Source organism: Bactrocera neohumeralis, chromosome 6 (genome assembly GCF_024586455.1).
Source record: "Bactrocera neohumeralis isolate Rockhampton chromosome 6, APGP_CSIRO_Bneo_wtdbg2-racon-allhic-juicebox.fasta_v2, whole genome shotgun sequence".
Taxonomy (NCBI): Eukaryota; Metazoa; Arthropoda; class Insecta; order Diptera; family Tephritidae; genus Bactrocera; species Bactrocera neohumeralis.
Genome location: NC_065923.1, coordinates 3,250,040 through 3,820,465, shown reverse-complemented (window position 1 = coordinate 3,820,465; position 570,426 = coordinate 3,250,040). Strand labels below are relative to the sequence as shown.

Below are 570,426 nucleotides of genomic sequence, written 5' to 3'. Positions count from 1 at the left end.
AAACGCATTATAACTGGCGATGAGACTTGGATCTAAGCTTACGAACCCGAAACAACCGATCAATCGAGCGAAAATCGTGCCAAAAGAGAGCCGAGACCAAAAAATCGCGCCAAAGTCGCTCAAAAATCAAGGTCATGTTGATTGTTTTCTTCGATTATCGTGGTGTTGTGCATTATGAATTCCTTCCAACCGGTCAAACAGTCAACAAGGAATATTATTTGAACGTTATGCGTCGTTTGCGTAACGCTATCCACCTAAAAAGGACGGAATTGTGGAAAGACAATTCTTGGTTTTTACACCACGATAATGCACCATCCCATACTGCCCTCGTAATTCGTGATCATTTCGCCAAAAACTCAACCCATATCGTTCCGCAACCACCGTATTCACCTGATCTGGCGCCGTGCGACTTCTGGCTGTTCGCCAAGCTCAAAAGACCGCTCCGGGGACACCGTTTTTATACGATAGAGGATATTCAAGCCGCAGCGAAGACGGAACTCAAAGCCATCCCGGAAAGTGACTACAACCAGTGTTTCGAAGATTGGAAAATCCGTTGGCATAAGTGCATTGCATCAGGAGGGGATTACTTTGAAGGGGATGAAATTGATTTGGAAGAATAAATAAAGAATTTTCAAAATACAATGTCACCTTATTTTTTGGGCACAGAGTATATGTATATATGTATGTACATGCATGTGTATATCAGCACTTAGATTATATATTTAAAAAAATTTAATTCATGAATATCGAGATTAACCTAATAAAAAGCCAAACGTCTAAGCTACGTACATATATGCAACTGGAGAATAAATAGCATCCTATGTATTTTGTGGTATTTCCTGTTGCTGCTGTTACTGTTCATTGCATACTTTTGCAGTTCATATCGTTAAGCCTTTGTGCAGTATGAGTGTTGCAATTTAATTATTATTTGAAACTAATTTTAGAGTCTTCTCTATTGAGATTTATTCGGAGGATAGATTCATAAAGTGTATATACAAATAACTTTGAATATAATGCTACTTAACGGCTCAAAAACTTTAAAATACATTTTTTACACGCGCTCACACTTTCTCTCTCTCTCTCACTTTATCTAATTAATCAAATTGCATCGCAAATGAGGTCTGTGGTCCTAAATATTTATTAAATGTGTAGAGATTATTTAGTAACTTCGTTTGAACATAATAGGCTACTTTTGGGTTTTAACTTCATTTTTCCACCTATGACTTATTTTACTTTGTTATTCATTGACGAAATATTTCATATTTTCCAAAGACATTTGCATGTATGCAAATAATTGTATTTGTTATTCTTTAATGTAATTATAATTTGCTTTTCATTTCGCATTTTTTGCGTTACAATAATAATATTACCTACGAAATATTTGGGTATCGTATTACTCTAATTACTTCTATGCTCATATTCGCCATCATCATCCTCGTCGTCATTGTCGTTCACTTGTGTTGTCACCTTGGTGGCCTTGGCAGAATCGGCTCCACGATCGGTTTTACCACGTGATGTAGGACTATCTGTGACTCGACTCCTCGCAGCAGGAGCCGGCATGCGTACAGTTGCGAAGTCGGTATCATCATCATCATCATAATCAAAATCGTCTTCATCATCGTCACCATTCATCGAACCACTTGGACTACCGGGAGGACTGAGCGCCTGGATTAATTTGCCCTTAGATTCGTTCCACAAATGATTTAGACGTTCGCGTCCGAAAAGTAGAAGGAATGCATCGATAAAGTCACGAGATGCCTCCTCCCATTTTGTGATGATATCATCCTTCACTTTGTTCAGTTCGCGTCGTCCGCGATTCTTTAACTCATCCATTTTATTTTGGAATCGAAACTTCTTCTCCGAAAGGAATGAGACATTTAAATCTTTAGCCGAGTAACCACGCGCCAAATTCCGGCGTACATATAAGTCATAGTCTTTGACAATACGTGCGACAATATCTGAAGTAGATACGCCTGAGCGGAAATATAAAAAAAAGAGTATTATAAAAAAATGTTTTTTTGTACAATAATTGAATTACAAAGAATAGTTAATAGACAAATAACCAAGAACTACTGTTTTTACGTATTTACATATGATTTAAGAAGGAATATGCATATATATCCCAAAATCAGGGTTCTCATTTACTACTCCGTAGCAGCAAAATTTCTAAAATTATTGCTATGCTATCGCTACCGCTCTCTCTTTGTCGGTAGCCGCAGCATAGCCTTAGCATAACAATGTAAAGTATGTGCTCTACTCTGCTCCGAGTTTTGTTAGGTAAAAAACTATAGCTGGAGCGGGAGCAAAAAATAACAACATAAATTTTGAACAAATGCTTATGATTTGAAATATAATTTTTGTATTTATGAGCTGTATTGAATTTTAGCATAAAGAGATAAAATGTATCCTATGTCCTTACCCTGCTTCTAAACTACCTCCCCACCAATTTTAAGCCAAATCGGTTCAGCTGTTCTTGAGTTATAAACGACTTTCTTTTATATACCAACGTGTATCATACTTGTAAATGCCAGAAAATAGCAAAAAAGAAAAAAAACAACAAACACATTCGGGAGCTGTAGCACATGAAAATTTTCATTTGCTCAGGTGTGCTACCGCTCCCAATTTTTTGCTACCCCTACGCCAGAGCATAGCGCAGAATTTAATTTTTTGCTCCCGCTCCAGCTATAGTTTTTTACCTAACAAAACTCGGAGCAGAGTAGAGCACATACTTTACATTGTTATGCTAAGGCTATGCTGCGGCTCCCGACAAAGTGAGAGCGGTAGCAAGAGTAAAAGGAAATGCTACGAGAGTAGCGTAGTTTTTCAAACGCTGCCCAAAATACATTGATAAAAAATTTAACAGGCCTGAAAATTTTTTCACAATTTGTTATTTGTTTTTAGTCCAGATCAAATTAAATCAGTTGGTATGTATCATGAACTAATGAAGCCGCTACCAATTAAAGCGCTAAAGCTACATCATTATATAAAAATTTTAAACACAATAAAAAATGGAAAGCTTTACGGCTATGAAAAAATACAATGTCTCTCTACTATCATAAAATTAGGAGTAGCTTAGTTATTATTAAACAGCTAAGTTCGCTAATTAAAGTACTCACCTTCTGTGCGTTCGGTGGCAACAAACATGCCTTTGGCCTTCAATGGCGCGTATATATCTTCCACGCCTGCGCCAGTGTATGGAATGTCATCGTGCGCAACAAAATCAATTTTGTTCGATGCAATAAAATCATCACATAGAGTCCAAGGGGCATCCGGAACAATCTAACAACAAACACATATTTGTAAAAGTTTATGATGGAATTTTTGTTTTAATTTTCTTAGAGGTGTATTTTGATAAACAAGCTCACCTCATCCACATAGCGGCAGTGACGTAACGCCTCGTATCGCTCTTGATCATTCATAACAGTGCGCCCCTTCATGCGGTGTGTTAGCTCATCATTGCACACACCCACAATTAAGTAAACATTTGGGAAAATGTTCTTCGCCTGCATTAGCTGTCTGGCATGACCTTGATGGAAAAGGTCATAAATGCCATCGGCGTAGACACGTACGCGTCGTTTCGTTTGGCCAGACCGCGCCATTTGATAGGTGATTTTATAATTGTAGTCACATTTCTCCCGCTCCACAACAGCCTCTTCGTCGGTGGACAATGGTGCTGGCTTACAAATTGTCTGCAATGAAGAAAAAACATCAATTTATTTAATTCTTTGTACGTTTATATTATTATTTGAGGAATTTTTGGTAGTCTTTATAGCATTTACATAATCTTTGAAATCCATTTCCACTGGCAGCATTTTAATGGTCAATGGTTTGGCCGTCACCAAATTTGTTGTCATCTTTCACACGTTTAATAATTTTTGTGGTCTTTCGAAAACGTTTAAAATTGATTTTAATGAACGATATACACGCAACTCTTTTTTTCTGCTGATTCGGATGGTTTATTTGTGTTGTTGAATTTTTCGATGTAGATATATAATTTTATTTAATTAAGCTGCGACTATTTTTGCTTATACTTTACTTAAAGAAGCCGAGTCATAAAGTGACAAGAAACGCATTGATATTATTTAAAAAACGAGTTCAAAAATAAAGTAGATCATAAAATGTGTATAAGTTTTATTTCATGAAAACTGTCAAATCAATAAAAAGTAATTAAGTGAGTTGTTTTGAAATTGAAGAATATAGGGTGTTGGAGTAACACTTTTCAATATTTTCAACAATATTTAATGCGAGCTCTAGGGATATTTTTCCTTACATTACTCCTTATTACTGTCATAGGTAATTTATTCGGAGTTGACATTAGAAAAAAATGTTCGATTTTATACTTTCTTACTTTTTCTTAGTTTTGGTATTTGTTTACCCGTGGAAGTGATGAAAAGTTATTTTGAATTTGGTTATAACTTGGTTTTATCTGACAGAGCAAGTTTAAAACTTTGTACATACATAAGTACATATGATGTAGTAAATCATATTCAATAAAGAAACTCAATTACGACTTTTTAGATTTTTTATACATATATGTACATATAAGTATATAACAATTTCGACCTTAGCACCATTTTAAACCATATTTAACGAAAATCCACTAATGCGCTAATTAAATTCTTTGAAATTTGGCGATGAAATAATATCCTAATGTGTGAAGTATTGGAATTATTATTATTTTTTTTTTAATTTTTCAACGTTTTCGAATTATATTGCCATAAACGAGTGTCCCATTAAGAAATATAAATTTACATATATTTACCAAATATTAATGTACAATGTAGGTTTGTAGGCATGTTTAAATGTACAATACGTCAATTTGAAAGTGGCGTGATTTTTATTTCTATGTTGAAGTTATTTCACTTTGCATTGTATTCGTTTTTGATTTCTTGCAATCGCTATTTATTTCGCCGCATTTATACCACATAATGAATCATGTTTTGGTTTTTATGGAGGCTAAATTGTTTGCAGTTCTGTTTAGAGAAATCTCAATGCAATAATTATCACAAATTATCAGGTACGCACTCTCAAAAATATTTATGTACATATGTATGTATTTATGGTAGGCGGAAATAAGAAATTTGTAATGGCAATTTTTTTTATGGAAGTGCTTGTAAGAAAAATCAAATAGATAAATATGAAATATTTCGAAATTGCGTCCTCTTAACAGCATTCTTAATGCCAATTACGAATTAATATATTTTTAATACTTTGGTTAAGTATTGCCCGAATAATATGCGAAAATAATTGCGAATTTCGAATTCTATTATTTACATAACAGCACTGTCTAAATTTAAATAAATATTATTACAAAAATTGTAAACACTAACAAATTCACTATAAATAAAACCATTAAATTAACCGTAGGCTGTATGTGTAAGTATTTTCAGCATTATTTACAATAAAAACGCTTTCATCACATGGGTCTGAAGTTCTTAAACTGTCCACATTCAAGTCCACATTGAAAACGCACACAAAAAATTATTATTACTCAAGCAATCAATTGAAGACCGGCCAGCGCAGATTGCTTGGCTTCGTCAATTTCATTCAATTAAGCCCGGAACGCGCACCGGCTGAATTAGACTTGTGGCAAAAATAGTATTTTCTAATTTCGAATGATACACATCACTGCATCCACATTGCGATCTGACCCTCGAATGACTACTCGTCGCAACCGAAGACTTGGTTTTATACAATTTTAAACAACAGTTATGCATATATGGACATATATTTTAAGCAATGCCATACAGCCTTTCAAGCCGAGCTAGCATACTAGTTTCACGAAGTCTTTCCAGAAAGAGAATTTTATCAATTGTGCTTTGGATCTGCACACTCTAAGTGTGTAACTACAGTGATGACCGCTTGATGATATTGGCGGTTAGGGAACCAGTCACTGTCGTTGAAAATAAATCAGATTTATTGAAGATGAATTTAGTTTTGCTGATAATATTGCGATCTAAATAGATTTACATGTGTATGTATTTTAGGGAACATATGAAGCAAAATTTATATTGGCAATGTGTTGGTAAAATATGATGGCTTTAATTGAACAAAAATAACCAATCATTATGTACTTTGACTACTACAACAAAATTAAATACATGTCGCTTTCAATTAAGGTTTTATTGATAAATGATCCAGAATTAATTTAAAATTTGAAGTCATGCATCTGAAATGGTTCGAGCGCATACTTTCTAACTACGCAGCAAAGTCCGGCAGGAGGCAATTGAAATCGCGAATCGTACTTATACAAAAGGTTTATTTATATAGGTACATACATACAGATTAAAAAGAGATGTTCTCTTCATACTTCAGATATAAAACCAACGAGGCATTGATATATTTTAAGCAAACTAAAGGTAGTTTAGATAATCGTAGCGTTGTTGTTGCATCAACATAAGTTATTCGCCAAACATTTTAGAATTCTTTTGGGTTATGTAGATCCAAAACGGTTTTAATATACAACCAACCAACCCTTTTCTTCTTACCTCTTTATTATTTGCAATATATCTCTTTGTTGTGTGTTATCTAACTTTGAAAGCGCATTAAATGAGATCAGTTAAAAATGCATTCAATTTTTTTTAGTTTTCCCTTGCGTAATGTTAATCTTTATTAGGCGATTTTATCGATTTTTTTATGAGCAAAACCCTATTTGTACGGGCAATGAAATAAAACAATAAGCATTCGGTTCTTATCTGAATTAAATAGCAAATAAATTTTAGTTATCAAATATCGTGAACATATGGTAGGTGAACTGTATAGAAGAAACCTAAAAGCTATATTTTTTTTTATATCTTTTACACCTCAGAAGGTCGAAAGATTATTAACATGGGATGAAATAAAACGCTTGCTTATCCTAAATTTATTTTTGTTTTTTTCATTTCATATACCTTTTTTTGTATTTAATAAACGATCTAAAATGGAAATTTGAGTCACAACTGCAAAGTTAAACAAATACGCATACATATACATATATAAATCCAAAAAAGGAGGTGCACTTACCGCAAAATCTGATGAACCACTACTGATCGTAGGCAACGGCTGTGGCACCGGTAAGTACTCCTTCTTAACAGGACTATCATAGTATGCAGACGATGAGCCGGACGCTTCCTCATCCGGTTCACATTGTGAAACTGTGCGTGTATAATCTTTGTTCGTTGTTGCAGCAGTTGCTGTACTGACACCATCCACAAGTATATCATTGAGCGCAACATCATTACCATTCGCATTCATTTTGTTAGCAAGTGATGCTTTAGCCACAGCAGCAGTTGCTCCTCGAGATTTTGTTGCGACAGCGGGCATTGAGATAGCAGTATCGTAGGTGCGTTTACGTGTTGAAATTAAAGTAGGTGAGGTAGTTGTTGTTGACGATGACGAGGAATTCACAGCAACCGCTGATGCTAGTGTCGAAATTGGATTGTTAGCGAGCACTGATGAAGTGGCCATAGCAGCAAAACGTTCAAAATAAAATTGTTTAAAGGAACAACAACAATATAGCAGCTGTGATGAATAGTACGTGTGAAGATAGTAAGGATGATAATGATGCGACGTACGAAATTTGCGAACCCGCTGACGTCTTCAGTTTTGAACTTTGTGCAGCTCTCTCTCTCCTCTCTTATGTGTAGTTGCCGCGGAAGCAGTGAGGCAGCTAATTGAACAGCATGTGCGCCAAACAATTTGTTATATTTTAAAGCGACAGTTGTTGATTTTATTTAGTTTCGACTGTAGAGATTCAATTATAAAAAGCAATTGTAGTAGCTCCGGTGATTTCTCAATGCTCATGCGGTAATTAAACAGTAGTTGTGCTTGTGTCGCAATATTATTTTTTATTTGCGCGTTTAAATTAAAATGACCTGCAATTAAAGAGTAAAAACGCTTACTTAACTTAGCACAAATGATTGTAGAAATAGCTTAAGTTTTGTATAAAAATTACTTAACACTTTGGAAAATATTGTAGAAATTTACTATATAAGAGCTATTAAAAGTTATATTTTTTAAAATAAATTTTATTTTTAAATATATTTGCATATGAATATTAAAAGATAAATAATAACTCTAGACCTAAAATAATACGAAATTACATATTAAAATATAAAGTAGAAATTATGTAAGGTAGGTGATATCTACAAAAAATATAATGGAAGTCTAATAATGCGAAGTCTTATTATACACATATTAAACTCACCATTATCCTATTTAAAGTTAGCTTTCATCGCCTTTTCTATTATATAAATTACATAGCTTCAAAGTGATAAAGATATCAATATTACATTATTCAACATTTTCCCACCCATACTTCTTACATTTCCTTTACAGTTTTTGTTGTAACAAAAATAGTTCAAAATAATTCGGGGAGTTATTTCTAATTTCACCCAATAAGTGTGACCTCAAAGCCAATTGAAATTTTGCTGTATAGATTTTTTGGAACAATAACAAAACACAATATCAAAAAAAAACTTATTTTTTAAATTTTACACCTGTGCTATACATAGATTATCTGATTACATGTCGAATGAATTATGCCAAATTTCTTTTAAGTACCCTATTTTTTCAAAATCAAAGTACAAATAGTAAATATATAAACTTATTCGTAGGCATTGAAATATGTGTTTATTCCAATTTCAGGGTATTTTTATTCATATGTATTTGCTTATGTACAAATGTATGTATTGGATGAGGTATGTGGTTCTATATAAAAGTGCTTAATATAGAGATTCGTTAGACGAGCTTATTAAAAGTTACTTAAATGCAGCTTGGCAATGCATAATTAAGTTGAAAGTCAGTCGTATTTTTATCATTATAATACACATATGTATATTATTAAGAGGAAATTGAAGGTTTTAAGAAATTGCAGAGTTTACATACATAGGTATTTTTTAATCTATAAAAATTTGTTTAGTTTTTTTGTCATAAGACATCGGATGATATGTAGATTTTTAGATTATCGAGATATAAATTTATGAAGATATTATGAATTGTCTTAAAATACTGTCAAATTGTGTTATTTATTAATTTTTGAATACTTCAATAAGATCTTTTAATCGTATCATGTTTTGCTTCAGTTACAACTGTCAAATAATTTTAGTTTCTTTCTTAAGTATTTTGTTTTATGACAATTTATCAAAGAGTTAACTTAAAATCGAACTATAATATTCAATATGCATCTTGCAATTGTCAAATAGCCGGAATCCCCACAATGTTATCAGAACACAATTCACATCTTTCTCAGAAGTTAACTGATAAATATTATGATTTTTTAATGCTTGTGGTTAACAAACGTTGAAAAATAATAAATACTTATTTATTGTACCTTTTTACTTTCCGGGCGTATTGCGATGTAAATAAATACATATGTATGTATGCTGTCACTGCTTGAACGTCACAATTGTTACTATAAATAGTCTGGTCACTCAGTTTGATGAAAATGTTTCCACTTCTGTATTGTTAATACTATATTTGTTATATAGTTTGATATTTTTTATATTGTTGCAAAAAACACGTGAAATACTTTCGTTATTATTTTATTGGTTGTGTAAAATTGTCTAAATTTATAATACTGCGTAGAAGAAAGAGTACAATCCAAAACTTAACTAAATTCAATTGCTTTCACACTAGTGCCCAATAATTTTTTCAAATGGCTTGCCTGTGTAAGTATGTATTTAGATAGACACGTACTAGAGTCGGTGAAATGTAAGACTGCTAAAGCTCAAGTCAATCGTGGGCAAAACGAACAGCACAACGCGAGTGGACATTAGCAACAGTGAAACAGCACTGACGGCCCTTTCTGATGAGTTAGTGAATTGGACGATACATAGAAAGGCGGCAATTGCATATAGAAGCGAACCTACATAAATATACATGTTTGTATGTATGTACCAAAAAAGGTTATAACATCTATGTGAATACGTGGTATGTTTGTAGGTATGTGGATATAAGTATAAAGTTAAAATTTCCTCTCATTTCTATTTAATAAATATAAGCTTGTGTGTATATATTGGCTTACTTATTCGTAATACATTTATTTGCAAAAATGAGTAACAAGAGAGCCACAATATTGGTTTTGGTAATGATCGTGAACACGACGATCAGCCAGTTGACAAACAAAACAACAGTAAAATAGTCAGCGACGTCGTCGAACGTGTTGACGAATAATTAGTGATTGCCGACCGAGTCATAACCGACCGGCAAAAATCCATTCAACTATGCAAAAAGCAACCACGATATTGACACGATCGTGGCGTGATCAGGAATGTCTGTTCCGTTTAAAGCTTATCATTTTTGTTTTGGGTGTTAAAAATGCATTTACTACGTTTGATATTTTTTCTTGCTTTTTATGGTGCTACAGGTGACTCACATGTTCACCGGTTCAATTTGTAAATAGTGCTCCTAACATCAGATTTATTTACATAAGTATCTAATGAATGCCATATTTCGAAGTAACACTACAGTAAAACTATGGCAAACAGTTTTTGTAAAGCAAAAAAAGTAATAATGTTATCTCATTTGACTCATTCAATTCAAATTTTTGTCTATCTACATTTACGCCACGTAAGTATACATCAGTGGTCGGCATGAGAGGATCTGTCACTGTGTTGGTGAGCACGAAAAAAAGTAGTCCAGTGAGAAATTTGAATTAAAATTAAGCAAATTTTATAAATAATTAAGAGTATAATGAAAATTAACAAAATGTCTTTTAAGGATATATTCCCTATTATCTTTAAAAGACGTGGAACATAAAAGGCACTGCATGGCACCAAAGGCATTTAGAATCATAAAATATTTCTCGCAGGGCATATTTGGTTTTGCGCTATAGTCTTGCGTGATGTTAATTCGTTGCTGGCTCGACAACGACTGAACGATAGAGCGTAAGCGTACGTGTGAAGTTAGTTTGCAAAATTTTGCTATGAAATGCCGACCACTGGTATACATATACTATATTGTTGTTCGCCCATAACCAAAATTTTAGTTTGTGCTTTCAGCATTTTCTTAGTTTTATTAAACATACATACATACATATGTACATATATACAATATTATTGTATTTTCTTTCTCTTTAATCGTTTAATTGTGCCAACATACACGTCATAATATGTTAATACGTACGTGCATTAATTTGTTTATGGTTATTCATACATATATGTATGAATGTGTGTTGTCGATATTGTTGCTTTCAGTGCGTACACGAAACATACTTATGTATCTATTAAACGCGTGAGTTTGCCAAAAAATCATATGGTATACATATACTATTAGCACCGTGGGAAATTGGAGTATTTTTTATCTACAATTATATGAATTGTTTGAAATGATAATAACAGCCAAATGTAGTCTGTGGCTCGAAAATTCATTAAAAAATGTGGTTAATAAGGAGACTATAAACTTATTTCATTGGTTATGTTCTTTATCACTACAAACATATGTATATAAAAATAAAGAGAAAAGAAACATCCATGCACATACATTTGTATGTATGTAATATATGTATGCGATGCGGGGTACGATTTTTCTTAACAATCAAACATTATTTTCAATTGGGTTTGAAATGATGTGAAGTTTATCATGACATGACAGAATTCGAAAATAAAAATGTGAACTTTTTCACAGAATTCTTCAATCCCCAACCAAAACAAAAGGAATATAACAACATATTTAAACACCAACGATAAACTTGCTGTGGAAAAGGATCACCGGAAATATTCTTGAAGCATCCATTTGGCTAGGAAATTTAATGGATGGCTGGCAGTATTTTCTAGCTTTCGCCATGTCTTTAAATAAGTCTTAAAGCTAAAAACATTTTTTTCGGTTTTGGTTTTGAAAATTTATTCTTTTTCTATTCACCAATATTTGTGTCAATCATTTTCAAAATTATTATTATTATTATACCGGTAATAACGTTTTTGTCTTTATTTGTAAAGAACATTTCCACTGTATGAATAGTTCATTATAATAGTATTTAATTCATGTAAATATAGTAGGTAGAATATGTGCCATGAGACCAAATGTGATAAACGATATATTTTTTATTTCTTAAATGTTGAAAATGTATGTTTTGGAAACGTTTTAAATCATTTTTTTTTTAATTTTTTGTTTATATAATCACAAACTATTTTAATTTTTTAATATTAACCTATTTACGTATGTCATGCTTTAATAAGCGTTAATAGACAAATCTACTGTCAGGTATGTATGTATATCCCTATTTACATATGTACATATACATACATATAAATAGAAACGACAGTCATGTGCTGAACACAATGAGCGCGACAGACTGCAAACGACATCTGTCAAATATTAAAGTACACACGTTCTTATGGATACAGTTATGTAGTTGTGCAGCTGCCTCAATAACTGTGTCCTTAAGAACTTGTGTATTTTAATATTTGACAGATGTCGTTTGCAGTCTGTCGCGCTCATTGTGTTCAGCACATCAAAAGAAGCACGCATTGAATACATGACACACATTTCAGCCCACTAAAGAATATGTGTAGACACCCGTGGATATGAAAGCATAAAAGTTTCCCTTGGCTAACGGGTGAAATTAAAAATTTCTAGATACAACGGAAAATTCACTGTCAGTAATTCGCACATAAGTAGATTACGCTGCATTTTTTAAGAGTGCACGTGGCTACTCTTATATCTTTATCAATCGTAAAATTGTTTGACCTTAAAGCAACGTGTGGTAGTATGATATCAACGTAAGTCTTCTTCCGTTATACGTTTTTATATTGATAAGCGGCTTAAAAATGTAAACAAACTTAGTTAAAGATAAATGTACATAACATGGTACGTAGGAATAAATTACGTAATACAATCGAATCAATTTCAGTATCTAGTAAAAAGCGTTCGGTTATTAATAATAAGATTTGATTCAACAAATAGTTAAGAATTAATAAATTAAACCGATATCTATTTGGAAAGTATATTTTAAAGTAGCTTTTTAGCTTTAAAAATTTCATCTAATTTGCGCTCCAACTCTGCGTTTGTACCACGCATATTATCCACCACTTTCTTAGCCCAAACATAGTATTGTTCTTGACGCTCAGGTGTCCAACCGATTGGCGCTTTTCTGCCTAAATCTCGTAGATTGTCCAACTTATCCGCCAATTTCACTAATTTGGCGTTCTCACTTGAACTTGCCGCATGTTCGATTTGCAAGCGTTTTCGTTCTTGTTTCTCCAATGTCTTATCGTCAGTGACCTCACGCACAATTTCACAAATTTCCTCGCCAAAATGTTGCTCGATTTCTTCAAATGTGGTGTCGGTATCCTCAACAGTGTCATGCAATATAGCAGCAATGAGTACATTTTCATCGGAGATACCACCTTCCACAGCGAGAATTGTTGCCACATTTATAGGGTGATTTATGTAGGGTGTCTCATTATCTTTCCGCAGTTGTGTACGATGCTTGCTGGCAGCAAACTGCAGTCCTTGCATTAATTTCGCTGTAGGATGTAACGTTTCCATGTTAGGAATAATCACAGCCGGCCTAGAGGGAGGGCATCCAATATTTCAGCCAAAAACAAGGTAGAATGAATATAAAAATTAAAGGAGGCGTTATGAGATATTTTGAAATAGCAAATTAACATATCCTATCTGCAAATGGAAAGCTTGCCCGGGCCAGTCAAGGATATGCTAGCCGGATGACAAAGCAACCAAATATCTCGTTAACATATGTTTTTACTCTTGGTCATAAAATTATTGTTCTATAGTGGTGTATAGTTCTATAGTCGTGTATAGTTCTATAGTGTATAAACTTTAAGCATTTGTAACGTTGAAATTTAAAAATCTTATCACTGGGTTGATAACGCGATAATCCCGAGATGGTTTTGGTTTACGCTTACGTAAACCGGCTGCATTAAGAACACTGTAAGTAAAGGTCTTAATAGTCAAGGAGGGTCCCATTCAGGTGGAAATTGCAGCTGAAAATGGTTCCCACGACAGTCGGGTCTACGTAACCGGAACGGACCCGGATTTTTACCCGGCCAAGGACTGCCAACTCGGCGGAATTCCGCCGCAACAACGGAAATGGAACCGAACAGAAATTATGGTCTGAGCAAAGGCCAGCACGGTATACTTTTAATAATTCTGTGAAGTAAATTTCTGTCCTATTTAGCCAAATAAAATAAAAAAATATTTCATCTTCACGATAGTTCAAAGTTTTTTTAAGCAAAATCTAGTCAAGAGGTCAATATGGCAAAAGTTTGTTGACCCAAAATTAGGTAAATTGGTTGAATTACTTAGAAATCATCAAAACAGGTAATTTGTTCTTCGCATATGAAAGCAAATTTTAAGATATTACATGTTTGATTTTTACTAATTAAATACATACGTACTCGTATAGTATATGTATACGTTCATAAAACAAACAAAACAAAAATAAATAAAGAAAACAGCACTGACCAAAAACAGCGGATGAGCGAAAATAGCGATAAGCTAAGTGAAAACAGTCACGCCACGTAGCCAACGTAATTCACGAATTTAAACGATGAACTATGAAAAAAATTAACTTAAATATTTTGAATAAACACAATTTACTTATGATTCACTCCAAAATAAAACCATCCAAATTGATTTGATTCAATCAATTAGGTTATCTTAATATTAGCAATTTTTAACTACCTTGAGCTTTGTAGCGTTTTCCGAGACAAAAATATTAACAAATACTTTTTAAGGAATGGTTTGTACATTTATTGATACCTCATTTACAACACTTCATTGATAAGCAAATTCAAATCTTACGCACACGAGCTACTGTTTGTAGGTTTGACGAATAATTTACGCACTCTATCTACATATCTATCTATGTGGTAATACGTTGTTGTTGTTGTTTTAACGGAGATTCAATCCCCGTTGGGATGGTAAATATCATTTGTGTTGTCGTCGAGGTCATCTAACGGTAGGCCCAAGAAACGTGCTGTTTCGACGGGGTCGGACCAAAGGGAGGAGGGTGTTAGATGGGTAGGGTTTGTGGGGCATGCAAAGAGGTGGTCAGTGTCATGCGGAGACTCGTTGCATGCAGGACATACATCGAGTATGTCAGGGTCTATTCTGGATAAGTAGGAGTTTAACCTGCTACAGTATCCAGAACGAAGTTGCGCAAGGGTCACACGCGTTTCTCGCGGCAGCTGGAGCTCTTCGTCTGCGATGGGTGGTGGTTTAACTCCAAGAACGCCATTCACGGGAAGGGAGTCGGTGAAGGTGTTGATGGCTCCGCTGTGAATGGCGGTCAGTACCTGTCGAAAGTTAGTTGCGTCCGAAGTCCGGTCGGCGTACTGTACGACGTCGTCGACGTAATCCAGGAATGACCTCTTGATGCTCCTAGGAGGCGGTTCCGCTCCAAGCAGATGGCTGCAGGGGTGATTTCTGCGAAAGCATCCCAGCAGGAACTGCCTGGAGAGGAGTTCGTTATGCTCCTTAACCGGGAGCATCCGGGTCTCACTATGGAGGTGTTCAATCGGAGACATCAAGAGACATCCTGTAGTGGTCCGGAGTGCAGTATTTTCAGGTCTGAAGTTTCCTCATCTGCGTGCCACTGCATCCAGGCGACCATATGGGCGCTGCGTAATTGAGGACCGGCCGGCCGATTGCCTTGTATGTTGCCAACAACGTTTCTTTGTCTTTTCCCCATGTGCTGCCGGCTAGCGACTTGAGGATTTTGTTGCGGCTCTGTACTTTGGCGATAATCGCGGTCGAATGCGGAGAGAAGGAGCATAGACTGTCGAAAGTTACACCTAAAATCTTAGGATTATTGACAGTCGGAATTTTGACGCCGTCGACTGCAATGTTAAGCTCAAGTCTATACTCCTTCGTCCAGTTGGTAAAAATGGTCGCTGTGGATTTGGTGGGGGAGAGTGTAAGATTTCGTGCAGTGAGGAAACGAGAAAGATCGGAGAGGTAGCTGTTTACCTTCGAACACATGCCATCGATTCCATTGCCCGACGCCAATATCGTGCAGTTATCAGCGTACGAGGTTATGGAAACTCCCTCTGGTGGTTGTGGGAGTTTCGACATGTAGAAATTAAACAGTAGTGGGGAGAGGACACCACCCTGCGGAACCCCCTGTTTAATTCTTCTCAGTTTAGATGTTTTACCTCGAAATAATACGGATGACTGGCGACCGCTCAGGTAGTTCATGGTCCACCTCTTTAACCCTGGAGGGAGCGTAGTTGTTTCAATGTCCTGCAGTAGCGTTGTGTGATTGACCGTGTCAAAGGCTTTTGACAGGTCCAACGCTACGAGGATCGTTCTTTCGCAGGGTGGTTTCTGGTTGAGGCCACGAACTATCTGGGCGTTTATGACGCTAAGTGCTGTGGTGGTGCTATGCACTTTTCGGAATCCATGCTGGTGGCTGGCTAGGCTCAGGTGGTGAGTGAAGGTCGGGAGTAGCAAGGCCTCAAGTGTCTTCACTACTGGGGAGAGGAGAGTTATCGGTCGATAAGATTCCCCTTTGTTGGCGGGTTTCCCAGGTTTCAGTAGTGGGACCACTCTTCCGACTTTCCACACATCGGGTATTTGAAGAGTGGTCAGCGACAGATTAAGTACCTTGGTGAGATATTCTACTCCCGTCGAGCCTAGATGCTTTAGCATTAGCATGTTGATTCCATCAGGGCCAATGGATTTGGAGGGTTTTGCTTTTTTGATGACACCCTGAACCTCCTCACCGGTGAAAGTAAGTGGCGCGCCGTCGTTTGGCATTTTGCGCAGCCGTCGGTTAACACATCGTTTAGCTTTGTCTACCGAAGGGTGCAGTGTGAACTGCCGGCTAAAATAGCTCGCGCACTTCTTCGGGTCCGAGGAGGCATGACCATTGAATTGAACTTCAACTCGGTCGTCATGTCTCTTCGGGTTAGACAGAGCTTTGACAGTAGCCCAAAGCTTACTCACTCCGGTGGAGAGATTGCAGGACTTCAGGTGTTCTATCCATTTCGTCCGCTTATGTTGATTTACCATACGCCGAATCTCCAAATTGAGATCCCGTATTCGGGGATCCCCGGGATCGGCATGGCGTAAGGTGTCGCGCTCATTAGCTAAAACGGCTGCTTCGGCTGGGAAATTGGGGCGGATTTCCGCTATTCTTCCAGCCGGTATGAAGCGAGCGGTAGCTGCTGCGATCACCTTGCGGAATTGACGTTCGCCAACGCATACGTCCGTAGGAATGGGTAGAGCGTTGAAGGTGCTCTCAGTAAATTCTGTGAAGCCGACCCAATTAGCTTTGTTAAAGTTAAAGTAGGTGCGGTTGTCCACAGAAACAAAATCAGGAGGCTTCTCGATCGAAATAATTATGGGCAGATGGTCTGATGCAAGAGTTAGCATAGGTCGCCAGGTTATGCTGTTTATCAGACCACCGCTAGCAATGGTAATGTCCGGCGAGCTATTACAGGTGCCCATAACTCTGGTGGGGGCTTCGTCATTCATTGTGCAGAATGTCGAATCGTCAATCTGTTCCGCCAGCTCCATCCCCCTACGATCATTTGACAGGCAGGAATGCCAAAGATCGTGGTGCGCGTTAAAGTCGCCTAGTACCAAACGGTTTTCACCACGAAGTAGCGCACTTATATTCGGGTGTTGCCCAACAGGATACATGTAACTGGAGGGATGTATATATTAAATATTTCGAGCTCGACATCGCCTGACCGGATAGCTATACCCTGACATTCTAGGGTAGTATCCCTGGGGTCGATGTCTACATCGATTAGACGATACTGCACGGTGTTGTGCAATATGAAAGCTAGGCCACCAGCATTATCTCGCTCGCGATCTTTACGTATAACGTTGAAACCTGCACAACTCAGAAGATCTGAGCGGCTGTTTAACTTGGTTTCTTGGACCGCAGCTATCGATAGACGTTCCCGATTCATTAGTGCAACTATCTCCTCGATCTTGCTCTGGAGTCCGTTGCAGTTGAATTGAAGTAGCCGGGTTTGTCGCGGGTGTCCGTGTGTGATCCTGGGGGTGAGGGAGTGACGTGTGGGTGGAATTTGTTGCAGCTGTAGTACCCGCAGGGGCGGTTGTCGCGCTGGGGTGTTGGTTGGCGACGCCACTGTTGTGAGTTGCGGGGCAGACTCCTGCAGCATGGGGCAACGTATGAGTCACTCCACTCACGTGTGGTGCGCAGGCCGGAACACGTCGAAAAATGACACCAGCCAGTACAAGAATTGCACTTGACGGATGTCACATTCCGGTGTATGACGGCCTGACACACGGAACAGACTGTGCGAGGGACCAAGAGCTGCTGGTTGGTTCTCGCACGAGGATTGGAGCGGGATGAAGGTTGGGGGGGGACAAGTCAGAAGGGGAGTTATGTTGCCTGATTGAGCTCCTAGGGACCGTGGAGGTCCTTTGTTGGCCACTTGGATTGGGTGGCGGCGCGGCGCGCGAACTGTGTGCGGATTGCACAGCCGTAGAGGCTTGTGTCGCAATATTGCGCAGGCAACATGGGGCCACGTAACGCGTGGTCCACTCCCTATGGGTCTTAAGGCCTGAGCAGGTCTTAAGATGGCTCCATCCATTGCATGTGTTACACCTGACCGAGGTGGAGTTTGGATGAAGCCGTTTTGCGCATACGCAGCAGAAAAATTCCTCCGGGCCCGGGTTGGACTCAATGCCAGCGCGAGTCAGGAGGATACGGAGCAACCCTGCTGCAAGGCATTGCTCTAATGACGACAAACACAAATTAATACTCACCGATCCAAACGGGGTTAGATCGCCGAAAAACAGCCCTTGGTCGGATGAAATCCGAGTCAATTCCGGTGCGTAGAACCGGCTGTCGTGGGAATCGTGGTAATACGTATGTAATTATATTTGTGATTGTTTTATGGTGTATACCTCTAATTTAGATACATTATATGTATGCCGGTATAAAAAAGGTACATACATATGTACATTTGTATGAATGCAAATTTTAAATATACATTAAAGAGGAATAACATTCAGGAACGTTTAAAAAATTTTCCTATAGAATTTTATAAATCTCACTAAATTTTACTTCATTACATTTTTGGCACTCTAAAATATAATATAGAAATATGTTTCATTTTATACATATGTACATATGTATGTATGTTTTTATGTATTGTATGTATTCCCCATTGGAGGATGGAGTCATGTGTAGAAGTTCACGCAAGTGACTTCACTTGGGAATGGCCAGAAACGATTCTTTTACACATGGCTCAAGCAGCTCACTACTTCCGGTCTTTGACCAAGTATCTTCTGGGTAGCCTAAGAACATCCGTTCGAAGGCGAGCTAAAGTGAGAAGGCGAAACATTCCCTGCAAGGGTTGTGCGCTGGGTTTGGGACCCGCCACGTAAAAAAACACTCCCAGTGAAGAGCTATAACCAGCCTCGGATGAGAGACTCCCCTTTTGATGACGACCATGGCAAACGAAATAAGGACTACGAATTGAGGGCATGCACCTGGAATGTCCGGTCCCTTAATTGGGAAGGTGCCGCTGCCCAGCTGGTTGATGTCCTCGTAAAAACAAAGGCTGACATCGCCGCCGTCCAAGAAATGCGATGGACGGGACAAGGACAGAGATGAGTAGGTCCTTGTGACATTTACTACAGTGCCATATAAAGGACCGCAAGTTTGGTGTAGGATTCGTGGTGGGAGAGAGACTCCGTCGCCGAGTACTATCATTCACTGCGGTGAATGAACGTCTAGCCACAATCCGCATCAAAGCGAGGTTCTTCAACATATCGCTTATCTGCGCTCACGCCCCGAAGGAAGAGAAGGACGATGTGACCAAAGATGCCTTTTATGAGTGCTTGGAGCGCACTTATGAAGGCTGCCCCCGCCACGATGTCAAAATCGTGCTTGGCGACTTTAACGCCAGGGTGGGCAAAGAAGGTGTCTTTGGCACTACGGTCGGTAAATTCGGCCTCCACGACGAAACATCCTAATGGGTTGAGGCTGATTGACTTCGCCGGGGCCCGAAATATGGTTATCTGTAGTACTAGATTCCAGCATAAGAAGATTCATCAAGCTACCTGGCTGTCTCCGGATCGAAAAACTACCAACCAGATCGATCATGTTGTGATAGACGGAAGACACGTCTCCAGTGTTTTAGTTGTGCGTGCGCTCCGAGGTCCTAACATCGACTCGAACCACTATCTTGTTGCAGCTAAGATTCGCACCCGCCTCTGTGCAGCGAAAAACGCGCGCCACCAAACACAAGGAAGGTTCGACGTCGAGAAGCTGCAATCACAACAGACAGCCGAACGATTTTCTACTCGGCTTGCACTCCTGCTCTCTGAGAGCACTCGTCAACAACTCGGTATAAGGGAACTGTGGGACGGAATTTCAAACTCCTTACGTACAGCTGCAACCGAAACCATTGGTTTTCGGAAAGTGCAAAAGAACAACTGGTACGACGAGGAGTGCCGCGCCGCAGCGGAGAGAAAACAGGCTGCCTACCTCGCAATGTTACGATCGACCACTACACGTGCGGGATGGGATAGATACCGAGAGTTGAAGAGGGAAGCGAGACGCATTTGTAGGCAGAAGAAGAAAGAGGCTGAAATGCGTGAGTACGAAGAGCTTGATAAGCTGGCCGACAGGGGTAATGCTCGAAAATTCTACGAAAAAATGCGGCGACTTACGGAAGGTTTCAAGACCGGAGCGTACTCTTGTAGAACCCCCAAAGGTGATCTAGTCACTGATGCCCAGAGCATACTTAAATTATGGAGGGAACACTTCTCCAGCCTGCTGAATGGCAGTGAACGCACAACACCAGGAGAAGGAGAACCCGATTCCCCCATCGATGACGATGGAGCAGACGTTCCATTACCCGACCATGAAGAAGTTCGAATAGCAATTGCCCGCCTGAAGAACAACAAAGCGGCAGGGGCCGACGGATTGCCGGCCGAGCTATTCAAACACGGCGGCGAAGAACTGATAAGGTGCATGCATCAGCTTCTTTGTAAAATATGGTCGGACGAAAGCATGCCCAACGATTGGAATTTAAGTGTGCTATGCCCAATCCATAAAAAAGGAGACCCCACAATCTGCGCCAACTACCGTGGGATTAGCCTCCTCAACATCGCATATAAGGTTCTATCGAGCGTATTGTGCGAAAGATTAAAGCCCACCGTCAACAAACTGATTGGACCTTATCAGTGTGGCTTTAGACCTGGCAAATCAACAACCGACCAGATATTCACCATGCGCCAAATCTTGGAAAAGACCCGTGAAAGGAGAATCGACACACACCACCTCTTCGTCGATTTCAAAGCTGCTTTCAACAGCACGAAAAGGAGCTGCCTTTATGCCGCGATGTCTGAATTTGGTATCCCCGCAAAACTAATACGGCTGTGTAAACTGACGTTGAATAACACCAAAAGCTCCGTCAGGATCGGGAAGGACCTCTCCGAGCCGTTCGATACCAAACGAGGTTTCAGAAAAGGCGATTCCCGATCCTCCAGGCTGGACAAGGAAGCACAGAAAATGGGTCTGGCAGTGAACGAGGGCAAGACGAAATATCTCCTGTCATCAAACAAACAGACGTCGCACTCGCGACTTGGCACTCACGTCACTGTTGACAGTCATAACTTTGAAGTCGTAGATAATTTCGTCTATCTTGGAACCAGCGTAAACACCACCAACAATGTCAGCCTAGAAATCCAACGCAGGATAACTCTTGCCAACAGGTGCTATTTTGGACTGAGTAGGCAATTGAGAAGTCCTTTCTCGACAAACAAAAACCAAACTCTATAAGTCACTCATAATTCCCGTCCTGCTGTATGGTGCAGAGTCTTGGACGATATCAACAACGGATGAGTCGACGTTGCGAGTTTTCGAGAGAAAAGTTCTGCGAAAGATTCATGGTCCTTTGCGCGTTAGCCACGGCGAATACCGCATTCGATGGAACGATGAGCTGTACGAGATATACGACGACATCGACATAGTTCAGCGAATTAAAAGACAGCGGCTACGCTGGCTAGGTCATGTTGTCCGGATGGACGAAAACACTCCAGCTCTGAAAGTATTCGACGCAGTACCCGCCGGGGGAAGCAGAGGAAGAGGAAGACTCCACTCCGTTGGAAGGACCAAGTGGAGAAGGACCTGGCTTCGCTTGGAATATCCAATTGGCGCCACGTAGCGAAAAGAAGAAACGACTGGCGCGCCGTTGTTAACTCGGCTATAATCGCTTAAGCGGTTTCTACGCCAATTAAGAAGAAGAAGATGTATTCCCCATGCGCCAAATCTTGAAAAAGACCCGTAAAAGGAGAATCGACACACACCCCCTCATCGTCGATTTTAAAGCTGCTTTCGACAGCACGAAAAGGAGCTGCCTTTATGCCGCAATGTCTGAATTTGGTATCCCCGCAAAACTAATACATAATTGAGCAACACGAAAAGCTCCGTCAGGATCGGGAAGGACCTCTCCGAGCCGTTCGATACCAAACGAGGTTTCAGACAAGGCGACTCCTTATCGTGCGACTTCTTCAACCTGCTTCTGGAGAAAATAGTTCGAGCTGCAGAACTAAATAGAGAAGGTACCATCTTCTATAAGAGTGTACAGCTGTTGGCGTATGTCGATGATATTGATATAATCGGCCTCAACACCCGCGCTATTAGTTCTGCTTTCTTCAGGCTGGACAAGGAAGCACAGAAAATGGGTCTGGCAGTGAACGAGGGCAAAACGAAATATCTCCTGTCATCAAACAAACAGTCGTCGCACTCGCGACTTGGCTCTCACGTCACTGTTGACAGTCATAACTTTGAAGTTGTAGATAATTTCGTCTATTTAGGAACCAGCATTAACACCACCAACAATGTCAGCATGGAAATCCAACGCAGGATGGCTCTTGCCAACAGGCGCTACTTCGGACTGAGTAGGCAATTGAAAAGTAAAGTCCTCTCTCGATGAACAAAAGCCAAACTCTATAAGTCGCTCATAATTCCCGTTCTGCTATATGGTGCAGAGGCTTGGGCGATGACAGCAACCGATGAGTCGACGTTACGAGCTTTCGAGAGAAAAATTCTGCGAAAGATTTATGGTCCTTTGCGCATTGGCCACGGCGAATATCGCATTCGATGGAACGATGAGCTGTACGAGATGTACGACGGTATTGACATAGTTCAGCGAATTAAAAGACAGCGGCTACGCTGGCTAGGTCATGTTGTTCGGATGGATGAAAACACTCCAGCTCTGAAAGTATTCGACGCAGTACCCGCCGGGGGAAGCAGAGGAAGAGGAAGACCTCCACTCCGTTGGAAGGACCAAGTGGAGAAGGACCTGGCTTCGCTTGGAATATCCAATTGGCGCCACGTAGCGAAAAGGAGAAACGACTGGCGCGCCGTTGTTAACTCGGCTATAATCGCGTAAGCGGTTTCTACGCCAATTAAGAAGAAGAAGAACATACGTATGTTTATTACTTACATATACGTTCTTTATCATTTCTGTTATTTAGTTACGTCTTTTTCAAATTGTGTGTTTTATATTCATTGCATATTTTGTCTCATGCACTTTCATACTGATTTTTTATTTTTTAATTATTTATTTATTTATTTAATGCACGTTCTTGAATGCAACTGGGAACGTAAAACATATGTGCCGTATGACGAATCTTTATCTTTTAGTTTAGTATGTTACAACTTACAAGAATTCTCATTGCTCCAACAATTTGTTACTTTTGCCACAACTGATGAGGCCTACAAGAACTTGATTTTGATTGGTCAGTTTCATAGTAGCTATATGCTCTATTGATCTGATCTGAGATTGTAAGGTTGTCTTCTAAAACATTCTATGGCGAATTCCGTGAAAATATCTCCTTAAATAAAGAAGCTTTCTATACTAAAACTTGATTTTGATCGATAGCGGTCCTATAACAAGCGGTCCTATATTAGCTTATTATAGTCAATAAAACTAACAGGAAAAATAAATTTTCTTCCGCTTGAGGATCAATCTTGATACTGTTTCATTAGCTCTGAGAATAAATGTCAAAATTCATATTTCTTTGGCGCCGCGATCTGAAGGTACCGTTGGAAGGAGGAAAAAATTATTAATAAATATATGGGATTATAGGTATCTCAAACCCTTAGGTTACGAGATATCCGACTTTAAAATTCAAAAATTCCAATATTTCCAACATTTTAACAAGCTATTTCTTTATGCACATTTTTCATCAAATTAAATTGTAAACATTAAAACAAATCCACATAAATAAAATAAATAATTATATCCAAAAACATAATAATGAATATGCACATGATTTTATGCCCACTACAGTGTTAATACCCTTTAATTAATTTGTTGTTATTGACAATATATTGCAAATTACAATTATTCATCAAAATCAAAGTTCAATGCTAATTATCAATATAAAATTGCAAATTTAATTCCATATCCACACAGTATTGTTCATAAATTAACCTTTATTGAATTGGCGACCTGATAAGCGCTACAAATTTTTTGACATATAATTATTTAAACAATATCAGTAGATTTGAGCCCTCGCTATACTCTTAGATTTTTATGGTGTATTGTAAATATACACTAGACATGCATTGTATGCATATACATACATATATATGTATGCACAAACATGTCGGAAGATTTTTTTTAGCAGATACATTGACATACTTAGTGTTTGTTTTATTTGACCTGGCAAGTTTATATTAGTATGCATCTATGTATTTGCAAATTGTGGGAACATCTTAATACACGGTTATGCAATCAATATTATAAATGAATCGAAATATACATACATATGTTACCATAATGAAACGGATCAATCTGAAGTTTCATAGAATGAGATGCCTTAGTGACGTTTGCAGATAATCAAGTAAAGATTTTCCGCATAGCATATGTCAAATGCACGCAAAGAAAAAAATGTCCACGTTGTGACAAACACTTTTACAACCTGCCCACCATGAGAATGTATTGCTTTTGTAAAAAAAAATCAAATAAAATATCTGCAATTCCTTGTCTTTTATTAGTAAATTGTGGTGCTTACCTTCGATAGATCTAAATATACACCTTTATCCTTTTTGTATTATTTGGGTTTAGGGTAATTGAATTGCGTTCTTAATTTTTGGTCTTTATTGTTGTTATTATTTTCAAACTCCAAGAAACTTTATTACAGACGTGGAAAATCGATTTGTGTAAATTTACACATAATTCGTATTTAACTTCATCGATGATTTCACTTTGTGCTTTCGAAAAATGCAATCAAATATAAAACTTTTTAAAACTAAAAAGAAAACATTCTTCGACAAATTTTATAATGATTGTTTTAATTAATTTTTATTCACAGTTGATTTATTTCGCGTCTGAACTAAAATTAAATATACGAATAACAATTTCCCCTCCTGCACTTTGAATAGAAAAAAAAATCGAAGTAACAGTGTTGTATTTCGATTGGATTGACACAGTGTTATTCTTTTCGTAACTTCGAATAGTTGATAGTGTTCTCACATTCTAATACTATTTTCCAGGTAAACTCTTTTTCGAGTAACTGTTTTTTAATTATACCCTATTAAATTTAAATTTTTTTTGTGTGGAGAATTAACTTTTACATCTCAGCGTCGAAATTTCACATCACTAAGTATATAGTACTGTTCAACTATTTAGACTATTTTGGTTTTCCTGTGAGGAATCAAGACAAATCCTGGGTTCCACATAAATGTTGTATAACGTGTGTTAGGCTCCTTTTAGGTTGGGCTAAACAAGAACATAGACATTTGTCATTTGCTATACCAATGATTTGGACGGAACCAAAGGATCATGTAAATTTTTGTTATTTTTGTTTGACTCAAACAAAAGGTATTACTACCAAATCCTAACACACTATCCAGTATCCAAACTTGTCTTCGGCCAAGAGACCCATCCTACATAGTGCCGAACTGCCTTTGCCGATGCCTCCAAATAGTTCAAAAAGTGAGAATTCTATTCCGGAATTTGTTCTCAGTCAGCATAATAAGGTATCTGAAGATAGTGATTCAAGTTATGAACCATCAACTTCAAAAGAACCGCACTTATTGACACAATGTGATTTAAACGATTTAGTTTTGTCTAAAAAACAGGCTGAGCTTTTGAGGTCTAGATTAAACGACTGGAATTTACTTTCTAGTGGTACAAAGTTTTCTTATTTTCGACGTCGTTGTTGGAGACTTAAAAGGGACCTACCGGAAGCCAAATATTCAAGAAAATCATAAGTATCTATTAGATATTAGGAAATAATTCTGTAAGTGTGGCTGAATTTTGTACTTTTTACGAAAATACATGTTTTGATGTCACAAGAAAACATGATGTGTACATTTTTTTTCATTGATATATTATTATTTGGTGGCCCTAGTATATTCACAATTTTCATGTGACAAAAAAAAAATTACAAATTTGTTGACCAGTGTTATCAGCGTGATGAGTCGATTAGCCATGCTCGTCGTTCTGTATATGCACTAACTAGTCCCTCGGTTTTTGAGATATCGATTTGAAATTTTTGCATGTCCTTTTCTCCCCAAGAAAACTGAACAATCGGGATCAAATGCTTGTATTGTACAACAATTTCTCATGAATTGTTTTGATATACATACAAACTAGCCGATTAAAATATAGTCCTTGTATGGCTATGGCAACTTCTTGTGAGCTTTTAGATTATAAGTAAGTACATATGTATGAATAAGTTCCGCGCAAATTGCAAATAAAATTATTTTAAAAACACCAATTTGTAAAAATACACTTTTACCCAAAACAGAATTTTTAACATTTTTGTATTTTAATTTTATTCATATGTAGTTTTGTCTTTACACTTTGCAGAGATTCGCTTTTGAAATTTTGTGTACATAGAATTGAGAGTATTCCACACAATAGAGTATTAAATGTTAAGTATTCGAATGTTGCAAGTACATTATTATGTATGTCCTAAGTTATGCACCTCAAAAAGAAGTAAATAATATCGTTCGTAGCAAAAATAAATTGAATGATATTTAGTCTTATTTTATAAATGGGAACAAAAGTCAACAAAAAAGGCATATAAATTTGTAAATAATCTCATATAAAATAAATCTTATGAAAATAAGTTTGTGAACAAGCAAATATATATCTTTGGTATATTAAGGAAATATGTAAGTATGAGTATATATAAACAACCAATATACCGATAATTAAAATTTTAGTAAGATTTGACACCTTGTGAGAGTTAATTTTTTTAAACACAATATAAAGAGTGTTATTTTTGCTTTGACTTATATAAATATTAAATGATAATTGCACAAAAATAGTCAACTCTTAATTTTGAATTTAAATGTCTTTGTTGAGTCTTTAATCTACACTTTTCAAATATAATATTACTTAAACAAAATCGAGCTCCTATCTTGAAGTCTTTGGTTAAAGTTACTCGGCAAGAATCTGACTTCCAATTTATAAACTTTCAACGATATTTTAAATATCATCTGTTCTTTTGTTCATGTCAAAAATATACTACAATACATGACTCGCATCAGTAGCTGCACAAAAAAAGTTTCAAAAATCATACCTTTTTCTATCTTTGTTTTAAATGTTAACAAGACAGCTAGCTTATTTATAATTGTACATGTGTGCAAATTATCTCTTAAAATTAAATTAACACTGTGATGGAATGCCTTGAGTGATTGAGTTTTCTAGCACAATGTGGCAATCATCCAGTGGTTCGAGTATTTGAATTAGAAATGTTAGAAGATTTTTGCGCCGAAGAAAGCTTTCCTCTTCATACATCTCATGAGTGATTTTCGTCATAGCCATGGGTTTTATCATGCGTGTTAGCAAATGTTCACTTTATATAATTAAAAGAATGAGAGTAATTAGTAAATTCCTTTACACATATGGATAATATTTGTTTATGATTTGATATTGACTTCAATAGACATCCAGGAATTTTAAAGCCTTTTTGGAAAACAATTCAGTTTTCCTAAACTTTCATAAAAGGTGTTACACTCCAGCTTACCGTAAGCTTAGACAAATTAGTAACTGAAATTTGCCATCTTTTCCCAGTTGACTGCCGGCCGCGTTTATTTCGTCCATTAAATGTACATAGTATCGCCAAATGGCGGACAATTCACGCCGTTGCAAACTATTCGCGCCACTACCATCACTAAATGATGAATCCATACTAGATGCGGAGTCATCCAATTGTTGGTGTAGCTGTTGTTGCTGTTCGTGTTGCAAGTACTGCTCGAATTGTTCTTTAATTTTAGCTAAATAAAAAAGATATTAATCAATGCAGCGTTAAAAAATATGACCTTAACTTACAAAAGTAATCCCATATATAAAGATTCTTCCCAAAGAAACGAGTTGAACGAAATCCACATAAGAATACACGCTCAAGGCATTTCACTAAGCCATCATCGCCGCAAAGCAAGTTCGTTAAGGTTCCGACATCACGATCGCGACTTGGCTTATAGTGCCACTTAACGATAACATTCACACAATTGCCCAACTGATGTTGCAATTCAGAGGTGGGAACTGTATCTTGCCGTTGAATGCTTGGGCTGCGGGTGCGTGGTGGCGTCTGATTGGTTACGGCCGGCATCTCGGCATTCCTTGAGCTAGTTGATGCTCGTTGTCCAACTAGTAAACGTTCGGTGGAGTCATCATCGACTCCTTTACCAAGCCAACGACCACAAGGAAATCTAAGTTTTTAGAAACAGTTACAGCAAATTTATAAAAAAAAAAAATGTATAACAGTGGGTTTTCGTACTTATAGGTGTGGCCTGTAACTTCATTACGCATAACTACATGCTCCACTAGCCATTTGTGCGTAGGTCCCGAGTTATCGTGGCCAATGCGCATCGTTGTCAATAAACCGAGATTCTTGTACTGTATTAAGATTTTAATTTTGTCATCGAAAATGATGATTTAAAAGAAAATAAAACTCACATGAAAAATAAACTCCAGCGAGCCTTTGGGTACTGGCACACGCTGTGTCTCATTCATAGTACCCGATACAATTATCCAAACATTACTGGAAGTATGATAGGAGCCATATTTACGTGATGGAAAAATCACGACTCGATATGGGAGCTCTAAAAGGAAATACAATTTTGTGTTTGGTTACAAAATGCTTTAAAATTGCTTATAGTATGAGCTTATTTACTTGTTGTTGGATAAGTATTGGTGAATGAGAAGTAATCCACTGTATTTAGTGTGAGTAGGTGATATAAGAATTGTTCCTTCTCTTCTTCACAACGCAGGAAAGCATTGCGTTTGTATAGTGAACGAAGCAATGAGTCCTCCGAAAGTAAGGTTCTAAAATGACGCGATAGCAATTTTTTCTCAAGAGAGAGCCGCACCCAGGCGCGTGTGTAGCCGATGTGTGTTTTTATATCCGCCATGGCCAGAACATTCCTAAGAATTTAATAACATCAAATATTTACAAAATTATTTAATTATAACGTACTTAACATCGAACTCCAATGACTCCGGCAAGGGGCATAATTGTTCGAGACCTACAAATTTATTACGATCACGTGAACGACTGCGATTTGGACTGGGTGGATTGTCGACATCGGTTTGGAAAGTAGACAAATCTGCAAAAATGTAAAATTATGATTAATTTATTTTCATCTAGTAGTGCAAATACTCACAATCCATTCGTTTGCGCATCACATTCCAGGCGAGTGCTTTATGATAAAATATTATTATTGTAAAGTGACAAATTTTTACTATATTTTTATTGTCCACTAACCGGGTGTTGTACCGGCGTAACTGCCACTGCTAATTTTGTTACCTCCAAGCGCTTTGGGAGCAGGATTTGTTATCGTCGTCGTAGTGCTATTATTGGCTCGAGCATCTTGCAATTCCAGGTACGCCTGTAAATGACACCACAATGCCGATTTACCTTGCTTGGACTGTAGACCATGCGACCAAATCTTCTCCAGTAAATCACATAAGGAAGCAATTAGGGTATTCTCTTCAATACCATCGCCTTTAAGACCCAATGCCACAGCTTCTGTGCCCATTTTCTCTAAAAGCATACGTTTCGTCTTCGATTTGATGTCCTAAAATTGAGTAAATTTTGGTGTATTCGTTTACTTTAAGTACAAATTGAACTATTTACTTTGAGTAGACGTTCCACAAAGGTCCAATTAGCCTGTGCCAGTAAAGCCGGACTCACTTCAGCGGTTGACAGATTTGCTGATAGACGGTTCATCTGTTTCTGGTCTATTGATATTTCTTTGGCTCGCCATTTATTACCGTTCTTTACACGCCGCAAACTATTGCCCCTGTAAAAATAAATATTACGCGAGAGAGAAAAAAAACGAGAAAGAAAAAAAAGAAAAAAATACGCGAATTTGTGGCAACATTTTTGAAAGTTAGTTGGGTAAGTCAATTAGAATTTCTTATTAGGTAATGTTGTTATGAGGGACACTCAAATTTCTATGGGTATAAGGTTCCAAAACAAAAAGATACTGTTAATACAAATTTCATTAATAAACATTATTATACATTAAAGGTTTTGTTATTTTAGTTAAAAAAATTAAAACTTAGTAACAGCTTATATAGCCTAAGGTTCTCTATTTTTAAGTATACTCATATTTATTTAGGCATTGATGGAAATTTTCAATCATTAATCCTTAATATTTGTTTGTAATTTGGAATTCAAAATTGGAGCTATTATTTTGAACCCTTATCTGACATCATTTAAAGCATCTTTAAATTTTCCTTCAGCTTATATAAGTATTGCCTGTATTATTGTTGGCAAATGTTAAAAATATGGAAAGATATGCTTTATGGTCATATTCGATGAATTATGGGTATAAGTAACAATTGAAAAACTATCTAAGGAAATTCAACAAATATCACTACTTCAAAAAACTTACTAGACATAGTAATAATTTTTAATTGGCATGCCAACAAAACAAAAATGACTTTACTCAATAGTTAAAACGCATTAAAATTTTATTATCATTAACAGTTAATTTAACAAATGAACAAAAAATATAAATGTTCACAGAAATATAATTGGAAGACCTTCGTTTTTTAATCTTTATAGATTTTCTATTCAAATATTATTTCTGACTACATAAAAAAATTAATAGTAGTTCTTAATACATAGTAAAATAATATCAATCTGCCGAGATTTGCAGTTAAAAATAAATATTTTCCAGATTTGTGACGCAACTACTTAGTAGTGCTGGTTTAGTATTAGAAATACGAGTGAAATAAAAAAAAATCAACTAATTACATTACAACTCTTATAAACTACTATGCACATTATCATTTTATTTATGGTATAATTATACTAACACAAGCTGAGCATTTGAGCATCTAAAATATTATATGATACACAATGAACAAAAATGGTAAACGCCTATGTGGGTGTGCGTTGTAGAAATAAACAAACGAAGATTTTTAACCCTTGAAATTCGTGCATGTTAAATTGTATATTTTAGAAGGTTTGCATATATACATACATATATACGTCTACAACACGACAACAATGACAACACTACCTCGAAGCACACTCCTGATTTAGCACGGACTTTTCAAGTATGGGAAAACTACGAAAATATGCAGCTCTATTGGAGAGTATCTCACTGGGCGGTGTTACTTCAATGTCGATGCAATGTAAACGTTTCTCGTATACCTGTTGCGCCTCTTGTGACATAACGCAAGGCTCATAGCTGGTAGCGCAAATCATATTCTCTCCATGCCGCTTTCTACCAAACAAAAAAACAAATCAGATTAACCGATGGAGGAACTAAAAATCAGCGATATAAAAGAGTCACCTTAGGAGTTTCACTCGCTGATCGAATATGCGTAAATTTACATCTGGCTCCTTTTCCCACATAGCGAGGATTTTGTTGTCGATTAATGTCGCAAACATTTGAGATTCGAGAAAGCGAGACAAAAACGCCCGATGATGTTCTGGTTGGTCGGATAAAAATGAGGACTTATCAAAATTTTGTAAACTTTCACGATTCGAAATCCACTCATCACGTGCTTGATTCGGGTAGATAACAAAAAATTCATATGCGTAAAACATGTGCACAAAACGATTAAGAAATGTCTCGCGCAACGCATTATTTATACGCAAGTCCTGATAGTATTGCTCTTCCAGTGACAATATAGTTGTTGGTTTTGTGTCCCTGCGTGCAGCTGCTGCAGCTTTGGTTGGTGACATTGTTGCATCGACGACATCGTCGTTGAGTGAACCAGCACCAGGTGATTGTGTACGTACACCTTTACGACGAAGAAAGTCTGCTATGCGTGGTACATGGTCGATTTTCGAGGGATGTGCGATGAGTGGTTGGTATTCGATATGATGACCAATCCCATTATCTATACCAGTTGGGCTGCCATGACCGCTACCGGCCAGCGTGTAAACAGTCTCTTGCAATTGATTGAAGCGTTCCTTGCTTCGTCGAGCCGCTTGTATACCCGACGGCAGCGTGCAACTACTAATCATAACGTCGTGATCACGTGTCGCATAACCATTTTTGAGTATTGGTTCATATGAACGATCTCTTTCTATTTCGAATTTGTCCAAAATTGATATAATTTCTGCCATGAAGTCAATTTTATGTGGAAAAACTGGCAACTCTTCCGGCAATTGTATGATTTTCTTATCTATATCGACAAAACAAAGTGTTGCCTCACTACCGATCTTATTAGCGGACTCACAATCGGCATGAAGACCCATGACAAATGGGACGGGAGCATCCAAAAAGTGATGGAGGGCAGCAGGTAATATTGGAGCATACACATGGGGCCATACAAAAGGAAATAGAATTGAAGTAATGCACTCACCAACGATCATTAACTTTTGATGATCTAAATGTGGTAAACAAATAAATTTACAAACTGTATTGAAATCGAGTGGTTTTAGAGATATACGTACCATTTGAACGCAATAGAACTTGATTTTCGAGAAGAACACAGGTTAATAATTGTATTACGCATTCCACTCCAAGATATGTGAATAACAAACGTAACGGAAAGTCCAGTAATGGCAGTTCTGTGCTTGACTCAGGCCGTTGTAATACCACAGCCAAGGGTGGCAAGTGCGGCTCTGAAGGAGGCAAATAAATTCTTATAGATTTCCCAGACTGTGGCAACATTACTTCATACAAAATATTGTACACATAGGATTCGAGACTTATACCAGGTCCTGGTTGACGTGGAAGACTTCTGAAAGAGAAATTAAAAAATTTTGAATATTTTATAAAGCAAATGTCATTATTCAAAATTACGTACTTATAAAGGTTACTGAGAAAAACTTGAGCAGCGAATGCATACGGAACTTGACATATTAGTGAGATACTTTTGGCGACAAACAATTTATCTTTTGCAATGTCATAGTAACTTTGTGCTGATTGAGGTGCTTGTCCGGCTACTTTGAAATGCCGCGGAAGAGATCGACTTACAGGACTCTCCCTTACACGGCCAAGCGAGTGAGTTTGTTGGCCGCTTGACAACTCCGTTATAAACATGGACTGCCGAATAGTAAAAGTTATTAATCAGATCGTATTGTAATATTATTTAAACGTAAAATACCTGCAGTGTGTGCATAGCACTACATATATTGCGATTCCGTATTTCCTCATAGAACACTAAACTAAAACCATAACAACGTTTTCCATCTTCTCTAGTAGTTGCAAAGGAGTGAAATTTCGGTTCAATATCATGTTTCTGAGTTCGGAAGCGCAACCCTTGGGGCAGTGAAAGCTGAAATCATATTAAATTATTAAATATATGTACATATATATTTATACAAATATACAAAATGTTTTGTATGGGCAGGGACACATATAAAAAATCTAAATCCATGCTATAATACTTTTTTAAACTATTAACATTTTAGGTTATCTGGAATAACACTACTAATATTCGTGCTTACTTATTTATTCGGAATTCATGCAGGCTATTTGTAAACATTCGAAATTTCAATATGTCCTTTAAGAAACTTTATTGCGATTTTTTTCACATATTAATATTATTATTTTTTTTCATGCAACTTTGAATTTGAAACTATTTCTCTAATTTATTTTCGTCTTCATACATTGCTAAGAAAATTTGTTGGTAGTTTACCTCAAGACTGTAGATTACAATATGAAAATTTTGCTACGTCTTGTATCTACATCACTGTTGAATTTAAGTAATTTAATCTTTAATTGAAATCAATTGAGGTCAGCTTTATGTGTAATAAACAGACACATGTACATAAATAGACGCCAACAATGTACACATACACATATATGCATATTTTTTACTTCCCATTCACATATGTATATAGGATCATAAAAGATATACATATGTATTTATGAAGGATGCTCTTTAATGCAAACAAGCAAATAGTCTTATTTAAAATGTTATACATACATATCTGATTACTTACCATACAAATACCATGTGCATCAAAGGGATTCCATGGAACATTTTCGGGGTAGTGTGCCAATGGCTTCGACTTATAGGCTCGATCCAGAGGCGAACAATGCAAATTATCACCTTAAATAGCAAGTAAACAAGAATTAAAAAATGTTGGTGAAAATTAATTAGCACGTTTCACATTAAGCATACTGCTTTTGATTATACATATGTATGTATATTACAATTGATCACGCACCTGCAAAACGATCCGGCTCTAAGCCAGTATCTAAGTCTAAACCACATATCACAAAATAGTCGGCAAATCGGGAATATTGAGGATCAGATTCTCGTTTCAGCTGCCTAAGTTCGTGGGAACTCATCTCACCGGGTGAAGTTGGAGATGTGGCCACGCAATCAACCTTTGTCTCACTAGAAGCAACTTCATTGCGATGGCTACAGCTAACAATATTTTTACTACCACTTGCACCATTATTACTGCTGTTATTATACTTTCTCATCACCACTTTACTGGCCAGCTGATTATTGCTTGTTGGCGCGGATGTGCCCGTTGGCGAATTTTGATGTGGTTGTTGATCGGCAAGCATTAAATTCGTCATTCGTTGAATATTGTTCTCCGTCGTCATAGTATCACTATACATACATACACTGCCTCCCAAATCACTGACGGTCCAAGCAATGTCAGTTACTTTGGCTGAGCACTAAGGCCCCAGGCAAAGTTGAGGAGATTTTCAAGGACACAAATGTAGTCTATTAATACGTGAACGATTTTTTAAAGATAATTATTACATATGGGGTATTAATATTAACAATTATTCTTCTCACCACTTTCTAAATAATTTAAAGGTAATTTTCCTTTGTTTAATTATTTCCGGAAATATTGATTTTTCTGCAAGTAAAAAGGAATGAACAAAGCACAACATACATAAGTACACAAATTGTTAAAAATTTGCCAACTGGTTATAAAATTAGAAATTTCTTTTCTTACATGTATGTATATTGCGTACGTAGTTTATGTTTATTTGTTGTTGGCAGCAGCAAATGGTTTGTTGTTGTGGCTGGTCCAATTGACTCAAATATTGTTGAATTTTCTATTTCCTTCTGCCTCTTCTGCGCTTGCCTCTTTCGTTTCGGTTTAATCAAATACACAATAAACATTTTCACTTTGCCAAATTTTTGATCACAAACAACGCCTGTTTATTTCAGTTTATCAATTAAAATGCAATTTTCATATTTATTTCGTTTATTATTTTTTATGTAATTATTTTTTTAAAAATCGGAGAAAACTTCTCCATACAAATTAGTTTACTTCAGTAGCAGTAAAATAATAGAAGGTTTAGACTATAGAGAAAAAAATATTCCACGAATTGTGCACAGGAGTACAAATAAAAACTAAATTGCGGTTGAGAAATTAAAATACGAAAAAATACAGATTGAATTATTTCGAAGTAATTATAAATACATATTAAAAAATTTTAGAAACATAATTTTATGAAAAATTAACAGTCAGTAGTACTATTGAATATTTTGGTACTAATATATTTTACAACTCTGGTATTTAATAGCAACCCTTCTGATTCAGTTATTGTTCAGTGGTCGGTTTTTCATCGCAAAAATAATTTGGTGCCGCTAGTATTTTGTGATGAGTTTTTCCGCTTAACATTTTAATGAAAGTTAATAATTGTATAAGTTTTCAGAATAAACATACATTCACAAATCTTAATAGAATAAAATCAATTCAATTTCGATAATTTGGGCATCCGGGCAGTTAAGCTGTCGCACGGTGCCCACGCGGAAAATTTATTACATTTCTTTTTTCAACTCTTGAAATACGAGAACTAGTTTAAAGAATGGCTGGTGGAAATCAAGCGCGCGTCATTCAAGTGACGAACATTGCACCCCAAGCCACGAAAGATCAAATGCAAACATTGTTTGGTAACATTGGGAAAATCGAAGAAATCCGTCTATACCCGACTGTGCGTGATGTGTCTTGCCCCGTGCAATCTCGCATTTGCTATGTTAAGTATGCGGAAAGTAGCTGTGTTCCAGTGGCACAACATCTAACTAACACTGTATTTATTGATCGAGCACTAATTGTCATACCTGTGCTGGCAATTCCTGAAGAATATCGCGCATTGGAGATGTCCAAAAATGGTACAATCGTACCGGGACTACAAAAGCCGGATTCAAAGTTACCTCCAGAAGTGATCAATCGTATTGAAGGCCAGTCCCCACAACAGGTTAGTATGTATATTTACATTGTTTTAATTACTAACAGAACTTAATAATTTTAGGTTATAAAAACTTATGATCCTAAACTGTTGGACAACAATTTACCCGAATATCCAGCATTGCCATCGTTTTATGACGCTAGAAAAATTGAAGAAATACGCAGAACGATAATCGTATGTGATGTGAAGAATGAATGGCGTCTTGACGATTTAATGGAATGTTTTCAACGTGCGGGTGAAGTAAAATACGCAAGATGGGCGGAGAAAGATGGTAAAACTTATTGTATGATCGAATTCTGCGATCAACCAAGTATTATACATGCTCTTAAAATGCAAGGACACGAATTCAAGGGAGGATATTTAAATGTGTATCATTCAACTGATTCCATAACCAAGCCAGAAGCAAAATCAAATGAGGCAGCGCAGGCAGAAATTGAAGAGGCAATGACTATTGTAAAAGAAGCTCAAAATATGATTTCAGCTGCAATTGATCCCGTAATTGGTATGTTGGCTAAGGATAAGCGTCGACGTTCCCGCTCACGTTCAAGATCTCGTGATCGTCGCACTAGTCGTTCGCGTTCACATCGTTCACGCTCCAGACGTCGTTCTCGGTCTCGTACTCGTAAACGATCCCGTAGCAAGTCCAAACGACGTTCTCGTTCGCATTCTCGTGGTTCACGTTCACGCAAACGCTCCAGATCACGAAAACGCTCTCGATCCCGTCGTAAGAGTCGGTCTCGCTCACGTTCTAAAAGGAGGTCTAGGTCCCGCGACCGTCGTGCCAAACGTTCTCGTTCACGTCATCGTCGTAGTACCTCGAGATCACGTCGTTCCCGATCCCGTACTAAACGTTCTCGCTCTCGTGAGCGCAAGCGTTCGCACCGTGCTCGTGATGAGAAACGTTCTCGCTCTTCGCGGTCACGCAGTAAACGTCATTCGCCATCTCCATCAACACGATCACGTTCAAGTCGCAGCAAAGATATTGTTCCACCAACAAAATCGTCTTCGTCTAAGCGACGTTCGCGTACTCCTGATCGCAAATTAAAACCTATTTCAGAAGATATAGAAATTAAAAGCACGCGATCAAGTGTGGACTCCAAGTCTCGCAAATCTGTTAGCGTGGAGAAATCGGACAACATGGATATATCTAATTCACCATAACTATCCTTTTAGTATCAAAATGGCACATCAAGTGCTAATTGAGCCCTTTTAGTAATAGAATGAACATGTCACTCTTAAGTTAAAGTTTAAATTTTCGACTTTCTGCAGTATAGTAATTTATATTTGATGAATAATAATTTATACTCTAACATATTCTATTATACTATTTTATACAGAATTCAATATTTTAAGAATTTACTGTTTGAGAAATATAACTTTTATGTTCCCCCGACAAAGCTATTACAATAAAGAACGCACTCTATTGTCCACCACATTTTGTTTTATTTTAACAAATCTACAAAAAGACAACTCTTCTTTTTGAGTAAATTAATTTAAAAAGTACAGTATGGACACATTTTATAAATATTTGTTTTATTAAAAAATTAGCAACTTTGCACTAGTCATCGAATTATTAGAGATCTGTAGCCAAATTACATATTTAAATAAATCGCGTTGCATGTAATATTTAAAAACGTTGCTGAAAATTTTGTTGTTGATTAAACATCATTTGTTGTTGCTGCTGTTGCTGATGATGAAAATCTTGAGATTGTTGCACTTGCTGTTGCTGTTGACCAGGACCAGCAGGCCCTGATAAACGAACTCTTTTAGCATTTGGCTCTTGCTGTTGCTGCTGCTGCTGCTGCTGCTGTTGTTGTTGTTGTCTTTTGTTGTCTGCTTTATCTTCTTGGTCATCATCTGTTAAAAATTCTCTCTTCGGATAAGGAATAGGGGTACCCGCAAAAACGTCCTGCGTAGGCAGTGGGTCTTCTTGGAAGTATGGATCTTGCATAGCTTGTTCTGAAGTGATGCGTTTATTAGGATCCATAAGTAGAAGTTTCTGTAAAAGATGGAATGCTTTGCTATCTGGCTTAATTTTGTGGCGTTCCATATATTTAGCTAAAGAGCAAGTCGAATAAGTTGAACGTTTGAAATCTTTTATTAGAGTATGATGCTCAGGCATTTTTTTGATGTCCTCCCAATCCTTGTCTTGAGGAAATCCCATTACATTGAAGATACGATCCAGTTGATCATGGTGATATGGATTACTAGTTTTAATATCTTCTTGTCTACAATGGAAAATTGGCTCGGACGTAAGCAATTCGGCGAAAATGCAACCAATTGCCCAAATATCAATTGCTTTAGTGTAATGACGCGCACCTAATAGCAGTTCTGGTGCCCGATACCAGAATGTTACAACTACTGGATCTAAATCTGCTAACGGCTTAAGTGGCGCGTTAAACAGACGAGCGAATCCCATATCTGCAATTTTTACGCGTCCCCTCTCATTACCATCACCCATTACTAAAATATTTGCCGGCTTTAGATCTCGATGTAAAACCCAGTTACTATGTAAATAGTGTATTCCATCCAAAATTTGATACAATAAACTTTTCACCATTCCTCTAGGTACAATTACTTGCTTCTTGGCGGCTTTAGCAGCACGATGGAACTTAATAATGTGCCATAAATCGTGCTCAGCGTAATCGATTAAAAGAAATACTTTACGGTCGTTGTGAGAAAGGAACACCCGAATCAATGTGATTACATTTTGATGTTTGAGTTCTCGAAGAAGTGCGATTTCGCGACATGCAGACATGGATAAACCAGTACCATCTATCTGCTTCAGTGCATATTCTTTGCCGTCAGTACGCTCCTTCCATTTTGCTTTGTAGACATGACCATACGTACCGCGTCCTACCTTACAGCCTTCGTAGTTGAAGAGGTCCTCCACTTTTGTTCGTTCCATTTGCGTTTTCATCTTAAAATCGTAATCCATTGCAAAATATTAAGTAAATGTTTTAATGAAAAGTATTAGACGCGTTAAACTGAATTAATAAGTTATATTTTTGATATAGTGGAGTCTATCAGCTGTTTCACCGGCTGTCAAATGTATGACAAGAAACTGTTCTTAAGAATAGTAGTGCCAGAGAACGTTTATAACAAACAATTTTTATTCCACGCGCTGCTCTGTTCAAGCAAAATGTTAAAATTTCTGCTGCAGAGCTGGCTGTGGTGAAACTCGACCGAGTTACCGATAAATATTTTTACGTTCTGCGCGCCGTGAACCTTCTCTATTATGGAAGGCATACACACAACAATTAGTTGGTTGATTGAGTTGGGCTAGAAATTGCCCTTGTCGCTACATACGACACAACTTTTAATACAATTTTGAGGCCAACTTCATTTTGAGTATTCACTTCGTTGCTTAAACATGAGTTCGGAAGTTGTTGGTTTACTTATTATACATATATGACGCGCTCTCTTCGACAGCCGAAATGAAATGGCGAAATCGTTTGAAATCGCACGACCAACCCAAACACGATCCAACTAACACAACCAACTTGACAAAATATCAAAAAATTTTGATTTTCATCCAATCAATTCGATGAAATTAGTACAATAATTGGTGCGTGTATGCCTTCCATTATAAACGTTCTCTGCTGGTAGTGCTGCTTCATGATTAATCGATTACAAGACTCCACCTGTCAAAAGCGCATGGTTATCAAATAAATAAATATATTCGAAAGGATTATAAACAAATATACGAAGTAAATTTAAATCCTGGTTGAAAGAGGAACTACAAATTAATAAACATGGGAAAAGTCAACAAAAACATCCGCATGAAAGCCAAGGCTGCAGTATCAAAAGCGGCTACCGCCACCAACAACATTAAAACAAAAATACAAAATGTTGGCAAGAAAGATGATACGGGTGTCCTCGAGGACACACTTCTCCTAACTAAGACGCCTACTAAGAAAAAAGCAATTACCAAACGCGAGAAAGTGCGCCAGAAACATAAACATCTAATGAATAAATTCGCATTGATAAAAAAGCAACGTAAAGAGGAAGCAGCGCGCAAAAACAGAGAAAAGACGGCGGTTATAGGTGACTTGAAGCCTCTGAAAGATGCATTACCCTCCTTAGATGAACTATTTAAATTAAGTAAGCAATCTGATAGTAAGACGGGAATAAAACACATCGATGAGCCGACATCTAAGGAGAATCCAAAAGATGATAAGAAATTGAATGTTAAGCAAAAGTTGAAGAAAAAGAAAGAGAAATTTGTACGACAAGTTAGCTCTTACCAGGCCCTTCTGAAAGATCCAGATTTTAAGAAAAATCCTCGTGATGCAATTTCCTATCATATAAAATACACACGTGGCCTTATAGATGAATAAAGCAGAACTAACTATATATGTATACATTGTGTTTGAAAACATATATTAATATAATATATAATTTTGTAGCGTAAAAGACTTCAACATTAAATATTTAGGAAAAAAAAAATTCGTTGAATCTACTAAACCTTTATACTACATATCGCTCATTTTTCCTTGTTTTAAATTATTGTTAAAACATTGCAATCGTTAACTGACGGTTTCAGTATTGCACAATTTTTTATTGAACTTTTAATAACGTCGCAGAAATCAAACTAGAAAAACTCGTTTTTATCATATCATTTATTAATACTAATCTTGCGGATGAGAAGATTTTTGTAATGGTTTTTATCATTTATTTGGATTTCACTTCATTTTTACATGAGCCAAGTAATTTTTCTTAACTATTTTAGATCTACAAGCATATTGAACGTAATTTAGTATGGATGTGTGTATGCTCTTGTGTAAATTTAGAAAAATTAATTGTTTTTATCACTTAGGTTGTATTTATAATTTTTCAGTAATCAATCGTACCAGCAGATATGGCATTTTTAAGCGCTGTACGTACTAAATAACCAATAAGGTAATTACACGAAACTTTTGAAAAAAGTTGCAAACTTAGATCATTATTCACTAATCTAAGTTTTTTTTTTGGTTGAAAGATTTTTTTAACTTAATTTTATTTAAAAAAGAAACAAGTTGTTTTAAAAAATTAAACCTTTTGAATCTAAAGAGAGGTATGTATCATGTACACTTATATGTTACGTCATGTAAATGTATGTGTTTAGTTTTGTGAAATTATACAAAAACTGGGGTAAAAAAAATAACAGTAAAACATATTCTGAGTATATGTAGGTTAATTAACCACACAGTAGAATTAATGAAAAAATCGGCGTTAAGAAAATAATATAAGCATGTATGTACATATATATGCTAATATTTTCAACTGAAAAACTTTAAATTATGTTTTAATTAAAATTCCAATAAAATATGAAATGTAAGGTGTTCCAACTTTAATTTTAGAGACCTGCTGCTAGTTAATCGAATTAGTAGGTCTGCCTTAAAAAGTCGATTTAGGTGCGTGACAGGTTTTAGTTCGTTTGATTTTTTAAATACATAGTTAAATGAGGGTATAATTGCTAATTGTTCAACAGATTGTTTAACAATGTTTTAGTATTCGATGTGTCATTTGTCATTATATAACATATCAAGTGGTGTTGGCTCTTACAGTGACGTGACTATTAGACACGGTTGTCCTTATTGATTTAGTAGAAGCATTAAAAAGTAAATTTGTATGTGGTACATTTATTTATTAATATATATACGTAAGCGCTGTAGTATACAATCTACAGTACATTGATCTATGTTTGCATGTATGAGGAAAGTATTTATTACTTGTCTGTGTTTATGTATTATGTATAAATTAATATTTATTTGGTACATCGACACAATTGTTTTGCTATTTATTTTATTAATAGATTAATATTTGCAATTATACATTATAGGTATTATTTCTTATATTCTGGTTTTAATTTTTTTATTTTTTATTTTCGTAATGTTTGAGATCCTTAGAAATATTAAATTTACCCCATTTATGTTTATAATTGAATCAAACGACAGCGAGACTTGTGTTTAGTGTATGTAATATTGTTGTAAATGTATTATGAATTGTTAAAAACTAATATACGTGATTGGATAAATTGTAAATTCAAATTAATATTACACGTTCAAAATATTTTAATAAATGTTTGTGGTGACATACAACTCAATTGTCACATAAGATTGATTGCTTAAAAAGGCATAATTATTACCTGGAAAATTGTGAAGACATTATTCCCCAAATCACTTTCGACGCTTGAGTTGACGCCAAATAAATATTGTTTTCATTACCAATTTACTATATAGTTCTTTTTAGCCATGTTCGATATCATTTAACATGTTGTCCGTTTGTTTTTGTATGTGTAAATATAAACTTCACTTTTTACTTAAAATTATTTATAATTTTAATGTTTAAGTTGCTAGAGAAATACATGTTTTTGTAGTTATGTTATACATTCGTGCATACGTACATACTTATATATGTATATAAATATATGTATGTATAAGCATGTAGTATAAAACCAAACGATTGAAGGACTAACATTATTGGAAACGTGCTTCGCCAATTTTTCTTACCCACTAAGCACCGATGCGGATTTAATGAAATTATTGTTAAGCATTACAAACGAATTATATAATCATAACTTAAACTATGAAGAATTATTGATGCTTTAATGGAAAATATATATATATATATTTATATATATAAATGTATATGTATATATCTCTCGTAATTATAAATAAACCCATAAAACATTTATTTATTCAGTAAAAACATCAAAAGGCTGCAATAAAAAATATACATATATTAACCAAACGAAAAACAATTGTTTGTGGGTATATAAAAACAGTTGAATCTTACCGGAAATTGATTCCTTTATTGGATAATAGCCTATTGCATTCGGAACTATCCGGCAGTGGTAGTATATAGTAATCACTTTCACTGCTCTGTGGAGAAAAATTAAGCAATAGTTGTCTTATAATTTTGGCAATTGATGATATCTAAAAATTCGTAATTTCTTATCAATAATAACAAAATCGTGCTCCCCGAAAATATTGTAGAATTCTACAAGGCAAATAACATACGTGCATGTCACCAGTTAAAATGCAAAATAGCGTCCCATCTCTGCATAAATTTACAGGAGAAGTAAAAACCATTGAAACAAAATTTTGAATTTGGTTATTACCAGGTTATTATGTTAAATAATACAAATTTGTACATATATGCATTGAAACAATAATTTAATTAATTTTTTTCTTAATCACGAACATCTGAATTAAAATTTATAATCCCAAATACGAGATTGGAAAAAAATGTAATTGCTTCTAATCACGAAATTCTTAATTTATTTTTTTTTTAATTTTTTAATCCCAAATACCGGAAAGATAAAATAGTTAAATCCAAAACTGGATTAAAAAAGTATTGCTAATTTTTAACGTAAATATTAGATTAAGCTTATTTTTAATCGAACATCAACATAGCTTTTCCCTTCTCATATTACAATATTTATATTGAACTACTTTTAGTTAAAGTGTAAATATATATTTTTTATCCCTTTTCAATCCAGCCGTTAATTTGAATAATTTTTTACTTGTTACTTTTTTTGTGTTAAACAAAAAAAAAACGTTAACTTCAATTGCGTCGAGTCCATAATACCCTTCAAAAATACAAATGATTTGATTTGACCGGTCAGTTTGTATTGCAGCTATATGTTTTAGATGTTCGATCGGATTTCTTAAGAGACTGTGCCAATTTTAGTGAAGATAACCCGTCAAAAAAAAGTTTTCTACATAAGGCCTTGATTTTAATCGTTCATTACATTACATAATAAAAAATTAAAATTATTATAGCAAAACTAAAATTTTTGATCCCAAACATCTTTATAAAATTTAGTATTTAAACTTTAACCCCAATTTCGATTTTTTTGAAGACATGTTATTTTGCATTTAAGGTGATGATATATTGTAGATCATGAACGATTTTGCAATAGAAGGATGCGAACAAATAAAAGCTAACACCTCGTCAATTGCCTCTCAATAACATCACTACTTTGATAATTTTACTATACTATGATATAATCTTATTATAGACATAACAATTTAAATCAGTTTTACTTACTTGGTCCGTGAATTCATGCTTGTAAATTTGAGTGGACACTTTCATATCAGAAAAAGGTCCTTTTAAAGCAAAAAAGTGAATACTCATTGGTGTGGTGGTTTTTGTTTTCAAGATAAGCTATAAATTCGAGATTATTATAACAATTTTTTTGTAATTATTTAGGCAAAATTGAATGCATTGTATTACCTGATAGGTTATGGTGCGCTCATTGGATTGATGTGGATCACGTTGGCTATTATTAATGCGAGCCTTCACCACCCACTGCTGGTTGAATGCCGTAAATCTGGCCGTCTCATAAAACAATTTGTGTACATACTCATCGGTACGATACGGCTTCATTTGCAAATCTGTAAAATATATACATATGTACATAAAACAAAATATTATTGACTATTTAATTCGTAAAGTTTTCAACATTTTAAAGGTAAATTTAGTTGTTAATATTTACATATAATACTAATAATGTTTTAATATTTACATATAAGCATTATTTAATTACCGTTAAATATAATTTTCTCATAACTCAACAAATCGATTAATGTATTAAACATTTTCTTTTCCTCTTTAATTCTAGCGTCGTGTGCTTCCAATGCAGCCATTACTTCATAACCAGATTTGGTGGGATGCAAGCAGTTGCGCTCATGTTCGTTAGCTACATAGGCAAATAACTAGATTGTACATGGACGTTCCATTTAACAAATTATGTAGGTACATACTTTCATGATTCGGTCCACGCCATTGACAACCAATTCGTGAATATTTGCAATTTGTTGGCCGTTCTTGACATTCATACTGTTCATGGCGATCTAGCGACTTGTATGGGAACTCTTTGTTGCAAAACTAAAGAATATAAATTATTAGATTTAACATATGTATAAGTATATATATATAAATGCATGTATGCAGTTATATTTTGGAGTTTTGAAATACTTGACATTCGCTGGGCAACTCAGAGGCGGCTTTCTCCACGGCCAAATTACGCGATGCTGTGCTCTTCGAAATCTCCACACGACAGTTTGGACAGGTGGCAATTTGATCACGCAAACTGTTGCAAATTATAAAAATATAAAATAATCGAATACATAAAACTTTTAAATATAACATTTTAATCATTAGCTGAAAATTAAAAATATGCTGGAATATTCTCTTAATGGTCAGTTAATCAGTGATTACTTGAGTTATATTCAAATACATATGCAAGTATGTATATATATTTTATATATAGTATGTATATAGGTCATACCGTCCATCTGCGAGTAAATGTGTAAAACAAGCAGCACACATTAAATGTCCCATTTGACACTGTAATGAGAATGGTAAGTGGTAAATAGTTAGAATTTCAAGAAAATGCCAAATACGTTAATAAATAATTATTTGTTCGTAAATTTTGTGTATATATTATTTTATTTATGAATAAATAAGTGAAATCCTGTAAACGGGAAAAAGAAAAAAAGAATCTATTAGTTTGAAATCTTTGACGATTTGAACAATTTTATAATAGCATGGTGAAATGTGCTCTCCACACAACATATTACTGTTAGAAATACCACAAACGTAGATCGCATTCAAAGCCGTTCCATCACATAAAAAGGATGCGAGTCTACACAGGAGTGGCGTTTCCTGCAGTAATAGGCAGTAGAAAATATTGTGCGGGACGACCTGAGTGTGAGTGTGAGTATGAATGTATGAATATATTGATTGTATAGAATAGCGAGATAGGAACTTGATTGCATGAAGTGGGAAATGTGAGTTTGGCCAAGTGCGTTGGAGAAACAATTAAATGACTTGTGTGAAAAATATTGCTTACGTGGTGAAATTAAATTAAGAAGAGTGAGTATACATGTAAGTCGGCATATGTATTTAAATAATGAGGATAATACTAAATGGAAATTGAGGAGATGATTGTTCGGTGGCTAAGTGAATAGATAAGCCGTACTTTTCTATATTTTTCTTTTAAATAAAAACAAGCGCATTGTTTTGGTTTTCAATTTAAATTGTGAACTTTTTTATTGATTTAACTTGTCGATACTTTCTAGTATTATACAATAAATACGTTTCATATGCAAATGCTAGGTGTTGTCATTTTTTCCATTATATATATGATATATTTGTTTTTTTTTTTTTTGCATTTTTCTGTGTTGCCTATATTTTTCAAATTCGCACTTTTATTTACTAAAATAGTGACAACAAAATGAAAGTTTTAATGCATATATGTATGTGTTGGTACAGTTACAACATATTCACAGATTTTTTGCTATTTCATCACTTATTGCATAGTTATTGATTACATGTTTGTTTTTATTTAAAACATTTTGTTTGCATTTACAAAATGGTACATTTATACATTTCTCAATATAGGTACTCATAAACATAGGTATCTATATAAAATACTATATTCGTTAATTTGTATTAATTATCTAATTGATAAATGAACTATTAATGTAAATTAACTAAATAAAACTAATGAAATCATAATATTTTAATTTTTTTAAGGCACTCGATAGTATTCTAATTAATTAATAAGTTAGATAGTCAAAAAATTATTTATATTCAACGATTTAAGTGGAAAATAAATTAAAAAAGTAATTTGCGTAAAAAATTAAAATAAGTGAGAACTTAAAAGTCAGTAAACTGAGAGTATTAAATAAAAATCACTAAAAATTAATTAAACATACTTTATAGAACTTTTTTACACAAAATAAGTAATGGATAATATGTTAGTTGGAAATTTCATCACATTATCAACTAGATTAACTATTAATGGATATTATGTTAGTTAGAAATTTCATCACATCTATCAACTAGATGTATGTATAAAGAAGATCTGAAAATTTTTAATTTAATAAGCCGAGTCCATTATGTGAATAACTATTTCCAAAAAATTTAAATAACGATTTCCATTAGACAACAGTTAACCAATGAACACTGTTGCCAAATGAACGGATTACGGAATGGATTACGAAAATTATTTAAAAATTGGTATTGCTTTTGCAGGGAGCCTGTCTATTTAGAAATCAGTTCTTAGCCTTTCTCCAATGTTTTTGGTTTTACTACAAAAACGACTCCGATTCTATGATTTAAAAATGTTAATTCATTTAATTTTAGTAATTTTAATTTTTGCTATGCCGTTGTACATTAATAATTTCGAAAATATATAATTTTTTACGATTAAACGACATTTATAAAAATACAATATCGTTAAGATGGTAAAACCGGTGGTTTTTAGCAGTATACCGATTTTGTATTTTTATTCCTAATTTTTTCGGTAAAATTTTAATTTTTAGACTTAACTTGCGTTTAAAGCGAGTGAGTTCTACAAATATGTATCTCTAATGGCAACTTTTGTTTAAAAAATTAACACTATCAGCTTCGTTGGATTGAAAATTGCCTCAAGAATCGCTATATAGGAATATCCATATCTTCCAACGAAAATAATTTTGCTATGCACTTGTTCATATGAGCGTATGTACCCACATAAGTAAAATGACTCACTAGATTCAAAAAGCTAAGGTACAAGTTGATTTAAAGAAAAAAAAACGATCAGCTAAGGGCAGATCAATTGGGAAGAACATTTTCAAAAAGCGAATTTAAAAAAGGAAACGAATAATTGTGAAAATTACACAGCAAACAGGGAGTGAGTGATAGTTGAAAAAATTACTATCCAACGAATCAGTGAGAATTATAGCGAGTACTAAGCAGAATCAATATACACTAAGCTATTGAACTTTAATTAAACTGCATACACTTTAACAATGCTGATATTTTAATTATTTTTAGCAATCACAAAATATACAATAGAACGAACACTAACGCATAGATATCCAAATAACTGCACATTGTAGAGTTGAGGACCACAACCTCCTCTATGTTTAGGGTTGGCCTCCCAATATGTGCCAAGATGTATGTACACGTGTTTACTTCTATTTTTAAATGAGGGAAAATGTCCCCGACGAAAGACAAAATAAAAAAAAAAGTATTCAAGTTGAAGAGAAATTCTCCTGTCCACAAAAATCATCTAAAATGCCCCAAAGAAATTCATTTAAAAGTTGCTAGAAAATTGGGTGTGGTGGTTATGACTGAAAGATTGTCGTAGAACAAAAGAGGATGGGTGAGAATTGAGTGTGTGAAAATTAACAATTTCTTTGTTTACGATCTTCATTGCATCCCACACATACTATATCTTTCAATTTTACATATACTTATTTATTCATTCACATATACAGACTAATTTACATCGGTGTAATTGCATTTAATTGAATTTATTTCAGCGTTCCAATGGCTATTCAATGACCATGACCATAATATCTATCGCTATCAGCTCAAAATCAATATACAAACGAAAAATCGCATGCGTTTCGTATCAAAAAATAATAATAAACTGTCGAAAGAAGGCAATATCGTCGGCAACGAGACGTGTTGTATATATGTACACATGTATGTATGTATAATCGAAATTAGTGGAAAACTCGTCGTATTAGAGGCAAAATGGCGGGTTGGAAAATTATGTACATTCAAATCCTTTGCCTTACTACAAAGTCATCTGCCAGAATAAATTGGTGAAATTGTTTGTAATGTGTTTTTATTAGATGTTTTATTTGTTTTTAAGTGCACACATATGTATGTACATACGTACGCATCACCGTCAAAGTCAAAGTTTTTTAGTGCATACATACATACATTTCATTTTTTCACCAAGAAAATGTAATGCCATGTAGTTCATATATACTTACATACATATACATACATATGTAGTTATGTATGTATGTATATTACTCTGACTATCGCACAAGGATAGAAGTTTATGAAAATTAAGTCATGATTACTGCGGTTGAATGAACTTATATTACTCAACTACTTTTTCTTATGCCATTCAGAATTTATTAAATACTTTTTAGAGCTTGTCGATGAATTGTTAAATGTAACATTTTTTTGGTTGAGAACAAGTTTTTTGCAGGGTATTTACATATGTATATATGTACATCAGTAAATGAAAGCTTGAACCACCTCTAACTTCTATCTCTATTTTCTAAAATCGAATGTACTAATGTACATATTTGAGGTATTTTTAAGATGATAAAACATCATATCGTAGTGAGTGGTCATTCCATTATAAGCAGCACTCATAATATCAGAATACAGATAGAGGATAGAGATCACCTTGAAATAATAAATCTTAGAAGAAACGATGTGTAATGGCTAGGAAAATTTACCCAAGTAGCCTATGTATGTGTGTTAGAACCTGCACTAACTTACATATGTACATTAGAATATTGTACAACTCATGAAAACAATAACACAGAGTTGTAGTGTTTACAACAAAAGCTTTCACAATAATAACAACCTGTAAAACCAGTTTGTTTCTTATTAGTTCAGCTGGCTAACAATGATTGTTGTGAATTCTGCCAGTTCAGTTTGTTGGATATTATTTACCAAATGCTGCCGTTAGACGACAACCTGTAACTTATACATTGCCTATGCATACCAATCTCTATGCAAGTATATACATATGTACATATGTAGATACAGGTGCATGGATGCAATAGTAATTTGTGGCTCATCTACTTCCATGTATACAAAACAATTTTAGAAACAATATTTAGAAACCCTATCTACCGGACGCATTAAAAATAATCAAACAGAATAATATGTAAATAACAATTATTTAAAATTCGAACTGACTTTAATGAAAATTGCCTGTATGTATGTATATAAAAATTAATATATGGTACATACAAATAAAATCTATATAGCATTTACCCTCTTTTACGAATAAAACTTAATGTATTGTATATAATAAAACCTTACGTCTTAAATAATGAAATAAATAAATATCATTTGTAAATGAATTCGCATTGGGCCAGGTGGGTACAATATCATACAATGTCTATGGTTGCATGCATGTTTATTCTATGAATGTCAGAAACAGCTGACTTTGTGTACTTGCTTCGCACCGAATAAGAAATAATAGACACAACATACATACACACATACGTACACATATGCGAGTATATACAGCGTGGTATAGTTGATATACAAACATAGCGCATGGTTGTATATACATATGTACATGCATCTTTATGTGTATATATAGGAGAGAATAAATACCTCTATATACATACATGTGTACATACATATATGAGCTCGCAATTAGTTATCAATTTCTCCACAACATTGTAGGTGTTATCGTCTCATATTTAAGGCATAATCACTTATAAATGCGTATAAATGTATTATTATCTACATATACATACATTATATGTATATAATATGTACGTATGTATGTATGTGTGATAAGAACACATACATACATACATAAATATCATCTTTATGTCACGATTAGGAACACCAAAAAAAAAATAACATAAAATAATAAAAACAAAAGTTATCTTTCCATTAAGATGGCAGTAGGAAATTCGTATTACATAAGAAATCAAAGCCAAAACTCTCATATTGAAATCACAATGCACACTTGAATATGTGTTTCTCGATATGAAAGTGAACATATAGTATGTAGGTATGTGCATACGTACATATGTACATACTTATGTGATTATAGTGACAAAATGCATTAGAATATCACGGTGACGTCAAAAAATGATCATCCAACACGCGATTGATTCAGCAACTATTTTTTCCGCTGCCCTAAGAGTGGTGAGTATTATAAACAGAAAGTGAGATAAACGCGAGCAAATATATGAAAAACTTACTATGTACATACATACATACATATGTATGTATGTATGTACCTATTTTATATGTATGTACATAAGTATGTATATAGGCTAAATTTTAAACAAATGACTTGCAAAACCGAGCTGAAATTATTTTATATTTTCTTATAACTTTATAAATTAATAATTTTTCTAATGTGGCGTATTTAATAACATAATATGTACATAAGTATGTATGTAAATATACAATGTATGAACGCTTTTAACCTATCAGTTTCTAACATGTAATTTCTAATAAGTCAAATATTTGATTAATTGACTGAAAATCAGCTGGAATTTAAATTCGACCCTTTGACAGTATGATTCTATTTAAAAATAAAATACAAAAAAAATACTTTCATTTTTTGGTATATACATACATAGTATGTATGTACATATGTAAGTATGTATGTATGTATGTACATATGTATGTACATAAGTATGTACATCTGGGTGGCAAAAAAGAAACAAGGTTTTAAATATCTTCTAAACTCCAAATATGTACATATTTAAAAATTGACTTTACATACTGTATGTATGTATCTATGTATGTATATCATTGGAACAGGGAGCTGGGGCACAAAGAGCCAAACCCACCACTGAAAATAAAAAGACGCAATAGTTGCAACTTAACTGCGCCGTAGACATTTGTAAGTTCTTACATACACATATATGTATGTATGTACATGAACTTACGTATAAGTATGTATGTATGTACTACATACATACATACTTACATATGTAAGTCTGTTTATGCACCATGGCTACAGGGGCTACCATCAGTGAATGCACGTTTCAATTCACATAACCAAAGGAAAAAGAATTGTATTCAATAGAATATTTCACAAATTGCGTTTTATATAGTTTCTCCCCTCTTTTACCATATATTCGCTGTTCGCGTTTCTATTAAAACCAGTTACACCAAAACTATTACACTTCATCGACAAAGTCATCACTAACTTTCATTCAAAATAAAAAAAATACATACATACATACATACATATGTATGTATGTACCTAATTCTAATTCTTACACACTTTTGATTCGTAGACATAATAGATGAATTTATTTGCATACATATGTACATACATACTTACATATGTAGGTGTCAGTATGTTCATATGCATATACATACATACATGTGTATATGGTTATGCAGCAAATCAAATTTGGAAACAAAACTATCAAATGATTATCATAAGTAAGTGCCATATGACGATAACTACCTACACTCACATGTTTTTAATATATTCCAATATATCCATATGTTGAAATGTGGGGAACTAAAGGTCATTTCTAAAATATAAATATGTATGAATATGCTTAAATACGTACATATGTAAATACTTAAATATGTACGTATGTATGTGCGTATATGTATATATTATCAAACAGGTCACAAAAACACAAAAATGTCTGTGATCACAAAAAATAATATTCAATTTACTACATACAAAAGCATCAACGTATGTACATACATACATATGTATGTATGCACTAGTGTAAGCAGATAAATGCATATGTATATATTTGCTTTACTTTATGCTCATGCATTGATATTCTAAACAAAATACGCAGTTCCCATTGTGTATGTATACAAGAAGTAGATAAGTAAAAGCAAACTCAGCTGAGAACTAAGCCAATTGAGAATAACAAACAGCCGATCAGATACGTAACCAGTCAGCCGAGCACTCAGAAACAGTCCCACCCTACGTCCCTTGGAAAAAACAAATTCACTGAAGCAGCCATATTCTGCTACGTATTACACGATTCACACCAATACATACTCTGGCCAACCAATGCCCAACAATAATTTTCCACCATCCCTACGAACAGAAAAAATCACTTATAAACAGTAGCAAAAAAGTTTTCTTATTAGAATCTGGCAATTTAAAAAGTAACTAATTGAATATGAACCATTATAAATAATAATTCTTCGACTAGCTTATATACATTTCTTATGTGGAAAATGGAAGTAAAAAGGCAATTCGATATAATGAGAATAACAAAAAAGGCACATAACAACGCACAGCTGATATTTATACTGCGTTTTTTTCATGAGTAAACGCCAATAATTGTTGTTGATTAAGGGGAAACAAATTATATTATTTATATTTTCAAATTAATTTTTTGCGATATACACAAATAAATTAGTCGCATATCATAACCAAAAACATTTTTCCTTTAGCCTTAACTCTAGCTATTTATCTATATTTTTTTATATAGCCGTTACCTTTTTACCACTATACTTTTACGGCATTTAAAACCAACATTTGTTTTTTTTAACACTATTTGTCACTAAGCTGGCTTTCTTGGGATTTTTGAAACAAATTAATTAACTGTATCAATTTAATTTTTATAAAAAAAAATTCAATAAACAAGTTAAAATGTTACCCCTACACAATGCTAATTTGAACATTTTACATTGGTACTCACCTGATACATTGCTGTCTTAGGCAAATCCAAGCAAACAGCACAACATAAAATCCCTCCCAGACGGTACTCGAGTTTTTCATGTTGCGAAGCACTATTCCCACTACCCGCAGATGTGCTCGGATGGTCGAGCATTTGTTTCTTAGATGGTGGCTCACCGGAGTCTATTTTACCCCCACCAACACTCGATGGATTGCCACCACCCACTCCACTCCCAATCACTCCACTATTGACCAGACTTGAATTTTCACTAGAAGCAACATCCAATGCTATAGAGCTGGCATTGCTGACCGAATTTGAGGAAGTGCCAGCGCTACCACCATTTCCTCCACCAATAGCACCAGCAATAGGCTGTGATTGCTGCTGTTGTTGGAGACTTACTTGGGCACTATTACTTTCACCGAGTAACTCGGCGGATGCCAATAGAGGGATAGAATTTAGGTTCATGCTATTAGCGTTTGTAGGTGGTTGCTGCACGACAGCACTTGATTCAACGTCAGCCATTTTTATGATCTAAACTGTGGTTTAAGTATATATTTATTATTTTTCAGCAAAATCGGTTTTCTAAATTTGATGCACGAAATACAATTGTGAGCTTCCTTAACCAATATTTCGCCTAGTATATATGCGATTGTACTCCTCCTATTTGTCCCCCTTAAATCGATTTTTCGGTTTTACGATGCCTGAATTTTTTCTTTGCTGGTGAATTTATTCACTATTGCTTAAAATTTTGCTTATAAATTCTTAATTTGATCGCTTCTATATAACAATGCTCTTTTTACGTAAACTTTTCCGTTTGATAATTTTCAATTCTTCCAATTCCAAAAATAATAGATTGATTGAAAACAAATGGAATTGTAGCTATTTTCTTTTTTCTTTGTTGGGAACAGTGTTAATGTACCGAACCGTTGTTAAATATATGTTTATCGGGCGAATTCAACTCAAAGAATGAATACAAGAACGAATGTGCAATGTATTTATATTTATGTATTCTTCTTATTAGACACCAGTGTTGGGTATTCTAGTAATGCAGTGTGCTAAATTACTTTTTTCAAACTCTTTGGTTCAATTTTTACGGAATATATAAATAAAAAAATTTAGAAAATTTACCAAATTGACTACATATAATTTCAATTTCGTTTTTTTTTTAATTCTAGAAGTGAGAGTTTTAAGATAGAATATGCTTAAAAAGATTTGGTTTTCTTTAGTGGCAACGCTAAATCAGCTGGATGCCATAGCAAATATAGAGAAAAGCAATATAAAGATTAATTAAGCAAAACAAAACAATACGAAATATGTGCTTATTATATTTATTTTGTAAGCAAACATTAACAGCTACTAAGCTTTATGAACTTCATTTTAACAATATGTAGAAAATAAACTTTGTTTCTTTCCTTTGGACAAAATATAGGATTTTACGGTTAAAATAAACTGTATATTTGTTTAGCACATATGTAGATGGTTTTACTTCTGTTATGAAATAATATTTGTATTGAACGAACTAGTAAGCCCTACGGCATGTAACTATGGAAGTATATCGCATATACTTTGATCAGAAGGCTTTTGTAATAGCCCTGACAGAAGACAGAGCGAATATGCATTAGCGGGCTTAATTTCCATTTACTTGCGCATTTGACCCATGTTAATGCAACTTTGCAATGCACAAAAATTTCGTGCATTTAGCTGAATTTACCAGATTTGAGTAGGCCACATTGCTCACAAATGGCCGATTTTTGCTATTTTTTGACAGATGTCGCTTAAAGTCTGCCGCCTCCGCGTTTACAGCATCAGGGGTAAGCAGTTTTATATTGCTCATTAAATTATGTATGTGCAAGTATATTAACAAAAACAAATTTTAATATTTTTTAGATGGCAGAAAATAAGCAACAGACAGTTTGCTATCCATTTTTCCAATATTCTTAACTTTTCCGCATTACAATCAGTTATTTCTTTTTTCAAAAATAACAAAATTTCTATTAATAATTTATCTTATTCATTTTTATTTCACTTTTTCTTAATAAATAAACAAATTTCACTATCAGCTGTTTAAATGCACAAGTCTGCCGTCTGTCACCATAAAATTTCAATGCGCATTAGCGTTGCTTAAGGCACATTAGTTTAGCTCGTCTGTCAGGGCTATAAGTTTGAGAGTTTTGAACTCAGCAAATTAAAAAATAAGTCAATTGCTTGCACACGAACAGTTAAAATTAGCTTAGTTTATACGTATAAAAATTCCTTGATGTTAATATTATATTTATCATTTAACACGCTTTTTAATTACTGCTCTTAACTAGTTATTTGTAATAGTTAATTTTTTTTTGTAATTTTTTTACATTGGGGTTAAAGCAGGCCTTGCTATCACACGACAGATGCCTCTGTCTATGAAAATCAGCATTGTGCTGCCAGCACCTACATAAATAAAAAATATTAATTACGCGCACCTAATGGTTTGAATTGTAAAAAACAAGACTTTTTTATCAACTTAATAGTTTTCAATTAAAAAATTGATATAGTAGACTATAAATTGAGTGTCCGAGCATATCTCTTTTTCTAGTTATTGGCATCTTTAGATGCAACACTGCTGCGTATTTAGTGTTTTTGTATTCGTAGAATTGGAAAGTTTGTGGGATCAAAATTTGCTCCTGTTTTTTGTTATATATTTTTATTAGAAACTTGTAAAAATTCTTTGGTTGAAAAATATTAAGCTATTCATAAAGATAAAATATTTTAAATAAGCTTAGACGTCCACATATATAGATAAAAGTTTGGTTTCGGAGCGGAAAAAGTAAGCACAAGAAAAACAATAACCTTTGCAACATACGAACCATCAGCAAAGGTGAATGACAAAATAGTTGGTTTTCTGAATTTTCTCTTAGTTTTGTTTTATACATATTTAGAGTGATGAAAATTGTGGGAATCTGTTATTATTAGAAATTATTAACGACTTAACTATAGTTTGTATTATTTTTAGGAAGTGAAATTAAAAAAAATAGCTACTTTCGAAAGCGAAATAACGCAATAAGAAGCAGGAGCAATCGCTTCAAATCAGTACCAAACGATCAGAAAAGCAGCGAAGTATCGTAAATAGAAGAAACCAAAAACGTCATAAGTTGTCATCGCTTTACGTTTTGCATTATTCTTTCACTCCCATTCTTAAATTCCTACTGGTCATAGAAGGCAGACGACCTAATCATTCATCCAGTATTCGTTCGACAGAAATTTTGGACGGTAATACTAGTAATATTTCGTGAAAAGCTAACATAGCTTAAATAAAATCTAAATTTCATTGTAAATTGGAAAAAATCCAATAGTGCAAATAACACTGAAACGTTAGTGCAAGGAAAACTAAAATTGTGCAAAGGTGAACATATTACGAGTGGAAAAGAAAGAAAGTAGTAAAGAGCAGCTATAGAAGAAGGGGCAAACCCAAAAGTGCAACCGAACACATATGCAGATTGGTCGCTATTGACAGCAATAGTTACAATAGCAAATTAAACACAAATTGTACAGAAATTCATCGTCGAGGTATTCCCTATCCTAGTTGTACTCCAACACACAAAAGCTCCTGCTGTGTTCGCTATACTCCCCCTTATGTGGTTTTACGTGTCATCGCCAATATAGGCCTAGTAAGAAAAAATAAAAATATAATTAAGCGCAGTGCCAAAGTTATCATTCGAGCAAGTGGCTAGCACACCAAACAGACGGTGTCTCGTGACATTGTTCAGCTGAGACTTTGCGCGACTGGGGCAAACGGAGAAACTTCTACTTTAACCGCAACTACAATTTAGTGTTCGCAAAAAGGAAAACAGCAGTCAGACTGCAAGCAATCAAATACTTAACTACGCATTCTACCTACATATAAGGCTCAGGTGAGCCAAATAATTATTTTAATTTTTTGTTTTAAACTTATCAACACACTTACGAGCAATATTTGATTGCATATTTCAAATAAAAATATCGCCAATTGTATTTGCTTTTATATGCGCACCTCGATATGCAATCAATTGCCATGTAAGATGTGCACTTTAATTTCGGACTTCAGCCAGTTTCACTTTATAAATTGTTTGTTTAGTTTTGTATAGTAATTTATTGTTTTCATTTTTGTTTGCATTGTTTATTCCTCTGAGTTGCTGTATCCGCCACATAGTGTAACCTCTTGCTAACTCATTTAGCAGAATTCAATTTAATTTTTTTTATTCTTCGACGTAATCGAGGGAAATTAACAATATATGATGCAATTTTTAATAAAGTTCGGTTTTACGAAATAACTGGAAGAAAAGTATAATAATATTCAAATGATGCCGTCGCCAGCTACTAACTTGTACGCAAAATTCCCTATCACGAAGTTGTTTGACCTTACCTGAGTGGCTATGCTACTGCTTCAACAACTGTAAATGTAATATAAAACGCTTTGGACACTCAGCTATGCCGTAAGCTTGGCGCACTACTTTTTCCGTGCACTACATTTACGCTCATTTTGCCGTCTGCCGGAAGCGGTTACTTATCTGCTTTGCCGCTTTGATTTTGTTCTTCGCTTTCATACACTTTCTGCAATACAACATAGTATTTAAATATTTTGCGTATGTCAAGAGTAAATAGGAATATGTTTTACGTTGTCAGAAAGTAGTAGTGAATTGTTCTCAATTGTTTACATATTTGTGTGATGCAAAGATGTTTTTTTTGTGATAAAGAGTGATTTTTTAGTAAACGAGAATTGAATTGTAATTGATTTGTAATGTGTAAATGAGCTCAAATTTTGTTTTATCTGTCAATCCATTAATTTATATTGCCTCGCAATTATTTATTTGTAAAAAAGCCAAAATAACATATCAAAATTTTAGGATTTTATGCATATTGTATATGGTTTTGTGTACTTTTATTTGTAAAGAAGACATTGTGCACGTAACTATATGCTTAGCTGAAAGTAATACATTGTGCTTTATCATCAACAGTGAGTTTTCTTACAACCTACAACTGTAGTTGCATTTGTTATGTTGATTGCACCATCAGTTGCTGTTATGTTGCACTGGTACAAAACGTAACATAAAAGTGAATTATCAATAAGCCGGAAAATGTAATAAAATTTAAAAGTTGCGCATTCAATGTATAGTAGCAATTTTCATTGTTGTTTACTTTTGAGAAGATTTAGTTCAATACGACTTTACCTTTTTTTGGAGCACCTCAAATATTGAGTACAGCGCCTATATATTGCTGCAGCAAAACCAATTCTCAATTTAGAATAATTTAATTTTCTCTTTTTATTATCTATTAAATTAGAAATAGTGAATGGCTAGTTTGTTTCAATGATAAATAAACATGTGGATATAGTATATGTAGATATGTATGTACAAACCTACATGTACAGATTAACACTGGAGCTAAGTAATACGTTTGCTATCAAGCATTAATTTCGTATTTGCACTACTCACCTTCAAGTGTGTATCGTGAAAAAAATATTATTATACCCTGAATAGTACCTTGTTATTAAGTTTGTGACACCCGACGCGGCACAGTCGATTTAGCCTTAACAGTGTATACGTTCGTCCCATTGACTGTCTGTATAAACTTTTATAGAAGCGGTTCATTGTCGGAACCGCCGATATCGGAGATTATATCATATAGTTGCCATAGAAACTGAACGTTGAAATCAAGTCCTTGTATGAGTTTTTATTTAATGAGTCAACTTCACTTCGCATGGATAATTGTCCAAAGCAACGGTATAATCTCCGAAGAAATTGTTCAGTTCGGACCACTTTAGCATATAGCTGCAATAAAAATTTACTGAACAAAGTAATGATATTGTGGAAACTTTTGTACTTGTGAAGGTTATTATAGCTTCGGTGCAACCATAGTTAACGTTTCTTCTTGTTTTAAATTTCAAGCCTTGTACTTTTCTTGTATTTTTTTGCTTATCAGTTTGTGTAGTATTTAACCAGTCATTTCGAAATTGTCGACATATGGAAACGTGTGATATTTGTGGTTAAATTTTTTCAATGGCACACTCGCAACCAAATTTTTTATAATGTTGCAATTTAAAGAACTTGTAATCTTTGGCCATTGCTGTATTTGGAGAATTCTGCTGAATCATCGTCAAATAAATTCATATTAAATTTAAATTTCATTTTAATCCCTTTCATAATCTATTTTCAGACTGTTCAGGCAAATCTTTCCTCTAGGCAAGGCCAATTGCATTTTAAATAACAACGTTTCTAATTTTGCGCCGAACTGGTTAGAATATTTGATTTTTATCACTGAAATGCCCGATAACAAGCACTTCATTGAGACAAAGAACTTATTTTGAGAAGTGCAATCACCACAACAAAAACATACTTCAAATATATATTTATATATTTTTATGACTTTGTTTAGTTATGCTTCGCTTTGTCGCGCAACTGCGTCAGCACCACCAAAACTCCAGACACTTGACGCCCACTGTACTAAGACGCAGTTGAGAGCAAGCAAGTGCAAGCTTTCGAGATCAATGTACAATGAATAGAGTTCTCTGTGGATTTCTTTGCATTTAATTGCTACTGTGTGTGTTAAGCAGACACCCGATTTTATTTAGTTCGCATTTGTTTTTGTGCTTGCGTGTAATTTTTATGTATGTATGTACACTGATTTAATTTGGCAAAAATGCATTGAACTTATAGCATTGAAGCTTTGAGCGCTAAAAGTCATTTACATAAATAAAATGTGTGCGCTCTGCTCTCACAGCCTCGAGGGTGGTGGCGGAGAGCTAAGTGAAATTGTCTGAAAGTCAAGTTCATGCACCCGTTAAATATTTACTACTTTCATAATGGCCGTTGTATGCTTTCGCGCTACCACTACCAATTCAGAACAGTTAAATACATACAAACACTTTCAAAACACTCAAATTTATACATACATATACATATGTATAAATATAAATATACACATACATACGTATGAAAGTTTGCATTTCATTCTGCGCCATCTCTTGACATCACATTTTAAAATTTCTGTATTATGAGTATTATCATATACATATATGTATGTATGTTGTTTTTTAAGTTTATATTCATGCCGAAGCAACTGTCCCCGTTCATGCTTTCCGTTATATTTGCCAATTTATGCAAATGAACCGATGCTAACGATTTTTAATTAGTACAAAGCAAGAGTCGGTCAGTTTACCGCATTCGCTCATACAATATAAGTTCATTCATAAGTCATAGCGCTTTGAATCAGCGGTGAAATATGCATTTGTAAACTATGTATGTAAGTATGTAGTATATATGCCGGCCATATCTGTGATAACGTCTGTCCAAATCATGAATATTTTGTTTTTTTATTTTAATATGCGTTCGGGGTTTGTTATGCTTTGTATTTATTAATTTTTTTTATTGTTTATATTTTATTTATTGTTGTTACTTATATAACAAGTAAGCAGTTGCTATGCCTTATATGTATATTTTTTTGTATTCTTCCAACCACACTTTGCGACTGTAAATTTTTTCTTCGGCGTAACTGTAACCAAAATCTAATTTATCGTCACAACGTCCAAGAGTGTGCCGAGTAAATAGTTATTTAACACACAAACTGGCATGTATGTGTTCTCTTTTAGAGTGTAGTTGTAGTTTTAAGAAACATTTAAGTTTCTCATTCTAATAATATGTTTTCAGTCGCAATGCCTTTCAATTATTCATGGTATTTTACCCACTGTTTATTTATGCCATCATTTCAATCTGATTTGTATTTTTTTCGACTTTATTCAGGGCGAAATGCGATATCACAAAAATTACGGTAATTTACACCTTAGTGTGATAAAGAACATTTTTGACAACTCGCCATTTCATATGAAAATTGCTTTTCATACATATGTTTCTATATGTATAGAAGTGCAATATATTAGCATGAAAGTGTTTTCGTCTATAATCAGCACAGTTTGAACATACATACGTACATATACATATACAATATATAAGTATACATAGGTGTGTTTATAAACATACATATACATACCACATATATGTATGTATATGTTTATATCTGTACGCATGTGAAACGAACAAAACTCAGATGTTAAGGTAAAAAATCACACACACATATACTCAAAAAAAACACTGGCAAATACTTGTCAGCCTTCATTGCAGTTGATAAGATTACGTTAAAAATATTTATAAAACAGAAAATGCCATTAAAGCCGAAATGGCTCGAAGGAAATAGTGAGTAGTGTTTCGTTGTAAATATGTCAGTATATAGTCACAAGTCATTGATGATTTCAATAGTTGTAGTGGGCAAACATGGATGAATGACGAATAAATATCGGTAATAAAACGCCGTATTCAATAAAATATTGTGATTATTCAAAAATCAATTATCAGTACTTAAATCAGTCAGCAGTCAGTCAGTCAATTAACCGAATATTCACTGCAATCGAACTAGCCAAAAGCAACTTTTGATAGTGAATAGTCACAGCCACAAAGTCAGAAATGAAGTCAACGGCAAACTAATTATTTGTCTTCAGCAGACAATCAAGGGTCATTTTTAGTAATTGTGTATAAAATTCAAGAGAAATTTATTTTACTTAAAAATACAACTTTTATGCCCATCTGCTCATACAAACACTTTTAATTTATATACTCTTTCCATGAACTCACTTCCGCTGCACAGCTACATTGCATTTCGTGTGAGTAGTTGGATACTCGTTTTGAAATGAATATATTACAATGTTCTGCATGTCATCGATTTAGCATAACTACAAATCAGTCGTTGTAGAGAAGTTGCATGGCGCTTCGTGTGTTCATTGTAGCCGAGGCCTCGTCTTTTGCTCGCTTGCCACCAAAGTAAATATCAACACCACGTGTTTGCTGTTGTTTACATGCCAATTAATTTATTTTTAGTTTCAGTTGAAGTGAACAACAGAAGGAATATAAGTAAAAGGGGAAAAATACTCAGGCGAACTTGAAGAAATCAAAAAGTTTATACCATGTAGTAAAATTAATTGCTCGTTCTAATATTAAAAGTTATCAGATCCAACAGTTAGCCGAATATCATCTCTCTAAACAAGCAATTGGTAATTTTTACATGGCGATATCCCTTGAGATGTCGGTGGTCAGAATTACATCAATTTTATGCTAGGTCAATATAGACAAAAAAGTTTATTTCGATTATAGACCAAAACAAATGAGAATAATTTGATTTCGAAAAAGTTAGACTGACTCAATGATACAAATATGAGGTTTTCGAGCTACTTTCTTTTCAATATCGAATTTAACGTTGTGAACAATTATTTTCATCGAAGAAACTCGACGAGACAGTCAAGAATTTTTCTTACTAGTTCTATTTGACGCCACAGTAGTGTCAGTTGTAGGTATAAATGTATGCATATATGTATGATTCATAGTTGTGGCCACACGTGGTCATACACTATATTGTAAATAAATCGATAAATAGCTTACCATGGCCACAGGTCTAACACAAACGTAACTGATAGAATTGAATAATTAACGTAGTACTTTGTTTGCCTTTGGCAAAGGGAATCAGACATTAGTTAGCTGGATTTAACTATTAGTTTCTCTTTTTCTCTATTCTTTTTTAAGGATCACTGTTATATCCCACCTTACTTTCTTTATATCTTCCAATCATATTGCATGTAGTTTAATTCTGTGTTTCTGCTAGTTTATTTTTATTTTGTTAAATTCCATTCAGTTTTATCCCAAATGCGATAGTTACTCGACAGGGCGTATGAGCAACTAATTTGGTATGGAAAATTTCGAGGCGTTCAATCTGCCAAGCTTTCAAGCAATATTTTACATCAATTTTAATAATTGTAAGGTAACGAATTTAATCATTATTATTTGTATTGTTTATTTTTGTGGTTCAATCACTAGCTAATTCCCCTCTCAAACCACTCAGTGGTGATTAAAGTGTGTTATAATGGGAATAACTGAGAAAAAAAAACCGATTTTAGTATATTATGTAAAAGAGATATCAGAAAAATATATATTAGCTAGCACTTATTAGCTAATTCTCTTATATTAATTACAGCAAATCTTTCCTGATACGTATAAGTAGGCATATAGTGCATGCAAACCTACAAAATCACAAAAATATATGCCCATTAAAGTATTGTTAAATCTACAGCCAGCTTCGCGGTCAGCTGTAGCGATTTCCCCTATTTATTTTAGTTCTTTCGCATTGCTAGGGTTTCACCTAAACACTTTTGCCTCAACGTAGTGCTTTTTTCGCAATTTGCAAATTGAATTATTCACTTTTTCGCTTTGTTTTTGGTTTGTTTGCCAATATACTTACAGAAACTTATACATACATGTATACGTATGTATGTATGTATGTATGTTGAGTATGAATTCGCATTTGGTGTGGTTATTTTGGTTTGGCAAATCCTTTGGCTATGTGTGTGTGTTGTGTTTGGACTCTGGAGAATAATGGTCAGTGTGTGCTGACGTATGTACGTATGTATTTTTGTTGAAAGTCGTTTTGTTGTCTGCGGCGTTTTCCATTATTTTATTGTACCTTAGTTTAGTGGTTTTTATGTCTTTTGTGGTGGTGATTATGGAAATTCATAAAAGTATGCGTATGCATGTGTGTATGTATCTATTCGCCCGCTTATTTTCATACTTTGCATATGCAGATAATTGTATTTAGAACTCAGACTGCTGCTATGCGCTCTACTCAATACAGCTCTTCTTTGTTGTTGCTATTTCTTATAATAATCGCCGTTAGCTTTGGCTGCGTATATATGTACATATGTATTTTGCTATTTTTTACTCTCATAGGCATAATTTTTCATACTCTTTCGCACGTCGGTAGGGCCAATGTTGATTGCAAAGGTGTTGCGTGACCTCAGTTTTCGCGTGAACTTGACGAGAAGGTATTGTACAATTTTTGTGCGTTCTCCTTACTCCGTGCTTATAGTTTGTTGAATTTTTTCGGTAGTTTTCTGTTAAAGTTTGAAGTGTTATAGTACAGGAAAATATAAAAACTTTTACTTTTGGTTCTGCAACACAAAGGTACTTAACACATAAAACATGTGTTCATTTGTTTTTTAGTGTAGTTGGAACTGCTTTAAAAGTGTTCTTTTATTTGTTCATAGTGACCATTTCATATATTTTTGCTGTAAATAGAAACAGCTGTGTGTTGTTTGAATGATCACTAATATTCAAGTTGTAAAACAAAGTTCGACATTTTGTTGAATGGATTAAAAATATGGTCTGCGAATGTTTCTTAAAGAGCGGCAATGGATTTTTAGAAAACTGTAAAAATCAAAACAACATGTGTATACTTGGCCATTAATAAGCGTGACAAATGTTTGCATAGTGGGAAGCAAATAAAATAATACGTAATAAACAACAAAGTTAAAACTTTTCAAACTGAACTAAAAACAAGAAACACCGTTAAATCGACTAGACCAAAGCTATGGTACTTTTTATAGCAGCACAAGAAACACCGTTAAATCGACTAGACCAAAGCTATGGTACTTTTTATAGCAGCATCTCTTATAGCATAAAAGCGTATAAAAAGGGGTTTATCTTGATTTTGATCGGTCAGTTTGTAGGGTAGCTATATGCTATGGTGGTCCGATCTGAACAATTTGTACAGATGTTGCAGTGTTGCCTTGGACAATTGTCTGTACCAAATTTCGTGAAGATATTTGATTAAATAAAGAGTTTTCCATACATGGATTTGAGTATGATCGATATGGGGAAAAAGCTGCGATACTAGGCGTATATATGTATATACAGACGAACGGAGATGGCTATATCTACTCGCTTCGTCACACGGATATTTATATACATATGTATATGTATAATAAGGCAAAAGTAGTTAGTGATAAAAATCTGTAAATTACTTTTCACTCTGAGAGGTGTATGACTTGGTAGAACGATGAGTTGGGTATTTAGATTGAATGCCGTAATGTAGGCAATATTTTTGTAAATTAATAAAATATTAATAAGTAATAAATTGAATAAAATTAGTAAAAGTGATCAATAAGTTAGGGTAACCAGTGTTAGAATTTGGTTAGAAATGGTTGACTGTGCTGACTAAAAGATTGAGGGCATTATGTATTAAAAAATAATTTTTAAAATATTTTAAACAGGTTTTAATTAGATAACAATTGCGACTGCTTCGGGGAAGAAATATACTTATTTTTGTTCACAAAAAAATAAGCTCGAAGCTCTTTTTTTTAGCTCTCTGCAGTTTTCTTTCAATTTCTGCGTATTTTTATGTGTTCGCTTTGTACGCCTGTCCTAGTGTAATGTCCTTTAATTTCTTATATAATAATTACACACAAAAATGTACATTATTTTTATTTTATTGTATTATTATCTTGTATCTTGTATCTCATAGCTTGCTTTGGAGCACTATCTAAAAACAAAATCTACAACTCGACAAGAGCAAAAAAGTAAAACTAAAAAAAAAATAATAATAAAAACTAGCATTTTACGCAAAAACGCAAAGCCATAAAAGTTTAAGAAAAAGTACATAAAGAAAGCAAAAAAACTAAGCGTAGCGAAAACAATCAAAAGTAAGTCCTACAACAACTACTACCTACTACATACTATACAATTTTACAATTATTAGCAAATATTCGAATTGCATATCTACATATACATACATATACATACATATATATATATATCTATGTATGTTAGCTTGTTTGTTTGTATCATTAGCAATTATGAAATATTCTTCTATTTTTATTGAATAAACGCATCAATGCAATGAAATGCAATTTACTAAATATCTACCTATTCTTTTTACATACATACATACTTTTCTTGTGCATCAATTCACTTCACACATATTATATGTATTTGCATTTGTATTTGAATTGTGTTACATAAGCATTACCACTCTCATAAATATCCACAGCTTAGCTGAAATTCAAATATTTCTGCACTTCATCCCCGTCTTTTGTTGTGTGTTCGTTGAACTTTCATTTTGTGCATATTTCTGTAGAAATTAATTATATTTATTTTATGAAATTTCGAAAAGAAATATCGATCATCGGATAAAATGAGGAGAGATCGTAGATTGGATTTTAGTCTTTGACCCCTCAAATCGTTAACAAAACCTTTTTTGTTTTACTATGCATTTTCTATTGTCCTCCTTTATCTACAGCAGTTTAAATGACTTTAACCTGGAGTTGTCTTCACAGTGGCGCCTTTAAAGACTTTTGCGACACGTGTTCAAAATAAAGTGCTGTCTTTCGTTTCTCTCTCGTGCTCCTGAAAAATTCTATGACTTTGATATATTTAATTAATCACGAAATCATGACTGGTTCGTTTAAAGTTCTTTATTCGACCATTCAAAATTAGAACATTGCTTATATCGGTACCCGTAGAACTCCTTTGAATAAGTTTAGATAGTATAGACATAAGGGTGATATGTATATACTCCACCAATTAAATAAAAGAGCGAATAAAATGCCATAGAAAACCTCATTAAATTTTAAATATTTATACTAAAAATGTATGTACTCCGAACTCATTCCGAAACTACTCCGAATGTGTTTCGAAATTATATATTCCGATTCCTCACTTCTAATTTACTCCGAATTATTTCCCAAACTACAATAATTATACTCTATACTTAAGTACTTTTGCATTTATATATATAACATATTGTTTTTTTCCATTTGTATTTTAAATGAACATTCTGATGCATAAACATTTTTATTTCAAATAAAATATGTTCGCAGTTTTTCACTCAAGTGTGCCTATCTCCTGGTGCATTTCTATATTAAAAGCAACTATTCATATACATATACATATATATACATACATAAACGCATATTTACAATTTGTTCCACCTTAATAACACCAAAAACAAGTAATTGTCCAACCATCTTTCAAAATCGCCTTTATCGCCTTGTCCATTATTTTCAATAATTGAGTGCACTCGCATAAAAAAATCCCGCATTCTTATTTAAATTGCTGTTACCACAAAAAGTGTGCCTTTGGCACTTTAAATTTTGTGGTTTTCTTTTAATTGTTTTCGTTATAGTTTCAGTTTTTGGTTATACTAATTTATTTGGGATCAATTAAGTGTGTGGCACGTGTGAGACAGTTCTGTTTTAGTTTTTGAATTTTGCATAAAAAAATAATAATAATTAAAGCGTTTCTAAATAACTTATAACATCGAAATTTTTATAAAAAGTATGATTTTTGTTACTAAAATTTATTGTTCTCCACACACAACTGCGGCCATATACATACTTTTAACCAAAAATGCAAGCATTTGTTTTTAATAATTTTTATTTTCATTTCATCCTCTAACCACAAAGTGCTCTTCTGTTCAAACTCGATAACCCTGGTTGACAAAACAAATCGCCACTGCAACGCCTGCCATCCAATTTTCAAGTTTTTATTAACAAATGCATACCATAATAATAATACACATAACAACAAGAACAGCATGTATGCAATGTTTAGCCAAAAAGTTGACGGGAAAAATATTTGGGAGCAAAATTATGCGTCATTGCATACATTTAGGCTCTTATGCATTGCTTTTTACTATAAGCGCTTATTAGCGTGTTGCCTACATATAGGCGCATAATCGTTTTTTCTCTATTTTAAATTCCACTATTAACTTAAAGTTAGTTAGCAGGACCTTTGCATCCCTGCTTGTTCTTGATAACCGTTATGAATCTAAAAAAAGTTGAATTCTTCGTAGAGGAAAATATATCCATTTGCATGTTCTACAAGCTAAGAGTTCAAAGGAATTTGTTTAATTCATGTCTAATAATATTAGTAAATAATTTTCTGTTTTGTTGACACAAAATAATCGATTATTTATCTCATCCAAAGTGCGAAAACAAAAGGAAGACATGCAAGTGAATGTCGCTGGTCTACGTCGGAACATCAAAAATCTTGCGCACAACTACTCAGATGCGCAGGTAAGCTGGCTCCAAACCCCAGTCTCTTCCACATAATCATAAATCTCTTCTAATGTATATTTTCTCGTGCGCTCTTTCACTCTTTTTCACAGGTAAAAGTACGTGAGGCCACCTCCAATGACCCGTGGGGGCCGTCGGCCACGATAATGGCCGAAATCGCCGATCTCACCTACAATGTGGTTGCCTTCTCGGAGATAATGCAAATGATTTGGAAGCGCCTGAATGATCATGGCAAGAACTGGCGTCATGTCTACAAAGCGCTCATACTGTTGGAGTATTTAATCAAAACCGGCACAGAGAAGGTGGCGCAACAGTGCAAAGAGAATATTTTCGCCATACAAACACTGCGTGAATTCGTGTACTTTGAAGAGGGTAAAGATCAGGGCACGCATGTGCGCGAAAAGGCTAAGCAGCTGGTGAATTTATTGAAAGACGATGAGCGTTTGAAGAATGAGCGCGTGAAAGCTTTGAAGGCGAAAGAACGTTTCGCTCAACATCCCAGTGGTTTTGGTAGTGATGGATATATTGATGGACCGACGCATCGTGATATGCCGCCCGGCTGGCAGGAGGAACCGAAGCCGGTGTCCGAACTTGAGTTGGTGCGTCCACAAACGGCGGGCGAAGAGGAGCTTCAATTGCAGTTGGCCATGGCGATGTCGCGCGAAGAAGCCGAACAAGAAGAGGCTAAGCGACGCAGCGATGATGTGCGACTACAGCTTGCGCTGAGCCAGAGTGAACAAGATTTCAAGTGTGTACAATTATTGACTACTCCGGAAACAAAATATTTACATCTATCTACTATTTCAGAGATCAAACGGTTCCAGCTGCGGCGCCTAAAAAGGAAGAACCACAATCACATCTGTTAGATTTGCTGGACATTTCTTTGGGTGCCACGAGCATTTCGAGTCCACCGTTGGGCGCCACAGGCGGCAGTGGCGATCCATGGGCCACACCGGCACGAGCTGGGAGTCAGGTATTTCCAACAACAATTTACATTAGTTTACATATGTTACTGTTGGTCCTATATAAATTTTTCGCAGCTATCTGATCCTTGGTCGGGCACATCATCGCCACAAATCGATCCTTGGCAACCGGCCGCAGCTATGCGTACCGCCATCGCTCCAGCGCCGTTGGGCGCCGTCGGCGGTATAGGCAGTAATGGTGATGATGCCTGGGGTCTAACACGCACACAATCGCCGTCCGTCGCTTCTGGCTCGTCAACTGAGGGTTGGCTGCATAGCAATGGCGCTGGCATTGCCGGTGCGGCTGGTGGCGCAGCGATTTTGAATGGCAATTCCATTGGTGGCGGTGCTATTGGTGGCCTAGACCCTTGGCTTTCGAAAACGGGCGCTATTGGTGGTGCACCTGCAGCGGAGAGAGTGGAACCAACAGATCCTTGGTTGACGGAAAGTGTGAAACCAGTTACTATGGCACCACTAGCGGCTGCGCCTAATGTCGACCCATGGGCGCCCAAAGCCGGTGCGACCAGTGATGACCCTTGGAAGAGTAATCAAACGAGTGCGGTTAAGGTATGGCGGTATAAAATCGTACTTCACATTAAATCATATAAAATAATAACAATATTTTCCAGAAGCCTTCGCCCGATTTGGATGAGTTCGATATAATAACCAATCGTAATAAGACTGGCGATTTACTAACTAACAACTTGATAAGTGCTTCGAACAACAATAACGGTAATTTTGTTTGGAATTCTCATTTTAATTTACTAAAACTATTTTGCATCTTCAACACAGCATCACTACTCGATGAAATGGATCCTCTGTCTGCAACGAATTCATCGCTCAATGCATCATCAACGAATACGAACAAACAACTGAAAACACCGCAATCGTTCTTAGGTGAAAACTCGTCATTAGTTAACTTGGATAATCTAATAAAGCCCGTGCAAACGCAGTCACAAGCTGGCAATGCTGCCTACAATCCATTTAGCGATACTGTTATACCACCAAAAACAAATCTATTCCAACAACAACAGCCTGCGGTGAGTCGCTTATGTAATATTTGCTTATATTATATTTGCTTGGTTTGGAAAAGTTAGGTTACGAACACTCAGCAGCTACTGAAAGTTATAACAAAAATAACCTATAAATTTGTTACTGTTATTTACAGGTACCGTCCATTAACCAGCTAAAACAGCAACAGCCTTTTGCTATGACTATGAATCAGGATCCTTGGGCGCCGGTTGCTAACTCCACTAATGCGTCTCAGGTACGTTCAGCCATACAGTCATAGGTTAATGCCATAATTGCATAAAACATGCGAAAATTAATTTGAAAATTCTAGCAAAAGATCTTTTCAAGTAAAGAAGAAGACTTTGAAATTATTATTATGAATAATTTAAACCAATATTTTTGGTGCATGGTCTGCTAGGGTCTGAAATGCATTATGCGGTGTCATTAAAGGGTTGCGAAATGTATTGGGGAATCGTCTAAGATTTCAAAATTCTTACCTAAATACTATCCCCCAACAAAATGTATTGCTTATTGTGATTATTTCGTTTAATTACATTTTTATAGTGAATGTGCTCTAAATACTTTATTTTTTTACTTACTATAATCTGCTATAATTTAACTTATTTAACTTGTAATTTTATTAGACTTTATTAATTCAATTAAATTCTACAATTATCAATTCTTTTTCTTCTTAAACATTTAATTTCTCTTCTCAATTCACCAAAAAAATGTTTGCTTACGCATGAAAAAAACAACCAAAACAACAACGTAAAATTATTCTTCCCTTCTTTTGACAACTAAGTCCTCCAGAAACTTCTTTACTGATTACGATAGCGACGACTTTACAAGTTTTAATAGCAGCAATGAGCATAATCACAATGACATACTGAACAACAGTAATAATAGTAATAACAAACAAACCAACAACAACTTCAATAATGACAACAAACAAGCTATGCAATACTCCAAAAGTGATTATGAAGTCTTCAACTCTTCGTTTGCCAGCTCAAGCGACTTTTTTATATATCGTAATAACAACAACAATAATAACAATAACAAAAGTCAACATGATGGACCACACCAATTCCAAACACAAGTACAAATTCATAGTCAAAGTGTAGATAATATACGTAATATGCAAATTGCCAGCGACAGCGACACCGATCTGCATGAGAGAGCCTCAACCAATACGCTACGCAGCTTCCAAGGCAAAGTCAACAACAATACGCTGCGCTTTCAGTCGACACTCGCACCCACTACCACTCAATTTCAGCCCTTTGCTGACTTCAGCAACGCAATTAAGCCCGATTTTCCGAGTGCCAATAGTAATTTTAATACTAATAACACCAACAACAACAATAATCCTTTATCGAATTATGCATTTGGCCAGCCACCGGTCGGCAGTGCAAATGACAAATATCCAGCAGCGTCGTTGACGTCAAGCTACAGCAATGCCTTGACAGCTGCTCTGGCCGACACGCCGGGCATTAAAATAGCGCCGGTATCGATGTTGCCCACGTCAGGTACAACAATGCAAACAACATTTGGTTATGCCGCCGGTTTTGGCAACAGCTTTGATAACAATGGCGGCGCCGGCGGTGCTGGCAGTGCTGGCGGTGGCTCGCTGTTCAATTATGGCTTCTTCGATGCGAATTCTTCAATGAACCACAACCAAAACAACAATTATGGAAATAATATCGATAACAATAATGCAATATTTTCGACGTCCACCTTATCGTCATCGTCGTTGGGCAACTGTAAGCTGGAAGTGAGTGTCCATTAAACACGCTCTGATTGCTCTGAAAAAGTTGAAAATAGTACTGTATTAATGCAAAGTTGCTGTACTTGTTAACGTTGGCTATAAAGCGTGCAATACATATTTGTTGAGTTCATTGCTATGCTATTGCGTTGAATTTGTTGCTGTGACGAGCGTTTATTTTTACAATTGATATTTGAGTTTGTTAATTTGACATTAGTTGCGTACTTCTATTTGTTATATTGCTCCGATTTTATTCGTTGCTCGTTATTTGTTTTGTTAGTTTGGCTAGTTTTCTTCTTGTTTTGTATTGTTTTTAATTTTATTTGAAATTAGGTCTTAACTGGAACTAATTGGTTTCTATTGTTTATTTAAGCAGCGTGATCTGTCCATTCAATATTGCACAGTTAGGTTCTTTGGTAGGTTTAAAGTGTCTAAAGATTGATTTTATTAAATTAAATATTTCGGATTAAGTAATAATAATGTAAGAATGCCTTAGAATGGCAGCCAATGAATTTTAAAAACATTTTTTTCTTCAATGGTATAAAAAACATTAACTTCGGCTGTACCGAAGCCGTAATACTAATAAATAAAATAGTATGACTGCTATATGCTATAGTGGTCCGAATAGAACAACTTGTTTAAAAATTGTAGTGTTGCCTTGGCTAATAATCCATGCCAGATTTTGTGAAGAATAATTTCAAATCGATATCTCAAAAAGATATCGAACAGACAGATCGTTATAGCTAAATCGACTAAGCTCAGTCACGCTCATCATTTATACATACATATATTATAGGGTCTCCAAACTTAATATACCCTGTTCGGGGAATAATTAGCAAGTAATAAATACATAATAATATAGAATAAATAATAATGCGTCGGGAAGTATGCAACGGTGTGCACAAACATTTAAAAGAACTTATTTAATAAGAAAAGTAAACGGCTAGTATTGTGGAAAATAAAAAAAATAAAAATTTTTCAAGACATTCAGGATAAAAAAAATGTAAATATATACGAAATCGTTTCCTATTGAAAATAAAAAAAATAAAAAATTTTTCAAGACATTCAGGATAAAAAAAATGTAAATATATACGAAATCGTTTCCTATTGCAGATTAGGATCACCTGCAGGCTTAAATAATTTAAGAAAGATGTTAAATTTTCAAAAAATACTTAGAATTGCTCAGAAAGTATTATAATATATGTATGTATATATTTTTAAAATTTTTTATACATTAATGCATTTTTTAATTTTTTTTTGTATTTGTTTATATTTTTTTGTTTTATTTACTTATTTTTTTTTATGTAAACACACTTCAAAATATTAAATATTTAGTATTTGAATATTTTTCAATCCAAACAAGTTTCAAATAATTAAAATTTCAGGGATTCTTTAAAAATTATGAACTTTTTGCAATAATACATTTAGGTACAAAATCTTGCTAATTAAAATAAATTGAGTAACTTTTCCTATTTTTTGTTTTTATTTTACAAAATCCTTGATAACTAAATTTTACAACAAAGCTAATGTTTTTCTTGCTACCCCTTCTTACTTCCACTTTCTGCGCTCCTTTAACCAACGTTTGTCTCTTTGAAACATATTTGCTCCACATTCATACATAGTATATACTTATGTACTCACAAGTATTACTTCCACATAATTTCTCAAAATTTTGTATCTTATAGCCAACAATGGAGGCTTGGACGCTTAAATAAAAACAATGGGTAAACTTAATAAACGCTTTAAACAAATATTAATCGCATGCCATACGCAGGCGCAAATTCATAAAAAATAAAAAAAAAATAACTCGAAATGTTTTATAACTCTTTATTATTGTATGTTTATGAAATGTTTCGAAGTTTTTTATGAGTTGCTGCGTTATTTTATTGTCTAACCAGTAGAAAGTTGTCGTAGCTGCATAGAACACTTGTAAATAACCTAAATATATGTAGCGAGTAAACTAACATTCGAGAAAAATTCAGCTAAAAAGATATATGCATGACAATTGCGGCGCCCTACTAACCCAACAAGTTACTTAGTGTGTATATTATATACTTTTAGCCATATTATGTGCAAAAATAAATATTTGCAAATGTAAAATTTTGAAAAAATTTCACTTTTTATGAATTTTTCTGTTTCTTATAATCACACATATGTATACAGTAATATTTCATGGTATTCGAAAATTAAACGATTTCCTATCTCCATTTCAGAACAACAATAATATGCCTTGGATGAACCCGGAAGCAGCATCGTCGTCGAATCCATTCTTATCGTAAAGTAGTTTTTTAAATGCGGAAATTTATATAGGGCGGGTTATAAAACAGCGTGTGCGAGTTAGAGGAATAAAGATTTCTTTTTTTATATAGACATATTTACGCATAAAAGAGAGAGAAACTAAAACAAACAAAAAAAAAAAAACAATAATGATAGTAAGGAGTATAAATTTAATATAAGTATTATAATTGTAATAAATGTTTGAAAAGCGGACAGGACAGTTGTAATTGAGCGTGTTAAACAAAGTGAGAGAGAACGTCAAACGAGCAGAGAGCGCGCAACAAACTGTTGTGAGCGCATGCGTGCGTGTGTGTGTGTGGTTGTAGCGCCAAAAATAAAAATTTCCAAGCACCTCAAAGGTAGTGCATGTTAAATGTAAACCAAAAAAATATGCGCATTTGCCACCACATACACATAGCCACATTACGCTCTTCAATATGTTGCCTAAGCAGCAGATCAATTAAAAACAAAGAAATTACCTAAAATCACTCACACTCACACACAGACACCTAGAATTATATAAACGTATGAAATTAAGCTGTTACGGTATGCGAAACGATTGTGTAAACACCGATTCTACAATATTTTATTTCAAATCCAATAGAAATTTTAATTGTTTAAATATTTTATTCGTTGTAAATTTTCCATAATTTTCTCTTGTAATTTTTAACAAAAGCGATATGTATACAAAAAAATATTTTTATATATACACAACACATACACATGTATGAAAAGGAACACTATGAACAATGCTATGTTGCAATTTGCTAAGCGCCAGAGAAATTATGTTTGTTGTAATACTGTTGTATGCGTTCAACCAATAATGACAGCTAACGATGTGTACCACTTATATACCTATATATTATATTTACAAAATACTAAACCAAATGAAAGCGTTAACAGCCAGGCTAAATTAAGAAAGCGAATCAAAATTATTAAAATGTGCAAGAAATAGCCTACAAAATGTTTATTACTGCTTACAAGCTTATTATTACCATTTAGTGACTTTATTTAGCCGGTAGCAGGTATCAACGATTATGTGACATAATACCATTTGTGCTACTAACTGTTTTATTTCATTTTAACTACAACTCATACAAGCTATACAATCTAAGCGCTATGATTTTGTTTCATTTCATAAAATTTACAAAAACAAATTTATTTCACAATGTAACATGCGTGTTGTGTTAAATTTGTGTAAAAACAACAATATTTGAGCAAATTTATTAAATACAATTATTTTTAACTGCTTTTGCATATTGATTTATAGAATTGTAAATATTTACACTTGCAAATATTTTTTTATTTATTGGCGGAGCATTGTAGTGTTGTTGTAGCGGAGCGTACTATTTTTGGTTAAAATTTGTTGTAATATACGATTTCATGGCGTAATTCTGCAACCGATGTCGAAGTATCCAAGGGGATATTGATTCGGACGTTGTTGTTTTAGTAACAAACATCAGATTCCCAGTCAATTTTGTGCATATTGTTACCGTTTATGTGACCGACACGGACCCTTTTTTAATCCGAACCTTGTTTGCAATATAGATGTAACTAAAACGATTTAGTTTTTGTTGTTATAGCGTCAAAAAAGACTCCACAAATAACCATGAGGAATGCTATCGAACAGACAAGCTTCGGCCTGATAAAAATCCGAGTCCATTCCGGTTACAAACGATTGTCATGGAACGTGCCTTAGTTTTTCAATTTACTGTTGCTATAAATATTTGCCAAAGTTTGGAAAATCGCAAATCGAACAAACAACTGGTATAAATCAATAGAGTGGTATAATCAACTGAAAATGGTACATTTAGTACGTGGTAATACCCCCTTAAATATGCCACGAGTATATAAGAGCTAACAATGTCTCATGCAAGTTTATGGCGCTCTTATCTAAAGAGGCTTCCATACATTGGAGAACATTTTGAATAGTGTTTAATCAATAGTAATAGTGCGACCTTCTTCTGCTTTTTTCTAGATGTTTCTGGCCTTCTTCCTCGGTATCCTACGTATTGGATTATATAGTATTTGTTGTTTTTGTCTAAAGTCTCCTTGAATGCTGCTAACAATTTGCGAAGAAGGTTTTCAATTTCTCGACTTCAAGTAACTAAGAGTTTCAGGTCTGCAGTCGGAATTAAACTGATCCAAACAAAGAGTGATAAAAATTTCAATGAAATTTCAGCTCCCAACTGACAATAACGTATAAGCAAGCGCCTTACTGTACAGAAAACAAGTTTTATTTTTTTTTTTGAAATATGCATTCCGGGATTGCCAGATGTTTCGTTTATTTAATAATTAATTTCACAAATTCAATTGCAATTCTAAAGGCACGCGGAAATCACAGTATTGGTCAGAATAAAAAAATGGAAACAGTGTTCAACCACTTTGGAATATTTTGAGTACAGTTATATAGATTATATGAAGTTGCTCGACCATTTCGATATCGCTTACTTCCACTACAATGCTCATCTTTAATAGAGCATAAAATATAACACTGCTGTCGCAAGAATATTTGCCCCAAACACACGACATTAAATTTACAATTGAAATAGGCCGGTGAAAATGGTAAACTAAACAACACTCAAGCTTAGCAGCAATATAAAACAACAAAAACGATAAGAAAATCAACTAAACTAATATAATTTCTTATTTATTTAGAACATAAAAATATATACAAAACCAAAAAAATTTTATAAAAACCTAATTGAAGCATTTTTATTGACAAATTAACAATAAGAACAACAAAGGTGCAATATGAAAGTATAAAAAACAAATTTAGCATTGAAAGCGTGGCTGAAGTGAAGAAGAAGAAGCAGAAATGCACAGTTCATATGACAGCAATCACGAAAATTTGCAGCGATTGGATTTAGGCAACGAATTTCATGCATATGTATTAGGGTGGCACATGCCGCACATAGTCGGTATAATATGCCCGTCGGCAGTAAAATTTGCTATTTATTTGACCGCGACCGAGGCAGCACACACAGATATATGTAAGAGCATGCGCGCTTGTGTGTGAGCACTGATTTTAGGTGGCGCCGACGTGCAATTCACTTTCTTTGCAACACCTTCTGCCAAGCTGGCACATATGCTTGCATGTAGGTATGTATGTATGTACTATGTAAGTGTGTATGTGTTTTCCTCTCAATTTATATTCCATTTTATAGACGCGGCGTGTCTGCAGTATCACGATTATGTTAATTCGGTGAATGATAGCCTGCTGCAACAACAACAAAGCGAAAGTGTTTTGCACATTTTCCGTAGAATGACTAAGGTGGCGACGACACAATGCACACCTTATCAGCGGCCACTCATGTTGCGAACAGGCGTTGATGCGACCGCGTCACAGCTGATACACTTATCCTTCGTGAACATGTGTATGGTACATAAACATATGTATATAATCCACTCCTCTTTGGAAATACTAATAATTCAGTTGCGAAATAGTTACGCAGTAATAGTCTCATCAATAAAACTGTTTCTAAATGTGTGTGTGTGTATTTCGCGGCGTCTGGTGACATAGTTGTGCGCAGGCGCAGGCGTCACATGTTTTGCATAACATTTGACCTCTGTTACACCGCATCCATGTATTATTTGGAACTATCTGCGCCTCCAGCTGTTTTGCGGTGACATCACTCCACAAGCTATTTGGCGGATAGTGTGTACAGTTAGCGGCAAAACGTGCCGTTATTTATGCGGAAATTTCAAATTTAACGAACGATTTAAGTGCCACAAAACCAAAAAAAAATTTGAAATAACCACAGAAAAGTGCTGTTATGCAAGCGGCGAAAATGAAGATATTTTTAGGTTAGTTTTTATTGAACTTTTACGTTATAGTTTTTGTTGCAAAATTGTTGTGTTACATCATTTGTAGCCTTTGCTTATTTTCTCAGTATACGATTTTTTCAATCCAGTGTATATAGCTGGCGACACGCGTGTACAGCCCAGGCACACCAGAACCACAACCATTGCCGAAAGAGGTGATGCCAACCACGTAGGGCATTTCGTAAAAGTAACGGTACATTATAATGGGTCCGCCAGAGTCGCCCTATGGTTTTAAGAAGAAAATATTTATTGCAACATATTCAACGATTAAATGGAAGAACTTTTCAGCAATAAAAATTGATGAGTTCATGTGTTCGTTGTATTTTTTTCAAAATTAAGCAAAGCACGTGTTTCAAGTTTATTTCCTCACCTGACAGGTGTCGCTCATTCCAACCGTATCGTTTGCACACAACTGCGAATGAATAATTCCATGATAAAGCAAATGGTCATCTTGCTCGTAGTATTTACCACATGCTTCATTAGTCAGAATGGTAAGGTTCGTCTTCATTAAAGTGTCCGATGCTAAACCGGCTGAGCATGTGAAAATATACATACAAACTACGTAAGTATATACTTAATACTTTAAATTTCACAACTAGAAAAGTAATTATTACAATCAAATGAAATATCTTGGAGTAACCTTCACCAACTTATTTAAATTCAATTTTCATGCTAACGACATGGTGAAAAAATGTAATAACCGTTTTCATGCCTCATCAATGATAATGAAAAATACAAGTTTAAGCACAAGAACTAAAATTTTGATTTATAAAGTGGCTCTCCGTCCAGTCTTAATGTACGCTTTGCCGATTTGGTTTCATTTTTCGCCTTCTTGAAATTGAAATATTGAACGTAAAATTATAAGATTTTGTTTAAACAAAAACTTCATTCACTTTAAAAAGAGATACTCAAATAAATATATCTACTCAAATTCTAAAGTACTCCCTTTTAATAAATATGCAATAAGAGCAATATTAAGGTTTTTCGACCATGTTCGGAATTGTGACAATCCATTGATTTCTGATGGTATCTTGTCGCAGTCGAGTCATACTTGGGTCAACAGCAGGTATTTATCTCCACTTGGTATTAGTAAAGAAAATATAATAAATGATGTTAATCATCCAGAAGCCTTCTGCTCATACTTTTATGTAAAATCAACACTTGGTTCGCACAGGGGCTAGTTTAAGCATAAGCTTTATTTGCTATTATAGCTTGTAAGATTTCTCTTTTAATTAGTTTTAAGTTAGTTTTACGACTGAGTCGTAGCCCTCAGAATACATTTAAAAATGTCGGGAGCAAGCATTTATTGTAATTTTTTCTTTTTTTCCTTTAGATTAAGATCTGTTTTCGGAAACGTTTGTTTAAGATAAAATATGTATAGTCTTAAGTTATAACTTTCTACTTTTGTAAATAATTTGTATTTTTGTTTCTTTTTGGTCTCAATAAATGAAATTTGAATTTGAAATTATCTACCAACAACTATCTTCACTTAATTTTGCAGCAGCAACACTGCTTTATAAAACATAATTATTAAGTGAGGCAATAGTTTTGTTAAAGTTAAAAGTATTTGAGGAAATTTTTACTAATATGGCTCCTTCAAGCGTATAATTGCAATATCGTTGTAGGCGCTCGGATATTCATGGCCAGGATGTATGTAAATTTCATCGATTTCGAAATCCTTTGCATGCGTATCGCTTAGGTTGAAACCGCCAGGACGCACCACAATAAGGGGCTCACTGAGATTTCGGAAAAGATTTTAGTAGTAGTATGGACAGTACGTATTAGGATTACCCAAAAGCTAATCTTTCGAATTCATGGATTAGATGAACCTCCGGCTTTTTCGTAGAATTAAAAATTTTTCACTTTTAAAGCTTTTATATATACGAATTTTGGTATTAAAACTAACCCCGCTGAGGTAGATTGTTTAAGGAATTTTATGCTCTACAAAAATGTGCATTGTGAAATATTTTATTAATATTTTCGGTTAGAATAAGTTTAGTTTAAACCATGATTTCGACCGGTTAGTTTTTTAACCCAAGTATGTACATATGTATGTTATACATACTTTGAATGAAAAAGACAGTGCGCAGCTGTCAGCAAATGTCTTCGATCGATTAAAGCGCCGCCACATTTGTAGCTTACCCTGTTGACCGTAAACAAGTCAGGCCAACCAATGGCGCCCTGTAAATAAAATAAGACATAAAATAATTATGCAAACGCTAAATAATTAAATAATACAATTGCAAATAAAAAGTATGTGCAATGCAACAACATTTTCAACCACAACATTAATTCACTCACCATAAAAGGGAATTCATTTCTCTCTGCCAGTTTGCCAAAAATTGCAATCAGCATCTTCAATTATACATTTGCAAGCACAAACACAAGAAATAACAATATTTTTACAGAAATATTGCCCTTATAATACTCACGAATTTGCGGTATTCTTTTGTCCGCCGGCACATCCCGATATGCACAACAAATGAGTTGTGTACTTTTGTTGTAATTACAGGCACCCAAACATATGTCTTGTGATTCCTTCGCCATCTGACGATACACATTGCGCGTCACATAGGATCCAAGCCGGTTTCGTGTGGTTAGACAGCTTTGATGCACATAACAGCCCATCACTGTGGGGTCACAAGAATTATGCGTTACTGATGGATTTGCAGAATAAAGCTTTAATATAAATTTTCTAATTACCCAAACTTGAAAAGTGCACGACAAGTAAAGCAATATTGCCGGTGAAATATAAAATCTGCATTTTTAAGCGGATTTTTCCCAGTATGCCAGGCGGTTAGCGTACACAAGGATGACTAAACTTGTTCTGGCTTTTAAAGCAAGTTAAATGCAGTAATGGCGACTTTCCAAGAATTTGTGTCTACTAGCGACCACAACTTGAGGTTAATAACTAGTGTCTACTAAAGTGGCGAAAAATGTTCGCGCATTTGAGTTGGAGTTAAATTTTGTGTAAAATTGTCCTTAGTTATATTTTGGTGAAAATTTAGTGAGATCATGCTAAAAACTCTCATTAATTATATGAAAATCTCAGGCCAGGAAAATGACAACGTGCTTTCATACCTCAATTTATTTTCCAAAAACTTTCGGAAGATTGAATTTGTTTTAAGTGAAGGAAACGTTTTTATATAAATCATTGATACTTGAATTTAAACTTTGCCTACATTTAGGGTCAAAAAATAAAACAATACTTAAATAAAAATTACTATTGGCAATAAAATTAGTATAATTGGTTGCGTTGAAGTTTACTTTGAAGAAAACACCAAGAGTCCCATAAAAATATCTTTAGCAAACAAAAGAGTTTGGTTACAAAATTATTTTGGAAAAAATAAAATACAAGAAATAAACATGAATCTTGGTTGCACCGAGTCTGTAATACCCTATACAAACACAAAATAGTCTTTAAAAGAGCTTGACTTTGATTGTTCTGTTTGTATGACAGCTATATCCTACAGTTTTCGGATCTGAACTATTTGTATGGAGATTACACCTTTGTCTTGGACAATAATCCATGCAAATTTTTTTTGAAGATATCTCGTCAACTAAAAAAGTTTTCCAAACAAACACTTGAATGCGATTGCTCAGATTGCATTTCAGTTATATGCTATAGTGGTTTGATATCGGTGGTTTCGGCAAGTGAGAAGTTTTTTGGGAGAAAAAGACGTGTGCAAAATTTCAGATTGTTATTTCAAAAATGAGGGACTATAAAGACTGCAGAACCGACGGACATGTATAAATCGAGTCAGCTTGTCATGCTGAATATTCATATATGTGACCTGGTCTACGAAAAGAGGGCTAACGTGCGAAAACTAGTTTTCTGGGAAAAGCTGTTAAAAATATTCGTCAGTTTCTCGTTATCTCATTAATTGTTCTCCTTTTTTTGACACCTAAGCCCCCTTTTCGTAGACCAGGTCACATATATACATTTTGTATATTTTATATAGACTCTGACATTTTCTTCTGGTTGCAGTTCATTAGCCTACATTTAGGAGAATAGGTAACAATTATACGTTGCCATTTTATTTCTATGTTTAAATATTTATTTTCCCATATATATTCATTTCTATATAATGACAATGTTTTCGTACAATTTAAAACGCAATATTTATTCTCTTACAATATCAAAATGAGACACGTTTAATAGTAGACAACTTTCTCAATCCAGTCAATATAGCTGGCGACCCGCGTGTAAACTCCTGGTGCTCCAGTGCCGCAACCAATGCCGAAAGAGGTGATACCAACTATGTAGGGCACATTAAAATAATTCGTGCCAATATTACGGTACATTATAATAGGGCCGCCAGAGTCACCCTGTGTGAACGATGTATTTTAATAATTAAATACTATAACATCAAATAATAAAAAATATGCAACAATATATTGGAAGAAAAATTTGATGAAAATACTTTCGAAAATGAAAGACAACTGAGGTGAAATTTTTAAAATCATCACCTCTTTGGCAGAGTTTCAACTCACCTGGCACGTATCACCCCTTTTTACCGGGTCATTTGCACACAATTGCGAGAATATAATGCCATCTTCCTCATAATATTCGGCGCATTTTTGATTTGGTAGAATACTCAGCTCGGCCTTCATTAATTTTGACGATGATAAACCGGCTGAATATGCGGAAAGTAAGACAAAAACCAATATTATTAATTACATTTAAGAAATTCACCAAATGTTGAGTATAATTTTTTCGTTTCATAATTTTTTCCTCGGCTTTAATCTTCCTTTCACGAAATTAAGCCCCTCTAAACATCGCTTGAAAAATTATTTCTAAATATTTTCATATTTCTAACTCACCGAATTGTGTATTACCATAACCGATAGCCGTAACATTTGCCGCCTGTAATGGCTTTGCCCACAAACATGCTGGTCCAGAGTTAACGGATCTGCCGGCACTGCAACCAAATTAAACTTTAGTACTGCGAAAAAAAATCTAAAATTTAATGGTCTAGTGTCTGCATATGAAACAGAACCAAAATTTTTGGCTAAACAGTATTGAAACTCAAGGTCGCCAAAGGCACTTCCCAAAATTCGACTGCCTTCGCAATTCAGAAAGTTATTCTACTTACTAATATTCCTCTTTCAACAGTAGAATTGCAATGTCGTTGTAAACACCCGGATACTGATAACCTGGATGCATGTGGATTTGATCGATTTCAATGTCCCTCGCCTCGGTATCATCTAAATCGAAACCACCTGGGCGCACCACAATTGGTGGTTCACTGAATGTGCAAATGCGAAATTAAAAAGATAGTTTTTAATGTGCCGCTATATACATATTCATACATACTCCGAATGGTAAAGGCAATGCGCCGCTGTTAGCAAGTGCCGACTGGTGATCAAAGCGCCACCACATCTGTATGTTATGTCGCTGCTGCCAAAGGTAGAGCGCCAACCTATGGCGGCCTGTGAACGATTTTTTAACACAAATGTTTCTTTTAAAATTTTTTAAAATGTATGTGGGTATGAAAGCTGCATACTCACCATAAACGGAAATTCATTTTCCCTCGCAAGTTTGCCATTCGTTATAAATATGAAGGAGAATTTGCGGTGATCTCGTTCACATTCTGCGATCAGAAGGTCGAATAATCCAATTTAAACAGACAAACATATAAATATGGTATTTTTATTACAACGTTTGCACTTTTTATTCACACATTCACTTATGTCACTTACGAGTTTGCGATATTCTTTTGTCTGAGGGCTCATCTAGCGAGGGGCAACATAGAAATTGTGTTGTTCTATTGTAACCGCACACACCCAAACATAAATCTTGCAACTCCTTGGTCAACTTGAGGTAATTAGCGTGTGTTACATAGTTGCCAAGCCGGTTTCGTGGTGTTAAACACGGCTGATCCTCGTGGCAAGCGATTGCTAAGCGCACATTAACTGCTGTGAAATGGTTTTTTTAGTTTTTATCCAAAACCTTTATTATAAATAAATATATAAAATAAAATATTTTATATTTACCCATAAGCAGCAATTGTGCTCCTGCTAGTAAGCTGAAAAGCTTTGTGAAAGGCTTTGGCTTATACATTTTGCTAGAGTTTTCCTTTGCTTTTCGCTTCAACTCCAAGCGAGCGCAGCGCATCTGATCGCAAGGACCAGCAAACTTGTTCTGAAAACTTGCGGTTCTTCGTTAGAAGAAGATGCAGTTGCAGCGTGTTCGCTTACATACAAGTTTAAAGAGGCGAACACCTGTTAGCAACACTGATAAGAATATCGGTACATTTGGCTTGTGGGTAGAAATCACGGTTTAGCAAAGCAAAAAATAAAAATGCCAAAATTTTCATAATAAAGATAAAAATGTACCGTTATTTCTGTCAAAAGTAGTTTGCACCACTTAAAAGTGTTGACTTTGACTTAGAAGACGAAGAACATCCTAGGCGGCCAAAAAATCGTGAAGACGAGGAAATCAAACAAGAAAGAATTTTGAGCGCTACAGAAAAAGACATTTTTGCATCAGCGAAATAACCCTAAACAATTCGTAAAATTGAAATGATCGAATGACGAAAAGTGCCCCGAATTTTCGACAAGACACGAGGCAAGAATTTTCCATCATGACAACACTCACTCGTGTTATAAATTATTTGGAACGCAGCGGTTGGGAAGTTCTGCCTTTCTCGACATATAGGCCAAACCTTTCCCCATCTGTATAAAGTTTTTAGTTTGCGGCCTAACTGGGCATAGAAAATTGGCTTAATTTATTCCTGTTCGCCAAGGCAGCGGATTTCTTTTGGATGGCATCCACAAATTGCCAGCACGAAGGGAAAATGTTATTCAAATGGGCAATACATGGAGTAACATCCCCAACAGTATATCAGTATTATTCAACAGCTGCAATATTTTGCTTGTTAAATCAAATTCTCTTCTTCAAATAGTTCTGAAGGTAAGTATTCCCTTCCGATTCAATAATTTTTTTTTTCTCAGTGTAGCTCACTTAAATATAACAACTTCAGCATATACTTATAAAATTTGCTGCCGATTTTTGTTCACCCGGAAAAATTATTAATTTCTAGGGTTGCCTTAAACATTTGAGATTTCTATTATACAGTACATAATCTCTTTATCTCTCTCTCTCTCTTTCTTAGAGGTGTATTGGTATAAAATGCGCGGTTTTTGTGAAAACGGAATACTAATTTTGAATGGAAAAATAAAAAAAATCATTCAAAGTATTGATCATTGGTTCTTTTTATATATTTTGACCACCTTTTAAGGCTCGTTCACAACAAATGTTCCCTGCCAACTCATTGGTATCCTAACGCTCATCGGTATACCGGTATGAAAATTTTAAATTTTACAAATGCATATATTTCTACATAAATGTCTGTTTATTTAAAAATCGTTTCCTCAATCCAATCAAAATAATCAGAAATACGCGTGTAAATGCCCGGGAAACCGGTGCCGCAGCCAATGCCAAACGACGTAATGCCCACAATATAAGCCATACGAGAGTAACCGTCGATTTTTTCATACACGATCAAAGGACCGCCAGAATCTCCCTAGAAAATGGAGATAATTATGTTATAAATTGTTGTAAATATAATTACCCGAAAGTGTTGGTGTGTGACATAATGTACTATTATGAGGATAAAATAGTAAGACTTTGATCAAAATTTTAAAATTCTTAATCTATTCTTCAAAATCAATGTCGTCCCGCTTAGCAAATATAAACTTGTGCCAACGTTTTTTCCAATTCTCGAAACATCTGTTGACGTTCACGTTAATTGGCTTCAATTGACTCAAAACGATTTCCCCGGAGCGCTCGTTTGAGTTTGCTGAAAACTCAGAAGTCACACGGAGCTAAATTTGACGAAGAACTCACCAAAAATCAATGCAGTATGCGACGGTGCATTATCGTGGTGCAAAAACCGAGAGTTGTCTGCCCATAATTCCGGCCTTATTTTACAGACAACATTGCCCAAACGACGCATAGCACTGAAATAGAATCCCTTGTTGACAGTTTGGTTGGTCAGAAGGATCTCAGAGTGCACCTCACCTCGATAATCGAAGATAGCTGTCAACATAAAATTTTCGTGGGCCTGATTTGACGTGTTTTTTTGGATTTTGGTCACCTTCGCCGGGTCGTAAACAAAGATGCAGGAGTCATCGCCAGTAATATTACACTTCATGACATCCTGGTAGTCGGAAAGCTTTGTTTCACAGATGTTAACGCGACGTTGTTTTCCGAAAAAATTTAGTAATTTTGGAACCAATCGTGCTTTCACTTTTCTTAGGCCCAAACAATCTTTCAAAATGGTTTTCACTGATCCTTCTGATATTCCAAAGATGCCATTACGATCTTTGACTGTTAATCGCCGATTCTCAATCACCAATTGCTTTACGTTTCGGCACTAGGCATTTGATTCCGCACACGAAATTTAATGGAACTTCTTTGTTGAATAATTTCACTCACCGTAAAAATCATCGAATGCACTTTATGTACTTCAGAAAGACAAGCGCATACTAAACACTAATGAATATTTTGTTGTGACATTTGCCACAGATGTGAAAAATAAAAAAATATTTCGACAAATGGGTTTTCATCAAAAAATATAATTAAAATGTCTTACTATTTTTTGTCACATACATATGTATTTGAAGAAGGTGAGTATTAAATTACCTGACAAGTATCACGCAGCTTTTCATAATCTTTTGCGCATAATTGTGTAGAGATTACACCCGAGCTGAGCACTTCATCATCCTGTTCATAATGTTGATTACACTCCTCATTGGATATGGTTGATAAACTAGTTTTCAATAGAAGTGGCGAAGAGGTACCGGCTGGAATATGCAAAAATATTCTTAAATCTAAGAAAACTCGGCTATTTTTCCCGTTACTCACCAAACTGCGTATTGCCATAGCCTATGGCAGTAACTTCCTGCTCGGCCAATGGGCTATACCACACGCACGCTCGAGCAACAATCGGCGTGTAGTTACTAGAATTCAATAAAATCTCTAGTCAATACTCTTCAAAATAAAGATAAGTCATATGATATGCTTTCTCACATACATATATGCTTTTGCCATACGAACGATTGCTATGTCATTGTATAGACCAGGATATATGTAGTTGGGATGTTCAATAATCTGGTCGATATCATAATCAGTCGCTGTGGTGCTATTTAGGTCGAAACCACCTGGACGCACCACAACTGGAAGGTCACTGAGGAGAAAAATATAAATATTGGAAAAAAATAAAAAAGGTAATATTCCTTTAGGGAACCTGGAATGATAGAAGCAGTGGGCCGCTGTTAGTAGATATCTGCTGCTGATCAAAGTTCCACCACACCTATAAGCTATGCTCTCTGTACCATCCTCTTTGGTGAAACGCCAGCCCAAAGCAGCCTGTGATTTGAAGGGAAAAAATTAGTTTAAATATAAAAATGAATATTTTAGAATCGAGCTTACCATAAATGGAAACTCATTTAGTTTGGCCACTTCGCCAAATGTAATAAATCCATAGGGTAAATGAGCGTCTAAGCATGCTGTGTGTATTATTTAAAGGTAAGATTATTAAATTCCCATTTCATTTCATAGAATTTTCGAACAGATATAAACTCCCTAATGCAATAGAATAAATTTAAGGAGTTGCAATCGTTCCAGACAAAATATTTTTTAAATTTCATAATATCAGATTAATTAAATTTATAAAATTAGTAAATAGGTGGCAACCCATATAAAAATTATTTTTCAAAAATACTTGTATTCTTTTTATAAGAAATTCCATCTGATCAAATTTGACTCAGACCTTCTTGAGTCAATACGAGCAACCCCACGCTTTATTTAATTTTCAATATAATTGTTGTACTCCTCGATTGGGATGGCCTTCAGTGCCATCATGCCATCGAATGACTCTTAATGGTTTTATCAACATAGCAACATTTTTTTATTGATTCGCAGTTTATATGTACCGATCCGGGTCATATTTGATCAGAAGGTATTAAATAAATTAAGAATTACGATATGCAAAGGCATACATACATATATAAGTACATACATTGATATAGTAAGCGATATTTTTGTGGTTGAGTATTGAAAGTGCAACAAATCAGCGTCACGTTTTTATCAACACAATTACCCTCGCAATTGGACTTCTGCCTATCAGTAAGGGTTAGAAATTCCTCAGGTGTATAATAATATCCCTTATAGTTTTGCGGTGTGTAACACTCTTGACTGTTATGGCAGGCATCGACTGGCGAAAATATGTGAACAACTGTCGATAAAATTCAATTTTATATAAATATCTTTTTATAAATGTGTTAGTGTGGTAAATTATGTATTTACCCAATATCAACCAACTAATGATGCCAAAAATTGTAGGTTTAGAATAATTGCGCAAGCGCGGCATCTTCACCAACTTCTCCAACTGACTGATTGCGAGTGAAAACAAAACTTGAATGTGAGAATTTAATGCTGTTGGCAAACATAAGATTGCTAATTGAAAACAATTGCTGTTAAAACATGTTCGGCTAAAAATAAGTGAGTTACGCCTATAAGCTTTGAAACGCTTGAGAACAGTTTGCTAACAGGTTTCATATAATACAAAAGAAATGCATTTATATTTATTATTTTTTTATTGGAATTTTTGTGTTTTTTCTTAACACAAATTTGCTTCTCCACATTTTTCTCATTTAAAATATTTTTATACAGGCTTCTAACATTTTTGAAGTCTTTGAATATACTTTCGTTTCTTTTCATTAAATATTTCAAGCTTACAAAGTCACCGTATAAAAAGTTAAACTCCCTTTAAGAGGGGTATTCTAGTCTAGAAACAAAAAATATGAATTATTTTTATATTTTCAAAGTTTAACTATTAAAAAACATGTCTTTAACAAGATTTTTCTAAATTCAAATTGTTTTCGGACATATTGACATTTTGCTGATCTGGCATCCAAACTGATTCGGCCGGAAATGAAACCTTAAACTCTTTTTTGATGCAGCTATATTTGTTCAAACGTGTTTTCAGGTTCTAGTGTACCGATTTTCCTTTTTAGAGAGTCTTCTTTACAGACTTGTCTATATCTGGAACTATCCATATCCCCAAAACTTTATTGTTTTTAAAAAATTCATTCGAAAAGTCAAATAAAATGGTACAATAACTTTTGTTTTTATTTCAGTCAGTCCTTTTTTGTGACTAATAATTTGTATTTTTTTGGGTTCTGAATGCTAGGAGGATAGAAATCGTGGGCATTGTCAAGTTGTATTTTTAAAGCATGGATGTTTATAAAGTAGTCAAGTCATTGCCATTACTAAATAGCCAAGCCAAAACCACATTTATTCTAGAAACATTGTTACACTCGGTTTATGTCGCCAATTTGGGTATTTTGAAAAGCATTTCCATATGTTCTTTTGTTGAAGAACTGAAGATATGAGAGAAAAGAAAAATCTATAAAACCAAATTTATTGCTTAAATACCTGAAGTTTAAATTTTCAATGATCAATCAAATGTGGTTATAAAAATTATGATATACAAAATCGGGAAAGTGTGCTCAACTCATTTCGCTTTTACGAATACTTGTTAATTATTAACAATCTTGAAACTTCTTTATTATATTATTCCTTCATCATATTGGCACAGTTCGATAGGTAACATTTTCAATCCAATCAATATATTCAGAAATTCGCGTATAAACACTGGGCATGCCGGTGCCACAGCCGATGCCAAACGAAGTGATGCCGACAACAAGGGACATGGGATTAAGATCTTTCGGTTTGATAAATTTTATAATCGGTCCACCGGAGTCACCCTGTGGAAGCACAAAAATTATATTTGAAATTAAAGAATAATAAATCATAATCTCCACCTGACATGTGTCACGCAATTTCTCGTGATCCTTCGCGCATATCTGTGTCGATATAATGCCATCACTCAGCACATCGCTATCTGGCTCATAGTGCAGTTGGCACTCGCTGTTATCAATTGTTGATAAATTCGTTTTCATCAATAAGGGGGAGGATACGCCAGCTGCGGTTGAAATTATACCACTAATAAGATTTTCTTAAAGTGTTTACACATACATACATACATACCAAATTGAGTATTCCCATAACCAATGGCTGTAACATTATGCGCGGAGCTCGGATCGTCGTAAAGACATGCCGGCTGATCATGAAACGGGTTTCCACTTTTTGGCCATGTAAATATTAAATTTTTACTTATACACTATTCTATTAAAGAAAATATCTTACTAAAATATGGTCTTTAGACGTATAATTGCTATGTCATTGTATACATTTGGATATTCGTAATTGGGATGCTCGATAATCTCTTCGATTTCCAAGTCCCAAGCCTCAGTATCATTCAATGCGAAACCGCCGGGACGCACCACCACAGGTAGTTCACTAATATTGATTTTAACAGTAAATAAAAACGCGATTTGTTTTATTATTTCCGTACCTCGAATGATAGAGACAGTGCGCAGCGGTGATGACATAACCACGATCGTAAATTGTGCCACCACATTTGTAAACTATTGTCGTATTTCCAGTAGTTTCGTTCTTAATGCGCCAACCCAAAGCGGCCTGAAGAAGAACACTTTTTCTTTTAAGCTTTCAAATATATGTTTTGAAGTTTTGATTCCGCAGGAACACCACTTTATTATGTCTCTTCATAAACACTCTTACTTACCATAAATGGAAATTCATTGTCTTTGGCTATTTCGCCATGGATGACGAAACCTCGTATTAAATGATTGTATGTGCATACTGAAAGATATCAGGAACATTTTAAATTTCTCGATATTCGCATTCCTCTCGTTTTAAATCTATGTAGCAATAAAAACGCTCGATACCTTGTTCCGATATTCGTTCCAATTTGACTGTGGCGTCATATGCACAACAACGCAATCGCAATGTACTGTTATGATGGCAAAACCCATCGCAAAGCATTTTGGCTTTATCGGGCATGTCTCCATAAGTCTCGTCTTCCATATAACGTCCGCTGTAGTTGAGCGGCGTTAAGCAATATTGGTATTCATAGCAGGCATTAACTGATCGATTGCAAAAAACTCGAGAGAGAAGCTTTCGATTATAATTATGTTAGTAATGCAAAATTATAAATCTTTACCACTTATCGCAAGTACTGTCAATATAGTGGCGTAGAAAAGTGAATCTTTACTAACTCTTCCGGGCCACATAGCTTTATTTGTTGTACTTCAGCGTAAACTTGACCGGTTTGTGCGAAACTTATTGCTTGAATGCAGGTTTCCCTGGTTATATACTTTGACTTAGAACACGTATAAGTTGAGCACAGTGGGCCGTTAGGCAGTTTTTGGGGGATAAACTTTTTTTCTTATTTTGCGACTGTAGTTCATAGTTTTTTTAGTTTTTGTAATGGGAAAATATGTTAATAAAATTTGTTGGGTGTGCTTATTAGATCATTGGAATTTCGTTAATTTCTTTTAATACTTTTTGGCTTGTTTCTGTAGAATTTTTTCAGAACTTTATAGATTTATTTGTTGGTAGGAAGATCCGCTGAGTGTAGGAGATGATACTAAACTCTTTTCTGACATACTATACATAACTCAAAATCAATTTTTATAGTTCTAACGCTCGACCTAATTTTCAAAGATGCATATCACTTACTAACCGACAAAATTAACTAGCACGGAATCATCATATAATTTATATGGAATTAAGGGAACGCTTTGACCGATTGCATTTATTCCACTCATACTTAATTGTAGTAAAATGTTTTTCATATTTAAATGCTAATGTGAGCAAAAAATGGAAAGACTTTTTAATTTAAATTTCGCGCGAAAACCGATTCGTCGAAATATTGTTTTTTCTAGATTGACATGACTGTCAGTGACACCTGTGCCAAATGTCATATCAAAATTATAATTAGTGTTTATTATAAACATATATAATATTTGTTAATTATATATGTTATTTTTGGTCCTGCGACGTTCAGAATGTTGGAAAAGGTTTTCAATAACAACTGTTTGTCGCAAGCAACTGTTTTTGATTGGTGCTAATTATTCAAAGAGGGTCGAGAATTGGAATTGGTGCTTGAGAATCAAAGATTAACAGTCAGAGTCAGAGAAGGATCAGTGAAAATCATTTGTAAGATCATTTGGGCTTAAGAAAAGTGTAAGTGCGATTGGTTCCAAAACCACTTTTCGTCTGTGAAACAATGGTTTCAGATTACCAGGATGTCATGAAACGTATTATTACTGGCGATAAGTCTTGGATCTATGCTTACGACATGGAAATATCAATCAGTCGAATATAGTGGCAAAGGTGAGCCGGTGAACAGGCTCAAAAAAAGGTTATGTTGATAGTTTGCTTCGTTTATCGAGGTGTGGTGCACTCTAAATTCTTCGTGAGTTTTTCCCCAAATTTTCAACTAATAACATCTGACTTCTGACTATTCAGCAAACTGAAACTACCGTTCCGGGGAACCGTTTTGAGTCAATTGACGTGAATGGAAGGCTGATCCGGAAATTGAATTTAACAACTGTTTGAAGGATTGGAAAAAAGTTTGGAATAAGTGTATTGGGAACAAGGGTCATAAGTAAAGTTATGAACAAAGGTCAATCGAACACAGATATAATTTTATTTGGTATGTAGAGACTGGGAAAGAGGTTTATATGGACTAACAAAAAGAAGTATACATTTTTGTTTTGGACCAAATTTAATTTACTTGGGGCTTCGATGAAGAAGTATATGTAAGAAGTTGTCAGCAGATTAACCAATATATCATTAAAACAAATTTTTTGCTTACAATAATTTGAAATATACATACTCGTACTATATGTATTTTTATTTATACGAAATTGACTTGGAAATTTTAAAAAATATGCATGAACTCGTTTTTCTGAAATATCGGTCAGTGTTGTTACACTGTGTAGATAGTGAATTTATTCCGATGAGCTCGCTTTGCAGCCTTAAATATAATTTAAGTACTATACAACAACTGCGTGAATTGTGGGTTTTAATCACAACCCAGACTAGAATTATAAAAAGAGTGTTTGTGAACGCTGATCTATTTAGTCTCGCTCTCTCCAGACAATGCGAAAGCTCTGCTCTTACATCAAATAGTTTCGGATAAAAAATCAATTGATCGGATATTGCCAACTTCTACGATACTAACTTGAATAGAAGCGCGGCCGAACATTTCACTGAGGTGCAATTTGTGTTTCTGTTTTAAAAAATAACAAATGCTATTGGTAGCGATGTGTGTAGATACATTCCACGGTTCTTCAAAGCTTTATGACTTGTAATTGTTAGAACATTGTAATACCGGTTTTGGTTTTAAAACACATTTACTTATATATATATATTATGATTATTCAAGCTTAGAGGATAAATTAACTGTCGGTTTAGAGACTTTCTTTGGAAATTTGATTTTGTTGTGAGTTGTTTTTCTTCTCAAGTTCTATGTACACATTGTATTATGCACGTTTGTAGGTACGAGTATATGTACAATTAAGCTTGCTTTGTATCGTTATTTTTCTGTACTTCCATACATATCATCTGATCAAAATTTAACCTGACTGTTTCAAAATTAGTAGTTTTTCAGGTATTGCAATAAAAGCCTTTATTATCGATTTCAAAATAGACTTCTAAACCATACACTTTGTTATAAGCCCCGGCTGGGATGGCCTTCAATGCCTTCAATGTATTTGGTCCTTCTCGGTTGCGGCTCATTTTGGAGCTAGATTGTTGCACATTTTCAACGTCGTATTCATAAGCCCATTTCCCATCATCAGTAATGGTGCGTTTGATGAATGCCAAGCATCTCTTTAGCAATCACTAATCGATGTCGTGTTTAGAAAAGACTCAGAACATTTGGAACAAGTTACGAGTGGTCGTGTTAAATTAGACTCCTCAAAATACTTCTACAACATTTTTATCGTTTTTGTTGCCGTGATTCCATTGGAAACACAAAATCTCAAGCAAACTCGTTATTAAAATTTTTATGGTAAAAATCGCTAGACAAACTTTTTGCGTCGTAAGCACTACGAGAGAACATTACCGATTCGATTTGCGCTTCAGTTTAATTGGTCCAGTCCGGGTCAAATTTGATCATACGAACGAAAAAGATATATGTGTTTTATTGACAAAAACTAAAGTTAATAACTCTAGTATTGTATATTGATGAATTGAACCACATTTTTCCTCATCAATTTAAAACGAATTGCTTGAAGTCAGTGCCATTTTGGAGCTTGTTAAGTGTTAAGAGTTGCATGACTTCATCGGCATTTTTCGCCACACTTTTCGCATACGAAATATCAACAAGCCCATTTTCCTTGACAACATCATTATTTACTGAAGTTGTTGCAGCTTGGCAGTGCGCAGCAACACTGTTCCACTGACCGAGTGCCAGTAGAGCAGGCGCATCAACTGCACATCCACACACACTCTTTCATGTGTGTGTATAGATGAGTCCATACCTAGGCTTATTTGTAGGTGTATAGGCGTACATTGTAAGCGTGCTTGTGCGCATGTGTGTGTGTCCTTGTTGCAAGCAATTGTCGCTGGTGTTGCATATTAATCGCTTGTGTGCTACATAGCTTGCGGCGATTTTTCACTTTTCTCAATTACACGACGCCAAAGTCAAATGCAAATGCAGCGAAAGTGTTTGTTGTCCACGATCGCGTCGCGGTCACTATTTCAGTGTGGGTACTTTTTTTTATTTTTCTCGATATTTTTTTATTTTTATTTTTGTTTGAATTTATTTTGTTTTTTTTTCTGTTTTTCTAATAAAAATACGAAATTCGTCGCGTGTTGGCAAAATACACGCATTGGCAGATACACGTGTATATGTGTGTGTGTGTGGTAAATACCTTTGCTGTGAAGTGATTGGCCTGACAATTTTCTTCGACACTTTTGGTCTCCATTATTTATCGCCACTTTTTGGTGTTTGCTGTGTGCTTCTTCCAAGTATTTTGCCCACTAACTCAGATTTGTTACAGTAATTTTCGCAATTCATCGCTCAGTTGCTGCCCCATGCAAGTTTATGTGTATGTAAATACATATTTATAAATATATGAATTTATTGTGGAAGCAGATTTATGTATATCTATTTAAAAAGTGGATAAGGAAGAGTTCAGTTCACATGCAACCTAATATAATATAAGACAGGAAGCTGTAAGAATGTGAAAAGTTCGAATTTGCGTAGCTGACTTATTATATTTCATTTATTGTCCGAAATATCGTAGCAACATGAACCTTATTCGGCGGAACGAAATCTAAACATATACTATATGTATATGATATGCTAAAATAATATTATTTTATTTATTTCTATACAAATCTATGCTTTGGGAAAATATATAATGTATAAATAACTTTTTTGGTTTCATAAGATCTTTCTTTCGCTATCTCTACTTCCCTTTCATTATTATCCAAAAAAATCCACTGTAAATTTAACTATTAAACTATTTTTGACAGTTTTCGTCAACAAGCAAAGTTTTTATCATGAAAAACAAAAAAATTGAAAAACGAATTTGCTTGAAATTTTGTCTTTGTAAAAGAATCACCGCATCGGAATAGTTGAAAATGTTGCATAAGTGTTTTGGGAAGTCACTTTATCACGTACACAAGTGTTTGAGTGTCACAAAGCATTCAGTGAAGTTCGTGTATTCAACGAAAACTTGGTTTATGCGAGGGTCCTTTATTAATGACGATAACAACGAAGAGTGAAAGAAACAATAATTGGGAATCATCGTGCTGGCATCAAAGCGAGAGCAGAGGATCTCAACATATCTTATGGGTCGACTCAATACATTTGGTTAATGTTTTGGGTATGAAGTGTGTCAAAACGACGTCGAGTAGAAGTCGTAAAGGAGATGCTTGAAAGCTTATCTGAGGACACTTCATTCAGAGTATGGCTTCATCACTGGAGACGAGACGTGGGTTTATGAATATGTCGTCCAAACTGTCCAACAATCTAGTGACTGACGAACCAAAATTAGCCGAAACCAAAAAAAAAAAACAAAATTCGTGGAAGACATTGAAGTTCATCCCAGACGAGGCTTATGACAAGTGTATGCAAAATTGGATTAAGGTTGAAATACTTATATTGGCTCTGAAGCGATAATAAAGATTTCTGTTAAAATACGTGAAAATGGAGTTTTTTTGACAGTTCTTTGCTGCCTAAACTAACGGTTTGTTGGACAAAGTGTAAATACTCCGACGCAACCATTTAAGCTCGGGTGGCACTTTTTCCGGACAAAAATAGTCCAATTTACCGCTAGTACATATGTATATGTGTCTGTATGTAAATCGGTAAAGCTGATAAGCAAACTACAATTGCCAGTACAAGCCACTACAATGTGTATAACTCTTTTCGTGTGCAACTCCGTGGCACCTTTTGGATACAGCCTGGTGTTGGTGGCGTCTGTCACCGTTGAAAGATTTAAGACAGCACCCCACTTGTTGGCAACGCCAAAACGTTGTACTCTCCATTGTGGCACATAATTGGAGTTTCACTTTTCACCTGCGAACGCCACGCACTCCTTCGCGGATGTGGCGACCACATGAATGTATATGCAACGGGGAATGCTGCATGATTTAGCAAAGTTTGCCGCCAAATTACCGCAACATTAATTATCGTTAATAAATGTTTAAACTTATTTATTGGCATTAAATCATTGTTTAACGTGTCTTTAACATGCACTCCACTGCACTCTGCCACTTCCAAGCCACTTCCAGGCGAACAACTGCATTTGAACTGAGCTGCCATGTAACTGCCACCACAGCGCTCCGCTCCAACACTGTTTGTGTGTGTTTGCGTGTGTGTGTGATGAATGCGTCGGTGGCTTTGCTGGCCTTTTGGCGATAATCGTTTTGTCTGCGCAACAGGTTTCTTCCAATTTATCTGCATTTATTAAATGCGTTTGGTAGTAGCTGCTGTTGTTGCTGTTGCTTCTTCCCATTTTAGCATTAATTTGAGTTTTATTGGCGTTTTAAATGCCTATCGACATATGCTAAGCATTTTGGTTGGTAAAAGTGTGTACAGAAATCGATTGGATTCGGGTTAATGTGGAAACGATTGTAAAATAGCCTCGGCTACTGTTGCGCAGACAGCTGCAATAAGACCGTGATTTTACGAATAACATTGTCTGTAACACAAAAATAAAGGATTCCTTTGAATACTTGATAAATCTTCTCATGAACTATTTTCGGAGCTTTAGCCAAAGAATTGAAGGAGGACTGGGTTGCTCTCTCGAGCATGTGTTGGACCGCTATCGTTTCCGCGGTTAAAAACTTATAAAAAGTATTCTTTCCTAAAAATGACTTCATGGCCTTACTGACAACTTCTCTTAATTAAGTATGATAATCTTACCCAAAGAAGTCCAATGCCTTTGTTGATCTCTCTAGCTTCTAGCGTGGGTGAATCATGGTGTATCTCTATCGTTTTCAGGGCTATTCTCTTTGCAGAAAAATGCCTTCATGGCAACTTTGATAAGGAACTTTTGGAGTCTACCCAGAAGTACAACTTAGGAGATCGGATCGTGGATCGTGTTCGTTTTTACATTCGTTCTACAAAAATGTATTCATGATTTGTTCTCCAAATCTTTTTTGGATTCCCACCCGAAGAAGTCCAATGCTTCAATTGTTCATTCGACATGTAGCAGTCTCAATGCGGAGCTATTTACATGATTCATTAGAACTAAACTTCGAACTTAACAGCGGGTCGTCTAAAAAAAAGAACTGAAAGTATTTATATTGTTGATATGCCAGCATTTTCCGAAGCTTAAAGCAATTACATTTTTCCAATGTTCAAAATCATCCAATGAATTATTTGCTTAACGACAGTTTTTGAGCTGTGAGACTAGGAGACTCTGAAATTTTACTTACTAGACTATATGGAAGATTACACGAAATTTTCTGTTATATTACCTCTTGGACTAAGTACATCTCTAATTTATAAGTGAAGTCCCATATCGATGGACAAAAGTAATATTTTAAAAGTCTCTCCTTATGGTCCTTGTAATATTTGGTGCAGAAATTGACGTATTAAAGAAAAAGATTGAAATTAGGGTGAGATGGAATACCATCTAGAGCATGTAGGATTGCCAATATCATGACAAAGGAGTGGAAGAAAAACACGCAAGCTTTCTACTCACTCGGTCTTAAAATAACTTCAGGACGGTTGTTGGCCTAGTCACAGGTCAACTTAATGGTAACACATACGAGCTGTATGGCCATTATTAACATGTAGAAAGTGCGACGAAATGGGCTCTTCTGCTTATGACCGGCCTTATATCGTACTCGGCTTAGATATCTAGGAGCTTCCCCCTTCAGGAGACTGGTTTAGGTATCAGAATTAGACATCAAGCTTCTATCAAACTTCGCTAAAAACCTTGACGTCCTTCACGATTTAAATTTCAGATCATATTAATAATGAACCTTCATTTAACACAAAGAACTTGTAGGTCTATGTATGGCGTGAAAGCCAGACAATGTAAATTTACCTATACATTTAAATAGTGCGCGATATAAACTTAACGATAAACCTGTAAAGCTCATTGCACTGCAACCCTGCCATTAGGCTGATTAGAGCATCTAATCCGTATAAATTGCTCAGATCTATAAAGTTGAAGTGAACGAATGGAAGCTTAGATTTGTGTGACCAAAACCGTAAAAGAATTATATTGTAGTAGAAAAAATAACCATATCCATATGTTCATGTCTCCAGAAACAAATTGCCAATATTTTTTCCCGAAATTAGCACCGCATTTGCATAGTGTGTCGCGGAAATTTGATAACTGTCATACAAAACTAAACTCCACCACATACAATATGACCGCAGTTACCTCGACACCTTTAGTCTTCCTAGCGAATTCACATCATTAACGTTGACTATAAATGGCACTGTCAAAGTGGCTATTGTGTTTGCAGCTCCGTCGCGCCTTGCCTTTTTTCACTTGCAAGAAGTTGAAGGCAGAAGAAAGCATGTAAGTACCATAAATATTTACGTGGCAATTTGAGTGCTTGGCGCACCAATGGCTGCCACCAAATCAATCAACAACTTGGAGGGTACCAAAGCTGAAGCAGTCGAAAATGAAGTTGCTGTCATATGCTGCCATTTAGTGTGGCTGCCTTCTACCAGCTTCCTTGCTAAGATCTCGTTACACAGGTACCATGTGTAGGTAGGAATGTGGACAACTGTTGCTTTCATTTTGAAATGAAAACGAAATGAAGTGAAATGGACTCTTGTAGAGGCATGTGAACAGAAGGTAGAGGCGAACCTAAGCAGTAACAGTAGCAGAATATGATGAAAGCCTATTGCGCACGAGTGAGGAAATGCCTGATGCTGACGCCGAAATTATTTTTCAATGAATCGAGTATCAAGCCATTCCCATATGGAACTTATAGAACAAAAAAAATTAGGTCTAAATATATCTGGGACACACCAGATAAATAGTTCCGGAAAGGAATTGAAATACTCTCTAGTTTGCTGAATATTTTAGAATATTCAAATATCAAATTGTGCAGATGAGAAGAGATCTTACCAAACTTTTATTGGTACCATCGGTTCATATGCCGAATGACGGTGGTCATTCCACTTAGATGAGATGAGTTAAGTTAGTTGCTGTTATGATCGACAATATAGTCAAGATAGCCTACAATTGGAGTACTCGGACGGACGACCCGACAGACAAATAGCGTTGAGCCAAGGCAATATGGCTTGTGGAATCACAGCAACTGGCCATCTGTACATTGCCATACTTTTAATTGATGCGCCCATTACTTCAGCTGCTGACAAAATGCACACTCACACACTCATGCATAGAGGCGCACAATTGATGTTTCCGCTGTTGCTGTTCGCCGCTGTCGCTTCTTGACTACGCTTTTATGGATTTGTTGTATCTTCATGTTGTTGTTGCTTTGTTGCATGCCAACCGAGCGTCGCGATTTTGAGCGTTTATTGGCTTGTCAGTTACTACAAGCGTTATGCATAGCATTCTCTGTTGTTGTTGTGGTTGTTGTTGCCTTGGTGGCTAGCGACCGTCCAGCTGGTGCTTTCTTTCATCTGTCACTTTCTGATGTGCGAGCTACGAACTTTCATTCTCGTTTGTTTCATGTCCACAAATTGCATTTTTTTCACTTGCTTATTGTTGTTGGCATGGTACTTTTGTACAACCATCGCGCTGCGTCTGTCTGTCCCATGGTCCGAACGTTGGTCCGTGCTCGTTGCTCGTAACGCACTACAACTTTCGTTTTTATTTAAACAGATTCACTTGTCAGCGGTGGCGGCACTGACAGTTGGCGGCATTGCAATTGACATTGCCATAACAACAACAACAGCAAGTACAACAACACCATTAATAGTAACAATACATAGTAGCAACAAGCCGTTAGTGAGCTTAACCACCGTTCAGCCAACATAAACCAAACCAACCAAAAACAAATGGCAACAACAACAGCAAAAAGCAATGGCCGCGCGAAAGAAGGCTATCATAGCCGCATATCTGTGACGGTGTCATAGCGGCCATAGAATTGCATTTTATTGCATGCGTTTTGTATTAAGATTTTACATTGTTTGGTGTCATCTCGCGTCTGTGGTTCGCCCGCGGCAGCTGCCACTTCATTGGTATTCCAAAGTAAACTTGACTCATTTATTCGTGCAAATACGAGGCACATTAGATAAGTGCGTATGTGAAGTGTTGAAAAGCAGTAAATCTCTTTATTAAAATGTTTGGAAAAAGTGAAGTTATAGAAGGATATATTTTTTGACATACGAGAAGAAGGTATGTCGGGCATAGTTTTAGTGTGTCGAAAATCACTTTTATGACAATTTTCTCCAGAAAATATATGCATAGTTTTCATAAATTCTATGAAGTCTCAGAGCAACCGCTTTGTGAATGAACTGCCCGACAGTCTGATTCTTTCTTTTTGCATGTGCGGGACAATCCAGGAGTATGTGCACCACTGTCTCTGCTCTTTGGCCGCAAAAGCGATATTGATCTGTGGAACAGTACCTTAATTTGTACAGATGACACCGCAGCCTGCAGGGACCTGTATAAAATCTCACAACCTGCCTTAATTTTTTTTCTGGGAAGGACGATTAGAAACAACCTTGCATGTCGAAGCCCAGGTACTTGTTGGCCTACAGCTAAGAACGGCTCCGGTTGTGTCGGACAGCTTCTTTCGTCAGGAGAAAGGCTGGCTCATTTCCACGGATTCCTTTATGCCACCAAAGTAGCATATTGTTTCCAGTGGAAACTGTGTTAAGCGTACTCCCGTACCATTGTTGATTTCGTTTCAAAGGATGCGTTTGGCTGAAGTGTGGTTTGACTATCACTGATTATAACAATTCGTTCCCCGTGATAGCTCCTTTCCAGTATGATCTCTGCATATATGCTTATGTCATAGGCCTAAGCTTGAAAAGTGCCTGGGCAATGACTGTTTGTGACGTTGCCCCACTATACCAATCCAATTCCATCTGCCTTTTTCGAGCCTTTGCATTGTGCTTCTACGAAGATAGTCTTCAAGGATGGAGACCTTCCTTTTACTTTTGCAGCCAATAGATTTTCTTAATAATATCTTTTTTTGGAAAGAGTGCCAACAGTAGACTTTCTTGTTGGCGCTTGTATTGTATTGTCCGCTTCAAAATTATTCAGATCTAATAATGATTTACGGAATTATCTCCGCCTTGAATTTCGAGGCACAATAAAAATCTCAATACAGATGTATGTATAATATGACTATCAATAGTTCAAAAATGTATTTGAAGTCAGGAAAATGTTCAAATCGATGAATAGTTTAATGTGACTTATCAGGAGATGGTTAGTGTGCTTTGAGCTCAAATCGGATTTAGTTGAGTTTTTGCAGAGTTTGTGGAACTGTATGTTGGTGAACCTGAAGAAATCCATACTGATAAATAAATCTAACAAAGCTAAAATGAAATGGTTTTCGATCAAGAATATTTGGTGCTTGTCCAAACTCCTCCACTATGGTGTGCGACTTGACTGTTTCCATTAACGAACGAGTGTTGGATTTTATGAGGTAAATATTCATGTCGGAAATGTAATGTATAATGTTTCCTGGGGCTCTCGGTGCTAGAGCGATATCAAAATTATTGTGTTGCGAAAGAATTTGCCATTTTTTACAAAAGTACTTGATATCGACAACACTGTCGCATTTCTATGCAAGTATTTATCGAATGGAGCTCGTATATGTCCATTAAATAGCATACAACTGTATGTGTACTTGTATGTATGTAGGAGTACATCAGTCTGTGAAATGTTTTCATCCAAGTTGACAGCCATTTGTTTTTTATAAATTTTCGTTTATATTTTCCTTTTCGAGCGCTAAGTCGCTGCATTTGTGTTCGTATGGTTATTTTCATTTTATAACTCTTTCATAAACATAGCGGTTTGTATTTTTATGTATGTTGCCGTTTTCATTTTAATGACATTTCTTCTGATCGTTGACAAATACTGGTTGTCCGTCTGTCATGTCACTTCAATCTAATGCATTTGTCTATTACTTCATTACTTCATTACGCTTGCAGGCGCAACTGCTTCTCACCAAGTCGCGTTGTGTGTGCCATAGGCCGGTGGAAAGTCTTTTTATATGCGGTGTGGTTGTTAGTGTTGCACAAAAAGGTGTTGGATGCGTTGTCTTCACGCGGAGTCTGTATAATTTAACGGACTTAGTTAAAAGCGCCGCTGCGTGCTTAAGGAATTCTCGCGCTCAATTTGGAGATATTTTTCATTTTAGTTTATGTCTTTATGAAAAGTTTTAACCAAGCGCGTGGGCATACATATCGGGTGATTTTTTTGAGGTTAGGATTTTCATGCATTAGTATTTGACAGATCACGTGGGATTTCAGAATGGTGTCAAAGAGAAAGAGCTCATATGCTTTTTTTCATGAATAGACTTTTTAGAATTTTATTTATGTTCGAAATGTGTTTTTATCGACAAATTTTGTTCAAAGCTCATTTCTTTTGAAACGTAAATAAGCAAAATTGCCGCATTTGGGGTGAAGAGCAACCAGAAGCCGTTCAAGAACTGCATATGCATCCCGAAAAATGCACTACGCTGGTGGAATCATTGGACCGTAGTTTTTCAAAGATGCTGTTGGACGCAACGTTACGGTGAATTCGTTCGATGCTAACAAACTTTTTGTTGCCAAAAATGGAACAAAGTTTGTTAGTGACAAAGGAGTGTCTCAAATAAATTAACAGTTTGTCAACAACTCACTTAAGCAGTAAAAAAGTAAAATTTATGTAGTGATTCTTGAATGCGTTTCAAATAAAAACTGAACTTAAAAAAAAGTTATCAAGCTCTTAAAAAATTTCTTCATTTATAGATAGTTTGTTAGTTTTAATCAATTAACAGTTTGTCAACAAATAATCAATGCTTCACTGAACAATATGGTCTTCATTTATAGATATTTGAAAATAATCAATAACTTTCAATAACTTGTATCAATCAAACCATGGTCTCGGTCAATATAGTAAGGTTTTAGAGGTTCCTTGTTGTTTAAATGAGTTAAGCATCCACCCCCTCTACTCGGTAAAAGTGGCGCATCCTAATAACAGAGCTCAATTCACCACAGCTGCTGATGACACTACAACAGAACTCACCTCATCAGTACACCCACTAAACAAAAAGGAGGGACAACGGGATAGCAGACACATTCGTTTACACATCTCGTCACGTACATTCGTCTACAAGACTTTCGCTTGTGCAATGCGCCGCGTCAGCACTCTACGCTAATTTACTTCGCTATATTACAACAACCCATCTATACATCGATCGACAACAATTCTGCGCGCTGACTTTTTCGCACATCAACCTTCGCATATACATACGTATAAAATTCGCTAATATCCTGATCGGCGAAAACTCGATCGCCAACACCATCACATCATCTACAATGTAGATTCTACATCATTGGAGTCTCGCCGATATTTAGTTAATTAACTTTGGAAAGTGTTTGATGACTGTGTAAATATCAATCTATTGTTATAAATAAAATTGTTACCAAAAGAGAACAAATGGCGTGTGCTATCAATAAAATGTGTATTAATTTATTCACTTGTTAAGATTAATGCTATTACTACTTTCCATATTGTTCTATACTTGTAAAAAAAAAAATACCTCACCTTCATAGCCGAATTTTCATGTTTAAAAATGTTAGAACCAGAACCTTGTATCTTTAAAATCTCACATTAAATTACATTCAAACACCTGTTTTTATAGATCCACAACTGTCTCAGAGGGAAAGAAAGATCGACAGTCATCGAATTAGTTAAATAATTGAACAGAGAAGGAAAATCGAAAGTGACAAATCGCTATATTGTTTTTCAAATTATTCTTCATTAAGATCAATACACTTTTGCTTGCGTTTTAACCACTTGTCGAAGCACTTTTGCCACACTGATTGTGGTATCTCCAAAGCATGCGGCTTTTCAGGCGTCGAAAAGCCGTTCTTACGTACGGGAATAAAAAGAAGTTATACGGTGCCGAGTCAGGACTATACGGAGGATGACTCATCAATTTGACTGTTTACTTTCGGACTAAAACGCGTAAATCCATGACGTGCTTCGAACTACCGCTATCGGATTTTTTTTTAATATTTCTCTCGACCAATCTACAAGAGCCTACATTCAAATGATCATGAAATATTTATGCTGGTCCCAATAATGCTTATAGTTGCTCTATCTTGATGGGTCACAGGACGATCTTGCAATATTAGCTTGCGCGCAGCATCAATAGTTTCCTGAATAACAGCTGATTTTGGTTACTGGTCCTTCATGGAGTTTCATCGCCAAAAATTTAATTAAGTTCACCGATGCACGGTCATCGAATTTTGGTGTTGGAACAAGCTCTAGCTCAGCGAACATGCAAAGTGATTTGCAGGATTTCAAAGTGGTGATTTTTGCATGAAAGAACGAAGCACTCGCTGAAGATTGAAGAAGAAAAGCTCGCAGATTCTTTGAATGTCTTTCAAGCAGCGATCCCTAAACGTTTAAAAGCAGTCGTATAAATACAAAAAATTATAACAGATATCATCGAAATAAACTTTCCTTTACTATTTAACCTCATTTTAGCGTCTGATTCAGCAAAGTACCATTTAAGGGATTTTCTGCAGCGCACAAGCCACAGGTAAGTCCACACAAAAAACAAAATGAAAACGGTGGCGAAAAATTTCTTTCCCACAATTAACGAACTCCCGAAAAGCACGCCTCAACGTGTGATTGGGTTGTTCTCACAAAACTCAAGTGCTCGCACCGCTCGTCCACACCTTTCCACTTTTCCCGACCAAGTGACCACCCACCCAACGGCCATTAAATACGGAAGCGCTTTCGGTTTTCGCCTTGCTCTCTTTTTGTTTCTGCTTTTGGCCTACTCTCATTTCCTTCATGGCAATCAAAGTGGCAGCGGCGATGGCGGCCAGCCACAAATGGCAACACTAACTGTTTACCACTTTGGCGCTGTGTGTTATATTTCTTGCATTGTTGTTGTTGTTGGTGGTAAAATTTTAAATTTGAATTTCATGTCCCTTTTATCTACGCTTATCAGCAGCAGACAATACCAAAAAGGAATTATTAATTGGTCGGGCAGAAAATTTCGGTGTTGCGAGTAACAGTAGTCGCTGCAGTAGCGTTGCAACAACAACAATGCGGACAACAAATTTCGATTGCAGCAGAGACTAATGTCGGCAAGCGTCAAATGGCGATTTAATATTGCGCGCTCAAATTACGGTTTTTCGGTGGCAGTGAGGCGGGTGGGAGGTGTTGCAAAGGGCGAATGGTAGGTGGGTGGCTGGCGAGTTACGCACACGAATATATGTATGTTGCTGCGCTTGGGAAGCGAATGCAGCAGTGACAATGTGGCGTTGAAAGGTATTGGTGAGCGAATGTGGCACGTTGCAGGCGGAGGCATGAATGGCTTTGATATCAGTTTTGTTTTAAATTTCTAATTTTTTATTAATTTTTTGATAAATTTTTTTTTTGTACAGTGTGTGACACCATCGCAACAACAATAAAAAACCTTAACAACAACAATGCAGTGACACCAGCACCCGCTACTATTAGCAGCAATAACCAAACATAATAACAACAACAACAGCCATGACTCTTGCAACATATTTGCATTAGCAACGCCAAAGTCACCGTTAACACATGACAATTTGCACGCGGTCGGCGCTCTCTTCGTGTGTCAATTGCCGCTCGCATGCAAATGAAGATAAATCGCCTACGCTGATCGCTCTAACAATTGGCTGCACGCCCCACGAGTAGCGCTCTGTCCAAATATATGCCCAAAAAGGTAGGCCGGTGAGCACATGTTGTTATTGGTGTTGCTGTTGTTGTTATTATAATTTTTATTGCTGTCGCCGTGTGCTGTCGGGCCGATGCCGCTGATTATTGCCTAGTTGGCGCGTTGATTGTGACTTGAAAGCCGTCAACGAAATCACACATACGCGCAACAACAACGACAACATAACGCACATGCCTCACAGACACACATATATGTATATACAGAAATCTGTGTATGTGTGTGCGTTTAGTGTCAATTGATCAAGTAATTTATAAATGTTGCAAGCAGCCGAAATGAGGAAGTCCTTCTGCATCCTGGGTGCCACCAATGCGGCAGCAATGCTTGCAACACAATCAGTGTGCCGTAATTCAAGTGCGAAAGTAACAGCAGCGGCAACGGCAACCACATGCACACACACACCGCAATCATAACCACTAACACAAACAACAATAATAACAACAAATATTGCACGTTTATTAATACAATGTGGGTAAAAGCAATTTGTTGGGGTGTTGACAGCCGCTTGCTCTTGTGTTTGTTGCGCGTGTGGTTGTTGTTACGTGCATTTTATTGCAATGTTGCACGGTTTGTTGATTAGGTTTCGCCTATTGCCACTTTTAAGGCCGTTTGTTGTTGCTATCAGGTGAATAGTGCGAGTGGTTGTTGTTGTTGTACACAGTTTACGTTCCATTAAATAATGCGTTTTTCGTCGAAATTTGTCACTGATTTATACAAATTAACTCCCTTAGTGTTGCAAGTGACGGTATTTATTAAGTAACTGAGGATTGGGTTGCTCACCTTTGCCATAGGCTTGACCCTTGCGAAGCCTTAATCGTTTGTGCGCCATGCATGCTTTACAGACACTACAAAAACTAAAGAGAGAGAGGAGATTGTTAGTGTGGTCTTTCAAAGAGTTGTGTACACAAAGTTTCAGCTCCAAAATTTCAACTAAGCATCCTTCAGAAAATTTTTATAAGCCCGGTAGGTTTTGGTCAAGCCACTTACATTTCATATTGGATCAGTGACTCTTTATTTTTCGAGTCTAAAATATTGTAATAGATGGCAAATCTATTCCCCAATATATCTCAATTGATCTCTTTCCGTTCCTGTTCCTTTTTTGAATTGAACCCCCTATTATGGTCCTCACGAACGAATACGGAGGAAAAACATTTCCTTGTTTTTTCAAACATCATATCATATAATTACATATAAGCAGTTTCAGCAAAGTTCATAAAATAAAACTAATACATTCTGACTACTCCTTCCACATAACAGTAAATGAGGAGTACACCAATAATGCCTGAATAGTACACTCATAAATAACCAAACCTAACAAGTGTTCTTAGAATAAAACCCTGTGACAGCTGATGTCATCGAAGTAACTGTAAACTTTTGTGCGTGTGATTGCTCCATCGGTAAATGCACCGGAAGCCAAATAATAACGCATGGCACTTGACTAACTGTAACGAGTAGTAACATAGGTGGACTCTCCGTCCACGCGCGATAGGGATTAACGATTGATATGCGCTTTCATCGACAATTTAATCCCTGTGGCGCCTTTTGGAACGATACAATTGCATGAATTTGGTTTAGAAGTAGTTTGCTTCGCTGTTTAATCTGGCGCCAAAGTTGACTATTAAACCGAAGCCATTGAAGATACTTCTTAGAAACAACGGGTGATGCACGCTGAGCAACTTTTTTCAATTGTCTTTTTTTGACAAATAACGCGTGAGTCGTGTGCAGCTATCATTTTACTTTTGTTCAGTGAAGAAAATATAGCAGTCGTAGCTGAGAGTGTACACGAAAACCGTGCAGCTACTCGGAACGACTATGTAGCATTTTACGTCGAGATATTAAATTGAAAGTGTACAAACTACTGGTTGTGCAAAAAATGAAGCCGTTTGACCTTCCCAAGCGACATCGCTTTGCTCTATGGGTTTTTGAAAAGTTCCAAGAAGATCCGACGATTTCGAGCCAAATATTGTTCAATGATGAGACCCATTTCTAGCTCAATGGGTATATAAACAAGCAGAATTGCCGCATTTTTTCCCAAAAATAAATGCTTAAGAATGGTAATAAAGCTCCCTCATTAAATTTGAAGTTTCTGTGTTTTTTCTTTAAAAAAGTAGGGAACCTCGAAATGTAGTACCCTTTATATGTAAATTTATATGAGTATACAGTTGTTTGACTATCATTCTTCTTCAAGATGCACTGTATCGCCGCCCATTTCGTCTTAGAAGATATTTTGCAGAGAGCTGAAAATCGAGCACAACGTATGTTCTTCTTATGCGATAAACTCGAGTTTATTAATTTTAATACTAAACACTATTTTCAAACTATTTTGCTTTAAACTTGGCCAGACGATGGAACATTTCGCTGGAGTTTGACTATTTTGAAAAATGAAATCTAGTTTCCTTAACCACTTATTCGTCAGCACAAAACATTATACTCGTGCTCGTTTTTCTAAAAACAAAAATGCTAAAATATGATGCACTTGTTTCTTAAATCCTTTTCCTCATTTTAAGAATTTGATTTTTGTTAGCCTTTTTAAACTTTCTAACTTTAGGAGCTTTGTAAAAAATGTATGCAATAAGTTGGGGTTAATCAATAGTCTGTGTATATTAAATTAATCAAGGCAATTTAATTCTGTATTCGATTTTACCACTTTTTTGAGAGCCGCCCTTATAAAGTTAATAGATGGCCATATGTACTTGATGTTTAATTACTTTTTTTTTTTTGTTTCTACTTGTTACAAATTTCCATTGTTATTTAATATTGTTAGTTCCCGCTGGTTGGCATATTTTGAAAGAAGTTCGGAATAAATTCCATTTTCAGTTTAGATCTAGCAAAAATCTTTCACCAATTGCATGCACCAATTATGTCAACAGTGAGTGAAGCAAAAAATATTTTTGGTGTCTACAAATAGGGTTGACGTGATTTTGACAGCTCGTGGCGGCCATCTTTGCTTTGTGTCAAATCTTGTCAGTGCCGTCAGTAAGGTTAGCCATTTCATTGTGGCACATTTCACTTTGGTACAACGCTTAGAAATTATGCGAGATTATTACGAAATTCACGTTCTCTGAAAAATTCACAAATTCACGGTCATCGAAAAATAATCTTCTAAAATGAGGCTTTTTTCTGACATAATGGCTTCGTCAACAAACTAAACTGTCGCTATTGGGATCCCCAAGAATTGATCGTTTTGGTGTGGATTGTGGTATGGCGGCATTATTGGGATTTTTTTCTTTCAAAATTAATCAGCAAATGTCGTTATCATCAATATTGAGCTTTATAACAAGATATTGCCGGGCGTTTTATCCCGAAATTTGATGAAATCGAGGCGGACGATCTGTATTTCCAACAAGACGGCGCACCGCCTCATGTTTCACGTCTAAATATGGACGCATAGCGTGCTCGTTGAATTCGATAAATAGCCCAGTCAAATGGCCGCCAAGCTCATGCAATTTCACGACTCTAGATTATTTTTTCGGGGAGTATGTTAAATCAAAGGTTTACGCCAATCAACTAGCAACGCTCGAGAAGCTCGAAGGCTACACCCAGCGCGTCATAGCCGAAATGCTTCACCAGATTATCGAAAATTTGCGTAAATGGATGGAGATACACGGTTTGTCCAGGAGGACTGATTTTTTTCCCCCGCGGAGCGTACGCGCACCGACTGGATTCAGTAGAGGGCGTTCCAAGCTAATGAACGAGCACCTGGATAGTCTGGACAAACAATTTCGCGTGATGTGTTTCTGTGAGTGGTGCAAGCCGAAAATGCAGCTTTCGTTAGGGGAGAGGTACGCGATTAAATTCTGGGTGAAACTATATTTTATTTCATTCTAACATCACGTCGTTTTTGTTGGTGGACCCTATATATAAAATAGACCGAAGATCATAAAAATATTTGTGTTTTGGTTTAGCAGACCGTGGTTAGATTTTTTCTATGAGAAAGAAATCCAAACGGAAGGATGTCTTTACCACAGATTCTTTTCAGCCTCAACTGTGTCTAAAGCTTTATAAACTCACTCGCAGTTTTTTCGAGGCTACTTAAAATTGAGCGTTTAGCGCCTTACTGACTATAGTTATTGGACCTAAATAAACTCCATTGATCCATTGTCAGAGTCTTGTGTAAATAAGTGTTGCATAATGCGGCATGCAGCTCATAATATGAATGCGAGCTCATAAATCAATAAAAATTAAAAACTCTTTTCAACTGGCAACAGCCGCCGCGGCACACTGGCGGAATTTCAGCCGAGCGCTGATTGCAAACGATGCGATTTGCATGCGCTGATAACGGATTTGTACGCTTTCCTGTTTCCTGCTTCTGCGGCCGCAAAGCGATCGACTGTGCAAAATATTTATTGTTGCAAGCATGTGATTGGCGCGCGGCGTGTTCAACGCGCTCGGCATTGCTGTGAAATCTGAGTAAGCTGCTGGCGAGCGGCAACCGGCAGCGGCAAGCGGCAGCGGCAGCGGCCAACAGGAATGCGTCAGCGTTGTTAGCGCGAAATTAATTGCATGACAATGTGGCGCGAATGCAATGCGCCAACGAGCGCCTGTCGACACCACACACACACACGCACTCACATACTAGCTTATACGTGTATACATGTGTTTTTGACAAGCGTTAATGTTGCGCTGCGTAAATTTTTGGCTTACAACTTACAGCTTACCGCTGCAAAGGTGGTGCGGCTTTAGCTTGGCTTTGCTGTTGTTGTTGTCATTGTGGCACATAATTTACAAAACAAATTAATGTAAATACAATTTTGGCGCGGAAAGCGAACAACAACCGCAGTATCAGCAATGTCAGCAATATCAGCACAAAAATAGCGACAACAACAATAAGTACCACAACAAACACTGTAATAATCAACATAAATAATTTTCATATAAAATCGGAGAGGTGGATGCGCAGCAAGACCCAATAGAATTGGCAACCTACGCCATCTAATTGGTTGTTGGTGCCACCAACACAGCGCACACCATAACAACAAAAACAACAACGCCGATTGCAGCCACCTCAACTTACCGTGCAGCATGGTAGCGGCAATAAAGTTTAATATTCAATTGAGAAAATTATTTATACACCTTTGTAGCATGCATACATACATACAGATATTGATGTGTATGTGTGTGTCTAGATGATTGAACGGCCATGCAGACAGTTAGCTAAGCGAACGCGCTGACATCATTGCTAGTCACTGGATAGATAGTACACGATATGACTTGTACCTTAGACACAGCACACACACATACACACAATATATAAATACGTATACATAAGTGTGTGTGTGTGCCTCTTAAGTTTTTGCCTCTAGTTGAGTTTAATGTCAAGGCACTGACATCGGCAGTGGCAGCGCGCCAACAACAACAATAACAACAACAGTGTTCAAGGTGTCGCTCGATGAAAGCTCAATGCGAATGGCGAACGCATGCGCAGGGCCGCCGTAATGTGGCACGCTGTTATTCAGTGGGCGTAATTGTGATTGGGATTTCCGCGCGCAAGCGTATGCCACCGCTGCTGTTTATGAGCAATTTTATGCATGTGTGTGTGTGTGTGTGTTAAATGCCGCCAGGTGAGAAACTCAATTGATGATTGTTTTTTCTTTGCGCCGCGTTCAAAGGCAAATTTCCATTCTTGTGACAGCTGCAATTGCAGTCACAACAAAAACATCAGCAACAACTTGTGCTGGCTCTGGCTGTTGACACGTGCGTTGGCAGTGTTTCATGGCTCCACGCTCTTCGGTATGTGAGTGTTAGTGTGTGTGTGAGTATATTGTAGCTCTGCTCGCTTTGTTGTTGTGATTGATTGCATTTTTATTTACATTTTATTACAGTTTCAAGGTGACTAAGCGCTAATATGGAAATTCTTTTAGTTTCAACAAGCTCTGTTGGGCGGATGTGCTCGTGTGCGGCACGTATTCTATGCAATAGAGCGCATGTGCGGCATGACGTAATATCAAGTAGAATTTTCGGCCTTCATTTGCTGTTAAACAGTATGTTGTAGCTTATGATGATTGTTGCCAAACCTTTTCTTTTTCAATTAGGTAAAAAAGTAGTTAATGTAGTGACAGTAGTTCCCTCTTCCCATGAAAGAGTAGTTGGTGAACTTTGTCGCAGAAAAAAAAACTCAGTTGGACTTTCAGGTTTGAAGTTTATAAAGCCTAGAACGAACTATAATAGTCAAGGACAGAGAATTACCACATTTTCATGCAAAACAACAATGATTATTTGAATTCTAAGAACAAAAAGGATTCAATACTTAAAAATAATGTTGAGTTTCTACTTGCGTATTTTGGTCTGGACGTTGAAGAAGCCCAGTAGTACTGCAAAAATTACTTTGTATAGTGTCCACAATTTTTCGGCGTAAACTCTCCATTAAATTCTAGTGTCCGCATTGTGGATGGAACTGTGTACTACGCCTCCTCGGCCCTGCACCTTAACATTGCTCTACTGATTATCAAAAGGCTTTGCATCAGAGCTTTGCGCCGGCTTGCTCAAGACGTCAATACTTTCTGCAGTGAGCCAATTTTTCACATTTTTAGCTCCGTGCTTTGGATCATTGTCATCCATAAAAATACATTTCACCCGCATCGATTAGAACACGAATGGTTTCATAGCATTTTTGAGAATGATGAGGTATGAAAATTGATACATTTTACCATCTTTGCTCACCAATGGTCGAACGCCGCACCAGAAAAAACTGCTTACGGTTTTTGTGGTGTATCTGAAGTTATATGCGGCGTTATTTTCTACATGTTCTTTAGCAAAGTTAAGTAGTGCTCTTTGTTTTTTTTGGACAGTAATGGTCGATCCATTCGTCCAAACAACTGAGCATCATTGAGACGCCTTCGTACAACCCTACTGGATACGCCAAACCAAAATTCCTCCTTTATTTCAGCCATAATCTCTCGAGAATTTTTTTATTTTTCCGCAAATTAGGATCACATTCACCAAAATTAATGGCGCTATATACACCATTTTCCTTGAACAATTCATAATTTTGACAATCTGAGCGGAATTTTTGCTTCTTTGTGTAGATCAAAAAGCATTCTCTATTTTTCTCGAGTATGCAAATTTTTTGCAAGTTTTTAATGTTTTGATATTCTTTAACATCTACAGTCTACTTGTACGAATGTCAATTAGTAATGAATATTTCTTTATCCAATCAACTTTCGTTAGAATGCGATTGTAAAGAGCGACAGCAAGAAAGTAAGCATGATAAATGCATCAGCCAACCTTTATAACGGCAAAACATACACTAACTTAGGCAATTATTGCGATGGGCTGATTTGAAAATTGAAAGTGTGCTACTTCTCTGGCCGGGATTGTATCAAAATGACGGGCTGAGCTCATTTAGCCATATCTGTTTGTCTGTATGTACGCAAACTAGACCCTCAGTTCTTAAATATCGATCTGAAACTTTGCACACGTCCTTTCCTCCCTAAGAGGCTGCTCATTTGTCGGCACTGCTGATATTGGACCACTCTAGAATATAGCTGCTATACAAACTGACCGATCAAAACTAATTTCCTGTATTGAAAACTTTGTTAATTGGTAAAACATCTTAACGAAATCGGCATGGATTATTGTCCAACACAATGCCACAATATCTGAAGAAATTTTTCTAGGTTGGACCACTGTAGCATATTGCTGCCATAAAAATTAACGGATGTTAACGTTTATTCTTGTTATAAGGAAGCTTCAAGCTAAAGAAAAAAGTTCGCTGTTAAAGTACAACTATGCTTAGCTTCTGCTCTTGGACATTTCATGTATTAAAGCAAAACTTATTTTTTATTAGATAGATGCAGCTGATATTTAAAAATACCGTGATTTGGCGAATTTCACATAGATCACCTAACGACCGAACGAAACGAACCCAGGAAAAGTCCAAATATTGAATTTGTATAACAACAAATAATTAAATTTAAATAGTTGAGACTCTTAAGATATCAAAGGAAACTGTTGGAATATGCGAAGGCGAGGTGCAGAGTGAATACGACTTGAGCTCTCATTCCACCAAAAACGGTTCTGATAATTTTGGCGTGGCCTAGTGATCTAAGTTCGTGAGAATAGTAGTATCGGAATGCCATTCTCAGAAGTACAATCGACTTTGATCTGAGTGAACTGCATTCGATAAATCGACGTGTGGATAGACAATAAGGTTGATTGATTTTCGGTGATCGAGGTTCCCAAGACTCTAAAGCCATCAAACGATTATTTTGAACATCTTGTTCATCAATATTTGGGTGCGCGAAAGTTCTATGTAGAATGGGCGCCTCACAAGCTTAGATTCCACTAAAAACAGCAAGGAATTGATGTTTCTGTTTCTTTCTATAGTGATTGTGGATGTAAAATCATTCCTTCAATGGTCTTCATCGTTTCTATCCGAAGCACAAACGACTTGGATCAGAATGGACTCTACCCGATAAACCGAAAAGCGTAGGTAGATGACAGAGTCGGTTGGCAAAGTTTTGAAGTCTATATTGCACATAGAACACATTTTTTGGAAAACAGAAAAACATGTCGGAGCGTTGAAAAACAGTGTCATGGAATTACCCTAAAATGCATTAAAACGTAATAAAACCTACCGTGTCGTACAAAAACTTTAGTTTTATTTTCGTTAGCGATGAATATTATTAATTATATGTAGTCGTTAGAGATGCTATCTTATTCAGGACCCAGAGCCTGGGTTGAATATCCGTTTCGACCAACTTAATGTTTTTATAATAGAAGTCGTACTTTGGCAAGTGTTGGAAAATCTTTGAAACCTGCTGAATCGGCTTGGACTTATAAGTCCCCCATTTATGGGTTTAAACGATGGCAAACGCCAAGGAAGGAAGTAGGAGTTCGTACAAGCTCCCCTTGAAGGTGTAAGTTGCTTTCGACATGACTTGGTAAACATTTCCTGACTTGGCAAGTTTTTCATTGAAACTTTTTATTTAAATGGAGATGATCTTTCGATTAAGGTTACTGTAACAGCGTTTTTATTAGAAGAGACTCTTGCAATACATATATACATATGAGTGCTATCACCTATATATCCTAATATGATAGTACAGCTAGAAATGACTTCAGCAACAAGCAATCTCGTGCGCTAATTATTTGTCAGCTTTTGTCGGCGAATATTTCATTAAAAAAGCTGAAGCTGAGGGAAAGAAAAAATTGAATTTCCATTGTTTCTAAATTACAACTTGCAATTTCGACATCTTCCTCATTGTCTTACCTCATTTACTGCCTAAGCGAAAACGTAATTTCTTTCTTACCTTCACACGCCCACATGCCGCTTTTGCGGTTGGACCATGCCACCTAATCGCGCTCAAAGGAAAATAACACTTAAAATGCAACAACACTTTCACCTCTCCGACGCAGCGGCCCAGGCGAAGCAATGAAAACAGTTTGAATGCCGAAAAATCAAAATTCAACCGAGAAAAAACGATCAGCAAAAGTAAAAACATGCGACATGTAAATGTTTTCGGTTTTCTTCTCGGTTCGCGTCTCGTTGCGGCCAATTGTGTACTTGTGGGTGTTTAATTTATAATTTGGCCGTCGCTTCCAACACGCAACGCAAACACGCGTCGTTCAAGGCGACTGGGCGCTGGGCGCTGGTGGAAGGGGGTGTGAATGGCGCGTCGCCTGGGCGGCGGTGGGAAGCTGGCGCTAACAAACGATAGCCGAAAAACGCTAACATCAGTTAGCCCTGACAGCGTTGCAATTGTGGCAATTGTTGCATTTACTGCTTGCATGCTACGTGCAACATTATGTGGCATTGCGTCCTGGGCAATGAGATTTTAATCGTTTGACCACACAATTGGACAAGTGAACACAACAAATGCAACAAATGGAAATCCACAGAGTTATGCATGGTCGGCGCAATCAAATTGTGTTTTTGTTGTATGCAAATTTGTACAAAATGAGCGACATGTCATGCTGTCCGGCGTCGACATGCTAATCTATGTGTGTTTCTTCCTGCGTAAGTGTGTACAACTGTTTATGACAATTTCTAATTGTTTACGTGTGTGGGTGGGGAGTGTTTGTGAAAACGTTTTTAAATGGAAATTACCGTTAAATTTCACTCAGGATATAATGAAGTCTTGAGATTTCACCATTTTGTTCCAATACTAGTAATAGTGATCTAATGCATGACTTCTTCTATATCGGAAAAAAAAATCTTTTTTAAGGACTTTGATACTTTGATTATTGGGTTAAAAAATGAATTAGAGAACCAAATAAACTAGAACGCGAGAAGCTTTTAAAAATATTTGAGGTTTTTTGCAAAATTTAACACATCAACATGGCCACCCTGTATGTAGACTTTACGTATATTGAAAGTTTCTAGCTTTCTTGGAACATAAATAAATAGTTTTAAGAAAAACTGATTTTATAGTGTACTCCAAAAAAGTTCTGGGACATGAAATTTTCTACAAGAAAATTCCCCCGTTTTTTAGTGTGATCACTGATTATGTTTAGATTGGATTTGTACACCTGTTTATTTACAATTTTTGTGTTTATTCATTTTTAGATCTCTTCAGGATTTTTTTAGAATCTTCATGAATTAATATCCGGAGAAAAACTTCCAATTCAATATCACAACAACAATAATGTCAGACTAATATTTATAGTATGGGTTTAAAAGAGATATCCTTATAAAATGCAATTGTTGGAATTTTTTCACAGAAATTACTTTTTCCGCGTAAGCGGTTTCTGCACCAGTAAAGAAGAAGAATTTATAATTATTTTACGTGAATGACATTTTTCCTCTTGTTATAATATTATCTTCAGATTTATAGTTTCCCTGTGAGGTCAAGGTCATTGTATCTCAATAATAATAAAAATGTTTCAGTGGAATTGATGATATGTACTTTTTATAAATTCTCTCCCGAGTCTTGCTCGGTTATTGTACTTATTCACGAATGTATATGATAAGTAATATCCCAGCGGGACAAACTTTAAGATATTCTAAAATTATCGGTGTATCTTTCAAAAGCAAAATCTTAACGCTTTTAGGAGTTTTTGGGGGCGTGATGAAGCGATGTCTGTATATGTATATGCAAACTAGACCATCAGTTTTTGAGATTCTGAAAATTTGCATACGTCCTATTTCACAAGCTATGTTCTAAATATGTATATAGATTATTGTCCAAGGTACGGAGGAAAGTTAGGTGGAATCATCTTGTCATATCTTTCTCTGTTGTTCAGCTTTTTCCAAATTGAAATTGAAATATCTCGGCAGACACACTTTTGGCTAGGAACCAGCGAAGTTACTCGGTTTGATATCAACCGCTTTAATAAATTTGTGGTAAGCTGAAAACGCTTTTGTGGTAATAACCTGACCTACTGCCGTATTTAGTGGCTTTAGGTCTTTACTTGGTTGGTGAGAATTTAGTTAACTAACTTCTTCATTCTAATTCTTGTGTTTTATACTGCGGGTAAAATATAAATATGGTCAATATATGTAGCTCATATTATATTTTATTATATTTACATTTACCATGCAATCGAAGCACCGAGTACATACATATCTATTTAGTAACAAAGCTTTCCAGCTGTTTCCGATCACGCCAAAGTGCTTGTCTCATTTGTTCTTCCTGGTTTGCCGGCACTTTTCACTGCTAACTATTTCTATATCCATAACAGTATCTACTTCCTTTGTCTGGTCATATTCTTAATCATATGTGTGTATGTACATGCTCATTGCTTCGTAAGTGCTTCGGTCGTGCCATGTTTTGTCATATTTACCTTATTTATTTGAATAAAAAGTTCTTTTCAATGCGGTTCACTTTTGTCCACTTGAAATCAGCGCAAGCTTTCTATGGATCATCCTTACTTCAAGAGGTTTACGCCGTCGCGCTAGCGCTAATAGCCATCGCGTGGCCGCCTAGTGGAGCGTGTCGCCTTTGTGGCGGCAGCGGCAAACAACACAGAAGAAGCTCACTTTTTAGGCGATTAATTTTGCTTTTTTCCCCAGTATCAGAGTCGCTTCTCGTTGTTGTTGTTGAAATTTGTTTGTCATTATTGATTTTGTATACTAATCCTTTCCTGTTTCATTGCTCGAACGTTTGTTTACAAATCGTTGAACAAAGATCTTCAACCCTACGCCAAACCGCTAAGCAGCTCGCTACATAGCTAGCCGCTGCAAGACAGACATTGCAGCCAAAGTCCGATGCCAACGCAGGTCAAAAATCCGTGACTACTTTGTTGTTAATTTCGTTTTCGTTTTGTGTTGCCGTTGCTTTTTATTGTATTTCTTTGGCTTTGCTATTTTTTGCTTGGCTCTTAAAATCGAAATGAGCTTTTTTGTTGTAAACTTGTTGTTATTGCTTTTGTTTAGTTATAACAAAAAGATGTTGCCTTTGTCTTTCCACCAGAGAATAAAATCACATACTTCCTTTTGCCAAACTTTTAATTTTGTTTTCCGTTTTAGTTGTTGTTGTTGATGTTGCTTTAGCTCTTGTTGTTGATACAACAAACGACAACATGCAAAAATTGTCAAAGTGCATTATTTATGTTGGCAAAACGGAAAAAAGCGGCGTCTCAGTTGAAATGAAAAGCCACCAGGCAAGGAATCGCATACGAAGTAAGCAAAAACAAAAACAAACACATGAAAACAATGCCAGCAAAAATAAGTAAATGAAATAACTACAGCAAATGAATAAAAAGCAAAAAGTTAGCAAACTTGCGTCCCAATCGCCACCGAGAAAACTGAGTCACACAACACAGCGGCGCCCCCGCCCCCCAGCCAGCCAAACGGCCGAGGCAAGCATAGCGCCTGCATGTCTTTTTCTATTGTGATCAATTTTCATTTCCAAGCGGCTACACCAAGTGGATCTGCGATTCACAATTCAAACCAATACGAGACCCAGCCGCCGTCGCCGCCTTCATCGCCTTGCGCGCTTTCAAAGTGTCTCCGATGTTTTGAGTGTTCGCGCACTCATTCGCTTGTTAATACTTTGACTGCTTGTCGGTGCGCCGGCTGTTGGCGTAAAACCCTTTTTTATGTCGCAACGCGATCGCCTCGACCACGACCATTGCCAGACACCGCTGGCGGCTTCAATTCCAGCTGCTCGCTTGGATGCCGCCAATCCAACCAGCGCGTGCAGCAGCTTCCTCTGCGCAGCCGCCCGCTCGATTCATGCGCCTTGTGGCGCGGCCCTCCAACTGTGAGTCAGTTGTCGACTGCTGCCGCTCCCGCTGCTTTGCCTACCCCCACAACAACAACCCCGCCGGTTATGTGATCGGTTGTGGCATGTGCTTGTATGTGTGTGTTCGATATCCTAATTTTTTGCTCGTTGCTGGTTGTTTGTGTTGTTTTCATAGTCGCGATAAAAATCTCATGACACGATCTCATATCCCAAAACAAGCGCCAGTAACCCACATTTCATGAATTGAGGAGCAGTGTTGAGCGTTTTCTTCTCTATGGACTTGTATGGAAGGCATGGAATGGGGGAAAGAAGACGCAAGTGAGTTGATCGAAGTGTAGCCGTAGAAAACTGAGGCTCTGAAAAGTCAGCAGACAGAAAAAGACCACATTCAGCAAAGGGAGGATTTTTCGCGCTTTTTATCTATGGTACCTGTGTGTGTTGTGTGGGTAATACATTTCATTTGTTGCAACAATCGATCTATGACTCGGCTATGCACTGTAAAAAGTGGCCTTAGATTAATTTTTCTTTCCAAAAGTAGAGGCTTAGGGGATAATGGCTGAAAGAACTCCAATTCCATCATAAAATTATTTCAAAGAATATTGGCGCATTGGTAATCCTTGGATGGATATAAATTCGGGTCCGTACAGGTAATCTAGATCTGACAGTCGTGACAGCGGAGGTTTGGTTTCTCTGTATCTTAGCTTGAGAAAACGATACTTTAAAGTTCTCGAGGCATATCTCCTTCGGTTCATAATCATTTTCGTAATTTTCACTTGAGACTTGACTTGACTTTTCTTTCGGTCTTATACTATTCTCTACCAAATGTGTCAATGACGACTGTTTATGATGTACATATATCAGTGAAAGTTTAATGAGATCCAGTCTCTCGCCAACTGCTCTATACAATATGTTGCTGCTTGTGTTTGGATCTCAATTCCAACCTTAAGGTGAGTTTCAGGCACATTGTTTCTTTACTAGTAGAATGGGAACAAGTCCGGGACTGAAGCCATGTGGCTTACTATTGGAAACTCCCGCGTGAGTTTGACGTGCGTTGGTCAACTAGCGCAGTCGTTAGATCCTTCCGGCTCTAGGTAAACCGTAAGAGGTACATATATTAAGCCCAACTTACTGAGCAAGGTTCATATTTCAATAGTTGTAAGAATTTTAACTGGCAGTTGTCCAATCAGTTTCGAAAAATTAAAAATTCGGTTGTTAAAGTTGCGAACTGAAATTCTATCAACACTTTCTTATTGGCTAAAATATCTTGCAACTTACACGGTTAGGCCAGCAGTATGAGAAAGGAAATCCAATACAGAGCTCTTATGGCCTCACAGGGTAGTCCGAGGGTGATCACGTCAATGTCAATTTGGTGTCTTTCGATTCGGGTTTGCCATGAAACATGATGTATTTCTTTTTATTGAGTCCGCCGTTAGAGACAATTACATTTCGGACTAAGCCAAGCCAATAAGTCTCAGAGTCATAAAAATTCTAAATTAACCCAACTAAACTTTTAGATTGTGGACCAAAGTTATTTTTGTATGCCCTACCGGCGAATTAAAAGAACACTGCTAAGAAACTAAATCGAACATATAACAAATAAGGAAGGGCTAAGTTCGTTTGTAAGCCAAGCAGACAGCGCTTGGCCGGATAAAAATCCAGTTAAACTCGACTAAATGTATCTTGTTATAGTTGCTGATGTTGCCCAAACCATGCGAACGTAAGCATCTGATCCGGGAACGAACCGATCTCCGAGTCTGCGATTACAAAGGATTACCCATTACGCAAAAAGTGCTTCATACCTAATGTTCGCAAGCTTCTTTTACCTCTCACCTTGTCCTAATAATGTTTTTCTTAAATTCTATAAAATTTCTCGAAGTGCAGCTAGCCAAATGCTCATTTTTCGCGTATTCAAATAACTATTTATTTTTGACTTAGTTAATTCTTCTTTTTTGCACTTACAATGTTGGCGCAATCGTGTTTTCGGGAGGTTTTCTGGGCGCTTTGTTTGTTTTGAATTTCATTTAACATGCGATGAACTCTGTCTCGTGTGCTCATATGTAAAATAAAGTTTAGTCACACACACACACACACGCACACACCTAAAACGACAGAGGGGTCTTAGCATTTGAGGCAGCAAATATAAAGCAATCGCACACACACCCACACACACACATGGTGACGTGACATTTGCTATTTGTAAGCGCCAAACTGCACGTGGTGCATGCCCATATGTTTGCGTGTATGTGTGTGTGTGAGTGCATGTGGTGTATTATTGTCAGCATTCGAAGGCATTTGATGACAATTCCACGCTGCCGCTGCCGTTGCCGTTGCCGCCGCTGCATTTGGGCATTGCGCCGTTTTCACTTATTGAAATGAGTTTTACCATTTCGGTAAGAATTGAAAGAAGTGCAACAAATAATAAAAACACAAACAAATTGAAATAAAGTAAAAGAAGCTTAACAAGCAACAACAACAACAGCAAAAGGCCAAATCATCACAAACAAAAGTCGCGATTTCTTGTGTGTAAGGCTGACAGGCGACAGACGGTGTGTGAACGATTTGCGCCATGTGTATGTATGTGTGTGTGTGTGATGGGAGCAGCAAGAAAAGTGAAAACATCAAAGTTTGAACGGCGACCAGAAAAGATGAATTGAGTGGCGGTGAAAAGTGAAAGAAATCACCTGATATGCGCCGCACAGCGGCATATTTCTGGCTCTAGAAGTGGCGGAACAAGCAGCAGCAGCAGCAGCGGTGGCGGTTGCATGCAACGAAAGTGAAAATGAAATCGAAAGTCGTCTGCTTTCGCAGTGCCAAGCCGCAATGATTACAGCAACGCGCGCAACGCTGGCGAAATGAGCAAAGAAAGGTCAAAATGGTAACTTTTAAACGGTAACTTTTATAAATATTTCATGCTGACAATCGCCGCTGATCAGAATTCCAGCGCACCAACTGTGCCGCGCGCGTACGAAAGCAACGGCAGCGGCGCCAGCAGAAAAGCCCAAACGTTGCGTTTTTATCGCACAATCAATGCGTGCCGGCTGACCAGCGTGGCCGGCGACGGTCTTCCCGGCCAGTGCGGCTTCTTCGCGTTTTTTCATTTGCTGTTGTTGTTATTTGTGTTTCTTTTTTATTACTTCTCGTCATTGTTTCGGTGGCTGGGAACCGCGCGTTGCCGGCAGCTTCATTGTTGTTGCTGCGGCAACCTGTTGCTCACTGCCGTGGCTGCATCTTCGGCGCACATTCTTTTCACTCACTTCCCGCCGAACGTCTATGGCGCTCTTACTGCATGCGTTTGCGCACCGCCTCTTCTTTGATTTTTTTCGTTTTTTTGGGATTTTTCTGATTTCGATTTTTTCGCATTTTTTCAAGTAATTTTTGCGGAGTTAACGATGCCCATTGATCAAGCAATCGCCACTGGGCATGACTGTATTTATCTTACGACTGATCGGTGGTTATTCAGTGCGCATGTGTGAAATATGCCCACAGCGTGCCATCCGGCCAACCGGCCAGCCGTTTGGCGAGTGCGTTGTGAAAACAAGAAAAATCTTAATTCGTACTTTTTGGCACATTAACATATTTGATTTGCTGCTTACATTTAAGCACATCGTCTTCTTGCCCTACACCGTTAAATTTCTCTTCTTTAAGGCGCCGATTGATGGTGTAATGCACGAAATGAGCGAGCGAGTATTTAACTCATGGTAATGAATATGCAGGAAAAAAGTATGTGAATAAATGAACTTGTTGACTCTTTTTGATGCTGATAGTGCAAAGTTGATACAGTGGTGAGCAAAATTTCAGCAGAAATTTAGCAAAAAAAATTAAGAAATAAGAAGTTTTCTTCCGTGATTTTATCTTCCGAAACTTGGTAAAGTCGAATCGATAGCAGGCAGTTCATGTGCTGAGAATTTTATTATTGCGATCTCTTCCTCTTCAGATTTCAACCGGTTGGAATATTTTCTAGGAATTTGAGTGAACAAAATTTAGGAATTTTATTAAATTCACCGAGTTATTAAACGGTTCCTCGGGAGCGCAACCAGCTTAATGAGGGCTTAAGTATCGCCAGCTGCAGAAATATAGGATATACCAAAAAAGAACGACGTGATGTTAAAATGCAATAAAACACTCAAATTTACTCAAAATGGCTTCCGTTTTTTCCATGCAGACAATTTTATGCCATTCATGGTTTGAACAAATCTCGGCGAAATGACCACCACGGCTGCGTTTGCATATCTACATATGTATATCCGTCTCGCTGAATGTTGTCTTTCAGCTCCTCGAGTGTTGCTGGTTGATTGGTGTAAACCTTTGGTTTAACATACCCCTAGTGCTTAAATCTTGACTTAAACTTGACTCACTCCAATAGCGAAAATTTTCTTTGTGGACGAAGTCATTAAACCAGAAATGTGCCTCAGCTGTGAAAATGATTTTTCATGGAACATTTTTTTCGGAGAACGTGAATTTGCCTAATAACTCTAACTAAACTCACGTGATATCCAAACACTCTAAAGTATTTATCGAAAAAACGATCAAAAAATCGACAAAGCGCTTTTGGCCTGCCACAAATTTATTAAGACCGCTATTTCGCCGAGTACACCGAAGATATGAGTCCCGAGTTGCTTTAACCTTCGCCTTGCAAAGAGCTGAACAATGGAGAAGAAAGTGCCGGGATTTTCCACCTCAGCCTCTTCCATAATACTTTGACAGTTAGCGTCCAACAAATCCAATATTGAGCAATGACCAGTAAGAACTACTATTTCTTGATGGTATAGAACCGATTGTAGTAATGAGCAGTTCTTATATACACCTAATTCGGTTTTTACGCGGCCAATTTCAAGTCGATTTGATTTCATTTAGCAAGATTAACAATTTTTTGAGCTTAAATTTTATTAGCAAGATTTAATTTTTGCAAAATATGAATAATAAATGTCCAGGACGACCATCAACATCAACTGATGATCAACCCGTCAATAAAATAAGCGAATTGGTGCTTGAGAATCAACGATTAACAGTCAGAGATCTTACTTGCATCGTTGGAATATCCGAAAGATCAGTGCTCAATTTTTTCCAAAAACAACGTCGCATTAACGTCTCCGAATACCAGGAAATCATGAAACGTGTTATTATGATGACTCTTGGATTTATGCTAACGTCCCGGAAATATAAATCAGCCGAATATCGTGATAAAGGTGAGTCGAAACCAAAAAAACCACGTCAAAGCAGGTCAAAAATCAAAGTTATGTTGGCAGTTTTCTTCGATTATCGAGGTGTGGTGCATCCCGAAGATCTTCGGACCGGTCAAACTGTGAATACTGCAGGTACTACTGTATGTGAGAATACACGAACGCTTCGTAAAAAGAGGTCGGAATTATGGGCCGACATCTCTTGATTTTGCACCACGACATGAATTTCTCGCCAATATCGTACCACAGCCACGGTATTCGGCGGATGTAACTCTGTGTGACTTCTGACCATTCAGCAAACTCAAACGACCGCTTCGGGGAAACCGTTTCAAATCAATTGAAGACACTGAACGTGAATTACTACGCTCATTGAAGGCTATTCCTAAAATGGACTTTAACAACTATTGTCAAAATTTAAAAAAAAACTGGGAATTGTCTTCAATTTTAAATTAAGAATTTTAAAACTATGAACAAAGTCTTACTATTTTTTGCTCACAGTAACTAGTATTTCAATTGCAATAACCATAATTACGCTTTTATTTATAATTTCATTAATTTACCAATTAAATTCCGCAATTCTCAAATGTCTTATGAAATATGTAGCAGTAATTTGTAAAATATTTGGAAATGTTTGTGAGGAAATGCGAAATGTACACGGGCTTTATAAATAAGTAACACAAAATATTGTATATTAAGAGAAAATGTAGCAAAATCATCTGTTTGTCATAAACGATTTCCGTGTGTCATACTTTCTTCGCTTCAAAATGAAATCAAGTAGCTCGGCATGCCAGCGATCTGGTAAAGTTATGGAACGCAATCACAAATCATAAAAGACAACGTTTTGGTTTTTGCCATGTCAAAAATGAAGTGAAAACATTCAACTGCCGCCTGTTGGCCCGCCCCACTGCCACTTGCCACCTGTCGCTGCAACTTAATTATACATAATGCCGGTGTACATATGCAACGACAGGCGTGCAACAAGTGCACATGCGTCTGCGCACGTTCATGCACTTCATTTGGCAATTACCGCGCTGGTGGCTGGTGGCTGGTTTCTGGTGGTTGATGGCGACCCGTTTTTCGAAAGGTACCGCTTACCGGGCCCACCCAGAACGCCCGTGCGCACAACAAGCACAGCCACAGCCAAAACCGTTGTGAAATAGCAACCATGTGTTCAGCATTTTACGCTGCAACTTGGCTTTGTGGCGTCTCCAATTAAAATGTGCGGCATATTAATCGAAATGCAGCTGGTGTTGTTGTTATTGTTGTTGTAGCGTTTCTTGAATTTGTGAAAGTTTAACATGCTAACTTTAATTGCGTGTATGCGCATGTATGTGTGCGTGAGTGCATGTGAGTACTTAGCGAGTAGCGTAGTCCTGCCGTCATTGTGGGCGAGACGAGTGAACTTAAGGTCCACATCTTAACTGTTTCGGCACTTAATTGATATAATGAACCGTAATTTGTGATTTAATAGCATGATTTATGTCATTGCTCCTTCATTGTGGAAGAGCTCGGTTCTTCTTTGTGTTTTTGATTTCGAAAAACATTGTTGTCGAAAATTGCTGTATTATCAGAGAAAAGATGCATATGTAAGAATGTAGATAGGCTTATAAGTGGCATTTCATGAAAGCAGTGTCGACAATAAATGGTTGGTGTACGAAGATCCAGTAAGCCGCGAGGGGAAACCGATTCTCAGCAGTCTGTCAGAGAGTTTGTGGATAGCAGCAGTTATATATATGTATATACACATATACACTGGCGTCTAAAGAAAGCAGAGAATGTCCTTGGGCCGATAATTCCATATCGATAATTTAAAGATTTTTTTAAATAGAATCTAGTAAAACCCATTCCGAGTATTGGTGGGTTCTTTGTAAACCACCTGCCACTTCGTCTCTAAAATCGCTAGAAAATTGTTTTAGACCCATAGTCTCTTCAGCAAAGTTGTTCAAAATGATGCGTAGAATATTTCCGCATACTCGATTTTCCCGTTTTTTGGTTGCTTGTAAATGAATCCGCTCTAAGGTACATGCATTTATGGCAAAAATTGTACAAGCTCCAAGAAATAATTACAACTAAATATGTTTGTGAACATAACTAATCCAAAAGAAGCCAATTTATGGCAAATAAAAAGTAAGGAAATTAATTTTATAACTCATTTCATAAACAACAACAAACACATGCACTCACATATAGTTGATTGGTCAGCTCACGCGGCCGTTATTTTGCGTGGCTTGCGGTTTGCCAATTGCAGCCGCTGCGGTCGGGCGTGCAGGCAATTTTCTCTCGCGACCTCTGGTCCCTCATGCCAGCAATAAATGCATTTAAATGTACACTAAACACGAATATTTGCACTGCATTGCATGCAAACGCAATAAAGACGACTGAAAAATGAAACGAAAAAATATACGAAAATACGAAATAAAATTATTAAAAACAAAAAGAAGCTCAAACAAGCGTTAAAATACACAAATCTCCGTGTGAAATTAATTTTTGTCCATTTGCTAGTGTGTATGTGTGCGCGTTTTGATTGCTTTGGTTATTGCTTGTTATGTCCGTCTCTTAACTATTGTTTATTTTTTTTTGGTTTTACCTAGTGTATTTCTTTTTTTTCTTATATTATTTTGGTTAGTTTGGAATTCGTTTGTTGCCGTTCTTTGCTGCGCCAAGTGCTTGGCCGTTGTTGCATAAACGCACATCATTTTTGACTTTTGGCTGCTGGTTGTGGCACGTGGTTTGACCTTGAAATGCGGAAGCGTATTCTCCGCTTACAATTGCGGTTTTTTGTGTACGTGTAATTACGTGTCAGTTTTTAGTTTTGTTTCTGAGACAATTTCGGCATTTGTGCACTGCAGTACAAAAGACTTAAGCAACGAACTCGTTAATGAAATAGGCAGCAGTAGTGCGATGTGTAGCGAAAATGAGTTGCTTTTTTTTTAAAAAAACCTTGGTTAGTTGATATTTTAATGGATTAAAATAAATTTAGGGTTTCTTGATGGATAAAATTATGAAAAAATATAAATTTTTTATTTAGTTTAATTTATTATATTTAATAAAAGATTTATTTGTCAAAAAAAAAAAAATAATAATTTATTAAAGAAAATCAAATTAGCTGTCAAGAAGTTGCGTTTATTATCAGATTATTCATGAAATGCAATAAATTAAAAGTTAGGTGCTATTTTACATGTTTAAGCTTCATATTTAAACACATTTTTATTTTGAGCAAACATAAAATGTTTTTTTTTTGTGAACAGTATTAAGTTTACCATTAAGGTTGTAGTGCCCTGAAAGAAATGTTGTAGACCCTAAAGGTAGATATATAAATGATCAACGCGATGAGCTGTGCTGATTTAGCCATGTCCGCCTGTCTGTATCTATGGTATATACGCGAACTAATCCATCAGTTATTGTTAAATCGATTTGAATTTTTGTAAACGTCCTTTTCTCTTCAAGAAGCTGCTCATTTGTCGGAACTGTCGATATCAGACTACTATATCACATAGCTGCCATTTTATGGAAATTAAATTAAGTTATTCTATGGAAAACTTTTTTATTCGAAAAGACCTCTGCACGAAATTTGGCATTGCTTGTGGCCAAAGGCAATTCTACAATCCACGAGCAAATTAGTCAGATCGAACAACTATAGCATATAGCTGCCATACAATCTGACCGATCAAAGCCAATATAGAGATTTTCTTACAATATTTTTTTTCTGTTTTAAGCAACCCTTGGTGGCCTTGAATGTAGTTTATATCATACAACGTAAGTAGAAAGAATCGTTTTCCGTTGAAAGCAAACCGTTTTATTCCGTTACTGTCTTCTTTTGAATTATTCTTGAAATACTTCGTAGTTTTTATGTATCTCAATAACTTATATTAATGGCTTAAAATAATCTATATGATAGATAGATTAGAGATAAATATTAATTTTTTTTAGTTTTTCTCCAGATATCGCATTGTTGATGCTTTACCGTTTTATGTATTTAGCAAAAATTCTGTTTTTTCCTCTATTGCTGCTTTAAAAAGATTTAGATGCAAGAACGCGCCTCAATATGTTTTTCTACTGAGTTCCATTCTGAGAACGGTTATCAGGGCTGGAGCCTTGATTATTTTCAATGGAATTATGAATGTATGCTCCTCGGGGCATTCCTCCCTCCAATAACCCATTGACCAATCCTTTTTTGATTTAAACATATCGTCAGAAGTTCACGTCGAAGGAAGAGGAAGAAATGTTTAATGAAAGTCTTTATCCCAGACTTTAAACCAAAGTGGAATAAGCAGTTAAAAAATTAGTATTACAAATGTACTGAGCTATACGGATTAAAATGGATCAAAAAAGTGCTTATATTAAAATATATCTTCCATTTACTCAAACATTCAAACATGGCTGGCATAACTAGCAGATCTCGCTAGGAGCCTAATCAATAAAAATAACAAATTTTTGCACTTGAAATATCATACCCCGAACAAAGTAGCGCCTTAAGTGAAAAATAAGCTGTCGCTGGTCGTCGCAATTAAACTGTCGTTATTATCCGCGTATAATAGCCTTAAAAATAGCGATTAAAAATCAAATTATTGTCTTTCCGAATCAATCAATCCGAGAGTTGCCCGCCAATCGCGTCAATATGTATGTTTGTGTGGCTTATGCGTCACGCGCATCAACTTAAGACTTCATACCACTTAGTGTAACAAATGCGCTGATTGAGCTGTTGCGAGCCAGCTGGGGCCGGTCTTCGAAACCGAAAATCCAGATAATTGATAAATATTTGCGCATGACCCACAATTAAATGGCTGAATGGGCCAATTTAGAGGCGCTTTTAAGTGATGCAAGCAATTTCTCATTTTTATCGCGACATGCATTAGTGTAAGTGTGTGTGTGTGTTTGCAGATATGTGTCGGTGTGGCCGTCGCGCCTTGACATCACCTCAGCGCACCACTCTATTCCATAATCAATTATGAAGTGTGAAACTTTCGATTTTACGCAAATCTCATTGACGACGACGACACACACACGCGCTCGCGCACTGAAAGGTGGACAGCACAACAACACCACAGTGCAACTGGTTGACTGCGCGGCAGTGCGAAGCGGTGGCAAGTGGTGTCAGAAACAACAAAGTTGTAAATTGAGTTTGAGCTTAAATTGGTGAAGATATCATCGATTGATTTGAAAGCAAATGGAGACAGCTACTTCTTATTCGCATCATGGTTAATTATGTGTGTGTATGGATTAGGGTGGGGTGATTAGTGCGCTGTAATTTCGAAGTAAATATAAACTTGTGAGAATAATTGTTGGTGAAATATTTCTTTTTGTCTTTATAATTTCAAATTTTCTGTAAGTGTTGGGAGAATGTGGTAATGGATTTTAATTAGTTTATTTGTTATTATAATTGTTGTAACTATTTAATTTTTTAAGGAGTTGTTGATATGAAGTCTCTTCATTTATAGGAACAGCAAACGATGCTATTTTTTCCGCTCTTTTGACATTTCTCTTCAATAAGGTTTGCGATTTCATCATGGAAAGATATACGATCCAACAACCAGTCGAAATTATGAAAACTTGTTACCGGAATTCGGAGTCAGTGGCCTCAACTTTAAGAGTCCTACGTCCAATTTACGGTCCTCATAGTGGTGAAATCAGTACAAAACGTTTCCGTGCCAGTGAGACAAAAAGTTCCCGTAGTGTCGAGAATATTGCTGCCGCCAGCGCATTAATAGAGGAAGACCCAAATCAGTCCCTCACACGTCATTCTCAAGCATTGAGCGTCTCTGTAACATCGTTGTGGCGAGTTTTACGAAAAGATCTTGGAATACATCATTACAAGATCAAATTGACGCAAGAACTGAAGCCTTTTGACCACCAGAATCGTCGTACGTTCGTGAATTGGGCTAATCAACAACTTGAAAATGTTAGGGATTTTCATCGAAAACTAATCTTCAGCGATGAGGCTCATTTCTGGTTGAATGGCTTGGTCAATAAAAAAATAAGCGTTATTGGTTAGGAAGCAATTCACACGTACTCCATGAGTCACCATTGCATCCCGAAAATATTACGGTTTGGTGCTGTTTATGGACCGGCGCCGTCATTGGGTCGTATTTCTTCCACGAATATCGAAACGTACGAATATCGAACCTGAAATTGCAGCAGTATCGGTCGATGTATGCTTAAAAACCGTCTGGACTTCTGCAAGCGTGCCCTTGGTGGCCATGCACAAGAAATCAAGTTCCATACATAATGGCAATTTTGTAGCGATCTTATTGGAAAATCCGTGATTATATTTTTGATCTGGAATAACGCGTTTCTTTTTTATTCTAAAAAGCTTTTGTGACTTTGTCAAAGCACGAACGCAACTTCGGAAAATTCTCCTTCATTGGATTCTCCACATTTGTTAGTTGAACTCTGTTCCCCGACAAGACTTGTGACCTTAACCAGGATGATAATCGACTCTAAATTATATTTCGTTGGCTCTTGTGATGACTCCTCTAATTAGACATTTAGAAATCAGTCCACTTTAAGGACGACCTATAGCTGCACTACGTTGCTAAGAAAAGTCATGAAACCCATTTGATGAATGTTTTTCATAATACAATATGATGACGAATCCTTATTCAGTCTTTATTTTGACTGTCATTTGGGTTGCAATGACAAACATTTGTTCCACCCTAAGATAAGCGTACATACATACATATGTTTGTATCGTTTGTGAATTTATAATTGTATATATACTGTCGCTAGTTAAAAATTCAATTGGATAGTTAGTTTAAAAGAGCAGACCTGCAGGCGGAATAGTCAGCAGCCTCGTAATTTCTCAGAGCTTGATCACGGTAGCGCTGCCATCTTAGTAACTGGAAGCGTCTCTCAAAACCCGGCAGCTAACTAATGGAGCAAGTGCTGTTACTTGTTTGCCGTTTGCGGGTTTCAAGTTTACGACTTCTTATTTCTAAATGTCACAATTTTAAAATTTGTTTTTACCCCTCAGTCTACTCGCTCTGCTGGGTCTACACATGCGCGTCACACTGACTGACTGACTGACTTGGTAGGATTCGGCGGTGGCGAAATGACGTGGAAAATATAGTCACTTCAATATGATCATCAATACATTTTTGCATAAATGTGTGCGTGTGAGCACATATGTACGAGCGTGTGTGTGTTTGGCATGTCCGCATATGAAAAATGTTAAAATATGACACACGAGTCGATCGGTCTTCTGGGTGATGTGTTGACTGCGGCAGTGTGGTCAGCCAGGCAGGCCGGCGGACGGACAGCGCCAGTGCTGTGTGGCTCGCAGTCTGGCGACCAGTTTACCCAGTGTCACCTGCAACAACAACAACTGCGGCACTACAACGGATGGGAGTGACGTTGCGCTTGATTTGAGTGAAATCTTATCAAAATGTGGGCACGCAGCCACCGCGCAGACGCGCACACATACAAACACATGCATACATATGCCGACTGGGTGTCGTGCCAACACTCGTGTGTTCGTGCAGCGTGCTCAAGTACAAGTTGATGGCGCTTGGCAATTGATGTTTCTATTAATGCGCTGACATTGCGAATTCGTTAACGGTTTTATTTTGATTATCATGACTTGTATTTATTTCAATTTGGTGTTTTTTCAACCGTTTTGCTTTATCGATCACTGCTTTCGATTACTTTGTGCGATTCTTGGTTGTTATTATTTTCATTTCTGTTTGTGTTGTTGTTGTATATTTTCTCAAGTTTATTTGATTTGGGTGAAAATGAAAGTTGGCGCAAATTTAATAAATTACCAGACGTATAAATACTTGAGGTGGAGCTTGCGCATGCGCATACCAATGTTTGTGTTTGCATGTGTGTGTGTGTGTTTTCTGTTTGCTTGGTGACACTGAAGGTGTTGTATATTAGCTGCTCATTGCATTAATCACGCGAAACGTAATATTTTGTGTGCTTTGAATTTATTTATATACTTTTCATTAGACAAAATTGTTTATCGTCGCTTTAGCTACACCGATGTATAAGTATATGTGTGTGCGTGTGTATATGTGTGCATGCTGTTACCAAATTATTGACAAAAATGCGATTGAAATGATTTGCTTGCGCTTGGTAATATCTTTAATTGCACCGCACCCAACTAAATGGTGCCGGGTCCGCCATATATGGACACGTTAGCAGTATTTATGTGTAATGGAACGCAAATATATACAGACATATGCAATATCAAATATATACTTTTGCACAGTGTTCAAAACTTTTGTAATTTGTAAGTAGTCTTCTGTGACTAGCCGTGATTTCTGTCGGTGGTCTCATTAAATATATATCACTGAGTTCTCATATATTTGGAAGATAGTCATATTTGAATGTTTAAAAATTCTCTTATAGCCTATCTTCACTCTATATTAATACTTTCTCGGAAGCTTTTTCCGTTGTAAACATTTGTCGAAGGTATGAATCTTCACTTTCAGACATTTTTTTGTGGGTTCAAATAATAAAGCCGAATAGCCACATCGGTTATGTTTACCGGGTAAAAGGTTTCGGCAAAATCAGCTTTTGTAAGAACTTTCTAACTTGTGTAGCTTCCTAGAACGTAAAATTTGTTTTTCTCTCACACACCTTTCTAAAATATATTTATCACAAAATGATAGATGGAATATTTACTTTTAATAAGAATAAATAATTTATGATAATTTCGATTTTCAAGTGAATCTGGTTGGATTTTCATAGAACCTTTATTTTGCTACGTCAACGAACTTCCTTTTATAGTTCCACTTGGCCCATGATTCGTACTGTAGATACTTTATGGAGCAGCAAAGTCCTGTGACATCAAAAACGGCGATTGCTGTTGCTAAACGATGAATTTTTTGTATTTCGTCGACAAGCCTCTTGTTTGGGTGCTCTATTGGAAGTTCATTTTGTATTCTATTCTGCGGCTTGGTTTGCGCGTGTCGAATCAACAACTTACACCCAAGACAGCTAAATTGATGAGCCAATATTGTGAGTGAAGTTGGAAACTAAAAAAAATGTTGGATTTTGTTTTTAAATATTAAATTTTTTTGTAATTTTTTTTGGAAAAAAAATGAAAACTTTATTTTGGATTTTGTTCTTTGGTGACGGCACCTTAAATTTAAAAAAAAAAATTTAAAACTTAAAAAAAAAATATTAAACAAAAGTTCAAAAAATTTGAATTTAAAAAAAAAATATTATATTATTCTTTGCAAGATTTTAGGCGTTTAGAAGGCTAAGATTGTATTTGGAATTATTTTAAATAGCCATGTGAAGATTGAGTGCTAAGCTCTCAAATTTTTCACAAATTAGAGGATTTCGAAACATATTTTCATTAATTTTTCAAAAACTACTCTACTGTGCCCTCATCACAACGGCACCGTGAAAAACTGTAGCAGCAATAGTAGCTGCCAATTGTGTGAGTCTCGCGCGTGACCAGTGGCTTTGTCACCCGAAACCCTGCCACAACGTTGCCTTCCAACCAACATATTTGTATATATACTTACATACATAGGTACACACGTACATATATATGTATACGTACATATGTGTGAACTACTTGCTGTGCGGAAATTGCGCTTTTTTCCAAAAGCGAACTTCATAAATTGTCATAACTCATTTTTATAAATTTTTTTCCTGAGTAGCAACATAACCTTTAGGGTATCGAGCACAAGTTATTAACCCCGAATAAAGGAAGGAGGGCGAGAGCCAAGATACGAACACTAAGTCAAATGCGACAAAATAAATCTAAGCCGCCAGTAAACGCTCAACAATGCCAAGATTTACAATCAGATTTTTCCAAATAAATGAAACCGAAACTGCAAATCGGCCGAGTGCGCGCCTTAGATCGCCGCAGAGCCCGTGTCGCGAGTACATACACATGTGTGCAGTGGCGTGTTGTTGCTGCTGTTGAACTTAAGCTGTGGCAATGTCGCCATCGACGCTCGCCATCTCGCGCTGTGGAAGCCATCGGCGCGGCGTCGTCGCCGTCATCTCGCTGTGATTGTCGTCATTGTGGCATTAAGTACTTGTAGCAGCATATTGTTGGTGTTAGTGTTGGCGTTGTTGTTGTGTGCTACCTAAAATGGGAGCTGCAGTTACTGCTCACTGGACCGACCACCCGCTACCGACAGCGCGCGGCTCGGTGGCCCACTAACTACCACACTATATTTAGCGCTTTTCCGCTGATTGCGCTGTATGTGTGTGTGTGTTTAGGTGTGAGTGTGTATGTGTTTGCGCTGCTGTGAGAACTTTGTCGCGCGCAAAACCTAGAACAATTGTGACTGGTGAGAAAAGGAATTATTTATTGTTTCTATTTTCGGCCATAAATCTTAGCCGTTATTACTGTGCTTGTTGTTGTTGTTATAGCTTGTTTGCTGCCGCTTTTAATTTGCAATCGTGACAGTTTATTTCCATTTGCCACACTTTGTTACAATTTCTGCGGTTTTTTTCTTTCACAGCAATTCTTTATTTGTCATAATTCTTTTTATTAAACTGTAAACCAATTAAATTGGCGTCGTTTCTGTGTTGTTGCTGTGTTGCACATTAAGGCACTCCTAGCTTACCGTTGGTACCTATGTATATACCATAGATTAAAATATTTTTCTTGAATTATCTCTCATTCGCCTGTTCGAAACGTTTATGCAAAATGCTACAGTTAGTAAGTGTTGCTGTGTTTGTGTGTATGTATGTGTAGATGTGTGCACGTGTTGGTAAGCTGCTTGTCAGCCTTTTATTCGTGACAAATGCGCTTAAAAAATCATCGCTGCATTACCGTCACCAGCGGTTGATTTGAGTTGCCTTCGTTGACTGTCATAATTCGATGATGGATCAGCAGGTGAGGGGGAGGCGAGATTCCGAGCTGTTTGCTTAAAAAAATTTAATCAAACTTATAATTTCACTCAATTTATGCTTTTGTTTGAAACTAAGTTTTAAAACATGTAGGATTTATAATCAGAACTCAAGAACAAGTGTATATGTAACTCAGAACACCTTCACTTGAAAGCTGTGTATGATTGCTACTGCTTGAGAAATTTTTGTTTATAAATTAATACGAGGTTATAGCCAAGATTACAACATCGCGTCAGTCGTTCTTCCTCTTCGGAGTGGAGGTCTTTCTCTTCCTCTGCTTCCCTCTGCGGGTACTGCGTCGAATGCTCTTAGAGTTGGAGTGTTTCCATCCATTCGGACGACATGATCTAGCCAGCGCAGGCGCTGTCGCTTAACTCGATGAGCTAAGTCAATATCGTCGAATATCTCATACAGCTTATCGTTCCATCGAATGCGATATTCGCCGTGGTCAACGCGCAAAGGACCATAAATCTTTCGCAGAACTTTTCTCTCGAAAACTCGCAACGTCGACTCATCCGTTGTTGACATCGTCCAAGACTCTGCACCATATACCAGGACAGGAATTATGAGTGATTTATAGAGTATGATTTTTGTTCGTCGGGAGAGGATTTTACTTCACAGTTGCCCACTTAGTCCAAAGTAGCACCTTATTCTGCGTTGGATTTCGAGGCAGACGTTGTTGTTGGTATCAATGCTGGTTCCAAGATAGGCGAAATTAAATACGGCTTCGAAATTATGACTGTCAACAGTGACGTGGGAGCCAACTCCATTTGTTTCGCGTAATAAAGTCAGCTGCTTTTCGTTCTGTCGAAAGCAGCTCTTCTCTCCCCTTTTTCAAGATTTGGCGCATTGTGAATATCTGGTCAATTGTAGATTTTTCAGGTCTAAAGCCACACTGATAAGGTCCAATCAGTTTGTTGACGGTGGTCTCACGCAGGACGCTCGAAAGAACGTTATAGGCGATGTTGAGGAGGCTTATCCCACGGTAGTTGGCGCAGATTGGGTCTCCCTTTATGTGGGTTGGGCAGAGCTCACTTGAATTTCAATCGTCGGGCATGCTTTGGTTTACAAAGAAGCTGATGCAAACCGTTCGAAAATCGTTCGGCTGTCTTTTGTGGTTACAGCTTCTCGATGTCGAGAATTCCCAGTGTTTGTTAATGTGCGTTTTTAGCTGCACAGAGGCGAGTGCGTATCTTGGCTGCAACTAGATAGCAAATCAGCGATATGTTAAACACTTCGCTTTGATGCGGATTTTGGCTAGACGTTCATTCATCGGTGTTAATGCTCGGCGACGTTTTGCTTCAACTAATCCGACACCGAATTTGCGCTCTTTAAGCCTTTGTCCTTGTAATGCGTTTGCCATGGTCGTCTCTTGTCCTAGGCTGTTGTTTCGTTTTCATTAGGGGCGTTTTTTACCTGACCTAAACCAAGCGCACTATCCGATGAAGGAATGGTTCGCCTTCTCACTTTGGCTTACCTTCAAACGAATGTCTTTGGCTACAGAGAGGATACTTGGTCTAAGATCGGAAGTCGTGAGCTGCTTGACCCATGTGTAAAAGAATCCTTTCTGGCCACTCCCAAGTGAGTAGTATTCAGAGAACTTTCCTCATTTGAGAAGATGATTTGAGAAGACGAATATAGCTCGATAAATAATGTTCAAAAGTTAGGTAAGCAATTGGTAGTGTATCAAAATATACACCATCTGACATAAAAAACAAAAAAAAAGCATGTTTAAGTGTATAATATTTTCATACGCCAAAAACTTAAAAAGGGGTTGGCAGCATGCAAAAAATTATAAATGGGTGGCAACACTCTTGCATAATTATCATCTAATCACCAAATATTTAAAGTAAAAGCCTTTAAAATAAAACATTTATTAAAATCTTCTAGAAACTTAAGTCGAACTGAGGTAAGGTTGCCACCTATTGCTCTAATATGCACTTAAGCAAAAATCATATACTGAAAAAGTAAATACTGAAAGAATTAAATTCCAATCACAACTTCTTGTAGCTTTTCGACCTACTATTTACTGATACCATAACATTTTTCATATAAATGAGAATTTCAGTAAAAATTTCAATATTTTTTTAAATCGCGCACAAACTTGGTAGCTTATAAGAAATCGAGCACAAGAAACGGTTACAATTTGTTCGCTTCAATAAACGGTTAACCGCGTTATTTTTTCTGTTTTTGCGTTTACCGGCTTTGCCTTGTCTTAGATAATTATAGGGTTTTGGCTAATATGCGCGCATGCGCAGCATTTTGCTTTATTGTCATGCTTTTTTTCCAATTCAGCGGCACACATTGTGGCAAGGAAGCGAGTTCGTGTTCGCTCATGTCGCTGCGCCGGCGGCCACATTTAATTTACTGCTCTAATTTTACTTACAATAAATGTCCGCTGCGCAAGGTATTATTAAAAATCAATTTTTCCTTCATTTAGGACAAAATCATAAAAAAATTATTTTCATAAAACTTTGATTTCAAGATTTGTTGCTAGAGAAAATATGATTTTTTATTAAATTTTGTGGAATAGGAATCACAAATTTGCGTGGAGTTAGAATATAAAATCATGTAGCGTATTCCTGGAAGGCCTTGCATGCTGTTTTCGTAGTTAAATTTTATCTTCAAAGAATATTTTTGAATTTTGGTCACACAAAATTTAGCCTTCAATTCCTCTAAGAAAAACGTTTGCTTTTAAAGACACTCATAAAACTTTGTTCTTGCATGCATTAGTCATTAATTGCAGTAATTGCCCGAAGTTGCCGCTGGCGAAGCCGTTACTTAAGTCTTCTGTTTCTGCTTAAATTGCGAAGAGTTCCAAGGCGCATGTGCTAGTTCACAAATTCGTCACATTTGTTTTCTTGCTTCGAATTCGCAATAACAGCTTTAAGCGTGGCTTATTCTTTAATTTGAGTCACTTCATGGGTTTTTATTTATAACGGATGTTTACAAGTCGTTTGATTTGGTAGTTAAGAAGTATATTTAAAAAACAAAAATGCATTTGTTTTGTTAATATTTTTGAACTGTTTGGAGGTGTTAATGTAAAAAATATATGTAAATACCATAAGTGTTTTTGTTTTTTCATTCCATATTCTATCCGTACAGCTCAAGCCCTTAAAACCAACAAATTTATATAGATTTGATAAATTACCCATACTTCTGGCACGAAACTTTTAAAATGATTAATGCAGGCCTTTCTGTATGAGTAGTTTTTAAATACCATAGGATTTTTTTTGCAAAGACCGGTATCATTTCTTAGGTCTGCGACAGCCGTTTCAAAAGCTCGTTTTATAACGGATTTTGAAAGTAGAGTGGGAATTTTTTTATAATACGGACTAATTTTTCTGCTCTTTAGCCATCATGAACAACCGAATATACTTCTAATTAGGCACAAAGTTCTTATAGTGGCTAGATATACATATATAAAATTTGAGTAACAATTTCATTTAAGTGTTGAGAGAATGTCTGTTTTCTATTGCCTATATAAATTTTGATGCTAGGCACCTCACCAGGATGATAAATTATTATTATTAGTAGTATATAGCTAGGGTTAGGTTAGCTAGGTTATGTAAACAGGCTAATATTCGTGAGGCTACGAGTAATGTCACTTGGACATTACAGATACCTACATGTCGCCCTTTCTTCCAAGCTCATCGACTTTACATTTCGAGCGATTGCATTGTGACCAGGCGGCTAGGCATGTTTAATATGGAAGTAGATTTATACAACTGTTGATTTTTAAACTTCTCTTATTTTGTGAAACACAGTGACCTTTTCGAAAATTTAATCGAATCCGACGTGCTTTTTCCTTATTAGGGTTAAGTTATTTTAGTCACGCGCTGAAATGTAGGCAACAGTTTTTGCTTTCTACTTAGTGAAAGCAAAAAAAGAGCCCATAACAAAATTTTGCCCAAATTTTGGCGGGTAAAAAAACATGTACAATTCCAAAAAGTAAGCCAGTGCAATTTTTTCATAATTTTTTTTAAAGAAAATTCAATTAATGGAATATTGCCTACATTTCAGCGTGCGGAAAAAATGTTAAGCTTTTTTCTCAAGCTGTTTTAAAGACTAGCACACCATTCAATTAGTGGAATCTAATTTCATTACTAAATGTTATGGAGATTTTAATAGTAATTGAAATAATAGCTGTAATTATATCGAAAAGGTTAATTCGAATTGCTTTAATATATTGTTGTAATTTTAGCTATAATTGTCATTGTAGAAATTTACTGTTAGTTTTAGTAGTAATTATAACGGCAGGAGTGTTTAGTTTTTAATATAATTAGGTTTTAATTATTATAGCAGGTTCAATTAATAAAGATATGTTAAAACAAGTTAGCAAGGGCTACGTTCAGGTGCAACTGAACATTTTATACTCTCGCAACTTGCAAGAATCAAAGCCAGGGAAATACCTTAAGATGTAAAATGTCAACCAGGGGATCGAAATCGAAGCAGTTTTATATATACATACACCGTATATAACTTATACACTGGCCTATGTACATATGTAGTCGGCATGAAATTTTTTAGAAAAACCAAACTCATTATACATAGTCATTATACAAAATCAGTCGGACGTTTGAAAATTCTGGTAATGGTTATATGGGGGCTAGTTGAAGTTTTCGTCCAGTTATATCCATTTTAGGCACAATGATATACTGTTATGAGTCAAATACGTTCTGAAATTCTCATTGAGATAACTCAAATATTGGTCGATATATCCAGCATAAAGTCAATAGGAAGTTCTAAAATCTTTATATTAGGTATATGGGGGCTCTGGGAAGTACTGACCCGATTTCCTCCATTTTGGATACACAGAATTACCACTACAGGAAAAGGATTCTGGTTGAATTTCTATTACATATCTTACACATTGACCGATATTTTCGAACAAAAGTCAACTATAGATACTGGGGTCCACATACTCGGTACCAAGGGCATTGAAAAGTTTTCATTGCATTTAAACAATTTTTGGGCATAAGATGGCACGCACTAAAGATATTATTCGTGCAAAGTTTAATCCCGTTAAAGTCACGTACTAAATTTGTCGAAATTGGTTTGTTCGGGTTCCGAGATATGGGATTTTACCAAAAAGTGGGCGGTTCCACGCCCATCGTTCAATTTTCACACCGGCTCGCATAAAGCTCTTTCATACCATCTTGCTGGTAAAATTTAATGTCTCTGGCGTGTTTAGTTATTGATTTATCGCGCTTTTATTAGTTTTTAATAGTACCGTTATATGGGGAGTGAGCGAGTTTATCTTCCGATTACATCCATTTTCATACTGTCGTGTGTAGAAGTTGTTATAAGATTTGTACTTAGCAAATTTGGTTGTTGTAGCCTAAGTGGTTTGGAAGATACTTGTATGTGCATTAAACTTGTTGAAGGGCGGGGAAACGCCTACTTTTTCAAAACTTTTTCCCACAGGTGTCCCTTGCTTACTAAGGAAGGCGCATATTTAGCTTTTATCAAGATCTCTAAATGTTTACTTAAGTTACAGCTTGAACGGGCGGATAGACGGAAGGACAGACTGACAGACAGTCATCCGGACATTAATTTGAACCTTCATCCTGATCATTTATATATGCTATACATAACTCTCGCTTAACTTGATGTGATGTGATACATACAACCGTTAAGTGAACAAAATTATTATACTCTGTAGAAGCAGATTGCAAGAGTATAAAAAGTTTAAAATTACATATGTACATACATTTCCCAAATATTCACATATCACTTTTGGTATATTAGATTTAAAGCTGCTGTTATTTTATAATAAACTTTAATACCAAAACCCGAAAAATTTCATTCATTCCTCGAACAACGCTGCCTGCCACAACTTGGGTGGCATACTACACATGGCTGCGGCTTCGACCGGCAATTTGTCTGCCCGGCTTGGGTCCTGGCATGCAGCGACGTGTGCGTTCACATTCATCAAATACGAAAGGTGCATGCGCCTTCAACAACTATAAAAACAACAACAAAAACATTGCTAACGCTGCTGCTATTAGCAGAAAAGCAATCAAAATATTCGTGAGCGTTAATTGATTACAAAGTGCAATGCACTGCTCTGACAAATTCAACACACACACACACGAAGAAATATATTTAAACATATGTATATACATATATAGGCAGGCATATGTTGTTTGTGTTTGTATGTACGCGCATAAGCAATAAAGCGCGTTAATGATTTTTATTCGAGAGATTTTTCGCTGCATTTCATACCGCTATCTGGACAATTCCAACGGCAATTTGCTTCCTTTTATCATTCATCGCTGTCGTCATGAGCGCACAATGCGCAACTGCCCAGCTGTCAAGGTGGCGGCATGCAACAAAGCGCGTCACAAAGCGAAAATAAAAAAAAAAACTAACGAAATAAATAAAAGCAAATAACTATTTGACAAAATCACCAACAACTAATAACGGTGAGCACACACATTCACACACAAGCTGAGCTATGTGGCAACATTGTGGTGCTCAGTACAAGCGCATAATTAGCGAAAATGTCGATTTCAATGTCAATGTGCCGTGATTTTGCCCATATTAAGCGCGAGCTTAGTCACAACAATAGCAAAAACAACCATGTACCATGCTGTAGTTGTTGTGACGGCATTAAGTAGACAATAGGTCTGGATGTGCTGTCGGCGCCGTTGTTGTTGTTGGTAGAAAGTAAGACGACAATTTGTACCTCAACTCGGCTGCAATTAACGTGCTTATTGTTATCGGTTTTGTTGTTGCTGTTGTCAGCTGTGACTGCGTGAAAAGTAAGCAAATAAATGAATAAATATGTAATGAAAGAAAGCAATGGCAATTGCTGTTGTTGTTGTTGTCGTTTCGCTTTCTTGCAACCGAGTCAATTATTTAAGTGGTCAACAGCGTCGCGTTCGCTTGCTTAGCCGCGACTATTTTTCTTTCTAAGCGCAACTTTTATTGCGTCAACGCTCCGGCATGGCGAGTGCTTCCTCATTTCGCTGGTTTTAACGGCAGCATAAACCTCACCAGCCGGAAAATATGCATGTTCATGTGTGTGTGTGTGTGAGTGCGCACTCGATTGCATAAACCAATCAAAAGTAATAATATTTTCATTTAGACTGACAACTGCATTTTGCAGCCCACACACATACATATATACATACATACATGTTGGCATGCGCACATACTCCAATTAATCCAAGCTTGTACTCTGCACTCTCCTCTCTCCTCTTGCACACATTTGACTTGGCAACTGGCACGCGGCACTTGGCTGCCTGCTTGACTGTGACGATTGCCGCAGAATGACCTTGCCTGCAGGCAAATATGCTTGTCATGAAGCTTGTTTGTGTGACTTGCAGCAAAAAGAAATATATAAACGGTTATTTTATATTTGTAGTTAGCTTTGTGGCATATTATTAAAAAGCTGATCGATAAAGTAACGCCATATATTAAAGGTTAGGGAATTCATCAATTATATCCTAGGGAGTCTTACAAAAGGGCGCTTCCAAATCGCTGTTGGGGAATATGCACCGCGTCGAAAGTACTTTTTTGATTAATGAATTTTTTTCGAGCCGAGACTGTATTGGGAGTGAATTGAATTGGAAACGCATGTACGAATATGACATAACAAAAACTAAGCGACTTTACTTGCAAAACTTTATACCTGAAGATGCCATGCATGTCAGATTAGTGCTACAGGATCACAGTGCCTACTGAGTTGAGTTCTAAGTTCAAACACAACGTTTCAATTCGTATTTTGCCTTCATGCTAAATCCTTCAGCGAAATCTTCATTATTTCTCATAAAATTTAGTTGAAATAATTCCTGTTCAATATTTTTGTGTTTTCCCCAAAGAAAAACAAAATTGTCCATAAATACTTACTACTATGATCAAATTGAAAGGTGAATTTTGTCCACTTCATCTTCTTCTAAGTAGTCCTCTCCCGCTGCAATACATTTATGCCAATGAATTTTCCAGTCATCATAGCACTTGGAAACATCCTCCGTTTTGATGGCCGTCAGAGCCTTCTTCGATTTAGCTTTTATATCCTCAATTGAGTCAAAACTCGAAGTCCTCGAAGTGGTCAAGTGAATTTGCTGAATAGCCAGAAGTTACACGAAGGTAAATCAGTTGAATGCGGTTTTTGCGGCACGATATTGGTTGAAAATGTGACGAAATGATCACGAATAACCAATGTTGTATGAGATGGTGTATTATCGCACTTTTTTGTTCAATAAATTCAGATATAGTAACAATCGAAGAATTCACTTCAGAGCCTCACAAAACCATGCGTATCTCAAATATTAATAAATATTTTATAAATTTTGCATAGATGTCACTAACAGTACTACCAACTTACAGAAAAAAAATTTACCGATTCGAAAAACATGCCAAGTATAAATTAAAAACTCACCTTTCAATTTGGTCACAGTAGCATATATATATGTATACTTGTAGTCTAATGGCTTGAAGCAAGAGGTAATGCAGAGATCTCAACGGAAAACACCCTTGTGGATATGTACGCAGAGAAAAAGCCACAGGCTAGCAGTTTTCTTCTTTATATTTTTAACTCATTTATTTATTTAGTTAAGTCTATGAATAATGATTCTTACAGACTAATGAAAAACTAGGATGCATATTAGCATTCTAAAATAATTAAATTACAATAACATGAGTAGATAACTTAAACTAAAAAACAGAATTGAGGGTATTAATGCAGGATACCCTAGAGTGAGAAAAATCAAGTAGAACTTTCTCGGAAATCGTGTTAAACTCCCGCATAGCCCTCTTTCCTTTTTGTAATAAAAAGGCGAAATGGATCTGAGACAACGCTGGGGAATATTGAAGTTAAGTTTCCCTAATAAGTAGGGACAGTCAATTTCCCCGTTAATTATATTGTAGACAAATGAAAGTGAGAGAACGGACCTTCGATTTTCCAGTGATTTAAGATGAAAAAGCAATAAACGCGATGTATACGATGGTGTTGGGTCAACAAACTTTAAGGAGCGGGGAGCATATTTAAGAAAGATCTTTACACGCTCGATCCTGTTAATTGACGATATGCAATATGGTCTCCAAATAAATTTTCATACTCCAAAATGGACCTACAAAACATGTGTACAGTAATTTTAACGTGTAGGGGTCGGAAAAATTTGTAGAATTTCGACGGACAAAGCCAAGTACAGAAAAAGATTTTGAAGTTATATAGTTGATGTGATTACTGAAAGAAAATCTGTTGTCAAAGATTACCCCAAGATCTTTGATTTCAGTAACGCATTTTAGGACGCAATTAGAAATACTGTAGCTAGAAGGTAAGGTCCCCTACCATAGGAGATCTGTGAGCATTTATCTACATTCAGAAAAAGCTACGATTTCAGGCACCAATTATGAAATGTATCAAAATCACATTGAAGTTTGAGTACATCTTGTGTGTTATTGATTAATACAAAAAATTTTAAGTCATCTGCATATAACAGAAAGTTGGCGAAAGAGAAGCAACAGGAGATGTCATTGATAAACAGCACAAAGAGAAGTGGACCCAAGACTTGTGGGACTCCCGAAGACGCAATGAATGAATCAGATTCCATCGACAGTGACTACGCATCGTCTGTTTTGCAGATATGATTTAATCCACTTCAAGAAGGCCGAGTGAAATCCTAGAGATGATAATTTTTTAATTAGAATATTGTGTGATACTTTATCAAAGGCTTTAGAGAAATCTGTGTAGACACAATCTACCTGAAGTCCAGCGGAGAATGCAGACATACAATAATCGCTAAAAAGTGCTAAGTTTGACACAGTGGAGTGCCCAGGGACAAACCCATGCTGATTGACATTAATTATTGATTTTACTGCAAAAAATAATTTAGAAATAGGCCTGTAATTGGAGACATCATCCTTTCTACCACCTTTATGAATAGGGGTAATGCGTGTCAATTTCCAGTCCCCCGGTGGCGAGAGACTTATTGAAGATAAGCATGAGAGGATATAATAAGGCAGTACAATTTTTTATAAATACGGGCGGAAGCCCGTAAAATCCAATTTGGACGAAGACTTAATGTCACAAATAGCCTTGGCAATATCGTCCTGTGAAAGACACAGTGAGCCAAAATTTATGGATGGGAAGTTATCAGCTAAAAAAGTGGAACTAGTACCAGGATCATCGTGAACATAGTTCGATTTGAAAAATTCAGCGAACAAATTGGAGATTTCGACCGGAGTGCATGCCGACTTATCACCCCAGCGTAAAGCAGAGGGAATGGCCAAACACGCTCTTTTAGATTTTACAAAGTTCCAAAAGAACTTAGGGTTCGACTTAATTGTAGACTCCGTATTATTAATAAACCTTTTATAGAGGAACTTATCCAATTCTTTAAACAGTTTTGTGTAGGCTGATATTGAACAAAGGAAACATGAGATTTAGTTGAAGAGCATTTTCTATAACATTTATTTCTAAGATTTTTTAGAGGTTTAAGGTCCTTAGTGTACCAAAGCAACTTATATGGTTGTATGTGTTTGAGTGGGATATTATAATGTCAAAATTCCTGGATTGATTTCTTAAAAATGGAGAAACTATTAGCTGTATCAAGTCCCGATAGTAAATCATCCCATTTTATTTCAAAGAGCTGATTGTTGAGTCGTTCAAAGTCACAAAATGCAAAATTAAAACCAAGCCCATCAATTGGTTTAACAGGAGCGAAAAGATAAGTATCCACCTCAAACGCTAGCGGTGAATGATGGATTTAACTTAATATTTTTTTTGTATTTCCTGAGGTCATAGTACCATAGTAATGTTTATATGTTTGATATTTTGACTTGAGATTTTTTGATTGAAAATTGTGTTCTGGGAAATAATAAATATTTAAATAAAAAAAATACGTTAGTATTTTCGGTTCATACGAAGGTTTCTACCAAATTACCTGAAAAAATTTTAATTTTATACCAGATAAAAATAAAAAGAAAAAAAAGTCGGTGAAGTGAATTCTTGACATCTATTTAGATACTATGCGAAAGTGATGGATATTTTCATTACCTACAACCGTGCGATATAACTTTTTTTATAGAACACGTAGTTTCGCAGAAAATGGAGATAAACCACTCCTTAATCTTAAAAATTCAGCCACGACCCTATCTTTCCTTTTCCCGATCTCTCTCTGATCTCTCTCAGATCACCCGTAAAAATTGTTTCCCTTAATTTTTTTTTATTTTATCTTATGTTTCCAATGAGCTTCAATCATCTATGAACTTTTTTTTCTAATTTTAAAAGGCTTCTGCACTAGTCTAACATAGCTGATTTGTTTTAGATTATATTTTAAGAAAATGTCTAAATTATAATAAGTATAGGCTCAGTAAAAATAAACAATATCACAACTTTTCAACATCAGCTTTTAATACTGGCTACACAGCAACACGCTCCCTTATGCCATATTCCAAATTTTGTTCGCAAATAAAAAACTTAAGACACAAACCTGGCTTGACCCACAAAAACATATTACAAGATGTTGTTGCTTTTCTGCCTTGGAATAACATGAACCCATCTCGTTTCGCTTGATGAAGATGCAATTTGTAAATTACGTGCAACCACTATTAAAACAACAACAACCACACTAGCCTTGAAATAATTTGTTTTCGGTTGCAACAATTATCTCATAAAAGGTGTTAAGTGCATACAACCAGGTGGCACCGCCGCTGAAGTGCACGCCGTGTGCAACATGGTAATTATTAAGTGGGTAGGATGTCAAAACGCGAAAGTGCAACAAAAATAAAAATGAAAATAGTAAAACGAACGGATAAAAACAAAGTGGCAACAAAGCAAATAAAAACGACAAACTGGGAAACGCACACACACATACCGAAATTTCAGACGTTACAAAAACAGCAAAAGCAATAACAAAAACATCATGATGCATTGCAATTGAACTCTGTGTTGTTGGTGCAATAAGCGAATTGCATTTCACACAAATGTCAAACAGCAGCAACAGCAATCGTCTACACTAACAACAACAACAACAACAACAACATTAATAATAGTTGAAGCAGTAACAATAACAATAACAGCTTCGCGCGGCATACTGCATGCTCCATGCATATTAAGCTTTGCACAACAAGTGAACAATTGAAAGGTGTTGACAATGCAATTACCCGAAAATTTCAATTGTTGTTTACAACCGGTAATTTGAAAAGTAAATACACGTACGTGCAACAAGTGGCCATTGTCTACAAGTGAGTGGGGATGTTTGCGAAATGGCTCAATTGTTATAGTTTTGTGGAATCGATTTTTTGTTTTTATTTTTCCGGTGCATTAATGGCTGGATGCTGTGGAGGCGTTTAACATTTTGAATTTTTGGAGGTCACAGAAGCGCGTTTTTGTCTAGCAGCAACAACCAATTGACCTGTTTGACTAACAATTAAATTGTTTTAATCACTGCTGTGCTTATTTTAGATTTTTCAAAAAAAAAAAAATCATAACCTTACAACTTTAATTCAGTGCTCAGTTATTTGGGAAAAATATAAAGTTCTTTAACCTTATCTTTATCTTTATCTTTATCTTTATCTTTATCTTTATCTTTATCTTTATCTTTATCTTTATCTTTATCTTTATCTTTATCTTTATCTTTATCTTTATCTTTATCTTTATCTTTATCTTTATCTTTATCTTTATCTTTATCTTTATCTTTATCTTTATCTTTATCTTTATCTTTATCTTTATCTTTATCTTTATCTTTATCTTTATCTTTATCTTTATCTTTATCTTTATCTTTATCTTTATCTTTATCTTTATCTTTATCTTTATCTTTATCTTTATCTTTATCTTTATCTTTATCTTTATCTTTATCTTTATCTTTATCTTTATCTTTATCTTTATCTTTATCTTTATCTTTATCTTTATCTTTATCTTTATCTTTATCTTTATCTTTATCTTTATCTTTATCTTTATCTTTATCTTTATCTTTATCTTTATCTTTATCTTTATCTTTATCTTTATCTTTATCTTTATCTTTATCTTTATCTTTATCTTTATCTTTATCTTTATCTTTATCTTTATCTTTATCTTCATCGTTATCATTATCATTACACACTTTCCTCATCTTTATCTTCAGTTCTTCAGCATTCATCAATTGTGAAGCACTGTGCCATCACCATCACAAATGCACTCAATATTTAGTGGATCGAAATCGCTTACTACTTACCCCGCCAACGCAGTAATTTTCGTGAATATTATCAACCAAAACAAGCAGAGATTCGGTCAACAACACCGCTGGTTGTAGTACACCCATACCCCGAAAGTAACATGTTGGGTCCTTAACGCTCCAAGTGGAAGCAATTCGTGAGGATGTCCATCATCATGCCAGAGTCGGAGTATTCCAACGAGCGAATTATCAGTGAGAAAGACAAGCCAATGCACCGACAGACAGCTGGGCAGAAAGCCAGTAGCCGTCGTGATTTGTGGAAAGTCGTAAATTTTTCCGAACTTTTGGCCTTGGAGCGAACGCAAATACTGTTCGGCAGATGAAAATAAGAGTTGGTAAGGTCTAAGATAGCGGTGCATTCACCCAGAGACACACATCAACAAATGAGGTAGACATATGTATGTATATGTATGTGCCCACATATGTGTTAGTTCGCGAGTATGTTTTGTTGGCTCTTCTTTCAACAGTTAGTCGCTGGGTTCATTGCATTGCTGCAAAAACTGCCATTGTTGTTGTTGTTTCTTGCAACTGAAAAATAAAGGTTGCAAATGGCAGCGATTAGCGCATCACTCACACTTACGAGTATTAACTAACAGCCGGTGATAGCTTAAAATTGATCTTGGACCATGAAAATAAAGAAATCTCCGTTTTTGCTGTTAAACTAGCGAAAAGTAGAATATTTATATGCAAGTCAACGAAAGTGAAAATCGTTTTTATTACTATTGTAACAGAATTTAAGTAGAACTTGTTGTTAGCGTTGTTTGTAATAGCTAGAAGGTAACATCGAAGACCCTATAAAGTATACTAAGTATATATAAGTATAAGTCCGTTTATCTGTCCGTCCCTCTGTATATGTGCTAACTGATAACTCAGGTTTTGAGATATTGATTAGGAATTTCCCAAAGAAACTGTTCATTTGTCGGAACGGTCGATATCGGAATACTTATAGCTGTCATAGAAAGTGACCGATGAAAATCTTATTTCTTAGTAAGTAACTTTAATTCGACTTGAAGCTTGTTTTTATGAAAAAATGTGGCTAAAAGAAGTAGCAAAATCGAATATCAACTATTACTGGTCCGATTTCCGACTTCGGTAATCATATAGGGCTTAGCCTCAGTGCAGCCAAAGTTAAGTAATCTGTATATAGTGCCACTCTTCTAAATTTTGGTTATACCGTTAATTAAATCTTATATGCTTAAGCGTTTAAACTTTATCTCCGGCGACGGCTTGGGATCTCTCACATAAAAATTTATTTTTGAAGTGTCTTGCCACTAAAAAAAGAAGATCGCTCATATAGAGCTCCTAATTACCTAAGGCCACAGTAAAAAGTACAGTATCTCCGCAAATTTTGGACAAAATTGAGGAGTGAAATGTGCCTGTTGGGCATGAAAAATTGCGGAAATGCAAAACCTAAATCTGTGATTTATTATTTCAAAGGAATGTCTGGCAACCAAAGAGTTTTTTCAGCTTTTTCAAAAGAGTAACTTGCAACATTTTTTCTTACTTTCTTACTGCGGGCATACTTACTTACATACAAACAGGTACTTTAGGTATTTGCAAACAAACCTGCGGTCCAAGCTCTTCCGCATTGCCTTGTCACACTTACCACACACTTGAGGCACTTGCCATATATGCCACATTGCGCAGCAGGCAAATAAGCAGCAAGGAAACACGTTAAATGTTAACAGCTAATTACCGACAGCTAAACAATGCTGCTAAAGAAGCTGCAACAAAACACAATTACACACACATATACAAACATACAGCGATAAGAGCACAAACACCTAGAAATCTCCGCTCTTCTGTGTGTTATGTAAATGTGGTGTGTGTGTGTGCCGCCGCTAATTGCAAGCAACGAAATTCCTAAAGATATTGGCTCGGCCGCCGATAAGCAAACACAATCAAGGCACACGGCCAATGCTGTGGCAGCCTCCGGGGCGCTGTGTTGACCGTGTTGCAGCGCATACCGGCAAACACGGCTTTGGTGACATTGTTGTTGCTGGCTCAGGTCGATACCGACCGCAGCCAGAGAGCTTGGCGTTGGCCAACGTCTGGAGTAATTAAGTTGCTTCCACAATAATGAAAAATGTTTTTTGGTTGTCTATTGTTTTTGTTGTTGTTCTTTTTTTGTTGTTTGTGTACATACTTCACTCTATGAATACTTGCAGCAATGTAGAGGCCACGCAGGACATTGTTTGGCCGCTGCCTCGCTGCCATGGAAAGTGAAAGAGACTTTGCTTAAGAAATTCACCCACACATATATATGCAAAGTTATGTACCGACATACACCTTCATACACATGGGTACTTACGTGCTGGTTGCCTGTTTAGGTCATTATGTAATGCCCAGTTGATAACATGTTGCTTAACCATGCACGTTCTCTCAAGTAAGCACCCAGGCGTATGTATGTGGGTATGTTCTTTGTACTAAAAATGGAAGCAGCGAATAGCAACAACAAATAGAATTATGATGTCAGTGGTGTTTTGAAAGCAAAACTAATTTTAATTTGGTTTGCTTGCTGGAATTTGAATATTTTGGTTTTGAGTAACTAAATTTTGAAAATTAGAAAATGAAAATATATGGGGGCGGTTCGATAAGTTGGTGATTTTTAAAGTTAGACGATTCCGAAAAAAAAGGAATAATATTTTAATTTAATTTTTACTGGGAAAAGGTTTATTGAGTTTACCACAATGTTTGTAACACCTAGAAACGGCAAGTTCACTGGTCAGACAAATATCTTCAGCAGAAGTCTATCATAAATTTATATAATTTCATTTAGGAAACTCTCTTTTAGCATAGGTAAGTAGGTAGATTGGCTGTCTCACGATGCACTTAGGCTTTTAGTAGGCCCATTGTGATACCACCGGGACTAAAGTCCCTCCCTCTATAAGCTTTACCCCGTGCTTCTGACGAAGTTCATCCTTCGTGTCGTGTCAAGAAACCCTCTGCCGATAGTTGCGATTCGTTTCTTATATAGAGCTTTACAATCGCATAGAAGATGTTTGTTCATTGTAAAGCGTTCCTAGTCCTGTTAGTTCTCCTACCAGCGTTCTTATATCATTCCTTTTAAATTTTGTCGGCATGTGCGATAACTATTCCATTCATGCCACGTTTTCCAGCGTGTTGAGCAATCCGGGGATTGACTTCACAGAGACTCAGCTAAATTTATAACATATTTGTCAATTGGATATCTGCAAGTTGCCAGAGGTACACAAATTCCCTCTTTTCCGTAGTCTAATAGTAGGGTAGTGCCTGTCCCGGGTTTGCTGGGATATCGCTATGTCCACCGCAGGTCCACTAAGAGATCAAGTCATTCTTTCATTAACTTTGATAAAACCCTAAGATGCTCTAGTGATCTTAAAGTCGTCTGGTTATTTTTACATGTATATAGATATATTCCTTATTGTGGCAGATTCCTTTTAAGAACGTAGATGGAAGACGATTTTGGTATCTAGTTTTGCAGAGAAGACACTACCTCCCATTCGGTTTTCTAGTTTGGAGCCATCCGTTTAGATGCTTTACCCTACGCTCGTGTCTACCTCACCACTTTTCCACTCTCTGCTGGAAGGGAACACAATATTGGGGATCTGATTTAGATTCAACTCTGTTGGATGTCGAAAATCCGTGGAAACGGGAAGAAAAGGAAAATTTTTAAGTATTTTGGATTTCCCCCTTGTTGTTGGCGACTAAGGATGGAAGTGCTGACTTCGTTGCCATTGAATTACAGAAATTTGCTACTTTAGACAAGTGGTTTTCAATGGAGCAATATTTTTTTCGGAGTTGGTTTTTTTGACAGCTGTTACTTGAATGATGAGTCCAGCCGACATCGCGCAAAAATTGGAGCTGTGTCTATCCACTTTGCAGAAGATTTCGGTTTGTGGGTCTAAAAATGCATGAGTGGAAGCCGAACGACCATTAAGTGCGTTTTACGTTCAGTGAATGGGTCAAAACGAGGTGGCCTCCGCTGCTGATTTTCACAAGAAAATTTTGTTCAGCGATGAAACTCACTCTTGCTGGAATCACTGGTGAAGGGAAAAAATGAAAATGAAGCCGACTATAATGCTACAGTCAATGGGGAACGCCCTAGAGCCATAATAAATTAGTTTTATGCCTGAGTTAGAGGATGTTGATGTGGACGACCTTTGGCTCCAACAAGACGGCGCTACATGCCAATGAAACGATCAATTTATTGAAGGAAACTTTTGGTGCCTACAAGATCGTGCAATTTAACAACGCTAGAAAATTTTAACGGTCGCATTATGATAATATTATTTGCATTAACATTAACAGTTTATTATACTACTAATAGAGTATTTGTAAAAGATTTCAAGGAAGTACTCCAACGCAAATTGAGTCCCAATATGGCTGCTTACTTCCGTCATTCAATTTCTGATTAATAAGTTCAAATTATTTATGTTTTGTTAACACCCGTTATTATTAAGATGCTGCTGCAAAGCCATACTCAGGAACAGCGTTATCGCAATTTCTCAGTTTCTTTTTTAATTTCCAGAGAGCATTTCAGAGTAGTTTACTGATTAGGAATGTATGCAAAATTCAGGGCAAAGGCTGTATTAAGTGTAAGCGTCGCTTGCGATTTCTTCATCGCTACTTATTTATGCTTATCGCAGTCGCATACATACAAGCACACACTTGCGATGGGAACAGGCTCACTGATGATCATTGCGGGCTTCGTACATAGCAAACGTTTTGTGGTCGTGTGTTCAAATCCATACCAAAGTGAAACTCGATGGTTCTCGGCTCTATAGATAGAAAGCAGCTGCTTATGATTGACAAACAGCTGTTTCTGGGTGAACCTCAGCGCTTACGAGAAGTCCCCAAAGGTTGATATCAAAGCGCGGTTTTCAAACTGGCGTGGAAGTCCGGCCTAAAAAACAGAAAAATCTCATATATTATAAACACACATGAGAACATTTTTAACAACAACAACAACTTAACCATTGTGTGCTGTATTATCAGCAAATGTTTGAGCTCCAAATAAATTCCCAAGCTTCTGGGAAGCACAGTTTTATTCTGAACTTTCTCAGGAGCAAATGGTTGCATTGAATACTGCTGAAAAAATATGTTGCTTCCAAAATGTATCGCCCTGCTTGTGAGCCTAATATTAGGTGTTAAACTATGCGCAGGACAAGGGGACTTAACCGTCGAATCTCTCGACTGCAATTGCGATGTTGATATTGATATTGTGAAAAGGGTTCTGGAAAAGCTGGAAAAGCTCGAGAAACGTGTGGAGGAAATCTACAGCCGGAAGGAGAGCACCCAAGTGATCACAGCGTAATAAAGTGTTGTTGTATAAATAATTACGAAAAAAAGTTAAAATTCTTTTTGGTTTTATTGTATAGCACTTCGAGAACCAGTATGCCCGGCAGCTGCTTGGAAGCTACAACCGCCACATCTAAAAGTGGCATTTACAAGATTAAAGTTGAACGCTTCAGCGAAACTCCCTTTGAGGTGTGGTGTGATCAGGATTCCGATTTCGGCGGTTGGACAGTCATACAGCGGCGTGTCAATGCTGAGGTGGACTTCTATAGGAAATGGACGGACTATAAGATCGGTTTCGGCAACTTGGATGGTAACTATTGGATCGGGCTCGATAAGTTGCATGCGCTCACCACAAGCTGTGAACACGAGCTGTACATACGAATGGAAAGCTTCAGCGGTGTGAAATACTATGCGAGATATAATCTGTTCGTTGTGGGTAGCGAGGCGGAAGGCTACGTTCTAAAAACAGTGGGCGATTACAAAGGTGATGCAAGCGATTACTTCAAAAATCACGAAGGCAGTAAATTCAGCACATACGATCGTGATAATGATCGAAAGGACGATGATAATTGCGCGAAGAAGTGGCGTGGCGGTTGGTGGTATAACTGTTGCTATTGGAGGTGAGTTGTAATAACATGATAATGCTAAATATTTGAACAATAAATAATATTTATATGCGCGTCCATTAACAGCAACTTGAATGGCGATTACGCAAAAAAGAATGGCGGTGAGGGTGTAGTGTGGATCGGCATAAGCAGAGATGAGTCACTGAAGTTCGTGCAAATGATGATACGCCCGACGCAGGACTGCATGAAGCGGCTGTCATTGAAGTATTGAGCTATGCGTTTGCCAAACAATAAATTTTCTACGTCACGACGCTCAAGTGATGACCTTAAAAATGATTCTAATTACATTCTTTAAAAGTTATTATCTGCTGCAAATTTATTACTATAAATAAAAGAGAGCTAGAGAGAGATGAAAAGGCAAATGCTTTTTGATGTCGCTCTCGCTTTTATGAAGAGAGATGTTCAAGTTGTTGGGCGTGTTGTGTGTGCTCCGATAAAGTTATCTGTTATTGTTGTAGCAGCAGAAATATTCCTGCAGTAATTTAGACAAATATTGTTGAGATGTCAATTCTTGAGTAAAAAACCGAGTCCATGCCGGTTACATATATACGAATGTCGTGGGAACGGCTTATCTTATAAGTAAAGTTATCATAAAAGTATTTATAAGTATTGACATCGTCGTTTCAGCGGTGATATTTTGAAGCTAAATGGCAATAGATCAGATCAGACAAGAAACCGAACTCAAGATTGAATGTTGCGGAGGCCCGACAGTGGAAACCCTGATATGTCACTTATGGTTCCGCGTTCAGTATAGAACCGTGTATACTAAATTTGCCACGAACTTTGTAAAACTTGAAGAAAACGTCAGGGAATCTGTAAAATATATTTTTATATAAATGGTCAGCATGACGAGCTGAGTCGATTTAGTCAAGTCCCTGCGTTTGAATATACGCCTATTCGTATCTCAGCTTTTGAGATACATATTTTTGTACTTGTTCTTTTCTCCCTAAGAATCTGCTCATTTATCGATTACTATAGCATATAGCTGCCATACAAACTACACGATCGAAACCAAGAGCTTGTATGGAAAGCTTTTTCATTTGACGAGATATCTTCAATAAATTTGGCTATACTCTTTTCACTGAAATTCTGTTAAGCAATGAGTGACCTTTTTATACTCAGAGAGAAAAAGTGAGAGTAGAGTATCTGCTAGTTAGTTTTCCTAGTGTTTGGAGGCGGGAACTCTGTAGTGCCAGTTCACACAACGACTCCTTTGTCGCCCAAACTGGTTTTTTGTGGTCGAGCGAATGATATCAAATGAATACTAGTATGTGTATGAGATATATTCGGAAATTTGAATTTGGTTACCTACTTTTTGTATGAAATTAATAAAAATGATCTTGAATATAATAATGGCGGGCATTCTAAATATTCTTCTACAACATTCATGACAACGCCTTTGTAAGCAAAATGTGAGACGCTCTAAGTATCCTTTAGCCGAACTGCACAAACATTTGCGAAAATTTTGTGAAAAAGAATGTCATGAAAACTCTATTTCAGGTAATGGTGTCGCTCGTGTGAACGTAGAGTGACACTCAAACAGAATTTACCGCTGTAAAGCGACAAAAGGGTCACCATGTGGATGCTATCTTACTACATAAGCAAGCATTCCTAAAATAATACACTTCTCCCAAAATACCTTAATGATATAACACATCAAAACTTCAAAATGATAATTGTATATTTTGAGACCATATGAAAAATTCATCACCTATGTAAATGTTTATTAGACTTACCCGTCAAAAAATGCCACTGTCACAGCAGCGTCCACATTAAAATTTAATTATTTGCCACTAACTAAAACGCCTCACTAATTGGCATCACTGCTCAGCTAAATTGCATGCAAGCCCATCTATGCATCGCCGCTCTGTCCACATTTTGACAGACTATTTGCCAAACAAACAGCACTTGGAGTTAACGAAAGCGATGGGGCGAGGGAGAGTTCGCAGTGAAAAGTTGCATTCACTGTTTAGGCTCCAGACGTCACAAGCCACACACATATCACTCAATCAACTTGGCAAGCGGCGGACAAATGATGTAGCAGGGCGACTGCATTCACAGCAAAGTGTGTTAGTATTTGTGTATGTTTGTGCGCACAATAAAAAGTGGGCAAACAGCGGAAAAGCTTAAAGGTTAATTAATTTTAAATAATCGACTGCGAATGTCAGTTGTAATTGTTGTGTTTAGGCCGTTGATTAATTGTCGACAGTGTTTAGTGAAAAAAATGGCAGTCACGTGTTTAAAAGAATGCTTGTATAGTATATGTAATAAAGTTGAGAGAGTAAAAAATATGAAAGATTAAAAAAAATATTTTAAAAATATTTATAGGCATAAAAATTTAATCTTTAATAGGGGAAACTTTATTTTTATTTATACCATATGTATGATACTAAAAAAAAATATATACATATTTCCATATATACTTATATATCATATATAATACTAAAAACCATAACAATTTATATAATGTCTACGCGCATAAAAAAACCATTGCAGTCTTATATCATTATGTAATGAATGTATGCCCTTAGGCTTTACAGAAATTATGAATAAAACAAGTAAGGAACAGCTGAATTCGGTTCACACCGACCATTATCACAGCAAAATTACTTGAAGAGAGGATACGAATTTGTCGCTAACAAGGACACGTCCACATATAGGTTTTGCTTACTATGTTAGACTTTGAGTGCAAACTGAATGCTCAATTAGGTTAAAATTGAATGGAAGCCTTCAAGTATTGTTTCATAAAGTGTTCATAAATTATAAAATTTTAGCAAGAAAAATGTTAAAGTCAAAAGATTAGACTCTTCTCTCTTTAATGGGCGAAGTGAAGGTAATTTTTTCAGTAAGCACGAGGAAGCTCTACTATATCAATACTTGATTACAATTTTTTTAGTTCTAACGCAGCTGAAGAATTTTGGTTGAAGTTGGCTGCACTTCTTTCAAAATGTCACAAAGAAAGTGTTTTTCAGACGCTTCCTTTCATGTCACTAATTTTAATATCAACCCCAAACTTAAAAAAAATCCATCAAGCTTAATAAAGAGCAGTCGACAAAGTTTTTTCGTATTTCTAATCGAACTTTAACTTATTTTTTTATATTGAGGATGAACTTGAATGAACCAAATATGCCATTTCAGTCGACCATTATGTGCCATTTTTCCGCTTGAGATATTATTCCATCAGTATAAAACTTTTCTGGTTTCTCGGCGAAAAACTGCGGCAAGTAATTTTCACAGGCTTATCTTGGAGCCAACTTCACTCCATTAAGGGATTTCTGCATTGACTGAAAAAATGCATCAAAACTTCCCAGCCAAGCTCTCGCAGTTTTTGCCGAGTCATCAAAGATGTATGTATATGGTCTAGTGTTGTCCTAATGGAAGACTTTCTGTTGATCAGTTCTGGTCGTTTTTTCGACTGCTTGCTTCAAGCTCATCAGTTGTTGACAGTAAAATGTGGAAACAATCGTTCGACCAGGCTGGATAGGCTGATAGTGGATGATTCCTTTCCAATCCCACCAAACACTCAGCATAACCTTTCGAGGCGTCAATCCTGGCTTTGCGACCATTTGTTGAGCTTCACCACACTTGGACTATGATCTTCTTCGCATATTATTGTCGTATTTGATCCACCTTTCGTCTCCTGTTACCATTCGCTTCAGAAATGGTTCGATTTCATTTCGTTTCAGTAAAGAATCGCAGATGTTAATTCGGTCTATTCGAATTTTCGCAGGCAATTCATGTGGTACCCAAACATCGAGCTTTTTTTCGTAGCCAGCTTTTGTTAAATAGTTTAAAACCGTTTGATGATGAATGTTAAGTTCTTTAGCGATGTCATGGCTGTTTATGTGACAATGTGATGGGTAGCAGTGGAGATATACGACTGCAACGACATCTATTGACAAAATACGAAAGGACTTTTTCCAATTATATTCATACTTTATTATATGCAATATCAGGTTCCGTAAAGTATAAGAATAAATTGAAAGAATTACTACATAGTTCGGCCAAACAAGCATTGTGTGTGCAAAGGTCAGACACAATGCAAAATAATAAATAAATAATTATTAAGCAAAATACATTTTCGATTCAAGTTAGTGCTTTCAATCACCATTAGCTGCGCGATACAAAGCACCAAACCTCCTGCAACATATTGCGCGCGGGTATAATTGTGAGAGAGTCCCTTTCCAGACGCCAACGTGAGCAACTTTCTTGGCGCCAGGAACAAGCGATTGCGCTTGGCAGCCAGCGGGCGGCCCTCCTGCAAGCACAGCAGGTAGACTGTGTAGGTACGACATGATCGGGAGTAACGAGCCAAAAGGCAATGTGAAGGAAGTTAAAGTATTTTTTTTAAATTTTTTATTATGTAGTAGTGGTTGTAGTATTGTCTTATTATTTTCACTTAAAGCCGCTTGCGATATGATTATTAAAGAGTATTAAGGAGCAAAGCGAGTCGAGCAAGTATTCGTTGTGATTGGCGATTTGTGATAAACTTCTGACATGATGTTGCAACGTCGATATGGCATGTTGCATATATATTACGTGTGCACAGATTTCACGGGCAATCTGCTGTGCATAATAGCGCAAGACGAATTTACTTTTACTTCGTTGGAAAGAGCGTGAAGAGCAAACGGTTGATGATCCATGATATTAATATAGAGATTAGTTTCATATTTGCATATTTTGCTGTTAATTAACTGAAATTAATTTATGTTGGTATAGAAAATTAGTCAAAATGCCTTCCATAACAAAAGAAAGTTCAAATTATATTTTAGGTCTCTAACAAAATTTCTGCACCCTCAAAAATATCCAACTGAATTATATTATGGATTATTATGTATATTTTATCAGCTGAATTGTCTATGGGATTTGTAATTAGTAATATGAGAATGTAAGAATAGTACTTTTGGTATTTCTTGTATTGTATATCTTCCATCGATGTTTTGAATGTTAATTTATCCTTAAAGATCTTCTTCTTTCTACTCGGAAATACCGACCTATTTAAACCCTGTTTGTACATTTATTTTCATTCCTTTATTCATCGAAGACTCTCTTGCAACAATGTGGTTTAAACTCAGTAATTAGATTAAAAACAAAGTCCAAGAAAAATGATTCCAAGTTTTTCGGTAACTACTGGTATTAATAAAATAAACTGGTTTAATCCAATGAAATAAAATATAACACATGCCGATTTAACAAAATATGAAAATACAATTTTGTATTGAATTTTAGGAAATGTCTTTAATGAAGTCTATCAAAGATGACGAACTTTCCGAAAAATGCACCCAAGAACAACCAGTAAGTATTGGGAGACTGTTTTTAGCAGCATTCCACTAATTATCAATGGTCAGTTCGTATAATAGTTGAGCTTTAATTAAAGTGTTTATGGACCTTTCTTGATCTGTTTCCGAATAAGTCTGATATATGTACCGATTCATAGCAGACTCGATTGTATTGCAACGACACTGCTAGTTTACATGAAAAATTTCCCTCTTTTTTATAAGACTAAATTGTGATCGGTAAATAATTACTTTGCCATTTACAGCTTAATCTGAAACAGGTGCATGCAGAGTAAGTTAAACAGTCAACAGCTCTCTGGGGTGTATTGAAGCCAATTGCCTTAGACAACTTTTGAAAGAGTCAGGAATGCTATGTCAATAAAGACAAAGATGATAAATACAACCCTGTGTTAACTCTTGGTGACGTGTAGAAACATTTTTATACGCAGAAATGAATAGCATTCAAAAGGAAATATCGAAGAATCTATAACTACATAAATGATCAGCGTGACGAGCTCAGTTGGGTTGGTTATATACATTTGTCCTTCCGATATCTTTTTGAGATATCGATCTGAAACATGTCCTTTCCTTTACAAGAAGTTACTCATTTGTCAGAACCGCTAATTCTCAGACCACTATAGCATATAACTGCCGTACAAACTGGCTCATCAAAAAAAGTTGTCGCATGGAATGTTCTCTAAGGTAGTAGTCCAATGGCCAAAGAAATGGTTCCGATCAGACCACTACAGCGCATAGCTGCCATATGAACTGAATGATCGAGACTAAGTATATGTTCGGAAAAAATGTAAATTTGACAAGTTCTCTTAACGAATTTCGGCATGTATTATTTTCCAAGGCAACGATGCAGTATTCGATAAAATTGTACAGATCAGAGGACCATATCATAAAGCTGTTAAGTTAAAAACATATCACTGAAATAAAACACATATTAGATAAGGAGGCCTTGCAGTTTTGAAAATACTAAAACAGTAAAGACTTAAAAAGTGCCCAATCAATAAAAATATTTCTCATTTTGTTCGTCCACCTCGAAGCAGCTACTTCCATGCAATTATGAACCGCCCACACACAAATATAATTTGCCTATTGTCACCACAAACAACGCGTCTTTGTTGGCATTTTACTTTCGTTGGAGCTGTTAAGAAAATTGCGAAATTGCAAAATTCTGCCCACTTTCGATTTCGATACGGCGCAGAAAGTACATTGGCCCAAAGATTGAGCTGGAGAAGCGTTGTCGCCACGTTTTCAACACCAAATTTGGTCAATATATGCAGCGTGGCCGGCAAAAGAAAAAAAATAGGATAAGAAAACGAAAACACCTACACACATGCAAATACACACACACACACACACACATATGCTGATAATGTATGAATGGCAAATATTTATGTGTGTGTCTCTGCGCCGCGTTTCGCCATGCGCGCGTGGCTTGCCAAAGCTTTTCTCAATATTTGTGGCATTTTCGCCAGCCGATGCTTTGGACAGCTGAAGCGCATGCATGCACACATACGAACACATGCTCAGCTATGCTGACTGGCAACTGGCGGCTGGCAGCGCATAAACATTTTCCTAAACTCACTAAATCGTTTGTTATGCTAGTTATCTTGATGCGCGTTCAACGGTCGCGCTTAGCGGTGTGGTACAGCTGTATGCTCTGTGCGCGCTGGTCACCTTGATTTGTTGAGAAAATTGCAAATTTTGGCATTTCAACGAAAACATTTTCACCGCTCATCGCGCGCAGAGCGGCGGCAAAGAAGCGCACGGCGGCGCGTCGCTTCGCCGCTCCAAGGAGTTGCACTGAAAATCACCGACAATGATGAGCTGCTTTCCTCGCCTCGTTGTGCGGCAAGCTGATCTGGGCAAAGCGATAAGCGGCGGTGGGTGCACGCCGCCATGTGCAGGCGCTACAGCTGGAGCGCGGTGGCGGCGGCGACGCGTGTTGGCCGCGAACGAAAGTGAAATTTCGCGTCCTAAGAATTGGCGGATAACTTGAACAGCTGTTCAGCCAGCCAAGCCAAGCGCATTGCTCCTGTTGTGCGCTGTTTAGCTACTGTTTGCTGTTTGTTGTTGATGTTGTTGTTGTTGCTGTTGACTGCCACAGCTACCGTTGCGTCGAAAAGGAATGAACTTGCTATTGCAATTATTTTCACAACATTTGCGGGCGCTTTATGTGGTTGTTGTTATTGTGAGTTATTGTTGTTGTTGTAGTTCAACGATGCATGCGTAAATAAATCGATTACCACGCTGTGATAAGAGCTTCGCGCCGCAATGCTTATTGCAGACCAGTGTTGCTTTGCGCTTGTTGCTGTTGTTGTTGTTGCGCGCGCATTTCCATAAACACACATTTGCTTTTTAGTTTTATTGAATAACAATTTTTCCTTACCCTAACACCATGTATATTTGTTTTTATTTTTGATTGTTGTTGTTTTTGTTGTACATTTTGCCCATTTGCTCTTGTCTTGCAAACTAGTTTACGAGCGCCGTTGCCATTGTTTTTCAGTGTTAAGTGGGGCCAATGTACTTGACAATCATGCCGCCAACACACATTCGACAGACCGTTAGCCCGGCGCTCGGCGTTCGGCGTTCGGCGCTCGGTTCGTGGGTGACTGATTGATTTGCCTATGCAAATGAATTCTGCTCCGGATTCGCATTGAAATCGAAATTCGTAAAATGAATGACATTTAACAACAACAAAAGCAGCAGCAATGAAGTGCGCAACAACAGCAAATGGTGGTAGCCGCTATACTTAGCGCTCGGTCACAAAGGCCATGAAGGCAGCACAAAAAGACAATGTCGATCGTTTGGAGCTGGTACGCGCGCGCATTCAAAGCGCCTGACTCGCCTCCAAATACATATTTATAAACATACATATGTACATAACTCATATGTGTAGGTGTGTGTGCTTGCATTGAAATCCATTCCGTTGCATGTTTATGCTAATCCATCGGCTCGTTTATGCAAATGCTTTATATGGGCAGTGAGAAAATTGACAACCCGACGAGCGATCTATCGCGGCGGATAATCACAGGCAATTATAAGATTTCATTCAACAAAATAATTCAAAGTTATTGCCATATTGTTGCATAAATAAAGTGTAGAAGTACTGTAATCTAAAAAATAATATATTCTCTACACATTTTATGCAACTGATTTACTTAGTGCTGATCCTTAGGGTAGAGTCTATGATAGCCATCAGCAGGTTCGTTACGACGATTCGTCGATAAACGAAGGTTTTTATTCGTCTTTAGGAGCTTTTGGTTCCAGAAAAATCTACGAAAGCATGATTCCGTGGATTGCTGTAACACCTAAGCTAATCGAACCTAATTTAACAAGAGTAACAGTCGTAACAAAGGATTGGAATAAAATAACTTGGATTCGGGATTCATAAAGTTGTTCTTATTAAAGAAAGAATCCGTAGCATTGTTCAGAAAAATTAATTAAATTTTAATGGAAACACTGAAAGATCGTGAAGTCAATAGGCGATCCGATCTATTAAATTTTTGGTGACGTCTATATTAGTATATACTATATTTTCCGAACATGGAAAGATTTTCGTCGACTTCAACCGCACCAAGAAAGACTTTGATGAAATTCTTCCTTAATATTACTCTTGTCAAATCACTTAAGAGTCAGACTGGTGTGAGAAAGACTATCAGCATCTCTCCCGGCTGTAAATTTCATTAAAGAATTTTGTAAGGTTTTCTCATTGTCTTCAAAACGTATAATGCAAATCGGGTCGACAATTATTTATAATGGTAAATCTAGCAAATAGCTAAAAGAACAACATGGAACAAGCCACAAAGTTTAAAAAAATTGCTAACGAAAAATCTTACCTATCTAGGATTTGATGGAAGTCAGTATGGTACCTAGGAGAGAGAGTTAAAATGTGTTTAAACATACTTTATCAAGCTCCTATTATACCCCTCAACTTTTGGCCTGGATCGATTTCGACATTATCTACAGAGTGCGTTCCAAAGTAAGCAGGACTTAAAAAAAACAGAACAAATGGTTATTTCGGCAAAATAAATTTATTTTATTCAAAATAGTTTTCTTCTGCTTCAATACTGCTTTTTGCACGGTCCAAAAGCATATAGAACGAGTGTTTTAGCTCGTTGTCCGGTATGGCCGCCAGTATGCCGGTGCAAGCCTTTTGAATGGCCTCTACGTCTGCATAACTCTTTCCTCTCATGGGCAAATGCATTTTTCCGACAAGGAAGAAGTCACACGGTGCCATATCAGGTGATTACGGGGAGTAGTTAATGGTTAAAATGTGATTTTTGGTCAAATAATCGGCCTTCGAATGTTGGATTCTGAGCAACTTTTGGTCGTCAGTCAATTTGTGCGGAACAAACCGGCACACACCTTTCGTAAGCCCAAATGTTCGGTCAAAATGCGATAAATCGATGTTTTGGAGATATTCAATTCCATTTTCATGAATTTCAATGATGATTTCGGCTGATTTTTTGATGAATTCACGCACAGTTTCGATGGAATTTCCGGTGATGACGGATTTTGATTGGCCCACATGTTGATCGTCATTTATGTTCTCACGATCACTTTGAAAACGTTGAAACCACTCACTCACTCTACTACGGGATAGGCAATCATCGCCATAAACTTGTTTCATCAATTGAAACGTTTCGTTAAAAGTTTTACCAATTTAAAACAAAATGTAATGTTGGCTCTTTGTTTGAAGCTCATTTTCGCACCGATAACGCAAACATACCGACACTTAAAACGTAATAACTTCACTTCCAATCAATGAAATGTCACGAAATTCTCACTGGACAATCGCGGACTCTAACGCACGTCGACATATAGATGACGCCACCAGGGGGCGCTAGATTCAAAAAGTCCTGTTTACTTTGAAACGCACCTTGTATATATAAAATATAGACAGTGTCGAGTTATAAATAACAATTTAGCCTGAGCACTGTTGTTCATTGTCATTTTATGGGAAACGATTGATTTTCATTTCTTTCAACCATTTTCTTTTTAATCTTCAATTAACCAGTTTTTATGTTCTTTGCACAACTTGTTTTGGGTTAATATTTTTTATTAGATGAGGCAAGTTTCTTCTGTTCAACGGCGACCGCAAAACCAATTTTTGGATGGGTTTTCCGACCTGTCTAATCGCTGGCACTTTTATTTGTGACGATTGTTGCTTCCTTCGGACTTCTTGGTCTGCTTTTGTGAGTCTTTTTACTATTGGCTTAATATCAGCCTTTGATAAGAATCATGAGACTTTATTCTATATAGCCACAACAAAGCTCGAAGTCGTCTTTTACTGACTACCAATTTTATGGCTTGAAACATTAGTTTTATTATAGAACCAACTTTGTTCCAACTTCGGATGGAACTTGACTTGACTGAGAACTTTTATTTTGAACTTTGTGCTGAAACAGTAATTGACCTTTAATTATTAATATTAGCGTCAGCTGAGTTCTGCAGCTCAAACCCCCACATATCTTTTGATATGTAGTCCACACCTGGTATATTTCAATTAAACGTGATTTTAACACCCGACAATTTATATATTTATACAAAATATATTCATCAATATTAAATTTTGACTCAAGACCAAATGTTAAATTTGCTAGGGAATTTTAAATCTTTTTGTGCTGATGAAAATATTCCCTAGAAGTTTTCTATAGCAAGAACTTTTGCATGAAAATTCATTCTGTGGAAAACTGCAATATTTTCTATCATTTATACCCCATAGCGTGCCATTCTATGCCAGCTACAACACTTTGCTCCAATTCTCTACACATAAACAAATAAATATATTTGTACTTCTCACAGCGAGATATTGTCTTACAGCATTGCCATTTGCCATATGTTGCGCATAAATAATAAATATTGACAGATTTGCATGTTTACACCAGCTCAAAGCAAAGAAAAGATTAAAATAAAAAAATTGAAATGAAAAAATTAAAAAAGTCCAACGATTTGTTGAAGCGCGTTTTCCATTTCATTCGTTTCGATTTTTCGTTTTCTTATCAAATGCATAAGCTTGTGTGCGAGTGCACCGGCAGCAGCAGCCAGCAATTGACAAGTCGAACAAATTGACGTGACTGCCACAGTCACGATTTGGCAGCAAATGCCGGTGCAACATTTTACTTAAGCTGCGCAGCGCTTCATATTGTTGTTGTTGTGGTTTTTGCTGTTACACTTTTTCGTTAAATGCTCCATTTATATTTATAAAGCGATATTCTGATTATTTTTCAATTTTTGTTTTGCTGTTTCTGTTGTTGTTGCTGAGCGTTGGAGGCGCTGGGTTATTATGCTTCGCTTTTATTTAAAAGTGTTTACATTTATTCCATGTATTTAATGAGAAAATACTTTTTCTACTACTTTTAGCTTTATCCCCTTTTCACCAATCATTTGCCATATTTGTAAACGTTTCCAGTCGTTTAATTCTCTCGCAGGTTTGTTGCTTAAGTCTTCTGTTTCTTTCATTTACAGGCGGCGCAGTCAATTACTCGCAAATTTTAAATGACATTCATTTGGTATTTTTATTTAAACATTTTTCCATACGAACTACACATTTACACTACACCTTTTTGTTGTTGTTGTCATAGTTAGATTACGCAAGCCGTTTACTCGCCTCGCGGCTCACCTGGCCTGACTCGCTGGCCCGCTGCAGCTCAAATCTGTCATCCGAAATTAATCTTGCGTCTTTTAAGTGTCTGACATATAAATTTGACACATTTATTTTGTCTGCTGTCCAGTGATGCGGCTACCGCTGGACGCGCTCGCTGTTCGCTGTTGGTTATCAGCGCCACTCGCTCATTGTACATCACAACACTTTCGTTTTTCAGCTGCCAGCCAGCTGCGATTGCACCCTCTTGGACTAGCTGGTGGAATGTCTGATGAAAACGTATGCGTGCAGTGGCGGCGCTGAAACAATTAACGGGAGGGACAGGGGAAAGAGAAGAGGATATTAATTTATGGAGATTTTTTTGCCAGTGAAAAAATACCCATCTTCGGAGGGATTGCTTATATTACAGTCTTGTAAAATTACTACACTGCTTTCTAAGTTAACAGTGAGATACATCGTTCGGTAAAAATCAGACCGCTGGCATTAAGGATAATATATATTGCCTCTAACTTAAAAGCCTTTAGAATTTATTAAAATTTCACTTAAACTTTAATCTTCAGATTTGGCAAAAATGCCATTGGAATAATTATGCTTCGCTGACAGCAGTCAGCCACACTTGTATCCCTGATATTTCAAAAATTCCCGAAATTATCATAACTTATAATATTATTAGTGTGTACTCCGAAAATTATGCACTTTGAACACACACTGAATTTTTAGAGTTAAAGTTTTCGAAATTTTCTGATTTAGCTTTTGAAGGGTGTGACGGCTAAGTCTTAACTAAAGAACATCTATCAACAGCATAATACGACATACTCTCATCACCTAAACGTTCATATATAATAGAAGTATGAGTTATTTAAGTAACTTGGCAATATATGTATATTATGATATGGCAATGTGGTAAAATCTATATTGTATGAAACCTTTGAAGAATGAATTCGCTAACAGCTAGAGGTTTTGGCTTTTGAAATTTTGTTCTTTTTTGTACACAGACTTTTATTTGGAAAAAGAGAGAGAGAATTGTCGATCATTATTTTGGGAATTATATAATTTATGCTTTTTGAAAGGAAAAACATAGTTGAAGCGAAAACTTGGCTTGATGATGAGTTTCCGGATACTGCCATCGAAGATTGATGTGCTAAGTTTAGACGTTTTGAGGTGAGCACTGAAGGCGGTGAACAGGTCGGTGAATGGGCGCCCTAAACAGGTTATCACCGACCAAAATATCAAGAAAGTTTATATTTTAGATGACCGTAAGGTGAAGTTGTTCGAGACAGCAGGCACTCTCAAGATATCAACTGAACATATACTCGTACATCATATCATTGACGAAGATTCGGGTATGAAAAAGCTACGTGCAAAGTGTGTGCTGCGCGAGGTTACTTATGACCAAAAACACGGACGAGTTGATGATTCGGAGGAGTGTTTGGAGATGTACTGGCGTAATAAACGGAGTTTTTGCGTTGATATGTGACAATGGATGAAACATGGCTCCATCATTTCACTCCGAAGTTCAATCGACTGTTATCCGAGTGTACTGTACGATAAATACGCTTCAAAGCGTGCAAAACTGTAATAGTCAGCTGGCAAGGTTACCGTTAATTAATCTTATTGACTACCTCGAAAAAATAAGGACCAAAACGGCTATTACATTGCTGTTGAATTATTGAAACATTTGAACGACGAAATCGCTGAAAAACAGTCGTATTTGAAGAAAACGAAAGTTCATGAATTAGGCTGGGAAGAAATTTTCGTCGAATGAAGAGGTGATCGCCGAAATTGAGGCCTATGTTGAAGTAAAGGAGAATTTGTACTTCAAGGTAACAATGTTGAATAAAAAAATGAGTTTTGACAAAAAATATGTTTTACTATGGTAGGGCGGGGACTTATCAATTGACCTGTACGACCTCTTCGAGTCGGCAAAGACTAAGACAATGCAGTTCACTATCAAAAAAACTCCAGTCTCTGAATTGTAGTTATAGCGGCAAAAAACATTTCAGAAGTAATTTTGTAATTTTGTGGAATGGCACCACCACCACCGACTGAAACCCTCCTTAGTTTCGCCTTTGTACGACCGCATGCGAGTCATAGAAGCATATCATACGAGAAAATAATAAAGAAACATAAAGCGGCACGGCACTCACATGCTCCCTGCTCGGGTGTGTGTGTATTTATAAGAGGTGTGCTGCGCATGCGCGTTGCCGAGTTTAATTTGAATGCATTTAAACAATTTTTTCGTGCAGCTAAAATGCAGCGTTTGCGTCAGCGATTTACTTGCGACTCCTTACCCTTGCCTTGGCAGCGCGCCACATCACTGGTCCCGGTACACATGTAAGTATGTATGTATGTGTGCATGAGGTGGTGCTGCTGGCAATGTTGCGGTCTTGTGAATTTGTGAATTTGTCATCTCGTTAAAAACGTGACATATGCATGTGTCCACGTCGACATTTGCTCGTCAACGCAGCGATTTTTTCAATTATCAATTTTGACAATTTAATTTGGATTATCTCTGTGGCGTCAGCATGAATATCGTGAGTGTGGCAGCGACAATGTTTTGTTCGTTGTTCAAAATATTTTCGTAATTTCGGATTTTCTCGTCGCACGGTTGGTGCTTATGATTGCCTAAATAAATATTTAACTTAACTTTGCATATATACATACATATGTATGTATTTCTCCCCAACTGCTGGAGCTCATTTATTTCGCGCTGTGGCAAGGCTGCCTGCCGAAATTGCATAATTCGCAGCGTTTTAGCGCGTTGCACGTTCACATTCACTCGCATTCGCGGGCTCGTTGCCGTGGCGCACTCGTTCGTGTCCGGCTGGCATCGCGTTTGCTTGTCGCGTTCTTTATTGTTGCAATGCGTTGCTTGCAATCGTTTATTGACTGCAAAGCAATACAAATTGCCACTGATTACCGCATAAATCTCGCGCAATTTGTTGGCGTCGCAGCGTTTTGTTGCATTTTCTTTATTCTTTTTGAGCCAAAATATTGAATACAGCGACTCTTTCACTTCCCGCTTGGAGACTCGCGTGCGTTGCGATTACGCATGCGCAGAGTTAACAATTTACAATTGTGCAAAATCAATAATCTGTGCGCCCCCTCCCTCTACCCACTGCCAATCGAGCCGCGCAACACTTTTTATATTTCTCCTACTTATACCAAAAGCACCTCTGCCCTTGAGTGGCTGCGCATGCGCGGCACTCTCGCGTTGCACTTGCACTTGCGCGCTTGTATTTACATAATAATTTGCGACTTCGCTTATTGTTTGTTGTTTTTGCATTAACTTCCTTTGACCACCTTCGTATTTTGTCCATTATTTTTATGTTTTTTTTTTTGTTTGCGCACAGAGTCCATACTCCGCTGTGGCAGCATTATATTTGGGTGCCTACAATTTTTTATGCAACAAAGTAAGAAAATATTTACTATTTAAACTACCGTTATGTGTGGGTCATGTTAAGTGCAATTGTGAGAGTTCAACACATCATTTACGTTTTGATTCGATTGAGAAAATAAACACAAATTTTGGGTTAGAAAACCCTGCTTTGAGTGAGGTTAGAAAAAATTTGTATAAATTGGAATTCTCTCTTTAATTTCTGTTGTATTCTAGTAAACCAGCAAGCGTAAGCATTATCGGTTGATTATTTTGAGAGTTCTCGACAAGGGTTTCCATATTAAGCTTAGGGATGCTAAAATATGTAGCTTTGTTTCTGGGTTTATATCTTCATTTCGAGTTTATACTTAACACCGAGTTTCGAATTTCGGGTGAACTTTACTTGTATTTGTAAAGTCGCAAAGGTTTGGCCTAAAGATAGATGATTACCGAAATTTGAGAGATTTTTCGGGTATATTCGGAATTTCAGTCCCAAATAACAAATACTTGCGATGTGCATAACTCTTTATAATAATTAACAGGGCAAGGACATCAGCATCTGGGTACACGGTCATATAGAAATAGAAGGAAATAAAAATGTAAATGAGTTGGCCTGCTCCGGAGCAAGCAGCTGAGGACACAATACTGCAAAGCTTTCCTAGGCCATTCAGCTCCCTCATAGAAGATTGTTTCAAGCAGTGGGCCATAGAAGAACACCTCTGATCTTGGAGCACAAGCAACACTAGGCATTCCTTAAAGATTATTTGGAATAGTGTTGATGGCTGATAAGCTCTTACTTCTAGGCGAAAGTTAGTAGTAGTAATGAAGCGGTAATACAGGGTATTTACGCTTAAGATCCCACCTTCAGAAAATTGGAAAAGTGGATACGTCGCTGGAACTTTGAGACGCTGGAAAACTACCCATAACAATGCCTAGCCTTTAGCCGTATAAAATGGGCCATATTCCAACTTAAGAGATATTGAGAAGTTGGGTTTTCACCCCAACCAGGCGTATCACAAAATGCTCTGAGATGCTGGATAAGGCTTAATTTTGGTAAACAGCCGGGAGCACAATGTGCCTAACAATGGCCTAAGTGCGCCAACCTTCAGTCTCCTTTTTCAACTAACCAACTTCCGAACCAGCAGGGCAGATTATCTTTGCCTCTGATTATGTGATTGGCTAATAAAAATAAAGTACAATTTATTCCTTGTCTCTAAGAAAATGTTCGATAGAGGAAGTAATAAATAAATTTGAACTTTCTGATGTCTACTAGCTACTCAAATCTTAATCAGATTAACAAAAGGAGTCACATTTTCAAGTACTCTGATTCAAATCTTTATTTTCACCTTCAAAATAGGCTTCTGTGCCAATATAAGCAGGACACTTGACCTCGGCTGGGAAGGTTTTCAGTGCCTTAGACGAATTTTGTTGTTTTTTAGGTTTTGGCTCATTTGTGGAGCGCCATTGTTTATTGATAGTTGGACAACTTTGACGTCACATTCATATTGATTCGATTTGCACGGGTATTTTGTAAGGACCAGTCTGAGCCATTTTTGATCGAATGGTATTAAAGTACTAATATTAATAGTAATATTGTTATCCTATGAGTGGTTGTGAAGAGGTTTTGTTTTATTATAATTCTCCTACAGCTGTAATGGATTGTAAAGAGATTTGCAGTCCCGATTCCAAGAAGAGAATAGAAATGTCGGGTATTTGAAGCCAATGTCGTGGTGTTAGAAAGAACTTATACTTGCGGTACAAAATGTAATATGCTGTACTTTTTACAACTATTTACCGCAGCCGCAGCTGTCTGATAACATCTAAACATTTCAAATTAGCCATCAAGGTCTTCTCTATCTTTTATTATAGAAGCAAATTCTGAATTTCGTTAACTCAGACAAAGCACCGTATTGTTCCAGCAAAGCTATAAAAGCGCCTTAAAGAAAATAATAAACACTAACAATTCAGTTAGTAAGCGAGAGGCTGAGTAATGAACTAAATAAACAAATTTACGCAAAAGTTCGCAAGTATGAAAATATTGTTCTACAAATTTGACTTGAGATAAACAACAAGCAACAACAAAAAATTCGGTACAATACTCGTGTCACATAAACAGTTGTTGTTATTGTTGTCATAATTAGCTGAATTCATATTCGCCGTTATTGTCATATTTTTGCACTTCAAATGAAATGGAATTTTTCGTCTGTTTATTTTGGGTTGTGTGCGCAAAAATATTTTTCAAATGTGAATGTATTTTTTTCTTTAGGAAATTTGCAAACACCGAAATTTGCAGCGTCAGATTACCATAGCCTCCGCGCTAACCGACATGCTGAATGAATGCGCAAACATTTTGTGGGCATTACGAGAGCGCTCATACATAACAAGCGTGCTGTTTTTTTTTTGTTTTTTGTGGAGCGAAGTGAATAAACACTGAGACAAATTTTTAGCAGTTTGAATTTGGCGAAACAACTGAAAACATATAACAACAATTTAAATATGAATTTATATGTATAAATTTGTATATTTACAGGCAGCTACAACAGTTACAAATATGATTAAATATTTTTTCGAACAATATTAATTTTCATGTAGCTCTTAATATTATCCTATACTCTAATAACGTTTTGTTAGTGCTTAAGTTAGTTAGTTAGTTTCAATTAATTTCTTATTTATATTCAGAGCCTATTCTAAGAGAGCATTTTTTTTAGGTGTTTCCCAAACCAATTTCTTAGAAGATGGAGTGAAAAAAATTTAAATAAGATATAATTTTATTCATATAATAAACTATTCAATACAGTGAGCATTTTATTTACGAAGAAAGGTGAAAATATTTTTGCCGGTATAAGAATCCAAGGAATTGTACTTGAGGTTTAATTTTTAATATGTTCATACATATGTTCATTGGAAAAAATAATGAATTTATGGCTGCTTTTTAAATGTCTGGTTACCAGCCTTTCTGTCCTGTTAATAGAGTTGTCCGCTTAATAGATTATACTTAATAAACATCAACCAATTGTGGGACCGGTCAATATTTGAAAAAAACATTCACACTTTTTTTCTAGATATCTTTTACTGCTATGCCTTATATTCGCTATTTCAAAGTAAGAAAATTTAATATATAAATTGTAATTATTTTTGGATCAGAGTTGTTTCATTTGGGCTAAGTTTAATACGTTATTATTTTTTTTTTGTAAGGGCAAAAATGTGATTATTTTTTCAAAGGATCATTTAGAAAATGAGTGTAATTGTATTCACGTTGATGCTAAGGGAAAGCTATATGCTAATTTCCGATTTAACCGAGTAGTTTCTGAGATAGGATGTACAATTTGGGAAGTTCGAACAAATTCGATATGTTGGAGATGGTCGTGGTTATTAACCGATTTCGCTAAATTTCACAATGTAGGGCAATGAAATATAATGCTGCCATGTGCTTAGTCTGATATTGAGAGGTTAAACACAAACGAATTGATACCAGGTTAATTTAAAAACAGATACTTATTGATAACATTTAACCGTTTAAACAAATAAAACTAATTGTGTTTTAAAAATCAGTCGAATTTAAGGGGTTATATACAATAAGTAGGCCGAAAAAAGTGATTTTTCCAAATTTTTTTCTGAAAAAAAAACTTTTAAATTTATTATTCCAAAGATTTGCACACATATTATGACATATTTTAACTGTATTTTAAGACATAGTACCAGTAAAAATTTTTATATGTAAAGGAACTACTTCTGATCTAAGGAAACTACTCTCATAAAAGACGTTTTGAGGTGACCACCTTATTTCTGAACTGGGACCTCTGAAACTAAAAAAACCAATCGGATTTCCTTAAAGAGATGTTAAATCTAGTAAAGCAAATCGAAAGAATAAGAAAAAACAAATGTTTGACAAAATGGTGGTTTCTCAAAAAAAAAAAAAACAAATCGATTTTTGACCAAAATTTTGGTCTTAAATAAATTAATCACTGAAAAATATATTTAAGAAGCTCGTGTTACGTATAAAATTTGAAAGTAACCGGTTTAGCCGTTTTTAAGTAATTTTCTTCACCAACTTTGAAGCACAATTTTGAAAAAAACGCGTTTAAAGTTTGGCTTTGTACTTCCAGACAGTCTAAAACGCCTTTCCAAATATGCATGTCACCGGAATAAAATGAAAATTTCTGTGTTATTCTTAAATATACAACACTTGTATGATCACAAAGAAATTAAAATAAAAAAAAAATCGAATTTTCGAAAATTTTAACTGAATATAGCCCCTTATGTAATTCCAAATTTTCATATATTCTCTATGGAACTACTACTTTTTGCTTCGTATCTAATAGCATTGACAGACGGCAGCGTTAAACCAGATTAATTGCATTTTTCGGGATTAATTCAGGAGTTACCACAGCTAACTCCGTTGCTGAATCCAAAAATAACTCTCAAAATTTTAGGGAGTTTGGGAAATTTTCGTTGGCAACATTGTTAAAAATGGCCAATTTTCATCTATTGTGAATGAAATACAAGCAACCCTGACAGCTGTTTATCAAATTCTCAATATAATATCAATAAAACTTCTATGTTATGATGCAGTTTTAAAAATAATAGGGGTATTCTCTTGCTCTTGCAAAACCCGGTGCACGGTGCAAGAATTGCAGATTTACAACGGCACAACAACAAACACATGCAGAAAAATATTTGCAAGGGCTGTAAAATATGTCAGACCAAAACCTATGTATATTTGCGTGCAATGTCACGCAAAAATATAATTGCAACCCTGTTGTAGTTGCCATTTTACATAAAGACATATTACGTCGTTAAATTGTTGAGGAAGATAAGTTTTAAATGGATTTTATTATTTCTATTTAAATTTTAAAGATTTGTTACAGTTTTTTTTTCTTAAAAATATATGCAGAAGGTGCGCCAATTCACAAAAGCCATGCTTAATAGTCATTCACAACAAATTGACCGAATTAGCCATTCATATATCACTAGATTCTGCAATGGGTGCTCTCGTCCTCTTGTATATTTCGGTATAGTATTTTTGCAATCTGCAATCTTGCAAGAGCTAGAGAATACCCCTATTGTGTTGATATGCTTTTGTAATAAAAAATGGTTTGGTAAAAATTGGTCGGCTAACAACCGTAATGTTTATCTTCTATCAATTTTCATTGAAAATATTAGAAAAAGGACAATGAGCTGTTTATGAGAGTTTCAAACTCGCATAGCTGCCGTCTGTCACCTACAAATTTGGATCTGATTAAGTGCGCAGTTAATCCGGATTAACGCTGCCGTCTGTCAAGGCTATAATGTACTAATTTCCCATTTCATTAAAATTTTCGCATTTTCTCAAAGTGTACTCGCACTTATGAATAACGCTTCAGCACGCTTGCGCTAACATCGCTACAAATTTCCGCAGTTTATGTTCAGAAGTTCGGCGTTGCTGTGTCAGCCACGAAATTCTCATTCTAAACAATGCCAGCGAGTGACAACCGCCACTTAAAAATACAACAACAACACAAATTTCAAATACACAATAATGATAAACAATTGTTGCGGCAGCTACAATCACTGACGCAACAACAAAACCAAGCGCAGTAACAATAGTAACAGTAACAGTAATCACATATGAGCGCATGGCAATAAGACTCGAAAGAAGTAACCATGAGCAAATGCATAAATAAAATGTAGGGCTTCATAAAAGTACACACTCATGCACACACATATGTATATGCATACATCACTGGCAGCCGAGTGACTCCTATTACATGCCATCACTTGCCAATGGCTTGCATTCCAAAAGCTTCCCAACTCCCATTTTGCATGCATCGCACGCCGCTACAAACACACAATCACGCACACACACAAGCGCGCGGCACACGCTTGCGGCGCGCTATGTGCCCGTCTCCATCGACTCATATTTCGTCCTCCTTTTGCCAGCGTCCCCACGAATTGCGCTACCGAATTGTTGTTGTACATGTTTACTTCATTGTTACTGTTGGTTGTTGTTGGTACTTACAAATTATGTGTAGTTGTTATTATTACTTTGCCTATTGAACGTTGAAATATTCTACAAGCCAACAATGAGCGCGCATGTGTGTGTTTGTGTGTCAGCACCTGTGTTTGATAGTGATTCCTACTTTGTGTTAATCTCATCAGACATTTGAGCGCCGTTACCGCCAGGCAGGCCTCTGCGGCCCCAATTTCACTTGCGGCGCTTGCAGTTTTACTGCTTACACTTGTACTCGTAGCACCTTCCACGCTCTATTCTACACGCTTTACAACTCACGCTATACAATTGAGAGCATTCGGGGCGTAGAGGCCTCTAATGTGTAGCGAAATTTTGATTTCAGATATGTATGTACTAACATATATAGTATATACTTACATGGTATTACTACACCCGCCAAGTGAAGGAAAAGTGAAGTGGCGCACAGTGGGTTGAGCGAAAGACTATTGTGAGAGCAAACGTCCACAGTTTTGGATGGAATTTGATTTGATTAGTTGCTGGTATTGAGTTTTATCACCTCTCGGCGTCCTTGTTTTGAAAATTGGCAAATATTATGTAAGATCTAAGACCCAGTCTACAATTGAGACACTTTCGAATATCGACTCAGTTTATAACATTTTGCATGGTGTTGATTTGTTGATCTGATTAATTAAAATCGCAGTTCTTTTCGTAGGGTTTTAACGGGTTACATTCACATTTCCACGCATTTTATTTTATATTTTCTTTACTGGCCTAGACACCGTTTACGCGGTTATAGCCGAGTTAACAATAGCGCGCCAGTCATTTCTCCGTAGCGCCTATTGGAAATTCCAAGCGAAGACAGGTCCTTCTCTAACTGGTCTTTCCTACGGTGTAGAGGTCTTCTTTTTCCTCTGCTTCCGTCGGCGGGTATCGCGTCGAATACTTTCAGAACTGGAGTGTTTTCATCTCAATTCGCTGGACTTTGTCAGTGTCGTCGTATATCTCATACAGCTCATCGTTACATTGAATACGATATGTTGTCATCGTCCATGCCTCTGCACCATATAATAGGACAGGAATAATGAGTGACTAATGAGTGAGTTTTGTTTTGTTCGGCGAGAGAGGACTTTACTGCTCAGTTGCCTACTCCGTCCGAAATAGCACCTGTTGATAAGAGTTATTCTGCGTTGCATTTCGAGGCTGACATTATTGCTGGTGTTGATGCTGGTTCCAAGATAGACGCAATTATCTACAACGACTGTTTGTTTGATGACAGGAGATATTTCGTCTTGCCCTCGTTTACCACCAGACTCATTTTCTTCGCAGCCTTATCCATTCTCGAGAAAGCAGAACTAACGGCGCGGGTGTTGAGGCCGATGATATTGTTATCATCAGCGTACGCCTCGAGCAGTACACTTTTATAGAAGATAGTACCTTCCCTATTTAGTTCTGCAGCTCGAATTATTTCCTCCAAGAGCAGATTGAAGAAGTCGCATGAAAGGGAGTCGCCTTGTCTGAAACCACGTTTGGTATCGAACGGCTCGGATAAGTCCTTCCCAATTCTGACTGAGCGTGTTTTACGTGGCGCCACACACCCAGCGCACAATCCTGTGGAGGGGATGTTTCGCCTTCGCACTTTGGCTCGTCTTTCTGTGGCTACCCAGAGGATACTTGCTCTAGGACTGGAAGTTTTGAGTTGCTTGGGTCATCTGTAAAAGAATCGTTACTGATAATCAGAGAACTTTCCTCACTTTCTTGAACTTCTACACATGACTATGAATCCATCCTCCATTTAGTAGGTAAATGAAAAAATTTACATTTACAGCATTTAATGTACTTGATATTCGGCAATTCATTTTGAAAAATTTTGAATTCCCTTGATCCCATGCCGATAATTATATCAAGATACATGCAAATAGTAAAAATTTAAATTTCAAAATGGTGACATCCAAAAAATAGTTATTTTTCGTTATTAATGTCAATAATTCAAATCTTTCGACGGTTAATTCATTTACAACGAGGAAAAAGGTTTTGCTCTGTTTTACCTTCGAATTATTTTTTTAGTTAAAGATTTTTGGATTGTGATTTTAAATCCATTTTAAAGCTTTGAACCAAGAAAATAATTAACTTCCGTACGAATATCTCACTAGTTGTTAATAGTGCTGGCGGCATCTGGATCGACCCCTTAGGCGAGCAACATAATTCTTTCTATTAAATGGCTTCTCTTGCTTTTCTCTCACGAATTTAATCGATTTTTTCCAAGAGGCGAAATTCCCGCGATTTAAACCGACAATTTCATTAAAAAAACGAACTAGTTTTGAAATTTCACAATCTTCGATTTGCCAAGCATTACTTTTCAGCCGATCGATCAAACCATTTAACGCAGATGCTCAAATAAACGAACAGCATCTGTGCTGCAACTCTGTGCTAACCTGCCCTGCAATAGCTTGTGTAATAGTGTTATGATTCTTTCTTGGTGGAGAAATTAAAGCCAAAGAGAGTAGAGAAAATGGGTTGTCGTTTATGGAAAAAATTTTTCGGAGCGTTGTTTGATTCCTCCATTAAAACTAAAATTATTGAAATTTGAAAGTGTAGACATAACTTGTATTATTTTCTTTTCAACAATCTGCTCAATTTCGCTCCACTGTGTCTTCGGCAGTGTAAGTCCGTCGTCAAGTTCCATTTCACTTTGTCCGCGATTCGCGTATTTTGTTGGTTCATGCGCGCACGAACTGAATTATTTACTGTTTATTATTATTATTATCACTGCTACCTATTAGGGTTTATTTTGTTATTATTGTTGTTGCTGTGAGTGTTCTCCTTTTGGGTGTTATTTATTTATTTTGCATGACAACAAATACTCTCCAATGCCTGGCAATCAGTTACACGCAACAATAAAGGTATCATCAGCTAAAACAACAAATCTAACAACAACAACAACAAGTGATTGCGTTAAATCCGCTATCAACTTACTTTTGGTTAAGGTTGACAATCGCAGCCAAACAAAGCGAGCGCGGGTGGCTGACACGGTGCGGGAGGGCGAGAGGGTGGTGGCGGTCCAAAAAATTGGTGAGAGAGCAATGCAAGTGCTTTTATTGCATTTTCATTTGTTACTCGCAGTTTGTGGCGACTTGTCAAATGCGCTTTGTCATGCCGTCAGCGCGTCAGAAAGCGTGTGTGCAGCGGCCCGTTTGTCAGTGAGCCGCCCAACAAGACGGCCGCACGGACGGACAGACAGCCAGCTGGCAAGAAGTAGGTAAGCAAGTGCTGCTAGCCGCTGGTTGGCGCGGCCCAGCAGTCGCTCAGTAACTTTAGTCGGTTCAGTTGGACGGCCCAAGCCGCAATCGTAAAACGCAATCGAAGTAATCGAGTTCAGGCGAATCGAAACGAAATTAGCGCCGCTAAGAATACCGCGAATTCCACGAGAAAATAGTGAAGCATTGCGAAAGAAAGCGCAAATCGGAAAGTTCTAAGTGAAAGTGAAGTGCGTTTAATTTAAGGGTTATAAAGTTTATCACTGAAATATTATCAAAATCAAGTGAATATCAAGTACAAGTGAGATCTCCTGCGGAGCCAGTAAGTGTTATTGTTTTGTAGTTCAGTGTTTGCCGCCAGCCTGAAAGTTCCCTGGCAGTGTTGTCTCTGGGCGCATTTCCTTTAATGTCTTTTTGTTTGTGCCTGCGCGTGCATTTCTTATCCTCTCCGCCGTGTGTTTCTATTCGCATTCTCCGCTCGTCCCATTTTCGCATGTAATGGGACTTTCGTGTCCATTGCACATTCAATCCATCAACTCTCCCGTCCACCTGTTAGTCGTGTGTGTCTCTTGTGTGCGCCTCAATGTTTACCTGCCGTCAGGGCCGCTTTAATGGCGGTGTTTTATTTCATCGACTTTTTGTGTTGATTTCAACAGTTTGCAGTCACTTTGTCATGGCTCTGAGGCGTATGGATTCATTCAAACGATTTATGGATCGGATTCGTAATTGGGTAAGTGAAGAAAAGTTTCTAGGAAAAAGATTTGGAATTAGAATAGTTATGTATATGCATCTGGGTATCAAATTATGATTATAATTTCTTTATTAAAACCGATGTTACTTAAAAGTATAGCATTCGAAGAAATATTAAAAGTGTCAGCAATTACTCGTCTCTCTGAAGGAAATAGTCATAACTTGGCGCTGGATCAGCTAAAATCCAGAAATTAAATTAATTCGTTTGATCGAGGTAATATAAAGAAAGTTTTTCAAAACTTCAATTAATTTTGTTTAAAGAAAAAAGAGGTCTTTTCGTATTTCTAATCAAACTTCAACTTATTTTTTTTTATATTTATAGTAATAAATAAATATAATAATAAATAAACAAAAATGTACCATTTTGGTAGAACACTTTTTGCCATTTTTCCGCTAAAGGCATTATTCCATCAGTGTAAATAGAAATTTCGATATTTCCAGAACGAAGGCGAGGAAACCATTGTTGTGCTCCACGAACTGATACAGCATCGTTTCCGTACATTTCACAAATTTCATTGGCGCTTGCGTGACATTCTTCCCTTTTTTATACTCAAATTTTGAAATATAGCGAATTTCTTCATTATTTTCACTCATTTTGAACAACTTTTTTCAACTTCCCCGAATTTAATAGCAGTAGCACTGGAGATATACGACTGCAACGACATCTATTGACAAAATACTAAATGACTTTTTCGAAAATCTGATTTAAAAATTTCATTCGACAATAGACTTGGATGTTTGATTTGACGCTTGATATTGTATATGATCTGTACAAACTCAGAAAGTGTTGCCTACACTTAGGCTAAAAATGAAAATGTAGTGTATAAATACAATATATAATAATTTTGGTATATCCCGGCGGCAATGCTTGTTTACGAATTTTTGAGTTTGAAGTTTGCCATTTTATTATGTCACATTTTACTTTGGTACAGTGCTTAAAAATTATGCGAGATTGAAAAATTCACAAATTCACGTTCATCGAAAAATCTTCTTCTCAGATGAGGCCTATTTCTGACTTAAAGACTCTGTCAAAAAGTAAAATTGTCGCTTTTGGGATCCCCTAGAATTGATCGTTTGTGGCATGGTGGAATTATCGGTTCCTATTACTTTTGAAATGAGGAATGAAATGCCGTTACCATCAATAGCAAGCGTTCAGTCAACATCGTCTGACTTTTTTCCGCAACTTGATGAAATCGAAGCGGACGATTTCTATTGCCGTCAAATCTTTCACGTCAAAGCCTCTAGATATTTTCTTCGGCGAATATGTTAAATCATAGCCTTACGCCAATCAACAATGCAATGCTTGCGAAGCACCAAGAGAACATTCAGCGCATTATAAGGGAATTCCGGCCGAAATGTTGCACCGAGGCGTCGAAAATTGGCATAATTGGGTGCAGAATTTTAGTGGCTTATTTCAATTTAACATCATCACACACACATCGTTCACTTTGGTACACTCTATATCTAGAAAGCTTTATTAGAAAAAATGCTAAAATGCCATAAGTGAGGGGTCTGCAAAAAGTTAATCAATATTACATATTTAGAACCGACTTTTCCATAAAATTTAAATTTAAACTTAATTATTTAACGTAGTAAAAGTCGTATTCGTGCAACAGAACAATTTTTTTTATAATAACGGAAGAACTTTTCTTCATATATATGTAAATACAATATTTATATTAATTCACTGTAAAGCATCTTCTATGAAGACTGTATTCCTTTTCCGGGAGAAACTTACATACATACATATATAGAGTACCTTTTCTTGTTCCATATTATAAGTATGTATGTGATAACATATTCAATTATAGTAGCTTATCAATCGATATCTGGTTTAACAACAAAACACTATAAAATTTATAGGTTATTAGGACACCGTTGTTTTTCTAATTTGCGGCAAATTGGAGGCACTTGTTTCTCCTTTTCAGTTTGTCTTAATTGCCTAACGGCAGTTTTAACACATTTCTCCTAACACTGATTCGAATTAACTGTTGTATAAGTATGTATGTATGTATATACAAGAAAAAAACAAGAAAAAACGTTAACTTCGGCTGCACCGAATCCAATATACCTTTCACAGGTGCATTTCTTTTAGTAACTATGTGTCCAGTTTGTATGGAAACTATATGCTATAGTAATCCGATCTGAAGAATTTTTTCGGAGATTATGCTATTACCTTAAGCAGTAATCCATGTTAAATTTCGTGAAGATACCACGTCAAATGTGAAAGTTTTCCATACAAGCCCTTGATTCCGATCGTTCGGTTTGCATGACAGCTATGTGCTATAGTGAGCCGATCTGAACAATTTCTACCGATATAACATTATTTCCATAAACAATAACTCATACAGAATTTCGTGAAGATACATATATCATTAAATGCAAAAGTTTTCCATACAAGAACTTGATTCCGATCGTTCAGTTTGTATGGCAGCTATATGTTATAGTGGTCCGATATCGGCAGTTCCGATAAATGAGCAGCTTCTTGAAGAGAAAATGACGTTTACAAAATTTTAAAACGATATCTTAAAACTGAGGGACTAGTTCGTATATATAAATACAGACAGACGGACGGACAGATGGACTGACGGAAATGGCTAAATCGACTTAGCTTAACATACTGATCATTTATATACATACTTTATAGGGTCTCCGACGCTTCCTTCTGGGTCTTACAAACTTCTTGACAAACTTAATATACCCTGTTCAGGGTATAAATATGTATATTTGTGTTGTTGCACTGCGGCGCCTACCGCTTTGTTAGTGCGAGGGTAATTTTAAGCTTTGCTGTTAACTACTCACACAATTTGTTTGTTGTTTTTGTAAATTGGAGCATGTTGGTATGTATAAAGCAGATATAAATATGTATGTGATGTATAAGTACATATGAACTGTAAGATACTCTGGTATTCATTGCGGGTATTGTGGATATTGAAATAATTGTCTAAGTGCTTGTTTGATTGAACAACCACAAAGTCGTGGGAATGGTTAATTAGACAAAAATTATAGGTCTTTGGTGCATAAGTTTCAAATTCGTTGTTTCCGTTGGTGTAAAATGTTCAAATATTGCCGATTATTTAAATTTGTGTCTACAAATTGCGCATATCTATGTGTGAGTGTGTGTGTGTGGCTTTCGCATTGCAGACGATTTTTCTCTTCAAAGTTTCTGATTACTGATTTCGAATTAAATTAAAAACTTTTCCATGTCATTGCCGCTTTCTAGTTATCCCTACCTATACTATCCCTGCTTATACTACGTACCAGACAAATATATGTACATATGTATACATATGTATATACAGATATAATTCATGTTGTTTCGCAGAAAGCTACAACAAAAAGTCCTTGGCAACCAACATAAAAAATTAACATTCAACAATTAACTAAATTGATTTTCTCGCTGCGAATAAAGTATTATCGCTCACATAGACATTCTGAAGGATACACCAGCACACACACACACCAGCTGAAGCCATTCGCGAAGTGCACCAAATTTTAAAATGCAAAAGGGTTAAATTACGGTGACCACTTCATGCTTAAAATGCAAAAGTACTGGAGAGCTATATTTTCAGCAGTTGCTTGTAGGTAGACTAGACTCAAACTAGTTTGATTTGAATAAAAATAATTCTCAGAAAATCATAATGAATTCTGTCAAAATTTTTTTATGTATTTAAAAGATGATTTAAATTTTCAAGGGAGATACATGGAAATTCCAGTTTTTCCACAATATATTTAAAGCAGATTGTTGTTTTTTGTTTAAAAATTTACCGTAATATTGAGAATTTTTTCTCTGTGCCTTATCGCCTCAGTGTGAAATTTTCGAAAATTTGATTTTTTTTTCCTTAATGGATAGTACTATAAACACTGTAATAAACACTCTCTCAAATTTTTTAATCGAAGTTCAAATTATTACTGTCGCTAAAGCGTTTCTTGCAGAATGGAACAGAGTGGGGAACGCTTCAACTCCAATTTTAAACGCGTTTTTCTCAGAATAGTGTTTTTTAAAACGGCTTCCCCTCTCAAAGGAAGAGTGTTGAAGATATCTAGTTCCTATTTAGACCCTTTCCTACAGATTAATAACCATTTTGAAATTTTTGTGTTCATCGTACAGTACCCGTGTAATTTTAACAATTTATTTAACTTTTATACACCCAATAAATAAATATAAAATAAATAATTTTTCATTCGTCATGAATGTATGTATTTACAATATTTATAAAAAAACCAGAGCGATTAGTTAATTCAACATTAAAAAAGAATCGCGAAAATCAGTGATTTTTCGGAACGTCACACTGAGACGATCCCTTATATTTCTCTTTTCTTGAAGTCAGAGAAAGGTCGCAGGGGGTCAGATCCCAAGTATAATGGGGATTCGTAAGTAATTCTTGCCACAATTTTAAGGTCAAATAAAGGAAAATATTCTAAAGGCGTTACATCGCATGACCTTGGCGGCCATCTGACGGGTATTTTTCGAGATTAACGAGTCACGAAAACTTCCGCCACGATTTTATCAAATTGCGGAAAATAGTCGGTCATCATCGTGCTATAACGCTTGCTATTGATGGTAACGGCATTTCCTGCCACATTTCGAAAGAAGTAAGGTCCGATGATTCTGCCATATCGCACCAAACGGTCTATTTATCCGAATGTGATTGCGTTTCTTGAACCGTACGAGGATTTGGCTCACCCCAATAGCGACACTTTTGCTTGTTGACAAAGTCCATAAGCCAGAAATGGGCCTCATCTGAGAATATGATATTTCGATGAAAATCATTTGCTTTCCATCATTTCCAGCGCCCATTTAACAAAGTTTCGGCGCCTCAGTTCCTGAGAGAGCATTATGACGAGCGTGTTTTGCGCAAAGAGCGCTTACAGTAGCCACCGGAGAAGGAGAATTTGCATTATAGTTTTGAAGTCCAAGCGTTGTAACAAAGTGAAATATGTCTTGATGAAATGATATACCTTAAACAGTCTGTCAAAATGAAAGCAACTGGACCTCAACTTCTTTTACTTTTACTCGTACTCTTTTATTAAATTTTTAATACTTTTGATGGTATTTAATGGTCGCTTTCGCTCGAATATATGTTAGCCCCTCCTAACGTTTCGACATCGCATTAAGTTATGTATTTTGAATGCTTGTAGCTGATGTTTGGGAACAAAAACATTAAAAACTGAACTAATATACAACTACCCTAAATGAGCTACAAAACTAACCAGTCCGTCTCGGAGAAAACAACCAGCTTTGCCTACTGGGTAAGTAACTCTTGCAGTGTTTATTTCATGCCAAATGTTCTAGCGTGACTAAAGGCAATTCTGTTGTGGATCCAGTGCACTCGCGTTCTTATTTGGACACATAACGGTCTATGTTGGCCAGGAACTTTGACTTTTGTTATGCTTCCGACGCTTCATCTATGGTGCTTTATACATAGTGGCATACGTAGGAATATAAACGAGGCAGCCATTAAAACCTGTGTCTATGCCCGTAGACAGCCGGCCGATGTATTTCCTTGTAGCCGCGTGTGGCATGGAAGGTGTGGCAGACAAGTCCTGTGAGTGGCAGTTGCTCCTGGGGGATGGCCCCCTCACTATTGAAAATGTTTAAAAATAGGGTTACTTTTATGTCGATTTTATGTGAATTAATGAAATGATAGTTAAAGTTTGGCAAATTGCATACGCCGTTATTTCGCACATACACGACGCTTTTGAGCTTTGAGAATATCAGAGTTGAATTTGTGAAATTTCTTTGCTTCAACAAGGCAAAATTGACAAAATATGCCATTTTTCGTTATTATTAATTTCTTTTCACCTTCATTTTGCATAATTGCCGCGATGTATCGTCTGTTGTTGTAGTCATGGTTGTTGCACGCGGTCGGTATGCCAATTGGTGTTAATTCGCTGCGCGCTGACTGATGTGCAACCATCGCGAATTCCTGCCGATTTGATGTGCCACAGCAGACAAAAATGCGAAAAAGTAAAACAAATGAAAACAAAACCAACTACAACAATAAAAATAACAGCAACAATGCAGGCAAGCAGCTCACCTATGTGATGAGTGAAAATAATGTGGGTGCCGCCGTCGCGTCCGTCGCTTCGGTTGCACGTTTAATGCATGCAAATTTCTGAATTTTTAAAATGCCGTTAATAATGCCTAGATACACACATCGGCGCATAAAAAACGTTACCACATACATATGCATGTGCCTGCCTCCATAGCGTTTATGCATAAAAATTCAATTGGCCATAAGATTGGCTTTGATTTAATGGCCTGAGCGTTTGCCGGCTATCCGAAGAAATCAATGGCCATAATTGAAAGTTAAAAAGAATGTCAGACTGACTAACCGTTTTGGCATAGTAAATAGGCAATAAATGTGGGAGCGTGTAATTAGTTTTGTACGCCGTTGAGACACACATATTTGCCGCAGCAAATATTGAATGTAAAAGTGTTTGGACTTTCTTCGGCTTCGAAGAATGTTAGAAAGTGATTTTTGGTTTCTCCGGCTGAAAGTGTCCTTCATAACAAAGCTACTCACAGTATTTAAATTAACGTTGATTATATCAAGTAGATCAACGTAAACTTTTAGGCGTGTTTCTTTCATTACCACTTTATAAATTACTACCAGAATTAATGCTCAAATCAATAATTTATTTTGAGGTTTTATTGGAGGCTTCTTCAAGCAGTTGTTTATTAAAGTATCCTTGGTTGCCGTTTGAGTATCTCAAAACACTTGCTCAAAGCATTTCGATCTGAACTGCGTTCAATTGCTTCAACATTTTTTTCGATAATTTTATCGATTATACTTTGATTATATTTTTATCAAAATATTCAAACTAATTATTTTATTTTACGTTCATTTTTTTTTAATTTTGAATATTGTGAAAAAATTTATCGATATTTTTTTTGTTCGTTTATTATTTTTTATCGTTATTTGCGGAATACATAAGAGTTTTAAATTTATTTACTTTTGAAAAAATTTTACAATTTTTTTTTTAAATGTTAAAAAAAAGTTATCGATAAATTGTCACTTCATTTATGATGATTTACCGATGTTTGAAGAATATTTTAAAGTTTTTACTGCTTTCTATACATTCGGCGCTCATTTCTTCAAATGTCTTCTCATTTGTCACGAAATTTTTTCTTTAAATACATTTAGAATCAAATTATCGTTATTTTTGTATTCAATTCAACAGATCTTATAGAAGGTTATTATTTACTAACGTTGTGTTACATTTCTTCGATTATTCGATAGTTATCATCATATTTATTATTTTCAGATGTTTTAATTCGCGTTTAGTATACAATTTTAGGTTAATGTTATCGATATTTTGAAAAACTATTAACTTCTTTTGCGTTGTCGGTTGTTTAATCGAGCAATCATTCTCACTTTCCTTTTCATTGCTCCACAATATGCAGGTCTCTTCAATAAATTTGTTGAAAATATTTTCGAAAAATATTGAAAATATATAGTATTAAATAAATTAGTAGAAAAGGAATAAAAGCATAGCTGTACAAATTAAAAAGTACAAAAATACACTTTCAAAAGTTTTAACAAGGTTGATGCAACATCTGCTAAAAACTGAAAATATTTGTAAAAAATGTTCCCACCTGCACTTAATTTTTCAAATTGACCATCAACAAAAATGTTACATTGATAAGATAAACCAAATATTTTTTGCGAAAAAATGTCGTCAGCGAGTTTAGTCACATAAAATAATTTTAATATTCCAGTCTTGCATCAAGTTAAAATTATTTGAAAGTTTTTTGGTTCCATCCTGCAATAAATTTTTATATATTTCTCGCTATAACCCCATTATTTTTTAAAAGCAAGTTCATTATGCTCTTCTGTCATATATTTATCGCACATGTCGTCGTTATCGACTCATCCATCAGCTCAGCTGTCAGGCATGGCCGCAACTGGTTGTTGACAAACGAAATTCACACAAATGTCAAAAGGTGGCAAAACAAGAATGAAGATAAGACGACATAACGGCTTCTTGTCCTATAGCAAAAGTCAATTGACTCACCCTTGCGACGGTCTTTCGAAACATAAAATGATTATTAAGAAAATTAAAAGAGGAAAAGAGGGTTGCGTGGCAGACAGCTAAAAGAAGAAGAAGCACCAACAAACATTTACAAACAATTTACTAAAAGCTTAAAATAGGGCTGCCACTAAAAATAGCAATAAATGTTTCCCCTCACCCACCCACGCCACAGCGCTTCGCCGATAGTGTTTACGGGTGTGTGCGGGTTTTGAGTGACAATATTCCGCCAATACACACAAGCAAACATGAAAATTTATTTGGGTTTGAGGAGTGCTCGTTTAATGAGTTGTGGGGCGCGAGGCACTCGGGTCTTGTCAAATCCGTTTTTATGGACTTACTTATGCATTTTGATGGACATTGCATATGCAAATGTGTTTTTGCATGCGATACTCATACGCAAAGTAGCCCGTAGGAAATTGTTGACTACTTTTCCTACAGGGTATGTTTATGTATGGTTTTGTGCTGGATATAAATTAAAAACTAAATTACTGCTATCAAATTTTAACTTTTGGTAAAATCTCATAAGTCGGGCTTCCTATGCAAATCCTTTCCCTTAGTAATGAAATTGGTGGTCATTAGAAAGAAATCACCGATACCTACGTCTTTTTTTAAACCAAAAATAAATCCTATTTCAAAAATTTTATCGAAAATTTGATAGTCCCTCCATCGATGATACATGCCATAGAAAAATTTCGGTGTTTTCATGTGTTTTTATTACCGCTCTTGTTGCCTCTTCCGGCTAATTCACGCCGTTTTAGTGCTTAAAAAAGTTTCAATATATGTTCAAGCTTTAAGTCGACCGAATCGTCCTGATTTATGCTTAAACCTTATTTTCTGAAATTATTTAAACCACATTCTTTCAGTTCTCTCCTTGTTGGTGAGAACTGATCTCATTGATGGATGAACATTCGGAAATTCAAAAATGCCAGCCGAGGTGTTACCGCTTTCAAACTATTTTATGTCAGACAGAACTTTGATCACAATCTAAAACATGGAGTATATAATTTGAGTCAAGATTTTTAAATTGAATTTTTTAATTCATGGACATTTTGGAAATTAAATCAAGGAATCTGCTTTTCTTCCTTTTGAAACGAGATATCAATCTATAGTATAAGCTTTTATCCAAAGGAGCAAACTTTATTCATACAAATGTTGCAGGAACTGTTTTCAAATGATAATTACTCCGAATATGCACACAGTTTATACACAGTTTCAAATCCTGGCCAAATATTCTGACAGATTTTGCGCCTAAAAGCACCTAATACTTTCACCGATTGCCTCAAAACTTTTTGCTTGGGATCGGGCTTCCGCAGACAGTATTTGCCATAAACAGTGTCAGCCTAAAAAGACCTAACTTTGCGAATCTATAAAGAGCTAGAAGAGTAGAACTGTCCAACTAACTTAAGGGTGGGAAGCAGTATGCAAAAGGGGAAGAAAACACATGGAATCCACCACTTTCTTACCATTGAGGTGTGTAACATTACATTAAACTAACTTTATTTAAAATAAGTTGTTTTTGTTGTTATCTCTATTTACTTAAATTTAGTGCAGCGCAGTGCGGAGTTTGCAGCAACAACAAAAAGTTGTTGAAACAACAACAATGGCAACGCCTTTTCCAACAATTCATTAAACTTTGGCTCACATGATTGTTTAGTGCAGTAGTGTTGTTGTTGTTGTTACCTTTGTTGTGTTTTATATGTTCGGTGCATTTTTTAAGTGCGTAAGTGTGTGTATGTGTGGTTGTTATAACCAATTTCGCGGTTTGTGTGCTTTTCGACTCATTCTCGCCTGCTCGCTAAGGCTCTTCTTTGCGCCTTCCTGCCTACCTGCCTGCCTGCCTGTTTGCCCCTGCCTGGACAGACTGTGAATCTACTATTTATCCATTCATTCAGGCATAGAAAAAGCTTTTTTAGAGTTTTACTCATGCGCCAAATTCATTCATGCATTCATAGATATCGTGCGGCACATTGCTGCTTTATTGTTTTACGACCGCATTAGGGTAGTGCTTAAATGAATTTCCAAAATTGTTCATTAGATTTTCTAAATAAGTATTTAATGCCAATATTGTAGCTTGTAAATTATTATATCAAAACAATTTAAATTTTGCACACGGGTGGCAACGCTTCTTAAAAGTGTGTTTGAAAAAAATTGTTTATGCTAATTTAATTTATTAATTTTCATGTATTCAATAATTTTTATTATGCAAGTAATTTTTGAACGGGTGGCAACCCCCAAGATATATACATTTGTAAGATTTTTGAATAGCTTGGTATAAAGTCTGTATTGTACTAACTTCTTTATCTTATCAACTTATTTTAGTACTTACATTGTGCAAGTAATTTTAAACATGTGGCAACTCTCAAAACTAAATTTAGTTGTAAATATTTGAAAAAGCTATTGTTGAAGTCTTCATTGCATTCGTTTTTTGTTAATTTATGGTATTAAAATTCGTAAAAGGGTTGCCAGATCTAAAATAAGCAAATATTTTAAGCCCAAGCCTTCTTTGAGATAATATTTTAGTTTGTTACCCATAGATATTTACTTAATTTTTGAACAAAATTTTTTCAAACTTCTGAACTGTAACCTGATATTTTAATTAATTTAAAAATTTAAGGTGGCAACACTTTTATATATTTTTAACTCTATACATTCTTTAGCTTCTTACAGGCGTGATATCAAGTTGTATTGCATATCTTGGCAATATTTGAAATTATAATTTAAAAGCAGGTGGCAACCCTCTCACATTTATTTTTCTAAAGCCGTGCATTACTTAGGTGGAACAGTTTTAAGCGTGGTAATAACGTTGAGGTGCAGAAAATAGTTCTTAAATTTTCTAGAGGTCACCCTAATAAGAGTACATAATAGACAAATGAATATATGTAAATGTGTCTCACAAGTCAGCTAGTCGTTAGCTTGTCGCTTGGCTCCACCAACCACCTGCCACCAATTTGCGCCGCTTGCCGGCTATAATGACGCGCATGTACAAGCTTATGTACATATGTATGTGTGTGCCGGTGTGTGTATGTCTATCTAACTATAATATTTTTCTTAGCCCCCGCCTTACTTCTTCTGCTGCTCCCCGCCACTTTCGTATTTGTGTATTGCCTTTGCATTTCATCAACCATTTTCATTAGACGCTCGCAACTAGCCGCTCACTGCAGCGCGGCGCTGAGCTTAGCGCAAAGCCACTTTTGTATTTACTTCGTTTTTATTCAGTTGCTGGAAAACTCGCGGAATACACAGTCTAGTCTAGCGTCTAGCGCGAGCAGCCACATACAAACCATATAGGATCAAAGCGAGTAAATACAAATCTAATAACGAACAGACGGAGGCCCTCAGCGGCAACAGCGACTCTGGTTCACACACACACATTCACACATGTGTGTGTGGTTCGTGCGGTCAGTTGGTGCAGGCGTTTAAATAGCAATAATCATATGTTACCGCATAGCGTGGACGATGAAGTCAGTGCCACATGCCGCAAAACGCTGCAAGTGAGCTTGCAACACGTACTTGTGCACAAAAAAAGGTTCACTAAAAAAAAAATAAAAATAAACAAATAAATAAAATAAAAAGTAATAAATTTAATAAAAAATAAAATCATATTGGCGCTCATTGAATCTTTCGCTAAAATTTGAGCAAAATAAATTCAATTTGAATTCAACTAAAAAGTGTTTTGAGTTCATAAGAAACATGATTTTCATTACAAAAGTGCGTTCGTTTTGCCAAAAAGCGCTTGAGCGCACGCGAATGGGCAAATGTTGAGTGAAATGTTCGGCCGGTGTATTGTACCGCATCCATAGTGCCGCCGAGGGGCGCGGTGGGTTTGTGCAAAAATACAAATTCATAAGTGAACGCCGTCTCCTGTGCGATCGCCTGTGGCAACAGCGCCATGTCCGCCGTGGACGTTGTGGGCCAACGAGGCCGACTGTGCGAAGAATGCGCGGTTGGATTGCGGCCCGGCCGACTGACCGGGCGACAGGCTGTGGCATGCAAATGCGCATATGTTGTGTCGACGCTGCGCTGCGCTTTTATTTATTTTGGTAGTTCTTTATTTTCTCTATAAAAATTTGTGCTTTTTTATTATTATTGATAGATGGCATATTGGCGATTTCCGACGTGACCTGCGTTATGCAAAGTGCTCCACGCAAACCAAACAAAAATATTGTGAATATTATAGGAAAATAAATAATGAAAAATCATAATGTGGAAACAGAAATTAAAAGACATATTGAAGGCAAAGCGCACAGAAAATTAGTGTGGAAATTAGAAATTTGCAAAAAATAAAAATTTTGCAATGTGTAGTAATGAAAGTGCCCAGCTAAATACACAGTAAAACAAAGTAATTGTGAAAATATATTATGAAAAAATATGGCTTAAAAAAGAAATGTGCAATTTGGTGTGCAAAAAAATAATTATATAACACTATGCCATACATATGTGTGTACGTGTACGTGTATTTGTGTGTGCTTTGGAAGCTGTTGTATGCTGAGATAATTACTCACTTATTTGTTTTCTGTCTATAACTCGCGGCTAATTACCTGCTTTGAATTTGGCAGTGAAAAAAAAATTAAATAGCTTGAAAATTTAAGCAACTGAATGAGCAAATGAATCAATTAGTAGAAGCAAAATTAATTTAAAGACCACAACCTCTAAATGTAGTCTAAACAATAATATTTTGAGGTCTTCTTGTGTTGTGCACTGGGTTAGTTAGAGTATTTCTATTATATATGTGTAGTATATCTATATATTTTTATTCAAATTAATCCGTTTAAAAGTCCTTAGATATTTTTTAGTGAGAAAAACAGGTCCAAGTAGTGAGAAATGAAAATAAGAAGCATCAAAAAGATTATGGAATATACTTTCATATTCAAAATTTGAAACCACCCGCCTTTAACAGCTAGCTCGGGTAGTGCTTGTAGGAAGCGAAAACTCGCTAAAATAATTAAATCAATCTAGAATCATCATGAACTCAAAACCGATTACCAGTGAATTTTATTGATGTTTATCAAAAAATTGGTTATTTACTTGAAAAGAAAAGACTGACACTGGAACTGGATTGATTTTCGTTGAGAAGGAGTTCAATGAGGTCTAGAATGGAGACTTAACCTTAAAATAATAAATAACACTCAATCAGCTTTATTTTTTCTGAGTTTACTTTTCTCTAGTGCCACTTGTTTACAAGAAACTATCTCAAAGATATTATTCGAATCTCGAGTAAGCAGAAAAAACTATTTAAAAGCCTTAGACATATGTAGCATAAAGCATTTGCTATGAAGGAAAAATGAGGCTCTATATAGGAAATAGTAATTTTTCTATAATCTGATGTCTCAATATTTCAATAATATATTTTTGTTGTTAATACAAGTAAATATACCGAAGACACATTTTACTAAACCGTTATAGAGTTGACACTTCAATGTGGTTCCGTGTCAGGTTTTCCTAATATATTTCATCAGATACTCGTAATACTAAGTTAATTTATGTTGACGGTTTTGCCTTCACAGAGAGTTTTGAACTTTTTCAAAGACCCGCCAAAATGAATTTAAATAAACGTAGTGATAGTACGGCATAGTTTGACTTTCTGTAAAATTACGAAGGAAATTGCTGCAGGATAGCCATTACTCCAAAGTGTGGTTTGAGGCTCCACACCGTCCATTGGCTCTACATAAGTGTCATCCGTTCCATATTAACGTATGCAGTGCTGTGGCATGATGGATGGCATAGTCCGGCATATAAAATGGCATAACCCTCTGGAAAGGGGATAACGAGAATGCTTGATGGGAATTATGGGAGTAATGAAAACTACGTCAACTGAAGGCTTTCCTCGACATAAGGCCAATATACATATAAATGTAATATGAGGCAATGCTTACGATCAGCCAGCTTATGATTTTAGTGCCAAATTTGGCGTCACTACCAGTGAGTAAGAATCGCTCAATGGTTATGTTATCGATAGCTCCAACGATAAAGCCTCAAGACCGTAAACATATCTTTGGATATTCCAGCTGCAATTAAGGCTATCTGTAGCGCCAATACTAAGTGTCATTGTATTAGGCTATGCAAGCAGGCAAAAACTACACTCTCAGAAGGTAACTTGGTTGGTATCATCTGGATACCCGATCATATAGGAATAGACGAACTGAAATGGCAGACGAGCAGGATCGCCTCGGGTGCAGCTGGAAACTTAATTCCCCTAAGCTAGAGTGAATTCGGTGAGGCGGATGATGAACAGTTGGAACATTATCTATGAGAATGCCCAGCTTTCAGCCGGATTAGACGAGTAATAGCCACTGCTCCCAATGCTCCAACTTAAAAGACATTGGCAAGTGGGATGGGAAATAATCAGATTTTTAATAAAAATGCCATTCAACCAACCAACAAGAGGAAGTAGGGTAGCCGATGCATACCGGTTTTGACATTCCTGGCTCAGTAGAAGTGAACTTACTCGGTTATTGTAGAATCTGACTTTTCACCATACAATTTAGAAAAATTTAATTTGTGCTTGAAATTCGCTTTGATGCAAATTTTTTCAGTCACCCCTTTTGAACTACCTTATTTTGCTCATTCCGTTTAGAAATTTAGTTTCCTAGAAATGGGAGTGGGTCTCGAAGTGGGTAACGGTCGAAAATATGTCGATTCAAGGCAATGCATAGCAGACAAACCAAACCATGTGCTTCCAATAAGAGAGATCATGTTTCTGTTTTGTTGATTCCTAAAATTTAGAATTGCTTGGATTTATTTCAATCAGCAGCAACATTTATAAGAATACCAAAATTACAATTTACATAGTATATACTCAATATGATTTCCTTGCACATACATACATAAGTCCGATTGCCTGTGATTGAGATTTTCAATTAACCATATTTCTGCGATCGCCGATTAGCTTAAATTACACAACATCGCTAATGCCAAAAAGTGAACGAAAAACTTCAGATGGAAAAGTAATTGGAAGACTCGCGCGCATAATGAAAATCGTTAGGCATCTGCTAAGCCGAAAATCATCGCCAATCAAGAGTCTGGCAGACGCCACTTAACGCGGAAAACACAAACACACACACACAGCCATACGCGCATGCAAACAAGTGACCAACTTTTGCTTTTAAAAAACGCTTTGCTTTAGTGCGTGCGTGTGTCTGTTCATATGTGAGCAAGCGTGCGTGCGGCTCATTCGCTTATTATGCGATTTGAATCAATTTCTCAAATCACTCTGATCACTGTGGCATCAACCGCGACCACCAATTGCTACGCATTGCTGTGCTCAACCGCTTGGCGCGCACATGTTGCACACACGTCATTTGCATCTACAACTGCAACAACAACAAAAGATAGACGTTTGAAAAGCGCTCGTTGAACGGCATTTGATCAGGAATTGCCGCTGCAACTTTTCCACCATCACGCCGTTGCGTCCTCCCCCAATTCGCACACACACACACTTACATACATATATGTGTATACATAAGCGAGCGCTAGCACTCACACGAGGATGGCTTATGTAATCTGGAAAATATTTATGAAGCAATATTCGCGTTTTCGTTTCGATTTGGCAACCGCAACAACACCCAGCTCCGCCGCTCTGCTCATAAGCCGACCGCTCGTCGCCCCCTACAATCAGCCGGCCATTATGGTGAGTAGCGCACACTTATGTTTGAAATGCATTTGAACTATTGTGATATCATGTAGCGGCACATTTTTTGTTGTTGTTCATGTTGCAAGCAGGAGGAAAATGCAATTTTGTAAGTGGAATTTTATGCGAAATTAATGAAATCAGTCGCTTGTCTGCTTGCATTACAACGGCAAACAGTTATACAAGTGATCCCCCAGACCCGAGTGTTGCGCACGCTCATGTTGGGAGAGTTACGCTTGTACAGGGTTCTTATAGATATTAGAAAACAAAATAGTAATCGCTGTATTCGGTTGAAATTGGGTATAAATAATCTCACGAACGTTGTTTTCGGAGACAACGAAGTAGAATGCCCTTAAAAAAGTTTTCCATTCAAGCAATTGATTCCATCCGGTTATGGCTGAATGAACTTTTCTCACTTTTTTGCTGATCATATATTTTATAGGGTCTCCGGTGTTTTATTCCGGGTGTCCATTTTTGAAAGAAAGATGCCACAAATCCGAATAAATGCTTATATTTAGGAGGCTATCGAACATCGAGTTAATTATTGTACCCTCAAATATGCGTATGAAATTCAATATGAAGTTTCTTTAGTTGGTCGATATCTGCACAATTAAAAATTTTATAAATTCGGTGCTATGAGAGTGGAACATATTAAACTTGTTTAATATCTGTAAAATAGTTTATGATATTTGAGATTTCAACTAAAAGTATTTTATAATCCAATTTTCGAACTAATACGGAAAGAACGCTGGTGTATCATTCTAACGAAGGAATTTTTCGACTGTCACGTTATTCTGTGGACAGTTATAACTCAAAAAGTAGGTTGCAATAGAGGCGTTATATGAAAGGTTAGTCGATTTCTTCATCAAAAAGTTAGGTGTTGAAGCGAAATATTCTCTCTCTCTCAGGTAACTCTTTAAAGAGTTATCGTTTCTCAAGAAAAATTTGACTGATGAAAGAGTTAAACTGATTTACAAATACTATTTTATTGAATAAATTCATCTTAAGAGCTTATCATTTATCCGTCCATTTATGATTTGTAAATTCGATTCCTTTATCAGCCTCCAGATGTAACTTGCTGTGAGAGGTGAGAGTTTGAAATTGGTATTTGATTTTCCTGCTAAAAAAGGTTTTCAAATCACTTCTTTTTAATTAAAAGATTAATAATTTTTGAGGCACCCTGTATTCAAAATTCCAACAAGCACATAAGCATGTTGCATTACTTGCCTCGCACTGAACAAACACTTCTTATGCAAAATGTACGAATTTATTGCATTTTGATGTTCGGTCGTATTGTTTTTTCAGATTTTATGGTTGGTGTTAACTCTGATTTGTCTCTATTAATAAACACTAACGCTAAATACATTCATAAATGTATTATACAAATGTATATGTAGACTGTACTTTTGCTTATATAAAAGATGTAGTTAGTTATGTGCTTATTTCCCTTGTTTCATCATCACTCGCCGCGCTTAAGTGAATGTTAGCTTTGCAACTCATTTTGTTATTGATTATTGTGCGCTGAAATACAGTGACTGGGAAAGGTGATCATGTTGGTACCTAAAGTTTTTTTAATAAGAAAAGTAATAAAAATTTGAAAACAATTGTCATCAAGTAAATATTGAATATGAAGGAAGGAAAATATTTTGTGTTTCTATTATTCAGATTTTATTGGCGAAAATACTATGTATCTGAACTTTTGGAGTTCATGTATATATAGTCACACTTTTTCATAGTATGCATATACATACAAGTTCATATCTATGTATATATTTAAACCCATATTATAAGTGCAAATAGCATAATTAACAAACAAGTGTGTTTCTTTGAGAATGTAGTTAACCCTTGTATGCTTTGATTGAGAATAAAGTATGAACGTTTTGATCTTCGATATTTACGCTAAATTTTCTTTCATGGAAATGACACAAATTTTCTAATTTTTCAAATGAGCTTTTCAAAAAATGTGTTTTTTAAAAATGAGTTTTCAATAATGACCCATTACAAAACCACACTCCATGATTTCCCTCTCACACATAATTAGTTTATATGTCCATTTTCTTCTGGTATATAAGGCAACTGTACGCAAGAATTATAGCGAGTGATGAATTACAATTAAGACTGAAATTTACTTTCATCGAGTCTCTTGTCTAACCTCTGTTTGACTTTTTAAGAGCACTTACAACTACCGAAATTTAGTCTTGGAGGGAGTTAATTAGGCGGCAAAAATATTGATGGGTCAAATTTTTATCTGAAATTTACTATTCTGATGCAGAGATTCGATTTCAAAATTAATTAAAAAGTTCTATCAATAGAATATTATCGCATTTTATAAATGTTTACCACTCTTTTTTGTAATTTTTTTGTTTTTTTTATTTAATGAGCCTATATCATTGGAGTCAGTATAACATTCAAGAATTGTTTTTAGAGAAAAAATATTTTAGACACCATAACTGAAAGATCAGATGCCAAGTTCAATCAAATCGGCTATGTTAGCCATTCAAGGGTTGAAAAGAACGTGCCAAACTAGAACTGCAGGTACAGTATGGTCACATGTACTTGAATCAGTCAATCACTTCAAAGAGCACGTACCTAAGTAAATACCCAAGTGCAAGTGCAATTAGAGGCCAGCTAATAAGTGTGTATATTTGCACTCGCTGGCTAATTAGCACTGATCATGGAATCTGTGTAGTGAGCAGTCATTTCTAAGAGACGTGATTCACAAGAAGAGAGAGAGAGAGAGAAAAAAAGCGATTAAGCTTCTAAAAAGAGGCTTTCACAATTCACAAACTTGATCACACATGCATGTGGCACTTGTGTGAGTCATTTTACTTATATTCTGTATTTTCCAATTTAGTATAATTTAAGGAAATGCCTCACAGCAACTCAGAGGGGGTCAAGTAAATGGAAATTTTGGTTTTGCTAGCGAATTCCGTCTTGAAGGTGGGCGCCGACGATAGAAAGTGGATAAAATGTACTAATAACTTTGGGTCCATTCGGACGGCAACTTATCTTTTCCTTCGAATATCTCATGAGCTGCACTTTCACCTACAATAATTTTCTGCGTCATGGAAGTTGTTCGGGGTGTACTGCTAGTAATGCGTTCATTATTATTACTATTGGACTTAGGATGAGATTAAATGTGTTACAAATCAACGAATCTTCGGGTCTGAAAAATGTTTTTGAATCGAACATCTCAGAGAGAGACTTTCACCAATCTAAAGCTAAAAAGCCTTAACATTTTATATAATCCCTATCTCTGTCTGCTTCCAAACGTTTAGGCAATAGTGAATTTCTCTCCATTTAAAAACTTTTCAAATTTGAAATATTCTTATGTGGTTTAATAAATTTTTTTAGATTGGACTTCATTCGTACGCAGAAAATGATCGAGTCAGACAAACATTTTCGTGAGATGTGTTTCTGTTAGTGATGCAAACCGAAAATGCAGCTTTCGTTAGAGCAGAGGTACGCGACCGCATCAGGCCTTTTTGGAGGGCTGGGAATAGGTCGGTGATGAATGAGCAAATCCAAAGTGAAAACGATGCTCATTGTCTTTTTGACATCAAAGGCATCGTTCACCATGAGTTTGTTCCTCCTCGACAAACCGTCAACGCCAAGTTTTACGTAGAAGTCCTCAAGATACTAAAACGAAAGGTCAATCCGGTCCGTCAAAACATCGCAGCTGATTGGAAGTTGCACCACGACAACGCCCCGGTTCACACTGCCGTTTCACACTGCCGTTATTTTGAGCAGCTACCTAACAAGCCTGGCATCTCAACGCTTCCACAGCCGCCCTACATCCCAGATGTGGCCTTGCCTGATAAGACCGATGAAAGGCAAGCGGTTTGAGACGACTGAGAGGATCCAAGCAGCATTCAGCTCGGCTCTCAAGGTTATTTCGGAAAATGTCTTCCGTGACGCCTTCAATTATTTAGAAATCGCGTTGGCAGCGCTGCATCGACGCAGAGGGAGCCTATTTTGAAAGAATTGTAAGGACTGGTTCAACAAATTTTTTTAAATCGACCTCTTACTTTCCGGACAAACGTAAACATAAATCGTTCCAGCTAATAACTGGTGAAAAATTGTATGTATGTTTTTTTTCGAAAATGTATATCCCTTAAGACATACAAGTGTAATGCTTCAACTCTATTATTTTTACGCAAATATTTCATGAGAAACCCATTTATTGACTCAACACAACAACTGGAAAGGTCAGCAACTAGCGTATGTTTGTTGCAGTCTCGAAAGCGATCTCTTTTTAACACTTGGGAAGTTTTTCATTCATTTATTGCGCTTCCCATGGAAAGTGGCCGTGTCATGCGTGCAACTCTTTTCCAGCAATTTTATACGAAATTTCCAATTTAAATTGCAACAGACGAGTAATTTTACTACGTCAAAGCAAAAAGTTTCTCAGCAACTTCGAATCTCAATGAAATTAATGAAGACAAGTGAGTCAAGCATGGCGAATAACGCGAATAACTAACGGTAATAAAATAATGAGAAATTTATGCGCCACTGCGAGTAAACTCATGCCACGCAGCACTTGCCACATTGCAATAAAGCTCGCTGCCTGCGTGAGTGGAGCGCTTCCGCGCCTGCTGGGGTTTTCCGCCACCTTTGCCACACTTCACAAACGGAGACGCACATGCGATTATGATTATTATGTTATACATATGTACATAATTAAAAGATAAACTGAATTTGAGGGGCAGAGCGCTTTGCGCAGAATGAGCTGCATGCAAATTGCGCACCAGCATACTATAATTGCCACAACAAATGCAACACTGCTAAACAGTCTTCATAAATTGAGTGTGTGTCGTGGCAGTGCACTTGTAGCCATATGTAACACACACACACAAACAGCCGATGTGTTGCACATTTAAAATGCTTTGCATTTCATTTTCGTTCCCATCGCCACATTCCACATGCCACATGCAACATGGCAATTATGTATATGCCTCACATCTAATGCTGCAACATTTAACTTATGAGTACCGTTAAATGCTCTTGCCACTGCAGCTGCTGCCTCTGCCGCTCAATATGGCTTCTGTGATCGCCGCCGCCACCACTGCCTCACTCAAAACCGCCCCGTTCGATCGCTGCCAACCGCCAGTTGCTAGTTGCCGGCCGCCAGGTACCGCAGCATGCAATTAATTTCGACAATTTAACACTTGCCCATGAAATATAGCATCTTTTACTTTTCGTGATTGTTATTATCGGCATGGCAATATTGTAATATGACTCCATACGTGCCACATAAAACTAGCAGTATATTCAAGTGGCATGCGATGTTGCAACAGCTGTATATTAATATGTATACAAATATTTATTAATGCTCGTTCAGCCATTAAGTCCCGTATTAGTTTGCAAACCCCGAAATTTCGGGATTTCATAATATCAATCCCGAATAATTTTGGATTGCAACGGGATTTCAGATTTATTATAATAATTTAAATTTGAAATACAAGTGGGGTCATTTTTCGAAAAAATTTTAATGAATCTCAGAATTCGGGATTTCGGTCATAATTTTTGATATGTAGGTACTACATATAAAAATATTGTAAATATAATGGATGATTTATTAATTAAAAATTTAAGTCCCTCAATATTTTGAGAAAAGCGGTATTGTAAATAATTTTCTGTACATTTCGACATAAATATAAAAAATCGGGATCCCGATCAGTGCTAGTTGATGTTTGTGGTATGCTTAATTCGTATGTGTAGATTTATCATTTTTATAATTATCCGTCGACAAAATACTTTTTATTGTTTGCGCGTGGAACCCGAATTATATTGAAAATTACGCATTTTCGAGCTTCAAAATTTAAATCCCGTAGAATTTCGGAATAATGTAAGTATACTTGTATTTAACTAAGTTCTCAATTGTGGTAATATACCTCTAAATATCTGCATATAAATCAAAGTTGCATGCACCATGTTTGGTTTCGGGATTCCGATCATCAACTTTAGTTCCTTTTATGATCATCCATATTTTTGTAGCGTTGCATGCTTACTACGCTGGCGTGTCGATTATTAGCCACTTTGCTATTTATTGCCACATGTGTATGTTCGTATGTAAGTATGGCCATTTGCCATTTCTGCCACAAGTGATAGTGATAGTGTTTAGTGGTGAAATGTTTTATGAGCCGCAATCGCAATTACGATCGATCGCTTTGACAATTAATATTTGTGGCTTTTGTTACTCGCCGCTTTTAAAGCGAGAGTGAGAGTGAGAGAAAAGCAAAAAAAACTCGATTTCCGACGAGTGGTAAATTTGTTCAATTTGCTTTTTACATTTTTAATGGTCCAATAAAATTGTTGCTGCAATTATTAGTCTTTCAAATGTTTAATCTTAAAGAGGCAAATTGATAACGAAGCGTTTGAACTAGAGATTAGTCATTTCGGTATGCTGGATCTACATATAGATATGTACATATGTACAATGTATATATCAGAAATTTTGCTTTATAAGCACTGATCTTGTCAAATATATCTATTTAGGAACATATACTAGAAATTAGAATCCGATTCGGCAGCTCGCCTTGAAATAGGATGACTTAAGATTTTATGGAATTTGGCATTATCTATTCTCTCTTCTATTCTAACATTAAATTAGTACAGATTACAGATAAAATAACATTATGTGGTTATTGAAGGAAGAAAACGATTAAATGCCACAGATTTTTTTCATTATCAATTTTTTTCTTTTAACCAATTTTTTTAACCATTATAACAGTGTTTTTTTTCAGGATTTCTTTAACCAAAAATGCCGAAAATTTTACCGAAAAATTAGATTTTTTGTTCAAAGTCAGAGAAAAAATGAAAATTTGAATTTTGTTTTATTTCCTTCAGTTTAAAAACGAGATTTATTTATGTACTAATGGAATATGTTTGGTTTTTTAATTTTAAATTAACCAATAATAAGTTATGCTGTCCAAGCCAAAAGAACTTTTTTGTGAGACACACGGGGAGATGAGGTCTCAAGGGCTGAATTTTCAATATTGTTATATCACAATTTTTGGAGACATTGTTGAAATATGTAATTTTAAAATGTCGTATTATATTTTTTAAATATTTGATTATTTATATTAAAAACATATTGTAAAAATACCTTTTTTGTACCTTTGAAACCCTCCTAACTTTTTAAAATATTTTATAAGGATTTGAACTGAAAAATTACTATCGGTTTCTATTCGTGTGACTCTCGTTCTCACATAGCCTCAATCTGACTAATCACCTGCCGATTGTAATCAGCACGAACGGCATTTTAATAATCATTTCGGTTATGTTATTTTACTAGAAATTTTATTTTTTGACTGTTTTAATGTTTTATTGCAATAGCAACTGTTTTTATTTACCGGAAGCTTTGGGTGTAAATTACTACTTTAACAACCTCACATATTGTGAGAAGGTAAAATAAGTTAAACATTTTTTGGAAAATACTTCAATAATATTTTATCATTTCGGAACAATTTCCTCAAAAACCATTAGTCAGTTTAATAACTTAAAACGAGTATACTATTAGATTTGCTCAAATGCTAAATCAAAACATAATAAGTAGTTTTGACCTTTCCAAAATCAACAACCTTTCGTGAGGATCACGGCCATTTTGCGAACCAAGTAATCCATCCTGAGGTCAAAATATTTTTTGTTTACATTACCTATGATGAGGGTAATGACCTCTCTGTTTACATTTAGCGAGGTCAAGAACCCATCCTTCTGGGCAATGACCTAAATCTTTACATTTAACGAGGTCAACATCCAATCATATAGGTCAATGACCTTATTGCTTATATTAAGCGATATTAACAAGCTTTTGTAAGGTTAAAGAGCCTCATGGTTTTTGACCTTGCTAAGGGTTATTGACGATTGCAGTAAAGTTTCTGACATTTTTCATGATTGGTAAGCAGACATTATTATTACCCATATTGTGAAACCGAAGTAGTTTACTCGGTTTACGATTTAATTTTGTATCTATTTAACCTGTCAAATGCCACCTGTTAATATCTTTTGATTTTATTAAGAAGTCTCAAACACTTTGGTTCACCTTAGAAGATTTTGATTTTTCAAATGAAGTAGTCATATATGTATTTGTATTTTGTTCATCTCATATTGGAATTACTTCAATTTAATAGTGTCATAACTTAAAAACTGAAATATTTAAAGCAAAATTTGAATTGCCTGTAAAGGGAGTACAAATTACAACGGATGTACGAAAAGGAAACGAGTAAATTACTTCATAAGTAATATATTTTTTTTCTTCAAAATAATTTGTCTTATTACTGAACAAAGCAGTTCCCTCTCTGCGGGTGGTCATATGTTAGGGTGGTTCTTAAGCAATGAGTAATAGTAGATGCGTTAAACTTATACTATGTCTGCGCCAAATACTCTCGATAGTTTTGTGATTTAAGTATAGTTAAGGAGATTTGAGTCATTAAAAATCTTTAACGATCCCCAATTGGCACCAAAATGTATGTATAAGTTCTTTATCCGTAGTATGGGACTGAAAATATGAAAGTCCAATTCACGGCTCCGGCGTAACCATTTTGTGTTGGTAATTGGCTGTAATGAATGGTTTTCGATTTTAGGCTCATGTCTGGCGGATTCAGCCAACTATGTGTTCAGTGTTTTCTTACTTCAGGCTCCATAAGTTTCTATTACATTAATCGACAAACTATACCTAAAAATACGTAAGCGAGTTTATATTATCCTAGAGAAATGTATTTCTCAGTTGACGCTATCACTTAGTTAATTTGTATAAACTCTTTAGCATTTTCGTAGCCAATTTCCAAGTTTCACGGACTTGCTACCTGAGTGGACCACATTCAGACATACATATGTATAAATATAAACAATATATATGTAAATAAATGTGCGTGTCTTTGAGGCGGATTAAAATTGGAACAAGTGAGTTTTCTTTATGACATTTCATGTTGTCTCAGCTCTTCGCAAAAAAAAACTGTATTTTTACTTGTGTTCAGGTGGCGTGTGATGTGTTTATAAGGCTTGCGTGTCCTGTGTTAAATAAATAACCTAAAAACGAAAAGGAACACTCTGAGCACGAACAAAAATTTGGTCAACCAAAATGAAATGGATACTTAAATAGGCGGAAGACATCAAAGTTGCTCAAGCATTTATTACTGTTGTTGTTGTTTTTAGGTTAGCGATTGTCGATTGTCCCGAGATAAGAGGTGCGTTGCAAAACGCTTTGGCGTTCGGTTAATTGCATGCGTATGTGTCATAATTTGTGAATTAATGACACTGTCTCGCTGCCCAACCTCGCCACCGGTGATGGCGAGGCACATAATTAACCGCATGTAGCACATTTGTAACCGTATCTTTACATATATATACAAACAAACGTTCATATTTACAATGCAATAAGAAATTCCTCAAAACTCCAAGACGCCGTGTGCCGTGATTTTATGGGCTGAACTAGTCGAAAATCAGTCCTTTTCGGAGTATTAATAAACATAAACTGAGTTGTCGCAAACCATTAGCTGAAATTACTTTACAATTAGTTTCATATTCATATTATTTTCTGTGACCATTAATTTTCCACTTCTGATTGTGCCACAAAGAACAAGAGCAATGGAAATCAAAGTGGCCAAAAACATACATGCAAACAGATAAACCAACTTAGTTTATAATGTAACTGTTATTTTTCGTTCTTTTTATTTGGTTTATACTTAAATTCACATAAAAGCTTTTCGGTTGACACCTGAAAGCTTTCGAAAACGCGCATGCTATTTGTTGAGTGCCCTCTATGGTGAGCTTTTCCTAACAGATTTATTATTATGAAGTGCTTAGAAGCTAACTAATAGAAAGATTTGCTTTTATCTTTTTATACCCTGAACACGGTGTATTAAGTTTGCCACGAAATTTGTAACACTAAAAAGAAGACGTCAGAGACCCAATAAAGTACATATATAAATAATTAGCGCGTCGAGCTATGTCGATATGAAAATTTGCACACGTGATTTTTTCTCCAAAAAGCTGCTCATTTTTCGGATCGGATTATCATAGCGTATGGCTAATAATATGTATAAACTGAACCATCAAATTCAGAATCTTGTACGGAAACTTTTGTAATAGGTAAGATATTTTCATGAAATTGGTTACAGATTAGTGTCAAAGGCAATGCTATGATCTCCGAGTACATATTTCAGGTCGTATTTATATAGCATAGCATATATCTGAGATACAGCAACAAGAAAAATATCTCTTTATGCCCTTTTATGCTATGATGAATGCACCAGTGAAGGGTATTGTAGCTTTGTTGCAGTCGATTCATATGAATTTAGAAATCTCAGATCCATGTGTGGAGATAGTCTTCAAAATTTTTGAACATACTAATGAAAGTTTAGAAAAGAAGAAGGATTAGGAGTTTCATAGATAAGAATCTGCTCTATTGATTATCTTGTATATTCTTGTAGATATCGTATTGTATTGTTGAGCTTAAAATTCCAACCAGATTTTTCTATACTTTCCATTTTACTTGAAATAATTCAATACAATAGGTTCTGGAATCTTCCAAAGCAGACCAGTCATAAATATCTTATAATATTATTATATGGTTTGAAAAGTCATTTATGAAATGAAAATTAGGAAAAAAATTCTGTGAGATAAACAAGAATACTATATTATAATTGGAAGATTATGCCAAAGAAGGGAAATTCATTAACCATGTGAGAAGTACTAGCCAATATTTATTTCCAAAAAAATTGTGTTGAAATCGCCTAAATGTGAGCAACATTCGATTGAGCCTGATGGGAGATCAGTAAATAGCTATGAGAGGGAGATAAATGGAGAGAGAGAGGGCGAAATTGTGCACTGTTTTTGCAAAACCCAAACCATGGGAACTCTGGCAGCAGTTTCGGCACTCAAAAAAATGTTCAAAGGAATATAGATCGTAAAAGAAGAATTTAACTTATGTACAGAAATGAAGAAGAGCACTGTACTAATTGCATAAAATATAGTCTGAACGTATCCGTAGTGTGTGACTTATTTAAGTATGAGAGTTAGTTTATGTAATATATCTGCCCGCTGTAGGGTGTATGTCTGAAAAGATAACCGAAAACACTAATTTGAAGCTTTTTTGCGATTAAGTAAAAGCCTTTGCACGCAAACAAATTGGACTCGCACTAGCGTTACCAAGGAAATCCAAACCAACAAACAAACTTACATTTTGCATACAGCACAATGGAACGATGGCCGCTTGGTTCACTGGCCCACCCGGTTGGATTGCCGCCTGACCACCCATTTGCCAGCGGCAGAGCCACTTACAACACTTTAGCGCCACTTTGGTTTCGAGACACGTCAACCAACTTTATGGGCTGGGCGCTACCAACCAAAAGGGATGAGTAATTTCTACCGCCGACAGCGTCACTCCCAAAATGCGCTACTACGGCCGATGTTTGCCGCTAAGACGAAACTAACCTTGTACGAAGCAGAAGCGCGACAGTAAACAAAACGCAACCGACGCGAAGATACGCGAATTTTGCGTGAAGCGGAAAACCGTGGAAGTGAAATAAGAAAACGAAAGTGAAAAGTTAAGTGAAAATGTGCATGAAATTTGAAAATTGAAATTTTATGCAAATAGAAATGGAGAATCAGTGAAAATTATCCAAGGAAAAATGTTTTAAAAAAGTGCTGTGATTTTCGCAAAAATTGTCAATAATAAATTTAGTTAAATTGTGCATGAAATTGAAGTGAGCTGTCTGCTGTTGTGTTGTTGTGTAGTTCGGCATGCATTTTCTGCGAAAAAAGGTGAGGCGCCTAGACAGCTGCTACTTTTATGTGTGTAGAAGCGTCTGGCCGTAAAGGGCTATAAGCGGTTGCAGTATGCACAGTTATATGCACACATGTGCAAAAACTAATTTAGTTGTATGTAACTATTATAAATCCAAACAGTGTGAATGAAAATATTTTTGTGGAAAAAAGTATATTTTTGGATAATATAAAGGAAATAATGTACGGTGGGAAAGTAAATGAAACTGAAATGAACACCAACTTCGTTAATTTTGAATTGTCTACAAATTTATATATGTAATCGGGGTTCCATCTTTATTGGAAATGCTTCTATTGCGAAAACTGAAATCAATACTCCTACTATTACAATCACCTTACCCCTTAGCTTTTAGTCAACCAACTGAAGTTCTGAGCAAAATTTTTTTTATTTTTATAGAACTGAATGCTTCACTTGACCTATGTCAACTTGAGTTTCGGCTGCATGCCACAATATTTTGCACTTTCCAATACAAAATGAATACTTCCCACAATATCCCTAGTAAGCAAACGCGCTAAGAGCCGTAATAAAAATATAAAAAATAAAATAAAAAGCAATGGAAACTCAAAATGACTTGCATTATTCAAAGATATTCTGCATTTTGCATTCAGCGCTAACACGCAATCTGTTTATAAATTTGTTGCAATAAAAAATTCTATTTCCGAGACTTCACTCTGCCAACTAAATGCTCCACGCTTGCTCGTATTCTGAAATTTCCTAAACCCGCTCGCATGCCATTACACTGTCTGTTGTGGCGTATTATGTACTAACTTATGTACATCTAACCACTTGCCACACTATGTCTGTTCTTTTTTCTGCCCCCAATTCACCAAGCCCTTTTTATGCGATCGATGTTTGTCCTCATTTGCTTGGCCACACACAGCTACAAACACGCATAATTACTATAGTTCTGATTTCCACACACACACACGCAGACTTACATGGTTTAATCAGATATTGATAATAAGTCATGGCATTGTTGACTTAACTGTAAATAGCAAAATGTTTAAATTTACATTTATTCGTCACACGATAGCATGTGAAAATAAGCACACGAACGTTGGAAAATGCTTTCAGGGAAATGGGAAAATTAAAAAGTGTTTTGCTGGAAATTACCATCTTTTGCTGTGTAAAGCTCTTTGATTTTATAGTTGAATAATTTCGTAACCAGTAGATACGTATTTATGTATGCATCTCTATTTTTCTTTTTAATGGTTTTGCTGTGGTATAATAATGTAATTTATTAAAAAATTTTAATATTTTTACAAATGTTATTTTATTAAGATTAAATGTTTAAGTTATTTGGGTAACCAACTTAAACATGCGTACATATATCGATAGCGCGCCAGATCGCAGGAGCCGAAAAGCTTACTGTCGCGCGCGGGACGGGTGTTGTTAGCGGAGAGTTGATGTTCGCAGTATATTTGACGAATTGTATGTAACGAAGTGCTTAGAACGAATGGATCTGCCTTCCCGTTGCCCATCCTTTTTGTTGAGTGGGTACTGGTGGGGTGAGTTGTATTGGTAATGGGTTGCGAACTGTGGTGAATTGCTCTGCTTTTTTAAGATGGGCCAGTTTTTTCCGGGTAAAGTGGGTGGATGCTTAACTCATTTAAACAATAGTAAAGTGTAACAAAAACGATATATATATAGTCTCGTATACCTGTGTCTTAAATACAAGTATGCTTCTGATCGAAAATTTAGAGACTACTTCAGATATCTCTAGCATCATCAAAGAAAATATTAAAAATATGGACAAAAATAGTATGCAGACAAAGGAAGTAGGAAGTTTTGTAGAGCTTTTACATTGAGACCATAGTGACGTAAAGTAAAAGATATGGGAAAAGATAATTTTTCACCAAGGTATTGTTTACATTGTGCTATACTTTCTTTAATTAAACAGAATCACAAAATCATGAATTTAAAAATTATTATTTTCAGGACTCCAAGTGATCACTTTGGTTATTTAACCGACAACAATAAATTTGCATAACAAAGATCCTGAAACTTCCTTTAAGTCTTGAACCAACGCTATTTGCAACCTGAAGTAGGCAAAGTTTAAGACAACGAACGCTGTGGTGCGTCTGAGACCAATAATTAGGCTATGTACACACTGAGTAGTAAACCCAAGAATTGTTAAATACTAATGAAGGGTGATCCATTTCGAGGTTCTTACTTTTTTTTTTTAAAGAAAAACACAGAAAATTCAATTTTAAAGGGGGATGATTATTGTCATTCCAAAGAACATTCTTAGACATTTATTTTTATAAGATTATCTTATTGAAATGATGGCCGTGGCTAGATCTCAGATGGTCCATTCGTTGAGTCCAATTGTCGGTGACTCGTTCGAGTATTTCGACTGGTAACTGGCGAATGACACGCGCGATGTCCTATGCCTGAATCGAAGCGGGATGTCCGTATACATTTTAAGCTTTTCATATCCAAACAGAAAAAAATCTAACGGTATCCCACGACCGTGGTGTCCAATCGACAGACCTAAAACGTGGAGATATCTGATCACTGACAATTGATGCGATGTGTTGGAAGTGGCGTCGTTTTGTTGAAACCTAATGCTGCCGAGATCATGAGCTTCAATTTCAGGCATCACGATGACCGTTATCATCTGGATCATGGCGCGATAACAGTCGCTATTGACGGTTACGTTTTCATCAGCATCATTTTTGAAGAAATACGTTTCCACTGGCTCACAAATCACACCGAACCGTTGTTTTTTCTGGATGGAATAGCAGCTTTTAAATCTCTTCAAGTTACTTTTCGTCCCAAATGCGGCAGTTTTGGTTGTTTACCAATTTTGAACCAAAAATGGGCCTCATCATTCAAGAGCCCATAGAGCGATGCACAAGCTGAATTTTGTACGCCTTCAATTTAAGATTTAAGAGAGGTAAGTCGATCCATACGTCAGTCAAAGTTGCTGCGAAGGGCGCCGGATCGACTCTCCACGGTCTTCGTGTACACTCTCAAACGGCCGCTATATTTTTTTCACTGTTTGCTAGACGTGGTCTAATCGGTTGAATATTATCCTATAATGTATGCTGGACTGGTTAATATAGCGATATTCTTATCCCTACTTGGTACTTGCAAGCGCTAAAAGTTCCTAACTCTCTCTCTTTCGGTTTCTCTCTTTGAGTTTCTGAGTTTTCTGTTGCTTGGAGATCTAGTGAACACTACTTTCGGGTATTATAAAGTTTTCCGGAACGATGGTTTTCAAAATCCTATATATTTGAACTCTATGATAAATAAGTTCTGAGTACTTTCGGTATTCGAACTGTCCAACAGAAATTTTACCAACTATTTTATCGAAGTTTTTATTAACAGAATATAATTCGATGTTATTGCTTATATACAACAACAACAATATATCAACAACTAATTATAAAGAAATTTACAAAATATGTACATATAAACACGCTCATCTATTCACACAAACCTTTTACTAAGTTCTCCTTTTTATCTTCTCTTTTTGCCGCCTCAGGCGAATCCACAGCCCAGCAACAACAACGTCAACAGCACAAGCAACAATGAAAATAACGGTCAAAGTGGCAATATACGTGGCAATAGTACAAGTAGGCCACCTGAGGGTGAAGAGCATAGCGTTGCAATATTAACAACAACAACAACAACAAACACTACAAATAATTGCAAACACAATTGCAACAATGTAAACGGCAACGCCGAAGAACACTTGGCGGAGGTGCTGGTTATGCCGGTGAATGACACAAAAGCGATTACAGCAACAACAACCACAGCAGCAACGATTACAGAAACAGCAACTGTGGCGGAGGCCACTAAAAGTCGCACCAACACAGCTGATGAAAGCCATGAAGCCGGCCTAAACAGCTGGAACTGTGGCAATGTGGCAAACGCGGCAACAAAAGCAACAAATGAGGCCAACATAATGGCCGAGGTACGAAGTACGGGTGCCACTGCACCAATTGCGCAAGAGGAAGACGACGCCGAGGAGATTTGGTATTCCGGGGAGGAGGATGGTGGTCGCGATGCGGAGTTGGTGGAGAAACAACAAGAAAATTGCTGCTGTTTGGTCAATGACAACGAACGGTGTTGCCAAGTCGATATCGATTTGAATATTAATGCAATTGCAACAACTACAACAACGGCGACGACAACAGAGAAGCCGGTGCAGCGCAGCAAATCGCGCGTGCGCACATATTTGAAGCGGTGCAGAGATCGGCTGACAGGTCAGCATCAACAGGCGGTCGCAAATGCAACGAATTCCACAGCAGCAACAACAACGACAGAAACAACAGCCACCAAAATGTATGTGCAAGATGAAAAATGCCAAGAATCGATTGGCGTTGAGGTGTCGAATGCAGCGCGCAGCCGAAGCACCCAGCAATTCGCCGCTCTCGAAGAAAAGAAGGAGGAAGAGGCGGAGGCAGAGGCAGAGGGGGCGTATGAGGAAGTTGAGAATAAGGCGTGCACCACTACATTAATTGCCACAACCGAGCGACAGGGCGACGTAGCAACGCACACGCTATTAACACCAACTGCGTTGGCCATGCAGGGAGAGCACACGTCGGGAGAGGAGGCGTCGCTGGGGCCAGACGAAGAAGCGCACTTAACAAGCGAGCAATCGGTGTTGGCTTACGATGATATTGACTTTAGTTTGCCGTCATCGTCAGTGTTGATGGACAGCGGCAGTTCGAATGTCAGTGCTGACCAACAACAACAACAGCAGCAAACGACACCGTTGACCTCTGCCGAGCATAAGCGCGACACCCTCGCTTTGGCGGCCGCTGAAGTTGAAGTCGAAGTTGATGACTCGGCTGATTTAACTGTCGAACAAGAGACTAGACAGATGCAACAACAAACACAAAGTGGCATGCTGAAGTACTCAACCGTTGCCGCTGATGTTGCCAGAGTAAAATTGCTACAACAACAACAGTCGCTCATGAGTATCAGCAGCAGCTGTCCGCCACTTGTCAAGGAGGAACAATTGGCTTGCGCTATACATATGGTAAGCAACACCACCATTTACCTGACTGAACCGACCGCCCATTGCACTTACGAACCTTTTGTTGCACTTTAACACTTTTCTTAAAGAAATGTTACATACATTTTCCACACAATTGTCTGCTCATTACCGTAAGTCTGCTTTTGTTAATAATTTGCTTTGCTTTCTTTCCCTTTTTCGCTGTTCGTGTAGGACTCGGGCACCGCTGCGCTGATTGACAAACACCTCGCCGCCATTTATCCTGTCTATACGGCGTGCACACGCTCGATTCTAATTCGCCAAGCACGCGATTTGCTCGTCTGCTCCTATCTCGGCTGCCTGCAGTCGTTCGAAATGGAATTCCTATGCAAATTTGCCGAAATTGCTGCTGAGCTGCGGCAACGGCATGCCGTCGGTGTGGTGAGTATTGCCTGTGATTACTTTTTCTTCAATACATGCAAACAAATGGAAATCTTCTATACATATATGTATGTACATACATATATGTATGTATGTATGTGCTTGAAGATTCTTGACCTATGCGCAACGCCAGCGTGAAATAATTGACATAACAGCTGTTGTGATTGGGTAATCTTGCCAAAATAGACAGTAATTGCTACATGCAAGCATTTTATGGACTGTAATATACTCGAAGAGTTGTGCTTTATATTGAAATCGTGTTATTTCGAGTACTTACAGAACAATATTTTATTTAATTGTATTTAAATATACATATGTATGACGTTTTAATAAACTTTTAGAAGCATTGTGATATAGAAATTACTGAAAATCTATTGAAAGTAAAAAGTTTTGAGACGTTGAAATAATTGTCATAACTTCAATTAAATCAAGGAGAATAAGAAAATTTTGTAAAATAAGAAACAAACCAAATACTTTTATCAAACAAAAATTAAATCAAAAAGTAAATACCTTCTATAAAATGCCTTTGTTCCACAAACATGTTATTGGTTAACTATCCTCTCTAGTCTTACTGCTTTAGCTAACAGTAGTATGTACTCATATTGGATTTATGCCTGTATTCGTCCAGTTTGCCAAGAAATAGCATAACTGAATTATTTGCTCAAATATGTCGAACTTACGAATGTTCTTACTTGCTCTTCATTTAATATGAAGGAAATCTGAGCCGAAAGTCATCGTATTTTGGTGAAAGATTATGTTGAACATGTTCTAGCTGAGTGAATGTTCCGAAAATGGTTTACACAATTTAATAATGGGGGTTTTGGCTTGAAAGATGAAAAACATCCAGAGCGGACAAAAAAGTTTGAAGATAAGGAATTGGAAGTATTTCTGGGTCAAGATTGGTTCCTAGCAGCCAAATCAACGGCAAAGATGGGTGAGATTAAAAGGACTTGCTCTTTTATGAGCTTCTACAAAGGGTGAAACCATTAATGGCGTACGATACCGACAACACCTCATCAAATTGCGCTCGCTCTGCGAGATCGGTTGAAAAATATTGAGGAAAAGCGGTTGGGAAACTTTGACTCACCCACTTTCTAGTTCCTACTGATTATTATTTGTTCCGGTCTTTGACAAATCGCCCTCACTGGTACTTGAGCTCGAGTGGTTCATATTACAAAGGGAAAACTCCAACCATTGTCACGCCCACAAAATGTCGTTATTACAAAACATATACCACCATAGTATAGTTCTACAAATTTGGGACATCCGTAATTTTAAATTTTTTGGAAAAGTGAGTAATTTGGGGTCGATGCCAATTTGGATGAATTATTAATACTACTTCTAAATATGATTGAAGTGGAAATTGATTTATGAGTCTATTGATTCATTCCGCTGTTCATCATTTTCCCAATAAGTTGATGTGTTTATAACGCATATATCGACATGCAGCTTACTATAGCGCGGGTATGATAAATATCGATCAACTATTTCGTTTATTTAAAAGAGCTTATTTCCTACGCAACTTTTTAACGAAATAATGTTTCTCAAAGAAGGCCCAAAGCGTAAACAATATTAAAAATTTTCGAATTAATTCCTTTATTTTTTATATACATTTATATGTATGTTTAAATTTAAATATCTATTTCTTTTCATTCATTAATTCTCTCAATCTTCGCCTCCCCAATTTGCACGCTTTAATGCTAAATGATATGATTAACAATCATTAACAAGTAGACAACCACGGTAACCCGAACCAAAGCGTTACACATATACTATAAATACAGACACATACAGACTTACGACTTCTACCGAAGTTAACGCGCCATGCCCATAATTATTTGACCGCACCATTCATTAATTCTGTCTACTCAATACGAAGGCACACTCACTCAAGCGCAGCTAAATACACAAATCCGGCTGCTAACAGCAACTACAACAACAAGAATGCTGCATAGCATGCAAGCAACTGGTCGAAAACGCTTTATACATATTGAAAGTCAACTGGTCGAAAAAACTAAAACAAATGTTAAGTCTAACAGCAACCGTTAACAGCGAGCTAACAGTGAGTGCAAGTCGCTCAATGGAAATGCTCTGCATTCATGAGCGAGTTATGCTCGTGTGCATGTGTAGGTGCTATATGTGATTGCAGCTTGGATTGTAAATAAACAAAAGTGAAGTAGGGTTGCCGTAGCGGTGAAATATAGATATCTTTCTTTCATCATATTGTAATTATTATTTTGTTTATTTATTCAAAATAATTATGTGAACATCTATTATATTTGTGTAAAAAGTGTGAGATTAAATCACTTTTGTCCCAAAAATTTACCTCCATTATGAAAGGGGATAAACTCCAAGCTTGAACAACACTGTTCCACTGCCACTATTGCCGCGTGCTCACATGCATATACACATACACGCACAGTAGTGGAGCAAATAAAACCTGAGTGCACGTTTGTGGCACGAGATGCCGGCGTATGCTGCTCGCTGTTGACTTCTGGCTGCCGACTGCCAACTCTGCTGCTCGCTACTAGGTCTGCTAACTGTTTGGCCGGCCAACTCGCTGTCGCTCAGCGACTGCGCTGCTCTTGCCGTAGCTGTTGCTGCTGTTAGCGTAGCTGTTGCTGTTGCTTTTCGGCAGTACTTGGTTGCTGCAGTTTGTGTCACTCGGTGTTGCGGCAATCGAATGCCAACTAGCGACGGTCGTGGACGCGTTTACCGGACGAATTGGAAACATTTTCAGTTTTCTCGTCTCGTCGAGTAGTGCTAGTGCCTTGTAATGAAGCTGCTGCAGCAAAGCAAAGCATCAGGCGTGCAAACATACAAACATATCTGTAACATAGAGTGCCTCAAAGATTATTTTGTTAGATATGTGAATTAAAGTGCCTTCACACAAACATACAGACACTTGTATGAATTATACTCGGTGTTTTGTCAATGCAACAGTGTACATTGAAACAGTTTGCTTGGAAGACGTGTTTTAAATAGTCTATACATACATATATTTTTATAAAAAGTTTACTGAAAGTGTTTACTGATCTTCCATAAGTGTGTTGTACGAAATTTAAATACCATTTTTTACAAAAAAATTATAAAATTTTATATGCGAATTATTAGATATTAAAAAAAAAACTTTTTGCGTCTAAAGCGTGTTGAAACTTAACTTTTGTGCTTAAAGATTATGTGAACTTAAGTGCCTTGCGTGCAGTTGAATTACTCACAAAATAAAAACGAAAGTTATTTGCGAACTTTGCGCGTTTAAATGTACTAAGTGGAAATTTATATATTTTGAGAAATTTTACAAACCAGAAATTTTTTAATTTGTGAAATGTGCATACATTTTTTGAAACAAATATTTTTTCTTTGCATATCATAAAATTTGAAAATTAACGCAAATAGAAATAAATTAAAAAATTGAAAGAAGAAAAAAATAAAAACGATTACAAAAACGAAAAATTTTTTTATGAAAAATTATTTGAATACTTTTTGGAAAAAGTGAAATGCTTGCTGTGAAAATTGTATTACTTTGCGGTAAGATTTAAAAGCAAAAAATACGGTGTCATTGGCTGTAGTGTCGCTCTACGTATTTGTGTGAAAATGTTGAGCTTGGTGATGTTTTAATTAACTTTGCTGATATTTGCCGAAAGCAAGCAGTGATATTAAAAAAGGTAAATAAACTATTGAAGACTGTTAAAAACTATAATGTCATTTTTGTAATAATTTCATAAACTAAAAAAGTTCCAGAATTAACTTTAAGAATAATTGAAATTTTAAAACAAAACAAAAAAATATATATTAATAATAAAAAATAGAGCGAGAATAACAAACTGTTAGCTAAACCAGAAAGGCAGATTATGTCGCTTAATTAGCTGAAAACAAAATTAAAACTAAATAAGTTTAAATTATTGAATTAAATATAATTAAATTAAGAAAATATAAAATAAATTAATTAACGCACAATAATCCTAAAAAATAATAATTATATGGAAATATGAAAAAAATTAAAATAGTTGAAAATTTGTGAAATCTCATTGATATTAATTTTTATTACATAAATTACATGAAAGTATAATATAATGAAATAAATGACAGAACTAAATTATTAACTTATTTTATTAAGCCGAAATAAAATAAAATAAAAATAATAATAAACATTATGAATTATTAATGAAAATTAAATAAAAAAAATAAAAAAAAGAACACAGTAATAATGCAAATATTAAAAAATAAACAAATAACATGAAATCAAAAAAATATATATATCTAGAATCCGGATAAAAAACAAAAACTTTAATGAGATATAGGGAAGTGAAAGTAAAATTGAAAATAAAACAAATAAGTATAATAAAGATTGGAAGAACTAACAAACAATAAAAAATTATAAATAAATTTTGTACAAAACAAAAGAATTAAATATACATTTTAAGAGTTTTAGATAAAATAAAGTGAAATTTAAATAAATATATTTAAATAAATTTATGAAATCATAAAATTAAATAAATAAGAAAATCTTAAAATAAGAAAAAAAATATTAACAACATTTAAATACAAAATTTAAATGAAAATAAAAAATAAATAATAAGAAACAATTTTAATACCAATAATAATAGTAAAGATAATAACAACAAGAAAAAACGTTAACTTCGGCTTCACCGAAGCTAATATACCCTTCACAGGTGCATTTCTTTTAGTAACTATGTGTTCAGTTTGTATGGAAGCTATAGTAATCCGATTTGAACAATTTTTTCGGAGATTGTATTATTACCTTAAACAGTAACCCATCAAATGCAAAAGTTTTCCATACAAGCCCTTGATTCCGATCGTTCGGTTTGTATGGCGGCTATATGCTATAGTGAGCCGATCTGAACAATTTCCTTCTATATTGCATTATTTCTACGAACAATAACTCATACCAAATTTCGTGAAGATACCCCGTCAAATGTGAAAGTTTTCCATACAAGAACTTGATTCCGATCGTTCAGTTTGTATAGCAGCTATATGCTATAGTTAACCGATCTGAACAATTTCTTCGGAGATTACATTGTTGTCTTAGAAAATAATATATACCAAATTTTGTGAATATATCTTGTCAAATGCAAAAGTTTTCCATACAAGAACTTGATTCCGATCGTTCAGTTTATATGGCAGCTAGATGTTATGGTGGTGTCATATCGGCAGTTCCGACAAATGAGCAGCTTCTTGATGAGAAAATGAAGTTTGCAAATTTTCAAAACGATATCTTAAAAACTGAGGGTACTAGTTCGTATATATACAGACGGACAGACGGACATGGCTAAATCGACTCAGCTCAACATACTGATCATTTATATACTTTATACATATATACTTTATAGGGTCTCCGATGCTTCCTTCTGGGTGTTATACACTTTGTGACAAACTTAATATACTATACATAATTAATAATATATATATATAATTAATAATAATAATAAATTAACCAAAGTAATTTAAGAAAAGCATAAGTCTAAACTATTGAGCCAGCACAGTTAACTTATGCCAATACAGTATTGGCGTAAGAATAAATTCATCAAACACAAAAAGATAAATAGACAAGTCCTAAAAAACTAAGATTGTAATAAAAATAGCATTATTGAACAAAGTTTTATTACATGACTACTTTTTAAAACTTTTTGATAGTTTATACAGGAAAACACATTGAAAAAAAGCTTTTGCTTAGATCTGTAGCTAATCTTTACGCTTAGATCCATGATAAGCGAGCTATTTGTATATTAAATATTGACATTTTTATCTTGTTTTGTATGGGCAGCTTTCTGGTTTCATTAATGCATGTGCGCACTTTTAAAAGTCATTCTTATTGTGCAATTCTGTAAGCAGTCTCTAGTCGCTATTTGAGACATTTTGAAGTAAAGTCTCAATTTGTGACAAGTTACTATTCAAGTTACTAGACTAGACTAGTCACAAAATATTGTCTCAAATTTGTCACCTAGATAGTTAGCAGTTCGCAACACCAAAAACAACACTTGTTTGCTATTTTGAATATACCGAATAGAGGTCATCATAGATATTAATCGATTATCGTTTTTTATATTTTGTAAGCAAATCACACACGAAAAAGTTAAAAGTAAATTTATTTTACGTAAATTTCGTAACTATTTTGAAATTTTTATTGGTAATAATGTTTTTGGACTATGTTATAGAGAATTTAATATTTGTTATCGAACTATTAATTTTCATTTAAGCATATACACTTATCTAAAAAACGAAATGTAACGCTGATTAGACCTGTTCGTTTTCAATTGAGAGATTTTTGTGATTATTACAGAATTCCGATTTTAGTGCGAAATTTTGAAAAAATGTGTTTTTTGTTTTTGCATAGTTAAAATATCAAATGTTTTTTGAGTTCCAGCCTATAAAAGTGTAGCCGGTCAATTTTTTCTTTAAATCTTCTCAAAACTACACTTTCTAAATTTACTGTAGTTTTTTACCTAATTTTGAGTAAAATTTTATATTTGTTTTTGTCCAAATTTTGTTAAATTGCATTTTTTTGTATTAATTCAGGAATAATGTTGTAAACTTTAGGTTATTAACTTTTTTCAAAAAATCTCAAAATTTTTTATTATTTCATGTAATATTTTTCTTTCGAAATGGTCTCAAAAATCACTTTTTTTAGATTGGTCACTTTAGTTGTGCTCTTTGGTAATCAAAATTGCTAATAATTCTTCATTACTTTGGGATGTTAATATTGAATTAATGTGCGAAATAAATCTGCTTAAATGAGGATTGGAAACGTATTTCCTAAATAGGCATTCTTAAACAACATAAATATTTGGAACTTTGTGAACTATAAATATCACAAAGTAAAATATTTTCTCAGAATCCGACTCACCCTAATACTCATTATTTAACTTATATTGCAATTGTTATTACTTGCCAATTCTAAAATATTCTTCGAAAAATACATAATAAAGAGACATACTCACTTATATAGGTTTATAATGCAAGTGTGTGTGTGTTTGTTGCGCCATAGGTTCTTTTCACTAGAAAACTTTTTACTTTCCTTTTTTCTCACTTTGTAACTACTTGTTTGCACGCCTTTCGCTTTGCTTTTCTTCAACCCAACACACACACACATGTAAGCGCGCACTTTGAGAAGTTTAACGACCTATTAAATGTCTACAACAATCGAATCGAATTTCCAGTGAATGTGATCAATCAAACGATAGATAGACTCGCATCAGCATGCACAAACACACGTGCAGTTATGTATGTATATGATTGCATGTAGAAAATGCCTGTCGTGGAAATGTGTTGAGAAATGTAGCCATTTGCATTTTGTCATGTAATTTCGGCCACAACTGTGGCACAAAGGCAAAAAATAATACATTTAAAGCACTTTATTATAAATGCAAACAATCAAGTATGACAGCCGAATATTTTCCTCAAATTGAAAAAAATATTAAAGAAAAGTTAAGAAAATGAGCTCCGCTTAAATGCATGTGATTGGGGAAGTGAGTTCAAATCTGACTAATATAACAGTCAATTTTTAAAATTTTTGGAAAATTTCGGCAATTATTTCCTATATTATAAATATAAAGCAATAACTTGAAAAAATTTAATTGCAGGCTGTTTGTAGCGTCTTTCTTCCATTATCTTCAGAGTTGTCTTATTGTTTATAAAAAACATTTTTAAAAGCTTAAAAGAAATTAACTTTTATGTGACGAAAATGTGGTAACTTTACATTTTATTGCGGAAATATAACTCACTTCATAAAGTTTTTAAATTGACTGTTTAAAATCATTCAAACGACGTCGTTTGTGCTTTGTGATAAAGTAGAAAATAAAAATATTATTCAAGTACTGTTATCTCTTTAAAAAAGAGCAATTTTTTTGTATTTGTCACCAATAAAATATACCACTCGTTTCCCTGAATTGAAATTGAATTTTTAAAATATTTTTATTATATTTTAAGCATGTTGACTATACGTTTTTGTTTAGAATAAGTATAAATTTTCTTCAAATGCCAAATATCGTAACATCATTTAACATAAGTAAGTAGAAAGGGGTAGGACAAAAACGATACAATATATTAATCATAGCCTGAAAAGAGCATACAATGAAAGTCTCCATTAGGGACATTTAACATAACTGGAGAAATTTCATGCATACAACGTTTTCATTATTATTTTCATACAAAAGCAGTTACGGCAACCGGATACGTTCCAATGAGTGGACATGAACAATATTTTGGTAAGACTTCGTTCCAATTATCTCTGATAAAAGGAAAAGACTTAATAAAATTTGTCATGAAAATTGTGTGCAATTTAAATCCTTATTTGGTGTTTTGAGACAGTTTTTTTTAAGAAAAGTGCGTAAAGCGATCTCAGCATGGAAATGGGTTAATTATCATTCATTCACTCTTGGCTGACATTATCACGCATTTATTAGTTCAATAGAAATTTGGTTCTGAGTTGCAGCTTCTGACTCTAAGTTAAAGCACTCCTTTTTATTTCACCCCTATGGATGGATGGCTCAGCTGCATAAAAACACTGCGACGGTGGGTGTTTGGTGTTATGAGAAACTTCACTTTATTAAGTTTGTAACACGTAAGAAGAAACGTTGAAGACTCTCCAAAATGTATTCAAAAATGATCAACGTGACAAGCTCAGTCGATGTACGTCTGTCCGTTTGTACATACGCGAAACTGAGGGACTAAGTTTTAGTGACGCCGATCTAACGTCACACGTCATTTTCTCCTCAAGAAGCTTCTCATTCGTGGGAACTGCCGATATCGGACCAATAAATCATTAACTAAACAATCTAAATAAAGTTCTTGTATAGAAACATTTTTTTATTTAACAAGATGTCTTCACGAAAGTTAGTAAAGTATATCTATAATCTATAAAAATATTGCTCAGATCGAACCACTATTCATATAGCTGCCATGCAAACTGAGAAAAAAAGAAATTAAAGGAATTTTTATTTCAGTGTATTAAAATGTTTATATTGAATTTTTGCGAAACAAAAATGGTGATACATTTTTTGTAAAGATCACCTCGACGAACAAACGGAGATTATTTAAGGAATTTCTGGCGATTGAGAAAATAAAATAAGGGATTGGCAGCCATTTAAGACTGGCTCTTGACATGCGTATGTTTCCGTTCTTCAGCTGATTGAACAAGAATTTTTTTACTATTCTGCCAATTGACGTAAAGTCATTGGGATCCTTTGTTATACTCTAAGCTAAAATAAAAATTCGATTTCTTAAATCGTAGACTAACCAAAGCCTTAAGCTCAAAATATATGTTCTACATAATATAATTTTTTTACAAAAGCGCAAGGTGGCCACATCACCTGGATTATTCTGAAAGCCTTTCAAGATTACTCAGAAGTCACTGACCATGTTTTGGCCTCAAAGCCAGCCTCCAAAATTCACCGGGCGCTATATGCGTGCCTGTGTGTATGAGTGAGTGTTTGTAAAATTGAATGCAAATGACAGCGGCTTCCTCATTAACCGCTAAACAGCCGCAGCTAATAGTTGACAGCAGTCGCCATTATCGAGCAATTAGCGAAACAGAAACACAACAACAATCACAAAGGGGAATAGTGAATCGAATATCGTTCAAAGAAAACAAAAACGGTTAATGGCTTGCCGCACACTTGTCACTCTGCGGCATTGACTTCGGTGGTTTTCTCTATTGTGCTTTTTCGCTTGCTTTTATTGCTTCTCTTATGCCGATGGTCAACGCTGCCGCCACGCCAAGCAGCCATTGCTAAGCGACCAATCAAGCAATATTTAGATTGTATCTAACGAATTCATTTGCCGCCGCCGCCGCTCGCGATTGACACAAGTGTTGGCAGCACTTGAGTGGCTGGTGGCGAGCGTTTGACTTGAGTACATTATTTTTTTCTACGCTTTTTTCCAACAAATAATTATCGATTTGAAGTTTTGTTTTTCTTTTGTGACGCTTGCAGCATTTTCGTTGTGGGCGCTTGCGTGCGCGGTTCATCCACCCGCAGGTGTGTGTCTTACATATGTTTGTGTGCCACCCATTGCTCCTGGCAGCAGCCACTTGTCGTTTTCGAAATTTTGTCGCCTGACTTGGCTTGTGTCCAACCAGCATGCAAACATAATTCATTTGTTTGTCTGTTTATTTGTTGCTTTTACGGTCCGCCCGTCCGGCCAGCCGCTTGCTGGCGGCTGTGCTGGCCGCTTAGCTGCTTGACTGTCAAATCGGCCGTGACTTAATGAACTATTAACAATGTTGGCAATTTGTTTAAACAATAAAAGTGTGCTTTTTTTCTCTTTGTTGTATTTTTGTTTGTGTTTTGCTGTTTGTTAGTTTTCGAATTTGTACTCACTGTGCTGTTGTGTTTTCATTACGTTTGCCCACTTAGTTTTCATTGTTGTTGTTGTTGTTGTCGCCTGCCAGCTTGCAAGCTGCATGCCGCTAGGCAACATCACCTCGCGTTCGTCGTATTTTGCCAATTACAATTTAATTTTTGCCAAAGCAATGATTACCGCATTCGCCGCCAGACAGCGTTGCTGGCGTAGCGCAGCCAATGGTGGTGGTGGTGGAGTCGAAGAGTCAAAGCTGCCAGCAGTTAGCTGGTGATTTTAGCGAATGATGGAGTTGTTGTTTTTGTTGTATATTTTTGTAATTTGTTGTTTCTTGTTGTAGTTGTTTCATTTTTTTATTGCTGTTGTTGTTGTTGTATTTCCATAATGTTTTTATTGTTGTTGTATTTTTATTGTTTTACTTCTTTTTATTTACTGCGCTGTTGTAATTATTTTTATATTCTTGTTATTGTATTTTTTGTTGTTGTAATTTTATTGCTATTTTTTTATTTTGCTGTTATTGTGCTTGTTGTTGTCGCCAGTGCAGGCTTTTAAAATTTGCCGTTGCCACTTAAGGTGACTGCGCCGCTTGCCGCCGTTCCGCACGGACTACACACATACTTATGTACCGACAAACACACATACATAAATATACGCATGTATTTTCCAACAAAACTAAAAAAATGTCAGTTATTCCGTTTTATATACATATATGATTGTACACAGAGCATATATGGATGCATATACCCGCTCACCTCACCCGCAGCCACTGAGCAGCGCTGCGTTTTTACTTCACCCACTTTTCTTGGCGGGGGTGGTCACGATTTTCAAATTATGGCACACAGACGTACATTGACTTTAATTTCAATTTATTTCATAATTAAATGTTTTTTGTTTTCACAACTTTGTTATTGTTTTTGTTTCGTCATTCGGCGGCAAGTGGCTTCTCTCGTGGCTTTGAAGTTCGTCGCTTAAGTCTTTTGTTTTTCACAGCCAAAATCAATGGTAAACGGTTCATTCGCTAGCTTTGTTGCTATTAGTGTTGTTGTTGCTTTTGCAGTTGCAAATTGAAGTTGAAGGTCTTCCTCGGTCTGTTGGCTGACATTGAAAGTGAAAGAATGATTGCGGCAACGCGTTAGCTGCGCGTCTGCAAATGCCGCAATAATAAGATTATCAGCAACAACAGCAATAACAATACGCGATGCTTCGTTGATGCGTTCATTGAACGTGCCAAAGCGAAATTATGTGATTTGCTGCAATTGTGTTAGCTTTTACGCGACGATTTGCGGATGCGGCGTTTAATTGCTCAATTTCCTGGCACTTTTACTTTCATTGAGGCGCTGCTGTGCCATGTCTTTTGTTTCGTTTTAGATTTACTTTTGCCGTGGCAGGATTGAAATGCGTGGGTTGCGTCAGTGATTGAGATTATGCAATTTTTATGAAGGAAACTAACGATGGTGATGTGCTTTGATTGAACTCGATAGTTTCTTAAACTCAGCTTAAAATTGTTTTGAAATATTTTTATGATTCCTTCTTGGTTTGTTGTGTTTTTGTGAAATGAAGTTGCGAAGTGAAGTGCTGAGTCGTCACACCTAGCAAATATTAAAAGGAGTTTCATTTTATGTTTGTAATCGAGTTTTCTTAACAAAAATGTGACTTCAAATTTGAATGCTAATTTTCAAGAAAAAATGTCGAGATGGAGATGTAGAGATTTCTGTTGTGAATATGCTTGGATTGCTAAATCATTTCTAGACCACATTTCGTAAAGACAAAGTAAATTTTTTATTTTGAAAACTTCACATACAGAATTGAGCTCCTTTTCGGCTTTACCATAGTTTCATGGTGAAAATTTACGAAAGATCTTTTCCGAACACAAGTCGACACCGAACTTAACAACGCAGGCTCATAACACATATTTTGATGTAACTCTCAGAAATAAAATTACAAAAGTTATATATTTTGGAAATAAGAACTCTAAACAACAAATCAACAAACAGTTCTTTTAGTTTTTTTCAGAAAAAAATTTTTTTAATTGCATAAGTGATTGTCAGAAGCTGCGTTTCTCCATGATTATGCCTCTTGCCTCTAAATCCAAAATAAAACCTTTTCACTTTCCTTCATACTTCTGGGATAATGCTGAATTAATTTCCCGATCAATATCAGTTTTTGAGGAATGAGATTTTTTTATACAGAGTATTTATGAAGTTTGAATGGGTCTGGCAGTGAACGAGGGCAAGTCGAAATATCGCCTGTCATCAACAAACAGTCGTCGCACTCGCGACTTGGCACTCACGCCACTGTTGACAGCCATAACCTTGAAGTAGTAGATAATTTCGTATATCTTGGAACCAGCGTAAACACCACCATAGTTCTTGCCAACAGGTGTTACTTCGGACTGAGTAGGCAATTGAGAAGCAAAGCCCTCTCTCGACAAACAAAAACCAAACTCTATAAGTCACTCAAAATTCGACATTCGACGATGTCAACAACTGATGAGTCGACGTTGCGAGTTTTTGAGAGAAAAGTTCTGCGAAAGATTTATGGTCCTTTGCGCGTTGGACACGGCGAATACCGCATTCGATGGAACGATGAGCTGTACGAGATATAAGACGACATTGACATAGTTCAGCGAATTAAAACAGAGCGACTACGCTGGCTAGGTCATGTTGTCCGGATGGACGAAAACACTCCACTCCGTTGGAACGACCAGGTGGAGAAGGACCTGGCTACGCTTGGAATATCCAATTGGCGCCACGTAGCGAAAAGAAGAATCGACTGGCGCGCTGTTGTTAACTCGGCTATAATCGCGTAAGCGGTGTCTACGCCAATTAAGAAGAAGAAGAAGGTATAAAAATAGAGAAAATTTCAAGATCCATTTATGGAGGTATGAAATTCATTACTCTTGTCTTTTAGATATAGTAAGTCTACTTTGCATTCTAAAAATTTAAAATGTTGAATTTTATTTACTAAAATAGATTGAAAGTTGTCATTGATTCCTTTATTAAGCACTTTCATTTAACTCCACCTTTTAAATATTGAAAGTGCTCTAAGTTAATGACATTTTTCTATTACTTTATATAAGTAGGATTTGTTTGTAATAAAAAAGCGCTTAGCAACAGCATTGTATGAGTTCAAGGCATTCTCTGCAGTAACAAGTGTTCCTAATTATCTACCCACCACTGTATACATGTACTATGAACATTTAATTACATATCTTGTATAACGGTACATTGCTTTTCGACACAATTTTAGTTGAAACATGCTGATTTGGCGCTAACTTACGCGCACCTAAATTCATTTCAAGGCACACGAAACCCCACAACGGCTAATTCAATGCTGCTGCACCTCAAACTAGCCATGAAGGTTCAACGAGAAATCGATAATACAAAGCGGAGCGTTTATAAATAGGAGAAAGAAATGCAAATTGCTCGAAACATATAAGAAAGAAAAGCAAATATTTAGTTCAATTCGAATTTTATGAAAATTGTGTTAAGCCTTTTCTACTTACTTGTAATTAGCAGTTTGCCAAAAGTTTGAAGGACAACGCGTTTAATTGTTTTTTTTTTTTTTTTGGTAACATTTTTTTTATTGTTTTATTGATTTTTTTTTCGAATTTGTGCGTGTACGAGAAATTAAAATCCAGTAGCCTATGTGCTGCATTAAAATACAAACACACACATACACACATGCGTATTTGTTATGTATGTGCCTCCGCATTAAAATTTAGTTCACATCCGCAGCTTTGTGCGTTCCGTCTGTGTTCATATCTGTTTATATATTAATTTTTGGGGGTGTCTCTGTTTCAATTTATGTATGTATGTGTGAATATATTGTAATCCCCACGAACTGTCGCGCTTTTCATGAATGGCTATGCTTTGGACTTATTTTACTCTGAAATGTTGCTATTTTTGCTGGCCACACCATGTATCGATTATTTGTTGTTGTTGTTGTAACTATTACTATGTCCATGGCTGTATAGTACATTGACAACCCATTGGAGTTATCAAAGCAGATTTCGATTTGAATTATAAGGCGGCCTTTTTCCTCTAAAAGGTCTCTGTTTGGAAAATTTTTATGTTAAATTCCGGTAATTAATAATTAACGGTATATAATTTTTCTCAAATATGGATATTTTTATTTTATTTTATTATTATTATTTTTATTTATTTAATTTAATTTAATTCTATTTTATTTTCATTTGACCTTCTTTTATTTCATTTTTTTATGAATTTTATTGAAATTAAATTAACATTTTATTTGTTTAATTTTTTAAATTTTTATTTCATTGTTTTTATTTCTATTTTTTTTTGTTTTTTATTCCATTTTCCACACCTTCACCGTCTTCTAGTAATGTACCGCTACACTCTCGCTATTTGCCGCCTTTATTTATCTGATTCGCGAATGTACAAATTCCTCGTTTGTTTGTCGGCCTATCTGACCCATATTTTGAACATGTAACGCCGCAGCGAATTCTATTGGACTGCGCTTGAGGCAGCGGCAAAACAGATGTTTTAATTTGATTAGTTTATATCTGCACATACATGAGTACATAAATCTGTATGTATACTTCTACGTAGCGGCGCGAACGCGGTTGATGAGAACCTGCAATGGGAGGCGTCGGTTCACACATTTGGGGCGTGTGAGAAACACATGTTCAGTGTACTTTTAGAAACTTGAAAATGTACGAATTTATAAATAACAACAGCTAAGAGAAATTCTTTCAATGAATAAGAAAAATAGTGAAATTTAACGCCTATATTTATTTATATTTGCACAGATATTTCGGCATCCAGCGTAATCGGGTCTGCGAGTTGAAAGTTGATATGGAATGTACTACACACTGTCTGTGTATAAGCGAACTAGTCCCTCAGTTTTTGAGATATCGATCTGAAATTCGGCACACGTTCTTTTCTCTCCAAGAAGCTGCTCATTTGTCGAAATAGACGATATCGGACCACTATAGCATATAGTTGTGGTACAAACTTGCCAAAAAAATAAAGTGTTTGTATGGAAGACTTTTTTGTTTGACAAGATATCTTCACGGCACGGCATTTGGCAGGGTTTATTCTCTAAAGCAGCACTAGAATTTTCAAATATATTGCTCAGATCGAGTCACTAAAGCGCTTAGCTGCCATACAAACTGACCTATCAAAATTCAAACAAAGTTTCTATTATATATTTTATGATATAGGAAAGGTATCACAGTTTTAATCCAACTGAAGTTAAGACTTTTTCTGTTGTTTTTTCTACTGAACCGCTTTCAATCAAATCAAATTGAAATTTCAAAATCTAAACCAACATTATTATTGCCTTTGCACACGATAAATTTATGCTTAAGCACTTACATATTTAAATTTGTTTGTAATTTCCTTACATACAGGCAAACAGTAATAAATAATACAAGCCACCGTACTTGAGTGGTCGCCACTCGCGGACTCATGCGCACAATTAGTAATTCCAGAGCGGCACAATGCAGCATTTCCGGTCCTCTAGTAAAAGGGAAATATTACAATAATGAAAATATAAAATCACAACAAAAAAAGGAAATACAAATAAGTACTCACGTGCATGTGTGTGTGTGTGTGCGTTAAGCGCTATTTATGCCGCTTAAGTGCTGCCTTTGTGGCGCAGAAGAATACCAGCAAAGCGCAGGGCCGCTTATATAAGCAAATATGTATGTGTGTGTGTTGGTACTTAACCCGTTTTGTAGTCCTAATAAAATGCGAATACAAAATACATACTTCATTACAGAAAATTTGCGTGTTGTTGTAGTTGTAATTTACATTTTTGTAGGCACAATTCATTTCCTCTCGCCTATTTAATATTTGAGTAAGTACTCCAAACACAACAGCAATAATAATAACAAACACAACATTTAAATTCATACACACAACAATAGCACTCCGCCTCCCCTGACACCTTGACCCGTCGCCGCACCACAAATACGCGTTGCAAGCTCACTCCACAATCAAGCAACGCCAGACAGCCGGCTGACGCACTTGATTAAGTTTTCAAAGAGTACTTAAGTAAGGGACAACATAATGACGGGTTTGCCATGTTGAAGGGGGCTGGGCACCCTACGCCTCAACCGTTCATAAAATGAGTAATGTGCGCAAGGGAAAATTAATAAACAAAATACGAGTAGTGTTGCATGCACAAAAAATCATTATGCATATATGTATGTATGTATGTGTGTATTGTAAGCTTCTTTGCTTGTATGCAAATCACTCTGCAAACAATTCAATTTACATTTCTATTTCATTTGTTTGCATTTCCAAAAAAAAAACAGTTTTCTTTGTATTCCCATTTTCTCAATTCCGTGTGTGTGCGTGGCAAGAGCAATAGAACTATGTGTGAGTTGCCTAATTTCTAGCGGGTGCCACATTAGCGCGAAGTGTGCATGGTTGACCCAAGAAAAGGGTCTGGGCCACTTGGCCTGCCCACTCAGTATATATTGCGGCGCTTTATTTCGAAAGCTTCATGAATGCATTAAGTGGAAATTGCCGTTCTCCAGCGCATCTCAGTCTGCGAAGTTCATGCTGTGTGTTCTTCTAAGCAATTGAAGTGGAAAACTCTTATCTTCGCATTAATTGTTTGCATTAATTTACATTATCATTATAACAACACACATACATATGTGCATATATAATTTGAAGTGTCTTGAGTTGCAAGCTAAATTGGAGCACTTAAAGCGGAAAACAATCGTTCTTTTTATTGTGATTACAAAAGCGCCAAGAGCCTTCCGCAAATAGAGATAATATTCCCATTCTTAACATTATCTTCAACCATATATATGTATATACTACATACATCGAAACATAGCGTAAGACATTACTAGTTTCTTTTGTCAACAACTGTGACACAACATTGCTTGCAACATCTGCGAGTTCTAAGAATACTCCAAATCATAGTTATTACTACATACACATATATTGTTCATAAAATAATAAAAAAAAATCTTTATCTATTGTATATCTCACCAGTTTAAGTCCAAAGCCACATAACGCTTATTAGTCACAAGGTTATGCTATTTGGAATAAATTATCTAAATTTGTTTGCACCGAAGCTAGATCAAATGAAAAAGCTTTCCATTCCAACTTTTGATTCCGATCGTTTAGTTTGTATGGCAGCTATGTATACATTTTAGTGCTTCGATATCGGTTACGATGAAGGAGCAGCTTCTAGAAGAGAAAGGACGGGTGCAAAATTTCAGAGCGATATCTCAAAAGCTGCTAGACCAGTTCGCGTATATACAGACGGACAAATAGACAGGCAGACTTGGGTTAATCAACTCATTCTGATCCTTTTATAGGTCCCACGTTTTCTTATAGATGGCAAACTTAAAGGGGTATTCTAGTCTAGAGCCTAGATTTTCTAGCATTTTTTGGCAATTGAAAAAAAAGCATTAAATATTTTTGCTAAGTATTTTTTTATTGAGTTAATCGTCCTTGAAGTAGAAAGGGAAAAAGGCCGTGTGCTTGTCGCCATGATTTCTATGCTTGTGGTCATCTAAAACATAAAACACTCATGGATGCTTGATAAGAATAATGTCACTATCTCAAGAAGCTGCAAAACTGAAAAAAAAAAATTTCACATTTCTTGACTAGAAGGATATACAAATAAACCTGGAGCCAGATTTTAACACAGTATGATTAAAGTTTTCAAATCATTTTAGTGTCTATGCTTTATACTGCTGACAAATCCAAAATCTGTCACTAAATACTATCATCTTGAGTCTAGGAAGCTTTGTCGGACGCTTTTTCCAAAGCTGTATGGAAAAAGTAAAGGTCGAACTATCTTAAGAATTTCTTCTCTATTGCCCAGCTTTTGCCAGACTGATATACAAAAACCTCACTAAACACAACTTCGGCCAAATCAGCGAAAAGGCTGCCGTAACAAATCTGTAGTAAGCTCAAAACGCTTTATTGATCTATGAGGCTCTGCTGATATACTTTATGAGTTTTTGGATAACACAAAGAAACAACGATCGGCTGTCTAAGTGAAATCCCTCAATAGGATCAACCCTACTACATAACCTAACTAAACCCTAGTTGAAGTTGTGGGATCTTCCTAAGTTTAGTTAGGTCAAGTGACTCTCAGGCCCTAAAACTGAATTCTGTAACAGCTAACGAACTTCTTTTTAGATTGAGTTGCAGTTCTAACCGATAGTTAGGTCATGTTTAAGGGATCTTATCAATTATTATGCATTATGTAATACTATAAATTACTCAAAACTGACCTTGGCTGACCAGCAGCACCTAAAATATCTAGTATTTTACACGCAGTACTATCTAAGGGTTGCTAAATTAAAACTCACCCGCTATATATTATATGCAACAATAAGAAAGAAAATTATAGAGAGCTTGTGTTTTGAGTACTCATGAGTTTATCGGATAAAGCGCTGTTATTTCAGCGTTGTAACCATGTTTGAATCGGTAAGTTGTAGTAAGGACTAAAGAGCTTCATTATAAGAGCGGTTTCAGAATTTTCGATTCACAATTGCACATTTAAAGTATACTGCAAGTTCCTTCAGGCTTAGTGGGCTTATAGCGGCACCTGCTAATAGCAGCGCCAGCAAATTGATCCTTTTCGCATACGGGTATACTAACTCCATATAAAACACATTTTTACGGAAGTTTAAACTAAGTGCAAATTATTGTCGTCAAGACTGCCCTATCAACCCTCTTTACATACAATAAGAATTGCAATGCGTAAGAGCCATATGAGGTCATAACGGTTCTGCAGCATAATCCCGCAATGTTTGGCAGACTATCTAAGTTTATAAGCCACTAACACTCACACATTACATAACCGCCAACAGCCGCGCGAAACTTAAAATCACATCAACAACTTTGCAGCATTTCATGCCACTCTTGCCACATTGAAACGAAACGGTTGGGATTCACGCCAATCAATTGATCAATTTTATGCGCTTTCAATAATTCATTGCCACCGAATGGCATTGACACTTCCACGTTACGTTCACAGCGTGCGATTGCCAAGAATCAGCGGCGACTCCAGCCACCAGCCACCAGCCACCAGCCAGCATTGGCCCGGCTGCAAGCTTCGTAAGCGCTGGTGTTGCATAGTAAAACCTTGCGGAGACTTTCTAGCGGCTGCTGGCAGGCGGTTGTGGCACTGTGGCAATAACACTTTGTTGCAAGTAAACGCGTAGCTATTTTGTGTGTTGTTGCGTGTTTGTAGGTTTGTTGTTGCGTTGTTAGAACAACTGCAATGGACATGCGTCGACACACTCCACTCAGCGGTACTTATTTGGTCGTTTTTGCCTTCCGACTTCCTGGGGGTATTTGTGCCGTTTGGCCGCTGCGTCGGCTGGCCGTACAAATAAGGCGCAACGCGTTGCCACATGTTCAGGCGATCTGTCGCTGCGGCAGGTACGTGCAAATGTTGCAAATACACGGCGTCTGGCGGTTGGTTGTCAGCTAGGCGCGCGCTGCTGGCTGGGCGCGTTGCGCGTTGCACGTTGCTGCATTCATGTATAATTTGCGCTTTCAAGTGCTTTGAACTGTACAACATGATCGGCATTTGTTGGCGATAATGAATTGAACATTCATTCTGCAAACATGTTTACCGAACGCGCCACATGCCATTTGGCATGGCCGCGAGCGCTTGCGGCAACTATGTCTGCGACTATTGTGGCAGCGTTGCAGTTTGTGTTTGTGCAACATTTTGTTTTTGCTGCCGCGCGCACATAAGTAGTAGAACCGTCTGTCGGCCGGTCGGCTGCAATGTGCAACCGCTGCTGTTGCATATTTGTATTTCACATTGCGTAAAACGCTTTGTTTGTTGCTGTTGTACGCTTGCCGCGGCCAGCGTTGTTTATGCAATTGTCGGGTGAAATGATGGCGCACATGTTGCATTCATTTGTTAAAACATTTTGCATTGCACGGCATAAATAATGGAAAAGCCGCGTTTCGCATTGCTATCGTTTGTTGTTTTTGTTGTTGCAGTTACTGTTTGCTATGATTATTTAGTAAATAAAGTTTTCCGGTTGCACACAAGCACACACACACATGTGTAGTATACACATATACGACTAACGAAGAGATGCATGCATACGCTTGTCTGCCACATGTTGCACAAATGCTCATGCTCGAAAACCCATCAAACTACATTAGCGCGCTTGCATTGATTTCGCTTTTCGCTTTCGCACGGCTGCCACCGCCCACTTTTGTCATCCCCAGATGCCACTTATGACATCACCGCTCCGTCTGTTGGCGTTGCAAGTAATGTGCAGTTTTAATTGCGCTGCATGCCTCTAATTGTTGTATAATAAACGTTGTGTGCTTGGCCACATGTGTTTTGGGCCAGAGTGTGTGTTTACTTTTGCCCAGCTTTCAATCAGTTTTTAATGGGCTTTTGCTGAATTTTACGAATACGCCATGGCATCCGGTACAGTGGAAATTTTTTTAGTTGTTTATGGAAAAATCGGGTCAAGACTTGCCCTATTGTCATTATTTTCTGATTTTGCGTATCAAAATGGTCTGAGGTAAATTTTGAAAGTGGCAACTCCATTTTTTCAACTCTCTTTGAGATAAGTTTAGTAAAAAATAATTAGCTGATTTTTATTCAAAATTTTCAAGTTTTCACCAAAGTCTATAAAAATGGAAGATCTGGCAACCTTTTGCGAAACAATTTTTGCCAAAATGAGCCGGTTTTAAAATAAAATTCATATATGTTAGTGTGCTTTAGAGCTAAAAAGCTTCTATTATTAATTTGTATACTCTTGCAACATGTTGCTACAGAGTATTATAGTTTTGCTCACCTAACGGTTATATCACCTAAAAGTATTTATAGTTGACTTTTGACCGGAAATATCGGTCAATTTTTGAGGCATATAATTGAAATACAGAGAGAATCCTTTCCTGATAGAAGTTTGTCTGTGCGCAACAGATGGCTTGAATCGGGTCAAGCCTTCCCTTAGCTCTCATATACATAACATAAAGATTTTCGAACTTTCAGGTGACTTTATACCGCAATTGAGAGAACGTGTTGTTCGTATAACGGTGTACATTTCTGCTTAGAATGAATGAAATGGTGTAAAAGTCACCCTAGACCCCATATAAATAATAAGCTTTATGTACTTGAAGATACTTCCCTGGCTTTAATCCTTACCGAGAGATCCCGGTTATTTCCGAACTTAGCTCTTCCTTAGTCTGTTTTAGTGAATGCGTATTCCAATATTGCGCGAACATAATGAATACTCAAGGATAAAGTTTAAATGGTACAAATTAGGATTTTTTAGCCGAATTCACCAAATACTAATAATTTCACCACACGAAAATATGAAAGCTTTTATGGCTGATTTACATAGCACTTTTGATTCACTTTGCTTCAGTCAGGTTACGTTCTCATAGAACCGGAAAGGAGTAAGGCGACTTTTAACGCTTTACCAAGTAACAGTCGCCATTTTTACTCGAGAGAAAAACTGATCATTCTAGGATAGAGAGATTCCATCGGAGGTGAACACTTTGACTATGTTATTTTTATAAAAGAGAGTTTTTATTTTGACAAAGGGAGGTTTGTTGGTTTCGACATTATCTTTTTTTTTAGACCACAACCAATGATCGGAATACGACTAATCATTTACTTCAACAAAGCTATAACACCTTTAAACTCGCACGTCTTTTACATAAAAAGGTATAAAAAGTGGGTTTTAGCTTGATTTTGATCAGTCCATTTATATGGCAGCTATATGCTATATGGGTCCGATCTGAGCAAATGTTCTAGACAATTGTCTGTGCTAAATATCTTGAATATATCTTCTGCAATTTTTTGAAACAAGACCTGGATTTAAAGCAGCTATATCCTACACTGGTCCAATACTAGCGGTTCCGTCAAATAAGGTAACTTTTATTTATATACAAATGTGTTTATATACATTGCTTAAAGGCTCTCGCACGTTTCTTTTTGGCAAACCCTGTTTAGGGTATAAAAATGTTCCCACAAAACTATCCCACCAAAGCAAAGACCAAAATAGTGCTTACCTCAAATAAAGTAAACTGAGAGCACTTTTACTTATTGCCACGTGGTATCTCACAAAATTGTCATTATTTCTCTCTTCCTCAATGATAAAAGATTATGAATGAGGAAGTGCTTTCGAAGATTAAACATTTCTAATAACAGACCACCCGGTCCAATATGTGTACATATGTATGTATGTACAGACAGACAGTCTATGGAGTCCCAACGGCAAACCGTCTGCTCGAGTGAAGCTAAAATTTACGATAAAGAATAAGGAAGTGAAGTTGCAACAGCGAAAAGACTAAGAAGAAGAAAGAAGAATATAGATAAAAATGCGCACAACATGATTAGCTTAGACTGCACATGCATTCATACATTCATACATACATAAATATGTACTTGCATGACATATAGATGCACTTTTAATGTTGTCGAATAAGTACAAATGGCATTCATATACATAAGTATGAACGTATGTAAGTACATAACTGCCGTTGGCATATTGCTTAAAAAAATTGCGTATTTTATACTTGCAAATGATTGCAACGGAACACTTGCTATTGTCTGCCGCTCACCAAAGCTTAGCTCGCTGAATAGCGGCGCTGTGATTGGCGACGGACACCAAATAGAGGCGCTGGGTGACAGTGATGTGTCGCTAATGCAACGCCTGCATATAGAAATGAAATGAGCAAGTGGCAAATTGAATACAGTGGCTGCAATATGGAGACAGAATGCAGTACATACGTATATACGTATGTATGTATGGGTGCATATGTAGCAAACATGAAGAAGAAGTTAAAGCCAAGTGAAGAAGTTTCACACCTTGCCGCACGCAAACTGTGTAACTAAGTAGCACTTACCACATACATTTGGAGTCACCGCGATCTCTGAGTCAGCTTCGAGATTCTCATAAGCCTCACAAACCACAACAAGGCTGGTAACAACCAAATCAATGAGCTTCTGTTTAACCGCACACTATACCTCTTGTTGTTGCTTTGCGAAGTCTTATACAGGATATTGATCGCTGTGACCAAAACCCTATATGTTATGTAAATTTATGCGCATATGCGTCCACTTACACACACTTATGCACGCATTGTTGATTGCAACGCGTCTGTCAGCGGCGTGCGCATTCGGCGCGCATATTAAAAGCGTAGCGTCTTCCGGCCCATAATGCAACGCGACATAATGGTGAACATGAGTACATATGCTTGCATTAAAAATACGTGTATGTTGCATAAATACATTTGTATCTTCCTGTGCGCCGCCTCGTGGTGGCCTGACGCCATCTTCTCCGCATGCAACGCGTACTTGCCACTAATTCGATATTCATTCAACTTGAGTTACATCTGAGTTGCTTATTCTTTCTTCACAATTTATGTTTTCACCTTTCTATTCATTGCTTCATTTCAGTCATTTACTTGTGTGTGTGTGGCATACAAATGTATTTTTGCTTCAGCAATATTTCTCTGTATTTATATATGTATGTATGTGTGTGAGTTATGCGGCTAATTACAATGCACGGCACAGTTGCGTATTTGAATAATTCAAGGCTAAATCAGGCGTTGTTTGCCGCTCAATGTGCAACGGCCATGCGGTAAGTGCCATGAGCTGGTATGTGAATGTGCAACGTTGATAGGTTGCTGACCTCTTGCGTACAAATAGCATTTATGTAAAAACTGAGATTTTCTATTGCTTACTATTACTCTTATCTTTGCTTTAGGCTTAAGTAGTACTTATACCATCCGATCAAATTTGACCCGGACTGCTTTTCAGCCAATGTAAGAATGCCAACGCTTAATCTAATTCCTTCTAGACTTGGAATGCCTTCAGCAATTTTAATTTTTCGATTTTGACTCATTTTTTGAGCGCAATTAGCCAGATTGTTGGACGGTTTCGACGTGTCATTCATAAATCCACATCTCAGCAACAGTAATTACGCCTTTTTTGAATGCAGAATCCTCAGCAAAGTTGTCAAGCATCAGTTTTGCGAACTATTCTCGACGCCTTTTTTGCAAAAGATTGATAACTTCTGATATGAGTCTAGCATTAACAAGTCTCATACCCAAAATATTAATCAAAATAAAAAAAAATCGATCTGTAAGGGTGCTTGAGATTCTCTACCATATCTTTGATGCCAACGCCATGATTTGTTCCTTCCTTGAATGCATTTTAGGTTAGGTTTGATTGGGTTATAAGATCGATCCTAGGTAGGCTCTCACTTGGGCGCCCTAGAACGCCGGTCGGTCGCGGTATCTAAGCCTCCCAAATACGGGATTATAAGACCCTCACAGATCAACAAAGAGCTTTGAGCCCATCACAATTTGTTGAGACTGCTAATATCAATTTCAGCTATGTCTTCTGGTTCGCCGAGGGTAAGAATAATATTTTGTGCCGCTCAAATACTTGTGCTCGTGATGAAGTTGATTTCACAAACCAATTCTGTGACATTTTTAATGATTCCGCAGTCATGAATCCATTGCAAGCACAAAATTTTAAGAGAAATCGTTGTTCAAATCTTTTTATTTCGTGGAAAAGCTCGCAACACTAACCTTTTGCTGCCAAAGAAACAACACTAATTGACATATGGAGACTTTACTTACCAGTCATATAAAAAACGTTAAAAATGTGAGCCATTTGAAGTTTGCTCATATTGGCTTTCTCAATTGGTCTTGGTCACTGCGCTATTTGTACTCACAAAATAACACTTAAAGGCCCATAAAGTTAGCGATTTCGGTGGAGGACTACGGTGCCCAAAGCAACTGCACTTTTTGCCAACTCTTTCGCCTCCCGACCACACCCGCAACATAAAATTAATTACGCTTACTACTTTTAACGATACAAAAATCCATCAAACTAACCTCGCAACTAACACACATATACATACATACATACACTCATAGCAAAACAGAGTATTACAACATAAAATTCTCAACGAAGCAAAGCGAATGAAAATCCTTTTAGCCGTGCCATTGAACTTGACAACGAACATAAAATTGTTGTAATGTGTGCATTTGTATTTGTGGTGCTCTTTGGTTGCATGATAAATAGCTTGTTAGTTACTGTTATAGGAATACTATTTGTATTAGCAAAGAACATTTGTGTGAGAGACCACCTTCGGTGTCTTATAAATGAAGTAGTTCCTGTTCTTTTTGGTTTAGTTGTTGTTATTAAAATAGTCATTGCTTTCTTCTGTGACTTTCATATGACGTCACGTGCAGCGCAATCGTTCATTATTCATTCAAAAATACTTTCATTCATTAATTTCAGCTTTATCCGTTATATCTGAAATAACTTCTGGGCTGATTAATTGCTGGAGAAATATTGTTTAGGCGCATGAGGTGCTCGGATCGAAAAGTTTAGAGCATGAAAAGTTTTATTGACACGAAAAATACAATAAATCTAGTAATATACCTTTTCGGATGTGTGGTCGCCCTGCTAGTTCAATTTGAAGTCTCAGTTTAGAGGGGCAAGTCCCAGAGTACAAGTTTTGTTTTGAGTGAATTAATTTACAAAAGTTGAAGATTTTGTAAATGTTAAGTTCTTTGTAGTGTATTTATGAATTATAACAGCATTTACTCTCAAGATCAAATTTAACCCGGACTGATTGGGCCGATACGGGTTGAGGGCACGTTTTAATGGATTTAATGTCAAATCTGGTCTTGATATAATAAATATGTTTACATATGTATACTATACTTAAAAAGCCTTATCGGGGTAACATGGATAAGATATTTGATAAGTCGACATTAGAAGAAATAGGGCAGTATCTACGTCAAAATTCTCTAACATATTTCTTACAAACTTAATATTATTTAAAATGCCTTAAATGCTATATTCAAAAATTTTGGATAACTTATCAACAGAATGATCCCTTTTCGACACAACAAAAGAATTCGTACTTCCTCCCGAATAAATTTTAAATTATTTCTTGATTTATCTTTGTGGTGCCTTGACTCCATCAAAACCTTTAAAACGGACTAATGCATTTATATAATCAACGACCGTTATCCGTTCGTCGTATTTCTTCACTATTAATACAAAAAGCGATATCTTTATTTCTACATACAGACATGTATAAAAGACATCTGTGAAGTTAGAAGAGTTCTTGGAAAAAGTGATTGAACTTCAACAACCATTGTGGCAGCAAAAACCACTGAGCAACTTGTAGCGACCTCATCGTCATGCAACGAAAGCAAATAAATACAGAGATACATACATGCATACATATGCACATATTTATAAATATATGTATATATGTATGTATATGTATCTATGAATTGCCTGAACAAACGTATTCCCACAGACAGCTGTAGGTTAGGGTTCCTGATCGCACGTTTATGCCAAATAAAGACAGAACTGGTTCTCAAGCTCAGCAGACAACGTGTGAAATGAAAACCGCAATGAAAGCAAGCACAGCGAAGCAATACAAGAACAAGGCAATAAAAGCAATAATAAGAGAAAAATCAATTTTCAGCGAAGTTCACAGCTGATCGTGAACTGAAGAGCAGCAAATAGAAAATAAGAAAATTGAAAGCAAGAAAAAAGAAAAATGCTAATAAAATGAGGTTCTCACTTCGCAACTGAAGTGTGTGTGAACAGTTTGGTTTTGTTACTTCCTGGTACAAGGTAGAAGCAGCGAGTACTTAGGTATATAAATTAATATTCTTCACATTAGGGTGGTTCTTATGGAATTTTAAAGTGCAAAATTTTCTTCAGGGTCAATACCGAAATTATTTTCAAAATCTTATAAGAAAAAATATTTTTTGTATAAAATAAGATCACAGATGTAAATCTAATTCTGGCAAAATTAATATCTATTGGAGACAATGTTGACATGTCAAAAATGTCAAAGTTTAGGCTTCTCTAATCAATTTCAAATGTAACCAAAATTTATTGGTTTTGTTTACGGATCTAGAGAAATAAATGTTGACAGTATCGTTATTTGTTTGCAAAACTAAGTTTTTTGAGTTTCGTAGAGTGCTTCGAATGTGGCCCCTATTCAAACTAAAATCAAAATTTGTATAGTGGGTCCTTAATAGCGTAGCAAATGTGATGAACAATTATATACCCTTTTTTAAGGACCACCCTAAGCGCATTTATAAAAATCTAATGGAGAAGAAGTTCGCACCGATGTTTTTGTATGCAATATAAATTTATTTACAACAACAAAAACAACGTTTTGCATACTTTGAGTTATGATTTCGTGTCCAACTGCAACATATTCCTTAGAAATGAATGCTTTCCCAACAAAATTGGTGCGCAATGCAACTATAATACTAATATACATACATACATATAGTTCTCCACCTAAGATCTTGTTTGGAGTTCTTGCGAATTTCGCTTTTATTGCTATTGTTTTTACAACGGCCCCTTAAATTAAATGAATATTACGAGAGCTTCACGATTATTGACAATGATGCAACTTTTTAGCGGCAGTCAACGGCACAACAAGGCAAAAGCAAACGAAAAATACTAACCAATCCGAAAATAAGAATACGAAAAATGCAAAATTTAATTGAAAGCTTATTTGTCTAGCGAAATTTAACGCGCATGCCTGCATGTGCGCTTGTATACAGGGTGTTTACCAGAAACTCATAAAAGTTTACGACAAAAACGTGTATCCTTGCCGGTTTTGACAACGATAAAATGCTGGACAAAGAAACATGTATACAGAAATACATACGTACAAATACATATATGGCAGTTAGAAAAATTTCATAGCTTTTTGTTGCAAAATTGTAGAAGACTAACATGCATTCTAATTGCAGACTGAGTATGTAGTTGCATAAGAGTCAAGTACAAGTTCAAGCGTGCTATAAAATGACAAATGTATATACACACGCACACACACATACATACGTGTACAACATGTGACTGCCCACAGGAACTTACAATTTACACTTTTATTGCTTTCAAAGCTGGGATTGTGACTCTCGCGCAAAAAACATATATTTTTGCTGTTTCTTCGTGCATTTGTTTGCTTCTGCCGGCCATGAATCTCTGGGATGACCTGTCTGTGTGGCCATGGTCGGCCAATGCATGCTCAAGATTAATGGCCACAGCACGAAGTCGATTTTCAATACACGAAAGTTGAAAAATACAATTGAGTGCACTGACCACCCACATATTTCAAGCAAATAATATTGAAAACCAATACAACTGCATGCCTGAATATCTGCATATAGATGTGTGCAGAAGCAAATTAAACAAACTCGATTCAGTCACATAATAATATTTCAAAAGTGCCAAGATATTGACATAAGTTCGAATAAATATAAGGCTAGGCACATAGTGATTCGATGATTGAACATCGACAAGTAACTTTCACAGGGTTCTCTTGAAGCCAACTTCACTTCATTAAGGGAGCTCTGCATTAAACACAAATGATAGCCCGATTGTGCAAGGTCAGGTTTATACGGTGGATGCATTAAAACTTTTCAGCCAAGCTCTCCCAGGTTTTGCCGAGTCATCAAAGATGTGCGTGGTCTAGCGTTGTACTGATGGAAGACGAAACCCTTTCTGTTCATCAGTTCTGTCCGATTTTTTCGATTGCTTGCTCCAATCTCATCAGTTTTTGGCAGTAAAATGTAGAATCAATCGTTCGGACAGGCTGGCGCAGCTCATAGTGGATAATTCCTTTCTAATCCCACCAAACACTCAGCATAACCTTTCGAGGCGTCAATCCGGGCTTTGCGACCATTTGTTGAGCTTCACCACGCTTGGACCATGATCTTTTTCGCATATTATTGCCGTATTTGATCCACTTTTCGTCTCCAGTTACCATTCGCTTCAGAAATGGTTCGATTTCATTTCGTTTCAACAAAGAAGCGCAGAGGTTAATTCGGTCCATTCGATTTTTCACAGACAATTCATGTGGGACCCAAACATCGAGCTTCTTTTTGTAGTCAACCTTTCAAGCCGTTTAATGACGAATGTTAAGTTTCTTAGCGATGTCTTGGCTGCTTATGTGACGGCCGTGGTCAATCTAAATGTGACGAATCGAAAGCACATTTTATAACATAACAAATCGTTTGAATTTTTTCTTGAACAAATAATTTTTTGTTCGGAAATAATTTCTTATTACACTTCAAAACAAATTAAAAATACTTATGTATATGAGTGTATATTTCAAACTAAGTAAATATCCCAATATTATACTCGATATAAATTCAAACTGATTTAGCCACATGCATGCCTTTATCCATATACATAAGTATGTATCAAACCAGCTCGCATATACCAAATGCAGTTTCAATCACAAGTTCATTTATTGCCCTGAAATCACAACTCATCCCCAGACCCATTCGCACTTTGCATTATGTGATGATTAGCAAATCAGCAGCGCGCCAGCTAGCTGTCTTATGTAATCCAGCCGCCCCATTACCGGGTATTATAAAATATAATGTCTGCTATTACATTCTATACACAAACACACACACACACGGAAAAAGAAACGCAGAATTGCGCATTGTAAAGTTCAAAACCTGTTCGTCTGCATTACTTGCCGTGGACGCCCCTTTCTTCGCCACACACAGGCAGCCAGGCAGCGCACCACATGTTGTATTCCAGCTGCTGATCAGCCCGATGATCTTAGCCGTGATCGCAGTCGCCGTCTGTTGTGCCACTGAACGCAGAACGACCAGACTTCGTAGAATGTAATTGCAGACGGCGGTCGAGTGAAGGCAAAGGGTCGCCCCGAACGCTGCATTCACCATCAAGACTACGCCACTACTTTGCCATCTCGCCACGTAATCGCATTCTGCTCGTTTTGATGAACGTTTTTATTTTCGTTTTTATGGAGCTCAGCTTTGCTATAAATTTCACTGTAAGAAGCACTCAAGCCAAGACGCTGAAGTGCTGGCGTACTTGTGCACTCGAGCACTTGATCACATTCATTTTCAATTTCTGGGTTATGTCAAAACGCACACACATGCACACACGCATGCTCGGTGATTTGCAGACATGTGTGAGATTTCCTTTTCAATTTTTGTTGTCTTTAATTTCATTTCGTTGTTGTTGTTATTTTGCAACAACTTTGCTGGTGTGATGGAGTGGCTGCTGGGGTTCTGAGAGCTGCTGTTGCGTTGGAAGTAGGGGCACCGCAACAGCGCTGGTGTTGAAGCCATCATTTGTCGCCTGTAATTAATCTGCGTTTATTGAGCTTTTAAGTGTTATTGTGGTATGGTGGGAAATGATTGCGAAAAGTGATGAAAGTGTCATGAAAGGCGCAATAAATGAAGAGGGCATAAACTTCTTTATTGATCACCCCTTTGTGGTCGACAGTAAAGTATTTTATGATTTCTTGGAATGCGTAAAGCAGGGAGGAGAATACTTGTGGTGGTGTCTTGTAGTAATGGAGCAGTCAGTTTCGCACTTGCGCAACACAGTGGTTGCAAATAAGACCGTTACGCCAGCCACTGTAAGCCATTAAATTCACGTGGTAATGAAAATAGTGAGGGAGAAATAATTCCTTCACTGAATTCTCCTCGGAGATTATCAATATATCGAGAGGATTCTTAGAATTTTTATATATGCTCGGATAGATATTTGAGAATTTGGCTTTGGTCTAGCATGGTGGACTGGGCGTACAAAAGTTTCCAGAATTTTCTGTATTCATCGGAATTATTATAGTACCGAACCGTTTCCACCTTTTTTATGCAGTCATGGTGATTTACTTAAATGTAGAATGTTTAAAAAATTGTTTGTCACACAAGATTTTTTGAAGATCATTGAAAGTCTGTAACTAGGGTTTTAAATGATCGAGCTTTATTAATTACTTACTCTCACAAAATAGATAAACTGTTCATAATAACGTAGATAATCGTACCAATTCTTTAAATCTTTTTACACAACAACCATAACTTTTCTGGCACATCTGTTCCCACATTCGAACCTATAGTTACTTCTTACTATAGTTATAGTATACTTCTTACCAGAAGCCAGCAAATAAAACCATCTCGAAGCTTTGAATTATTTTTAATTGGTAGTAAATGGTCTCATAAAGTTGGTTAACCGTTCCCATGGCAGATACGACCTTGCCATATTTAAATTTATAAATATATAACGTTAGTTTGTGATGTATTAGCATAAATAGACCGTAGTTTCCTTAGACGTTTGTACGTAAAAATCTGTTCCTACCTTCATTTAGTGCTTGACTCACAAGCCAGCAAATAGGTTTTGCTTGAAATTTCTAGTTACCTTTTTTTGTTCTTTTCTTCTCCATTCTAATGATGATTTAGTTATCCGTTCCCATAACAGATACAATGCTTTCATACTTAAATCTATAGAATCAGCAATTTCGTAATTTTTTTATACAAGAAATCCTTAATTTTCGTAGATCTTTGTATGTAAAAATCTGTTCCCACCACTAAAAATCAGTCCAAATATTTTTTAAAGCAAGCAAAACTTAACTTGGTTGCAATTTTATCATTTAGAAAAAATTATATTTTGAAAAACTTCGAAAAATATCAGTAACCTAACAACCTGGCTACACACAGAAACACACTTAACGTTCATATGTATGTATCTCTTTGCTCATGCGCATAATCGTCATATCATATTTATCATTATTAGCATGTTATTTGCAATTCACTTTGTTGCCCTGCTATTGTTTGTTGCACTAATGCGGTATGAGCAGGAAGGAAGGAGAAAACAAGTAATAACCAATAACTCACTTTTGCCTTTGTACCTCTGTGCCATTTTGCCATTTTGCTCACAATTTAAATTAATATTTTTCGTTTTAGGTAAGTTCATTACAGTTGAGGTGCGGTCGCTTGCCAATTTTATTTTGTATTACTTACTCACTTTGCTCCATGGCTGGGAACAGCCGCATACCACAATGCGAAAAGGGTTAATGTGTGGCATACTTACATAATCGCGAAACGCTTTGCACACGAGCTTACACATATGTATGTGTATTTAAATATATATTTATATGCCTTTGGAACAATATATACACCTTTGCTTTGATGTGTGTTGCATTTTAATTAACATTGCCGCTTTTGTCGCCGCCGTCCGGTGGCATACATGCCTCGTGACTCATGTGGCCCGCCGTATTTCTTTCAAGTGCAACAAAAAGATTTTTTCTTCCACTGTGCAATAATGCAAATCGATTGGCTTACCTATATACATGCACACTATATTGATTGTTCATAAAGTTCAAAACGTCATTTTCTTCTTTTATGTCGCCAATAATACTTATTATGAAATGCTTACGAGTAAGCTAACATTGTTTCTTTGCTTTTGATACTGTGCCTAGTTTTGTTGCAGGTTCTCTTTATTATCAGATTTCATTATTTGCAAATTATGGAGCTAAGCAGTTAAAACCACATTTATATTGCATAAATTAACATCTGCAATGAAAGTTTACATTGTCACTTTGTTATGCAAAAGACTTTAATAATAAGAAATGCGCCTAATAATGTGTCGCTTGAGGTGTGACTCTGATTTATGGGCTGTGAATTTCTTTAGCTTACATACAGTACCCTAAAGTAAAGAAATTGTCTTTATATTCTACTTCTCTATGGCAGTTACTATGCCAGCATACATTATATTCCATAGGCAAATTGAGAGTACTACACACTTCTAAAGAAATGCTAAGGTGAGTATAATTCCCACACTTTGTAACACACATAACATATGTCTACTAATTCATAATTTCCGTTGTGGGTTTATATTTTGAACCAAATTTCAGTTAATATTGGTTACTTTCGCATAATTTGAAATAATATGAAGGAGGATATATTAACCAATGGTGCCACAGTATAACTTTATAGAACATTTTTATTGTTCCACCAACTCGATTTAAACACAACTCACAAGGGGCTTAGGGGCTTAGCATATAACCTCTGATTGTACTAAGGCAATTAGTTTTCTGCTGATGATCGTATAATATTTTAGTTTCATACCTGAAGAAGTAAAGAAGGGCTAAGTTCGGGTGAAACCGAACATTTATACTCTTGCAACTCATAAGAATCAAAGCCAGGGATATAGAGAAATAGAAAGAATAGTAAAACGGATGTTCGAAAATCCTGATATAAGTTATATAGGGGCTAGGCCAAGTTCTCGTTCAAATTTATCTATTTTAGGCACAAAGGTACACTGTTATGAGTAAAATACGCTCTCTTGTTTTCATTGCGATAACTCACATATTGGCCGATATATGCGATACAAAGTCACTCGGAACCTCGAAAACTTGTATATTAGGTATATGGGGGTTAAGGGAAGTATTGGTCCGATTCCACTCACTTTTGACATACTAATCTTAGCATAACCTTTCTTTTTTACACAAAATGCTGCTACTTTGTAGGAAATGCTGATATTGAAAGACTATATGATGTATATATACAAAGCTGCCGATCAAAATCGAATTCTTAAAAGGACAACTTTTTTCTTGTTTTTGGTTCCTGATCATCCTCATCATTTCAGTCCATTAACCGGCGTGAAAGCAGAGGAATTTAAAGGTTAGAAGTAGAAAAATATACCCTTAACGACGCGAATGATGCTGATACCTAGACGCATAACACGCTCTAAATTTCAGAAAATGTTTCGACATAAAAACTATTGAAAATTTTATCAAAAACTTATGAAAATCAGCTCACTACATTCCGGAACTTCAACAACTTCCTTATATAGCTTGGAACATCAATGAATTATTGCAAAATGTATACGGGCTACAATAAAAATAACAATTAATAGAAAAACTCGATAATTTTACAGCCCTTAAAGACTTCAAAATATTTCTCTGACTTCCAAGTCCAACAGCGAAGTGCGAAATTTCGAAAATGCAATTATTCTCTAATAAAACAAGAGTCATTCATCATCACAAAATGCTAGTGTTGCATGCAAAGCAGTTTCAATGGAAATTTGCAAATGCAAAGTAAACAACGTGCAACATTGCACAGGAAATGCAAACAAACAAAGTGCTGATCGATTAAAGGAATGAAATTTCAGCTTCGAAACAATTTCGAATAAAGAAAAAAGGGGAAATGAGTCGCCACATGAATGCATAAGTGTGTGAGTGTATGTATGCAGAACTTTGCATAAACACATAATTTCCGCTCGATCTACCAGAACGGCCATAAACCGCCTTAGCCACACCTACGAAAATATTTGCTTAAGTAAGACATAAGCGATGCACCAATGCAGAGCAACGACAGCAGCCGAGGAATGTGTTGCAAACACATACAGAAACTCACGGTTGCTATACGCATGTAAATCGCAACTGTAAATGCAAGTGCGGCAAGCATGAAAGGCACAGGAGCAAGAGTAGCGAATGCACTTAAGCGCATGCATAAGTGCTTAAGAATCGAGGTGCCAAGACACCGATATATTTTGCATTTTGCGACTTTTTCGCATTTCCATAAAATCAAAATTGATCGTATTTGTTTGCTTTTTTTGTTGTAACGGCTATAATGACAATGCTGATGAGCATAATGATGGTGATGATCACGTCAATGGGCACTCAAAATAGATCAGGTCTAGGCTGTTATGGTGTAATGGATATGAGGAATGCGCTCGCTTATGTTGACAGCTTGCCACAAGGCAGAACTTGTACAAAGACACACACACATATAAAGATATTGGCAAGCACTTGAACGCTCATTGAAACGATGCGCAGAAATATGGCGGCATGCGCCTTTGACACCCAACGCGGGGAGTGCTGCCGAACGTGCAACACGAATTATGTAAACATAAAGCGCATCACAGCAACTTCAATGTTGAAACTAAAAGCGAAATAAGCAATTTGGAGCAAAAAGTTGAGTGAAGTCGTGGCGTGCTCAGCTGTCCGCAGAGGAATATTAAGGGTATAAATGCTTGGATAGCAACTCTGCCAATTTCCATTGAAAAACAGCAATGCTTGCAGTGATTGCGCATGCCAATGGTGGCAAAAAGAAAAAGTTTTACGAAAAGATTTCCTAAGAAATTGCTTAAAAGTTGCATTTGAAGTTGTTGTAATATAGCGTTCAATAATTTGTTTGATCGTTGGATATTACTGCTTCCATGCGGAAGGCGACAGAAATTGTGAGGAATATGAAACAAATTTTTTTAGTAATAGAATAATTGATAGATTTATAGTTTTTGAGGGAAAAACAGTGCGAGCGAACTGTAAAATAATTTGGCAGCACTACAAAGAAATTGTAGTATGGGAAGAATAAAAAATCTACTAGAGATTCATGAAAGGCCATGGCATCCCCAAATTGTTGGTGTTTTGGTTGTTGTTTGTATTAAAACATAATGTATTTTCGACTGTCTCGATAGAAAACGATATCCACGAAAAGCTTTGACAGTTACTGTTTCTAAGCCCTGTGTCACTGCGAAAGAAGCGAACAGAACCGATAACCGTTTTGCTGGTGTCAAAAATGGTTGACATTGTGTGACAAAATCTTTTATTTTACAAAATTCCTTATTCAATTATTTTTGATGAACAGAGTATGCACCAGTAATTTTTTTGTCATTTCCGGTAAAGAGTGAAGGTAAGCCTATAAAGGCGCCTATTTTGAACATATTCAAATTTTAATATAGAAAGTTTTGATATACCCGTAATTGTTTCTTAATACTTATCTATTGCACCTACCCAACTCAATTATTTTGTTTAAAAATTTCGCTTTAACTGTGAAAAGTACGAGAGAATATCCCGAAATGACTTGTCGGTATTTTGTCAGCGAAAATTTCGCTGTGACAAATTCGCCGTTCGCCGGTGTTATGTAGCAAGCTTATTAATGTAATTACCGCTTTACAATTTAATGATTACTATGAGGTGTCTAATCGTCTATACATTTCGTAGATAATTTTGAATTTGTGTGTGGACACTTTTATGCGCAAAAATAAAGAAATGCATTTGCCTATTAACTAAAGGAGCAGGAAAGCTGTGCTATGGTTGTTGTTTTTATTATAATAACAATTTCTTTGACTTTTTATTTTTATTTTCCTTAGCTACAAAGCGCATATACATAGTGCCAAGCAGCATTGGTCTCGACTAAGGTGTAATATTATAATATTCTTTTTTCGTCCTTTTCGATACGATATCCTTGAATTTTTTTTCCTGAATTCTATAGACAATAAAATTCTAGGAAGCTACCTGGAAGCGCAAGTTGTTTGCTACACTCTAAATATATTTAAATAACATTTAAAAACAAAATATGCCTGGCCTTGGTTTCGATTTCTTTGAAAATTAAATTGACTAAGATTTTTTTCTAGTGCTAAAAGTTCGGTTGAAATAGAGAATAACAGTTTTGAAGGCTTCTCAAAGCTCACTTGAAAAACTAACGTTTTTTTCATTTATTAAAAGCCTTCGGAGCTTTGCAACTGCTTTCCGAAGAAAATTGATGAATTCTCTTTACATAGCTTTGTGCTTACAGCAGAAGCTTCATAACTTTTGGTAAGTCTAATGATTAAAAAAAAAAATCATAATTTGACGTTCAAATTATTTTGAAATTTACAAACTTTTAAAGACTAGTATACATCGCGCTTAAAGCTCTAAAAGCTTAAAACAAAATGCTTATGTTTGTATATATGTATACAGGTCTGTTCAGAATTCACAATGCGAAAAATCACAATACAAATGAGCTCGCAGACTAACGCTTAAGACGCATAATGAAAATGACAGCAAGAATTTGGAACAACTATAAAAGTCCACACACACATCTATACATCTACATATGACACTCACTTACCTACATAAAACATAAGAGATAATACTAACAAAAATAAATAGAAGCAACCTTCCTACCCGTATCTACACAGTCATCTCGGCAACGAACTTGCCACTTGCCACATGCCATACGCTTATTTGTGTGTTTGTCGACGTTGCAGTTGCACAACACATATTTACAAGCATTGACTGTAGACAAGAAGCTGAGTAGCTTTTCTATTTCAAGCAAAAATTTAACTTCACACAAAAATAGCTCGATGCACAATTTAACGGTACATATTGCAACTAGACTGTCGCTTATCTAGAAGCGTTGCCGTAAGCATTTAAGAGATACGATTTAGAGATATTTTGTAGACTTTACCATAATAGAGTGACAACCAGACAATAAAAAATAAAAAACAAAATTCCATGGAGCTTGTGGACAGCAAATTCCAAAGTGTTCAAAGTCGCCGAAATTCTTGTGAAAAAAGTCAATGTGTTTGCTCACAAAGAAGTACTTTGATTTTGTGCTTATGAAGACATAATTACCGTTTTACGACGTACTTGTTGTGCCATAAAGCCAAATAACTTCTTTTTGCGATTTTTTTAATTCCGCTATAATGTTTTTTACTATTTGTATTTTATATTTTTTTCATAATAAGTACTCGCTTGAGATTTACTGCACCTAAGAATTTGACGCAACCTTTGCACTTTTAGTTTTTTTTAAGTATTCAATTTTATTGGAACGCTAATGAAGTTTTACTGTGGAAATTAAATGTTTTCTGAATAACCAGAAATATTGATCGATGTACGATATTCGATGCCTTAGCACCAAAAAACAAATACACATTAACCCGATTAATTATAATTTTTTGCAAATGCAATTTTCGTGACGGTTTAAATGCTTTGATGATTTTTTTCCAATTTCCGGCAATTTTAATGGCTACTTAGTTTTAAGCCTTGACTTTTTCACTATAGTATATTAAGTTTACTTTTATAGCAGCTTAATTAATAGAACAAAGACTTAGATGAGGCTAGAAGAGATTAGTTACATTTGGCTATTTGAGTGGCATACCAAGAAAAAAGTTTCTAATAGTAAGTTGTCACCTCCCAGTGCATTCGCTTCCTCAAAAAGATTGCCATAAAATCACAGAAAACCGGCCAACTGTTCAATATTTACTTAAAGACTGTAGCACTTTAAGGTCAAGGCACTATTAGACGCTCTCTTATTACATTAGATTAAATATGAGGCATGCACTGTAATCCACAGTACATAGAGGCGGGGCTCTCCGCCTAGATTTTAGACTTTTAATATTTCCAAAGTAAAAAGTATTACAGTGTGATACCACAAGATCTTTTCTGTTTACTTTTCATAAAAATGCGGCTCCCAAAAAATAAATCGTTTTCTGTAAAAATAGTTGGACTTCAGAGTGGTTTAAAAATCGTAATTTTAAACAAAAATCGTATTTCTCCGATCCTAACTTGAGTAGTGTCGTGTGAATCTTTAAGGTCGATCAATCTAGCTGATTCGAGGTAACTTTGCCAACCAACTTATCGTTTCGTAAAAAGCGAGTTTAAGTTTTGATCTGATTACAGTAACTTAAAAAATTCGTATAAATACGATCTTATCCCTAAATTATTGCCAGATCAATTTCACATTCTCGGAGACTGTTCTCAAATATACATATGTACATTTGCTGCAAAATGCAAGAAAATCCTCTCTGTACTTTATGATATTCTCAATTGCAGCATATGCGTAAAAATTTAGTCACGACACAGCCCACAATGTTTAGTTAAGACACCTACCGCTGTGTTGACATTAAGCACAAAACATTTTAAATGCATCAGCATCCTTTATCGAATTCATAATCATATTTATTCGCCTATTTAGGTTATGTAATTGATCAACCAAATTTGGTTTTGTTATTGTCGAGCTGTTGCCACCTATTGACCAGCGAGCTGAGTTGTCATAATAGTTATTCATGCTTAAATTACAAACAAACACACATACATATGTATATATTTATAGCTGTACATATGTGTATTAATAATTTACGCCTGCTGTGCAATTTGTTTATTCAACAAGTCAACGGCAGACTGTCTGTGACTGTGCCACACACACACAACCGCTTCCGCTCCCCCACCGCTTTTGGTCTTTTGGACATTTCTATTTCGAATGCCAGCGCATTTACGAGGTGGTGCCCCACTCGGCTGGCTGCGGCCACTGCTGCTCTGAGTGCGGATGATGAATTGTTGTGAAATGGGTAATTACAACAACAGCAGCAACGCGAGCAAAAATTTCACATACTTTGACGAATGCGAATTTTAATTTTGGCGCTGCCTATCCAGTGGTTGCTACCAATTATGAGTGCCACAACAATATATATATATATGTACATATATACATTTGTATATATACTTTTTTCGTGGCACATATACACACACCTGCATTTGTGGCTTCCCATAATCATGCCAGACTTCCTTGTAAGCGTTGATTGGCCACCTTCGGACCAAATTGAAATTGTATGTATATTCACATATATATGAATACGAATATGTTCATAGGTATATCTGTTATATTGGGATAGGTTGGGGCAAAGTCCAACAACGCTCACTCACTTCCAGACAGCAGCCGCAGGCAATCTGGCAAAAATCAGCAAAACAAATAATCGCAACTTCGCATTTTGTGGCAAACAGATTGTTAACAATTTTTTGGAATTTCAATTTTTTCTTTTCGGCTGTGCCTGCATTGGCGCCATTTAGCCATGCGCACGATTCGCCTTTTTCGCACACAACTGTTAATGTGTGTGTATATGTGTTTATTTACATAATATTTTTTTTTTCTCTCACTTTTCGGCTTTCAAGGGGTTAATGAATATGCGCGCCCGCACATTTTAATATTCAATTTGTACTTTTATGCTTTGCTTTCCTCTTTTTCACTCAATGGCGGCCGTCAGTTATGATTTATGCTCGTCAATATACTCGTAATAAGCGATTACCATAAGCCAATAATGTTGTCACACGGAGCTTAAACGTCACAGCGACTTATTGGCTGACAGTTATGGTTAACGATGCATTAGGTGTGCGGCATACATATTTATATACAAAAGTATATCCATTCAATAAGCGCAGAAATTTGACGTACACTGAAAAAAAATTATGGTTGGATAAATTATGAAATATGTATGGAAATCACTCGATTGTGATACTGAGTAAATGTAAAACGTTTGCAGGTATTTGTGAAGAAAAAACTATTCAATTCAAATTATTCGCTCAATTTCCTCTGTCTTGCATAAATACAAAAAAAAATAAGCTTAAACCTTCCTGGCCCTTTTTGCTCTTCCGATATTACTCAAACCACAAAATTTAAGAATGATTTTTATTGGAGTTATTTCTTAGAAAATTTTCAAATTTTATGTAGGAAAATGCTGAGTTTGATAGGATGGAGAAATATTACAGTTAATATCAAAATATTTAACTTTACAACCTTTCAATTTAAAATATTCCAACGGATGACAAAAAGTCTCAAAAATATTTAATATTGAAATTTTGGAGTTTAATACATTAAAATTGATTGCACACACATTTTTTAATAAATGGCAACTCTTTTCTTATCACTTGCACGCTCTCTAAAGCTTTATCAGTGCATTATCCACATTACAAAGTTTCTTAGCTTAAAAAAATTGTTTACTTAAATTTTCAAATAGGTGGCAACTTTCCCAAATGTATTTTCTCTTAAAAAGTTAATGACTTTTACTTTATGGTTTGTTTGTAACAATTTGTTGCTCTCGTTAATTTTATTGAATTAAAACTTTGCGACAGGTGGCAACACTCCTAATAAATATTTTCAACTACATATAACATTTCCCAAACAGATATTGAAGTGTTTTTTTACATTTTCTTTTTTTTTTTTTTTTAATTCAACGAGGTGGCAACCTTATTCATATTTTCTTTTAATTCATTTGCTAGATTTTTCCCCGTTAAATACCTCGAGTTTCTTTACATGTTTACGTTGGCTATGACGAAAAAATTATAAATATTTATATAATGTTCAATTTTTTCCTGAAATCAGTAAGTAGAAAAAGTAAAAGTTCAAAATATAAATATGCTACAACCATTTAATGAAAGTTTATCACGTAAAATACTTTATATAATATCCTCCCCGTAAATAAAGTAAATTTTTTCAAGTGCAGCATATTTGGTTGTAGCAAAACGGAACAACGTAAACACAATAATAGTAGGTGAACACCATGTTTGAACTACCGTAACGAACAGACCGAACTGTCAGTCAACAACTTAAGCTGTAACAACAAAAGACAACCAATATTGCAACAAAAAACTCCAAAATGTCGAGACAAAAAATGCTAAACGAATTATAACAAAAATGTCAATAAACCAATAAACAAAAGTGTCAACGACTCTAAGTCAAACATGCAACAAGAAAAGCCAACAGAGACACACACATAAATATGGTATATATTTATATAGAAACACATGTTGATGTGTTCAGGTAATGCTTAAATGGACGAAGGTAATTTTTCAAAACCATGAAAGTCTGACAGTCGATATTTGAGCAAGCCAGTGTAAGTTTAATAGCCCCAAGGGGTCGCAGTAGCCCCGAAACTTCTTCACTTTGGGTTTTGTGATGAAATATGTAATTTAATACGGTTAATTAAGCGGATTTCACTATTAATTATGATTAATTTGGAATTGTGAGTCAAATTTCTACGTACATGTATTAGGGTGGTTCAATTTTTATTTTTGTTTGAAATATGGATATTGTTCTTAATTCAAAATATACTGTTTTAATAATATACAAATATGAATCATTCGAGATCTGCAAAGACATGTCATCAACCTTCTCAAAGCAACATTTTTCGGAATATTTTAACTCTTTCGCCATCTTTTCAGGTCGTTTCGACCCTAGAACTAACCGTATGCAATGAAAACGCCTTTAGAAAATTCTACTAAGCCACGACAAACCCAAAAATTTTCTAAGAGGCTGAAATCACTGCTTGAAAATTAATTTAAATAAATATCTTTTAAGAACCCAATTTGTGTTTAGATTATGAAATTACATTTATCCGACCAGGTGAATGCAGAAATGAGTGCTAATTATAAATCCTTTTTTAATAATAGCGTACTATAACCCAGTAACCCAGCAGAGGAAAAAGTTCTGAGAGCAGTTGGTTCAAGAAGAGATCCAGTTTCTTTTAATCATCTTTAGTCAGACGGATACGTTTTGTCGAATATTCTTGGTTTATAACTAGTCATTGGATTCCTCTTCGCTTTTGTTAATACAATTCATATACCTCTACATATATGTATATAGTGTTATTGCAGTGTGTATTTATTGTCACGCACATGACAGGTAAACATTAAACGAATACGTGTGACCTATTCAACGTATGATGCAACCTGTGGCAAGTTGGTATCAAAGCCGCCACTGCCTTTTTTTCGAAACATATTGTTATTTAAAAGTTACATCATATTTTTCCACCATTCATTTACACTATTTATCACAAATATGTTTTTTAGGACAAAAGCAAAGAGAGACTTACACAAACATCAATATTTAAATGCAATCTTCGGAAGAAAAGTGGCAGAAAAAATACAGAATATAATACGGGCATAAAGGAAAACTGTGATAACACTTTAGTATCAAATGACAAGTATTATATGTTTGTTTTTGTTTTTGTGACATATGAAAAGTGGGTCTGAGAAGGGTCTGACAGTGAGTAGTGTGCATAAATACAAGATAAATGCCAGGAAAAAGAGAGTAAAATGAGTTGGGCACACGTAAGCATGCTGGCAAGGGCTCCGTGGGCAGCGTTGCGAAACGGGCGCTTAACCCTTTGGTCGTCACTTGGAGCGGAATATAAAATTGTGGCTTTTTTTTATATTTTTTATGCAAAAATCAAAATAATTGCAATAAAAGCCACGTTGCACTTTATGTAGTGATTTTCTAACGAGTCAACTCGAAGGGTGGCAGCACAGTGCTTCCAACACACAGCGTGGATGGCTTGAGAAACTCGCTATGTATATGTATACATATGCCTACATGTTAAATATGCAAATTTTTATATACTTCTTTGAGTATGTATATTCGTCTGTGCACCGTTACATTGCTGCACAATAACCGTAGCATGGGTGGTGTTGCCACAAATCAAAGCGGGCGCATTTAACACTTGACAGAAGTGGAGCGCAGGCTTAGGTCCAAGCGCGGCCGCTATAGTTTTTTCCTTTACTCCGTTTGTTATTTGCAACAAAAATAGTGCTAACTGAACATTAAATCAACTCTGTGTTCGCCAAAAGCCACAAAGTAAATGTCATTTAGATTTGGCTAACGAGTTCCAAACAAAATCGAATAGAGTTCTAAATAAAATAGTGACAACATACATGTAAATACTAATATCTACCAGTTACTGCCTTCTTTCTTTCTTCTTGTGGAACATAATTTGAAGGCTTTAAATTAAGCATTTTTGGTAATGGAGTTGCCAACTACCGATAAATTAGAATCTGAAAGTTTTGCAAAATTTAGAATTTTTGAAGTTTGTGCAAACTATAGGGGTATTCTCTTGCTCTTGCAAAACCCGGTGCACGGTGCAAGAATTGCAGATTTACAACGGCACAACAACAAACACAAGCAGAAAAATATTTGCAAGGGCTGTAAAATATGTCAGACCAAAACCTATGTATATTTGCGTGCAATGTCACGCAAAAATATAATTGCAACCCTGTTGTAGTTGCCATTTTACATAAAGACATATTACGTCGTTAAATTGTTGAGGAAGATAAGTTTTAAATGGATTTTATTATTTTTATTTAAATTTTAAAGATTTGTTACAGTTTTTTTTCTTAAGAATGTATGCAGAAGGTGCGCCAATTCACAATAGCCATGCTTAATAGTCATTCACAACAAATTGACCGAATTAGCCATTCATATGTATATCACTAGATTCTGCAATGGGTGCTCTCGTGCTCTTGTATATTTCGGTATAGTATTTTTGCAATCTGCAATCTTGCAAGAGCAAGAGAATACCCCTTATGTATTGTATAAACTAGTTCCTGTAAGAACTATTCGGGCAGCCTACGTACATATTTTGAAATGGAGTCGCCATTAATGGTAAAGGGGTGCCACCTGCATTAAAAATTTGTTATAAAAATTATTTTAGTAGAAAAAGTTTCAGAATGAGTTCTAGAAAGTGTTCGATGAAAACGTATTTGATCTCTAGTTCAACTATATTTTGACAGTGTTGCCACCTGCATAAGAAATTATATTATAAAATATGTTTAAGTATTTTCTAATTTCTAAAAATTAATTTCATATTAAAATTAATGTTATTGAAAACTAAAAATTCTGAACCAAATTTCAAGCTGTGAAATTCAATGTCAATAATAAAATGTATTACAATATTTAGTTGTTGCCTGTTTTACATATTTATTTCTATTTTACCTTTTTACTCAGATTTGTATCGCAGTATTTACCACCACTCGCAAATGTGTTATTGTCTTTTAACAATTTTATTTCATTTATTTTATTTTTTTTATTCTATAGTGTTGTTGTTTTACATTGCGGCACATTTTTGCCACATTCAATCACCGCGGCTGCGACTGCCTGTCTTTTATTTCGTCTTTCGCTTGCATTCATGTTACGTTGTTGTAGTATTATTACCTCCATTACCGTTTTTATGGCGCACTGCTAGCAAAGCTTTGGCTGGAAGTTGTTGTTGCTCAGTAAAATTGATTTTTATGTTCTTGCACGACATCCATTTGGCTAATAGTGTTTGCGATTCTTGTTCTTGCTTTTCGGTTTTCCTTTTAATTTTCGCAAATAACTTGACTACATGGAAACTTACTTAAGACAATTTATGGCATTATATTGCTATGCAAATTTAATGATCGTGATATGTCTACCAGCAGTTGTTTTATTAATTTTATTGATAAATATATTTAATATTGCATTTGATTTTTTTTTTTGTATTTGTCACTCACTGAACGCTGAATTCAATATTTATTGCTTTATTGTATGCAATTTAAATTTATTAGTAAGCCGAGTGTTGTTTTTGCTCTTAAAGCTTCTTTTGTAATTCGTATGAAGACCAGTAGGCTAAGACTAAGTAACATAAGACCCAATTATACCTGGTTTTAGGGGATTGTTCCACCTCACAACCTCATTACTTTTATTTATTAATAAAAGGCGATTGAATTCAGAAATTTCGCTTAATTTAAGAGCAATAACACGATATTCTAAAAAAAAAGGTATTTGTTATATATAAGATCTACATTTTAGTATCGTTAAGGAAAAGATAATCTTCAAAGAGTAATAAGGTACTCTAGAGTTAGACTTAAATATACATATTTAGATGCCAAACAAATTTTCCCCAGAGGTAATAATGTGTAATAGGACCTTCTTCTTTGAAATACCATGAAACAAAGTTTAAGAATAGTTTCAAGTTGAGGAAGCAAACGATCAACCTTAAACCCTTACTCTTAAAAATTTTCTCAAAATTATTTATTTGGGAAAATAACCTAAAAATATTCAGACACTTGATTAAATCCATAAAACCTTTTGCAAAGAATAAAAGTGGAAATGTAGTTTTCTGGTTAATAGTCAGTATTTTAATAATCATTTACACTTCCTTTGGATGTTTTTAGTTTGAAAATGCTATTGGCATTATCTCCATTGGTTTTTGTAAGGACATCGGGTTCAATCTCCATCCAAGTATGTCCCATAAATTTTCAATTTGATTACAGTCGGAACTACATGCGGCTCAGTTCAATTAATTATTTCTTTGCCTTAAAAGCACTCTTTTCCTTCCTTCGACATATATATGTCAAGACAGTGCTGAAAAATGTACTCTGTTTCTACACTGTTCCCATATGTATGAATGTAATTAACACAACGTCCAGCAACTATGTTACTTCTTGGAGTTCATTTTTGTAGTAAAGAAGCACAGCGGTAGCATATTATTGTACGTACAGGCAATCCATACCGGTGTAAAATCCCCTCCATAGTTGCGCCTCATTCTTTGGCAATGTTTTTGCCGGCATCCTGCCAAGGGAAGCTCAAACCGTCAGGACCATCAATATTAAATTTCCTCTCGTCCGAAACTATTACATATTTCGACTTCTTCTTCCAATGGATATTCTTTGCAAATGCCGACCTCTTCTGTTAGTACATCGTTAAAACTTGGACCCCGATCGTGTTCTTCGATATTATGCTTCCGACCGAAACCTTTAAAAGACATGTGTATGCCAAGCTTTTACTTGAGAAAGATTGTTCGGACTCCTCCTCATGTCTCTAAGCCGATAAGAGATCAATAAGTGTAACTTTAAGACAACAACCGACTTTGATCACTTGGAATTTCATAGCTTACACTTCTTATTTGTCCTTCACTTTTTATAGGAAAAAATTCACAAAATTTAAGTGCGTTTAATCATATATCTGTGACTGTGATGTTTTTAGTATAAATAGATTTTGAACTTACCAATATTTATACAACTTTGCAACAATAACTAAATATATGCTTTTCGTGTTCGTAAAATGCAATGAAATACAAAATCGACGAGCTTTAGGACTGTACTTCAATTCTATAACTCTATATGTCAAAACCGCTCATTTGAAATCTTTTTCTTTTTTTTAGAGAATGAGTTCAAAGGAATGTAATGTTTTCTATTTCTTCGAAGATTCGACTTAAACCTCTTATGGCAGCTATCATATATACCTCACCGTAAAATGTGATGCATCACTGAAATGAGAGCAAACGTGGCTGGTGTCGAAACTTTATTTTGGAGGCTAACTTCGAAAAAATGGTTTGGTCCAACACGTTCCCTTTGGTGTGAGCTTCTACATACATTATATCAAAATAAAATAATAAATTCAAAAACTAAGCTCATAAATGATTATTTTTCCCAATGGTATATTGACTCGATTGTCATTCATCTCACCTTTTTTTGGGATTATTGGGACAAGTTTATATGAAAATTTATACAACTTCAATTAATGAGATGCTTCTATGTTTATTTATCTTTCCTGCATTAATAATGATAATTTGAAGAAATTTTCTTTTAAATTTCACCATTCACACACAAAAGAAAAACCGAATTAATGCCTGTGGAATGCGGCTGGGCAATAATTTTGGAGGCAAGTCCGAATGTCAACCAAAGCGCCACCCATTCCGTTTGGTTGCTTTCAATTTATTATGTGGCCTTATCGTCAACACATTCTTAACTTGTTAACGATGAATAATTTGTTTATCAATTTTTAGAACGCCCTACGTGTCCGTCTGCGCATGCGTCCATTGATTAAGGCGAAAGCTCATTTTCACTCCACAGCATCGCTTCATTAGCAAGCGCATGCGCACACAAATGATTATCGGACTTAATGAGCGGCGTGAGTGCGCGTGTTGTGTTCTCGATTGTGGGCTCAATAAATTTCGAGATAAGCAGTTGTTAATTTTTAGAAAATTGATTGTTGAAAAGAGAAAGTTCTTGAAAAACATAAACAACAGACAAGAACAACAAAGCACATACAAAAGAATGTAAAGTGATAAAATGTGTTAAGGGAATAATTTGGGGCAGCAACAAGCATAAAAACCCACGTCAGTTTCGGTTTATTGGCAAGGAAATTAATGCATTTATATTTTTTGAACTTTTAAGTATATTTTATAAAATTGTTTAATAAAATTATAACTGTCAATGACACTCAGAAAACAATAAATGCATGCCATAAAAATGCAGCTTTAAAAATAACAATAAAATTTTGTATTGAATTAAGAAAAAAGGTTTCACCGAATTCTAGTTAGCTCCATTGACGACTGAGCGCTTGTTAGCCGAAATGTGGCCGCAAAATGTCAACAACATAATTTATCACTCCCACATAACAACGGCAGCGGCATGTTCACAGTGACTGCCAGCAAAGGGAACCAGCTACGCACGTACCTATAACTATGACAATGGGTGTATGTATGACTATTACAAAAATATGCATGTACATGCACATAATAGCTGTTTTGTATACATACTTATATGTCTATGTGTTGAAGAAAAGGCGACCAGTCCAAATCCAACTCACCACCAGCAGTTGCTTTGGGTGGAAAAAAAGTGTCACATCGAAATTCTCTAACAATTAAGAATAGCTGCAAAGCCGTGTTGAGATAATGAAAAACAACAACAACTGCAATGCTTTAAAAGCAACAAAATGTTGTGCCGTTTGTTGCTGTCAAAATTGTGAAACATAAAATGTGGCAACATGTTTACCTGCTGCGTGTTGTACGCTACGGTCTTGCTTTCAATATGCGCGCCTTTATACAAGCATACATATTTCAACACATACATACGAGCGGTACATTTGTATATAAACATGACATTTATTTCATTTGCGTGCTTGTAACTTTGAAATTTCGTCTCTGCGCTTTTACAAAAGTCCATAAAGCCGCTGTTTTATAGCGCCAAGCGGCAAGCCATAGACCATAATATTGTCAATATTATTGAAAGCATATGGATTTTGCGCATGCGTGCGTGCCTTGTGCGTATATTGACATTAATAAATGGGCACAAAGTGTGAGAAATTGACCGGCGTACGAAATATGCAACAAATGTGGCACGCAGTTCAGACAAATGTACGAGTTTATGGGGTGGCATATAAAGTTTTTTCTTAAGCAAATTTTTATTTCATCAACAAAGTTAAGAGGTCTTTCGGGGAAGTCCATATTGCAATAATTATCGAAAAATTTGGGGAGGGTGTCAAAATCTTGTCATACTCAATCACTTTTGTCGATCCATTTTGTCCCAGAAGAAGACTTGTTGAAGAAATTTTGAGGTTAAGTGCAATTTTTTTACTTATAAAGTGATAAAGTGTCAACGCAGCCAACAGTGTGGTCAATTTCAGCACCACTGTCATCGAATTATTCAATCACGTGACCAATTTTTTTTTTGAACAGCCTTCTATTTCTACAGAAACAAGGAAAATGTGGATTTAAAAGTAAATTAAAACGGTTTTGTACAATAAAATCTATGTTTGCTAGTATTGTTTTACGTTAAACACCAAATTTTTCAACAAAATTTGTAGTTCAACGGAAGAAAACCACAAGTTATTCAGTTATAATAACATGAAGCTCATAAAACATTTTCAATATCAAATTATATAGCTTTATCATCAGCATCAGCTTTTCACAAAGACGTAGAATTAAAAAAACTATTTTAAATGTTGCCTACATTTAGGCGCATTCATAGTTGTTAGCTAAGACAACCACCAAAGACAAGAAAATCTAATTTGCGCGCAGCAAACTCGGAATTATGGCGACATTCTTGCTTCAAATAAATTCTACAGATTATAGGGGAAGGATAAAGCTATTTTCTCACGATGAAGATATTATTCATTTATAGCAGATGATATCTTCTTGTAGAGATTGTAAATTAAGCTGATTAAAAATTAAGTCCCAACTTCTCATTTTCAGAGTATTTTTGTATTGTTTCAAATCTGTTATAGATATTCGTTTTCTTCGAAATATGCCTGAAAATATGTTTTAAAAAGATATTCCCCTAATTCCGTCGAGATGATTAAGCAAACGCCCTTAAAATCCAAACACACTCTTTGATACTGAGAACTCCGTTCTTTATATTTGAGTATAGTTTTATTCGTATATGGAATTATGGACTTAAGATTCGACACTGTAGCTTTAAATAAATTTTACAGTTTTTTGCTTAGATAAGAGCTTATAATAGTACTAAGCCTCGAGTATATTTCTATAAAAAATATAATAAATAGGAACTAGCCCTTCGATGACGACAGATAAATTTAGCATTATACAAAAGAAAATGTTTATGCATATGTACCTACCTTGGCATCGAACCTTAAAAGACAAACTAAATAAATTGGTTTTTAAGTCATATCTCCTCCTAAGAGATGCTCGATCAAGCCATGCTGCATGCAATTTCCATTATAGATTACACTGACAACCTTCGAACTCTACGTAATATACCTTATAATATTAAACTAATAATCGATATCTAGATGTATACATTTGAAAAACAATTGCCGCCATGGAAACCCCCATCCCAATGTAATATACATGTAAAGCAAGTTCAATCGAAAACTTACTTATTTACATACTTTGCCCAGTCGACATTTACATATCTACATCTGCATACCATTGGATTACATTGCATTGCAACATGCCACAAACACAAACAGGTCGTCACAAAAGCATCCCACACCCACTTGCCAAGTTTACCGTTATTGTAGCTGTCATCTCAAGTGTTGGCATCAATTTGGCAACAAACGAATTTGTTTGACCAATTTATAGGTTCAATTTTTCTTGTTTGCTGTCAATATAGAGCATACCGAGCATATGTGCCCCAAATACACACAACAGCCAATTTATGTGGGCGTCGATGGAAATTGTGTCAGAAACCTTTTCTTTTCACTTTGCACTGCAACTGCTTCGTCGATAGTTCACTGACCGTGCCAAAGACCCGTCTGGGCCAAGATGTCGCCTGACCAAGTCAAGCTGCAGCGGATAGCACATGGCAATATTTCCACATCGCACACATCCACACACACTTCCACACATGTAAGAGAGGGAGAGCGCACTGCGGTGAGCATAATTTACATAATCAAGCGTTAATTGCGGAGTGGGCGGCAATCTAACGTCATTCACAAACATAAATATGGGTGTAAGTACATCTGTTTGCTTGTCCGTATGTATGTAAATGAATGTGCAACAGTTTTTCATCGCTGCATTTCGATTACGCCGCACCACTTGCTGACATATAGCCTGTTCCTCTGAAAATATGTGCACATCTGCGCATGTAGGCGTGTGTGTGTGCGCATTTTATAGCTGTCAATAAATGTTGAAATTCGAAACTGTGGCATCGCGGGCTGCATAAATGCCCACACCGCAATAACCGTAATAATAATAGCCCAAAAGTCGAAAAGCCGCTCGCTGTCGAAGATGCAATGAGGCGCAAGCGTTGAGAGAGGGTGACGAGGGTGACCACAAAACTGCGGCAACGCGAAGCGCGCTGTGTCATTTGCATGCGCTTAATGAAGTCATTTCGATGTCCGTCCATGCGGTTAGTTTTGCGTGGGCCGACCCTATCATCAGCCACCGTTATATTTTGTATTGCAGTTGTTGTTGCTTTTATTTGTAGCAATCATCGTTTTCACTCTCACTTGACTTCTGTGCTGCTGTGCTGCTGTGACTTCGGCGAATCGCTTGACGCAACGAATCAATTTTCTTGCACCATCATTACCTCGATGATGGTGGGCTTATTGCAGTTGGTGGACTGATATTTATATTATTATTGGTTAGGCAGCGCGTTGGCACGATTTAAAACATATTAGACTTTACATTTTTTTTATACATAATTATTTATTATTTACTAACTTAATTAGTTCTGCATCCCGTTTCTGCTGAAATTATCGTTTCTGAATAACAGACCCTTTTTCTTTTTACGAGACTCTTTGGTTTTTATTTAACGTCGAAACTCAAATTTGACAATCATGACAAAATCATAAAAAATTAAATAAAAAAAGGGTGGCAAATGTTGCCTAAATTTCGGCGGATTCATTGCTGCTAGCGAAGACAACCACCAAAATTGCTTAGAAATTTGCCGCGTTGCCAATTTTCTTTAACAGTGTTAAGATCACTTTTACAGAAAGTAATGGTTTTTATAAATGTTTTTAAACGCTTTGAAATAAATTGTTATATGTAAGTGTACCAGCAGTTAAGGGATCGGATACTCAAATTTTTCCTGCCCAAAAACAATCAAAATTTTGGGTAAAAAAAAGTTCTGCCATTTTGTAAACTATTGATTATTTTCGCTCGAAGTTCACAAAATCTTACCGTAAAAATGTCCTTCTTAGGCCAGAATCACTGCAGCAATGAAATACCTGTTTTTTGACGTCGTTGGAAATTGTGGGAAACTCGAAAACTATTTAGGTTAGGTTAGGTTAGTAGTTGGACAGCTTAGAACGCCGAGATGTTTTAGCCTCAGTCGTGTAAAGGCTGAAGAAGGGAACAAAAAGTGCCTAGATGTTTCCACATCACCCTCCTCCATGCAACTTTGACAACTAGCCTCCGCCAAGACTCTTAGCAATACCGCACGGATGCTTACTGGACAGTATTCAATAAGAACTCTAACGATTGCGATAAAATGAACTTGGCTTAAGACAAGAAATTTGGAAGATCTTCCGCGTTCTACTCTAGAACAAAAAGATTCAACCGGTTCCATTCCGACGAGTACGGCCTTGAAGTTGACAGCGATTCTGCTGTGACCAAGCAAGCGAGTCGGGTGATGATGCAGCCTAATGCTATTTCTTGTGATAACAGACACTCCTTTATTAGCTTTGAGCGCACATTTAACGAGCTTAATTTAGATCTTTTGTTAAAAAAATTTAACTATTTGCACCAACCCCGAGATACCGGTGTTATATATGCATTTTTTACTTGGCTGTAGTACACTCGGAAGTTTGCTTTCCTTGACAAGACATCCCATATTCGATCTGAGCGTATTTAAAAATCGATCGAGAAGAGGTCTTATGTATTACACCATGAAGCTGATCAGTCAAATTCTTTCTAGTTAATCGCTTAAACATCCTTCGTTTTGGTGAGATACAACCATGTTTTCCATTTAGAAATTTCTTTATGTCCGACAGTTTTTCCACACTCCAATAAAAAAAAAATGGCGTATGCAAAACTGTGAATCATACAAAATTGCACAATTATTTTTACGCACTCCTCTTTGTATTTCCGGTGTGTCGCAACACAAAGCAGCACTCCATTGCTTGCCAACAATTAAATGTTGACGCCATTGGCCAAAAATTCAAAACAATTTTTAGCCACGCATCGAAAGCAGTCAAACGTAAAGCGGAAATTTGTCGCCAATGGGAAACAGAAATCAATTTTTTCTGTGTTAAAAAACAAAACAGTGGAAATAATAGTAGCAGAATGTCAATGGGAGCCGACTTTGAACGATTTGTGGCGATAGCGATCGCAGGCAGCGATCAATGAAAGAATATTTCTACAAATGTGTATTTCCCAGACAATAAACGGGCACGTCGCATGCTGTCATTGGAATCGCATTTTGGGTCAATGACAAAAAAGCAACAACAGCAATAAAATACGCGCACCGAAACACACATAAATCAGGCATTTAACGATCGCATTGCGAAATTAGCGCTAAACAAATTTGAGAATGCAAATCAAATCAAAACAATTGCAAATTTCTGTATTGACTACGAGATTACACACACACGTGCACACAAGCGTGCTTGAATAGACTCCAGCGATATGCGAAAATTGTTAAGCGCAGCGGGTGACGCGCTGCCGTTTCGGGGTGCGTTCATGCGAATCGTCGTTGGCGATCGAACGCATGCGAGCACCACATAAACAGTTAGTTAGCGATCGTGTGCTGTTGTTGTGTATGGTGATTGGCGTTGTGTTGCTGATATTTTTTGCTTTCAATAAGGGTTAGGCTGATGTGCGCACACATGTCTTTGTTTGCCGATCGGCGCCGATCAAATGATCAGATGACAAAATTGATCATTTTCAATTTGAATAAATTCAGCGTATACATATACAGAAGTGGGTGTGTGTGTGTCTGCATTTAGGCGCGCACACCAGCAGTTGCCAATGCGCTGCTTTGTGCTGCGATCGATTTTTGATCGTTTTTCGATCATGTTCGTTCACTTCATTTTATTAACATTTGTTTCTGTTGTTGTTGTTGCTGTTGTTGCTGTTATACTTTACTGCATGTGTATCTACGGTTGACTAGCTGGAATTGATTTATGCGCCAGCTGGGTGGTCGCGCACTAGCGCAATCGGACGCGCCACCGCTGCGCCGGGCGATCGGACACACACACGGTTGGGCACAACCCACGAGCGTGAGTGAACGCGTTGCGGTGGCGTTTGGTGTTGAGTTTTTATTTTAGCGGACTCTTGATTTTTATTAATTTGGATTTTACTTGGCGCGCTGCATGTGAATTTGCCATTTTGGCCTTTTCATTTTGCTGGTCACACATAAATAATATACATATGTTTGTATGACTATTTATGCGATTGAATTTGCGTGCATGCTAACTATTGATACCTTTCCTTTTTGTTGTTTTTGTGAAGGAGTAGACTTTTGAAGTTCTTTTATATTAAGGCTTAGTAATAAAGTTCTCAGAATGATCGGTAACATATTCTGATTCCATTTGCTAATATCCTTTGACTTTTGCTTTTTGTCCAGCTGATCATTCTTCTTCTTCTCTCTTTACCAGCTGATGATGTGGTTCATAAATATCGACTAGGAAATACTACGTTTATGAAATGTACTCAAGATCAAATTTGACTCGGACCGATCCATTTAAACTTCACGCGCAAAGCGGATCGATATAAAATTTTACTAGATATCTATACTTTTTTTCGTTCGTAGGAAGTTTGATTTCCATATGTCTTATAGTGTGTTTGACAGCTGTTTTTTGCGATGCTAAAGCTTGTTTTAGCGATTTTCAGGTATTGACACAATGACCTCATGGTGCGTTCCCAGAAAAAGACTTTTCCATTTCAAAAACAGAAAAAAGTCACAGCGAGGAATACGGAGCATTGCCTCTCGTTTCGTGTTTGACTAAAACTTAATATTTTTCCATTTCACAGTTCGAGCGAAGTTTAAAGGATTAATCCGAGTCAAATGTGGTCTTAAGTCTCGTAAGGGGTTTTATTTTCAGTGATCACTAACAAAAATCGTGCTAAAATGGGTTATTGTCTCTTGGTTATCGTAGACTTTACCTTTCTTATTGGAAATTAGATTCATCCCCTATATAACGGTGTCTGTATTAATCTGCTCTTTTATGCAGCTCTGGAGATATCAAACTGAAATTTGGTACAAACGATTTTCTGGTGTCTAAATAAGTTCTAAAATGAACATAATCGATACAAAAATTCAGAAAACTGTCAATATAACGGTTTTCTATTATTGAGCTAGCGCCTGAAAATATAACCAAAAAGGCACCAAAATGGTTGGAAATTACGTTCAACCCTCGTATAACGGTTTCATTTTCTTTCTTTAATTTGCAACAAAACGAGTTTTCTTCAACACTTTCGCAAAGTTGAAAAAATATGTAGACTTGGTTTTCTCTCATCTCATGTAGCGGTTTTTTATGTTCAAATATCATTGATTTTACATCTATTTATATATTGATAAACATGTATATGTACATAAAAGTAAAGATAAAAACAAAAACTGACACATCTGAATAAGATTTTACACACACGCAATGAGATCTTCCTGACACGAAATAAAGACACAGAAAACATTCTTTTTATTTCTTTTTATAAGGTGGGCATTAGTTGCCGCCTGTTATCGATGACTCACTTCAGTAGAGAGAAAAAACTAAACATCTCAAATAAAAGAAACTTAGAGTATTCGACTTTTGGATATTCGCTTTCGTAAAATCAGTCAGAAGATTCAAAAATAGCCGTGATTAGCTAAAAATCACGCTTATTTGTTATGTTCAACTTTACTAAACAGTTTTTTCTTTGCAAAGTTGAGAATTAAGAAAACTACCACTACACCCCTCTCCGCAAAGAAAATCTTTCAAAAATATCGCTGCTTGAAAGATTATTTATTCAATTTTTGTTTTGTCGCAACACAGCTGCCCGTTTTGCTCAATTTTTATTACATTAAAGTCAAAAAATGAGTTGCTCTTAGCGCTGATTTCGCGGCGTTGAATGTTGCACGTCAGCGGTAGTTGGTAATCGGCGCCGAGGCATGCAACCAAGCGCACATGTCGCTCCAGCGCACATATGATGTGCAAATTAAACGCCCCGCAAGCGCCGAAGCAGTGAAAAATTGCAACAACGTCAGCGCAACTCGCCAAAATTTATAAAAAAAACTCATAAAATTAAAAAAAAAAATCATGAAATTAAAGAAAAAAAATAAAAAAAATAATTTAAACTTCATTTCGATATGGCAACGGGCTACGCAGAATGTGGCGTCGCGGCTGAAAACTTTTGCAATTTTTTTATAGCAATTTTTTTTGCTGTACATTGTCTAACTCGTGCGTGTTAGCTGGATGGATGGCCTCACATTTGCCGCAACTGCCGAAACACAAATTTGGTAAATTTTTGATTTTACATTCCCTTGGGGGTGAAATTTTGCGCTGATGATTTTTTAGATTTATTTATTTTTTTTTAACTTTTCACAAATTTGAGTTACTTTTTCACTCATATTCGCCAGCGCTTTTTGGTTTTGCAATAATAACTGAAATTAGCAAAATTGCCAAAGTTCGACTTGCATGATTTATCTGTAATTTTGCATCACAAACCAATGGCTGAGCCAGCACACACACACGCCTGCATTTTTGTATGTGTGTGCGCGCTTACAAAAGTTCAAACAGACGAGCCAGCGCTCCATGGCTCGCCCGTCCGCGCCAAGCAAAGTGTTGATAGTGTCGGACGCTGACTCGCCCCGCCACGCCGCTCTCGTGTTGCAAGCGCACATGTTTTAACATACTTTCGCGTACGTCCACAGCTAATAGTTGCAGACATCTCCATGCATTAATAATAGTTTCATATTCCCCGCATTGTTGCTGTTGCTATGATTATTTTCCAACGCTGTTGTTGTTGTTGCACTGGTTTTAATGCACCGCTTTGCATGCTAAACGTTTTGGGAAAGCCCAAAAAATTTAGAAAAAACCGCTTACGGTAAATCACTAAACATCAATCGATTTTTTTTACACTTGCGGGTGTTGTTACCGTAATTTCAACTGTCGACGAAAGTTAGTGGCTGCATGGCATTTTATCTTTTCGCCAGCACCAGCACCCAACAACAACAACAGCGGCCGTCGCACATTTATTTTGGCCGCACATTACCCGCATGCCGCTGCTTGCGCTCGCACGCGCCCTCTCCCCCTCTCTCTCTCTTACACTCACACATACACATATCTCGCGCCCGTGCAACTCTGCTTGGCCACTAATCTCAATGCCGCTTTTCTCACCAACCTTGCAATTGCTGTTAGCTGCCGGTGTTTTTACTGTTATTTCTGGAGCTTTTCATTACTCTCACTTGACTTCACCGTTATTGTGCTTCATTTTTCTTTCATCGACGGGCGTTTGTCGTAGTTTTTTTGCGGTTTTTTTGTGCAACACGGCGCCCTCGTCGCACTCGTAATATGTAATCTATTCAAATTTTTTGGCACATGATGTAAAAATCTACCACTCAACCACATAATATTTGAAGTGTGCAACAACAGCAACACTGGGGCAGGTTGTTTGTTGCAATTGTTGTTATTCAATCTGTTTTGGCGCATTGAAAACTTTATAATTTTTGCTTATTCGATTATGTCGGCGATATTTCCGTAATTTTGTTGTTGTTGTGTTTTTGGTTTTTTTCTGGCTGCTATTTGAGAGCAAGCGGAAAGCAGTTGCATGCATTCTTGCCATTGGCGGTCAGGTTAAATATCAGAAAAATCAGACGAAAATTGACAGGCATAACATATGAGCATGTGCTCTGTCGTGTCTACATACATACATACATACTTCCATATTACCATGTATGTATATACATGCTTATGTATGTAGTTGTATGCGCTGCCGATTTGTGGCAAGCCTTTGAATGGTGCGAGTTTTGCATTGATTTAAAGCGATCTGGCGTTTCAAATTATTATATAACGTTGTTTTATAAGAAAGCGGATTTAGTAGAAAGAGTGCATTTTTTTTAAATCATAATTTATGCATAATTCAAAATATAAGGGAGCAACAGAATTTTTATTATGAAAACATGGGATATTGAGTAGAAGTGTTTAAATTTCCTAAAACATTTTCATTTCATTTTCATAATATCTCTTGAAATCATTGAACTTATTATTAATACTCTGGTTTAAATTTCAAACAGGTGGCAACTCTTTTTAAATATACATGCAGCATAATTGTGACTTAAACTTGTGTAGTTTGATACTTATTTTGGAATACTTCAAAAAATTTAATTGTTAAAAAATATAAATAGGTGGCAACTCTCTTAAAAAAAACTGTTTTTAATCTGATACCTCAATTGAATTTTTTTTCTATAACTTTAATAAAAATTTTATAAACATGTTCGAATCCTTCTCAACATTACTGACACCTACTCTTCGAAATATTTTCAGTTAGATATCCATGGCATCCAACATCCAAAAGTCTAAGAAACTTATGCAAATCGCTTTGGTATAATTTATTTTTTTTCAACTCCAAAACCTTTATAAATGAAGTTCGCCACTTATCTGATATAGATATATTATATTCTGTTCTTTTTGTGTACAAATTGTTTCAATTAATTATTCTATTATTAAATATTTTTGCAGAATGTCCTTTGGCGTAAAGGATGGCCACTTACAACTCCAACAGGCGAAGTTATTCTACATTTGGGGGCTCTTGATGATGCCTTAGTACGTCCAGGCGATTTATATTTGTGCGTTAAAAGTGGTAAGTGGATATTTCATTCAAAAATATAAAAAAAAGGTCCTCCCCCTTCAAACCAAAAAGTTTCTCAAGGTCTATCCTGTGGAGATCATTGAATATTTAACAAGATCTTGTATTACCTATATGCTAGTACTAGAACATAAATGCTTAAATCGGTTAATAAAATAGTTATTTCATCGATTTTAATTAGAAATCGAAAGGCTCGAAAAAATATATATTTTTTGCAAGCGCGTTTTTGAGTATAAAGCAAATAAATATTACTTAAACGAGGCTATAAATACTATTTTGCAAAAATATCGACGACAGCGATACTTCCCGAAATATTTGCTACTTTACATCGAGATCGGTAAAGATTAGCTAAAAAATAGTTATTAAAATTTTTAGTGAATATGATTTAGTAATCAATTTTATGGAAAGAAACAAGTATAAACATTTTTGATACGGCACGGAGGCTCATCGTTTACATAGCTATAGATATGATTACACTAATTTGCAGTCATTTTGCGACTGTGAGCCCTTTTCTTGACATGAAAGTGATAGCAGCACGCAGATTTTTTCTGTTGTAGTCAAGGTGTGTAGTGGTCAAACCACCATCATTTACTAAAATGACCAAAATAGCTGTACGTGATGGAAACTTTTTGAACTCAAATTCGTCGCAGGTGTCCCGCTCAAACACTCCACTGCCCTATAAGCACATCAGTGGAAATGTCTCCTTCATTGTTTGTTTGTTGAGTAGTGTTCTTAAAAGTTAGCTTATTTAGCTGTAGGGATCATGAAAATTGCGTATTTATGGTTGCACCACAGAATAGCTTACATGTAAATTTTTAATTATTTATTGGAAATCGATCTAATCGATCTAAGCAAAATTAAGGAATATTTTCAATCATTTAGCTCATTTCTGATACAATTTCTGCAATTACATAATATAACCTTTATAGACAATTTATCAAATCATTTTAATACTTTTAATGGATTAAAAATCATACAAAGAAAACCTACTCTTAATTCCACTCTTCCACAGGTTTTATGAGTCATGTTAGTAGTCTTCTTAAGCCTCAGTTAAATCATAAGTGGCGCTTATATACAAAATCAATATATATATATATGTATATGTATATATAGGCACTTTGAACCCTCAAACAATTTTTCAGCATATTTCATTAATGAAAAATGCTCACAGAGTAGGACCCAGCTAAGCTTAGAAGTGTCTTGAAGACTTATAGGCAGTGGTATTTGGGCGCTGTCTTTGAGTAGAAACCAGTGAGAAAAAAATATGTGCCAATAACTGTGACAGATAACAGCCTGACCTGTTTGCAACTCGCATCTACACGATTCTTAACAATATCACATTGATCTATCGCCAATTTATATAGCTTTTTAATGCGCAGATCCCAACACATACTCAAATATTCAATAATCCGAATATATAAAAGTCTTATAATCACTTTTCATTTCACTTCCTTTCAGTTGATAAAACGGAAACGCCACAATTGCATGTGGTTTGGCGGAACGCCTCAAACGGCTTACAAATACAACAACAACAAACACAACGGGCACACGCAAGTGCAACGGCCACGTTTGCTATCTGCGACGCAGCAGCAGCAGCAACAACAATTCAAAGTCATTGCATCGATTTCAACGCAACAACAACAACAACTGCAACAGCAGTAGCAACCACCCCACCAACACATTTAAGCGCATTAACACTCGAAATGTTGACGAGTGACGAATTGCCGCAATTGTTGCAACACTTGCTGGTGGGCGTTGAGCACAGCATCGAGCGGGTCTCGTTGAATGAGCTGCAAATGCCCGCCTCGACGACAGCAGCAACAGCGACAGTGCCGCTGGCATCGGACGAGGCCAACAATAATGGCAAATGCATTGGCAACAACAACAACAACATTAGCAGCAGCGGCGGCGCCATCAACAGCAGCTTAATGCGCTGCAGCAACAACAATACAATAACAAATTCACCGAAATGTGCATTACGACGCAGCGAATTGATCACCAAAAACAAAGTCCTCAACAACAAATTCATGTTGCGACGCCTGACCAATCGGCAGGACAGCATGAATTCCACGTCGTCGGGACAGAGTTGCGGCAGTAGCGGAAGCACCTCCAGCGAGGAGCTATTGCGTTGCAACGGCAGCCATCAAAACAGCTACAACAACAACACAAATAATAATAATAATAATATCAGCTCGCCGTGTGGCAATGCCAACACATCGGATCCGTTGAAAATGTCCGCGGGCGCCACAAATTCGGCGAGCACCTCACCGGCGTTGCCACTCTTCTGTTTGGGCAATTCATTTCCGCACATCGATAGTGACGAGGAGAATGCCGATGAGAAGCGCAGCGCGCATGGAGAGGGTGAGTGAAGTTGTGGTTTGAAAGTGAATTGAAAATATTTGATTGATTTATGGAATATTACACAGTGTATAGTGTATGAATAGGTGGCATGTGTGCGAGCTTTAAACATAAGACTTAAGATACAAACCTCTTCGCCAATTTTTTTACAAATTACGAATGAAAATAATTAACTAAGATTGTTAAATTTATGAAGTCTTCAAAATTGTTTTTTAATAATTTACACAAAAAAACTTTCTCTATCGCAGTTTCTTAGGGCAATATTACCATCCCATAAACAGTCCTAGATTTATAATAAGTGTTGCCTACATTTCCGCGCGCAGATAATTGAGACAAAATTGCAAAAATTTTGAAAACATATATTTAATTATGCTTTTGAGTAATGTAATTATGAAAGAAATATATAAAACTTTTGTAAAGGTCACATATCTCACCTTTACTAATGGAGATTCAATCGAATTTTTGGAGAATTTTTTTGGAAGGGAAAGAAATAATTTTATATATAATATTTAAACATCATCCGAAACTTTTTTGGACACGAAATCTTTGATATTTTGACTTTGGGAAGCAATTGCCCTATGCATCTCGCATGTGTATTCTTGGGCGGCGGGTAGGATGCAGGTCGCAAATTCTATGGGAAACAAAAAATTCAAAGAGATTCATATTTGTTAATAACGTATCTTCTAGTTAAACTAATAGAATTAAAAAAAATTTAAAATTCTCCAAAATTTTAAAAATTGAAAAAAATGTGGCTTTCCGCTTTCTGCTCAAGCGCTCATATATTTGCTAGACGCTCGGTCACTATTTCCCTTCTAGCTTCGACAATATTTCGAATTCTAATTTAAAACTTTGGAGAAATATTCTTAGATTATTTTTAAAGAGATTTAAGCAAAAAAAATTGATTTTTTGAAGCTTCTAAAACAGGCTCCCTCCTTAATACAAAAACGAAAGGAAGCGATAAGTTCGGGTGTAACCGAACATTTTATTCTCTTGGAATTTGTAAGGAACAAAGGTGGAGATTTTATAAATATTAAACTTAGACACTGAGTGACACATCTTTCATAAGACTTGTTCAAAAACGAAAATCATTATTTACTATCACTACAATAACTACTACAAGGTTCGTTCCAAAGTAAACAGGAAAAGTGGTTTTTTGGCAAAATCAATTTATTTTGTTCAAACTAATCTCCTTCTGCATGGAAGAGCTTTTTGCACGGTCCAAAAGCTTGTCGAACAAATGTTTTAGCTTGTTGGCCGGTATGGCCGTCAGTATTCCGGTACATAACGCTTTCCTTTCATGGGCAAATGCATTTTTCTGAAAAGGAAGAAGTCGCACGATGCCACATCAGGTGAATACGGGGAGTGATCAATGGTTAAAATGTGATTTTTCGTCACAAGCGTGGATCGATTCTGAGCAATTTTTGATCGACAGTCAATTTGTGTGCAACAAACCGTGCACACACCTTTCATAAGCCCAAATGTTCGTTCAAAATGCGATAAATCGATGTTTTGGAGATCTTCAATTCCATTTCCATGAATTTCAATGATGACTTCGGCTGATTTTTGATGAATTCACGCACAGTTTCGATGGAATTTCCGGCGATCACGGATTTTGATTGGCCCACATGTTGATCGTCCTTGATGTCCTTACGACCACTTTGAAAACGTTGAAACCACTCGTACTTGTTTCATCAATTGAAACGTTTCGGTAAAAGTTTTAGCGATTTTAAAACAAAATTTAATGTTGGCTCTTTGTTCGAAGCTCATTTTCGCACCGACCAAGTTTTTATTCAAGGACTTGACTTTGATTAATCAGTTTTATGCCAACTAAGGTATATAGCCGAAGTTCGACTTGTATAACATATTCGCGGACTGTCTTTGTCTTGCTTATATTGAGAAAGGATAGCTTACGAATCTACTTAGTTACAAACAAACGTTTTTTCGGAAAGAATCGTGGGACTACCTTATAATATAACTGTCTTTCAGATATGTCAAATATGTATCACATACCCATACACCAGTATGCTTAGAAAATGGTTCAATAAGCCAATGTCTTCATTTCCGCTTTTGTACTACAATGTTACGCTTGTTAGCGCCAGCAATTCTTTTTTGACGTTTTTATCATTGTTGCAACATCGCTTACCTTGTTCAGCGCGCACATGCTGCAACGAGCCATGTTGTTGCTGTATTTGTTAGACATGGCACGCCAGCATATTTTTTGCCCGACATTGTTGCTTGTCATTGTTGCAACAATTTATTCATTTGTCGTCATTTAATTTCACTAATATTTGTGGCGATCGACTGTGGCAGCCAACAAGCCGGGCCGGGGAAACATGGTGGTTTTGTAGATTTTATTTAAAACCTGCATAAGTACAGTTTTAAATGCGCCAGAGTTGCACATTATGCAATTTGCTTAGCTTACGTAGTTGCAGGCGCAGGCGAGTGCGCCACCTTTCGTGGTGCACGCTGGCGTATGAGTGACTTTTGAGTGGAATGTTTCATAAATTACGACTCGCAAAGCCATAAATTCGATGTTTGGTTGCAAGAAAAAGTTGAAAAAAAGTCACAAACCATGAATATGCATGAAATAGGAAGAGTGAGAAAATTAGGCGGGGTAGAGAAAGAGTTCGAAAATTACATGTTTCTATAAACAAATCATTTTTAAAAGCAGTGAAAATTACATTTTTACCAAAACAAGTAAACATAAGTATTTAAATTTGTTGCTTTCCCGCTTTTCCCTGCACTCTTCTCTATTAGCGGTACCTTTTAGGTGTATATCTGCACATCTCTCACTCACACCTCACCCATCTAAACTCCCTGTTTAACTGTTGTATTTATGTTGGCCGCGTACCAGTCTTGTTGCTGGCGGCAATAGACGCCCTTCCTTTTCATTTGTTGCATAGAAGGCGTTGCACTCGTTGCCTTTGTTTGTTCGCTCAACAGTTGAGCAGGTGAGCATGCGCAGTGCGCGCACACCAGACGCTTTCCTGTGCCATTGCGACAAGCGCAAGGTGAAGTATTTATTTGTTGGTCGTAAAACAAAACATGATTGATTGATTGCTTTGGCAATTTTTCAATCAATTGTTTTGCATACGTACCATAATACTTGCCGCTTGCCACAGAGAATATGAAAGGAAAAGTTTGCGTTATTGTTGGAGTGTCATTGTTTGTTGCAGTTGCAAAACAAAGCCATAATAACGGTTAATAAAGTGAAATAGTAAGCAAGTGTATCGCTTATGCTTTTTACCTATGCACTAAATAATATTTATTATATATTTTTGTTTACAGAGTTGCCACTTAGCATAAATTTCCGACCTTTTACATACTTTTCGAGAAAGTGCGGCTTTGGAGTAAGCATTTTTGTACAAATTTATATAATTCATATTATTTACAGTCAGTATTCCTTCTTCTGTTGTATATATGTATACCGCTAAGTTTCTAAAAAGATATTGCCACTTCGTTAAATTTTTTCCCATACAATAATTTTTATTTGGGTTAATTTATCTATTTATGAATCGAACTTTGTGCAATTTTTTGTTTCTTCGGCTTTCTCACGCCTTATAACAATGCGCCTAAATGTAGGCAACATTTCATATAGTTTTCCGGCATACTCAATTTATTATACACAATCATCTCTCTGTTTTTGAGTTTTGATTTTGAAAATTTGCACGCTTCCTTTCGTCGCCAAGAAGCTGCTCATTTGTCAAATGTAGGCATTGTGCCTAAATGTAGGCAACATTCTAAAGCATGGTATATGCAATTTATAACATCCTACCGTCCTTCTTTTTTTGAATTAATGTTCAGATATTTCGCTTAATTTTTCGCCACAAGGAATATTCATGAAATTTGGCATAGACTATTGTCCAAGACAATGCTGCAAGCTTCAAACATTGGACTTGAATAGTTATATAATTGATATTCGAAGTAACCGCACAAAATCATAAGAAGTTCTTTTCACATTTTTTTATGTTATAACAAACGCACCTGTGAAGCGTAATTAGTTACGAAATACTTCCAGAGTAATTTCGATGCGAGGCTAAGTGTAGATGAACCCATAGCTCTTGAGATCGAACCTAAGCAACATATGTTGTTTCACACTGTTATTGGAATAATTTATGGGAACAAGGGTATAACATAGTTAAGTGATCCAGATTAACCTACTTCTGGACTAAGTGCGGAACCACCAACCATTCAAACCGGTGACTTTCTCTCCACCCGGAACCAAATTTTTGGGCTTATTGCTTAAGTTATGTTTCAAAGTTTGGAACTGGGCTGATTGTTTCGGATATTTTTTTAAAGCTTAGAACTGTGTTGAGCAAAGTAGTGAAATCCTGAAGGAATTCTGTGAATTCTATATCTTTTCGTTTCTTAGGAAGACACATTAAGTAATTTCGGTTACCTCTTCTTTGATCAAACATAAAAGAACTCTCTACATCATAGCCTTTTCGACAAAATCGAAAAGTTGACTTATTGTGGCTTTAAACAAATACATCGACGTAAACAACTTCCAGATACAGCCAAATAAGTTTTTTCACACTTCCATACAAATAATATAAAAAGTATAAAAATGAAACACAAAATTATAAAAAAAAATCTCAAATAAAATTTTCAAAAAATAAATAAATAAAATTATACGCATCGGCCATTTACAGTGATTAATAAGTGAAAGGGAAAACATTTTGCTATTAAACTTCCGATAATCAAAATGGGCAAGAAAGCACTTAAGGAAGTAATGAATAAACAAAAAGAACAAAAACAATGTTTTGACTATGAAAAGCAATATAAATAAATAAATACGCGCATAAACGACCGCCACAGACTCACACATAATTTCCGCGCCGCATTTTCACCACTCACTCCTCCACACCTCCTCCATGCACCCGAACCACCGAGCCACCGTCCTCATGCGCCACAGTTCGTTTTTGTTTTTGTTTGCTTGTGCTCAAATGACCCGGCGCTTACAATTATTGTTATCATAATTTGTATTGCTGTTGTTGTCTTCGCTCATAATAATATTCACTTTTGAGCAGGTCGGTGCTTCATTTTGCTCGCTTTTTCAACGCCCATGTTTTGCTTTCGCATTTGTTTTTGTTTTTCTTCGCTTGCAAGGCAAACAAATCGCCCCGACACATTGCCCAGTCATTTCGTGCCTATCACCAGACGCGCATCGCGTTAACAACAACAGCACCACCAACTAAGGCCGGCACCAGCGACGTCAGCGCCGCCACCATCAGCAGCTTAATAACCGCGGTATGCCTCCCTTTACCACTTAGCGGGCCTATCTCTATCGGGAATTCGTTGTGCGCTTGGCTCATACTCGTCGTTCATCCAAATATCGCCCGAAACGCTGCATCGGCATTTGTGTGGCACGAAAAGCGCATAAAAGCGCTGCAGAGCACCAAATCAGCGCATTAATTTTATTAACAGTCAATAAATCTGTGCAGCGCCACAATGCAGCGATAAACAAAAACTGCAACAACAACGGCAGCAAAAAAATATAAAAATAAATGCAATAACAATAACATTGCTGTCTGCTGCCGAATGCAGCGATTGCTAAAAATAACGGCGCAATACAACAACCGTTTGAGGAGAAACAACTGCAATTGGCAATATTTTCTCGAAAAGGTATCGATGACTGGTGTTGCGGCGCAATGCGGTGGCACTATTTTGTAACAGAGTTGCCATTACTGAATATTTAAGTTAATGTTTTGGATTGTAGAAAGGTTTGAATTGAAATTTTATCTACGAGGTCAAAGGAAAGTGCCTGAGTACCGTGTATAAACTAACGCAGTGGTACCTCAGCATTGTGGCAAAGTGGGCAGCTGGAAAACCCAAGTAAAAGCGAACTACATTTGTTCAGGAAAAGATATCAAATCTCGTAGGTTCCTCGCTTCTAACCTGCGGAGGCGGCCTATCTTAGATAGGAAGCTTTTTTGGAAGTATAACATCGACAAGAAGACAAAAAGGCATAGGCTGCTTTGTATTGTTGTAAAGGAACGTTTGGCAAACGCCTTATGGTTTTGGGAAATCATAGTTAAGTTCAATAAGTTCCACGGAGTCTTCGTTTGATGGTTAGCAGTACTGTACTTGCTAAGAAACTCAAGAATATTCAACGCTCCGAGCTTAACAGCAAATGTGGTGTACTAAGGAACAAAACAACCTCGACTCTCAATATAATTTTGCACATAGAACCCGCCGATATAGCCGGTAGATATGTGGCCACGAAAGTTGCTAGTAAGCTGATGAGATAGCAAGGGAAGGCACCTCAGCTCCGCTGCTGAAGTGAGAAATGGTCGAAGCTCCGCTGACCTTTTACCGTATACCATCGGACAGCCGGTTCAAGCGGGAGTTTGGTGAGCTCTGGGCAACTATTTGGTATCTGTGTGATCGCAAAATTCTTCTAGTTCAAAGTCAGTCGTAAGAGAACCAGCTTTCTCCTCTTCCTTTTTAGAGTTAAGCTTTCCCTAATGCGATCCTCCAGTATCATTAGCCATGTAACCTAATATAACCTAACTTTGCGAATCATTATCTTACAGAATAATGGAAATTTCAACGAAATATTGGCAACGTGTGAAAACACTTTTGACCTCTGATGGCTCTATACACACAGACTGAGTTCTGTATTCTTTTCATAAATGATTTGTCCATTTATCGCTCATCAAATGATCAGCACTTCTCAAGTGATTCATTAATTGGTTAAAAGTTCTTATTTATATGAGAATCAAAGCAATGAATATTTTCTGAGCGCGAAAAACTTAAAAATGATGTTCTTGAAGAGAAAATTTATTTTTATATTTATAGTGTTATAAATTTTTTCAGTCTCACACTCACTAATCATTTTCAAAAATTTCAACTCTAAACCGCCTAAATGTAGGCTACACTGCACGTACTTCTTTGCGACACAAGGCCTAAGTGTCTCGATAAATGTTTACAATTTTCCCAAAATATTTCCTGCACACACAATATCTTTTAAGTCAAAATTGTTGCAACATGGCAACTCTGTAATCACGCCGCTATGCGCAAAATGATTAAGTGCAGACGATTGGCTTGCCTTGGTTAGTTTGCGTTGTTTAACAAATTTTCCGCTGATGTCGAATGTTGGGGGTTTTATTTTCTTTGCATTACAACAACAATGCAGTTATTTATATATTGCTTACACATACAACAACAGCGTTTATTCAGACACCGAGCACCGGCGGCAGCTTGTGGGGGGTGGCGCTTTTATTTAGCATATTTATTTTGGCACAATGCGGCAACAACACGCGATTATCAATATTGCTATTATCATTTGCCAAACACTATGATTATTATTGTTATTATCCTTACTGCTGTTATGAGCGCAACTTCGCGCTGTGGCGCTACGAATAAGCAACTGTTTGGCTATATATATATATATATGTGTGTGTGTGTGGGTAGGCTAAGTGCCACACGAAATGCAAACGATCGGTATCGAACGACTATTTACGTATGTAAATATGTGTGTGTGCGTTAGTTGATCGTTTTATATTTTGTATTTATTTGCCGTGCAACATTTTCAGCACAAACGCCAAGAGCTTTTAACAACTTTAATTTTCCAATATTCAATTAAATGCCCAAAGCGAACAAATTAATTCGCTGAGCTTGCTTGTAAGCGCATATGCACATATATTTATGTAGGTGTATATATTTACCGTTCTATATCGTTTTTCGCTGCTTTTGTGATTTAAGTCCAGTTGTTGCACTTGTTGCTGCTACTGTCTTATTTTTAACACACATACATACATGCAACATCATACATTTACTACGTATATGGGTGTGTTTGTTCATGCTTCTAACGGAACGCCTTAGCCACGCGTCACTTAGTCCAAATTTTCGTTAAAATTTTTGCATTTGACTCGAGATAAGTGGCGAGGCGTTGCTGCTGCGCTCGTTGCAATCAACAGCAAATCTAAGATACACACACACAGGCGAGTGTATGCGGTCATACATAGCTTAATAGCATATTTATGTACTAGACCACTTATTTGTTAGCTAAAATTTTGCCGTGTTTACTTTATTAAATGACTGTGTTGCATGCATGCGGTGTCGCGCACGATCTGTTTAGGCAGGTGCAACATTTTTAATTTGCCCCGCTTGTCTAATGATTAGTTTAATCGACTGTCGGCGTAGTTGAAAGGCTTGCGGTGTTCTAGACGGCGTCAAAATTACACGTTTTTGTCTTGACAAAGATGTTAAGTATATTTTCGTAATCGTTTCTTGTATTAATCTCAATCTAAAATATATTAATTTTAATTCTGAGTTAAAATCTTTGTATCCGTTTATTATATTCTTATGATCTAATTCTAAAATATTTCGGACCTTCGTCACTTTCAATCGTTCCCTTTGTTAGAGGAGCAAAATTATATGCCAAAAGGCTAGAGTTAGACCCGAGTGTAATCAGGAAATCACACGAAGAGTGGGATCATGATGCTACTTATAATATCTACTCAAAAGCACTACAAAATTAAGTACAGGAGGTAAAATAGTTGGAAGAGGCAAGCGCAGTGAAAATTCTGCCATAAAACAGGTTGTTCTAACACCAAATAGTCGCTTCGAGCCTGAAAAGAGTTGTCGTTGCATTTGTTTGGTGACTATTGGCGTTCGAAGTGGTTTGAGCTGGTTCATCCACATCAATCAATTACTTAATATTATCCACAATGAATCTAAGAGTGCTCGTAAAACGGGGTGTATCGTATAAATCAAAACTGTTGGAACACATGTTCTCCGTACACATAATTTTCACTTTTCTTAAACTGAATTTTTACCGTTTTGATAGTGAAATAGTATGTACAATTTACTGAAAATGTTGTTTTGGAACGAAAACTATTCCAAAAAATTTAACAAAAATTTTTCCAAATAAGCCTTATGTTATCAGCTGTTCAAATAGATAACGGTAAAGCTGTTAAGTATGAGGTTGGTGACGAAAAAAGTCAATAAGATCAGCTGTTGTCATCAAACGAAATTACATAGTGAACGACCCAGTATATAAGTATATATATGTAGTAAAAATATGCCTATATATTCGATAATTGCAGGACTTTTAATGCTGGTAATAATAACAACCAGCCGAATAAGCTGGGTAATTGACAGGTGAATTCTCCAAACCTAACCTAGGAGGTACGCGGTAAGAAGAGAACGCAGAGGCCTAAGCTTGTATCATAAATTAAAAAAGTAACCAACAGTCTTTTGAGCCTGAAACTTACGCCTAAAACACAATGAAACAAACAGCTTAAAACAAATGTCTAGATATTTAGACAACTTTCGATTTTATTTTATTGTGTACTCTCCTGCTATCACAATACTTAATTTAACCCAGTTAAGTCAAAAAGACTTAGTAAAGTACCTAAGTGCATGCTCTCTAACTGGATTTATTTTGCCAGGTAGTCGGACTCCTTCTTCTTGAGGCTGCGGAGCAATACTTGAATTATGTGCAGATGATACCGCAGTCTGCAGGAACCTGTTTAAAAATGCATAAGTTGCTTTAAACAGTTTCCGCGAAAAGTTATTAGTTCCTTGAACCATTTCATATCGAATTGTCTCTGAAACAGCCTCGCCAGTGGCATTTTCTACTAGCTCTTTCTTTTTTTCTTAGCTCCTCTCTTAAAGTGAGGGGCCCACAGTAAAGAAAGGTTTCGTTCTAATTGGACTGGTTGCCGCAATCTCATTCGCCAAGAGATCGGCTAACTCATTCCCATTGATGCCTTTAAACTCAGGGATCCCGCTAGTAAGATATTGTTTTCAATGACAGCCTTTGTTTTCAGAATTGGTGAGGGGAATTTCTCCAAAACGGCTGAACAAACACACGAAAGTTTTAGGTTTATTTGTAAAATAATGACTGAAATAATACAATTTTTGATAACGATTTCGATTTTCACTGCCATTTTGCAGTGTTCCGTGTTGTAAATGTAAAGATTTTCTATTTCAGGCACAAAGATATGCTGTTAATGCTGTTAATAATAATGTTTAATAAGCCACGCTCTCTTATTTTCATTGGAATAACTCACGTCGATATATGCGGTACAAAGTCACCCGGAAGTACGAAAATTTTTTTATTAGGTGCATGGTGGCTAAGGGAAGTATTGGTCCGATTCAACCAATTTTTGACAAACAGACAGACCATTATAAGCGAAGGATTAACCCGTAATTTCAGTTATATATATCACACATTGACCAACATTTTCGATCACAAATCAACTATAGGTACCGAGGTCTAAATATCCACATACCAAGTTTCATCGAGATATCTCAATTTTTACTCAAGTGGCAGCTTGAACGGACGGACAGACAGACGTTCAACCGGAATTCAACTTTTCTTGTCATCCTGATCATTAATATATATATAACCCTGTATCTATCTCGATTAGTTTTAGGTAAAAAAAAACTATAATACTCTTTAGTAACTGGTTGCAAGAGTAAAAAAAAACAATCATGAAAAACATTTTTCTTCTGAGTTGTTGGTGTATATATTACCTGCATTCAAGCACACAAAATGTCTACTACATCAGTCACATTTCTCATAGCCTTGCTTCCCGGTTTATTAAACCAACTTATTTACGACAAATTTTGATTAAAACTTTTGTGGCAAGCGTACATTGAACTATATTGTCCAAGAGTATAAAAACATATTCATCAGCAATATGAGCGGAGTGTAAATATATTTTTCAATATAAAATAAACAAACGCAAAACCACAACAACAGCATTCTCAACAAAAGCGAAACTTAAACGATGTGGCGATTTACAACGGAAACCGTTACGCCTGCGCATACCGAAGTCACCACTAATTTCGCCCACACGCGGAATTCATTTCGCTTTTCAAACGCTCTCACACACACACGGACATCGATAAAGTGGTTTACAATTATAAAACTATGCCACAACTACTGGCAAAAAAGTCGAATTGGCTATCATTAAAAAATTTAAGACACACATTTAAGCGCTGCAAACCGCGAAACCGCCAGTCGGCAATGGCCATTATGCGACAGCTGCCTGGCTGCTTGACTGACTGGCCGCAAACGGTGGCCGCTACACTTGCGCGCGCCAAGGCAAGACAAGTTGATCAAACGCCGAGGCAAACAACAATGTGAACGCGCGCAAGCATTGAACGACGAGGGCGACGGGGGACACAAAATATTGGAAATATCGATTTTTGAAGTGATGTGTCAGTCGTTGGTGTTGATTGTGCCCATGGTGGTGACGTAGGAGTGGAGTTTTATGCTAAACACACGGTAAATACTTTAAATTTGTCAAAAAATAATCAAAAGGAAATAGGAGAGAAGGCTTTATTCATTTTCCATTCTGACCTACTGAGCCAAGCTGGGCGCATGTGTGACTGCGCATATGCTTATGAGCGAATTAGATGTGCTAAAGTAGTGTGTACACTTTGCAACAAAAGTTTACGTACCGCAGGCTGTAAAGGGTTAAAATTTAGAGAGAACAGATGATTTAAATATAATTTGCAAGTTATGTTCTAGAACTCTGATGCTATGGAGACTCACCAATATTTTGAGGAATGATAATTACACATTAAAACCCATTTCCCACTTATTAGCGCTTATTTAATGATTCGACCTAAGTATGCGAATAGCTTTGCGCAACTGTGATGCCGGACACTTTTAAAAATTTAGAAATATTTCTTACTGCAGAAAATTCCAAACTTTTCCGTAAACTTGTGATAAAAAGTTAAAAATTTGTTATAAAAAAGATGTTTAAGCCTTTGAAGAGCCCACATTAGGGTGAGAATATTACCCATAAGTCAAAATTTAAGAAAAGCTCACTGAAAATCTGGTAAATACAAATCTATTCAATTTGTTCTCATAATAACGTTTTTACCTACAGTTATGTAGAACTGCAACTGAGGATATGATGTGTGCTCAAAGTATTGTCAAACTTATTTGCTATAAACCAGTTGAGAATTACATAACAAGAGCATAAGACCTTGAAAGGGTTAAAAATAAAGCGTATATGGAACTAAACACTAGAAAAGGTTTAAGAAGGCTTCAAATTATGTAGTATATATATTTGTGTAAATCAATTTTATTATGGATCTTTATTACCGACTTCAAAATAGGCGGCTGAGCCAACACAAGCATCAATTTTCCATACACTTGGTATAAGCTTCGGCTGTGGTGGCCTTCAGTATCTTCAGCGAATTTTGTTTTTTCGGTTTAGGCTCACTTTTGGAGTTCTGTTTCTTAATTTGTTAGACGGTTCCGACATCATATTTATAAACCCATGCCTCGTCGCCCGGAGTGATGCGTTTGATGAGTATGGGATCTATAGCTACGATGTCATACATCTATGTATTTGGTGACCTCTGCCTAACTTATATTTTTTAAAAGATTCATGTTTTTTTTTTATACCCAAGACACTCACCAAAATGTGTTGAGATCCCCTCCTAACTGTCTAGTGACTGTTTTCAAGCACTAATTCTTCAACTTTTCAATCTCATCGTCATTAACAAAAAAGTAAATGGATAACACATTTAAGTTTGCCTCCCCTAACACAAATATTCCCGATTACCTCTTTACGCACTGCTGATCCTAAATTAATGAAGACCCCCCTACTCTGAGAAGATCTTATATCATAGAGTTTCAGTTGGCGAGTTCCATAAATTGTGTAACTGTATAAGTGTTCCAGCAACTAATGTCTTCTCTTCGTACATAATCTCTAAATTGCTCCCTGTCGTAATAGTTTTAGCGCCAACTGTTTATAGTAGCTTTTTGAATAGGCCTGCGGCGCACACATATGAACAGCTCGCTCAGCCGACGACATTTGGCAAATGGCGTTTCGCGCCTGCATTGAAATTCGATTTGGCATTGATGGCGAAGTGCGACACCAGCAGTGCAACAAACAGCCACAGCCACCGGCATATCGGCAAATGAATTGGTTACGCGCGAACACTCAAGTGTGGGAGCTGGCAAAGCTGTACGTGCTGCATGGAAGGCCGCCGCCGCCAACCTGAGGCTCGCCACAGCGGGCCTTACTCGGCAGGGGCACTTTATGGCAAGGATTAAATTGCATATCTGCGACAATAAAAGTGCAAGAAGTTGCATGCATAACAATAATATGGATTTGCATGTATGCGTGTGTGTGTGTGTAATTTGTTTGGTTGTCGCAGTTGCAGCGCGCATTGTTGCAGGTTGCAGGTGCGCGTCGCGGTTGCGTTGGTTGCACGCTCACATTTTTTAATTACTCCATCTTGTTTGGTGGCAGCAATCGGAAACGATCGATTGCTGTGCCACACAAAGTAAAAAAGCGTGCAATTAGACGCCTGTGTGTGTATGTGTGTGTTTACATATTTTTATGTTAAAAACGTTTAATGCTTTCATGCCACATACATATTTGCTCCAAATACCAGAAAGACAAACAAACGCACACCCACACACACAAACGCGCAAACGCCCGCAACAAACATGAAATTGCACACCTATATACATTCAACTGCAACATAAGTGCTCACGTATGTAATGTTGCATTAATGCAAAAATGTATTGCAAGTATTTTGTAAGTAAGTGCAACCAGTTCGAAAATTGTTCAGTCTGCCCACTGAAATTAGCTTTGAAAATTCGCATATTAGTGTGTATGTACGTGCCACACTCGGTTTCGGCGAAGTGTCGTGCATTGTGGCAGCGCGCATTTGTTGCATGTCGCCATAATGTTGTTGCAGGTGGTGCCCCATATGCATATGCGCATGTGTGCGTGTGTGACGCGAATGTGTTAAATGAATTAATGCACCTTGACACCTACACATGCCACGGGCGGCTATGTGGTCACAGCGCTGGCAAAAATACAGAAATTATTCAAGTTAAAAAATGTGTGGCAATGCAGAAATTATTGTGCAAAGCACACAATTAAATTGCAATCATTTATCTGACAAAAGTCAACAGATAACAAAACTAAAAAACGTGCAGTTATCTCGAATATTCGCTGAAGCTACAACAACAGCAATGACAAAAGTAAATGCTCAAGTCGTCATTAGGAAAAAAACTAAACCTCGGTTTGCATAGTACCTTTAAGGAGAGATTAAGATAAATATAGATTACTGTTGAGCTTGTTGATGTTAGGCAAGAGAATCAAGAGATTCGTATTTATTTTTTTTTGCATTTTTGTCATCGAACATTCCTTATTTTTGACATTCTCATAACTCTTTCACTTTTCCGATCATACATTGTGGTTTCAAAGATAAATTTCTATATTGAGCTTTTATGCAATTAATAAACTGAAAATTTAGTGAAAATTAAATACGCTTAATTTTTGAATAATGAAGACCCAAATCACTTTTTTAAATAAAATTAAATTATTGAAAAGAATACCAACAAATATTATAATCCTACATTTCTTGTCAAAATTTAAATCAAAAGTAAAAATTTACGATCAAATCGACTCGTTTCCATGACTATTGTCTTAAAGAAGCCGCAGCAGATACAGACTTATATCCGCTTTTCAGCATTAAAATAGTGTTTTTTTTTTCAAAATTTAACTTTATCGGGATGAGTACAGCAAGAACCTATATACCATATATACCAAAATTATTCAAACGCACTCGCGAGAAACATCGAGCTTTCTTGCCATCTCTCTAATATTGCCTGACGATTATCAAGCACCATATCTTTCACTTTTTTAATATTTTCATCAACTGAAAAGGTCGACAGTCGGCCAGAACGAGGCTTGTTTCCAACGATCTCTCATCTCTCTTTATGCCATTCGTAGATTTGTGTTTTTGATAAAACTTAATCACCGTAAGCGCAGAAAAACTTTATTTCTCTTCAGGTAATCATTCTAGGGATTTTGTATAATTTAGATTTGCGTAAAAAGCGTTAATATGAATATGAACTGATTGGCTGCTTAGACTGAGTGTCTACAATTTAGAAAGCCACAACTCAAACCCTATTTGAGATATCGATTTTAAAATTTCGTATGTTATATTTTATGGAAATTTCAAAAAATCGTTTTAATTACTTTTTAAATATAATGATATGTATAGTACATTTTCCCAAAGTTTCAAGGCAATCGCAAAAAAGGAGAAGGAGATAAAACCTTAGGGAAAGCGACCAAGCAGGCTAGATCGGTCGACTGCTTCAAACTTTGATCGCGTCTTTCTTGAAACATTGTTTTCAAAGTTTGTGGTCACGATTTTTCCGAAACAAGTGAAGCGACCTTATTACAATTTTTCTCCTATCCTCCAAAAAGGAAGGCTTTGTGATTTATCAATGTTTTTTTAATTCGAACTAATTTTTTCAAAGTATTTTGTGGCAAATTTTGGACCTAAAATCATATGTTTTTTTCATACATCTTATTTTCCAAATCCGTCGATTAATCACGACTTCAAGTTCTATAAAAAAGTCGGCATTTAGTAATAAAGCGTCATTTATTTTCCATTCGTTTTTTGTTCCACAATAAACTGTGTAAATTAGGACTTTTGTGGATTTTATGACCTGAAAATAAAATAAATATAAGATAATATAAAATATTATCTAATAATATGTTAGTATAGCACCGAAGTTGTTGGTGCAACCAATTTCAGATTGTTGAATTTTATAAGATTAGTATATTAGTCTAAAATTGTAAATAAAAAACTTAAAAATCTGCCAGATGTAAGTAAATATGCACAAAAGTACACGAAATACATTTTGTTAGGGCAAGAAGTTCGTGTCTTAAGTCTTTCGCTTTTTTTGACATTTTCACCACAAAGCTGAGATGTTTGATTACTGGCTTGGCGAAGCAAAATAGATCATTTACTGGTTCTATATTAATACAGTTATCCGAAAACTTCAAGATAAAGAGCATAGCTGTGAAAAAGTGAAGAAATACTCTCTTTTTGTCTTCAATGAGGGTGAGGATTCGAAAGTCGATGAAGACTATAAATTCTAATACAATAAAAATTATACATCAACATCCTTCCCCATTGACTGTAATAGTATGGCATTCATCATTTTTGAATGAATATGGACCAATGATTCCCCGATTCCCACATATATGAAAAACAGCCTCTGACGTACAAAAAAAGGACACAAGCACAGCCCGAGTATTGTGGCTAAATTTTTACAATTTTACAAATTTCTTACATTCTTTTACTCATATTATGCTTTAAAATCAATATCTTTGCATATTGCAATATGAAAGTAAATAAACTATTTAATTATGAAAAATGCCAAAATATTGAAAAAATTTGATTTTCCTTTCCGCCATGCCATAAGGCTAGCTTAGTTATAAATGAATAGAATTGACTAAAATCGGACAAAAACATACATACGAACATTTACATTAAACACACATGCATATTTAACCAACACAATCTTACTCCCATACAGTTAATAACAACTCATGCAATTTGTCTATCTCCATTGCAGATCAATTTGAGTGTGAAATCGTGCCACCTGCTTCAATCAGCGAAATCCCCGAGAAACTCTTAACCACTTCGGGTATTTATCTGCCAGGTAAGTTTCAATCAACACAATATCCGCTCCAATAAATTCGGGCATTTTATTTACCTGCTTTGCATTTAGCAACAAGCCTTTCCGGTCGCGCTGACTATTTTGCATATTTCTCATTAACACCCGACTCGCTCATGCATATTGGATTTTGTAAATATTCTAAATTGGACTTTCGCTATAAATTTCCCGCTGCTATCGTTCCACTAAACTATTAAACCAAATTTGTTATCAATTTGTTTGCCATTCACGTGCGCGCCGGCGCACACGCTCACAGGCGCACCGCCACGCCAGCGCAAATTGATTTGCATTTCATTTGCTGCACACACCCAACCGCCAGCTAAGCGCACGCTCGAGTGTTTATGCTTGCCACAACATGTTAATCGCCGCAATGGCCTCTGCTGTCGATAGTGATCATGTGATCATCACCAGATCACATCACCGCATCTGCCAAGGCAGCGCCGCGCTGTCATAACATAAATTCATGAATTTATTTGCGCGATGGAAGTGAAATTCTTAAACACCTCGGCGCGATGGACTGGCATTTCATTTTCATTAGTGTCGTTCAATTTTACGTGCAACACTTTGCCAAATCAATTTAAATGCTGCCGCCATTAGCGTCGACAATAAAGTCGTTGAAGACACTCACTGCTTTTAATCCAACTTTTTCTAAAGCAATTAAGCACCCATCTAGATGCGTGTATGTGTGTGTGCTCACAGTAGGCGCTGTCGCCTCATCTGCACATTTTAACACATTAACATTTAATTGACCACCCAATGTGCGAGAAATTGCCTGATCTCGAAGTGGCATGGCTACAGGTGCACCGCTTTACGTGTGTGTGCGCATAGCTTGGGCATTTAGAGTAGTATTCATAATATTGTTGTTGTTTTTGTTAGTGCTGCTGTTTTTAGCGCACCCATATTAGTTGTTGTGCGGTTGTTTGCCTAGTTGGTGGCTTGCGGTTAGTTGGCAGCGTGATTGGGTGGCTGGCTGCCTAACCGCCCGTCTGTGTGAACGGTGGTAGCGTGCTGTCTGGCCGCAATAATTGTGTCAAGTTCATTTGTAGCGTAAATGAAATAAATTTAATTGACATGTAAATTACTTGATGGCCGTAGTTTTGTGTTTTACCTCAGAGAATTCACTCACATCTCCATGGGTCTGCTCGTATTCGAAAGTTTTCAGCATGTGCACTCGTCTCAGAGTCTATCCAGTCAAGCGTGGCCGATTTCAAATTCATCATTACTGATGGATTTTTTCATAATTCTTGTTAATATTGCATAACATAATATCTTTTCACGAAGTATGAGAAAAAAAGGAGAAAATATTTCTTTTAACTAATTGAACTAAGCTTTTGTGAATTTCTAAAAATCGATTATTTTGTACCTATGCCTATATAATATATATTTAATTGAGATTTTTAAATTGACCGATCCTACTTGTCCGTAATAAGACTTTTTCGTAGGAATTATATATTTGATAATAATCTCTCTGAGGTCTAAAATTGTTTACCATAAACGGCGTTTTTCCAACTCGCATAATAATCCGTCAGTTTTTTTGCGCCGAACAGTGTTCTTTCATTCGGAAAATACATACTATATAAGACTGACCACTGATTACCATCCCAGGGAAACCTGAAATATATAACTATTACTGTATTATATGCATTTATACATATATGTAGTAAACTACTCAATACAATGAAAATTTTATTTACGAATAAAGGCGAAAACGTTTTTGTTGCTATAAGAATCCAAGAGATTGTACTTGAGGTTTAATTTTGAATATGTTCATACAAACAAATTTCACTGGAAAAAATAAAGAATTTAAGGCTGCTTTCTCAATATCTGGTTACCAGCCTTTTTGTCCAGTTAATAGAGTGTACTTAATAAACATCAACAAATTGTGGGACCGGCCAATGTGAATGGTTAATGGAGATGTCCGCTTAATAGAGCGTCCACTTAATAGAGCTTTCACTGTAGTTTTTATTTCTGAATTATTTTTACTATCCTATCTTCTAAGTTAGTTCGAACTGGACGCAGGGTGCTAAATTTTACTAAAATCGGTTCAGTAGTTTAGGAGTCCATCGCGGACAAACAACGCGACACGTAATGTTTATATACAAGAGGACAATACTTCACTGCTTTCACATATCTTGAGTTAACTCTGGCTATGATAATAATAAAATATATCTTAGACTGAAAGCAGAGTAACCAAAGTTTTACAACATGCAAATCGTTACCTGGCGATCAGGATTCCATCTTTGAATGGATAAGCATGATATTCCGATGGAATATACAAGTAATCTTCGTCTTAACTGTTCACTAAAAACTGCTGATATAATGAGAAGAACGTCCAAAAAGGCATTAGAATTTATTCTTAACTTAAGCTGAACTAAGGGCAAGCTATCTAAAAGTTCTGGGCAGCTGAGCTCAAACTACTGAAACTTTAGACGCGATAAAGGATTATTTATGAATCTATGGTAGACAGGTGAGCATGAAAGGTTGTTATGCTGAAAGACAAAAAGGGAAGAAATTCAGCAAACAAGGATCATTAGCTCTACCAGCGATAAAATATTTTGCACAGCTTCCGTCTCAAAAAAGCTGGCTTGCTTGGATAGAAAGGAACGTAACCATATTCACTTCCTGTCACTAGTTTTCAAGTGACTATTGGTGCCTTAAGTTCGCCGTCAGTTTGCTTATTAATCCTTTTTTCCTCCAAAACTAAATTAAACTTGAAAATCATGAACACCTTATAAGATCATAACGGGTTTTTCAATAGGGATGCTACAAAAGTAGACCGCTAGAGACAGCAAACGACGCTTTTTTCCCGCTCTTTTGACATTTCTCTTCAGTACGATCCAACAACGAGTCGAAATTATTGAAATTTAATACCGGAATTCGGAGTTAGTTGCCTCCACTTTAAGAGCGCTACGTCCAATTTATGGTCGTCCCAATCGTTCAATCAATTGGAAAAATTTTAATCCACAGGCACAGTAAAAACTGTTCCCGTGCCAGTGAGACAAATAAGTGCCGTCATTGTAGCGAATTTTGCGAAAAGATCTTACATCCTTAGAAGATCAAATTGACGCAAGAACTGAAGCCGCTTGAGAAGCAGAATCGTCGTATATTCGTGAATTGGGCCGAGGAAACACTTGAAAATTACTCGGATTTTCATTGAAAAATCATCTTCAGCGAAGGGGCTCATTTCTGGCCGAACAGTTTCGTCAATAAGCAAAATATGCGTTATTGGTCAGGCAGCAACCCACACGTACTACTACGGTTTATAGGCCGGCAGCGTCATTGGGCTGTACTTCTTCTGTGATGATGAAGACCGGCACGTTACTGTGAATGGGAGTCGCCACCCCTCAATAATATCCGAATATTTTTGGACCGAATTCGATGATATGGATTTGGACAATATGTGGTTCCAACAGGACGGCGCCACAAGCCACATAGCAAACGTCACAATCGATGTATTGAGAACCAAGTTTGGTGTACGTGTTATCTCACGAAATGGTCCAGTCAATCGACCGCCTCGGTCGTGCGAGTTGACGCCGTTATTCCCTGTGGATTTACGTCAAGTTCATGGTCTATGCGAACAATCCAGCGATGATTGATGAACTTCGTACGAATATTGAACGGGAAATTTCAGCAGTATTGGCCGATTTATGTTTGAACACCGCCGAAAATTGGGTTCAGCGTCCCGACTTCTACAGCGTGCCCGTGGTAACCATGCGAAAGAAATCGAGTGCTATACATAATTTTCGTTATCCGTCGTCCGTTATTTCTCAGTAATGTACGAAGTGGGTTCAAGAATATTGGAAAATTTTATATATATTTTTTTTATTTATTCATTTGTCAAACTGTCTTCGAGTTAGTGAAGAGATTTAATGGCAATACCATACAATTTCAGGTGTACAAAATATTTTGAGTGTTTAGAAATAGGAAAAATTGGACTCCATCGAGGCTAATGGATTTGTTATTGAAAACAAGTCTGTGTTAGAGTTTTCTGATATTACAGTTGCTGTTATTTTTCCAGTAAACGCTGATCACAAAATCTAAAATAACAGTCCTAACTTGTCTGGATGCAAATCTTCGTCCATTTTTGTTACATATATCCGACTATCGATGAAGCGACCTAAGCCTTTTATGGTCATATTTCATCAATTTGTTTTACTAAAGCTAACTTTAATTTTATTCAGACTAATTGCATACTTTATTATTGCTATTTAATGTTTGATTTTTACTTACATATATTTTTTTTATCTCCCTTTAGGCACCACCGATCTGAAAGGCCATCCCATTGTCACTGTCGATGCGGAATGCGTACTGGCAGCCGGTCTGAATTGCTACGAAATAGCAACGGTGCTACTCTTCTACAGTACGATACCTGAGAGGTGAGTAAAAAATTCGCGCACACCTACAATACGCGCCAAAAAATGTGTCGAAATGCTAAATGCTTGTCATTACCAAGAAATATTTGAAAGAGAAGTGACACGACAACTCGCAGGCGTTAAAAAAATCGATGTCAGGAAAATCGATTGCAATTAATGTGAAGCAAAATGTCAGTAAATGGGAAGTAAATTTCGCGCAAAACCGTAGGCATTACAACACCAAAAAAATAAAAAAAAAAATATGGAGGAAAATTGAGGAAAAACTTTTGCAAAGGTGCAACAAAGCTGTTGGAGTGATGTGTTGGCTGACAAAAGCTGCGCATGCGCACGCAAAATGCATGTTCACAGCTGCGTGGCGCCAATAATTTTGTCGAACAACAACAAGAAAACCTAAAACGAGTAGCAACAATACTTGAAACTGAAGTGGGAAAAAAATTAAAGAAATTATTGGCAAAACTCTTAGCACTACATAAAGTGCAAAATTATTGGCTACCGCCGTTTGCAATTACGATTTCGACGAAATGCGCGACAAGGAAGTCAAGCGAACGCATTTGAGCAACCAAACAAGCAGTGTTGCATGCCACAAACTATAGCTTTTTATAACGCCAGGTCGGGTCTAAGTAGGCAAACATATAACTGTATGTATATAGGTATGTACATGTGTATGTGCGCGCACTTATTGCGAAATTTGTGTGCCGTTGGGAAAAATTCAAATCAAATGAAATCAACACGCGTTCAAGCGCAGATCGCTGATTGGATACGCACGCCACATTGCACGCTGCCGCCACAAAGTTCCACAACAACTTAGTAGACACACTCAAGCACACACACACGCGCGCAAAAGTGAGGCTAGTTAGGTTGCTGCAGCTTTCTTTCCGCTTATCAGCACCGCCGCATCGCGCTGTTGCGCTCCCTTGGCCTCCGCCGCCGCGCGCATTCGCCGGCGCATTTGCGCCCAGCCACCCGGCCATGCGACCGCATTCGGCAATTCGGATCGTTTGCGCACTTTGGCTGTTTGTAATTTCACACTCACGTCTGTGTATTTAGTGTTGCCGCGAAATTTACAATACCGTGCAATATTTTCCGATTTCAATTGCTTTGTTTGTTCGCCTGCCGTACGTAAGCTGCAAAGCTTGTGGCATGCAGCATGTGGCAAGTATGCATGTTGTTTATTTTATGTGTGTGGCAAAGTTAATTTTATGACTGCATTTTTTGACGTCAACAACAACGTCTCTCTATTGACAACGATCGCTGTGCTGCTGAGTCGCTGTCGCCGCCGCGACGCTGATGGTCACACGCTTTGGCAACGTTCACGCACAGTTGTTTAAATATTGACGCACATGCGCAGGCCCAAATGTGCATTTCCAATAGACGCAGATTGGCATGCCAACAGATACATATATGTTTGTAAGTGCCTTCAGTGTTAGTGGGAGGGGCTGCGGTACTTCGTGCGACGGTTACTGTAGCTTTCGGCTGCCACCTATTTGTTAGGTCTTCTTAATGTCAAGCGTTTATTTACTCAGAGCTACTGCCGGACATAGACTCGATGTAGCGAAATTCGTGACACACCCAAGGAATTAGTACAGTGGGCGGTGTTTGAGTGAAAACTTAAATAATTGGAAAACAAATTTTAAACATTTCCTCTAAAACTCTTCTACGATCTAGTTGTTCATCAGTGTTACAATTATTGAAACTCAGATATATCATGCTGCTTCTCAAGTAATTTTAAGATCTAATAATTGTTATTAACTCGTATTTTTTTAGTCTTATTATCAGATAGAGCTGATGCAATATTCCTTAATTATTTCTATACCCAATAAATCTTCGCTATATTCCATAAAAGTAATAAATTGCATGCGGTTAACATAAAATTTCACTATACAACATTACATAAGAAAACATAATATAACAAAACATAACATAATATAACATAACATAACATAACATAACATAACATAACATAACATAACAGAACATAACATAGCTTAACTTAACATAAGATAACATAGCACAACAAGAGAATTTTCTGAACCGAATAAAAAACTACATATCGAGGTAATATTCTGAGACCCCCACAAATCTTTTAATATGACCTCTTTAGGTTAAAAGCCACAAGCAATTACCACAGCGTATCTCACTTGGACAGCCTAAAACGTCGGTTCATTATTATACCTTTAACTCTCATACAATAGTCATAAAGACCCCAATAATTCGACGAAGCTATGTGAGCCCACCACAAATTTCTTGAGACCGCTAATACCAGTTTCGGCTATATAACTAGTTCGCTGAAAGTATGACTGCAAAGATGTTTCAGCCCCAGTCTTACAAACGATGGACATAGGAGATGGAGGTACATGGATGTTTCTACCTCACCTTCCTCCAAACAACTTCGACAATTTGTGTCCGATAAGATATTTAATCTTACAGCATAAATGCCTAGTTGCTGAGAGAAATTAGATCAATGGATCTCTTGAAATCTACTCTAGGCCAGAAGGATCTCGTATTCACACTAACGCTTGCTAAATTCGAAAGAGTTCCATAAATTCAGTACTAGAATTCAAGAGAAAAACCGAGGTCCAGCTCGTTCCCACTCCGATGTAAGTGGGACGAGGTTGCCTATTATTGCGAGCTCATTAGCTTTGCAGTTTCCAGCGACTCTATGACCAGGTACTTAAGAGTTTTTAAAATTCTAATTCAAAGAAAGTGCTGAAATTGTTCCATTTCATTAAATACTAGACAACATCGACATTAGGAACAATATAAAATCATTAGGCATGAGTCCTTTCAGTCTTTTCAATTTTGCAGTTTCCATCGATTTTACTATGAGCAGAGATCATAATGAATAATACAAATTACAAATCAAAGCTTCGACACTCTTTATGACAGCTACATCTACTTAAAACCGTTGAGTATAATAGTCGAAAAGGCCACCCCTAGTGTTGATAATGTGTTAACAATAACGAAATGGCATCACTCACCAACCACTTGACAGAGCTCGTAACCATTCATCGATAAGCTCAACTAAATCACTTCAGTCCACACAGTACTTGATATTTAAGCAGAAGCAGCCAACAGTTGGTTTAGCTAATTCTCAACATTGAGGAATAGTGTCGAAACCGCCCAAGAATTTTACCACAATACACCACTGTGCCACAAATGACACGACTTGATGTGCCCATTTCCCACTTTGCATACACAAATATTTGTTAGTCCGCTCCTTACCTCTCAATCCTACTCATAAATAAGTACTCGTGCACCCGCAAACTGCAAGCTGTCACTTTAAGTTGCAAATGTTGACAAGAAGTTGCCAATTATTATTTGCATTTGGTGGCAACAACATGAGGCCGCAGTTATGGCAGATGCTAATAGATGCATTTGTTGTCAAAACGAGATGATTAAGTGGAGGCAACTTTGCGAGTGTCAAGACAAATATAACGGTACACAACGGACTAACGCTAACCAATTGCAATTGACCTCGATGTTGCACATTAGAATTTCACGCAGCGCGCGCAGAATCCACACATACACACACATGCATATGCACACCTAAAAGCAAATATTCTTGGAAATCATTGAATAAATTCCAACAAAGCGCTTTTCGCTGACCCGCACAAGCGGCGGTCAATAAATCACAAGCTCACAAAAAATGCTCAGAAATATTTTCACTTCAAAAGCGCAAAAAAATAAACCGAATTAGAAACCTTTCGGGTAATAAAAATTCAATTTGTCGTGAGAAAATCTTGAAAATGTAGAACTACCCCGGGGACACACATGAAGCGTCAGTCGGCAGTGTGTCAGCCGGACAAGCAATTGGCAGCCGATCAGCAGCACCTACAAATATCGCAGGCCCCCGTCCGCCTGCCAGTCTACCCGCCAAGCTGTTAGCCTGCCACACTGGCACAGTTTCGAGCGAAATGTGTGGCGGATGCAGGTCAGCGCGCTTTTTCCTAGAAAGACAGCTACAAGCACAGCTTCCTTCTTCTACTTCTCTTCTGCCGCACTTAAGATTCTCGACAATCAATTCTTTTGCATAGAAAGAGTGACTTAAGAACCGCGAAAAGGGAGCACAGTAAAAAGGAGCAGCATCTGCGTTCGTCATCATTCATGGCCCGTACTGCCCTATGCCACGGATATGTGCGCTCGCAGCATACCTGCATAAAAACATAAAATTAACGTGTCACGAAACTGTCAAAAAAACGCATTCTTATTCAGTCTGAAGTCGGGCAGCAGTCAGCCAAGCGGGCACACACCAGCGGCGACGGCAGCAGCAGCGCTGCAACGGACAACGTGTCCGCCTTGGCCTGTCCGTTCTGTCCGCTCTGTCCGTGCTGGTGCTGCCTGCCTGACTGACTGTCCAACTGCATTTAAATTAAGTTTGAAAGAACAAAGTTAAAAGCCGCCAACACTAAGCTACAGCCACAACACTCAACGCTCCGCCCCGCACCGCGTACAAAATGCAGAATGGTTGGTAAGCGCGCAAGCCCAACGGCTGGCGAATATGACTGAGTGACGTGCCAGGCCTGACTTAGAATGCGCCATGCCATTTATGCTCTGCTTCCACTGATGCCAATACAAACAGTTGGGTATATGGTATATATGTACAACTGCCAACTAATACATATAGACAGCGAGTGAACTGTGCATAAAGTCCCTATAATTTTGATAACTGATTGTTGATCCTGTCGTTCAAGTTAAAATGGCCCTAAGTGAAACTCGAACGAAAGCAGTAACAGCAATAATTCTAGTGCTGAATATTATTTAGAATGAAGGTAAAGGAAGTATTCATGTCATGACCGCCCTCCTTCGACGTCACTGAGTTAAAATTTATCTACTCTGGGAAAAAGTAGAATTTTTAGTCAATATCAAATAATGCCTTCTGTAATACATATATGGAATTGGAATATTATGAGGTCTTTAAAATCCTTAAGCTCGTCATTGACTAAATGAGATTAAAGACAGAAGCTTAACTAATACATTTTCGGTTCACATCTGTCTATATCGGAAAACCAAAGTCAAGCGGTATGCAAATTTTCTGATCTATATTTCAAAAACTGTGGGGTTAGTTCGCGAAGTTGGTTTAAAGAAACTGACTGAAATGAAAATTTCCGAAAGCAACCAAAACTTTTGGTTCTCTCTCTCAGGGACCGCACCTTGGGGCAGTCTTGGATAGCAAACCGCGGTGAAAACACTATTTTATCAGTAATGTGCTTGCGTACAAAAAGTCCAGCAATGGCTTATATGAGTTTAGGAAGATTTACAGCACAACCTGAGACTTTTCTCCTATCTCATACACTAAGACTACACATCGATTGTAAGACCGGAAATCAACCCACCGGAAGCCAATGGTTCAGAAGATTGTTGGGCTATGCATAACGGGAGCTCTAAGAGCCGGCAGCTACTGAACTAGTGCTAAACCTGTCGCCTACATATACATATATTTCTCTGAAAGCTGCGGGAAAAAATCGGCGGCCCGACTGCAGGAGAATTTACATATACATAGGTATATATAAACTACGAACATAGATCAGTGGGAAATGTCGGGTTGGCAAACATCGACTAGATGTTTCCACTTTTGGACGGCTTGAAAATGAAGGATGGAGTTTTTGTGGGAATAAACTGTCCAGAGTTAGTAAACTACCAGACCACAGCATTACATTTCAAGCAGAGGTCTTTGATATTAGAAAAGCTGCGGAGCTATTCAAAAACTCCAGATACTGTCAAGCATATTGGCCAAAATTTTCTTGCAAAGCATACAAAAAGGTGACCACTCCTTATGGACTTCGTTTCGGAACTCCATCTGGTATCGCAAAGCACTAAAATTAATCTGCGCGTGGCTCTTTAGAAACCAAACTAACCAAACCTAATTTAACCTTAGATCGTTTTATAACGAAAAAATGTATATTTGAGTTACCGCATTCTTCACGCAACCCACAAAACATTTTAACTATCCCGCCATGGGCTGATTATGTGGCCACAAAAGTGGCGAGTTGATTGGCATTTGCTGCATAACGATATCATTATCCCCGACGTCATCTTTCAACATCATCGCCAACATAATCCCCATATCATTGTCAACATCAACTTAGCCATCAGCCACGGTTGTCATGTAATTCTTCAAGCGGCACAAGAATTCCCAAGCTGCTAACACCACAGCCAAGTCCTTTATCAAGCGATGGCAGGCAAGTTGCCGAAACCCAACGGGTCGCGTAGACAACACGGCTGAATGATTTCTTGGTAGGAATTATGGCATATAGAATTTTAAAGTAAATTTGCATGCCACTTCCACAGAATATGTAGGTGCCTATAAATAGGTGTGTATGTATGTATCCAAGTCGATGTATTGCTCTCGAAAGCTGTGGTTTCGGCGTGACTATCGCGATTGTGCTAAATGCTTCAATAGCATAGTCTTTATGGTTATGGATGTATGTATGTACGCTTACGTGTGTTAAGATATTAGTTTCTAGAATATCAGCTTAAGGCTACGATACATCGTACTTTGATGCTCTTTAACTATTTTTAAACCTTTCAGCGGTGCATGAAGGGAAATTAAATTATCGCAGCTCACATCTTGACCTCATTTGCAAAGACGTCAATATTGGCTGGTGGTTATTATACCCAAGCATTGTATAGGGTAGTAGGGTGTTTTTAAAGTGCGCTTTTAGCGTTAGTATTTGAAAGCGTAGTAAAAAATATGTACAGATTGTGGAAATAAGACTACCATAAATACTGGGTCTGGGATTAGTCTGGAAGTTGGCCCATTACTCTCCTAATTTTTGTTTGGGAATGATGTGGAAGTGTATGCAATGTGCAATGGAATGGACGTCTTAATAGAAGATAAGCATGATCAATCTCTGAATTTAGCACCATACCTCTTGCCTGTACGTCCAAGCCATTGTCTCTTGGATGTCCAATCATTTAATAATTTGTCTATCAGTTGTCTAGTAATAGTCAGTAGGCGACCTTAACCACATAACCATTAGTTATGAGTTACTGGAAAATTCAAATAATTGCGTAGACCTTTAAGTTTGATAGATCACACAAAATCATAATTTTACCTTCATTTACATGGAGAAAAAACTCTGTGGAATACCTAAAAGGCGAGAGATCAGAATTGGAAAAAATGTGTGCCTGTGATTGCGTCTTGAGAAAAAGTTTTGTGTAAGAAATCAAAATAAAAACCCGTTTCACTCGAATTCAGCCTCATCTATATATGTATATATTTAGATTGTATTATTCTTTCAGACGGTCGAAGATGATTTTATTGCTGAGCAAAGATGTTGACATTGATTAAGTGCTTAGTTGTAGCGCTTTAACTTGTTCAATGAGCCGAACGAATGTGTTAAAGTGAAACCCTCTCAAGAGCCCTTCAATGCGCCGTAAAATAAAAATTAAGATGATAATAAAGCGCTTGAATTCTTATGGTCTATAAAAATATCTAAACATGAGTGCGCTGCTCAATTCACTAAATTCACAAAAGTAAAAAGCGGCACAAGTCGAAATCACTAGAAAATCACTATTGCTATACCAACAAAAAAATATAAAAACCCATAAAATTATATTCATTAAAAAGAACAAATTTGATAGCCTATGGCTTTTTACTCAGCAGCATTTAGTTGACCAGTCGCCAGCGCACAGCTCCACCCAAAGCTAATACCTTTTAATTGCCAATCAGTACACTTTAGTTGGCGGCGCGCAGCTGTGAAATGTTACAGAGATGACGCCAACACCTTGGGCGCAATAAAAATTTCACAAGCCAGCACTTGACTTGCGCACCAAGCATTAGACGTTAGAGAATGCCGTGAGAGCACAAGCCCTCGCTTCATAGCAGATCGATAAAATATTCTACCATACTTTTGATCACGTGACTGGTTGCCTGCATTTTTATACTCGCATAAAAACTGTAAACTGCTTGTTAAGAAGCTGTTACACAACTTAGTAAGGGCGATTTCAAGACACTTTGCTACACAAGCCAAGAAATCCTAGCGACTTCCTCATAACTGAGAGTCCTTTATGGTGTGTAACATATGGAAAGATAGCTCGCACCATTAATTGCTGCAACAACTTTCAATTAAAAGTTTTAGTATCGTCTAGCTAGTACTTGGTATTACCACACTCTAAAGTTCCTTCTCCATGCTTCCCCTTCTTTCTCTAACAGTGCGAGACAGGTGAAAAGTGAAATTTTATTGGTCTTATATATGTATATACTTTTAAGTCCAGCTCAGCCACTTTGTCTTTGTAGTTTCTTTCATACTGATGGCACTCCACGCTGCGCTATAAAATTCGTAATGATTACAGTGTCTTCATAAAGCTTTTACGAATCAATAAAATTTCTTCGGCGTGACTTTTACAAATTCTATTTTGTTCTTGCTTTTACTTTTCGGTTGTGCTCTTGGTTTGCCTTCGATCTCTGTAACACGATTGTAAATATTTTAGCTGAATAAAGAGCAAATGTCGTTAAATGTCGGAAAAGGTGATTTTTTTGAATTTGAAACTAAGTTTAAGTAAGCATAACTCTTGGTTTCTGTACCACGATTTCCGCGTTTTCGAATCTCGTAGCTCAATAAGCGCTGAATATAATTAAATGGGTGAAAAATAAATTTTTAATTTTGTTGAATTTAAAATTAAGTATAATCAAATACAATTATTGGCTTCTGTGAAACGATTTCCGCATTTTCAAGCTCGAGCAAATCTCTTAGCTGAATATGCGCTGAATGTGCTTAAACGTCAGAAAAAGTGATTTTTTGGATTTATAATAACATTAGATTTAATGAAGCACAATTCTCTTCTTCACAAAACTCTTCGAAGCTGAGTAAGCGCTGAATATTATTAAACGTTAAAAAAAAAGATTTTTTTCATTTTGTTGAATCTAAAATTAAGTTATAATTCAACGCAATTTTTAATTCTCTTAGCTGAATAAGTGCTGAATGTAGTTAAATGTCAGAAAAAGGCATTTTTGATTTTGTTGAATTTTTTGTTGAAATTTTTTATGCGCGATAAAAATTATTAGTTTCGGAAAATATGTTTGTTATTTTAAAAATGACCCTTAAATGAGAGTGTTATTTATAAATATAAATCACTAAAGTATGTTTACTTATTACCCAGTTGATCGATTATAACACACTTCCGAAATTTCATTTGTTAGCTACGAGACACACAACCGTTAAATTTCGACTTCAAACTCTGAACTTTCGCGGAAGAGCTTTTACTTTTTTTGCATTCAGCATTTTATTCAGCTATTATTATCACAAGTTGAATACAAAATTCAAGGTATGATTAAGATAATAAAGATAGTCTTCATTCTATTTTACTGATGACCGCTACTTTATCTTCAAATTTCTACATTGTACACCGCTATGAAAAATAAAATTGAAATTGTCTCAGCATTTATGATGCGCAGAACCACTCTGTCGTCCATAACAGCAGAACTGGTACATCAGGGCCTTAGAGAGGTATGTAGGTTATTCTTTAGTTTAAAATCGCGAATCTGTTCTTTGTCGGATATTTGAACATCGACACTTCTATCTTCGTTGAAGCTTGGCTTAAGTTGAGAGAATTGAGAGTCTTTATAACTTTGGGCAAGATGTCAGTCTATTTCAGCTCTTATCTTATCTGAGTTATCTTTTATAAAAATTCAAAATCCCTTCCGTTTTACCAAAAAATACGAAGAACCAGAAACTGTCTCTTAATGAATATTCTCAACGTTTTCATTAACACACAAGGCACAGGAATATACTTTAAGAATGGCTAAATGCATGATCTGTCTACTACTTTTTATGTCGTTGTTGTTGTCTCTGCGACAAATCCACTATCCCCTAAATCATTGAGTCTTAGCGATTCATGTTAATGGGTGCGCTTGTCTGAGATCTTTATTTCGAAATTCCAACAACTTTACAAAAACCGTTTAAACAAGTATTTTTGCGCATTATTTTTCGTGCACACGAATTACACACACACATACTCGTACTTACGAGTGCACATAACACAGATTCCCCGACAAATCTGTTTAGGCAAGTATATGCAACGAGTAGCTCGCAGGCAAATTATGACAAATACACGCGACATTAACCCAAATTACTGCAACAGCATGCTGCTGCTGCTCGCACACACACATACACAAACAAACATTTGTAGCGCTTATTAAATGTTCGACCCCAAGCTGCGCGAACAGCGATCTTCGCAACAAGCGACAATAATTCAAACAGCTCTCATCCAAATAGCAAAAATTAATAATACCAAACTTGTAAGGTGAGGCTGAAATCGAACGCAGACAACTTTAATGTTCTCTAGTGATTTGATTTCAGGTATATGCTAATTTAGATACAATCTTGGTATGATTTCGATAATTATTAAGTCGGATAGAACAACTTAATCTAATCAAGAAATATGAAAATGAGATGCGATACTATATTTGTATAGACTTAGCTTAGCCATACTATATGTAGTCTTCTTCGAGATTCATACTTTTCAGTGAAGAATAAGCGGGAATTCTCTGCCCTCTTGCACTCAAGTTGGTAAAACCTCAATAAATATAATAATCAGAGTCAGAGTTTATCTATTAAAAGGAATAAATGAAAGGTTATAAAATAAGGAGAACATCGTCTTAATCTAAACGGAAGGGTTTAAGTTCTCTGGCCTACTAGATACATACATATATGGTATTTATCTCTCTCTTTTTGTCCATCAGCTCTGTAATAATATTACACTAGGCAATGTGATCTATTAACAAAAAACGAAAGAATTATAGAGAAGACAAGATGAGAACTTTACCTAGAATTACATACCTTGACCTCACTAGAGAAAACGTTGTGGAGAATAATCGAAAATATACTAACGAGTACAAATTAGCCATATCGAATCAAGAAGAGACAATAACTTCCGTGCAGGTATATGGGAAGAGAATCATGACAGATCTTTCCCACTTGTAGTTCAACCAGTGAAATCTCTGAAATATGTAAAAACATGGAGCAAACTAAAAAGTTTCAGCTGAACTGTATACAGACTCACAGAGATACCCACACGTCTTTGGAAGACAGCAAAATACTTTTGACAGCCAATAAATGGTAGACCCTTGCAGACTTAAGTAGTTTCATCGATAAAATACTTGACTTAGACTAAGTGTTAGAACTTTGCGCCGAAAAACGTGGTAAAGTCACATAATAGTGACCCAAAATAGTTTATTCCTTGGGTCTGAGGAGCTTTATTTAAGACATTTAATACTGGGTCACGCGGGGATTGCAAACGTTATTCCCTAAAAGAAATCTCTTGATAGGTTATGTCAAAGCCAGCTTCAAGCAATGAAGAGAAGAAATAAAAATAAAAATTTTAGAGTACCCCAGACGCAGACCCCAAATTATGGGCAAAACAACTAAATAATGCTACTATCTGCAGTCAATGCCAACTTAGTGTGCATTAGTTGGTTTCCCAAGATTTCTAAACGCATTTGAATGTTCTCAGCAGAGTTCGTAAAAAGCAAAAACACAAATACACTCTACAACAACTTACAAAAACTAAAATTCCAACACAGCTCAAAATGCGAAGTCACTCAGCCAGCGACAGCAAATTACACGAGATTCTACTACGAAAAACAACAACAACAATAGCAAAGCCCATCACATGATGAGAAACAACAAAAACTGCGTAGGTTGATCTGAAGAAGCGCTGCGCCTCTAGTCATGCCGCATGCGCTGTCAAATAGTATGTGTGTGCGTGTGTTTGGCTGTCGAGTCGCGAATGTCGTTGACTATGTTGTTGCCAACATTGACAGACAAAGTAGTCACTGATAATGCTGACCACATGCGGCGTCATTTCAATTAAATAGCGAGCGTGTTGTAAGCTGCGACAAGCGGCTTACCTCGCACCTTCGGCGTTCGGCTTGGCATTGCCTCGGGTGATTCTACATCTAGAATTTATTTTCATGCATTTATTTATCGTTGCTGTTTGTGCCACAAATGAGCGATAATAAATAAATGATTGTGTTCGATTACTATAACAGCGAGAATACCCAGGCGATTGCCGATGTGTGTGGAGTTGGGCAAATGGTGAATGCAACTCTCGTTGACAAGAAAAAAATTCAATAATAATGATATTTTCTGTGTCAGGGTTCAGATTGTAAATTATGCGAGCCGGCTACAAATGCGTAAATATTTATAGTTTTTGCTAAAATAAATGTGCCCTGTAGGAATGGTAACACCGTTAGGTGTTAGAATTAAACTTTTATTCAGAAAAACATCGGCTAGGGCCGGCATTTGTCAGAAGAGTTAACTTTATGGAGCGTACCCAGCTTCATAACTGATTAACTAAATCCAGCGTAATGTACGACTATCATAAAAAAATCATTTGTAGACAGAACGGACCTGCTATTGCATAGACATACTTACATATTAGAGCTACTCATAACAAGCTGACTCCTGGCAATCATCACAAAATCTGTGAAACTATTTTCATCAAAACTTTTAACTCCAGTTAATTTAGCAGATTCCATTAGATCAAATGGTGCTTCTGATAAAATCATGCTTGACAAGTAAGGAAGGGCTAAGTTCGGGTGTCACCGAACATTTTATACTATCGCATGATAAAGTGATAATCGAGATTTCATTATCCTTCATTTACATATTTTTCAAATACCGTTTTGTGTAAAGTTTTATTCCGCTATCATCATTGGTTCCTAATGTACATATATATTATACAGAAAAGGCATCAAATGGAATTCAAAATAGCGTTATATTGGAAGAAGGCGTGGTTGAGAACCGATTTCACCCATATTTCGTACATGTCATCAGGGTGTTAAGAAAATATTGTATACCGAATTTCATTGAAATCGGTCTAGTAGTTCCTGAGATATGGTTTTTGGTCCATAAGTGGGCGACGCCACGCCCATTTTCAATTTTTAAAAAAGCCTGGGTGCAGCTTCCTTCTGCCATTTTTTCGTAAAATTTAGTGTTTCTGACGTTTTTTGTTAGTCGGTTAACGCACTTTTAGTGATTTTCGACATAACCTTTGTATGGGAGATGGGCGTGGTTATTATCCGATTTCTTCCATTTTTGAGCTGTATATGGAAATACCTGAAGGAAACGACTCCATAGAGTTTGGTTGACATAGTATAGTATATGTACAAAAAACTCAGTAAGGGGCGGGGCCATGCTCACTTTTCCAAAAAAACTACGTCCAAATATGCCCCTCCCTAATGCGATCCTTTGTGCCAAATTTCACTTTAATATCTTTATTTATGGCTTAGTTATGACACTTTATAGGTTTTCGGTTTTCGCCATTTTGTGGGCGTGGTAGTGGGCCGATTTTGCCCATCTTCGAACTTAACCTTCTTATGGAGCCAAGAAATACGTGTACCAAGTTTCATCATGATATCTCAATTTTTACTCAAGTTACAGCTTGCACGGACGGACGGACGGACAGACAGACATCCGGATTTCAACTCTACTCGTCACCCTGATCACTTTGATATATATAACCTTATATCAGACTCTTTTAGTTTTAGGACTTACAAACAACCGTTATGTGAACAAAACTTTAATACTCTCCTTAGCAACTTTGTTGCGAGAGTATAAAAATGTGGTATTCTCTACTTATCTCTATACCTATACCTAAAATATACCATCCATATCCTCTTTCCGGTAGTCTTTTTAGTCAAAAGAAGCCTTTAGAAATGACGTTTTTCGTATCACAAACTGAAATATATTTTCTTCCAAAAGGTATACAACATCTTACTATAAAGATCGGTTCACCAAACAGTCTTAATAATTTTGACATTTTGACTTTGGTATTTCTTAATCTGTTCATCGTCTCTGAAGACTAGTAGATCCATATCATAATTGTTATGAGGACCCCAGATTTATTGCAGATGATAGGCTTGGCTAAAAATAGTGGTTCTCGATATAAAACATATCAAAGATTCTTTTTTATAGCAAAGTTCCAATATGTTTGCTTAAGAACTTTTAATCTTTTTGATAATCTTTTTTTTGGAAAAGGACCAAAATACCTCAAATGCTAAAACGACCTCGACTTAGGTTAAAGGTAAGAGAGGTTTGATAACTTAGCTGAGAACTCTACCGATGACGAGACCTGGCTTTCATACTCACCACTATTCTCCTCTAACCTAAAGTAATATAGTACTTACAACTCATCAATCCAAATTGTTTCCGACAGGGTTATCCCTTGCCATTGCATTCATAAATGCATTTGAATGACTATTTACGAGTTTATACACAGATCGGCTAATGATCGATCATTTATCTAGTTCGCAGAGCTGCTCTCAAGAAACGAACGCACGCAAACACACACACACACACACACAATCACGCATGTATTATCGATTTGCTGCAGCTGTAAAAATCTCGGGTACAAAACGTATACATATCTCTAACGACTTTTAATGGTTATCTGCATCGCCTTCATGCAATTCATTCGCTTTTTTTTGATAATCAGTCACGCATTTTGCTAAACTGTTTTTTGTTTTCATTTTCAATTTCAATTTGCAGAGTTTCAACTGCGAATGCTAATGACCGTGCCACAACGCAGCAGCAGCAACCTTCAATGCAACAACAGCAAACACAACACAGCCACCAAGAGTCGCCGGCAGAACCGGCGTTCGTCAACCGTCCGTCGACACCGAAAATGGCCAGCGCAGCGACGGCAGCGACGTCGGCATCTGGCAACTCCGCAAGTGTGTCAGTCACCTCAAATGTCACAACAGCCACCGTCACCGCCGCTAAATCACCCGCCCATGTGACTGCTGACAGCAACAACGCCACCAACAGCAACGACAGCAGCTACAGCGGCAGCAGTGGCAGCCACGGTGCTGCAACACCAACGTTCACCATTCTAATTGCCATCGAAAAGTCGGGCCAAATGTGCGTAATCGACTTAATTTGCCAAAGTCTGCGTCTACTGACAAGGCAAATTGCGTATTGCGAAATTCTTGCCGTTTGCCTCGAACACAAGTTATTGCTGGAACAACAGCAGCAACAACAACAGCAACAGCACTCAGCATTTGGCAATAACACGGCTGTCAGCAGTTGCGCTAATGGCGAGAATAACGAAAGTTGCATTAAGGTGAGTTATACACCCACACACATTAACAAAACTGAAAACAGTTAAACAACAACTACAACAACATAATGACACAAAATTGTACTTTGGCCACGTTTGCACGGGCTTGTAAGCGCCGGACCAAAATGTATGGCCAACTTTTTGGTTTTCCATATTTCTATGGGAATTTATTTTGGAGTCTCGTGTTCTTTATACCAAACGGCAGAGATTTATGACGTTAAGAAAATTTGGACCGGTACTAGCGGACATATTTTTTCGGAATTTTTCTGAAAAACTTTATGAGGGATTGAAAGTACACAGAATCCTTAAAAAAAGCATTCTTGAAAAAAGTGATTAGAAGTCTCAGTCTTCATTGAAGAAAGGTAGAATAACAAATAAGGTAGAGTTAAGTTCTGGTATAACCGAACATTTCATTTTCATGCAATTCGCAAGGATTAAAGCCAGGGAAATACCTTCAGGTATATAAGGCCTGTTCTGTCTAGAGAGAGTGTTCATCCGATTTTATTCATTCTAAGCACAAATATGCACCGTTATAAGAAACACGTTTTTTTTCAGTCACCCGGAAGTTGGAAAACCTTTATAATAGACTTATTCAACCCTATTCTATCACATTCTTCTATATTCAGACATACTACGGTCAGGGAAGGATTATCTGACACATATTCCTTGGAACCGATCTCTTTGTACAGCTAACTGATACTATATGTATGTATGTCACAACTAAAAAATTAAATCCCCGCCTTTGAAAATCATTCTACAGCTTTGACTCATTTTTGTCGCACACTCTCTCCATCCCTCTCTCTTTGAATAAGTAATAAGTTCTGTTGCTGAAACAATACTTTAGGAAAATAAATTGGATTTTAAAGTTAAGACCGATAGTATGGAGCTACAAGGCCAAACATATCGAAGATTAACATTCGAAGCGAATTTAAATTCTGAAGAAGGCACATTTTTTTCAAAAATATAATTCAAGAAAGTCAACCTTATTTCTTTTTTCTTAGTCTGAGTTTTTATACGGGGTTCTTAAAGAGCCAAGACTACCTTTGGTGCTACTGAATACCAGTTACGATTCGACATACTTTTCAGCTCTACTTGGAAATAAATACAGATTCTTGCATAGTTCCTATCGCTTCAGCTCTTAGCTAGAAAAGCTCTGAATAGAATGATAAACTGCAGCCCCTCAACCTTATCAAAACAATACTTTCACTATATTTAACAACAAGTACTAATTTTCTAGCCCTCAGCTACTTAGACTTACCAAAATTGTCACCCACAATTCCATAAAATGCGATAAAGGGTATGAAGTGCAATTGAACATTTTCGACAATTGGCATTAAAATCGAAAATAATTCCCAAAATAAATCAGTTGTGAACTGCTGAACTTTGTGTGTACCTCCTTCGGAGGCCAGGGCAAAGCAGCGACGAACAAAAAGCTCAGCACACGGCGAAACTGTAGTTACTTGTTAAATAAAATGAGGTAAGTGTCTTGATGTCGATTCGCTAACAATTGAATGAGTAGCAATGAGTAGTAAATAACAAGATATTGAAAGCACCACAACAACAATAAAGGAACAATAGTAGATGGAAACAATGTAGACTCCGGCTCGGACCCACAAAGTAGGAAGGAAAAAACTGTAGCTCACAGCAAGAAGAAAAAACACTCGCGAACAAATGATCAACATCTGAGCACGCGGTTAACGCCCCGACATAACACCCAATTAACCCGATTTTTAACAAGAACTACCAAAATAATAGCAACAAAAACATTGGCAAAGAGTAAACACAAATACAAAGCGACACGAGCAAAGCGACAAACCGACAAACCGACAAACAGATGTGCAAATGGAGAAATATGTAGGCAAACGAAGCGACGACGGACCGACCCAATGATTGAATGTAGAAATAACAACAAAAGCAACAACTATCAAAATCGTAACTAACAACACACGTTTCTTTGATTTGCTCTTTCTCCCCCCTCTCTGGAACAGGAGCAGCAGCAGCAACAGCAACAGCAAGCAGCAGCGACACAGCAAAAACAACATTCGTTGAAATTCATTAGCGTCAATGAAGTCACGACAAGTGTTGCACCATCGCAAATACCGTACGGCAAATTGCAAGGTTTGCATCATCACGACGCGCGGAAGTGGCGCGAATTCTTCGTCGCACTGGAACCCTTTCAACGGCAATGCGCGACGGCGGGCCAGCGGCTAGTGGCCGCCATGAGTGACATACGCTCCGCCGACCTACAGGGTTTACCCACACGTCGCCAATTGTACGCGCAACATCGCGCGCTAAGTCGCGCGCTTATGGATTCTGAATTACATAATTTGCGCAAGCGCGGCGCTTTACAGTTAGCGCGTCTGCAGGAGCTGGCCAAAGCGTTTGCGCTCGTTGCAGCGGCGCCGACTGATGCTGGCGAAAATAGCCATAATCGTAATGGCAACATCAGCGTGGCTAACAGTAGCAACAACAACAATACGCGCTATTGCTATGGCAGCAGCAGCAGTGGTGCCGGTGGTGTAGGCAACAGCAATCGCCACAGCAGCAGCAACAAACTATTGTCCACCATTTCATCCATCAGCCATCTCGGTTTTGGTGGCAGTTATAGCTTTGGCATGACACATCAACAACAGCAACAACAGTCGTCACAAAGTCGCCCCGCTGCGTCAAAGTACAGCACAATGACGTCATGCGATGCCATCAGCCGGCCAACAGTAGCGGCCAACGCGACGGTAGCTAATAATGCTGTTGCGGCAGATAACTGTATGGCAACGGGCAACGTGGATGTTGCAATTAGGCTGCATAAAGTGACATTACTATTCAATGAGGTCGATCGCGCGGCCAAGCGGCTGGAGCAGCTCACGGAGCAGCGTCGTGAGCGTTTGCGTGAATTGACGCGTCAGCGAGCGCTGGAGGATGAAATTAACGAGGTAAGTGTGACTGATAAAGTTCGTCTATTTGTTTGCGGGAGAAAGTGTTAGTGAAAAGTTTGTCAACTTTGTTTCTTTTGCGAGAATAACTGACACTTTCTGTGATGTAAGCTAAAAGTTGTATTGAACGATCATAATATAGGGGTTGTGAAAAATTATTATTTTTAATTTGAGTAAAATAATCTTCCATACGTCTGCTTAATACTAAGTCCTCCCAATGTGTTTGAACTGAATAAACTTAACTCAGTTGTGAAAAATATCGTAAATTTTGTATTTCTTACGAAAGTGCATATTTATTCAAAAATATCTAGCTAGATATATTGCACTTGTGTCAACGTTTTCCCAGTCCTCAAAGCACTTAAATAAAGTAATTTGTTGTGATCTTGTTTAGCTTCTCCTTCGATACAGTTTTTATCGTCCATTGGGTCATCTTTTCATGGGCCTCTTCAGCTTTGGGAACAAAAAAGTTACTGATCTGGGGAATACGGTGGCTACGGCACCATTAGTAAGTTGTGTTTGGCCAAATAGTCATGGACAAGCACAAAGGCGTTATCTAAGTGCAAAAGTTAACTTTTGATAATCCCCAAATCCGGGGTTTCTGGCGGATTTAGTCGTGCAAATCGCACACAACTTGACGAGAATATCCTTTATTGACCTTTCAGCCCTCTGGCAAGAACTCGTGATTCACGTTGCTCCTGCAATCGATAATTCTTCTTCTTCTTAATTGGCATAGACACCGCTTACACGATTATAGCCTAGTTAACAACAGCGCGCCAGTCGTTCCTTCTTTTCGCTACGTGGCGCCAATTGTATATTCCAAGCGTAGCCAGGTCCTTCTCCACCTGCTCCTTCCAACGGAGTGGAGTCAATCGATAAATACTGTTAGCAACACCTTGGTTCATGTGGCAGTTTCCATTGGCATGCTTAAGCTTTGGTTTCCACATCATAACCATAAACACATGATTCGTCACCAGTTATGATCCTGTGGAGCAGATCTGGGTCGACGCGAACTTAGTTCAACATCTTATGAGCATTGTCAACGCGACGTGATTTTTGGTCGAAAATGATTATTTTGGCATAGAAATCGAAGACAAACCAAAAAGCATCCAAGAAAAAAGCTTTCAAATGAAATATAAATATTCAAAATACCTGACCTTGTCAGCATAAGTAAGAAATATGAGTACCAACATAATGCAACAAAACAAGCGAAAATCTAATACACGTAACTCGCGAAAATTCAAAGTTTTCGATACTTTTTGTACAAATCTCGTATATCGAGATCACATCCGAAAGGAAACGTCGGATATTTAAAAATGATCAGGGTGACGAGCTGTGTTGATTTAGCCATGTCCGTTTGTCCGTCCGTCTGTATATCTTCTCAAAATTTTGCTGGGATTATTATCCAAGGCATCGCCACGATCTCTGAAGATATTCGATGGAACTCAGATCCTTGAATGAAAATGACCACGAGTTTTTTGAAGATTCAGTTGCTATCTCTCATAGAAACGATTCAAATATGTCACTTTCCCTGGTCAAACACCGTGAATAATGGTTTTCATAACATAAATTTTTAAGATTTTTTCTTTCGTATTTTTCTTATGTTTTTTTTTGAGAATATTAAATTTATAGCCTCTTGGACTCACTGAAAGTAAATCTCTTTAACTTCATCTTTTCATGAGAGCCAACTTTTCTCTTGATAACAAGATAAGTTTCATATCATATCGAAAGCTTTTGAGACTCTAGAAAATAATACTATTCGAAAAGCAGGTATTTTCGGCTTAACCTCTGAGTTTTACTTCACTGAATTAAATGATATTCGTCCTAAATTTAATACAGTTCGTCCTTTTCATTGAAACTTATTGACAAAGTTTTAAAATCTTCACTTCAAAGGGTTCTAGCGCTTCACTTCACTGAACCTTTTCGGTACAGTTTATTTGAATAGGAATTATGAAGACATCATTGAGATATTGTTTTCCACAATCGACTGCTTTATCAATTAGTTGAATTCTCCGTCTTAAATTTTCTGTTCGAAGCGCCCTCTGTCGACAAGCACAGAGATGTATTTTAGCCGATTATTTCTCAGGGGACAAAAGATTCCACGATTAGTATTTCTTTAGCCACAATTAACTTATTTTTAAGTAAATCCGTTTTCCAACAACGCCTCTTTGAATGTACCGTAATCGGATACCGAGGCCAACTTCACAAACAATTCGTACACAATAATATTCAGCAAACATTGTCCAGCTCCAACAATGAGAGTAGGTTAACAACGGCTAAAACCCACAAATGAAATACCAACCGAAATATTATTTGCAATTTAACAAATTTAATAAATGATGTACACCGAAGCACCGAAACACCGAAGCACCACAATAAAAAATTTAAAACCCAATCCGGGGGAAATATGCAATTGTGTGACTGAAAGATATTGCACAAGCCTTTGTAATCTTCACAACAAATATGACATAGTTGCTTGTAATGAGTGCTGTTGTTGGTGTTGTTGTACATTTACACGTAAGCTGAGACACGCTCCTCTTTCTCACCACAAAATCGGCTTTGTCGCCTCTTTTCTTCTTGTCACTTGACACTCTTTGACTTTTCAACTCTTGCCCATTAGTGATTACCTGTGGACATAGCTGGCACTCACACACACACAGACACACACACACTTGCATACACACGAGCAAGCAAACAGCAATAAGCGTTTGTGTATTTCGATTTTGGTTCATCGTTGCAAAACGAAGTGGTAACTGAGCGCCTTGAGCAAATACGCGCTGCACGATTTATCAATTTGTTAGCCGTGAGTTTGCCTGTTCGAAGTCAAAATACGAAAAATAACTGTAATGCAGCTACAACGGTACATGTGTTTGTTTGGTTCGTGCTTGGCTTTGCTCAGGCCTTAAAGCTACGATATGATGATTATGAAATTGCATCTTCGATTAATCAAAATTTCGAAGGAGTCTGTACATACACACAAACGTACTTGCATGTATATATACATACACACATGCAAACAATACAGCAAATGTATGTAATTTCGCATATTAATGAAGGTGCACATGGGTGTTATGAAAATGTCGCTGCAAGGCGAGTTGAACGACCCGGCCGTTAATAAGCAACCTTACGGTTTTTTAATATTTCACAGTTGTGTGCTAAATATCAGCACTTAGAATGAACTTCAGCCACTTTCTAGCGATTTTATAAAATTTCTACTACTTTTGCTTATCCTCATTCCTTCGCGGAAGTCATTTGATTTCCTATTTTCTCATTTTCGCGCTCAATTTACATTTTCTTGTTGGCAAAAAATGTATCTTCGCATTGAAAAGTGAAAATCTTTGCAATAAATCTGGTAGCAATTAGTAGTGGCAACATTTCAACGCGTCTTCCTCGACGCTTGTAACTATTTATTCACTAATGAATTATCGGCGAATTTCTAATGATTTGCATATTTTGATTTATTCACACTTTCTCAGGCAGACAACTTAATTTTGACTAGTTGCACGGTAGCACAAATGCAGTGAGAACAAAATATTTTCTCTTCGTGCCTTTCAAATATCTTACATATTGGCCGTTACGAACGGTATGAAATCATGTGGCAGCTGGAAGATCATAAAATTAGATAAACGTGGCTGGGAGAATATACTAAAGACCCCCTTTTATCTGTTCCTAGCATTAGTCAATATTATCATTCGAAAGAATTTAAAGTCATAACTGAAGTTCTCGGTTTTGGTATCAGGAGGCTTGCTTGCTTCAATTTCAACAATTTTTATATAAGAGGCATATTGTCCTTCGAAGGACTATTTGTGCACAGTTTGATTTTGGTATGTCCATTAGTGCTTGTTTTATAGATTGTAATCTCAATCATATTATATATATAATATTTCGTCAGAAAGTGGGCGAAGCCAATTAACCACTTATACATAAATTCAACGTTTCTGATATTTTCTGTTCTCTGATGAAGCTTTCCCGACTTAACTGCAAGTAAAAAAAAAATTAGTCAAGGTCACGCCCATTTTTCGAAAATTGGAAAGCCACTAATAGCTTTCACTATCGAAGTTTAATTGGTTTCACTTTGTTATTCAGAAATAGACTACGTTGCGGGCGTGGCATTATTGGATCGAATCTTTAATTCAATATAAAAAAAAGGATTTTTTGAAGACGCCGCTTCCGTAAATTTCGACCATTTTTATATATAAAGCCTATTACCTAACTTGATTTCTTAGAATTTCCTATAATATATAATTGACAGTTATATTTGTTCATTTAAAAACATTATATATTTAAACTTAAAAAATTCGAGACAAAAATGCAACATTTTTTCTCCAAGTGCACTGCTGCTGTATGCCTGCAGCGCCGCGTAAGAGCAGTGAATGGTTGCGCATGCGCACTTGTGTGTTATTCTTAACCGCCAAACAGCACTTTCCTTGCGCCTTTCGCGAAGCAGAGCGAAGATAAGGCCAATCGTCGCTAGCCGAAAGCGGAAAACCAAACTTAATCCAAATCAAAGTCGAAAAGGCAGACGCAAGATAAAGACGAAGGCAGACTTAAAGCCGCAATACAAGCAAATGCATGTGCAACATGTTGCACAGTGTCTGTACGCGATGCTAGGCAAGGCCACGACACGGCAACGCACATCAACCGCAGTTGCAATGTGAATTAATAAATAACAGAAAAGCCATTCAAAGGCATTCCGCACCGCACACTCCATGCATGTGCCATTGCTACTGCTGCTGTTGTTGTTGCCGTTACTACTCTGCAGAATTACAGTTACCACATACACATGTACACGCGGCATATTTTAAGCCGCAGCGGTGGCCGCTTGCCATTGCCAAGAGGAATTAAATAAAAGTCTTACAAAGCTATCAGCCGCTGCCGCGCTGCAGCGTCGCATGTGCCACGCCGAACTCGGACTCGAACCAGTTGCCAGCGCCAAGCGGCAGCCAAGCAATCACTGCTGCGCTCAAAAATATATTAGCTGCAATTATAAGTGTACACAAGTGTCACTGTAAGCGCGCGCGTGTGCGTGTGTGTGCAGCAGCTAATCATGTGCTATCTGCAGCTGTCAGACAACACCATCAGCGGCGGCGGCACCGAAAATGTTGCTCTCTGATTGCCAACATTTGTACAGCATGGAAAATGAAATAAAAATGAAAATCTGTGCCCTGCAACCGCCACTTGCCGCAAAGGAAACGCCGCAACGCCGTCTACTTTGGCTGGCATTAAGCGCCGTCTCCTTCTTGGCCGCGCTTGCAGATAGCGGCGCGCTTCACATACTACTCAACGCTAAGCGCTGTTATGCTTCTCGCAGCGGTTGGCATTTCTTAATTGAATATGGTTTTCATTTAATGCCATGTGGCGGTTGTGATTTATCACGCGCATCCGCTAAATGTCGCATGCATTTGGTGCACTCGCCCGCATGGCAGTCCTCATATGTACAGGCAGAGCCAAGTACTCCCGTCTTCATCAGTGAAATGCGCTGCCTGTTACAGTTGCTACTGCATGTGCCACCTGATGTGGCATGGTTGCTGTGTGCGCTTTTTGCCACAACGTTTACCGCGTCATTTAACCACAAACGCTCAAAGAGACATATATACATTCAGATATATATATATATATGTATATGTACATGTGATTTCCATAAAGTGTTCGCGCGCTTGATGTGACAGTTGATTTTATGCTCTGTCGCCTATTTGGTGCCATTTCTCCTCAGTGATTAATTGCATTCGTGCGCCTCTTTGATCACACTTAAGCTTGTAACTAGAAAGCTATTATGGCGTTTACTCAGAAAGCTTTTAAGTGTATACTTTTGGGTGGCGAATTCGCAATATCTTGTTAGAAGAACATGAACCTGTTGCACTTAGCACAAACGGACTGGCGTGTTGGGCGGTCGACACTCTCTGTTACAACCAATATTAGTATAATATATTATTCAATTTAATCCATTTTTGTGGCGCTCTAATTAGAAAATTTGTTTTTCACTTCAGGAAAAATTTCTATTGTAAAATTGTAGTCTCATTTCTCATGTACATACTTTCTTATTTGAATTTAAATATTATTGCATTTTGAATTGGTGGCACATTTGAGCCGTCAGCCATCTTGTAGTACGCATAAGAAGACTAGTGAGCTTCTGCAAATAACATTTACTTAATTTCCCTCGTTTAAATTAAAAAAAATAATCTTCGAATCGTTCTTCGAAAAGATCTCAACAAGGTTAGGTTAAGACGTCGATTCCAATAGGTATAGGAATCTCACTTGGGCAGCTTAGGTCTTTGTTTTACCTAAAACCCTATATAATATATCACAAGACCCTTATGAATCAACAAAGCACTCTGAGGCTATCACAAATTGGTTGAGACAACTAAGTGCAAGTAGTTCAGAAGGTCTCTTGCTATCTACTCTAGGCCAAAAGGATATTTAAGTCGCACAGGAGCGGCTCGTCAAACTGTGCCTGCTAAGCTCAAGACACCAATGCAGATCCAATCCACTCCCATTCCGATGTGATCGGTGCAAACGTGCCATTTCTGGCTTACTTATCGGATTTGCAGTCTGATGTGAATGTAGTAACTTGATGCTATTTCTAATAAGGACGGACACTCCTTGATTAGGTTAGAGCACACAGTTAGCGAGCTCTGCTCTAAATCGCCGCTCTACTGTCGGAGTGAATGCTCACCTCCCAAAAAGAGGCTCTACTTCATAGTAGTACGTCTACCGCCTAAAGCCTAAAGTTAAGACTCGATAAAGCCGTGACGAGTAGCCGTTGCGAGACAGAGATCCAAGTTTTTACGAATCAACAAAACCCTTGTAGAACATTCAATCTTTGAACAAAATATAATTACAATATAGTATATCAGTCCGGAAATTTGCAACCATCATGTACAATGATTTAAAGTTTATGAAAGATTTTGATCAATTTTTATAAAAAAAAAGGTTTCAGAGTTCAAAACATGTTATTGCGGTCAAGGAAAACAAATTCTTTAACATCAATTTAAATTCATTCAAAACCAATGTCGAATTTGTCTTAAGCTCCGAAAACTATTCGCTCGAATTTCGCTTTACGCTATTTAGCGCCCTCTACCTGCAAACATGAAAGCTCATAAGATCGAAAGCTTTCATTGTTCGAACAAACATTGTTCGGTCAAATAAGTTGAAAGCTTTTTTGATGATCCCCAGCGATGTAACATTCTGACGCTGCGTTTGAAAAAAAACCACTTCGTGAAATTTTAAATTACTTTTTATACGAACGGTTCTCTTCAAAATCCGCAAATTATAAATGAAAAAATAATTATGGGAAATAACATAACAGCAACAACCACGCAAAAGATTAGTAACATTTTGAAGTTGCGCATCTGCTCATCGCAAAAATTGCAGTACTCCCAACAGAGAGCAATTCAGAAATTTTCGGGGAGTTGACGCAACTGTCACACACTCTGATTGCTTCACAGATGACCGTTGATAAGCTGTAAATATAAAAAGCGTACACACACACGGGTAAATGCAATCATCTGAATTAGCTGTGGCAATAACCACTACAACAACACCATCGTTTGTTGCTGCTCCCATCATATCGGCCAACCAATCACTTAACTCAGCGCCCAACCCACGTAAATTGCTGTGTCCACAAACACTTCCAATGAGCTGAAATTTGAAAATAAATTAGCGGCAACTAAGAAGAAGCAGCCACTGTATGGCCGTTATGCCGGCGATGCGCGCATGCGTACTGCGATGTGCCGCGCATGCGAGTATTAGCGTGCGCAAGCAATTAGTTGCAAGGGTATGACCTCGGCAGCAGCAACCGCAGCAGCAGCGGCGGCGGTGCACACATGCGGGTGTTTCGGGAGCGACAATTGCCACCGCTGGAGTACAACTTTCGTTCACCTGAGAATGCCAACTGCAGGTACATGCATTCAAACGCTCGTAAATATACATATGTACTCAGCGGGCTGACATTTACGTGTGCGCGCATGCGCAACCACACCGCGGCACGATATAAATTGCTGGCGATAATGAACTAATGTTGCATGCAACGCAACGCATCCTCAACAAAGTATGATGTGTATGAGCCTGTGTGCACGGTGTGAGTGACGCTGCGGCAACAATGGCATGACAGCTATGTACTACCACTACACCGACGCGCCCCCGCCTGCCCACACGCCCCTCCCAATGCATTAGCGCAACGCAGAAATATCCAACCCTGTTGACCTCAACTTTTCAATGTCACCTGTCGGTCAAAAGTGCCTACCGAAATTCCTCTCAGTTCGCGTTGCGAGGTCACATTGCATTTTTCGTGCGTCGCATGTCTAGGCTGCATGAATTAGATAAAATATTAGCTGGCATTTTGCATGCATATTTTCTTGGAAATGTCTTCATTATGAGCTGAAGAGATTGCGCGACCGTTATAATCATGCAACATGCACGTACTACATGTGTATACATTTAAATACAAATATATGTACATATACATATGTAATCATATACATCGCAATGAGTGTCGGCATGTTGTTGTGTGTGTAAGCATTTTGTATTCCAGTCGCATTATCTCGATTGCTTCAGCTTTGCTTTGCACTGCTTTGACAGCAATCACTTTGTCATAGCTGTAACTTGGCCATTCAGTCATTCAATCATTCGCTCATTCATTTAGTTAATTTGGCGCTTCTGCTTCTGCTTCTGCTTTTGCGAGAACTTGTCCAACCCGTATTTGTGTTACGTTAATTACTTTGTTAGACGCGTTCGAGTTGCTTTTGACGTGACTTCGTGGTTTAGTTATCGTTATTGCTGCTGTTGTTATTGTATTTGCAATGGCTTTTCTTCTTTTTTTTGCTTATCTCTCAATTACCGCATTTGTGCAGTTAAATAAGCAATAACGGCGCTTCGAAAGCCGCACAATTACGAAATCACTAAGAAGTTAACGAAGTTTAATAACCGGATGGATGGGATGAAAGAATTGCAAATAATTCCAAGAATAATGCGGCAGTCCCTCACTGGCAATGTTAGATCATTAGGCTATTCTTCCATTTTATTTTATGAATGGGAGAATCTATAGTTTTTTGCTCAAATTTGGTCCGGCCAGAAGGACAAAATTAAGCCTCAGCTTTTCTCATATATCCATATCTTGCGCTGAGATTGTCGCCTCTGTACAAACTCTGAGATTTCGTCTGGAATATATTTAGATGTTAGGATTCTCCTTGCAATAGATGAGTTTAATGCTTTTCCTGATATTATATATTATATATATTTTGTAAGTACTTTCATCACAGAAAACCACTTTAATTCTTTAGCAACCTCTTCTTCAGAGATACGAGTAAGATAGCTACTATCTTGTCTTCAACACAAGTTTTAATTCTTCATTTTAAGAACAGAAAGGCAAATAAAAAGGAAACGGTGAAGTGAAAGCAAGAAAAAAGTGAAACGGAGTATATTAGATAAATAAAAATTAAATAAGGAAGTATCTGGGATTTGTACGTTGAAATAAAAAGTCGTTACTTGAGAACTAATTTACACTTCAGAGTGGCTTCATATTATTCCTTGAATCATTACTTATGAAGCATTTCTAAAAAGTCGTGTGAAAATTTCAAGTCGAACGGTTCTTTCCTTAACTGAGACAGACTTGATTACTGGTTACTCACCTAAACTACTTGCCGGATCAACTTGAAGTTCTCGGAGAAAATTATGCTCAAATATATATGCATTCGGTATAAAGGGTAATTCATTTCGAGGTCACAACCTTTTTAAGGAAGAACACAGAAACTTCAAATTTGATGGGGAATGTTTATTATCATTCGAAGAAAGATTATCTCTCTCAAACAAGCGAAAAGATAAAGAGTTGTACACTCACAATGCAATAATCTGAATAACGATGAAAAATATTAATTTTTACTCGAATACTCTTCAGTCTTTAAATTTGTCTTATATCTTTTGGCTTATATCTTTCTTAAAAATAGTGATAGAACTTAAAGATGCACTTTTCTAGCTTTGTCTATGCTTTAAATGTAACAAATGCTTTAATATCTCCAAATTTTCAAAAATGGTATTTAAAAACTCCAAATATCAAAAGTGTGCGAAAATTCGCTTTTAATAAGATTTCTTTACTATCAATTTCCTCAAAAACCGTATTGTGAGAATTTTGGAACTTCAGATTTTGCGTGGCTTCTAGTTCCTAAATTTTATATATGTACTTAATATCGAAGAACTTTTGTTCGAACACAGAAACTTCAAATCAATGGTCGGATAAAATGTTTATTAGATCATTCGAAGAAAGATTATCTCTCTCAAATGTTGGCTGCGGCTACGACTCAAATAGTTCATCCGTTGAGTCCAATTTTCGAAGACTTGTTCGAGCATTTCGATTGGTAACTTGCGATAACACGCGAGATGTTTAACTCCAAGGCCTGAAACGGGATTGTCCGGATAAACTCTAAACTTTACATATGTATATCCAATCGGTCGGCCCAAAACCTGAAAACCTGAAATCCATTGATTGATGGATTGTCAGATTTTTCAGCCATCAAATAGCAATCTGTTATCATGTGCACTTACTCTAACGCACAAAACAGCTTATAGACATAACATACAAGTATGTTCCCATATTTCTTCACAGGGATCAGGTAAGATTACGAAATAAACCACTCAAAGAGTTTTACTTCTCTTAATAAGCTTTTTTCAAAACCCAGTGTTAAACAATGATTTGCCTTGGTTACGGTATATTGTGTGTAACATACTGTGTATGTATGTTGATATTTGTTTCTTCACTACTGGGATTCTTAAGGGGGTATTATTGTTTAGTGGCCCGTTTTTAGAGCGTTTTCTCGAAAAAGGATATGTGTCCGTTGTTGTTGTTATAGCGGCAGAAAACATTCCTGAAGTAATTTCGAGGCACGGTGCCGGGTTGACAATCCTTGGCCGGATACAAATCCGGGACCGTTCCGGTTACTTAGACTCGACTGTCGTGGGGACGGGTACCGTCACATTGATTTCTACCCTGATGGCCTTCTAAAAAATAATACAGTGATGGATTCTTAATTGTCATGAATTTCGCTATATCGAGAAGCTGCAAAATGAAAAGGATTTCGAAAAATAAATGTCGATTTTTTCACAAATTTTTTTTAAATTTTACTAATTTCAATATTTCATTTTGTGTTGCCTCATGTGATGGAGAGATATTTAAAGAAGTATTGTAACTGCAACAAAAAAGATAAGTTTCAGGCAGCGTAACTGTCCGCTTAACCGCTTCAATTGCCACGCCACTAAAACGGCTATAACTTCGCAAAAATTTAGTTTTAAAAAATCTTTTCAGAAGGACACTTTCGAACTTCTAAACTATCGAAATATGCCAAAAACGATTTTTCGTTTAATTTCTGCAATAGAAGACCCTTTTTAAGGTCTCATTTTATTCCATACTAAAATTCTCTAAAAATTATATTAAATCAACGACAGTTCGTATTCACGCAGATTTAGTTTCCCTTTTCATTTGTTTTTTTTCTTGTCTTTTTGCTGGAAATCTGTTGCTTACAACGGCATTTAAAAAGTTTAAATTTCAATTAAAAAGGTATCAACTTTCTTATTAACTTTGATGTGACCGCAAACGTGCGAAAGTAAGCGACAGCGATTGAACATACACGAACGCACACACTCACACCCAACTGGGAGGCAAATCGCCTGCACAACACGCTGGCCGTTATTATGCGTAATGTCATTGCCAACACATTTCGCCGAAATTCGCGTGTCAAGCGCAAATGAAATAAAGATGCAGGCGGAAAGTGAATGAAACTCATTTACTCAACTGGCAGGCGAGCACAAACAACAAGAAACAATAATATTGCCAGACATATTAAATGTCCACATTTATATATGTGTGATTGCTGCATGTACATTTGTGTGTGTATGTGTGCGCACAGGCGCTTGCAGCCAAAAATTAACGCTTGCAATTCATCTTTGCCGCAATTAAATAAGCATGCAGCAACAATGCGACAGTTGCTGAAGCGCCTATGGTGCACATACATATTATATATGCAACGTGCCACATGTCAGTGTGCTGCCCCTTCATTGGCGCTGTTATTGAGGTTGATATTCATTTAAGAAAAAGCATTCATCCGGCACGGAAATACGCCACTGACATGCAGCACTTGCCGGCCCAGTTGGTGTCAATCAATCGGTGGCGGCGATGGCGATGATGTTGGTGATGGCGTTGGAAATGGTGGCAAGTTTGTCGCGGTTGTCGGGCATCACCTGCTTGCTGCCGGCTGTTGCTTCATCATTGCTACTTTTTGTGTTTCTCTCAAGTTGTTGTTGCTGCTGTTGTTGCAATTTGTTGCGGTACGTGGATGGTGAACTTTGTTGTAAGATAAAATTGATTTTTAATTATGCAAAAGTGAAAGCAAAGGTTCAAAAGAAATTCAGTTCACTTCCAAAATAATGAAAATAAAAAGACGAAAATAAAATAGAAATTATTCCGTAAAAATTGCAATAAAATTAAAAAGCCACTCAACTTAAACTCAGCTTAAATTGTTGTAAATTGTTGTAAACGTAGTTGACTCACACATCCATTCAAATTAATCACACACCCAGTGACCGCGCGCAAACGCCCCACACTCCGCAGGGGCAACGTGTCGAGAGTGTCGACAAAACAACGGAGTTTAGAGGCATGCCAAAAACAATAACAAAGTGCACACGAACGAAAAAGAAACCGTTGAAAATTTGACACTGGCCATGAACTAGCAACACCCATTGAGGCGTTGAGCAGCCATGCAGCCGGGGCCAACAGGCGAAATGGGTGCGATAAACTTTAGCTGTTCGAAATAGTTTTATCTTTGTGCGAACTCACCGTTTTCGAATGTCAAAATATCAATCAAAAAAGTTGCCGAGCAAAAACAAACAACCATTCGTTTCTCACCAACATACTCACCTCAGCTTGTAAGTGAATCCACCTCTCCGGTATTGCGGCATTGCCGGCGATTAATTCAATTAAAAAAGTGACAGCGACGGCGTTGCTGATGAGTGTTGGTGTTGATTTTGATCTTTGTTGCTGATTAACAAATGACTGGGTGTTGTTGCTCCACCAATCTGAGCGCTGATGTGGCCGGCGTCCGCTTTAGCGTCATATTAGGTTTAACTGCTGCTCAAAGTTAGCAAACCCACTAGTTCGAGTACATACTTGCAGACATATGTGCATATATCAAATAACGGACAGTGTCGGCGCACGAAGGGGCTTTCCGTGCACATTCTGTTTTCATAATACTATTTATGATGCAAAGCAAAAGTGGAAAAATATGATAAGATACAAGTTTTTAATGCTAAGAATACGATATTTTCGATTTATAACACATCTATCTATTTAACTTCCGATAAACACCTTTTTGTGTTTATAATTTAAAGAAATATTTCCGTTTTAACTTGAATTTCAAAAGTTTTTTTGAATTTATCGAACAGTTAAAAATTTCGATACAACAAAATATCAATTATAAATATATCGATATATTAAAATATCGATTATAAATATATCGATACATCAAAATATCGCTGGCGTAGGCATTATATCATAACGTTCGTTGTACTGTTATTTATTACAACTATCGTTGCTATAATTATCGATATATCGCGCTTTTCTTATCGTTAGCTTTTATCGAAAATCTTTCTTGCAATCAACTGAATTTCAAAAAACTAACATTTCATGAGCAAAGAATTAATCATTAAAATATCTTGCCAAATACTTCAAAGTGCCTAAGGCGCCTCAAAACCTCCAAGCGCACGCACCTGCCAGCAGTTGATATCAGCGCGATTGCAGCAACTTGTTGCTCAACATTTATCGCCAGCTACAAATGACATACAAATGCTTGCACAAACAAATGCACTTATATAACGGTAAGTTCATGTGTTTGTAAATCTTTGCTTGGGCTTTGATTGCCGCGCAACCTCGCCGCCGCCTGCAACTAGCTAAAAGCAAATAAATGTTGAAATATTTTTAGTGTATCCCGCCAGCAGCGATGAGCAATGAGTAGTTGCATCTAAGCTGTTGCTGCTGTTGTTGTTTTTGATTGCTATAAGCACTGGATGCGCAATATTAACGCTGCATTTGTTGGCTGGCCCGGCGGTTCCAGTTAGCGCGTATGTGTGTGTGTGTGTGTAATACAGATTGGAGCACGGGTATTTGGCTATCGCTCGATATGATTTCATATCGCGTTGTTCATCTTGCAGCTACACATTTGGCGGCCCACTCGTGTATATAAATAAATTGCTGTACTAACACTTGCTAATACGCATATGTGTGTAAATGTGTTCGCATGTGGCATTTGTTGCATGCTTTTTGAAAACTTGAACTTGCCCAGATGCCAAAACATTTAGTGCATTCACTTTTAATGCGATTTTCATGTGCATAATATGGTAATTTATCGGTCGGTTTTGTGTAAACGCTAATAAATATTCATTTTGAAATTATATGCCAATGTGTGTTTGTTGCAATTGAAAATTCAGTGCGTAATGGCTATAAAAGCTTTAATTCAAACCATATTAATTTATGGATATTTTTATCCTTCAACTGAATGATGACAGTTTGATGGGTTTAGATTAATTTATATTAAAAGTTGTGGATTTCGCTGTGACCTATGATTAATTGTGCCCTCTCCTGCCATCACAACACTACATTTAACGTAGTTGATTCAAAGAGGCTTAGTAAAGCTGCCAAGTTAATGCATGTGAAATGCTCTCTCAACGGTTTTATTGTCCCCATAGCCGAACTCCATCTTGCGATTGTGGGGCCAGCAAGGAGCAGGTGTTCTGGTGTCTCTGCAGCATGGTCACAGAACCGCCAAAGGCCTGTAGAACAATATCACAAACGGTACAGATTACACCGTAGCCTGCGGTGACCTGTTTAAAATTCTACCAGCTTTCTTAATTTGTCCCCGGGGAGCACATTTTATACTTGATGAAGAATTGTTTGTCAGTAGAGATTCCTACAAGCCCTTCCTTCCTATCGTAATATGTGGGGATTACAGGAAAGAACGACTTCGGTCATAATAGCTTGTTCCCCACAACTTCCTCTAACTATATTTTGGCCTTAATTTTGTGAAAGTGGAACCGTTCAGAAGATGCTAAACGCTTCAATCTCGGCTTTTTGCAGACAGCCACAACACTTGGTGACCAAAAGATTTCGTAGCGTAACCTCTTGAACCTCTGCATTTTGGTCAATACGAACCTAACTTAGACTCAGTAGCTTTAGGGACCTCTTCTAATCGTATATGCGCAGTTGCAGGTGATCACCGAGCTCACGCAAAATATAACCTTTTAGTATTAAACCACAGGATAGGATAATTCGGGCTCATTACATTCGGATGGCAATAACGAAGTGTGCCGTTATACGCCCACCAGCTTTACAGGTTCCAACGACTCCTCTGTTGTCAGACACCTGCAGGGTTTGTCCGGAAAGTAATAAGACTGATTTTCTTTCGCCGCAAATTCAGAGTGTGCGCGCACCGACTGCATTCGGTAGAGGCGTTCCTAGCTAACAAAAGAGCGGCTGGTCAGTTGTCTCCGAGCACCTGGAAAGTCAGGACAAAGATTTTCGCGCGAGCAGAGGTAGGCGATTAAATTCTGTGTGAAACTCGGTAAATATGCCACAGAGACGTTTGTTTTGATCAAGCAGGCTTACCCAGATGTTGCTTTAGTAAGAAGCGGCGTGTTTCGGGGGCACCAGGCTTTTTTGCAGGGCCTGGGAGAGGTTGCTGATTAAGGAGCAAAGTGAAAACGATGTTCATTGTCTTTTTTGACATCAAAGGCGTTCACCATAAATTTGTTTCTCCTCAACGCCAGATTTTACGCGCAAGTCCTGAAGAGACTAACCAAGGACGGCATCCCAACGCTTCCGCAGCGGCCCAGCTGCAAACTACTAATACTGCTCTGCATCAAAAAGCTTTCAGTTGACAGTTTTGCGGATGCTATTAGCGAGTTTTACAATATGTCACTTAGAGATCACAGCTAAAGTGACGTCACAAAGAATCACTATCTATCTCAACACGGTGTCTACGCAAGTAGAGAAGAAGAAGAGTCAAATATGAACAACAAACCATTTGTAGTTTTGCTATGCAATTCCCACCATCTTCCACCACTGGGTTTCAGCGAACTTACAACAGCAACCGTTATCAAAGTGACAACCACAACTTTCGCATCGCTCGAAGCATGACAAATTCTGAATAATTTTACAAATTAGGCATATGAAGCCAAAAAAATTACATTGTCGGTACAAAGTCATACGCGTTCGCGGGTATAATATCACTCATAAATTAGCGCAACCGTCGTGACGCCGATCACTATCGCCGCTGCGCCACGGCAAAAGCGGAGAGCGCAAAAAGAATGCCTCAAAGCCGACTAATGAGCTTAAATTGTAGTGGCGAAAAGTTAATTTTACTGATGTCCCAAAAATGAAGTTCGCAATTACATGCGTACATAATCACAAACACACGCACACCCATACATATTTATGTGTGTAAGTTTGTAAATGAGTATGATAAAAATAAATGATTCACTGTCGCGGAGTCGCACATGCAAATTGACTCACTAGTTACAGTTATGAATGCAAATCCAAAAGTGTGTCAACTCTTGTTTGGTCACAAGTTCAACACCACACCACACACACACATACACATACATATGCAAGAATACCTGCTGGCCGCAATGGCGGTATTTAATAATGAAGAGACACGGAGTCGAAGGCGGTGGCCCTTAGAATTTTTATATTCTCTGCTGCAACAGTATGTGGCTGGGTGTGTGCTGCCCAGCGCGACGTGTGAAAGACACGGCAATATTTATCGCCTGCGCTGGCCCGTTTTGTTGACTTGCATAACACGGCCACAAGAATGCACATCATAAATTACGGCAGGCGGCAGTCGGCAGTCGGCGAGGTTGCATGCAACATCTGAACTGTGGCTGCCATACAGCTCATAACTGTATGTTGTTATTGCGACAGCTACTCCTCCCCACGCTACACTTTGACAAACGGCCAAGAAGACAAAGCGCCGCATGCCTCACGCCAACGTGCCACCACTGACGCGGCTGTTGCACATCGCTGCCCAGTTGGTTGGCGTGGCCGTTTCGGCGCTTCTTCATTCACCGCCACAAGAACATACATAAATATATCAGTATGTGCGGGTAAATATTGGTAATTCGGTCAGATGTTGGCTGTAAAGTGGCCCAGAGAGCATCCTAGCTTCGTGGTTCTTTTTTGTTTTGCAGAAAATTAAAGTGTTCGAGTCGACACGCATTCTTGTGCTGCCGCTGCCTGCTTGCAACAGAGTCTGTGGCACTTGTAAACTGGCACTTTAACACAGCTTGTGGTATCTCTTTATTCCTCTGTGTACTCATGCAACCTCCTTCAAAGTTTATACTCCGTACTTTTCGTTTTTTCCCCGCTACTCACTCGCCGCTTGAATTGACAAGGTGACTGCGGTCATGCTTACACTCGTAAATGAAAGAATTAACCTCACTGCCAGGTGACAGTAATAAGATACTCAACTACGTTGCTACAACAAAAATACTGAAAGAACAATGCAATAATTGCAAGACGTAAAAGCTTAAAAATATTTCCATAATATGTGGTAAGTTGTATAGTATTTAATATAGGAAACGGGCCAACAAGTGTTAAGAAGGTTTTGTATTGGTCGAAAATTGTTTCAATTGAAATAATTGCAAATATAATTGCTAGCAATTTCTTTTCGCGCCGAAATGTTGGCTATTATAGGACCTAAAAGAAAAGTCCTCCACTGTTGCAGTGATTCCGGCCTTCTCCGTGAAAGAAACCAAACAAAAATTTTCTACTAGAAGTTATTGTCGACACAATAACCCACGGAAAGATAAGAAAAATATAAGGATCAGATCATTTGTCTCGAAGTAATCATTCAAGCGTGTTCGAAAAATACTGTTTCGGGATAAAGTTCGGGTAAAAATAAACCAATTAAGCTGGTTGAGCTGAGCGGCTACTCTTCAGAAGCCTGTAACTCAATTTTATACGAGTAATACAAAGTAAACAGGACTTAAAAAAAACAGATCGAATGGCTTTTTCGAATTTATTTTATTCAAAATAGTTTCCTTCAGCTTCAAACCAGCTTTTTGCACGGTCCAAAAGCATGTCGAACGTGTGTTTTAGCTCGTTGGCCGGTATGGCCGTCAGTGTGCCGGTGCAAGCCTTTTGAATGGCATCTACGTCTGCATAACTCTTTCCTTTCATGGGTAAATTCTTTTTTCCGAAAAGAAAGAAGTCGCACGGTGCCATATCAGGTGAATACGGCAGTGGTTAATGATTAAAATCTAATTTTTGGTCAAATAATCGTCCTTTGATTGTTGGATTCGGAGCAATTTTTGGTCGTCAGTCAATTTGTGCGAAACAAACCGTGCGCACACCTTTCGTAAGGTCAAATGTTCGTTCAAAATGCGATAAATCGTTGTTTTGGATATGTTCTATTCCATTTTCATGAATTTCAATGATGATTTTGGCTGATTTTTGATGAATTCACGCACAGTTTCGATGGATTCACGGTTGATTGGCCCACATGTTCATCGTCATTTATGTCCTCACGACCACTTTGAAAACGTTGAAACCACTCATGCACTCTGCTACGGGATAGGCAATTATCGCGATAAACTTGTTTCATCAATTGAAATGTTTCAGTAAAAGTTTTACCAATTTCAAAACAAAATTTAATGTTGGCTCTTTGTTCGAAGCTCATTTTCACACTGATAACACAAACATACTGGCACTTAAAACGCAATAACTTCACTTCCAATCAATGAAATGTCATGAAATTCTCACTGCAAAATCGATAAAAATAGCAGATTCTAACGCACCAGTCGACATATAGATGGCGCCACCAGGGGGTGCTGTTTTCTTTAGAACGCACCATATATAGTAGTTTTGTAGATACAGCCTTGAAAAATTGTGCGCTCGAGGTCACGGCTCGAGATCAGCTTTTTCTCGAATCTGCATTTTCTAAGTCGATTGTCAAGGTTTCTCGGGAACCACCCAACGAATATTGCTGAAATTGTTACGATCTTTGAGATATGCCTTACAAAGGCTCCAACATGATTATTTTATTCAACTACAACATTTAATAAATTTTTAAAAATTTGCATTTTTTTGTAAAAAGGTCTGCCAAAAATACGATTTTCACGTTCACTTTTGATGATCCTGTTGGAAGTTCTGCTGTCAACGCAGAGGCACTTTTGTTCTAAGGGACTGCCGACAATGACGTCGTAATGGCCTACAAATATTTATTTTTTATAAAAAAAAAAGAAAATGTTTTGAAAATATTCCAGTTTTTGCTCGAGGAAACTCATGTAGCCTTAAGTATGGAAATTTGAAGCAAAAGTAAACTTACATTATTGTTTTTACTTACATCATTTTGATAGAAACAACTTTTATTATGGTGAAACAATTATTAAAAAGAATTAGTGCACATTGTTATTGTTGCTGTTGTAGCAGCTTTTCGTATTTCATAAAATGAATTGCAGCGACGGTAAAATTTCGAATACCAAAGTCTACGACGCAACAACAACAACCACTAAGTTCCACAATGATCAATGAAATCAAGAATGGTTCTACTGCAGGTTTTTCCAGTAGACTAGCGGCAACAATAAAGTAACTTATTTGACAACGACACACCCTATTATGTAATGTTTCCCTTACATACACGACCTTATACATATGTATGTGTTAATGTATATAAATTGGAAATTCTATCGCGTAGTTTATCATTGATTTTATTGCTTTATTTTTATGTTTCAGAACATTGCAACTTTGTGTTGCAGGTGTTAATGCAGTTTCCCTTTAATGTGCAAACGGTATTACGCACATATATTCAGATATGCTACTGTTATTATTTTCCGGTAACTCAAACTTTGATATACACATTATGTAAAAAATACATATGTAAATTAAAATTGATTAGATAAGCAGTTACTTATAATTCTTTCGAGCTTCTATAACTACTAGTTCATTGAACAGTTGTCTAAGAAACCATTTTCAAAAATTTTTATAATTTTTTTTAAGTCATTGCTATTTCTTTGAATTTTATGACACATTTTTGATATTATTTTTGAGTTTTAATTACTTTTTTCAACGTACTCTCAAATGTACGTTTGTATGGTTGAGTGTGTGCAGCTCCGTAATAGCTGGAAGAAATCGATATCTTGCATTTCGTAATTTTGCATAATTAATTTTTCAAAAAATGTAATTTATGAGTCCGCGTACAGGTCTTGCTTAAGTATGTATGTGTGAATGTGTGAGTGAATAAAAGCCATTTGTGTTTTCCATATTAAGTTTTACATCTATATTATGTACGCATCGCTGAATTTGATATCAAATTTCATTCATATGAGTCAATGAATTGCACTGTAAGACCTCAAATGAAACACATTAAAAGTTTTCTCACAAAATTATCGGAAACTATTATAATTTTTGTATTTAATATTTTATAGTCATTTTATAAGGAAATATGAGTTGGAAATCCCTGAAAATATGGATTTATATTTTTTTGAACAAGTATTATGTAATATTTAGGCAATTTCACATTTAAAAAATATAAGTAAAAAATTAATATAATAATATTTTTCAATATTCAATATAATTAAAGCATTTATAGAAAACAATTAAATGAAACCAATTGAATTAATTAGTTTGCCAAAGTAGATCGATATCTCAAAAACTGAGGGACAAGTTTGTATATACATATATATAGACGGATGGATGGACGGACGGACGGACACTGCTAAATTGACTGACACACTGATTATTTATGTATGTACTACTGTGTCGAAAAATAGTAAGACTTTTAAAATTAAATTACGCGTGAAAATCCATTCGTCTCAATACTTCATATCATTCAGAGATCTTACTGACATCTTCGGAATGTCGGAACGATCAGTGAAAACCATTTTTAAATATCATCAAAACCTCTCGATTTTTTCGAAAAACAACGACGTGTTTACGTCTATGAAACAATGCAGACAATCAATCGGCCGAATGTCGTGGTAAATTTAAGCCGAAGCCGAAAAAGTCACATCAAAACAGGTCAAAAATCAAGGTTCTGTTAACAGTTTTCTTCGATTATCGAGGTGTAGTGCACTCCGAATTCCTTCCGACCGGCAAAAGATATTCTTAAAAAGAGGCCGAAATTATGGGCCGACAACTCTTAGTTTTGCATCACGATAGCGATAATATTTTCGCCAAATTTTCAACCAATATCGCGCCGCAATCACCGTATTCGCTTGAATTAACTCCGTGCGACTTCTGGCTTTTCAGCAAACTTCTACGACCGCTTTGGGGCGTCTGTTTTGAGAGAATTGAAGTCATTAAACGTGAATCGCTACGAAATATCTCGCGCAACCACTACTCTTCGATATTATAAAAATTAAAAAAAAATATTTTTTTCAGATTTTCTGAGTGACGTTTTCAAAATTTTTATTCTTCTTTAACATAACAGACGCTTATGTATGTATTTACGAACATCCTTATTATAGGTTTAAATATGCCATTTATGTAATTATCATAATGCTCTAAGCTAGCTCAAAAGCCATAGCTTTAATTTATCTGAGGATAATAATGAATTTTCGAAACACACCAATACAAAAATATAAACAATAATACACGAAGGCATTAATTTTGGCATAAAAATGAAAATTTATGATTTTTGTGTTATGTGTTTTTCCTACACTCCATTCTGCTTCACTCAGGGTATTAGTTGCCTAATGTGCGTCTATAAGGCTGAGTAACATACAATCACTTCAAGGCACTTTCGAACTTTTTATAGCTGCTTAATTGCCGCTCTTCCGCTATTAAAGTTCGCCAACAGGAGCCGAACCAAATCAGAGGACCTTTTTTAAATGCGTCAATCCAGTTATCCAAAAGAAATGAAATTACACACACACACAAGCGAATTCGAGTGCACGTGAAATAGTAAGCGAAAGAGTAGGTTGTTCAAGTAATAGCTAGATTAGCGGTTACTAAAAGCAAAACTAAGATAAACGAGCAAGTACAAACAAAAAGGCCGCGCATGAGCAGTGCCTCTACGCATATTTTACAGTTGCAATTAAGCGGCAAGAATGCCAATGAGACCGACTACCAATGGCCAACAGCCAGGCGATGAGTTTATTTGCTCGCATTGCAATTTTTCCTGCAATCTCTCTATTACGAGTGGCGAGCTGCAGCATCCGCTCGGCATTTGGTCATCAATACTTATTGCTTGTTGTCCGTTGTTGTTGTTGTTGTTGTTGTTGTTGTTGCTTACATTGCAAGCGCTGCTGCTGCAACTGCTGTCCGATGGTGTCGCTGATGGCGTCGCTGAAGCCATTGCTGACCATAAACAGGCGGCAAGCTTTATTGTCACTTGATTGCCGCTACACGCTTGCTTCCACACAAACACACTCACACACACACCGACACTGTTGTCGGCTTTCAACAGCATGCGTTGCGTTTGTGCGCCTGCGTGCCGCCGTTCGCCGACTACCAACGGCCGTCCACGCCATTTCCAGCGGCAACAAAATTTATGACTCTCCATTTGATAGATTCGAAAGTGAAAATTAATTGAAAAGAAAATTGTAACGATTGCGAATTGCATTTTTATGCATTTTATGCACTCTTTGCACTTTTCACAATGTTATTATTAAACAAGTGATGATGGGTTAATGCGAGTAGCCAGTCCAGTGTGTGCCCACTCGAAAAGCATAGCGGTTAAGTGGTATTTAAAAATTAGTGACAGCTTCAAAAGAGTGCGAGATTTATTGGCTGGAAGAACGAGTAAGTAAAAATATTTTATTTTTTTAAGAAAACAAAAGCGCCTGACTCAATCGTATATAATAAAACTACTTATAAATCTGGCAACACCATAAGCGTCTGCAAATTAATATCAATATTAATTCCACTACTACAGTGAAACACTTCCCGTAAAGATCTTTCTGAGTGCTTTGATCTTACCCGCAAAACATAGTCATATTTTCGAAAGCAATCTTAAAATGAGATTGATATTTTCTATAAAACGCGACCACACACATTTTTCAAAATTATGTATTAAACAAAATTTCCTGTAGAAACTTACAATGCGCCTAATTGTAGGCAATACGTTTTTTTACTGCCTTTTAAAATTTTCAATAGACTATTGCCTACACTTGTGGGAAAAGTATAAAAGTTTCTTCCATTTGAAACTATATATTAAGGGTGACCCAGAACTTTCAAATTGAATGAGAAATGTTAATTATCATTTGAAAGAATATTGTTTGCCTTTTATTTTTGGAAGATTATCTCTCTCAAATGTTGGCCGCGTCTACGTTTGAGATCGTCCACCCGTTGAATACAATGTTCGATGACTCATTGGAGCATTTCGACTAGTAACTAGCGAATGACACGCGTGATGTTTTTCTCCAAGGCCGGAATCGAAGTGGTATTGTCCGCATAGACATCAAACTTTATATATCGCCACAGGAAAAGATCTAACAGTATGATATCACACGATCTTGGCGCCCAATCGACCGACCCAAAACGTGAAAGTATCTGTTCACTGAAGTTTTCTCTCAATAAATCCATTACTTCGTGCGATTTGTGAGAAGTGGTGCCGTCTTCTGTTGAAACCAAATGTCGCCGAGATTACGAGCTTAAATTTCGAGCATGAAATAGTCGTTTATCTTGGCGCGATAATGCTCGCCATTGACGATTACGTTCTCACCAGCATCATTTCTGAAGAAATATAGACCGATGACTCCACGGGTCCACAAACCACACCAAACTGTTTTTTTTTGGATGAAATGGCTACTCTTGATTATCTTTAGGTTTCTCTTCATCCCTTATGCGCCAATTTTGCTTGTTTACATGTCCATTGAGCCATTGGATTTTATTGCTATACAAAATTTTGCTCAAAAACGTCGGATCTTTTTGGAACTTTCCAAGAGCCCATAGAGCGAAGCGACGTCGCTTGGAAGGTCGAAGTGGATTCAGTTCTTGCACAAGTTGTATTTTGTACGCTTTGAATTTAAGATCTTGACGTAAAATGCGCCAAGTCGTTCCATACGTCAGACCGAGTTGCTGCGATCGGCGCCGAATCGACTCTCCACCGTCTTCGTGTACACTCTCAGAATATTCTCCAATAGTGAATGGTGGGTCTCAACCCGGGTGATGGAGTTGCGAATAGTAAGCTCGGTAGTCCGATTAAGTTGACCATAAGATGAGAGAGCTCGAGGAACACATTCTTTACCGAACGTGAATCTTCATAATAAAGTTAAATGAATTGTAAACGTTGTTCAAGCGTAAGTCTTTTCATCCTGAAATTCCAAACAATGCTGAACAAAAGTAACATGACAGCTTGACATGACTCACACGTGATCTGTCAAAAAAATACTACTGAAAAAAGGAAGTAGCTCTACTAGGATCACCAGTTAATTTAATTTAAAACTCTCTTCTAAAAATATAAACACAATTTTTCATCTATTACTTTTTCAACTTTTCTATCACACTCGTGCCACTGTGCGGCGACGATCGCTAAGTTCTTCTACGCTATCAATTTACACAATATTTCCATTGACAATAATGCTCTTCCACAGAAATCTTCAACACTACGTTCGCACCAATAAATCTCTTCCCTTATTACATGAACTCGTTTGTAATGTTTCCTTTTGTTGGACCACGAAATTGCCGACTAATCTTCGCCGCAATAGCAATAAATTTGTACACTCATATCACTAAAATACAGTGTCAGCAAATAAATTACATGAAAGAGCGACTTATTCACTCACTAACTTACTTAGTTACTTATGTAAGACTAACTTGACAACACAGCCGTTTGTTGTTGGCCGACCTTAGTGCTTCCTGCTTTGCTAACCTAATGTGCCGTTCTTAACTAGACACTTCGCTACTTAGGCGTTATCCACATTCATTTCGACTGTCAGCCACTCAATTGTCGGACGTTTTATTTAACTTTTAGCAGATGTTCTGGTTTGTAGGTCTTTTACTTCTTCATTTATCGGGGATGGCTTTGTATTGAATGTATTCTATTGCATATGTGTGTGTGAGTGTGCGCAGTAGAGAAGTGGCGTTTGGGACACAATAAATTCTTGGAATGTCGCGTTTTACAACTTATTGGCTTGTTTAGTCGATCGACTTGGTTGGGAGCAATTACTTTACAAATTCTTATATTTATGGAGGACAATGGCTTAACTAGTAAAGGGGTCTGTTTGCTGAGGCGAGCTTAAAATACTCGTACTAATTGACAACTATTCGTAGTTAAGACTCAGATTTAGATTTATGGATAATTCAAAAGTTGATATATTTTTGAGAATGAGGTAGAGGTTTAGTTTGCGAATGAGAGTGAAATTTATGCTTAGATTAAGGTTGGAAATGAAATTGAGATTGGACTAAGATTTAGAGATAGAGAATAATATTGAGAAAGAGATTGCTATTGAAGGTAAGGTGAAAATTGAGATTAAGACTGAAGTTGAGATTAAAATTGAGATTAAGATTAAGATTGAGGTTGAAATTGAGGTTGAGATTGAAATTGAAATTGAAATTGATATTGAGATTTAGATAGACATTGGGATGGAGAGTGAGATTTAAAATGAAATTAATATTGATGCTAAGGGTGAGATTGAGATTGAGATTAAGATTAAGGAAGAGAATAATATTGAAAATGAAATTGATATTGAAACGAAAGATGAAATTGAAACTGATGTTGAGATTAAAATTGAGATTGAGATTAAGATTTAGATTGAAACTTAGATTGAGACTGCGATGAAGACTGAGATTGAAATTGAGAAAAAGATTCAGATTAATGTTGAGATTAATTGTGACATTAAGAATCAGATTGAGATTAATATTGATAATTAGATGGCGTTAAGATTGAGATTCAACACTTGATTTACCATATATTGGTTAGAGATTGAGATTGTGTTTGAAATTAATCTTAAAACTGCGATCAAAATAGATATTGTGATTGGCATTGTAAATTAGATTAAAATTGAGATTTAGATTGAAATTGATACTAAGTTTGGGTGAAAATGTAGAAATGTAGATTAAGATTGTGATAGAAATTAAAATGGAGAGAGATTGGAATTGCTATAAAAAAGATTGCTATTAGATTTTAAATGGCCGAAGTTTATGTAGCAACTGAGGTCTAAATTGTAGTTGGAATAGGCTTCAGGATTGAGTTAAAGATTAAGAGGAAGTGGGTAGGAAGAGAGATGTGGGTAAGAACTAAAGTTGAGACTGAACTTGATTTGAGATTGAATTTCACTTCTGTATCTTTTTTATGTTGATCTTCAACTCAAGTTTTGTGATAGTTCTAAAGATAAAGTAAATTATCATTTATATTATATTAATATAAAACTTTGGAGGAATATTTGTATTCGATCATAACAGTTAATTCACGAGCAACTAATCTCCTTTCATTAAAGTACAGTGTCTTCGTACTAATGAAATATTTTTATTAACATATTCGGAGAAATTAACTTCGATGTCATTTTTTCTTTGCAATTTGGGTAAACTAGCTTCAGAAATGAACTTTTACTAATTTTTTAAATTTATTTCAATTTTATTGCTACTAAATAATATTTTCACTCACTTGTAACCCGAAAATAATTGCAAATCTCTTTAAGCAAATTTTTACGAGCGGTGGACAATCGAAAACCATTAATAATAATTACTATGAGTACCGCTCGATTTATAGCGGTACATTTTTCAAAAGTAAATCAGCTTAGTAGCAATAATAACAATAAAATCAAAGCAATTAAAAGGCGATTAAAAGCATATTTAGCAGCAAATGATGTGATTTCCAACTGTTTAAGTTTCGAATAAATCATTTCAACACCAACAACATATTGACGGCAGCAACACAGCAACACCAACAACATACAGCCATTGCATGCAGCACAACAAACCGATCGAGTTTGGTGAATGTCAAACTGCGCAAACGCGAGAGACACTAATAAATAAAGATAAATGCCACACATGCTCGAGAAAACAAAAATAAAATAATCAAAATTTAACACAAGTCGAGAAAAGCGCATGCAAAAAAAGTTGAAGTTCACCTGTCGCTGTTCGAGGTTAAATGCAGCCGCTCAGTTATGCGCCGGCGAGTACAAGCTTCGTTTGCATGTTGGCAACATGTTGCCGCGCTTGTTAGCACGTCAATGTTGCGTAAACACAAAGTGGCTGGCTTGTGGCTTTAATGCGCGAAAAATCATTAATTTGCATTTGCGTTTGGCGAACGGCAGGCGCAACAACAGCAAAAAGTGTAAACAATTTTTGCACCTAAAATTTTCATTTACACACACACTCACATGCATACAAGCACATCTGTGTATGTATTCAAGTTTGTGCCGCTAAGAATTGTGGCTGTGGAATTCGCTATTAATTTCGGCTTTGTTGTTTAGTTTAACGTCATGCCTCGCAACGTCCGTCCGTTTGCCGGTCCGTCGATCTGTACGGCTGTTTGTCGCTTTGTCTGCCAGCTTGTCTACACGCTTATCGGGCGTGTTTGTCGGTTGTCAGTACAAAATGTAATTGAATTAAGTGCTGCCATTGCAATTCGATATGCCACAAAGCGCCGCACAAAAACGACGAAAACCCAACGTAGCGCTCGTTGTCATGAGCAAATGAGCAACGACACAGGTATGCATGTATGTACATATGTGAGCGTGTATATCGTTGCCCATACAATTTGAAATTGATTTAGATTCGTTTTGCCTTGTGGCTTTTGAATGCGAAGTGTGAATAATCGAAATGTTTCAAATGAATATATGTGCTTATGTGTATATGTATGTATATGTAAAGGCGCGCGTTGGTGTAAGCGTTCTTATTCGCGCTACGCAAATTTGCTGGGCCATAAATTATATCGAGTACAGATCGAATCTATAAATTGTTTGCAATGGTCATAGGTACAAATGGCTGAAATTCCTTGGAAAAGTGTAAGCTCGCTTGAACCACTAGATTTTTCAACTGACCGATCTGCAACCTAGATTATATAATGTGCTAAATGGTACTCACAATATGGCCAAATGTTTACATAAATATGTAAGAATATTCTACCGTCTTGATCTAAGCGAAGTAGGCAAAGGTCTAGCAGTTTTACGCCACTTTCGAACTACTGCAGCCAGCGAATGTGTTTATGTAAAAGTTAACAAGACAAAAAGACACTCCACAAGCTTCTCTCCTCGCTAGTTCTACAGAAATAATGGACCTACACTTTCATGTATTTTTATAAAAATTGTAATATAATCTCTTGAGCCAATATTTTAACAAATTTTCCATGCACATTTTATAAACCTCACCTTGGATGGCCTTTAGTACCTTTCGGTTCAGTTCAGCGAATTTCGGTTTCATCTGTTCCGGCTCATTTTTGGAACACCATTCGCTAGTGTGTTGAACAGTTTCGCAGTCATATTCATTAACCCAGGTCTCGGCACCAGTAATGATGCGTTAGATGAATGTAGAGTCCTCAACTACGTAGTCAAGCATTTCTCCTGCGATCTCTACTTTGCGGTTTTTGCCAAAGATTCAGGTATTGTGGTTCAAATCAAGCATTCACACGCTCCCTACCCAAAAAGTTAACCAAAATGTATTAACGCGATCCATGAAAGTTCTTGAGTTCGTCTACTATCTCTCTGCTCCCAACAGCACGATTTTCAAGCACTTTTGCTTCAATTTTCATACTCTCGCAACAAAGTTAGTTTTGTTCACATAACGGTTGTTTGTAAGTCCTAAAACTAAAAGAGTCAGATATAGGGTTATATATACCAAAGTGATCAGGGTGACGAGTAGAGTTGAAATCCGGATGTCTGTCTGTCCGTCCGTCTGTCTGTCCGTCCGTCCGTGCAAGCTGTAACTTGAGTAAAAATTGAGATATCATTATGAAACTTGGTACACGTATTTCTTGGCTACATAAGAAGGTTAAGTTCGAAGATGGGCATAATCGGCCCACTGCTACACCCACAAAATGGCGAAAACCAAAATCTTATAAAGTGTCATAACTAAGCCATAAATAAAGATATTAAAGTGAAATTTGGCACAAAGGATCGCATTAGGGAGGGGCATATAGGGACGTAATTTTTTTGGAAAAGTGGGCGTGACCCGGCCCCCTACCAAGTTGTTTGTACATATCTCGGAAACTACTTTAGCTATGTCAACCAAACTCTGTAGAGTCGTTTCCTTCAGGCATTTCCTTATACAGTTCAAAAATGGAAGAAATCGGATAATAACCACGCCTACCTCCCATACAAAGGTTATGTTGAAAATCACTAAAAGTGAGTTAACCGACTAACAAAAAACGTCAGAAACACTAAATTTTACGGAAGAAATTGCAGAATGAAGCTGCACCCAGGCTTTTTTTAAAAAATTTAAAATGGGCGTGGCGCCGCCCACTTATGGACCAAAAACCATATCTCAGGAACTACTTAACCGGATTCAATGAAATTCGGTACATTATATTTTCTTAACACCCTGATGACATGTACGAAATATGGGTGAAATCGGTTCACAACCACGCCTTCTTCCCATATAACGCTATTTTGAATTCCATCTGATGCCTTCTCTGTATAATACGAGTATAAACATTAGGAACCAATGATGATAGCGGAATAAAACTTTACACAAATACGGTATTTGAAAAATATAATATCGGATAATAAAATATCGATTATCACTTTATCATGGGAGAGTATAAAATGTTCGGTGACACCCGAACTTAGCCCTTCCTTACTTGTTCTATTATAAGTTATATCATTAAGGCATAGGCAAGTTTTCGTTGGCTTCACGACTTTCCCTAACCACTCAAATATTTTTGTCCGTGGTAAAGTTGACTTCCGAAAGCCCTTCTGAAACAGAAAAACCTTTCGCTTCGTAAAGAAGCAGCTGCCAAAAACACACTCTAAGCGACATATGTGGATTGAACATCACACGAATATAAAAAAGGTTGCACCAATATCTTAGTGGCAAGTTTCGTTTACGAAGCTCTGGACTTTCATCTGAGCACTTCTTTATTCACTGTGCTGCTTTCTGCAGACCTCTCTTGGAAGCACTTTAGCTCTGTTTTCTTTGTATTGTCTGTTGTTGGAAACAGTGACCTCAGCAGATTGATAATAGAAAAATGGTGTTTCTTATTTAATCTTATGCGTATGCACGCCGTTACTCTAACACAGAGCTCTACATACGTACGCATATATTATATGTAGGTATATATGTATTCAAAACATGAATGCAAATTCTAAATTATCAATCGGCACGGAAGCAATTACTAAAGCAGACTTCAGTGATAAAAACGTAAATGCCACAGCCCACATCGGCCACTTCGCCGCCGCAGTATGTGGGATGGTTGGCGTGTGGCCGCCGCGGCGCATTGTTTTTCTTGCCGTTAGAAAACAACAATTGCACCGCCACTACCAAATGTCATTGCAGCTGCAAATGCAACTCTGATAAGTAAAACTCGCGGCGGCAGCCAGTGCAATGCGCCGGTCAGCTGAGCCTTCAACGGTATCAGCGACTGCTCGCCTTACAGCTGACAGCAGCCAAATAATCGCACACAGCGCTGCCGACTGCGTGGTGTATGGCCTGGCTGTGTGTGGCGTGTGTGTGTGTGTGCGTTGCAGCGGCTGGTACACACGAAGCGCGCCTATCGCTTCGCTGTCATCCAGATGCGATTAAATGTTTCATAAAGCAAATAAATACCAGCGAACGCATGTTCACATGCACATACATACATACATATGTATAGTGTGTACATATGTATTTTTACAAATAAATAGCTGCTTGCGCTCGCACACAAACGCACATATGTATGTATGTATCTACAGTCGTGTGCGCACTTTACTTTATAATCGCCTCGTATCGCGTTCATTTGTGACGCTTAAGCGCAGTTTTAATTCCAATAAACAGATACTTTTGCTTGTCTACTTTTCTATATTTTGCGTTTTCTTTTGCTTTCACACTTGTTTTCGATTTTTATTCCATATTGTTGAATGTGTTTTGCTTTTCATTTCTATTTTCCATTTCATTTTCATTGTGAGGCACTCACGCCACATCCACACACACACACACACAGATGTGATTGTGTATATCGATAATTTTGATTTAACTTCATTTTTATTTCATTGGAATAAGTGCATATACTAAGTAGACGAGCACTTGCGCTTGGAAATTGGAATGCAATGCTGCTGTGAAATATACGTGCGTGTGTATGTGTGATGACTGTGTGAAGTCGCGTTTTGGTTTGGAATAAACTCGACTTTAGTCAGTGGCAAATTTTACAACGAACGACGCGCATACAATTCGACCAATAACAAATACATTTTTCTCAACAAAAGTTCTACAAGCGTGGACTCAGTTGCCTCAACGGGATATTTGCATAAGTGCAAAAATTTTTCGTGGAAAATTTATGTCAAATAATGACTGGATATAAGCAAAAAAAGTGATCGCGTGTGATCTGAAGTGAATTTGTTTGCAATATAATATTTTGATATGTTCTCACTTGCTTGTTGTGCTCTTAAAAGCAATTAAGTGGAAAGCGAATCTAAATTGGAATTAATTGGGAAAGCGCAAAAAATATAAAGCGAAAAAGATGCATTCCATAAGTCACCTGCACTCGCCCAATTGCGATTTTTTGACTAAACTAGTGGCTGCTGAGATTACCGAATATGTAAGTGAGATTTTTTATCCGAAAATTGATCTCAGTAAAATGTTACTCATACGCAGTGTATTGCGACAGAAAATGCGACTAGATATATGCATCTGTGGAATATATCACTTTACATTCTTATTGGAAATAGTTTACTATGATTTTTGTGCAGCCTTTGCAAAGATTTTTTTATTAATTTTCTCTTAATTATCTGTAAGAGTAAAATGGAGCTCTTGTTGGCTTAATGGCAATCTTACACTTTATCATTCCTTGCAAACCAAAGCTGGGAGCTCTCGAGTCTTCTAGCATTCTGAACTCTTTAGCTTAGGCGCTGAATGCGGAAACTTAAAAAAATAGAAAAACTTTAAAAGATAGTTTACTAAATTTAATCCATTATTTTTGCAATGATTTTTTTATCACATTGCAACTAATTGGCACAAAAGAAAGACTAACAAGCAACTTTAATATCATATAAACGTATAGTTATTAGAAAAATACAACACTACTCTGTGAATATTGGCAAATTTTTGAGATCGCTGGGCTTGCGGAGTTTGAATCGTTTTGGTGGGTCATCTGTAAAAGTTAACATGCTACTTCTTCGTTACATTGCTGTAGCAATCGTACATTATGTGCTGCTGCATTTTTTAATAATTCTGTATTAACCGAATTTATGCCTAGATCACGATCTATATCAGCACATCTACAGTATCAAGGTGCTGTGACAATTAGTCTTAGTACTTTATTTGGGAAAAGTTGGATGACTTTCTTATTATTTCCGTTAGCGCTCTGAGTATTTGTTTATAGATAAGTAACTAATTTTCGATGGATAACACTGATTTATTACCAATTAACCAATTAATCTTCTTGAGTCGCATGTCTACATAGCTCTTTCCGTTTGTTTTTTTTTTATATGAACTAACCAGAATCAAGTGTCATTCCTAAGTATTTAGCGGAGTTAAGGTATTCATGTTCACTACTGCCAACGGCAAGCAACGCAGTATCATCTGCAATTGTGGCTGTTGTATAATTACAGTCTAGTGGCTGGTCATGCGTGAACAGAATGTAAAGAAAAGAGCCCAACACACTACCTTCTGGAACTTCCGCGTTCATTTCCCTAAGAATACTCGTGTCCTTGTTTAACGCGGAAGTAGTGATCTGACAAATATGATTTTATGACATCATAATACGGTTTCAGCGAAATCATTTTAAATTTCAGCAGTCCTTTGTGACAAACTTTATCGAACGCTTTTGCAACGTCCAAAAACACGGTAGAACAGAATTTTTTTCCTCAAAGGCTGTTTCAATGACTTGTGTAATTCTGTTGACTTAATTAATCGTAGAATGGTTAGCTCGAAACCCAACTGATGCGCTGGAATTATGGTTTTTTCGTTCTATTATTTTATAAAAACGTTTTATAAGAATTTTCTTAAATCTCCTCGATATTATCGTTGTTTTAGATAATCGACAGCAATCAGGTCGTAGCCGAGGAATTTTTTTGTTTTTCAGATTTTTGATTTCCTCACACAGCTCACTTATTGTGAAACTTCGCTTATTTTTGACTGGAAAAAGTAGGGTGATCTGATTTAGGTTAAATATACAATTTTAAACTATGACAGCAAGTATTCTAAGGGTAATTTCATATGTGTGATTTCCACTATCATAGAAACCCTCGTCCCTATTGTCAAAAAATTGAGACAATGGGTTTTTACAAGCTTCTCTTGAGACGAATTTATCACCAGCAAAACGTTTCAATCTAGACATGTGTTATAATCACTTTGAGGCAGATGCGGACTATAAGAAAGCTGCATAAGAACCTCCTAACCAAGCTCCTGTAGCTTCTGGCGAGTTTCTATCGATATGTAGCCTGGCATTGTCCTGATCTTCGCTCTTATTGGCCAAAACATCCTACTTCCGGGTAGTAGATGATTCTCACCTAATACCATCAAACACATATAAAAACCCTCCTGACCGTCAGTATTGGCTTGGCACACTTGCCGTTGTCGTAAGCAACCCACTTTTCATCAATTATCATCCGCTTCAAAAATGCATACATTTTGTAGCTATTCAGCAGGGATTTGCAGTTGGAAATTCTATTTATGAGAATTGTTGAACTAACTCATGGGGTACTCAAATATCGAGCTATTCTATGTATCCATCCTTATTTGAATGGTTCAAAAAAGTTGTTTCTCTGAGTACACGAAATAGTGCTTATATGACGGTCGGACTTGACGATTTCCATTATTTTATCGATATTTTGGACAATTGATGCATCTTCGGCATCAAAATTACCGGAAAAGACTCGACCATAAACACGATCACTCCATCCACTTCAAAACACTCATTCACATTTTAACCCGCCTGGTTTGCCTCTTATTCGAAGAACAACTGTAAAATATGCTGTATTTTTCTTTGCTGGTGTCAATCTTTATCGCGCGTTCAAACAACACTGAGTCGAGCAATCACAAAACTGTCTGAGAATTTGTTTTAGTATGAAATCTTGTCTTTCTAAAACCGTTTGAAGATTATTACAGCCATCTATTAAAAAAATAATAATTGCATAAATATAAGGGCTAAACATCAAGTTGAATGTTTTCTCTGGTTTTATTACTCTGTTGCACAATAGTTTCCATTAAGTAAACTAGTAAAGCATCCAGTAGCTTTCCTAAGTTCAGTAAACTAGTCTTACTAACTAATCTTTGTATATGTATCGTATATTCCCTTCAAAAATAAAAAATACGTCAAACTATTGCCTGTTTCCTATGATCGATATTTAACTGTTTTAATAAAAAGTGTGAAATACTTGTATGATGCTTAAAATGTGTGAAAAAATAGAAAATTTACAATCAGGAGACATAACTTCCGTCAAGTAAGTAGTGTAAGTAACGGTTCCGCAAATGCCGTGCTCTCTAACTTAGCAGATCTTAGAAGGCTTAAATTCAAAAGAAAGTAGACACAGGCATCAACTTACACAGATCTAACAATATGTTAATATTATCGTTACTTTTTCCTTATTTTTTAATGAAAATCAACAGACATAAATGTATATAACTGTGCTAATTACTCAATTCCGCCACGAGTGCAGTTATCTCTTTGGAGTTTCCTTTGTATTCAAATGACACACCGACAACAATGCTCCACTTACCTCATTAACTGATCAAAAACCGGGTTAAATATTTATAAATGCATCTTCAAGTAAATAAATGAAAGTGAACAAGTGCAGCGTATCCGCATACAACAACAACGAGTAACAGCAATTTTGCGCAAATTCCTTTGCTGATTAGCCCAGTGGCAAGTACGGTGAATTTCACCACAACAACGCCTCTACAACAACGCATAGAAATTGCCATTTCTTATTGAATCATTTCCATTTATTTATTTTTGAGTTGCAGACAGACACTATGAACACGCCCATATGTTTGGCTACATGCACACAAATCTCTATTTGCCACTTCCTTCCAACCAGTTGCAACGCGTCCGCCTTAAGGCCACTCGCTGCACTTGCAACCACTATGCCACATATGCCACATGTGCAACTATGTACAGTATGTATGTATTTGCATGCGTGTTGCCAATTGGCGCCACAGACGGACTTCCTCGATTTCAAATTTACTGTAAAACATAGTTAGTGGAAAACTAAGCCATACAAAAATGGCAATAAAAATATTTTCTGTGCAGAACTGCGTTGCATGTCTTGGCTGACGAATGCATCGCGTGTGAAAATGCCAACAATTTATGTGCGAAATAAATCACGGTAACGAGCAAATTTCAACAGTCAAAAAACATCGAAGACAGCAGAGATAAAAAAAAAAAAAGTGCAGTCCGGTGGAAGGCATGCGTGTAAGTGCGCGCACAGTGGTGGGCGTCAACATTTGGTTTGCGTGGATATAACCTTTCTAATGAAAATTAGTGTAAATAAAAGTTTTGGAAATACGATTCTGCTGTATTAATTTCGGGCTCTTAAATATTCACCTTCAGTACTCTATCCGTAAATGCTCGATATGCAATTTTTTTCGAGTAATTTTACAAAAAATATTTTCAAATATAAGATTTTCTAAAAACTTTTGTGAGTGATAAAAAATTATCCTTAACACTGTTAACGTTGTAAAAAATGTTATTTGCATTTTTTCAGTTTCTAACATTTTAATGGTGACAACAGCAAATTTTTCCTTTTTGAAGATTGGAAATAAATTTTTCAAATAAACGATTTTCTAACTTAATTCTTCGTTGCAGTAGTAACTACATAGATAAATACGTATTCAAATTTGCATTTATAAATTTTTCATAACACTTCCTTTTCATGACATTTTACACCCACCACTGTATATCTGCTGATTTCAGTTAGCTACAAATTGGCCGAAGGCTAACAATACAACTGTCGCTAAAAAATTGTTTGACCCATATAAATATTGCAACTAACTTGTTGTCGCTCATCTTTTACTCTATTTATGTACACACATATTTTTTGGCACCCTGTAGGAAAATTATGTCTACAAAGGTAGTGCTAAATACTTTAATATTGAAGTAAATCGCCAATTTTTCTAAACTTTTCCTTTTTATTTTGTAAATCTTGTACTTTTTAAGACAGTCACTTATTAGCTCGATACATTTAACCCAAAAATGCTCTAATTTCTTTGACCTGTCTTAAAAGTAAATATAATAGAGGACTGCAAAGTAGTCCTCGTTGTGATGATAACCTCTCTATGTGACACGAATTTCTGCAAAGCGATTTTCCAGGAAGTTGAGGTATATTACACCTTGTAAATCTCTTTTTCGGTCGGCAGGACAGTCTTCACCTTCTTTGGAGAAGTTTCGACAGGTGGAGTTTACTGTTTCGACTCGATCTCGTCTCTAGTTTGTAGTAGTAGATCCAAGTTTCGATGGCAGTCACGAAGCAACGCAGAAACATTTACATAGAGCTTAAACATCAACATCATGGTTAATCAAAATCGAAAACGTGGCCGTATTGAAATTCGTTCCAATTCTTTCAGAACACTATCAAAGGAAAATAATCACCATATACAGCATCCAAGCGCTCTCGGGTTTCACAAAGCAAGATCCCTTTCAAAATCCAGAATCCAAATCAAAAAGCGTCCGTTACAACTCCTTTTCTATTCTTTAAAAATCTTCGGCAATGCTCGCTTCTGCACGCGGTCCAAGCAAAACTACGCGTCCGATTCGACTGAATTTTCAATCTCCGTCTGCTAGAATGCTCACACGACAGAAAAGTGATCTGCGTTAGTGGCGCTATCGGGTGATGGAGCTAAGGACTTATCGGACCGCTCCTGTACAATGCATATATCAACCATTTTGCGATATTTTAGTTGAAAATTATTTCATATGCATATGTTGCTATTGTTGTTGCGCTAGCTAACGGCCTTTTGGTTGCTCTATTTAAAAAGCGATGGCTACTGGAACTCTTTCATACGAGTGACACGGTTTAAGAGTGAAATTTTCCTCGCATGCAACAGAACCCTCAAAGCGGTGAAATTTATATGATTTTTTCTACAAGAGAAGGAAAAGGGAAAATAATTTACCTACACAAATCTACGATCTTCAAATTAAAAACTTAAGATGCACACTTTCTTTTCGATGCCTAATGCTGTTTGCTGATTCGCGTCAGTTATAAGCCAAGCGTGCGCTGGTGCAACTAAGCGTATTTAAAAAATACAATTTTTTTCGCCATCAACGAGGCGTATAAATCACTGCTCTATCACACATCACAAATCTAACATTTCCATCATTTGTCAATTTTTCAATTATGCTTTATGATCTGCTACAGAAATTGTTACCACACATACACAGACGCACGGCGGCTTAAGAGCAGCCAAAGCTCCAACTGCGCGCCACCACAAATGGTAGTGGCAGCAACTTTTACCATGCCACATGCGCATGCGGTAAACCTTTTGTGGCAGTGCAGCGGCGGCAATCAATTTCCACGCATGCCACTTAAGGCGCTGCCAAGCGCGTGCAACATAACGCGCATCATCATCAACGGCGCGCGCCCGACGCGCACACACACAGACCGAACCCCAAAGCGGCTATGCTATGCGCCAACGCGTCCGTTGCGGACAGACAGACAAACTGACATTGTCAGTTACTAATTAATAATTTTCAAATTAAAATCCCATTAGATATGAAAATTGGATAAAGAAATTCTCAATTGGTCGCTACGCGGCGCTGTGGAGTAAGCGGAGAGCGTGGCATGCGCGCAGTCTGTGAATTAGTGAGGCTGTAAGACTTGCAACAGGCATGGATAGCGGCGCACACTATATTTACAAACACACACACACACAAGCGCGCGGCGCTGCATTTGTATCGCCACGATCACCTGCCGCGTGCACCACAATGCAATTTCAGTTAACGCCACTGTCCCACACCGCGGCATCTAGACTTGTTATAGTTGCTTTTGCTATTCCAACGGTCAATTGAATTGATAGTATCGCTCGGGGCAACAGCAGCAACAACAATATGTAGTTTTTATTGCAGCAATAAGCACGAAACAAGACAGTTGCAGCTACTGCCGCGTCGCAGACAACTTCTGTGGTTAGGCGCTCGCTCTTGTCGCTTTTCTACTGCTGTGTGTGTGCGTTCCTCTTTTTGAATGGCGCTGCTATCCATTCATTAAAAAGTCCAGCTAAGGCCATGGCGGCAACGGTAGCAGGCGTGCTATTTGCTGCAGTGTGGCACGCGCTCTACTTGCAACACTGCAGCACTTTGCATGGGCACTCAAAGAGTGCATTCTGACATTGCCGCAAGTCAAACTATTTTGATTGCGAGAAAATTGCAAAATTGTCATTGTGAAAACATGGCCACAGCGAGGGAAGTATGTGGCGTTATGCACTTCAAGATTTCGCACGCGTGTCGTGAAAATTTCCCTTTTGTTGCGCCTTTTATCAACGCATTCTACGAATGGCATTCATTCGCTTTTGCTCCGGTGTGAAGTTTGTTTATTTTTTCACATACTTTTACTATCTGCAGGTATTTATAACAGCATTTTTATGGGGTAATTTTTATTGTTGTCAATTCATGCAATTTTAAACCCTTTGATAATATTATATAAAAAATAATTGTAATAAAAAATGGTTGTAAATACGGAGAAATTTGCTCGCCACAAATATTTCAACTGGAATCTATAAAATAAAAAAAACATTCAAAAATAGCTCCAAGGTCTGTTCTATAAATCAGCGTTTTAGTATAATCATTTTGCAACACTTTAAAATATCAATTGACACAATAGTGGTTTATATCGCGGTTTTAACCTCAACTGCATTTTGATTGAAATTTTAAAATTCGATATTTTCGATATCAACTAAGTCCCTCAAAAAAGTTTCTCTTGAAGTGTTGCCAAACTACCGTGTTTTGTGGTATTACGGATTTCAACACTAAGCCAGTGATGTTGACTGCAATGTCAAAATATTACAACCGAGAAACATTTTTGTCAACGTAATATTAATCAAAACTAATGTCGATTTTAATAAGTTTTCCCTGAATTGAATTGTTTTGATTTTTCTTAAAAATTTTATGTTATTTAACTACACTAGTTTATAGTCATTTTGGGACTGTTTCTTGCTAATTTTGGGTTGCTAAACCCAAATATGACAGCAAAAATTTCCCAACACGTAGAATTTTTTGTATTGTAGTCAAGGGGAGTAGAAGTCAAATCACCGCCATTAACTAAAATAACAAACAAAAGTAGCTGAATGTGATGCAAAATTTTGAACTTAAATTCGTAATCAGGACACAACAAATACCCCACAGATTTGTTAAATAGTGTTATCTACCATGTCTTCAGTTTCTAGGTTGGTAACACCAATGAAACTTCAACTGAAAATAGTTGAAGTATGTAATATCAAAATAGAGTTTGACTGATCTGAAATTGAATTGTTTTAAATTCTTTTCATCTGAGTGGAGTTGTAAACCGTAATAGGGGTATGCGATTGAGGTCTAGATACGTGTACTCACAAACGGATAATGATTGAGGGCACATACGAGTATTCAGCTACAGGAGAACCTCTGTCACTACAACACAAGTCGATATTAGTTGTTCTTAGTAGACTTAACCGAGCAACTCAACCCAGACTTGGTCCATCTGATAATCCAATCATAAAAATCTTCGAAATTCACGTGATTATAAACTTACTGATTATAAACTTACTGACGCTATGACAAAAATGTTTGTAAGTAAAACATGGAAATTTTGCAGATTTTGCATTATGTGAAACGAACAAGCAACTGACATAAATCACATAGAGAAATGATGAAGTATTCACATACTCTCAAGTATTTTAATCAAACTTATAACTTTCTTTTTTTTTCAAATGTAAATATTGCGATAAAAGAGCTGAGCTGAATCATGTTATTTAGAGTGAACTTCAGATTTCAATTGATCTATCACGTGTGTTATATTCCGATAACATTTGTTCTATTTTTGAGGGTATGACGCATCGAAATCAACGTTCGCACTCGCATTTAGCCACATACATAAGTACATATTATTTTATATCAAAACGCGTGTAGTCATTTTGGGAATTCCGACTGAAAGTGCTATTTGGCATTCGTCGTGATATATAGCCCTCGTTTAATACTTTATAATTAAATATTGATCGAGTGTTAGACTGATAAGAGAGCACAATATTTTCTTTTCGGCTAAAGAACATTTAACATCAGACCCTCAACCATGAAACATACAAACTGCTTCTAATTACTCTGAGAACATTCAATTTGTGTACTTCTAATCGACAATACTTACAATACACACTATACACTATATGTCTACGCATAAGCTCATTTGCCTGTATCTCTGGCCACTTGGAATTCCCCATTTCCCCGTCTCCACTCGCTGCCTCGGAAGCCTTAATTTCTTTTGCATTGACTTAATTACATTTTTCATTGAATTTGTCGTGTCTTATCGCAGCAAAAATTATTGGTAAACAAGTCATCGATACCGTTGTGTCGCACGATTTCAAGCGTCAGCAAAAGCGGGTGAATGGACAATGGGATTTAACGGTACATATATGGCATTTGCATGCCTGTATTTGTGTCACCGCACAATTGAGAGTAAATAATATTATAATAAATGTAAATAAAAAGGACAAACGAGTACTTATTGGGACCACACATGCCGCATATAAGTGGACTACGCGCTCTGCCATGACACAAAGAAGATTAGATTATGGAAATATAATATACACAAGTACATAAATACATGCATATAATGAGTAGGTGGGTGGCATCCAGTTCTTCTGTCCTCGAAATGTTGACTCAGTTTTCCTCGCATGTGAGAAAATATAGCGAAATATGTGATTCTTAATATCAATATTATTTTTGTTTTAGCCAAGATAAGTGAGTGATTTATAGTATTTTAAGATAGTCAGTTGTCGAATTAAGGTTACTTAATAAGGAAATAATATTATGAAGATAATCCATAACAAATTTCAAGAAGATATCTTCTTATGTATCGGTATGAGAGCATTTTTTTCTGAAAATGAGATACTAATTTTGAATGGGAGAGAAAAAACATATTGACTATTGCTTTTTACACATTTTGAACTCGCATCTGGCAATTTGCGGATACCATGCCAATAAGTTCGTTTCTTGAAGCAAACCAATCAGACACCCAATTTCCGACTTCTACGTGGGAATCGAACTACTGATCAGCCAATGCGTATCCCATCGATGAAAACAAATGGAAATCGGAAGCAGCCAAGTCTGGTGAATACGGCGGGTGAGGTAGCAGCTCCCAGCCAAGTACTTCCTGAAGCGATTTTGATTTGTGTCGTATAACAAAATTACTTTAAAGTGTCCTCTGGCGAATTCTGGTCGTTCTTCGTTGAATGCAGGCTTCAAATTGATCATTTGTTGTCGGTAGCGATTAGTATTAATAGTTTCACTAGATGACACCAATTTTCCACACTTTCGGATCTTTCCCAGTGCTTTCAAACGGTCTGAAATTGTTTATTGCTCAACATTTAACATGGCTGCCATTTGCTTTTGACTCAAAGTATCATCTTTATCCAATATTGTTTGCAATCGGGCGTCTTCAAACTTTTTTGGTGGTCTTCCACGTTCTTCATTTCTCACATCAAAATCATTCTCTCTGCACCGTTGAAACCATCTTTCGCATGTTGCTTCTGATAGAACATGATCCCCACATGCCTCGACAAGCATTCGACTTTACTTCAAATGGAATCAAAAAATTAATACTTTCCACAAATTATCACTATTCGGTAAAAAATTTGACATTTTCAGCGCAATGAAAAAAATATGATGTTATTTATTTGTAAGGTTATTGAATATGTTTGACAGATGTCATGCCAACCAAACAGGAACACATTTGTATATTAACGCTCACTTCACACCTGGTAGAATGACGAATATTATTTGACTATATTATAGTTTCGATCTGTCTGTATTTTAAACAAATTCAACCCTTAAAATTAAAAACGAACCTTTAGGATTAATTTAACTATGACTGTCGCCGAATTTCACGTAATTAAAACCATGAATGTCATTGAGTTTGCTCAGAAGCTACCACACTTCGAATGTTAGAGAGAAAAGAGATGATAGCCAATAATTAAACTGTTATAACATCACATGACGGCTGAGTTTACATAAAAGAAAGCCCATTTTTGATACAGCATAGTTTATATATTATATTTCCGGATTATAATACTTAGGTAATGCGATTGTCTTTAAAATACTTGGATTATTTTTCAATTACATAATTGCAGTAAATTTTTTTGCAATAAACCGAAATATTGTCTAGAAATAGTTTTCGATTAATTATGTATATCAATTAAACGTTCAATTTTGGCTAAAAAAATTATCTAAATAAAAATAAAATCGTTTGAACTAACTGTCTGTGTACCCACACACACATACGTATGTCACATATATAATTTTAAACATCTAATCTAATCTAATTTAATCCGAAAATATACATATATGGTATATATATTACGATCACAATAGTTGCTTTGCCACCTCCCCACCTCACTCTAATACCCGCGCTCCAACACACAGCACCGCCTCTCCATTCCACAAATTACTCCACTTGCCACACTGGCGGTGCGGTCGGTTGTCTGCCACAAGTGCTACTGTTACTAAATGCCAAGAAATCCGGCACGGTCGTGGACAATTCCGGCACAGATTCCATTTTCAGTATAATCTTCGCCTGCTGCAGCGAGCAGTAGAAGCCACGTAAGCGCTGATAGAGCGCATAAAAGCGATTACATAAGCCCATCACATCGATAGGCGGCAACTTGCCACAAACAGTGGCCATTGCATTAGATGCCTGATCATATAGAATGCTGCATTCGGCGGCGATGTTGATGAGCGGTTGCAGGCGACACAGTGTCTCGGGTGTGGCCACAGCGAGCTGTTGCAAGGTCAAGCTCGAAAAGATGGCTTGTTGCAGCGTAAGCAAATGGTCCAAATAATCAAAGATGTCGGTGCACAACTGAAAACTGAAAGTGCGACAAGTGGAGTGATGAAAATACAATTATGACGACTTTCTTTTAATTGCATGCTCACCACAGATCCAGATCCCACTCCTTGGTGATGTCGGCTTCCAGAGCGCCGGTGAAGAATGCATAGTTCTGGTGGAAGCTGATTTTGTGCAACAACAATTGCAAATAATCGAGTATGCAAGCACATAGAGCATCCGTATGATAGGCCCAATAGTTACTTAATGCATACAGTAATTGTTGTTGTGGCGGCTGCTGCATCAGCTCGAGTATTTGTGGGGTGCCGTGGCGCAAGGCCGTGTGCAACAGATTGCAGTATTTCCAAGCGGTGTAGCGATTCATGCGCAGAGGCTGGCTCTGAGTCATCTTCAGGAAAACTTCTGCGCCGTTAGTTCGATGCGTGAGCAGCACAATGGTGCGGGCGCGTAGGCCATCGAAGGGCTTCTCCTTGCCGCTGAGCACTTTGCTCATGTGCTTTTTCTGCGTTGGAAAAAATATTGAAATTTCTATTTCTAGCTAGAAAATTGTGCTTCTTGTTTGCTTATTACCATTTCCGTGCGTTCTTTGTGCGTGAGCTCCATTTGAAATATACTATATGTGCGTTTGTTTGTACGTGTGTCAATGCTTAATACAATTATTCGGACACAAAACTGTGCCAACTAAACCGAGCGAGTACTAGTGAACGAATGGGAGCGAATTCGCTTATCTCTACGAAAATAGCCGACTATAATTTGTATATCTACATCTGTATGTTTGTATATAGGTATGTTTGTGTATGTGTATGTATGTGGTGTGTATAGATCCGCTCTGTTTATATGCAGAGTAGAATGTCTATTAGTAAATTTCGATTAAGTGCGATTTTTTCGACGGTTGCACACATTTTACAGGGTGTTTAGTTAAATCTGATAATAAAATTAAATTTAAAAAATTAATTATAAATGTCTGGAAAATTAGTCCCCAAAGACTGAATAAGATAAATTTTTCTATAATATTATAATTAAAAACAAAAAAAAAACAAAATATAAAAAATTTTAAACAAAAAAATAATTTTTTTCAATTAAAAATATGAAATGTATATACAAATATTTTTTAAACCAAAAAATCATAAGTCATAATTAAAAATATTTTTTTTATTGTTGTTATTTTTTTTACTCAATTCAATGGTTTGATAATCAAATAATTGAAGTAAGGTTTGCCGTTAGTTGAAAAAAAAAATTTAAAAGAATTTTCAGAAAAAATTTTTTTTCTTATTAAAAATATGTGTTTTTTGCTGAAAATATAAGTATTTTTTTCCTCAAACGTTTTTTTTTTATATGTACACATTATCAGCTAGGGCTGCCGTTATTTAAAATATTCTTATTCATATTTTTATTAATTTGAAAATAAAGCTAAAAATGTCTCAATAATTAAAATATGTCAATAAAATATTTTTTTATTTAGCAACATAAAATATCAGTTAATAAATATAGTAAAAGTTAACGTAGTTAAAATTTCCTTTTTTCATTAATAAAAAATTATAATTCAATTAAATAAAAAATTTTACAACAATTTTTTCTTATAATTTATGGAACTAAAAATATTCAGTATTTTGAGCCAAACTAATTATTTTTCATAATACTAATGGTTGTGTATGCAAATAAGTGTTATTAATAAAGGAAAAATTATTATTATATTTATTTTTAATGAAAATTTCAAAAAAATATTTTTTCACAACTGTTAGTCCAAAAATACTAAATATTAAAAAAAAACTCACATAATTTTTACAAAAATTTTCTTTGGAAAAAAATTTTAAATTTCTTAGAGGATTTCAATTTTGAAATAACTCTTGTTTGCAGTTAATATTAGTTCCATAAAATGAGCGCTGAAGCCTCACGCCACCTTACAGCTATTCGAAAACGGAGTGCCTCCATATCACTTTCCTTATCAAATATTAATTTTATGAGCATACATACATACATACACATATACGTATCTAATAAGCACTAACTAACTGTTTATAACAACAAGAGCTGACATACCCAAAAACATATACATATACTCACACACACACATTTACAAATACATACTCATGTGAGGGCAAACATAACATAACACAATAATTGCAAGGTGTTTATGTTATTTACAAAGCGTCGAGCTAAAATGTTTGGTTGCTTTTGCTTTGCGTTTTTCTGCTACAGCACTTACATGTACATATGTGTGTATGTGGAATATGTGCAATACTTTTTTGTATCTTGCGCCAATTGTCAAACCTCAAAATAGTTAAATATTTGTTATTTATTTAAAGGGTTATCAAATTACATCAAGCGTTTGATAACTACACTACACAACAACACCAAAAAACAAAACTTTTCTTATCAAATATGATATCACCGAGAATCTTAAGAGCGGTTCTCCACACGTATAGAAGAAGAAAGTCAAACATTACCTTGATTTCTATAAATAACGCTATTTAAATACTCATAAATTAATTACTTCTTCAAAATCTTCATGATAAGATTCTATTTTATCTTGTGTCTTCTTCCGTTAGTCAGATTAATTGCTATCTAGTACGTAAAAAAAATAATAATTTATTTATTTTACACTTGTTTATATAACCAAATGCTTAGGCTAAAGACGTAGTCGATCCAAAGAGCAACGTTCCAACTGATCAAATTTGACTCGGACTGGTCCATTTAAACGCGCGCGCAAACCGAAGCGATAAGCTTTTTTTCTTGGAATAGTGCAGTCTCTTTTCATGTTCAAGTGAAATTCGATAACCATACATACATATGTAAGTTAGCTTGTCGATTGTGTCAACATATTTTGGTTAATATTCGGTGGTCAAAAAAGTCTTTTCGCATTTCTAATCAAAATTCAACATATTTTTTTTTTATATATTTTTTCTAATAAATAAATAAACAAATATGTACCATTTTGGTCGACCACTTTTTGCCATTTTTCTGCTAGACACATTATTCCATCAGTGTAAATCGAAATTCCGAACTTACCAGAACGGAAGCGAGCGTACCCTTGTTATGCTACACGAACAGATATCGTCTTCGTAAACTTCACAAATTTCAATGGTGGCTTGCGTGCCATTCTTCCCTCTTTTATACAAAATACCTACACGACCGCAACGACACCTATTGACAAAATACGAAAATACTTTTTCGACTAGCCAATATTTGGGTTTGAGGCGTGTCAATAATAGACTCATTACTAGTGGCGAGACGTGGATTTATGAAAATGACGTGAAAACTGTCCAACAAGCTAGCGAATGGGCCCGAAAAACCCAAAATTCGCTGGAGGCACACTGAAGTCCATCCCTTATAAGTGTATAGAAAATTGAATCAAGCTTTTGTATGCTTGTATATGCTCAAAAGAAGCTTATTTTGAAGGCTTTGCAAATTAAGGTTTTCTTTAGTCCGGGTCAAATTTGATCGGATTAGACATTTTCTCCTATTTATGTAGTAAAACATGACTAGCGGACCCAGAAAGTTGTATGCATCCAAATTCACCGGAATATGCTTTTTGAGTAGCTTTTTAACAAGACACGATACCCCATAAAGCGATAATTAATTTAACATGAATCCAAAATTTAACTTCTGGCTATTGAGGACAACCGACAAACGTTTCCATCTGCAAACTTTGTAAATCAAAATTAACTTTAGCTTATAATTATTTAACATTTATCATTATTGTCAATAATTTTTCCTTTTTATAAAATCTTATTTACATTTTTTTTTTTTCAAATTACAGGTAACATCTTGGATCACCAGTGACGGCAATGACACGCTACAACGCTTCGCCAGTCTTCAGCTGGACTCTGAATCCGCCATTAAAGAGCAGGAGCAAGAGTTCGAAAAATATTATTTCATTTCGATGGTAAGTATAAATACATATGGACATACATATGTATGTACATATACTCAGCACTTTGCTACAATAATACAAGAAGTGTAGGAACCCTCAATTGCATCGGAGCTGATAAGTGGATAAATAAATATTACATCAGAAACATGATAACTGTTATAAAATGAAAAGTGTAAATGTATTTTAAGAGTATGGTAATAGATTTTGTTTTTGGAATTCTTTATGTTCTGTCAGATTAGCTCTTCTGTCAGAATGAATTAGATGTGATTCTGAAACTGTTAATTCTATATCAGTCTCTTGTGCTAAGCACTTATCTTCTGATGGGAACTTAGAAGCGACACAGCGTCTATACGTTCCGCATATTACTTGGTCGTACACGTTGTAAGTTCTTGTTCTCTAGTACTTGTACAAATACTTATAGCAAAATTAATTTGGAATACACCCAAGTATGCTCCAAAGATAAGAAAACTACATGATAAGAACATGATAACATACTAAACTATTCCTTAACGATTCCATTTATATATGTCCGACTCGGAACCTACATTTTCTTAAACGTTCAAGTCAAACTTCAATATAGTTTATACTTTTCGTTCATGGCTCTGGGACTTATATAATAATTCCCATGAAGAGAATCCCGCAGTTCGTGTTTTGAACTCAAAGTGATATAAGACGATCGTCTTGCATACCAGATACTAAACTCGGACATAGCACCAATATTTATAGCTCTATAGGTCTCCAAAGGCCTATAAAATTAAAATTTGTTACCACTTTCCTTCGGTCTGCTGTTGAAACTCTGAGATATGTATACTATATATATGTTTGAATTTGAGCTTCTAACGGGGAAATGGTGGCCAAGTTTCCAAAAGCGTAGAACCGAAGAACGGTCGTCAAGTAAAATATGGGTATTTAGAGTTAAGTCGTTTTTAGAAAATAAAAAATTCACTTAGTCATTGTACGTAGCACAATTCTTTTTCAGTATATAATAACTAACTGATTTTCACCCTTTTAGAAACACTTGGCCAAGGGCCGCGATCTGCACGATGCGGCAGTCAACATTGAACCACTGCGCGAGAGCGCCGTCAACCTGAAGTCCGCACTCGATTGCTTCGCTGAAAAGCTTGAGTTGGCGCGAGAACGCATAGAAGCAGCAACCAGACTATATCAACTACTGCTGACACACCAGCTCGAGGCCCACTTACTACAGGAGGCGCAACGGCTGGCCGAAATTTCAGGCGCCACTCAATTGCTTAAGAAATTCCGTCAGGAACAGCGAGAAAACAGCAACAACGAGCCGACGACAGATCAAACGGAATTAGCAGAAACCACCAACAACAATAAGAACAATAAACCAAATAGTCTTAACCTCACACTCAACTATCGCAGCAATAGCGTCACCAGCAGTTTAACCAAACAACAACAATTGCAACAACAACTGCAACATGTCGCCGTTATAACGAGTACACCGCTGCCGCGCATGAATCGCCTTAGTCATCGCTCCAGTTCGGGTATCGGTTCATTTGACGGTCAAACCTGTCAGTGTTGGCGTGAGAGTCGCAATATGGAGGATATGGATGAAATGCTGGACGCAGACGGTGAGGAACTCGAAATGGAGGATGGCGAGGAGGAGCAATCGAAGGTTGCCGATTCCGGTGTGGGCGGCTGCGAGCGCTGCGAAGGAAATCTGAAGTTAACGCGCGTCTGCTCGTGCCAGAGCCTCAACGAAGCGGTCAATTTGTACAGCAAGGGGTAAGTTGCGAGCGTCGATGGCATGACTTTGTGTTCTAATTTAAATAGTTCGTGTCTCAACAGCGATGAGCTTGATTTCGAGTGCTATGAGCGCCCTATTAAACATTATAATGACATACACTCACCCATGGAGGCGAATGCGCATCTGCAGTACCACGCCTCAAGTTTGGAATTGTCGAAGTTGGATGAAATCAGTTGCTTGGATCCGAAAATACAAAAGTAAGCTGTCGTTTGTTCGGTTCTCTGTATTCATTCAAACACTGACCTTGTGCGTCTTCATTATTTCGCTTTTGAATTGTATTTTGTAGAACGCTTCTATTGATCATGCGTGAAATGATTGGCACGGAACGCGACTATGTACACTCGTTGAATTATGTCATTGAAAACTATGTTGACGAGTTGTTGCGCGAAGACATACCGCAGCCGTTACGCGGCCAACGTAATGTCATTTTCGGCAACATTGAGAAGATCTTCGAATTCCACAAATGGCATTTTCTCAATGAACTGGAACGTTATGAGCGCAACCCGTTGAAGGTTGGCAGCGCCTTCTTGGAAATGGAGTCGAAATTCTATTTGTATGCGCTTTACAACAAGAACAAACCGAAAAGTGATACGCTAATGAGTGAATACGGCACGGCATTCTTTAAGGTGAGTGAATGTGTGGGATTTTTCTTAAACCAAAATCAGAAATTTATTACATTAAATTGCCTCGTGAAAGTTTTTAAAAAGCTCGCATGAAAGCCACAAAAATGTTAAATGCTTAAAAAAGCTTCTTAAGCTTATAATGGAAGTGGGTATCACTTATAATCTAATATAACTCTTATGTATTTCTCTTTTTACAGTCCAAACAGTTCGAATTAAATGACAAGATGGACTTGGCCTCGTATTTACTGAAGCCTGTACAGCGTATGGGAAAATATGCCTTACTATTGCAACAATTGGTCAAAGCTTGCAATTCCGTTGAGGTAAGTTAAAATCCAAGCTTTGATTCGGCCTTCAAAGGTAGAGTAAAATTAAAAGCTTTCATCCATAAAGTGGTACTTAGAGCTTTTATGGAACTTTCGACTAGTTTTACACTGGAATGATTCGGAGATGATTGCAAAATAACTTTACGATTTGTCCGCAAAAACATTAATGACTAATAGTTCTCGAAGTGTTGGAAAAATTCAACCAGAGTTGAATATTTCGTTTCATGGTCGATAAAGTCGTAAATCTTTAGGAGAGCTTAATAAATTTCACTTTTCCTGTAGGAATCCGTGGCCGAATCTATGTCTTACAAAATTGTGGTATGCAACAATAACACTTCACTTCTTCAAAGTCCTAAGTCATTAGTAAACCCACTAAATAGTATTATATCTACAATCTGCAAAACGACGTTTTTTTTGACCACATATTCTCCTTCTTAATACCACTTGTACTTTTCACTCTACAGGGTGCCGCACTACAGGAGATCGCCGCCGATGTGGAAGAACTGCACCGCGCTGAAGAAATGGTTAAATTTCAACTGCGTCATGGCAATGATCTGCTAGCTATGGACTCGTTGCGGGACTGCGATGTCAATGTGAAGGAACAAGGACGTCTGTTGCGACAAAATGAATTTCTGGTTTGGCAAGGACGTACCGGCAGAAAGTCACTGCGACAAGTCTTTCTCTTCGAAGATCTTGTGCTGTTTAGTAAAGCGCGCCGGTTTCCAGACCAAAAGGTTAGCGGTTATTGAAAATTACTCAAAGACAAAGTTTTTAAAATTGAAAATTTTTACCTTTCTGCTGCAGAACTTGGACATTTATATCTATAAGAACAGCATTAAGACGTCAGATATCGGATTAACTGCGCATGTGGGCGATTCGAAAACGAAATTTGAGATTTGGTTCCGTAAACGTAAACCGGAAGATACTTGGACGTTGCAGTGCATGTCGGAGGACATAAAAAATGCTTGGGCCGAGGAAATATCGAAGTTGCTATGGAAACAAGCGAATCGAAATCGAGGTAATTTAATGGAGAGGGTTTAAATCCAGTAGTATGATGTTAAGAAAGTGAAAACATCTTTAATGACATATTTGATTATTGCTAAAAGCTCACGCTTCTTCAGACTAGTTCACTTTCTGCTTGCTAACTTGAAATTTTCCGACTACTTCCATTTCATTCGAGGAGTTATAGTTTTCATCTAGCATTTCCGTTATTAGAACTGTTACTTATATTTGAAAATAACATTTTCCCTTTATGTATTTCATAGAAATTCGCCTAGCCGAAATGTCTTCGATGGGAATCGGCAGCAAACCGTGTCTCGACATACGCCCCAGCAACAATCAAATCAACGATCGCTCCATAACAATATCACAGCTCGGCAAAGGTAAGAGTAGAACGCTGAAGTCTTGATATGAAAACTAACTCCACCTTCCTCTCATTAAAGCGCCCAAACTGCGTCACTCCTTCGCCGGCATGCAATTGGATGTCAAGAAGGATGCACGTCGGCCCAGTTCCTTCATCTCCGAGAGTTCACTGTCGAGCGGCACCAGCAGCTCCTCACTTAGCACGGGCAGCTCTTCGGGGCACGAGCGCGTGGTTGGCAACGCCTGCAACAGCAAAACAACGCCGGGCGCTGTCAGCAGCCATCATGCGCTGGAGCTAATCAACGAGACGCAAACTCTCACGCTGAGCGGTGTTGGCGGCGCAACGGCGGCGAATGCGTCTGCCAGCGGCACGAATACAAACACGCTGAGTAGCAGTGGCAGCAGCGGTCACAGCGGTCGTAGCGGCAGCGGTAAGAGTGGCGCCGGAAATGGCAGCTCGGCGCGCGCCAAACGCTCAACCACGCTTGTCAGTCAACTCTCCATGGGTATTGAGCTTGAATTGAGTTACTTTTTTTGAATGCTTCTTGTTTGTTGTATTTGTTAAATTTTATTTGTTTTTGTTTTTAGTTTAGTGTTTCTGTTAAAAAGTTATGTTTGACTAACTGTTTTTTATCTAAAAACTATTTGTACAGTTACACTTAAGTTATTATTTTTGTAAAATCGAAAAATGCTGCCACAGCTTGCAGTCTAAGCCTGGCTTACACAAACACACGCTCAAGTGCATGTATGTGTGTTTGTCAGTTATTTCAACTTTATTTATCAGTATTATTAGCAGTTTTGAGAATTCGTTATGGTTTCAAAATTCTAAAATGTAAATAATTTCCAACTACTATCACTCTATATGTATGTATGTATTTGTATTACCGTGTTGCATCCTCTTGTCTCCACACACTATTTCCACTAACGGTTTATAATTTTTGCAAAAAGAAAATCAATCATGTCTCCATCATGCAGAAAGCGGCATACTGTCCGACATCTCAATGACGCCCGATCACGAGCCAGCGGATGTCACAACCAGCTGGTTAAATGCCACAACAAAAGCAACAACAAAATCATCGCCGAACGCCAGCGGCACGGCGGCCACCGTCGGCGACAGCACGGTGATTTTCCGCCGCCATCGCTTCCATCTGCTGAAACACCATCCCCACCACAAGGAACTCAACCAACAACAACAATCAACACAAGCGGCCTTAACGGAACGCATAAGCATGACCGACCAATGCAATCCGTAGTTGCGGGCGAGGCGCAACTCTCTGCGACATTTCGAAAAGCACGAAAGTTGAGAAAAAACGAGGTTAAAACAGCACATAGTACCGAACAATTACAAAAACAAAAAAAATAAAAACTAAAAAAAAACTTAGCAATAATTTTTAAATAATTTTATCATTAATTATTTAATATTAATTAGTGAAATACGATAATTAAATGCTAAGTGTTTTTATGTGTACACACAACAACAACAAAACTAAATTTCAGAATACATACTTACAAACACACACAAATGGCGCTTACATGCATACATACATACATTGTATGTCATCTCTTTTTTGTTGTTTTTGTTGTATATTTTTCGTTTCAATTGGTTTATAGTTTTAGTTCTAAGCCACAACCAACTAAGTAAGCGCCCCAATTATTGTTTGAGAAATAAACAGAAATATATTTCAAGCACTTTCATTACAAATAAGTGCATATTGTAAAAGGCGCAGAGTAAAAACAAAATAAAATATTGTTAAATAATATGTATGTATGTAGTTGTAAATCTTTGAACCAGTGCTATATGCCTTTCGCTTTAAATACTTAAAATATTATAATACGAAACCCACAAAACAGTTTTAATAAGCTCCCACATTTGTATGTATAATTAATTTTTCCTTCACACACACACACACACATACACACAAGTGTTATATGAAGTCCTGAATTGGCTGAATTCTCTTTCGAAGTGTCAATTTTTTATTTGCAAAAACAAGAATTGAAGTAAACCATAAAATTGGAATCCGCTATATTTTGAATTGTCTAATAAAATTACCACAAGCTTTAATATTTATGCAAATGTCTCTGTACAATGTAGACACAAGTGAAATATTCTATGATTTTTCGCAACATTCAATATTTTAACGTTCGCTAGCATAGTCACATTTTCGTATCACAAAGTAAGGTCTATGTTTTACAGTAATTAGTGCATAACTATGTATATACGATATCCTCATTATAATGCGTGTACTGTTATTTTTTATCGAATTGGAAATTATGTAATCTGCGTAATAAATATTTGAATTGCTGTAATCACTACTACACACATTGCCGTGTGTATATACATATGTATTTACGAGTATAAGTTGCATGTTCAGCAAAAATAAAGAAAATGTAATAAAAAATTTAAATTAAAAAAGTGCATTTTTTCTTAAATAAAAGAAATAATAACCATAAACAATTTTTAAATTGAATGAAACCAACAGTTGGAAAATTTATTTTTGCAGCAAAAAGCGCGCACAGTTTTATTGTCAGCATTACGTCCCTTCGCCGCTAGCGGCAAAGGCCCACATGATTATTCGGGAGTAAAATTTTACATCATTAAAAACCGCGCAACGCACTTGAAATAATCACCGTGCGTGGGATTTGAACATAGGCATTATGATTCAAAAGACCAGCACGCTGGCTTTGCGCCATTAAGACGCATTCAAAATTTAATTCCAATGTGCTACTAGTTATAAAGAACCATTAAATAGTATAGACATACACCAATTATTGTAGCTAATATGCAAACCATGGATATACATATTTATATTGCTTACAATAAAATAGATCAATATTATTTTCCACTGTATTTTTAATATCTCCCCCTGGAAGTATTAATTTTTTGCAAAAATTAAGAGTAAAAAATGTGTTTTTTTTTAATTTGCGTAAAAATATATAAAAAATTAAGTTATACAGATATAAAAATGCATTGGTCCATAATCACACTTATCCGCCATGCAGCGTCGAAATAAACAGGATGTTGTCATTCGGTTGTATTTCATACTCTAGTTCACCCTGGAAGAATAGCAACAGTAACAATATAAACAATAATTTCATGAATTCGAAAACGCTTACAAGTAACTCCCAATCCGTGTCGTTCACAAGCACCAATATGCCGGGGCGCCTGCATAAAAACAAAACAAAAGCGACAACTAATTAGAAATATTAAACAAAATATTTGTTTCAATGTGTAGATACTTAGCTGAACTTACGCTTCAAGCATATTACTAAATAGCTATCAATTTGAGAACTTACACTGAGTCATCTTGTATGAACAATTCTGGACGCTCTGTCAAAATATTGGCGTGCATCCACTTGAGCAGCTTACTTATGGTCCCTGAAATGTTAATTTATAAGACATTACAGCTGAAATAATATATATTTGTAGTTCACTCACACTTTTCGTCACCATTCAATGTTACCTGCCGCCGCTTAATGTTTCCAAATAGCAATTCAGCGCCAGCACTAAAATTGTGAGCTGTTAAAGTACGGCAAAGCAAATATTTGTAAATAAAGTATTCTCACCTAAATTCTAAAAATATTTTAAGGTCGGTCTTGGACATTACAACGTTTTACTTATTTAATAATATTATTATACTTTCTTCGCTGGGGAATAATAGAGACACGCTTTGTTAAACTGCAACGAGGTAAACAAATAAACAGCTGTTTCTAACAGTTTTGGAGCTGTGGCTATCATAGATTTAATAGCAATGTAAAACCTCGAAATAAATATTCACATATCCAATAAAAATAAATGAAAGGCAATCAAATTCAAGGTTTCTACTTATTTGAATTATTATTTAGAATTAACTCCAACAGTGTTTTCCCCACCTAGACAAACTATCAAGAAATGAAAGTACCCTTTCAATGCTTATGACCTAGTGGTAAAATATTGGCCGCTAGCCGATATCGTTTCCATCCAGAATTAAATGCTGAAAGTTTGTGGCAATATATTCGTAAAAACGGCTTAACATTTCTAAATTCATTTAATTTATTGCTCTACAAATTCACTGATCATTTTTATTCGTTTTGTCCAATTTAGTTAAATCTAATTTGTAGTCCACTGGTTTATCATATCCCATTATACGTGCATAGTGTTCAGGGTCATCGAAGAGGGCAGGATCAACGAACAGAGGTTTATCATGCACCAGAAATGATGTAAACATTCCAGGAACTTCAGGAACCTTAACATCATCTGGCTTGAATGTAGTCTGCAAGTAAAAAATGTTTATTGTTAACAATAATGTGTTTTTCAGAGACAAATTCTTCACAAACCTTAATCTTAAATAGCAAAATTGATATTGTGGTTGCCGTGTATTCCTCCGATTTTGGGTCGTAATGAATTTCTGTAACATACTTTTTCGTGATAAAATGCAATAACAGCGGTGTCACGAATGTGAAGAAACCAGCAAAACCACACAGAAATACTGCCATTGGCTTGCCACCCATATTCAATCCTTGTTCCAATAGTATCGGTTGTGCGGCCAAACCTGCCAAGCTGGTGGCGAGGGAAAATACTTTTACAGCTTTCATCCTCGGCGCCAAACCACCATAATAAACGCGTATATCTTCAACTTTATTAGGATTGGTGCCAGAGCTTGCTTTGGAAGCGTACAATCGATGTTGTTGCGCATCAACTGTGTGTTGTGGAACTTTCGAACAGCAAATTGGTGCTAAAAGTCGTGCATTAAAATTAACTTTGGAAGTTGTGACACATTTTACACCATGAAGACCAATTGTCACTAATGAACGACTACCTCGCAGTAGCGTGCGCAAAGACAGCATTTTTAATAAAAATAATTATTTACAATTTTATTGAAGACTTAGTTAAAAATTATATTTTAAATAAAATTTAAAACTACTAAACTGATAACCACAAGGCTATTGAATAACCGTTTGTCAAAAACAGCTGTTTTTGAGTGGGTTGTCAGCTAAACAGAATTTGAGCATATTAGCCATTCTTTGAAAGTATGTATAAATATAACAATCTTTTAATAGTTTTGGATTATAGATTCCGCTTATAAATTTGATTAAGAATCTTTCGTAATTTATACATTACATTTTTAGTTAAATTTCCATACCGAAATTACAATTAAATACGTTTGGTAAACAGAGCAGAGTCGTTCATTTTGCATTTTTTTTTTTTTTCAAAAAATATTGACATGCTCGAAGTGCTTGCTGTTCTCTTATTACTCTTATTTAGAATTTTTACATTATTTCTGCTGATACATTAAGAAGTTTTCTGAATTCAAACAGACAATAGTAATATAGTTTTAAAATTCAACTACGGATTTAACATTATTTAGCCCAGATCCACACCATTTAACTTTTAGTTCCACAAATGAAATAGGAGTGAAAAATAAACGATAACTCGGCAACACTGAGCGGGGTATTTCAATAGAGCTCCCACCAATTTGCAATCAGTCAGACCCGGCTGCCGAAGCAGTAGAAAAATTAGGGAAAGTGTTGGAACGCGTTGAAGAAAAGTTCAATAGTAAACTCCATAAAAAGTAAATATTAATAGTTCTTCGAGTTAAAATTAATGTGTTAATGTAAAATTAAATGTTACTTAAGGAGTATTGAGCGTGAAAACAACTTCATCTTTCATATCAAATGTGCGTGTGTGTGTGAATTTCAAAGGATGTAAAATAAAAATCTAATTGGAGAAATTTTTTTCCTGTTGGATTTTTCACTCGCTACCACATGTGAATTTTATCGATTACGTCGTTTGACAGGCATTAAAAAAGCGCCGACATGTGCAAAAATGAGTAATGAAGCTCGATATGAATTAAAATGTGAAAAATAAATCCACTTACGATAATAGACGAAGAAAAAACCAGTCATTAAGAGCTAATGTATTTATAAATTGTTTTTCCTTATCCATTTATTTCCTGTACTTCGCTTACCCGTTTTATCATTGCGTTCTTAATATGAAATAAATTAGTTCTATGCGATTGCTACTGTTACAACTAAGTTTGCGTGCAAATTGATATGTATGAAGTATATGTATTTACTTTTATTTGAATTGATCGTGCAAAAATTTCTTTGGAAAGGCTCACCTTAGCTGTCGCTAAATTGAAACCTACCTACAATAATGTGGGCTTGTGATTATATTTACACACTTATGGAGATATGAATGTGTGTAGATAGATAGCAAGCGAAAGCTACTACAACAAAATTATGTTAAAAACAAACCGGATATTTCACTAAAGCTAAGCTTTAATAAAAATTAAGCATATTAATGGTGGGGGACAGCGTCAAACAGACGATAGAAGTGACATATGTATGTATATCCACAGAAATACTAACAATAAAACGAAATCACAAACCGACGAACCACATACTAAATTTGCACGTTAGCACTAGTCAAACGTACAAGCCGTCTAATGCACAAACAGTTAAAGAGAGTATTTGTAGGAAGAAATAAAATATTTTAGTACACAATGCCTACAATAAAGTTTTGGAAGCGCTAACCTAAATGCAAATAAAGTGAATGAAGCAATTTTGCATAAAGTTCAGTTAACATCGTATATGCATATATGTAGATGTGTATTTTTGGTAGTCGACTAATATTTTGTTTCTTTCATTTTGGCGGTATGTTTTATATTTTTTATACATATTTTTGAAGAAACTTTCTTCAGTGCACGCACTGTGTATTTTATGTACTAAAAATGCGAACAAAATTAACTTTCTGTAAGTGTTAAAATGTACATTTCGTTTGTTTTACTTCCATTTTCGATTAAGAAAAAAAGAAATATATTTCGCCCAACTGGTTCTTTTAACACATAAATGAAAATGTTCTCACACTAATCTATTTTGCAAAAACATGTTTTGATTAAGTGAAGTTTGTTATAAGTTAAGCGTTTTTAAATAAAATTGTAGTTCAGTAGTTTAGTGATTCTAAATGTTAACTTTGCATATTTACAGTATTTGACTAAAGAATTTAAAAAAGTAAAGCTAGTGAACGTTTATCTGCTTAAAGTGTCATATATAAAAAAGGGATATAATTTTATTGTGCTTTGTTACTCGAAATTGTGGTCCATGATTAGTTCCAAATTAATTAGATTTCTCAATACCATTGTTATAAGATTGTACAACTTTGAATAAAATCCACTGAAATTTTGCGGATATATGAAAAAAATATATATTCTTTCATTCTTGTGCCTAAAATATTGCGTTATGATGATCTACACTGGAAATCCCAAAAAAGAATTTATAAGCATTATAATTCAGCTCACTTTGAAATTGTTACCCAAAATCATATATGCTAGTCACACTGTGCAGTTATGTATGATTTAGCGCCGAATGCTTTCTTACTTTAGTGACTGCGGTGGCGTGTTGTCTTCTATATATTTGTATGTATGTATGATTAGATTTTCGGCGAAATATTACGAATTGACTTATTTTGTAGTAGATGACTTCTATGGATTTACAAATACTGCATATAAATACATATGTATGTAGCGAAACCATATGCATACATACATACATACATATGTTCGTACCTTTGCTTATCACTTTTAGGGAGTTGTTTTTTTTATTTTTATTTTCAGAGTTGTTCGTATAAACATACTCAAATACATATCAATATATACTTGCCTAAACGTGCTTATATATACATACATATATAACATACTTATATAAACTTATAACATACATACATATGTATATTCCATATATAAACTATATTTTACTTTCTTCATAATTCGGTTTGCATAAAACCAAATAAAGGTACCTACACATACATATGTAAATATATGTACATATGTATATACATATGTATATTAAATTGACCACAGTATGTAAATAAACGAGAGTATGCGCGAGTAATAAGCTCGTTTCGCTTTTCTTTTTATCAAGTTTTCGGTGATCTCATAACGTTGATCGCATAACTATTTATTATATGTGGGTACCAGGTAAACGTAAAACAGAGGTCTGCCAAAAATATAGTTACTAAATAAGTTGGTTTTCTTTTATTTTTTGTGTTGTTACTTTTGTTGTGTTGTTACTGAACGTATTCTTCTCTTTGCCTCTTTATTGTATATTTAGTCGGTGTGTCTTTTTAGTTGCCAATTCTGCTGCGAAATTTTTCGAAAACAATCAAAAAATCAACAACACTTCACCAAGTTTGTGTAACCACTATTCAGCTAGGTCAGCTTTTCTATTCTATATTCTCAGGCGATGCGCCTTTCCTTCACACAGTTGTATTCATTGCTGCCATCACATCTGCAGAGTGTCGCACGAGACTTATGTAGCGGCTGACACAAGTCGCGGGGGATACAGATTTGCATACAAACATCTGTACATTTTTACAGATCATGATAAAAAAAATAAGAACTTTCGTAGGGTAAACATGTTAGGGGGAAACCAAATCTTAATAAAGTCACATAATCACTGGGTCACTTCGAGCTATAGAAAGCTTTAAAATCGAAAAATACATAATGGCCATGCAACTGTTTGTGACATTTTTCTTTCAAAGACCACCTTATAGATGTAGTCACAAAAATATTTCGGTTATTTTTTAGTTGGACATCTTAAGAGTTTAAACAAAGTCCACATTCTCAAAATTTACACAGTACTGTATGTCACCACATGTCAACAACAAGAAAGTACAAAAATTTTTCCCAACAAGAGTAAAGAGAGCCGATTTTTGGGGTGAACTTATTCTGTGTGATGTAAATATGTGACAAGGGTGGAACAGGTGCCGTGCACGGCAACGGCAACAACGGAACACTAAACAAAGTGGGCGTGAGTTTGGGTGTGTGCAATTCGTTGTAACAGTGAATGATTTCATTCAGAAAAGTCTGCAACGATTGGAATTGGAACAGAAGAACATAATTGTGGCCGACCTCTCCGTTTAAAAGCAATGCCATTGAATTAAATGTAATAATAATGCCATAAATGTTGCTTATGCAGCTTTTGCGTGTGGGCGATGTCGATGCAGTTCGTCATACCACACAAATAACAAAACTGTTTATTCTATCATCAGATGCAGAGTCTACATATGTATGTATACAAACACAGCCATCTGATGATAAAAAATGTACAAGTACCGTTAGACCAGAAGAAGCGCCGTTAATAAAAAATGATTGAAAAGTGATAACTGAAGTGTTAAAAAGTTTATCCAATGCGGGCGCAATATCCTTTACACATTATAGCACACTTTTGCTCAAATATATGTACTTATGTACATATGTGTGTATGTGTGAGTGCTTCGCGTTCAAGGTCGTACAGCAGCAGTTTAAGCATCTATCGATTAAAATCATTGTTGTTCTCCCGCAAAGGCGGTGGCTTTGTTTGTAGATTCGCTGTGGAGTATGTACGCTACCAAGGTGGATGCCCAAAACCCGCTGACATTGAATGAGCGTTCATAAAAACATACATATGTACATATGTACATACATACCCACTATCCTATATATGTATGTATGAATGAATACACAGTTCTTTTTGCATGTGTGAAGTATACGGCCAGATTGCGTGGGCATGTACACTTAAATACATATGCACATTGTGTGTTTCGCAGGAGCTGTATAAAGGTTGTAAGTTAGAGCCATACATATGTACATACATGCATGTGTACATACTTATATCGCCGGTTTCTAATATGAATAAGTCCTCCATTAAACAAATGTGCACCAAGTTAAGCGTTTATAAGTAGTCGATCCATTCATTAGATATAGCTGATTGAAGATTATGGTGATGTATCAAAGAAATAGTGTGATATTTACATATGTATGTATGTACGTATGTGTGAATTATGCAAAATTTTAGAAAAATGTTCATACCAGAGTGCTCATCGAAAGTGCCGTTCATTATGAGAACAGACGCAAACATTGCAGGGCTTTATTGCTATTTGAATCATATAAGTTTCCATTTGAGAATCTTTAAAACTTAAATCGTTCATATAAATTCTTCCATTATTACTGAATTTAATCCATTATTGCAATCTGTACGTACTTATATTTCATTCTCTTGCACTTAATGGATTATATCCACTTGCAAAAAAAAAACGTTTCCTGATTTTTTTCGAAAGTTTTTTTAGTTAAGAAATAAATTCAAATAAATAATAGTATAAATATGTATTTGACAAACTATTCTGTTAAAATATCTAAATTAATTATCGAGGATTAGAAAAATTTTCATATGAAATTATAGAGCCAATAAGATGCAAGAGAGCTCCTATTCCAATATTTTGACTCTATTTTTTTAAAGAATTCAAGAGTTTACATATATACATACATATGTACATACATACATATACATATGTATGTCCTTAAGCTTAATCCTCAACGTGAATTAGGCTCTACGCTTTACTCTTCTACAAATTCTTTATTAAAAAAATAGCAATAATTTTACTGTCTTAAATTTTTTATTACAGAAATTAAACGCAGCCGCCGTCAGTCGACAATAAAATTTCGCAAATATCGCCGTAAATTGGAAGACAATTATTGTAAAGAGAAAATTGCTTAAAGCACGCATTGTCACATACTATAACTAAGAATATTGTACATAATTTTAAAAGGCAGTAAAGCAAAACAGAATAAAACCTACATTAGGTGAAACAACAACAAACCAATACTTAGAACGTTCCAAAGAGTTACCCAGTCAATAATAAAATAAATAAAATAAGAAAATATAAACAAATAATTAATAAAAATGATCAATATGGACATTAGTGTAACACCGAATTATTCGTACATTTTCGATTTCGAAAATGATTTTATCCACCAACGCACACGCAAATGGATGGTCGAGAATTGGACTTGGGTATTCTACTATTGTGGCATTTATATGTTGGTGATATTTGGCGGACAGCATTTTATGCAGAATCGTCCCAGGTAAGTCACATGTCGATAATAGGCGAAGAGCAGCGCATACAATAATAATATTAATAATTTTTGAACAAAATATACTTTTCACATATACATATGTATGTATATAATGCAAGTTTATGTTATTAAAATTGAGCATGTTTCCTGAAATTTAGCTCGAAAAAAACAAGAAAAAACTTTTCTCTAAATTCAATCTAATTTCTGACACACATTTTAATCGTGTGCGAAACGTGTTCCAAGAACTCTGTGTCCATGTGTGTGTGTTTTAAAGGTTTTAACTCGCGAGCTTATCGCCAGCTATAAATTTCTGTTTTATCACTTAATGAATACTTTACATTGGTTTAAGTAGCTAATATAATGATTATTTTTAGTTTATTTAAGTAGCCTAATCTACAGTTCCGACATTTACGACTAAAACTATTGAAATTATTTATTTGATTTGTCTACTACTTTTTAATGGTTTAATGTGGGCCGTGACGTTTAGAAAGCTGCAAAAATGTACATACATACATACATACATATATATGTATATGTATATATGTATGTATGTATGTAAATCGGTGAAAAAGTTTCTTCTCAATTATTTCTCAAGCGTTATAAGGGAAAAATTTAGACTTCGGTTGGCTGCTCAAAAATTTGCTTTCGATAGATTTCTGTGAAGTTTACCGCTGTAAATCTTCATAATTAGCCAAATATGATGAAAACAAGAAAAAACGTTAACTTCGGTAGCATTTCGGTTGTCCGATCTGAAAAATTTGTTTGGATATTGTACCGTTAGCCTTGAACATTAATCTTTCCAAATTTCGTGAAGTCAAATGACAAAAGTTTCTGCACCATAACTTGATTTTGATCGTTCAGTTTGTATGCCAGCTATATGCTATAGTGGTCCGATATTGGCGTTTCCGACCACTGAAATTTTTTTTTGGTAGAAAAAGACGCCTGCAAAATTTCAGATCAAAATCTCATAAACTGAGGGACTAAATACCATAAAGGCTAGATCGACTTAGCCCGTCACGCTGATCATTTATAGAGTCGCTGGTACTTAACATACCCTGTTCAGGGTATAAAAAATTGGGTCGCCAATATTTTGTAAACTAATATTACGTTAACGAACTATTGTGAATGGTGATTACTTTGGCCAACTTCGCTGTATTTCCAATTTCTTCCCGTTCGTAATCAAAAGGTAACGGTTTTATTATTTTTGTGTATTCTATAAATTCTTCATTATGAAAACCATATACATACATAATACTCAGAATCACAATTTTTTTTCTTGAACGACATGATAAATATATACATATGTATATGAAAACTAAACTCCAACCGCATTATTATGCGGCCAGCATACAACTGTCCTACCAAAATGTAGTATTTTTTCGTAATTCATTTAATAGCGATCGGCACACCACACACTTTCGGTGACATCGTCCCTTTAACACACACTTAAAATAAATTATGCATTCTGAATTATGTAATGCAATTACAATTAAACAATCAGACATAATTAAAAATTATTATTATTATTAATTAGTGAATAATTAATATCGAGTGGACGGACACTTAAAACACCTATGGTAGATAAAGATAAAAGGAGACCCTGGAGGCTTTCGCACACACATTGTGCTTGAAGTTAGTGGACGAAAAGTTTCCACCTTTCAATTCAGAGTCATATTTTGACTAATCAAAACTTTTGCTTCAAAATTAACGAAATTTAGTTATGACTGCAAGTGAAGTTCCGATTTCGGGTCTCTCCGTTTTTGACTTTCACGACATAACCTGGCGATATCTCGGACAAATGCCGCCAACGAAGAAATTATACCGTTACTCGTATTATGTATATTCACTACTTTTAAATATAATCGTAACGATTGGCTATCCCACGCATCTGATGATTGGCCTGATCAAAAGTGACAGCAAAGCGGATGTGTTCAAGAATATGACAATCAACTTCACCTGCCTGGCATGTAGCATCAAGACAGTGGCTATTTGGTGGCGTCTAGCGGAGGTACATAAGATTTATGCCATCATCTCGAAGCTCGATAAACACATATCACAGCCTGCTGATTGCCAATTGTACAAAATGGTCGCAGTGCGTCGCGCTCAGCGTGTGCTCTACTTTGTACTCGTCATTGGACTCGGCGCTTCGATTTCATCGGAAGTTGCCACCATAATTGGTGGTTTTCTGGGCGATTGGCGTCTCATGTATCCGGCATATTTTCCCTTCGATGTAGAGCGTAGCGTCTGGGGTTACGCAACCGCGCATCTGTACCAGTGTATTGGTGTAACTGTGCAGATCTTCCAAAATCTCATCAATGATACGTTTCCACCCATGGCACTGGCGATGTTGGCTGGCCACGTACGTTTGTTGAATGTGCGTTTGGCACGTGTGGGGCACGATGCACGCGCCGCCGCGGTGCGCCGACAGGTGCCCAATGCTCAGTTCTTGCTGTGCGTGGAGGACTACAAAGATTTGCTAGAGTAAACTACTGTTATTTAGTTGTTGTTATGTACATTTAATATCTGTGTCTTTGTTTTTGTTTACATTATGCGCACGTGTCTCTAGGTTTCGTGTTGCAATTCAACGCATCTGCTCTCTTGGCACTTTTGTGCAAATTCTGGTTACCGCCATCAATATGGGTGTGGTCATTGTTTATTTAATCTTCTATGTTGACGGCATATTCACATATATCTACTATATAGTATTCTTGATTGCAATGCCATTGGAGGTGTTTCCGCTGTGCTACTACGGCACTTGCATGCAGTTGGAGTTCGAGCAGCTGACCTACGCCATATTTTCCTGCAACTGGATGGATCAGAGTGTAGCGTTCAAGAAGAATCTACTCATCTTCGCGGAGCAATCGTTGCGTGAGCAAATCGTAATTGCCGGTGGCATGTTTGCCGTTAATTTAGGTACTTTCTTTGCGACTTTGAAGTTTGCATACTCTCTCTTTACACTCGTGGTACAAATGAAATAGGGGCGAAGAAAGCAAAGTTTGTGTATTTAGAAGTTGTTTATTGTCAAAATATACTTTCTTCTATAGCTAATAAAGCATAATTCGTAGCTTCAGCTTAAAGTCTTAAAATTTGGTGATTAACTGACTTAATCTGAGCTTTGAAAAAATCGAGTTTCACTTTTTCTGAGCTAGCAAAATTCCGTGGAGCACTTTGTTGTTGTTGTTGTAGCGGCAGAAATCTGCCAAGTTCACAGTCCTTGGCCGTATAAAAATCCGGGTCCGTTTCGGTTACGTAGACCCGACTGGGAACAAGGTGGAGCATTTTCGGAAATGATGGTTAAAATTTTAATTCGTTGCTGCCACTATTTTCCTTTCTAGTCTCACCGAAGAATTGAGTTCATGTTGCAAATTTTACCTAAGCCTCAGTTTCTCTCTAAAAAAATAATTATTGAACCCTACATTTCAGCCAGTTTCATTGGAATGAATATACATAAATAGGTGATTCTCCAGTAACTGAAAATCTGAGTCTACTAAACCTTTGTCTCCAGCTTTCTAGCGATAAAGAGAAGTAATTGACCGTTATTGTAGAAGAACAAAGCAGATAACTAAGTAGCATTTCAGTCGCTGACCTCACGGCTTCATGAGTCATGTAAACCATATTTCAAACACATGTAAATCTTACACTTGAATCTACTTAAAGGGTGCTCAAATAAAAAAATTCTATAATTACAACCCAATTACCATAATTATCAATAAAAATAAATAATTTAAAATGCCGGTAATTGTTGTTTAATTAGAGTTAATACTCTCAATTATCACAACTGATTCAAAGGACGGCAGAATAAAATAACTAACTGCCGATTACATAACTGTCATTAATAAAAGCGATTTTCAACTAAATATGCCAATAAGCGATAAAAACTTGCTAATTTCCGGTTTAACGGTTTTTCGCTTTCATGACGTGAACCTACGTTGCCTCGGGCTGGTACCACCAGCAAACCGTCGTTATAGATACTTATATTATCTATACTCCTTGCTGCTCAACACGCTCGTAACCATCGGCTATCCCGCTCATTTGATGATTGGACTCTTCCAGATGGAACAGAAATCGGATATTTTCAAAAACATTTGCGTTAATTTCACTGTTTTGGCGTGCAGCATCAAGACATCAATCTTGTGGTGGCGCCTGGCAGAGATTGAGCGGATTTATGCCCTCATTGCGAAGCTTGATGAGCGCATTACGCAACCGGAAGACATGCAGTTTTACGCGTCCAACACACTGCGTCGCGCCAAACGCGTGCTGAATTTTTTAATACTCGTCGGGGTTTGCGCGTTCGTCGCATCCGAGGCCGCCACTATTTTTGCCGGCATTATAGGTGAATGGCACTTAATGTATCCGGCATATTTTCCATTCGACATAGAAGGGCATTACGTGGCGGCACATCTCTATCAGGCTACTGGCATACTATTGATTTTTCAAAATCTCACCAACGACTCATTTCCGGCTATGGCACTAACCATACTCGCCGGCCATACACGCCTGCTGGGCAAACGCATTGCGCGTATTGGCAATACGGAGGGTGTTGAACAGCTGCAGCGTTGCATTGAGAGCTACAAGGATTTGCTTGAGTATTATATTCATTATGATTTAAATTTGACCGCCAAGCTCTAATAGTTTTCGTAACACTTTTTAGCTTTCGCATTGCAATACAATCGTTTATTTCCGTTACTGCTTTCGTGCAACTGCTCGCCACCGGCATCAACATGTGCGTCGTGATATTTTACGTGCTTTTCTATGTGAATGAGATTTTATGGTTCGTCTATTATATGGTTTATTTGGTGGCAATGCCGTTAGAAATATTCCCGTTATGCTATTATGGCACTTGCATGCAGTTGGAATTCGAACAGCTGACTTACGCCATATTTTCATGCAATTGGATGGACCAGTCTGCCGTGTTCAAGCAGAACCTACGCATATTCATCGAGCAAACATTACGTAAGCAAATTGTTGTGACAGGCGGCATGTTTCCCGTTAATTTGGACACATTTTTTGCCACGCTGAAGGGCGCCTATTCCCTGTTTGCTGTGGTGAAGCAAATGAAGTGAACGTTAAATGTTGATTACAATTTGTTGTTTTTGTTACAATTTTAGTACAATGAAAACAATTTAAATTTCATATGTATACATATGTATGTACATATGTATGTATGTACATTGCATACAATTAGTCAAAATAAGATTACTATAAAGCTCTCCGCGAAATTTACGGCCGATGTCTAATTCAACACCATATTGTGCGTGTTTTGTCTGTGCCGTTATCTTGCGTCGGAAAGTCCCTAAACGACTTTATCTAAGCACTAAGCTCTACACTATTTGCACACAAGTGTACGTATTTATTTAATTGTATATACATACATACATATGTAAGTATTTTTCAAGTACGCGCCCATTAACCACACGACAATTTAATTTCTCCAGCGTTTTTCAAAAACGCCAATCTGAAACGTTTGGTGAAAAAATAGCGCTGCAATTTGCTGAATTTAAGAAAAGTGAATAAATCGCATCGCATGTGTCATCACAGAAGTGTGCAGTGCAAATGATTGGCTTTGGCACGCAATTCTTAGTCACACAACGTCTCTAAGCGATCGCCCATTTGACTTTTATTTGAATGCATCGTAATAAAACCAATTAGAGAAAAGTCATGTGCGTATTGTGGAATATATTTTTCATAGGCATGCATATTTATACACTTATGTATATGTATGTTTGTATGTAACGTTATTTTCAAAATTATGACCGAGAGTTCTGTGCAAAATCACAGAAAATCACGAAGTCGCCGAAATTGCGAATAAAATGATTGTGGGATAATTGCGCCACATTATGGGCACTTGAGAGGTTCTTCTATACTGGGAACTGAGCCTTTCATTCACTCCCAGTCAGAACTTAACCAGTTTTAAGGGTAAACAACTGGTTCCATTAAGCTTTTCGGCCGGCTTTGCCATAATAGAAAAAAAAACAGCCGTTGCTCGACGTACATATGTAAGTATTTATCCGGCTGAATAAGACAAGCTGTAGAAAAAATTGTAAATAAGAAAATTATTTAAAGAAATCTACTGAATATATGCGAGGATCCAGACTTTTTTTGACAGAGTTCCAGTTTAATATTCATTGCCGTGGTCAAAAAGTAAGGTTAGGTTAAGTTAGGTTCGATAGCTGATCCAGATATCGCTCTTGGACTAATACATGCAGTCCTTTGTGATGCAATAATAATAGAATTCCTGTAATTAGAATCTATAGGTTAGCAAAAACGTTCCGTGAATTTGTTAATAAAATGTAAAATCTTTACTGATTCTTCCTATTCAATTTCATCTCCTTCAAAGTAAGTTCCGCCCGACAAAACTTTTGCCAACACTTTTTCCAGTCCCCAAAAATAGTCAGAATAGTATATTTTCCTTAATATCTTCTTTAGGTTTTTATCTCTTCAATCGTGTCAAAACGGGGTCCCCGATTGGCTTTTTGAGTTTGTTGAATAACCAGTAGACGCATTGCGCCAAATCAGTGTTGGTTGTAAACCGAGTCGCGAAGATCCAACTTAGTATGATGTCGTGCATTTTCGTGATAAAGAAGCTGGTCGCCAATAATTCTGACCGTTTCAGACGAATAGCTTAACGTAAACGAGGCAAAATGCTCAAATAATATTTTGGTTGACAGTTTAGCTCGGCGGAAGGAATTCAAAGTGCATCACACCGCTATAATCATATACATATGTATAGTTTTAGCATATGCATACATACATATTTTATTCAAGCCGAGGCACATTGCGTTTATTTCACTCACAGTACTACAGGGACTGAATCTGGGCAATCAATCGTAAGATTTTCTTTTAGAGAACATTCTCATGGGCTGTAAGAATAGGAAAAGGTATCTGGAGATCAGATAAAGCAATTGAGAGGTGACTTAATGCAATTTGCATCCTTTTCACGTATGTCTCATACGGTACATTGATGAGACTACACTTTCTTGCTCTTCAAATGAGGCCCTTTTTCTACGATCTCGTCTTTCGAATAGTTTTGCTTTAATGGCTTCTTAATATATTATACAGCTGATTTTCTACTATTTCCACCCTATGGATTCGGATCATCGTACTTATACAGTTCACTGGATGAGAACTTTACAACTTGTAACATCATTAGTGGCGTTCGAGATATTCTTGGTTGCTTTTTTTTCTAAACAACCCGCCAAGAATGTTCCAAATATTTAAAATTTCAGAGTTGTATTCGGAGATGAAGTGGGCGTAATGAATATAATATACACAATAGTCAACTCAGTAAACAACAACAACCAATTTGATCATGCGGGGGCCAACTGTGCTGTAAAATACTTCTCAGGGCTTACTACAATTTTACAGTGCTTTCTCCTTCGTATGATTTATATGAAATTTACGTTTACAGCTACAAAGTTCTTGAAAGTATTTATTCGCATGTGCTCTTATGCATTTCGCTAGAATTATATGCAGCACCTAGCGCCTGGAAATAAATATTTGTTCAGTGTTTATTCGTGTTTCATTACTGTGTCGTCTAGTGTAAAATCAATAAACTTTACGCACAGCTAACAAAATGACTTGCAATCCCAAAGCACTAATGGCAAGCCACAAAAAAAATCTAAAATGTTTATATTAGCGATCGAATTGCATTATTGATTATTGTTTTTTTTTTTTTTGTATTTTTAATTTGTAAAACTTCGAATATGCGCACATATGCGCTTTGGTTGCATTATGGCGAATAAATATTTGCAATCGATTCCATTTATATTTCAATATTATTTTTCAGATCTGCTTATTCAAGTGTTTTTGCACTTATCCTATTTACATTATTATGTACGTTACGTGCATATGTATGCTATGTATGTATTAATTTATGTACATTAATAGTTATTCCCAATAGCCAGCCTTTAGCAAAAGGGTTTTATTCCAGGCTTTTTACGCACTGATCGCTTGAGAATTTAAAAATAATGATTTTTCTTAAGTTTCTACCAATGATATCTCTACTTCTATTCGCTTACTAAACCCAGCCAGCATCTTCCAAGCGAAAGTACTAGGTATGGAGAAGGCCTGCAAAGTTATATTGTATAACTACGGGAGGACAGGGACATTTTTGGCAACGACAGACCGGTTTGGCAAAGCTAGGAGCCTCTTTAGACGAATCCGAAGCGGAGTCAATACCATTAACTGGCAACGTTTTATATGCACTCAGAACAAATAGCTCAGAGCAGATGGAACTTACTCAATACAAGCTGCAAGATAAAAAAGTATACATATGTAAGTATATTGCCCAAATATGCCAGGAGTGAAAGCAAGGACCTACCATTTAGATGCAGAAATAGTGTATACAAACTATGCTGCTACTACTATAAGTGACCTGTTATACCACACCACACCAAATGATAGATTTCAAACCTTAATCATTATCCTTATTTAAATAGATACAGGGTAGCATGGTAAGAGTATACCAGGTGTACCTGGGTAGGATATGAGCGTTTTTTATGAAAATGACAATTTGCACACGTTTTGAAGCAAACCAATCTAATTTTCGACCTCTGTGTTGGAATTGAATTGCTGCTAAGCCAATGTGTGTCCCATCGATGAAAAAAATTGAAATCGGAAGGGACCAAGTCTGGTGAATACGGCCGGTGAGGTAGCAGCTCCCAACCAACTACTTTGATTGTATCCTCAACTGATTTTGCTTTATGTGAAGTTGCATTGTCGTGTAACAAAATTACATTGCCGTGCCTTCTGGCCCAATCTGGTAGATTTTCAATCAATGCATGGTTTGTTGTTTGTATCGATTAACAGCTTCATGAGGGTTTAGAAGCTCACGACCATGACCACACCCTTCATATCCAACTAAACATAGAGCATTGCCTTCTTACCGAGGCGATCTGTTTTTCCAGTCGAAGTTGACGATTGATGTATCATAACGCTCACTTCATACCGCTATACCTGGATTTCAAAACCTGTTTGAAATTTTTTATATTCGCTTATATCTACTAGCCGTTGCAGACGACATTTGTAAATAAGGATCATCCTTTTAGGTTATATTTTTATTTGAACGCCCCGAATCTAAAGAGATCCCTCATTCTCCACTACCCGATTGTATTTAAATACTATTGTAATGCTACAAAAGAAATTTATCCACCTGTTTTCACCTGAGAACACAGAGAGACTCTCGACTAGAATTGCATGGCAATAAAACACGCTCTATAAGCCACTTTGCTAAACAAATATTAACAATAGCTTACGCAACTATTCGAACTAGTATTTGTATAAACTTTGTTCCTATTTGTTTGGCAAACTAACATCGATTCTTAAAGATGCATGTAAATGCTAATTGTTAATATTTAATATTTGTCCTCGTTTGCATTGTCGTTCCTTTCCGGTTGGGTGCGACGCTGCACTTGTCAATAGAATTTACAGGAAATTCGTCAGTTATTTCAACTAAGTAATATTGAAAGCTTTCGAAAATGTTTACTTAGAAAGTAAATGACAAGATAAATGTTGTCATTGAGGGCAAGCGGATTTGTGACCTATACAACTCCGGGTAAGAGGCTTTCTATAACAAATTGCTAATACGAATATTAATTGTAGAATTTATCAAATCAGTTTATGAGTTAATTTATAATAAATATAGTTTTTATGAAAGCTTAGCGAAAAAACTGATTTACAACATCCTGTACTAGTTAAAGGGTTGCAGTTATATTTAAACCCCGTAATTGTATTCAGTTTTTTTTAAGTTTTACAATTAATTATTTATGTAAATTTCGTTCTATTTATGTTAATGTCGAGAAACTGTCTGTGAAAATTACCAAAACACAGCTCAACTCATTAAGTCAGCTCTTTTTACCGCGTTCACATTGGTGTCATAGTACAATTTTTTTCTTTCTTACTGGCGTAGAAACCGCTTACGCAGTTATAACCGAGTTAACAACAGCGCGTCAGTCGTTTCTTTTTTTCGCAAGGTGGCGCCAATTGGAGATTCCTGTTTCCTTTTTCTCGAAAACTCGTAACGCCGTCTTATCAGATGTTGTCATCGTCCATGGCTCTGCATCATATAGCAGGACGGAAATAATGAGTGACTTATGTATAGAGTATGGTTTTTGTTCGTCGAAGAATAACTTTACTTCTCAATTGCCTACTTAGTCCGAAGTAGCAGCTGTTGGCAAGAGATATTCTTCGTTGGATTTCGAGGCTGACGTTGTTGTTGGTGTTGATGCTGGTTCCAAGATAGACGAAGTTATCTACGACTTCAAAGTTATGACTGTCAACAGTGACGTGGGAGCCTAGTCGCGAATGCGACGACTGTTTGATGAGAGGAGATATTTTGTCTTGCCCTCGTTCACAACTAGGCCCATTTGCTTTGCTGCTATACTTCCAGACCGTCATTCACTGCAAAGAAGTTCGTGAAGGTGTTGTGGGTATCTACTCTGCTATGCGTTGTGTAAGATGCTGGACTTTGTCAATGTAATTTAGAGAGACTACTTTATTATTGGTGTCAGGGAGCATGCAAACTCCTAAGTCTCTTGTTGCTGTGTTTTTGCGCTTTTTGGTATTACAACAAGTACTCAGCTGAGAGCGCTTACCGCTGCTTAGTACTTCCACCAGAACGCATAGTTGGGCATAACACAGATATCAATATGTGTAAGTTACCTGGTGTCAAATTAGCGTGTCCGAAAAAACGAAATTAAACTGCAAATGGTCAGTTCTCTTCTTGAACTACGTGCGTACACACTTAAATATATGAGTCCAGTGAGCTTATAACGTCTTTTTTACCAAGTTACGCCACTTATTCATGCTTCCTCTGTACATCTGTGTTTGTATATACGTACGTACGTTCCAGCGCTTAATCATTCGCCCTAAAAAGAAAGAAAGAACTGTTGCATGCATTATGTAGTTGCTAGTTTTTTGTCGAGCTATTTCTATTTGCTGTGAGTGGTGAATTAGCGTAAACTTTACGTGCCACCTCGCAATTATCCGCGTTGAATTTGCAGGTATATGCTAAGTTTTCCTGGTTGCACGAGTCATTGACACCGCCCAACTTTTCGAAAGGTGTAGATGTAGGTGTGCGGAGATACTTATGTCGCAGGTTGACCAGTTTTTATACTCCAGCAACATGTTGATACATAGTTTTGTTCACCTAACGGTTGAATTTATCACCAATATAAACGATCTGGATGACGAAATGAGTTAAAATCCGGGACACTGGGACTATCTCTCCGTCCAGGCAAGGTAAGGCGGAGTTCGTAGATGGTCGTAATCGGACCTCTGCCACGCTTACAAAATGCCATCAACCGAATATGTATAAAGTGCCATAACTAAACACTAAATTAAGATATAAAACTCTAATTTGGTACAGGGAAGCGCAGGAGCAAGGGGCACCTGTGGGCTGAGAGTTTTGAAAAAGCGGACGGGGCCCGCCGTCTATTAGTTTTAATGAACATATCTCCTGAACCACTAAAGGTACTATAACCAAATTCACCGGGCTCAAATATTATAAGAATTCCTACCGACAGAGTGAAAATGGATGAAATCGGTTGATAACCCTGCTAAAACTCGCCCTAGATCCTTATAAGTAACTAACAAGCCTTATGTTCTTGAAGGTACTGGCTACCTCGCTTTAATCCTTGCAAGTTGCGAGAGTTTAAAATGTTCGGTCATACCCGAACTTAGCCCTTCCTAACTGTTGCTTTTACTGTTAACATTTTTTATGCCACCTTTTATCGATTTCCCTCGGCTGGATTCACACATAGCATGTCTGTTTATAGATATAAGTACACATTTACAGTTAAACGTATATACTTAAATATTTATGTGCTACAAGTAAATTCAATTTATTAGTAAAACTTTTGAATGTACATATGTACCTAATGTTTTGTATCCGCCAAGGAAGAAGGTGTAGTCATCGCCGTTTTAAAGTTACCACCCAATCGCATGCATTCGCTTTGGCGTCAGTCGCGCCTTTATTTACACATATTTCTGTGGGCGGCAGCAATAACAATAATAATTTTGTATAATTTTGTAAAACCAACATTTACAGTAACGGATTTTATGTGGTAAATTGTGCTTAAAAATCTTCGGTAAATAAATGTTCGCTGAAATTATCATCGAGTAAATGAAATAATTGATTTGCAAATGTTTACTACGGTGTTTATACCGAATATATATCTCCATATGTACATATGTATGTATGTATGTACCTTTAAGGTGAAATACCGAAATTTGCATTTAATTGCGTCTAATGGCATTTTAAGTTAAAATAAACAGTACTTTTTTACATTGTATGGCAACCACTTAAAGTAAACTTCAAACCTAAAATCTACGAAAATTTATTGCTATCATTTAATTATATTAGTCATTATAAGTGCACTTATTGAACCATTAAAACTAGTAATTATAAAAATCTTCCTCTTGCCTTTATACAAATTACACGGATTTTGTTTCTCCAAATTGCCAAATTAATTTTAAAAATAAAAATTAATATTTAACTTAAAATAAGCTTTATTTACTTTTTTACATTGTATGACAACCACTTAAAGCAAACCTCAAGTCCGATTATATAATGTAACAAAATTTATTTAAAATTGTTTTTTATCATTTAATTAACGGCTTCGTCAAAATGTCTACAAGTGCACTTTTTGAACCGCTGTAGCTACCATATTTTATGAAAATTAATTGTGGTGATAACAAATAAGAGTATATTAATTTAATTACTATTTGCATTTGCTTTTTTGTATCAAATGGTGTTAGTTTGTAGTAATTATATTGACAATTACTCAAATGGAAAAAATAACCGGAAACGCATTATTTAAATGGACCGTGTTTTTACATTAGATAAATAGAAATATTTATACTATATGGGTCAAACCACGTCAAGTGGTCCAGGAAAATTTCGAAAAATCTCCGATTTTGAAAATTAGCAGTTCATTAGGAAGGGGACCAGACCCATACCCCGTGATATAAATATTTCGTTAAAATTATTTTTTTTTTGTTAAAGTTATTGAAGGCAACGATGGTTGTGCCATACGTTTTAAAAGAGGTAGGCGGACAAAAAATTCAATATCTTTGGGATGGTATGAATGAACAAAAATTTTTTTGCAGATTATTAAAGGTGAATATTTTCCGCGTTGTGTTACATACTTTTCAATTTTTTTAGCGTGAAGAACACTTAAAAAATTTCAATTGTTTAACAAAAAATTATGTAAAATATTATTATTTAAACAAATGGATCATGAAAAAATATTTATAATATAGGAAGAACATTTTTCTTTGACTTCACAAAATTTCATCGATTTAACTTCAGTAGTTTATGAGAAAATAATTTTACAATTTTATCGTCCTCTAAATTTCAACCTTCAAAAACAGGTTTTGGTACCCTGTTCTGAATAAACTCTTTTCCAGCGAAACAAATGGTAGTCAGAGGAGGTCTGGATAATAAGTCGAGTGAGGCATAACTTCCCAGCCACTTTGTTCCAAATATTTTTTAAATAAAGTAGCATCATGAGCGAGCGTTTTCATTGTGAAAAATTATTGCCTCAAATCTTGTCGCAAATTCTGGGCGTTTTTCGGCAATCGCTTGCTTCAATTTGATGAGTTCCCCATTAATTGTTGCACGCGGTTTTAGAAGCTCACAATACAGAACGCTAAGCTGATCCCACCGTATACAGAGCTTTACCTGAGCGTCATGGTTATTGGTCTTTGTCGTTGACTTGGTAACTTGGCTGGGTTTCCCATTTAATTTTTTTGTGTTTAAGTAGAATATCTGACATGCAAAACGTCAACGTCTCTTGGCTTCCCTTTACATAGAACCCATTTTCCGTGCTTTCGAATGCATCCGACTGCTTTTAATCGTTTTTAAATTGCTGCTTAAGTGAGTCGCAAGTAATTCTGTGAGCTCTTTTGTGTTTCAAAACAATCTTCGGCGGGTAATGCTTCCAGTTCGTCATGATCTTAATGGAGAATATTTTGAAAAATAAAAAAACGATTTTCGATTATTAAAATTTGTTTTTGTTCTCGAATATAAAAGGTAACCTACGTATGTATTTGAAAGGATGAAAAAATAATTATTCATACTCTCTGGTATTTTGCACACGTCCTTTTCTCCATAAGCAGCTGTTTATTTGTCGGAACCGCCGTTATCGGATCACTATAGCTATACAAACTTCTTGTATGGAAAACTTTTTCACCTTCCTTTTTTCACGATGTTTGGCGTGGAGTATTGTCCATGAACACGCTGCAGTCTCCTAACAAATTGCTCAGAAGGTGAAGCGTATTATAGCTTCGGTGCAGCCAAAATTTCAAGGTTTTAAGATTATTTAATACTACGGCTATTTCTACAGACTTGCTTTCACCTGCCAAGTTTGTCAAAATAACGGTAATTAATTTTCGAAATTGCTTGTTGATAAATCGACTTTAAAAGGTGCCTCATTTCAGTCATAAAAGTTTTATATCATTTTAATAATTATTATAAGATTAGAGTGATTGTTAACGACTAAAATGTGCAGGTTATGCAGTTATTAATACTGTTATTTTTATTTTTTAAATTTATTTATTTGTATAAAAACGATTTCTGTGCATTAAAATATATAAATTTTCAACCGAAAATAAAACAAGAAAAAACGTTAACTTCGGTTGCACCGGAGCTAAATACCCTTCACAGGTGCATTTCTCTTAGTAACTATGTGTTCAGTTTGTATGGAAGCTATATGCTATAGTAATTCGTTCTGAAGAATTTTTTTGGAGATTATATTGTTACCTTAAGCAGTAATCCATGCCAAATTTCGTGAATATACATTGTCAAATGTGAAAGTTTTCCATACAAGCTCTTGATTCCGATCGTTCAGTTTATATGGCAGCTATTTGTTATAGTGGTCCGATATCGGCAGTTCCGACAAATGAGCAGCTTCTTGAAGAGAAAATGACGTTTACAAAATTTCAAAACGATATCTTAAAAACTGAGGGACTAGTTCGTATATATACAGACAGACAGGCAGACAGACGGACATGGCTAAATCGACTCAGCTCGACATACTGATCATTTATATACATATATAACTTTATAGGGTCTCCGACCCTTCCTTCTGGGTCTTACAAACTTCGTGACAACCGTAATATACCCTGTTCAGGGTATAAATATTCCGTCGAATTTCATCTTGTATCACCCTTTATTTCGCGCACGAAATTAATTTTTTCCACTGCTCATGATGAAGCTGCAAAGTGTTGCATCGTTTTGCCAAAATTAAGCAGTGGTTATGATGCAACATCCAAAAAAATTAATTTCGTCCGCTTTCGCCATTTGTCTTTCGCTCTTCCATACACAACTTTGCTGCTCAAAATTACGCTCTCCCCTATATTACTTATTTTGTTGTATTGTGAAATGGTGAATGAAAGCGCGCGCTCACAAGGTCTCGGTAATAAAAAGTGCACACACGTGTGTAAATACATATGTATGTACGTATGTACGTATGTGCACATATGTAAATTTCTGTTAAGCAAATATTTGAACGAAAATTCCGATTTGATGACAGTTGCTGTCAGACATCTTCCCCAGCAGACGCAAATGTCGCGCATATCACGCCTGAACTCGTGAGCGCGAGTGTTTGTTTACTTATGAAAAATGAAATGAACAATGGTGCGCCATTCACACCTGTAAGTGTCTGCTCTTACTCATTTAACGCACTTTTGCCGAAAACTGTTCGTTTGTACAATGTAAAAGTCAAGCCGCACGCCTAATTGATCGCCTGCAATTTCATACATGTGTCCATAATTGTTGCTTGTGCTTTTGTGCGTCGTTTAGCCGATTTGGACATGCGCGCGCATAACTCAGCATAGCATAACACTTGTGTATTTACAATCTTATCGCATTAAGTTAATGTGGCTATTGATCATGAAACTGGTTTGCGACCACACTTTCAGCTGTTTGTACCTAATTGGAATTTGCTTTGATTGAGAGATCGTGGCTGCTATTACCTACTTACTGACATACATACATATATAAACTGCTAAACCACATGTAACCCAGTTCGTTTTGCTCTCTCTTTCTACGACTTCTGATTTATTTCTCTCTGTTACAAAAGAAATTTATTTCGATGTCATAATAGCAACTCTGCGAAATTTTTAAGCATATTAGTATTATTATATCGATTTTCACACATTTCCGGTTTTGTAATGTACACTTTTTGTATATACATACATACACACATACGATGACGGTCCGATAAGTGCTTAGTATATTGACCAAAGACGAGAAATAAAACTTAATTTCTATCGAAATTTTTTTTTCGTAAGCTAAGTACTTATCTTACTTCATAAATGTCTATATATGTAACTTTTTATATTCAGAGTTACGTGCATAACCTTTTCATATTCCGTCTATTATGGCGTTTTGAATTAAGACTCGTTTTCTATTTTGCAAAATTATTACTTTTCCATTGTTTTATATTAAAATTTGATATGGAATTGTAGCATCCATTCCTTCACGTAGCGGTTTATATATGTATGTACCTATGTACATATATATACGTAAGTATGTATGTATATGTGAAATATCGCTTTTTTCTTTACACTGTGCTCCACTAGCCATTTTTCTTTTAACTACCTGTCGGCTCACCTGTTTTTACCGTTATTTTGGCGCGTGTGTTGGCAAATATTTTTATTGCATAATTTTTTGTTTTGGTTTTACATATGGCATACGGTTTTGTGGGTTATAATTTTCCGTTGCGTTAATACAGCGGTGGTCAGAAAAATGTTAACACTACAATATTTTCTGAGCTTCCGCGCTAAGCTTTTAAAAACTTGATAAAAAAGTGGTAAAATCTGTATAAAAAAATATAATGTAATTTAATTTTTATAAAAAAAGTTTTTTTTTTAGTAGAAAATAGGAAAAAGAAATATTTTGCACCTTGGCGTATGAGTAACTTTTTATATTAATTTTCGGAAAAAATTATTTGCACACGAGTATTTGCAACTTGAGAAATATGTATGCATATAATCTGGTCACTTAAACAAGTCTTTAAAACAGCTGGCGTTTTCTATTGTGTTGAGCAATATTTAATTGTTATATTATTCTTCTATGCATGTTTGAATGCTTACCTCGATACAAACTTTTTGTTAGGACTATTTATTCTAATTTCTCTTGAAAATAGCTGTGAAGTTCTCTAGCTCTGGTAAATTCAAAGAAAGTGTTGGGTTTGCAGCAAATGGTTTCGGAGATATGAAAATGATTTGTCGATGAAAAAGATTTCTCTGAAACAGCTGGTCCTTTCGACTTGAAAATTGCACAATATCTACTGAGATATATTTGTCAGAAATAAGATTTTTAACAAATTTTAAACCACTTTGGAGTCATTTTGTCAAAACTTGTATTGATCTTTAGTAATAATAAAGTTTTTAAGTTTTTGGATTTCATAAAAAATTTGCAAAAAACTCGTCATCGTTTTCAGAGTTCTTTCTTTCAATTTTTTTTAATGAATCAGCGATTCATTAAATATATATAATATATACATTAAAATATATAAATTTACATCTTACTTGTTTATTGATTGAAAAGAAATTTTTCTTCAGAAAAAATTCACAAAAAACGCGTTGTTTCTGATTTGCAAATGAGTATAACCTCTTAAAATTTGTTCACAAAATTGTTAGTTTGGATTAAGTACTCATAAAATGTAATCATACCTCATTAACAACATACTTGATTGTAATAAGTTTTTTATATGAACTAAGGCCTATTAGCAAAATACAGTTGACGTTTTTGAACAACACTAAGGCCGAAAATCCTGATGTAGGAAAGGCTTTTCAAAAAGTTACATGATTCTTTCAATAGCAGAGGGCTACCATCGAAATCGATTTTTGAGTTGTTACCCAATGTGGTGCCATTCAAGAGGCTTTTTTATTAATCCATTATTCCATCAAATATACATAACATATTTTTTCTGTAATGGGGAAAGCAAATTGAGTCGTCACCGAAAATTGTTATCTGCCTAATTTAAGCAGCTAATACTTTACATTAGATTAGATAAAAAATATGTGAATGTAATTAAAAATTGACTTTATAAATTTACAATTACTCTTTTCAATGCCAATAAATCAAAACAAAAACATGTTTGACAGTGTCCATCAGTGTCCATCGACACGAAATTCGTATAAGCATTTTTACATTGGATTGATTTATTCATAAGAAGTTGACAATAAGGTGAATAAATACATTTCTGTTTTTGCTAATTAAAAATATTCCACAGGAAAAACAGAATATTTTCTCAATAACAAAAATAGATACAAGATTTTTTAAAAGCAAACCTTTGTTATCGAAAAACTTTCCATGAATTTTAAAATAGACAAATATACGCAATATACAAATATATATTGACTGAAATTTAATTCGAAATTTCTCCACCACACTCAGCCGTACTCAGAAACTTTGAAAGCTTAATTCATTTTGCGTACTTATTAAAAAAAGGGCATGTTAAAAAAGTATTGTGTTTTTTTTAATAGAAATTATTGTTGTTGTTGTTTTTTGGCTAGTATCGATTGTTTGTAAATCAGTTCAGTAAAAAATTAAAGTTTTCGCAGGCGCGTTCAACAAGTGTTATTCTATTCTCACTCAATAAAATTAATTGTCATCGTCTGTTTTGATTTGCCTAAATAAATGCGCATATAATACATACATACATATGTAAATACTAAATAGGCATGTAAATATGTACATATGCATATGCAAAGGCGTAAACTTAACTTGATTTGTTTATACAAATTGGTGTTGTAAAGCCAACAGAATAGAATTAGCAAATCAACAAAATGAATAATCAAAAGAATTAGCAAAGCACATAGAATTACGAAAACAGCGATACCACAAATTTGAGTTCAAGGTTTGAAATTTGCAATTTCTTGTTTACTGTTATGTTGTTTGGACTCGACTGTTGGCCATCGGCGTCAAGCTTGAGCGAATTAAGTTGCACAAAACCGAAATTGGATGCAATAATTTGACAAGCATATACCACCATACATATGTATGTATGTACACCGTATATATGTGTGTACATATGTATATACTTCGTCTTTTGCCAACAATAGCAATAACGCGCGCAGCTGACCAATTTTTATTTTCATACGTATTCGTGTCTATTTCTGAGCAACGCCGACAAAGTTGCGAGTGCAACAGACGAATGCGTTTTTCTGTTGTTGTATTATGCACTTGCCATTTGATTGAGTTACCGTAAAATCGCCTACTGCAATTATTTCGTAGCCTAATTCCCGCCTTAGCAATCGCGTGGCCAAACTGCCTCGACAAACGGTAAACAAAGTGAAAAATCACAAAAACATTGCTAACAAAATGCACACAACAAAAGTGACCGACTTGATTGCCACGATTGCCAAACAACCAAACGACCTACGGACTCACTCATCAAATATGCCGTTGTCTGTCTGTGTGCACTTGTGGTCGCAGTTTGTATTGGCGCTGAGAGTTCCACGAGCCAAAATAGTAATTCAATGCAGACTCGGACTCTTCGCATGCGCACTTGTTGCACATGCTCAATGCGTTTAGTAGTTGGTCATCGACACACATACATGTGTAGATATACAGTTGGTCAAAACATAAACAGAGCTTAAGTGCAAGCAAACGATGGCGAGCCGGTTGCGGTGTTGGAAGTCAGTGTAAACATTGGCGGGAAAGCTGCTGCGTCTGTCATTGCATAACAGCGGCGCTTATATCATGCCAGTGTTTATGTCTGTACCTACATACATAACTGGCAATAAGCTAAAATAGTTTAAGTCGACTTAGGTAAAGTTTTACAACTGATCAAATTTGACTCGGACTTAGTACATTTTCCAGGTATTTTAATACAAATAGTGATTAACGCTTTCAAAATAGAAAATTTCCAAAACACTTGTTAAAAGCCTCGACTTTTCGGTTTGGGCGACATTCGCTAACTTGTTGGGAGGTTCGACATCATATTTATAAAACCCCGCCTCGTTACCAGTAATGATGCGCTTGATATGCATACATATGTATGTATGTGGGGTTCATAGCTCCGTCGACGTCGTTTTTTTTTCAAAAAATTTTCGGGTAGGTCTTTTGGTACGAGTTTGGCATTGACACACTTCATACCCAAAACATTAACTTAAATATTTTAAGTCGATCCATAGGAGATGTTGAGATCTTCGCCAATACAATGAATTTCAAGCACTGTTTCTTTAATTTTTTCGAAGACATCGTCATTAACAGAACGACTTGCATGAGCCAAGTTTTCGCTGACTTGCCGACCTTCACTGAATGCCTTGCGCCACTCAAATACTTGAGTTCGTGTTAAAGAAGCCGTGATTTCATTGTAAACACAAAATTTTAAGAAAATTCGTCAAATGTTTTCCATGGAAATTTCGCCAGACAATCTTTTCGCGTCGTAAGCACACACTTACCAAAGCCACTAACTGACGTTTGGAGATCAACTTCACACGAACATAAAACAAGGTTATACCAATCAAGGAAAACTTTTTTAATCGATTCGGTTTCAGGGAGTCCGGATCAAATTTGACCAGAGAGCATATTAAAATAGCTTAGTCGACTTAGGGGTCCCGGTGGTCTAGAACGCTGAAATTAAGGGTATTTTCTTAATTTTTTAATGTTTAAAAAAAGAGCAATCGATTTACATTTTTTACAGTTTATTTATACACTTATGAAAAGTACAAAAGTATTTTTTTGTTAAATGAAAGAAATTTTAACAATATTAAAAATGGCGTCCAAAAAAAGCTATCTTAAAAAATGACTCCCGGTGCCGTTGTTGATTTTGACCCTTCAGAACATCTGAAACATAAAAACCAAATAAATTATTAATCACTAGGAGTGCAGCTATCGCTGGAACTACAACCAAAACAAAAATTGAAAATTAAAAAAATTTCGCGCTTTTGAACTTCAGATTCTGAAAACAGCTATTTTTGGATCGAAAAAAAATCGAAGTTCTTAAAATTAAAATTTGATCGTAGTCCCGGCGATAGATATTGATATTATAAACACCATATTAAAATTTCAAGTGATTCAACTGGATAGTTTTTTTTTCATCAACGGCACGCCGAAAAAAGTAGTTTTGAGATAAATAACGTACAAAGCATCCATCCATTGAGCCCCTCGAGCGCGCGCTACCTGCTAAAACGGCTGTAGAAGCTAAAATAATGTGAATATCCTTCCAAAAATTTTACAGTATATTCTTAAAGGACTATACTTTCGAACTACCAAATAAAAAAAAAATCGATTTTTTGAAAATTCTAGACCACTAGGCTAGGGACCCCCTAAGCTAAAGTAGACTTTCCATTTTTTTTTAACTCTGAGAAAATCCATTATGTCTTTGCCTTTGCTCTCAGTATAAACATAGAGTCTTGAACAAAATAACCCAAATTGTGCCATTAACTGAAATCTTACTCTACCTTAATATACACAGCCTTTAGTATTCATATGTATGTATGTAAACGAGAAAGTGGGAAACGCCCTATTGTTGTTGTTAATAATGAGTAATTTCATTGTCATTCATTGCTATTGCGATTGCATTTTTACCTCAATTCCATGACGTAAATACATGTTATCTTCAGACACTCTCACGGCAAAATGTCAATGATTTGCTAATTTCTCCCCAGGTTTCCATACATCCATTCATAGGTACATGCATACATTTATATGTGTGTTATATACACGTAACGTAAATTCAGACCACAGTTGTAAGTTCGATTATTAAATTTTATACACTGAAAAGGGTATATGAAGTTGCAACAACTAGAAGGAACGTTGGAAATCTTATAAACATATTTGTAGATACTATGTATAAATGATGAGTCGATTTAGCCGAAGTAAAATTTTTAAAATAAATTAGACTTCTTATCGCTCCCAAGCCCGCCTCTAACCTCGAAATTTTATTTTTTATTTATTTTTATTTACGATTATTCTCTCTATACTAAATTTAGTGATTCTTGTTCCAATTTTATTTACAGTAGATGATGAGAGATAAAAAAAATGTTTTAAAAAACGATTTTAGAAAACCCCACGATATCTGCTACTAGAAATTGCGTATTAATCTCAAGTGCTATTTATGTTATGTATATGGTATTAGTGATGAGCAATATTTCACTAGGAATGATTTTTTCCATTCTTCGGTGAATTGCGATAAACATTAAAAACATTTCTTAGTTAGTTGATTATAGTCATTTGAAGAAAAAACCGGAGGTTTGAACTGCTTAAAGCATTTTTTAATTTAATTTACAATATTTGTAATCTGATTTATTGTTGAAACCAAATTTGAAAGCTTTTGTCATGAATTTAAAAAATTAATATCGAGTGCAAATTTTCTCATATATTGGATTTGGAGTGAATTAGAAAGTAACAATCACTTTAAAATACAAATAATTAAAAATCGCAATATCGCTCAAAAAAAATTTACCGATTCGAAACACACGCGAAGTATAAATTAAAAATTCACCTTTCAATTTGATCACAGTAGTAGTACATGTATTTATAATTCGGGCAGATCGCTTCACCCAAACTCTACGCCTCGAAAAGTAGTGAGTGCGCCTGAGTTCAAAGGGACGACCTGTGCCCATTCAAAAATTGGCGCTTCGTGAAATGAGAACACCACAAAAGAGCAATGCCCCACTTCACTGCCTTGAAGCACATCAACCGAGCTGTTAGCAAGGTTGTACGGTTTTCCTTACTGTTAGTTTTAGGCACAATTATACAGCAGACATCAACATGCTATTTACCCAGTGTTGTATTTAAACAGGTTGAGAATCAGAGGGTTGTTGTTAGTGCAGTAAAGTATAAATGGAAGAAGAATGTGAAAATAATACATACCTAAATACCAATGAAAGCTCAAAGCAAGGAGCTTGTATGCGGTAAAAGCTTTTCAATGGCAACGTACAGTTATGCACGTACCTACATACTTACAAAGATGCAAAATCGTGTGCTTTGCACATACATATGTACATGCATACATGGATGGATAACTTGTAGTGAAATAATTTCTTAAAAAAAAATTAAGTGAAATAAAGAAACAATAATAATAATAAATAAATATTATAACAAACCTAGATAGAAGTTATAAATTGTTGAACTTATTAATAATACCACACTTGAATAACTTCTTATAATGCGAACAAGTGTGGTCCTTTTCGGAGTAGTCTGTTTCTCTGACTGGTTTGATATTTCATTACAGGACGTTTATGTAATACACACAATTCTCGGTTTTTTCTTATAACGCAATAAATAATTTATGTTAGAATTTTTTATAGCATCTGATAGCAGTCAGATGGCATTCCTTTATGCAATTTAATTAATGAATAGAACAAGTAATGTGTTACGAGTAGTCGCTACTATTACTAAGTAGTTTATTAATCCATTTACTCGTCAGAAGCTCGCTCACATAGCGTGTAATTAAAATAATGGGGAATATTATTCGAAGCTACTCAGAAGTCTTTGCTCCTAAGTGGGCTTGGTTGGTTACAGTTGTCAAAATACAGGGGGTCTCAATTAGGTTGAAATAAAATTAACCAAGTTATGGAGCATTAGTAACCGACCGATAATATTATATATGTATGTACTATATATTATATAATATTGTGTAGTCGAAAAATTCTTTTCGTATTTTGTCAATAGATGTCGTTGCAGTCGTATATCTCCAGTGCTACCAATCACATTTTGTCATATCATATAGTGTTGGAAAGTTGAGATTTTAAGTTTCATTTAACCAAAAAAAATTAAATTCTGGGAAGTTGAAAAAAGTTACGCTGTTCAAAAATGAATGAAAGTAATGAAAAAATTCGCTATATTTTGAAATTTTTGAATAAAAGTAATATTTTGAATGGAATAATGTCTCTAACGGAAAAATGGCAAAAAGTGGTCGACCAAAATGGTACACAATAAAAAAAAATAAAAAAAAGGGCGAAGGAAATGTTATTATCCAAAGCAAGTTAATTATTTCGGAAACTTTGGCTATAAAAATTGATTTGTTTAATATAAAATTATTGCTTAATGAAAGCATGAAATTTCATGTTTACCATACAGACTTATTTACTTTACCAATTCTTAATAATAATTAATCGTTTTTAAAAAATTCCAATTATTTTAATTTTCCTTTCCTTATATGTACATATATAATAGGAAGAAATGAATAATTTATTTCTTTGCAATCACGTCAGTTGACATTCAACTGTTTTTAAGTCAATTATTTTTAATCTAATGCGACATACATATGTAACTGAAGGTGTACAGGCATGTAATGGGTGATATTTTTTGAGAAAAAACGGCTTCTTTCCTCCCATAACTCCCTCGTCGGTATATGGGCAGAGAAGGAGCCGCTGGAGTTCGATTTGGCGACTCCATGATCCAGATGATCCGGTATGCAGCCAAAGCTTGTGAGGATATCTGAGTGTTCAGATACTGCTCCTTTAGGAACCCAGATTCTCTGAGCCTAATAGCCACTTTTGCGGCCATACACCTTCCGGCAATGTCCACCGGCGTTATGTTCAGAATTGCATTAAGTGCAATGGTTGGGGTGGACCTTAATGCACCGCGCATACTGTTGAGCGCAGCCCGTTGAACGATCTCAAGTTTCTTTGCTCCATAGAACATTATGGGCTTGACTATGGTGTCATAGAGCCAGATGACCATGTTCGGTGAGAAGCCCCACTTGCCAATAACTCCATATTAGTGTTTCTAATTAGCTGTCAACAGCTGTAACTTCCCTAGACAACTTTTGGATGCTACGAAGCCGGGTCTCTTCTTTTGACAACTGATTTGACAGCTATCCATCCATGAAATGCTATGAGTCTAAAAGTGTACCCTATGTATTTATGCATTTTGTGAGATTTATTTGTCGTTTGTGTTGAGTATATCTACCCCAATTACTTACTTAAGAATCGAGCAACCTAATTTGTTTGCGCAGAAGCGGCACATTAATATTCAAGCTTGATTGAAATTAAGACGGCAACAGACGACAGCGAATTTAGATTTGTGTAGATAAGCTGAGCTATGCTTGGCTTCAATTTTATAGCGTGTTTATGGAAAGATGAGTAATGTGTTTATTTTCATATTTTAGAGTTTTAAAATGTATTATTTATTTTATTGTTCGTAGCTAAAAGAGAAAAAATTTTAACTTATAGTTATAATACTCGTTACTACAAATAAAACAAAATTCAAATGATAAGAAACCGAAAATAATTATAATAACATATTTTTCCGAAAATCAGGTCAGAAAGCTAATTTTAACTTTAAAACGATTTTATTTCAACTACTATGATTATGCCTTAGTGCTCTTACGCTCGCTATTTTGCTAAAATAAAATCTTTCAAATAATATTTTTTTACTACATACATTTATGTTTGTATGTATTATTACTAATTTATAAATTTCCATGTCTAAGCAATATGCACAAAACTGCAACTGGCCGAGCCCCAGCGTAAACAGTAGAAGCCAAGTCTGAAGTATGACTTGAGCTAAAAGCATTTCATTGCCAAATTCGTATTGAAACTAAAGTACATGACAAATAGTATTGACCGTTTACTATATACGGATAAAAATGCATTTCTTTGTTTACTATGCGAATGATTGCTAAATACTTATACAATGTTGCAAATATAGGATTGTCGTTTATAACCATTTTGAAGTTAAAAATGTGCATTTATAAGATTTATCATAACATATATGTATGTACATACTTTCATTTGCATATATATGTACATACTTTGCCTGAAGTTAGAAACTTGTATTTCTGAAGTTAATATTCAATATAAAACCGTGATTACTGCTTACTGTTTCTAAATTTCAGCGCATTGCCAGGCAAAAAAGTATTAAATTTCTAGAGAACTCTATACTTCTGCTGTTTGATAGCCACTTTGGGGATTTGAGAACTCTCCATTTAATTAGAATGCTCACTAAAAAGTTTGTTTGGTTAATCTTGATGCATCATATGTTACTTTCATATTTATTTATTTTTTTCAGAAGTTCTGACAAATTAATACAAGTAAAATGTTAAGAGTTCTCCGGAAAAATGGCCGTTTTTTACTTATCAATGGGCGATTCTTATTAATCGCTTGTTTCTGATTAGATTACAGGCAACCACCTCTAACTGTCATTAAAGCAATAAGCTGTCAATATGTTCACCACCGGCTTGTCGCATATCTAATGAGATAAATAATAACAAGAAAAAAGTCTTCCAAAGTAAAGTAAAAAGTTATTTTTCAGAACTGAAACACAGAAGAGTATTGAAAAACAAAACACTAGTTCAAATAATTGTAAAACAAAAAAATGTTAACTTCGGCTGTACAGAAGCTAAAAGGTTATACGAATATATTTTTATTGGTTTTGATCGGCTAGATTGTAAGGCAGCTATATACTATTGTGGTCCGATATCGGCGATTCAAACAAATGTGAAGCTTGCTAAATTTCGGATCGATATCTCAAAAACTGTGGTCCTAGTTCGCATATATGTATACAGACAGAAGGACATGGCTGATTCGATTCAGCTCGGCACGCTGATCATTTACATATGTATAGTATGTATGTATGTGTGGATATTCGATAGGGTCTTTGACGTTTCCTGCTCAGCGTACACGAACCCCCAGATCGATGTGTATTTGTTATTGTTGTAATCGATAAATGTAATGCATGTCAAATCAGATTAGCATATATGTATGTACATATGTAGTTAAGAGAAAAGTGCGATAACCTCAATCAAGGTTTTTTTCTATAATTTCCTATCTTCATGACAGCAAACACCTACATTCAACCACAAATATGTGCATATACATATGCATGTATGCATGTATGCGTGTATTTGTATGCATCACAAGCCAAATGTCACAATAATTATTCGAATCAGACGATTTGTCAATGCAAAAAAAAGTAGGAATGCTCCAGTCGCTAGAAGATTATATTATTTAATAAAAATTGTGATCATATACACATACGTATGTATATAGGTAAGTGTGTATATATGTATGTGTTTGGACTGTAATAATAATTGCTCACATTGTGGTGTTAAGCTCAAGCGTTATCAGCATGCCGGCGGCGCATCTGGGAGTATGTATGTATATGTGTGTGTGCCTTTGGCTTAAATATGTTTGCGATAAACGGCCAACCACTAGCAATTTCCTGATTTTTTAGTGTTTCACTGTTTTATTTAACTAAAACTGATAAGAAATTTGGTCTCTTCAATGTGGATAAAGCGATGGAAACATGTGCTTCTTGAAAGTAAGCATGTATACACATTTACATATATCCTCATTATGTACTTAACACATACATATACATATATGTATATTTGTAATAAGTGGTAGAATAAGCAAGTGCTTTTATTTACAAATCGCCAAAATATGAAATTTTGTGGTTATGTGTAGAAGCCAGAATTACCAAATTTAGCCAGAGACTTATTTCAGTAATGTATTTTTGTGTATAAATATATACACACATACATATGTATATAAGTACATACGTCATTGCTAATAAAATTTGTGTTTTGCCCACTGAGAGTTCAACATTTTCTTTTTAATTTATTACTATTGATAATAACAACTCATATATACTATTGTTTTTGACAAATGACAGCTCATTACGCTATTGACTTATTCACCTAGGTGAGAATACCTAGCGGCATGTCATGAGTCATTTTCAATGATACGGAACATATGCGCTCGAATTCGCGCCCGTTCGTAAAGTAATTGACTTAATGTTTGTATGTATGTATGTGTATGTGTAGATAAGGATAGTGTAATCGTGGTCCACGTTATCAAACTACCTTAAAAGTTAAATACACAATATTTATTTAATAAAAAATATATTTTTTAATGAGTATTATTATTGTTTTTAATTACCTTTTAATAAAAACAAATAATATAAAAATAGCTGTCGGAAACAGTCTTATCAATTTTTCTAAAATTATATGTGAATTAAATATAGCGGTCACATAAATAAATTTTCTTATCATTTTAATAAACTACTATATTTAATTAAAAAATTATGCTATTCGCAAATTTTATTGTTATAATAACAATAAAGAAATGAGTTTGGCAATTTTAATTTTTTGATTAAAATTATATTTATAATAATTTTGACATATACTTTTTAAAATTCCGACTAAAATTTTATTCAAAAATTGATCGGTTTATCATATTAAAAACTGAGATACTTATACTCTTGCAACATGTTGCTAGAGAATATTATAGTTTTGCTCACCTAATGGTTGTTTGTAACACTTAAAACTAATCCGGATTGATATAGACTTGGTACATCTGTTCCTTGGCATCCAAGAGAGGTTGGTGTTGCAGGCAGATGGAACGGTTCATTGGCACGCCCACAAAATGCCATCACAAACTCCAAATTAGGGTACTAGACTGTAAAGTTAGTACAAAGATCGTAGTAATGAGGGATATATGTACATATGTCGGCTGAGACTTCACGAAAGTGGTCAAGATCTCTCCTTCTATGAGCTATATGATCCAAACTTACTAAATAGGAATGAAAAATATATTTCGATTCGGTTTGTCCACGCATTTTATGTGGAGTAGTCCGTTACAAATTTGAACTTGTGTGTACATATGTACATACATACATATACATATAATATATATTATGTATATATTTCTATAGACGGTAGTAATTAAAATTCCTTCAAAAAATTAACTAGATGATCATAACGTGTCACCCTTTGGAAAGTACATATGTAGTCAATATACATATGTATATAATGTATGCAAACTTAATTATCTAACTGAAAAGTGTTCAATTTGATAGACCGAACTTCAATCAAATTACTCACGAAGTCATCCCTAATCATCCCTGTTTATGTCGTAAAAAAACGACTATAATTTTTAACAGATTTTTAATTGAACGAAATAACTATTTAAGCATGTAATTAGAAATTTGTTCTCCTGCTTGTAGTTACATGTGTATATTCTCGATTAAACAGCGAAACTGGCTCTTCGTATTGTTTTACATATTTTATTATTTCCAAGCTGAGCAGTTAGTAATATTCAGAAGGCGCGTGTGGAGATCGCGCAAGTCACTTCCATATAGTACATTGTGTTTGAAAACGTAAAAATATTCCGTTTTAAAAAATTTTATTAGCGTTTAAATTCAGGAATTTACATTTGAAACGACCGATTTGCGTTTTCATTATTTTGTTCTCTTATTTTTTTCTAAGAAATCTGAAAACATCATAACCTCTTTTTATATGTATTTGTACGCTTGCATTTATATAACACACTTTCATATACTTATACATGTACTATATATACATATATGTATGTATGTACATAGTACATATATGTACATACGCATGTATATTTGGATGTGTGTACTTATGAATACGTAAAATTTGGACGTTGATTATACAAAATAGTGATTTTGCAATCTTATAAAATATGGATATTGTAAATATGTTTAAACAAAAAATATAGTTTATAAATATGTATGCGTTTCCACATTCATAAAATTTGCAACTTTTTATGGTTGGCGTTGTTATTGTATTACTAATTATGCACAGCGTCTTTTTGGCAGTTTTTCTTTTGGTTTTTTTGGTTTTTGTCTACGATTTCGTTTTAATTTAAATTACTATAGTTTTTTTCCTTGTTGCCAATTTTTGCGCAAACTCTTTTAGGTGTCCTAACTTAGTTTGTGTTGGCATACAGACATACAAATTTATATGAGTATAGTTAATGCAAGTTTTTCGAATATTTTTATACGTACAAGCATATTTCAGGTCTACGAAGGCAGACATATATGCATTGAATATTTGTTTACAACTGAAAACGACTTCCTATAGTTTTATTATAATTGCCTTATCGATTGAATATTGATTATTCTCAAAATGTTTTTTTTTCCTTCATTTCGTTTGAAATCTTTCCAGCCATTTTTGTGCTATTTTGGTCAAATGTCAGTTTGATTTCGAACATGTGACATTTTTCATTGAAACTCCCACACTATTTTTTCATGCACTCATTTCACATGTAAATGCGTGTGGTGGGTATGAAATAAAAATACCGTTAGCTCAATCGCTCGCTATTCTCGTTTATATTAAAAGCAATATCTCTAAGCTTTTTTTGACATGACCTAGCCAGCGTAGCCGCTGACGTTTATTTCGCTGAACTATGTCAATGTAGTCGTATATCTCATACAGCTCATCGTTCCATCGAATGGGATATTCGCCGTATCCAACGCGCAAAGGACCATAGATCTTCCGCAGAACCTTTCTCTCGAAGTAGCACCTGTTGCCAAGAAATATCCTGCTTTGGATTTCGAGGCTGACGTTGTTGTTGGTGTTGATGCTGATTTCAAGATGGACGAAATTATCTACGACTTCGAAGTTATAACTGTCAACAGTGACGTGGGTGCCAAGTCGCGAGTTCAACAACTGTTTGTTTGATGAAAAGATATATTTTGTCTTCACTACCAGATCCATTTGCTTCGCTTCCGATGTTGAGGCCAACATCATCGGCGACCCCAGCAGCGGTACACTCTTATAAAAGATTTTGCCCTCTCGATTCAGCTCAGCAGCTCGAATTATTTTCTCCAAGGGTAGATTGAAGAAGTCGCACGAAAGGGTGTCGTCTTGTCTGAAACCTCGTTTGGTATCGAACGGCTCGGAGAGGTCCTTCCTGATTCTGACGGAGCTTTTGGTATTGCTCAGCATCAGTTTTCACAGCCGTATACCAAAATCAGACATCGCGGCATAAAAGCAATTCCTTTTCATCCTGTCAAAGGCAGCTTTGAAATCGACGAAGAGGTGGTGAGTGTCGACTCTCTTTTCACGGATCTTTTCCAAAATTTGGCGCATGGTGAATATCTGGTCGGTTGTTGATTTGTCAGGTCTAACGCCACACTGATGAGGTCCAATCAGTTTGTTGCCGATGGGCTTTAATCTTTCAAACAATACGCTCGATAGAACCTTATATATATGTATATTGCTGCTGTTGCCGAGGATGTCATAGAAGCGCCGTCGACATCGACCAGACGACGTGCCACGCAAATGGGTATCAGTCGACGGTGTTTACAGCGAATTTTGGTACAAGATTTGAAGATGTTTCCGTACAAAGTCCAGACGGTGCATCAGCTGTAAGCTGCTGACCGCCTATCGCGTTTAACATACGCTCAAGCCATCCTTAATCACCACCAAGTGGAAGATGATTTTTCATGAAAAATAGTCATGAATGATGAGGCCCATTTCCATCTTAGCGGGTTCGTAAATAAGCAGAATTTACGCTTCTGGGGCACTGAAAATCCGCGTGTAACCCACGAAGAGCCATTACATCCGCTCAAAGTCACTGTATGGTGTGCTGTTTTCGCTGGAGAAGTCATCGGACCTTTTTTCTTCGAAGACGTCGCGAGCCAAACGGTTACTGTGAGTGGTGAGCGCTACAGAACAATGATCGAGTTCTTTTGGAGATTGGAAAACATGTGGTTCCAACAGGACGGTGCAACGGCACACACTGTACGTGCCACAACCGATTTGCTGAAGGAGGACCTATCGGCGGAAGTTCTGGTCAAAGTGATGGAAAATGCCATAAAAAGGGCTCAAATTATAATCAACTGTGGCGGCAGCCATTTACATGATTCTCGACTTGATGTAAAAAAAATTTAAAAGACCAAATAAAAATAATCCACAAGCAGAATCAAAGTTTTTCATTTTTTTTTTAATTACAGCCAAAAACTTCGGAAGGTTATTTTTGCGCCATCTTGTACAAATACTTGAATAATTTTTGTACTATTATTAAATATGAAATTCCTAAATCTAAATAATTTCTGTATATGCTTAAAGAACAAAAATAGCACTTTGAAAATTAGAGTTTGTAATTTAATTCATGGTTTGTATTTTATTATTTATTAATGTTATTTTTTATATTATTTATTCACTTATTTGTATATCTGTAATAATTGTTTTTAAACCTCTCTGACATTGCAACTAATAATTACTTTATAATTGCTTAAATACATTTGTTATTAGCAGTAATAATCACAATTTGTATTTTCCTAATCTAAAATAGATTAGTTGCGTTGTGACTTGGTCAATAAATGCTTATCAGGCACCAATTAGTATATATAGTGTTGCAATTAAAAAACAAAACATTAAAATGTCTACTTGTATAAATATATTAAAAATAAATAAAGGGGAAACATGTGGTTTAGCTAAGCTGATAGAACATTTACTAGAGATTATGTTAAACTATTATTATAATAATATAATAGAATTAAACGAGTACCTCTTCCCTTCTCTTTATATTTACATTCCACACACTTTTAACACATAATTTATACTAAAATTTTTATTAATCATCTTTTGTTGTTGTACTTTCTTTTTGTCCATTTCAGATTCCAACTACGCGGTCCATTAATTATCTGGAATACAATGCTCGCCATGTTCAGTATTATGGGCGCCTTTCGAACGGCACCAGAACTTCTGCATGTGCTGCGTCATTATGGCCTTTTCCATTCCGTTTGCGTTCCTAGGTAAGTGCCAATTTGAATTAATTTCAAGCTTGTTTTCTTAAACCACACTTCTTTTATTTTACATGCCCATTCACTTTGCTCATGCTCAAGCGGCATCACAGGCGCTCGTCATGCAATCTTCTTCTTAGTTCGATTCCTGAAATGATTCCGCTGTTGTAATTCTTAGCTTGCTAGCCAGTTTAGCGACTTTCATTATAAATACGGAAAATTTTCGCAACTCATCCTTGACAGTCATTCCGCATCGGTTGTCTGTAATTTGTAGCTAATAAAAGCTGACCACAAAGCGGCTAAGCAATGTCAACAGACGTTCTAGGCCTGCCGCTCAAGTCCATCCATACATAAGCATGTATGGGTGTTGGTGTGTACATTTTGCTGGCCATGACAATTGCCTGACCTTGAGTTTGTTCATCATGACGCAGATTTGCGCGCGCCGTTTTACTGTTACAGCTTCGATCGAGCCGAGCCGAGCCTGCCACTCAGCGCAAACGCGATATTTCCAATTTGGAAACTGGTTTTGCAGCTTTTCAGCTTTTCTGCTACGTTGTTTGTTTTCATTTTGATTTTGCTTTAATATTCCATTGTTGTGTATTTGATTTCGTACGATTTCTGCTTTTACAGCTGATACTTACATACATATATACACACGTATATGATATTCTTTAGCAAGTGAGCTGACAAAGTTGTTCTTAAATTTTGCATTTCGACCAACCGGACGCTGACCGGCACCGGTCGCGCTCGATCTCGTGCTAACGTTTTACACTTTTAGCACGTTCGTTTGCGGTCTCTCTCGTGTTTTGGTTTGATGAACTGTCTGTGCTGAACTCACATATGGACTTACATACAATCATATGTATTTATTCATATATCATTGAGTTAATGTTTTTCTGCTTACTGCAGTCGTTATTCATCCGCTCCGGTCGCACTGTTTGTTTTATTTACTTTTTATTTATGTCAGCTATTATACATACAATTAGTACATATTAGCTAATTTCCACTTGCTTTGATCTTAACTTACTTCGTCAATGTATTTCTTATATGATTTTTGCCATCTTAAACAAAAGTTCATGCGTTTTAGCGAATTCTAAGAATTCGACTGCTTTTTTGATTTTTACTTTTTCTTCACTTGACATTGCTCATTGTTCTTTTCGCGCTTAAAAGTAAAAAAAAAGCTTTTCCACAGTGTAATCTTTATGAAGAAGGAAGGAAAAGATTTCTATAACTCAGATATTTTTGGAAAAGTTTTTCTAACGCAATTATTCTCAACAAATAGACCTTAAAATATAATATTTTCTAATACTTAGACCCCAAACTAACAGACCAAAACCAAGAAACAAATCTTTTAGGCCCTTTTATGCTATAAGAAATACAGCTGTGAAGGGTACTATAGCTTCGGTGCAGCCCGTTTTAATTTACTTCATTATTTTTTTAAATTTTTTTCTACCTCTCCATTTATCTCTTTTACAATTATATGTACGTTTTTATAACCACCAAAAACAAATAAAAATTTAATTTTTGTCCATTTTATTCGCAGCTACATCGAACAAGATCGCGTCTGCGGTTTCTGGACCTGGTTGTTTGTGCTCTCCAAACTGCCCGAACTCGGCGATACAATATTCATTGTATTGCGAAAGCAGCCGCTCATTTTCCTGCACTGGTACCACCACATCACTGTGCTCATCTACTCCTGGTTCTCGTACACCGAGTACACCTCGTCGGCGCGTTGGTTCATCGTCATGAACTACTGCGTACACTCGGTGATGTACTCGTACTACGCGCTGAAGGCGGCGCGTTTCAATCCACCACGCTTCATTGCCATGATCATCACGTCGCTGCAATTGACGCAAATGATTGTCGGCTGTGCGATTAATGTGTGGGCCAATGGCTTCCTCAAGACGCACGGACGTCAATCGTGCAATATCTCACAGACCAACATCAACCTATCGATTGCGATGTACTTCAGCTACTTCGTGCTCTTCGCGCGCTTCTTCTACAAGACATACTTGTCGCCGGCCGGCAAGAAGACACGCCGCATGGCAGCATCTTTGGCCGCGCAAAACACCGCCAAACTCTCACCGCCCAGCAGTGACATGTCGTCGAAGTCGTCGTTACTGTCCGACAGCAGCAATGGCGCATTGAACGGCAGCGCCGCCAACGGTGCTGCTGCGTTTCTACACAAACCGAAGTTGCAGTAAGCCGGCGACGGCGTCAACGACGGCATCGGCGGTGTTGGCAAAGGTTATGTTGTATTTTTCTTGTTTTTGGTGGGACATTTTAGCGGGTGCCGAATGGTGAATGAAAGCGTTTGAGATGATGTATTTTTGGAATTCGAGAGCAATGGATAAGTCAAAAGTCAGTAGTCAGTAGTGTCTACGTTTTAGTTTTCTTTGTTGGAAACCCGCACTTACACACATATGATACATGCATATACGTGCGTGCATATGTAGTTGCAGCGAAATAAACTAATCAGCGACAAGCAGGAAGAAGGGGTGCCGGTGTGTGATGCAGCGAAATTTCAACAAAACAAGCCTGTATTCAATAAATTGTAAATGAACAACAACAACAACAACAAAAACAAATGATTAAACTGAACAAGAAGAAGAACAAATTTATAATGAATGAATTTTGAATATTTTTAAACCTATTTGTAATACGTGTATATGTGTGTGTATACAAGGAAAAGAGAACAAACAAAAACAAAAAAGAAGATATTTTTGAAAAACTGAAATTGTAAACTTCACTTGGTCTCATTTAAACCAATATTTGTGATGAGCCGTATGTGTACCCATCAATTTTCCTCGAGTTACATTAGGTATTTTGTATATTATATACATGCATGTGTTGCACACATTAAAATCAACTTAAACAACAAAATGTTAAGCAGCAAGTTTTGCATAAAAACAATTACTTACAACTGTTCGTGTGTTTATAAGTATATACTATGTAGTTATGTGTTTGTTTGCAGCAACAAAAAAACATGAAAACAAACACACAAAAGTCCTATAAAATATTTATCGCCTGCAAGTTTCAATTAACCGTTTAATCGATGACGTTTATTGATACGCGAGAAAAGAAAAATATTTGCTATTTACTTTTTAAAATCACACTGAAAATCATAAATTGATCATGTGCATATGCATATTAGCTCTTCTTCATATCTCTCTCCCTCTCTCTCTCTTTCGCTCACTGTAAGTGCATTTTCTTTAGTTATAAACTGGCGTAATAATTAAAAGGTAAAGCTGAGGTTGAAAGACAAGCGATGAGGCACTAAAAATTAAGATTTTGTTTTCAATCCAAATTGTCATTGGCTCACAAGCGCAGCAAAAAAACCGTGTAGCTGTTAGCTAACGCATAAAATATCAAAAGATAAATATCATTTCTGGAAATAAAGTCAATTTTGTGTGGCATTGCTGCAGGTGAGAAATTATTGAAAACACGTTACTGCTATTTTGAACTTCAAATATAAACTGAAATTTGGCGACGTGCCTAAAAGCATGCAATAAACAGAGTAATATGCATGACAATTGTTATAACAGTTGATTTCCGTTATGTTGTGCTTATTTTAGGAATCTTAACATATTTATTTCAATGCTTGGAGGTTTGAATTTTAGCGTAGAAGCAGTTCAGAAGCTCCCACAGACACATACTCGCTGAGTTCGCTTAAATAGTTGTATTTTACTAATAAAAAACATATTTATTAATTCATTTAATACATACATACATATATCTAATTTTGTTATTTTATAGACATTAGCAAACTGCAAATGCAAATTTCTAATTCTTACTTGGCAAATGACTGTCGCAACTTCTGACACAAAATACAATTGAACTGCAAACATTTCGCACAAAGTTTAGCTTTGCAATTTTCAAAACATTCGAAGACAATTTATGAATACAAATTTCGATTTTTAGTTTTATAAGTTATAAAGCATAAGTAATATTGAACTACAAGCTCAAATTACATCACATTCTTTTGGTGTTTCGGTGATTTATCTAAAAAATAAATAAATATTTTTTTTTCATTTCAAAACAATTTTATTTTTCATTAAAAAAAATGTAAAAACTAAAATTGTTTACTTTTTCATTTAAATAATAAATATTTAATTTTTTATTTGAAAAATTATTATTTTTTATTTAAAAATTAAAATTTTATTATTTAAAAATTAAAATTTTAACTTGATAAAAAATCACTTTTCTAAAACTTAAAAATTAAATTTTATAAAAAAAAATTTTATTTTATTTTTTTTATTTAAAAATGCAAATTTTATTTTTTTATTTAAAAATTAAAATTTTTTCTTTAAGTTGCAATTTAAATCCAAATATAGCGTGTTCAGCACACCATTAATCAGAAAGAAATGCAAAAAAACAACAAGGCAAACGCAAGCACACAGTTCAATGAATTATTGTAAAATATAGCAAAAACAAAAAAAAAAATTAAAAAGCTGTTGCCAAATGAATACAAAAACAACAAATAAAAAAACAAAAACGCTATGCTATTAGTTTATACATTAAGTTAGAAAATTTAATAAATTTAACAATTAAAAATAATATTTTAAATTATCCTTCAAACAATTTTCACCCAAAATTAAAAAAAAAATTATATGTATCAAATTTCAGAATATTATTTTATACTTGCGTCCATTGACACACAAAAGCATTAAAAAACAATACAATGAAATTTAAGCAAAAAAAGTTTCGAAACTTTCCAAATTCTAAACGACACAACGCTTAAGGCGTCACTAAAGAAGATATTTATATTTAATTTAGCTTTTGATTTGTTTTGCTAAACATATGGCTACCTGTAATACAGACTTTTATTAATTTTTTTTATAAAATTATAAACTAAACTATTATTTTTGTGGGTGGGTTAGAATATTTGTTTAATAACCATGTTTATATATGCTAAAATATTTAAGTTTTATTTTTATGTATTTACGTTAAAAGCATAACTAAAATACAAAATTAAGAAAAAAATACATAATGAACCAACCGATAAAAGTCACATACAAAGAAAAATAAGCAAAAACTGAATATAATATATAAAATGAAACGTACTAAATGAAATCACTACATACACACATACATACTTACTTTTTTAGTAAGCTGTTTAAATGCTATAGAGCAGACAAAGAAGGAAAATATGAAAAAGCGCAAATATTTTTATTTCTTATTTTTACAAGCGAACAAACAAATATAAATATATATGAAGTAAACATTGCATAAATAAATAAATAAAATTATTTAAAAAATGGGAATGTAACACGGATTTATGTAAGAAAAAAACCAACAACAAAAATAATATTTGACCTTTGTTTTACAAAATCCTACGGTAAGTAAACTCCAGAGTTGCAAATAATGCCTTGAAAAAATAAATTAGTTAACTTTTGAATTAATTTTTTTGTTTTGTAATCTCAGAAATCTTAATACAAATATTTTAAAATTTTTGATCTGTAATTGCGCAAATGAAAAAATTATTTGTCTCAAAATGTCGGATTAAATTTTTCTGTCAGTTTTTAATGCCAAATAACGGATTGAAAAAAAAAACAATTAAGTCAAAGCGTATAATTAAAAAAAAAAAAAATTTTTAGACTTTTATTTTTTTTTTTGCGTTCAATTCGTTAAGAATAAAATTTTAAATTCCGATTTTGGTAAAAATTGTGACGGGTAGAATTAAAACTTGAAAGTCTTATTTCTAAATCCAAAATTGTTAATTAAAATAAATCTCAAATCTGGTAAACAGATGTAATAGAATTTTGTCTTCATTTAAGCATCATAAAATATGTATTCTACTCACCGAAATTGACCCGGATTTTATATGGCCAAGGGCTATTATTTCGGAGAAAAATTAAAATTCTACCGATTTTCAATCAGTGGCTTCCCAAAAAGCCTGGCACTCATAAGAATTCTTTCACCAGAACCAAGCGCCTAAAAGTATGTATCAATCTCTTAATCCAAAAAAGTAAGTTTCAGTAACGCAATTCTTTCGAATTTTTTAGTAATCAATTAACAACAATACATTTCTCATTCAATTTTACTTTATTTCTTTGATTTAAACCATAAAACATCTATTATGTAATTATTGCTCATTGCGTATGTATATTATTATGGGTATACAAACTACTACATTCATATACAATATATTTAATCAATTGATTTTTATATTGACCATAGTTTGGATACATAAGGAAGAATTAAGTTTAATATTTTTGGTTATTGTTGTCATCTATATCTGTGTAGTGCACCGATTATTACATGTTACGAATTTGTTGAAATGTTAAGTGGGCGAAAATCTTGAGATTCTATTATTAGGAGCCACATATCCTTAGTGCAGTGGAGTAGATGTAAAAAATTATAATTTAGAAGAACGTAACCGTTAGAACCGACGATATGTAAAAGCACATCACTTCATAGTATTACAGTAGAATTTTACAAAATGCTAAGCTAAGTGAGATTAGTTGCTAGTATTCTGCACGCGAGATATAACTACGTGTACCATAACTGCAATAGTAAACTTGTCAGTCCAGTGGAGTATATCAGAATTGTGTTCGCCAATTTGGGAATGTTGGATTTTGGCATTGAGTATAATTACTCTATGTTAATTCTCCACAATCCAGTTTCTGGCAATCAAATAATAAACGGCTTGTGGCGGCAGTGAGTACCTAAGAGTGTATAAAAGTATGGTAGCATATTATGTGGACACCTAAACCGAAAGGAAATTTCAAAATTGTGTCGGTTGCACTGTGTGTTGGATACAAATCTTAACACGTCCATATTTTCCGAATTTCGTAGAAATCACTTCAAGACCTTAAATAACGTTTTATTAATAAAAATCTTTGATAACATCACTCAAGGTCAGCTTTAAATTTCATTACTTCGTAATAGTAAGAAATATTATAATTAACGACGGATGTATGTATGTATAAAGATGAGTTGTAATATCCAGCATAGTTTATAAACTACATTTAAGTTTTGAGCATGATTGAAGTTTTATGTAAAAATCTTTATATTGTTTTTTTTTTGTTTTTATAAATATTCATTATCATTTCATAATCTTAGTATTTTGCTAAAAATTTGGGCTTTTTAATATGTAGTGGAGTTAGCTCAAAATTTATGTGTAGTTGCATATAAATTGTATGAACATTTTATGTTTACAGTTTCCATTTTGTTATTTATTCTGCTCTACTCTGGTTTGTATTGGTGTTAAAGGGCTGCTCATGATGATGCTGCTGAAAGCAGAATATATTAGATTCGATTTTGAAAATAAAAAATTAAATGAAAAATAAACATGTGTTTTTATGTATGTGTATGATTATATGAGATTGAAAAACTGCTCCTTGACACGAGTGTTGCTTCCGTTAGGAAGAAAAAACTTCTCAGCCTCCCGATAATTTTACTTGCGTTTGCCGCTGGTGTCGTAAGCGTTTCAGTTGTTTATGGCATGAACGTTAGTGGCATTCATATTTGCATTTACATTAGCGTTTACAATGGTTGCTGTTGCGATATGCGTTTAATGGATGTTGTTTTTTGGTTTGTTACTACTAGCGTTGCCACTTGCAGCCGCATTGTCAACTCATTTCTTACCGGGAGGCTGCAGCGGTTGGCCGCGATCTTTTCCACGTAATTTTATGCCAATCACACGTTCAATCTTGCCCAAAATTAAGTTATTAGGAATGCCGCGGCCCGCTTCGTAATCCGTGACGACCTGTTGTTTTTCACAAATTTTCTATATGAAGGAAAATGTTTTTGTTAAAATTACTAAAGGCCATAATGAAATTACTTGTACTCACAGTTGCCAAATCCTTCTGACTAAGACCTTTCGACTGACGACCCTGCATTATTAATTTGCCAACGTCTAATGGAATTTTGTCATGTTTTAACTCCTCAGTCTCTCGATCCAGTTTGGCAGTGTTTTTTGTGGTTATATGTTGCTTGTTGGTGCCCGCACCATCTAATATAAAGAAGGTAACATGAAATGATTGTAACAAATAGATATTTCTATTTCAATTGACCAGATAATTAGCTAATCATAACCAGAAAAGGTTTATATCCAAGGTAATGACTTTCATATCGGAAGCATTTCTCAAAACTATAATCGCCCCGTTAGGTGAAATGACAGTTTTTTGCATTATTTCTGCAACGCTCAACACAAGCACTTTTTATTGAAATATTTTTTGAGATTCGATTTCATAAAATAAAAATTAAATAAATAACTTTCTTGCACATAATATAATTCATAATAATAAAAATTTGGTGGCAAAAATAGCGTGAATAAAAATAAACATGATATAAATATCATGCCCACTATTACATTTGACAGTATGATTTGTCTACCACACACGAAATATACATAAATGCGATAAAGTGCGGCAGGCGAGAGCACTGCTTTAGCAGTATCTTATGACATTTTAACTTGCAATTGCATACGATGATGAAAATCACGAAGTTGAAGTGCAAGTATTGTGAAATTGGAAGCATGCTACGCAAGATAGATCAAAACAATAACATTTAGCGCCGGGAAACTACTCGGCAACTGCAATGAACATATGTATGTACATAGAAACACATACACATGTTTTGGCTTACATATTCAGATATAAGTACCTCTAAATATACATATATTCGACATCTCATCTATACAATTGCGTAAAACTTGTGCTTTTCGCACAAATCGGTTTATGTAAATATTTAATTAGAAAACTGTGCCACGGACTCACTGAAGACGTGTCTTTATAACCAATTAACTCACATTTTTGTGTTGTTTCCACGGGTACTCCTTGTCGTCTGGCATGATTAACCACTGTTTCCGATTTAGCCGCACTGCCTTTGGGCGCCTTCTTGCGCAGAACAGTAACTGTGTCCCAATCAGACATCTTCTTTTGTTTCTATTACAACGTTAAGCAAAATCGATTGTTTTCCTCAAACTTAAAGCTTCTTTAAATTGAGATATGTGCCGAAATATCTACTTGAATTTATTCTTTCCGAACGTTCTACATACATATGTTGATTGAGAGAAGCAGTATGAAAAGTTAGTATGTAGAAAATTTAGTCAGCTTTATGCTACTTACACTTTTAATAGGAAATAACAAATTGTTTATATAGATTTGTTTCAAAACTCTCTATTAGCAAAGTATTTTTCGATTCCAGAAAAATCCGAATTATATGTGACGAACTTCAGCTACGTTTTCGTTTGACAGTTTGTTTCGTGTGATTTTTCGTTTCGATATTGCCAGGTCAATGTACCAATATGTGCATGCGGTCCAGTGACATATGATCGAAAAGTAACCGAATCGAATTATTGTTGCAGTATTTGTATAATAGTATATAACATTCGAGAAAGACAGAATTTGTTTTATTGAAAATAATTATTTAAATCTTAAATTATCTGTTACTTTCTGGTACGACTTTCAAATTTGTTGATTGTTTGTAGATTTTTTTGCACAAAAATTTCAAATATCTGCTTTACTAAATCTTTCCAAGTTCAACCGTGTGTTTTTGCGGTTTGTTTCGCTGACATTCTTTTGAAAGAGCGAGATAAGCATATAACATTTGTGATGTATCTTTGAATGCACTGTGAAACATTTGGACAAAGTGAAATTGGAAAATTGTCTCAAACGACGAAGAACGACGAGTTGATGCAGACGATTTTCATAATCGCTGCATATTAGATTTTTGTGAAACCTCAATTATAAATTCTATTGAAATTGAAAAAAGTGAGTAACTTTGAAAGCAAATTTTTTTTGCTAATTATAGCACGTTTTTCTCGGCTTGTGCGGGACGGTTCCCATGCAGTGCATTCGCACATAGATTGAAGTGCAAGTGTATAACATTCGAAAAATGTTTGCAATATAAGAAGTTTTGTACACAGATAAGTTTGTAGGCCTTTACAAACGTAAAAGACATGAAACCTACAGTGAAGTGAAATTTATATTACATGAAAATTATCGTGAAAAATACCCTTAAGTTCTAAAGTCTTAGAAATCTCTCTATAATCCAAAGTCAATATTTTGGTACATAGCAATAAAACTTGTGTTAAAAAGAGGTTGGGTGCAGACAAGTTGCACTTGCATACAGGTAGGGCGTGTTTTTCTTATACGCGTAGCCGCCGATAACGATACAGTATTTTTAGTATATAATTTAAAGAGTTGGTGCAAAATATAAATATACCCATAAAAATCGATGTTAATTTTTCTAATCAGAATTGTTTATCTCTTAAAAAAGGTTATAAAACAAATATTAGCGCCGATAAATGGGGAGTTGCGCAAAGTAGAGAAGAAAAATAATTGCAACTTCCCTTTTATAGGCATTTTATGTCTACTACAAAGTGCGAAGTAACGTAGAAAAGGCGAGTTGAAAAAAGCGTAGAGTAGTGGAAAGTGAGTGCATAATCAAAATATGTATGAAATCCTTATATTAAAGGGCAATTTGTATACATAACATAAAACCAAAAATGTATGTAAGATAAAAGTAGAAATATACAATCGTATTATATAAATGCCGGAAGTTATATACGTGTAGAGGAAATTATAAAAACGCCGCACTTCCGTCTGTGGTTTGTGCCCAGTTCGCCGGAATCGCCACGAATTTCGGTTTCGGAAGCTAATATTATTGGGTCTCGTGCACACGCCCACCGAATTAGCCAAAACCCTGAGCTACGGTTTGTCATTCGTCTGAAGCTGAACTGAAGTGTTTGATTGCTAAAGATCGAAGTGAAGCTTAAAGCGTATACTTTTTCTCGATATAGTTACTAAGCTGGCAATATGGGCGCACAGCAGGGTAAAGAGCGCGGTTCACATTCCAGCGGCGGTGGCCATGGCGGCACGGCCAGTTGTATTGGTGTGCCAAGTAGTGGCAGCCCAGTCGGCTTGTCGTCGTCTCATGGCATTAGTGTTGGCAGTGTAAATGCACTAGCTGCTGGTTCCACCTTGCGCGGCTCCCGCATCAAATCATCAGCTACACCAGCATCTGTGGGTGGGAGTTCACATCGTTCGACTACCGCTTCGGGTAGTAGCATTGGACATACATCTAAGGACAATCACAGCCGTTGCAATGCCATCGGAATGAACATTTTCACAGAACATAATGGTGAGTTTCCGTGCCGGTCTGGCTTTAATACGTATATGCAAGTAAAATAAATACTTGAGGTACTATTTACATAAAGGGATGTAGGTGCATTGTACTTGTAAGCTATAAATGTACAAACAAACGCATTTAGCTACATTTTTATTATAATTCTTATTGTCTACTGCGTTCATGTTACTTTCTATTTTATATTTGCGACTTTCGCTCCTCTTTATATAGACAACTAAATGCTGCATTTTTTCCACAGCTTTTATGCGGGTGGCATATTGTGTCTAGGTTTTATTATGAAATAGGGTGGATTTTTTGCCAGCAGCTGTTAAGTATGTTTGCCGGCCGTAATCGCACCACCATTGTTTGAATGCCCCTTGCCGGGTTAGCTGGCTGCCATTGAAGGTTTCTATAAGTACGTATGCACATAGTACTACATACTATTCATACATATGTACATTTATAACACGAGTGGGGGCTTTTCAAAAGATTACATGATGTTAATGTCTCAAACAATTTTCATAATATATGTATGTTTGTGCATAAATTGCTGTGTAAATATATTTTCAGATAATTTTAATAAAAATTATACCCCATTATTAAAATAAACAGTTAACATACATAAGTAACTTAAAAGAATACAAAACAATGTTAGATCTGTTGCACCGTAGCTAGACTACCCTTCACAAATAAAAGAGTTTCTATACAAGAGCGTGATTTCGATGTCAGTTTGTTTGGCATGCCATAGTTATCCGATCGGAAAAATCTAATCTGATATACATATGTATATGTCAAATAAATTAAAATACCTTGGTGGGTCTCCGACGATTCTGGGCGTTGCAAACTTCGTGGCAAACTAAAAACACCCTGTTGAGGGTATATGAAATAAACAATAATATTAATATTTTTTCGGCTTTATTCATTCGTAAATATACACACATACATACATATCTGCTTATATAAATCTTAATTAGTCGCTGTCATCTGATTTTTCTTCCATTGATTTTGGAGTTGTAGTCGTCAGTAACCCGTTTAATTGTATAATTTATTATTAACTTCAAACAAGAAGCCTGCTTTGGTGGCAAATGTGCAACCACTCAGCAATTGTCAATCGAGGGACGACGGGATTGCGTTAACACTGTTGAATTTATATATGAACTTACATATGAACATATACATACATACATATGTATGTGTATGTTAGTATGTATGATATATAAAAATATTATACAAATAAACATGTGGTTATTTATTTAAAAATCTTATGTACATACCTAAATATACATACATACATACATACATATGTACATACATAAATGAACATTTAAAATTATTTTTGCATCCACATATTCCAACTTCACGCTCGCCCTCTTGTGGTCGCATTCTTTGCTGCATATGCTCTTTGCACTTCATACGCCTTTGTTGTTGCCCTTCATCATGTGGGTTGGGTTGTTCCGTACTCTTTGAAATCTGAAAACCAATGCAAACTCTTTCTGATTCTGAAATATTTTCTAATAAGTTGATTGTACTCTTTGCTTACTGTTGCTTTTAGTATTTACAAAATTACATTTAAATTTCCAAACAAAACACGTCGCCACATTTTATATTGATGAGGGAAAGAAAGCAAATGGCAACGAAGAAAATAAATGAGTACCTACTAATACACATATTTTTGTACGTGTATATAAAGCCGACAGTATTTTCAATAAATGTACCATAAGCTGAATTTTTCAAACAAATACCCAGGGGATGGTGTATCTGTAAAATTTCCTGTATATTTACCAAATAAATAACTATGTATGTATGTGGATGTTTGTATGTACATTTATAAAGGTGCCTAGAGTATAGTCATCACTTTTATATTTTTGTTTGTGTCTCTGCCGGCGGTGATATTAGTCAAGCTCCGGAAGGCATTTTACGCATTTACGCATTTTATTCCATTGACACGTTTCCCGAAAATGACCTTTTATTGCTTCATCCGGCGTTTATCGCCAACGGCTGCACGAGACCACGACATAGCTGTGCTTTAGCGTTCCGTCATAGGGTTACAACTAAATGCATTCAATCGCATCGAGTCGAACCATATTTGGTGCATACGTTACCCATATAATTTTGAAAACACATCAAGCGTGCACAAATTGCTTTCAAATGAGGCCACTAAAGCGCTGTGAAGACCCTTCAACGCTCAGTGAGCTTGAATTCCTGACAAAGTTCAAAAATATATGTAATTGCAACTAATGGAGCTGCCATCAAACATATTTATATTTCATTCGATTAGTGTAATAAATACATTATCATGGTATTTGAAAATCAGTAACCGGATTTATTTTATTAAGAATAACGAGCAAACCAACTAAGAGCAACGTCCTACCGCAATTGAAAAAGTTCAGCGTTTCTCATGAATTTTATTTAATAATTCACTGCTTAAATAGAAAAGCATATGGCAATTGAAAAGTTGTATAAGTGTACCCATGTGATATGCGCCTATTGTTCCTTGCGCACATATTATTTGAAACTCAGTAGAATTTGAATCAAAGTTGAAAATTTCTTCTACATACAAGTTCATACTTACATACATACATACATATGTATGTATGCGCATATCTGTGTGCCTCTTACTTGTTAAGTGGCTTCATCTGCCTTCATTATTTTAATTCCCATTTCCACTTTTTTATATGAAGGCCTCGAGGCTTGCCTCTTTTTTATAGCATATCTTTCACACTCATATCTGTTGTGTGCCGCATTTGCGTGACAATTACTTGGTTGAAGTGTCGCTGTGGACCTTGAGCACAATTTGTTTCGATTTATTCGCGCATAAGTATGTTTTGCAAGGGAAACGCCATGAATTGTATTTGTATGAAAGTGATTTCCATATCAAGTGCTATACTCGTGTGTATTGTACTTGCACAGACCGGCGAAAATTGTATATTTTATTCACTTGCGTTTTTTTATATGTATGTATATGTAATTCAGTTTTATTTTACTATGTAATCAAACTTTCTACATTCTATTATTTATTACTTTTTCTCTTCAATGCTGAATATTGTTTAATTTACTTAATTGAATATAATTTGAAACAGTAAAATTAATTTATTTTATTTTTTTATTCAAATAAATATTCTACTTACATGTTTTTGTTTTTGTTCTTTAATTGTTGTGATGAATATAAACCCATAAATCATTTCACTTTTCTCATTATGTAAAAAGATATGAACATAAATAATAGAGACACCCTAATGTAAGCGCACAATAAACAAACATATATCTATTTACTTACATATGCAGTTCATGTATGAATATTACGCTTTTCGTTTATTTTTTTAAGGTACTGGTTAGCACATGGCTTATCGCCTTGGAGCCTGATTTCACTTACATATACACTTGTTTCAATCAAGTTAAATACCAAATAAGTACCCAGTGCGAATTTATAACAATATTAATAAAAATATCAATATACTATTTGAACAAATTCGACCCGGAAGCCATAAAAATCTTTCCTAGACTGCTACGTTCTTTCTTTTTGTTTGTGTAAAGTTTGGTCTCCATATGTCAATAAGTGTGTGTTTGACAACTTTTTGTTTATATTTTTATATATTTTTTACTTTTTATTTCGCGATTTTGACCATAGAAAAAAATTTAACGTCGTCGTAAAGTTTTTTGCCCATCCGCGTCAAATTTGATGAAATGGTACACTGGTTTTTACGAACTGCCCTAAGGAATGATTTTAATTTCTTCACATTAATTATATTAAGAAAGCAAACTCTCTTCAAAAGGGAAATGAAATATATACAAGATGTAATTGAAAAATAATTATATGAAATATTTTTTTTTTAATTTTCTTAACCTCTATCTATTTGAAAATAATTGTTGTTAACCGTGGTTTCTTGATTTTTTTTAAGAAAAGAGTATTTCAGTATTTATTATTTTTCCAAATTTTTCTTGCAGGGTTTATGTGAATAAAAAAATATAATCTAAGTATGTTTTTATATCACACATTTTTGCGGCTTCTATTTTTGCTATTATTTTGCATCTATAAAGCTAAAGTACATATAATATATGTACATACATACATACATATGTACATACATTATTACTGCTGCATTATCGTAACTTTGGCAAAATCAGAAAGTGTGGCTAAATCAAAGATATTGTGGTTGTTTCCAAAGCTCGATCTTATCTATTGTTTTTGCTTTTCGCATACTTTCAAATTTGCATATTTATTAAGTAATTTTTCTCTAATATCACACTCATTGATTTTTCCTCACATATATACATACATAAGTACATACACATGTACATAGTGATACATATGCCTACATAAATTTGACATTTGTAAACATATGTTCTTATACATACATACATTTGTCAATACTACTAAATACAATACTAATTTCTGAAGTAGATATGTAAAGTCTAATAGTCGTCAGTTTGTGCTTGGCTATTCCATTTTATTGTGTTGTGTTTGCATTTCCTCTTTCCTGTCGTTCGTGTCGTCATCAATGCTGATTCATGTTTTCCGCGTAACAATTAAAAATTACAATAATCACCTTTTGATGACTGCCGGCCGCCTGGTCTATATGTTTTGGCACAGACCGTCGTGTTATGCGCCCCTCTCCCGCTAGTCATTATTACGTGTTATCACCAAAGCGAACAGAAGGGGGCTTGTCATTTGAATTTCTAATTATGTGAATTTCTTGTGCTTAATTAATAGCCCCGAAATAGAAAAAATATATTAATTTTTGCTATTTATTATTTGTTTCGACGTGTAAAACTGTCGTTTTATTATATTAAATATTTGTTAACACTTTTTTCTATTTTTTCTGTACACATACATATGTATGTGGAGAAGTATGTATGAATGTGTTAGTTTGTGGTGAGATTCTTTCATCTGTTCTCTTATTAAAAATAATAAATTTTCAAAAATTTAAGCGAAAAAGTAAAGAGAAAATTCTAATATTTGTATGAAATTGATTATGAATTTTTTTTTTGACCTTTGCCAAAACACACACAGGAAAAATGTACACTGTGGGTAAAACTAAAAATAAGTTGAAATTTAAAATACAATTTGTCAAAAAATTTTCAAAAAAAAAATTAAAATTTAAAGTTTTTTTCAAATTAGTTTTCCTAGTATGTCCAACACTATTACTCAATCTCTTTTAAACTTTTTACTATATATAGTACTTTTATATAAAACAGCTTAGTAACATATAATTGAGGTCACTTACCTAGTAAAATTACAGTAATTACTCTTTTGTGTAACTCTGCTTAAGTTTTAATTTTAATAACTGCTTTTAGAGTGCGCCCTAAAACTGTTCACATGCGTTGAAATTTTCGATTCGTGTTTTTGCATTATTTTCAAAATTTCAATTGTGTCGAGGTTTGTCTAAGCTTTGCGAGGTCACCTATTACATTCATCCATATATCTATGTATAAACCTCTATATATAGACGTGTACATACATACTATATGTGAGCTTGTAGTTGTCACTGGCATGCAATAACGGCAATTTTCCGGTAATTTTTTTTGATTCAATGCAATGATAGTTAATGTGTTTTTTTATGCAAAACTGTATCTACTATACATCTACTCGTGTGCCAAGAGTATGTGACAGCAAGTTCAGACCCTATAGGAAAATGAAAACTATTAACAAACGCAAAAGCTGAACTTTCAGTGATTGTGATTTATACACAATCAGTTGTAATTCCAATTACTTGGATTGCTGTTTCGTGAAAATTTGAATGTAAATCTCTTATGGTGGATAGATATCTGTGTACTTAAGTTGTTATCTTCATGTGAATATCTAATAATCGATTTTTGTATCGAATGTGAATGTTGAAGTTTATTCCGCAAATAGTTTCGTAGAAAAATGCGCATTTGTAATAAATTGTTAACTTTGTGTAATCGGCTCCCAAACGCGTTTTTCTCGAAATGCTGTTTTCTAAGTCAGTCAGGAATATTTTGCCGAAACAGCTGAACCCATCGACTTGAAATTTTGAAACGGCCTTATCAGATATATTTGCCAGGTAACCGAAGTCGATAATGATCGAAGGAATAAGATTTCTGATATTAATTTAAGGAAAAAAATATATTATCTTTTTGAAACACTGATATTTTGTTAAAAATCGGAATTAGCGTCTGGATCATTACTTATTTACATCTATAGTAATAATGAGTTTTTTTTTTTTATTTTTGGATGTGAATTAATTTTAAGCAGAAACCCTTTCTCGCTGCCAGATACTGTTTTCCGCTGGTCCTTCTCGGGATCGAGATTTTTTTTTCAAAATGACTCATCGAATATTAACGAACATTAAATTTCAAACATTAATCGTCAATACTTCCTTATTAAAGCTGAACTGAAACTAGGTTGTTGACTGCACATGCCGTTTTGGAACATAAAACCTCACTTTATCCATTGGAGCAAAATATGTACGTGCAAAATTTCCTATACGGTAAGCCTCTGGCCATCCATCCATCGCTGCATTTCACACTCGCATTTGCAACAACACCCATCCGATGGAAGTGTAGATTAGTTGACTGTCAGTCAAGGCAGACAGTAAGCTGGATGAAGATATACGTTTGCATGTTTGTTAGTAGTCAAGTGGACGATTGGATAGTTTGTTTACTCATTGCTTAGTGGGCTGATGGCGATTGTCTGCTGCTGACTTTTTGTGTTTGCGCGATTTTACAACTTCAATATGCAATGCTGTGCAAATAGTAAACAGAAATGCAGAATTAGATGAGCAAAAGCGAAGCAAGCGGCTTAACCGCCTTACTCATATACATACATTCATATGTATTAACATATACATACATATGTATGTACATATGGAGTGCCCACGGTACTTCCACCGACCTAATGAATGAATGAATGCATTAATAGTTGGTGGGATGATTTGTGTGTCCAAAAGGGCGTGTATGTATGTATGCTTGTACTTAAACAAAGCTACTGGGGATCACTAAAAAAATTGCAAAGTAATGTTGCTGAGCAAATAGACAAACATAGCGTTACATAAGTGCTTGATGGACATGCCTATGAATATACTCTTGTCTGCGTATAAATGTCGATAGCACATGCAATTGTGATTTGCAATTTGCTTATTTTATTAGTGCTCTTTGGTACCACCATTGCCGCAGTCCGTTGAGTACTTGAAAACTTACATACTTTGTCACATAGTACAATATATACACATGTACATACTACCTTATGTGTATGTGATGTGATGTGGTCACAATGTTTTTGCTCGCGCTGTCAGCTTGTCCCGTGTTTAGCAGTGGTTTTACCTATGCATATACACACATACATACATACATACATACATATGTACATGTATTCATAGGCGTACCTATTTAGTTGTGCGGTGACCAAAGCACACTTGCAACAAATGTAATTAGATACATTTGGCAATGCGTGCAAATAAGCGCAACTTTACGCATACACTTACCGTTTGTCTGTCTGTTAGTCCGTTGTTTGTTCGCCCAACTCTTTTGTGCGCTGCTTTTGATCTGGTGTGATCTTTTGGTCTGTCCGTACCACTGTATGCCGACCGCTTTGCCTATAATGCCTATGGGCATATGTGGTTTTGTAATGGGAAAAATCACGTAAACAAGTGTCTCGAGAATGGCGAATTACAGTAACTGCCTGCATTAGCTTCGCTGTGCTTAAGCATTTGTGGTGTTTGAACATCATTAAAATAAATTCAAAATATACATATATGGGCTATACTATACAACAACAAATATTTAATCGCTATTTTAGAAAGCTAAAGCCAATTTAACAGAGTCATATATGATCTTTTAACGTAAAAGGTACTTAACATAATTGACATGCAAACTTTATAGATAATGTACCACATAAGTTGACAAGAATTCGGTCTGACCGAGAGATCGCGTCTTATAGAAAATATTATCTCGATACTAATCATAGAGTACTAATCTTAACTATATTATTGTCAATGTTATTGACATTTGATACCAGTGACGCCACATATGTTATTTTCTAAGCATCATTTGCAAATGAGAATTTTTGAGGTCACTGTAATTCGACCCATAAACTTTGAACTCGACCAAAAGCTTAAGAAAAGCTTAATTTTCACTCAAATGTGAAGTTCAAGATGGAAACCAAGGCAACAAAGTTTCACACATTTTAAAACAATTCTTTATTATTGCAAAAACGATTCCAATACAACAATGCCAACATTTAATCCAATTTTCTATACACTTATTATAGACTCCGCTGGCATGGCCTTCAGTGCCTTCAGCGACTGACTTTTAATGCCTTCAACAATTCATGGTGTGTTTTTCGAAGCGGATTTTTCAGTTTCGAAACACAAAAGAACCAAATATTGCGAAATCAGCGATGACTCTCGTTTCGTGTTTGGCCAAAAAGTCGGAGACACTCTCTCTAGAATGAGACGGTGCATAATACTCGAGAAAAACCCATGTAGTTTTCAGCCTACAAATCCGGTCATTTACGACGGAACTGTTTCACGCAAGCGGCTCAAAACGGCCAAGTAATCTTCCTTATTGACCATTTGACCCTATTGAACGAATTCATGGCAGACCACATCACGGTTATCAGAGGGAACGATGAACTACACCTTGTTTTTTGACCGACTTTGATGTGTCTTGTTCGGTTTTAGCTCATTTGTGAAGTGTCATTCGCTAGTTTGCTGGACAGTTTCGACGCCCATATTTCAAAAACCAACGTTTCGTTTGGTCGCTTTTGTGACCTCAACTCAACGACGTTTTTGAAAAAAAAACATGTATCTTTCTGGTGCCAATACGATAGATTTCAGGCACGTCTGTAACAGTGGTGGATGGGCGACCCGAAAAGGGAAGTTTTCGATAACTTCACGACCTTCACTGAATGCTTTGGGCCTTTCAAATACTAGTGCTCGTGATAAGGTAGACTCCTCAAGAGACTTCTGCAACATTTTTAACAATTCCATAGCCGTGATTCCATTAGAAAAATAATTAATATTAATAATAGTAAATTCGTTCTAGTAGTTAAATGGACCAGTTCAAGCCACATTTGTTCAGATTGTATATATTAACTTTTTGGTCTGTATAACCCAACGCCCGAGTAAAATTTTTACACCAATATAATCTCTGGTTATTACATCTAGATGACGCTAGATTCGAGATATGTTAAATACTTATACAACGAAATATTCATTAATTAATGCTTATGCAAATATTCGTCGGTTGAGATAGGTGATTTTAGTTTATAAATTCAACACATCAAATCAACCGTTAGTTGAACGTAAGCTGCTCCCGCTTTTCCCCATTTTATGGAACCTGCTTTTATAAGCGAAAATCAAAATCATAATTTCTACACGCATTTACTAATCCATATGTACATATGTATGTATATGTAAGTAAGCACCTGATACTCCGCAAGCGATTCGTAACAAATACAGCTGCCGTGAAAGCATTAAACGAGGCGTAACCGCCTTCCCTTCGAATAGCCACAGCAATCAGCCTCTCACTTATCTAACATATAGACGAACATTTGAAGCATGATTGATGAATTGCATACACCTATTGATCAACCGAATCAGCATCACGCTTTGATTTTGCATGATATTCAATATTCCAGCTGAAACCTTACGTCTGTGTATTGCATTGCTTACTTACGGTACTTTCAATAGTTGTTATGCAATAATGACAACTGAAACCACAAACAGAGCACTTATTAAAACCAACTTGTGCAATCATAATATTATATAAATCGGGAATTCGAGCTAACGAGTTGAATGTGTATGTGTATAGACGTTGTTGTTGTTAAATAATCGCACAAATTCCATTATCAATAAAACGTCAGAAATTGCAGCAAACACACGTTGTCAGCAATTTCGCGCAGAAAATATTTGCAAGTCAACGGAAATAACCAAACTAAGTAACCATGAAGGCAAGCCTCCAGCGAGCGTGGCATCAATAACACCTGACACACACTCACTCACAGGAGTCGTTCCTTTATTCAACATCCTTCAGTCGGTATTGGCGCTTTTGCAACGACTTCAACACTTCAACACTCCGACATCCAGAATCAGAGTCAGGGCCAGGGACAGGGGCAGAGTCAGCACATTTGTCTAAGTAGACACTTCACCACACTTCAGCGCCAGCGAGCAGAACTTGACTTTAGCATCGCAGTGCGAAGAGTATCATGCCAGAGACACGCGCGGCACACAAACCGGCACCAGTATGGTGGTAAGAATGCCCGAACTCGGTCGTGTAACGGTGAATCACCCACAAGCTATTTAGGTGTGAATGCCGAGTTAGTGGGCGAGGCGTAAGGACACTACGCTGTCGCTGCTGCTCCAGGCGTTGCTCACACGTGAACATTATCGTGTGGATTCATATACCATATTATTATTATATGCATGTGTACGTTTTTATATAGGTATGTACATACATACATATATCCTACACATGCTGGGCTCTTTGGTATTTATAGCGTGTTTACGCTTGTGCTCTGGATCGATCGATTGATTTATAATTAAGTTTATTGCCTTTTGTGTGTGCCGATGACTTCGAGTGCGCCTTTTGTTAGGTGTTATAACCAGCTTTCGGCTTTCGTCACGTGTGCTGTTGTTGTTCTATGCTGCTCCTGTCATATAAGCGTCCTGTCAGTTTACTTGATAAATGAAATTACTGTGGAAGTTGGCTGGAACTGGGATTGCTTTTCAGCCCTTTCTACACTTGACATTCTAATGCCGACAGGACTCATGGCGCACAGGGTGATGTTTTACTTGGAAATTTCGCGACGAATTAGTTGAACTTTAACTCTGGACGTTATGGATATTCATTTAAAGTTAATTCTAACTTTTAACATGAAAATTTTATGTTTCCTTTTCCAAAATCCTATTAAGTGAACACTTGTGGATTTATATAATCGACATACAAGGCGCGTTCCAAAGAAAACAGAACTTTTGCGTTAGAATCTGCTATCTTTTACGATCGTCCAATGAGAATCTCATAACATTTCATTGATTGGAAGTGAAGTTATTGCGTTTTAAGTGTCAATATGTTTGTGTTATCGGTGCGAAAATGAGCTTCGAACAAAGAGCCAACATTAAATTTTGTTTTAAAATTAGTAAAACTTTTACCGAAACATTTCAATTGATGAAACAAGGTTACGGCGATGATTGTCTATCCCGTAGCAGAGTGCATGAGTGGTTTCAACTTTTCAAAGTGGTCGTGAGGGCATAAATAACGATCACTGGAAATTCCATCGAAACTGTGCGTGAATTCATCAAAAATCAGCCGAAGTCATCATTGAAATTCATGGAAATGGAATTGAAGATCTCCGAAACATCGATTTATCGCATTTCGACCGAACATTTAGGTGCCGCAAATTGACTGACGACCAAAAATTGCTCAGAATCCAACATTTGAAGGACGATTATTTGACCAAAAATCACATTTTAACCATTAACCACTCCCCGTATTCACCTGATATGGCACCGTGCGACTTCTTCCTTTTCGGAAAAATGCATTTACCCTTTCATGGGCGTTATGCAGACGTAGAGGCCATTCAAAAGGCTTGCACCAGCGTACTAGCGGCCATACCGGCCAACGAGCTAAAACACTCATTCGACATGCTTTTGGACCGTGCAAAAAGCTGTATTGAAGCAGAAGGAGACTAATCTGAATAAAATAAATTGATTTTGCCGGAAAAACCATTTGTTCTGTTCTTTTTAAGTCCTGTTTACTTTGGAACTCACCTTGTAGTTCTTATAAATTTTGAAATTTTCAAACATAAGTTACACTGCAGATTAAGATTCGTTGTTGTGTTTGAAAAGTCTCTGCTTAACTGTTGTTTGAAGATCGATTTGTAACAGATAATAAGATCGAGACAGGCTTGAAGCTTTGGATATATTATAGTCTTGGGCAATATTTCGAATAATGAAATAGGTATTTCGGTAAGGTCTTCTCTTTTGAATTTTAACCGACGAAATATTCAAAGTCAAAGAAAAGTTCTCCATTAAATTCTCGGCAACCAATGGTTAGGTATTTGAATGAGGATTTTCCATAGAAAAAAGTTGATTTTCATCTTCTTTACTGGCGCAGACACCGCTTGCGCGATTATAGCCGAGTTAACAACAGCGCGGCAGTCGTTAAATTTCCAACTACAAAAGTAAAATTAAAATAAAGTTTCATTAAAAATTGAACTCTCTTATTCTCTTTTGTCATTAGCCATTTTTATTGGATTTTCCATTGATGTAAATTTTGAAAAATGTCGATGTCTTTTTTCTGATAAAAGAGGGTTGATTTTTTCTACTAAATTATTATTGTTTTAAGCTTTGCACTGCCTACATTAATGTTCTGATAGTACCAAGTGAATATAATTTTCTTGGAAGAATTCAGTCCCAAAATGATGACTTCTTCTAAGTAGTAATATTATTGACTTTTTCTACATAGTATGTTTGCCCAACCCATATAATAAGCATATTCACTGAATCAGCTCATCACGCAACGAAATTTACTAAATACCCAGCTCTTCAAAACGCCAAAGACTTGACTCCCATAATACCCCACTTGAGGAGCACATATTGGCTGTGAGATTTACTTCAAGTATCGACCCGTCACACGGCTGGTGCTTTGTTGTTGTAGTGCAACGGTTTTAAGCAAATATTTATGTTTGCTTTCCTTTGCACGCGTTTAATGTAACGTGAGCTTTTCAAGTGTGCGATGTGGCGGTCACCAGAAGGAAGCTACTTAAAAACCTACACCGTCTAGCCACACCGGCGAGAGGCCGCCGAACAGCCAAGGTGAGACAACACATTATAAGGCAAATAAGGAAAACGGCATATACAGACACTGTTATAACTATACATAGACACAACTAAATATAAGCGAATATAAATACGGAAAATTCTTTATTTTTTCAATTGGAATAGGAAGAACTAACTGACTGTAGTGGAGTGCCGGTGTGGGTTGTGGAGGAGGTGTCATATTTTTTTGTTGGGGCTGACAGTGAAATTAAAAGGCAAATGAACTTCACAACTAATGAGCGGCATTAGAAAGTGTGAAGTTGCACGACAGCAAACTACTTAAGTGGCGCAAGCGAACACGCGTGCTAGCTCCAGTAGTTGGCAGTGTGGCATGAGTATGCAAGAATTTCAAGTATTTATTTTTTTCTATTATATAAGGGTTTGCTGGAAATATGTTTTGATATTTTTATTGGAGTTATATGAAAATATTCAGATATAATTATATATAAAATTAGAGTTTTAATTAATTTTAAATTCTTCAATTTTAATACTCTCGGAATTAGTCGCTGTACTGAAAAAAATTACACTTCATATTTTACTTAAAGATTAATGATAATTAAATATTTGTACCAAGTATGATGATTGTGCTTCGACACAAAGTAGAACCGCAACTCTTTTCATTCGTACCCTTAAACCTTCTTCTTTATTTTTACCATAGTTATATTATCGCTTAAACTGTACAAGAAATCAAATCTCACTATAATTCTCGGGGAAAACTTTGCGTCAATGGCTATATACACTGTAGGTAGTAGACCAAAACGGAATAAAAACTAAAATTTATAAGAAAATGGGTGCACACATTTGTGGTTTTGGCTTTTTGTTAGTTAAAATTCTGGACTTTTTGCTGAAAAAGAGAAAATGTGCCCAGAATATCAACGAAAAACAAATTTGATTGAAATTTTGTATTTCCAATGGAACTTCGGCTACTTAATATGTTGCAGAAGTATTTTGGGGAACACAAATTTTTGAGTTGCATAAAGCATTCAGTAAGGTTGTGAAGTAATCAAAAACTTACCTCATATGAGTCGGCCATCCACCTCTGTAAGTGAAAATAACATCGAAAAAGCTAAACAAATAGTGCTTGGAAATCCTGGAGTTGGCATCAGAAAGATAACAGAGGATCACAAGATCTCTTATGGATCAAGTCAACACATTTGGGTATACAACCCATCAATACTATACTCGTATATGTATATCGGAATCTTTTGAACAAAGGTGTTGAGTAGAGATTGCAAAATAGATAAACAGCTGGTTTCCCGACCCTAATTTAAGTAAAAAATAATTCATTTCAGTTTCATCATTTGATTAAATTTTTATTTAAATGTCCATGCTTTGCTATTCAAATATTATTTAAATACGGTCATATGCAACTAAAAAAACTTAAAAAAAAACAGAACAAATGGTTTTTTCGGCAAAATCAATTTATTTTATTCAAAATAGTCTCCTGCTTCAATACAGTTTTTTGCACGGTCGAAAAGCATGTCGAACGAGTGTTTTAGCTCGTTGGCGGGTATGGCCGCCAGTATCCCAGTGCATAACGCTTTCCATTCATGGGCAAATGTATTTTTTTGAAAAGGAAGAAGTCGCACGGTGCCATATCAGGTGAATACGGGGAGTGGTTAATGGTTAAAATGTGATTTTTGATCAAATAATCGGTCACAAGCGTCGATCCATTCTGAGCAAATTTTGGTCGTCAGTTAATTTGCGGAACAAACCTTTCGTAAGCCCAAATGTTCGGTCGAAATGCGATAAATCGAAGTTTTGGAGATGTTCAATTCCATTTCCATGAATTTCAATGATGACTTCGGCTGATTTTTGATGAATTCACGCGGTGATCGTCATTTATGTCCTCACGACCACTTTGAAAACGTTGAAACCACTCGTGCACTACGGGATAGATAATTGAAATGTTTCGGTAAAAGTTTTACCAATTTTAAAACAAAATTTAATGTTGGCTCTTTGTTCGAAGCTCATTTTCGCACCGATAACAGAAACATATCTTCCAATCAATGAAATGTCATGAGATTCTCACTGGACGATCGATAAAGATAGCAGGTTCTACCGCACCAGTCGACATATAGATGGCGCCACCAGGAGCGCTGTATTCAAAAACTCCTGTTTGCTTTGGAAAGCACCTTATATGTCTACGTTTTGCTATCAGCTGATTTGACAAATAAATACAAGCGTTGACAGACTTCTAATGAGTTGCCGTGAAACCGGCTGTAAGCGTTGACAGACTTCTAATGTGTTGCCGGGTTAACGGAGACGTTAATAATATGAATAAGGAAACGTTAATAAAATCACTATAGATCACTCTCACATTCTACAATTTTCTATTAAATTTTCTTCATTAAAAATGCCACGATTTTAGAACATTCGCGTTGAGCCATATAATCCCCTACGTTCTACAAAACAAAATTCGGATACCGAGAAAATCAATACAAATATATTTACAACCCAAAAGTAGCTTATAAAAAGTGGCGGTTATTTCATTTCAACACGTTTACACGAGTCTTTAAATAATTTGATTTTCTAAACAAATTTCATGGACCTTAACAAGTTCGACGATTTTCAAGTTCAAAAAAGGTGTATGTGTAAACAAAGTTGTATGAGACTTGAAAGTCGAAAATATACAGTTGCGGTAAAGTCGTATTATTAAGAAAATATACAAAAATGTAAAGAGGAAGTACATAATCACACTAAACTATTTCTATCGCAACTCTTCAACTCTTGAGATTATTTGCCTGCAGCTCGAAGTGTAAAATATGTTTAATGTTCACTCGCTTGATTTTGAGAAATGTGGCAATTATAGATTTGGAATGTTTTCCCGAAAAATGTAAGCGCACAGCCCGACACATACGACATAATTCGACTTCCATAAATAAGTATTTATTGACTTGCCACGCATGGATTCGAGGCGACAGACGCATGGACGACAAAAAGAAAAACACATGTGCGCCTCATAAAAAATCGCGATGACAACGGCGAAACGATTATTTTCATTTCATTTTCATTCTGCGGCGAAGTGGCCATGCATGCGAGGAAACACAAGCAGGAACTGCAAGGCATTCTAAATTTAGTACAACTTCCATTTCACTTACGAACACATACACAGAAATTCATGGACGTGCATGGCGTAGATTACCCAGCGCCAGTGTCGTATATTTATTTCTTTGAACTCTCAATTCCCCTTTGACGTCTTATATGCATGAGTTATTGTGTACTTTCGGTTCCTTGCTTTTCCATTTTAGAAATGCTCAACGCGTTCGGCTGCATTTACTGCTTTGTTGTTGTTAGTGAGTCAATTCCTCGAGTATACTCGCACTCACTAGTTAACCACTCGATTCCTGCTTCGCTACTTATCGTTCGTGCGCATTCCTTTATTATTATCGCCGTTCTCTGTGGACGTCTATGTGTTCTAAAGCAAAAACAAAGTGCCGAGTGGATAAATCATCAACGCCACCATTTGTGCAATTAAATATTTTATACAGTTTTACTCCTTTCTGTCCAGTCTTCCGAGATTAAAACGACAATGTCATAAAACTGTTGAATAGTTTTGGGACCAGCAAAGGAATAGAAATGAGAAATGTATTTTAATTGCCATTCAGCAGTTGGCAATTTGTTGCTTGCTTTATGCAAAGTCACCACTTCTGCTTCCAAACGTTAGCCAGTACTGCTTTCGTAAAATTATCCGTCGCGTATGTGTGTGTGCGTGGAGTTTATCAACCTCAGATAAGCCAATTGTTTTATATTCTTAAAACCAATACTAATCCCTTTCCTGTGTTCATTTTCATCCAGTGGGATTAACTTCACACATACATTTATACCCAGTCTTCGCTTTATGCGCTTAGTCTTTACGAATGGTTTTGAAAATGCGAGTATTATTTCCGCGAAATATTTCTAATTAATAGTGGCTCTCAGCTCTATTCCGGCTAAGAAGGCGTAATCATTATAGCCAGAATTCGAGATGAGTGCGTGAACCCATATTCTTATTTTTCTTCTTGATTGGCGTAGACACTGCTTACGGGTTATAGCCGAGTTAACAGCATAAAGTCAATCATTTCTTCTGTTTGGCGCTAAATCGAGATTCTAAGTGCAGCCGGATCCTCTTCTGCCTGATCTCTCAAACGGAAACGAATAATTTCAAAGCTGAAGTGTTTTCATTCATCCGGACAACATAACCTTGATTTGCTGAATTATGTCCATGTCGCCGTACAACTCATTGTTCCATCGATTGCGATATTCTTCGCCAATGCGCAAAGAACCATAAATCTTCCGCAACCCATTCTCTCGAACACTCCTAACGCCGGCTCATCAGATGTTGCCATTGTCCATGCCTCCGCACCATATAGCTGGACGGGAATAATGAGGGACTTGAAGAGTTTGGTCTTTGTTCGTCGAGAGACGACTTTACTCTTCAATTGCCTACTCAGCCATTTTACCACTGTAATTCTCCTGAAATGCTTCGAAGTACTCGAAAACGTATTCGGAATAGTATCTGGTATGGTTTAGGTCCAGTGGAGATAAATCCATAATGTTTTTATTAAATTAAAATATGTATTTAGCATAGTTAGATTGATCCGATTTAGGTCAAATATGGCTCGTTTCTTTCAATAATTTGTTGCTATCATTCAGCTGGTGATCACTTGGTGACAGGTCTGGATTATAAGTACGATGCATAAGAACTTCTCTACTAAGATCCCGAAACTTCTGGCAATCCACTATCGATGTATTTACCCTGGTGTTGTCTCTACGGAATACAATTCCTCTTCAGTAGGTCGCTTCTGGGCAATTTCTTTCTTCAGACGATTCAATTGTTGTATAGATCCGATTTAAGAGTTTAGCCGTAAGAGAGCAGCTCATAGATAATTCTCTCAATCCCCAAATACATAGCAAACTCTTCCTGACCATTAATCCTGGCTCGCCTATCATTCGCGCCGGCTCACCGCAGCTTGACGCTTCACTTTTCATCACCAATAACCATCCGCTTCGGAAATGCATCTATTTGAAAATTCGGCTCGTCTGGCTCCTATACATCAGCCGCTTGGCTTGCCATTTCGCCTTTATCAAAGAAGAACTGTAAAATATGGAGTATTTTCTCTTTGGTTGTGTCCATATTTGACGCGTGCTTAAACAACACTGAGTCGAGAATCACAAAACTGTCTAAGAAGCTTTTTTAGCACGAAATCTTAACCGTAAAAACCGAGATTTTAAAATGTATTTTTACGTAATCATACAAATATACAAAAATATAAAGTGAATCATTAGCCCAAAGCCATCGACTAATAGAAGTTTCTTAAAATTTATATGTATGCATGTAGTAAACATTTTCAAACAAGAAACTACAACAACAGTAAACAAAACACAAAAGGCACGTGATGCCTCCTGATACAGTTATCTGCATGCATAATTTTGCCGGCCAGTTAACTAATCAGCCAAACAGTCCGATATTTAGCAGTTTATTATTAACATAAATAGAACAGGTTACGGTTGATCAAACTGGCCGTTAAAAATTATTTATTCTTCTTTTTAGCTTATTTCATCGTTCATTTGCTGCTGCATTCATTCACACATTCGTGGTTCCGCATTAACAGCTTATTTTGAAAGTTTCGTAACTGTTGAGCGGCTCTCCAGGCCATTTTGTGCTTGGCGCACTCGGCAGCTGAATAATAACACTTGCTCAACGCTGGCAACAGCGAGTCTGGGCCATGAACGTGAGCGGTGAATCAGCATTCATCGTGATAACGAAGTCATGTATGTACTTGTATGTATGTACATACATAATTTCTATATCAAAGCACGTTGCGGTACTATAGAGTTTTTATTTCGATACCCGCTCGCTCGCTATCTGCAATCGAACACAGCGAACAGCTTGTTGTACATCTACAAATATTGAGATATATGTATAGTACTTGTATGTACTTGCATTAATGATATACAAAATAAGTGTGTTTGTAATTTGAATTCAAGATTTTTTTTATTATTTGAGATATTTTATTCGTTCACTCGGTGGCTTTCGTTCATTTAGTAGCGGCATTAATTTAAATTAGTGCAATCTGCGCACACATCACGTTCCATTCCACTCGATGTCAGCCATGCCAACACGCCATATGCCCACATAAACTGTACATATGTATGTATGTATATAGCGTGCGTTTGTATGTGAGTATTTATAAACGAAAATCGCTGCTGGCCATGACTGATTCGCACATCACGTATTTACTGTCTTCGGGGCTTACTTGCACGCACACTTACTGCGTTGGGGACCTTGACCTCCACGCTTCATTACACTACAGCTATGTAAGCGGGGAGTGTTTAATCGTACTACAAAACTTTGGATTCCCCCTCATTTTCACTGCATCCATATATTTATGCTCATGTATACATAAGTACATATAAACCCCTTCCATAGTCCATCGTTTCTTCTGAAATTGCACGAAGACCAACCGGTAGTAGCTTCAATTCGTCGAACATTTTATAGCTCGTTTTATTTGTTGTCACATTTATCGCCAGCCGCTGGTCATTGTCTGGCTGGTCCACGTTTTTGTCGGCTTTCTCTTCGCATGGCCACCTGCGATGGCCAATTGGGGAAATGCTTTTGGAAACGTGCAGCTTTTGTTATAGAGCTTCTTTGGCGTGTAAGGTCTGCATTAAGCTTCAGGTGTGCACTTCAAATACTTGACTAACAAATTCTTGGTAATTATTGGTATGCGTTTGTAATTAGAAATAGTCTCAAGTACACAGAAATACTGGCAATGAAAATGCTGAAAAATGTTTGATGTTCACTTCTAAGACTTCGTTTCGATATTTGCGACTTGTGACAGCGATTAGCTGATTAAAATGCGTCAATAAGAAATTGTGTAGCGGAATTTAAAATATTAAATATATATCGTCCGAACTTCGCATGTCTTTTTCAAACTTTTAGCTTGTAATCCTAAGAAAGTATGAAAATCTGAACAACATTTACAGTAAGTAAATTGTTTTTAACATAAAAATATGTTTATTTTATTTAGTTTTTTTTTGTCGGCAAAATTACATAGTTTTAAAAGTTTTCTTTATCAGTTCGCTTGGAATTTTAAATAATAATTTCTCGAATTCAATTTCGGAAAACCGCTGGTTTTAAATCAATTGATTTAGTATCTATGCGTGAAAATGTTGTGCCTCAAAAATTCACTTTTTGCCAATAGTTATTCATTAGAGGAGACCGTTGGCATAAAATTATTTTGGGTCGAAAATATGTAGTCGGTTATAATTCCTAACGAAGCCCAATCTCAAAACGTTTTCATTCATCCATTTGGGGAAGTACATATATTGTTTGTAATATGCAGAAGGAAAATACAATTCAATACAATTCTACAAAATATATTATATATACTATAAATTATCAGTATGACGGTCTGAGTCGATTTAGCCATGTCCGCCTGTCTGTCTGTATATACGCGCTGCTCATTAGTCGAAACTGTCGATATCGGTCCACTATTGCGTTTAGCTGCCGTACAAACTGAATGATCTGTATCATGTACTGGTATGGAAAACTGTTTCATTTGACGAGATATCTTCACGAAATTTAGCATTGGTTATTTCCTAAATCAAGAATGGAATCTGTGAAGAAATTGTTCAGATCGGACTACTATAGAATATAGCTATCATACAAATTGAACAATCTGAATCTAGTTTTTTAAGGAACCTTTCGTATTTGTGAAGGGTATTATGGCTTCTTAAGGATTTAGCATCTATTTCCCAGCGAGTTTTGTATATCCGTTCTCTGAGAAGATGTTTTTATTAATCACGCTATTATTATTACTAACAGTTAATATCATGGAACCTTCATTGCCTAAGATTACGTATCAACAACCTTCAATACTTTAAACTTATAATTGATCATTAAAAAAATATATATATACATATAGCTAAAATCTTAAGTTAAGCAGCACAAAAAAGCAAAGCTTCAGAAATGCGTGTACTTCGAAGAAACTATGTGTGGGGTTTATTGTATTGTTTGTTTACTTGATTATTAATATGGTTGAGGTGCGAATTTCCAATAAAAAAAATGGCTACATACATAGATTTCTTACAAAAGATAGCGCTAACCTCAAATAAAGTATTAACACTAATCTCATGTCGTCGGCAGCACCTTTTAAACATTTCATTTCGCATGTTTTTTTTTGGTTTATTAACAAATTGCAAATAGTTTGCTAATAAACTGACGAAATTTAACGAATTTCAACTTGGTTTACATACAGATAAATAGCTTTGGCTAGGGGCAAAACAGCTTCCTTAACCCAAAATGTTCAGCTTATTTTGATAGGTACATACATATGTATATACATACATAATATGTACATAAATACCATGTTAAAAGTAAATTCTAAATTTGTTCGTCACAATCGCTTTACTTGCGTCCTTATAGTACCCACATCTATACCTACCACACATGAACAGTCGTATTACTCTTCCTTTTTAATGGCCACACCTATTGCTGGTTGACAGTTGCAGTTTGCAATTGTATTTGTTCAAAGTCTGAAAATTTTCCTTTCTTTGCTCGTAATTCTGTTGGTAATTTGTTTGCGCGTCGCCACTGCCACTGCCGGATGGGCGGCCGTCAGCTAGACGAAAGACCATCCAGTCGTACGTGACCGGCGTTGGCAATACTATTCACACTTTTGTCGCCTGCCAGCCAGCCAGCCGATATTCAGCTAAATTTAAATATTTTCAATTGCATACAAAGTGTTGCTTTGAGCGAGTGCTCCTCCACCTATCTCGGTAAACAGCACCGGCGCATGGGTACCTATGTACATATATGTACATACATATGTATGTATGCAGCACCACCGTGCAAAGAGGCGAGTAGTTTCACCATTCGCCATCTAGAGCCATCTTTATGGAGCTGCCGTTTTCCCTGCTGACTGTCTATTATTGAAGTTGTTTATTATTATTTGTGTTTAATTTTTATTTGGTCTTTTCTTCAAAGTTGTGAGTTGTTGCACACGCCATTTGGCGGCTCTTCTATATTTTCTTGCGAATCAACTGCGGCAACTCCATTCAACCGTTGCACCTTGCACACACATTCAACGCTTTTGTTTATTTACTTGATATAAATTTTTTTGCTTCATTTCTGCATCCACATGCTTTCCTCTACCTCTGCCTCTCCTCTGTAGTTTTGGCAGCGTCGTGTGTAAAGTTTATGACTTGCTCACTCGCTCGCTGGCCATTGCCTTTTCCTGCGGCACTCCGCTGTTTGTTGGGTGCATAAAATATTTTATTTTACCTCCTTTAATTTCCATGCATTAAATATCTTCAAATATATATGCAAGTTAAGGGCGTTTTTTGTGTTTTCCTGGCTGTAAAATTAAAACCAGCGCCCTGTTAGTCCCTTTAGGCGTTCCCTTGATGCAAAGGTGGCGCCACTTGTTACATTTACAGCCCATAATCCCACGAAAATTATAGCTAGATGCTATTTCATTTCTGGCTGCTTTCAAGTTTTAACTTTTCCCGTTACATTACCTTTTGTGATTAGTGAGGTTAGGTTTAGTCTGCTATTACGGTCATAAATTACAGACTCTGATGGCTTAATTCCGTACGCTTTCTTATTAAACTCAAAGCTTATTGCTTATTATTGAAGTGAGGCGTTTATTTTGACAATACGTTTGACCTTGTGACTTGTGTGTACAAGGACGTTTACGTAAATACGAGAATACACATATTCGAAAACACTTTTTTGGGTTGTTTGGCATAATATCTGAAAAAATTACAATAGCAAAGTTAAAATGATGCCACCTGTTCGAGAATTTCAAGCTAAATATTTTTTAAAACCGGACATACCCTTTAAGAAGTCTAGTTGATAGTATTTCTTAGGACAGTTGCCACCTGTTTGGGAATTTTAATTCATGTAGTTAATGAGATGAATTGAAAACAAACAGCTATATATTTTTAATATTTATAACATTGAAGCAAAAAATAATACTTTAGCTCTACCCTGTATCTTTTTGGTTCGTATTATCACATTCGCCACAAATAAAAGAAAAAAATGTGTTTATTTAATAAATATACTTTTGTGGCAAATGCACACGAGCGAACAAAGTACGCCCTACAATTTACTCACTTTTTTTTAATTTTCCTGTAATCAAAGGCCACTTAAAAATGCGTTGAACTCGTCTGGATGCTAACACAAATAAAGAGTAAGTGAAAAATAGTAGCGAGCCAAAATAACTTCATAAAATACATAAGAGAAGTCAAATTAAATTTAATTTCATACGCATATGACTGCAAAAAGTGAAACAAAAACAGAAAGTCCCCAACAAAAAAGACAATCACAAATAAAAGTTGAAAACTATGAGAGCCCGACAATATCATCGCGTCGAGAATAGCCGGCGAGGAATGTGTGAAGTCAGCGCCTGGGCGCCTACAATTATACATACATACATATATACACATTTATATTTATCACGAAAAACATATGTTTTCAATAATTTAGCAACTCCAGAGTGTGGCGAGGCCGATGCGACCATATGATAGACCATCAGCATGCCAGTGCCGACAGAGTTTGTGCTCTTATTCGTATTCACTTGCCACTACTCTCCATAATATGTCTGTGCGTATAGATGTTTCATTTATGTATACTACATACATGTGTACGAGCATATTTATTTAAATATTTGTCACGACTCAATACATTTGGTAGTAGACATGTGCCTATCCCTGCAAGAACTTTGATCAATTTGAGTTGGTCTGAATTCCAGAACATGATTAGCATGTGCTCGTGTGTTATATATTTGTATGGTCCAATTACATATAACTTTTAGGATTCTTTCTGCTCAAGACCCCATAAAAGAATATTTTCTGGTATTCAAAAATTGGTTTCGACAGAGCAATCCAACCTTTTCCCAATAGATTGCTACGGAGTTTACATTCCTTGACGATATAGAAATCTATGTTCATCTCAAACACGTAGAGGTGACCGCAGTGAGTGAGGTCCATCTCATTGATCAGCTGTTTTACTATTTGGATGAGAAAAATATTCGAAAATTGCTTTAGCATTAATCATTTTAATTTTGTTTTACAAAACATGGGTTTCCTTGGGTAAAAAACAGTATTTTTTTCAAAATTTTTTTCTCATAAAAAAAGAAATATTTTATTACAATTTCTTATTGTTACAACTACATACACTATTAACAAAGAAATTCTGAAATTTTTGGAAAAAAATATTTTAAACTCGACCATTGCGTCGCCATTTCCGGTGACCTCTCGGAAATAGATGCGCCTGCGTTGGCAGGATAACTCTTTACAGGATCATCTAAAGTGAAAAAATACGTGTTTTAGTTAAAACACTAACTTAGAACTTGGGCGAAGTAAAAAAAAAACTGTAAATTGAATTTTTAGCAGACATTCTTACAAACAAAATTAACATTTTTAAATGCGAAAAAAAATCCTTCGTTCAAGTCTTTACGAATATTATCTCAAAGGCCTATATTCTGCTGAAAACAAAATTCACCCAAATGTTAATAAATTGATTTGCGAAAACAGTGTTTCAACTACCATATAGAATCCCCATTTCATCTCATTCATCCATCCATATCTTTGACTCGACAAAATTTTATTTTCGCGTAATGGTCTTTTGCACAAGAAAGTTTTAATTTTTGGCATTCAAAACAAATTTGTATGACTCATAAGTCTTTACTAGTTGCAAATGAAGCTATGGTCTATGCCCCGACTGGCTGTTAGCAAGCACCAAAGCAACTCGACATGTCTTCGCCGACAACTCCACACGCGACACCGTCAACTAAAGTTATTTTATTCTTACTCTGCGAAAAATGCAACCTCCGTCTGCATACAGGCATATGGCTGCTACAGCCACATTTTTATTTCGCTTGTATTTTTATATTATTTATAATTAAAGTCACTTTTTTGCTATTTTGAATTATTTCGTGTTTGATTTTTATTTATTTGCAATTTACTTAGGCGTATAATTACTTTGATAGCCTGTTGACCACCGGCTGAAGTATACCTATAAGCAAATGAATGAGCCAGCTCATGACTTGCTGCAATGGCTGAGCTACACGCTGGCGATGGCTGAAACGGGTTTGCACGGTCGTTGGTCTATTGATGGTGATCAGGTTGCATGCTTACAAGTTTATAATTTTTTATATGCAATCATGTATGTATGTTTGTAAAAAGTGTATACATGTTTGAAGCTAACGGAGTATATTTTTATATGTATGTATAGATTGTCAATGTCACTTGAGGGGCCTAGCATGTGGTAGCTAAAAATATCAATCTGATATTAAAGTAAATTATGCAATGTTTATAAAAATCGCTCTTATGTGCTTATTATATTTAACCAATATGAAGATAAAAATATTCTGAGGGCTAACTCTCTAATTGTAGATATTAGATGCATAATAATAATGGAAATTGCAATTTATAAAATTTACATGTTTGGTAAATATAAATAACTTAATAAATACTTTCAAATTATTTTTTTAAAGTGCATAAATTATATACATTTGTATATGTATGTATATATAATAGCCTTGAACTTTCTGTTCGCATAATTTTTTGGCATATACTTCGGACATATGTATGTATGTATGTATTTAAGTACTAAAATTCATTAAATAATTCCACAATGAATAGATTTTTGGAGAGGCTTTCTTAGAGGTGTCTAGGAACCCATTTTTCAGGGTACCAAACGAAAAAAAAAAAAAAATTTTTTTTTGAATCACCCTAATATGCATTGATGTTTGACGATGAATATCTCGTAAACGCTTAACTTAATCGAAATATCGTAGTAGACCATTTTTATAGAGCAGTAAATTTCCTACAAAACTATGTGTATCATCATTCATAATAATTTTTTTTCATTGAGTTATAAAATTAATAAGAAAAAAAGAATTTTTCCAAAAAATAGTCAAATTTCAACCGTTAATATCTTTTAAACGGTTGGGTTTACGAAAAAATCATAAGAGACCATATTTTAGAGCATTCAATTTCCTACAAAACCTAATTAACAAAATATTTTTTTAAGTAGTTGGAAGCGAGATATAAATTTTTCTATCTGATAATAAGAAAAAATAGAAAACCGTTAGGCGGAGGACCTTCCCGTTACAATTAAAAACTCATATTTGGAGAGGCTTTCTTAGAGGTGTCTAGGAACCTATTTTTGCGAGTACCAATTGAAAAAAAAAAAATTTTTTTTTTGAATCACCCTAATGTACATACATACATATATAGCATATAAGTACCTCTAAAAATCTCTCCATTTTATTGTCTCGCTTTACGGCACCCACAATTGCTTTCGTTTCGTCACTTCCTCTTGTCACGACTCGGCTGGTGGTAATTGCACTCAATTATTTGTTATTTGTTGTAATGGTGAATCTGGAACTGCATACATTGGATTGTATTATGGGAAATAAAACATGTTCCAACATGTTTCCTGGCGGCTAATTTTGAAAATAAAATGAATTTATTTTCGTCGATAATTTGAGAAAAATATGTTGTTCCTTCGTATTTGCAAGATTTTCTTGCCATCTAGTTTTCCCATTCGCCATCGAATCAACTTTTATTGCTTGTAAACTATTCTAGTTATTTTTTTTTTTAATTTTATAATATTAGTATGAATTGTAGCTGGTAAAAAGCAGTTATTTAGATTTTGTATGCATCTTTTAAAATCGAACAATTTATATACTTCTTAGAGCTTTATCTTACAAATTGTACTTACCAACGGATAACATATTCTCGATAACTTGCTGCAAACCGAAAAATAGCTAATTGTTGAAATTAAGACAATGTGTGAATAAATTTGACTCGGACTAAAAAATAAAAAATACGGTTTTGGGTATTTTAATACAAATCTTCATTATCGCCGCCAAAATAGTAGACTCCTATTGAGCAAATACAAGCATGCCCATTTTACCCAGTTTTCCGTATACTTTTTGTATGAATGTAAGCCACGGCCTGGATGGCCTTCAGTTTCTTAAGTGCCTTTATCGAATTTCGGTTTTTTGGTTTCGTCTTATTTTTGGAGCACCATTCGCTAGATTGTTGAACATTTTCGACTTTTTATACCCTGAACAGGGTATATTAAGTTTGTCACGAAGTTTGTAACACCCAGAAGGAATCGTCGGAGACATTATAAAGTATATATATAAATGATCAGTATGTCGAGCTGAGTCGATTTAGCCATGTCCGTCTGTCTGTCCGTCGTCTGTCTGTCCGTCTGTCTGTATAAGTATATACGAACTAGTCCCTCAGTTTTTAAGATATCGTTTTGAAATTTTGCAAACATCATTTTCTCTTCAAGAAGCTGCTCATTTGTCGGAACGGCCGATATCGGACCACTATAACATATAGTTGCCATACAAACTGAACGATCGGAATCAAATGCTTGTATGGAAAACTTTCACATTTGACCAGATATATTCACGAAATTTGGTATAGATTATTTTCTAAAGCAACAATGTAATCTCCGAAGAAATTGATCAGATCGATTAACTATAGCATATAGCTGCCATACAAACTGAACGATCGGTATCAAGTTCTTGTATGGACAAATTTCACATTTGACAAGATATATTCACGAAATTTGGTATAGATTATTTTCTAAAGCAACAATGTAATCTCCGAAGAAATTGATCAGATCGGTTGACTATAGCATATAGCTTCCATACAAACTGAACACATAGTTACTAACAGAAATGCTCCTGTGAAGGGTATTTAGCTTCGGTGCAACCGAAGTTAACGTTCTTTCTTGTTTTTATTTAAAAACCCACTTCTCGTCGTCAGTAGTGACGCGTTTGATGCGTGTTAGGTTTTCAGCTGTCAAGCATCTCTTTTGCCATTTATACTCAACTGTTTTTATTTGTTTCATCCATTCCTTTAGCAAACTGGTTTATTAATTTAAAAACCAGAACATTTTTCAAGTTTTTAAAATTTGAGGTTAGATTCCTTAGCATAGGGTAGTCGAAAAGTATTTTTGGTCGACCACTTGTGTGGTTCCCCATTAAGGGAGTTCTGCATTGACCGAAACAAATGGTAGTCCGATGGTGCAAGGTCAGGGCTATATGGTGGATGCATCAAAACATCCTAGCCAAGTTCTCCCAGTTTTTGCCGAGTCATCAAAGATGTGTGTGGTCTAGCGTTGTCCTGATGAAAGACGAAGCCCTTTCTGTTGATCAGTTCTTGCCGTTTTTTTTTCGATTGCTTGCTTCAATCTCATCAGTTGTTGACAGTAAAATGTAGAATCAATCGTTCGACTAGGCTAGAGCAGCTCATAGTAGATGACTCCTTTCCAAACCTGAGGATTGGGTTAATTTTTCGAGACGTCAAACCACGCTTGGACCATTATCTTTTTCGCACATTATCGTCGTATTTGATCCACTTTTCGTCTTCTGGTACCATTCGCTTCAGAAATGGTCCGATTTAATTTCGTTTCAGCAAAGAATTACAGATGTTAATTCGCTCCATTAAATTTTTCACAGACAATTCATGTGGGACCCAAACATCGAGCTTCTTTGTGTAGCCAGCCGGTTTTAAATGGTTCAAAACCGTTTGATGATGAAGGTTAATTTCCTTAGCGATGTCATGGCTGCTTATTTGACGGTCTTGGTCAATCTTTTCCATAATTTCATCGACTTTTTCAATGATAGGTCCACCAGAGCGAGGTGCGTCTTTCACATCGAAATTTCCAGAACGGAAGCGATCGAACCATTGTTGTGCCATACGAACTGATACAGCATCGCCTCCGTAAACTTCACAAATTTCATTGGTAGCTTGCGTGGCATTCTCCCTTTTTTTATACAAAAATTTCAAAATAAAACGAGTTTCTTCATCATTTTTAAACAGCTGGAACTTTTTTTCAGCTTCCACGAATTTAATTTTTCTGGTTCAATGAAACTTAAAAGCTCACCTTTCCAATTATATGGTGTGACAAATGTGATTGGTAGCACTGAAGATATACGACTACAACGAATAAAATACGAAACGATTTTTTCGACTACCCAATATACTCGAATATTAGTAAGTCATAACACTTAACCGCATGCTTCTCTCTGAGATCTAAGACATTAGAGTAAATGTATTCAGAAAAACTTGCATAAATACAGAATTTGTAACGAATTTTTGGGGGCTGACCACTAGAACAATCTTACCACCTCCAGTTTCATAAATATTCTCTCATAAGCAAATGCTTCAGCGCTCCAAAAGGTCATTAAACTTTATTGCCTAGCTTCCATTGAAAATGTCCATTAAGCTTGCTATTTTCCGCTTTTAATTACATACAAATTTTAAAAGCTGACAAAATTACACATTTCCGTTATGCCAGTGTTGGAATTATGCAAACGATTGTTTGCAAATATGTTTCAAACGAACGCAAAATATTATGACAACAATGCTAACATTTTATGGTAGTTACCGTTAATGTTAATTTAGTTTCTTGTTGTCATTCGTACATATATGTAAGTGTGTGTGATAGTAAATATTTTTGTATGTATATACATACATATATGTAATACGGGCGTCGCCTGGGCAATGAAAAACATAGCCACCGGGAAAGTCGAGACCTTCTACCCATTAATTTGTAGCAGACGAGCACTACACCATATACATATGTACGTATATAGAAGTGTGTATGTACACTACATAGTGTAACATTTCATTTGGACTAGTTTGTGGGAGCACACTTTATACAGGCGACTGGCTGCCCTCGTTGCTATGCCTCTCCATTTACATGTGTTTATATGCAAATATGCTCTTAGATGTGATGTGACAGCTCTATCCCCACCAATTGTGGTGTTTTCGTTTTCTATGTTCCTTAGTTTGTTGTTTTTATTCTTGCACTAAATGTTTGCGGTCTGACATTGTGTGGGCTGTGACATTTAAAGCACCTTTAATTAGATTTTATATTGTCATTTGTGGTGTTGTTTTGCTTTTCTACCAATGCAAAACTGTTGGTGTAAAAATGCTGTACCTTTGCCTTTACAAAGTCATTACAGTGATTTCACTACATGTTCTAGCTTTGCCTGCTTGCAACTTGTCCAAAACTATTTTTTACAATATGCCGACAGTTATCGACAACGAGAAGTTCACAAGCACAGTTCAGCTCAAGGAGGTTACAATCGATAACCGTTGTAGGCCGTCAAGGTGTGCTGACATTTTTAGCATAAATACTATAAGTTCTTATTTCATGATTTGCGGAATGTAGTGTTCTTCTGGTGGAGATTAATTTTCATGAAGCTTATGGTAAAAAATATATTTATATATACTATTACCGTGATGTTTAGATATGTGTTGGATTCACAATCTATTGAAAATAGTTTTCATGTTTTTGAGAGGAGAAATTCCGTAAACAATTGTTTAATAGAATGTACCAAAGACACTTAGTCCAAGGAATTTGGTGTTGAAATCACCAAACAGAAACTTTTAACTTGACAACATGCTCTGGTGAAAATCTGATCTGTGTGATGAATCCGGACTGGTCCATTTCAATTGCGACGCTAGAAGATTGAGCTACAAGTTTGCTGGAAATTTTGTGGTTCTTATGGAAGCACGACTACAGAATCGTTGAAAATGTTGCAGAAGCAAACATTTGCGGGAAGAGACTAAAAACGCCCAAAAAATCAATTTCCAAACACAATATTCCCAATATAGTCCTTAAACTTAAAAAGTATTCCAAGCGAAAGAACTGATATACTCCGGTGTTGGATCGTCCGGTCGTTTAATGCCCCTGAAGACCGCAAATGCAGAAATGGGATATTGTTTTGAAGATTTTGAAATCGGGAGTTTCTGGCTTAACCCATAACTGAGCGGCAGAAAACATTCAATAAATATAATAATTCAATAAAGATAATATTGAAAAAGTTAACGAAACAGTGCTTTTAAATTGTCTTGTTGGCATCAGAGATCTCTCTTTTGGATCCACTCAACATGCTTTTTTGTTTAAGCGCCCGTCGATGCAGACTGCCCTCCGTCGAATGGAGATTTATGAATATGACGTCAAAAGCAAATGCGCTCTAAAAATATATGTGAAAAGATAACCGTTAACCCAGTCTAAATGTGGTGTTTTCATAATACAGATATGTTGTAAGATTTTCAAATGAATTTCGCCTAGAAATGTGTGTAGTGGATGTTCATTAGTCCCAATTATACATATCGTCACCTGAAATGCAAAATAACGTAACATCACTTTTCGTAGGTTTACAGGAGAAGCAAAAAACCGTATAAAAAGAAAACCACTTGAGATATTGAAACAAAATTTTCAAATCTGAATTAACATGAACCTATAAGTATATTTTAGTTAAAAAATAATGAAAAAATTAACGTTCTATTTGGACGTTATTTTGAATTTTCATTTGATCAAAAATTTGTATAAAGATTAAAATTTGAATATTAAGTTGCTTAATTTTTAAATAAAAATAAGTTTTAATATTTCATGTTATTTTTAATTATTTTACATAAGTGAAATTTAAATATTTCAGCTAAAAATGAGGAATTATTATTTATTTAATAACTAATTATTCAAAAGAGTATATTATCATCAACATCTCTTGCAGATAGGATTGTTAAACTTTCAGCTGCTGAATTCTAAAAAACACTGCTTTTTTTGTATTTGTTGAAATGGGAAGAAGAAACTTTTGGAACTTACAAGCTTCTTCATGGATGGAAAATCTGACTGTGTGATGAACCCGAATGGACATTCGTAAAAGATTGAGACAAGTTTGCTGGAGATTTTTGTGGACATGACCATCGACTCAGATAGCAAGCGGCGTTCCAGCCTTGAACTCATTAACAATGAAGAATTCAGAGCGCTCAGTAGCAAGTGCCTTTGTGATAAGAAAATGAGCCGAAACACAAATTCCAGGAAACATTAAAAAGTCTTAAGACATCTGCAGAAGCTGTTCTGAAGGCTTGTTGGCTGAAGGTCGACTTAATCAGTGCCCCCATCCCACCGAACTGGCAGGTTTTGTTATTTTTGAACACAGGAGATTCACAAAGGACTACATATGCACATATATTCTGTTAATGTCCACGTTCGATCAACGATTGAAAAAGTAAAAGTGAACATTGTTCATAAAACAAGAAAACACTCTTTATATTTACATACTTTAGTGATGATACGTTATTTTGTTTATAGCACTTGATGATACGTTTATTTATTTCAAAAGTTGGTACTTGGACACATATGTATACTCAGTAAAAAAGATTTTGAAACCGTTAATTCAGGTGACGATAAACCACTGAACTTTAATATTTTTTAAAACAGAGAAAATGTGTGTGAAAATTATTGCTATTATTTATTTATCTAAAAGTAAAATAATATACAATTATTTTTAGGACAGAATAAAAGGACACTTTAGATATTTCTATTGTATATGTACATATACATATGTATATTTTCTACTTCCCATTTGAAATTGAGTCATTGCATGCAATTTAGCAAATATCTAACAATAATTTCAATACAAACAAGAAGACTCGAGTACATTTTTGCATTATTTGACTATATAATGGAAAAATATCTATGAACTTATGTATGTATGTATGCAATATAAGAGTTTGTACTGTTATTTATTATTTCCTCAAGCGCTCCATTACCTGCCACTTTCGTAAACATTATTTAATAAATAAAGAAAAAGAGAAAGTCTAACATGCAACATAATATGATATCTTTATTTGTAATTTTCTCTGCCGACATGTATTATTTAATTGTCGAAGTGATGACAACCAATTATAACTTATTAGGTAAATTGACGATAAATGTTTAAATATATTACACACATTTTTATGCTTTCACTGAAAATTTACAAATTATTGCCGCATAATGTTATAAAATAAGTGAAATTGCCAGCAAAAATAAAACTTTTCTTTTATGTCTTATGTTTTGGTGTTCTTTTTATTGGTTAGGGGCTTTCATTTGTCCATAAAAGTACTTTTCTTTGAATGCTAACACTTCCATTACTTTGTCTATGAAAAACTAATAGAAACCTTTATAAAAATACAGAAGAGAACAGAGTGCGATTTTAAGGCTCATTAGGTAGAAGTATCAGTAGGAAATTAAATGAAAAGCTTCCAAAGTAGCGTGGGCGTATGCTCGAAGAACAAACATGAGCCAACACACCTCTTAGCCTAGCTGAAAGACTTCACAACTTTGTGCTGTAGACAAACTGGTTTAGTGGCATGTTGGCTTGTCATTAACCATCCGCCGCTAAATACCTTCATTTTTGATCGCAACAATTTTCCATGCTTTTTCACAAGTTGGCCCGTATCAATCGGGTTTCTCCTGTTTTCTAATAATGTTTTATCGAGCAACTTCATCAACAACAATAACAACAAAACAGAAAGAAAAACTCCAATGCCGTTTACAATTTCAATAAACTCTTTAATGGTTTCACTGTCATGCCACGCAGTCAATCGCACACACCGGCTTCCAGTTCCAACTTTAGCGCTCCACCCGCCTTTGGCGCTGTTCGACCGGCTTTCCGATTCCGCCATTCATCCTCAAATCGTCGCATGTAATGCATATGCTTGTTGTTGTTTGCGTCAAGGCTTCCTAGTCTTGGTATGTACTATAAGCCTATGAAGTCAGCTTGACTCCGAAGACACTTCCAATGAATTTGTGCGTGTTGCAACAATAACAAAGCATTAAAAGAAGCGTGAAAACAAATATGTAACAGGGAAAAATCTCACTAAAATGCCTGAGCAGTATGCGTGGAGTAGTGGCAAGAAAACCCACAACTTTTACTTTGGCATTTTAGTGCGTTCATCGAGTTCACGGCAGTTCAAAGCGCGTGTTGCATCAAATTCCGATTGAAAGACTTCGGTAAGTCAATTATGAATGCAGTTTCATGCTTGTTCGTGAAAAATTTGATAATTGCATTATTTATTTGTATTTAATACGGTTAATTAACAGTTATTATTTTCAATTATTTTCAGTTTTTAGTTCATTGTTCCATGCTGTAATATGAGTATTTATTAATTGGTAGAAAAAGCATCAACAAAATAATTGTGTGTATGTGAGGTCTAATTAAAAAGGTATAGAGCTTCTAATTTTATTTTTGTTTGATTACACGAATACATCTGATTTTTATTTGCTGGTTGTTCGACCCACAAAAATGTCTAAAAGCAGGACTTTTTGAATCTAGCGCCCCCTGGTGGCGCCATCTATATGTTGACTGGTGCGTTAGAATCTGCTATCTTTATCGATTGTCCAGTGAAAATTTCATAACATTTCATTGATTGGAAGTGAAGTTATTGCGTTTTAAGTGTCAATATGTTTGTGTTATCGGTGCGAAAATGAGCTTCGAACAAAGAGCCAACATTAAATTTTGTTCTAAAATTGGTAAAACTTTTACCGAAACATTTCAATTGATGAAACAAGTTTATGGCGATGATTGCCTATCCCGTAGCAGAGTGCACGAGTGGTTTCAACGTTTTCAAAGTGGTCGTGAGGGCATAAATAACGATCACCGGAAATTCCATCGAAACTGTGCGTGAATTCATCAAAAATCAGCCGAAGTCATCATTGAAATTCATGGAAATGGAATTGAACATCTCCGAAACATCGATTTATCGCATTTCGACCGAACATTTAGGTGTGTGCACGGTTTGTTCCACACAAATTGACTGACGACCAAGAATTGCTCAGAATTCAACAATCGAAGGACGATTATTTGACCAAAAATCACATTTTCCCATTAACCACTCCCCGTATTCACCTGACATGGCACCGTGCGACTTCTTCCTTTTCGGAAAAATGTATAACATGATTCAAATGACCTCCACTAATTCTTTTGCAGGAACGAATTCGATGAATCCAATAATCGAATACTTTTTCCACTAAATTAAGTCGTATGTTCATGAATGATAAGCACGTTCAATACTGACTTCGATAGCTTGAAGAGAGTCTGGTTTATTGCTAAAGACGAATAACTTCAAATTACCGCACAAGAAGTAGCCTAATGGTGGTGTTAAATCACAACTTGGAGGCCATTCAATGTCACAATTTCTTGAAATAATCGAATCTCCAAAGTTTTTCCGCAATAATTCAGGTGCACGTGCTGTCGTTTGCTTGGACGTCTATATGTACATAGTAAGAGGTTGGCGGTTTTATGTGGCAAGATGTCTTCACGAAATTTGGCCAAGATTATTTCCGAAGGCAATACTTTAATCACCGAACATGTTATTTAAATCGGAGCACTATAGCATATAGCTGCCTTACAAACTGAACGATCAAAATCAAGTCTTTTTATGGAAAGCTTTCCCATTCATTACGATATTTTTACGAAATTTCACATATGTATGTATGTACATACAGTGATGGCCATAACGTATGTAACTAAACCAATATTTTTAAAAACTATATATGTATATCTTACCATTAAATATTGCAGACTGATAACCATGAAATTATTATATGGTATTTTTATTTTCATCTAACGTTCTTAAACAAAAAAATTTAATTCATAAAAAAGGCGCAACATATGTATGTAGGTCTTACTAATATTTTGTGTAATTGTATCTTGCCATTTTCCATAAAACAAAATAATTCATTTGCAAAAACTAACGACATGGTATGTTATGGCCACCACCGTACATTATTGTTGATTCGAAAAAATTTTGAGCTACCTCAATTTCCTTTACCTTAATTTAACATTATTGAATTAAGCTAATGACTCGTAAAATAACATTAATTTTAGTTTTTAGTGTACTTAATTTCAGTTTTCAACATTAGTATAAATATGAAAAGGAAAAATTATTAATAATATTTTGTATAAAATGCATTAATTAAGTTTTATCTCATTTTCCCACGTTTACCAACACTCTTCTTACAACAATAATTTTTTCTGAAGGCGTTATTTGATTTACTCGCATAAAGTAGCTATGAAACACTTGCTTAATATCTCATATGATGCGCCTGAACACTTAATTAACCATTCAAATTTGTTTGCACCGATGTCTCATTATCAGCCACATACATATGTACATATTATACATATGCATGAGCACTCGAAACATGAATAAAATTCACTCGCTGCCCAATTGCTCGAGCAACGGCGGGACTTTATCTACAGCACACTAAATAATTTTCCCCGCAGAGCCAATGAAAACAATTGTGTTTGTATGTGTATATGCACGAAAGCATAAATAACAAATAACAGCCGGCAACAAGCCCCTGCTTTCGCTGTACAACTTTGGTGTAATTTTTGGCATTTTGCCGCTTTGTTTCGCATTTCGTTTTTATGAGCGCTCACCTGTCGGATGCTTTCCGATTCCGATTCGCCATCTCGACCGTTGGCCAGTTTCATTCATACCTTCGATTCAAGTGGCAAGTTAGCCAATTTCGACATTGTTTATGCAATTTGTTTATTTTTGATTGCGTGTTTACGCGTGTGTGTGTGTGTGGACATGAACCTGAAATTTATTTGACTTTCAGCGCCGTGTACGAGTACATATTGTGATCTTACTTTTCATTTGCTGTGCGTTTAATTGAGTAAGGCGAGTGAATAATTGGGCGAAAATTGTGTAAACAAAGAAATGCAATGCTTTTCCGAATTCGTGCTTGTTATTTATTGTTGCCATTGCCGATTTCATTATCAATATTTGCAGAAATAATAATTCGTTGACCTTTTGATTTTCTTTTTCGCCGCAAGCGCAGAGAAGAAAGTTTCCATGCACGAGTTAAAGAAAAACGTGAATGGATATGATTTGCTTGATTTTTTAATGAAAGCAATTGTAATTTATAATTGATTTTTCGATTTTACTTTAATCAAATAACTAAAAATATCAAGCAGCTGACCGCAATGAATGAATATTTTTCTACGCTATTTAGCTGAGTTATAAAAAACGCATAAAGTATTGAACACCGAAAAGATGAACTTAAGAAAGGAGGGAAAATACGTAGATATGTATAAGTGTAACCTTTTCCCCTGTTCAAAATACTTTGACTAGCGTTAGTATTTTAATTTAAATTGGCAGCCAGTCTTAATTTCATTCTCAGGTTCTGCCGCAAGGCATCCTTATACCATATGTGCGAATATAAAATGATTGTTTTTCACAATAGATGCAATCATTAAAATACAAAAATAACACTTAAATTTAAAATTTGTATTTATTATCTGATCAAATTTGATCCGAACTAACAAAGAAATGTTTTCATGGTTTTTGATAAAAATCTGCGTTATCGCATTCAAAATAGGCTACTGAGCCAATAAGCATAACAACGCTTAATAATTTTTCCATACATTTGTTATAAGCCTCGGCTGGATTGGCCTTCAGTGCCTTCTGCGAATTCTGTGATTATCGGTTTCGACTAATGTTTGGAGCGCCTTTCACTAAATTGACTGTTTCATAAACTCTTCCTAACAGAGGTGGATGTACGACTCGCATGACTTCAATGATTTCACGACCTTCACTGTATGCTATGTGCCTCTCTACTACTTGTGTTCGTGATAAAGTAAACTCCCCCAAACATTTCTGCAACATTTTCCCCATGCTTAGCCTGGAAGCATAAAACTTGAAGCAAACTCGTTTTTCGACTTTCAAAATCGCCATACAAAGCTTTTGTGTCGAAAACAAACAGCTGCCAAACACACACTAATAGTTAGTTGAATATCAAAATTTATACTTATGAACATAAAAAACAGATGTAGTAAACTAAGGAAAAAATTGTTTATGGACCAGTTCAAAACAATTGATTGATCAATTATCAAAATAAATAAATAAATCAAATATATACCATCATATTTTTAATCAAAGAGCCTTAAATTTTTTTGTAAAATTTTAATAACTCTTTAACTAGTGATTTTAAACCAACGTCTTATTTTTATTTCCAGGTAAATTTACGGCTACTTTAACTTATTTATCTGTTACCGAATCGTAAGTATCTGACTTTGTTTTAACGCCGTGAACTTTTGGATCATATCACTGTACATATGTACATATATACAAAATCAATTATACTAGGTTCACTCATAAATACGTAACGATATATCTTAGATCATATTTCCTACTATCGAAATTTATATAAAATGTTGTAAATATTATGAAAAATATAGTCCTGAGCTCCATTCATTTGAAGCATTAGCATAAGTGTACCCAATACTCTTCTTTTCTTAATTTTCCCTGATGAAGTAATAAATATGTATGTACATAGTCACATAATTTTTAAGACACCGGATGCATTTTTTCTGACATTAGTATAGCTTTTTCCGACCCTCACTACAATTATTCAAAATGCAAACTATTCCACATTTTGTCATGCGTTTCCTTCACATACACTTAAATCATTTTTACATTTCATAAAATCACTTGACTTTTCTTCCGTTTTGCTTTCTTATTTATTCAATTTATGACTAATGCTTGTTTAGAAAAGTAATTTCACTTGCAAAAGAGACCTTCGTAGAATGTCCTTTCGAATTGACTTCCGATGGAGCACAATGAGTGAGTAAAGAAGTAAAAATATTGAGGTTTATTTGTAAGTTGAGATCTCCCACCTCTTTGACAAGTGAACCGTGCAATGGCTTAATCTTTCAAAGAGTTTTCGTTGCATTCGAGAATAATGTTGAACATTATTTTTGTGCTTGATGCATTAAGTAATATTTGAATGATATTGAAAAAAATGTAGACTTATTATTTTTTTAATTATTATAATTAAAATTCAAAAAATACTGTAAATATTTTATGTTATGCTTTAATTTTCTCATATAAGAGCGCTTTAAGCCAAAATATTCAAGTAATCTGCGACTGAACATGAGTTCATTAATGCTTGCTTACCGGAAAATACTTTCCATACAAATTGTAAAAAGCCGGCATGGATTTGCGAAGCATTGTTGCTACCCGCTTTCTGGCATCACAAGCTAGGCCACCTCAATGCCTCAGTTGTGGAGGCCAAGGACATGCAGTCAAACGAAAGCTGCGCCATTTTTGGCTAACGAACAAACGAAAAGCCAGCAGCACAACACTATCACTTTTATTTACACTGACTGCATCCGCGTATATATGTATGTACATACAAATGTATAAGGATAGATGAATGAATGGCTGAACATTTCACTTATAATATCACCAATACTGAGGCACTTTTATTTGCAATGATTCCAATATTTTTCCATTGTTGTTAAATTTTCGCTTTTGGCAATGTATATACATACATATGTGTATATAGAATGCACACTTGCGCCTCGCATTGTTGTTCTTTTTGTTGTCGTTATTCATATGAGCACATTAATTCCCCAGTGTCATTGTTGATATTTGCGCAGGCATCAACGGCTCCACACAATGGCTAAAGTCTCGATTTGATCTGCGGCATCAGAAGTGACGGCAGTAACGGAAAAGCCATCCTTTAGTCCGCACTTGCAATAGACTTCGCCACGCACACACACTCTCTACTACCACTACAGCCGCATTGTCTCGTCCTGTTTGTGCGCGTGTATTTGTCTACTTTCGTTGCGCCGTCCTTCGGCTGCCAACTTGCATTTCGTCCATTGTTACATGGTCGTATTTTTCCCCAGTTGTTCGTGTAATGGCGAAAAAATTGCAATGATTTTTTCCCCTGCGGAGCCATAAATATTAAGGTGTACCAGAACACCATCTCACTTCTACATTTCACACAAGTGCAAGTCTTCTCCGGTTGCCCCGTGGAGCTCCTCGCTTTTGCCGCCGCAAGCCTTACCAACGCATCCTTGCTGTTGCCCTCATACTTACATTCATTCTCAAAGTGTAAACACAATGGCTACGACAGACTGCAAACTACATCTGTCAAATATTAAAATACACACGTTCTTATGGGCAGTGTTATTTTGACAGCTGCAGGACTACACGACTGCAGGCCGACAGTTGTCGTTCTCTAACTTCAATATCTTCCTAGTTTTGCCAACGACAGTACGACGACAGTAGAGTTGACAGTAGATGGAAGATAGAAAGAGGAGGTAGAGTGGTGATGCCACTAATATGTAAAATGTAAAATTATTCACAGCTCTAACAAACTTGACGTTATTTTACAAATAAAAGCATAAAATAGCTATATTATAGCCCTATTATATCATTTGTAATAACAAGTGATAATTTAAAGCAAAAATATTTACCTATTTACTTATTTTTTGCATAAAAAATTTCACTTTGAACAAAATATTAAAATTTCATTGAAGTGAAAGGTATTAGTATGGCCACAACGAAATTGTGTACATGCAAAATGGACAACTGCGTTGTTTTGTCGGCCATTGTGTTGTTGTTGCTTCTCAAAATGTACATGTAGTAAGATGAACAACGACGTTTTCAGTTCACTGTCGTGCCGCTGCAGTCTGTCGTAGCCATTGTGTTTACACTTTCATATGTACATATATTTCTACTACATTTATCGATTTTCATGCTTTTACTCATTACTCATTTCTTCGGCTCTTCGTTTTGTTTTTCCGGTCACATATTTATTGAGGCATGGAGTAAAAATTTTTGCTATTTCATTGTATGCGTAATGGTGTACAGCAGCAGCACGCATGTGGATTAAGCTATCGTCATTTTCGTCAACGCCCTTGCAACATATGCAACATGCATATGCTTACCGATTACACATGCACATTAGGGTGGTTCTTTTTTTTACTTTCAAATTCTCACTTTATCTGAGCATTATTGTTGGAGCTTATATGACTTCAATAATTCAGATCTGGTGAAACAAACAATAAGTTATTATAATCAAATGATATAGCTTCTTGGTGAAAAAAGAGCGAAAGAATCTTCAACGTTTCCTTCTGGGCGTTACAAATTTCGTAGCAAACTTAATGTACCTTGTTCAGGGTATAATGAGTGACATTCGATTTATACATCTCAGGGTCATCCAGTCTGCATATTTTAGATCAACATTCTTTTATTATACAACAAAGATATTTTATTGTGAAAATACGAGCTTAAATACATCCCAACCAAGTTGCTATCTTTCGGTTTAAGTTTTTTTAAAACTTTTTATTTCACGAGAACTCAACGTTTTCTACTGAGTTGTAAGCATATTTGAGTATAACTTTAAGAAGGTCAACAATGTATATATAATAGCCAAAAAAAATATTTTTTCTTACCCTAATGCATTTCCATCCACAAACGGTATAAGACCCTAGTTCTTCTAGTAAATGCGTTGGTAGCGTCGAGTAATTGCACTTCACTGAAGCCTTTTAAGAGTGAAATTTTTACCGGTGCATAAATTGTATTTTTGCAGATACACATATGAGGGTGGTTTTACACTTTATTCCACCCAGTTGGCACGAATCTGTTTGCTTTTGCTTTCTTTGATTGTATATTGCTTTCTTTTCGATTTTTCTGTGCCCTTTTTCTTGCCTACCGATAACGCTCATACTGTGCCGCATTTCTTACGCCTCTAATGCACTATAACCGCCGGTAGTGTGTAGAACATTTACTCAAGAATACCATGCAATACTTTGTATTGTTGCTGGAATTGTATTCCTGAAAGACTTCTATAACAAAGCAGCGCCGGCGCTGACCACCAGCCAACGGTGGGTTAAAAGCAAAAACGTGTTCAATATTTACATTGCACTCTATTTGATTGAAGCATCATTCCGGGCAATACCCTATTGTCATATCTAGAATCTCATAAATTTTCGTCTTTCTTTTGTTCTTATGTTATTTCGTTTTTATTAAATTTTATGAACTTGCCTTTTTCTCCCTTTCGCGTCAGTTTTTTCGGTTTTTCGTCTATTTGGTGCTTGTTCAAATATTTATTTTACGGTTTTAATGAATTGGTCACACTCGTCGTACGTGTGCGCTTATTTGTAAAGGATATCTCACGAAAGTCAAGCTAACGTTGTTATTAAACAAATTGTTTACCGAAATTGTGCAAAAATCCGAAAATTGTGAAAGCATCCAATTTTGACCTTGCTCTGCTTGGCTATGAAATTGAAGGGTAAAACGCCATGACAGTGTCTGTGTGTGTGTGGCTGTTTTAGAAAGTTAGTAATTAAGTCGTTTTTGTCGTCGTTTCGAAGTTTTTGCTTGGACATTCCCAACTGGTAGCGATGTTATTGTTTTTAGGATTATTGTATCTACAGAAGATAATATTAAATAAATAATAAATTGAGTATAGAGTCAGCTCTTCTCCTAAATACTTTTAATTGAACTATACAAATCGATATTGGTATGTGAATTGGAATATTGGAATTAATGAGCACCCTCCGATTGCTTGAAAATGCTATTCCGTATTTAAAGAGTCAACCGTCTATACTACACATTTGGATTCTTAAAACAGTCTCTTGGGATTCACTGATTTGCTGGACGAAATGTCCGGGCAAAGTTCATCAAAAATTAAATGGTTCTAAATGAGATTATTAACTAGGACTTTTACGTAACTTAATACTGAAAAACTGTATATCTCGTCTTAACTGAGTCGATAATTTTAACTCTTATCTTTTTATCAAAATTTCGCCATAAGCTTGTAAACCGCACTTTTTGGAACTCGAGCTCCAGATAGGCTAATATGCAAATGGTTCTGGCCCCATCACTATTATCGGTTATGTGGCTACATCTTTAGGTTTATAAAAGTGTGGATTCTACTGCCTTCAACCAGTTTTATCTAAGTACCCGTTAAACTAGTAATATAGTTTACAGCTTAGAATGTGTTCCCGAAAAAACCGTATGACTCATTAACATAAGGTCCTTGTATGGTAACTTGAAAAATCACTTTACAGTAATTGTTCTGGAAAATTCTTTAGATCTAAAGAACTCTCTATTAGAGCTCCTATTATTTGACTAATCGACTAACCGAATTAGACGTATTATTATTATGTAATGTTACGACGATTCGAATAGTTAATATTCATACGAACGTTTGAAAAAGTCTATTGGAATGGTTGTTCGAATAATTTTAAGAGCCTTACTCTCTATGTTACATTTCATTTGATCAAATTTGATCCGGACTAAAAAAGAAAAAAACTATATTTTCACGTATTTTTTGTTATAAGCCTAGGCGGGCATCTTCAGTGAAGTTTTTTTCGGTTCAGCTCATATTTGGAGTTCCATACGCTGGATTGTTGGACGGTTTTGGCGTCATTTCATAAACCCTCGCCATAAGTACTAATGCGTTTGATAAATGTAGGATTCTCAGCTACGTTGTCATTGTCAAACATTTCTTTTGCAACCTCTACTTGCCACTGTCTTTGACTTTGCAAAAGATTCAAGTCTTTTGATATTAGTTTATCATTAGCACACTTCATACCCAAAACATTAACCAAAACGTGTTGAGTCGATCTATAAGGCTTGTAAAAATATCTCTGAAATATGATATATATATTTACTTTTTCGATTTTTTCGTCTTCAACAGAGTTGGATGGCAAGATTTCAACGACTTCATGACCTTCACTGAATGCTTTGTGCCTCCACAAAACTCTTCTGCAACATTTTGAATGATTGCGTAGTCGTAATTCCATTGGAAATACAAACCTTTAAGGGGGTATTCTGGTCTAGAAATTTAAAAAAATCGAATTTTTTTTTATATTTTCAAAGTTTAACTATTCAAGAATATGTGTACAAGATGATTTTTCAAAATTCAAATTATTTTCGGAGATTTAGGCATTTTTCTGACCCGGCATCTAAACTGGTTCGGCCGGAACTAGTCGAACAAAAGACATTACGCGAAACTTTAAACGCGTTTTTTTCAAAACTGACTTTTTCGGAACGCTACCCTCTACTGGACCGATTTACTTAAAATTTTTATAGAGAGTCTTCTTTATAGGCTTGTCTATGGTTGGAACTAGCCCATCCTCAAATTTTTATTTTTTATTATTTTTAAAAAATTCGAAATAGTCAGAAAAAGTGTTCCAAAAAAACTTTTTTTCAGGCAGTCGCCATCTAGTGAAAAAAATTGTTTCCCACTTTTCCGTAGTTCCGGCCATTGAGACATTATTCTAGATTAATAATATTTTTTGGTTTCAGATGACTAGGAGGGTTGAAATCACGTGAAAATTTTTAGAGACCGTCCACTTCGTCAGCGCATAATTTTTGAAATTTTTTTAGTTTTTAATTTTTTTCTGTGCTCTTCTAAAATTAACAAATAACTAATAAAAAATATGATAGTAAAAATATTAATTGCCTTTTTTTACGACACTTTAATAATTACCTGAAATTCATGCTTCTAGACCAGAATACCCCCTTAAGCAACCTCGTTATTAATTTCTTTGTCATTTTAACTAACAGATGACTGCTTTATAGACCTTGAGAAAACGACCCCAAGGATATGAAACCACAAACCAGCAAAATTAAAATTGCAATAACCAGTCCGGGCAGTTTCTATCGAAAGATTGCTTTAGATAAATATCCTGGACGTTCATCTCTACAATCGTCTTTCATTTCTCAACATGCTCAAAGAGTTACAGCACGCCCAAAATTAAATATAATTATACATTCATACATCATACAACTCCAGACATTTATCTAATTTCCCACAACGGAATACAATTAAATTTTTTCTATGCACCATTAAGTAATACCAAAATAATTTCTCACAATGATAACCCCTATACTTCCATGGAAGTTGTTTGACAATATTCCGAACAACGTACGCACACACACATACATACATATGGATGTATAAATACAATATTAAATGAAGCAAAAAATTAAATGTGTGGCATGCGACAAAAAGCACCGGCCGCAGATACTCCAAATGACGAATTGACTTGCGTCAGACAATCTTGGGTGGGATATGAGAATGAATTGCAGCGAGACAAACGAACAGATGGAGGGCGACAACGGCGGCGCGTTGTAGGCAACGCAAATTCGCACAAAACGAATAATGCAACTCTGAAAATACAGACTGAATGAGCGGCGATAGTGTGGCATTTGACGGAGTTAAGGCAGACTAGAACTCTGAGGAAATGAATTTCGAATTGAAGCTCATTTCATATATACTTATGTATGTAGTTATGCTTGTATGTGCATGACAGGCGAATGGCAGCAACAAATGTTGCCGTTTCTGCAGATGATTGCTCGCTGACAAGGCGAGCGTGAGCTGGCGGGCAGCTCGTCAGTCGGCAAGGGCGGCATAACAAAGGCGAGTAAGCGCATTTCGCTCGTCGTATCTATTTGCAGTGCCAAAACTGTCGGCTGAGTGAGACATGGCGCGGACGTAAGCTTCCGCCTGACGCTGTTTCCGCTTCAATGGAGGCGCAAAGGCAGAAGACAAATTGAATTGTAGTGCCGGCAAATGGAATTGAAGTTAGTTGGCGAAGTTGAAGTTGAGCGTGTGCCTAGAAGTCCAGTAGTTGGTGTCTGCCAAACTGGCAGACGATGCCGAGAATGCACATTTGTCACAACTGTCGCTTGATGAGTTGCCACGACGAGTTGGCGGCGACTAATTAAATATTCGCAACAGCATTGCGTAATTATTTAGAAGCAAAGCGAAAACTTACGAAAATCTAATTGATGCGTCAAATGCAGCAAAACTTTGTGAACTCAACATTATGTCTGTCTGTGATTGTGAAATTTAAGCTAATGATGCTTGAATTGCTTCAGCAATTCTCTCATTATTATGTCAGCGTTGCAAAATTATCACCAGCACGACGCGCTCTATGCAACTACTTGGCTTTATGTTATACATGTACATATGTATGTGTGTGTGATTGTAGCACTGTAGGTGGATGTGTAATTGTTGCAGCAGCTTTAAAGTGCCATCAAATGGATTTTGCCAGCAAAACGAGCGTGTACACAGACACACACACACATGCACGCTCATAGCTTGAGCATAAAGAATATCTGGGGCTCATTGAAAAGTGCTGCCAAGGGCAAGACAGGCCGGGCCGCCCGAACAATGGCCACAATGAAACTTTCGCACACAACTAACTACTGGCATGAAAGCGAAGAACATGAATGATTTGAATGGCAGCGCTTGCAGCTAAATAAAAACAACAAAAACCTACATACTATTGAAAAGCATAAGCACAACAACGCGCTTACGGTGCTTTCGGTGGGATGTTGCTGACTTAGTCCGTTGCTTTGGCGCCATTACTGACCCAGTTGAGAGAATTGGAAAATTGCCGTCTATTATTAGCGCAACGAGATTGATGCTGGCGCAAAATTTCAAGATTTCAGATACCAAAACAAGTGTCCGGCTTCATTAAGAGCCATGTAAAATGAGAGCTTATGATTTTCACAACACAAAAAGATATTTAAAATCCGATTGTAAGCAGAAAATCCACGAATAAACGGCTATCAATCGTGAATATGAAGGGCAGAGACTAACTAAAAATGCGATTTGAACACCGTGGCCGTCGGTGGCATTGAGTCGATATTAGCAAGCACAAATTTAAATACATAAATGCTTCAATTCGCATAATGTTTAACGTCATTTCTTAGTTTTTTTTTGGTTTCGCTTTACTTTCCGTTTGCTCACTGAATTGTTTCGCTTTTCCCCAGTTATTATGTTACTTACTTTCAGGTTCGTGCCACAACACTATTCGAAGCCATTCAAGCGACAACCGGAACGCCTTCCTGCTCATTACTTTGTGATTTCGTTCATCAAATATTATACTATATACTACACATTTACATACACACAATTTTTTTGCAACGCAGTTGGAGCGCACAAGCAAATGACGGGAAAAAGTTCGTTGTAGTCAACGAAAGTTGTAGAAATGCTAGTGAAAAGAAGTAAAAGCGTAGAAGTTCTTTGAACTGTTGTCGGAATTCAAGAACTAAAAATCCATAAAGGAGTGTATAACACTTGGGGCTACTGGAACTGAACTGCAAACCCTTTTGCGGATGGCATGCAATGAGAGAACTGTAATAAACAAATGGGAATAATTCTTTGGGGAAAATGAAAGCGCTGCATAACCGAATTAGATTAAATAAAATAAAAAAAAATTAAAAAAACTCAGTATTTAATTCAAATATTTTACTTACATATGTATGTACATTGGGAAAATTGTGGGTATGCCATGGTATTAAATAAAAAAATGTTTTAAATTATTTCGACTTCAGTGTCATCTGATGGTTTTCAATCGAACTTTGTAACAACCAGAAGAAAACCTATCAAATATATCTATAAATGATCAGCGTGACGAGCTGAGACGATTTCGCATTTCCTTCTGTGCCCTTCATTTTTTAAACCGATCTGTAATATTGTACATCTTTTTCTGCACTCCAAGAATATATAGGATATATCTGCCATACAAACTGCTACAACAACTTTTTATTTTACAAGATGATATGAGAAATTGTCCAAGATAATTCTACAATATTCTAACATATTAGTCAGGTCGGTTCGCTATAGCATATAGCTGTTATACACACGATCAATATCTAGATAAAGAACTATAAAATATATTTTTTAAATAACCTTAATTCGATTTGAAGGTAAAAGGCGTACAACGAGGTTAGAAAGAACCAACAAAGCTTTTGAGATTGGATATAAACCGTTGGCCGGTTATGTCTTCAATTTAATTAAACACATATGTACATACATGTGTTATGTTGTTGCTATAAGAAATTCATCTGTGAAGAGTATTATAACATCGATGCAGTCGAAGTTTAAATGGACATAGAACTCATGATCAGCTATTAATCGCTAAAGTTTTTTACCGAAGATTGTTTTGAGGTCTTAGAACAGGAGTATCCGCTATATTGCGGTAGAAGCATGTTAGAAAATAATAAGTAAGAACATTTTACTTATAAATTTTGTGTATGTCCAAATTAAGAATGGAATATAAAAAATTTCCTTAAATATTTTGACCTCAGCGCCATTTTTGAGTTTTAGGTTTTTCATATTTTATAAAATTTCATCATTTTTATATTTATTTATTGCCTGTAAAATATTACAATAGCCTTTTAGAAAGTTCTCGCATTGAATATTTAAATAATTAAGTATTCATTCATTCTACTGGGATTTGAGTAAATCCTGCACTTCACTTCAGCAGCATTTCACCAAGAAGCTATGAGAGTATTCCTGTTACAAAAAAACACAAAACTAATTTCATCTATGTTTTTTTTAGCAACTTCATTCATATTTATTTAGTTCTTGAAGTGGCACCCTTTATGCTCGCACTCACAACATGCAACGCTGAGGAACAAACCCTTCAGGTTTACGCGCTCCTTTAAATTCTTCATTGTGCAATTGTATTAGTTGCTCTTGCTGCTGCAACAATGTTTTCAGTTTTCTTTCCTTTTTTTGTTATAAAACGTATGTATATTTTTTTGTGGCTGCACTTGTTTGCTGATTACTTATGTATATTTTCGTGATTATTTGCCCCTCTTTCTGCCGCCGAGAAGTTGTTGTGGACTTAACGAATTCAAAGGGTATTTCAGTGTGAAAGCTAGAAAAGAGTGGAAGCAAAAAATATTACTTCTTTCTCTACTTCAACAACAGGGACAAACGCAATATGTTGGTACCGTTGCAATTTGGAAGCAATGTTCGTGCAACATATGCTGTCACAACAGCGCAACATGCAAGTTGCAAGTACCTATGCGTGTTCGCAGTCTAAGTCCTGTGACTGTTTTCCAGTTAACAAGTTCCAGGGAAGTCATGTATTTGCGCAAACAAGTGCAACAACAACAACAAAAGCTTGCTGCTAAGGTTGACGCAAATATCGACAACTAGCTTTAGATCGCAAGCAAGTGCAGAGATTCTTACTTAAATAACTATGTACGTATACCTATACATATGCACGCACATTTACGTCATTGACTTCAGTGTTGCAAGAGACGACAATGCTTTTTAACTTTGCTTGCATATTTTTTAAATTTTGTTCTCCCTCATTTGGCCTGAGTTAAAGCAAAAAATGTGCAAGGACTAATCAGACAAGGCTCCTGACATTTTTCAAACTATCATATATAACTAGCATACTTGACGTCTCACCACCACCAATATAAATATGTGTGCTTGACAAGCGCCTGCTAGCTTTGCAGACGTCTTGTCGCATCACACGACCATCTACTGCGTCACTACTGTAACTACTTTAAGTGTTTCACTTTGCTTTCTTTCACTAACGTATACCATCTTTCACCCTTGAAGTATCCTTGCGCATTTTTCTTGCAGTTTTTATTCATTACTTCACGACGCCACGCACAGCAGTCCATGTACATGTACACAAATGAAGATTCTTTTACGCTTCTCCTTTAATTTCTTCACTCACGTTTTTCACTTCTGTTCCATTTTTTTACACACTCCCACGCTCTTGCCTCAACTTAAGCTGCGCTTTTCTACACATGCCCTTTGACATTCACCACACTTTCTAAGGCATCAACGACAGAACTGCATTTTATTAGCTGTAAGTGAGGTAAAGGACACAGGTGCCACAAGCGCGTTGCTATCCGACATACACTTAGGTAACTAACTCTAACTTTAACCCTTTTAAACTTTTTATATCCATATGTTTTCTAGTTTTGCCTCTTTACCTACAGTTGTAAAGGTTTTATTAAGAAAGATGACTTTAAGAAAGCATTTATGGTGATTAACTTCAAAATCAAAAACCAAAATATTGTTGTATTTATCGTTTTTAAAAAATCATTCTCACCCTGTCCAATGTTTGAACAATTTTTTTTGAACAGTTACATAAGGGTAGTCAGAATTAAAAAAAAAAATCGTTTGTTTAGTCTAAGTAAGTAAGTTTAGTCTAAGTCTAATCTATTAAAAATTCAAAATCATCGGATGAGAACCAGTGTTTGCCAGTGTTGGTTATCTAGTAAATAGGAGGTCCTAGCTTCGAGCATAAAACGATTGGTTACATTCAAGGAGGGAAATTACTCAAACAGTAAAACGAGTCTCAGTCCAATTGAAAAGGCCACATAACCATAAATACGATCGTGCTGTTTGAGAACGTACTAAAGCTTTGCTCCAACGTGAGAGCGTAGAATAAACTGGTTGAGAATTAATAATAATCATAATAATAAGCGGATAGTTAACTATTATGATTTCACTATCTATCTACATAAAATAAAGGAGGCGAATGGGAGAATTATTACAAATATCGAAAGCGTGGTGTTTTTTCAAGTTTTTCTCACGCCTTATTTAAACTACAAAATAAATAGAATGATAAATTTCAAAATGCCATTATATTTGAATTAACGGTCCTTATACTTAGTCCGATTATTACAGAAGTGACTAGAAATAACTTACCTCAACTGTCATATGATTTCTATTGACTATCAATTTTAAATTCGCCCTTAGTGCATGCTCTCACATAGTGCCTGGGTAATTATAGCAAACATTATTTACGATGTGTAATAAATGCATCGCTAAGTATATTCCTGGGGTTTTATAGATTATCCCTTGTAGCCTCATGCAACAGCTTTCCCACCTACACGCTTAGTTGCATGCACATAGCGGTATATCTATTTGCTTTTACCGTTAAGATGACTATTAACGGAGATAAATTCTGACTTTTATAGCCACATAACCACAGGAACCAACTACTACCCTGCAGCTGCCGGGTGCAGAAGGATGCTCCTTCAGTGCCATTGATTATATTGCTTACAAAGGCTATAAACTTCCTCATTTTTATTGTTGCCTTCACAACGCCGCAAAATGCCTTTTTCGACCTACTAACTCTAAGCTTTTAGCACGGCTACAAAATACCGGCGCTACCGATGAATATACGTACGTATTCGTGTAGAACCACTTATATGGAACTTTGGCATTGGCAGTCGTGGCATGCGCTAAAAATTCTCCATATTCTCATGTCATGTCAAATCGTACTTTTCACAAATAATCTACGTGTGACTTTGTGCAGGTGAACATTTATCGTCTTCCGAGCATTGTGGCAGAGTGCACGTATTATCTACCTTAAGCAGAAACCTGCTGCCAAAAGGTCGAAACTTATACGGAGAAATGCACTCGGCACGACTTGCCTTAGGCTATCCTTCCACCATTCAGACAGACTGTTTGGCCTCATTCAGCATTTGAGCTCATTCGCATCCTTTACGCGCAGCAGGAACTTTACTCTTCTTAGTCTTTAAATGTTGGTATACCAGGCAGCATTTTCCGGCTTTTACATACATACATATGTATGCTTAGTCAGTGCTCCAGTCTCTTCAAACATCAGTTGCTGAATTCGCAAGTTATTCTTAAAATTTCGTGAATGGTGGAATTTGTTATTAACGAGCCCTCTCTGTGCATGACATGCCGTCATTTTTGTTTTGCCTTTGATGGACACTATGTGTAAACTTTTGGTTTAAATTTGTCTTGTCTTTAAATTGAAAGTAAACTGTTGTTTCAGTTTAATTTAGTCTTCTAATGGGTTAAGGTTTTTTTCTAGTTCCAATTTTTAATACTTTCCCAATACGTTGCAGAGAGCATAATAAATGTGTGTAAAACATCAAAATATTTCCCAATTCAAAGTGAAACATCATCTTAAATTACTTGACCGATTTGAACTGCATTAAACAGAAAATGGGCTAAAACGCTTCACTACTAATAGCCTTTTCGCACAACCAAATTAATTTAGTACGTTAAGATTATAATTGAGAAACCAGTTTTTGCCTTTCGCACAGCTCGCTATTCGCTCAACGATAGGCTCGAAAAGGCTTTAAGTCTACTTCACATATAACGTCAATATGCAATCCATTAGATTCAAGAAAAGACAACCAGTTACGGTTAATACCATCTGATCAAAATTTAGTCGGACTGACAAAAAAAAAATTGACTTATGACAAATCTTTTTTATCGCCTGATCATTTTTAGTACAATCATCGAATTTTTTTTTCAATTTCCGCTAATTTTTGGAGGGTCATTCGGTAAATTGCTGGACAGTTTCGACCTAATTTCCATAAACCCATGTTTCGTCATCAGTAATTCTACCTCTAGTCGAATAATATTCAGATCTAATGGTACGAGTTGCGATACGTTTGCTGACACGTTTTCTGCCCTAAAGATTTACCAAAATGTGTTTAGTCTTAACATTTTCGATTTTATATTCATTAACCGAGGTGGATGAACAACTCGAATTTCGATGACTTCACGACCTTCACTGAATGCGCTTTGTTATGTTCGTGATAAAGTAGACTCTCCAAAACACTTCTGCAACATTTACAACCATTACGCAGCGGTGATTATATTGCAAACACGAAATTTCATAGAAACTCATCCTCATCCTTTCACGATGTACATCGTCAGACAAACTTTTCGCGTCGTAAACAAGCAGTTGCCAAACACAAACTAATTGACAAATGGAGATCAAACCTCATACGAACATGAAAAATGTTGTACTAATCTAGAGGAGAAAATATCTAAGTCCGGGTCCAATTCGATCTTAAGTCTATTTAATTTTAAAATTTTAATTCCAAATTATAATGCCTTGATTTTGAGTAGTTATAGCTCTTTATTTAACTTCGAGACAAAATGGAGCTATATTTAATTCTGGAAATAATCGTGAATATATGTATTTATGTATATTTAACTAAATTTTCTGAATCAAAAAATGTATTTCGAATTAGGTATTGTATTTTGGAACGACATATGGTATGTTCTATAAACAAATCACAACAAAGTTTAAAACACCCAGCTGAGAGTCAGTGGGTCAGCCTAGCCTACTCATAACTTATATAAGTATATGTATATAGGTACATATGTATGTACAGAAATATGTCATATATAGAAGCAAATGTGTGTATCCACAAGAGTGTGTTTGAGAACTTCGTCACTTTCCTCTGCACTTTTTACGACGATATGTCGGCTTTTATAGCCGCCTGCATACATAGTGACACACAGTTGGTATGTGTGTGTGTGTTTGTGAGAATTTCAGTCCATTAGTGTGCGTTCACAACTTGGAAGAAGTTTTAAAATATATTTTGTTGTTGTACATCGGCTATTTCTATGAAGAGGCTGCCTTTCAGGTCGTTGGCCCCATTTTATTATAATAATAATGCCACTACATCGGGCAAAGGCAGAAAGTCACACCATTAGTCGCGCACATGCATATGAGTATATACTTGCATATCTATGTATATAAAAGTTTGTATATTTAAAACTACATATTTTGATAAATGCACACGCTGCATATTTTTTTATAGCAATACACACGAACATGCTTCACCGCTAGTTTTTATTTATTTTATATTTCGCCGGCACACACTCGTTCCCTTTTACAAACTGAGTGTATCGATTTATTTTTTCGTACGGGTATGAGTATCTTGAAGTTTGAGAATGGATTGGGGATACATTTAGAGTGCTGATGAAGCATGAATGGAAAAGCTGTGAATTCATGTATGTTTGTACGAAATTTTTATGCACTATAAAATAAACCAAGTAATGAATCTTGTGTAAATCATATACAGACGTCGATAGAAATGGTTCGAAAGTGAGTATCAAAGTGCGAAAAGTGTAAATTTATTAGCTAGTCTTCTAGGCTGTTGATCTCTCAATATAAAATAGTCGAGGCTTAAAATGGTCCTCCTTGGTTACAATGATGGCTTGGATAAGACCTAAAAAACTCTCTACTACAATATATTGTCTATAAAATGACTTTCTTTCTTTTCTGTCGAAAAAAAATCAAAAATTACAAAATTTTTACATTCGATATTTGTTGAGAAAGATGCAAAAAAGTTAATAAGGATCGGATCATTTGCCTCCGAGGAATCATTCAAACAAATTTATAAAATATACATCGCTTTGAGAAAAGCGTTATGCTAATGGAACTGAGCGACTACACTTGAGAATGCTGTAACTCAAAAACTATTTGAGATGTCGCTTTAAAAATTTAGGATGTTATTTCTAATGGCATGGCCTTTTGAAATCTGATTTTTTTTAGTTCCACGCTAGGATTGAATCGAGGGTGGAACTACGATATGAATATGAGAATGAGGTAGTTTAAACTATTTGAGTTACAGGTATGTACTTACATTTGGGAAACATTCGTTTGCTCTAAAATTTTGTTTTTAATAAAATTAATCAAATATTTAACAAACGATATTTAAATTAATGAAGACCTTAATGAGCCTTACAAAAGTTATATTGGTTTAATGATTACAAATTTCGTTATTAATTGAATTAATACCAACTCGGCACTGGTTCTGTAACATAAACTGCCTACATGCAGTAATCTCACGAGTTTTCCTTCTCTTAATGTTCACAATAATGTTTCTAACTTTTTGCCTTACCGTTTTGGCTATTAATAGGAAAAAGTAATTCTCATATTCTAATCACCCATTCTTGTACTCGTAATGATATGCCACTCAGCTAAAGGAAGCGCGCAGACATTAAGGCACCAGCAGCTCGTCATACAACCAACATACGATCTTACATATATTTACATATGTATAAACACTTACGTAACTAACTATTAACATGAAAATAAGCGGGAAAAATAAAATAAAACAAGTAAGGAAGGGCTAAGTTCGGGTGTCACCGAACATTTTATACTCTCGCATGATAAAATGATAATCGAGATTTCATTATACGTCATTTATATATTTTTCAAATACCGTATTTATGTAAAGTTTTATTCCGCTATCATCATTGGTTTCTAATGTATATACTCGTATTATACAGAGAAGGCATCAGATGGAATTCGAAATAGCTTTATATTGGAAGAAGGCGTGGTTGTGAACCGATTTCATTGAAATCGGTCTAGTAGTTCCTGAGATATGGTTTTTGGTCCATAAGTAGGCGAGGCCACGCCCATTTTCAATTTTTAAAAAAAGCCTGGGTGCAGCTTTCTTCTGCCATTTCTTCCGTAAAATTTAGTGTTTCTGACGTTTTTTGTTAGTCGGTTAACGGACTTTTAGTGATTTTCAACATAACCTTTGTATGGGAGGTGGGCGTGGTTATTATCCGATTTCTTTCATTTTTGAAGTGTATATAGAAATGCCTGAAGAAAACGACTCTGTAGAGTTTGGTTGACATAGCTATAGTAGTTTCTGAGATATGTACAAAAAACTTAGTAGGGGGCGGGGCCACGCCCACTTTTCCAAAAAAACTGCGTCCAAATATGCCCCACCCTAATGCGATCCTTTGTGCCAAATTTCACTTTAATATCTTTATTTATGGCTTAGTTATGACACTTTATAGGTTTTCGGTTTCCGCCATTTTGTGGGCGTGGCAGTGGGCCACTCTGCCCATCTTCGAACTTAACCTTCTTATGGAGCCAAGGAATACGTGTACCAAGTTTCATCATGATATCTCAATTTTTACTCAAGTTACAGCTTGCACGGACGGACGGACAGACGGACGGACGGACAGACGGACGGACGGACAGACAGACATCCGGATTTCGACTCTACTCGTCACCCTGATGACTTTGGTACATATATATAACCCTATATCTGACTCTTTTAGTTTTAGGTCTTACAAACAACCGTTATGTGAACAAAACTATAATACTCTCCTTAGCAACATTGTTGCGAGAGTATAAAAACTCAATTGCGCAAATTATGTGAACCGCGTTCGCCGGTCATAGCGCTGCGATTAAGCTAAATTTGCGGAAATTATCAAATGGCCAGCAGAATTGCCGACAAATTGCATAAATGACAGCCACAAAGCGTAGTTCCGCCGGTGAAAGCATTGAGTTTAAAATGAATCCCTGCATTTAGTTACTCCATAGTCCATAGTCGGCGGTATTTTGAATTTGTATATTTGCGCTTAATTTTTCTGCATTTCATTGCTGGCTCTCATCTAACATTTAACGGTTCAGTTTTTAAATCGCTTTATAATATGTACATATATGAATATTATACAATTTCCCACCCGAAAAGCGCTCATTTTCTATCGCCTCTTCTTAGCCTACCGTCATTCGTCAATTAACGCCACATCACAGCTCGTCATTTATCAGAAATCTTCTTCACATTCACCACTTCTTGCCTCACGCAAAAAGCTTTGGTAAACCTCTTTTCCTTAGCGGAAAAAATGAGAAAAAATAAACAAAATTATTAGACCCATACATACTAACAAAGAGTGTGCATAAGTATACGTATGTATGTATATATCATAATTTAGTGGCGCAATCCTCTCGCTTCATTAGCACTGACTTTATTGTAAATAATTAAAGGCGCGTTGTCATCATCAAAATCGCACTTTTCACTTCATCATTCCCCCGGCGGCAATGTGGTACAGTTGTACGCAATTTATTGTTGTTGTTTTAATGCAAAAAAGTACTGAAGAATTTTAACATATTAATCTGTTTTCTGCTTTAACAAAATATTCTTCTTTTATTTACTTATTCTCCCATTATAGGTCCAATGCACAGAGTCCAACAACAGCAACTCCGTGATGCGGCTAAATATCAAATACATTTAGGTAAAATTAACCAACTAACCGTTCAATCAACCGAAACTAACCATAAAAAATAGAAATCAATGAAATCTTAACAATCACTCATCAAGTATCGCTGTACACTTAGATTTGCACTTTTACTAACTTAATTGTTGAAAGGATTTGAAATGTCACCACGCCTAATCCCCTTGATTATGCCATAGCGTTTGTATGTCTGTATGTACTTGCACGAGTACCTTTTGGAAGAGTTTGCTTTTTGTGCCTGTCACTTATGCTAATGAAATTGTGCTGAAGGCTAGAAGTGCTGAAGTAGTTAGATCTAGGTATTTGGATTACCCGGTATTTAAGTATGTATATTGTAGTGAATAATAATTTGGTAAAAAAGCTTGTTTTGTCTTTGATTGTATTTTCATGTTTGCTTGTTAGTTTTTGGAATTTTGTTTTATTATTTTTGTAAAATTTCCCTGTATTACAAATTTGATTATTAAATTATTTAATTCAATATTTTGTAAATACCACCCACACTAAGAGAAGCGATAGATTTAAATCCAGGCCGAGATAAATTTCCAATAACATACGTTCTTTATAGACAATCGCTTTTCAAAGCTTATTATGTAAAAGTTTAACACTGGAATATTTCTGACATCAATTAATGATAGTGACAGATTTTATCTAAGTTTTGACTGTCTTGAAAAGAGAATAGAGATAGTCGAAAATTTCCTAAGCAACCGAAAACTACCAAATTTTGAAGAAATTGTGCAAAATGTCCTAACAAATTTTCAGATTCTGTGAGCAAATATTGAGTTTCAAGTTTGACTATCTCCGCTATCATCTGGATAAATTTGCGGATAATTTAGGAATAGTAAGAAAAACGAGAGTCATTCCGCCAAGATATAAAAGAGATGGAAAACAGGTGATAGCAGATTAATATTGATCCTTAAAAAACGATTATCGAATGGAAAATTATAAAAGAAAAGCTTGTAAAAGGCGTCTTAATGAAATATAACCAATATTTTCGTCATTTGTCTTTCTGTTTACTTCGATATATTTTTAAATAAGACTTCTTTAAGCCAAAAAAATTCCGTTTTTCCAAATCTTAGAATGATCTAACCTCTTAAGTTAAGCAAGGCGTTTTTATGCACCATTGTCAAGATTTTTGTTTTGAATATAGGTTGGTGAAATTGCTATTGATCTAAGCATTTTTGACTGAAACGCTGTAAAATGGCAATAAGTTGGATTTTTGTTTAGAAGCCAGTTTAATTTCACCTGAGGTACACATGCAGCCCTTATGGGTCGTTCACCAGATGTGAAATCAGCTACTTAAATAGTAAATTGCTTATTTCCGAAAGGTGAATGAATTTCATATGGTAAAACTGTTATCACATGCTTAATCTACGTCAATATAGAAATTATATAACCCATAAATGCCGATATAAAATGATACTAAAAAAGTATGACAAATTCAGAATTTATTCGTAGAAACGCAAGTGCTCAAAATGTTTTCACGTCTAAATACAATATGTACATATATATTTTTGATTGAATTCTCAGCCTGCTCTTGACATCGCCGCGTTGAATATTTATCAGAGCAAATTTTAAGGCTTAAAGACCTCGTTTTACCCCTTTTTCCCTTCCTATATGGTTTGTATATATGTCTATGAATATGTCTATATTAGTGACTGTTTTCCATCCATTTTAAGCAAAAATAATGGTGCAATTTAGAAATCAGCATTCCATATAATCACCGCCGCTCAACAGTTTTTCATTGAAATATGGCAGCCTTTTGTCAAGTCAAAGTCAGCCAACTGGCGACTGATTCTCTTGTGCCCAGTCTTTTTATTGTTATGCCTGAAAATATTCACGCAATTAATAGCTCGGCTTGGCGGTCATTCAATATTTTTTTATTATACATATTATGTACATACATATATACATACATATATAATGGATATGTAAACGAGTGTAATAGACATATGGGCGTGTTTGTATACATATATGTACAATTTTTTATGAATTTTCGCCATTTTAATGGACAATTATTTTCATTTTAAATTGGTTAATGTGTTTATCAGTAATTTAAATACACACAGTTCTTTTTAATTGTGCTTTCGTTTCTATATTGAGCTAATGGAAAATGAAAACGAACAGGTGCTATGAATATTATGCCAGAACTTAATTGCTTATTCTAAGAGTTAAATGTTTTTATATGTGCTTAGTGTGGCCATCGTAGCCACGTAATTTAGTCAAGGTCATATGATGGTACCCTTAGTAAATAACAGTTTTGGAAGTTGTGTCTTAAACACTCCATATGACTATAGTGGTGTTGTGTGGTCATTTCCACATGGGTGACATAGTCCCCAACTAAATCTGGATAAATCCTTTAATACTCACATTCGTTACTGATTTTGAAAGCCACACATCTGCCAGTCAAAAAAAACCTCATTTCAAAATTATTTCCGAGATTTAAAGAGAAAAATTAAAAATTCAATTTATTACGTCCTCATGGCCGTAGGAATTTTTTATATTCTTTTTTTATGCAAAAATGTTAGGCATTTAAAGAAAATATCGAGTATTTTGTAATGTATTCAAAATGGTCAAATTTCAAGACAAGAAGTAAAAAGTGACCAATAATACATTGTGACAAAAAAGTACCCAGAAATAGGAAATAAATAATTAATATTTATCAAATTAATCCCCACCAGATTTCAATGATATTTCCAGTCCTAGAAACACTTTTCATAGGCATTTTTTAAGATGGCCTTTGGCCCCTCAGCGAATTTTCTTTTATCTCTTCAAGCGACTGAAAACAGGTTCCATTGCGATGATTGTTGACTTGTTTGTATATCCCCATGAAGGTGGGATCGGAATTCGCATGACCAAGCATGTCCAAAGTTTTTTTCTTTGTTCGATATTTTTATCAATTGTAAGAATCGCAACGCACTACTGAGGTGTTCCGACTTAAGCAGCTGGTGTAAACAAACTGGTTGATAGATCGCGCTCATATTTGTCATAGTTATTAAGGACAGTCCTACCAACTTAGCAAAATATGTTTTTTTTTAATATCATTTACCCGGATAATTTGATTACAGTTTCCGGGTGTTTTTTTTTTTTTGTCTCAATGAAGGTACTTTCTCTGTTGTTTTTTAATTGATAAAAACAGTAAAAAAAATAACAAAGATGTGAAATTGAAAAACCAGAGCAATGGACAAAAAAGTGCCACAAAGTTAAATTTTAGTAAATGCTTAAAATTTAGAATTAAAAGTTAATTAAAACGTAAAAATATTGCATTATTAGATTAGATGTCAAAATATTTGTTCATCGTTCGAAGTGCCATGAACATAATCCTAAGTTCACACAGAAGATGCAAATGCAAGATAATAATCAAAAACATGCCACGAAGTTTCAAAAAAAAATTCTACGAAGAAGATCGACATTCTGGATTGGCCAACCCGAAGCCTTGACTTGAGTCTGATTGAAAACCTAGAAAATGAAGTCAAGAATGAAAAAAATTTGGTACGCTATACCTAAAGCTAGGTGTAAGGCTACAGTTTTTGATCCCTATTTTTCTAGGTTATGCCATTTATGTGTCCAAAACAAACTTAACACCACAGTTTTCGCATTTTGATCATTATTATTTTTAAACATCAAAATGTAACTGTAGTTTGTGTTTAGATTACGAGGATATAAACCTTAAAAAACCCAACTTGTTTATATTAAAAACATATACGATACTTTAACACCAGAAAGAAACTATAAAAAATTTCCATAGCTCTATATTTCGATAAGAAATTTTTACCACAACAAATATATGATACGTAACGTTTAACGAGTTGCCATAATTGAAGAATCCATTTGTTCGACGGTAGCGCTCCTTTTCGAGAGAACAAGCTGAGTAGGCATGCGGGTCATGTGATGCTTAGGAATGGCTGCACGTTTTGATTAATTTTTTACATAAGTATGTTCAAAAGTCATATTTTCTGTATTATGTGTGAGTATGTAAGTAAGTATGCATATGTGCACACCTGCGTTAATATGTCATGTCATCACGTACGGAACGATTTTCATATTCGAAATTATGAAAAAGAAATTTCGCTTATAATTTCATTTCGCGCTGACCTCTATCTGCAACCATAATTGTGTATGCATGTGTGTGTACTTCCGGCTTGGAGGCTCCGCTGTAAGACAATACCTTTTATACGCTTTGTAAAAGTCATAACTTTTATGAATGAAATGTTTGTGCATGTATTGTATTTCATAAATGTGTATATGAGCATTTACCTATGCATGGGTGTATAGACACATACTTATATCAAATATGCATATAATGTACCATTGTATGTGTAAAGGAGACAACTCATAAATTAATGTTGGGCCTGTGGCGCTCATTTGGGTCTCCGGTCAGTCGCAACAACAGCAAAAACGCTAACTGTTTGATAGCAAATGGTGTGACGACAAGCTGGTCTTATTGCTCGTTTAGATTAATGAATATTTCCTCTTTAATAATAATTTATATGCTCGGGCATAATATGTAAGTAAATATGTTTGTTGGATTTGATTTTTAATTGAAAAGGAACAATATACATATAAATATATATATGTACATATATGTATGTATACGCATACATATCTTCTTAGGAAGTAAATATGTAAGAAGATGTTTAAGGATATGGAAGCGAACTTTACCTAAGGATCTTTAATTTTCATAAGCTGTCTTTGATTAAATTCTATTTTGTAATACAAACTTTTTTGTTATTTTTTTTTCAAACTTACTCATTCTTTCACACTTTTATACTTCCTTATTTAAATGTTTTACAATTTTGCAATTAAAGCAATCCGCACATCACTCCCACTTGTGCCCCAGAAAGCCAAACTTCCAGAAGTTCTTCCAACTTGGGCATTGTATTTCGCACTCATTTTCGTTCCAGCTTGCTCCCATTAAAAGTAAAGCACATTTGAAAAGAAACCGCCAAGCTTTTGTTTAATCACCAGAAACGCCAACAACAGTGCCGGCGTCCGCGACAATGTTTGTGGCTTGCTTCTGACGCGTTCGCACTGCATGACATACATACACACTTGTCAGTTACAAAATCTTTTGTGGAGATGTGTTTTTATGGTTTTACGCAATAGTTATACATTAAATTGTTTTACCAGCAAAAAAAGAACCAGAGAAAATAGAGCGAATCTGAGTAAAAAGTGAATGCGAATGAAATACATACATATGTATGTATGTCTATACACAATCCATGCAGTCCATCAGTTTATTAATCCAACAATTTAAAAGGCACTCAGAACAGTCTTCTTAAAGATGTACGTAGCTATGTACAGGGTTTTCCAATAAGATTGATATGATTTCTTAAAAAAACAAAAAAACACACACTAATTTTTAAGGAAATTCAAATGTTTTTTATTTGGTGTGAAGTGCAATCGATACAATTAAGTTCTGAATATAACATTATTCAAAAGGCTTTCACTACTTCTTTTTCAGGAACGAATTCAATGAACCCCATTTTCGACTACTTTTTTTGTATGTAATGAATAGCACGTTTAATATTGACTTCTAAAGCTTGAAGAGAATCTGGCTTATTGCTAAAGACCAATGACTTTAAATAATGGTGTTAAATCACAACTTCTAGGAGACCATGCAATGTTACAATTTCTTGAAATAAAATACTCTCTAATAATTCGGTCGTTGCACGTGATGTGTGGCACGTAGCCCCGTCTAATTGAGTCCAGATGTTGGCAAGATCAACTTCTTCCAATCACGGCAATTGTTGGTTATCATCGATTTATACCGCTCTCCATTGACAATAAGCGTGTCACCAGCTTAATTTCGAAAGAAGTTCGAACCATTGATTCCACCAGACCAAAAACCACACCAAATTGTCAATTTAGGTGAATATAATGGTTGTTCATAAATAATTTGAGGATTTTCTTAGCACCAGAATCAACAGTTTTGCTCGTTTACCGCACTACTAAGATAAATTAAAATTTAAAAATTTGTAAACGTTATTCTTGTGTATATCTTTCCATGATGAAATTGTAAACATTACAAAATACAATGAAGAAAAATAATACAGACCATGACATATTAAAAATGAAACGACAATTTGAAACCATATCATCCCTATTGGAAACCCCGCTACATATATAATGAGGGCGAGGAAAAAATATATAAACGTACATATCAGGACCTAAGTTGATTTAGCTCGATTCGTTAGAACCTTGAGTTTTCTATAAATTTGACCAGAATTTTTTCGATTGTCAGAACATGGACTTGTTTACAATTTCTTGGTCGCTTTGTATCCCTTGAATATAAGCTCCACAATTAAAATAAAAATTTAATTTTAATGTTTTTTTTTTTTTTGAAACGTGCGATTTACACACTTATGTATGTACATTAATACTATTTAAAAAAAAATTATTGAACAGTTTTTTGTTTTTTACGTCTTTTGTCACGAAGTTTTGCAAAATCCATAAGAAAACGTCGAAGACCTACATAATACATACATACTCATAAATGATCAGCGGGACGAGCTCGGTAGATTTATTCGTCTGTCTGACTCTGCGAACTCGCCGGAATCGCCGATATCATATATGTACATACATATGTATGTACAAACATAGCTGCCATTCGAAATGACCGATTAAAAGCAGGTTCTTTTTTAGAAACTGCATTATTTGTGAAGGGTTTCTAGCTTTAGTTTTTCCTTAAGTATTTTTGTGTTTTATTTTTTATTTTTGGCATATTATTTTTCAAAAAATGTATAATTTAAATAAAATCTTGATATTGTACATGTATTAGTTGTCATGAACGAAGTCGTTTATCAGTTACTTTTCTTTTATGAATTCTAAATTGCGCTAATGTTAAAATTAGTAGATAAATTAAATAACCATATACATACATATACAAATATGCCAATTATTCACACTGATTCTTTTGACTTAACATTTTAGCAGACTAAACGGGCTTCACACATACGCACATACATATGTACATATCAGTATTTATATTAATATATGTATATTCTTACGTTTTTCACAAATAAAAAATACAAATTGGTTTAATAATTTCTGTATCTTCAACATTCTTGTAATTTTTTCATGCGTCTTCCCACAACATAAAAATGTGGCTTCTTTGAAAAAAAAACATACAAAATAAGGCTAAGAAAAGTACTGCAAAGAGCAGAACACGTTTTTCTTTGCTCATCCCCACTTTGCTTCGTGAATTATTTATTTTCTCAATGAAAATGGCAGCTTCAAACGCACGAACACACCAGATACAAACATGCCTCAGATTGAAGTGGCTGGGCATGTACAAGATATATGTATATGTATCTATGTAAGTCTGTAGGCAGATATCTGCCGAGCGTATTTTCATTGAGGCATTCCTGCATAAATGCTTTTGCGATGCATAAATTGCTTGTAAATTCCAGTTCCCATCCATTGCGACAGAGCAATCGTGGCCTCTGTTGTTATTATTTGATACTCAGGTGACTGTCATTGCGCGCTCCTTTGCTCTTCTCCAAAGCCCTTAACTGTGGAATTCCAACCGAACCGGCAGTGGTGCTCACATTTGTTGCCGGTTCTCCGCTTGTTTGTGTTTGTATTGTTGTTTTTGTGTGTGTTCTTTTGTAAAAATCTTATCACATAAATTCAGGTGAACGTTCAATTGTTTTGCTTTTACTCTTTGGCTTTGTACAAAACAAGTTTCCTTATTTATTTTCAACTTGCTGGTAGAAGTGCTTAAGTTTTTTGTATGTCAGTTGAAGAACTTCCGATGCTGGTGTTTTAGCGGAATTCAAAATAAAAAAAATAATAATGTAAATATTAGGGAAAAATACCAACATTTTCCAGTGTAAAACAAACCGTTATCAAAAATTTAAAATACTCCAAAATGCCTGACCGAAAATTTCCAATTTAGAAGACTATTAAATATTATTCTCAATAATCGCTACAAATGTCTTCCACGTCTGAGAAGAACTGCCTGGAGACTTTCATCTTACTCCAGTTATTTTTTGTTGGTTTAAGTAAAGTTTGCGTAAACAGTCTTGACGCAAAGTAACATTGTTCGATAAACACACACATGCAAAAGTGGCATAACTAAATTTCTTATTACCCTGAAATTCGCAATGATTCAGCTTGCTAAAGTTAGAGAGAATCGAATAAAATTCAATGCGACTGCATTTTCGAACTAAGAACACTAAAAAGGCAAAACAACATTTGTGGCGAACAATCGAACACGACGAAAGGCAACACATAAACATTTTCTCGCCGAAGAAATAGGCTGCAGCAAAGATAAATTAACAAAAAAGACTTTGTAGTATTTGAAATCCGACAACAGTAATGTATAGCGGCGAGGAGAGCATTGGCAATCAACTCAACAACAACATTCGCCATTCATAGCCTACTGTGCAACGTGAAATGAATCGAAATGATGATAGCAACTTCATGGTTATCAATATGGCGCTTGACTCTCATTCTCTTGATCAAAAGCTGTGTTTGTTTGTTTTGTATGTTTATTAGACAAGTCCTTCAATGTCGGCAGATAATGTTCATTAACTTGTTGCCATTTTGAAGGTAATTTCATAATGCCGATACTCAGAGAAACGCTCGTCCCAATTACCAGAAAACTGGGACAGTCGAGGACACAGGGGTAGGTGGTGATCATTTGGTTGTAGGTCCAGATTGCAAGGTGGATGTATAAACACCTCCCATTAAGCTCTCGGAGCTTCTGGCGAGTCACTATCAATGTGTGTGGCCTGGCGTGGTCCTGACTGCTTCGTTCAGTCAGTTCAATTGTTGACAGCACTGTTCCGAGTTTTCTGTAGGGGATACTTAGTACATGAGATTACCTGCCAATCACCCCAAATATATAGTAAAAACTTTTGTCAATCTTGATCACTGTTTCCGCCGGATTCTTACCGCATCTATCTGGATTTGCTCCGTTTAGGATTCTTAGAATAAATCTATTTTTCATTGCCAGTGACAATTCGATGCAAAACTTTCATGACTTTGAAGCAAAATTTCAGTGTTGTTCGGTTTTCCATTTGTCTTTCATTCAATCCATGCGGCACCCATTTTCCACACTTTTGGATCTCTCCCATAGCTTTCAAACGGTCTGGAATTGTTTATTGCTCAACATTTAACATGGCTGCCATTTGCTTTTGACTCAAAGTATGATCTTCATCCAATAATGTTTGCAGTTCGGCGTCTTCAAACTTTTTTGATGGTCTTCCACGTTCTTCATTTCTCACATCAAAATCATTCTCTCTGCACCGTTGAAATCATCTTTTGCATGTTGCTTCTGATAGAGCATGATCTCAATATGCCTCGACAAGCATTCTATGTGACTCTGCAGCACTTCCTCAAATGAAAACAAAAATTAATGCTTTCCGAAAATCGTCACTTTTCGCTACAATGAAAAAATATGATGTTGTTTGTTCAATGGCTGTGCTTGACAAATATCAACCAAACAGGAAAGAATTAAAGCTCGTTCACAACTTGGTGCATCTTTGACACCAAAATTACCGGATCGAAATCGATGAAACAAAAATTGAGTGTGTGATGGCTGTTACAGTGTCAAGATTATAAACACGATCCACATTTTCTTCCTATTTGATTGTGATTTCGCCGCAGAAGGCCTGTAAATTTGGTCTATTGTCTCTTTGCTAATGTCCATCTTTGACGGGTGCTCAAACTATGCTGAGTCAAGCAATCACAAAACTGTCTGAGAAACTTTAGCACAACGTCGTTCAGCGATCCGATCGCGCAACGCCAGACACAGATTACTAATGCTATATGTTGGAAAAATAATGGATTTTTAAGCTAAACTTTTTTTGGATATAAGAAGAATAAATATAAATATCTCATTCTATGTGCAAAACTTTTTCTTATGAAGCGAATGACCGTTATTCAGTCCATTTCTTCACTTCATCAATAAACCATAAAAATCTACTAATATCGTTGTACATTTCTGTATTAAAATTAGACGCTGTCATCTACATAAAACCCCCTTCTAATTGCTTTTATTTACCTATAACTTTATTAACAGAAGCACTGCGGCAATCTCGACCGCTGCCACACATTCCGGCCGGCACGACAATGTTGCCTGACGCCGATCTGCAATGCCAAGATGGCGTCTCGCTACACACCCAAAGCCACAGCACAGGTCACAATTCCGCCACATCCGGCTTTGAAACGGCACACCGCTGGACATCCAAAGAGAATCTGCTGGCACCTGGTCCCGAAGAGGACGATCCACAGCTGTTCGTAGCTTTATATGATTTTCAAGCCGGTGGGGAGAATCAATTGAGTCTGAAGAAAGGCGAACAGGTGCGTATATTGTCTTACAACAAATCCGGCGAATGGTGTGAAGCACACTCGGACTCTGGCAATGTCGGTTGGGTGCCATCGAACTACGTGACGCCGCTGAATTCGCTGGAGAAGCACTCTTGGTATCATGGTCCCATATCGCGCAATGCCGCCGAATACTTACTCAGCTCGGGCATCAATGGCAGCTTTTTGGTGCGCGAAAGTGAAAGTTCGCCAGGGCAGCGTAGCATCAGTCTAAGGTATGACATTAATGCCGATTGTTGTATACAAATAATATTTCTATGTATGTATGTAGAAATTTAATTATTAAATGACTATTTTTCTCACGAAAACTTTTAGATACGAAGGTCGTGTGTATCATTACCGCATTTCCGAGGATCCGGATGGTAAAGTTTTTGTAACAGCGGAAGCCAAATTTAATACACTCGCCGAACTTGTGCATCATCATAGTGTACAACACGAAGGGCACGGGTTGATTACGCCATTACTATACCCAGCGCCCAAACAAAATAAACCGACCGTTTTCCCACTCAGTCCCGAACCGGACGAGTGGGAAATCTGCCGTACGGACATTGTGATGAAGCATAAGTTGGGCGGCGGCCAGTACGGTGAGGTGTACGAGGCCGTTTGGAAGCGTTACGGCAACACAGTGGCTGTGAAGACGCTGAAGGAGGACACAATGGCACTCAAGGACTTTCTCGAAGAGGCGGCTATAATGAAAGAAATGAAACATCCAAACCTTGTGCAACTAATTGGTAAATATTAAACAATTTAACTATTGTTGGGATTAAAAAAACTTCAAACTTTCTTGCCTTCAGGTGTTTGCACGCGTGAACCGCCCTTCTACATCATTACCGAATTCATGTCGCATGGCAACCTCTTAGATTTCCTGCGTTCGCCTGCCCGCGAAACACTTGACGCTGTGGCACTGCTTTATATGGCCACACAGATTGCCTCTGGTATGAGTTATTTGGAGTCGCGCAATTACATTCATCGCGATTTGGCCGCACGCAACTGTCTAGTGGGCGATAACAAACTCGTGAAAGTTGCCGATTTCGGCTTGGCGCGACTTATGCGCGATGACACGTACACAGCGCATGCCGGGGCCAAATTCCCCATCAAGTGGACCGCCCCAGAGGGTTTGGCGTACAACAAGTTCAGCACGAAGTCGGATGTTTGGGCATTTGGCGTTTTGTTGTGGGAGATCGCCACATATGGCGCTTCACCGTATCCCAATATTGATCTCACCGATGTATTTCATAAGCTTGAGAAGGGCTATCGCATGGAGAGGCCGCCGGGTTGCCCACCGGAAGTGTACGATTTGATGCGTCAGTGTTGGCATTGGAATGCGGCGGATCGGCCGACATTCAAGAGTATACATCATGCATTGGAGCATATGTTTCAGGTGGGTGAGGTGTGGGATGACAATGGTGACAGTGGTGAATTTTGTGAAGATTATGAAGATGATGAGGAAGAAGAAGTTGAAGAAGAGGAAGATGATGATGATAATGAATACGATGATGATGATGATATTGACGATGAAGATGACGGCGTTGAACTTTGATGTGATCGTAACGGCAATATGGGGTACAAATGTACCGATGCAACAAATAGGGCCACAGCAGCCAACCTGTTGCTAACCACTGTGACCGATACATTAAGAGACGCTGTTATTGTAGAGCCTCATAGATATAAAAAAATTCATGAAAATCAAAATGATGATGATAAAATAGCTATGAACATGAAAATACGTTGTAAGAACAATAATAATAATGGACGACCACGTCTCGTTTTCTTCGATCTGCAGGAATCATCGATTACCGAGGCGGTCGCAAAACAATTGAATGCCACAACGATGACGCAGAGTCTAACGCCGCAAATGGGCAAAAAGGGCATACCAGCGAGTGGCGGCGGTGGTGGTGGCGGCAGCAGCAGTGGCGGCGGTTTAACACCGAGCGGCGGACTACTGGAACAACCCGTCGGAACGCCAATGTCGGGTAAATATCACAATAATAATAAATTTGGTATACTGGAATTGTAAATAATATATTAATAACAAATAAAATTTTAAATGTACCTGCAGAAACCGGTTCGACTTCCACCAAATTAAGTACATTCTCCAGCCAAGGTAAAGGCAATGTGCAAATGCGCCGCACCACCAACAAACAGGGCAAACAGGCTCCCGCGCCACCGAAACGTACGAGGTGCGTCACTATTTACAGACAACAAAGTCCTCACTGTTTATTATTTTTTATATTTTCTTTTGTTTTTGCAGTTTACTTTCGACCAGCCGTGATTCTACTTATCGTGAGGACGATTCACGTAATCTCATAGATGAGCACAACACAAATGGTAGTAGCATCTTTTTCAACCTACAGCAACAACTACAAAAACAGCTGCAAAAGCAAACTCCAATACAACCACAACCATATAACGTTGTATCAACCACAACCACAACCCCAAACAATAACACTAATAATAAACGTTGCAAAACGAATTCTTATACTTTGTGTACTACACCACCTCCTCCCCAATATTCTATAAAGAAATCATCCTCTTGCAGTAGTTTCCTAATCGATATACTTTTTCGAGGTATTTCACACCTGAGTAAGATTATTAAAACATTTCCTTTGTATCGTTTTTATCATTTTTGTTAAATGTTTAAATTTATTTAATTATTTGTGTGTTATTTTCGATACTTTTGGTACTTTGGTTATCTTCTTATAGTAAAAAGAGTTATTTGTGTGCTGAGTAATGAATTGGTAAATTACTAGTAAAAGCCTTTTCGTAATTTTTTTACTACTCTTGCAGAAATATATTGCTATTTATTCAAAGATTTTGATTAGCTTTGTATGTACTTTCTAAATAAAGCTTTTGACTGTTCTCTGAAGTTCATTACTCATTTGACACACCTTTTGTTTGTTTGTTTGTGTTGTTTGTTTGTTTTAACTTTTACTTCCATCTTTCATTGAGTTTACGTTTAATATTTGTTACTTACTAACATTTTTACCAGTATGTATGTAAATTTATATTAATCAAGATTAATTATGAAATTATACAGGGTTGCAAAGGAGTTAATGTATGTAAGTACTAAGTTAGCTTTTCACTTCAAGTTGCGCCAAAAATAGAATGACCGAAAAAAAATTTGCATGCTTGCCCGTTATCTTATGGATTGGACCACGTTCGAATATGTGTATCTTGAAGTGAGTGTCAAAGCTATTGTCCTTGCTTTCCAGCTCACCCTGTATAAAAGCATATACATAGATATTAAAATCTAACTTTAATTAATTTGCTTTACGCCTTCCACATTCATTTCGTCTTGAATAATCTTACTGCCTGGTTGCTGGACCTCCATCCAAACTAAATGCTAATGTCGCCCCCAAAACCACGCATCCACCTATCTACGCATTGCTCTACTCTCTGCCAATACATATTATAAGCATAAAACTGCAGTCTCTCTTACTTACCAACTAACAATTACATTTTTTCGATCTTCTTATTTTCTGCATACACAAATAGGTCTCACGCGCGATATTAATAGTCTGACCCAACGTTATGATTCCGAAAATGACAATACAACAGGTGATCCCGACACTGATGCCACCGGTGATAGCTTGGAATGTCAAAATATACCCACCAGCCAAAGTAAGGTGCAGCACTCGCTCCACAGCGGTGGCATCGGTCCACGCTCGGCTCAACAGCACAGCTCATTCAAGCGACCCACGCCCGTCATGGGCAATCGCGGTCTCGAAACACGTCAAAGCAAACGATCTCAACATCAACAACAACACCATGCGCCACGGGACAATAGCGCAGGCGGTTGTACGTCACATCACGTGACCGTCGGTGCATTGGAGGTGAATAATGTAAAGTGCGTAGTCAATCGCTATGGCACTTTGCCGAAAGTGCAACGCATCGGCGCGTATCTGAATAGTCTGGAGGATCCGCATACGCTACCACAGCACAGTATCGCCACCCACCTGTCAACAGTGGCGCCGGTTGCCACCACAAATGGTCATGGCGGGCATACAGCAGCCATACGTCAACAACTGCCACCGGCACATGTGATGCCGTTGCCGCCACCAATGAAGTCCGTCGCGAATGTCACACCCACTGGGAATTGTGGCAATATACCGACGCCACCACAGCAAATGATACGTAGCAATTCATCGAGTGGTGTTACCATGCAAAACAGCGCTTCAGCGAGTTTGAATAAATTACAGCGTCATCGTACAGCTGCTGATGGCACCATGATGACGTTTTCCTCATTTCGTGGTACATCCTCCAGCAATTCACCCAAACGCAGTCAACAGCCGGCGTTAGCTAATTTGGAATTTCCACCACCGCCATTGGATTTGCCACCACCACCAGAAGAGTTCGAGACACCACCGCCGCCACCACCACCCGCACCAGCAGCCGAGGTGTTGGAAGAACTACAATCGGCAAGTATAACCTCAACACAATACCCTTTACCGAATAGCAGTAGTAATGATGTCTCGAACACTGCACCCAGTGTTGAGGAAGCAAGCACACGATTCGGTGTGTCGTTGCGTAAACGTGAGCCATCGACAGACTCATGCAGTTCGCTGGGGTCGCCACCGGAGGTTACAAATGCCAATACAAATGCTGGTGGTCATGTGCAGGAGTTCAATATGAAGGAGAAATTGATGGCGGAAATCAAAGACCGTTCCAAAGAGAATTCCGCCAACAATGCAAATTTACAAAACGGCAGCACCATACCAGCAGGCAGTGGCGTGGACCCCGTGTCTCTGCTGTTCACAGAGTTGGCTGAAATGAATTTGACAAAGCAAAAGGCAACACCACCGCAACCACCAAAAGCTCAAGGTGGTGCCAGTAACGGTGATTCAGGCGGTTCGCAAACACAATCTCAAGAGAATGGCAATACAAACTCATTTAAGGCACAGCTAAAGAAAGTTGAACCAAAAAAATTACCAACACCCACACAAAAGACCGAAAATCAAACGACGATCATTGACTTTAAAGCGCATTTGCGAAAAGTTGAAAAAGACCCGAAAGATAAAAAAGACGCAGCCACAGATGAGGCGCCTAAAAATATACTACAAAAGGCACAAACTGTGATCTCTACGGGCACGCTGGGCCGCAAGGGTGACAAGAAATTCACCACACCTATGCCAATGGCGCCAACAATGGGCACGTTAACAACACAACAAAAGACTGAAAATGCAAAACATGACATGACCAATAGCAATAATGGCAATACCATTAACCCTGCCAATACCAACACTAACTCAACTACAAATACCAATGGTAATACTCAACATAACGCAAATGCAAATTCCAATATAAACTGCAACAATACGCCAAACACCACAGAGTCAGCAGATGCGCCAGTGATGGCAAACGATGGCGATTCTGGCAAACGTCGCAGCACAGGTAGTATACATAGTTTGAAGAAATTATGGGAGCAACCGGGCAGTGGCGCCGATTATGCAAGCACCCAATCACAGGCGAACTGCTCAACAAATAGTGGCAGCACCGGCACGAATTCCAACATTACCAACAGCACTAGCACCTCGAGCACCAATCAACTTTCGCCAAAATTCAGTTTGAAGCCCATCTCGAATGCTGCAACCACGCCCACAACAAATTCAAATCGTTTTCCACCACTTGGCACCCAAATCTCACCACGTACCAATGCCATGAATGCCACTAATTCCATGGCCAATAAGCCGCCACCAGCTGCACCACCACCACCGCCCCCTACTACCAATAACAGCACAAATAATCAAACTCAGAATCACAATCAAAATTCCATTTTCAACAATTCCCATTGCACGAAATCCCAACTAACAACCTCTCTCTCAACTCAACTATTCACAGATGGTAATCATCAGTATGGTGAACAAGGTACTTCAAACACCAATAATTCCACCGCTAACACATCAACCGGAAATAACACAACGACTAACAACGAAATCGCTGCAATGAGCCAATCACTTTTTGTAGAGCACAGCAGTGCTGCAAACACCGGCGGCAATCTAATGCAGCCAAACAATAAACTCACCACATCGACTATCACTACAAATGCGGCTGCTACAGCTGCGAATAATACAACTAACAACAAACCCGCCGTACCGCTGAAGCCCACCAAACTGACCATCTACGCCACGCCCATCTCACAGAAGATCGCCGCCAGCGCATTGGATAGCACCACAAACACACCACTGGGCAGCGCACTGCAAAGTTCAACACAAATCACACGCGAAAGCATATTAGAGCTCGTCGGACTGCTCGAGACTTCATTAAATCAGCATCCCGTCAACTCGATCTCGGCCTCACAGTGGCTACAACTAAGCGACAAGCTCAACATACTGCAAAATAATTGTGTAGTCTTCGCTGACAACGAAACAATGCCGCCGCATTCGAAATTCCATTTTCGCGAATTGGTGACACGCGTCGAAACGCAATCGCAGAGTCTGCGCACTGCCGGCAGTAAAAATGTACAAGACAACGAGCGTCTGGTCAGCGAGGTGGGTCAATCTTTGAAGCAGCTAACAAATGCCTTGCATAGGTAAATATTATTAAAGCGGGAAACACGGTCGGGGGTGAACAGCGCTTACAGTTGCAATGTTGGCGACGGGGGAACGCAGGAGTTGCCACCACCATGGCGCAGTTGGCTAGACGCCGAGGGAAATTTCATTAAACGCAAATGAAAGTAACAGCCGCCACAATTATGGGTTGTGCGTGGTTGTATGTTGTGTGAAGAATGTTCAGAAATTCAAGGCTTTAGTTTCCTGCTTGAGTGAATGTTGTAGGCATATCATGTGTGTGACGAAACTGTGGGATTTGAATATGCGTTTTAAATTCATAGATTTCTTGTTATAGAACAAAAGACGATTCCGATCATGCCACAAACAAAAAGAAAAATGATATTTTCAATTAATTTTAAAGTGTTGATCAACTTAAAAACACAACCTAAAACACACACCACACATACATACATAAGTAAAAAAAAGTATATTTTTATGCAGCAGAACTAGACATTCATTATTAATCAAAACAATTATGACTACTTAACTTCGGACGAAGTACAGGGTTCTAAATCCTAACATATTTATGCGTATAATTAATTTAATTTTGTCATACATACCGTTGTAAACTGCTTACAGCTTACTGTTCATGCGTAAACCCTGTATATATTAAAGTGAAAATACAAAATCTAGTCATACATGAAGAATCCAATTTAAATTGCTGTTAGTTGTAGACTTACCCTAAAATGAAATCAAGACATTTTAAACTACTTGTACTAGTTACTAGCAATATAACCATTATGGAAGCAAGCAAACATTTTGATAAGACTTGCATTAGTACTCATTTATTAAGACTTATTTGGTAGGTATTCCTCTAACAACATGATTATTATATTTTAATTCCATATAATATATATTACATATATATTTAATAAAAAAAACTGTTTCCATATTTTAGAAATTTACATGTATATTTTAGGTATTTATAACTAGCACTGTATAAAGTTAATGAAAGCGATGCGATTATGTAAAAATATAAGCAGACTTTTGTGTCATTTTTAGCACTATAACGGTGTTTTTAACTGCTCCTACAAAAATATAGTTGCCAGAAAAGCATAATGCAAAAAATAAAATTGGAAATTGTATAACGGCCTACATATATTGCAGTATTTGTGAAAGTCGCGTATGTTTGCATAACAATTTAATCACATTCAAGTGCCAAAAAATTTAAAAGCAAGCTAAAAACATGCTTTAGTATTTATGATGGCATATATTATTGTTGGTTTCGATTGTTTTTCGATTGTTCTAACAACTTCATTGTATGTTTGCAAATGCATGCCTTTTGTCATAAAAATTGCTCAGGCATATTATGTTGCCACATTCTCAAATTATCATGAAAACATTTAGTAGCTTTTCGACTTTCGCTCAAACACTTCCAGAATTTTCGTTAATTAAAATATAAATTTTCGTTGCTCTGTGATACATTTAAGCATTTTGGCACAATATCCAACTAATATTGTAATGTTTGGATTAACCAATAGTTGTTTGTTCTTAATTTTTAAAGGAAGTGTATTAGAATTTTTACTACTTTTTTCTATAATGAAGAATTTTTACATTGTAGTTCAATGTTGTTTAGTAAATTATTGGAGAACAAACTATTTTGAAACAATTTTAGCGAATTCTTGTACATTTTAGTTGTCTAGCAGTTTTGCTCAGCTCATCTACAAAGAAATTTATTAGTGGCATACGAACTTTTTAATTATAAAAAATAATTGGAAATTTCTATTGAGAGCAATAAATTAAATTGTTAAATACAAAAGCAAAACAATCGGTCAAATATGTATTGTTCTTAGTTTTTAACGTTACAATAGTAGTTATTTTTCTTGTCAATAGATAATGTTTTTAAAAATTAATATTTTTTTAGCTACAACCGTCAATTGTTAATAAATACAAATTTAATATTTAAGCTCCTTCCAAATTTTCAAAACTACAAAAAAACAAGTAATTTTAGTTCAAAGTGAAAGCAGCATTAAAATATTTTTGTTTTTGTTCTAACAAAATTTTTACTCGCAGTAATTTATTTAAAATTAAATTTTTTCATTGTCTGCTAACCAAACACGTCATTTTAATTAATTAGAGCATAATTATTTTCTGCAAAAATCGGTATGTAATATATAAAAATATGACGCCTAAGAAACCTCGTACGAAGTTGAAACAAACTTCCTGTTACAAATATAGTCTTGCAGCAGACGGGATATATTTGATTGAAAGAATCGTACAAGGCATATTAATAAAGTCTTTTATTCAGAAGATCTAACTTTATTGTTTCTCATAAAGGTGATAAGTTGATGTCTTGTAAAAATATTACGTATTTTACTTCATAGTATCCCGTCACTTTTTTAACACAATATGCCAATTCTTACAAATAAATTTTGCTATTTTTTTTTTTTAGACATTTTCTGCGCGCAAATTGATAAAATGTTAAAAAGAAAAACCCAAAGATATTTATAAATAGTTCCATATAACCACATTATGCATATGTGCGAGTGTACTATATTTAAAACATTAAGCTTGAGACGAATATAGTCAGTTGTAGCACGGAGTCAAGTACGCTTAGTTGAAGTTTCACATTTGTTAGATTATACTTTCTTATTGTAGAGAAGCATACGATGACAATGTAGAATTATCGAATGAACGTCTTTAAATGTAGAAAACCACTGAAATGTTCAGCTATAAATGTGCTGTGTTGATATTTATTACCTTGCGCTCCATTCTCGGTTTTACATAAATATATTTTTCTACATTTATAAAAGAATAAACGAAATGGAGAAAATCAAATGACAATTAGAAGCACTCGATTTCTTAACAAAATTCATTTTCTGTTTTTGTTTGTGTACTTTTAAGCCAAATTTGTTAAGATTTAAAATGATTTCAAACCTTTGCAAATATGCAAATAATTAAGCATAATTAATTAAGACATGAAATGAATTAGGAAGGTCATTGTTGCAGGTGAACTACTCTACTAATACGAAAAACCAAAAAAGTATTTAAAGGAATATTAAAAATAAGTGAAATAACAATCACAACTACATACACTCTAATTATTAGTATGAAAAGCAAAAAAATATGTTATGCAATGTAACTAAATGTATGGAATGATAATTAACTGTTTGCTTGCTCTTGCTCTGCGGATCAGAAATATGTACGAATTCTTAGAAATCAACATGTTTAGGTGTATGTGTACTACCAAGATACGCAATGCTCAAATCAAATTAATATATACATATATACAAACAATTGCATAAATATTTACAAAAATGACGAATACGTTTTCCAAAAATCATTTTATAATCATAATATGTAATACCAAATACATTTATATGTGGTAAATTAGTAATGGAAACATTTATTTTAATTATAAATATACTAGTGGTATTTAGATATACATACATACATACATACATCTTAAACTTAACTCATATAAGAAACTCAAAATAATATAAAAACACACATCTCATTGATATCTAATAATTATATGCAAACATATTATAAAATTATGATAAAATTTAAAATAATTTATGAGCATATACATATATACACCTATAATTACATTCATATACGTATATACATACATACATAGATACATTTACACAAAAACTTATCTACACATATACATATTTAAAAAACAAAAAAGTTTCGCAATATTTCTCTACATTATTGGAAATAATAATATAATTAACTAAAATAAAGTATAAACCATATTTTATCGTATTATGTATATGTTATAATGATCATGACAATGAGTATAATTTAAAAAGTTCAGTAAAATAAAACAAAAAAGAAATAATTTTGTCATACATACCAAAATATATGGAAACGGTGTTTTATTTATTTGAATGGAAAGTATTTAGCAGCCCTTAAGTTATATATTATATTCAAAAGCTTAAGATAACCAGCAGCTACTAACGCGGAGTAATTCGAAGTGCCTCTAATCAGAGGGAAGGTTATACGCTTCATGTACATAAATGTATTTAATATATGTACATATTTAGTAAGTCCACACAGCAAATCCTTTTATATGACCCTTATGTGTAACACACTTTCTTCAAATATGTCAGAGTTCATGTTCTCCAAATAGAGTTTTGAAATGCCCTTTAATTGAAATACTTTATTTAAGTACAAATCGGTTATCCCCTAAAATGACGACAACAAAAAAACAAATCCCTCGCTGTAAATGTCTACTATTACATGGATCAGAGTATCTTGAAAACGGAAAACATAAACTTATTGTTAATCTTATTAACAAATACCATTTCATATATTTCCAAAACGTATGCATATGTGTTAAAAAGTTAAGCCATTCTCCATTGTTTTAAACGCTGTTGATTCTTTAACTGTATTTTAACATTATATCCGTCCATGTCGGCGTATTTCTGAATTTTATTTTATTTCCGTTTCGCCATGACTCATTATACAAAATGGCAGCACACTGTCAAGAATATTTTGACATTCGCAAACTTTCGATAGGCTGGCAGCATTCAAAAGGACGGCTAAAGAGAAAAGTCAAAAGAAAAGTAAAAACGAAAACTTTCCTTTTATTCAACTACACCCAAGAACGACAAAAGTAGAAAATTAACAGAATAAAAAACTGGTTAAACCGATAAACATTACGAAGGGCGAGTAAATCCATTAAAGTTGCATTACTAAAGAACAAATCTAATAACACAAACAACTTGCGAAGAATTCTACGATTATTCCGGCAGTGGTGCAGCGAATAGCAATTAGTCGCAGAACGCAACGAGCCGACTACAACAACAACAGCGAAAAGACACATCGACCGCAGGAACAGTGTGGCAGCGATAGTAAAACCGCAGTGCAGATTGATAGTCATAGTCAAATAAAGTTTGTGCGTTAAACAAACATTAACATTGAAGCAGTCTGGTGTGACAGTACGAAAAAATAGGTGTGCGGTAAACCGGGTGTGAATAACGTAAAGTGCCAACGTAATGCCCTTGTTTGGAAAATCACAAAAGACCCCCGCCGAATTGGTGCGGTCGCTTAAGGAAGCAATCAATGCACTAGAAACGGGTGGTGATCGTAAAGCAGAAAAGGCACAAGAGGATGTCAGCAAAAATCTTGTCTCCATTAAAAATATGCTTTACGGTAGCAGTGATTCGGAGCCACCAGCGGATTATGTAGTCGCCCAGCTGTCGCAGGAACTGTATAATAGTAATTTATTGTTGCTGTTAATACAGAACCTGCATCGTATCGATTTTGAAGGCAAAAAACATGTAGCACTGATATTTAATAATGTGCTGCGACGACAAATTGGTACACGTTCACCCACAGTGGAGTACATCTGTACAAAGCCCGAAATACTGTTTACGTTAATGGCCGGCTACGAGGATGCGCATCCAGAGATTGCACTAAATTCTGGAACAATGCTGCGTGAGTGTGCCCGATATGAGGCTCTCGCAAAAATAATGCTGCACTCAGAAGAGTTTTTCAAGTTCTTCCGCTATGTAGAGGTGTCGACCTTCGATATTGCATCAGATGCATTCTCCACTTTCAAGGAATTGCTGACTCGACACAAGTTACTGTGTGCCGAATTCCTAGAGGCCAATTATGATAGATTCTTTACGCAACATTATCAAAGATTGTTAAATTCGGAAAACTATGTTACCAGACGACAAAGTCTGAAGTTATTAGGTGAATTATTACTAGATCGACACAATTTCACCGTGATGACACGTTACATTTCGGAGCCGGAAAATCTGAAACTTATGATGAATATGTTGAAAGAAAAGTCCCGTAATATACAATTCGAGGCCTTCCACGTCTTTAAGGTGTTTGTAGCAAACCCAAATAAGCCGAAACCTATATTAGATATCTTGCTACGCAACCAATCTAAATTGGTTGACTTTTTAACCAATTTCCATACGGATCGTTCAGAAGATGAGCAGTTTAACGATGAAAAAGCATATCTGATTAAACAGATAAAGGAGCTTAAGCCGCTGCCTGAAGCTTAGTAGCATAGAAGCCTACGTAAACGAATCGCCAACCAATATGTACAGCATAAAATAAAACATCTGCAACACAATTTCCAACATCTTCAGCAAACCCAAAGCTACTATCACCACTTTTACCGTCATTATCGGTGCTAATAACTCCATCCGTTCTGCCAATTTAAGGCCTCAGCAGGTCCTGAAAGCCAGTTTTATCCGATCACTACGATCAACAACTTGCAGTGGTAGATGGCTCACATATATGCAGTCAGCTTGTGTGAAAATTAAAATTAACTGAATGATTGATTGCATGGCAGCAGTAATTGTGTACTAGCAGTGTGCGTTATAATTTAAAGAAAAAGTAATATATAGTCAACTCTTAAATTATTTTCGCAGCAACAGAAATAGAAAGAAGTTAAAAATAATGAAATGAGAATGAAACCCGATTACAGTAAATTTGCAAACATTTTTTTAATAAATTTTTTCTTTTTTTGAGTTATGAAAATTTAAAAACATTAAATGCTAAAGCAAAATAGCCCATCCATCTGCTGCATTTGGAAACGATAGTTTGGGAAGTGTTAAGGGTGGAACCAAATTTTTTTGAGATAAGATATTTCAACACGCTTTTACCAACGCGTTATTGTCTTGCCGTAAAAAAAATTGTTTTTTGGCATAATATTCAACTGCTTTAAATTTTATGAGAAGAATGAAAAGGCAATAGCTTCTAAGTATAAAACTTTGGGCTTGATTGAAATATAAATCGAGGACAAAAACAGACTAAATAAAATCAAATTATTAAATAGGATAATGATAAAATAAAAGAAAAACAAAACATAATACGACTTACATACATACATACATATATGTGAAGGCAACTTTATAATGCGGCTTACGATTGACACTTTTGTTTTTGTTCTTTGTCGTTATTTTGTATGTTTGTTCATTTTACTATGTTTAGGAATGCAATTCAAATAAAACTAGTTATAAACTGCGAAAAAGTTATATAATTGCTTTCTTTTTACGATGCGAGTTAAATAATAGGGTTGAAGAGCTGGTAAATGCGGAGAGCGAATGTTGCCTCCCCACATAACATAATCAGATGAATAATAAATAAAAAATTATTTATAATAAAAAAACACGATACATACGCATGCAAATATACAACGTACGTACACCTAAGCATACATAATTGAATGTAGTATATAATGATTACAACCTTACTTGCATATACTATTACTATTAAAATATTATAAAACAAGAAAAATTATTTATATAATTATGCCTAAAATTTAAATGAAAAACTAAATACAAAAACATAAATAAAATGTGCGATTAGCAGAAAACCTAAATTGTTTGACGCATTTTTATACATTTATCTATATACATATATACGAAACTATGCGATATGAATAATATACAATCACGTAATATAATTAAAAATGATAAAGAATAGCATTGACCAAACCTAGTAGTGGAAACGTAAAAAGTGCACATCAACTACATATACATATATACATAGTTTTATCTTTGGTATTTGGGCAAACAAGTATGAATATATGTACATACATATGTATACTAGCATAAGCAAATGGAGGAGAATTATTTTTTTATCTGTAAATAGCCTTTGATAAATATTGATTAAAACAAAATGTCAGTTTACAGTTTATATTAATTGTTAGAGTTCAAAAATGCTGCAAAGAAGAAACACTAGGGACGGAAGAGACATTAGCAACTACACTTCTATATCTGAAAAGCACAATGACACATATTTTCAAATTCGAAATTTATTTGAATGTTTTAAGAAAAATAAGTGGTTTATTGTATACATATTTAATCCTTGCGCAGTTGCACCTCTTCTTCTGTAATTCCATCTTTCGTGATGACTTTCAAGATTACTGAATCACCAGTGTATATATCACGTTCCGCGGCTGAAATGAAAGCATCTTTAGCTACTTCCTTAGCCTTCTCCAAGGGTACTTTAGGTTTGTTTTTCACGTCTCTATCTTTTCCACCAATTTGATTGTCCAATACTGGTTGCAGCAACGTACCGGCCGAACCACCTGCGCGGTATGTGGTACGTTCGCAGTGACCAATCGGATCGTATGAATAGACAACACCCTTTCCTTCCGAGTCAAGTCCAGCCAATACATTTGAAACGTAGTAAGGGAAAAAGCGACGGTTGTACATAAGTATAGACAACATCTGTGCTACTGCTTCTGTTGACATGGTCTTCAAGTGTAGATGCTCATACATTTGCATACGCGCATTAACAAGACTAGTGAGCGCTAATGTATCACACCAGCAGCCAGTTGAACCAAGTACAGTTTTCTCCGACAATTGGAAAAGTTTGTTTTGTTTTCGCGTGTGAATAGTGTAACCACTGCTCAAACGTGTATCTGCAGCAATTACAACGTAATCTTCACCGGCAATAGCAACAATGGATCTGTAAATAACTTCGCTCAGAAAATGTATTATATGAAATTATTTAAAAACTTACCCTCCATTTGATTCGTAAGGTGAGAAATCTTGATGCTGCGCACCGGGAACTTGATACTCAGGAAACGATTGAATTTTATGCATTTTTACTTAATGTAATATTTTTCCCAGCAAAATAATTAGAACGATAAATCGTGCAAGTGATTTGCAGAAATTCCTCCTTGTGTTGTCTATTGAATGACAATCAACATTGCTGTTTGACAGTTTTAGAAAGGGCTGCCACTATGAAAATATAGTAAATATAGTGCTGCCACATGTCTAAGAATAAATTATTTAATTTCATATAATTATTTTTTCTAAATAATTTATTAAATTAAAAGATTTTTGTTTGTACGGAAAGCAGGATATACACGTGCAAGTTCTAGGTATGCATACAAGTATGAATAAAATTGAAATCTTTCACTTTTTTTGCTTGTTGTTGCGTCGGGCATCAACAGGTAGCAACGTGTAAAGTGCGGTGTGCAGACCGATTTCATACTTGTTTAAAATATGAAGTGAAGTGAAAGGTTGTGCGCACATCACAATGGCTATTACAGAAAATGAATTTTGGAGAAAATTTATTGAAGCCTTTAGAGAAGAAAAAGTCCTGTGGGAAATAAAAAATGAATTTTACAACAATAGGCTAAAAAGAACAAAAAGTTGGCAAAGACTTGCAAACAAATTGAAAGAAATTGATAAGTATGCCACAATTGATACAGCAAAAAAGCGCATTAATGGCATGCGAAGTTGCTATAGGAGAGAATTGTGCAAAATTAAAGCAACTGAAAAGTCTAGTGCTGGTGGAGAGGACATATATGAGCCCACGCTTTGGTACTTTCACCACCTAGACTTCCTTCGAGGAAACGAAGTGACAACGACAGGAATAAGTACGCTGGAAGACCCCGATTTTGAAAATACGGTGAGTAAAATTTATTATTGAGAATATACATATATAAATTTATACATATGTATGAATATTTATTATTACTTTAATGTATTATCCTATCATTATTACATGTTACAAAATTTATTTTGCCATGGAATTGACCCAACTGTATTAAAACACTCTTTGTATTTATTGCGAACGTGTTTCGCTGCATTTGTCGAATTTCCTCCTTGAATGGCTCTTAGTTTTGAAAGTTCCCAAGTACTTTGCAAAGGTGCGTTTTGTACATTATTTCTGTTAACATTTTGAAAATCTAATCTGGCACTTATATACTGCAAGCCATTTTTCCGTGACAAGAAATTATAAATATAACATGCTAAAAGGGTAAGTTTATTCTGTTTGCAAGAATACGAAAGCGACTGCATAATATTCCGAAAGCGTTTTCAACTACGGGTCTAGCTCTCGATAATCTGTAATTGAAAATAATTTCGTCGGCGCTTAATTGGGTAGGACTATATGCTTGCCACCGATTGCTCTAATGCAGTTGGGGAAATCCAAAGTATATAGAAATCGTTAGCGTTGGATTTTGTTTTTGGAATCTGAAATAAGTGCAAAAATAATTTTAGTTTTCCTCTATTTCCAGGTTCATTCGCATAGTAAAAAACGAAAGAAATCAGACAATAATTCAAAGTTTTTTGAAAAGGCAATAGAACACCAAGCAAAAAAAACAAAACCTATACGCGATGATGCTGACATATTTAGTGAATCATGGGCAGTTTTATTTAGGAAATTATCTGCGGAACAGCAAATATACGCTAAACGAGCTATAGACGAGATATTGGTACATGGACAGTTGGGAAACCTACATTTGAATTCCGTTCAGATAAATGTTGTGCAAAGAGATCCAAGAACTCCATATACCTCTTCAGGATCCCCAACAGATGTTTATCCAACAGCCATAACTCCAGCGCCACAAATACTTATATCAAGAAGCAATGTGAATAAAATTGATTATTCTCAATCAGTGTTAGAGGAATCAGCTGAGTGTAGTAGTATAAAATCCTCAGCTCAATCTTTAAATGAACTTTCTAGAGACTCCCAGTATGAGTAAATTTAATTTAAATGTATTTGATTTTTTTCATTTTTCATCTGTTTAATATTTAAGTACATTTTTTCTACCATAAATAATTAGAAAATTAATGCCAAAAATTAAATTATTCGATTTTTTTTTTAATTTTCATGGTTATAAAAATAGTTTTCGTGTTTGAAATAAAAAAATATTAAATAGGAAATGAAATACCTGAATATTTTCGCCCAATGTTTCTATTATTGCTTCATAAGTTTCAATCACAATATGGCTTAAGCTGTGCGGAGATATTGCTGTTAAAAAGTTTTAAATCTTCAAAACTTTCGCCTGATGACGAAAATCTCATGTGGCGTAATCGCGTCTCTCCATGGCTCTACCATGGACAAGAGTTCTTTATAATTTTCGTTACTCATGCGTACAAAGTTTTTAAATTTGTGCATAGAACTTGCTTGCAATTCTTTAAGAAGTGGTACGTGCGCATATGTTTTGCGTTCTTTCTAAAATTTTTCGCACCAAAAGCGTTGCTTTCGTTTTTTTGCCTTGCACACCGAAATTACAAGAAGCTCGAAATTTTCCTTTTCTGAGGCCATGTCCGTTCACTTCAACGATTACAACGAAATGGTGTCTGAACAACTTGTGCGACACGGTATGCATACAAGTCTGCACGCGTATATCCCGCTAAAAATAGTATTTTAGGTCATACATATAACCGGGATAATATGAAACACTATTTTACTTATAAACTTTAATGGTTTGTGAACTACTAGATTATGAATGCATTACAAAAATTCGAAGAAAGTTTATATACAATTATTAACACCCATTATATTATTATTATAATAATTTATTAAAGCTTTTAAATTAATGCTTAATCACTTTGGTTATTTCAATAAATATATGATACAACGTTTAAAATATCCTTTAGGTCATTAAGCATTAAGCGGAAGTAAATCTGTTCGTCTAACCAAATTGCCACGATTCCGGTCGACCATTTCCTTTACGTTATTGTACCATACACCTAGTCATAAAATCGAATTCTAAGTCTTTAAATAAAGAACTGTGTTTATATTTGCCTTACCAATGTTTGTATTTTTCATGCAATCTCCAAATGTTTCACAACCTTCCATGCTATTAAGTACACCAAAAACTGATAGATCAGCTAAATTTGGACGGTCACCTCCCATAAATTTCTTTTTCTGCCTTTCAAGTTCTCCGGTCCACTTATCAAGTGCATCATATATGTGCGAGCGTACATCATCTGACAACCCATGTCGTCGTTTTATTATTTTACTTATACCCCACATAGCAAATGCACCCACATTCACCATTAGATCACGTTCCCATTTGGGGAAGTAAATATCCCATTCGCCTGCCTTCGAAAACCACTCAAATGTTTCACGTGCTTCGCTCAAAGTGCGGTAGCAGTTGGGTGAGATAAGATGCACAAGATGTGAATCCGCCCACGTACGCCATTTCCGTTCGTTCCTGAAGCGTAGACAAATAATAAAAAGTTTTAATTATTTTGAATTGAATGGCATACTCACTCCTGAATTTCTCGAGTTGCATGTTTTGGTGTTTTATCTTGATACATAAGGAAGTATTTGTTCATTATATCCAAGCGTTTCTTATCGTCGTCATCGAAATATGATATCATGGGATAAAACTTGGCTAACTCGCCGATGTCAGTTTCCTTGTCATTTAAATATGATGCCAAGAGAGAGATAATTGCACTTGAGTCCGACATCTGTATGTAACGTCCGTCGCCTTGCTCAACCAAAATCATAGGCACTTTCTTTTGTTCGGACCATTTTATGTCTTGTCGCAGTACTGCATCAACCTCCACCACAGAGTACGATATACCCATGAAATCAAGATAAGCTCGCACTTTGCAACAGAAGGGACACGTTTGATATTGAAAAAGTATTATGTTTAAATTTGATTTATCGTTGGGATTAATGAATCGCTTAGTTATTTTAACATCTGGTAGTTCTTTGAGAATTTTGGGCGGAATACGTTGATGCTCCATGTGCGAGCTTTTATCTTTCCAATTTCCATATACAGAATATGCCGTACCTGAAGCGGCTCCAATGCCTGCTCCAATAAGTGCTAATTTAAAGGTGCTTGTACCATTTCTTTTTGGATTAACCTGTGATGCATAACGTCTGCACTGTGCACCAATTGATCTGTATACGGGCGACACATTGCACTCAATAGACCGGCATCCAATGCCTGCTGCAATTCGTCGACTTATTCCAATTCGCAAAGTTGACATTGCCGCTTTTCAATTAATTGCTATTATTTCAGATTAATTAAATTTTAATATGTTACTTAATACCGGTCGAAAATCTTTTAAATGGAATACTTTTCTTTTGATAAGCACCAATCTAGAAATAACCTTCTTGATAGTCAGCTGATATGGGCAATGGGAGATGCCACTTCAACTATTGTCATTTAAAGCGTTTTATTCACCACTACTGGAAATTTTAGTTTCATTTCGCTAATTTTTTGTTCTGTTTTGTTTAAAAACTGTGAATTTATTGTGAAAATTAAATAAACTTTCCCCAAAATGTATTTCCATTAAAGTTCTTATTCGTTCATTCCAATAAACTGTATAATATTCCAGTTTCAGTAAAAAGTTTTTTGTGAAGAAAGTTCTGAAGCAATTGCATATAAATTTTTCATTCAAATTTTTGGCATTTTTATTTAATTTCAGCGTGAAAATATAGCAGGATAATTTGAGTAAATATCCGACGGACGGTTTCTCACTCCAATATACTAAGGACACGATAAAATAATGCACATAACAGGAAAGGAATGTCGTAATTATTTATTACAAAGGAAAAATTTGGTACGAAGAAGAATTTATGAGGCATATCCAGAAAAAAGCAACATACTACATATATGTATGTTTAAAATTTCATTTAACAGCCTATTCGTACAGTTCCGGCCTTTACTTATCAAGCACTGCAGAAGAACACAATTGTTGAACCACCGCCAAAGTGAGTTTCAATCGAATGAAATTTTGAACACTTTAGCTTAAGTTTAATTCGAATCTTCGTAGAATCTATATATACAAGAAGCGCCCTGTTAAGGAAACACTTTTCAAAATGTATTTCCGACGTGGTGACATCCCGGTAGCTAAAAGAATAAAAGGTAGTGGAAAAGGTATTTCAGGAACAGTGAAATGGTTTTGTGAGCCAAAGGAACTGGACTATTGCTACTATTTGCCAATATTTGTGGATGGGTACGTGTAAATAATTCCTCAAGATATCATCTCAATGTTTTACTTTTCTTTAATTCCAGTCTAGCGGATACTGATATCGACATACGCTCACTTGCGCAAGAAGCTGCAATGGATTTAATCCTTAAAGCGCCGCATAAAATTTTACCAGTTCTGCCCAAACTGATACTTCCGTTCAAAAGAGCATTCAACACTCGTGATAAGCGAATAATAATATCAGCGCTGAAGGTCTTGCAAACTATGGTTCTGGTTGGTATGTAAAAAACATGATTACATTAAAATTGAAAGAATTGCATTAAATGTATTTTACGTTAGGGCCTTGTGTTGGACAAGCTCTCGTTCCATACTACCGGCAGCTGTTAGCCGTATGTAATTTATATAAGAACATTAATGTTAACCTCGGTTCTGGTGTTGATCCTGATCGTAGTCGTCGTATCGGCGATGTTATCGAAGATACACTCTCTTTGCTTGAAACATGTGGAGGGCCCAATGCATTTATCAACATAAAGTATATGATTCCGACTTATGAGAGTAGCACCCATCCTATATGTGAGCCGTCGGCAGAAAAACCTGCTGCTTAAAGCATAAAATATAATTAGAGTTAGATTTTTATAGTACAATAATATAGGTTACGAGAGAGCAAGAAGTTAAGCCATTTATAAAATAATATTTTGTACTTTTTATTTTATTAATGGCTTATATATTTGCTTACTTCTGAACAGTTAAAATATATATCTAGCGCGACATTATATCTTATATGTAAACATTTAGAGCGCTTATTGTCATGAATACCTTTGCAATATGAGAAAAAATAAATTCAAAATTTATAACCGTTAAAATATTTTGACATTTTCACAAATTCGATACACCACTACATACATGTTCTTGTTAGTTGTTGTCAATTTTACTTTCATGATTTGTTAGGGTTCATATACGCTATTGTGACTGATTTGCAAGTAATTGAAGAAGAAGAAGCAGACGCATCCTAAAAAATAAACAAACGGAGAATTTTGTAAACATTTCTTTGATACAAAAAATAGCATTAATAATATATAGAAATTATGGGGGCCATTTTTGAAAATGGCTTGAGGTTGGGCAGATATAACAGTGACGATCTCTTTAGTGCGCTGCTACGTTATGGATTATTTCTAGGCGCAATATTTCAGCTCATCTGTATTGCTGCATCGATTTTGCTTCCTGCTGCTAGTGAAGGATCGAATGGCGAAGATGGAAACGAGGTTTGTTGTAACATATAATGGCAACCTGATTCAAAAATACGATTTCTTTTAATCTCTTGAAGGATTATAAATTCAACGGCGAAATGGGAAATATGCGGCGATTGCACAAGTTACGCAAACAGGATAAAAAGAAGCGACGTTGATTTTACCATCGTGTACAAATATTTCTAACTTAGAACATTACCTTAGTATATGAATATATGAGTACACAATGTAATTAAGATAGTAAGATTTATTTGCCGATAGAGTGTCATGCAATATTTACGAGTTTCATTTTATATTTTAAACAGCAAAGCAGTTAAAATGCCTATACTCAATATATACACTCTCGACATATGCACATATTTGTATGTTAACAAATTATATTACAGTAGCGTGAAAATTACATTTTCATCAATGTTCAGATAAAAAATTTCAAATATATTATAAACATTCCCACACAACTTCTAAACATATTGTAACACTACTCGAGAATATACAGGTTCGTATTTCGTTAAACTTTTCAACGGCAGTTTGTCTAAAAAGTTAACTGCGGCGACAGTGTTTTAGCAGCACTTGGGCCTACACAATTCCCAAATTAAATATGCGCTTAGCATTCTTATTAGTATTATTACACGGACAGACATTGAATTGTAAGTAAAATTATGCAGTATTTACATAAATAAATTCAATTCAAATGCCTATGCTTAGTGTTTGTTGAATGCATTCCATCAACGGATTGTGGCGATGTGTCTGACTGTGTTCCGGAGAGTCAAAATGGTATATGTGCACTCGATCGGCAACTTGTGTGTTTTAAACATTTTGACTCCTTATGCCATCTGAAGTATAAAGAGTGCCAAAATCAAAGAGGTTTACAACTCAATTTTAATTGTGTTCTTTAACATTTTAATTTTTTACTTTTATTAATAGAGTACGAGGTTTATTTGCAAGCATACTGCGAAAATTTTGCCTTTATGTGTAACACCTAATTGGAGTTGTGGCAATCAAGTTTGAAGTTGACTTTCTAGTAATAGTTCATAAACGGAATGGAAGGATTATTCTACTGAAAATATAAAATATATGTATATGAATAACTAAGAATTGTTTTTGAAATATCTCTTTTTACCTTTTAAGCTATTAGAAAATTTCAGCAGTAATATTAATTTGAAAGCGTAACGTTATGAAATTACGACCTATTTGTTGCTGTTCGTGACTGGAGTTTACATATGTATGTATATGCACACCTGTGTTTATACGCTATACTCTGTGCAAACTCAGCGGTGAGCGTTTTTTGTGATAAAACTGCGGAAATAAATAAATATATAAAACAACGTGCACAGCGAAAAATATGGTCTCTAACAAGTCAGTAAAAAAAAGGTTTGAAGAAGTATACGTATTAAAATCAAGAAAAAACGTTAACTTCGACTGCTTCGAAGCTAAAATAGCTTGACAGGGGCATTTCTTCTAGCAACTATCTTTTATTAAAGCAACTATAAGCTTTACTAAATCTGAAAACTTTAGCGGTAGCTAACATTTTAGTCGGTAAATTGCTATGCCAAAAATTATTTCATACAAAAAAACTTTATTTTGAGCGGTCAGTTTTCATAACGTCTATATTTTAGCTCAGTGAATAATTTATTCGGAGATTTTAGCGTTATTTTGGACAATCATTTATATCAAAATTTGTGAAGATATCTAATCAAATAAAAAAGTTTTCAGACTTGACTTGATCGATCAGTTTGTATGACAACTATATGCCACAGACATCCCTGTATAAGCTATAGAGATCCGATATCGACGGCTCCGACGAACGAGCAGTTTCGTGGAGAGAAAAGGATGTGTGCAAAAATGTGTGCATCGATAGCTAGAAAATTGAAGGAATATTTATATATATTTGTTGTCTCTGAGCTCTACTCTAATTTTTAAACTACTGTAAGTGACCAAAATATAGTGTTTATAAACACAAAATCCAGAAATAAAATATTTTTGCCAGTGTCTACTGATAATGCGAACAAATTATAGGCATGTACATACATAAGTACTTTAATTGAATTAGCTTAAGAAGTTAGTTCCTCTTCAACCGTCCACAGAAATATACGTTATTATTATTTAAAACATGCTAACCGTAGAAGTCGCGCTATGTTTATTATTAATGTGTGAGTAAAATTGTTTACTATAGCTCTTTACATACACATTTACATACATATGTACGCATTTAACACCCAAACAACTATTTTCAAAATTTAAAAGGCTCTTTTGCGAATTGTGCGGAGAGTGCCAGCGTTGCTGAGAAGAAGCCACAACCTGCTATAGTTAACGGTCCTCCAAGTGTGACAGGAAAATGTGATCTTGAGAGTAATTGTAAGATAAATGAAACTACTATACCGTTATGTCGTTATGATGACGGTGCGGGTTGCATACGGAAATATGCATCGAAATGCCATTTGGAGATAGCAGAGTGTATGGCTGGTACGAGTAAGTAACCCAAAAGTTGTGAATGAATGGTTTCTAAATGTGTGCATGTACATATGTGTTTTATATCTAATCGTCAAAAAAAATTGTAGAATACACAGATTACAGCAACGATTATTGCTCAATGGACACTTATCTATGTGAGGAGGGCTATGAGCGCTGGACGATATTCTTTGGATATGAAAAAGCTTAATTTTGAAATTGTCAAACAAGTGATAAGAGAAAACCGATTAATTACGATGATTGACGTATGTACGCATGAAATATACAAAATTATGTATGTATGTATATAATTATGTACATAAGTATGAATAAATAAACGGGCGTTCTTGACTATATTTATCTTGAACGTCGATGAAAGCTACTTATAGATTATCTTAAATTGATATTTGCACTAGTGTTGTTGTATTTTACGGACTAAACCCGTTACATTTTAAATCTCTCTTCATTTCACTTCCTCTCTAATTATTACTTTTAATTGATTTAATTTTTTTTATAATAATCACTCGAATCTAGAGTGTAGACGCATACTAACGGTAAGTGTAATATATATTTTATTGTTATCAAATAACTTTATCCCAACTTACTTTTTAGTTGAATTTCACTATATGTTTGTTGTTGCTGTATTATAAAACAGTTCCCAATGGATTTAAACGGTGATTTACGATCTGATCAAAATTGACTGAGACTGTTGGATGAATCAAAGCTAGTGGGAAGGTTGGTGGAGGGGTATATATCATAAACTGTCTAAAAACTTCAATTTTAAATCTGACTGTTGCAGTGTTCTTCAACCTCTTTCAGAGAAGTGACTATCCACTCTGAGAGCAGGGCAGTAATGCTAGCCTTGAGCTCACTAACCGTTCGTTCATTCATGATTGTAAGAGATCCTATGAGCTCTTTTTCCTCAGAAAGACTAATCTCTCCCTACTTGTGGGGCTTCCCACTGTTGCTGTAGAAGCTGTATGGAAGAAGACGAGGCGGAAACATCTCAGCACTTCTTGACTGTCCGCGTTGCCGATATTTAGCTTTAAACACTTTGGAGCCCACACTTTTTCATATCCCACCAAATGGGAGTTGAAAATAAACGCCTCAGCAAATTTTTATTGGCCATTACCGTTTTGCTGACTTATAAGTACAGGAGTAAAAAAAAAGACTGCATATATTGGTCCAAGTGCGATGTCTGGATTAGCCATCAAACCTAGATAGTCAATATTGTTAGTTAAGTGCCAATATTTCACCCAAAAGTGGTCGGGGAATTTAAGCAACATTCCAATGCGTTGCTCAATTAATGAACGAAAATAAAATTAAAGCAAAATATGTGAATTATATTTTGCAAGGAGTTGTTGTAAAGTAACCCGATCGTCGCCTAATTCCCATTTATGAGAGATCCAACTAAAGATTTTTTACAATAAAAAACTCAAAGCTTTTTTAGAGCAGAATAATTTTAGATAGAGACCGTTAAAGATCTTTATGAATATCTTCATGAGTTATAAATATACAAAAAGCAAACAAATTTCTAAACACCCTGTATTCAAAGAAGTTCTTGTGCTTGCTTTGTAATGACAATAATTTTGTTGACACAAGTGTAAATTTAATTTGAAATTTACAGACCTAGCACACACAGAGCTATCCAATGCTGCTCGCATTATTATATCATATATATGTAGGTATATTCGAATGATGATGTATATTTCGTAGAATTTTCATTTTGTTTTTTCATAATTCTCTTACCATAATTTGGGAAGCCACTACTTCTCATTGCCTTCAGACTTGAATATTCTTGATTCTTCCATTACAGAAAGTGATTGATCTAAAAGAAGATCTCCTTGAACAATAAATATATTTAAGATGTTCTCCCAATAAGATTAAAAGAGCATTAATTGAAGGAGTTCTCTATACAGGCATTGACATAAGCTCATGATTCTATAGAGCTGTGTTTGGCGCCTTTTTTTGGGAAACCGAACTACATAATTAACTCATATGTATATCGTTTAGTCAATGTAGGTAACGGTTTTAAGAAAACTATACATACATATATTATGAAGTTTAGACGGGCTCCACTCTCCGAACTCCAGATCAGCCTTTAAAGGTGAATATCTCTTGGACCCATCCTAATAACAGCTGTGGACAACTGTATGCGCATAATCATATATAATGAGCTGAATATTTAGGCATTTATAGTAGTTTTGGAACGTGCTGAACCGATAGTTATTGAAGCGGAGAAATTCTTGCGCCAACAATTATTTACAAACACATACATAATGTGAATAGGTTACGCACCTACAGTTATTATTATTATTATTATTATTACAGTTATTTTAGTGAAATGAAAATTTGTCACGTAGCAATTTTTAATAAATTTTGTCGGCAAGCAAGATTGCTGTCAGTTGATTCGTTAAGCCAGTGAGTGTTTAAACCAGTATAACGGTATAGAGTTTCAGAAGATGTCTAGTCGTAAAATTTCGCTTCTATTGTTGGTGGCATGTAAGCTACTAAATCGCTTGCAGTACTTATTTTGGTTACATGCGTTAAGATAATTTCAGGTTCCATAGCATTAATACACGCACGGCCTAATGAAAAGCTTGCTGCGCGGCTCTCACGTCTCTACTTGGATCCAGCGAATGACGAACGCTTCAATGACATCGAACAGTTCAACGGCGACGAAATGCAGTATTCCGCCAGAAAGGATATGAAGGATAAAGAAGTAATATTACGGATTATGGATGAATCCACCAAAAAACCTGATGAAAGTGTTGCACTCACCCAAAGTGCCGAAATAGAGGAGGGACTAACGCGTTCGATGGTTTCTTCGATATTCAGATTTATGGGCAATGCGATGGGACACTTTATACGTTAATTGTAATAATTAAACAGAGAAATATATATACATACATACATACATATGTATGTATGCAATATTTTATATGTAAATTGATATTCTTCCAGTAAAAACGATGAGCTTCGAGATAAAATGTCATAGCCCTGTGTTTCTTAATTTTTTTAGATTTATGATATCGAAATGTAGTAAGAAATTTGTAACAAATTCTTTACACCAATAAATAGCAAGTTTAACGTTTTGAATTTTTGAAAAAAAAAACTTGAATGGGTTGATGGTTGCGTTTAGCTGATGATCGGAATAATTGGACGAACCAGAGAATGTAAAGACATATGTTAAAGAGCATTAAAAAGACATATGTCTTTACATTCTCTGGACGAACTGATTTATACTCTTGCAACATGCAACTATTGAGGCCAGGGAAGTGCCTTTGGTTACATAAGGCTTGTTAATTACATGATTCACCGTTATAAGAAAAACACGAACCATCTAGTTGGTAACCGGTATAAAGTCATCTGGAAGTTCGAAAATTTTTGTATTAGGTATATGAGAGCTAATCGATTTAACCCACTTTTGACACACTGACGTACAGTCGTCAGAATTCTCCCTGAATTTCAATTATATATCTTACACATTGACTGATATTTTCGGACCGATTTGGATAATTTCTGAAAATAGGGTGGAAAAGATTCTTGCAAAGTTTATGTATATACTAAAAAGTAAAGGAATCAAATGGAATTTAAAACTACTTTTAGTAGTTTTAGTAGTTTTTAACGGCGCAGGGTTATACTCCGATTTCATCCATTTTCACACTGTCGGTAAGGGTTCTTATAATAATTGCGCTAGGAGAATTTTGTTGTTATAGCTTAAGCAGCTTAGGAGATATGTACATAAAACTTATTAGAGAGTAGGACCACGCCCATTTTTTCAAATTGTTTTGTAACAGGTGTTTCTTGCTACTGCGATCCTCTGTACCAAATTACAGATTTATATCTTAATTTAGTGCTTAGTTATGGTTCTTTATATGTTTTCAGTTAATGCCCTTTTGTGGGCGTGGTATGAACTCGATCTTTCTTATTAGCCAAGATATCTTAATTTTTACTCAAGTCAAAGCTTGCACGGACGGACAGACAGTCCGTAACCCGCTTTTTTATTTCTATATGCTTAACCCTATATCTATCTCACTTATAGCAGGAACAGCGAAAAACGCTACTCCCTTCCTCAGTTGCCGTCCTTGTTTTCATTTGAACAATGTTACCATTGTTCAATACGGATATATAGTTTTGTATACATCTAGGTTTTCAATTACAATTTTTCATAATATAGAATATCAAAACTGAAAACAAACTATTAAAAATGGTTTATATATTTGGAAATAATAGCATTCGACTCTGATTTTGAGTTAGTTTAAGAAAATTTCAAACATATTGAAGACAATTTTTATAATTACTACAGTATATCGAGACTGGCAACCCTGCGTTGTGAGAGAGCAAGCAGCTGACACGTTTCGACGTTTCTACGGTAAAGCGGAATGTAGAAGCGGTGTTGGCTGATCATTTACATTGCGCTCCCATAAGATCGTATCAGTTGACACGGGCCACGGGTTTACGTTGTTCGCTGATCTAGCTATTAAACTCGGTAGAAACATGTTGCAAGTGCATAAAAAACTATCAAACGATCAAATTATCCAAATGTTAGCCAATACTTTTTAACAATAAAATATGATGAATTGAATTTATAAGCAACGTTTTTCTCCATTTTTAAATTTAATAGTTAGACAGTAAAAATCAATGACTCCATGTCTAATTACCATAGCAACATCAACATCTCTATTTCTATAATAATTATGGTGAACTATCTATAAAATTTAGTCTAGTATATACTGTTTTCTCTCTTCCTTCTTTTCTCAGAAATATAGCTTTTATTTCTTGAAAACTTATAAGCCCACAAACAGAATATCAACTTTAAGTAATGGCAAAGATATGAGGAAAGTTCGCATATCTTTTATTTGCTTTATGATGGCAACCACACATTCCGTTTAGCGGTAGCTTTCGTGAGCGAGTTTCGTGCCTTTTTTCCAATTAGCTATCATTTCGATTTAGACGTATAGATAAGTGTACTCGCATGCATATTCATAGTTTCTACTTCGAAGCTGCGGTAACATGGTAACAAAAGGTATATTCGAAAGCGTTGTTTAATTGGCAGCAATGCAGAAATGTCCTTACTTCGTCATCTACATGCAAACATAAATTATAGAAACAAAGAAAAACTATCAGATTTTGGATGACAACTGGTTTTTGGGGAGCTTTTTCTGTGTGTATGGGCGAGTTCCTTTGGCGCAACTTCTTTCATGTCTATAATGAAATGCTTGTCCCCGGGACAAAGAGATTGGTTGTTTTGCCACTATCTCTATGAAAGTTCTCAGTGCGAACTTAATTCTCACTAACATCAACAACATTGCCACAGCACACGCTCATCGACAGGCTCCGAGCTCGTAAGTCTAATGAAAAAGCTTGCCAAAACAAAATTTTGCTTAAGGCTTAAGTAACTTTAAAGTTTTTCTATAATATAAAATAAAAATAAAAAACTAAAACACCGGCTTTTGCTGGTAGGATACTCGTAATAAAAACTTTGGTATTTCTTTATTCTATTTTAAAGATGAGAACATTGTTTAGAGTCAAGTTTGATTGGTTATTTGTTGTTTTGTTTATAATTATTGTCTACAAGAAGTCCACTTAAGTCTATGTGTAGTGATAATTTAGTACATTTCTTTAACATTTAGATTGTGATGACATTGCAAATAATTTATTAAAATATATATTAGTGAAGGCGAGTCCTTAGTCCTTAGCAAAGCCTATAAGCTGGATGGGTTTTTCGTTCAGCTAAATCACACAGAGACATATCTACCGTTTCGAGATCTGAAATGTAAAGAATTAAAATTTAATAAGTTACAGTTATATTATTACACATAAAGCGTGTTTTTTAGTAGTACGGATACTCTGAGAGGGATGAAAATGAAGTTAAAGCCGACGTCAAAGCCGAGATTTACCTGTACTCATCTTTGACGTCGAAATTTTTGGTTCACAAAATATATAAAAATCTTTAAGTGGATAGTGGTGACCGAATTTAAGAACCAATAAATTCAAAGTAACAGTGATTTCATTAATTTTTATGTGAGTTTGGAACTAATATTTTTATAATACTGCTGAGAACAAATTCTACATAATATTATATTGAAGAATATGAACCCATGACTAAGTATATTGTAATATTGAACTGGCGAATTTATGGATATATTTAGCATACGTTTTATATAGTACTTGGATTCGACATTAGTTTTCAAACAATAACTTTTATTTCTTTTTTTTGAAAAGTGACCCTTACAGACAAGAGCAAACCTCCAGCGTGCTTACGTGTAAAAATTTCATCAACAGGAAGTAATATCGAGATATATGGTATATAGATACCAAAAGAGGGGGTAATAAATAATATAGTATATGTATATAATAACTTGAGAATCCATGTAGAATTGAGATAAATTTTGATCTGATTTGCCAATTGGCTGGAGATGTACTTGTAGTTAAAAGAAGAATGGGAGGAAAAATAGTAAGGAGCTAAGGTTGGAGTGCAATTTATATTATTGGGAATCCATTAATTTGAGAGTGCTTTTTATGAATTCTGGAAGTATTTATATTATATTTAAGAAAACTATACTTTAAGTTTTAAAAACTGTCATATCAAGCCAGAAATTTAAAACAATTAGCAATTTATTAGAGTTATTTGTAGAAATGAGAACAGAAAATTCCTAATATAAGTGATTTGTACATTTTGTACATTTGGAAAGGCGTAAATGTTAACTTCGGCCACAACTTCAGCTCGCACCCATTCTCAACTCACCACAAAGTTTTTCTGTTGTGGTCAATGAACTAATGGTGTTTTTTTATAATAAATATTTGTAAGTAATACAAAAAGCTTATTGGAAATACATCGGTATTAACCAGACATTTCTAAACTATTATCACTATATTCTTCGAAATTGTATCAATAAATAAAATATTTATAGTTTGTGTGAACTTATTAGACGCATTAGAGGTTAGGAATGAATTTTGATTAATTTTGTTTGTCTTGAAAATAAATATGTATTATAGTGGGCGCAGACAGTTCGTCAAAGTTTTTATTTTTCTTTTTATAGAAATAGCAGTTCATTTGAACTGCTCTAAAAGTATACTCAAGGTCTTCAAAAGGACCTCCAGATTTTAACAGCAGTGAAACTTTAACAGAAAAGGCCCTTCCAAGATTCTCTTGCACTCGCACTTAGTAATTAATATTATTCACAAAAAAACAAAAAAAAATCATCAAGTTCCGTTGCTTTCGGAGCTACTTACTGTGCTTCGTGTTACATTTTAATCGGTCGTACAGACATTTGTTGTCAAATCTAGCATAACAATTACTGTCATAACCGCAAACAAGATCTCGTGTCGTGGGACATTCTTCGTTGCATTGTTTCGGCTTCGACTGTGACTCTGAATCTGCACTGGCCAATGCGACAAGCACGAGCACTAAAATTAGAAAAAAAGTATTCAGTACTCGATTAATAATTAATAGAAATTATATAATTTCATTCGACATTTACCCATTAGCACATAGATAAAAGACACTTTTGTTGTTGTATTCGCCATTTTAATTTCAAAATAAAAATCACTGTTATTGTTTTTAAAAGAATTTTTAATTATGTCTAACAATTATGTAAATTACGCTGGCGCTGCAATCTGTCTGTCACGGAATCTCTTATTCGACTGTTTTTGCTGCGTCGGCTTAAATGTGCTCGCTGGCGATGCGAATTTCTATCCCAGTTTCCGTTATAAAGTTGGATTTTGCATAAATAAATATACACACAAATTCGTTTATATATAAGTAACTAACAGTATAGGCTGCGCTTCACAGTAGGCGCTCAATATAGTGAACTTTTATGCCAAATCCAGGGAATAGAATTGACTTATGTATGTAGTTGAACATAGTTGTATTAATATTTTCATATATACAATATTTTCAAATTTATTTTAGCGTAAAATTAACTATTTTCAGCAAAGAAAACACGTATGGATATTTAAATGAATTTTTGTATGAACTTACTAACTTAGAAAGCAATCCGTCTGCGTACAGATTATTGCCGAATGTTAAGAAAATTCTTTGTTTCAAATTATTTATTAATAATTTTTCTAAAAAAACATATTTTTATGTATAGTTTTATGTTAGGATTCACTGTATTTGGCGCCAATGAGCTAAGATTATCATTTAAAGCGCCTGTTACGTACAAACATACCTCACGACTGGGCTCCACAAGCCAATAGACATACATACGTATGTGCTTATTAGTACTTATACACAAGTATGCACGTCATTGCAAATACTAATATAATTTCTCTGATAAGTATGTTCATTTTCTATGAAATATATAAGCAAGCAAATCGGTGTATATAAATACAGATAGAAATATGTATGTATATAACATATTGAAAAAGATTTATACTATCATTACGGCATGCAAATACATACACTTATGTATGTTTGCAGCTATAAACGGTGTCCACAGTGAATACTTGGATCATATAAGGGGCGTTTTGGATGTTGTCTACGTGGCTCGTGGACAAAAGTGATTGCTAGATAACCTAAGTACATATTTTCAGGAATTCTCATCATCATGTCATCATTCATAGAATCGGTGAATTTTTAAATATTGCTTCAGCAACATAATTTATAGTAAATATTGAAATTTGTATAGAGGGTGCTTAATTTGGTATGGAATTTTAGATACATACATATGTACATATATACATGTCAATCACTTCATAAATATAAACGATTTTTTACAAGAATGTCATACAGATATTATACTATATGCTATAGTTAAAATTCTCTCTAGATGTTTACCTACGGTCGAAAAAAATCAAAAATTCACAAGATGGTGGCGTTTTTAAAAAAAGTGTAATTTTTCCAAAATTTGGTTGTTTTTGCCTAGATCAAAACATTAGTACAGAACTTTTTAAAATATGACTACTAGATATAACAAATATCCTTGTGGGGTTTTAATGTGGATAGTAGCAAATCGAACAAGCAACTAGTATGGAACAAATAAACTAGAATAATCAACAAGTAAAGAAGGGCTATGGTCGGGTGCAAGCAAACACTTTATACTCTTGCATCGTGCAAGAATTAAAGCCAGAGAATATATATATATGTATACCACTCATACACTGCTCCTCAAATTCGGCATACGTCAGAAAAACGAAAATCATTTCAAGCAATACATAGTATGTATAGCATATGGGAGTTGGGGGTTTCGAACCGATTTTATGTATTAACTATTCACATGCCAAATACTAAAAAAGTGTTCCTGGTTTTCAATGATTACATTAAATACAATTACCAATCAAATGGAGTCAGCCAGATGTTCAAAATTCTTGATATTAGTTATATGGAGGCTAGTTGAAGTTTTCGCACGAAGATACACTGTTATGAGTACAACACGCTTTGCAATTTTCATAGAGATAACTCAAATATTGGCCGATATATGAAGGAGGCCACCCGGAAGTTTGAAAAACTTTATAATAGGTGTATGGGGTCTCAGGGAAGTATTAATGTGATCGCACAAAAGTTACATCACTATATTAAAGTACAAAACTTCTCACTAGTACTTAATTCAGCTTTATGATTTTGTTTATGTATTCACATGGCAATTCGTTGATAAGAGACTTGTGTATAAAATTAGTGAGTAGAGAAGCAGCTATATGAGAGGTCAGGTTTTCCATACACTCGTATATTTCGGCACCCAATGAAACATTTAACGTAGGAAAAGGTGTATATTTTCAAACTCTGGAGTAAGGGCTTACTGGACTAATTTTTTCTATGCATAAAAAAAAAATTATGCAATACAAATACATACATATGTATTTTGTTCGTCACTACCGGCAGCTTAAATCGGAAACAACTTGTTTTCCTTAGCTGACACACTTAGTTGAAATATAGGGCGTTTGCTTACATACGTTATATATGTATATTACATTATAGTCAACATATTCATACATAAGTTTATTCTATGTATACTTGTATGTATTTGCTTTTGCATTTCAGAATTTTTGCGCTTTTAACATATTTGTGAATATTCTATGTATTGCATACTTACATACTTATGCATACATACATACAGTACTTACTTACACATGGATACATTTTTACGTGCATCCGAATGTAAATGCATACTACTCGCATATGTCATCGTACTTGTCGCTATTTTTAAATTCTCGCTTCTTTGATGCCTCCGTAGGCTGTGCAATTATACTCACAAGAAGATACGAGTGAAGCTAAAAATAAGTCGTCTTGAGCTATAATTAGCTGTATAGAGAATAATTAAAAGAAAAGTAATCGAAGGGGCATAAGTACTTATGAACGCAAGCATCAATTTATACTTATCCTCATTGATATATTTATGTAAATTAGGGTGGTACTTATTTTTAAGGTTCAAAAATGTATACAAATTACAAACGTATGAAAACATTTTTATAATGAATAGTAATGTAAAATGTAGAAAATAAATTTATGAAGCTTTGGTGAAAACTTAACTTCGAAATGGGTACTGATGACCGCCGGAGAAAGTTAAAATTATTTGTGATCTGTTTCTTTCTCCCTTCTGTTAAGTTCAGAGCTTGGAAGGTTTGAACAATTTTCGTATATTAAATTAATTATTAATTATCATTATCACATTTATTAATTATTTTCACTTAAATGAAAGTTTTAAAGAGTGGTAATGTTTCGACTATATAAATTCGTTTTATCTATTTGTTGTCAAAAATTTAACTGCAAACGGTATTATACATACATATGTATGTAAGAACAGCTTGAATATATTTGTATAATACTTTCGAGTCAAACTTGTGAATAAATTTACATATTGGGTAGTCTTTTCGTATTTCTAATCAAACTTAAACTTATTTATTTATATTTATAATAAACTTTAATGAACCAAATATATACCATTTTAGTTGACCACTTTTTGTATTTTTCCGCTAGAGACATTATTCCATCAATGCAAAACTTTTCTGGTTTCTCAGCAAAAAACTGCGAGAAGTAATTTTCACAGGCTTCTCTTGAAGCCAAATTTACTCCATTAAGAGAGTTCTGCATTGACCGAAACAAATGGTAGTCCGATGGGGCAAGGTCAGGGCTATATGGTGGATGCATCAAAATTTCTCAGCCCAGTTCACCTAGGTTTTGACGGGTCTTCAAAGATGGTCTTGCGTTGTCTTGATGGTTGATCAGTTCTGGACGTTTTTTTCGATTGCTTTCTTCAATCTGTGGTTGACAGTAAAATGAAGAATCAATCGTTCGACTAGGCTAGAGCAGCTCATAGTAGATGACTCCTTTCCAAACCTGAGGATTGGGTTAATTTTTCGAGGCGTCAATCCTGGCTTTGCGACCTTTTGTTGAGCTTCACCATGCTTGGACCATTATCTTTTCCGCACATTATCGTCGTATTTTATCAACTTTTCGTCTTCTGGCACCATTCACTTCAGAAATGGTCCGATTTAATTTCGTTTCAACAAAGAACTACAGATGTTAATTGGGCACATTAAATTTTTCACAGACAATTCATGTGGTACGCAAACATCGAGTTTCTTTTGTAGCCAGTCTTTTTTAAATGGTTCAAAACCGTTTGATGATGACGGTTAATTTCCTTAGCGATGCCATGGCTGCTTATGTGACGGTTCTGGTCAATCTTTTCCATAATTTTATCGACTTTTTCAACGATAGGTCGACCAGAGCGAGGTGCATCTTTCACATCGAAATTTCCAGAACGGAAGCGATCGAACCATTGTGCTTTACGAACTGATACAGCATCGTCTCCATAAACTTTCACAAATTTCATTGGTAGCTTGCGTGGCATTCTTCCCTTTTTTATACAAAAATTTCAAAATAAAACGAGTTTCTTCATCATTTCACTCATTTTTGAACAGCTGCAACTTTTTTTTGGTTAAATGGGTTATATGGTATGACAATGTGATTGATAGCACTGGAGATATATGACTGCAACGACATCTATTGACAAAATACGAAAATACTTTTTTGACTCTTCAATATTTTTTGATATTTTTAGTTAGTTTCCATAATAAAAGTAAGTTTATATTTTCATAAAGTTTCCTCCACACGTTATTATGAAATCCATAAAATATTCATATTCTGAAATCGTGATTAAATTGGAACAAATTAATTTTAAACTCATTTTTATGACTATAAAGCATAGTTTAAGGGAAAAAGGGGTTTCTTTAAATCGTTAAGTGATAAAACTACAACGTCATTTACCACTAACTCCAAACAAAAGTAACTAAAAAGTAAAGGTGAAACGCCTAATATAACCATAAAAATATTATTAAAAAACGAGAACCACATACTTATTACTAACGCATCTTTCTATAAACCAAAGATAATTGAAAAGTTAATTTTATTTCCAACACACTTTGGATAATGAACTTTTTCATACAAAAGACTTAAGTAACGAACTTGAAGTAACTTTAGCGTCTATAAATTTTCGAAGATATTCAACAGCTCATCATCGCCAACGAAGGTAACACAAATTAGATTACGCTGACTCCAGCCACGCACGCCTCCTAGTCAACTCTGCTGCAACATGCGATATTTGAGCATTTTCCAAGACAGAACGCTCTGGTTCAAACCCTCGCACAGCCGCACCACACAGCCTTTAAGTAAGGAAACCACAAAAACACAAACAAAAAATTACAAAAAATAATTTGTCGAGTTAATTAGCTTTAAATATTTAATTCAAAATTGTTTTCAACGCATCAACTGGTTCTGAGCGAGTTCAGTGACGTCGCACGGCCAGCACTTTAACTCGTTTTCAAGCGCAAAGCGGGCACAATGCATGCCAACATGTTTACAGTAAATAACGTGCTGCGTAAAAGTCAATTAGAATGAAGCAAATAGTCGATTGAAACCACTTTCATGCGCAAATGAAGCACTGAGACACTAACCCACAAGATACTTGATAACTCGCAGCAAAACCATAATTGAGCACTTGAGATTTATTTTTATTTGAACTGAAAAAGTGTGCTAAATATCAGTATTGTTATTGTTGTTGTAATTATGTCGCTTTACTAAACGCCGCGACGCGTTATTCGCCGTTGAACCGCTCAAGTTGTTTGCTCGCCGAAGCTTAGAACGCAATTGAACGCAGAATCGAAATGCAACGTTGATCTTAAACGAAAAGTAGGAGTGTGTAAGCGACCAGCTACAACACTGTGGGTAGGCGAATGTTGCAGGGTATGTGTTCCGGCTGATTGCCTTTGTTGCACCAGCAAATTTGGCTGTTTTGTTGCCTGACAGTGGCAGTGGTAACGGTAGTTGCATTTATTTGCACATTCGCTAAGGAGCTTGTAGGTCGTGGCTTTTTTGCTGTTTAATGAACAGACAACCACACATATAAATGGCTCGTTCCATGTGTTGCACATGCGCGTTTATTCCGCCATGAATGCAACTAAATTTGGTTTTTCTGCCACTAAAGCCCACACGTCGATACATACGCACATAAATACTTGATTGTAAATAGTCGTAGTGTTACATATACAAATGCACACACATACCCACACATAAACAGATGCTTATATATATATATATATATATATGGTATTATGCTCGTTGCTTGTTTGTTGATGCAGAGGACAATATCTTGTAGTAGACGCTTTGATTAATGGCCTGCCTATGATGGCCGAAAGCGTGTCTGCGCGCAGTAGTGTTGATAAACTGTATAGAGTTTGTTAAGCATTTAATGCCGTCATAACTTTTTTACTGCATTCGAAAGGAATTTAGTAATTGGTAGAAAATTGCTTCACTCACTTTACTTTGGCAATCCCTGTGTTTCCAGCTAACTCTCTTTAAGTCTGATTTTAAAGAAACTATTGTTCTATAAATGTATTGAAATACCTCTTCACACTTCGGTAATAGTTTTATTCGATACACTACTCTTACTTATTCTACAAAAAGAGCATCCTTCTGGTGTCTAAAAACTTACTTTAGAAGACATTGTGGGCAAGAGAATACTATCCCAGGTTCCTGTAAGAATATCTTTATTTTATACAAATCTATAGTTTTGTAAATCCCAAGAATAACTCTTTTATTTATTAAATTTTCCATAAAGCTGAATTTGATTTGATCTTTTTAATGAAATTTGCCATAATCATATGTGTATGTTCAGGAGAATCAAATTGACTTCAACTCGAAAGCACTTGGCTACTCGATCTTGATCCACCTTGTGATGTAGAGAGTGGGAGTTAAGTGATATTAAAAGGATGCGGTGGTTAGTACATAGGTACACTTCCAAATCCCCAGACTGATGGAATATTGCATAAAGCCTATACATATATATGATCAAATATGACCCGGACTGACAAAATACCACAAACCAAAAAAATACATTTTCTTGGATTTTAGTACATATCTTCATTATCGGCTTCAAATTAGGCTTCTAAGCCCTTAAAAGCATGCCAACACGTAATCCAATTTTCAGTACTCGTCAGTGTCATTGACATTCCTTATATCTAACACAGTAACCAAACTGTTTTGACTCAATCCATAAGAGATGTTGAAGCCCTCGGCCATTTCTCTGATGTCAACAGAATGACTTTTAAGCACTGTTTCTTTATTATATTTTTCTCTCAATTTTGTCGTTATTAACAAAGGTGGATGGAGACTCGTATGAGGAAGGCTTTCGATGACTTCACGACCTTCACTGAATGCTTTGTGCCACTGAAATACCTGTGTTCGAGATATAGTAGAGTCCGCAAAATATGTTTGAACCATTTTCAAAGATTCTGTAACCGTAATTCTATTGCAAACGCAAAACTTCGAGCAAACTTGTTGTTGAACTTTTTCCATGATAAAAATCGCCAGGCAAACCTTTTAGCGTCATTAACAAACAGCTGCCGAACCCACATTAATTGACAAATGGGTAATCAAACTTCACTCGAACATCAGAAAGGTTGTACCAATCTCAATTTTTCATGGATTTTTTTTTTATTTGAATTGCCTGTACTGTTTAATTGGCATAGTCCGGTTTAAATTTGATCAGAACGTATTAAGGCTGAACTTTGGAACCTCTATTCTGAAAATAAATATCAAAGCCATTTTTTTACAAGATATGTATATTTTTATCTGTATGAATCCAGCACCAATATACTAGTTTTCTATTCTTATACCTCTTTCTGGTTAGTTGTACAACACTAGAGTCTTAATTACTGCTTCTACTACACTTACAATTTTTCGGTCTGCACCCCTTCTTACAGTCTTATAGATGCTTGCTTGAAGATATATTTTTTGTTGTTCAAACATCAGAATTTGTTTGTGCACAGAAGGTGTTGTAGATATGCTAATGGCTTGCAGCTGTGGCAAATTTTTTCAATATTGCGTTTTGTGTCATTTTGTCGACTTTTTTCTACCTAAGGCAACATATAAATACAAAAGCATATATTTTTTAAACATAAGCAATTTTTAGTTCAACCAATTTCTGGTACATTAAATTGCTGAAAAAGCGTTTGGATAAAACCGTTAATCACCAAATTCGGCTAATAAAATTGAGTGCTCACTAATTTCGATTGTAACGTGTTGGCTAACGGTAAAGGTATCACTCGCTGACGCAGAGCAACACATACCTACGAGAATGAAGCGGACATGAGTAGAAGGGGCAGCACACACATGTTGCAACAGTGACATGTAGCGGTGCGCACGTACATAGCATTATGCTTGCAACAACACAGTGAGTGACGTGCATATGCCTAATTGCCGCCACACAACCTTCAACGGTCACTAACGGGTTTGCGCATGCGCAGCGTCGGTGCTGGTGATCGTGAATTTGAACAACTTTGCGCAGTCCGTTGTGGCTTTCGATACAACAACCTGTCGTGGCAGCACAAGTGTGGCGTGTTGCGTGGAAGTAGAAGCTGTAAGCTCTGTTTGTTGGTGTATGTGAATGGCAAATATTTGTGTTTGCACTTCATTGCTGGCTAACGAGTAGGTTTGTCGACTTTTTGTTGTTATTGTTGTTGTGCTCTATTGACTACTTGCCTTAGTTGCATTACGCAATTCGGTAGCAATAAACTTCAAGTTGGCCATTTTCGGCAATTTCCATGTTAACGTTTTCCGTTTTTCCGTGCCTTTCGAAGCAGAACGCTGCCACGGCGGCCAGCGAATCGGCTTTGGATAACGCAGTTGTCGCAGGCACGAGATATTCTGTTTACGCAATGGACGTTGCAATCAATCGAGCCGTTCACCTTCACGCAGCAGCACATTTGACTTCTTCTTCTTGTTGTTGTTCTTTATTTATTTATTTACTGTTGTCGATTCGTCTGCATGGCTTTCGGCGCGGCAGTTCATATGTATTTGTATTTATGTTCTCTCTTTGCAAATATGAGCGTTGAGATGTGTGTGTGTGTGTGTGTGTAAGTGCATTCACTTATACAATGAGTTAGTTTAGAGTTCATGTCACCACTAAATTAATTATCCTCCACTCGTATGGAGCTCTGCAAATTATCCATAGATCAGCAATTAGGCAGTACGAAAACGGTAAAGTGACACATAAGTGCATGTGTATGTGTGTGAGTGGATCAAGTTTTTATGCGTCCAATAAGTGGTTGTAACTGAAATAAATAGTTATGCCTCTTAATGCATACAACTGCACTTAATTGAAATTACTTGAAATTGCTGATGTTTCAACTTGTTTAAAACTTGAAAGAGAGAATATGCAATTAAACAAGAAAGCGCTCAGTTCAATTCTGGGGTGAAGATAAGCCGCCGTAATATAACGATTAGCTTTAAGAATGCGAACCACTCCTTAAATTTAGATTCATAAAATCTTAGCGAGATCATAAATATGAAATTATATGTCCAGTGAGCAAGACATTTACAATAAATTTACGCAACCCATTCTTTCGTCAAAAATACGAAAAGTTTTATAATATTAATGATGACTTAAAAGACATAATTTATTAAAAATATGATCGGGTTTGTTGCTGTTGTAGCTTAAAACGCTTTCGAAATATCTTTAAGAAATTAAAACTGTAGTTGTAGGAATTTTGAACATACAAGATGACGTAGCAGAAGTAAGACTTGCTTTTAGAAAGAGCACTGCCATGCCACAAGGCATTATGTGAAAAGTTTTCATCAACGATACACAGCCCTACAAATTTTTTTTTCGTTGCCCTGAATATCTTAGCACATTGAGATAGCTGCAAGTGTCAAGATTACGAATTTATTTATGAAAATATCGAATATGCTTTGTTCTTTTTATATTTGAATTTATTGTATTTTGGCCAATTATCGGCTTGTTATCAATAAAATTTATTTTTCCAGTCATGGTTAGGGTCTATCAGGCTCCTTAGAGGAAACATGCGGAACATTATGCCGAAAGTTTAAAAATTTTACTAAAAATTAAACGTGGAGAGATTTATACTTACAGTTTACTGAATGCCCAGTTTTACTCAATGAAAGGTAAGTTAGTGATGAAAAAGTATCAAAGTTAATGAGATCGCAGATTATAAAAAATAGATTTTTAACGGGAAAAATAATTGAGATATGATGAGTTTTTGACATTTGTCGCACCGTTTATAGCGATGTTTCTTCAAGCAGTTGACATTATAAAGATATCAGCTCTTTATTCATGTTTTCTGTTTTTTTGGAATGTAAAATGAAAATAAAGCTTTGAAAACAAACGAGAACTAGTCTTAGAAAGCCATTGAGAGTTGCATGCAAATAAATATATTCAAAATTGAGCTTAAATATTAAGCATCAAAACCACTGTAGACTTTTGTAATAGTTGCGACCAGATAAGGCAATATGCCCCACCATGGATGACTTCTTGTGTGAAATTTGCCAAATTTTTGGGCGCAAAGGGATATCCAAACAAAATAACATTAAATGGTTATTTCATAGCGCGGGTTGAAAAGTGCGGCGCTATTTGAATCCGACAATCCTCTGCAACGAAGCCTCAATCAAATTCATTAACACATAATTTAATCTTACAGCAAGTTAACGCCTGAAAGTATGCTATATTGAACATTTTTTGATTTCATCTGTCTTAAATTGAAGCAAAAAGAAAAACATGCGCCTAAAAGCAGTTCAGGAAAATTGCTCCAGCTTTCTACTATTAGCAAATACACTCATATATATTTAGCCCACAATTTTGATTGTGTGTGTGTATCTCATTTATTAATGAAATATCTGAATTCTTAAAATAAAAAGTTAAATTTATATTTATTAAATAATTACTAATATGAATTATTTAAAAAAAAAACAACTACCATTATTAAGTAATACAATTTAATTAAAAAATCAAAATGGTAGAACTAAATGAAAAACAGATAAAAGTACCGCATTTAAAATAAGTCAAATCTTTATTAAACCAAATAATTTACAATAATACTAGTATATGTATATTATTTTCTAGTCTAAAAATAAAATTGAGTAGTATATACACATATACATACATTCATGAATACACACGTATACACATCGTAGTATTTCAACCAGAGAATGTATAAACATATTTATTATTATATTTATATATTCTCTGCTTCAACATCAAAACAAATTGTTTATTGTTTTGTTTCATTTAGCAGAACGTTCCTTGCCGGCCGGCTGGAGTTGCGCCGGAATCTTTTTATGAATGGACTTTTGTGTTTGTGTGCTAAATGAGACTGAGACAAGAGAATGAAAATTGCGGTCGCGTGCGAGAGCGTGGCTCTCAATAATGTCATGTTTCGCTTACACTTTCTACAAGATGAATGGGAGAAGTAAACAAAACAACACACACATTTATATATTTGTATATATGTAAGTGCAAATTAAGATTATACTTACATACATGCATGCCGGCATACACACAAACGGCGCTAATGAACGAATGACAGGAAATACTATCACTATTTGCAAATATTGAAAATATTGAGGTGGCGGATAATTAACGCAATAAAATGGCGCGCTTAATATAATAAAAAAAATTATAGACTATACTAAAAAAAAAAAATTTTAGATTTATTTTCTTTTTACTTAATGTGCTTAGTGTCACATTTTTTATTATTGATATGATATACTGTGAGCACAAAATATTAAGACTTTTTAACTACTTGAGTGTTATTCGTCGTTTGCCTGAAGCATTTCCAACCAATATAGTGTCGCAACCACCATATTCGCCCGACTCAGCTCTGTGTGACTTCCAGCTATTCAGCAAACTCAAAGACTGCTTCGGGGAAACTGTTTGGAGTCAATTGAAGGCATTAATCGTGAATCGCTACGCTTATTAAAGGCTTTAAAAACTGTTAAGATGATTGGAAAAAACGTTGGCACAAGTGTATTGGGGCCAAGGGGTACTACTTTGAGGGAAACGCTATATATCATTTTAAGGGAAGCATCTTTTGTTATTGGGGTAAAATGGATAGAAAGGAATATCGCGTGTTGATAAAATATTTTTGAACATAAATACAGTTGAAGCAAATAAACCCGTATTTGTGCGTCGATATGTGATAATAGATGAAACATGGCTCCATATTTTCAATGCTGGAATAATTTTTATAGACTGTCTTTAAAAGGAACGACCATCAACAACGACTATTACATAGTGTTATTGGACCGTTTGAAGGAGGCAATCGCCAAAGACCGGCCGAAAAGAAAGTACCAATCCAATTCACCGTGTCGCCAGTCAGGGGAAATTATGAACGCCGAAACCGAGGCCTATTTTGAAGCGAAGGAAAAATCATTCAACAAAAAGTATCAAAACGTTGGATGTTCGCTGTAATCAGTGTTTGATACCTCCTTAAAGGGGACTATGTTGAATAAAAAACGAATTTTGTCTAGAAAATGTGTTTTACTGTGATAGGGCGAAGGCATGACCTAACACGTATTAAGCTAATCAGTTAGTAGACTTCAGTATATATTACAGATGTCCTTAAAAACTTGTATATAACTAACTGAAAGTACGAAAATAAAACATTAATTTTGAAAAAAAAGCTTTTCGTATATTATGTATTTTTAATTCCCTCGCTTATCGCCTACTACAAATAAATATTATCTTCCTACATACATATATATTGTTCATACACATAATAAAAGTAATACAAGATTTATTCGACACATATAAAAGTCGAATTCTTTACAAACATACAAATACATATGCGAACACACATACACTCACAAATTAAATGCAGCACAAAGTAAAGACATCAAATGAAGCAGCTCTTATCAGCAACATAATTTTTAATGCCGCGATATCAGCTTGACTTGTAGCCTCTGCCCTTTCCACATGCAGCCGACTGCGTGTGCGTGTTGCAGCAATGCATGGATGTGCGCTGTCCGTTGCCAGTCATAAACAGCTGAGATTGCCGATAAGCATATATGCTGCACGCACAAGCCGCCACATTCACACTCACACACATAGAAAAAAAGCAATTCACACGCACACACACATAAACGCATACGAAGCGATCTACACGATCATGCGGCCGTCGCCGATTGACTTCACGCCGAAGTCAGAAGGAAAAAATTTTTGAAATTTGAATTCAGTTGCTCGCGGAAGGGCCATCCAGACGGTTGGATAAATGGATAGGCTCCAATAAATAAAGTGAAAAGTGAAGAAAGAAAAAAAGTGAAAAGTGAAAAAATTGTGCTAGAAAAAATGTCTAAAAAGTGAAATTGCATGAGAGCACAAGAAAAGGAAATCAAATTAATTTGTGCATTAAAGAAAGGACTTCCGCTTAGCGGTATTTGTGTGTGTGTGTGAGTTGGTGCAACCGTCTCAACGAAAGGATTAATTTAGCAACAACAATAAAACGATTACATACTGAACTGCAATATGGCGCAGCCACAATGGTGGCGTAGCGGCGGCAGCGTGGGTGTGGCACTTCTCTGTGCACTGCTCGTCGCTTGCTGCGGCAGCCTGGTGCTGGCCGAACTCACACCACCGTACTTCAATTTGGCTACAGGACGTCAGGTTTATGCGTCGGCCACTTGCGGTGTGGGCACTGATGGACCGGAATTGTATTGTAAATTGGTGGGCGCTAATACGGAGAATGATCACATCGACTATTCGGTTATTCAAGGACAGGTAAGGATGAGCGGAAGAGAGAGAGAGAGGGATATATAATGAATTGCTGTGATTTATAGCTGGGATTGATTGATTTGAACCGTTCGCATGTATTTGTAAATGCTTTTGGTTAGAATTTTTAGACCGGAAGTGGTATTAGGGATGTGTGATAGAAATACAGTGGGTTATTAAAAAATATTTTAATTATATGTATAAAAAATTAGAAAACAATTTTTTAGAAAAAATCTATTATGTATATTGCATAACTGTTAGTTTTTTGTATATATTAGAATTTTTCGAGCCACTAAATTTTCAAATTCTTCTTAGATTACTTGCTTAATACCTAGCTCGTACATATATATATTTACTCGGCTGTTATTTGTCTTGATGAGCGCATTTGTGTGTTGATTTAATTTTTTTATTTTACTTAGTTGCTGCTGATCTAATGGCTAAGCAAATTAAAATTTGCGTTTTTGTTTGTCTAAGTCGTTTGCTAGCAGCAAAAATATCTACTCGGGCGTATAAAAAGTTGAAAAAATCGGAGAACAAATATCAAACACACATATTAGCAACATGTGTTGGACTCAAAAATTATTTCCAGACTATTTTTGTTCAAAACACACAAAATTTTATGTATCTTGTGCACATCTGCTGGAAAAATTATTTAGAGTTAAGAGCAAAACTGTTCCCAGTAGATAAAAAATACAATATTGCTTTAATATATAGAATTCATATTTTTATGAAGAAATAATATTAAGAAATTCCAATATTGAAGTTGTGAGACGAAAAGAAGGTGTGAAGATGAGCAAATTTTTTTGACAATCAGGAAATTAATCAAATTAGATGGATTCGAAAAAAATTTTTGAGTTTGAAAATAGGCGTAAGCCACCCGGAAAAGCTTATTTAGAGGTAACGTAAAAGAACTCAATTTTTTATGATTAAATAATGTTAGGAAATTTGAAAGTAAGAAAAAGGCACAAATTACACCGAAAATCAGGAAAGTACTCAACTAATTATATTCGAAAAAATGAGATAGGGATTTTTTTAACTTCTCAATCCGATATTTAGAAATTATTGTAACCTTTTCAAAATATTAAGTGGAATTAGAACCTCGAAAATTATTTTTAATTGATATTTAAGGGATTACAAAATAAATACATTAACTTCGGTTGGTCGTTGCTGAATATCTTTCACAGATGAATTCTTTGAAAATATATTTTCTTGATTTTGATCGATCAGTTTGTATGGCAGCTATATGCTGTAGAGATCCGATATTGGCGGTTCAGATAAATGAGCAACTTCTTGGTGAAAAAAATATGTGTGAGAAGTTTCAGGACGATATCTCAAAACCTAAGGGACTAGTTCGTGTAGTCAGACATGTACTAAATAGAGCCAGCTCGTCACGCTGATCATTTATATACACATTTTAAAAATTTTATTTTAGTTGTAGGAATTCAATATATCTAAAACCTTGACTATCCGCGAATTTATACAAAACTTTAAACAATATTTGATTCTATCATCCATTTCAGGTTTGCGACTATTGTGATCCCAGTATACCCGAAAAGAATCATGCTGCCGAGTACGCTATTGACGGCACCGAGGCATGGTGGCAGAGTCCTCCACTCTCCCGTGGCATGAAATACAATGAAGTCAATCTGACCATCGATTTCGGACAGGTAAGTGCTTGCAGCAAAACATATGTACATTGTAAATAAAGCATATGGTGGCAACAACAAAACCACAATGTGGTAAAGAAGAGCGACACAATGATAAAAACCAAAAAAATTTAGAATATTTTCTCAAATAGTGAGAAAAAAGCAAAACATTTTGGTATTCATGGTGCTCATTTGAAATGCACAATCACGCACGCGACGAGCTGACAAAGCCATGGGTAAAAAATCACGATAAAATCAAAATAACAAATAAAAGGTGTAGGGAACAAGAAAAGATGCAGCCCTGACAGCGCGTTGCAAGAGCAAACATCCAGAACATAAAAAAGCCAGTGTAAGCCGCTTAAGAATGTGGAATATGCGGTGGCTAAACGTTGAGGCAGCTGATGGTAATGATTTCTACTAAATATATGCTTGCATATGTACCTATGTATATAGAACACGGGCTAGCCATATGTGCCACGCATGTGTCTTGTAGCGAATGCCACGCAACCCGTATAGGCGGGTCATAAAAATTAGTCCACTTTCTGGTTCTGCTTTGGGCTGACCTTTTTCCATACCGACAAAAACTCTTTTATATTTTTTATATTTATTTACTTGACTATCGTTTTTTAACGTCAACGCCAGAAGACAGTTCTAAAGGACCACAAGAAAGCAGAAAGTGAAGTCAAGTTAAAATAAATGCATTTAAGCATAAACTTGTAGGAAAAGTCAAAGTGTGAGTGGAGTAGCCAACAAAATGCTTAACGCTCGCCACAGACGCATCGAATTTCCGCTAACTTGTGCGCTGGTCCGCATATTTACCGGTCTGCTGTGGCCTGTTCTGCTCGGTGATTAAATGTCAGGCTGTCACAAGATACGGAGTAACTTGATTTGAAGGTGCATCTTGAAGATACAAAGCTCACAAACATATAGACATGTGTTTGTTTGTGTATTTTCCTGGTAAACGGCAGTGTAAACCTGCTGAGAAAGCAAAATTTGTGGAAAAAGGCTGTAATGAGTGCAGAAAATGCCAGCATCGCATCGCACCGAAAGTAGTTCTTTTATTGAGATCTCAAATGGTTTAGACTAAATTTAAATATTGAGGTTATCAACTCGGGTCAGTAAAAGGCTGAAACTTCCCTCCAAACACACATTTTTATTTTATTTTAATATTTTAAAATATTTGCTGCTTTATGGAAAGAAGAAATACATTAAATAAGTTCATTGTGCTGACATCTCCGCCGGAATGTGATAAGCATAAGTTATACTAATACTAATACAAGCATACGCACATCAACACGCTTCCGTTATGCTTGCTTCGACTTTATTGTTTGCCACAATATTTTCTGTGGTGCCCACTTAGGAAATTCAAATCGTATATATTCAATGTTGAAGTATGGAAGGTTAAAAATAGTGTAATTATGGATGAGTACTTTGGAAAATAAACTCAGTTAGCTCCTACACACTAAACATGGACATATCCATCTATGAATCACTTCTTCATAAATATTTAAAACACACCTAATTCAATTTGGCTATAATTTTGATTCGATCACATAGAAATGGTGTACTTTAATGAATAATTAAACAGAGTCATGACTACTCTTCAAAAGAAATAATAATTTATATCCAAGATCTGAGGATTGAAGCTGTTTAGAATTAAATTACTAATATTGTCAGTAAGGAGTTTTCACCTATCAAAGACTCTTTACTTGAATAGAGGCAGAACCTAACTATATACTATTTTCTATAAATAATAGGAAATTACTTCATTTCATGTTTTTCCTACAGGGCTCTAACAGCCAACTAGTATACCCATATACATACATATGTATGTGTATATTTGGGTCTATATATGACACTTTCTGTTTTGCGTTCTTTCAAAGCATTGTGTATGCCGCATTTTAATCTGTCCTATTTACTCTTACTACTCACACAAATGTGGTGTTTAATTGAAGTCTTATAAGTTTTCTTAAGTCGAGCGGTTTCTGTCGAAGGAAGTTCCAGTTGATAAGCAATGAAATCTTTCAACTTTCAAGCTCACATACAGTTACTTACATATATGCATTTGTAATAAATGTGCGTCTTTGTATCAACAAAAGCTGAACTCATTGCACGCATTCTAACTATTCTTATCAGCTAGTTCTTGTTTCAGAAGTCAATAGTTTTTAACAAATTATTAGCACTGAGTTGGATTAGAAAAATGTGGCTTAGTTTAACAAATTTTAAAGTATTACTGAGTCGATTTAAAGTTTCACTTCTTTGAAGTTAAATGATTCCTTCTTATGATATACATAAGTGGTTTCACTGTGTATAATCGTACATAATTTCCATTAGTAGCCTTAGTAGCCGCACTTATCGCTTACAAACGGAAGTAGTTTAAGTACTTAGCACATAGGATTCGCTGTGTTTCATTGCCATTACAGCATGAATCTCTATATACCCTGCACTCAAATGAAAATTAGGTAGGAAAAGTACCAATTCGCAACTGTAATTTTCTGGCTAAAAGTAGTCTAGGCCGAATAGCATCAGGCGTAAATCATTTTGAAAATTGGCACAGAAAGAGAGCATGTTATAAGTCAATACACTTTCAACAATAACACCTGCGTGGGCAAAATCTGAGCAGTTTATTTTATAGTGGAAAAATACTGCCGAGGTTACAGTCTTTGACTGGATATGAGTAAGAGTCCGGTACCCTCCTCGTAGATCCGACGATCGTGAGAACAGAGTTTAAAATATACTTTAGGCAATATTTCCGATTCACGTATCCCACATAATTGGGGTATGAAGATAAACACAGTTTCATGTACCAATGTTCCTCAGCTGACCATTTTATTTCATCTCCCCAAAATAATGGATATGTTTGAAATTATGGGGAAGCAAAAGTCTGCCACAAGCACGAATGCCTTCCATGCACATGTGATTTTGCTTTAGTTTGCAGAATGGCGGAATAACGGACATCCTTTCTAAAGCACATTTTGAAATGCTCGTCGCGCACATATATAAACAAACACATTTGTGAACTTAATATACATATGTACATATAGAAGTAATAAGATTTAATCGAGCAATTATAATTGGTATTTATGGTTTGTTCTCGCATAAACATCAACATTTGGTCACTAATACGCACACAAATGTGATTACATAAATTAATGACCATGAGTTTGGCCGTTATCGCGGGTCTTGCGAGCCTTGGTCACTGTCGCCAGGCAAAATTAATGAAATTGTTTATGTATATATGCATGTATGTATGTGTATTTTGATCAAACGCCTTAAACTCTCAATTAAACTTACTATTTTTTGTGTTGTATACACACACTATGCAACAAATCTAAACTATTTGATTTTTTTTGCTATGAATACAGACAAAAGTCACTAACAATAATCAGGGATGCTCTCAAGAAATTTTTGTCGAAAAATTCTGTAGACAAATTGTGACCTGAATTGATAAAGAAATTAACGATTTCGAAATTTCTGATGCAATTATTTTCTTTTGAGTTAATGGTTCTTTTATTTTTCTTAAAAAGCTCTTAACATATACCGAATATTTAGGTTTTGGGCACAGGAAAAAGTCAGAGGTAGACAAATCTGACGAAGAATAAGCGCGTAAAGTTTAATATATTATGTTTCATAGTGTAAATATAAAAATCGCGTATACGCCCGGTAAGAAATTCGTATCACAAACGTTTATTCAAACTTCATTCCGGAGAACTTCTGATGGCAGCACTTACCAATTGAAAGTATTCAGTATCTGAGTTCAATAATCTGTTGCTCGTAGACCATATTTATTTATTTTTTTACTATAAACTTGGTTTGAATTAAATTGGAAAAATTGTGCTGGTATTAGCGAAAATAAAAGTGTTGGGTCCACCCATCAACTCTTTCCGCCTTACGTGAAGAAATATATGTAAGTTCACATATTTAGGTTTTTTCCCAACAGGGTCCATCTGAGACAACTTAGCGCTACATGCAACCGTATGTAAATATTTATGCATTCCAAGTAGACTCAACATTGATCATGTGGCATGCCACAGACGCGTTAAACTGCAACAAGATAGCAGAATGGATGATATAAAATAATTTTTAACGCCAACACAAGCGGTTATTAGCATTGAAGTGCGGAAACACACTCACGCACACACACGCACACATATTTATGCACATATTATTCATTAATGTAAACATGTTCTCAGATGGACTGGCATAGCTTTCGTACATATGTGTGTATGTGTGCGCATCCGCCAAAGGCTTGCAGCAGCGCTTATCTCATGCAACAGCTTTAATTACGATCCAGCGCAGATCACATGAAGAATTAACAGGCTAAATGCATAAGTATCTTTATAGCTCATTTTAATTGCAGCCAAAATGAGAAAAAAACAAAGCGCTAAGCTCAATTTCCTGAGGGCGTGTTTATTTTTGGGTTTTGTTTAATTTTTTGTTTTTGTTCACTAATCGCCACTTTTGCAATCGGATATGCGAAAAATGCTTACAGAGCATTTGAGTAGCTTTCAGCATTAAAAATACTTTCCACAACAAGTTCGAATGGAATTACATACGCGATTGCATATATATATGTACATACATATGTATATACTGACACTATATATATATATGTATATACATATACTTATGTATGACAAAGTATGTATATGTTTAGGTGTATATTCATGTATATTATGCTGATTGCTCATGCTTCATATAATTCCTAAAATTTATTTACTTTGCATATAAATTTGTATGTGTCTATGTAAATTTGGTATAAAGGGTGTTATTTAGGACTTCTTTGGAGATTTTGGAGGAGGATTTTCTTTGGAAAAATTTATTAAAAGTAGTTTTTATTCATTGGGGGTGTTTTTTTTACGTGACGGGTCCCAAACCCAGCGCACAACCCTATGTAGGGGATATTTCGCCTTCTCACTTTAGCTCGCCTTCAAACGGATGTTCTTAGACTACCCAGAGGATACTTGGTCAAAGACCGGAAGTAGTGAGCTGCTGGAGTCATATGTAAAAGAATCGTTTCTGGCCACTCCCAAGTGAATGGCGATCAGAGAACTTTCCTCACTTGCGTGAACTTCTACACATGACTCCATCCTCCTAGTTTTTAGTTATTGTGCAATGTGTCACTTGAAAGACACATTCAGAATCAGAAAGTTTGATAATAATTTTGAACAATTATACCTGTAAGCAGTTACGAAGTATTTTTTTAAAATGTTCGCTAAATTTCGCAGTATGATGCCTTAAACATATTTTAATTATTTTAAACGATGGGTTTTACTTACTTATAGCAACTTGTTTCTTGGCAATAAAGAAATTCAAAATATTAAATCCCGAATAAGATACAACTTAAAAATAAAAAATTTAATGATCGATCTAAATATACACCCTTTATGTGTAATTTTATTAGCTTATTATTCATATTCTATGTTATTATTGTTTTTGGCGCTGAGTAGCTGGATCGATATTGCTTAAAGCGCCCATACACGAGCACACAAGTGCGTGCGATCGGTAGGTATGTGCTTGCGGTTTATCGTGATCTCATCATGTTCTCGAAAAGTTTGATTTTTACGATTGCGCGAACATGTTTTCATTCTGCCGCACAAAATCTCATTTCTCTCGTGTCGCCGAACAGTGAAGATCGCGGACAATGGCAAGTGTTAAGAGGAGAGCCTGCTTTCGAGGCTTCAAAAAATCGATTTTTTTGAGGATTTTTTTGGGAGGGAAAGAAATAATTGATTCAAGCGAAATTTCTAGGCTTTATAGTTATATATTTGAACATCTTTCACACATTTTTTGGATACGAAATCTTTGATATTCTGCCTTTGGGAAGCAATTACCCGATGCATCTCGCATGTACATTTTTCGGACGGAAACAAAAAATTCAAAGAGATTCATATTTTTTATTAATTTATCTTCTAGTTAAACTAAGAAAATTCCAAAAAAAAGTGTAAAATTTAAAATTTTATTAAAAAGTGGCTTTTGATCAAAAGAATTTTACTTTATGCTGTTTAAAAATATGTTAAAATTTGACTTTTCTTAATATTTTTTTTAGTTTAAATATAAGATAATTTTATGTCAATGATAATAAACTTTGCCTTAATAATATACGACGTTTAGTTTTTTTTCTATCCTGCCCGCCAATTAAGAATAATCGTAAAAATGAAAAACCGAGAAATCACGCTTCAAAGTTTTCGCTTTTTTCCTAAGCGCTCATAAATATACATAGTGTAAGAAAAATAAAAGTTGGAATAACTTATTAACGAAATACAATGAAATAGATAAAAATGCTACATTAGAAATAAATTCCAAGAAATGTTCCGCTTGCCTGTCGCACATGTTAACTCTGTGAAGAACGACCGATCGAACGCACTTGTGTGCTCGTGTATGGGCACTATTAGTGTCACTGTTCGACTGGAGCGTGCTAGTGATCTCATCGTTCTCAGCATTTTCTAATTCTTATTTCATTCTGCCGTCAAGCTTTGGCTGCTAAAATAAGCAGACTGGCTGAGTACAGCAGACAATTATTTGTTTATTGAAATGAATTGTGTGTGAAGTTTGAGTGCGTTAAGCTTATTTGGCGCTACAAAAATTAAATATACACACCGCAAGAAATATTTAGAAAAATCCGTAGAATATTTGGATACCTTGTACATACTTATATGTACATACTATACATATGTAAAAACTTGTATGTATGTACAAATGTCTAAATAGAAATTAATGAACATGAACATATGTGGACGGATGTATTTATGTAATATTTATGTACATACATATGTACATATACGATATGTGACTGTAATGCAAATTCTATATTTGCATAAACTGGAATGAAGTCATTGCAGTTTTCTAGTTCAAGGTGCATATAGTACATATGCACATACATAAGTACATATAAGTATGCATAGAGTCTAGTTTTGATGCTCTTAAAATTGTCAAAGCATTCATCGTAGGCTTATCGGTAACTTATCACCATATTAAATTTGGTAAAAATCTGTGTCAGAGTGTGTAATCTTTTATCGAATTCAAAATATGTACATACATATGTATGTACATACATATGTATGTACTTATTCAGAAAAGAGGGTTGCACTCAAAGTTAGCTATCGAAGGAGAAATGGCGAACCGATCGATTACTACTTCATTACGCTAGTTGCTTGTTTAATTCGATTCGTGTAACAAAATTACGTAGCTGTGTCTTCATGCCATTTTTGGCCGTTTTTCGTTCAATGCATGGCTCAAATTGATAATTTTTTGTCAGTAGCGATTAGTATTAACAGTTTCACCAGGCTTTCCGGTCCAGTCCTGATCCTATCATACACAAATCATTGCCTTCCTACCGAATCGACCTGGCTTTGCAGTCGATGTTGATGGTTATACCGGAATAACTCATGACTTTCTTCGTTAAGGATTCTCATCGCCAGTGGCAAGTCGCTACAAAACTGATTTTCCTTCGTGCCTTTGATGCAAAATTTCACAAGTGTTTTTGCGTTTTCCATTTGTCTTTCATTTAATCCATGTGGCATCCATTTTCCATACTTTTGCATCTTTGCCATATCTTTCAAACGGTCTGAAATTGTTTGTTGTGCGGCATTTAACATGGCTGCTATTTGCTTTTGACTCAAGGTATCAACTTCATGCAATATTGCTTGCAGTTCGGCGTCTTCAAATTTTTTTGGTGATCTTCCACGATCTTCATTTCTCACACCACAATCATTATCTCTGAACCGTTGAAATCGACATTTGCATGTTGTTTCTGAAAGAGCATGATTACCATATGCCTCGATAAGCGTTCGATGCGACTGTACAACACTTTTCTTCAAATGGAAAAAAATATTGCTTTCCGCAAATCATGATTTTCGGTACAAAATTTGATATTTTCAACACAATGGAAAAATATGATGTTTATTGAATGACTGTGACCTTATGGAATATATTTGACAAATGCCATTCCAACCAAATAAAAACAATTACGGCACGTACACAACAAATGTTCCTCACAAACACATTTGTATCTTAAAGCACGTTTCATACCTGGATATGTCTATGTATGTATATATTTTATCATTTTTATTTTTAAAGGAGTGCATTTGTTAACTTTCCATTTCGTGTACGCGTATGCTCTTTTTTGTATTCTTTGTTCAAAATTTTGTACTCACACTTAGCTGAAAATGTTTTTCTTGGCCAAGTTTCGCAGATCCACTCTAAATACCATCGCACGATTTACTGTTATTGGATACATATGTATGTCATATGCATAGTTTCTAAGTCAAGTTATTCAACTCATGCAAATATCGGAAAATCGGCTGCTTGGTCGTGCTTACCATCTGTATTGGAGATGTTAAAAATTTAGTTTTACATTTCCACGAATTTAACATTCAGGCTGACAGTTCGTATTTTTATATTTTTTTGGCGAAATACTCACCAAATGTTAAATGAATGGGGATTACAGCAATCTTCCTCAATTTTTTCGATAAAATGTTCAGAGTGAGCCTCAGTTTTGTTTATTGTCTCTTCAGTGTCGCTAAGGTTTTTTTTTCCAGCGTGCATGCTCTTAAAGACTGAGAATACTAAAATGTCCACCATTTAATCCATAACAATCAGTTCATTTAAAAAAATATATTTTTCTTGATATAGTCAGTAACTAGTTACAAACCTCTTTTAATGCAATTAGAGATATGAATGATTCATGAGTTTTATTGTCTATTTACCCAAGTTTGCACTGATGGGTTATCGCAAACACAAGTTTATATATATTTACAGTTGGTTTGCTTCTCGCAAATTAATTTAGAGAATTTAAATGGCTATGGGCATGCGGACAACAAAAAAGATTTTTGACGCAGCCATGAATATTGCCATCTGTGGTTGTGTGAGTAGCATACATATGCTATTTACTTCCATAAATAAAGAAAGAATTTATATAGAATATATAAGGGATTGAATTTTTAATTGTTTACCATATATTTTATGGTTTCAGAGTTAGGATGGACTTATTTTGATTTTATACAAATCTCTGTGACATGGTAGGGCTTCAGCTTTCATGAAGAGCTATGGTCCCTATTAGGAGAATTATATAATTGTAATTTTCGATTTTATCGAAGCGTTTTGATATTTAATTCTTGTCGGGATTTCTTTTTAAATAACTTAAAGGTTTTAAAAAACTTTTTAAATACTGGTTTATTTTGAACTCCACAAGTTTGATGGCTTGACCGAACATAGCGCATTATATTGCGAGCAAAACAAAGACGTGCGCCTGGAAATATGCAATTTGATTGGCGATCTTGTTCAACTGTGTAGATCAGTTGCTTTGTTGCCGCCGGATATGACCCAGGAATCAACTTATTTTTTATATATACATACATATGTACATACTATATTTTCTGAATTCTTCGTCAACAGGAATTCCATGTGGCCTATCTTTTCATTCGTATGGGTAACTCGCCACGTCCTGGTCTATGGACATTGGAGAAATCTACCGATTATGGTAAGTCATGGACCCCGTGGATGCATTTCTCCGATTCGGTGCACGATTGTATCACCTACTTCGGCAAGGATTCCTACAAGCCCATCACACGTGATGATGATGTCATCTGCTCAACTGAGTTCTCGCGTATTGTGCCATTGGAGAATGGTGAAATACCAGTCATGTTGTTGAATGATCGTCCCTCGGCCTCGAACTATTTTAACTCGACCGTGTTGCAAGAGTGGACACGTGCCACAAATGTGCGCATACGCTTGCTACGTACGAAGAATTTACTCGGCCATTTGATGTCGGTAGCACGACAAGATCCGACAGTTACGCGTCGTTACTTCTACTCCATCAAAGATATCTCGATTGGTGGTCGTTGTATGTGCAATGGTCACGCGGACACTTGTGATGTAAAAGACCCTAAGAGTCCAGTGCGTATTTTGGCCTGTCGTTGTCAGCATCGCACTTGCGGCATACAGTGTAACGAATGTTGCCCGGGCTTCGAGCAGAAGAAATGGCGCCAGAACACCAATGCACGTCCCTTCGAATGCGAACGTAAGTGGGAATGGATTTTGAAGGAAAGTTGGTCATGAGCTTTGTATTTTTTATTGCAGCTTGCAACTGCCACGGTCACACAAACGAATGCGACTACGATGAGGAGATCGATCGTAAAGGCTTATCGCTGGATATTCATGGACGCTATGATGGCGGTGGCGTTTGTAAGAATTGCCAACACAATACAGAGGGCATCAACTGCAACAAATGTAAGGGAAAATTCTATCGTCCCTTCAACAAATCCTGGAACGAGACCGACGTCTGTCAACGTAAGTAGAAGAAGTCATGCTTCGACATGGCCTCTTATATTTTGGACCATATTCGTACTAAAAACTTCAATTGTAGCTTGCAACTGCGACGATGTCTACTATACCGGCCACTGCGAGGAGGGCACTGGTCGTTGCGAATGCCGCAAGGCGTTCCAACCGCCAAACTGCGACTCCTGCGCCTATGGTTATTATGGCTATCCGAACTGCCGTGAGTGCGAGTGTAACTTGAATGGTACAGACGGTTATCACTGTGAGGCGATCAACGGTGAATGTCCATGCAAGATCAACTTCGCCGGCCATTATTGTAAGCAGTGCGCTGAAGGTTTCTACGCCTTCCCAGAGTGCAAAGGTACGGAACCCGTTTTCCAGATCAAGTCTTCTTTAATTATTAATTGCTTAAATTATGTACATTTTTAGCTTGCCAGTGTAATAAAATTGGCTCGATCAGTAATGACTGCGATGTGGAAAGTGGCCAGTGCAAATGTCTGAGCAGCTTTGGTGGAGAACGGTGTGAGCATTGCAAGGACGGCTACTACAATTATCCCAAGTGTCAATGTGAGTATTGGATATTACACAAAGTCAATACATGGAACTAACAAATATAGCCTTGGGGCAGCCAGAAATAATATTAAAAAATATTTAAAGGCCATGAAAAGATGGTTCAGAAGAAAAGTGAAGACTACTCTAAATTTCGTTAAGCCGTTCCCGTGAATGTCGGGTCTACGTCCGGAGGACCCGGATTTTGATTCGCCCAAGTACTGCCAAATCGACAGTACTCCTCCACCCCTTTTCTAGGTGCTCCAAATATTGTCTTCGGCCGCTACAACAACAACTACTTTAAATTTTAATTAAAGCCTATTTTCTTTTTCTTAACTAGATTGTGATTGCGACATACAAGGCACAGAAGCAGAAATCTGTAACAAAGAGTCGGGTCAATGTATTTGCCGTGAAGGATTCGGGGGACCACGTTGTGACATGTGTCTTCCTGGCTTCTATGACTATCCCGCTTGCAAGCCATGCAACTGCTCCACACAAGGCAGTACGGCCATCACTTGTGACAATACGGGCAAATGTAACTGTTTACCCAACTTCGCTGGCAAACAATGTACGCTTTGCAGTGCCGGTTACTACAGCTATCCGGAGTGCTTACGTAAGTATTTTGGGAGCGTGTACTTAAAGCAATAAGTAATTTATATCTCTTTGACATACAGCTTGCAACTGCGACGTCCACGGTTCGGAGGGTGTCACCTGTAATTCGGACGGCCAATGTTCGTGTTACCCGAACTTTGGCGGTAAACTGTGTGACTCCTGCAAGGAGGGCTTTTACAATTTCCCCAGTTGTGAGGACTGCAATTGTGATCCCGCAGGTGTTATTGACAAGTTTGCCGGTTGCGGTTCAGTGCCGGTAGGTGAGTTGTGTCAGTGTAAGGAACGCGTAACGGGCCGCATTTGTAATGAATGTAAGCCGCTCTATTGGAACTTAAATATCAGCAATCCGGACGGTTGTGAAGTGTGCGATTGTTGGACCGATGGTACTATTGCTGCATTGGATACTTGCCTCTCGAAGACGGGACAATGTACATGTAAGCCACATACACAAGGACGCACTTGCAGGGAATGTAAAGACGGTACTTATGATTTGGATGGCTCATCGCTGTTTGGCTGTAAGGACTGTAGTTGTGATGTGGGCGGTTCGGAGCACAGCGAGTGTGACAAGTCCTCAGGCCAATGTAAGTGTCATCCACGTGTAACGGGACGTGGTTGCACACAACCATTGACAACACACTACTTCCCCACATTACATCAGTTCCAATATGAATACGAGGAAGGCTCACAACCATCGGGTGCGCAGGTGCGCTATCAATACGACGAGAATGTGTTCCCCGGCTTCAGCAGCAAAGGTTATGCCGTCTTCAACGACATACAAAATGAAGTACGTAATGAGTTTATGGTGAAAAAGTCTTCGCTGTATCGCATTGTTATACGTTATGTGAATCAAAACCCATCCAATGTTACGGCGAGCATACTCATACAATCGGAAAATCCACTCGAAGTTGACCAGAGGTATGTACAGTATTGATAAATTCTTATCGCCTTATGTGCATTATATATTTACTCCACATATTTTAGTGTCAAAGTGCTCTTGCGTCCAACGACGTCCCCGCAGTTCGTTACAGTCTCCGGTGTGAAAGGCAATAAACCCTCACCTGTCGTTTTGGACCCGGGCTCGCGTTACACCTTCACAACAAAGGCGAACAAGAATGTTATGCTCGATTATTTCGTGCTACTACCAGCGGCTTACTACGAAGCTTCCATTCTAACACGCAAAATCACGAATCCCTGCGAATTGGGCAATATGGAGCTTTGCCGTCATTATAAATATGCTTCCGTCAATGAGTAAGTTAATTAAAATAGTTTCCTAAAAATATAAGTGTTTACTTTTTGAATATGTGTTATATTACAGTTTCCAACCATCCACGACGCCATTTATTGCCGGCGCTAATGATAAACCCAACATGCCTTCCGAAGTCTACGCCGATCCTGAACATTTGGCCATTATTGGCCATGTGGGTGATATACCCGTCATCAGCGATACACAGCGTCAATTGAACTACATGGTCGATGTACCGCACAGTGGCCGTTACATATTTGTTATCGATTATGTCAGTACTCGCGAGTTTCCCGAACCCTTTTTCCTCAAATTAAGTTTAGGTAATAATGAAGAGGATTATGGTACAACAACTTTGTATCCCTGTCTCTACTCAATGGCTTGCCGCACGCCAATAATCGATGACTATAGTCGCGAGAAAGCATTCTACATTTCTAAGGATGGCCAAAAACCGGTCATTGTTACGGTAGGTTATCGCTTTTTTTAAGTATTTAATGGAAATTTAAATATAATACTAACTTAATCTAACCATACTTTCTCTTCAGACTGACTATGATGATGTTGGACGTGTTGCAATAATATCTGTTACCGCTATTCCAGTCGATAAGTGGTCCATAGATTACATCGAACCCAGTCCGGTTTGTGTCACACACAATAATCAATGTGCCGCACCGAAATTCCGTTCCGTGCCCGACTCGAAGAAAATTGAATTCGAAACTGATCATGAAGATCGTATTGCCGAAAATAAACCCCCATATGCCGCTTTGGATGAACGTGTTAAACTGGTATATTTGGATAATAAGGGAGATACAAGCACAATCGTTATTGAGTGAGTAGATAATATGGTATATAGTATTAGTGAGAACTTCGAAAAATACGCGGAGTGGAGGAAGGACATGAATAAGGGACAATCCTTGAAAAAACAATTTGATTGACCAAAAAATGCTGAAAGATTGGAGATCTCTAGATGGATATTGGAGATCCATTGAATCCAATTAACAGTAGTTCTTTTCTCGTCTCCAAATTCTCCATTTGATGAAGTACTACCTTCTCTTTACTGTATATCTAGCTATTTTATACTGCTATTTTAAAACTTATTTCATTTGCAGATCGAAGGTAGGCGAACCCGGCCGCTATGTTATTTTGGTCAAATACTATCAGCCGCATCATCCAAAATACAACGTACTCTACACGCTTACCACTGCCAAAAATCAATACAGCGGTAAATTCGATATTAGCCATTGTCCATCCAGTTCGGGCTGTCGTGGTGTTATACATCCTAACGGCGAAGATTGGTGGTTCGATATTGAAGATGACTTTAAATTTACGTTAACGGTATGCAATTTAACTTTTTTAATCAATATATAGTCATCTTTACTCTTCTACAGAACTCACGCCCACAAGGAGTCTGGCTGGACTATTTAGTAATTGTGCCAATAAATCAGTATAATGAAGATCTGCTCGTGGAAGAATTGTTCGACCAGACCAAGGAGTTCATCAAGGAATGTGGCCAAGACCACTTCCACATCACACACAACGCATCCGAGTTCTGTAAGAAGGCCGTTTTTTCGTTGACATCCGAGCACAATATTGGCGCCTTACCTTGCAACTGTGACTACGAAGGTTCCATCAGCTTTGAGTGTCATCCCTTCGGCGGTCAATGTCAGTGCAAGCCGAATGTGATCGGTCGTCAGTGTAATGCTTGTCGCACCGGTTTCTATGGTTTCCCTGAATGCAAGCCTTGTGACTGCCCCAGCACTGCCATGTGCGAACCGAACACGGGCGAATGCGTTTGCCCGCCGAATGTGATGGGCGAGATGTGCGAAAAGTGCGTGCCCAATACATATGGCTTCCATCAAATAATCGGTTGTGAAGATTGTAATTGCAATTATTTGGGTATTGCTAATGGTAATCAACAGTGTGACATGTTCAATGGTTCATGCGAGTGTCGTCAACATATTGAGGGTCGTTCTTGTGATATGTGTTCGAATGGTTACTACGATTTTCCACGTTGTGATCATTGTACCTGTAATACGGCTGGAACTCTGGCGGAAATTTGCGATAAAGTCGATGGCAGTTGTTTCTGTAAGAGCAACGTAGTGGGTCGCGACTGTGAGCAGTGTCAAGAGGGCACATACAACTTGCAGGAGAGCAATCCGGATGGTTGTACGTCTTGTTTCTGCTTTGGTCGAACGACACGTTGCGAGAGTGCCTACCTGCGTATTTACAATTTGAGCTTGTTGAAAAATATCACTTTGAATTCAGCGCACTTTGGTGAGAATACTATTGATTTCCAAATTTGGGATATACCACAAGACGAGCTAATGGTGAATGAGACCACACTGAAGGCAGATTTCTCATTCCACGAAGTTAATGACGTAGAGATTGAGGAAGTTGTCTATTTCGGCGTACTTGATTATCTAATGAACCAAAATAGTCACATCTCTGCTTATGGTGGGGAGCTCGCTTATTCACTGTACTACACTACTGGCTTGTCTGGCAAACCATTGCTCGCACCCGATGTAGTTCTGCTGAGTAAAGATCATTTATTGGTACACCAAAGTTATGAACAACCTTCGAGCAATCAGGCATTTAGAAATCGTGTGCAAATGGTAGAGTCCAATTTCCAAACACACGATGGCAAACCTGTGACACGTGCCGACTTTATGATGGCCTTGCGTGATCTCAAGATGATCTTTATACGTGCTAATTACTGGGAGCAAACATTTATTTCATACTTATCCGATACATATTTGACGCTGGCCGATGAGGATGAAGATAATCTAGGCGAATATCAATTATTGCCCGTAGAACGTTGTAACTGTCCACCTGGTTACACTGGTTTGTCCTGTGAAGATTGTGCGCCGGGCTATTATCGCGACTCTAACGGTCCTTATGGCGGTTACTGCATACCTTGCGAGTGCAACGGTCACGCACAAACATGCGATTGCGCAACAGGCATTTGCAAAGATTGTCAACATTCAACGACTGGTGAACACTGTGAGCTCTGTCAGGAGGGTTACTATGGTAATGCGACATATGGTTCACCACATGATTGCATGATTTGTGCATGTCCACTGCCTTATGAGAGCAATAACTTTGCGACTAGCTGTGAGATCTCCGAATCTGGTGATGAGATACATTGTGAGTGCAAACCGGGATATACAGGACCACGCTGTGAAGCGTGTGCTAATGGTTACTATGGCGAGCCTGAAAAGGCAGGCGATTATTGTAAACCTTGTGAATGTTCGGGTAATATCAACCCCGCCGAACCGGGTTCGTGTGATACTATAACCGGTGAGTGTCTGCTGTGCTTGAATAATACCTCTGGCGTGGCATGCAACCTATGCAAACCTGGCTTTTATGGTGACGCGGTAAATTTGAAGAATTGTCAAAGCTGTGATTGCGAAGAGTTGGGCACATCCGAGTGTGATCCTTATGAGGGTAAATGTCGTTGTCAAGACAATGTGATCGGCGAGCGTTGCGACCAGTGTAAGCCCGATCATTATGGCTATGACTCAGGACTGGGCTGTCGTGCTTGCGACTGTGGTGTAGCCTCCAATTCGACACAGTGCGATGCACATACTGGAAAGTGTAGTTGCAAGCCAGGTGTGACGGGCCGTCAATGCGATCACTGCGCTGTGGATCATTGGAATTATACAAATGAGGGTTGCCAACCTTGTCGTTGCAATCAGGGTTATTCGCGTGGCTTTGGCTGTAATCCGTTTACGGGACAATGTGAATGTTTGCCAGGTGTTATCGGTGATCGTTGTGATGCTTGTCCAAATCGCTGGGTGCTCATTAAGGACGAAGGCTGCTTCCAGTGTGACTCCTGTCATGACGCTTTGTTGGATGTGACCGATCGGCTGCGCTATCAAATCGATCCAGTGGTGGAAGAGTTCCAATCAGTTGCTTTAGCTTTCTTCACCAGCCAAAAATTGAACTACTACGATGAATTGGCTGATAAAATTGCACCAGAAGTGCAAAATCTGGACCCGAAACGCATTAATTTGGATCCGGCGCGCTCGTTGGTCGCTGAAATAGAATCGGGCGCAAAGATTTACGGTAAACAGGTGAACTTTAGTTTGAGCAATGCTTTAGAAAGCCCTCAAATTGCCAGTGAACTTATAGTGAATGCAACTGATTTGCGCGAAAAGGCCAAGGCGAGTGCTTTAGAGGCCCAAGATGCTATAAATTCAGTGGATGCGCTCTCAAAGAATCTAGAAACGGCAGCAAGCACAAAAATCGATGCCGCTTTAGAGGAAGCGCAACGCATTTTAAAAGATCTGAATGAAACGACAATTGATACTAAACCCACCCAACAGGTCTTGAACAAATCTAATGAGCTCTACACCGAGATTGACATACTTGTGGCGCCAATTAAGAATCAAAATGATGCACTGACTTTGCTGAAGGATGATATAGGGGATTTAAGCGACAAACTCGAAGACCTATACTACTGGAGTGGTAATGCTACGGAAAACGCCATCACAGTAGAACGCTTGAACAATTTGAATAAGGCTGCCTTTGAAAACTCCAAATTCGATACTGTTTCTGACCAACAAAAGGAAGCTGACAAACATATTGAAGAAGCTGGCAAATACTTTGTGAATATTGACTTGGCGCTAATTGATATTGACAAGAGAATTAATCAACTCTCGAGTGTACTCTCCGACTTGAGAGATATTAATAAAAATGTCGATGAGGATTTCCCGGAGATGGAAAAGGAGAACAGCGAGGTAACTGAATTGGCTGCAAAGGCCATACGACGTGCTGATGAATTGAGCTCACGCGCTCACGACCTCACTGATCAATATGCCCACATGACAGCAAATGCTGAGCCAGCAATAAAGGCGGCTACCGCTTACAGTGGCATTGTAGATGCAGTTACTTCAGCACAACAATTTACTAAAGAAGCCAAATTCGCTGCCGGCAACGCCACGGAGATCACCGATGGCATCGAAGATCGTGCTGGACGCGCTGACAAGGACTCCGGCGAGTTGTTACAAAATGCGCGTGGCGCCTTGAATAAGGTGCAAAGTGAGTTGGAGCCACGGTTGAACGTTTCCGCTTCGAAAGTAGAAAACATATCGAATTTGAATAAAAACACCGAGAAACGTCTCGAGGAGATAAATATTGCATTGCAACAATTGCCAGTGGAAACGCAGCATGATCTGTGGAATAACGCCAATCAGAATGCTACCGAAGCGCTGAACATAATTGAAGATGTCCTCGATGTATTGCGTCCTGTCGGTGCACAAAGCGAGAAGGAGTTGGAGAAGGCACGAAATATATCAAGAGACATTGATGCCACGACAAAAGATGTCTCACAAGTGCGCTCGCAATTAGACACCGTGGAAGACACCATACCACAGCTGAATGAATTGGCGCAAATTATCGAGCAAGAGCAGGCAAATGTCGAAGAGATTGGCCAGTTATTGGGCGAAGATATTGAGAACTTGAAGCGACAAATTGAAACTGCACGCCAAATTGCCAATGCTATTAAGGTGGGCGTACGCTTCTCGCCAGGTACCGTTTTGGAACTGAAAACACCCGAGACCACGCCACTGTTGGCCACCAAAACTAAAGCTTCAGCATACTTTAAGACCGAGAAACCCAATGGTTTCTTAATGTACTTGGGCAATCATAATAGAACCTCGTCGGCTGGCAGCACACCCGCCAATAAAGACAATGAGGACTTCATGGCTGTAGAGATCGTAAATGGCTATCCAATCTTGACCATGGATGTGGGTAATGGACCTGAGCGTATTACAAATGAAAAATACGTTGCCGACGGCAATTGGTATCAGGCAATTGTAGATCGCACTGGCTCAAACGCAAAACTGATCATACGCGAGGAATTGGAGAACGGCACTGTGGTGGAGCATAAGAAGGAGCAACCATTGCTAGGCGCCAATAATGTGTTTAATGTTGACCGCAACAGTCGCTTGTTCGTGGGCGGTCTGCCACCACCAGCCGACTTTACGCCACCACATGACATACAGAGCAACGCCTTTGAGGGTGAAATCGAAGATCTGCGAATAGGTGATGAACATGCCGGTCTGTGGAACTTTGTTTTCGGTTTGGAGAATAACCAAGGCGCACAACCGCGTAATAAATTGTTAACCGAAGAGATACCGCCAACAGGTTATCGTTTCAACGGCAACGGCTACGTGGCACTCAAAGCCTCGCCATATAATCTGCGTGCACGTTCCAGCATACAATTCAGTTTCAAGGCTTCGAAAGACTCCAAAGACGGTTTGTTATTCTACTACGGACGCAATGATCAATTTATGTCGGTGGAGCTTGTTAACGGATTAGTGTTCTTCCGTTATAAACTGGGCGATAATGTTATGTCGGCGGGTACACAAGATCTTTACAACGACGACAAATGGCATCGTGTAGTAGCCGAACGTGATGGCAGACGGGGTCAGTTGAAGGTAGACGACATGATGTTGGCCCAAGAAGACATACCCACCGGTCCGACTGAATTCAATCCAATACCTAAGCGTCTGTTCTTTGGTGGTTTCCCCGGCAAGCGTAATCATTCGGTGGTCACTGAGCATAACTTTGATGGCTGCATTGATGAGGTGTCAATTTCGGGTACAAAGGTGGATCTGGGCAATAATGTGCACGCACATGGCGTTAAACCTGGCTGCCCGAAGAAATTCTCAACTGTGTTGGCATATCCCCCCAACGAATATGGTTTCTTGCGTAAAGCCAATGTCACGTCCAATAATAAGTTGAATGTTAATTTGAAGTTCAAGACCCGTCAACGGGATGCTCTGATCTTCTATGGCGCCAATCATGATCAGAGCGCGAATATAGGTCTCACACTAAACGACGGATATTTAACCTTGCGTAGTATGGGCGCTGAGGTTGTGTCGGATATGAAACGCTTGAACGATGGTGAGGAACATGTGGTCACCGTGCAGCATGACGGCGATCAGTTACGTTTGTCCATAGACGACACGGAAGATAAGCGGTAAGTAATGTTTGGATAATAATAAGCAAAAAGTGATGCACATCTCATTTTTAAACCGTACTTAATAATTTTTTGGGGCTTTCCTTTTTAGTTTACCCTACACACCGGAAGCCCTAAACATCCAAGCAGGTGATATATTCTTCGCTGGATTACCAGATAATTATAGACCCGTGCGAAATGCACTGCCTACCATGGCGTACTTTGTCGGCTGCATTAGTGATGTGACCATCAACGGTGAGATAGTCAATTTCGCCGACAGCGCTGAGAAACGTAAAGGCAATATCAATAACTGTCCAACAGATATTTTAGGTAGGCTATTGTGTTTATTTTATAGTCTGAAAAGAAAACTAATGTTTGTTCCGCACAGCTTATGATGTTGCAGCAATACCATTGTTCTTCCCAGAAGGTGCAAACGAGCTTTTACCTGAGCCAGAGTACCCGGGTAACTTTGCAGTACCACTGGCGCCTTTCGCGCCTGTGACTACTACAACGACATCACGTCCAGTTGTAGTCATTACAACAGCTAGCACTACGACAAAATCAACGAAGGAGCCACCTACACAAAGTCCGCCAATCGTTGACACACGAGAAGAAGAATTGGAACAGGAGCGACAGCGAGAACGGGAGAGAGAGCAAGAGCGAGAACGAGAACGAGAAATTGAACGTGAGAGAGAACGCGAAATAGAACGAGAAAGACAGCGAGAAAAAGAGCGTGAACGGGAAAGAGAACAAGAAGAAAACATTAAGCCAATACCAGAACCTGAATCCGAACCCGAATTGAAACCAGAAGAACCGTTGGAGCCATTAGCTGGTCCAGTGCATCCACTGCCGCCACAAAATGTGCCGGAAGATCCGCGCTGCAAACTGCCCACAAATCCAAACTTCGATGTCGATTACGATGACGCTGGCTATCGCTTTTACGCATTGCGTGAGCAGCGTCTAGAAATATCGCCGCCAACGAAGCTCCGCAAGCAATACGATATAAGTCTGAATTTCAAGACTGCCTACCCCGTCGGCTTGCTATTCTATGCGGGCATTAAACAGCAACCCGACTATATTGCAATCTATCTGTGGGAGGGTAAATTGCATCATCAAGTGCAAATTGGAGGACAGGTGGTGAATGTCACCAGCAAAGCGGAAGTGAACGACGATGAATGGCATAATGTGAAAGTAACACGCAAACACCATACGATTAGCCTCTTCATCGATCAAATTGAAGTGGATTCAGTAACTGAAATGGTGGAGGATAGTTATGAGTTGAATGTGCGAAACATGGGACTATTCCTTGGCGGCGTGCCGAAACTCTGGGAGGCGGAAGTTTTCGACAGAATCGATTATGTTGCAGAAGATCAACCCTTCTACAATGGTTGTCTGAAAGACCTACGGCTCAATGATGTAAACCTGAAGAAGGAACCAGAAGCATATCACACAGTGCCCTGCTCAACAGAAGTCGAACAAGGTTTCTTCTTCAGCAAACAGGCGAGCTACGTGAAGCTTTTCGAACGCTTCACCGTCGGCACTGATTTCAACATCAATTTCGATATCCGTCCACGCGAGCCAGACGGACTGCTTTTCTCTGTGCATGGCAAAAACGCCTATATGATCCTGGAGTTGATCGACAATAGTCTAGTGTTCACCGTAAAGTCCGATTCTAAAAACATTGTCACTACCAATTATACATTACCTGATAACGGTAGTTATTGTGACGGCAAGTGGCGTAATGTGCAAGCGGTAAAATCGAAATTCGTCATTACGATTTCCGTGGATTACATCAGCACACATCCGGGTGTTGGCTCAGATGGTTCGACTTCGACAAAAACAAATCGTCCGCTCTTCTTGGGCGGTCATATTGCCTTCAATAAGGCGCCAGGCTTGAAGACGAAGAAAACCTTCAAGGGTTGCATACGCAATGTCCAGGTGAACAAGAAGGCAGTACGCATTACACCGAAGATGATACATGGCGATATCTGGCAAGGCGCTTGCCCGCTTAATTAGTCAGATTATCTCTAATAATATCAAAAGCAACAAAACAAAAACGAACAAAGATGTCGACGACCGAAAGTTGCCGTATGCCCACGAGCTCTTAACCTCGATGGCCCGTGCGATTTGTAAACGCAAACTGTTTTGATTTTGACTATTCTGTTTTGTAATTTTTGATTTTCTTTATATTTTTATTTTCTTACTTTCACGTAATCTATTACTTATCTTTGCTATTTTATATTATGCTTGCGCCTGTTTTATAAATTTTTTAAATTTATTCATTCAATCTGTTCTTCCTTTTTATGTAAAGTCCGATAAATAATTTGTAATAAAGTTTAAATTTGTACATGCAAAAGTTGTGTAGTGTGTGTCTTTATATTGTCTTCGAAAATATAAGTAAAAGGAAAATACCTAACTCTGATTCTCATTTTATTAGAGAAATGTAAGTAATTTTTTTCTTTCCAAGGATGGGGTTACAGGCTATGTTCGTAAATGCATCATGACTTGCAGCATAAGCAACAGTAGCAACACTGCAAGTTTGACGTTTGATACTTCTTATACAATTTTTGACAATTTGCAGATACATTTGTTTGCATATTTGAACGCGTATAATACTAAAATGGAAATTTTGCTGAATCTAACACTAGACGAACTTTGTGAGCAAAGAAATGATAGATTTCTTTAAATTTAAGAAAAAGAAGGGTATTGAAGTCAAAAAGAAAAATTTGTAGGTACAAATGTTTGTCTTTTTGAAGACAAAGTATTTATAGAACAAACTTTCGGGATTTTTAAGAAACAGTTTAAAATTTTAAATTATATTGAAGCTTCGAGCATTAAAGTCACATCTAATGTAATACTCGCTTGCGCTATCTTGCACAATTTTATCATAAATAAGGGAGGTTATTCTGAACATATTAACGATACAATAACACATGTCGATATGGAAACCAACAATGAAATCGAAGGAATTCAAGATGCCCCCATTCGCCGTGTTGATTCAGATGATATCAATGGAATCGATAGAAGAAACTATTTTACCACACATATTTTACCACTTGTTATGTCCTCCATATTCGTCATGATGCGCGTCAGTTTTGATGCATTTAAACGAACATAGCTGATATATATTCTGCGATTTATAGATATGATGCGCGTTGATGGATTTACGAACATAGCCATATATTCACGATTTATAGATATAGGTTAGGATAGCTACACTAAAAATCCCATTTGAACTGCTAGAAACGCTTGTCCGTTATGATGGCCAGAACTCCTAAGTATGGAAGGCATATCTGCAGAGCCGGCGAATATCTACACCAGTCAATTCGCCTTGTTTTAAGAAATTATTGTAATCAAGATTCAAGAGTCGATTGAGAGCTCCCGACAGAAGACTCCCATTTTAATCTTCTCTTTGAGCTTCGATCTATCCGTGACAAAGCTCACTGCGCCTATTCCGCTCATATATCCCTCAGAGGTACATAAGTATGTGCGCAGAGGAGATGCCGCTAGGAGTGAACTTTCAGATGTAAACTTAACAGATTTGAATTTAAGCCCTTATAGTAACTGACTGACTGGACCAATTGAATAAATTGTCAGAAAAATACTGGTGAAATTTTGATCTTATTCTACTAATTTAATTATTTTTATACTGAGAATATAAACGATAAGATTAATGCTAAGCACTTTAGCAGATTATGTTATGAATAGTATAAAAAGATAGATTTCATTAATGTTCGCTGCTATAATGTTAACAGTTTTGGCTCCTAAAAGTATGCTGTAAAATATGCTTCCCATACCTAACATGCTGTAACTGCCACAGCAAATGTTAACATGAAAATACAAAAATTTCTGTTTTTGACTTTTCAATTATTCTTCCTTCGACAAGTTTTCATCATCCTCTTTATTCTTCAATTCGTCATGGCAAATGAAAGCTTTAAGTGCTGTCTCAACGAAAAAGCAAATAACATAAGAAAAAACACAGAGAAAAAATATTTCAACAGAATCATAAGCAATATTTTTATATTTCTCGCGCTCCTCCTCGTATGTCTCCAAAGTCGTCGTGCCCATGTAAGACATGACAATGCAAATGGTTATGGCTAATTTAACGGTCCAAATACAAGTGCGTTCAAAGCGATTTAAGGGCATTTCACCATATTTCCATGGACCAATGAGAGCCTGAAATAAATACCATTGAATGAAGAGGCTCTCCAGCGTATTACGAAAGTTGCGTTTGAAGGATTGCGAGCCTTCGCGAAAATTTTTTGCATCCAAAACTAACGGTTTCGTGGTTATCCATTGTTCGACTTCGAAGGTACACATCACCTCATTGGCGTAATCCTCAATGACGATGTTGCGGCAATACCAGCTGGGATAACGCCCGGATTTGTCACGACGTATGCTTAGCAGCAGCGGCTGCACTAAATCATCACCGCTTAGCGGTAAACGGAGCGTGCAAGTAGAGTTGCGCACGAGATGAGGATCCTGCGGATTCTGATACACAACAAATTTGCGTGTACCTTGAGGCAAAGCAAACATTAGGATGATATTGGCGGTGGTGCCAGCATGCCAATGGCCACCGGTGCTTATGTGCACATTGATGCCATATTCTATGTGGCACTCTTCCTGATCGAGCAAGGTGATTAAGTCACCCTTGTGATGGTGTAGTGTGTAGTAAGCCCACCAAAAAAGTGCAGCGAAAAGTGGCAAGAGTGCTAGGAAAAACAAAACCATATAACCGTTGGTGGGTAGATGTGTCAGCACCTGACGAGAGCCGTCAGTTTCCATGGCGGTTTGTGCGTGTTTTTTCCCCGCAAACGTCGACAAATGGTAGCAACTGCAACTCAAGTTCTGTGCATCGGCTAAATTCAATTTGGGCACACAACCAGCTGTCGACCATTCGGGGTCATGCAACTTGAAGTCCCACATGAGGCACTTCAGCATGGTAGTTTCGAATTTGAACGATTTTGGCGAAGATATTTCTTCTGCTGCCATCACAGCGAGGTAAGCCCAGGCATTGCCGCCCTTATTGTTCACCACATGAAATGTGTTCTTTTCCGGCACGATCTCCGTGGAGTTGCGCACTTGATGGCTGCGCGGCTTTGTGCACAACTTTAATTTAACACATAGTCGAGTCGTGGGATCGGAGAATTTGACAATTGCGGCACTGTTTTCCGGCATCTCAATGCGGTAAATAGGCATATCTAGTGTGTCATTAACATAGCCTTCCACTATATTGGTGCTTTGTGCCGGCGTTGTAGTGCTATCGGATAATGTCATGCGAAACTCAATTGGATTTTCCAGTATTGTCTCTTCTCTCAAGGGATCGGCGCTGCTGTATACGCTAAACGCGACTATGCCGGTGTTGAGCGGTTCCGTGTCGGGATACCACCAAAACGGGTTTCGCTCGAAAGACACTACTTGAAAATGTAACTGTGCACTTTGCAGTGTTTGTTCGAGTTCTGCGAGCATCGCTGAAGGCATTACTATTTCAATTTTACGATTTTCAGTTTCGAAATTCAACATTTTTGTACCCTCTATACTGAAAACGTCCACCTTAACACCCGGTTTGTCCAATTTATAATGATCATCCGTCGGCTCGTGCATCACTGTGCTTGTTATACCCACAAAATGTAGACAACGAAAAACTTCGAATATAACATCCAACCAATGCCCAATACGCGTTAGCACCGTCTCGTCGAAATCTGGCAGAGGCGCATATTTTTCACTTAGACGATTTGCCGAACCACTGCTCGCTGGTTCGATTCGTACGACCGGTGGCATATCTTCGAGCTTCGCTGAGAATTCAGCAATCATGTCTACTACTTGATTGTTGAGCAAATCATAGGGTTCAGGCAATAGCTCCTGGTACTCCCTGTCCACGATGATGAAGTAAAATCCATTTGCGATCATACGCAGAAATTTGGTGAAAAGTGTGACGCGTTTATTGTCCAGCGGCTGCAGTGGCGCCAAGAAATTTCTAGTTATTTTTGTTAATTGCTCGACGCGTAGCAGTGTTTCCAGCTCGAGCCACCTCAAATGATAGAATATGATCTCTCCCATTGCCAGCGTGCGCATGTTTCGTGTCAACACCTCTGTTAGCACCATGGCGCGCTCAACGTCGCCGTCCAGCAAGAGTTTGGCTATATTACTTTCCGGTCGAGCTAGTAGCGACTTGAGTGCCGCTTCATCTTGCGGCACTTGCATGGCGGACACGCTCACAGCTGCTTGTGCTTCGGTACAAGCGAAAAGACAGTCGCAAACCAAAATTTTAATGCTGCTCGTTACTGGCAGTCTGGTATTCATTAGCCGTTCGTTTGTGCGATCGAAGGTGAAGGTTTCGGCTATGTATTGATACGAGAGCGGCACATTGGGATCCTCAAAATCTGTGCACTTTATATGAAACTCAGTCTCATATTCTACGCCATTATTGGGCTCTACCCTGCATTGTCCACCCTCAGGTGGTGCATTATGCCTCAGCTCAACTATAACCTTTCCATTCATTCCCCCACTGGTCACCGATGCCTCAACTTTGACGCTTCCGCTATTCGGTGGCATGAAGCCGAGCCGATGTGCGTTCTTAAGTATGCCGCTGCCACCCGTTACTTCCCATGTAATCGTAGGTGCTGCCGTGCAGGTGACGCAGCGCATGCGTAGATGAACCTTACGTCCGGCGGCAAACGTACCCATTTGACAATTTCTTACACAAACGATGTATACGTAATGCTTGGGCTCATTTGTAATTTTAATGACTTGTTTTGCAACATCTTGCTGCGTTAAGCTGACATATGAGCTAACTCGAAAGCTAAATGTATAAGATTTTCCGAGTTGAAGTACGCCGGCTGGTATATGAAGAATGCTCCCTGAAATGGCGACAACAAGGGAATACTTTCATTATTTTACTGAATATTGAAGTATTACCAACCTGCTCCCATATGTGGACCACAGTAGTTATTTGAACTGTCATCGCTCGATTCGCAACTCCATTTGTACTTCATTGTTTGCTCAACCAAAGGCGAGAGACCGAAATCCCGGCTCTTTGAGCCATCCAAATAAAATGATTCACGGATGCCCACTTCACGTATGGTGCCGCCTAAGATAAAAGCCGAAACTGGTTTGGACATAATGAATATGTAACACTGTTCAACAAAAATAAATATTACTGATGGAAAGTTAAAAAAGTAAGGTCCAAAACTCACCCGAACTTTTTTGTGCACAACCGTGTCGTCAAAGTATTCATCCACATTTGCACGTACCATGTAGGACTGTGCCACGGCACCGTGATAGTTGAACCATAAACGGTAAGGCTTAACCTTCAGCTGTTTCTTGCCAGTATTGCCGAATTCATACAATATAACTGAAAGTGAGAGCAAAATCACTAAAATATATTTCTAGGAAATTTCCATCCTCACTTGTGCCGATGCTGTTGTGCACAGTCCACTCCATTTCTATACGCGAGTTGGGCGCACAGTGCCTGTGTATGATAGCATTGAAGACGTTGAAGCGCGCTATATCTATCATGAGTGGTTCCTGCGGGTCAGAGCCATGCATGAAACCAATGTCCGGTATGCAAGGCACATCCGTCGGTTGTATAATATACAAGGCAAAGGTCTGCTCATATAGTGCATTTGACTCCAAATCGGCGACCCGCACTGTTATAATCAATGTACCCGCTTCCCAGAAACTCTCGTAGCCTTCGTGATAGTAACCGCTTTTATATGGCAAACGCCCAGCGTGTAATAAACCCAATGAACGAGCAACAGCTCTCAAGTCCCTCGAATATCGAAAGCCACTTTTCCGTTTGGGATAAGATTCAAAGGTGTCGATAAGACAATTTGAAGTGTATGCCTCGTACACGAAATTTCTTGTACCCAAAGTCTCCACGGTGAGCAGAAAGTTCTGCCGTTCACCAAACACACCGACCGGATTGAAAAGCAAGTGCATTTTCGTAAATGTCGGCATATTCTTCATGTTGCAGCGCTGTCCGCCCCAGGTGTCTACACATTTGCATAGGAATTGCCCCAGCGCCGGTTCACAGGTGGCGCCGTTGCGGCAAGGGTTCGCCTCACAGTGGTTCATGAACTGTTCACAGCGCGGTCCGTTGAAATAGTCGGCAACGCAGGCGCATTGTATGTCATTGCCGTCGAGCGCGCATTTGCCGGCGTCGTTGCAGTTACCGATGGGGCAGAGTTTTTCACTAGCATGCGGACGCCGCGGTTGAAAAAGAAAAACGGCTAGAAATAATATGTTTTCAACAAAATATTTCATTGTTGCTTCGCTGCAACAAAAAATATTTTATTTGATTAACGCGTTTTTCAAAATTAAATGAGCAAAATCTTGACGTTTTTTTTTTTCTGCGCCGCGTTGCAAATAAAGAAAAGACTATTTGATTGCTTTGGATTTTAAAGTTGGAAATTTATTTGCGTATTTTTCGGAACATTTCGTAATAATGAAACACATTATTAATACTGATTTAGTGCTTGTCTAGATTGTCATCGCTTATTTGGTGTTTTGCATAGTTAATTGTTAATTGGGACTCTTTTGGATTATTTGACTTTTGAAAGGAATAAGAAGCAATATAATTGTTGTGACCAAATAACAGAACATGTGATAAATTAAGAGATTATGCGCGAATGTTTTTGTAGAAACATTCGGTGACTTTTCTCGGCAATGTTCAAAAATGACAACCCTTCTCTGAATCCCCGAAAATAGTTCTTAAATCGGAAAACTAAAGCATACATATATCTGTTATTCAAGCTGTTTCACTTCACACTTGGCGAATGTGAAGGATCGACTGCTGGCAACCGTAGGCAAAGTAAGACGCTTTTAGCGGAGTGATTAAGGTCTTGGACGTCGTGCTGTTCGCACCATATATCGTGGCTTGTGCCACTTATGGAGCCGCTTTATGGTGGGAAGCAGACACGACCGTCTTGGGGTGCCTCTCGTTGTATGATGCTTGCCTGCATGTCGCACCGTCTTAACGGTCAATAGTCCTAACGATTGGGTGACATATGAATGCATTCGGTTTGTTGAGGGTAACCCAGACTTCAGATTTAGTCTGGGCCTGGGTTTTCTGCTTACGGTGCATAGGTCTCCGAATGCATTTTTTCGTCAGAGGCAGCTATCTGATAGGTCAGCTGTTTCTGTGGGGCGGGGGTAGAGGGTGCATGTAATTGCAGAATGCCCAATGTACTCGGACATTAGGGATCTGAGTGGTTGGGGTTAGCTGGATTGATGGACGTTTGGATGTTAAGGATTTGATCTCCACTAGTTCGAATGCCGAACAGTTAGGGTCGTTTGTGAGTGAATTATTTAGGCGGCGAAGGCGTTTAACTGGGAATTAGGGTTGGTTTTTATGTGAGTGGTGTGTGTATGGTGTCCAACACCTGGTCACCAGGAGAGGGCAGTATGCAAGTTCAACAGGTAATAGTTTCTTCTACGAGGTTCGACTGGAGACTGGACTTCACTCCAACCTGCTCATGCCGACTGGTCTCTAGGGGAGTATCGTGCGGTTGTAGTCAAGACCCGAATGCATAGCAACCGGGTCCCGGATCCAAAGTCCGGAATAGGTTTAGATGGGCCTCGAGCCACAGAGCTGGGGACATACATATAATGAAAGTGAAACTCGATCCTGTGACTAAGTATTTCTGATACTCTTTCTAAAATCCTCTAAAAGCTTTTAATTAAAATATATTGAGTAAATAATCTGAGTCACACAATTAAACCCAAATTTATTGAGCATTTTGTCGAATTCTCAATTCATATCCAAAATCTTCACGCAATCACTCACACTTGCCGTAATTCCCGAATCAATTAAGTTCACTAATAATCTACATACATGCGGTAAGTATGTATTCCGCACATTCTCACACACACCATAAAATGTTAACAAACGATTTATGTCTTCGCTATCAGTGTGGCAGCAAGCGAAATGTTGCATGAAATCGGCAACTTAACACCAAAACAAATGCGGCTGCGCACTTCATAATTTCGAGTGCATAAACAAATGGCAGTTTACACCAAAAACAAAATGTATGTATGTATGTATGTATTTGAGAAACAAATACGATATTATTGTTTGCTGGTCAGCTGGGCACATTTGTAAATACATATGTATATTGAGTGGCATTGTGTCACACTCGCGAGCCCCTCTTCCGTGTGTAAATTGTGCGCGCGTCTGTGGCTTTTTGTCATAAATTGAAATTGGTCACGAATGCGTGATAAATTCACTTTTATTTTCAAAGCGAGAATTCGCAACAGGAACACCGGTGTGCCGCACAGACTGCCACAGGCACAAACATGTTGTGCAATGCAGGTATATACTTACATACATAATTATATATGTGCAAAGCTCAGTCTAAGGGGGTTTTCTAAATGCTAACACTTACACAGCTGAATATGTATGGAAATATGTGAGTATGGGAATGTGTATATAGTATAGTATACAAATATACTCTAAACATATTTGGACACTGAGAAACAATGTCGCTGATATGGCTCCATATCTTTCGCCTTTATCACTAATTTCTTAGAACACAATATTTGGCGAAAAATAAGCAAAATATTTTTCGACTTTGCGGTTTATAATTATGACTGTGAGTTAAATGCATTGTGATTTGACTTTTTTGATATATTGCTTTAGCAGAGTTCAACGGCATTTGAAATCGTATGTGAATGCACTACATTATATACATATGTACATTGTTATAACACATGCTAGATACGATATTTTTGTTGCTATACTGGTAGGAAGGTTATAGTATACATATATAAATGTTTATTGAAAGTTTTGAAAGCTTGAGTGTCCTTCTGTTTTATAACATCACTACTAATTGGTGTTCCTCGGTACATTTAATAATATCCAAGTTTTTAGTAAGGAATCTCGAGAAAATAACATATAGTATACAGGAAATACTTCATAGCATAGCGAATTATACAGAGAATATGAGAATGATGGATTGCGCTTCCATTACCTCAGTTCCGTTTAATTACCGACGGAATTATTCAAAATATATTGACATGGCCTCAATCTGTACTCTACTTATGGCCCTTTTCTTAATGTGTGGTTAGCAGCGATCTGTCAACTAAGTTTTGGTTAACTTAAACCAAAACATATTTAACCAGATCTTAACTGACAGATGGCTACTAATCAGACATTGAGCACACGGCCTTTAGGTCAATAAATTATTAACGAAAGTGTTGGATCTCACTAGTGCCGCTTTAATTGATCAGATATTTATCAAGAACCAAACCTTGGGTACATGATAAACAGTTTGACACCCATGATCTTTTTATTTACGTTAATCACTCTTTTGACATTACGAAAAGGAATTGTTAGTATACTTCGACTTCGGCAACGCTGAAAACCTTACACGGAAGAACATGTCTCGTCGAGTCACAGCTTTACTGAGTACAACTTCACACATATGACATAAATTAATCAGACAGCGTGATTTTGGAACCACCACAACTGTAAGCCTTATGGCTTACGGCTTATGGCTTTAAACAGCCTATTTTGTGATTCATTCGCCCTACCTGAAAGTGTTACTTCGCATCAAGAACCTAATTCGTCTCTTGATCAAAGAAAGTGGAGCTGTTTTCATTTTTTATCAGGCTCTTCCGAATATACAAATAAACTTTAGAACAAACTATACCGGATGAAATAGCTCTTGGAACCTTTATGTACTTCAAAAGCTGTCTTCCGACTGTCTATATAATCTTCAGCTCTAAAAGTATTCACAGTGAGAGGTTATCTTAAAACCAATCACTGTTTGGTGTGCTCTATGAATAGAGGAAACATTGGGCCATATTTTTTCAAAAAATGAAGCCAGCCAATACACTCTTTATCTTTGTGATATAATTATAAGAGAGCTAAAGATGGTATCTCGTTCGATTAGTTATTGATTGAGTTATTGTGAGTATCTACTATAGGATTTCGCGCGGAGCTGCTCCTGCCACAATTTCCAATATTTCTGCGCTTTTCATATACAACGCTGAAACATTGTCTACGGAAATGTGTGAACAAATGTAATTTTAATTGTACCAGTGTTGCACGAGTCTACGCATGCGCAGCAGTGGCACAAACCCGTCAATGCCATCACTTTACCACAAACATAACTCAATAATTCTTAATATTATATACAGATAGATACTTATATGTGTGTATATATTTGTGTTTTATGCACTCAGTGACAGTATGTCGGGCAGTTCGGCCCGTTTACCTGCTTGCAGTATTTGATATGGCATGACAATCCATTGCCAAGTACTCACCAACAACAGCAGTAACAAGAGTAGCAGCAAGTTTGCATCAACCACAAGAAAAGTAATGTCAAAACAATGGCAAAAACAATAACAACACTCAACCAGCAGCGCGTTTTATTAGAGCTCAGCTGCGCCTCAACCCGATCTCAGCAAATTAGACTAAAGTCTTCCAGATCGCAGGTTGGTGGCGAGCACGTTGCTCATTGCCTGGCAGCGCCGGGCTGAGTGGCAGGCGGACAGCTAGGCAACACGTCGGCTGCGTCATCTAAATACGAGCATGACGGACGCCGCTGCTGTTGTTGTTTTTGTCTTTGTTGTTGACTGGGGGGGTAGGTAAGAAAAAGGTTATTTCGTCAAGCAAACTGCCTACGCAGCTGTGACAAATTGTCGTTGCCGCCATTGTTGTTGCAAGCATTATTGGTGTTACTGCTATTATTTGTTGTTGTTATGGTCGTTGTAACCCATGGTTGTGTGTGTGCGCTGCCAGTAGTTGGTAAATTTCATGTAAAAATGGTCGCTGTCGCATTTCGACCAGCAATGCGTTGATTGTGTCGCTCTTGTTCAATGTGCAACACACGCCGCTGTGGCATGCATGTTCCTACGGAATATACTCGCACATGCTGGCAGTTGTTGCGCTGTTTTGTTGCAGCAATCAATCTCAATTGCTTCACTTTTTCAGTCATATCTCTTCGATCATTTCGGGTGACAAAATGCTAACTATTTTTCTTCAATGTGTTGCGGTTGCACCGCTCTCTCCCCAGCGTCTCCTCCGTACAACAGTCATCTCCTTTTGCCCAGTTCCATATTCATTGCTGTTTATTTTATTATATTCCATTTATTTTCCATTTTTATGCGCTTGACTTTTGTTTTTGTTGTTATTGTGGCTGCAACAATTGTAATTCTGGCCATGGTTTATTGCTAATGTCATTTCGGTCTATATGCGATTTGTGTGTGGCTCTGTGTGTGCTCATACCAGTTGCTTGCTTTGTCACCGCTGTGCTTTGTTGTTGCCCACATGCTTGGCGTCGCGCTCATAAACACATTTCAGATGAGATTTTTATTGCAATTGTAACAATTGTTCGCTAGTACTTGGCGATTGTTGTTGCTGTTGTCATTTGTTTGCCTTAACAATTATTTATTTGTGGTCTCGCTGATTGTTTGTCTCCTTCAATGTCGCTGTCGCTGTTGTTGTTGTTGTTGCTGCTGTTGCGATAGCTTTGTTGTTGCTGTTTTCGTTATTGTTAGTGCTCTTGCTGTTGCTGTCGCTGCTGTTGTTGTTATTGTTATTGTTGTCTCTGTTATTGCTGTTGCTGTCCTTCTTGTTGCTGTTGTTCGCTGCTGCTGCATACTCAAATGTGTTCATGTCGATTTGCATGTTGTCACAGGATTTTCGATCAAATAAAGCGTATGCAACAACAACAACAATAACAATTACAACAATTGTGTTTCACATAAATTGGGATACATACAACGTGGGGGCAGTCAATGACAACAAAATGAAAGGCAGACATATTTTGATCTGTTTTCTGATTTGTTTACAACTACAACCAAATAGAAAAGCAACAGAAGGACATAAAATAGGTCAGCAAGACACCTGTGTGTCAGATTAGTGGCTTAAATATCATGTGAAGAATAATTATAATATTTTTGCAGGAATAAGTTTAGCTTTCAATTCCAATGAGGCAATTTCATTCTTTTCTCTCCAAACCACACTCCAAAATACTCGGGAAAGTTAGAATGTTTACCTCTCGTTTGGACTCCTGAGGAGTTACTGTGCATCTGTTGTTACTAACGGCTTATTCGCTTTTCATTTTGATATACGATGGCTTTGTGGTCGAATTTGAATTCCTGATACACGGAGGGATAGTTCCGGATTCAACGCACTCAATTACTATCACCGTGAGAGAGGGTGTTAGATTCTCAGTTACAAATACCAATATTAAATATTTTTAAGGTTGATTCTCAAAAGTAATGTGACTAACAAAGTCACTTGTAGTTGACAGCAGAAATTATTTGCAGCCAAAATGTTGTAAGGGTGGCATGAATGGATATGTAGCTTGGATTCCTCGTTTCATTTTGGATTAATTATATTTATCATTAATAAAGGCTTAACAACCAATTAAAGTATGATTTGTACAAATAGAAATCGATTCTTTTTACAATAGTTGATATTATTGTGTTGTACATACATATGTATGAATATGTTATATATATGGTATATGCGATTAGGTTACATATATAATATTGCGTTAGCTTTTATTTAAAAAACTACTCAGACAATTTTGTGATTAGTTGACGTAGTATTGAGAGCGCACGCGTAAAAGTTGTACACCAGTTTGCAGAAAAGACGCTTTTTTTATAGTTTTTCTTCTATAAAGCAAAAACTTAGGCCAGGCGGTTGAAAATGTGTTAGGTGGTATGGGGAATCGTCTAATATGAGCTGCTCCTCTACGGATAAACTCTTAATTCATAAATTGGAGCCATTTAAGAAACCAATCGCCCCAAAGAATCGTGTTCTATTAGGCAGAGGCGGATTCAGAGAGGGAAAATGCGGGAAATCACTCCAAGTTTTACAAGAAAGAAAAATTAGTAACTGGAAAAATGAGGAAACAGCGGGAAAAGCAACGATACTCATCGCAGTCGTGAGCAAATTTCAATTTTTAATTGGGATTTTCTGCCTAAGTGATATTCTATCTCCAATTCATTCACTCAGCGTAATTCTTCAGAAATAATCGATCGATCTAGAAAAGGAATCAAATATAAACGATACACTACTTGCAACGTTTCAAAGTCGAAGACAAAACGATGAGGAACATTTTCGATCCATTTATTTAGACACGAAAAAAATGGCGGCTGAACTGAAAGTTGACGCAGAAAAACCAAGAATCTGCGGCCGGCTAAGAAATCGCGAAAATTTCTGCGTGAGAACTTGCGAAGAATACTACAGGGTCTCAGTGTACAATACACTGTTGGATACAGTCGACGAAAACGCGCTTTTCTAGAGAAGTATTGGATGGATTTCAACTGAGTTTGCTGCTTCCAGAAAAATGATGTGCTGTGAAAACCAAAGAAATGGAAAATCTTATTGCCTGCTTGATAGATAGATTCAAAGACCTTTTGAACAATGACAACGTCGTGCGACGTTTGAAGCACAAAGATGAACTTGATCACAGTGCAGTGCCTTTGGGGCAGAAGCAAAAGTCCAAAGACAACAAGTTACCGACTACTGCTTTGGAAACGTTGAAGAACTGCGAAGTAGACCCCATAATTCATTGTTTTTTTTCGCATATTTTGCACACTTCCTTTGACGAATGCGATCTCTGACTTCGACGCATGAAAACGTGGCTGAGGACGAACATGCTTCAAGATTGATTGATCGGCCTGGCGTTGCTGCATATGCATTATAACATTGAAGTCACTGCAGAAGAAGTTTTCGGAAGATTCTCAAAACTCGGCCCACATCGTTTTGTTTTCTGACAATTTTCTATTCAATACACGAACTGACAACAGTATAATATGTATATTGCAATAAAGTATGTCACCCGCACGGCTACGATTTATAATGTGTTTTTCAATTCAGTAGGATTTGAAGATTCTTAGAAGATCGATTTGAAATTTTTCCACTATGATATTAAACTGCATAAAGACAATTATATTTAATATAATAATCTTGTTGTGTCAAGTAAATGTTTATTTCCCCCGATAAACTTCGAACTTAATTCCCTCTTACAATCGTTTTATTCTTCAATAAATATAAATTGCTTTTTGAACTTCGAAAGCTTTCCACTCCCTATTATCGAATGTTTGCAGTATGCAACAGCTTTGTATGCAAAATTATTTGCATTGATTCGAGCAATAATTAAATTTTTTTCTTTCGATAAGGTAAATATTTACTAATCACTTATCATTTTAATCTTTTGAGAAAATGTCACAATCAACGAGCTTACCTGTAAGTACTCTTTACATTATTTATAAAACAAAGTTGGCATAAAACTAAAAAATTTCTCACGCTTTATCGATAAGCAAACTGCAATGCGATTTTTGATTTTGCAATAGATATACATATATGTATATAACTTTTATACCTCGAGCAATAACTTCAATAATTTCAATAATATCGTGTAGAAGAAATAAATAACATAAACATTTTACAAATATTTATTAAATCCGATTTTTTCATCATGGGATAATAGCTCAATCCTTTCACACTTGAGTCCATTTAAGGAACGGAATCCAATCCAAAGCTTGACAAGAGTTAGCTTGTAAAGTTATAGTGCAAATAGAAACATATGGATATCAGCTATCTTGAAGAGGGAAAAATGATCAGCAGCGACTGTTAAAGAGGGCTATTGCAGCATTTGTGGGATAATTTTAAGTTAGAATTAAAGTAGAATAAAGTTAAAAAGTAAAACAATGACAAAGTTACAAACTTGATTGAGTTTAAAATTCCGCATTGTCCGGATTTGGCTTCTAGAACTGTTTACAGTTCACAGACTTCAAGAGATCGGAGGCCTCTTTTAATGCAAAATGATTATTCTACTTTAATAGTGTAAGCGAAGAATAGTGGTAATAGAAAAATCGGCATCATCGGTGTTACATCCTCAGTGACAACTATTATATGTTGAGTAATAAATATTCAATATGTGCAACTTCTAATATGAACCCCTGAATCATCAATGTACTAGTTTACAAAAGAATAACAAGAACTGCAATAGTCCAAAGTATAGTATGTATACGAAAGTATGAAGTGCGGACGCCTGCGCAAACGTGGGTAGCTCATAAAAATTCACTAATATTTTTGTCACTTGCAACACCGGCAGCTATTAATTACAATTACGATTGCAATGACACTGACAATTACACACAGGTGAAAAATGGTATATTAAATGCTCACCACGCTTTGGTTCATTCACACACGACCGGTTGAACGCACCGTAAGCCTCCAAAACAAATGTAAAGAGAGACAAGTGGGTGCTAGAACCACTCAGCCTGCAGCAGTTTTAATTTGGCACATGTTGCAAGCAAACCGATGAGTAATAACGGTATATACTATACATTGAGTATTTATATGTAAGACATTACGATGTGTGTGTAATTGACTCAGCTAAACTGGCTTAATAGCCGAATAGCAGCAAAATGCCAGCTGGCAACACTATGTGCGAATATTGGCGGTGTTTGGCAAAGAATTTGTGATAAATGTGTTAAGCTTCTAATGGGTACTAGTGTTGCCGCAGGTATGAGTTTTGACTATTTACCGTTATTTACATACACATCAATAACTATTGAATTATAATTCATACAGACCTATAAATTAGTTTTTGATTTTTCCTCTGAATTTTTACTATGCTTTTTTTGCGTTTTCCAGCTTACTCAAATTCTCATTTATGAATGAGAAGACTTTTGAATTTTTAGTTAATTTTTATTTTTTTCTATTCAGATTTGAAATTCGCTGTATTGCACGTGTGTCAAAAATCTTGACACACAAAATTTCTCCATAGACAATACCTACATAAGTGTGTGCATATGTGTAAATGAATGACAATAAAATAAATAATGTGAACGTGCGTGAATCGCTATGAACTTTGAATAACTAAGCGTACAAAACAGCAAAAAAATGCTTAAAAATATATTAAAAAATCAAAAAAAAAATCAGGTAAATTGTAAAGAAGTCAAAGCCTTATAAGCAATATACACATGCACATACATACATACATACATACAAACATCCGAACAATTAGATATATGCGAAACAGCAAATGAATCAAACTGAAACTGAAGAACACAAGCAGCAATATTTATAATGCAAAAACAAAAAAAAAAAAAGATAACAGAAAAAATAACGCCGGATACTTATGAGTTCATTAGGCAATAGATGGGCAGAATAGATAACGTCTAGTTAATGGGGGAGGTGAAAAGACAATAGTGTGGCGTTATGTCGATTTTCGTATGCAAAGCGTGTACCGGCAACTGCTAGTCAAATAGACCGTTTGTCAGACGGCAGTCATATGCCAGTATATGTTATAAGTACCCATGAGTGCTTACATTTAGAATTTCACAGGTAGACTAGTCTAAAAACTAGTAAAAAGTCGAATTAGTCAGGAAAGTATCACACTTATACGAATTACAGTTGCTTCAGAAAAAGATCAACGCTCCTGAAAATATGAACAGAACCAAACGGTTATGTATTTGTTTTGAACTGGCATATAACAGGCATTTGTGTGATTAAAATTTGACATTAATATATCATATATTATTAAAGGTAAACTAGTCCGAAAATATGCTAAATTTAAACTAGTTGAGAAAGTATCTGACCTATTATTATTTTTTTTAGTAAAGATGGTTCAGAAACCGACCAAAATTGCAAAAATATATTTTAAACTACACAGTAATGTATCTGTTTTGGACTAGTATGAAACTAGTACATTTTTGACTGACATCTGACAACTAACTTCACTTATGTTTTAAAAACATCAAAAATATGCGGTACTTGTATGGAAACAGACAGTTCGCTGACTAGTTGTATTTGTGGTCTATTCTGGTTGAAATATTCTTCATAACCAGTTGATGTTGATGTAGAGTTATTTTGAGTTTCTTAACTTTTCGAGTACATATACATATGGATGTGTATTAAGCGCTTCTGCTTTGAACAAAATAATATCTGGACAGTTACAGCTGCTGTCAGCTAATTAGAAGCAAAGCTCATGAATGCATATATTTAATGAATGAGAGAATTGTTAGGAGATGCTTTTTATGTATGTATATGTAAATATAACTTACCTATAAGGACGGCTGAGATTACTCAATTTTTCGGAATATTTGAAGTGTCAAAAAATATCTGTTTTTGTACAATTTACTCTTAGGCAAGTAAAAAATACGACGATTAGGTTCGTATTGTTACATATAGTTTTTTAAAATTCCGAAAACATCGACGGCTTGCCAGTTTTCTCTGTACTTTTTCTTCCAAAACATCCGCTTCGAACATGTCGCTATTTAAGCAATCTATTACACTAGTAGACGCTCATAGCCGAACGGATCGTAAAGGATACGTGCTCGGCTCGGCTTTAAGCGTCCACTCTGCGGGCACCCTTGAGTGCTGGTAAATGCGGTGTCGTAAGGTTTGCCTGCCCATTGGCTAAATAGAAGTGTTCTTGAACTATTGTAAATAATTTAAGCTTAAGTTCGTTGCTTGAGAGTAAATATAGTTTAGAACATGAAAATTTAATAAAAATATTTAAGTATTCTTCTCTCCTGCTGCGTTTCTAATTGACTGTCTTCAAAAGTGTGTGCGACCGACTATTCGAATATTCCATTAATACATCTGCGCACTTGTCGCCTTCCTACTACATACTTTCAATGGATTGCTTTCAAAGCTGACAAGTGCTAATTTTTAGCTGCTTTGTTGTTGTACATTTATTAATTTTCACGTCGCATACGATAAATGTTCATTATTTTATATTATTTATTTCTTTATTATTAATTTCTTTTATAGTACAAGTCTGTACACACGTACTCACATACATTTATACATGAATATATGAAGCACAAAGTGAACACAAAAGCATTCTTTCATGCAAATAGTGGCTTCTATACGCACCGTGTATGTATATGCAGGTGTTTGTAGCAATTGGAGTTGCCGTTGAATTAAATAAAAAAACAGTTTTTTAATGTCTTGATACTCAAGTAATTTGCAAGGATTAAAGCCGGGAAAGTACCTT

General features: G+C 36.2%; 29 protein-coding genes, 2 long non-coding RNA genes and 1 other non-coding gene across 75 annotated transcripts; 14 read left to right on the top strand and 18 right to left on the bottom strand.

Annotated features, from left to right (window-relative positions):
- Positions 1-1,255: 1,255 nt before the first annotated feature.
- LOC126761275 (choline-phosphate cytidylyltransferase A-like) lies at positions 1,256-7,449 on the bottom strand. Its single transcript, XM_050477310.1, has 4 exons — positions 7,003-7,449; positions 3,366-3,689; positions 3,117-3,279; positions 1,256-1,973 (listed from the first exon to the last, which is right to left on the bottom strand). The coding sequence occupies exons 1-4, from the start codon at positions 7,444-7,446 to the stop codon at positions 1,399-1,401; spliced, it is 1,506 nt and encodes a 501-aa protein (XP_050333267.1). The 5' UTR covers positions 7,447-7,449; the 3' UTR covers positions 1,256-1,398.
- LOC126761276 (uncharacterized) lies at positions 4,530-6,871 on the bottom strand. Of its 3 annotated transcripts, XR_007667349.1 has the most exons (3): positions 5,363-6,871; positions 4,763-4,973; positions 4,530-4,647 (listed from the first exon to the last, which is right to left on the bottom strand). It is a non-coding gene; the product is annotated as an uncharacterized LOC126761276 (long non-coding RNA). The 3 variants fall into 3 exon arrangements; XR_007667351.1 differs by lacking the exon at positions 4,763-4,973 and having other exon boundaries at positions 5,331-6,871; XR_007667350.1 differs by lacking the exon at positions 4,763-4,973.
- Positions 7,450-7,754: 305 nt separating the features above from the next.
- Positions 7,755-25,058, bottom strand: LOC126761274 (guanosine-3',5'-bis(diphosphate) 3'-pyrophosphohydrolase MESH1). 2 transcript variants are annotated; one of them, XM_050477308.1, is made up of 4 exons: positions 24,961-25,058; positions 24,713-24,890; positions 9,311-13,489; positions 7,755-7,853 (listed from the first exon to the last, which is right to left on the bottom strand). In XM_050477308.1, coding segments are annotated over exons 2-3 (564 nt in total). In that variant the 5' UTR covers positions 24,715-24,890; positions 24,961-25,058; the 3' UTR covers positions 7,755-7,853; positions 9,311-12,927. The 2 variants fall into 2 exon arrangements, with proteins under 2 accessions (XP_050333265.1, XP_050333266.1); XM_050477309.1 differs by lacking the exon at positions 24,713-24,890.
- Positions 25,059-26,702: 1,644 nt separating this feature from the next.
- Positions 26,703-35,615, bottom strand: LOC126761262 (DENN domain-containing protein 5B). Of its 2 annotated transcripts, XM_050477271.1 has the most exons (19): positions 35,299-35,615; positions 35,136-35,199; positions 34,549-35,060; positions 34,321-34,430; positions 33,480-33,650; positions 33,180-33,418; positions 32,824-33,113; positions 31,712-32,756; positions 31,436-31,642; positions 30,040-30,205; positions 29,668-29,980; positions 29,567-29,602; positions 29,380-29,509; positions 29,077-29,327; positions 28,860-29,005; positions 28,681-28,799; positions 28,233-28,612; positions 27,928-28,177; positions 26,703-27,756 (listed from the first exon to the last, which is right to left on the bottom strand). In XM_050477271.1, exons 3-19 carry the CDS (start codon positions 34,949-34,951, stop codon positions 27,567-27,569), a joined length of 4,446 nt encoding a protein of 1,481 aa, XP_050333228.1. In that variant the 5' UTR covers positions 34,952-35,060; positions 35,136-35,199; positions 35,299-35,615; the 3' UTR covers positions 26,703-27,566. The 2 variants fall into 2 exon arrangements, with proteins under 2 accessions (XP_050333228.1, XP_050333229.1); XM_050477272.1 differs by lacking the exons at positions 34,321-34,430; positions 34,549-35,060; positions 35,136-35,199; positions 35,299-35,615 and adding an exon at positions 33,823-34,030.
- A 287-nt stretch (positions 35,616-35,902) lies between these two features.
- On the top strand, positions 35,903-37,974 carry LOC126761267 (probable splicing factor, arginine/serine-rich 7). Its single transcript, XM_050477296.1, has 2 exons — positions 35,903-36,550; positions 36,605-37,974. The coding sequence occupies exons 1-2, from the start codon at positions 36,161-36,163 to the stop codon at positions 37,700-37,702; spliced, it is 1,488 nt and encodes a 495-aa protein (XP_050333253.1). The 5' UTR covers positions 35,903-36,160; the 3' UTR covers positions 37,703-37,974.
- Positions 37,975-38,053: 79 nt separating this feature from the next.
- LOC126761270 (cyclin-dependent kinase 8) lies at positions 38,054-39,724 on the bottom strand. The gene has a single exon (XM_050477301.1). The coding sequence runs from the start codon at positions 39,477-39,479 to the stop codon at positions 38,169-38,171; it is 1,311 nt and encodes a 436-aa protein (XP_050333258.1). The 5' UTR covers positions 39,480-39,724; the 3' UTR covers positions 38,054-38,168.
- A 78-nt stretch (positions 39,725-39,802) lies between these two features.
- LOC126761273 (ribosome biogenesis protein SLX9 homolog) lies at positions 39,803-40,903 on the top strand. The gene has a single exon (XM_050477306.1). The coding sequence runs from the start codon at positions 40,297-40,299 to the stop codon at positions 40,879-40,881; it is 585 nt and encodes a 194-aa protein (XP_050333263.1). The 5' UTR covers positions 39,803-40,296; the 3' UTR covers positions 40,882-40,903.
- Positions 40,904-41,145: 242 nt separating this feature from the next.
- On the bottom strand, positions 41,146-54,672 carry LOC126761269 (cysteine and histidine-rich protein 1 homolog). The gene is made up of 9 exons (XM_050477300.1): positions 53,725-54,672; positions 45,822-45,880; positions 45,509-45,623; positions 45,295-45,418; positions 45,078-45,230; positions 44,765-44,925; positions 44,579-44,695; positions 43,322-43,407; positions 41,146-43,244 (listed from the first exon to the last, which is right to left on the bottom strand). Exons 1-9 carry the CDS (start codon positions 54,223-54,225, stop codon positions 43,217-43,219), a joined length of 1,344 nt encoding a protein of 447 aa, XP_050333257.1. The 5' UTR covers positions 54,226-54,672; the 3' UTR covers positions 41,146-43,216.
- Positions 54,673-56,345: 1,673 nt separating this feature from the next.
- Positions 56,346-77,315, top strand: LOC126761264 (epsin-1). Of its 15 annotated transcripts, XM_050477290.1 has the most exons (12): positions 64,534-64,712; positions 66,052-66,229; positions 68,514-68,602; positions 68,695-69,350; positions 69,410-69,575; positions 69,643-70,131; positions 70,194-70,296; positions 70,357-70,604; positions 70,733-70,831; positions 71,378-72,343; positions 74,020-74,058; positions 74,548-77,315. In XM_050477290.1, coding segments are annotated over exons 2-11 (2,847 nt in total). In that variant the 5' UTR covers positions 64,534-64,712; positions 66,052-66,228; the 3' UTR covers positions 74,050-74,058; positions 74,548-77,315. The 15 variants fall into 15 exon arrangements, with proteins under 15 accessions (XP_050333236.1, XP_050333237.1, XP_050333240.1 ...); XM_050477279.1 differs by lacking the exons at positions 64,534-64,712; positions 74,020-74,058 and adding an exon at positions 56,346-56,506; XM_050477280.1 differs by lacking the exons at positions 64,534-64,712; positions 74,020-74,058 and adding an exon at positions 56,346-56,557.
- Positions 77,316-78,423: 1,108 nt separating this feature from the next.
- LOC126761578 (uncharacterized) lies at positions 78,424-89,871 on the bottom strand. Its single transcript, XM_050477882.1, has 19 exons — positions 88,752-89,871; positions 88,465-88,680; positions 87,876-87,952; positions 87,691-87,812; positions 87,478-87,630; positions 87,309-87,403; positions 87,087-87,247; positions 85,798-85,965; positions 84,642-84,661; positions 84,434-84,597; positions 84,140-84,355; positions 83,948-84,030; positions 83,754-83,869; positions 83,533-83,685; positions 83,261-83,358; positions 82,931-83,073; positions 82,594-82,765; positions 78,807-78,967; positions 78,424-78,659 (listed from the first exon to the last, which is right to left on the bottom strand). The coding sequence occupies exons 1-19, from the start codon at positions 88,813-88,815 to the stop codon at positions 78,501-78,503; spliced, it is 2,541 nt and encodes an 846-aa protein (XP_050333839.1). The 5' UTR covers positions 88,816-89,871; the 3' UTR covers positions 78,424-78,500.
- On the bottom strand, positions 78,900-80,808 carry LOC126761277 (uncharacterized). The gene is made up of 3 exons (XR_007667352.1): positions 80,738-80,808; positions 80,502-80,617; positions 78,900-78,967 (listed from the first exon to the last, which is right to left on the bottom strand). It is a non-coding gene; the product is annotated as an uncharacterized LOC126761277 (long non-coding RNA).
- A 93-nt stretch (positions 89,872-89,964) lies between the features above and the next one.
- On the bottom strand, positions 89,965-91,686 carry LOC126761271 (trypsin-1-like). 2 transcript variants are annotated; one of them, XM_050477304.1, is made up of 8 exons: positions 91,534-91,686; positions 91,259-91,474; positions 91,096-91,172; positions 90,865-90,989; positions 90,701-90,809; positions 90,498-90,630; positions 90,272-90,432; positions 89,965-90,214 (listed from the first exon to the last, which is right to left on the bottom strand). In XM_050477304.1, the coding sequence occupies exons 1-8, from the start codon at positions 91,601-91,603 to the stop codon at positions 90,032-90,034; spliced, it is 1,074 nt and encodes a 357-aa protein (XP_050333261.1). In that variant the 5' UTR covers positions 91,604-91,686; the 3' UTR covers positions 89,965-90,031. The 2 variants fall into 2 exon arrangements, with proteins under 2 accessions (XP_050333261.1, XP_050333260.1); XM_050477303.1 differs by having other exon boundaries at positions 90,498-90,592; positions 90,657-90,809; positions 91,534-91,683.
- A 62,336-nt stretch (positions 91,687-154,022) lies between these two features.
- On the top strand, positions 154,023-155,311 carry LOC126762411 (fibrinogen C domain-containing protein 1-like). Of its 2 annotated transcripts, none has more exons than XM_050479127.1 (3): positions 154,023-154,298; positions 154,382-154,906; positions 154,979-155,311. In XM_050479127.1, the coding sequence occupies exons 1-3, from the start codon at positions 154,087-154,089 to the stop codon at positions 155,121-155,123; spliced, it is 882 nt and encodes a 293-aa protein (XP_050335084.1). In that variant the 5' UTR covers positions 154,023-154,086; the 3' UTR covers positions 155,124-155,311. The 2 variants fall into 2 exon arrangements, with proteins under 2 accessions (XP_050335084.1, XP_050335083.1); XM_050479126.1 differs by having other exon boundaries at positions 154,367-154,906.
- A 24,103-nt stretch (positions 155,312-179,414) lies between these two features.
- LOC126762212 (uncharacterized) lies at positions 179,415-365,600 on the top strand. Of its 5 annotated transcripts, XM_050478782.1 has the most exons (20): positions 192,283-192,879; positions 195,064-195,804; positions 211,083-212,585; positions 212,775-212,981; positions 271,244-271,364; positions 272,829-273,731; positions 290,098-290,184; positions 294,455-294,575; positions 309,065-309,638; positions 311,624-312,565; positions 359,391-359,516; positions 360,517-361,253; positions 361,317-361,472; positions 361,562-361,901; positions 362,096-362,218; positions 362,686-362,955; positions 363,026-363,239; positions 363,487-363,603; positions 363,664-364,089; positions 364,532-365,600. In XM_050478782.1, exons 2-20 carry the CDS (start codon positions 195,664-195,666, stop codon positions 364,834-364,836), a joined length of 7,413 nt encoding a protein of 2,470 aa, XP_050334739.1. In that variant the 5' UTR covers positions 192,283-192,879; positions 195,064-195,663; the 3' UTR covers positions 364,837-365,600. The 5 variants fall into 5 exon arrangements, with proteins under 5 accessions (XP_050334740.1, XP_050334738.1, XP_050334739.1 ...); XM_050478783.1 differs by lacking the exons at positions 192,283-192,879; positions 195,064-195,804 and adding an exon at positions 179,415-180,117 and having other exon boundaries at positions 364,559-365,600; XM_050478781.1 differs by lacking the exons at positions 192,283-192,879; positions 195,064-195,804 and adding an exon at positions 179,415-180,117.
- LOC126762220 (huntingtin-interacting protein 1-like) lies at positions 354,781-356,325 on the bottom strand. Its single transcript, XM_050478807.1, has 3 exons — positions 356,201-356,325; positions 355,720-356,132; positions 354,781-355,652 (listed from the first exon to the last, which is right to left on the bottom strand). The coding sequence occupies exons 1-3, from the start codon at positions 356,231-356,233 to the stop codon at positions 355,232-355,234; spliced, it is 867 nt and encodes a 288-aa protein (XP_050334764.1). The 5' UTR covers positions 356,234-356,325; the 3' UTR covers positions 354,781-355,231.
- Positions 365,601-366,473: 873 nt separating the features above from the next.
- LOC126762228 (ubiquitin-related modifier 1 homolog) lies at positions 366,474-367,287 on the bottom strand. Its single transcript, XM_050478820.1, has 5 exons — positions 367,148-367,287; positions 367,020-367,087; positions 366,878-366,959; positions 366,698-366,746; positions 366,474-366,637 (listed from the first exon to the last, which is right to left on the bottom strand). Exons 1-5 carry the CDS (start codon positions 367,183-367,185, stop codon positions 366,569-366,571), a joined length of 306 nt encoding a protein of 101 aa, XP_050334777.1. The 5' UTR covers positions 367,186-367,287; the 3' UTR covers positions 366,474-366,568.
- A 302-nt stretch (positions 367,288-367,589) lies between these two features.
- Positions 367,590-368,521, bottom strand: LOC126762223 (transmembrane protein 70 homolog, mitochondrial). The gene is made up of 2 exons (XM_050478811.1): positions 367,898-368,521; positions 367,590-367,833 (listed from the first exon to the last, which is right to left on the bottom strand). Exons 1-2 carry the CDS (start codon positions 368,405-368,407, stop codon positions 367,630-367,632), a joined length of 714 nt encoding a protein of 237 aa, XP_050334768.1. The 5' UTR covers positions 368,408-368,521; the 3' UTR covers positions 367,590-367,629.
- Positions 368,522-369,014: 493 nt separating this feature from the next.
- LOC126762219 (elongation of very long chain fatty acids protein 6) lies at positions 369,015-412,229 on the top strand. Of its 2 annotated transcripts, none has more exons than XM_050478805.1 (4): positions 369,015-369,132; positions 374,004-374,463; positions 406,796-406,933; positions 408,465-412,229. In XM_050478805.1, the coding sequence occupies exons 2-4, from the start codon at positions 374,282-374,284 to the stop codon at positions 409,123-409,125; spliced, it is 981 nt and encodes a 326-aa protein (XP_050334762.1). In that variant the 5' UTR covers positions 369,015-369,132; positions 374,004-374,281; the 3' UTR covers positions 409,126-412,229. The 2 variants fall into 2 exon arrangements, with proteins under 2 accessions (XP_050334762.1, XP_050334763.1); XM_050478806.1 differs by lacking the exon at positions 369,015-369,132 and adding an exon at positions 369,138-369,237.
- LOC126762216 (odorant receptor 59a-like) lies at positions 376,055-378,087 on the top strand. The gene is made up of 2 exons (XM_050478802.1): positions 376,055-376,935; positions 377,021-378,087. Exons 1-2 carry the CDS (start codon positions 376,175-376,177, stop codon positions 377,430-377,432), a joined length of 1,173 nt encoding a protein of 390 aa, XP_050334759.1. The 5' UTR covers positions 376,055-376,174; the 3' UTR covers positions 377,433-378,087.
- LOC126762217 (odorant receptor 59a-like) lies at positions 378,272-380,080 on the top strand. The gene is made up of 2 exons (XM_050478803.1): positions 378,272-379,040; positions 379,106-380,080. Exons 1-2 carry the CDS (start codon positions 378,313-378,315, stop codon positions 379,515-379,517), a joined length of 1,140 nt encoding a protein of 379 aa, XP_050334760.1. The 5' UTR covers positions 378,272-378,312; the 3' UTR covers positions 379,518-380,080.
- Positions 396,959-397,165, bottom strand: LOC126763818 (U12 minor spliceosomal RNA). Its single transcript, XR_007667681.1, has one exon. It is a non-coding gene; the product is annotated as a U12 minor spliceosomal RNA (small nuclear RNA).
- Positions 412,230-412,947: 718 nt separating the features above from the next.
- On the bottom strand, positions 412,948-416,137 carry LOC126762225 (endothelial differentiation-related factor 1 homolog). Of its 4 annotated transcripts, none has more exons than XM_050478815.1 (5): positions 415,996-416,137; positions 415,677-415,812; positions 414,718-414,878; positions 414,512-414,653; positions 412,948-414,156 (listed from the first exon to the last, which is right to left on the bottom strand). In XM_050478815.1, the coding sequence occupies exons 2-5, from the start codon at positions 415,798-415,800 to the stop codon at positions 414,143-414,145; spliced, it is 441 nt and encodes a 146-aa protein (XP_050334772.1). In that variant the 5' UTR covers positions 415,801-415,812; positions 415,996-416,137; the 3' UTR covers positions 412,948-414,142. The 4 variants fall into 4 exon arrangements, with proteins under 4 accessions (XP_050334772.1, XP_050334771.1, XP_050334774.1 ...); XM_050478814.1 differs by having other exon boundaries at positions 415,677-415,917; positions 415,996-416,136; XM_050478817.1 differs by having other exon boundaries at positions 412,948-414,153; positions 415,677-415,917; positions 415,996-416,136.
- A 414-nt stretch (positions 416,138-416,551) lies between these two features.
- LOC126762213 (tyrosine-protein kinase Abl) lies at positions 416,552-494,666 on the top strand. 13 transcript variants are annotated; one of them, XM_050478796.1, is made up of 10 exons: positions 416,552-416,640; positions 417,347-418,012; positions 473,915-473,977; positions 484,005-484,524; positions 484,625-485,040; positions 485,104-485,690; positions 486,093-486,282; positions 486,369-486,489; positions 486,561-486,892; positions 487,805-494,666. In XM_050478796.1, exons 2-10 carry the CDS (start codon positions 417,688-417,690, stop codon positions 490,840-490,842), a joined length of 5,592 nt encoding a protein of 1,863 aa, XP_050334753.1. In that variant the 5' UTR covers positions 416,552-416,640; positions 417,347-417,687; the 3' UTR covers positions 490,843-494,666. The 13 variants fall into 13 exon arrangements, with proteins under 13 accessions (XP_050334753.1, XP_050334752.1, XP_050334750.1 ...); XM_050478795.1 differs by having other exon boundaries at positions 417,268-418,012; XM_050478793.1 differs by having other exon boundaries at positions 417,253-418,012.
- A 681-nt stretch (positions 494,667-495,347) lies between these two features.
- Positions 495,348-498,151, top strand: LOC126762218 (protein Mo25). Its single transcript, XM_050478804.1, has one exon. It carries the CDS (start codon positions 495,804-495,806, stop codon positions 496,824-496,826), a length of 1,023 nt encoding a protein of 340 aa, XP_050334761.1. The 5' UTR covers positions 495,348-495,803; the 3' UTR covers positions 496,827-498,151.
- A 417-nt stretch (positions 498,152-498,568) lies between these two features.
- LOC126762224 (proteasome subunit beta type-1) lies at positions 498,569-499,495 on the bottom strand. The gene is made up of 2 exons (XM_050478813.1): positions 499,300-499,495; positions 498,569-499,245 (listed from the first exon to the last, which is right to left on the bottom strand). The coding sequence occupies exons 1-2, from the start codon at positions 499,380-499,382 to the stop codon at positions 498,633-498,635; spliced, it is 696 nt and encodes a 231-aa protein (XP_050334770.1). The 5' UTR covers positions 499,383-499,495; the 3' UTR covers positions 498,569-498,632.
- A 270-nt stretch (positions 499,496-499,765) lies between these two features.
- LOC126762222 (parkin coregulated gene protein homolog) lies at positions 499,766-505,324 on the top strand. Of its 3 annotated transcripts, none has more exons than XM_050478809.1 (6): positions 499,766-500,196; positions 503,964-504,098; positions 504,179-504,249; positions 504,312-504,494; positions 504,554-504,744; positions 504,807-505,324. In XM_050478809.1, the coding sequence occupies exons 2-6, from the start codon at positions 504,045-504,047 to the stop codon at positions 505,070-505,072; spliced, it is 765 nt and encodes a 254-aa protein (XP_050334766.1). In that variant the 5' UTR covers positions 499,766-500,196; positions 503,964-504,044; the 3' UTR covers positions 505,073-505,324. The 3 variants fall into 3 exon arrangements, with proteins under 3 accessions (XP_050334766.1, XP_050334765.1, XP_050334767.1); XM_050478810.1 differs by lacking the exon at positions 499,766-500,196 and adding an exon at positions 503,737-503,818; XM_050478808.1 differs by lacking the exons at positions 503,964-504,098; positions 504,179-504,249; positions 504,312-504,494; positions 504,554-504,744; positions 504,807-505,324 and adding an exon at positions 500,807-501,377 and having other exon boundaries at positions 499,785-500,196.
- Positions 502,074-503,668, bottom strand: LOC126762215 (prostaglandin E synthase 2). The gene is made up of 3 exons (XM_050478801.1): positions 502,795-503,668; positions 502,329-502,735; positions 502,074-502,268 (listed from the first exon to the last, which is right to left on the bottom strand). Exons 1-3 carry the CDS (start codon positions 503,520-503,522, stop codon positions 502,180-502,182), a joined length of 1,224 nt encoding a protein of 407 aa, XP_050334758.1. The 5' UTR covers positions 503,523-503,668; the 3' UTR covers positions 502,074-502,179.
- A 2,411-nt stretch (positions 505,325-507,735) lies between the features above and the next one.
- On the top strand, positions 507,736-508,535 carry LOC126762226 (uncharacterized). The gene is made up of 3 exons (XM_050478818.1): positions 507,736-507,864; positions 507,959-508,183; positions 508,273-508,535. The coding sequence occupies exons 1-3, from the start codon at positions 507,825-507,827 to the stop codon at positions 508,371-508,373; spliced, it is 366 nt and encodes a 121-aa protein (XP_050334775.1). The 5' UTR covers positions 507,736-507,824; the 3' UTR covers positions 508,374-508,535.
- A 2,022-nt stretch (positions 508,536-510,557) lies between these two features.
- On the top strand, positions 510,558-511,157 carry LOC126762227 (uncharacterized). Its single transcript, XM_050478819.1, has 2 exons — positions 510,558-510,664; positions 510,724-511,157. Exons 1-2 carry the CDS (start codon positions 510,625-510,627, stop codon positions 511,035-511,037), a joined length of 354 nt encoding a protein of 117 aa, XP_050334776.1. The 5' UTR covers positions 510,558-510,624; the 3' UTR covers positions 511,038-511,157.
- Positions 511,158-513,616: 2,459 nt separating this feature from the next.
- LOC126762405 (uncharacterized) lies at positions 513,617-515,814 on the bottom strand. Its single transcript, XM_050479120.1, has 3 exons — positions 515,650-515,814; positions 515,402-515,575; positions 513,617-513,934 (listed from the first exon to the last, which is right to left on the bottom strand). Exons 1-3 carry the CDS (start codon positions 515,693-515,695, stop codon positions 513,861-513,863), a joined length of 294 nt encoding a protein of 97 aa, XP_050335077.1. The 5' UTR covers positions 515,696-515,814; the 3' UTR covers positions 513,617-513,860.
- Positions 515,815-528,646: 12,832 nt separating this feature from the next.
- LOC126761031 (laminin subunit alpha) lies at positions 528,647-552,809 on the top strand. Of its 2 annotated transcripts, XM_050476912.1 has the most exons (15): positions 528,647-529,173; positions 530,685-530,831; positions 540,207-540,831; positions 540,891-541,100; positions 541,177-541,449; positions 541,518-541,655; positions 541,978-542,250; positions 542,312-543,164; positions 543,231-543,497; positions 543,565-543,955; positions 544,035-544,318; positions 544,599-544,824; positions 544,878-550,474; positions 550,566-550,783; positions 550,842-552,809. In XM_050476912.1, the coding sequence occupies exons 1-15, from the start codon at positions 528,922-528,924 to the stop codon at positions 552,467-552,469; spliced, it is 11,382 nt and encodes a 3,793-aa protein (XP_050332869.1). In that variant the 5' UTR covers positions 528,647-528,921; the 3' UTR covers positions 552,470-552,809. The 2 variants fall into 2 exon arrangements, with proteins under 2 accessions (XP_050332869.1, XP_050332870.1); XM_050476913.1 differs by lacking the exons at positions 541,177-541,449; positions 541,518-541,655; positions 541,978-542,250.
- Positions 552,810-554,320: 1,511 nt separating this feature from the next.
- LOC126761938 (uncharacterized) lies at positions 554,321-558,718 on the bottom strand. Its single transcript, XM_050478374.1, has 4 exons — positions 557,863-558,718; positions 557,650-557,807; positions 557,376-557,589; positions 554,321-557,313 (listed from the first exon to the last, which is right to left on the bottom strand). The coding sequence occupies exons 1-4, from the start codon at positions 558,716-558,718 to the stop codon at positions 554,321-554,323; spliced, it is 4,221 nt and encodes a 1,406-aa protein (XP_050334331.1).
- Between the last annotated feature and the right edge of the window lie 11,708 nt (positions 558,719-570,426).

Bases quoted from the DNA above. Each gene is read 5' to 3' on its own strand.
- LOC126761275 (XM_050477310.1), bottom strand. From the start codon at position 7,446: ATGGCCACTTCATCAGTGCTCGCTAACAATCCAATTTCGACACTAGCA. The intron at 3,690-7,002 runs GTAAGTGCACCT...TCTTCATTGCAG, and splicing joins GTGGTTCATCAGATTTTGCG to ACAATTTGTAAGCCAGCACC. The intron at 3,280-3,365 runs GTGAGCTTGTTT...GTTTGTTGTTAG, and splicing joins ACTGCCGCTATGTGGATGAG to ATTGTTCCGGATGCCCCTTG.
- LOC126762220 (XM_050478807.1), bottom strand. From the start codon at position 356,233: ATGGAGCTCACGCACAAAGAACGCACGGAAATG. The intron at 356,133-356,200 runs GTAATAAGCAAA...TTTCCAACGCAG, and splicing joins ACAAAGAACGCACGGAAATG to AAAAAGCACATGAGCAAAGT. The intron at 355,653-355,719 runs GTGAGCATGCAA...TCGCACTTTCAG, and splicing joins GAGTGGGATCTGGATCTGTG to TTTTCAGTTGTGCACCGACA.
- LOC126761267 (XM_050477296.1), top strand. From the start codon at position 36,161: ATGGCTGGTGGAAATCAAGCGCGCGTCATTCAAGTGACGAACATTGCA. The intron at 36,551-36,604 runs GTTAGTATGTAT...TAATAATTTTAG, and splicing joins AAGGCCAGTCCCCACAACAG to GTTATAAAAACTTATGATCC.
- LOC126762222 (XM_050478808.1), top strand. From the start codon at position 499,822: ATGGCTATTACAGAAAATGAATTTTGGAGAAAATTTATTGAAGCCTTT. The intron at 500,197-500,806 runs GTGAGTAAAATT...CTCTATTTCCAG, and splicing joins ACCCCGATTTTGAAAATACG to GTTCATTCGCATAGTAAAAA.
- LOC126762213 (XM_050478796.1), top strand. From the start codon at position 417,688: ATGGGCGCACAGCAGGGTAAAGAGCGCGGTTCACATTCCAGCGGCGGT. The intron at 473,978-484,004 runs GTAAAATTAACC...CTTTATTAACAG, and splicing joins TAAATATCAAATACATTTAG to AAGCACTGCGGCAATCTCGA. The intron at 486,490-486,560 runs GTGCGTCACTAT...TTGTTTTTGCAG, and splicing joins GCGCCACCGAAACGTACGAG to TTTACTTTCGACCAGCCGTG.
- LOC126762219 (XM_050478805.1), top strand. From the start codon at position 374,282: ATGATCAATATGGACATTAGTGTAACACCGAATTATTCGTACATTTTC. The intron at 374,464-406,795 runs GTAAGTCACATG...TGTCCATTTCAG, and splicing joins TTTATGCAGAATCGTCCCAG to ATTCCAACTACGCGGTCCAT. The intron at 406,934-408,464 runs GTAAGTGCCAAT...TTTTATTCGCAG, and splicing joins CATTCCGTTTGCGTTCCTAG to CTACATCGAACAAGATCGCG.
- LOC126762217 (XM_050478803.1), top strand. From the start codon at position 378,313: ATGCCAATAAGCGATAAAAACTTGCTAATTTCCGGTTTAACGGTTTTT. The intron at 379,041-379,105 runs GTATTATATTCA...AACACTTTTTAG, and splicing joins AGCTACAAGGATTTGCTTGA to CTTTCGCATTGCAATACAAT.
- LOC126761270 (XM_050477301.1), bottom strand. From the start codon at position 39,479: ATGGATTACGATTTTAAGATGAAAACGCAAATGGAACGAACAAAAGTG.
- LOC126762212 (XM_050478781.1), top strand. From the start codon at position 179,971: ATGTTTACCTGCCGTCAGGGCCGCTTTAATGGCGGTGTTTTATTTCAT. The intron at 359,517-360,516 runs GTAAGTATAAAT...TCACCCTTTTAG, and splicing joins AATATTATTTCATTTCGATG to AAACACTTGGCCAAGGGCCG. The intron at 363,604-363,663 runs GTAAGAGTAGAA...CTCTCATTAAAG, and splicing joins AATATCACAGCTCGGCAAAG to CGCCCAAACTGCGTCACTCC.
- LOC126761271 (XM_050477303.1), bottom strand. From the start codon at position 91,603: ATGTGGCCCGGAAGAGTTAGTAAAGATTCACTTTTCTACGCCACTATA. The intron at 91,475-91,533 runs GTAAAGATTTAT...TTCTCTCTCGAG, and splicing joins GACAGTACTTGCGATAAGTG to TTTTTTGCAATCGATCAGTT. The intron at 90,215-90,271 runs GTGGAGATTATG...GTGCTTCCACAG, and splicing joins AATTGCGTGACACATGTCAG to GGTGACTCCGGTGGACCGAT.
- LOC126762405 (XM_050479120.1), bottom strand. From the start codon at position 515,695: ATGGCGAATACAACAACAAAAGTGTCTTTTATCTATGTGCTAATGG. The intron at 515,576-515,649 runs GTAAATGTCGAA...TTCTAATTTTAG, and splicing joins TTTTATCTATGTGCTAATGG to TGCTCGTGCTTGTCGCATTG. The intron at 513,935-515,401 runs GTAAGTAGCTCC...TTTACATTTCAG, and splicing joins AAAATGTAACACGAAGCACA to ATCTCGAAACGGTAGATATG.
- LOC126761578 (XM_050477882.1), bottom strand. From the start codon at position 88,815: ATGCCGCGCTTGCGCAATTATTCTAAACCTACAATTTTTGGCATCATT. The intron at 87,813-87,875 runs GTAAGCTCGATT...TTCAAATCACAG, and splicing joins TAAATGAGTTTCCATTTATG to GCTGCTTTGGGCTGGCGTTT. The intron at 78,968-82,593 runs AAACGTGTCTCA...TCACATGCTCAG, and splicing joins TGAGAAAGTTGTCTACTATT to CCGGTTTAGCATCGGACACT.
- LOC126762227 (XM_050478819.1), top strand. From the start codon at position 510,625: ATGTCTAGTCGTAAAATTTCGCTTCTATTGTTGGTGGCAT. The intron at 510,665-510,723 runs GTAAGCTACTAA...AGATAATTTCAG, and splicing joins GCTTCTATTGTTGGTGGCAT to GTTCCATAGCATTAATACAC.
- LOC126761269 (XM_050477300.1), bottom strand. From the start codon at position 54,225: ATGGCTGACGTTGAATCAAGTGCTGTCGTGCAGCAACCACCTACAAAC. The intron at 45,881-53,724 runs GTGAGTACCAAT...TTCTCATTACAG, and splicing joins CTAAGACAGCAATGTATCAG to TGTCAAATGGGACATTTAAT. The intron at 43,408-44,578 runs GTAAGTAAAACT...TTTTCTCCACAG, and splicing joins AGCATGAATTCACGGACCAA to AGCAGTGAAAGTGATTACTA.
- LOC126761938 (XM_050478374.1), bottom strand. From the start codon at position 558,718: ATGAAATATTTTGTTGAAAACATATTATTTCTAGCCGTTTTTCTTTTT. The intron at 557,590-557,649 runs GTGAGTTTTGGA...TTTGTTGAACAG, and splicing joins TTGTGCACAAAAAAGTTCGG to TGTTACATATTCATTATGTC. The intron at 557,314-557,375 runs GTTGGTAATACT...TCGCCATTTCAG, and splicing joins TGGTCCACATATGGGAGCAG to GGAGCATTCTTCATATACCA.
- LOC126762226 (XM_050478818.1), top strand. From the start codon at position 507,825: ATGCTAACCGTAGAAGTCGCGCTATGTTTATTATTAATGT. The intron at 507,865-507,958 runs GTGAGTAAAATT...AAAATTTAAAAG, and splicing joins GCTATGTTTATTATTAATGT to GCTCTTTTGCGAATTGTGCG. The intron at 508,184-508,272 runs GTAAGTAACCCA...AAAAAATTGTAG, and splicing joins AGAGTGTATGGCTGGTACGA to AATACACAGATTACAGCAAC.
- LOC126762216 (XM_050478802.1), top strand. From the start codon at position 376,175: ATGACTGCAAGTGAAGTTCCGATTTCGGGTCTCTCCGTTTTTGACTTT. The intron at 376,936-377,020 runs GTAAACTACTGT...ACGTGTCTCTAG, and splicing joins GACTACAAAGATTTGCTAGA to GTTTCGTGTTGCAATTCAAC.
- LOC126761264 (XM_050477283.1), top strand. The intron at 70,297-70,356 runs GTAATTTTGTTT...TCTTCAACACAG, and splicing joins TGCTTCGAACAACAATAACG to CATCACTACTCGATGAAATG. The intron at 70,832-71,377 runs GTACGTTCAGCC...TTGACAACTAAG, and splicing joins ACTCCACTAATGCGTCTCAG to TCCTCCAGAAACTTCTTTAC.
- LOC126761273 (XM_050477306.1), top strand. From the start codon at position 40,297: ATGGGAAAAGTCAACAAAAACATCCGCATGAAAGCCAAGGCTGCAGTA.
- LOC126761031 (XM_050476912.1), top strand. From the start codon at position 528,922: ATGGCGCAGCCACAATGGTGGCGTAGCGGCGGCAGCGTGGGTGTGGCA. The intron at 541,656-541,977 runs GTGAGTATTGGA...TTTCTTAACTAG, and splicing joins CAATTATCCCAAGTGTCAAT to ATTGTGATTGCGACATACAA. The intron at 543,165-543,230 runs GTATGTACAGTA...CACATATTTTAG, and splicing joins CCACTCGAAGTTGACCAGAG to TGTCAAAGTGCTCTTGCGTC.
- LOC126762218 (XM_050478804.1), top strand. From the start codon at position 495,804: ATGCCCTTGTTTGGAAAATCACAAAAGACCCCCGCCGAATTGGTGCGG.
- LOC126762411 (XM_050479126.1), top strand. From the start codon at position 154,087: ATGTTGCTTCCAAAATGTATCGCCCTGCTTGTGAGCCTAATATTAGGT. The intron at 154,299-154,366 runs GTAATAAAGTGT...TTTATTGTATAG, and splicing joins AGCACCCAAGTGATCACAGC to CACTTCGAGAACCAGTATGC. The intron at 154,907-154,978 runs GTGAGTTGTAAT...GTCCATTAACAG, and splicing joins TATAACTGTTGCTATTGGAG to CAACTTGAATGGCGATTACG.
- LOC126761262 (XM_050477271.1), bottom strand. From the start codon at position 34,951: ATGTATAGTGATACTATGACGACGGAGAACAATATTCAACGAATGACG. The intron at 34,431-34,548 runs GTGCGTGATCAA...TTGCTATTTAAG, and splicing joins AGAGCCGGATCGTTTTGCAG to GTGATAATTTGCATTGTTCG. The intron at 29,603-29,667 runs GTTAGTGGACAA...TTTATCATAAAG, and splicing joins TTACGCCGGTACAACACCCG to CACTCGCCTGGAATGTGATG.
- LOC126762224 (XM_050478813.1), bottom strand. From the start codon at position 499,382: ATGCATAAAATTCAATCGTTTCCTGAGTATCAAGTTCCCGGTGCGCAG. The intron at 499,246-499,299 runs GTAAGTTTTTAA...AGTTATTTACAG, and splicing joins CCTTACGAATCAAATGGAGG to ATCCATTGTTGCTATTGCCG.
- LOC126762225 (XM_050478815.1), bottom strand. From the start codon at position 415,800: ATGTCTGATTGGGACACAGTTACTGTTCTGCGCAAGAAGGCGCCCAAA. The intron at 414,879-415,676 runs GTGAGTTAATTG...TCTTTATATTAG, and splicing joins CGTGGAAACAACACAAAAAT to ATGGTGCGGGCACCAACAAG. The intron at 414,654-414,717 runs GTGAGTACAAGT...TCCTTCATATAG, and splicing joins GTCAGAAGGATTTGGCAACT to AAAATTTGTGAAAAACAACA.
- LOC126762215 (XM_050478801.1), bottom strand. From the start codon at position 503,522: ATGTCAACTTTGCGAATTGGAATAAGTCGACGAATTGCAGCAGGCATT. The intron at 502,736-502,794 runs GTGAGTATGCCA...TCTACGCTTCAG, and splicing joins GCAACTCGAGAAATTCAGGA to GAACGAACGGAAATGGCGTA. The intron at 502,269-502,328 runs GTAAGGCAAATA...TTTTATGACTAG, and splicing joins CATGAAAAATACAAACATTG to GTGTATGGTACAATAACGTA.
- LOC126762223 (XM_050478811.1), bottom strand. From the start codon at position 368,407: ATGCTGTCTTTGCGCACGCTACTGCGAGGTAGTCGTTCATTAGTGACA. The intron at 367,834-367,897 runs GTTTGTGAAGAA...TTTTACTTGCAG, and splicing joins TTTTGCTATTTAAGATTAAG to ACTACATTCAAGCCAGATGA.
- LOC126762228 (XM_050478820.1), bottom strand. From the start codon at position 367,185: ATGTCCAAGACCGACCTTAAAATATTTTTAGAATTTAG. The intron at 367,088-367,147 runs GTGAGAATACTT...TCACAATTTTAG, and splicing joins AAAATATTTTTAGAATTTAG to TGCTGGCGCTGAATTGCTAT. The intron at 366,638-366,697 runs GTAAGCGTTTTC...CTATTCTTCCAG, and splicing joins ACACGGATTGGGAGTTACTT to GGTGAACTAGAGTATGAAAT.